The sequence below is a fragment of the Grus americana genome, chromosome 15, assembly GCF_028858705.1.
Source record: "Grus americana isolate bGruAme1 chromosome 15, bGruAme1.mat, whole genome shotgun sequence".
In the NCBI taxonomy this organism is placed as follows: Eukaryota; Metazoa; Chordata; class Aves; order Gruiformes; family Gruidae; genus Grus; species Grus americana.
Window position 1 is genome coordinate 11,250,192 of NC_072866.1, and position 432,434 is coordinate 11,682,625.

Here is a 432,434-nt window from a genome sequence, read left to right on the forward strand (position 1 = left end):
CAGCACTATTCCTCTCTCACTCTACCAGGGCGGGCCGTTCAGGCTGAGTTCTAGGTCTCTGCTGTCCCTAATTGCATTGGAGATGTATCCTCACTATGGACTTCCATTCCTACTCTAAGAACCCAAATTTCCCCGGAACTTGCTACAAGCAGTTTGAACAACTCTATGTGCTCTTCTGCTCTGCAGGGAACTCCTTAAAATGAGGCACCCGCCATTGGCTTTTTTTCCTGCAGGTGTATTAATCTGCCTTGCATGAGTAATCCTATTTAAAACAATAGGTTGCCTTGCAAGAATGAGGGAAGCGAGTTTGGAGCATGCTTTTATGCAAGTACTGCAAAAGGCCACATAGTAGTTCATCAGGGGACACTTCAGCAATAAAAGGACAGTTACCGGTAAAGTTCAATAATAAAATAAAGGATAATTTAATAAGGGGATTTTTAACCCATTTAACAGGAACTGAATTTGGAACCCTTTCTTCAAGTGATCAGGCACGCTGTACTTTCCTAATCTTACTTTCTGTTAATAAGTAAAAGAAAAAAAACAGGCAGTAATCTATTCCTTCTGCTTTTATTTTCATGTTATGGGAGAGCGTTATTCAATGTAAATAAATTAATTTCAGTAAAATAACAGGTGAAGCTAGACACGTAGACCAGCCGCGTTGCAGAGTACCATATCTCTTGAGACAACAGAGGTCTCATGCCTCAACTCATTTAATGCCAGGTACCACAAACCCTACAGATCATAATGCAAGAATCCTGCAGAGGCAGGAGGAAGGCACGTGGAATAAGACTCTGTGACTTAAGAGAGGTAAAAGCTGCAGACATTAATGTTTATGTAGGAGCCCAGTGGGCCCCCTTCAGCATCCTTAATTTAGTCTTCATCATCCCATTCTAACAGTCCTCTGTGGGATGGAGATTTAATATCTAGGAAATCTGGGGTCCTGGCTGACCTGTCAGAAACAGCGTTGGATGGCTGCTCCCTGTTTACTGCTGTATCACTTTGCTTTCCAGATTCAGCACAATAAACAACAGCAAAACCCAACACTATTTTACGAACCTGAATGATACGATTTAAAACCTCTAGATGTCAGGCTAATGGAGAGCATCCTTCCAGCAGCTGCATTCTGCTGAGTGCGAGTGACACCTGCTGGGGTCCTCTTCCCCAGAACCCAGCCCGTCCCACCGCCGCCAGCTCTGCAGGGGTTTTACCTGCCCGGGGTGGCCCTTCTGGGGGCCTGCGTTCACCAAATCCCCCCAGAAAGACACCTGGGCAACATGGAATAAATCTGGCTGGCTCCTTCTTATTGCAGGAAGGCAAAAATAGATTTCATCTGCACATCCTTGTATGTTACCTCTTCCACCACTCTGGTTATGAAGGTTTACTGAAGCCCAGCCTCTCTTTTCGCCTTTGAGCTGTAGTAAAACACGGTATATTTCCACAGGCAAAAATCCTGAGCAGGCACTGAAATGGAACCACACGATACATTATTCATCTGTCACCTAATCCCTGTGAAAAAATAGCCTAACATTCCTCCTCGTCTTGAAGCCACCTAAGAAGAATGCAGGAGAGGGCAAGTGACCCCTGGAAGAGCTCTGAGAACCCCTTACTTCTCACATGACAACGTACATTAACAAATTTAAATGTATGTTGCAGTATATACTATCTGTGAATACAAAGAGTTGCCACGTCTTCAAAGCATGCTGGAAATGTTCATTTGTGGGACATCAGCAGCCCCAAAAGACCGCTGATGAAATCTTGTGACGATGCTGATGAAGACTTGTGAATTATTCTCTCTGCTGATTTCACATCCGCCAGAGTCTCCACCTCTGCAGGCCTGGCAAGCGCTGGCACCCGACATCCCGCAATGTACAGCGGGGATGGTGCAAGGCACCGGCGCGCTGGGGCATCAGAGGCCACCCCGCACACGTCATGCAGCATGGCTGGGCCAGCGGCTCCTGACAGGGGTCCCGGCCGCTGAGGAGACCCGCTGGAGCGGGACAGGGAGGGGGAACGCCTCAGGGTGCCCCCTGCCCCGTGAGAGGCCACCATGCTGGCAGGGCCCCACATGCACAGGCCTCAACGCAGTGCCGATGGCAACTGAGGCAGCGTGTGCAGCCCCCACTGGGGAAGCGACCCCCGGTGAGGAGACGGGACGGGGACACTGCGGCACCGGGGCCAACGCCTCCCCAGTGGGCCCATCCTGGCGACCCGCCCAACATGGCGCCATCCTGGCCCTACCCGCCCCAACATCCGGGTTTCCGCCTGACCTTCCTCCCATGAGCCTCAGCGGCGCGTCCCTTCCCGGCGTGCCCCGCGGCGGCGCACAGCAGCAGCGGCAAGATGGCGCAGCCGCCGGGTGAGTACCTCGGGCCGCCAAGGTGACCGCGGCTCCTTCCCTCCCTCCCTCTCTGACCGGGCTGTGTCTGTCTCTGTGCCGCAGTTCTCCTCAAGGACATGAAGTTGCTGGACGTGAAGCTGGGCCAGCTGCCCACCTGGCTGGCCATGAGAGACTTCACCCCCGGTGGCATCGTCGGGGCGCTGCGAAGAGGTGAGTGGAGGCTGAGGCGGGGCTGCCCGCCCTGCGGAAACAGCTCCGCACCCCCTCGGCCGGCGAACGCCTGGAGGGTGCGAGATCCCTTGTCCTGACGGAGCTGGGCGGATCAGATCAGTGCACAGGCATCTCTGGCTGCGGCAGTGGATGTTGGCTGAGGCGGGGGGTCGGGCAGCACAGGGGCTGCTTCAGGGCGAGTTTTGCTTTCCCAGAACAGGGCCGCCTGTAGAGTCGTCTTCTCCTGTCTGTAAATGTGTTTCTTGCATGGGCTTTATCAGTCAGGGGTTTGTTTTCAGTATTCCCTCTTGTATAAAAAGGAAGTACAGTGACTTGACTCCTGAACCTGTTTGCTGAAAATCTGGGGGTTTCCCAATATCACAAGTAAATAAGAAAAAAAAAAAAAAAAGCAATTGATCCCTGAAGATGGTAAGAGAGGACACAGGGCTTTTATAGGTCACTTGGCAAAAGTTTTGACTGATGCCCTTTGCTATAGATACAGATGTGGCGTTCAGGTAGATATAAACACAAAGGAACAAATGAAAGCATCTACATAATGTATATACACTAGAATTAAAGAATTAGAGAATTCCAAAACAGCTCGAGTCACAATAATGTTTAGGGGAAAATAACAAATGGCTTTTTCTTTTCCTCTTTTTTTTTTTTTTTAAGGCTTAGCACTATTAACTAGAGTTCGTCTTGCTTAACTAACACCCAGGTTGCCCTCTCTCAGACTTGCTTCTGAGACACTCAGAGGTTTCATTAGAAACAATTTCCTGAAGTTCTGTGAAACCAGCCTGCTGCTTTCTGAGACAGAAAAATATCCAACTCATCTGACTGCTACGAAAACAACTTTTCTCCTACACAGGTTACGACAGATATTACAATAAATATATCAACGTCAGGAAAGGGGGCCTTGGTGGTATCTCCATGGTGCTTGCTGGTTATGTTGTCATCAGCTACATCTGGAGCTACAGTCACCTGAGTAAGTAAAAGCAGTGTGGCTGAGTGTGTATGGTGCAGCTTGGAAGGTTGCTTGGGGCAATAAAAACAATCTGCCGCTGCTTCTAGAAATAAAAGGAAAGACTCTGCTGACCATTGCTGCTTGAATCCAAAACTGTGGGCAAGCAAACTTCTTTTAGCCATAGAGAACATGAATACTTTTAGGAAGTTATCAGATGGCAAGTATTTTCTTCGTGATGAAGAAAGCTTAGATCCTGCTGCCCATCTGACCTGGCAGTACTTAGAAACTCCATACTCAAATTTTTTTTGAGAGTGCTTTCTTTCCTATAATGTCAGGTGTGGTGTCTTTTACCTTGTGACTTCAGTAAAATTAATTTGCTTTACTTTGAATGATACAGAGCATGAACGCCACAGGAAGTACCACTGAAGCATGAATTTCAGAAGGTGAAAGTACAGCTCTTGAACAGACTTGGCTGCTGGAACAGTTACCCTGACAGAAGACAGCAGAACTATTCATATTAAAATCTGTACTATTATGACCAATAATAAAGTGCATACACTTTAAACTTACTGAGCTGACACTCTCATAACTGACTTAAATTGTACTGTGCAGGTGAGTTTGTCTTCTTAAGAGTTTCACCCCTCAAGGATAAGTTGAGAGATGGTTGAGAAAGCGTTTGCTGCTTGGGCTGTGCTGTGAACTCAGGAAACTAATACAGTTGATCCCTGTTTAACTGTTTCACAGAGGCAGAAAGCATTGGATTGCTTCTTAATGGCCACTATGTACAAGTTGGACAACTAGCTGAAAGGATATAACGTTTTGATTTGAAAGAACAGTGTCTGAGCTTTGAGAGGCTCAGAGTTTGTTGGTGTGTTTGATCCTCAGGCTGTCACCTGGGGGCTGTAGGTGTTGGGGCTGTAGGTGTTTGGGCCGTTCCATCATTGCAGAGTGCTGCCTCAGAGGAGAGCAGTTTAGCTTTGAGATCTGCAACTCATTCTATCATGGGGATTTTAATACTTCTTAGCTCTGACAACCTATTTCTATCAAAACTCTACCTACTTTCATTACTAAAAGTAGCTGGAAGGTTTTTCTGAACAGGTATAAGCTTAAAACATTTTTAATTTAACAAAAAGGTCCATGAAGTTGAACTGAAGGGAAGTGTAAATGCAGCGGTGAGACCTTTAACAGGAGACACTGTGATAAACGCAGCAGCAAGGAGTACCCATGCATGCCCCAGCTGATGACCTTCCTCGCACCCCTAAGCATGTACATCCCACTGTCATGACACTACCTGCTGGTGCTTGAAACTGCGCTGCCCTTCTCTGAATAGTGTGGACAATGAAACCCCCTTCGTAGGGGATGTGAAGAATCACTCAGGAGCTTTCAGTTTCAGAAAAACATGCATTTGGGGGGTGAAGACCATGAACTGAACTAGAGGGGGAAGGCAGCCAGATGCCGAAGGCTGTGGCTCCCTTTCCACGTGCCTGGCTCCACGCAGGCAGCACGTCTTTCCTTTGGCCACTGTTCAGCCCCTCGGGGCACAGCATGTTACAAGGTCTGTTGACTGACTCCAACTCTCCATAGTGAAATAACTAGGCTCCGGTCACTTCTCGATCTTGTCATGTTACCTTGGTCTTAAACAAAAATAAATTCACAGCCAGCTTTTTCCATCAGTACATTTCAATAAAAACAAAGTATAAAGGCAGTCAGCAAATGAGAGATGGGTTATAATCAATAAGGCTCACATTGTAGGTGCAATTTTTTTTTTTAATTCACATTTTATCATTGGCCCTTTTGAAATAGTCGTCTCACAAAATGAATGGGTTTTGGCTTGCAAAAATTGTTCTCAGAAGAATGCTCTACCACTTTTAAAAGCAGTGTTCCACAAGAATACACATCTCCACTTCTTGGTCTTCCCTAGGCTATGGAAATACCTGCTCAGTGTGAGCTGGATGATGGGGGCTGAGACAAGGCTCTTCTATTCCTATTCTTCAAGCCACGTTCATTTCCCTCCTTGCTTTTTGCAAACGGAAAATGAGCACAGATGCAGCTTTCCTACAATCACTCTTCCTCATTGTTTGGCTAACCATAGAGATGCCAATTTACTCTCCCCTTGATCGGTTCTCACCCAGAAGATTAATTTCGAACCTTCAGTATAGCAAGAAGCACAGAAACAAAGCAAGTGGACGAGAGTTTTACAGCCTGATGTACATGGTGCGTTAAGTCAAGTCAGCCACCAGGACAAGCTTACCGCCTACGACAGGCTGGACCTGGGAACACGACTTTGCTTTTGAAGAGCTACAGGACAGCAGAATCTCTGCTTCCTCACTGAAGGGAATGCATTTCAAGTATTAGTTTTCCTGCTTCCACAGGGAGGGCTGAAATGCTGCAGGTTCTCCAAAGAGAAGTGGCAAAAGGGAAACACTTTAAAGAAACACTGGCGTAAGATGCGTTTATGCAGAGTGCTGCACCAATGAGGGGTTTGCATATCTATTTGCTTTTAGATCTACCTTTCAGCAGGGCTCAATGAAAACAGGCGGAGGCCAAAATCTATTTTAAAAAGGTTAAAACATAAAAAAAAGTTGTGGACAATTACAAAAATGTTGCTTAGCAGCAGCCAGCCTCTGACCAGTTCTTTCAGTAATGGCATTAAAAAACAACCTGATTAATAGTTCAAGACATAGTGCTAGGCAGAAACCTTTTCTCAGTGTCAATAGCTCCCTTGCACTCTTCGTTCTGCTCTTTCACTGTCCACTGAGAAAGGCCAGATGTCCTTTGGTGCATCTGTTGGCATAATGACCTTTTTCACCACACTGAAAGAGAAAGAGAGAGAGGAATTATTACACAGTTACAGCTTTTTTTCCTCTAGCTGCCTTTATTAAGGTAGCTGGCAACTGTTTGGATTTGGAAGCTTTTCTGCATATGGAAGTTGCAGCATTTAGCAGGTGAAGTGAAATGTGGTGTCACAAGGGACATGATTTATGAGCTACTCCTTGGAGCAAAAGCTGCTTCTGTGCCAGGAGCAACCCGACGCCATGTCATTGTAATGCACTACAAAGGAGAGAGCTTTCAGTGTACCACTACAAACAGCAAAAGGCTGTAACACACAAGGAGAATTTCAATGTTTGAGGCCTCCAGGACTACTCCATCTGATGTGCACTACAGCAGAGATGTACGGAGGCGCTCCTGATCGGCTATCCTCAATTACACAGAGAAAAGTGCATCTGAACAAGAGATTGATGACTTTGCACCTTGAAGCTTTCAAGCCCAGAGAGAAATGCCAGTATCTGATGCTACACCATTCTCCAGATATGTAATTTACTTGCAGCTGAAATAATAAGCAGCTATTAAAGGTTTTCAGTGAAATGGATTCAGCTACTTAATATCCCTGTCCAATCACAATGATTTTTACCCAAACAAGCAGCTAAGGCACAGAAATTGGCACATACAGCGATGCAACTGTCAAAACTGATGGGACAAGAAAATTCTTTGCCCTTTTCTAGTGGCTAGAGTTGGGGCTTTTGTGGAAAAATAAACAAGATGGAAACTCAATTGTGTCAAAGTTTTACTGGTGCTCCTTGATGAGCAACCGAGGTGAACAGCTCATTCCTTGGTTTGATAGCAACGAGGTGCATTTTTAGCTGAAATACTGAACAGCCTTTGCATATTCAATTTCTGTTACTCACAAGGACCTTCCACGCTAACAGCGGAGAAGAAAATCTTTCTACAATCACCAAGGATAAGCAAATTAACTCATGAGACAAAAACTAATATTAGCTCTTATTTTGAAATGTACAGTTAAGCAGTCTCCTTTAACTGTCATTGAGGTAGGGTTTCCTGTTCATTAGCAGACAAGCAAAGTCTGTCCTACAGCAGCGTTAATTGTCACAGCAACTCCATGGCAAACCAGCGACTAGAGGCCTCAGAACTCAATGCTAATGTCCACGCACCAACATGCAATGTCTATGTAGGACAGCGTTCACATTTCATGAACCTGTTTACACTGTGAAAACACCTTTTGCCAGACCAACACCCCTCATCACGACAGTGCATTCCTTTGCCCCTGACAAGCAAGCAGCAGCAAAGCAGCATGCTGTAGTCCAGGTGACGCGCACTTTGTACTTCTTAAATCTAGTACCCTCTGCTTTCTCCCCTCTGAGTTACCTTGTAGCAGGTGACCTGCTCCAACGGCCGGGGTCCTCTGTTCCCAGTGTTGTTATTTTGAGACTGCATGACTCCAATGACTTGGGGTGTTCTCTGTTGGTTAGGAGAAGAGTTCTGACTCGTTAAGTGCATCAAGGATAAAGACCTTTATGGTTGTTATTTTGTTAAGAAGGGATAAGAGCACTCCATATATCAAATGATCAATTTTCCTCCAAATCTGTGTGGGTGCTCTGCCAGCTGGAGCACCAGAGAGAAGAAATCAAGCACTGAGGCTTACAAAGCCCAGCGATCCTGCTTTTCTCTGGAAAGCAGTTTTGGAGAGTAGGTTTAAGCTGCTAAAATATCATTGCCATCACTGACAGATGTCACGCAGATTACAAAAACTGGCAGATTGCTGCACAACCACGTATGATGTGCTTCTATGTGTAATGTGGGAGTGTTCTGTGACTCGATCTCCATGTAAAGTTGGAGCAATCATAGGACTTTTAGCACTGTAATGGCACTCAGGGTTGCTCACTGCTTAATTCTTGCATAGCGCCCTCCCTTCCAGGCAGCACCCCAAGCCACAGAACCACCACTGCTGGCCTCTGAGCTGAGGACAATACTGGTTAACCAAGGGGAGGGGAGAAACAGAACAAAGCAAAACACTGTGGTCCCAGGACAAAGGCAGCAGCAGTCCATTGTGATCAAATTGTGGATGTTAGAGGGCTGGGAGGAGGAGAGAGAAGGGACAGCACTTTGCGGTTCATTAGGCTTTGTCTTCAAGTTCTTAATTACAAAATATCAAACCCTGCTGTAAAATAGGAAAGGTTTTCTCTCATTCAGTGAGTATTTCTCCAAGACTTTCCAGCAAGCCAGATCCAAGAGCCCAGGTGTCCAGTTTTGACTGCTAGACAATACACCCTCTTTTAAAGCACTGTGGGAAATGCTTTGAGGGTGGGCATGTAGGGGAGGCAGGGGAATTGTGTACCTTTTGCTGTGTTTGTGTCGGTTGAGGCAGTGGTGGTTGCTCTGTGGTTCCCATTGGCAGTTCAAACCGAGGGCTGGTTTAGATGGAAACAAGAAAATTGATTCTCAAATCATATGGCAACATTTTACCATCAGCTCAGTCAAGCAACTCCAAACAACAAAATAAACACTCAGCCAATTAAATCCGGCTCACAGGAAACAGAGCCCTCCCTCCTCACTTCTTTGCATTCTGACGCTCAGCAATTACGTATATAAAAATGACAATCTGTTATGCAGCATATCCCTCTACCTGGGAAGTCTTCTGGAATATAAACCCACTGCACTGATAGCAAGTGATCACCAGTCCAGAGTCTTACTGGTAACTCCCTGCAGAGGCCCTGCCCCATATCCTCAAATCGGTGCAACTAAATGTTGGCCAAATCTCCAAAGCCATTGGGAAGCACTGGAGCACCCTCATTTGACATATACCCGATTACAAGGGAAACACAAGATTCCAGGACAAGCCTGGAAGCATACTCACTGCATGAATTTACAGGTAGGTCCCTCTGGACAGAATCCTACTAGGTAATTCACACAAATGACTCTTCGAGTGTGCCGGTGTCTGCAGAGGGGACCTGCAACACAAAGCTTAGTAGTTCACCTTCTGTTTTTATACATACCCTAGCGCTCAGTAGTACCAAGCATACAAGCAGATCATGCAAAGAAAGAATAGCAACACTCTACCCTCAATTTACAGCCACAGAAGCTACAACTGTGCGACGTACATACCATGTTTACAGAAGCCTCTGTCATACCAGGGACAGTCTTTGATCTTAGATTCCGGGTCAATGTGCAAGAATGGACATTCTTTGTTACTGCATTCCCCTGTACCAAAGGCAAACACACTTCTTAGTCAATTGTGCAGGTTCGAGATCAAACGACTCTCAAAACGTTACCTGGATCACGTAGCTCCCACAAAGCTGTTACCAACATTTATAAGTTCAGGCACAACAGTCTTACTGTCTGCCTTAACCTAGATGAAGAACACCAAGGACTCACCCCTGGCGAGTTAAGTTCTACCAGACTGGATTATTTATGTGTGCTTTTAAAAACAACGCAGAAACTAAATTTGAAAGAGCAGTCATGATAACAAAAACCAAACATTTAGTGCACCAGAAGTGTGGAGAAACTACAAATTGCACACTAACCTCAATCCAAGGAAACCTACAAGACTGTAAGTTTCTGACAGCAAGTTGCCTCATTATGTCCAGATCTCCAGAGCTGGAAAGCAAGTGCATAAAAGTTTTGCACCCCCGTGCCCTCTGCTGCTCATCAACTCCCCAAAATAAGAGTCATGCAAAGACTAACTGCTCAGCCTACTCATCTCATACCCAATACAGAACATAAGGCACAAAACCCAGTAAGAACTTGAACTTCCCCCCTCTTCCCCCAAGGGACAAGTTCTTGAGAGAGATGACATCTACAATACGTCACAAATTTAGGGGGATAGTAAGACGAAGGGCTAAGCAGATCTGAAAAATTAATCTAACGATATGATCAGGCACAGAAGAACTGTAATGCTCTGAAGACGGATGAGAGGGATGTACCAGGATTCTCTTCACCAGACTCCCATGCCAGCAGGGAACGCTAAGTAGGAGCTACAACATCCCTTACCAAATTTGGAGTAGAAGTAACACTCAGGCATCTTGGTCATGTCGTATTCATGCAGAAACTCGCACTGGTCTCCCTTTTTGCACAGTCCTCGTAGCCAGTGTTTACAAACAACTGTCTTTTCCCCACTGATGTGTCGAAACGGGCACATGCCTCCTGCAGACGGATGGGGCAAGGAGAAGGGAAAAAAAGAACAATTAAAATCTGTGGCACAAGAAGGCACAGGGCAACAGCAACACTTCATTCCTCTCTGCAGGAGAGGATTCAGAAGGCATCACTTTTTCTTATGAATTTAGCCTTTAGTGGCAATAGCCACTAGGGACAAGTCTTACCTTACCCTCTAACAAGCTAAGCAACATAGACTCTTAATCCCAGCAAGCACAACCCACAGCAACTAATACCGGCACTTCTACAGCAAGGTCTGCTTGTGATAAGTTCAAGCCTTCCTTTACCGGTAGCTTTGCTTATTCACCTCCCAGCTTCTTAAAAAAATACCATTATTTTACCATTGCTGCAGTTATTCCAAAATTCTTTGGTTTTATCCTCTATCTAGGTTATCCCCCTGTCTTCACAAAAAAAGACAAGTACTGTAGACAGCACTAGCAAATCTAGTTTCCTCCCCTCCAAGCATAATTTATTGGAAATACTACTTGCCTTTTCCACAGGCCGCTTTTAAAAAAAATTCACAGACAGCTGCGCCTGATTCTGTAAAGAGAACAAAGAAATATAATTAATTTTAACAAAATTTTGTGGCAACTTTTGAAATATTTCCTTCCCCAGAAAGACAATCTGGTCTTCAACATCAGAAGAACAGCAGCATTTTGGTTTGGGGAATTTACTTTCCCACACAAGTTCCTTGTTCAAGTCTGGCCCTCGCAAATATCTGTATTGCTCTTGGGGGACACCAAGGGGAATTTGCAGAGGTTTGGTGGTAGTGGTTTTGCTTTTCAGCTATGTAGGTTTAATTGACTGGGTCTTCCTCTGCTGTGAAGTCAATCTTGTCAGTGAAGCCTGTGTTTACAGGCCTGGCAATGACAGACTTACATTTTTTGACCAGAACAGTCTGAAACAACCATTAGCGTGTTATCCCCTGCTGATCCTGACCAACAGGAACCACAACATTCGAGGGAGTTAAAACACAAGTTTAGTAACCCAGCCAGAAAATTTCAGCAAACTAAGAGTCTCCTGACACTACCTATGTCAGGTTATTAGACTGAAGGAAAAGGTTGAGAGACTAGGCCATGGATATACCTGAAGATGAGGTCTCCCTGCCATCAAAATGCCTCATTTATCAAAAGGGAACGGAATAAATAATAAAGCACTGTGCAGGAAAGTGACGTTTATTCACGATAATGCCTCAACTTTCATTTTCCAGCCTGGCTGGGTACTAACTGCAGCTTTCATTAATTAGGAAAGAAAAACACCTGGATTGTGACAGAAGTGTCACAGGTAAAGCAGAAGTTGGGCGGATCTAAGGATAAGACCTCAGCAAAGCGCTCAGACCCTCGGAAACCTCCCTCCCCCCACTCCCACCCCCCCCCCCCAGCCTCCTCAGCCGCCCCCGGTCAGGAGCCGACACGGCCCCAGCCCCGCGGACGGCTCCGGGGACAGGGGACAAGAGCCGGCCCCCAGCACCCCGGGGAGGAGGGAGCCGCGCAGCGCCCGGTGCCCGCACGCACTGTCCATGCCGGGGAAGGGGAGCGGCTGCGCCCCCAGCTGCTGCTCCACAGCCAGTTCCAGGTCGAACTTGATGTGGTCCACGCTGGCGATGAGCTCCTGCATGGTGGCGGCTGGGGGGCGGCGGCAGCGGGAAGGAAGGGGAGGTATGGTGGTGGTGGTGGTGGCAGCGGGCGGCCGGGCCCGGGCTGGCCCGGCCCGGCCCGCTCCGCTCCGCGCCGGCAGCGCCTGAGGAGAGGGGAGGCGGCGGCGGCAGCACCTCGCCGCCCCGCGCCGCCCGCCCGCGGAATGACGGGAGTCACCTCCGACCCCACCGCCCAACGGGCAGCGCGCACGCCTCTGCCAATCAGAGCGCGCCGGTCGGCTCCGCTCCCGCCCCTTCCGCCCGCGCAGGCGCCGCGGCTGAGGTGAGCGGAGCGGGGCCGGTGTTGCCCCGGGGTCGGTCCCTGCTCCGCCGCGGCCGGGGCCGGTCCCTGCCGGTGGCCGCGGGCACATCATGAGGTCCATGCGGCTCCTCGTCCCCCTGGGGCCGCTCGCCTCGCGGTGCCGGTGGGCCTCCTCCGCTGTCCCGCGGGGGCGGTGGGCAGTCCCCGAGCAGCCCGGGAGAGCGCCGCGTCTGCTCCGGCCCCCAGGCCAGGGGCCGCTGCCGGGCTGGAGGTCGTGCAACTCGTCGCAGGCGTCCTGCAAGCTGCCCGGTAGCGACCCGAGAGAGATCGATGCTGGCAGCTGCGCTGAAGCTGTTGGGGAGGAGGAGGAGGATGATGAAGGCGTGGAGTTCGGGACGCTGTCTGCTAAATTTTCTTCTAGAAAATATTATCACAAAACCACATCACGCTCTCACAATTTAAAGCTTCAAGAAGAGGGAGAGGACGAAGCGGAAAGAAAACCTCGACGCAGTCGTAAGAACACCCCGTACTGGTACTTCTTACAATGCAAGGCCCTCATCAGAGACGACAAGGTTTGTTCCCGGTTCTTGGCTCATTTGGGTTTTAAGAGTGTTGATGAAAGGTGCAGCTCTGCAACACTGTCCCGTCTGTATCGTCCTATGTGCTCGCTTAGCGTCTTTATGGCAAGAAGTAAAGTAAGATTTGTGAGGAATCCCATGCCCTGTAGGACTTCCACCAGAGCCTACCCATGGCTGCGTATATCTACACCCATTGTAATTGATTCTGTTGTTTTCTCATCATGGATTTTCTTCTTCCCTGTAGCTGGCGGAGGCTCTGGAGCTGTTTGACGTGCAGATGCTGAAGGAAGAGCGCGTGCAGCCGGAAGAAAGCAATTACACTGTTCTAATTGGTGGCTGTGGCAGGGCTGGCTATGTGAAAAAGGCATTCAGGCTCTACAATGATGTAGGTTTCCATTCTCTCCTCTCTCAGATGTTCACTGTGTTTTCTAAGCTAAAACTGTTCCAAGCATCCACGTTACTTTGTCTCTAAAATACCTTTGAGTTAGTGTCATCTTAGCCTGAAACTCTTAAAACCAAATTATGAAATTCTAGAAGTCTTTCCCTAAAAGCCAGTTCCAATTCTTCTTTCCCCTCAGATGAAAAAACGAGGCTTAACCCCCACCGAGGCCACTTACACAGCCCTGTTCAATGCCTGCGCTGAATCGCCGTGGAAGGACTCAGGCCTGCAGAGCGCGCTCAAATTACGGCAGCAGCTAAAGAGCAAAAATGAAGAGCTGAACCTGATCACCTACCACGCGCTGCTGAAGGTCTGCGCCCTGTGCTCAGATCTCAGGATGTGTTTTGATGTACTGAAGGTAAAGATGTGACTTCTCTTGTGTTAAGTGTATTCTGCTCTGGTTAAAGCTCCTGGAAGTTGCCATATTGCATGGGCTTTATTTAATTTCTAGCAGAAGTAACTACAGATCACGTGTTTATATTTTATCAATCCTTGGTCTCATACAATGAAATTGTCTCGGTACATACCAAACATTAAGCTTAAGTACATAAAAGGAGGCAGCTGCAGAGGTTGGCCTTAAAACTCTGGTCAGGGGTGTTAAAGACTTAACAAAGAAAATTTCTGTGGGGTTCACAGCTACTATGTCTGTCTTGGTTCATTTTGAAGATCCATGTATTGATACCTAGTTCCTTTGAGAGCTCTTACAGCAGCTCCCCTCAGAAGGGCCAGTCCAGGCATAGCTAAAAGAATTCCTGTTCCTGTCTGCAAATCCCCTGTAGCTCCCACCAGGGAGAAGCCAGGATCTACACAGGCATTTTGGTGCTCTTTTTCTCCTAGAGCAATCGTTCTGCCCACAGCACTGGCAGCTCACCCTATGCTTTGTTGTTGCTGTATGCCCAGAAGACAACAGTTGTATTGGAGCTTCAGAGCCAGTTGTGACAGACTGTGTGGGTAACTGCTCTCTCTGCTCTTTTAGGAAATTGTGCAGAAGGGCCACATTCTCACAGCTGAGACTTTCAGCTTCCTTCTCATGAGCTGCATAAAGGACAGCGAAAACGGCTTCCGATACGCCTTACAGGTTTGTCTTCATGTTCTACGTGGGGAGGAAAAAGCACTTTTGTATTGTAACTCGTCACTTGAACGCACATAAGGCAGCAGGTTGTTCAGAGCTGATGAAATAGGAGTAGTTCATCTCCTCCTAGGACAAGTTCTGTAACCTGGGCCTCCATCGGGATGTCTCGTACACTGGTAAACCACCCTGGATGATCTCACAGGACTGGACTAGCTCAAGACGGCAGTTCACTGTCCAGTGGCATCTCACTCTGTTGTGCTGTAAACTCCCTCCTTTTCTACAAGTAGATACCGTAACAGTGGCCGTGGTAGAGACACTTACAATCTGCTAGAAACGCTCCTGTTATGTAGGTGATACTAAATCTGGTGTTAATTTTTCCCTCTTCAGGTTTGGAAACAAATGACTAAACTAGGAATAAAGGCCAACAGCCACACTTACAATTTGATGCTGCGTGCTGCGAGAGACTGTGGAATAGGTGATCCGGTCGTGGCTTCTGAACTCCTGCTCAGACCCACCCACGAGAACTCATCGCAGCTAAGGCTTACATCCGGGAGGCTGAAGGAAAAGGTGCCAAGTCAGAGGAAGAAGGGATCAGAGAGTGCAACTGCTGTCCAGCTGGATGTGGAAGCTATGGAAAAGCAATTATTTCACAAGAGTTCAGTGCAGCCTGAAGAACTGATCCAGCAACAAAATGAAGATGTGAATCAGGCTGGAACAGAAGCAGCTGCTCTCAACAGCCCCAGCATAGCTCACAGCAGAACTGGAGCACTGATGAGGAGAGGCCAGAACAAGATGAAGCAGCAACAAGGATGCCTAAGCCAGAAGCAGCATTTCTGCAACCTGCCTAACCTGCTGGATTCCAGGATGCCTGACGCAGCCGTGGTTTCCTTGGGGACAGTGGACACACCATCCCACAGACTGGCTTTGATGGGGGATGTGGAGGGCTTCGTGAATAAAATGAAAGAGGACGGTGCAGAACCCAACATTAAAACATTTACATTACTGGCTGAGCTGGTGGAACCCCAAAGCCCCTCAGAGTCCTCTTTGCTGACACTTGTAGATGAGCATAAAGTGAAAGTAGATGTGACCTTCTTTAACACTTTAATAAGGAAGAAAAGTAAACAGGGAGACCTAGAAGGAGCAAAGGTGAGGAACAACTCAGAACTAGCCCTGTCACCATCTCCTTGTCCCAGGCCTCCAGCGTTACCTGTGTTTCACTGTGAGACCTGTTTCTCTATCCGCAATAGAAACTGGGAACCTCACACTCTTTTCCACAAACCAGTGCTCAGGTTAATTTCTAAGTAGTTATGAATTCTGTTCTAGCACCTCCAGCTCTGGCTGAAAAGCTACAGTGAGACTTTTTGGAAACTGATGTCAACACTTGTATCTTGCAGAGTGTGCTGCCAGCTCTGGTGAAGAGGGGACTATCTCCTAACCTCCAGACCTTTTGTAACTTGGCAATCGCTTGCCACCGAGAGAAGGATGGACTGCAGTTACTCTCAGATTTGAAGGTAATAAACTCTGCTGCTGAGGGTTTGAGCTGCAGGAAGGGGCAAAGTGAAGCATTAATGCTTATAAAAAAAAACCTGCTGAGGTTTCTGTGGTGAGCGGTTGTGTTCTCACTCCAAGAATGTGGAACTCTAGAGTAGGTGCCAGCTCAGCTGCTACACGGGTTCAGGAATGAGAGCGTGCCTTTTCCTTCTAGGAGTCCTGTGCCAGTCAGCAGATAAACAAGTTTAACTGTAGCGTTTGTTGTTTCCAGAGGTCTGGAGTAACTCCCAACAAGTTTATCTACAGCACCCTCATTGCTGCTGCTGTGAGGCAGCTGGATTACAGTTACCTCACAGAGATCCTGCGAGACATGAGGAATAACCAGGTGCCTCCCAATGAAGTTATCATACGCCAGCTGGAGTTTGCAGCACAGTACCCTCCGAAATTTGACAGGGTAAGTAGCCACAACTGCTCACAGTGCAAAGTCATCACAGAGGACACCAGCAGGGGAGGGGAAATGCAGATATCTGCCCAAGTCTTTTTCCTTTGGGTTTGTCTGATCTGTCTGACAGTTACTCAATAGCCGTTTCTTTAGTAGCAGCTTGTAGCTATTGCATGCTGGTATTCAAGTGAGCTCCCTTCTAACAGAAACTTGGTTTGTTACATTTCTGTTTGCAGTATAAGTCAAAGAACCCATATCTGGAGAAAATTGATGGTTTCCGCGGCTACTACTATCAGTGGTTAAAAGTAATGCCAGGAGAGGAGACCCCCCACCCCTGGGAGAAATACAGAACAGCTAAACATGCAGTAGGTGACAATAAGGAAGAGGCTGTGCAGGAGCAGCCGGGGCAGAAGTCGTAGTGAGCAGGATGCTGAAGTCCTGCATCTTGTGCTGGAAGAACGTGGAATTTGCTCCTTTCTTGTAGTGAAGCTGCTTCGTATTTCATTCAATCCAAGCTCTTGCAGTAGCTATTAAATAAAATACTTGTCCTTTGTTATAAGGAGAATCAAATACATGTTCAGTGAATTTCCTTAAACTGCAGAGGATTAGATATGCTATAGTGCTAAAAAAGGGAGAAACACTTAACATGTGACCGCTGAGTCTCTATAGACTGCTGGCATTCTTAACCATATCTACGCACTAATTCCAGGTTAAAAACCTTAGCAGAGAGTTCCAGAGAAATTTAGCTTCCTTCTACACAAGATCAGGGGAAAGCTTGAATCAGGCTGGATGTTTGAGAACCGTATTATTTCCTTTCCACGCAGCCTTTTAAATTCAGTTAGTTCAGAAAGAGGGATAAGAGCTGGTTAAAAAACAACCCACATTTAGAACACCTCACACTGTGTAGAACAGCCTTCAAACAAAAACCAACCAAAACACATCCAAGAGGAGACGAGGGGCATAGAAACGTTTTGTCAGAAGATCACACCACTCTCTCAGGAGGGCAGACTTTATTTTAAAATAAATGGCTACACAAAAACCTACTCCAAAACAACCACCATTGTATGTATGATCCAGGTGAATACGTTGCTGTTTTAATGGCTATACAGAAATACCCAATCACACAGAAGGTGGCTTCAACTGCACTAATAGTCCATGGTGTAGGATGATAGATATGAGTTCAAAAAGTAGTCTTATGGCTAAAGGCTTCACCCAGAACAGCCTCTGCATCCGCAGTGAGTGCATTCAATGATTCTCCCCTGAAAAAGAAACACGAGGAGGGTATTTCAGCCAAGCCATGCGAGCAGACTGACCAGCCGGTTTGAGCCTCACAGCAGACAATGGGCCTATGTGGGAAGGGTTTCTGCCGTCTAGTTTTCTGTTGTTTCCCATACTTTAACGACTTTAAACCAGCGCATGCCAAAGCTGACAGTAACTTTAGAACCAACTAGATACCAACTCTACCAGCAAAGATTGAAAATGTTAGTACTGGAGGAAGTTACCCAAAAGAACAGCACTGTCCCTGCCTGGGAGGGGTTAGACCAGGTACTGCAAGGGGCCAGACAAGGAACAAGCTGAAAACTCTCACCACTTCCAGCTTGCTTTTGGGGACCCTGCAGATGCAGTTGGTTCCAAAGTTGGTGTCCCGTGTCTGGATACACCGCAGGCAGCAGAGGTTCTCATAACCCTGTTTCTTCCACTTTGCGATCAGGTTTTTGTCAGCATATCCTTCCTTGATGCAGTATTCGTAGAGCTCTGTAGAGGAGCAGACACCATCACAGGTAGCTCCCAGGAAGTGTTAGAGGACTCACTATCAGGAATTACTAACTGTAGTAACAAGCAGTTAAAGCCAGGCAGCTGCCAGCCTTCCCTCCCCAGAAACTTGATCCTTCCCACCAACGCCCCGACTCAGGCGCATCCGCAGGTGGACATCTTACTCCATTCTGTTTTCCCCTACCCAGGATAAAACATTTGCATTCCTCACCTCTGCTGATAGCTTTTCTTTTATAGAAGAGATCAAAGATGTAACGTGTTTTCTGGTGATGAATTCTGAAAATAGGCCAAAGGGATTCCACTTTCCTCTTTCCTTCGTGAGGCTCAGTCTCCGCTGGGAGGGAACACAAACACCAGGTTTTTAGCTGTTTCAGGCAACCAACTTACTTCCTTAAGTCACTTTGCAATGAACATTCATAACTTTAATACATTACAGAGTTAAGACCGAGCTTAATAGGAGAAGATTCAAACAAAAGGGACCTGACCTGGAACAGCTTCTTTAGGAAATGAAAACAGAAAAAGAAAGACAGTGGGGATGACATGACCCATGCTGGGATGGTGGGTTACTTCATGGCTGCCCTGGCTCATCAGACCAGAGCAACGGCATGGACAAGAACTGCCAGTCTCTCCACACACACCAGCGAGCTTCAGCCAGGGCTTGGCTGTGGAGTGCCCTAAAACAACTGTACACCAAACCTCTGTGGTCTGTAACCTGTGTACACCCAGAGAAAAGTGACCAGTACTGGCCCAGTCTCAGTCTGCAGCATCACTGCAAGGCAGAGATATAAAAAAGGTCCATCTACGTTTGTGGGGGCAGCTGTGCTTCCTGAAGCAGTTAAGGATGAGTTTGTTTCAGGGACACATCGCTGACAGCACCCAGCTCTGCCGCTTACCTTCTCTCATCTTCTGATCCAGCTCGTCCAGCGTTGGCTCAATCAGCTCCCAGCCATCCGGGGGAGGCTTCCTGCTCCTCTTCACTTTGGGCATCGCCTCAGAAATGAGGAAGGCTAAAGGCGAGGGATGGGGTTTGCCAGCACTCAAACGTGTAGGTGCTTCGAAGTCCTGAGAACCACTGGGAAAAAAGAAAGGGAAACAGCTGTTAGAGATATTTCTCCTAAGATTTCTATGCCCCTTTGCCATTTTGCACTTTGATGATAAAAATAAGTTTTGTCGAGCTCGTGAAAGAGGTAAGATCTCACCCAATGCGGCCCTGGGGATACCAGCAGGCCCAGGGGTGAGCGCTGCATCCGCCTCACACACTGAACCAGTTTTTCTCCTCAGCAAAGTGAGACGACAGCCGCCCCTCCCCCACTCCGGGCTACCCTGAAGCAACAATTTCCGTCAGCTCCTACGGAAGACCCGGGCGAGGCCGCCCGGTCCGGTCCGGTCCGGCGCAGCCCCGGGGCTCGGACCGTGCTGGCGGCGGAGCGGGGGGCAGACCCCGGCCCGGGACCCCGCTCACCTGCCAGAGGCCGCAGCTTCCGCGCCGCCGTCACCCGCGGGGCCTCTCGCACCCGGGCCGCCCCATGGCCCCGCCCCCCGGGGTGTCCCCCCGCGGTGCCTGAGGAAAACTCTCAGCGCCGTGCGCGCCCCCGCTTCGGCCGGGGCAGGGCGGAAAGCGCGGCCCGCCGGGAGGGAAAGCGACCCCGCTCTCCGCTGCGGGGGAAACCCGGAGGGGCGGCGCGGGCGGCGGAAGGGCAGCGCCGAGGGCAGCCCGGCGACGGGGGCCTCGCGGGCCGTGGTGACTGGGCGGGCGCCAGGGGCCGCGCGCCGCGCGCGGGGGTGGGGCGGCTTCCGCTTCCGGGTCGCCGCTCGGGGCCGGGGGGGGGGCCTCGCTGCAGCTGCCGCAGCCGCCATCGCCGCCGCGATGCCGAAAGGAGGTGGGGGCCGGGCCGGGCCGGGGGGATTCGCCCCTGCGGGAAGCAGCGGGGGTGGGAGCGGGGGCTGGGGGGGTGTAGGCCCCTCAGTCCCCGGGAGGAGAGGAGGGGCGTGGGGGGAGGCCCCGGCTGTGGAGGGCCGGGGGGGGGGGGCAGGGCTCGTCCTCCCCCTCCCATCTCGGCTGTGGGGGTGCTGGGGGCGGGCCTCGCTCCCCGCCCTCGGGGCTGAGGGGAGGTCTCTCCCCCCCACCCCAGCCGTGAGGAGGCCTCCTTTCCCCCTTCTCGGCCGCGGAGGGTGTCGGGGGGAGGGCCCCTTGCCGCCCCCCCGCTCCGGCTGGGGATGGCCTCTGGGGAGGGCTCGGTTTCTTCTTTCAGCCTGCTCGTGGAGGGCTTCAGGGGGAGCCTCCCCTCCCCAAGAGACGGCAGCTTCTCCTCGTTTCTCTTGGAGCTGGGGGTCCCTTTCTGTGCCCCCCAGCAATGCCGTGGGATCGCAGCAGCCCCTGCGGGTGTCCGTACTCTGGGGTGCCAGGGTCCCCCCGTGGGACCGGGAGCAGACCGGGCCCCACGTGCTCCCCGCTGGGCTGGAAGCTGCAGCCGGTTTCTCCGGGGCAGGGCTCGGGGCACACGGACCCCCGGGGAGGGAAGTTTACAGCTACACCGGGGATCCGGGGGGCATCCTGCGGGGCACGCAGGTTGGGGGGGGGTGGGCGAAGGCCTTCTCCTGCCGGTGGTTCAATGATAGAGGCCTTCGGGGCTGGGTACAGGCAATCCGAGTGGCCAGGCAGAGGGTCTGGCCCTGAAGGGCAGCGGGGAGGGGGTGCGGAGGTGGTCTTGGGTTCAGGGGCTCCTGACACGGCTCCTTTCATGTGGTTCAGGCAGCTTCGCATCTGGGTATTACGGAGCGGGTACCGACTTGCTTGTGTGATTAAGGAGAAGTAATGAGGGACTGACAGGCTGTCAGGGCTGAGCTGGATCCACCCAGAACCTTCTCCAAATGCACCATCTGCATAATTGGCTCTTGTGCGAGCGTCTGTGAAACCCCGGTCATATACATTAATGTAAACCAGCCCTCATCACTCGTCTTCTCTGTAGTTTGCTCCAGTTTATTTCATCAGCATTTCCCAAGCTTTAGTACTAAATCTGCTTCCCTGCTTAGATTTTCAAGTGCTTTATTTTGTGTCCATTTGCACAATGTTAATAGACAGGGCTGAAGCTTTCGCAGATTTTTTGTGAAGGCAAAGGACTGTGCTGGGTTATAACCCTGGTTGCCATATTTAAATGCCCCATAACTCATAATTTCCTGCTCTGTTCATTGTACAGTTTTAAATGCTTGTTTCAAACCTTTTGCTTCTTGGGAAAAGACAGATCTTTGCTTCCCCCCTCCCCAAGTCAGTAAGAGTTGTTATATTGTGGAGTGAACTATCGCACTCACTGTTTAATATAAAATAGGGGGGTTAACCAGCCATTAATAAATTTCATTACAGGATTATTTCTCATTATTTTGTTCTTTTTTTTTTTAAGAATAAGTGATTCCTTCAACATTCTTCCATTCTTTTTGATTTAAATTCCTTGATTTTTCTGTTCAAAGCTGAAGACAAATGTATTTGCAAATGTCCCTGCCTTAGGTGCCAGTGGTCTTTACCGCAGGTGAAATCTGCAGATGATCATATTTGAAAAGTGGTTCACAGAGCAGGATATGAATCATTATCCCTATTTTACAGATGGGGAAACTGAGGCCCAGAGCTGAAGTGAGTTGCGCAGCGTGATGCGGTAGGTCAGTGGCAGATGCAGGACTGGCATTCACTTGTCTGACTGTAGGTTGATCTCCCTGTGAGGAGCAGAGCCCCGTCCCTGCCCTGTGCCGAGCTCCCCACAGTCCCTCCAGCTGCTGAGCCGGCAGCACTGATGCTCCCGCTCAGGGGGGCTTATTTCTCTGTGTGCAGGCTCGCATATCAATGAGATTGAGTCACTCCTCAATTTGCTTCTTTTTAGGCATTTAATGTAAGATAATTTCTCTTGAGTTGCTTCCTCTCCCCTTGTTGGTGCTTTTTATTTGCACTTTTGTGTTCATCACTTCTGAGCCCAGGGTAAAATTCTGCACCCAGCTGGACAAGAAGGCTGCCTGGCATTGGTTAAGCTTGTAGCACAGGATCGTTTTGGTTTGTTTAGGTTTTATTGGTGTTACGTAGTGTGTCAGGGATGTTACTGTTGTTCCATCTAGAGTGATGTCATTTGCTGGGCAGTGAGGTAATGTCTCCTGGGTTAGAGCAGATCTCATTCCCAGAGGGTGTCAGTATTGCCACGTGGGATGGTTGGGAACAGACAAACAGAAAACACGCGTCTTTGGGTGCAGCAAAGCTTTTCATTGAGCTTGTGGCTTGAGTGCCCACGAGCTTCCATAGCTGAGCTTGGAGAGAAGAATCTGATCTCTGCGCTTCCCCATTTCACGTGAGAAAAACATCTCGGGAGTCTCCATAAGGCTTCACAGTGGGGTTTTTGAGATAATTTATTCCACAGCTCAGCTTTTGCTGAGATAAAACGTTTGAGAGTTTGTCTCTGCTGAGCCAGGAGGACTGGTCAGAAAAGGTGGAATTTCTAAAGCTCGCAGCCCGCAGAGGCTGCCTGTGCTGGTGCTCCCTGTCCCTCCAGCAGCGCAGCCAGGCATGGCCATGGCACGGCGGTGCCGTAGTGACAGATCTCTCCCATGCGTCCTGCGCAGTCCCAAGGAAGGGGGGACGATTCCCTCAACCCTCCCTGCCACTGTAAGGTTTCCCTTGTCCTCGGCAGGTGAAGTGGGGAGGGTGAGAGGGAGTGCGAGGATTTCCTGCTCCTTCCATTGGACTCCAAAGGCCCCTGCAGTAGCAGAGAGCTCCCTTGCCTGCGCTGTTTGCTTTTTGCCAATCCTGAGCTGCTCCTTAGCTCAAGGCTAGAGACTGGCACTATTCAGCTCGCTTTCCAGCAGTTCGTTGAGCTGTAAGAACATAAACAGAGCAGTCACTTGCAGGAAGCGTTAATGGCTTCAGCGATTCATTAATCAACAGAATTTTGAACCTGAGAGCGGATCTTAGCCAGCTAAGCTGACTCTGTCCTCTTCCTCGTTCCTAGAGCATGTTTTTATTTTTCCTTATAAAGCAGAAAAACATAGAGGCCTCTTACATTAGTTCTTCAGCTCTCATTATAATTCCCAAAGCTTTTGTCCAATTAGCTTCCGATTTTCTCTTGGCACAGCCTTAGTGTAGGGGAGGGGTTAAGGAGACAAGCTTGTCCAAGAGTTGGTTGTAACCGGGGCTGCCGCAGGAACATGCTGTGATTCCTCCTGCGCAGGAAATGCAGGGAGCGGCTGTGGGACTGAGCACCCCTTGCCAGCCCGAGAAGTGAATCAGAGAGGCCACAAACGTAGGCATGGGTGGGCAAGGAAGGGTGGCGTCACGAAGAGCTGAGGGGGCACTGGGAAGCTTGTTGCCTGATAAACGGTGTGGCGGCTCTGCGATGGTTGAGGGGTGGGGTACCCCCTTTGGGGAGTGCCTTCCTGGCTCGCTCTCTGTAGGACAAGCCTGCACTTGATTTGGAGAACGCTGTACAACTGACAGGCTGCTCTCGGTTCTGGTGCCTCCAAAAACAGCCCAAGTGGAAAGGAGGAACTGATTCTCCGAGTATCTTTCTATGGATCAATAATCACAATTCTCTGTGCAATTTACCTGAAATTCTTGGAGTGTTTCACTGAGGTTGGCAAGTTCAACGTGTCCTTTTGTTGTTGTTGTTTAGATTCTATCAGAGGAGCTATTTTGGCTTGTCCTGTCTGCACCGAAAATCCAGAGAGAGTGCTGCAGGAGGAGACGACCTTTCTGGAAGCTTATCACTAAACCATTTATTAATTTTCTTTTTTTGTACAGGTAGAAAAGGAGGCCACAAAGGCCGAGCGAGACAGTACACAAGTCCTGAAGAGATTGATGCCCAGCTCCAAGCAGAAAAGCAAAAGGCAAGGGTATGTGTTTGCCTACGTTATGTTCTTGCTGTCATAAGTTCTGGCTTGTACAGCATGCTTAACTTGCAGTTCATGAGAAATGGCAGCTTAGTCGAGGGTTGCAGATCATTCTGTCAGTGATCACAATATGAATTCTGAATATCTCTGGCTGGGGAGATGGCAAGGTGTGATCCAGTCTGGTTCCTCACAATTGAGGCCAGGTGGACCATCCAGTGCACAATTTGAAGGTTAAAGGATAGGGAAGATGATTATACAGCAACTGTAGACATCTTTCCCCCTCATATTTCATCATTCTAGTCTCCAGTGCCAGCTAATTTTTTTATCCGTGCTCTGCAGCTTGGCTGTGGAGGAAAAGGGCTCACATCTTGACGTCTTAATGTATATTGAAATTATTATATTTGCCCTCTTCTAGACTTAAAAGACCAAACTCCTTTGACTTCTTCCTGTACAAATGATTTTCTTGTTTGCCTCTCACTTGTAGGGACATGTTTTCTGGCATGAATCCTTTTTTGGACCTGTTTCTGTGCCCCAACATAGGATCATAACAGCTCCCCTTGCTTCCACAACTACCTGACTGGTATTATAAAAGGCATGTCTACTTTTTGCAGTACTTGCTCTCTTGTATTCCCAAATCATCAAAGCTATGGTGGCACTTTCACTGCTATTTTTCTGAGACTTTCTGAAAGTGCTGCCTAAGCCCAAATACTCTATTCCAGCTGAAGCCTCAGAGCACTGACTATGGGAGGATAATTACACCCCATATAGGAAATACTGATGAATACCTCCGAGAAGATTACTCTTTCAAGCAGTTATGAGCCATATTGTTGACTCCTTTTTAATGTTTTGACCATCTGTAACTGCAGATGATTGTATGGTTTGCTGCTTAGCCACATATTCCGACTTTGTGTTGGATTTCTTCTTCCAAAGTAAAGTTCCTCTTGGTTTGTTTTCTGATTCCACCTTCTTGGTTTCGTGCCCTCTTTCCGAATTCTGAAACCACTTATGGGTCTGATCCTGTTTTCCAAAATGATTCCAACTCCTACCAGTGCGATGTCATTCGCCAACTTTATAAGCGTTCTCTACTTCTGAGTTGTTAATAAAAATACCAACTGGAAATGGAGCAGAACAAGCAAGACCCCACTTGAAATGTCTGTCTTTCAAAACAAACCAGAGAACTGCTCTTTGAGAAGAATTTCTTCTTTTTCTTTTGTGATAATCCATACCACGTAGTGATGGTTACATCTATCGCTATTTCCTTAGGGAAAGCTTATGAAAAACAATTAATAAAATTACTCCTCCTGTTGCCCATAGCTCATCCACTTTGCTGGTTGCTCTGATGAGGGATACTTGGCAACAGTAAAGCAAGCTATTCACACCCATATTGGTTCTTCTAATCTTGTCTTCTAATTAATTACAAATTAATTCCTAGACCTCTGACTGGTAAAAGCTGTGCTTAAAAGGCTGTAATTACTTGGATAATAATGTTCTGGTTGACGGTTGTCAATTTGCTCTTCTCTAGTGGGTTTTTTTCATCTAGATCTAGGATGGGATCCAGCTCTACACTACATCTGTCTGGTTTCCAGTCTCTGAGATATTGTGTACTGGAAACCCAGGCCAAAATGTCTCCTGGTGATCCTTCATTTGGGGAAAGTAAAGTGCCAGTTCTGTCTTTTACAATCATTTTCCTGGCCTGTTACAGAGAGAGAGCAGCAGCATTGTTTAGAGGTGATCTGCCAGAGCAGGTGATGCACACTTACATGTTGAGAGTGAGCTCTTGTTTTGTAACAGCGAGGCACCTTTGGTGTCATAAGGGCCACGTCAGGAACAGCAACGCTCTCAGAGCTGTCTCTTGTCTCTCCAAAAGGATGTCATTTAAGAGTCACTGTTGGATTTGGGATTTTTATTGACATACATTTTCTCTAATTTCCTGTGATTTTGTAGGAAGAAGAGGAGCAAGAAGAAGGAGGCGAAGGAGCAACAGGGGACCCCAAAAAGGAGAAGAAGTCTTTAGATTCAGATGAGAGTGATGAAGATGATGAGGATTATCAGGTACTGTAATTCTCAGGGCACTTCATGCATTTGCACCACCCAGATTCTTGGGGCAGGAGATGCATGCACACTCTTGACTCCAAGTTCTCTTTGAGAGCTACCTGTAGTAAATTCTTTATGGAGGGACTATTTTTAGAAACCAGAAAAACCTTTACTTGATTGCATTTTGCCTTCAGAATGAAAACTTGTGTGTTATAATAAGGAAAATACACAAAGGCAAGAATATTTCAAAAAGGGCTGAAGATGCCTGGTAGTATAAGTCTTGGTTCATAAATGGTTTTGCTGTCTGGTAGCGAAAACATCTTGAATTCTGCTTTTGGGGTGTGTTGCAGTGTATTTGATGAGCTCTGATGCAACACAACATTGGGTATGAGAGAGCTTCTTAACCTTCCTCTTGTTCTTGAACCTTAGCAAAAGCGCAAAGGAGTGGAAGGGTTGATAGACATAGAGAATCCCAATCGTGTAATTCAGACAACCAAAAAAGTAACTCAGCTGGACCTGGATGGACCTAAGGAGCTCTCCCGACGGGAGCGGTGAGTCTTTCCTGCTGCCTCGGCAGGAGCTAGTGCAGTCCTGGAATTTCATCCTTGCTAGTGGCAGCAGCTTAATGTGGGGAGGTGTTTCCCTGCTGCGTGAGCATTGGTGTTGCAGGGAAGCCCTTTAAATGCGTTGCTCTCTGAAGTGGGCGCTGAACAGCAGCAAACTGTCAGGCAGGACTCCCTGTGGTTCAAAATGTCCTTCCTTACAAACTTTACAGAAGTTGCCTGTTCTCTGGAAATAACTATGGCCATCCTGCAGCCAGGCAGCTTGGCCAGGCGTGATGAGAGAGTGAAGTTTGTTACTGTGAAGTGGGCATAGACTATTCCTTCCCTGAAGTTTTATGCCAAAAATCAGATGTAACTGAAATCCATTAACCAGAGGTCACCTTGGGGTCCGCTTTAAGCATCCTACAGAAGGTGCCCTAGTGACAAGTACCAGTTTCCCAGATTCTAGGGGTCATGTGAAATTTTTGCCTTAGCAGATGTATAAGATGAGAACCAAAGTTTAATCTTCTAGTTTCATTTAGCAGTGGAGACTTTTGGAGTGAAAGATTTAAGCTTGCTTATTTGGGATAGATTGCTTCAGCAGAAGTACACCTTTCAGGGTGAGGCTGGGAAAAACATGTCAGGGTGCTGTGCAGTCTGGGGCTAATTCATTTTGACCTCATTGTGTGTCAGCGTCCTGATTTAGCTGAATAATCTCTCTCATCGTTCCTGTTCAAACCCTGCCATAGATGTAACCTCTGCTTGAAAACTGGTGACAGGGCCCCCCCCAGTCTCTGTGGGCAATCCCTCTCTGTCCTCGCCATCCTTCCCAGTCAGAAAGCCTCCCCTGCTCTGCCTGTACCTGCATGCTCACTTGGATGCTCTGGTGACTGGTGTGTTTCACTCAAACAGAGAGGAAATAGAGAAACAAAAGGCAAAAGAAAGATACATGAAAATGCACCTAGCTGGTAAAACAGAACAAGCGAAGGCAGATCTCGCCCGACTAGCCATCATTCGGAAGCAAAGGGAAGAAGCTGCCAGAAAGAAAGAAGAAGAAAGAAAAGGTTAGAGTGTGATTAATCATATCCTCTTACTTCTCTTTGTGATGGCTGCACTGCCAAGAGGCATGATTTCTCATATCACACATAGTCATCTGTCATCTCTGAGACTGCATGGTGTTGCCAAGTGTCATTACAAGTTCTCTCATCAAAACCAGGTTCAGCTGTTTCATTCTTCTAAAGCTCTTGCTTTATAAAGCTCTAGGGCATCTGAACAGGGAGCAGGGAAAGAGAGAAGGGAATTGCCCTTGATATCCACATCATTCTCAGCTTCCCAGGCAATGCTGGCTCCCATTTGGGGGTTTATCGGGTTCCTTGTGCTGGGTGTGATTTATCTGCTTTGCCTGCTGGGCACCCAAACTGCCCAGGGAATTGGCAGCGCTCCTCCCCTGCCTGGACTTTCTCTTCAGCTCTAAGTGTGAACCAGAAGTCTGACGGATGTGTGTTCTCAGTGGCTTCCACTGAGACATTTGAGCTTCAGCATCAGGGTAATTTGTGGATGCCTGAAGAGAGTCCACAAGACAGAAGGGAGCATGCAAGGGTGGCTGCTCCTCCTGATTCTGGAGGGGATCTACCAGGGGTTGGCGGGGAGGGTCGCATTTTTCCCCATCACCTTGCTGTATGTGACTAGCAGGACTTCGGTCTCTGGGGCTGTCAAGCCACCACCGTTCCTGATGTGTGCACTGTGAAATTATGAAACGTCTGTTGTTTTCCTCCCCCAGCAAAAGACGAAGCGGCCATGGCAGGTAAAAGACTGCAGTCACTATCCCTTAACAAGTAAGCACAGGACACGCAAGAGGAGGAAACACCAGGGAACTGTGCCTGGTGCCCACCAGGAACTCTGTCGCGTTGCATACCATCGATGCCACGTAGGGTGTACTGCGGCATCGAAGTCACCTTCACCTCCAAGAGACACTGACGATGTGTTTGTCTTCATCCTGGCACAGATTTCCATTTGGGGTTAGGGGCAGCTGCTATCTTCGGTGCAGAACTGTGCTGAACAGCAATTCTCTGTAACAGTTTGGAAACCTGAATGTTTTTGCTGTTTTTAGGATTAAGAACTCATAGGCAGGGGGCAGGGCGGGAGGGAGCTGTGCGGGAGGGGAGATGCTTCAAATATTAGATTGCAAGAAAATAGATTGTGGGGTCATTGTGGGGTGGGGCATGGGGTGGGGAACTTGGACTTGCTAGTGAAAGCCCAAGGGATAACATATCTGAGGAATCCGTTTGGGCAGATGGCCCATCAAATTTTGCTGCAGGGTGTTGCAGTATATTCGGGAGCCTGACTTCATGGACATCTGGAGTGCTGTTCCTTCCCGGTTTCATCCCTCCTCTCTTGCAGCCAGTCTCCCCTTTTCCCTCCTCTTCATTTTTTTTTTCTCCTCCTTATTAGGGATAGTGCCAGTTTTTAACCACATCATCCTTTGTTTAAAGGAAAAAAACCCCAACATTAATTGTATCCGACCCAGATAGAAAAAAAAAAAAACAACTTGATAAAGTTTAAAAACCAACAACAACAGAACTTGTATATTTGGCTGATTAAAATGTAAATTATCATAACTGCTCTGTCCTTGTCTTGTGTGTAAATGAGCAGGAGCGTACAGGCTGCTGCTGAGGTCCAGTAGCAGTCTGGTGCTGTGGTGACTTCTGCCGCTTTGCCCTTCTTGTGTTTGTGTTGTGGAGCTCGGCTGGAGGTTGGGGAGCTCCATCAGCAGATGCAGCCTGAAGGCACAAAGCTTTTTCTGCCATCTGATGGATGCCTGCACAATCTGGATACCACAGCGAGAAAACAGTTCCCCTCAGGCTGCTGTCTGACCATCACTGTGTCAGTCCCCAAACTGCCACCCCTGTCAGCCCTCCGCATAGGGCTGCTGGAGCAGGGGATGATCCAACCTGCTGCGTCCCAGGCCATCCAAGGAGTCAGCCTGTGCCAGGGACGCCAGCGCTTCCCAGACCTGCTCACCAAAGGCTGGGGGAGATTGAGCCCCAGAAGCAGAGACAGGAGCTCTCGGAGCCACTAGCAGAGAGGTCACAGTCATAGAAATGATTTGCAGGATGACAAATGTGATTTGTTCTGTGTCATGCTGCCCATGCCGGGCTGCAGGCACTCGGGCAGGAGGGTGTGCCAGAGGGATGTGCTACGAGGAACATCACTGTGAGCTGCTGCTCAAACCATGAGGGCAACTCGCTTTCCTGGTGCCGGAACACTGGGTCATCTCTGCACATGGATGAAGATGCAAGCCCAGAGCTGTTCCCCAGTCTGCACTTTCTGTGCCCCCAGGCATGATGTGAGAGACAGGAAATACTTCAGGGAGCTACGCAAGACAAGTGGTTCCAGGAGCAGAGCCCTTGCTGTGTGCTCCCAGAGGGGAAGAACTGATACCGGAACCGACACGGAAAGTTTGGGTGGGCCTGGGAGCGCAGGGGGGCGGCTGGAGCGGGTGGTGATTACCACATGCAGTTAAATCCTGCTCTGAAACGTAGAAAGATTTATCTGCTTTCTTACAGCTGCTTCAAAGGCTCCTCGGCACCCCTGGGAGCAGCTTCGTCCTCCCAGCGCAGCTGAGGTGGGGCCGCTCGTGCCCCAGTGAGGGATGAGGAAGGTGGAAGCAGGAGGTGCTCTGATCAAAGCTGCAATAGTGGGCTGGAAAGGGGCAGGATTGGTTCAGCAGCCCAAGGGTTCAGAGCTGGCCCCCCGGCGTGGGATCGCACACCTGACGGGACTGGTGGCCAGGAGGAGCTCGGTGCTGGGAGCAGTGTGGGAAACCTGCGCTCCCTTGCCACCAACATCCTCTCCCCCGCCTTTGTGCTAATACCAATCCTGTTTTGCAATCGTGCTGAGGCAGGGAGCAGGGAGGTGACGTTCCCCTTATCCCCATGGTCCCGATTCATCCTCAGAGCTGGCAGCAGAAAGGACTTGACCGCCCGCGGTGAGATGCGGCACAGCAGCTGTGATGTGCTTTGATCACGCACGTGTTCACATTCAACTTGTTTAGAAAAATAAAGAGAAAAAAAAAGATTAGATTTATACAGGAAAATCCTTACTTTATGTTTTATTTCTTTAAGCGATGTATGACCAGCATCGGGTAGGATAGTAACAAAAGTGTAAAAAAAAAAAAAAATTTGTTTTCTTTGTCTGAGAGCAGCCGCCAGGGCTGGCTGGCAGCCGGGGAAGCGCGCTGGTGGCATCGCGGCCGGCTCGCATGGTGCGGGGGAAAGCAGGCAGGCGCGGCGTAGCAGGGGTGGGCCGGCAGCCAGGATGCCCTTCCTGGATGGCTCCTTCATTTGATCTTGAGATCCTTCAGCGCTGACTCCAGGCTCTAAAACAAAATGGGAGGTTGTTCGTCATCAGCTTTTTGCTTTCCAAGGCAACTGGAGGTGGTTGGGGAGCTGAAGGGGGGGCACAGTCTGGGGGGGGAACTGTCCCCTAGGGTGCCAACCCACCCCTGTGGGGAGGAGATCCCAATTTTGTCTTGTTTTGGCTCATTTTTAAAGCTCTATGGACAAAGCCAAAGCCAGAAGAGGGTGCTGGGTCCCCGCGCGAGGCTGGCTTCAACCACCCCCCTGATGGTGAGCTGTGAAAGTGCCACCCAGGGGTGTCCCCACCCAGGACTGTGGAACCCCCATGGGCAGGACGGGCCCCACCGCCACAGCAAAGAGCTGCACAGCAGCGGGGTGAGGGATTGCAATTAAAGCTGCGGGTAACGAGAGTTCAACGCTGAGGGACCGCAGCACAGTGGGGATGCCTCACCTTGACGTCCCAGATGCTCATGCCGCCGTCCATCCCCGTGGTGCAGAACTGCGAGCAGTTGGCCTTCCCGCCCGCCAGCACCGAGATCTGGCTGGGGGGCACAAAGAGGCGACCGGGAATCAGCCCCAGGCCCCCGCCGAGCCCTCAGAGCTCATCTCCCCCACCTGTGCGCAGAGATGCTCCAAGGGATGCTCCAGGGTTGTCCCAGCTCCTGGGGCTGGACCCCTCCATCTCCCCCACCCACATGCAGGGATGCCCAGGGATGCCCAGGGGATGTTCCAGGGCTGTCCTGGCTCCCCAGCTGGACAGCAACACAGCCAGGGGATGCTCAGGGACCAGCGCCCCAAGCAGCCCCCCCAGGGTGACCCAGTCGAGCCTGTCCCCCCCACCCACCCGTGCCCCCAGTACACACCTGATGCTGTTCTTGTGCAGGGTGTCCAGTGTGGCGTTGGTGGTGTCCGAACTCGCTTTCTTGTCCAGGTTCTGGAAGCGCTCGCGGGCAGTGAGGCCGCGCTGGGAGCTCTGCTTGGGGACGTCCAGCTTCCCCCCGAAGGTCAGCGTGCCCTGGCTCTCCTCGTAGGTGAACAGCATCGGGTAGCAGTCGTGGCCCTGGGGAACCAGGCTGTCCTGTTCAGCACCCTCCTGCCAGCTCCCGGTGTGGTGCCCACCCCGTGTCCCCAGCCCGGACTCACCGCAGCCACCAGGCTGTTTTCGGTGATGAAGGTGACGGCCAGGAGGGGCAGGGTCTCGGTGCACAGGGAGGCGACGCTACAAGGGAGGGCAGAGCGTTAGCAGGGAGCCGAGCTTCTGCCTCTCTGTGCTGAGACTGGCACAGCTCGTGACACAGGTGGAAGCCACAAGACTGCAAGGAGAGGACGTGCCACCTCCTCTGACTGCATCTGCTTGGCCTTTCACCCCCACCCCAACCCAGATGCTTCCATCCCCGAATCAGTTTTGGGGTCAACCCCCCCCGCTACCCACAGCACAGCCGCCCCCAGCCACTCGGAGCCCCGTCCGCTCCCCAGCCCTGCTTACGCCATCTTCTTGTTGGCATCGGCGAGGCAGAGGGTGCTGTCGTGGCTCACCCAGGCCACACGGGCGCCGCTGGCCGAGAAGCAGATGCTGTGCACCCACCCGCAGCTGCTGCTCGACTCGAACATCAGCTCCCCGAAGGGCATCTTGGAGCCCCACGGCGTGGGGCTGGGCCGCTCCTCCACCTCCTTGATGTAGGCTGAGAAGATCCTGGTGGGGGATGAGAGCCCTGCCACGTTCCCCCGGGCACAGCACTGGAGCTGCCTCCATCCCTGCCTCCTTCTGTGCCTCAGTTTCTCTGCCAGAGCCCATCGGGTGCCCCACTGCCTCCTGTGTCCCACTGGGTGTGTAATGCTGTAATGGTCCCTGGGGCACCCCCCAGCCCACCCCACATCTCCTCTGCACCCCTTCTCCAGCTCCCAGCAGCACCTGGAGGGGTGAAGCCTGCCCCACAGGCAAGCCAGGGCACTGGGCCGCCCCACACACCTCTGTGCTGCGCCAGGGTGGGACCCCAACCCATCCTTGGGGGGCCTCCCTGCTTCATGCCCTCCCCTCGCTCCTCACCGGCACTTGAAGTCGCAAGAGCCGGCGGCCAGGAGGACGTTGTTGGGGTGCCAGTCGAGGCTGAGCACTGTCGAGCGGATGGGCTTCTTGATGTGCTTGCAAACCCACCTGCGGAGAGAGCGGTTGGTGTCAGTGGGGAAGCATCACGACTCCCAGGGACCCCCCCAGGCTTTTGGGGGGCCAGCTGAGGGTGGTCAGGGCTCCAAGCGCCCTGGGTGACCAGCCTGCAGCAGCATCCAGGCCATGGGGACAGCATGACCCATCCCCAGCAGCACAGTGTTGGAGCACCTCCCTCCATCTCCCCTCATGTCTCTTCCTCCATCTCCTCCTCCAGCTCTTCTCTGTCTCCCCCATTTCCTCCTGTCTCACCTCCAACTCCTCCAGTCTCCTATGTCCCAGTTCATCTCCTATCCATCCACCCATCTCCCCATCAGTCTCTTCTCCATCCATCTCCCACAGGACAGGCCCACCGAGGCCATGGCTGAGCCTCACCAGTCGTTCTCCTGCTCAAAGTAGCAGATGGAGATGAGCCGGGAGCCGCTGCCCACAGCAAACTTGTTCTCCTTGGGGGACCACTTGACGCAGCGAGCAGCCCGGTTGATCCGCAGGATGACCAGGGTGGGCTTCCAGACGTTGCCCTTCAGGGTCCAGACGTAGGCGTTGCGGTCGGTCCCGCATGTCACCAGCCGGTTGCTCTCAGGGGCCCAGTCGATGCCTGGAAGGCAGAGGGAGGTGTTGGTGGCCCAGGGAGCCATGAGGACAGGTCATTGGGGCTGGAAGCCATTTGAAGGCAGAGCTGTTCTGGCTGTCTCTGCCCCAGAGTCCCTCTTTACCCTACTCCCACATCCATCCCAAATCATCCCGTCCCATCCCTCCCACTGCGAACTATCCCATCCCGTCCCATCCCATCCCGCCTTGTGACATGCTGGATCAGGGCCGGGAGACATAGACACAACCTGCTCCCCCTCCTCTACCTGCCGCACAACCCTCATCCAGCTCTGGGACCCGCTCTGGGGCAGGGTCACCTCTGAGCTGTGTCCCTGTCCCCTCCGTTGGCCGGGACTCACCTGTCACCTGCCCGTTGTGCTCCTTCAGCTCATGGACTTTGCTCCACTTGGCCCCGTCCTTGCGGTAGATGTGGACCTCGTGGTTGTTGGGGCAGAGGGCGATTTCTGCAGGGCGAGAGCAGCCAGGACAAAGCCCTCCCCTGGGTCATGGGCTCTGCCGGGGGTGGGATGGGGACCAGCTGGCATCCACCTGCCCCTTCCTGTGCTCCAGGCTCAGCGGAGCACAGTGGGACCCCACTGAGCCCCATCTGCATGGTGGGGTCCCACCAAGCCCCCCAGCCCCGCACTGCCCCAGCCCCTGCAAACTGTCCCTGTGGGGAAGGGAGAAGCTCCCCCCGACCCGACAGCCCAGCATCCTCCCTTCCCCAGCGTGTGGTCCCGTGGGGCTGGTGGGATGGGATGGGACAGGACGGCTGCGGGTGCTCAGCTCCCATCTGGCCCCATCCTGCCCTGCCTGCCCAGCACGCTGGCCCCAGCAGAGAAAGCCCTTTTTGTTCTCTCCCACATCCCCCGCGCCGTGGCCGGGAAATGCCATCGGCCATGAATCACCCGGCTCCGCTCTCCTCTCCGTGCTTCGCCCGTCCCTCCCTGCTGGCCGTCGCCGTGCCTGGGGCCGGATGCTGTGCTGTCCCCAGCCCCAAAATCTGTCCGTGGCAGGACCTGCTTCCCCAAACCCAGCCCCGACCCAGCTCTGTCCCACCCGGGGAGGGGGGCATCACCCACTGCGGGGACGTTCAGCTGGGACAGTCGGTGCTTCGGGCCGTCCCTGGGGATTCTGGGATGGGGTGCCCCGGCCGTACTTACGGGTCCGGTCCTTGTTCCAGGCATGGCAGCTGATGGGCTCCAGCAGAAAGCTGTGGTAGGCCATGGCTGGCGGGCTGGGGATGGGGCAAGACCCCCGCGGCCATCAGGAGATGCTGCTCTGGCCACGGGGACAAGCCCCCAGCGGGAGTCCCTGGTCCCAGCCCCACCAAACGTTCCCTCCCACCAGGATCAGCCCGGTGTCGCAGCCCACCACATCCCCCCCCAGCCAGGGAAGGGGTTTCCCTGAGGATTTCCAAGCTCGGAGTCTGCCCAAACGATGGGGAAGGGTGCCCTGGTGGGTCCAGCTTGGGCAGGGGGGAGGCACGGGAGGGTCTGGGTGGAGCTGGAGGAGATGTTCCCCATCGTGCTGCCCCATGGCCGGGCACCCCACGCTGAGTGTCCTGTGGCCAGGTGCCGGATGGGTGCCCATGGCCAGGCACCCTATAGCTGGGTGCCTCATGGGTGTCCAATAGCCAGATGGGAAGGGGGAACCACTTCCAGGGACTTCCAAACCACGCCATCATCCTGCCCTGGCTGGCTGCAGCCTGGTGAGCAGGAGCCAGCCGGGCACACGGGGACCCCGGTACCAGCACCGCCAGCCCCACGTGCATCCTGGGGGTCCCGCCATGGGCAGCACCTCCTCCCTCTGGCTGCTCCCACCAGTCCTACGGGGCCAGATCCACTTGCCACTTCCCTGCCTCTCATTTAGGAAGAGCCAAAGCCCTGTGGAGGGCACCTCCATCCCATCCCATCCCATCCCATCCCGCACGTGCTCAGCCCCAGTGAGCGGGTGACTAATCCCTTCCCCTGGCTGAGCTCCCGCCAGCACCCACTGACCGCTCTGCACAGAGCGGCCTCCTGCAAACCCTCTCTGGGTGCCGCAGGGCTGGGAAGGGCTTGGAGCAGCAGTGCAGCCCCTTGGCCGAGATAACACACGGATGTAGGGAAACACTTCACCAGGGCGTGAGGGACGGGGATTACTCACAGTTTGCCTCTCAGCTATTTTGGGAACTCCCTGAATACTGCCCGTTTTCTTTGGCAGCTAAAAACGGTACAGGGGAAGGAAAAAAGTCCCTCCCAGCAAACCTTGTCCTTAGGCTGGTAAAAAGAAAATCCACAGAGCTCCATCACCTCCCTTTCACACACGGAGAAATCCCAGTGCCAACGCACGGCACAGCCCCTGCCATCACACACCCCACGGCCGAGCGCCTGCTGAAACGTCCGTCCCCGCTGACCAAGGACGCGGGCAGGGCTGAGCAGGCAGCTGCCCAACACCAGCCCCACCGTGCCAGCACAGGGTGACCCACGGGAGGGTACAAAGCCACTGCCACCGCGTGCCTCTACCCCGAGCCCTGCAGCCAGAGCTGCACCGTGAGCACTGAATAAAATTATTGGCAAGCAGGGATGCCGCTGGTGGTGTTGAAAAGATGAGGAGCAAAAAAAAACCCAAACCACATCTGAATTGGGGACCTGACCGAAAGGGCTCCTGGGGAGGAGGGATGGAAGGCAGGGCACACTGCGGCACTTTCCAGCTTCAACCCTCTCTAAGAAAACAGCAATGATTTTTTTGTTTTAATTTGGTTTGGATGCTCCAAGCCCTGGACCCTCCTTCCCGGGGGGGGGGGGTCTTGCTGTTCCCCCTTTTAACATCAGCCCTCGAAGGGACGGGCTCAGCCGCTGCTCCAGGGAGCGGAAGCCATGCTCCATCTGCTGCAGGAGTGCTGGGTAAGAAGCAAGGGCTGCTCAGCCGTTCGAGCTCCGAGCTCTCCCTGCAGCGGTTTAGTCTCACTTCCCCAGCAGCTGGGTTACGGCCAGTTCCCTGCTGACGCCCCGTGGGCCAAGCCATGCTCCTGCCCGAGGGGGGAGCCGTGGGGTGACCCACAGGGAGCTTGGCAGCCCCTTCCCCAGCAGGGAAGGCCATCGGAGGGGCCGTGGCTATCCCCCCGCTCGATGGGGAGGCTCTGGAGGGAGGAAAACGGGCATTTTCAGATGGCCAGACAGGGCGGGATTGGGACCTGATGCAGCTCCGTTATCTCCCCGGCCAGCCCCGAGGCGCCAAACAGTTCGGAAACATCCTTGGAGGAGATAACCAAACCTTGGCAGGAGCCGAGCGCTGGGGGCTCCTCCCGGTCCTGGGGAGGAAGCCGCGCGCTGAGGAGCTGTAGTTTTGGTTTTGCCGAGCCTGGCGGGGTGGCGGGAGGTGGGTTTGCACCCACCGGTGCAGGGATACGGTGATGGTCCCGCCGGGAGCTGTGGGACCCCACGAAGCTCTCCACGGCCACCACGGTGGCCCAGTCCTCCTGCACCACTGAGCCCCTGGCACTGACCCCCGGGAGCACCTCTGTTCCCCACGGAGGCTGCAGGGTGTCACCCCCCCGTGCTCCTGCCAGCCAGGTTGGGGACACCCATCCTCGGTCCCTGACGCTGGTGCCGGGTACCCCAGGAGCCAGCCTGGCGCTGGGGGAACATTGCTGCCCCAGGGCAGACGAAGGGCAGCTCTGACCCTCCTCTTCCTCGTGCTGTGTAAAGCCGGAGGCAGCTGATGCCCGAGGAGGAGAGGGCAGATTACAGGCAGCTCTGGCCCTGCCGGCACCAGTCCCCAGGGATCCTCCGTCAGGGGACCCTTTCCTACACCATACAGCTGCCAGGCCTCCGGCAAGAGAATAAAACTCAAACCTGGGGCCAGAGCTGGGGGGAAAAAAAAAAAAAAAAAGCCTGAAATGCAGCGACAGCAAAACCGACAAGCCTGCACCCCCCTCGGACCCCAAAGCAGCCCTGGCTGGGGGTTCCCCCCTCCCCTCGAGCAGGGTGTGAGCATCTGGAGAGGTGACAGCCACAGCCCCCATGGGACAGACCCAGCTCCTCGCCAGGGTGGCAGAGCTGCCTCCCCCCTCCTTACCTTGCTGGGCAGCGCAGGCAGAGCAGGCAGGGCTAGTTCATGGACTCTGGGCAGTCGACACGAACGGCAGCCCAGAGCAAGCGGCGGGAGCTGCTGACTGCCCCGCCGAGGCAGCCCGACTTCCCTTTTCCTCTCTGAGAAATGCAACCACTTCCTTACGTGGGCGTTGGGGGAGTGCAAAGCAGCTCAGCGGCCGCCCTGCCCTTGCCTGCCTGTGAGCCAGGCCTCTCTGCCATCACCGCACGTGGATGGGCCACTGGCCCCGGGATGCTCCCGGCAGCCCCCGCTGCTCGGCGGGATGTGGGCAACTCGCCCCGGGTGCACTGGGGAAGGATACAGCTGGGAGAGCGGAGAGGAAGGAGCTCCATCCTCTCCCTCTGGCAGCGGGAGGGTTGCTCATCCCCTGGTCCCCGATGCGTTTTGGGGAGGACAGAGGCAGCAGAGAGGCCCTGCCTGCTGGTGCTGGCCAGCTGCAGGCAATAGCTGCGGTCGGAGCCCACCCCGGGTAAGACATGCGTCAGCATCGCCTCCCACTGCCGGGGAGATCCGCAGCTTGGCAGGACCCCGCAGCGCCTGGTTCCGGCCACCCTGAGCAGCAGCTGCTGCCAGTTCCCGCATCCCACTGAGCCCAGTGGGACCCAAGCCCAGGCTGGCTACAGTCAGAGCTCTGCACCCCAATACCACCTGCATGCACCCCCACCTACCAGACATGCACCCCTTTATTTTCTTCCCTCCTGCTTCACAGCAACTAATTTTTATCCCTTTCCCAGTCAGGCAGGGTAACTCCCAGGAGCTCCGCTCCTGCTGGCAGCGCTGGGAAGGAGAGAAGGGCTTCGGCTTCTCGCTCCCCTGCTGCGAGCAGGCTGCAGAGTCACGCGTGGAGGGACGCACTCACCCCTTCCCTCCCTGAGTCACATCGCAGAAGCAGGACAGCAGCGCATCAGGGTCTTGTACAGGGAGGGCAGGGCCCTGACGGGGCTTCTCAGCTGCGGGACGTGGGTACAACCACCTCGTATTTGTTGAGCTGCAGAATTAATCCCAAGTGAAAGGGGTCAGCTCTAGATAAGGGCTCCATGGGGTGACACTGAGCCGGCAGCTCATCTTGCTCCTGGAGTCTGTTAGCCATGCTTCCCTTCACACGTGTTGCCGTGACCCCACGCAGACATGAGGGAGATCCCGAGATGTCCCCAGAGGGTGGCGAGTCTCTGCGGCTCTGGCCAGGATTGAATCCCCACGGTGGGAAAAGTCCCTCTCGGAAGCAGTGAGCTGCCCTGTCCCCTGGCATCAGTTTGCCCACAGCAGTGCCCAGCCTCACCCCCAGCATCGCTGCTGCCCCAAATGCAGCAAAAGGGACGCCACTCGCACAGCGGCTCCCAGACGGCAGAAAGCTGTGGCTTCTTGAAGTTTTTTCCTGCTGCCTGCACATTTTCTCTAGTCCTCCTTTGGCTACAAGCTGCTTTGCCTCTGCTCTTCACCAGGAGGGTTCAAGCTTTCCAGGTGTCCCACCACTGCCTCCTGCACCAGCCCTGCACCAAGACCAGCACCTCTCATCCGTGGACGCAGGAGAGGAGACCATCCCTCTGCCATCCCTTCGCATCGGATCCCTTCCGGGCAGGGATGTGAATGAACGGTAGGTCAGTTTAACTTCTGCGGTAGGTATCAGCATGCGTTATTAAGTGAAGGGAGAGGAGAGCATCACCCCCAGCGCTGCCTGCAGAGCAGTTCCTTGCCTGCCATCGCATTTCCTCATCGCTTCTGGTTTTGAGGCTGCTCCTCTCTGAGCCTGCGCTAACGAGCACAACGAGCAGCCTCCGCCACGGACACACTGGTTCTCAGCACGCTTGGGTTTCCCCTGGACTCAACAGCCCACAGGGAAATAAGCCAGCGCTGCGGAGGCCAGGGACAAAGGCTCAGCCTGGCTGGGTCTCTTGCCAGATCCAACTCAAGGTTCAGCTGAATCCTTTACCCGCTTTTGCCTCCGTTCCCTTAAGTGGAAAGACCCTCTTGCATCCACAGCAGCACGTCTTCTAACGCTTGGGTCCTCCGCAGAAAAGGCTGTGGACGAACAATCCCATGCACAGGTGCTGGGGACACCAGAATGGCTTTTTGCCGGGGTTTTCTTTGGAGGTGGGGCAGAGGGGATGGCAAGTGGCAGCGATTCTGCAGCTTCTTTCCATTCTGAGGCCAGGGAGTTTTTCAGGCAGGCTCCAGTGAGCAGTCTCTGGCATGCCCACCTGCGTGGAGCCCCATTTCTTGCCCCCAACAACCCGTTAACTGGAGCGTAACATCAAGCACGTGCAGCCAGCAACTATCCTGTAATTAACACTGCAACCATGAGCTTTTTTGTGAACATTGCTTTCGAAGCCATCATTAACCCGAGCACATACAGGCGTCTGCTAGGAAGCCTAGTGCTGCGGGTGGCTAGCGAATTCTCACCCACACTGGTCACAAAGGACGCCCTGACAGTGTTAGAGATGGGGGAGGTGACCAGGGAAATGGTAGAGGCAAAACCACCACGTACCTTCACCATGGCTCACAGAGCATCCTCCCAGAGCAGAGCAACAGCCCAGAAACCCAGAGAACCACCCTCTCCCACCATCGGATGGTGCGTGAGGCGCAGTGCTCTCCCCAGCCCCTGCATATGGGGTAGTTTTAAGTTAAATTATGCCTCGAGTGATGGTTGTTTATATTCTCCTTGCTCAGACCTTTTCTACTATAAATATCTCCAATCTGGTTTTGATCGCAGACTCCTAGCATACACATTTCTCAGACAGTAACCTGGGGCAGCTTCCTCAAACCTCAGTTTGTTGGCATTCTGGAGCAAACTGGCTTTTACCTTCTCCACCTCTTTCACATGAAAAAGAACAAGACATAAAATTTAGAGATCCATTTTCTCAACTCTCTCATTAGATTTTTTTTTCCCCTATCCTTTTATATTATTTGAATCATATATTTTAAAATCCATGTTTTTAATACTTCTTGGAAATAAACCACCACACTTTCAAAAGTGACTTCAGCAACAAAATCATTACTGTCTGTGAGCTATAAACATCTAACGGTACATATGGAGATGGACGAAGCCAAACCCGTGCTCCCCTGGCCCATCTGCCAGGGCTGGCAGGGTCACTTTGATCCAGAAGACGTTTAAACTCCATTAGCATTGTATTCTAGCTGATAAACTCAAGTCATCGCACACAGCAGGTCACTAGACCGCAAGATGAGTAGAGGTTAAACAGTCATTATTTTATGTTTAGAAGGGAGAGGAAATTGCAAAGCCACACTTGACTGCCAGGGGAGAAGGGTGGGAGACACAAGAAAACCTGAAGGAACTGGGAAAAACATGCAACCAACATCACAGCTGAAAATGATCCAGCTCTGTGACAGACACAGTTCGCTTACAGCAGAACAGCAGTTGTCAGCTTTGTGAGCTTCTCTTAAACCCTCCCTTTTCAATCACTCAGAGCTGAGAAATGAGCAGCGTATGAAGCAACTCTGGTTCCTGAGGAAGTGGTAAATTTAGTCATTGGGGTTTTTTTAAGACACTTCTGCATTTTCAACAGAAATTACAAAGTCTTAAACCTTGTAAAGCAATGCTGTGAGCCAGATAATCCCCTCCAGAGCACAGCCCTGCCTCAAGGCAGCAACACAGTTAATCTTAACTAGACCATGTGAATAAAATAAGTTATGCGCAAATGCCTCAGTGAGCTACCAAGGCTCAGAACTGAACTTCAAAAGATACAGTCACCTGGAGACAAAGGATCTGCACAGAAGCCAGACCACGCCAATACCTCTGTTAAGTGTGCTTCATTTCTCCACCAGTCATTATAAACACAGAATTTTATAGGCCAAGCACTTGGCTCTGATACGACATGCAGGCCTGTGTAGCTTCATGGCCTTAATAAGTGATTTGCTTTTAATTTGTCCTCCTAAGATCTGGCTCAGCAGATTTTTCCTTCGCTTTCTACGTGCGGCCTTCCACCCCGTACCCTAAGCACTGCACTGTGAGAAGTCTGTAGTTACCTTTTAGGATCTGTACAAAAATAATTCTGGTCATTTGCCCTTGGAAAATATGACCCACTAAACGGACAACACAAAAAGACATTCAGGTTAATTTGCTATTATTACTGGATTTAAATGCCAGGCAGACAGAACTACGAGTCAGCAGGACAAAATCATTCGTCCTCTAAAATCATCACCTCAAGGGAACAATTCCCCTGAAAGAAGCCCAGCTGAATCTTCACATCCAGACCATCAGAACTCTAGGCCTTCACCTGTCAACTTTACGAAACTTTCACTTAAGATGAACTCTTCCTGGTTTAAGGCCACAGAACATCAGTGCAGGGTTTTCCCACCCTCCCTCTCTCTCTGAGTTAATTCCCTTAATATCCCTTTTTTATCACTGCTAATGAGCATCAAAACAAAGAATCAGTTTTTCTTTTTTTTATTATTATTATTTCTAGCAGACAATTTACATAAAATTCCCCTTTTAAGTTAGTGATTCATAACTTCCTGCAATAAACTACTTAAGGAGCAGCTTTGGTAAAGAATGGAATGAAACAACCAACTGAAAAAAATAAAAAAAAAAAAAGAACAATCACAGCTGATTGAAACCAACACAATTCACCAAATTTAGATTCAAAAGAAAATCTGCCAAGCTGTATTTTCTCAGTGTTTCCAAATATTCCACCTTCCTCCTCCCTTTTCGGGTTTGTGCAGATGTGGGAGCTGCGTTCGGTCAAGCAGTTTGTCCTGCTAGATCACAGAAATCCGTCTCTACATGATTCGTAGACCTTGAATAGAGGACTCTAAGGTCTTGAAAGAGAGAAAATCTTAATCACAATCTGCTACAGTACCCTGTGTTAAATAATTCAGTGTAAATGCTGATGTTAACAAAAAAGAGTAAAAACTCTGAATACTTGAGATTAGGCTCATATTCAAAAGCCAGACACCACTACAATCATTCATGCATATACAGACCAATGATTCCACCCCCTTTCCCTGAAACTGCATTATAGCAGTCTATATACCACCTCAATTTCTTATTTGGCTCCTGTCCCCACCAGAGCTTTCTGGCATGATGAAATACAGACAAACTATTCTTTTCCTAAAAGGCAGCACACAGCTCTATGCAGCTTGGGGAGGCCAGCAGAGACCTCTGTTGGCCAGTCCGCAGCAAAGCAAGCACTTGCATTAAATCCTTTCAGGTTTTCAGGTTTTCAGTACAGTGCTTACTGTATTTTCTAACTCTTTCAGGAAACTTCTTACTACTTTGAGGAGTTAATTATGAGAGGGCAGGACCATGTTCTGCAGAAAGATAGTGAGCAGAATCCACAAGGAAGGGAGCAAGAAGAGATAGCAGGTCTTGTCATACCGATGATCGTTCCAGCCTGATTGTGGCTGAGGTAGAGGTTGGAAAAGGAAAGAATTGGTGGGATTCCTACAGGGACATTAAGTGAGTCCATTAAAAAATTAAGTCTGGATTAGCACCATATGCTATCTGCATTTATGCTGAATCTTTGATCTTTCTTCCTTATGGAGTTCACTAATGCTCTTGAATATTCCAGTCTGGATTTCCTATTGCTAATAAAACCTGCATTAGGGCTGAGCCCCAGAAGTTGATGCTAGAAATCAAAAAAACCCACCACCGCACCCAGTTCACATAAGCACGGTAGTAAAAGCATACCTTGAAATCCCAGATGGTCATTGCTCCATCAATGCCGGTGGTGCAGAATTTACGACAATCTCGTTTGTCTATCTCATAAATAGACACTTGGCTGAAAACAGAGAGTGATAGCTGTAACACAGACACCCATTCCAGAGAGCCAAAAAGCCGGGAAATTTGGGCTGAATTCAACTCCTACTCTCTCAAAGGGAGACATGAGTATAGCAGAGCTTATGCTAGATTTTTGGTACAATGCTTCAGAAAAATAAGCAAAGAAAAAGGATGCAGAAAGCTCTTTTATCGTTTGGTGGCTATAGCCTAAACATTTTCCTTGAATAAAGACAAATTGCTTCAAAAATGTTAGCATCCTCTGGGCCCACATAGTTTTTAAAATGCAAGAATATTTTACTTGATTAACCTGAATCAATCCTTTTGGTGAATAAATACAGATGGAAATACCATCTGAAATAGGAAGCCTGTGACTTCCTGTTTCAGGTGAATTTTGCCGACTAGATTTTGCACAGTGCTACCAACCTCTTGTGAACTACCTACATATTTGATAAGATAAACTGTGTTCAAGTTACAGTACACATTAAACATGAACAAACGGAAATAGCATGCATGCCACGTTAATGATTAACTTTACCAGCTTCTAAGTCCCAGAAACAGACAGCTGTTAGTGAAAGGCAAAACTAGAAATGGGATACCAGCTAAACCCATCTGGTATAGCAAATTCGAGCTCTCGTGGGTTTGTGGTATATCCTGGGAAACCTCATACTGACAGCCAAGACACTCACGTTATACTGTTTTGGTGCAGTGTCTCCAGGGTAGTGTTACGATCTTCTGTAGTGGCTCTTTTATCCATGTTTCGGAAACGTTCCATGGCAGAAATATTGCGCTGGATGCTCTGTTTTGGAATGTCTAGTTTGGAAACGAAGGTCAGCAAGCCACGGTCATCACAGTTGAAGAGCATTGGGCAGCAGTCATGGCCCTGCAACCAGACATCATGAAAGTATGTCAAGAGACATAATCAACCTAGCCACCCTTCCTTTTTTCTGCTGCTGTTAATTGCAGAAATACAGACAGAAGAGCTTACTTATAACTAACTTCATAATGTACGGTGTTTCTCCCTCTCCAAAACGCTACAACACTCTACAAGGAGAAAATAATAGACACTTACAGCTGCCACCACGCTGTTCTCGGAGACAAATGACACACTCAGGAGTGGGAGGAACTCTGTTTTCAGCTGTGAAACCCTGAACACAAGAACATTTGTTAGAGAACTTCACCGCAACCTCTCATCTTTGGCTCCAACAAAAAAAATAGAGACCATTCCCACACAAGGATTACTGGAAAGAAGTCAGTGTAGCTCTGTTGTCCTGAGGTGACACCAGAAGGCTGTAATTTGTGATAAAAAGTTTTAACCTAATTAAAGTGTCCTGGAAGATCTATAACAAACATGAAGGTGTTTACTTGATTAACTTGATTTCAGGTGAAACACTGAAATTATCTAGCATCATGTGCAAACAGCAGCAAGAGTTTATAAAGAATACACCCCAAAAAAACTTCAGCTTAATCTTCCAGATCCTGGCTGGGGATGGGGTCTTAGGAGTTATGGAGTGAACATGTTTCTGCAGGTTTCTTGGATCCATTTACAAGGAAATACTGTTTCCCCAAACACTAGAGTGGAACGTATCTTTCTCAAATGCTCCCCCCCCGCCCCCAAGACCCTCTTAGAAGTCATCTTATAAGAAATTTAAATTATATATTCTAAAATTCAAAGAATCTACCTTATCTATAGATGCCTCAAAGAGACTCCTGGAACCTACAATAAAATTGTCAAAACTGGAAACAGCAGTCACAGCTTTCCTCCTGTTGCTACAAGCACAACATTCCACATGCTGCTTCCTTCTAGTGTCAAACAGCTAATAACTAGCAGAAAGAGCATACTTACATCATATTTTTTGAGGCATCAGCAACTGACACAGTACTATCATGACTGACCCAGGCTAGGCGGTTACCGCTGGCAGAAAAACTGACACTATGCACCCATCCACCACTTCCAGCACCCCCAAATTCTGACATCAGCTGCCCAAAAGGCATTTTGGAGCCCCATGGTGTACTGGCTGGTTTTTCATCCACTTCCTTAATGTAAGCAGAAAACACCCTGCAAAGAAAAGATTTTAGCATGAACACAGACAGAAAAGACCTCCTGGGAGCTGAATACATATTTCACATTGGAATCAACTAGATGCATTCTAATTCTACCAAAATAAAATACTGCAGTATCTTTAAACAACAAGCCGCTAGTGGCTGGGAAGCTTCCATATACAGAGAGAAAACAATAGTACAAAGGGTGTAATCCATACAGGTTTCTCATAAATGCCATGTCTTGTGTGTATCTCCTTTTTTTCCAGAAGATGGCACAAAACCATACATTATCATTGCATTTTGCACTGTGCTCACATTTCCCTTTCATCCTTTTGTGGTGCTAATAACTCAAAGAGTCAATTCTTCAGTTAGAGAAAAATCATGAATTGCACCGTATAATTAGAAGCTAATACAAACACCTACAAAATTACCCACTTTTTAAGAACATTCACTTTTTAGCCAGATTTCAAAGATAGAAAACTGATGTTCAAATGCCAGCAAAGGGGCTCTGAGCCACCTTATTCTGGCTCATTACTGAAAGAATGCTTTGAAAACCTGAAATACCACAATGTTTTTATAGTTTTTTTCCCCAGCACTACAATTTTCAAGATATGTTTAAACAGAAAGCCTCCCCCTTTCATCAAATTCCTTCTGCATGATTCAGACATGCCACAATATGGTGTTCTTGACTGTTACCATGGAAGTTACTGGGACGTCACAAACATAGGATTAGAGTCCATTGAACAGGAGGAGCAAGAGAGCTACACCATACTACTACCAAAGAAATGTTTCAGTATAAACAAAAAAACGTGATCAAATAGTCATGGTTGCAGTCAAACACAGAAAGGAATTATTTTATATTGAGTTTAAGGAAATGTTGCTCCCCCCTCCCTGTTTTTAAACCTTTTACATGTGTGGGGTATGCACTTCAAAAGATACCTATATTCAGCTTATTCAAATAAAGCTGATCATTTGGAACAAGAAGGGTTTAACTGCAGCTATATTAGGTACAGATTTTCAGAGAATTAAGTATGAATTTATGTTCGGCTCTATCAGTTTAAATATAAACTAATGATAATCCTTCAACAAACTTAATTTTATAGAGACATCTAAAAGGATGGTTCTCTTAATATATGGAAATAGGACAAGATGTTTAAAGCAACAGCCTTTGACACAAGGCAGAAAAATCATTCCTAAGTAGTGAAAGACCTTGAAGACAACTGTTAAAAAAAAAAAAAAAAAGGTAATTTCCCTTACTAAAGTCTCTCTCTCTTTTAAAACCAAAATCATCTCAGCTTGAAGGCCCCAGCCTTCAAAGAACACTGGGAAATGACTTTCATTCCCACAGCAACATTGTTCCAGCAAGAATATAAAATGCACACCTATGCGGTGCTGTTAGCTATATATGTATTTCTAAAGACAAATGTAAGAGGAGGTCATCTAGGCCAGCCACCAAAAAACCTTTGCTGAATACGTATCAACTTGAAGCCTCTTCTGCCCTCCATTCTTTTTCCAAAATGTCTCTCACTTAGCTGCTTATTAGTTGGCAGTGGCTCTGGCAGATCCATTTCATAATTTTCTTCAGAACCACCTATCAGAACAGATGCATACTTCAGGCCCAGACAGCTTTATTATGTTTAATATGTAAATGAGCATTCCCTAGAACTGGAATTCTAGAGATCTGTATTCATCATTTACCAAAAAGAATATTCTTTCATGATTTTGAGGGAACAAATACAAACAAAACCCCAGTACCATTCTCCATTACTTTTCCTTCCTTTAATTTTTCCATATGGAGATTTCTATGACAAAAGCAGCAAAATTATTAAATGATTCACCCTGAAGTACAATGTTAAGGAAGAACAAAAAGTTTCCCAAATGTTTTAAATCAGTATCTGGTTTGGTTTTGTGGGGTTTTTTTTTCAAAATATATTTCTCTGAAAATGGGATAAGATGAAGGACAGAATGAGTTTTTTGATGGGAAACAAAAGACTAAGCAAGTCTTCCAGAGAATGCTCCTAGGAAATTGACTGAACCAAACCTTGACTTTCTTCTCCCCAAAAAATAATTTAAAAAAAAAAAAAATCACACTGAACAGAAAATGATGTGAATCTAACTTCTCAACCAAAACAGGAAAGAGGAGATAATCAGGAATGCAATATACATAACAAGCACTGAACAAAGCCTGGAGACAAAAGAGCTCAAATCCAAAGTAACAGATATATATATATATATATCAGCTGACCTAATGTCAAAGTGCCCAGATGCTTTATGAACACACATGAAAAAATTTCCACATGTGAAAAGCAGCTGCTTCTGGAAGACGAAAGAGTACTTTTTACATCACACTTTTTGTGAAAGGAAGGGAACATGTATTGTTTCTCTAATTAAAACTGGAGATAAAGCAGGAAAGAGAGACAACTCTCTTCTTCCTAGCATCCATTTAACATGTCTCCTTACATAAAAAGGTATCAAAGGATAGAATTTAGAGGCATGGGTTTCATTCTGAAATAAGGAACGTAATAGTCAGTCCCACCTCGCCCTCCCACACCATCTTAGTCATTTTTAGTACACACTTTGAAGCTTAAAAATTGCCCTGTTACATCAAGAATTTAAGAAAAGAAGCTTTCATTATTATTCAAGGCACAAGTGATTAAGTAAAATATGAATTAAAGTCAACCACTCTGCAGAAGTTCCCCATGTAGACTTCATTGCAGTGACCCCAATCACTCAGCACAGAGCAACTTGCAGGACCTGTCCCTCACGGTATAATTTCACAGTCAGTTTGAAAGACTACCCCATCCATCTCACATGCCAATATCCTTTTACCAGCCTTTTTCTTAATGTTCTTCAAAAATGTTACACTGAGTTTTAGGTGGATCAATTCCTTCACCCTGCTCACCACAGCGCTGCAAGAACATTAAGGCTAGCACAGGCAAAGGGGAGAAAGCGAGTGACTCGGGGAAGAAAAAGGTGAGACACCTCCTTTGGAAGTGCTGAGTTACCCCGATTTTGGAACTGCAGCATTAGGATATTGCTTTTTAAACTCAAACTAACTAGCAGTGGTATTTTTCTGGAGGATAGCACCTGGTAGTCTAATTTCAGCCTAATAACTAGATCTCAGCACCCAGTGCTGAGTTAGCAGTACTTCCGTGTACTCCGAATAAAGAAACCCACCAGTTCATTAAATTCAGGTGTATCCCTTGACAGATACATGTTAGTAGCCCAAAGTCTGCCTGCAGAAGCACCAAAGCCAAGTCTCTTAAGCTGGATATTTTATTTTGGTAACAACAACAGTATGCAATGAGCCATCTTCTATTCTGATAGCAAACACATGATCAACATGCTCATGCTACTAACGTGAACCACCAATCCAAATCGATTTACACACACTTTATTTTCTCTCACCTGCACTTGAAGTCACAGGATCCAGCAGCCAGCAAAACATTGTTGGGGTGCCAGTCCAGGCTAAGGACAGTGGAACGAATGGGCTTTTTAATGTGTTTGCTCACCCACCTAAATGAAGAGAGAGATAAAATTTATATGAAAATATGTTACTGGACTCCCCCAAATGCATGAAATACTCCTCAAAAAGATCATCCTTTGCCAATGACTAAACCCATCAGTTTTGCAATAAAACTCACATTCTACCTAAATCTTTCATATTGCCTTGTATAGTCTGTGAACTTTATATGGTTATCTTAGTTAAAATTTTAAAGATTATAAACAAATTAACATTAAATATGTATTTCTTCACCTGAATCCTATTCCCCTTTAACTCATGTTTGCAATGCATCAGAATGAACTCCTTAACGTGAATTTTGCACAGTAACTGTGTGGTCCCTTACATCTTATGAACAAGAGCTCAGCTTTGACAGTGATATTGAGCTAAGCACTATTTTCTTACACCACTAAGTACACTTCCTCTCCAGCTTCTTCCAGTGAGTTCTACAGTCATCTCTCTTACCTACCTTTTCCACTGTTTAATAATACAATAACTATAAAACACCACAAGTAAATAGATGAACTGCCAATGATATGACCAGTATATACAACTCAATTATTTGGGGTACAGTGACAAGTGGTCCTGATGTTGAATGCATCAATATTAGCCTAAACATGTCTCAGCAGATTTGGTTTGTTTGAACTATTTACAAAATAGTAATGAAATCTATTATTCACTCGATGGCCTTTGGGATGATGGTGCTTTTTCTTTGAATTTACTTCCATCAGGCACAAGCAGTTTTATGGATTGCATTAAATTATTTGTCTTCAACATATGGGATTTTGATTCTTCTGCAGACAAGTGAAGCAGAGAAAATGTTAATAACCAAATATGCTGGAAAGCACAGAAGTCCAAAACAATCTTTAAAATGTATTTTGCAAATGGTCTCATTGTTTACCATCTCCACACGGAAGACTGCACACAGAACAGCAGGCACAGACACTCTGTTTTCATGCATGTTTATGCAACCTAAAGTAATAGATACTCAACATACTGATTTCACCTACAGATGATATGGTAAATGTAGCTCCAATGTGTACAGTTACAAATGTAGATCCATTAAAGATCAGAAGCACTAAGTTTAGATGCTGAAGAGAAAAAAATATTAATGGTGGAAATATTTGTGATAATCCTGTCTGAAATCTATAAACTGTGATATAAATATATGACAGAATACAGAACAGAGACAAGCTCGAACATCTTCCAATAGACCACCTTGGAGATAAGTGACAGACTTGAATTCTTTAATGACAAGAAATGGCCCAAAATAATCTATACAGAAGAAAGACTCAAGTCAAGGTTTCTTCATTCAGTCTGGAAGGAAGTAGGGGGAAGAAACCTTTTATTTTTGTCAACCATACAGTTGTGGTAAAGAAATTTTTACTCTGCAGAAATTCTTGCACTTTTAGAAAAGCAACATATGTTTACGGCAGTCAGTCAGAACACATCCACACCAACATGTATAACCTGGACATATGCTAAGTCAAAAGCCTTCAGGTGCGACAGCAAAGTAAAGAAGTAAAAGAGAGAACCTTTTCCTTAAGATGTAAAAAATCCACAAAAGAACTGATGAGGCCTATCCCTCTAAGTTTCCTGAAGATTTTGGGAATTAGTAAAATAGTAGCCTAGTCACCATCATTAAACTCCAGGCTTTAGCTTTCCCATGCAGACCTTAAAGGCTTAAATGGAAATTAAACTCAAACAGCTCACCAGTCATTTTCAGATTCAAAGTAGCACACAGATATAAGTCGAGCTCCACTTCCCACAGCAAATTTGTTCTCCAAGGGAGACCATTTCACAAAGGTGGCTGCACGATTAATTCTCAGGATCACAAGGGTTGGTTTCCACACGCCGTCCTTCTGACTCCAGACATAGGCATTACGGTCTGCACCGCAAGTTACAATGCGATCGCTTTTGGGAGCCCAGTCAATACCTGCAATTAAAATTCACATTAATAAACTTTTCCCTTCATACAGCTTGTTTTACAGTAAGTCAAAACAGAGACAGTCCCACAGAGACAGTTATTACTGTTAGGTTAGTATTCCCCTTCTGCACTTATTCTCCAGGCACCATTTTAAACTGTTAGGGATATCAGTTTCTCCCACTAGCTTTCACCAAAATTGCAGATCCCAAATTTCCAGATTCCACAGAGAATTTGCCTGCTAAGGAAGCCTGCTCTGACGGCTGGCCAACAGGCGGAGCTCTGCAGACCAGCTACGGCCTGTCTGCCGGCACCCTGCAAACCACCGACTTCTGTAAGAGACCCATTTCAACAGCTGAAATCCAGCAATTCTAAAATTATGCACAAACTGCTAACATAGTTGTCTGCTTACTGCCAGACCGCAGACACAATCTGAAAGTTTAGATAGCGGGGTTGGTTTTTTTTTTTTTGGTTAGAAGCTATCAATCTTTATGTACTGATACAATCCTTACATTTTTTCCATGCCTATGTAAGCTGTGCCATGAGAAAGAAAAGTTTACCAAGCAAAAAAACCCCAACCCAAATTCAAAGAATAAATTAAGCCCTTCATAAGCCTGCCTTCTTATGCAATGAAGGATGTTCTCACCCAGAAATTCTCACAGCAACATTATTTTTCATCTTTTGTTTAGCATCACTCTTTGAGATGCAGAGTGCAATCCTTAACTCTCCTGCCACAAATTTGTATTTCAATGGTTTTCCATAACTGTGTTCTGTATTAAAAACACTCCTTAAGCACATAAACTGAAAAAAGGATAAAAGATATGGAAAGAATCTGTACTAACTTTCCCGTACTGGTCATATATCGTCTACTTCAAAACAGGCTTATGCTTAAAAAGTTCAATTTTGAGGAGGCTGGTAGTCTGAAACCAGTTACAGAAGTCAATCTAGCATTGCTTTTGAAAGGGGGACCATCCTCTCTCTTTTCACCTCTCTTTCCCACCACATCCCTTGCACCAGCACCAGTGTTCTGACCCACGGCAAGTTCAGCTTTTTAGCCTAGCAGAAAACTAAGCCAGCAAAAAAGAGTGAATAACACTCTCCCTGTAAGCAAACAGAAGCAGCTCACCACAAATATCTGAATCAAGACAGAGGAACGCAAGACAAGGGACCCTGTCCCTTGTGATCAGAAGCTGGAGTGGCAGCAGTTGAATCACTCCTGTCAGAGGCAACAAGCGGTCTGATCAGCCTATCTCCTGCGTCTAACCACAGTTTAAGTCTACTCTTTACAACAAGCACAGCATTCAGTATTCCAAAGGTACATGCTACTCAGGAAAGTGGAGAGCTCTTTTCCCAAGTCATGAATATTTGGCTTCTAACACTAACAGGTACAAGAAAAATGCAGAGAAATGTCTTTGGGGAACAGCATGTCATTTGTAAATCCAGCCCAAGTGAATCTTCACAAAAGAGCATGTACAGTTGTGCTCTTTGACAGCAAGAATCAGATAAATTGAATAAAGTTCCTGCAAAACGCTGCTAGGCAGATACTTCTGCCCATTAGCAAGTTGAGAACAGAATAAAGGATATTGCTGTTTTGGGCAAGTGCTTGTATTAATTACTTCCATTTCCTTAGAGAATAAAGCCTTTATAAAAATATCACCATGAAAAAAACCAGTAATATAAAAGACTACCGCAAGACAATCACATTTTAAAAATAACACCTTGTGACTCATTGTGGCAGCTATTCTTGTATTTTCATTGTGGATCTACAGATACTCTGGGCCTGCAGTAAAATGCGCTCACTGATGGTCTGTCATAAGTCCAGGACTGACCACTTCAAGTGTTTATACAGTCCGTAAAAAAGGATATTTATTGCTGTCAGAAACCACAAACCAACGCAACAGTTGTATACTTGATGAAGTTTTAGTACTAGCACTTGAAAGACAGCAGCATGTATCACCAGGAAAGTTTGACACACAACCAGATTAATTCAGAAGACTGAAAACTTATTCTCATTATGTTATTGCCGATGAAACACAAGCAATAGATAGAAAGGCTCAGTTATTCTACTGAAATGCCTGGAAATGACATAGGGCTTTTCTTCCTAACATTCATTGCATGTGGTCCAGAAAAGTACTGCAAAGCTCTCTGCAAGTGGGAATGCCAATCTATAAAAAGATCTATTTACTCAACGCTTGCAGATTTCCTGTTCAGATTCTCAGCTGGGGAAAAACAGGGGGCGGACAAACCTAATGTCTGACACAGCACATACTTCACTTACCTGTAATGTGTCCATTATGTTCCTTTAGCTCGTGAGCCTTTACCCACTGGTTCCCACTCTTCTTGTAGATGTGGACTTCATGATTATTAGGGCTAATGGCAATCTCTTGAAGAAGAAATAAAACAACCCAATAGTACAGAAAACTCTTAAGTAACAAATGCTTTACTTGGAAAGATTTTCCAATTTAAAGCCTGTATTCTCAAATTTCAGAGCATTACATGGGTTTTGTAAACAAAGGGCCAACATCCCTGGATAACCTTAAATAATTGTAGTTGTAACATGGTTGTGAATATACTGCACAGAAAGACAACACGTTTTGAACATAACAATCCATGTTCTAGTAGAAAAGTAGGCTATTAAGGGCTGCTTTGGGGGTATGGAAATAGAGGGTCAAAGAGGATAAGCGGCAGGTCATTCTCACGAGGTGCAGACCAAGAGGCAAAGCTTTCTGGAACACTACTAAGACTAGATTTGCTCATATGCCAGAGTTCCAGTAACGGGTGTAGAAAAGTTCAGATTTAGAAGATGTGTGCTTTTTGGATCATAAGTGTAACATTTAATATGCAGCACTATGTATTTGACCATACATTCCTTAAACGTGATCCAGAAAATTACAAGATCACAAACTGACAGCAAAGAGAAAATAGCCCTGCAAAAAAAATTAAAACTAACATATTACTTACGAGTACGGTCTCTGTTCCATGCATGGCAGGTGATTGGCTCTAGTAAAAACTGATGTAGAGACATTCCGAGTTAAAGATATTCCTATGTTGCAAAAATTGAAAAAGCTGAAAGGTGTAAAATTGAAAACAAAACACTTCAAAATTAGATAATTATTAAAATAAAATCAGCCCTCAACATTTACCAAAGTTGTTTCAGTCCAGTATTACAATTTACTTACAGACGATCATGAACTTACTCGGTCAATATGTTAAGACCACTAAAGAGCTGTCTTTGCCATATGTCCATATATCTTCAGTAGGCCAATGAATTTTAACTGTCCTGCTCACTATAGCTAATTGCAATTGCCCTAAAAGCCATATATGCTTGCTTCTTAGTGTATCCTCACAGGTGAGACACCAGGTTCTTAGGAAATCTAACAAAGCTAATAATTTTACTATGGAAATAGTATACTTGGGGAAAAAAAATAAAAATTCTAGGGACATATCTCAGCGAGTTGATTCAAAATCCTGACATGTATTGAGGCTCACAGGCAACACTAAAGTAATTTTCTTCTTCTTTTTCAGGAGGTTAAATTGGTGTGCCCAGAACATTGATATGTAACTGTAATCTGCTGATGTATTATTTGATAAAGCCATTTATATGTATCCTAGGGAAAAATTATTAAGATTACTAATTAACTAATTACTAATTTCTTCAAATTAATCCTAGCACTTAACTGTTTTATAGTTAGGCTTTTGCCCCCATGAGATTCAAATACTGAAAGAACAAGCTGAATCATTACAGTTTGCAAGTACTTTAGCTAGACACCTAGTTTTTTCTTTAACTTACAAGATATAGACCTGAACATCTGCAACTGGAGGCGCGCTGACCCACAATTACGAAGTTGTATGAAATATCATATTGTATTCTATGTCCTATATTAATCAAGGGCAGCATAAATGGATGGAAGATAGCATCATAAAAACTCAAGGTCACCTGTAATAATTAAAATGTGCATAGTTCAATTCATACAACTTGGATTTGTCAACTCCTTCTATACATTCCTCTAATTTTCGGAGCAATTTATCCTTGGCTGATGAATCAAAGTCTTTTTACCCCTACATATACATCTAAAAAGAAGTATCTCTGTGATGTCATTCCAACACATCCACACCCATTATAGCCTGAATTTACAACATACCCAAGTATGGCCATGTTAGCACAGGGTGGAGACTTCAGGACAAGGTAGGAATTTGGAAGCAAACAGGAAATGAATGGCAGTCCAACAGAAACTCAGGAGTGAATGAAAGATGAGTAAGTTCTTACGAAGCTTAGCAATTACTATCACACCACTAGTTTAACAACTACGCTGAAAGTGCTGAACCTTGGAGCAGAGATGATACAGTACTTTGCCAATGCAAATAACTGGAGAAACTTTCTTTTTTTTTTTTTTTTTGAGAAATCAAGCACTCCTATTTTAAAGAAATATGACTTATGGTTACATTTCAAATGTACTTCAAATATAACTTTTAATTATATAAGCTTTAAGTCCAGTTCATAATTTTAACCAGCATCATTTTCATGGTTCTTCTAATAATCATATTCTACCAATCAAATGAAGCTATTAAATATATGCAGTCCCAAGCAGAATAATTAGTTACTTTTTATTAATGTGAAAACATTGACATAATCCAAGTTACCTTGGACAGCCATGATTTGAGATTCCATGTGTTAATATAAGCAAAACACAACTGCAAATTGCTCTTTCCACGATCTTGCTTTAGTACATGCCAACATTCAGTAGCAGTACATTTCCATATACAGGAAAAGTTGAAGAGCTGTTCTACCAACAAGGAATGCTCAGCCTTTTCTACTCTTTCCGAAATAAAACATAAAAATATCCAATCTCCCCTCCCTAAGGAACGCAGCTATTTTGAAACACTTTCTAATATAACCCTGGTATTTTCTTCACAGATTGGCACCACATATAAATGATATGGTCCCATCCTAACTTCTAGTTCACAGATTTTTACTAACCTACACATTGTTCCCAAAGACAGTCTAGACATGCAATATGATCCATTCCTTCCCATTGACTGAGCTTCTTAAGCACTGTAACTTGTAGCAAGTGATTGTCTTCCATTTTGGTAAAAAACAGGAGTGATGATAATCTCACAAAGCAGTACTATTTCTGTCATTTGATAAGTACAGTGCTATGTTCTTCAGGAAGATAAATGTTAATAAAGTCTTCCAGTTATATTTATTCCTTAGCAATACACAGACAAAATCAAACTCATATTTCACAAAAGAAAATGCAACTGGCTCTAATTCTTGATACAATTCATATGTAGTGAAGCCCGCAATGCCTTCCTGTCAGTCAACCTCAGAATCTCACATAGGAAAGATGCTGTTAGGATAACTTTGTTAGCCAAGTACTTGATCTTTTTTTCAAAAGCAAAGTAACTGTCCTTGAGTTTCAGTAAATTTAAAAAAATTAAAAAAAAGGAGGTCTTGCACCTTGGTACAGCAGGAGTTCTTTCAGTAAGTAGACTGAGAAGATCAAGGTTGGGAAGTATAGGACTTAGCTGTTGTCATCTCTCAATGAGGTGAGATATCTGGTGTAAAGCCATCCCTGGACAAGCAACTAGGAAGGATGCAGCCTCAGAGGCGGAGAGAGTGTGTGTGTGTATGAAAGGGATCTTTTTAATCCTTGCCTATTTCCAAAGCACCTACATCACTTTCAAACATCTGGAAGAGACGTGCCTATAATTAAGGACTGCCTCCTACTACTGTCATTCCCTTCCAAGTCACTCAGCGCAGCTTTCCCAAGAGGGTGACTCCTCACAGGCAAGCCTACTGACACAGGACACCATTAGCATTATAAAGCCGACCGGTTTGGGATGGATTGCGGGCTGCGGCCCTGCCCCGCGCAGATAACACAGGTGCACAGCGCTGCTGCGGAGGCCACGGTGGGGCAGAGGCAAGGGGCAGGGTGCTGCCCCGCCGAAGCCCGCCCGGCTGCTCGCTCCCCGGCCTCATCCATCCCCCCCGCGCGGGCCCGTCCCATCAGGGCGAAGGGGCTGAGGGGTCCCCATCGCCTCACCCTCAGAAAGGTGCCCCCAGCCTCCCCGCCCAGCGGCAGGGCCCGGCACGGCTCCCCGCCCCCGGGTGGGCCGGGGCTGAAGTGACTCCCCCCCGCCACCCCCTCAGCACCGGCGGGCCTGCAGCCTTCTCCCCCACCACCATCCCTCTAGGGGCGGGGGCAGGCCAGCCCAGCGGCTCCACGGACAGCCGCCCCCGGTGCGGGGACTCACCTGAGGCGGCGAGAGCGGAGCGGGACTCGCGGACTCTGGTCAGTCAACGCGACTCCGCTCCGGGCGGCGAGAGAGGGAGCGGCCGGCAGCAGAGGCCGAGGGGGGGGGCCCGGCACTGACAAGGGAGCCAGGAAACGCGCTCTGCGCCTGCGCACCACCCCGCGGACTGCGCCTGCGCCGCTGCCGCGCTGCAGGAGGGGCGGGGGATGCCGGGGCGCGCCGGGGAGCCGCTCTGCGCCTGCGCAGCGGGAGGCCGGGGCGGGGGGGGGCGCGCGCCGTGCCCGTGCCTCACACAAAGGCGGCCGTCGGGCGTGCGCGTGCGCGTTGTGGAGAGTGTGTGTGCGCGCCGTGAGGTGTTCGTCTGCCCCCACAGAGGGAAGGGAGAGGATGAGTGTGCGAGGGACTGCGAAGGCACTAAATCCTGCCAGGGAAGGGAGACCTCATCTCTGTATGTCACCTTCTGAGAAATTTTGCCATATCCTTAGTTTTTTCTGTGTATTATAGGCGGCCTTTCTAAAGACTGGATCCATGGTTCACTGAGATCAATGGAGGTAGTCCTAGCTGGCTTGGACAGCTCTAGATTGGACCATAACCCTTGTCATCCCTGATGCTTTATCACCTTGTGAGGTGAAGGAGGCCATGGCTGTCCCTGTTGGAAGGGGCATGAGCCAGGTGTCTGCAGGTCCTCTGGGTACGAGGAGGCCTGAAGTGCTGCTGAAGTGTAAGGTCCCCTGAGTTGGGGGTTGGCAGGGCTGCAGATAGCAGTGCTAGGGAAGAGCTGTAGGCTTAGGAAGGAGGTTGTGAGGAGTTGAAAGGAGATCATTTGGGCTTCTTCAGCATAGGCTAACAGAGTGAGGTGGCTACCCTCCCTTTTGGAGGCTGAGGGATGGAAGGAAGGTGCTCCCCACTGCAGGGGATAACAATCCTATCCTAACTCATTCAGATGCTTTAGCACCTTCCCTCCTATCTGGCTGGAATACAGAAAGAAGTGCGTTTGCAGTACTTTGCCCTACTCTTAATCCCTTGAGTTGCTTGCTGTTTGGGGTCTCATGGTTTGGCTCCTGTAAAACTTCAAACCATTGCTTGTGAGGTTTTGTCAGCTCAAATACAACAACAACAAAAAAAGGCAAGCGAGGGGAATGGGGGGAGATCAGTGACTCCCAGATATACTGAGGAGCAATGAAGTAGTAAGTTTAATTTCAAGTCTGAGAGAAAATAATTTGTAAGCATCTAGAAGGAAACCAGAAGGTGAATGCTAGCCAGTATGGCTCTGTTGTGAATGAATTGAGCCAATCTAATTTCCTTTTCTGGCAGCATAACAGGGCTCACAGATAAGAGAGAAGCAGTATAAGTCATATATCTTGATTTTTAGTAGAGCTTCTGACACTGGCTTGCAGGATATTCTAATAATAAACTGGGAAACCAGTCTAGATGATACCAGTCTAAGGGAGTTGCAAAACTGGTTGAGGAAAAATGTACTTGATATCAGTGCTTGTACAAGGAATCACCCTGGGTCCATTACTCATCCATGATGAAACAGAGTGTAATTACTGCATTTGAAGATGAGATCAAGTTTGAAGGCAGAATAAACACAGTTATAGAACTAGGATTCAAAATGGGAGTTCTATGGAAAAAATGGGGTGTGGTTCAGTAGCAGGTGCACTGCTGCACACTTCAACGTAATCAACTTCAGAATTACCAGACTGGAAAGAATTGGGTAGCTGGCTCTGCTGCAGGAAAGGATGGAGGGGCTGCCGTGGTGGGTCATAAGCTGAGTAGGAGTCCATAACGTGTTGCAGAAGAGGCATACACCATGCAGGTTAATATAGGTAAGAAAACTATAGTAATGCATACACAGGAATCCTGCTGTGCTGAGCTGTGCTAGAAGAGTACGTCCCATCCTGGGCTCTGCACAAGAGTGATACAGATATTTGGAGAAAAAGGTGGCAATAATGATCAGAGTCTTTGAACACGACTTTTGCTGAGCCTGTTGAGAGGACAGAAAACTGAGGAAAGGTGTGGTAAGCCTTCAAATAGATAAAAGGCTGCTGCTATGACGAAAAGAACAATTTGTTCTCTTGCGTCCACTGGGAGTAAGGCGAGAAGTCATAAGCTAAGATAACAGCAAGGCAGATTTAGGTTACAGTGAAAAAGATTCTCTGTGATTCCTTTGAAGTAGTCAAGCCCTGTGTTGGACTGACTTGGCAGGATGCAGGGCTTTTCTTACTGGTTTTTAAGACTGGATCAGACAAATACTTGTCAGAATGGCAAAAGTGCAATATAAGATCTTGTATTCAGGAAGGAGGCTAGAGTCGATGGTCTCCTAAATCAGTGATACTATGGTTCTGTAACTGCGAGATATGTAATCATTGCAGCCCTTATTGGCTTAACGATAAAACTAGATCAGCTGCACAGATTAAAGATACGCAACTAGGCCAAGTAAAATTACGTAACAGGAATGAAATTACGTTTACGTATGGTTTTACGTTTACAAAATTATTTTCACCAGATGGGGTGAAAGTATCTAAATGAGGAACTTGGCATAGCTTTTAAGCATTAAAAGCTAAGGCTCTGTCTCCAGCAAAGCTTTCCAGAGAATTTTCCACCTTTGTTCTTGCTGTATTGCTGATACAATTATGCTATGCCAATCCAGAAAGGATGCCAGTGTTTTCGAGATTAAGGTCTCGGAAGCAAAGCTGGACCAATCTCAGTGAAAGTAGTTTAGCTGCAGTCTGACCTTAAGATAGATATGAAAAAAGCTTGAGCCGCGACATCCTTTGAGGTGGTTGGTTTTATTTTTTAAACAGCAAATGCATGTGGATGGGTAGCAGCTAGTCAAAAAGAGGTCTTTTCGAAGCAGGCTGTTATATGTACAAACAGATAATTGCGGATGAAAATACTTGCCTTGAGAGGCATTCTAGATGTGCATTGTTCACCCCAGTATTTGAAAATGTAGAAATTTCCAGCATAGTGTGGTATCATGCATGATGTTTAAAAGGAAGATGCAACAAATATAATTTTCCCCCTAATTGTATTCCCTGTTTCTCTAGAACTGCCTTCTAGATTACAGTAATTTGTCAAAATCAGTTTACATCACTAATATTCTTAAATTATCAAGAACATTGCCTTAAGATCAGATAAAGTCACTGATGATCTAAATAACTGCAAATTTGGGATTTTTAAGCAGGGAAATACGATGTATCCCAATATCTTGCTTTTTTGCTACTTAATACTGTGTCCCCTTGCTAAATCCTGTTTTAATTTTATGTGGAATGCATGCAAGATCGTAGAATGCTTCCAGTTGGAAGGGACCCATGAGGATCATCAAGTCCAACTCCCAAGTGATGAAGCAGTGAGCTGGAGCAGGGAATACGTACGGCCTCCTCAATTTACCTCTTGTAAGTTTTCAGTTTGTTATGCATCTTTTCCAGTTGCTCCTGCATGCGTTTGTTTTATGGCCGTTGTTTGTTGAAGATGGGCTCCTTTAGAGGCCTCTTGTTCTTGTGCAGAATTTTTCATCTCCACATGGTGTTTCTGTTTGGAGTCTAGTTCTGTTTCCAGTTCCTTAATCTGAAAGGGAGCAGAAGGATAAATGATTATGGAAGGGATTTGAACTGTTGATGTGGAATTCTGAGGATCAGAAGAAGAAATAGGAAGATGGTATCTACATGAGGAATTTGAAGCTACTCGTGCTTTAGAGTTTTGTAGCCATTGAAAAATAAACAGCAAGTCATGACACTGATGACGGTACACCTTGCAAATTCTTCTTTGTGGGTGTAGATCAGCTGCTGATACCAGCGGCTTGTTACTGCAGTACTCAAGCACCATAAAGATTCTGATCGAGGAGTTCTGCATGGGGTGCGAAGTGCTGAAGTTCTCTTGCGCTCCAGTGGGCTGAGGGCATCCTACATGCATCTTTTCTGCATAGTCTGGATTTCTTTAAATTAGTGCATTCCCTTTGGGACATGTTGGCTGTTAAATGAAAATGTTTCTGTTCAGGTATTTGTGATGAATGTGGAAGCTCAGGTGCAGGAAAGAATTTCACAGCTGCTCTGTTGGAATGATCTTTCTAATATATTTGTACATGTTTTTCTTATCCTGGAGTTTCATGATGGCGGGTTGTTTTTTTTTCTCCTTTCAGGGCTAGCTGCTCAGCCTATTCCATCTTGGCTTACAGGTCTTTTGCTGCAATTTAATAGTTCTTCTTAATCTTTTCCAGGTGCACATAATGATCCTGCTCCTGACAGAGATTTTTTGCCACACAGGAAGCCTGTGAGGAAGGTACGAAACAGATTGACAGCACAGCTATTTATACAGAGCATTGAAAGCTAGGATATGTAGACCTGATATCTGTATGTTACCTTATGAGAAATTTTGCCATGTCTTTACTTTTTCTGTGTATCATAGGCTGCCTTTCTAAAGACTGGATCCACAGTTCACTGAGATCAATGGAAGTAATCCCAGCTGGCTTGGACAAGTCTAGGTTGGACCGTAAACCAGGTGGTGGTATGCTCGCTTAGTACCACTGGACTAGTCAACGGTATTATCCCCACCTATTATTAAGTCAGTAGCTTTAGTTCTAATGGCGCTTCAGGTTTTTATTTCTACCCTTCAATGGAAGGAAGGTGGCTGAGAGTGTGCTGTAGATGGAAGGTGAAGATATTGCCTGAACATGCAGTAGCTGAAAGCACAAAGGTGGCAGAAGGCTTAGCCTCGCTCTGGGAGGAAATGCTGTGCATTAAATCCACAGCTAGCTATGATATTTCTGAAGTGCCAGTTGTCAGCACAGTGCCAAAGGAGCAATCTGCTCAGTGCTGGCAACTTTTTTCCCCTCTGTGCCAATTATGAATGCCATTGACTAGCTAGAGAGGGAAGCTGGCCTACTCTTTGTTGGAGGCCTGATAGGTGTGATGAGTGGAGTTGTGTAATAAGTGAAAGAAAGGACAAATCGAGAGGAAATGGAGGAATTCCTCAGGGTGCCATCTGTGATGTAGATTACCAGGGAGGCAGAGAGGAAGTGGATTTCTTCTTTTGTGGATTAATTTTGCCAGACTGCAATCAGTGAGCTAACACGCATTCTGCTTTTCAGGATCATAAAAAGCAATGCAAGTGCTAACATGTATTATTAACACTGTGCTTTCAAATCAGCATTGGAGAGAAATAATGGAATATATACCTTAAGGTTTCCAGCTACCAACATAAAGGGCAGAAAGGTGGGGAGGTGACTTACATCAGCCACTGCTTTCTTTGCTCTCTCATCAGCTGCTGAGTGCTCACTGATGATTTCCTCATGCTCATTAGTAGTGTACTGAAGGTCAGACTTCAGCTTTCATTTAATAGTAAGCAGACTGATTCTGGAGGGCAGAAAGAGGTCTCAGAGACCCAGAATGTCTTATCTGCTCCGCTCTTCTATTTGGCTTTCAGAGATGATTTGTGTATTGCAGTTTTCTGTAGAGTTTGTTTTTTCTCTGTAAAATTGTGCACTCTTAAGCCAAGTGGGATTCATACCCACTGGATCTGCATTGCGGAACATTAGGACCTGAGTATTTACTTGCACACTAAATGAAAGCTAAAATGATGATACACCTCTGAGGCAGAAATAGACCCTGTTGTTTATGAAGGCCTTGAGTCTAAGTCTGTTTTCCTGCATTTCTGTGTGTATGACTTTGAGTTTCTATACCAATATTATTTATTTCAAAGTTATGTTGCAGTAGCAGCAGCTGGCTTTAAACCCAACTGAAACTGTATTTGATTGCATTCTCAACAAACATAGTCTCTGCTCCACAGTTTACAATATGTATGTGTCTTTTTATCTCATGGAAAATATAAGCCCCACAGCTCATTTAGTGCTTGCTGTTTACTGATATGAATCATTGGAGGACTGTTGTTGTTGCTGCTGTAAAAATAATAAATTAAAAAAAAACACTCTAAGGAAGGAGAACTACAAAGGCTTTAATAGAAAAACTGTATTCTAGCAACACAAACTGCTTTTCAGCAAAACAACATCATGTAAATGTGCCATTGTGTTCCAGAATGCTGCACAAGTTCTGTGCTATGTAGGTTTTGTATAACAAATAAGTTTTAATCCCCAAATTTGGTATGGAGATAGCAGTTCACCTGCTACAAATGTATCCTTTTATTATCTGTCAATTTGAAGTGAATGTATTAGTTGCATTTTTAACCTATTTGAATAAAAGCCACATTTACGACTCAGTTTTTATAACTGATGTCCCATAATTGCAGCTGCAGCTAAGAAATGCTTCTTGTATTATCAGTCCTCTACAGAAGTTATACTCTTCTCCTTGGAAATGTTAGCATGTGTGGTCTTTATGGAAAAGAACTACAGACTGTAATGGTGAATGTTAAAGTAGCTTCTTAAATCTATTCACAAAATGAAATGGCAAGAATGTTATTTCATACTGCAATCTGTAAGCAAGGATGCTTAAAATTTCACTAAAATGGATCTCGCTGTGGGCTACAGTCTATGGAAGAAATCTGAGCACCATGGAAACAACTAGTAAAGCTATAGTTTCAATGGAGGCAGAATTTTATACTGTCCTTTTTAAGGTGAGTTTTTCAAAAGTGCTCAGCACTGTCTTAACTCTTCCACCAAATTTGCTAAAAGTCTTTTCATAGGCCTTGCTAGGAGCAAAGCTGGGCCAGGATGGTGCTCTTTAAAAAATCCTGCTATCAGTGTAATATCTCTAAAGACTGAGCTTTTCATGTTCCATAGAGTTATCAGACCTATCTTATAAACCACTGTTATATTTATCCATTATTGGCCTAATCCTGCACTTCTTACCCAGAGTTCAGTTTCAGTGTTAAAGTACTTGCACATAAACTCTCTGACAAGATAGCTGTTGCATAAATAGTTCTACTTTCTCTGTACATGGACATTAAGTTCATTATGTCCTCTCCACGACCTCTGCCTGCTCTAGGAGTTTGTGAGAGTGCTCACTGCCCTCCAGGCCGGTCTGCGCTTCTTCCAGTTCTGTCTGTAGTGGGCTGAGGCAGCATATACTGCTCCTGCAGCTCCTCTTCATGCTGGCAGGCATCCTCATCCATTTAGATCTCAGGATGAAAGATTAATGTAAATAATGATGGGAGAGGAAGCTGAAACATGTAGGAGGTCTCTCTGCAAAGCTGTTCTTTAAGGTGATGCCAGATTTAAAAATAATTTTAAAAAACAACCCTCTCCCCAAAAAACCCATTGCTTGATGCCAGTATCATGTATGTCTGTCTTACATCATTGTAGTCACACTGACTTTAAGAGAATTACTTCTGACTGAGACTGATGTAACTGAGGACAAGTTAGGTTTGAGTGTGTGTGTATATATATATATACACACGTGTGTATAGAGAGAAAGAATCTTTGTTGTCACTCTAAGTTACTAACATTGGATTTTTTGGCAGCAGTTATATCAATATATTCCAACAAAGAAACTAGTCTTTCACTAATTTACTTAGTTTTATTTTAGAAATGAAGACCCAAAGGAAGCTCCTTAGTTTTGCATCTGTTAGTTTCTAGTTAATTTCTTGTCTATCCTGTTCAAACAGCAATTACAACTTCTCTTAAAAGTGGAACTTTTTTTGTTTTAATTACATATGAATAGTTCTTTGGGTTTCTAGTTTGACAAAAGCTGATAATAATGCTTGTGTTATATAAGGTTTGTTGGAACTACTGCAGATTGAAATTGGTATGAGTGGGAGAACCAGGGTTTTCAAATATAAATTCTCAATTTGTTCAAGATGTCTGGCTAAACAAGAGTACATAATGTACTGCTTTGTTGCCTAATCTGTAAAATAGAACTGGTATGCTTTTCCATCCAGGGACCTGCTTCCACCCTCTCCAGTTTACCTTGATGTGCTGTTGCAGTTTATTCAGTGTCCTGACAAGTTCACTGCTGTTCCTGTTGGTGCGATCCAGTTGCATTTCCATTCTGGTCAGGTCGGTGTCCATCTTCTATGAGCCTGCGAGCTTCAGCGCTCCCCTTAGCTTCAGTCTCCAGACTCGCCTGCAGAGACTCAATTGCATGCTGGTGATTACCTCTGCAGAGTCCAGTGAAGCATATGGTACAGCATTCTGTTACGTTGAGTCTGATCCAGCTTTTGTATCAAATTATTGCCCACCAAGTAATAAAAATACAGTAACTTTTCAAACCTGTTTAAAACTGAGATACTAGGATTTTGCACGAAGCCATTCATGAACACCTTCTTTTAAAACATAAGGCTGGGGCAGCTTTCAAGAGGTCAGCTTAAAAATCTACTGCCTAAAATCTCGTTCACCTCCTGCTAAACCAGTTCCACTAGACAATGTGTGACCAGACTGCACTTCCGATAATGGAGACTCTACAGCCTCCAGACAGTGTGGTCTAAGGAGCAATTCCCCTTAATTATTACAAAACTTTCCTAGTGTCTCACTTCAAACCTTCATGCTGCAGCCTTCGACTGCGACTCAGTGTCATATCATCGCTGTACCTGGTTGTTTCAAATTCTTCCTTTTCATGTTCCCCTGTCAATGTCAGCTTTACCTGAGCCAGTTTGAGCTGAGTGCAAATCAGTTTACTTTCTTCAGCCTGCAAGGAAGGGTGCAACAGATGGACAAATAAATGCCCTTTGTGGGGTTAAACATACAAAATCCATCAGATGGAATGTGGGCAGCAGCCACCCGGCTGGCATGCAGCTCTGGCATCTGTAGCATTGGTACCTCCAGGGAAGACTGCTTCCTCCAGTGCCACCTGCAGTTCATCCTTCTCAATCTCCAGTCTCTATCTTTTGCAGCTCATGAATGCTCTTCCCTCCCTCCCCCAGTTGATTGATTAGATCCTTAATTTCCTCTAGGGAAGAAAACAGATAGTTCATATGATACGTTTATTTCAGGACTATGAACTTTACCAAGTGCACCAGGCAGAGTCTTTGAATGGAAATGGCATGAAATGATTCCATTCACTTTATATCAGCTGCCCTTTTCTTTTGTTGCTAAATATTATCCTGGATTTCTGAATGAGCCCTGCTTGCTGCATGTGTTCATGAAGCCTATTAAATCAAGAGAAGTTTTATCCAGCCTTCCCCTCTCCCCCTTTCAGATGGTTGCTCTTAGAAAATGAAAACAGGATGCCACATCGTCTGTATGGCAGAATGAGGCTCTCAGCCAGCTGATGTAGGCCAGAGCAAAGGGTTGGGGGAGATAGCCCAGAAAACACTGGGTCTCTGCCAGGGAGTCCATCACTGTTTTCTGTTGGCTGTAAGGGCAGCAGATTGTAGCATCTTCTAAATATTTACACTGTCATCTTCCAGCCTCCTGTAAGAGATTAATTTTTGCAATTTACAGAAGCGTTTAAAAAAAAAAAAAAGAGCCAAGGCAGCTGGTCTCCTTGTACAGCCAGTAGGGGAGAAGTGATGCAAAGAGGGAGACTCCGAGCAGGAGTTTAACTCAATTGCTCTGAACTGATTCCTGGAGATGCCTAATCCTCCCTACTGAGGTTAAAGGGAACATCATCTTCCCAGGGTAAAGCTGGCCATTGTTAATGGTCCCCTAAGTCAATTGCTCAGAATTAAAGAGAATGCTGGTAGCCAGAACTGGGACTGCAGCTTCTGTCTTATTTAAGCCTAATGCTGTAACCAGTCCATTATTCCCTTATGCGGTGCTCTAGTGATGATACCTGGCCCAGCCTGGAGTGATGACCTCCTAGGATTACAGTGAGTACAACCAAGCTGCTATTGTGACTCACTTTGAGGGTTCAGAAAGGACCTTGATCCTGAACGTTTTCCCCAGAGTTGGTTCCCTGGAAGCAGTACACTGGTGCTAGTTACAATTTTGGGTGATCCGATAGGAGTGGGGTGTGTGTGTGTGAGTACAGACTCTGTCCCAAGAGCAGAATCTAACCTGTGACTTCAAGTGCATCAAACATACGTTTCCAGAGAGTGAAAGCACTGCTAGAAATAAGAAGAGTGGAATTGGTGCTGGAAGACACCACAAGAGATCATTCAGTAGGAATCAAGGAGCTTATGATTTGCAGAATTTTTTTAAGATCAAACCAGTACTGACCCTAAAGGGCCTTGTTCTCCTTCTTCATATATTCCAGGTGCTCCAAGGATTCTTCATAAGGCAGTCTTAAGCTCAAAATTTTCATTTGTGTACATTCCTTCTGGGAACTATCTTCTTCCACCTGCAGCTCTGCATTTTTTGTTGCAATTCTGCCAGCGTCTTATCAAAGGCTCTCTGCTTCTTGTCCAGGGCAGCACAAGCAGCATTGGCCTGGAAAGATAAAGCCAAGCATTCACTGGACACAAGTTTTCTTTACACTCCATTTCTCTGCATGTCCTGCCAGCTAGTCACAGTTAAATTGGCAGCCAGTCTAATGACTGGCAGAGTTTCTCTTGGTCACTCTGAATGGATGATTAAAATGTTTATGAGGCTTTCTTTCCTCACCATTAGGAATTTAACAAGATCACCCAGTTCCCATCAGTGTGATAGTCTTCCTTGCTCCTGCAGTTATAATGATGCTGCTGTGGAGCAAATGTTTTCCACTTCAGATATTCCTTGTGCAGATGTGCTGTTAGTAATTGCCTGGGTTGATTAGTGTGACTCTTTCTATTTCAAAGACGATTCGGTTACAAACAAGATGTTATTCAAGACTATTTTAGACTGTGTTTAACTGCTTGTCATGAAGGGAAAGAATAAAGGTACATTTTTCTTTCCTAGGAGCTTTTAATCACAAATATTCCACATATCCTTATGATCTGCACATGCGTTCAGATACCATGGTGACAAGCACACCACAGGAACCATAGAATAAAGAACTGCTTCATTAAAGAAAGTGATGGTGGAACAGATTTTCAGCCCAGTAATGTAATGATGTATGTGGGATTTTCAGCTCTTGAGACCCTGTTCTAAAGCCGACTGCAGTCATTGGCAGAATCCCAAGGACTTCAGTGGATTTGGAGAAGCCTTTGTGCCTATTTTAAGTAACGTTTTTATTCAAATGTCCCACAGTTGCACTACTATTCATGCTCTTACACTAACACTAGCAAGAGCAGAAATACTAATTTAATGAAGGAGCATTTGTTGTTAGTGTTTAAACTGCATGTTGTTTAGATCTGCTTTGAGTATGGTGGTTAATAACCAGTGGCCAACCCACTGGTACTGTAACACTGGAAAGTTCAAAGCAGGATATCATTATCCTTAAAAAGAAGATGAATACCTTGCCTTGCAATAAAGGAGGGCTTTTGCTTTAGCTGTACTCTTGTTTCTGGAAGTCAGCTAATGAGCTTACCGGAAGCATGCTGTGTGCTCCTAGGAATTAGCTGCAGCTCTCATCTGGGTTTTCTCTTGATGTGATAAATCTTATCCTTGCTTCTCATGGCCATACAGATTACTTGACATTTAATAGAGAGATCTTAAAATATTAAGAATGAAGGGACCAGTCCAAAGCTGACCTGAGTTTCCCAGGGCTTCCAGTACCAGGGCTTAGATCTTGCTGGTCCAGCTTGTGTTGGAAGTACTCTTGAATGTCTGAATTTCTTGCCTTCTTGAGGTCAACAGTGAGGTTCTCCGCTTCTTTCTGAAGTCTCTGCTTATTTTTCTCTGTGTTGGCAAGCCAGGCTTGGACTGAGTCAGCCGTCTCCTCCTCTTCTTGGAGCCTCACAGCCAACTTTGTACTGAGGGAGTGAGGGCAGAAATATCCTGGTGAGTAAGTAGTTCATGGAGTGAGGAGTCAGGAGCCCTTGTCTTGAGCACCATCACTGTTTTGACCAGTGAAAAGGTGAAATCCTGGCAGCAGTCTCAGAAAAGGGACTGTTAAACCATTTCTAGGATGTGACTGGTTCTTCCCCTCCACTGCTGGTTGTGGCATATTGGGCCGCAGGTCAGCTCTTTATTGCTGGATTGTTGCCTGGTGATAGACACTTCCATCTTCCATTCAGGTATCTCAAGGACTGGGATAGTGTCTAAGAGCAAAGTGAATATCCCTGGGTGTCAGTACAAAGTCATGCAGAGATGTAGAAGCTTATTCTATTTGTATCAACTTGTTCAGGTGCACAGTGAAACCCTCCAGATGTCTTAAACTTCTGTTGCTATTATGTGAAAACACCTTTGTTAGCTCTTTTAGAGAGACTGCTACAAAGATTGGCTCAACTTCTGGCCTGTAATACCAGCTCTCAAGGACCAGATTCTAAGGGGTTTAATCTGATTTGGTGATTGCTTTTTTCTTAGGAAATGCTAGTGGCTTTTGTAGGGCTGCTGGAAGAGTAAAGCTAGTGGCTTTTGTAGGGCTTGCTGGAATAAAGAAAGGCTATCCAAATTCAAGCCTTTATCGGAAAGGATCGGTGTTTGTTTTCTGTTTCAGTGTACAAGTGTTAGGTCTCAATGGTCCCTGTTTATTATTGCAAGTTTTGTTTTTTTTTTCTCTTGGCTGGAACCATTTGCTTCCTCTCTGTCTTACCAAACTGAGTACTAACAGATCGCATCTATAAGCTGTGACTCAGCAGCCAAACTAAATAATGAGACTGCCATAAGTCCCAGCCCAGACTCCCTGAAAGCTGAGTGCTCACTTGGTTTCTTCCAGCTCTTTGGTTCTTTCAATGGCATCATTTCAATGGCATGACTGTATTCAGTCCTCTAGATTGTGACTTCAGGATTGAGTGTAGAGACCAGGCACTGCAGTTCAGCTTTGCTCTCCTCCTCGTCCTCCAAATACTCTCATCGGGTTCAAATCATGCTTGGTGTTGGCCAGGCTCACTACAGCAGCAGTGCAGGTCTAGAGAAAGCACAGTCATTACTATGTGTCCTATTGGAAGTATGAATCCCAGAGCTGGAGTGCTCCACTTGAACAACTCAGTTCTGGACCAGCTAGAAGCATCTCAGGCTTCAAAATATCTTCCTGGTCAGGAGACAAGTTTCTGTTCTCCATACCTGTTTTTTGTTGTACTGCAGTGAATTGAATTGAGCTCATACAACAGAAAACAGAGCTTGGCTTGTCATCATCACTGTTTTCTCTCAAAGTGTTTCAAAAGAATTGTGACAGAAAACCCGTTTGGTGATTGTTCTGAACACAGAGAATTCTTGCCAGACTTTTGATATACAGGTGCAGCACTAGAATTACTCTTTGGAGATAAGCAGAAATTTACAAGACGTGTCAGACAGAGACCTGAAATACTGGTATATTTTGTGCCAAACTTGTGTGATCTATGCAAATAAACTGGTGTACGATCCACTGAATGGACAGTGGACTGAGAATCAAGAGGTGTGTGTTCTGCTTTTTTGCTGCCGACTCATGGGAGATTCTGTATCTTGTTTTCATGTCCATACAAGGCTCATGTCCCCCACACTGCCTCCAAGATCAGCTGGTAAAAAGCCCAGAGATTAATTTGGATGAGAAAGTTTTCTTTTGTGAAATCTAACACAAAAGATCTGTTACTCTGAAATGGACAGAGTACCAAAGAGCAGGCACTGTGTGTCCCATGGCAGTAACAACCTCTATAGGCAGTTGGTGGTCCCTAGTACCTTTGACTCTTCATCCAGCTGCCTCTTGAAGTCACCTGCTTGTGAGATGAGCGAAGTCTTTATGTGGACAATCTGGTGAAGTGTGCTCTGAGCTTCCTTGTGCTCCCAACTCAGCTGGCTGTTTTCAGCTGTGAGAAAAGTGTATTAAAAAAAGCAGGAGAGGAACTAATTAGATCTGACTGGAGAGAAAGAGAAGCAAAGGCTCGAAGGATGGGGCAGATTTACTAGAGGAGACAGGGCAGGGCTGCCAGAGCTGGATGAAATGTAGGGGAAGAGGAAGATCAGAGGGAGGTAGCATTGCACAAAGCTGTCAAGGAATTTACCTTGGAGCCTGATGGCATTAATTTCAGCTTGGCTTTTGTCCACCTCAGCCAGCTGGGCATTGGCTTCAGACAGGTTATCTTCCATCTTGTGAACGTGAGCATCTGAGTTCAGCTGTAAGAAAGAAGTCAGTCATACAATGCTGAGTAGGTCTTGAAAGGCCACAATATCCTTTCTCTCTTGCAAACTCAGTTTATGCCAGTTGGTTGTAATTACAATGGGATGACTGTAATTGCCGGGGGGGAGCGTAGAGTGTCCTGATCTTTGGTGAGGGGGATGCCCACTCCATCAGCTGGGGCAGGCAGTGTTCAGCACCACCTGCAAACAGCTGCTTTCTGGTATTGGTTAGCTCCCACTGCAGAGGGCTGAATTCTGCCTTGCACTGATGGCTGCACCCGTGTCTGCATTGGTGGTTTGTTGAGGAATTCCCTGCTGGCCTCTCACCTTGGGTTTCTGCAAAGACTCCATGCTTGCACTGAGGTCATCCATCTCTGCTTTTGTGACCTGTTTGTCTGTCTCCAGCTTTGCTTTCACACTGGGGATTCTCCACAAGCTCTGCCATCTCAGCCACAGCAACCACATGCTTCCTGTGCAGGGTAGAGCCCATGGACTGGATCTGCAGGGCTGCCTTCTCCAGCTCAAGGAGCAGCTTCAGCAGCCCAGCTTCCTGCTTGCAATTCTGTTAGATCTGAGAAGGGGCCAAGTACATGTTGTTAGCTGGAATCTGGCAGCCCTGGAGTCTCAGTAAGGCCCTCAGGGATGCTTTATAAGAAAGGCTTCTGGAAGCCTTTTATTTAGCTTTAATAGTCTCTTTATTTGGGACAAATCCCATCTTTGTTATTAATGCATTAGAAGGTGAGTGGCTGGTATCTCCCAGAAAGAGTAACCATCTCTAGGCCTCCTTGCTAAAGCTCAGACTAATTATCTGGACTGCAGGCTATGCATTTTCCTTGCAAAACAATAGCAAATACACCTAATAGTCCTGCCTCCCCTTTTTTACTGTGTGCTTCTGAATTAGCAACTTTCTAATGAATCTCTGATTGCCTTCCACTCCAAATCTATAGGAATAACAATGGCCACAGTGAATTTCATGAAGCCTTGATGCTTTAGCCCTTCCAAGGTCCACACTATGAGGGAAAGGTTGGGTAAGGTCTGCAGGATCTGGCCCACTTACAAGCTCCATGAAGCTGCTGAAGAAGCTTCTCCTTTGGAGAATCCCAGTGATGTTTCTCATTCTCTGAGGAAAGAGACAAGATGCTCAGATGCTGGTAATGTGTCTGATCTGAGCAGTTGTTGCAACATCAGCTTCTTCCAGGCAACCTTCCATGTTTCTCCACCTAGTGGGAAAGAGGGGAAGAAATTCTTATTCCATCCCAGAGAGCCTTTGTACATTTAGAAGCTATTCCAACTATTTTGGAAACAATAGTAGCAAGTGTGAGGCATAATCAGAGAGGGAACAGGAATTCCCAAGTGCTATGCTCTGTTTTAACTGACATTGCTGCTTTTTGTGTCACTGGACAGTTCCTTTACCTCTGTTTTCCCACCTGTGCAATGTGTCTAACACTGACCTATCTTCTGATATGGTTGAGAATTAATTATCTAGCATTTCTAAAGTGAATTGAAATGGAAATGTTACTTGTTATTGATGCTATCAATTTGTATTAGTCATTAGGATGCGTTCAGAGCATTCTATTAAAATATAACTTTTTGGGGGACTAAATTATCTTCAGGCTTTTCCATTGTTAATGAATCTCATTATGTATTTAACAACCACATCCTGGCAATTTACGTAAGATTTATTAGAGTAGATCCATCCATCACTACAGAACTGTAAAAAGTGGATGGGGTGATTTGATAGCTGAAGTACAGGACAGCAAAATCCCCAACCTGCTACTCTCTTGCTCTGTGGAGAACAGCCCCATCAGTAACTGGCTTCGTCAGAGGTTGCTATGAAAGGAGCATCGTGTGCAGTCTATAACGGGGAGTTTGCATAGGCTAAATCTAGAGTTCAAGATTGTTGCCCATCTTATTACTCTTTCATGAGGAATTTTGTTTTTTTAAACCTGTTGATGAAAAGGTCTGTCAGCTGTCTTTGCTGGCTGCCTGCAAACAGAAGAGATCTCTGCAGCAGATCACCTTTCTTCTGGCCATAGCAGCATGGCAGGAGATCTCCAGGGAGCATACAGTTGCCCAGACGTCAAAGAAAATGGAGTTTAGAGTGAGTGGATAATACACAAGACAAGCTGGATCTCAGAGCTGGCTGAACTATTGATTTGCTGGAAGCTAAAAAGCTAAAACTGGGGAAAAATAAATACTAGATCTCAGCCAGTTCTGTTATTTAAGTGTTTAAAGAGTGATAGGCTCCAGACTGCATTTTAACAGGGTAGGTTTAAAAGGTCTGCATTAATCTTTTATACCAACTCAGTTTTATCAAAAAGACAAAGCTGTGCAAGCAGGCTCTTGTGGGGTAAGAAAGGGTAGGATGTTACAGCAAATGAGTTAAGCCAAGTAAAGTGTTCCTACTCTGTAGCGAACAGGTTAATCTTTGTTGAAAGTGGGTTGAGATCTAGTGTCCTGTCTCCTTAGTGGGACTGGCAAGGCACTTAAGTCCCTTTTTCCTTTGCAGAGGCTCCTCCTTACCCCATCATTAACTAGTCTGCAAGCAAAGACACCAGCACCCCAGGAAGTTGAGTCGTCTGTTTGCAGCTCTGAAGGACTAACACCAGCACATAATTTTTCTTCTGGCACTTAAGTGTCCCAGTGGCCTTGCTCTGAACACAAGTATCTTGTATTCCCTGTGGAGCACTGTGTTAGAATTTGAATTAGCAAAGCTTGCCAGTATTTATTAATGATTGTACACATTGCCTTAGCTACTTAGCTTTTTAACTAGGTAAATTAGTGGTTTGGATAATATAGAGTTGGATATTTGTATTCTGGGAAGTTAATTTCTAAGGGGAGGTTTGTCAGAGAAGTACTCCCAGACCCATCACTAAAGTAGTCAATAGTGACACTAAAATAAAGTTCTAATTTGTGATAATATTTTGCATTTCTGAAAGAGTTTTTGTCTGAGGATCATAAGGCCTTACATAAACATGAATCATTTAAGCATCAGAACTTTCCGGTGATTATACACATTTTATATGTGGGTGAGTGTGGAAGATGAATTACAAATATCAGACAATGAGTCAGAGAAAGACTCAGGAAACAAAATCCTGTATTTCTGATTCTGCTTGCCTGAACTACTGAGCTATAGCTCTGCCTGTCATTAGGTTAATACTGAATAGATCAGGATATGACTGTGGATTTTCCCAGTGACTTTATGATCAAGTGACTTTTCAGGTGTAGCTAATGCTGTCAGAGCTATGATGTAACACAACTGCACCCAGTAGGATCCCATACCCTGGGAAATTCTGTTACAAGTGACACTTACTTCTTTACAACTTCTTCCAAGTTTGGCTCATTTAATCTCATTGAGGTTAGCAATTGTCATTTTGAGTTCACTATTTTATGATGAGCCTTTTCCACCTTGCCATGGGTCTTCTCTTCTTGTTCCCACTTGTCCTCCAGAAAGTTAAAAAAAGCGGAATCAGTGTGAAAAATAACTTTGTAAGACACATCTAAGTGGTGTTTATCAGAAGGGCCCAAGATGTCAAAAATAGACCAAAGAGGGCCATCTAAAATATAGACCATAGCAACTGCACCTCACCTCATTCATCTGAGGGGTAGGTTTGCTGCTGTTCTTGGTCTGGTGCTTCACCTTGTTCTCCTCACCTTGTAATTTTCTAGGAAGGGAGAGACCCTAGTGCACAGAGTTGGGTAAGAAACTAACTGCCCTGGCAACAGACTGAAAACGCAAAGAATAGATTAATCTGAGGTGCTTCCTGAATGCAGTATGCTCTTTGTGTGTGCATTTTCAATAGGCCCAGAGGAACCTGGTCCAGCATTGCCCCTTTCAGAAGAATCCTGCTCGCCCTCAGAAATTCACATAGCTCTTTTGGGCAGTGGCACACATTGGCAACACTTCACTGTGCTGCCATGAGTTAATACATAAAAAACCATGGCCCCCATTCCTGTTTGTGCAATAAACTGTAGTCTTGCAGTATTTAAGCAAGCAGACAATAGGGTTTTTTTCCTTTCCCCAGTCTGGGAGAATGAGAATGGGAGAGAGTAAAGAAAAAGTGAGCAGTTACTTCTCCCTGATGAACTTCCTCCAAACCCCTCTTCTCCTTTTGGAATTTAGTGACTGAGTCATTCTAAGCAGAGATCTGAAGTCAGAGTTCAAACTCTGTGGTCTAATGCCTGCAGACAGGAAAGGGAACATCACGCAGGTTTTGTGGATCACAGAAGCCGTTAACAGCATCAGGACAAAATGTCATTGGAAGCTTATATTTCTTTAGAAGGAATCTGAGATTCAGTTAATAAATTCTGAGACATATGAGGCATCTGTGAGTTTAACATCCTGTGGATGTTAACACTGACTTCAGAAGAAGCAGCAGACAGCCACATGGCTGCTACAGTACGGATTTAAAACTTCTTCAATTACATTACATAAAAAGCAGTTCAGGTGCAGTTGAGGGAGTATTCCCCATGGCTGTGGAAGGGGGCATTTTATAAGTAGAGGCCTACCAGCACTGCCATGTAAAAGTGGGTATAATTAGTAAAGAATGTAGAGGAGATGGAGATGTCTTTATGTAGAGGGATCACTAGAAATTGCTGGGAAATTACTATCGCTATGGGGTAGACCATACGAGGTTATATGACATGCTGGAAGACAATATAAGAAACTCTGGGGGAGATCAGCTGAGTGAATCTGAGCATCCCAAAGGGTGCTCTGACTAGAGGAGCTATAATGGTTGTCAGGGTTCATTTCCCTGAAGAAAGAGGCAGAAAAAAACCTCTCTGTCATGCTTCATACCTGCTTTTCCTTCTCAGTTTTAGCCAAGGTAGTCTCCAGCCCTTCCAAGTTGCATTTCAAATCTCTGAGCTAATGCTCCAGCATCCACTTGCTGGCACTCATCTCAGCTCCTTCATATCCAGGATCTGGCTCAGTAGGTCCATCTTTGATTACATCATTTGGGCCAGGCACTCCTCAGCATCCAACATGTTCTCTTGTTCCTGATGATGAAGAGGTGGGAATCCAGTGTTCATCCTATAAAAGGCTGCTACAACTCCTTCCTCTTATGGCAGCAAACTTCCATTTGCAAGAAATGCAAGATTTTGCCTCTTCTGCGGAGTTTATTAAGATTCCTTTAACATACCTGTTGTTACAGTTGATCTAAATCTCCATGACTCAGGCCATAGCTTCTTAAAGTTAAGCATCAAAAAATCTGTTTGTTTATACACACACAGGTCCTTAAAGAAGAGTTTACATTTTAAAAAGATGCCACCCTGACTGGCCATATATCATACTGAGCATCAGTGACTGATGAGGAAGAGAACTTGGGACTTGTGACAACAGCTCCTCTGCTTTAGCCATGAGGCCTCTCAGTCTCCTCTATTTTCTAAGGACTTAGCTGTATTTAAGATACAGTCAGGCTGCCTGTGAATCTCATGCATCATCCCCATATGCTCTTTATTCATTCCATATTCTGAAAAAGGAGCCTCTTATGAGTCATTTGAGAAAGCTGATGCCCTGCCTAAATGAATACTAAGCCTTTAACCATCCCCTGTTGATAACTCTCAGCCTGCAGCTGGATGGGGAGGTCATTCTCCTGGCTGAGGGTGGCTGTCTGCTCCTCTGCTCTTCTGCATGTTCTGAGAGCTCCCGAATCTTTGACATGATGCCTCGCAGCTCCAGTTCCTTCAGTTACGTTTTCTTCTCCTTTTGGGCCACATTCATCAAAGGCTTCACCTGGAAGTAAGGAGTTCAAGCAATGAAGTTCCCAAAACAAGCCTTTTCTATTATAATGGCCCCTAAAAGCCCTGAGGTGGTCCTTTTATTATTATATCCTAGTATTTTTTGCATACCAGTGGGAGACCTGGTGTTTCCTGAAATGCCTGTTTAGTGCAGAGAGTTTCATATCTATAGTGTGAGTAATACAACTCCTAGAAAAGGTTGTTATGGTGCACAGTAGCAGATCTGCGTGCCAGCATAGAAATCAGAACTGTATTCCAGATTCTGAACTGATACAAATGCAGAATTATTCTTATAATGATCTAGATCCATACCAGTCCATATGGGACCAGAACCCTTTGAAAGCTCTTTCTTTCTAAGGCTGTGGAAGTTCATTTGGTTTTCACTGGAGTTGGGAAGGTCCAGATAAAAAGGCAGGTTTTGTTTCACCTATATGTGGAAAATTGGCTTTAACATAGTTTTGTTTCACTTAAGTTTGAATGTCTTGGTCAACACTTTCTTCCCTCTCTTGCCAGAAAACCAACTGAATTGTCCATCCTGGGACTAAGTGAAGGGAGTCTGAGCTGGAACTGCCCTTTCATGCTGACAATGTGGTCCTGCTTAAGAGAAGTCAACCAAGCAGCTTTGTTTCAGCTTTTATATGTTAATGAATAGCAAAATCTTGTATTCCCATGCTCAGAAGCTCACCACTTCGCTCTATGCTGTTTTTAGAAATGGGAAGCCCACATCTTGAATTTCTGAGACGCTCTCTTTCCACTCGCTGTAGTTAGCAGGCTTAGACTGATTTCAGGGCTTTCTCCATTTACTAACTTTTCTGGTGTTGATTTGGAAAGAAATCATTCAGGGCTCTTGCCCTATTACTAATTAACAAGAAAGTCACTAGCTTTCTCAGTGTCTTTACTTAAGTGAACATGGCCATTATCTTTTTTCCCTCCCCAGACATCCCAAGGTTCTCAGTGCCTGTAATTGCCACTGGTTAATTCTGCAGAGCAGGACAACCTCAGAGTATTTTCCTCACCCTACTGTACAATTTCCACCCTCCCCGGAAAAACAGCAGCAGAAACTTCTGGACATTCCTCTGAATTGCCATCAGGCCTAGCCTGTAGCAAACAGAGTATGTGTGGCTTAAAACAATTGTTTCCAGTAGGGAAACTATGCAGGGGGACTCAAAGTGTTCACGCTCAATTGTACACAGCAGAACGCTGGAGTCAGTGTGTAGCCTCGGTCAAATAGGGTAGGCCTCGATGCCCCACAGTTTTTTGGCATGCAAGAAGAGTCATAGCAGTTTGCTGACATAGAAAAAAGGACAACATTATTGAATTTGTTTTTAAAATGCTACCATAGATGTAGAAATCATGGTTTTCATTTATTGGAAGAAACAAATACTGCTTATAAACTGGAAGCTAATTGAAAGGGTGTTTTTTGCTTCCCGTCTTTCCTCTCCTCTATCCTGCAGGCACAGATGCCACAGGCAGTGACAGAAAAAGTAGTAAGATCGAAACCAAAATCTTGTGACTCATAAACATATGTATTGTGGTTGAATTCCAGGAGACTCACTGCATCCATCACCATGTGGGTTAGAGTTTCTGGACAGGGATAATGCTGACTACCAAATTACAGAGATCCTCCAGCTGTTGATCTTTGGAGTGGATGCACAGGGGGTAACGGAGCTACCAGCCATCCAGCTGCAATATTGTTCAACTGCATGGAGCCATGTAGAAAAAGCAGGGAAGTTTTATTGCTTTGCTGTGTACTGGGATGTAGAACTTGGAAGTCTCAGTTTAGTTTCATGGTTCTTGCTAGTAAATGAATTACATGAGTGGTTGGTTTCTAATGTTGCCTTGGATTCACAGAATAGTTCCTAGTTTTTTCCCCAAGAATACCTTCTTTCCAGCATCTTTTGTACTCAGTCCTCATCAGGAAGCCATGAGCATGACTTTGCAGCATGGTCATGATCTTTGCCAGAGGTTCATCTCTCATGTCCTCCAGTGTGGCCGGGATCCCAGCACAGAGAAATATGCTGGAAGACAGGGTACAGTTAGAACCTGGAGTTCTAGGTAGCCTTCAGGACTATCAAACTCTGGACTTGTGTATTAGCACTCAGAAGTGAGGATATTTTACTTACATGTCAATTTATCCTGTTGTAATCTTGTCTGGTTCTCTGCTTACATTTACAAAAAGGATAACATTTGGGGAGGTTATGGGAATGGAAGACTAAGAATTGGGTTCCATGCACCTTTAGCATGGATTTCCCTGGAGTTCTATGACCTTTTCTGTGCCCAAGGTGTCTAGCTATAAAAAAATAACAGCAGGATCATCATAAGATCTAGCAAAGTGGCATATGGTAAAGCAGGAGTGGAAGCCTTTTCTTTGATGAAACCCAAATATACCTTGTGATCTCCTGTGCCTGGAAACACACTAAGTAGTTTCAGTGATGATGAAAAAATAATAGTAGTAATATTGTGGCTGTTGGCTTTAAAAGTAAGATCAGGGGCTGTATCTGGCCCACTTTAACCTCCATCCATAAGTTGAAATTTAAGGATAGAGTAGGCTGGAGGAGTGATGAATATTGTGTAATTATTATAAAAGTTGGGAAATGCAGATTTTAGGTTCATGCGAAGAACAGAATGCTTCCTTTTGTGTGGCTAATAGCTACTTTCATTATGTTATGACAAAAACATATGTGCAAAATTAATGATATATGCTGCTAATATTAGACAGCTACAAAAGTCTCTCTCCATTTTCCTTTCCAGTCTTAAATTGGATAAATGATCAGTTAGTAGGATTTTTGCCTGACTAAGGAATAGTAAAGAGCAAGTGAGATTTATTGCATAGCTTAAGGTGCACTTCATTTCCATTATGTTAACTGTACTGTCTGATTAAAAGTCAGTTTTGGGAGCATGTGTAAGAGAGAACATTATATGCATGAGGAAGCAGGTTGCTGTAGAAACTCTTAACTCTGCAGCTATATCTACACCAAAGGCATGCTGAGTCATAACTACCATCAATTTATTTAGCTCAATTTGGTAGGAGTAAACAGTACCTTGTTATATACTCTTTCTCCCCCAGGTCAGTAGAGCCAAGCAGCAACTCTGATGCCTTCTTATTGTTCACAGACCCTGGAGGGATTATGCTGGGATTCAGGCTTTGGTATCTAAAGTGAGAAAGACAGGTATAATGATATAAGAGCTACGGTTAGCGGTAGTGCAGAAAGGCTAATCACTGCTTAAGATCTTCTCTGTTTTAGCTTCCTGGCCCCATGGGCATGGCACTGAACTACTGGTGGTAAGGAAGCTTGTGGACATTTCTATCTGTCTGTGCAAAGTGAAAGTTCTTAGAGGGGGATGTGGAAGCATTAGAAGTAGGCATTCATACCCACTCCCTCTGATTTCTCATGGACAAGATCACTGCATAGGATGCGTACCTCTGTTATCTGAAAGTGGAAGATGTGCATTCAGTAATAGTGTTGGAATTCAAACAACATGAGTAACTGCCTATTCATAGCAAATTTGTTTGCTGTTCACTGCTCTCCATTACTTGCCCTTCCACTTTATTATATATCATAGGTGAAAACTTATGTTGCTCTTCCCCTCTGCAGCTCACTGTTTCCATGGCTGATCCTGCATAAAAAAAAGGTTGCAGGAGGCAATGCAGTCTAATAAATAATGGTGCCAATTTGTCTAGTTCCAGGCCATGTATTTCCTAATTCTTTGTGCTTCTCTCATGAAATGAGAGGTTTATTAGACATCCTGTCTCTAGCCCTGGTGTTTGGAAGCATCTCTCAGACTAACATTCCCTTGAAGGGGTACAAGATGATAGTCTGTGAAGTGATGACCCAACTTCTTTCATTCCTGATTAAAGATCTGCTGTTCAGCCAGCCACAGCTTGTGCTGAAGGCACTGTGTGGCTTTGCTTGAGGATTGCTTTACGAGACTGTTTGGATTCATTTGGAACAATGCTGTGGATGAAATACGGGGATGTGCTGTGCAAATTGGTCATCAGCTGCTCCTGGAATGAGACAAAGAGGAATGGAGTGAAAAAACTAACAGGAGTTACCAAGGCTGGAGAGAGAAAACCTTTTGTTTTATAAAGTCATTTGCATTTCACAGCTGGAAACAAACAAACAAACAAAAAAAACCCCACACACAACAAGGCAGGAAGCGAGCCTGGTCCTGTGTGGCCCAGGAGGAACAAGCCTACATGCATAGAAGCAACCTTGGGCATGGAGTGAACCTGAAACAATTTTAGGTAAATGTTGTTTTGTGATTCTGGCTTATAGTGTGATATAACTATTCCTTTGGGGATTACCGTCATACGAAGAGTTAACAATGAAAGTCCTGCTCTCCACCACCAAGCCTAAAGAAATAGCTCCATGATCTGATAACAGCAATTGTCTTTTATTTGCTGGGTGGACCAGTCACTAGAGACAGAAGCACGCTACAGAGGACAGGCAGCACACAGTAACCTCATCAAGGCTTATGTGAAAACTCCTGCATGGCTGTGAAGAGTGGGTGAAATGGCAGCATGGCACATTATAGAAGCAAACAAGGATGTCTGAAAGGATGGGATTGATTGAACTCGTTCATAACTTTTCAGCTGCCATTCAGCTTTGGATACCATAGAAATAGTAACACAGGACTTTCCCCATAACGTATTTCCCCTCTTCATTTGTGACTTTCAAGCCAAAATACTAACAGGCTTCTTTAGACCTTTCTTGTCCTGTTTCTAGCACTCATGACAGCTAATGTAAGTACTGTGACACCAGCCTCAGAAAGGTATACCACATTCTCTGGGTGCTGGCCTGCATCTCCAGAGACTGGGATGTAATTCAGTGCTCTGCCATATCCTTCCCGTATGACCCTGCAAGTCTGTTAGAGGGGTTTCAGTTGCCTAAACATAGTGACATTTTAGATGCATCCATGTATCACCAGCCACTGCTCCAGAAGAGCACAGGTCTCTTCTAAGCCCTGCGTTGTATCTTTTTACCCCGTGTGGATGTCCCAGATACCCAAGGGCATTTTAAATGACACCAGTGACACTAGATGCCAAAGTTTCTGTAACTGAACACCACCCTTCTCTCTTTCAGTTCTGTGTTGGTAAAATCAGAGTACAGCATTAGCCAGCCTTGGGCAGGGTTGAAGATAAACTAGGGAGACTGTCCTGTTGCTGGAATACAAAGACATTGATGGCAGTTTAAATACAAATGTGTGGATGGTTGCTTACCCTCTAGAAGTTGGACGCAGTCACAAAAGAGGACCCTCTTCACTGCCTCTTGCTGCCACCAGCTAAAATCAATATCGTTGCACAGAAAACAACATGCTCTTGAAAAGGAGTCGCACTGAAGTAGTATACTGTAGCCTCCAACATAAATCTGTCTTAACTGACTTAAGTTAGCAGTTCAGTGCTGTCTGCATAAACTACTAACCAAATAAAAGTATGCATCATTTTACCTGCATTCTGCTCAAACCAGAAGTGAATATCATCCTTGGAAGAGAAGAGAAACTGCATTCACAATATGTTGGCGTACACAGTTTTTTGCACTCTAGGTGAGTCTCCTCTCTCTTACGCTGGTGCTGCTGTGCCAGTTCAGCATAGGCTGAGATGGAGTTGCACATGCAGGAAGTAGAAATAAGATCTGACCCTGTCTATTAGATAGCTCGAAATCTGAAAAGCAGTTTCGTAAACTGTTTCCCATTTACCTTTCAACTGCAGAGGCCTGGGCTGGGCTGATGATAATCCTAGTAGGCAGGAAGTTTTCTGGTTGATAGAAATCTGACATTTGTCTGGGCAGTAGAAGGCCACTGACTGCCAGGAGGGGATTATGTAGCTTGTCGTTAAGCTGGGACTGCACTCATGCTTCCATCTGTGCAAGCATGTTTCTGCAGCAGTGCTTGGTAGTGCCTTCACTGAGCAAAGTGAACAGAGTGTGTACCGTCTGCCTCGCTTAGTGCTGGAGGGGCAGAATTTTCAAGGACAGAGCTAGATTGTCTTTCCGCACGGAATAGAAGTATGCAGAAGCAGACACAGGCTGTTACCTGGAGGAAGAGAGTGTTACAATGACAGGCTTAATCCTTTCCACAAAAGAATGATGGGGAAGCACTGGGCACCAGAACTGATGACATTTGCTTGCCAACACATTGAGCTGCCAGTATGGATTGTGCCACATAATGTTCACTCTACCTGCAGCCTTCTCCTCTTTAAAGAGGACCCAGAGCAGGGGCACGCGGGATTTCTGGAGCAAGCCCACCACTGCTTCATTCAGGGGATCCTCATTCTTCTGTAGCCAGCTTGTGATACTGTGTCACACCTGGAAAGGACGAGGGGAGAAAAGGCATGGCCAATTCACATACAACAAGAGAATAGCCCAGTCGCAGTGCATGAGAAAGCAGATTTCTGATTGTTAACCTTTGTAGAGAGAGGGAGATATCCATCTGGGGTATAGGGAAAGGAGGCGAGTTAATGCTGGCATGGGAATAGCATTAATGCACTCCCTAGAGTCTCAGGACTCATGGGGGGCCCTTACCATGGAAAGCCCATTCGCCCTGAATAAATGATTCTGCAGGACTGCCAAAGGAAAGGATGTTGTGGAGAGATTATATTTTTACCTTTTAGGTTCATACTTTGATACGCTGACAGAGGGGACAATGTGGCTTATAGACTGGTATAACCAAGCACAATCAGAACATATTTTGGCACAGTCAAATGTCACTTTCAAAAACCTGCTTAGTAGCGAAGAAAGGAAATAATTGCTGAGTCTAAAAAAGATAGAGCAAAGGGCCTGTGATTCATGATCTGATCATGTTCTGTCAGTACGTCTGTGCAGTGGAGTATATGAATAACTGGTGGAGTTTGATAATATGCTTAAAGAGTGTTCCCGCTGCTAAGCATTAGCATGGCTGCTTGACAACACAGCAGAGAGGCAAGTCACATACACCAGGAAAGGCTAGACAAGCTGCAGCGAACTGCAGGACTCTGGCTCTTCCAGCAACACATAAGCAACAGAAGCAAAAATGAATTTAATCCTTTGGCCGATTTGCCTTTTGGGTAGCTTTCCTACAGCTTTGTGTTACTAGGAACAAGCCTTGACTTGAGTTTTGGGGGTTTTGTTCCTTTTCAGAATATCTACAAGGATTATATTTTTAATCAAGGCCAGTGGCAACATGTTGAAGAGTCATGAAACGGCCTTGCTGTTCTTTGTACATTAAAATGCTCAACTGTTGCGTCACTGGTCAGACGTTTGCACAATCAGTGTTTTCAATTAATTGTTGCTGGAAGGGATTTCTGAGATGCACATTTCTGTGCTGCAGAGCCAATCTCTGGCTGCAGTACTTCTTTAAGGCAACAGAGACACATTAATTTGCACCAGTGTTGGTGTACATTAAAACCTATGGAAGTTTAACGTGATCTGTTCATGCAGAGGGCTTGGCCTCTACGTCTTGGTCTCATGTCTGACCTTGCTAAATGCATGTTCCAGCTTACTCAGGGTTAGAGATGGGTATGGCAAAAACGGCACTGGTCTGCGCTTGTCGTGCCAGTGAAATGCACCGTGGTGCTCAATGAGCTTCTTCCCCTTTGCCTTTGCCTCCCCTGGGCTTGAGGAAGTTGGGTGATTTGCCCAGATGGTCATTATAATCGCAGCCTTCAATGGCCATCCGTGGCCTTGGGAAGCACACATATGCTGGCCAAATCCCTGGTTCTGGCACTGTAGTGCTAAGAGGGCTGTTCTGCCCCAGCTTGTTCCCTGCTGTCGCCCTGGGCCCGGTGATGCCCCCTCTGGAGCTCTCCAGGCTTCAGGCCCATGCGCTGAGTAACTTTGTCAGCTACTATTGGAGGGAAGATTCACATGTTAATCTGAGTAACAGGAAGAAAATCACTCATTGTGGGGACACCCCCTTGCTGCATACTCAGGAAAATGGTTACAGGCTCTGCTTTCAGGGGCAGGCAAGCTCTCCAGCCCTGCTGGAAACTCACTGGGAAGGACAGAAGGGAAGCAGGTCTCAGCTTTGTCCCTTCACACACACGCCATTCAGCAGAGCTTGCTGGATGAAGCAGAGGAAATAATACACACCTCAAACAAGGTGTTGCAGCAACTGCTCTGTATCTGGGCTCCCATATGCTCTGGGAAGTGTGTGCCTGTTTGCTCCACCATGGTTCCAAAAACACCTGCAAAGCAGGGCTGTTCAACAAAGAAGAATAAAGTCCTTAGCTGACAGCTCAACCATCTGGCTAGGCCTGCTGCCCTGTGGCAGCTGTGAATGCAAGCTCTGACTCTCAATAGCACATCTGTTCATTTAAAAAAAAAAATCAGTGTGTTGTTTAAGGTCATTTTATATTCTCTGGAAACAAGAGTCTGGTTTTAGCAGCTTTTTCAATCTTAATGAACTGGCTGAGCTTTTAGCATGCTGGCTTTGTCCTGGTTTGCTGTCACCAAGTGTGAGATAGGTAGGTTGAGAACCTACCTCCGTGTTGTCTACCTCTGCCTGCTCCTCTCTTGGCTTCTGCTTTAACTTCATAGTGCCCAAGTGCATGATACCCCTAGTCAGCTTGTAAACACAGATCTTCTCTTCTGGACTGGAGCCCAGGACATCAAAGGCCACCTGGCAGAAGAGATACAGACCCACACAAGGGAATTCTTAATCTGCACCATAAGCTGGAAGCCAGCCCATAGTGCTAAACATCTAAAATAATTTTCCAGCCCATTGAAATCTGACCAGCCAGGTCCCTTCAGACTAGCATGGGACAGAGTAGCTTAATGTTGCTGGAAACCAGCACTCTGCTTTTCTTTCGTATACCGATTTATGCTAGCTAAGAACCATGTGCTTTGACAGCAGTTGTTCTAAGTGTGTCTGATACCATGAGTAAAATGCAACATATCATCTGGGATATCAGCTCATTCCACTCTTCACCATGTTTTTTAAAATCAGCAGGACATGAGCAGCAACATCCCCTTATAGCAATTATCCCACATCTCAGCTAGCACAGATACAGAGGAAGTGTAGCTCTGCTGGGAACATTGTGCTTTGGTCTCACAGCATGCCCAGAGAAGGGAGAAGGCACAACACTGAGCATGCTGGAGAATCTTGCAGACAGTGTCTTACTCGTGAGCCATGATTTGGGACTGCCTGTCTTAGTGGCTATGAAAATCATATCTGATTTTCAAGCCTACAAAAGGCTTGTTTGCAACATACAAATCCTGGAAGCTGTAAAATGCCAACAGCTGCTAGAAAGGGCACTGTAAGTTCAGCAGCTGGAGACTGTTTGATCTCTGTGTAGCTCAAGTCCTGCTTATAATAATATTCTCAGGAGCCAGCAGATATTCCCAATAAGCTCTTTTCAGTAACAGATACTCTTCAAAATTATAGTAAAAAGGAAAATGTCTGTCAAAAACAGACAAAGCTGCTCCTTGAGATTACATATGTATGTGAGATGAGCAGGTTTTAACCCATGGTCTCTCCCACAGCTTTCAGATCTGTCAGTTTTCAGGCTTCAAACAAACCCTATAACTAGCTCGTTTGAAGCCCTGCAAACCCCAGGCCATCGAATGTTAACCAGAAACTCCTACGTCAAGCTCATTTGCTCTGGAGCAGATCTTCTACATTCAGGCTTCAGCTCACAGACAATTGAACAAATCTTTAGGCTATCCCTAGCTTCTCTTCAGTAGCTTATTTATCCTCAGGTTGAAGAAGCTGAATTTTATTCCTAGGGGAAACTTAGGCCAGGGCGGCAGCATCCTGTTTGGTGTATTTTCAATTTCACTGATGTTTCTCCAGACTTACGTTAGTGAGAAGTAGCTCTTCCCCATCATCCATGTTGTCTGCTGTGATCACACCTTCATGCACCCAGTAGTAATGATTAGGATTGGGCACAAGAAGCAGCTTCTGCAGCAAGAGACAGACTGAGAAGTGATTACACCAATTGCCATCAGTACAATCAAGGCATAACATGAGCTTTTTGACTGGAGACTGAAGGTTCTTCTAGGTTTCAATTCCTGAACACGTTTTGAGTGTATCACTTAAGAAAAAAGCCTTTTGTGGGACGAGTTTCTTGAGCTACCTAGGAGACGCAGCCGCGTCAAAGTAAGTGGGATTGAACACCCAAACCTTTTCAACAATATTGAAAAACTTGTCCTGGCTGTCTTTCCTGTCCTGAGGAGCTGTAAGCAATTGACATGGAGCAGCTCAACACTTCAGTTTGAAAATTATCATTTTTACCTTAGTGGCAGCCCTGCCAGATCAAGTGGGACCTTACCATGCATTGATCAAGATAAGGGAAGACAGTTTTCTTTTCTCACTCTGGCCTGCCTAAGGAAAAGTCACTTGCAATCCTCTTCTTCCTGGATAATTAGTAACAAACCCCCACTGCAGAGAGCCTATTTCAATCTCTAGCCAAGTGCAGTTCTGGTGAGTAGGTTTCTTATTCTAGAAACAGAGGATTGAGCAGGGATGTGTGCATTAAAGGGAGTGAATAACACACACAAAGTGCCATACCAGTAAGATCAAGTTTCTTCTTGGAGAGAATCTGATGGAAAATATGATAATATTTCTTAGCTACTTCCTGGGAAATGGCACGTGACTTCTCTAGCAGAGAAGAAACAGAGGGAAACACATCCAGGTGTAGGTAGCAGACAGAGATTGAAAAATCATGGACCTATGGATGTCAGTGAGAATTTTGTTTTCGATATCAGTGAAACCAGCATTTCACCAATGTCCTTTGGAAGCCCTGTGAGTGCAGGAAGAACCATAGTATCTGTCAGTGATGCTCTCAGAGCATGCTTTTAAGCTTCACGACATTCCCACTGGCACAAGTTTTTGCAGCTAGTGAAATGGAGGCAAAAAATACCATCACTTGTCCAGTTATGTGAGTGGTGCGTTCAGGAACTGATCTCCAGACTAACTCATCCTACTTCTAAGCTTCCTCTGAATTGCCAGTGCATGGTTTGTAAGATCGACCTGGGAAACATGTCCTTGTATTGCCCTTTCTTTCTGAGAAGAGCTCTGGAAAAGATATTTTGTACCTTGTGATCACTCTGTCCATACCTTCTGTCAGGCACTAACATGCTGAGTTTGGCTTCTGATCTCCACAAAACACATCCTCCTTTAGACCCCACTGTATCAATTCATTCAGCTGTACTAAATCACCAGCTCTTGCTGGCAGTCCTGGCTGGGCATTTTTCATTCTTGCCTCTCAGCTGAAGTCTTTTGACCATATAGCTTTGCTGGTGAACGGCATCATGTGAGGTCTTCAGACAAATTTGGGTTGACTCAAACCACCTTTATTGTCAATTTTAGTTAGTCCAGGTGACTTCAGGGAGCACTCATACAATCTCTTTTGCCAGCAGAGCTCAAGCGAGGGCACAGAAGGACCTTGAGCCAGTGCTGCTGCTTGCACAGTGATTGTCTGTCCATGTCCTTGCTCTCTAGGCCAGGCTGGAAGAAGCTGCAACCTGCCAGTAAACAACCTGAAACTTGCCTTGGCCCACTGTCCAGAGAGGCAAATCCAACATATGGTCTCTGGGTGTGATGCAAATCTGGGATGAGTTGAAAGTAGGAGGGATGCAGACAATCCCACATTAAAGAATAACCGGTCCATATGTTTCCTCTCTCCTTTTTCTGTATGTTAAAGGGCTTTAGTCAGGAAACATGGTGGGGTCTTGAGAGCTGGGATTTGTGGTTCTCAATTTAGTCTTGGATGCACGTGTGCAAACAAAGAACAATGCACCTTCCCTGGATAGCTATTTTTAGGGTCTTGGTTGCAAGACAATTATAGTGTTGTACTGATGAACGTGAGTAATGGTTGCAATATAATTGTAGAATGAAAAGTGTACAGCTTTTGGGGGAGATGTGTCTTTTATGTGTTCACACGGAGTCTCATAGGCAACTAAAGAAAGAAGAAATTTGTCATCATCTAAAGCACGTAACTTCACTGTGGAAGTAGGGGCAGATTTTGGTTTCATTTACAGCAATGCAGATCCCTTAAGTTAACAGAATTCCTTTCAGATTTGCACATCTGAAGTAATCAGAAGAGGGTCCATTCAACAGAAGAAAAAATCCAAAGCAAAATTAATAGAAAGAATTATGTAGTTACTTACAGCTCTCAGTGTTAGCCCCAGCCAGCTTGCCTGTGCTACCAAAGTGTATTCAGGTAAATTTGCCCTAGATGAGAAAATAAAAGATGAGTCTGTTAATCAAGAATGCAATATCTGTAGGAAAACAGAAACTAGCTGAGAGGTTCTGAGCGTTCATCAGGGACAGACAGCATTGCCTGTAGGGGCAAATTTGCAAGTCAGTGAGAGGAAATTTAATCTTTTCAAAGATCAGATCTATAAAAAACCTCTTTCTTCTTGGATTCTGTATTAGAGCTTAAAGAAATCCTCCTTTCTCTGCAGCATATGGCAGAAGTATGTAGCACACAGAAACAGAGGAATGAGACTTCAGTTGAAAACCCCAATGTTTCACGTTTTCACTGACAATTTCAAAATTAAAATTAATCTGCAAAAAATAAAAGCATTTTGAATCTTTGCAGAAGTAAACAGTTGAAAGGGCGTTGATTTGGGGTTGATCAAAACTATTTTTTTCTTTTGACATATAAAAATATGAAGTCAAAACAAAATCGACTGACAAACAGTTCAAGAAAATGGGAACCAATAATGGTTCATGTGAAATGTTAGTAAATATAAACTAACTGTAGTGCTTGGGAAAGCATTTAAAAATTATTTTTATTTTTATTTCTTCTGAGGGAACATCTTTGTATGACCTACCAGTGACCTATTAGTGAAGGGCTGGTACTTCCAAGATGGGAGGAATTTTTCTTCCTCATAATTTTAGCATTCTCAGGAATCTCCAGAACAGATTCACCTGGATGATTTGATCATCCAGGAATTCCTACAAAAAGAAGGTAAAAGTCAGCATCAGCAGGATGCTCAACACTGAAGACTTAGGCTTTGCGCACACCTACTCCTCACCATCCAAAGCAACCTGTTAAATACATTTTTTGTCAGCTCCCACAGAAAGCTGAATTACTGCTGTGAGCAGTAATTCCTCTTCAGGTTCAGCCTTACTGAAGGATCTCCACAGAGGTCCAGCCTTGTGGATTTGGGGCAGGCAGGAGTCTGGCTAATCTCCCCAGTTCCAAGAAGCAACACCAAATGCAAAGTGTAATGCAGTTTTCAGTGCTTAGTACTTCAGTCTTCCAGAAAAGAGTTACTGGGATGTGCCAGGATTGAGGGGAATGGTAGGACAATGCTGGGATCTGCGGGCAGAAAGTTAGGAAAGAGGAGTGAGGTTTATTGCTTGTAGGAAGAAGAAGGTTATTCCAAGGATAGAGGGCAGCATAAGACAGGCTAGGGATGTGTGTAGGGTAGGGACAGCCTCGGGGAGAAGTTGTGAAGGAGGAAGCAGGCACAGAGGTACAAGCTGGGACATGACAAGCCGGAGCTTTGGTGGCGAGGAAGCTGGAAGGAGAAATAGGAAGCCACTGAAGGAATCCCATGAGGCTAGAATAACAGAATTTTTGCTGCAAGGCCAAATGTACTTGCTATTTATGTCTTTAAATTCTGAATTGTTTTACTGATCCCCATAGCAGAGTCAGAGGGGAGAGGAAAAAGAAAAAAAAAAAGAGAGAAAGGGGAAGAAGGGGAAGGGAAGAAACCACTGTGCTCAGCCGGAAGCTGCAATGCCTCTGCATGCTGAAGCAGCCATTAGCACGGAAGGCTTCTTTCTATTTGATACCAAACAACATACTTCATTGCTATCAGGAGAAAAAAGACCAGGTCTCCCTCCCTGATTATTGATGCTTATGTCTCTTGTATTATTTGGATACCTTGCTCTTCACAATGTTTTACTGTGGGATGCCGGACTAGTCCAGGCTTGTTGGTGCCGAATACAGGGCCATTATGACCCAGCAGAAGGGGCCCTGCTCTTCACAATGTTTTACCCAGATAAAACACTTCTTACTATGTCTCGGTTTTGCAGGTGGCAGGAAATAAAAGTGCTGGGAAATCCCACCTGGCCGAGGATCCCTGAGGCTGCTCTACAGCACTGTTCTCTAAAGAATCTCCATGCTCTCTGTAAACACTGTGATTATTCCTCCCACTGCTATTTATTTCAGTTTCCAGACCACCTGCAAGCCCCCAGAGCTCTGTGTAAGGGTAGATTCATTGCAGCCACAGATCAATATCACCCTCTGTTTTATGAATGGGAAAAAAGAAATGCAGAGAATTCATTTGAAAACAGGACAGAGAAAAGCTGAGAACTCAAATGTCCTGATGCTAAGACAGGCAGGGAAAAGGGGCTTGGACATGAGCTGACACTGGAAGATTTAAGTCACGCAGACACACAATTTACAGCAGCACAGACTGGCCCTCTGAGTGAGGACTGGTTCCTGTCCTGCCATTACCCCATGCTGCTTTGCCATTCCCCTCTGCCTTTTCAAATCATAGATACTCATGTGGATGTAGTGCTGACATAGATTGTCCGGGACGCTGGCCTTATTCAGGGAGGTCATGTTTGCCATGTCATCAATCTGGTTGAATTTGGATGGGTTTGTCGTCCACCATCTTCACCATCATGGTCTGCGGTGTTGGGGAACAGGAAGAAGGTGGTCTTATCCCAGATGGGTCTCCATGGACCACACAGGAAGAGACTCTCTTGGACATGCTCCTACTTCAGGTCTTCTTCTAGCTGCCATGGCCCCTGGCTGGTGGCCTCAGGAAAGGCGTCCCACAAATCCACTGACCCACAGAGCAAAATAGGTCTGGACTCAGATGTGGTTGCACCTCTGGGAGCAGTAGGCTACTGCTTTCCTGTTGAACCCATAATGTAGAGCTTGGCTGGTTGATTACCATCTTCACCATAACTTTGTCATCCTTTTCAGATGGGATCTCCACAGCAAGGAAAAAACCCTTTCTCATCTTTCACCCAGCAGAATGTCTTGATGTCATAGGGCTTGCTCGTGGCCTCAGTTTTCTCTTTCTCAGGAGGAGCCAGGAACTGCATGGGGTCAGTGTCGTCCACACACTCTTCCTTATAACCATCTGACATCTTCGCTTCTCTTTTAGGAAGAAGGTGAAACTAGAAAGAAAGGAAAAGGGGAACAGTGCTTCTTACATTGCTGAGAAAGCAGAGATTGAAGAAGCTTGGAATTTCTTGTGGTGCTGTCCTGTTCATGCCAACAATACATTCCAGTTCAATAGGAACCTGCAGCAGAAGGAACAGGCAAGTCAACATCCCAAACGTGGGTGGTTCTTAAGAGGGGCCAGAAAATAAGACATGAACTGGGGAGAAATAGGGAGAATATTCCCACTTTCTCTTCAGCCTTCCTCACTGTCCAGTGCCAGGCCACTGGGAACCTGCTTGTGGCTGAGAAAGTGGGACTCTCTCCCATCTTTTGTTCCGGAAATCTGTAAGACCCTAAGGCCCAATTCTGGTGAGGGCAGTTCGTGGATAGAGGGTGCCAGTGGGATTTCAGCAGCACTGAGGGTGTTGGTGGTTTTCTGTGGTTCCCAGAGAAACCCACGAAGTAGCTGTAAGTCAGAGCAACCACAGAGCTTCTCACTCCCTCCCTGGGGTAAGGCAACCCCTGTGCAGGTGCCTCCTGTGCAATATGGGCATAGACTCTCGGAGTGTGAAAGGCTACAGCAGTGCATGAAATAGCACAAATGTAGGCATGGCTGTAGAAGGAGTTCAGAGGAACCTGAAAGGGAGGACCTGGTTCATCAGCTCCTGTCCTCAGCCACCAAAAACCACCAGGATCATCCAGAAGAGTTCGTGGCATGACCACTTCACATGCACCTTGGTGTTTTGCACCCTTGTCACAACATGAGGCCATTGGGGAACTTAAACCTGTGGCAAAGCCATTCCACAGGAAGGAGCAGGGGATTTCAAGGACATGACTCATGTCCCAAGGCTTTGCATTTTTTGGGACCTGTTTCATGCTGGGAGTAGACTATGTCCCACACTCCAGGCAGCATTCCTTCCCCCATCCACACATCTGAACTAGCTTTAATGTTGTCAAGGCAACAGTCAAACTGCTGGTGCTGAGTAGTCGTTGTCAGTGTCCAGCTACCTAAAGATGTGCCTCCTGGGGACCTGTGATACCTGCTCAACTTGTAGCTCCCTGCAGAGGCAAAGCTGATTTCATCACTACTATGCATTACTTAGATTAAAGGAAACATGGGCTATGCTGTGGCTGTGCCTTTGTTTCGCAGTGCAGACACACTGCCCAGGCCAAGCGCTGTTTTGCTTTCCACCTTTGCAGCCCCCATGATGACAGCCCCAAGCAACACTTCACGCCAGCCTTGTGAGTCACAGCCATCTGCATCTGCACAGGAGTTAGAGTCAGTCTGGGGGAAGAGGGAGAAGCCCCTGGGGTGGGCAGGGGACTCCTTGCCAGCAGGGTCTGGTTTGAGAGGCTGCTGCTTGGCCTGAAGTCAGAATAGCTTGGCACTGGTGAGAGATGATGAGGGCGCTGGCCCTTCTGGTAATCTCATTTTCCCCACCATCCTCCTGAAAACCTTGGCAGTCTAAAAATACATGTGGGTGCAAGGGCTCCAAGGCAGCGGTGCTGCACCTTTGGAAACTGGTTTCAGGGCTCAGGAAGGTCCTGGTGTATCAGTATCAATTGCAGTCTGCTGCTCTGGGGTGAATTTCACCCCTAAAGCAGGCAGGAGGAACTTTGTCTACTTCCACTTCTGGTCAGGCAGAGGTAAGGAACTATAACAGCCCAGCAATCATTTCCCCCCTCAATCTATACAGTTAGATCTCTAGACTGGCTGGTTTTAGATGCCCATATTTGCAATGTGGTTTTGGGACCTGATTCTGTGGCCCCTTTCCACAGAAGGCTCAGGATTACACTGGATCTGTCACCTCCCTGAAATACACGGACTAGCATGGTCTTTGAAGCAGATCAATGAAGTGTTAAGCCAAACACCTACAGAAGATAAATGCCTGTCACTGAAGATATTTCATACTTGCAGCAAACAGAGTTTCTTGGGTGCAGGTCTCAGACCTTTATGGAACTTTAAATTCTTTATGTCTCACCATCCTTTTACAACTGGGGAAACTGAGGCACAACACGATGACAACTTAAATCTTCGGAGTTGTCCACCCATTGTCAGTCCAGTCTTTGGCAGACTACAAAAAGTCTATTTTATTCTGGCCTTTCAGTCTGAAGTCAGTAGGAGTGACTGGTGCTTAGCTTCTCTAAAGGCAGCCCTCAGCTGTGTTTTTTAGGTACCCAGAGACAATATGTTTTTAAAAGCTTAGGCGTAAATGTCATCCCAGAAGCTGTGGGTCAGGAAAGCAGTAAGGCCATGCCAACAATTGGGGGTGAGTTAAAATTCTGAAATTTCCTTTCCCAAAATCACGTGGAAATAATAAACTTACAGTTAAAATACCTGTGAGTTAAGTCTACCTGTTATAAAACACAGTGAATATGAATCCAAACAGGCTTCACATCGGCCTGCAGGCACTGTGCTTTTCTCTTCCTGCCTCTGCTTGCCGTGTCTGCCCCATGGAGGTATAAGTTCCCCGTTGATCTCCACTCCACACTTCTTCCCAGCAATCACACCAAGCAAGCACCTCCCAGGCTAACCCATGATCCCAGAAGATGTGTGTGTACAAGGGCTGGTCAGGCTCTGTCACAGCTGTCCAAAGGGCCTGAGCCAGCACTTACATTTTAAAAGAGAAAACACATTCCTTATCCATAAATTCAGCAGACTGTAGCGCTGGGAGCCTGATTGGGAAAGCTTTGGTCCCTCAGGAGAGACCAGCTAATACTTTGTTTCATGGGGATTTCTCCTTGTCTTTCCTTTCCTTATAGGGTGTTTTAGGAACTCAGCTGCTGGAATATAGTGGCAAGAGGCTGAAACAGAAAGATCGTCTAATGAAGCCTTCATTCAAAGTCACATCTTTGGCTGTGCCCTTCTTGCCAAGGTGGGCTGGCAGATTTCATCAGTGAGAGGATCTCATCTTTGGCAGACAAACTGAATCTTTGGCAGGAGCAGCCACGTTGGTGACCTAACTGGCTTTTGTTGGAATTTAAGTTTCATTTTTAAATCATTTCTAGACACCACATTTATGATGAATAAATTCTGTGTGTTTGCTACAAGCAGAAAGGATAAAGACTATTGTTGTGTTGCAGTCTTGCTTGTTTCAGTTGCTCCGTGGATGTGAACTGCCCCAAAAGACAACTGCTTCTGTATCAGCTTTACATATTTCTCTGCTATATTTGCTTCAGCTGGAGTGCCTGGGATGTGGTTACTCTGCAAGTATTGCCATTGTGGGTGTTTTGGGTGAATACGCTTGGGATAGAGTTTCCAAGCAGGAAGATTCAGATAAACAGCCACTTTGAGGTGAAAATTAGAGAGTTCATGTTACACCCACCTCTTGAATTTGTAACTGACTATTCACCCTGAAAATCTGATTCTAAGAACTCAGCATGTCCTGTCAGGAGCAGGATAATACAAGAGAAACTGTGGCCAGCTTGAGTGTTAAATATTGAGAATTGTGTTTAACTGCTCAGGAATGTCTCCAGAGCAAGTCATATTTTATGGGCTTTTTTAGGTAATTATTTCAAACCTTCAGTCTGTGAATGAAGATTGTAAAAAGTTCTCAGGCAAACATCTTAGAGAAAGACATGAAATGCATCAAATAAATGATGGGTTCTGACCTGTTCACTCGCGTGTAACATGCATAAATGTCTGTTTTGACTGCATAGGAGGAATGAGCTGCAAAGGGAGCAATCGGATCTCTCCATGAAGTGATACAGGTCAAAATGGCAAACCTTAAATAGCTACGAGCTCACTCAGCCCATGGACAGATCAGCAGCAGCTAGAACTCAGCCAGATTGCTTCCTAGGATGCCTCTTGCTGAGTTTAATGAAATGTCGTTGCAGTTTCCATAGCACAGGCCCTGTCCTGTATCGTCCCTGGTCACGCTGTGCTCCGGTACATCACCACACTCTGTAAATCCTGCTGTGACAGCCCGAATTGGGCTGCAGCTGGTTCATCCAGCCACATTACAACAATTATATTATCTGGTAGGGAGGTTTTTGAAGGTTCTCTTAGAAAATCAAGGAGACATGTTCTGCAGTGACGTGTCCTGATAGCACTGCACAGCAAGCTCTGCGGGCAGTGGATCACAGGGAGGGAACAGTCTGCTAAGCAGGATGTTTGCCTTCAATGTGGGCTCAGTTTCTTACTCTGACACAGATTTCCTCATCATCTTAAAGTAAGACAAAGAGTCCAGCTTTCCTGCCTGAAGGGATGGGGAGCGTAACTATGTTCCAGATTGGAAAATGGTCTTCAGATAAGGGGCAAATCAGCCCATATAATCCAGACCATGTGGAAGGAAGGCTCTGATCTCTCCCCCTGAGCCCTGCCAGGGATCCCAGGCTAAACACAGTAGCTCAGGTGTCCATAATGACATTCCCAGTTACAAAGAAGTAGGTTGTAAATGTACAGAGGGCAGGGAAAGGAGCGGGGAGTACAAAACCGCTTTTGACAGCTCGCTGTAGAGCCTCGGCCTTTGCATTGTAGTGACAAGCCTTGGCGTAACAAGGAACTCGGTTCAGATGCTGCCTTTCGGGGTTGCATTTCAGTAGCAGCGGCAGCAAACATCTCTGGTGGTTAGGGGAGGAACGGTACCCGGATCAGAAAGCCCTGCTGAAGGATCACAGGGTTATATAAAGATCTGGCTCAGGAAACTGCGGGATGTTTTTGCATTTATTAGTAATTTAAAAAATAATGCTGGTTCTGTAATGAAAGCTGTGTCCTCATTCTCAGCTGTTGTCTGTTGCTTGCTTGGGGAGGATCAATGTATTCCTGTGAGGGCTGGAGGGGAATTGGCTGCACGGAGACACGACCGGTCCCTAACCAAACAAGGGCAGATCGCTGCTCGTGAGGCACAGAGGGTCTGATGGGGAAGATGCCAAGTACTTTCAAATCCCACTAGGTGCTCAGTGAGTCACGAGTCCTGCAGAAGACAGTCTGTGCGGTTGTATGATCAAAAACTCTACAAGGAAGAGTATGCACATGAAAGCAAAGTTCACATCTGTCTTTCTGGTGTCATCTGGTGTCAACTTTTCAGTGGTCAGCTTTTTCAATTATAGCACTTTCTTAACGCAAGGAATTATGGAGGCAAAATAAACAGCCCCAAAACTTCAGAAGGTTTTTTTTTAAGGAAAAAGAGGGGGAAAAAATCCCCTGAAACCTCTGGCATGTGGCATCAAATTGACCCCACGCAGACCGTTGGCAATATTGTCAATTCGTAATGCGCAGCACAGACTTTGGCCGCTTGAGCTGATGGAGAAACATAGCGCAGTGGTGAGTGTCTGTGCCCTAGGTGGACCAGCTGTACCGAGGGCTAAGCCACTTCTTCCACCAGGGCTTAGCTGCGCCTGCCAACGGCAGAGGAGTATTAACAGTCAGAAAACAGGTCTCTGCCCGGATCTGGAAGGGAGTGGGGACTAACAGCTAGCACACCTCCCACTCCATCCTGTCTGTCCTACCTTAGTTCTCCAGATGGCTCTGACCAGAGGTCAGGAATAGCCAAAACCCTCAGAGCCCACCCTAAACCTGAAGCAGGTCCCTGTTAGCATTCCCCTAGCCCCAGCCTGCAGCCTCAGGCTCTACGTCTAGTTCTCGCCAACGACCAGCACCAACCAAACCCTTGTGCTTACCCAGAGACTGCGGAGGCCGCAGCCTCATCCTGGACAGGGATGTCTCCAGCCCCAACCCACAAAAAGGGCCCCAAATCCCAGCCCCATCCTGGGACTGTCCCTGGGTCAATCCCTTCCAGCACTGGCCTGGGGCTTCTTTCCAGCCCCACCACCCACAGCCCTGCGCCAGGACACCACTAACAGCACAGCCCTACCCCTCACCACGGGCTACAACCACGAGGGCCTCAACACGGGCAGTCAGCAGCTTCGTTAGCAGGTCCGCAGGGCCTTCACCGCCTGCGTTTGGCACATCGCCTGCTGGAACCCTCCATCTGTGCTGCGGGCACCTCCTCTTCACTCTGCCTGTAACATTGGGGAGCAGAAAAGACAAGGCAGAGCAGGCAGGAGGGGGCTCTGCTGTTCCTCTTTCCCAGGGAGTTGTGTACCTCAGCCTCAGAAAAACGAACCACACCAATTACCTGCCCGCTGGGAGTGACGTGCAGAATTTGATTATGTGATTTTATGTATCTAATCCCCAAATACAAATCTCCCCAGACAAAACAAATCTGCTTGGAGGATCACACCAGCAGGACGGTGCTGCCCAGAGGCTGTGCTGGTGGGGAGGGAGCTGCTCCCACCGGCTGGTCCAGGACAGACCTCAGAGCAGCCGAGTGACACGAAGGGGATGGCACAATGAGATGTAATTACTGGGGGCCCCCCCGAAAGCTCATTACCAAATCGGTGTGTGTCTGAGATGCGAAGCAGTTGAAACAGAGAGGAATATCACCCCCCAGGCTTAGCAAAAATTATCTTCAGCTCCTAGGATCAGGTGGAATATGCATGTTGAATCCTCTTTTTAGCATTTCCTAAGCGTGGCTTTCAAACGAAGGCCCCTAAATACACATTTTAAACAAAGACACTGATTTCTGTTGAAATGCTGTCCTCGCTGTGATAATCAGAGGTGCCAGAGCGAGGTGAGCAGCCGTCTGGCTGCCCTCCCCGCCGAGACAACCGCAGGAACAGCGCAGGAGAACGGAAAGTTCATCTCCTCATCTAATTAAGCTGCACGTGGACTCCCTGACAGCAAAGTGGCACCCAGAGGCTGAAGACCCCATGACTGGTGTGGGTTTTCTGGTGTTTTCACGGGATTTCTGTCCTCGATGTGATTTACAAGGTTTCACTCCTTAGCCTTTCTCCCACTAGGTGCCATGGAGCAAGGTCACGCATGACTTGTACAAAATTACGTGGGGGTTTTTTTTCAGTAAGTCCAGGGTATCTCCGTCACTGTTGTGCCTCATCCCCAAATTCACCGTAGGTTTCTCTGTTTCAGTTCCTCAACTTACAGATTTAGGCCTACAGGAAGAATTATTACTGGGCCCCGGTAGGGAAAAAAAAAAAAATTTTGGCCATAGTTTTTGCAGCTGAATAAATCAGTGTCTCATAACTGACGGAGGATAATGGATTTAATAAATAGCTGTGATTAAGTCTGATGTTATTTTTAAATAATTTCAAAAACTGTTACTCTGATCCCTCCGTGGCTGGCAGAAAGGATGCAGCTTAGAAGTTAAAATTAGTTCCTTAACGTTCAGGCTGGTGTGGAGTTACAGGCCCCCCAGGGCTGTGCTGGTTTTCTGGGGCATCCCCTTACACCCGCTGCGCAATGGGCATTAACAGCTGCGCCGGGCGAGCGGGAGAGCGCGCCCCAGCTCCCGCTGGTAGCTGTTTAGCTGTCCTCCTCCCTCCCGGGGCTCAGCTCCCACTGACTCCAGCCCGGCCGATGGGATAACCAGTCGGTGTTACACTTCACGGTGTTACCCGCTTTACAAGCTCGCTTCCCGCACAGCAGCTCCCTTCTCCTTAATTCCCAGGGAATTCCAAGCTCTGCCAGGCCTCTATCGATAAATATAGATCTCTTCTGTATAACATCAATGTGACTTTTTTTTCCTCTTTTTTTTCAGCACCTAAATTTCTGAGCGAGTGATCCCTTTTCTTGGCTGGCAAAGAACACTTTGCCTTGAAAAGCACCACACAGAGGGACGAGTTTTCCGGCCCATGTAACCTCACAGAAGTATTCGCTGTGAATAGTCTATTTGCTCAACCAAACAAAAACTCCCAGCAAACTTCAACTAGGATCACGGGAATGGAGATGTCCCACAGCGCAGCACGCAACCACGGCAGAGTTGGTATTTATCAAACCCACTGTTACGGGCCAAATTCCCAGGTATTTGGGAGAAAATTAAGCTGCCTTTAAGACAGGCTTCGCTCCTCTTGGTGTCACGCCATCGCAGAGCCCTGGTACGTTCCTGCACCGACCGCAGGGACGCAGCGCTGGGCTGGGGACCAGTTCGCCCTGACCTGCCCTAACTGCCGGCAATGCAAGATGCGATGCTGCGCTGCTACCGCCCTCGGGGACACCTCTCCTCCTCGTCTACCAGCTCTAACGATCCCATGGCCACAGCAGGAGCCGTTTCAACCGAATTGATGGAAAACCACACTGCTTGCTTTATTTTCATGGGTTGCTTTCCCTTTGAACAAGCTGTCTGAACTGACGCATCCCCCTGGCTCCCTGGCTGCAGAGGAGCAGGAGAAAAGCAGAGGAGGGGGAGAAAAGCAGGACCACTTTTTTGAGGCTGCTACACTAAATCAGGGGAAACAACAAGCTGCATCTTGAGCCTCAGAAAATCCAGCTGCGGTGCTTGGCTTTGCCTCTGGCTCAGCAGTAAGACAGGGATAACAATAAATCCCTTCTCCCACCTTCTGCATGTCCTGATTAGATAGACTGTAACGGACGGGGATTGTCACTTATTATGTGCTTGTTTAGTGCCTGGCACAATGCGGCTCTGATCTCGACTCAAACCCGCGGCTGCTGCACGAACAATAGGACTGAAATGAATCTAATGGCTGGTGGTGGGGAGGTCACCGGCTGCCCGACGTCTGCCTCCCCGGGAGGAACCGCTGCAGGCTGCAGGGTTAGCGCTGCCTCCCTCCGGGATCATGCATCCCAACTGAAAAAAGGAGGAATTGCCAGGCTCCATCCCTGCCACACTTGGGAATTGCCCCGCATGCACCAGCAGTTACCTCAGCAGCTAGTTCAGGAACCCACGTGGATATTTCCTTGGTGTTACTGTAACTAAGTAAAATTAATTTGTTGATGTTCACTTAACGGACTACATTAGAGCTGACAGAGAAAATATGCTGTCTGAGAGCAGGCGTTCAGGGGGTTGGCAGGAATCCCTACCTTTGCTCGCTCTCTGCCAGGTGAGGTTCTCCTTTCACAGAGGGATTGCTCCGACCAGCTGCTGTGGCCGTGCAACCTCCGGTGATGGAGCCCGGGCTGTCCCTGCCTCATCTAACCCCGCTGCGGAGATGCCACGTGCTGACATCTTTTCTGACCGGTACCTTTCTCTGCATGCAGTGAGGGTAAACTTAGTAAAGAAACATGAAAAAACAGAGGAGGAAAAATCAGTGCTTTTATCTCAGGGCTAAAAAACTGATATTTTCAGGTTTTTCCGACTCTGCCACCAGTCACAGTCCAACTGACTTGCAGTGCACTGGTGGGAGCGCGGGGCGAAGGGCGGCAGGGTGGGAGAGAGCAGCCACAAAGGAAACCTCTACACTGGAACCGCGGCTTTTCATACCTGTCACGATGTGGATTTTCAGCATGAGCACACAAGGCTGAGCTCAGGGGACACTGTCATGTAGATTTAGGGGTTTATCTCCTTTCCTCTCCATTAGCTGTGATACCCTCTTATTATGCTGAAAACCCAAACGTTGTGATTTTTTCTCCTCCAGCGGTTGCCCCCTTTCCCATTTGGCAAATATCGATTTGCCCGTGTCCTCAGCACGGGGTTGAAATCAGTCCCGCTCATCCTCCGCCTGCTCGCGGGGCCGAGCGCTCGGCGGTGCCACCTCTCATGCCATCAGTGACTGAAGCGAAGGCCAGGGAGGGGGGTTGCTAATCAATTTGCACGTGTTTTTCCCTCCCCATCCTCTCCCTCCCTGCGCTGGCAGTGACAGAGGACCGAACAGGATGGGTCTGATTGCGCTTGGCAGGCGGAGAGGGAATGGAAAGGGCAGAGAGGGAAAGAGCAGCCCAGGATAATGATAAACTTCTCGCCGCCTTGTTGCACATTCGTATCCTGCAGCACCTTGGGTGAGAGAGTTCTCCAGGCAGAGGAGCAAATGCTGGGGGCTGGCCGGTGCAGGAGGCAGCCCTCACTTATCTTGGGGCGTGATTTTAAGCCAATTTAATTAAATAGCTTGGAAAGGTTGCGAGGACTCATCTAATTCAGCTTGAGCCAGGCCTGTTTTGATTTAGTGTTGGCTGATTAGGAATTAGCTGAAACAAACCGCTGAGAAAACAAAATTAGAGGGTGCACACTAACTTTTGCACCAGATTAAGTTGAATTAAAAAGCAATTGAAATGTAATTTTCCGGTCTCAAGCAGCAAAGAAACAAGATAATGCAACCGGTGGCACTTGAAGCTTAAAAATACAACATCTAGGATTAGCACAACTGGCTTTTTAATGCCCACAAACAACAGACTTATCTGTAGGTCTTCTCTCAAACCTTCCCCCATCACTTTCCGCACAAAGCTTCGTACAACTCGTCTCATTTTTCTTGAAAGGGAGAACTGGTGTGACCCCGGGATGTGAATCCATGACTTAAGGCAGCCTGGCTATTGTACAGCGTTATTTCCATCCGTATTTCCATGCTGGAAATAGCCGCACAGTGAGCCAGTTGTTCCCTGTAACTCATATAATTTAGTTTGAAACGGCTCCCACAGCTGGCGGGGCATGAAGGCCCAGGCTGTGCTCCTGGGGTGTGGAGGGTGCAGACCCCGGAGGTGGGCGCTGCTCCCCCCTGCCTCCCACCACCATCTCGCTCCCACCTTCCTGCAGCCGGCCCAGGCGCCTGCTCTGAATTACTGTGCTTCCCACCTCCCTCGCAGAAAAAGATGTCAAGTAATTTAAAATCAGGTTTTAATTAAGTATTTTAATAGCTGCTTTCCCTGCCCGTTCGGCAAACGTTGCTCCTCCTCTCCCCGTCGGCTGGACCAGGCTGGCACCTCTGCACGGACGGAGGTGCGCAGACTGGGTTTTATGGGGCTTTGCTAAAAAGGACGATGGCTTGGAGGGCTTGCAAAACCAGGGTGCCTTCAGTACTTCAGAGTCCCCAAAACTGCCCGCAGTGCTGTAGCTGAGTCCCTCTGCGAGTGGTTATTTTGAGGGCAGGGATGCTGCAGTCTCCACTGGCCAGAGCGGTGGCACGGGCGGGATGCAGCCCAAGCATCAGTGTGTAACTGGTGTTAGGGCACTGTGAATGCAAAGATCTCTTGACCAGAGCTGATGGAGGCTGTGATAGACACATAGTATAGTGTGATAAGAGCTGCCCAGCAGCTCCTGGCCAAAATCTAAAGGACTCATGGAGATAATAGGTTCCTGCTGGGTTTCTCTCCGTGCTACCTCCTGCCGCAGCCCTGCCAGGTTCCCACCCATGCCAGCCAGCAGCTCAGTCCCTGCTGCTGCTCCAAGCTTCTTAATCCTGTCTCAGCCCGCTAGCAACCTCTGTGCGGCCGAATCCCCTCAGCTACTGCCTGGCTCCATGGTCCCGGTTCCCACTATCTGAAGGCAACTGCTCTCCTGGCCTTCATCACCACCCACAGGGACCTTCCAGCTACCTGGACAAAAAAGGGGCATCCCCAGACTGCCCATCCCCTGCCCCCTCACCTGCACAGCGATGGGGAGGCAGCACCCAGGCTGTGTCCTGCGTTATGGGACACATATGTAGGCTGGGCATGAAGGATCTGGCCACAAACAAGCCCAAAATTAGCAAAGCGTAAATGTATGGAGGAGGTGGGGGAGATGAGTGGGGCGGCCCAGGCAGGAGGACAGCTCAGGAGGGAAGGCATCACTATCCATCCTCCTCCAGGTGCATCCAGGTGGCCCTGGCAAAGGAGCAGCTGGAGATAACGGGGAGGCTGTCCTGGGAAGAGCCAATCATGGGGCATGACCCGAGGGTATGTGGCTCCATGGGGGCAATAAAAGAGGCAGTCTGAGGGTGATGGGGCATGAGAGAGAGTTGGGGGTGAGTAGCTTTTCTCATCTTTGGAGTGCTGGTTGTTCCCTTCCATCTTATGATGAAAATGGGGCTGCTGCTTGGGCTCTGCTGGCTGTTTGGGGCTGTGCTGGGTCTCCTGCTTGGCTGGTATTGGGGTGTAGGTTGTGGTGCACCTCTGCTGATGTGGGGTGGAGGGAGGTTCCTCCAATAGAAGAGGTCTTTTTGGGGTGTTATTGTGGTCCCCTGTTGGAGAGGAAGCAGGGGAAGGGAGGCTGAAGCAGTTCCTGAGGTTTGAGTGTAGGGCTTAAGGCTATGGGCTGTAATTGGCTTGAGCCAAGAGGTGGCTCATCCTGGCCCCTCTGAGCTGGGGGAGGGCTGCAGCTGTGTTGGGGTAAAGAGCTGGTGCTACTGGTATCTGGCCTTGGTTGCTGGGGCAGGAAATGGGGAGAGACAGGAACAAAAAACCCACCAAAAATTTAAAGGTGGAATAAGGGGAGCTCTTGGAGGCTGGCCTGAGCCACAGGTGTTGGCTGGGAGCCTGGAGGGAAGGTGAAGATGTACCTCCTGGGTGTGTTTGTGCCTAGCCTGGCTTCAGGGGGCCCTTGGTGGTGTCTGGCTGCTCTGAAAACACCTCTGCTCCTGCTGGGTGGAAGCCTTGCTTTTTCTGACAAAAACTGTCTGAAGGCCTGTTCTTGGTCTTATTTATGTGTATGTCTGTGGCTCTTTCTAGGAGAGGCTTAGAAATAATTTCTACTTGTCCCTATTTAATGTTTTTCATCTGGCAATCCTTACTAGTAGTTGGGTTTCCAGGAGATCTGTTTGTTGAACTTGGCCACTGCATGTGACCTTGTGCCTTCCCTAGTGGAGGCCCTGGTGTGGGAAGCCAAGCTGGGCTGTGGGGTGGGATGAGTGAGTAGGCTTGGATGTGGCTATTTGTCCTCAAGCTGATGTTTTTGGAGGCCAGGAACCTTGCCATGCTTGGGCTGTGTGTCTAAGTAAACCCAAAAGCCCTAGGATCAGAATGGGAGGAGGGTGGCGTGAGAAGTGGTGTGTCCAGCTTCCTCGGGGGATTGCGGCAGCTGTAATTTTTGTAGCCTGGTATTAAGTGTAGTTTGTGCTTGCACTTAGTTTGGTGGCTCAGCTGCAGTGTGTGAGGATCCTCCTGAGCTCTGCTTGGGGAAGGGGGCCTCCAGCATCTCCCTTGCTGGGGGAGGAAATGTGTGGCACAGGCTGTTGGTGGGAAGGGTTGTGTGTGGGGAGGGTGTCCAGACCCCTCTGTGGATGGAGGTAGGTGTTGCTGTGCAGCCATGACCTGACTCTGCCCTGTCCTGAACCCCAAAAGCAGGTGAAGGCTTTCAGCTGGCACCTCTCTCAAACCTGCCAAGATGCCAGTGGTGAACGAGCACAGTGAGCGGATGAAGAAGTTCAAGAACAAGGGCAAGGATGCAGCTGTGAGTATCTGCCTGTGCCATCCCCTTCGGACAGCGGCACAGCCCACTGGGGGTTTGCTTGTTGGCAGGAGCTGGTGTAAAGGCTTCTGAAGGGCAGTTGCCCCCAAATCCACCTGCATGGGGCCGCAATGGGGGGTGGGGGTGGGTCTGCCAGCAGCGATGCTCAGTAAGCTTTCGAGATGTGGTGTGGAGCTGGCTGGGCTGCAAGGAGTGTGGTGGCCCAGGCAAGGGGGACATGAGTTTTGGGTGGGTGACTCCGAACTGCACTGGTGAATGTGCTGGGAGATGGTTCAGCCTCGGTGTGCCGAGCTCTCAGCAGCAGCTATCCCTGCAGAGAGGGGGCTGGTATGGGATGTCAGACCATGGGATCTGTCAGCTTGCTTTAAGCCAGTAGAGGAGATAAGTTTGCCTTTCAGGTTCAGCAAATCTACTTTTAAAAACACTGGTTGCTGGTTCATCCAGCAGCCCATGTCCTTGGGAAGCACAAAGTGAGAGGTTTTACTCTGTCCCATCTCCTGCATAACCCTCCAGGCCACAGCAAGGAGCTGCTGGAGAGCAGATGCTGGCTCTCTGCACTCCTTGTGTAGGGAACCTGGGGCAGAGGGTTGTAGAGATGAGTTCCTTGGAGAACTGGGTGATGCAGACACTGGTGGGATGGTGTCTTTCTCTTCCCCTCCAGGCCCTGCGGAGGCAGAGAGTGGAGGTGAGCATCGAGCTACGAAAGACCAAGAAAGATGAGCAGATCCTGAAGCGCAGGAGTATATCACTCAGTTTGATGGAAGAGACTCTCCCTCTGGGAGAAGACAAAAGAAATGAGGTGAGTGCTGGGTGCTCTGCACCTGAGCAGGATCAGTGCTGCAGTTTATGCAGTAGGTATCACCTACTTGGACCACTACCAAGTCCAGCTCAGGTGACCCTGGCTAAAGAGCTGGTGCCCTTCCTGATCACCACACCTGGTGTTGGGGTGTGTTTGACTGCCTAGCCTTTTTCTGTGTTATTTTGCATGGAGATGATGTTCTGTGTGGCTTCCGTCAATGGCAGGTAGAACTGGCTGGTGCTCCAGCTAGCTGGGAGCTGGTGAATCTCCTGTCTGGCTCTCTGTGCAGTGAGAGGTAATTACTGAGCTCGTAGGATCATTATGGTGTGTCAGTGACTCTTTCCCTGCTTGATTATAAGGATTAGTTGCCTTGAAGGCTTTTGTGGATTCTCTTCCTCTGCCTCATCATGAAACTGCATTGCATAAAGAGTAGACACTGCTCAGATATGAAGTGGTGACTGACTTGGGTCTAGACAGCCGATTGATTGTGGAGATTAAACTGGAGGGAGCCCTGGCCTGCCATCTGACTCTGAATCATTCCCTGTGACACAGATTGCCCAGATGTCCTTGGAGGAAATCGTTGAAGCTGTGAATGGGAGCAACACTGAGCTGCAGCTGCAGGCTACGCAGGCCACCAGGTATGCTGCCTGGCTGCTCCGTGCCAGGAGGGAGGTGGCTGATGGAGGTGCAGTGGGTCCTGTTGGCAGAAGGCATTTCTTCCTGTTTGAAGAGCTCTCTGAACAGATGACAGAGTGGGAAGGAGCCTGGTAACCCAAGCTGCCCTGAAGGACCTCAGCTGGTGCCTGTTTTGTGCCCTATGTGCCTTGTTTGGCTCTATCACAGCCCTGGGCAGTGCCTGTGGCAGGGACCTGGGGGTTGGCTGTGGCTCCTGGAGCTGCCCCCTCTCCACCCTTGCTGTGCTGGGGCAGGGATTATGTTGGATCCCACAAGAACTCAAGTGCTGAAGGCTTGGTCGTGACAAGGGCTGGAGAGCCTGGCTCTGTAAGGGTCAAGGCTGAGCAGGGCTGTCCCCCCACCCATGGTCTATCGCAGCACCACGCAGGGTTTCTCATGGCAGGCTGTCTTTCCTTGCAGGAGAATGCTGTCCAGGCAGAAGGACCCACCTATCAATCAAATCATTGAGCTGGGGATCATCCCCAGACTGGTTGAATTCCTGAACCATGCAGACCAGACTCCTCTGCAGTTTGAAGCAGCCTGGGCACTGACTAACATCGCCTCTGGCACCTCTGACCACACCAAGGCAGTGGTGGAGGGAGGTGCCATCCCAGCCTTCATCTCCCTCCTGTCTTCCCCACACATGCACATCAGCGAGCAGTCAGTGTGGGCCCTGGGCAACATTGCAGGTAAGCAGAAGGCTCCAGGGCTGGGGACATGCAGAGGGTCACTGCCCAAGCCAGTGCTGGGGAGCTAAAGACATTGATGTTCCTCAAGATAGCTTTGTCTCCCTGCAGCTCTGTCTCCAAGCTGCTGCCCCTATTGAAACCTGTAACCCTTCAGTCCTTTCACATGGCCTGGCAGCCTTTGAGACCCTGTGTTGGTCCTGCAAGAGTGTTTTAGCCAAAGACAAGTGCATGACTCCATCCTGCTGGGATGGTCTAACCCACTAGTGCTGTGAGTAGGGAGAAGAGTGGGCTGTGTCTGGTTAGCCTGCCATGCACTAGCCATGGTGGCACTCCTGTCTACCTGGTAAATCCTCCCCAACTGAAAATACTTCATGGTGTGTGGCTGGTGAGTGCAGTCACGCAGCCCTGGTGTGTGCCTGCAGGTCTGATTGCTGTTTGATGTTGACTGTCTTGTGACTTGGGCAGATGAAATAAACAACCTTTTTATCTGTACAGGTGATGGTCCTCTATACAGAGATGCTCTTATCAATTGCAATGTGATTCCTCCCTTGCTGGCTCTGGTGTCACCTGTAACTCCAGTAAATAATATTTTTCTTGACTTAACAGCTCTTAATTGGGTAATGGGTGAATGGTGGTCTATCATCTGCCTCAAACAATAAGCTGTTTGTGTCATTGAATGAGACCCTGTCCTAAACTGCTTTTAATGACCCTGCCTCTCAGCTATATACAAAGCTGGAGGTGCCAAGCAGGCAGTCTTCATGTCAATGTGGTGTCTTCTAGTCTTGGCTTTCCTATCCATCTCAAGCTAGGAATAAGATGGAACTGATGCAAGGTAAACTTGCATATGCATGGGCTGAACTTGCCCTTTAAGCTTCCTCCTGATGCTTTTTGGATAGCTCTGAACTGCTGGATTTGTAGCTTATCTCTGCCCTTCTGCAATGGGGCCTGCCCTGCTGCTTTCTTGGTCTCTGGGTGAGAAGGACCCTCTCAGAAGCATAAGGTGGATGGAGAAGCTCTCAGGGGCTGTAATAGTGGTAGTGATGCTACCCTGGGTGTGGTGGAAGCTGTATGGTTTCTGTAGGCATAACCATGGCCTTTCAGGCTGGCATTAAGAAAATTCCCTCCAGGCCTTCTATGAATTTATATTGCAAGATCATTTAAAAAAAGAACCCACCAACTTTTCTGGGTGCGCTGTTGCTAGCCCAAGTCACCCTTCCCTCTTAGGGAGCCCTGTGGAAGAAACATGACAAAACACCAGTTCATATATACACACCTTGATAGCTATAATGCTTTGAATGGAGCTCCAGTGCTCTCCTGGGAGCATCCTTACTGGGATGAACTGTCTGGATGATACAACGTAACCAAGTCCTTGAGGTGCCCTACTCTAGAACAGAGATGCTAATATTAAAAAAAACCACCACAAATTCCTGATCTTGTCTAAAGAATGCTCTGTAATTTGTCCAAGGACCCAGCAAAAAAGCTGTTTGGCACCTTTGTTAGTCATTGTAGCTTGTCACACCACTAGAGCTGAAGTTATTGCAACTTAATATTGGGGAGGGAGAGGGTGGATTTACTGTCTTAGTTACTTCCCTGTGTTATCTCCCTCCTTCAAATAAACCTCAGCCCTTAAGGAGGCTGCTTATGGATAACATCTCTGAGCTGTAGGGACCAGAAGCAGGGTGCTAACTCTTCCTCATTTATTGCTGCAGTGAGGATCTTACATGTCCCTTGTGTTTCAGGTTGGGTTCCTGAGAAACATCACATGGACACTATCAAACCTCTGCAGGAACAAGAACCCCTGCCCTCCCCTGGATGCGGTGAAAAAGATGCTGCCAGTCCTCATCTGCCTCATGCAACATGAGGACAAGGAAATAATTTCTGATTCCTGCTGGGCTGTTTCCTATCTGACTGATGGCTCCAACGATCGCATCCAAATTGTGGTGGATACAGGGATTCTCCCAAGGCTGGTGGAACTCATGGCCCGCCCAGAGTTGATTGTTATGGTAGGAAACAATTGGTGATCTCCAGCCTCTTGTCCCTTAATGTAGGAACATCTGAGGAGAGGGAAGGCATGTCTCCTATACTAGTGTGGTCTGTTGTCTCCTCAGACTACAGTATTGATTTTTTTTTTGGTCAGGCCACTGCTCTGTTCCAGCTTGCTGTGGCTGGCAGACTGGATAGAGACTGTAAAGCTGCTTAGAGCAAAATAGGAGGACGATAGGTCTGTAAATACAACAGTAATCACCCACAATGCTTTCCTTATTTGAAGGATCAAGCACTTAGTGAAGATCTTGCTAGACTTTCTGGCACGTATCCCTTGAGGCAAGGATTCCCCTCATCTCCTTTAATCTCTGTCTAGACTCCAGCTCTCCGTGCCATTGGGAATGTAGTCACCGGGACTGATGAGCAGACCCAGGCAGCTATCGATGCTGGTGTCTTGGCTGTCCTGCCCAGTCTTCTGCGACATGTAAAGCCAACTATACAGAAGGAAGCTGCATGGACACTCAGTAACATCGCAGCAGGGCCTTGCCAGCAGATTCAGCAACTAATCACCTGTAGGTTATTGCCACCTCTGGTGGAGCTGCTTGATAAGGTAAGGGATGGGTGTAGCATTGCATATAGCAGCTGCAGAAGCAATGCTGAGGTTCATGAGGTCCATGATGCCTCATTTGTGAAGCGCTCAGCATGTGCCCAAGAGCCACCAGAGCAATCTGCTTCAAAGCTGTTGGGATCCTTGGAACAGCCTGGGCACTCAGACTTGTTGGTACACCATGCATGAAAGCATGGCTTGGTGTCCACCCATCATTCAAACTGCTAGGGAAGGTGGGTCAGTCAAAACAATACAAGGGAAATGGCTATCCTCACCTCACACTGATCTTAGAGGGATGCTAAAGCTTGGGGGTGCCTTCATTGTGCTGCTCTTCCAGGGGGACTTCAAAGCTCAGAAGGAGGCTGTGTGGGCAGTGGCCAACTTCACAACAGGAGGCACTGTGGAGCAGGTGGTAGAGCTCATCCAGTCTGGGGTCCTCAAACCTCTGCTCAACCTGCTCTTGGCCAAAGACAGCAAAACTATCCTGGTCATCCTGGATACTATTTCAAATCTCTTCCTGGTAAGTTCTCCTACAAACTCTTGCATCCTTTCCCCAAATGAGCAGCAAGGTGTGAGCTGTTGTGTGGCTGGGACAGTTCTTCCTACAGCAGCTACTGACCTGGCAGGAGTAGGAGTTAAACTTCATATTGTCTGACTTGTCCTTGGATATCCATGGGTTGTCCAAAGGGCTTGCTAAGATTAAGTTCCTAAAGTGTTCCTCTTCACCTCCTGTGATTTTAGTCTCCTCCTGGAAAGGAAAAGAGGCTATGTGTTAATCACCAAGCTGGACAGAGGTGAAGGTCTTGCAGAAATGCAACAGCAGAGAAATCATGTGGTTCTGGGGGTGTTTTGGCTCAGCTCCCTGCCAGCTGATGCCAGTGTCTCACTTGAAAGCCTATTTCTTGTAGTACCTTTGAACCAGTGAAATGGCTTTTGCAAATGAAATCGTGGGTGGCAGGTCACACCTGCTGCTCCTCAGTGTGGATGTGACTGAGTAGGCTTTGGCTGGCTTGGTTGGTAGGCAAGCCACTGTGCAGTAATACCAGCAGGGACTGGTGTCTCATATCCATAGTAGTCATATCCCTGGGATCAGGTAGGGACCATAAATGCAGGGACTGTGGTCCTTTGACTTGTAGATCAGGGTGTTACAGTAAAACAACCATCTCAGACTTGTTACTGATAAAAGGTTATATTTCCTGCTTGGCTACCTGATGTTACAGGCAGCTGAGAAGCTGGGAGAGACAGAAAGGTTGTGTCTGCTGGTGGAAGAACTTGATGGTCTGGAGAAAATTGAAGCCTTGCAAACCCATGACAACAACATGGTCTACCGAGCTGCACTGAACATCATCGAGAAATACTTCTCTGAGGTATGTGAGACTTGCTGTTTCTTATCTGAAAACATGAAGCTATTACACACTGGAATGAAGCACAGACTTTAAGGATGCTGAAACAGGCTTTCAGAAGAGACCTATACATGACTAGAGTAGTCCTTGCAGCTTGTTCCAGATGCTTTTAAAGATCTGTAAAGCTCTGAGTTGTCAGCTCATGAGTTGCATGACAGATACGGATGCCTTGATAGCATCTTGCTGCTGGAATTTAAACCAGCATCAGCTGGAGTTACTGTGGTTGCTGATATGAATACCAAATGTGGAGAAGTTTCCTCCTTCGGAGGTGAGCTAGCTTGTCACTATGAATGGAAGCCTCCTACTTGGCTGATAACTGTGCTCAGGTTGTGCTTGGGTTACTTGACCCTTCTCATACTAATGAACTTATGGAAAAAGAGTATAGGATACTAGCTAGCAGCTGCAAGAGCCCCATGACTGTCATAGATGCCCTGCTTGGTCCTAGCCTTGGTCTTCCTGATGGAGAAACATCAGGGAAGAGGCTTAGCAGACCTTGGAGCTGAGGCTCAGTCTAGATGTGAACTGCAGCAGCAAGGAGCAAATGTCTGTGTTAGTCCTCTGCCCAGAACAGGGTCTGCAGGATGTCCCTGTGAGAGGGTGTGGAGGAAGCTCTCCTACACACCAGTGCTTGCCTGAGGGGCTGGATGCTGGTGGAACATCTCCAAAGCAGTCCTGGCTTGTTGCTGTTCCAAGCAGGTGTTTAATTAGAGTGAATTCTGCCACTATGGGTGCTTTTTTGTACCTCTGGTGTCTGAGCCTGCAGACGTGACTGCTTTTCATGTGTGAGATGCAGGGACACTGCAGTTTCATGGTGTCCTGTAAAGATCAGGAGGACTTGATCTGGTCTCCAAGGGTTCTGTTAGAGTGAAGCTGATCTGCTGCTGCTGTAACAAGCTGTTTGGGTTTTTTAAACAAGAATAAACTAGTTAACTGCTGCAAAAAGCCTCAGGCAAACTCTGGTGCAAAAAGCTTAGGTTTATTAAGATGCAGAACCTCTAACTGGCTATCAACTTCCTCCTAGGAAAATCCAGATCAGCAGCCTGGGATTGGCCAAGATGGACTATATGACTTCTCAGTGGAGAAGCAAGACTTCAACTTCTGAAGATGAAGCACTATGTGGCTCTGAGCTGGTGGGTGAAGGTGTTTTGGTAGAGCTCAGACATCCAAACCAAAAGGAGTAAAGATGCTGAGTCTTTTTACTTTTGAAACTTGTCAATAAATTGCACTTCTGGCTTTGTACTTCTTGCCTCTGACTTGTTTTTCCTCATAAGCTGTTGTTGCAAACAGACTTTTCTATAGTGTCTAAGGCCTTGCAGAAATGTATTGGAGCTCCTGGGTATGTTGTCTGGGTGCAAAGCACAGCCAGAAACTTTCCACTAGCTCTGTTAAGCTGCTGGAGAGCAGGGTCTTACCACCAAATCCAGCTGGGTCCTGGTGCTTGTGCTGAGACTTCTAGGCTTGACTTTAGAGTGGCTGAAGCAGCTCTGGAAAGCTGTTCAAGAGGTTTCACCTTTTTTTGCGGGTGAAAACACTTCCCTGTGAGAGGAGATGTTTCTAGCAGAGAAGGAAATTGGCCAGGGGAAGGTAGGTGAGTCATGGTGACCCCTGTGTGTGCTACTCCACCCCCCATGGACACAGGAGCTGCGGAGTAGATGCTGGTCCTGCAGCAGGGAGGCTGGGTCAGAGGCAGCTGTGACAGCAGGAGCAGTTCACCTCCCACTGCAGCTTCCCAGATGTTATCCCCCAGCCTGGAGCCCATTGATCTGCTCTGCACTTCACGACTGAGGGACCTGTTCTTCAGGTTTCCATTGTGTGTCACTACCCCTTGCTGAGAGGAGTCCTCCCTCTTGCTGAAGGTGAGCATGGAGCTGATGTGGATCTTGAGGCCAGCTCACAGCAAGCTTTGCCCTGTGTCCATCCCCACAGCTGTATGTACTGGTCTGCTAGCGGATGCATTGCACAAATGTTGTGTGCTGCAGGTTTGTGACAAGCTGCTGAATGCTGCTCCACGCTTACAGCGCTGATGGAGCATGGAAGGTTCTGCTTTGTCCCCTTCAGTCCCCAGGGGTTAGAGCTATTGCAAGGGCTTTGCTCCCTGCAAGGTGGGGGTGGCAGCTTCCTCCTCCCTGCTGTGGGGGGTTTGGCTCTTCAAAATGACCCTGGGTGGGTTCAGAGCTTTACTTCAGATGCAGTGGGAGGTGATGTGACAGATAAGCTTAATCTGAAGGGAAAATCATTCTATGATTCTAAGGGAAAATCTCTACAGGAACAGAACCTCTTCTTCCACCTTGGGTCTGTTCACCAGAGGATTTTTTTAAAGGAGTTAAGTGTGGTTGTGCTCCATGCCCTGCAAGGAGGTGTGCAGCCCTGCTCCTGTGTGCCAGAGTGGGGTATCAATTATTTAATATAAAAATGCTGGAACTGATCAATTGCAAAGTGTTTCCTGGTTTTTGTTAGGGATCCAAAACTATGTACTTAAAACGGCAATAAAGCAATGCCCGAACGTGCGGCTGAAACAAGCGCCTGTGAAAATCCTTTGTTTGTGCCCATGGGTTAACACAAAGGGCTCTGGCTCGGCTGCATGCGCCTTCATGTTGCTGACAAGGCTGATACGGTGTCTGGAAACGGTCAGGTTTCAGCAGGTAAAATGAACCTCAGGCAGGTGCTTCCTCAGTGTAAAAGGAGATGTCCACCGGAGCTGGGGTCTGCGCAGCCACCCTGACTTTAGACCGCAGTTCAGCATGGGGCATCCCAGGTGGCTTTTCCCATGGTCGGGCAGGGCTGTCCCTTAGAGGTGCTTGGGCAGTGGGGCTGCTGTTTGCTGATGCTCTGCTGACTTAAAGCAAGCTAGAAGGGAAAGGGCAGAGCTATTTGACTTTTTTCCTGCTTTTCTGCATGTGCTGGAGATGAGCCTGCAGTAGATGGTGTTACACAGAGCCCTGGGACCAAAGCTGCTTGCTTCCACTGCCACATCCTTAAGCTGCAGTAAAATAGTGTCCCTGTAGCCCTGAATGTGATGGAAATAAAAACATGCCCCTTCTCCTAAAAGTATCAGTATGTGCCTACTGTCCTGTGCTGCAGGGCAAACAAAGCGGAGGAGGTGTTTGGGGCAGCGCTGCCGTTGTCATCCCCCAGTGGCTGGAGAACCAGGACTGGTGCCTGCCGGACTGGTGAGGCTGCTGGGCTGTACCTGCCTGCTGCTGCACCGTGGGCGTGCGAGTGACCTACAGGCATCTGCTTGCCTGGTGGATTGGGGCTGCTCTCCTCTGATCGTCACCGGCCCCAGCTCTCCTGCCCGGGGTGCAGGCAGCAGCCGCTGTGGCAATTTTGGCTTCAGTGCTCTGCTCTGGGGGATCGGAGCCACACGTTTCTCCTGATGGGATGGGGCATCCGTGGGGACCAGCGAGGGTGAGATGCTGCTGTACTGCTTCCCCAGAGCAGTTCAACCTCCCTATGGAGGTTTTATGCACAAAAAAAGTAGTTTTTCTAATTAAAGCATCCTGCGTCCTGGCCCCAGAGGAGCACAGCAACCGCTGCTCAGTCCCCACGTCCTTGGAGAGCTGGAAAAGGTGCTGCCAGTGCTTGCGCTGGCCTGTTTGCCCCAAATTAGGACTCAATTAATGTATGCATGTGAAGCAGGGTCTCTTTTAAAGCACTTTTATGCCTAATTGTTCATTTGGTACCCTCACTGTTGCACCCCGCAGCCCACCGTTGTTACCCGGGTCTGGCTTTGCAGGAGCAGGTGAAGGGGGTTTCTGCGGCAGTCCCAGAGGCTGCAACCCCAAGCCTGCGGGAGCCGGTTCAGGGAGCTACGTGAGCCAAAAACTGGTGGCTGGTGAGAAGGAAGAGGAGGTGGGAGAAATGGCTTTGGGCAAGTTCGGCTGGGCAGGAGGCAGGGGTCTGCCGGGGCGGGCAGCATCCCCGTGTGGGGACCAAGCCAGGTTCGTGCTGCAGGGCGGGGGAAGGCTGGGGAGGGGGATTTTAAAGAAGAATTTGGATGGTGAAAAGCACCGCCCGAGCTTCCAGATCTGCTGCTGCACCTGATGCTGGGCTGTAAATCATTGAGACTTTCTCCTCTTCCCCATCTCTATTTTGCTTTCTCCCTGGAATTTATGGGGAAAAGCTCTTTCCTCCCCTTGCCCCTGGGAAGGGGTGGGCAGAGCAGAAAAACGAAAGCCAGGTATTCACTACCTGTGCCTGGCCGTGGGTGCCCTCGGCACACGCTGGAGCAGAGGGGCCAGCCCAGCCCCAGCCGCTCGGTGCGGAGCAAGGGGATGGATGCTCCTGCCTCTGGAGGGGTTCAGGATTTAGGGGTTCTTCCATTGCATGTGATTTAATTTCTGGTGGGAGCGGGAGGGCTGGTTTATGGCATGCCTTTTTTTTTTTTTTTTTGGGTGGTGGGGCGGTTCATAAAGCAATAGCTGGGGTTGGGTCGGGAGGGGGATGGAAGGATGGGGCATGGCAGAGCTGGCGGGCGGCAGCACCTGACGTTAGCGGCTGTCAGCCTGTGACGGGGGGAACATGGGGACGTGGGGTGGTCCCAGCTGCCCAGGACTGCAGGCAATTGCTCCCACACCCCACGTGCTCGATACACACGCGTTCACACGCATCCCCTCGACACCTTCCCTGCCACGGCCATGTCACCCCCATGCCACCCCCAGGCACCCCTATTCACCCTCCATGCCACCCTGAATGCCACCCAGCATGTCACCCCCATGCACCCTCTATGCCACCCTCCCGCCAGCCCCCTGTCACCCCGGGGCACCCCTGGGAACCCTCCCGCACCCCCGGGCACCCCCTATCCCACTCCTACTCCCTCCCCCTCGCTAGGGGGCGCTGTCCATTCCCCCAAGCGTGCCCCCCCGCGCATGCGTCCTACCCACCCTCCGACCTTCCCATGATGGCGGCTGGGTGAGGTACGTGCCGTACTGCGCGCTGACGTTCACACCCTCCGGCGTGCGTGGGGCGGGGGTGGGGGCGTGGCCAACGCGTTCTCCGCGGCCGGGCCGGGCCGGGCGGGCGCGTCGGTCTGGTGGCGGCGGCTGAGGCGAACGACGAAACGGAGAGGCCGGAGATCAACGGCATCGAGACGAACGGGCGGGCCCGCATGGGGGGGGTTGGTGTGGCCGCCGGTTGATCTCGGCTTTACCGCCGTTTCCCGGCGCGATGTCGAATCCCGGTACCCGCCGGAATGGTTCCAGCATCAAGATCCGCCTCACAGGTAACGGGGTGGAGGCGATGTTGTGTGGCCCCGTCTCCTGGGGCCCGGCCTCCCCTCTCCTCACGCTGCCAGGCCGGGGAGGGGGCGAACGCCCCCTCCTCGGCCTGGCGGCGTGAGGAGAGGGGAGGCCGGGCCCAAGGAAGGGGGGGAGGCGGCGGCGTGAGGGGAGGCCGTGGGGCCGAGACGGCGGCGACCGAGTTCCGATCATTACTTAACTTTTATCCGCCTTTTTTTTTTTTTTTTTTTTTTGAAGTCCCACTTCCCCATCCGTGGGCCCGCTGGAGCCTGTCTTAATTCTTATTTATTTATATTTTCCCTGTTTCCCTCCTTCCCCCCTGGTGTGGGCTCCACTGGCTGCTTCAGTCCTCTTGGGCCGAGGCGGGGGGGGGCTTTTTGAGGGAGAGGGGGGTGTCCCTGACCCCCTCCTCTTCCAGCAGGCCAGGGCACCCTTCTCCTTCCTGGGGTTTCTTCTGCACCTTCCCTGTCGGGGGGGGGGGGGTCCATGTGCCACCCCCGCAGCAGGCCAGGACACCCAGCCCCTTCCTGGGATCTCACCTGCACCTTCCTCAGGAGGATTTCTAGGGCCACCTCTCCCACAGACTGGCTTTCAGCAAAGCCTTTTGTAATTTGCCTTACTTCCCTTTAGTTAACAAACCCCCCCCAGCCTCCTGTGTGAGCCAGGGAGGATAATGAGAAAGTGTGCATTTAGTTGCTTTTAGCTTTTTTTTTTTTTAGTGATTTGAGTTTTTTTTTTTCCTCCTTCCTTGCAACTTGCTCTTGCTTGGCAAATCACCCATTCAACTTTTGAAGTTCCTTCCCCGAGCGAGAAGTGACACCAAAAGTGGTGTGTGAGGGTGCACGTATGGATAAGCCAACTGATGTTGCACCCTGAAAGATCTGGATTAGGTCTTCTGGAAGCTGCTCCGCTCGATGTTGAGACTGCTTCTTTAATGGAAAGAGACACAGTTTCTGCTTCTTGAGACTGCTGTGTGAATTATTAATAAATAAGGCCTGATGCAGCCTTTCAAAGGCAACAGGTGGATGTTTGGAGATCTCTGGGGCTGAAGGAGCCACGGTGCTACTCTGAGTCACTGGCATTGATCTATATAGAGCTGTTTCTGTGGGTGCGTAAAGCGTTGTCAAATAACGAGAAAACAGCACTAGTTAAGTTACAGGTTAACTTGCTTCTGGCATATAACGCGCAATCAATCAGAAGTAGCTCTTAAAAAAAAAAAATCCTGGTTTTAATCCTTTTTTGATTCTGTACTGCTTGTGCTTTAGAAGACCAAAGTTTGTGAGGATAATGTAACTCTGAAAATCCTTTTCTTGGACATGAGAAGGCTGAAAATATTTTTAGAGTGTATGGATGATGTTTGATCTGAAATTAGTTTTGTGGTGATGTATATTAAATGTCACCTAGTCATTAATGTGGCTTATTTTTATGCAAGTCGGTCAATAATGTGAGTTAAGTAACTTACACCATGGTCGTAGCCCTTCTGAGCTGGAGGATATCATTTGAATAACAGAAGCTGTTGGTTTTAATTCTAAAGGAAGAATGCTGCATCAAAATGCCTTTTTTTTTTTTTAGCATGCACTAGTCTTCTCTCCTAGCTGAGAACATTTTCTGGAAGAGACTGAAGTTTCAGTTTATTGAGCAACTTGGTGGATTTTATTTTTTTTTTTTTTACTCTATTAACTATATTGAAGAAATCTGCTTGCTCAAACACACCTTCTGTTTTTGCAAGCAGGAAACCTGGATGGTGTGACAAAAATTACTGTATTTAATAAAAAATAAATTGCTTTGGGAGAGGTTTAGCTTTAGAATCATTAGGCAATGCTGTATTCTTGGCTTCGCTGGAGACTAGCGTGCTGAGTTACCTGTTTCAAAAAGCTGTAGCTAGCGTGGCTTTTGTTTTTTCATCTGTTTTGCTAGTGGGAGATTTGAGCAGATTTAAATCAAGACAGAGGACCTCTTCTGTTATGATTTACTACCTGCATTGTCTTTCCTGTGATTAGAGACCATTTATGTTTTGCACTACTGAAAATAGCTGTGTAAATACCACTTAGTCTGAAGGTGCCTGTGAGCGTTACTTTGTACATGGGAAGTGAACAGTGGTGGAATCTTTCATCCTTAAAGATGTAATTATTTTCTTGTACATTGGAAAGGAATTTGTATTAGCAACGTGTTGAGATTATTTTATTTACATGAATCTATCTAAAAGTTCTGGATACTGTGATGTTTATCAGAAATGATCTTCCAGCTTATACTGAATGGTGTCAGTCCTATCCTGATACAAATTGTGATGAAGTAAAATGGCAAATAACACATCCTGTTCAGAAATATGGGGGGGGGGGGGAACCCAACAACATCAGCAAGTAAGTTAGATGGCGAGTTAAAATGACTTTGTGTCCTATGGATCTCAAACATGCTAATCTCTCATCGTACCTCAGTTTCTCCAAAAGCCTGTGCAGAGTTCCTTTTATTTCCATGGGAGCTTTCACCACTGCTGGCGATGTAGGAGCCAAAGATACTCATGGCCTTGCCTATTGCTGCTTGGAGCAGTTCTAGGCAAAGTAAGGTAAAACTTAGTAAGTCCATGGTCTCTTTGTATCCCTACGGTCATCCGGGTAGCGCAACAGCGGCGGAATTATCAAAACAGGGATGGAAATAATAAAGTGATATTGTGAGTGCGTGTGCTCGAACAGTCCGCTCGGGATTTTCTGGGCCAGGGAGGAACGCAATCTGCAGGTCAGGGGACCTTCACGGAGCACGTGTCCCTTTTTTACTGATGTGCTCCTCTGAAACCTTTGTTTGCTGCTGCGGTCGCTGCTCCCTGGGGAAGTTCCAAAGGGTTCATCATCTCCAAGGCTTACACGTGTCTTGCTCATGCTGTTATATCACCCAGAAGTACTCGTGAAAACTGCAGTCTCATTGTCCTGGGTATCGGAGACGTTCCTATTCCAGGTAGCTTGCGGGCGAAGGTTGCAGATGGAATTGGGAAGACTGTGATGAAGTGGACTAATCGTGTAACTTTTCTACCAAAAAAAGCTGCAAGTTTTGTTCTGGCTTCGTCAGAACTGGCTTTTTCAGCAGTGTCTCAGCTGAGGTGTTAAAAGCTGGCTGGCTTCTGGTAGGATTGTGGAACTGAGAAAAGATTGGGAAGGAAAAGGCATTAGTTTAAACTTTATGGATCGCTTCATAGATGGAGCAGGAAGGGGGGAGGATCTCGTGTATAAGGTCAGATGGCCATGTTGAGGGCTGATGGCAAAACCAGTTTCTTTAGCAGAAAAGCGGGAGTTGGTATAACAGAATACAAATAACTGTCTCCTCTCCAAGCATCTCACTTAACGAGGTTCAGAGCACTCTGGAGTGTAAAAACGTGTTCCTCCTTTCAGACCTGGCCTGGGAAGGTGCTGGGCAGCTGGTGGCCGTTGCAGCTTTGGAGGGTGGGTACAGGTGAGAGCCCTCCCAGGTGTGAGGGGGAGCAAAGTGCTGTCAGAAGCTTTGAGGAGTGGGGAAGATGATGAGGAAGCAGGTGGTTTCTGTGAGGGGAAGAGCCAGAGGAGATTTGTAAGTTACAAGTTTGATTCCTGTAGGAAAGGTGGTGGTGCTCAGCAGAAGGAGGTGATGCAGACGAGCCGCTTTCAGTTCACTGAAGTCAGCACAGTTTAGGGAAGTCCCATCTACAAAACCTGACCAGTTAGTAGCTGGTAACTGGGTTGCTTTGCGTGTTTTTGCAGATGTGCATTTGTAATTTAAAGAATACACAAAAGAATATAGTGACTTCAAGTAGAAAATAAAATATTATGTTTCCTTAAGAGCAGTGTTCACCTAGGATTGTGTCACAAATGTCAGTATGTTTTGCTTCCCTTTCATGACTAATGTTGTATTGATCAATACAGCAAAGTTAACTGACTGATCAATAGCAACGCTAATATTGGTGACCTGGACAGTTTTATGTCCTGTGTTCAGAAACAACAAGTATTTGTGTAGGGATCTCTATATCAGACATCGTAAATACTTCATAGGCTGTCTGTAGTTTTATGTGTGTACATTAGAAAGACTACGGGTTACAGGCTAAGAGCGCTGGTGCAAGAAGGCAGAAACGGCTGACTGGTCAGCCCAGCCTGCCTTGCTGTTTGGAATTCAGTATCGAGCTGGTTTCATGCAATGGGGAAACACAGTGGGAAGTGGCAGTTTAGTAGCTCCAAATTTATTTTGCATGGTAATCTGGTAGTATGTCGAAATCTACGTCTCGTTATTTTCTTCTTGTAAGGATTTTCTCTGCTCCGTGTCTTCTGGGAGTGGGTTGCCTGGTTGTGGTTGGAGTGCTGGGCTGGAACTCAACGCTGAGCTTTGCCGCAGATTTCCTGTGCGATGCTGAGCAAGGCACTTAATCTTTCTCTGCCTCTCTTCCCCATTTGTGTTAAAAAGTAGTAGCATTTTCGCAAAGGTAAATTTGTGGCTGTTCAGAGGCCCTTGGTTAGGGATGGCAAAGAGGCTATGGGGACTTCAACAGAAAAAAATAAATAAAAATCTTGCTTTCATGGGGGGAAGTGCAGAGAGCAGCCTTTGCAGCCGGCCAGCTGGCATCTTTGGGCTGCCGGAGTGGGAATCCAAAGAGCAGCCTTTTCCTCTGGGAAGGCTATGGGTAGTCAGTCTCCCTTTTTTGTTTCTCCCAGTAAGTCAAAGCTGTGCCAGCACCATTGTCCTGGTGGAAGTAAATCAAATCTCCAAAAGGAGTTTGTTTGAATATTCCCCTCAGGAAGGGAAAGTAGAAACAATAACTACTTTATTCCTAACTTGAAACTTTCTTTTCTCAAATCGAATGTCTTCATATAAAAAAATGCAGTTTGGGATGTGGTTGCACAGTTACTTCATGATTTCTTCTTTTTTTTATTCCATACTACCCACCAGTCTAAGAACAGTTTTCTCATCCATTTCCTTAAACGTCTTTATCACATTTCTAAAAATTTGTAGCATCATACTTTCTCTTTGTGTTGCAAAACTAAGCATCAGTTCCGGGGTAATATAAGCAGTGTTTCCAATTTCTCAGCGAATAAGTTGATTTTACACTGCAATGTTGTATGTGCTGCGTAGCTGACCTCTTACTGACAGCAACTCGAAGACTGCAAAAACTGCCACTGTAAATGAAGATAAACGAGACCCCTCGGTTGTTTCTGTGGCTGGCTGGAGGTGTGCGTGGTGGGTCAGAGAGTGAAGAAGTGCTGTATGGAAATACCATCCGTGTGTGTGTTTTGGAAGTTTACCTGGATTGCTGCCCAACTTGAAGCAAGTCTAGTTGACACACTTAAAGTTGGATTAATCTGGTTAGATTACTTGCTGTTATTTATGGGTCCAGAGTTAACTACTTGCTCAGCTGCCTCGGTTTGGGCCGTGTTGGTTGAGGTGGCGTGATAGGGCAGAGTAGTTTGGAAAAGATGCATTTGAATTGGTCGGTGTAGTATACTTGTGAAGCTTAAGTATGTACACACAACTCATTTAACACTTGAGTGAAGAGAATATTAAAAAAAAAAAGGCTAGAAGAGACAGTTTCATCTGCCATCTTTTTCCCTAAATTAGGAATTGAATCTTTTTTGTTACATTTTCCCATTACGATTCCTCTGGAAATGGTCAAAATGTTACTCTGAAAAGGATCAAATGCTGGAATATCATTGAAAGCTTTTACCTGCATTAGAGCTTTGATATGAAAACCAGTGCTGATTTATTCTCCCAGAGTGAAACGAGCTTGTATTACCCTGTTACTGAAAATGTTGAGGGTTTTTTCCTACACCAGCAGTCGTGGGGCAGGAAAGGAGTCAGTGAGATCCTGAGTCTCGAGGTACTTGTTGACAACCACTGTGCCATTTCTCCAGTTGTGGATCTGTTTAGTTTTAGGGTGTGTGTCTGTGTCAAGGTTCTTGATGCTCTTACCAATGCCAGGATGCCTCCTCTGTTGATGGTGAGGACAGAATTACAGCTGATCGACGTCCAGCTTTTTTATCTTGATAACCATCTTGCCTTCTTTAGCGTGTATATTGGAAAGCCTGAAGTTAAGTGTACAGGCAGTCAACGTTGAGCACTCATGGCTGGTGTTGAGGAAGCTGCACTGCTCTCAGATTGTCATGTTTGAGGTGCTTACAAGTGTGTTCCTGCAGATACTGTTGCAGTAACTTAAGATGCTATCTCCTCAATAGTCTGCTGACCCTCATTGCCAAAAATTTGTCACCCACTGTGGTAACTGGCAGAAGAAAACCTGTGCTCATACTTCAGCTCCTTCAGTGCAGATTCAGCTTCTCCATGTAAGTTTAGTTGAAGAATTTAAACTAAGATGCTGGACTTTGAAAAGCTGAGGTATGTGCATGTGTTGCCTTCTGTTAGGACTTTGGGAGGGAAAAACAGAAAAGAGAGAGTAGTGACTTCTTAAACCAAGCAGCAAGCTTTGCTAGAGCTTGTTTATTAGTATATATCAATTTATAAAATATTTAAGTATTAATTTAATATAAAAAGAAACCTGCACGTGCTTGCTAAAGAAGAGTCAGTGGGTCCATAACAGGTTAAGATGCTAGGTGTTTTTAAACTTAGTTTCACATCTCTTTGAAGAGAAATTCAGTAATTTCAGAGAGGAGATCCCTGGGGATATTTTTCTCTGTTTTCCATCTCTGTGAAAGTCGTAAAATGCAATGGGAGGACAGAGCAAAAATGTTGAAAGTTTTTCTTTCAAATATTCTATTATGAACCGGCAACTACGTTGGGAATATTTGGGGGTGTAGGAGCAGGATGATAAATTCAACTATACTCGAATTGGCAGAATAAGCATGCATGCTGTTTTAGAAAGAATCTCTCCACAGGGCTGTAATAGCTTGATGCCTTCCTCTTCAGTAAGTAATTTTTGTCAAGTTAAAGGCCAAAAATCAAACTGGCTTGTTGTCAAGGACACTAAGCACAGCAGGCAAAAATCCCCAAGGCTACCCAATTCACAGCATAGATAGATAAAGCTGGCAGAGCATGGTTTACTCTTTCTCCCCTCCCCCATGAAAAATCCTCTTGCCTGTTGGGGTTTTTTTTGAGGATATGAACACTATGATGCATACTAATACAATTTAACAGCGAGTATTTAAATGGAAGGTTTGTTCATCTGTTTGTGGGTAAAACAATCCATTATTGTTTGGGAGTAATGCAAAAATAATGCACAATCCCCCCAGTGACTGCATGGTGCTGCAGGCTGCTCCGCTGTTCCAGCTGTGCTCACCTCCACCACAGCTGGAGGGAATTGGCATTGGTGGAGGACCGGCTCCAGCATCGCATCCCGGTGAGCACCAGTGCTTTAGGCTGGCTGTTGTGTGATGAAGCAGTTCAAATGGGTTAAGCTCATAATCCTAAATCGTGCTGTTATGACCATAAGAAATGATGGAAAATCCTGTGGAATTAGGTGTTTGTAATAGCTTTCTATTTTACACTTTGGTTCCTGATTCCCTCGTAATAATGTACAGCAGCCCATTTAGGAATAAAGGGCGATGTTAAACCACACTATTAACTTCAAGTATTATTGACCACTAGAATACTTCAAGAATATTATGTGTCCCTGAATGTCCTCGCTAATGTGCAGTTTTAGCCATGGTTGTTTTTTTGAATGGTAGATGTTTCTTTCCCAATTGATTATGAAGAAGCCCTGCTGAAGAAAATAGAATTTGATTCTCTCTCTTCTGTAGATAACATGGTATTATCTTTCTCTTGCAGTAGTTTTTGCTTTTACTGGCAACCAGTAGTAGGTAAAGAAAGATTTTTTTTCATAGGATGCAGTCTTTTTTTTTTTTCTTCAAGTTGATGAGGTTTTTCTTGATACATTTTATTATTTGGAGTAAAATGGCATGAGTGAATTAGGAGGAATAGCGTTTTCTTTGACCTTTTCATATGTTTGCATTTTTGTCTTCTGTAAAAGTCCGCCTATTTCCTCTAACGGTTAGACTAAAATAAAATGCATATGTTCTTAGCAATTTAAAGTTTCCATCTCTTGTTTATTTCACAAAGCAGCAAATGAAATTTGCACGTGTTAAAACCTATTCTTCTAATTAATCTCCTTAGTTTCCAGGACACTGTATTAAAAGCTCTCCTTCGTATTTTTCTCCATAAAATAAAGGTTGAAACCCCATTGAAAATAGTTACATTTTATTTATTTTTGAATTCAAGGCAACTGCTAACATCAGTCTGAACTCTTTTTTCATCATCTTGACTTTTCTTCCTCACACCCCGAATGTGCTTTGTGTTGCATCCACAAAGTAAAGCAGACATTACAGCAGAGAAATCAGTCCTTGTGGTCAGTGGTTTTACATCTTCTAGTACACAGGGTGTATGACCCAAAAAGTTTTTTGAAACGGAAACATATTTTGAAATGCATATGCTTCATCTTACTGAAAAGCAAAAGCAAAAAAAAAAAAAGTCCAGACTGCATATGAAAATTAACTGAGTACATGGATTGTGCTGTTCCTTTAACATCTTTTTTTTTTGACTGTGCATGTGCAGAATTTCAATTTGATTCAGACTTGCAGTGATTGATACACTTTTTTTTTTACATGTGCAGACATTTTTATAAGCATGTGGGAACTTCAGTTTAAACTTAAAATTAAAATCAGGAGGTATCACAGTCCACAAGTGTAAGTCTAATGAGTGGCTACCTTGTTGAACGAGGCTTCTTGGGTACTTACAGCATTAATGGGGAGAGAATCCATTAGATTTGGTAAACTTTGGGTTTGGAATTGAGTAGGTGAATGTTAGCTAAAGTTCTGTTGTCAGCCTTTGAAAGAATAATTGGGTGCATTTTCTGGGTTCTTGAAATGATATTTACTTCAGCGTTATATAGTAGTAGAAATTCCAAGTAGTATCTCTTGTATCTCTTCCTTAAACATCTGCAGTCAGGTAACCATCAAGCTAAGTACTACAGTGGCCATGTTCACATTTCATGTATCTGTAAATACTGTACTAAACAATAGAGCAGAGAGAACAGAATGGCTTGGGCGGGGAGAGCCTGGAGTGTTGGGGCTTTTGGCATTTGCAGAGAACTTCTGCGTATCTAATTTTTCATCTCCCAGCTATTTCTTACATGAAGAGTTTTTAAGCTGGAATCTGCTGATGCATATAACCCACTACTGAAATTGGTTTTTAACCAGAATGAAAATACTTCTCTTGGGGTTCTCCTTTCACAGATGAGTAGTGAAATACAGGTGAGATAAGGTTAAAAAGCTTAAGAGAAGTTAGGGAGCTTGTAGGTACTGGCAAATGGCACAACTGTTTGAAACATGGTGTGGTCCATCCGCCTGTGAATGTTCTGGAGTCAGAGAAGGGGTCCGAAATGTGAACTTACTCCTTAATAACTTTGTTCAACTTAGTAGTTGTGTGATGTAACCAAGTTAAACTTGGGTTTAAATCTCTGCCCCGGCACCTTTTCCCAGAGATCCCATAATTCATTAAATAATCTAACATTATATGTGCTACTGCAAAAGCACAGGCTGCAGGAATAAATGTCTCGCTCTTTGTAAGACTGACTTCCGCATATTGTGCAATAATTACCTAAAATATAGTATGCTGCATGTACAGCTAACATGCCATAATGGGAGCACCCACATCTTTTATTCCTTCTTTCCAAGATTTTTAGGGAATTGAATGTTAATAGACTTTTTTTGAGACATTAATTAGATGTGTCTATTACAGCACAATAAACCAGCACTGGTATGAGAGTCAGTTGGCCAGACTGACACCAGTGTGCAACCCCTAGATCTGCTTAGGGTAATGCAATCAGTTCCAATAATTGTGCTGTCACCAGCTCTTATTAGTAGTGCTTGTACATAGTCTAGAAAGACTCAGGCAAACAAAAGAAACATGTAAATGGGCACTTTTCTGTGTTGTGTTCTTTAGCTTAAAATTAAATACCTTCTCAGAGTTAAAGGTCTGTCTGGTAACAGGATAAATAATACTTCAGTATAATCCAGCAGCTTGGCTTGGACTTGCAGTCGCAGTGATTTTTTTTTTATTATTATTTTATTTTCTTCAGTCATGGGAGTAATTTGACTTGTCTACAAATAATGTTTTGATAAACTTCAATAGAAATTAGCAAATCAGCCATCAAATGGAAATTATAAAAAGTTGCTTGGGAAAATGTGTTGTAAGTAGCCTGCAATTCAAGGCATTTCCTTCACAGGATGCTTATCAAGTCTGCATGTGCTACTTCCAAATTGAACTAGAGCATAGATGAGAACTATTGGGGGGGGGGGAGAAAAAAATAAAGCCCAGTTCGAAAGTAGTACCAGTTTTGTTTATCATTGCCTTAGGATGTAAATCCTACAAGTGTGCAGAGAGAAAACAGACTTTGAAACACCAGAAGGAAACAGATTAATCTGTCGTGTTTGAGATGATGCTGGTAGTGTAAACGTGATTGAAATAGTCATTGTAGGAGCGGTGAGTAAATATACTAGAAGCCTTTGGATAAACTGACTTCTCTTTGATAGTCCATATACCAAGTAAAGACAGAATGTCCTGCTTGTTTCTGTGATGTTTCTTCACCAGGGAGGCTGGATCAGGCAGAGCAGCTGGCAGTTTTAAGGACGGTCATGCTTCCAGATGCCGATGTAGAGCTCTCTTTATGATAGCAGCAACCAAGGACGCGTGCAGGAGGTCCCGGTCATGGCTGCCAGCCTCTTCTGGGGTGGTGGAATTAAGATGTGGCAAGACCAAGGGGAAAAGGATCCAGCAAATATTTCTACAGGGCTTTCTTCTAGATTAGAAAAATGATATTAATCAGTTTTCTAGATTTTTGGTGCTTTCACAGATCAGCAGTGAAATCTGGCACATGGAAGCTGTCTACGTATTTCGGGAAACGGCGCTGCCTTAGTTCACCATCAGGCTGATGGATAAACTTACGGGACAAGCTTAATCTTCTTTCCAGACTAAAAAATTACCAGGCTGAAAAAGGGATTGCACCTGTCATTCTTCCCTGACTAATTTTTGGCTCTTCATCTGATTTCAGTCAAATTTGATAAGGGCAGAGATGTTACGCATAGTGGGTCTCCAAGACTCATGGAGATGAGTAGCTTGATAGAACAAATCCCACCTCTCGCGGTCCGCTGGAGCTGCCCGAGGGGGCAAGGAGGGGTGTCTGGTCCCAATCCCAGCTGTGTGGACAGGAGATGTGGAAGGAGCAACCTGGGAGAGTGGGAAAGGAGCTCTGAGGTAGGAAGGGGAGGGACATATATGTGTATTAAGTCCACCACACACCTATAGGTAAATCAAGCTTCATGAATGAAACTCCTAATTGCACAACTGGACTGAGAGTTTTGGTTTTTTTGTTCCCCCTCAAACTTTACAACATTCTCTGAGGCAAACATCCAGATGACTTTATCAAGCACCTGTAATAACACTCCCTATATGTTTGTTTTGACTTAGGGATTTTGTTTTGCTTTTTAACCCGGATGAATTTTTGTGTTAATTCCTTACACAAAGATTCATCTGCATCCTATGAGCATGTCATTTACAGCATCAGCCAATGCATCAACCTCCTACTGTCATTTTTTAATTAAAAGAACAGCACTATCACTTCAAATTAGTGCCACATAGCTTATTTTAGTAAGGAGTGAAATGGTGTTTAAAGGTTTTTCCTCTTACAAAAATTGTTTATTAAACTTTGCTCTCTTTTGGTTCTATCTAGTAGTTTGTCATTCGGTGCTTGGACAATATCAGATTCCTAGGTGTGCGAGTCCTGGTAGTGATACGAATGCAAATAAAAGACTTGCTTTTAATATGTCAATTTTGATAAATAGGAATCATCTTCTTACAAAACAAACATTATTTTATGGTTCCCACGAAGCAAGTGTTAGCCTGTTTTCAAGTGCATACCCTGTGTTGAGAAGGTAGTAAAGAAATAGGTATTTCTGGGAGTGTCATCAATTGTGAAGAGATTTTTTTTGTAGTCCTGTTCAGTGAAATTGTTAGACCTCTGTTATACTAAATTTCTGTGAGAGCAAGTAATATATTCAATGAGAGCTAGCCCTAGTGAGAATTTTCCTCATACAGCATCTCATTTTATCTGGAATATTAGCACTGTTAACCATCCGTGCAAAATGTAATGTATTGAATCTATTTAATCAATTTAAAATGGAAAGCAAACGTCTTAGGCTTTGACTGAACCAGCTGTCCTCATGTATTGCTTTTTTTTAGATATTAAATTTTGACTTTGGATGTGTTAATATACTAGTTGGATAAAGAATTTTTTGTTCAGGAGAACTTCATGGTTTTTGTTGCAGGATCCTGCAGCTGAATGGTGTCATTTGCATAAGATCTTATGCCTGAATATGAAACACACATGTTAAGGTCATATAGGAAGAGACATGATATCTTTTCATTCAAGCTCCAGTTTATTTATGTAATACCTTTGATCAAGGCGTCTCGGAGCAGTAGTGAGATTGTAATTTATTGATGTAATGGACACTGACATTTTGTAGAAGGAAAATAGCAAATAGTTGCTGTTGCAAGTGATGAATGTATAAAGTTGAGAAAATTGTAACCAAAAATCCTGGTCAGAATAATGCACTAAAACATTTTCCCAGCCTTCGTGACTGTGGATTCACTTGGGATCAGAAAGGGGGTTTCCTTTATTGAGTAGCTTGCAAGTTGTTCTTAAAAAAAAAAAAAAAAAAAAAAAATTGCCCAGTGGGGAGGTCCACATAAGTTGCTGTTAGGGCACTGTTGAGAAACTGACTTTGCAATGAAAGCTTTTTTTTTTTTTTAATTTAAAAAAAAAAAATCTTTGCTAGAATGCTACATGCCTGCTGTATGTTATCTGTTTTTGTTCTTAACTCTATTTTTATTTTGCTTTCTGAAGCCAGTCTGTAACTAAAACATTCCTAGCATCTTTTGGCTGGAGATTGTCAAGGACATTTTTCATCCTGCTTTCAAGAAGATGGTTCCAGCTTTTCTTGAAGCTGCTCCAAAGGAAATTTCCTTCCGTAGCGGGTACGGTGACAATGAGAGAAGTCACTGCTTATGGTCCAAAGGCTTAGTGACGTCCTCTTGTTGTTGTCATGTCCTCCCATGCTTAATCTGAAAACAAATGGAAATATTTAACATAGCTAGATGGTACAAGATAAGGGTTGGAGTCACTCTGTATCCGTGATGTTAGTTCTGCTTGAGCTCACTCAACTCACAAGTTGGTTGTTAGCACAATAACATGGATAAATGTTTTATGGGCATGAAGGAAAGGGACTGTGTCGCTGCCTGTAGGCGATAGACCTCCCTCCCCACCTTCCAACTGAATCGAAGGGTATTTGCCATCGCGGATTGTTTTTTCTTGCTCAACCATAGATTGGCTCTGACAAGTCTGTTTGTTTTGTTGTTCATCCCTGGTGACTGTCAGTAGCGCTGGGCTGAATAAACAGAGACTATTGATCAAATTTGAAGTCATTAACTTGGCAGTTTAAATAGATGCTGTCCTATATAATTAGAACAAGGGAGTAACACATAGGCTGATACAGCTTTATTCTCAATAAAAGCCTTCTTTTCATGAAATCGTGTTTGGTGCTATTCAGCTCTCAGTTTTGTGCCTCCTGTAGGTCACACAAGAATTAGACATTTTGTTTAAAATACCTAAAGTGAAGAGGATGGTTTTGCTTGGGTAAGAGAGTGATGACACTGATATAACATGGATCTGCTGAACTTTGATATTAATTGGAAATCATGTTTGGAGGAAGGAGGTGCCAACATGAGGTTATTGGTTAACCACGTCCAGATAGAGCACCTTCTGTCTCCAAGCAAGCAGCATTGCTTCCAGCTCTGAAGCAGTAGTGGGTTTTGATTGTCCATCTTGCTGCTGCTCAGCTGAGAGAAACACATGCCTGTTAGATCTAGATGTTTATACTCAAACACAACAGGTGATTAATTATTTCTGAAGTGAGATGTTTCCTTTTAATGGCTACTGTCGTGCGGTGTGCCTGTCAACCTTCTAAATCATTTTAACATTTTAGCTGGAGCGTGGCCGTAAGAGACGCAGAGTATTTCGCTGTATGTGTGCCGGACTCCTTGAAGATCTGTTACAGAGGACTGGCTGTGTAGTCTGAACACACCAGCAAGGAGTAGCAATAATCTCATTAATATATGTGTAGTGTGTGCCTGCAGACAGCCCGGTGCTCCTGAGTCACACTTCTGTGAGTCCCTAGAGAGCGTGCAAATTCAGCAGTAGGATACACATGTATTGACCCACATTTCCTCGGGCAGAGCAGCAGTCACATGCATCTCATTGCTTGGAAGTCAGATGAGAACTGATGTAACTTGGTTCATCCAGCACTTGCATGACCCGAGCCAAAGTGCTTTCAGGGATTTACCACTTGTGTGACTAATACGTGATTAGGTGGATTGTCTACAAGAAGCACGTACATACACTCTCTACAAGACTTACTGTAAAACAACAGCAACAAAAAAAGTCTCATGCATCTCATTCTCTTATTGTAGTTTTTAAATAGGACTGGTTATTAAATCAGATTTATTTTTTTTCCTCTGCATAAAAGCTTTCATACTAATTCCTAGGAAAGTTTGTTACATAGGGATGTTTTTCCTGGAGCAGATGGACAAATGACCTATAGAAGAAAATGGTGATTCTGTACTGGGGTTAATAGAAAGAACCAAAGTAGGTGAATGAATGATAAAAATTTGGCTTCCAAAAGCTATTAATATCTCTGTAATTGCAGTCTTTTTTTGGAACAAGCCTCTCTTCTGTCCTGTTCTCCTTTCCCCTCTGCCACAGCTTCCTTATTCCTGCAGATACACACGTACCCCCCTCCTTCCCCATTAACTGGTGCCACCACCATCACCCCCTGCTCCCCCTGCACCCCCTGCCAGTTCAGCAGCGCTGGCGCAGGGCCCAGGCTAATAAACTGGGACGAGCTTATTGACTGGCAGGTATCCAGTGTCACTGCTCACCTTTTAGCACGGGTGCCCTTCACAAATACAGTCGTGTGTTTGGTGCTTCCTCTCTTTTTTTCATTTGTAAACAAGGAGGGTTTAAGCTGAGCTCTCTGAACAAATGAACAAAAACTGCATAAAGAAAGTGGAGAGCTGTTTGTGACATCTTGGGCAGATGTTGAAAGGGATTATAACAGGCTGAATAATCATGAAACAAACTACTGAAGATTTTAGAGTTGAAATTTTCCAGGACTTAAAAAACAATAATTTAAAACAGCTGATGTACTTTATTCAAAATCAGAAACGATGCCAAGAATTTAATTTGGGCAAACACAATTTTTCTTTCCTCTTCCTGCATTTAAACTTTGCACCTTTATTTTAGCTTTTCTGTTGGAAATTTCTAAAGTAATTTTTCCCTTCTTTGCCACATGTCGGTAAGCAGAGTTGCTGTAACAGCCTTATGGTTAGTGTTGCTGCAGAACACCGGTCTGATGGTGGTGGCTGGAAGGGCAATCCTCCTCTGTGTCAATCGAGGGGTGGCTGTGTCCGTACCAACAACCAAACTCTGCTCAGTGTGGCTGAATGGACTTAGAAAAAATATTGGATTGTGCTTGAGGTGAAGCCCTGCTTCTTTTTTGACATACGGTGTCTGTTGTGTGTGATGACTGAAACTGCTTACCTGCTTTTTAGTACTGATTTGCTACACCAAGGTATCCAGGTATTATTCTGAACAACTCTGGTGGTTTTTGTGGTAATAATTTTACTTAACTGAGTGTTTTTAAAACAAGTGCAGTCTTCCCATTTCAGTAGTCTATACTGCCTGATCTTTATTGACAGCAACTGCAACCCAGCAAAAGAATGGAGGTTAAAACTGTTCACTAAATATTGCACATACAAGAGCTGATAACAACGTAATCATCAAGAATAGAACTCAGTAGAATGTTTTAATTCCATCTAGCTTGGGCAAATCCTACGCCTTTCCCAACAAGACACTAAAAGCATTTATACCTCAGTACTAAGATCCAAGTTAGGATCAAAACTTCATTTATTATGGGCTATTAGGCTATGCTGCTACTTTCCAGCACCAACTCATTTTGATGATCCGTATGTTTGTTATCCTCAGGTTGATAATGACAGCCCGGGGAGCTATGGGAAGAAAGAAGTACTTCTGAATGAATTGCAGTTGATTCAATTTTTGGCTGTCCATTTGCTAAGTAGCCTAGAACAAAATGAACTCATTCTCTAGGTTTTTGTACACCGTTAACTCTTCACTGGATATTGACTTTCACTGCCCTGATTTATAAATCTGAGCTTGCTCTTGGTTCAGAAAATAGGACTCCATCTCATCTGTTTGTTATCATGCTTACCACAAAAGAACAACAGATTTGTGAATAAGGAAGGCAAAAGCTGTAAGAGCATGAAAAAGTTTCTTTGGCAGTGAGGCCCATGGCTTTGAAAAGCTTTGTATGACAAGACTTGAGGCTTTTTGTTTCTATCTAAACATGCCAAAAAGCAGTCAGCATACCTCAGCTAAAGTACAAGCATGGAAAACAACTAGATGCACTAGAAATTAGGGAAAGTTTGTAAGTCATTAGTTAGCCTGAGGTATGTGGTTTTAAAGCAGTGATATGGTACTGATGCCCTGCTTGAAAGAAAGAATGCTTTTCATCTACTTGCAAAAAAATTTGGGATGCTGACTGTGCCTCTTGAAAAGTCATCCAGTACTTGTTGGAATTTGTTCTGGTAGCAGTTACGGAAGTTGTTGGTAATGGTAGAAGAGATGCTTGGTAAGTGTTATTCTTTGCAATTGATTCCTAGCAACTGCTTGTTATATGATTGTCCAGTTATTAAAGAAATGTAAAATGAGTCTGAGTTTTACTAAAACAGCTTAAGCCCAGTGCGCTGTTTTTCCTGAGGTTTGTTCTTTTCTTTTTATATATCTAATGTTCTATAGGCTAAATTTCTTTTTCTGTGGAATTTCTTTATTGGAGATTCTTCACTCGAATGTTTCAAAATGAATGAAGAAATGTGGATTCTTGAATATTGTGACCATGGTGGTCATCAGTGTTTTATACATTTAATGGCAACTTCTAAAAATTACTCTGGCAAAATTTGTTGTTTCTTATTTTCAACGTTTTAAAGATTTTTTTTTCATTTCGCTGGCAGTTAATTTCAACATCAGCAGCATCCTAGGTCACCTAAGCAATTCTCTTGCAGCTTCTTGTTCTTGTTTCGCAGTGCAGCTTTAGTTTAACGCTGAGTTGAGCAGTCCAACTTTGACCAGAGCCAAACCTGTATATTTAGTTTTAAAACAGTGTTCCATGTGAATTGTTTAACTAAAACTCTTCTACTGATACATTTAAGCCCTCATGGGATGAACTAATAGTTTACATAGTTTACAACTTACACATAACTTAACGCCATTCGTTTTTTAAATAACCATGTTCTTGCTTTTAAGCAATCTACTTAGCACTTGATGAAAACCAGACATTAATTTTGTACTGTTTATTAAAATACCCCCTTTGGAAAATTTTATTCCTATAAAGTTGATTTTGTACCTTATTTAACTGAAGTAAGGTATCAAAGAAGCTAAATACTGGTTCTGACTGGAAAAACAAATATCAGTTCTTAAATTGAGATTGAGAATGTGTTAAATTGCATTTGGTTTTCTTCCTTTACAATAGTGTTTAACATTCAAATTGTTGCAATATTGACACTACCTGTATGTGAAAGGCTGTAAATACCAGTCAGTCTTTGGAGATAGAAAACATATGTTTTAGGTTTTAAACTGAAAAATATGCTTAATTTTAGCTTGGAAGTTTTAGACCTTTTACTGTTTGACAGAAATTCAGTGTTTCTATTGAAATGTTGCTTGGCTGTATCTAGTCAAACTTTGCCAGGATTTCCAATACTGAGGTTTTTGCTTTCACAGGTTTTATGTGTTTTGTAGTGGAAAGCCAGTCTTTTTTTTGTGCTTTCTGCAAAACAGGCAGATATTTTGAGGCATGATAATATGTATACGAAGAGAGCTGGAGATAATACTGAGTTAGAAAGTACAAAAGTTGTGTGTTCTGTTTCCATCATTTAAAATATGTTTTGCTCCATGGACAGGACCCCAAGGCTGGATCGGTTTTAATTGATATGATAGCTTGGGCTTTCTACTGATTCTAGGTGTATGGTAAGCATGTGTTGCTCCTGGTTTTGGTCTCTTTTTCTGTACTTTTTCCTCTTTTATAAAGCAGCAGAGAGCAGTTGTGTAGGTTTTCCTCCTGGACTTAGGAAATGAATGTCTTGTAAAAGCTCTAAGTCCATTAATTGGATGGTGTTTTGGGGTGCGGGGGGGAAAGCTGCTGTTAATACAGAAATGTACTTGTAACTTGAGTCTCACAAACTGGTTATAAAACATACAGTTGTAGTAGTGGTAAGGGTAGCCCCATAGAGAATATCTGGGAAGAAGGGGAATCTAAATTTCTGTGTTTTATGGTGAACATAATATTTATTGGAAAAGCCTTTTATGTACTGAATTAGTAAGCAAATGATCAGCTGCATGGGAGAGTCTTTATAAGATTCTTTTTGGTAATGAAAATAAGGTGTTTAATGCATTATACATTTAACTTATGAAAGTGGAGATCAGAGGCATGTTAAATTAAACACACCTAAATGAAATGCTGACTGAGCAGTAGACTGTGCTGCACAGGGGCTCTCATTCTCCGTTAGAGGAGTGTCAGCTATTTAATACGCAATTTCTGCCTAAGTAATATCTAGAGTGTTCAGGGCTTTTTTCTGTACTTGATTAGTAATTCACTGTTGTTCATCTAGCATCTTCCAGAGAAACAAATCTATACCTCTGAAGATTTGGACAGTATTTCTAGAAAGGACCTTTTGTTTCCTGGCAGTATGGGAATAGGGGAAAGTTTGATCTTGATCCCCAGCTCTGTCTGGGACCCGTTGTGAGCAATGTTGAGTATACGGTCCTGTTAGGTATTGATGCTTGTAGAGATTTGAAAAAGGTGCTTTGCAAACTCCAAGTGTTAAAAGTGCAAAATATTTTTGGCAATCTTAGTAAAATTCAGTTTGGAATCCGAGTTATGAGTGCATGTGGGTGGAGGAACATGTTTTTCATGCTTTAGGAATTTTTTTCCAGATGCTTTCTCAGTGCTTGGGTAACTATAAAAGCTAAGTATTAAGACTTCAGCATGGATTTATTTCATAGTTTTAATGTAATTTAAGAAAATTGAGCCACATAATTTTGTGGTGTGTTCTTAACTTTATTATGGTGATGATGTTGCACAGCACATGTTGGTGTCTCTTTCAAAATGTGAGCACAAGTATGTGCAAGCCATGCTGATAAGCCTATCTTGATAGACACTACTTGCTTGAAAATATGAATTATTCAATGCAAGCGTGTGTGGTTGGAGATACAAGAGATGTAAGGGAAGAAATCCAGAATTGTGTTGATCCCAGTAAATACAACTTGCACAGTAAAGTGTAGAGTAAATGTAAAATGCCGTTTTGTATTTCCAGTAGGAATTTTGTCATTGATGAAATTGTTTTGTTTAGCTGTCAGCTAAGAGAGTGTATTTGCCCTGAGAGCAGGATATTATTCTGTGTGGTTTTAACAGAAATTTTGAGTTCTTTCCAGATACTTCTTACTAGTGTGTACAGAAGCTGACACTATAGCTGAAGCCTGAGCCTATACTTTGTTTTCAGAGATTTGGGAGACCATTTGTGGACATTTTAACAGAGGAAAAACTCAACTGAAATTGGGAAATCTCTCTCTACAAAATTATTATTCTACTAGTTTGTGGTTCTGGCAGATGTGTTGGTGGGGGTAGAGGACTGAGTTTTAAAAACCATACAGTGGATATAAACGACTTTATGTTCTGTTAACATTTTCTCTGGTAAAACTGTGTAATTGATAGGGTGTTTTTTTGAGAATGGCTGTAAAATGGAGATAGTACTTCTTGAATTCCAGTTCTATAAGAAAGTGGTTGGGCTTTGAACATGTTGGGAGACAGTCTGCAAAGAAAAGGTCCGAGGATGTGAGGGAAGATGGTGCTTCAAGGGCATCTTGATGACAGAGGAGGCTTCCCCAGTTACGGTTTCGCTCTTGCCCCAGTGTCTCCAGCTGTGTTTCTTACCGCTGAGCAGTCACTGTAGGGCCAAGAAAAATGGTTAGCTGAAGGTGGTGAAGCAGCAGTTTATGAAAGGCTTTCCCTAAAAAATAAACTTAAAAAAACCCTCCACTGTAAGTACAATTTGAATGAGAAATAGGAATTTCATGTAGCTGGAATTTGCCCTGTGTACCATGGGGCAAATAAATTCCGTGGGCAGCTTCTGCTTTTGGAGCTGAGGCTGAGCTGAGGCCATGTCTGTAAGACTCAAGCAGTCAGGGATGCTTGGGTTTTATGTCTATCTAGGAAAGAGGAGGCTGTGTAGAGAGAATGAGAAGGTTCTTGGCCTGGATTAGAGGAAGGCATAGCAAAGTCATAAGAAAACTGATGTAATAGCTAGGATTTAATGAAAGATTTAATCTGGGAGGTAGCCTTTATATCAGGCATTTGTTATGAGTGAGGGGGAAGAAGAGAAAGAAAAGTTAGTATGACAGATAATTGGATATGCTTATTTCCACCTCTCTGATTTGCGTGCCTTTCTCTGGTTCTGTACATCAGCATTCATTCAGCTTCCTATTGATCTCCCTTTTTTACCCCTGCAAAATTCTTAAACTAATTCCGTAACTCTTAGTGTTTCTCCAAGTTTTACATCTCAATCAGTTCATTCTTAAACTTGCTTTACTGGTCTTGTGTTGCACGCAGTCTCAGTTAAGTGGAAATTTAATGAATCTTGTTCTTCCAATAGTCCTCTGCTGTTTGGGGTTTTTTTTAATAATTTATGTTATTGAGGGCTTAATCAGCGCTTGTTGGTGTGTATCTGTATATGAAGATTTACTGTTGGTCAGTGCCCAGGAGGATTTTTCAGTTTGAGTAATTCTTAGGAATCCTGGAGGTGAAACTCTTCTGTTTTGTCAACTTGGTATTGTTTGCATTATGAGGACTGACTCTCATTCTGCTTAGGTAGGATGGAATTTTGATTCCTGGCTAAGTAGATACTTTAACGACATGTTAATGGCCTAATAAAAATGGCTTTTTCTGGGTGTGTGGTTTTTTGAAGATCTCTTCAAAGTTGTCTAGTGTTTGCAACTGGCTACACGAAGCCAAGTTCCAACCCACGAGGAAAGCATGCCTTGAGAAGAGGCTTTGATTTTCACTGCAGCCTACACAAAAGGGCCACAAAAAGGCTTCATGTATCAAATCTAGCAACTCTTTGAGAATTGAGGTTTTCTAATGAAGCATTGCTTTAATCTCGTAGTCAAGGTCTGTTTGAGCAGGAGTTCAGGCGGACTCTTTCAATGTCAGGGCATGATGTACGTACTGGTCCTGAAGTTTGAAGGGTCTCAGGGCTTTTTTGGTTGGCTTATGTGTCAGATTGCAAATCTCATTGGCACCACGATGCTAAGATCATTAGCGAAGGCCACTCAATGTACATGTCTGTATAAAATTAGTTCTGTATGGCTAATTGGTTTATTTGGCAAATGTAACGGAAGACTTCAGTTTTGTTTATCTTTTTCTGCTAGGCACTGCAATGATTCAGATTGGGTTACTGAGAAGTTAAAGCAGTCCATGGATTTATGCATTTCAGTCTCAAGCAGATGGAAAGACAGACCAAAAGTATTCATAAAGCAAACAAAAAACGGACTAGAATAGAAACCTTGGCCTTTGTGGTAACAATTTCAACTCCAGTTTGTGAATAAAGTGGTATATTTCAGTTCACTGATGTGGCTAGCTGTAAAAAACCTGCATTTTTACACACTTGGTGCCTTTAGCCATCTTTCCTTTCCCATTAAACTCTTTCTCTTGTACCGTACCAAGCATAAATGACTGTCACCCTTAAAAAAAACAGAACACTTAAAACTTTCATGGGTTGCCTAGTAGTAGAAATAAAACCAGACATTTATCTGCAGTGAAGTCTCATTTAAAGTTATGTGCAGAGGATAGGAACAGTAAGCAGAGTCATTTGTAAAGGCAGCTCAGAAGAGGTGGCTTGTGGTATTCAGAGTATTTTCCACAAAATATGCTGAAACCATTTGGACGAGACATGATTTCATGTAACAGATTCAGCAAAGATTTTAATTGTGGGCCGTGGCACTCTTGGGCATTAGAGCAGCATGTGGTCAATAGCTGATGTTTGCTTTTTTTTCTTTTCTGAGGCTTTTACACTTAGAGTACATTATTTTTGCTGTGCAGCCTTCTGAAAACTGTTTTTCAGAATGGCAGAATTTTTGCTGTGGAAACCAGCCTGTAAGCCAGCGTGCACGGGGCGCTGTCCTGCTGTCGTACAGTAGAGCTGGAGCAATCCTTACCTCCCACACGGGTTGCCAGCTTCGCGAGTCAAAAGCTAGGCAGACTTTGAAGCATTAGCAGAGATGTTTCGACTACTTGGATGCATCAAATTTGACTTACTTTGCGGCCTTTTTTATTTTTCAACGGGTGCAGTAACTTTAGTTTCATTTTATGTCAAGATCTTTATTCCTTTCTCCACCAAAGTCTCATTGTTCTTCTTTGCTTCTTGCTTATATCTTAAACCAACCAGCCTGTGATGCTTTTAATGATTATGCTACATATCTCTATGATTAAAGATGGTCTACACAGAAGTAAATATTAAGTAAAGTCCTTTCTACGTCATCAGCCTGCTGGCCTGTGTTTATCTTCTGTCAGAAAGTAAAACGAATGTATCCTGGAATCTAGCTGCCTGTTTGTACAAGCACAAATGATTAACCCGGAATATCAAAGGGAAGGCCAAAGATGGCTGAAAGGTGTATTTGCTAGCATTGTTCAGTATGACCTCCCCTTTCCTAAGGAAGATGTGGACGTACTGCTGGCTTGTCTCGTTTTCAAAATTAACTTGAGTACTAAATTGAAGGCCATCATTAGCTCAGATCCTGTCCACGTGTAAAAGTCCTTAATTTGAGCGAGGAGGCTCTTAGCTTTAATTCACAAAGTGTGAATGAATGCCGTCCCAGGTGCAAATTTGCCTGCTGTTTTGCATTGGTTCAGGCTGGGACCTACTGAACATGTTCATCACTTACCTTTTTTTTTTTCCCCCCCTCTTTTTTTTTCCTAGATCCCAAACCACAACTACCTAGTTTTTACACCGTGCAGCTGAAAACAGTTGTAGCATCTTAGTACTGTGCCGTGGGATGGGGTATGTTATATGTGAATAAATCCGGTGTTGATGCAGAGAGACAGCAACGTGAGGACTCCCCTGCAGACTAGCAGGCATCCTTTGAGCGCCGACAATTCAGGAGGAAGAACTTGCACACAAAGGCTTTGATTTTGTACGCTGGTTCTGTTTACTCGGGGATGTTTGAAATGGTTCCTCAGCCAGGCTGTTTTTAATCTGCCTCCTTTCTGAAAATGCTAGTCTTGCTGCAGAGATAGGTGTCTCAGTGATGCAGCAGCTTTCTGATGCAATTCTTGGCTGGGTTGTTCAGACATCGGTGCCACTCTGCTTTCCTTACTACACCCGTCTGTAGTTTGCTCCTGCGGCACCTCCTGAACCACAGCAGATGATTCATTTCTGCTTTGGAAGCAGGGTGGACAACCGGGGACTGGCAGAGGAACCACTCAACTCGCTCAAGTTACATCTGCATCAAAGACATCCCCAGGGTGAATACTGACTTTGTATAAGGCTTGTCCTTTCTTCACCTCCTGCCAAATATGCTTTCACACTAGCACTTTACCCAGCTGGCTAATTTGGCCTTTGAAATTATCTCAATAATGTCAGGTACTTAAAAAAACATTCCCATCCCTTTATAAATATTATAATCTAGATGTAAAGACATTGTTTCAGTGTTGTTTGGGATGTGTTGTATTAAAAAGAATAGTTCTTTAGTGCTGTGCAGCAATCCAGAGCAGAGTATAAACAAATACTATGTCAAGCTGAAACAAGTCGGTTGACTTTGAGAAGGCAGAATGTAAATGTGCAAGAGAGAATTAGTACCTTTTGTAACACTGCAACAAATGCAGTGAGATTGCTCCTGCTGACAAGCCCTAAACCTTTCTTGTTTAAAAGACAGAAAAATGAAAAGAAAAAGCTCTTTGGAAAGATGGAAAGTAGGCAAAGATGGGTTTTGTGCAAAGCTTGTGCGAAGTGCTTCTCAGGTGCCAGGTTTGTGTGTAAGTATCCATCCCATTCTCCTATGCCATCTCTGATGCAGGGGTAAAATTAGTAACTTTTTAAGCCTTTATAGCTAAGTATACACAAGTTCACATGCTTTGGGCTTGAAGTAGCAGCAGTCAGATCCTGCTAGCAATCTTGCTGAAGTCCTGTTGAAGGCAAAGTATTTAAGAAGAAAATCTGGCATATACACAGCTTTGCAGAGCAGGGAACGGCTGTCTGCTCCACCGCTGGCACAGTTTCATGTCCAAGTCTCCCATTGCTGACCTTTGTCACCTGTTTCTTTACTGGAATTTAAAAATCTATGGCTTGTAAGTGATAGAGCACTTGAAAATATTTTTTGCTCTAGTGGGTTTAATATGCAAATAGTGGAATAGAGCCAATGGTCCATCTCAGGCAGCCTGATTCTAGAGATTGCTCCATAAAGGTTTATTTTGGCTATTAGCTGTTGTGCCAATATTTTTCTTAGAAGAAAGAGTAATGACTTTTGCAACCTAAAATTGAGGGTTTCACAGGCTGCACCTGGAAAATTGGCAGCCATGCTCCTCTACTGTAGACTGACAGCCCATGGCAGAGAGAAAAGAGTTAAATGAAAAAATATAATTTTCCAATAACAGCTTTAGAAACTTACACTGCTAGTTAGCTCTAGAAAGCACACCAGAAATACAGAATAACAGTAATAATTATACAGTCAGACTACATGCAGATAGTTGCAGATGGCATACTTTTCCAGCTCAGTAATGTATTCTTAAAGTTGGGCATGGGGAAGTAAAATGAATTTTTTTTTTTTTTTTTTAAAAAGCTCCACCACTCACAAGAACTTTAAAATTCCTTTTGGCTAGTACTAGAACATACAAGTTCTAATTTTACCTGTATTTATTCCCTGTTTTTCCTCTGAAGAACTCGCAACAGGAAGAGGAAATTAAAGGTTGCTCTGTCATGTTTCCATAGAACAGCGGATGGTGATTCTGTAATCCTGTTTTGTTTCATATTGAATTGCCATAGCCCTGCAGACTTCTCTTTTTTTGGTCAGTTGTTAAAAAAAAAAAAAAAAAAACCACCACAAAAAAAAAACCAAGAGAAGCTTTCTCTGAATATGCAGTTTGCCAGTGTAAGAAATAAGTAATTTTTAATCCATTCTAAAAATAGTTTCCTGGTGCGGCTGCTTTAATTATTACTAAGACGGACGTTTTGTATATTTTTTTCCACAAACATCTGGGTTAAATAGTGGACTACTTAGGTCTGTGTGCTTGACATGTGAGGTGAGGCAGTTTTTATTCTGCTAGCTGTGGTTGGTGAGGAACATTGCTCTGGAGTTCTAGTAGAAATATAAAATGAAAAAATAAATATACCTTTACATATTTTTGCTACCATGTCTTCACTTTCCCCAATTCAGAGTTAAGGTGTGTAAATGCCCCAAACTGACTAAGTCAGGAGCAAGGTGAGATAGAGATGGAAGGGGTCTGTACCAGGGGAAATAGCCATTTGAGTATTTTCTGAGCATTTATTCTCATGCTGAAAGATCCAAACTGAGTGGGGAAAGAGGCTACCTCAAAAATTGTTAGGTCGTTTATAGTTATCTTCCTCTCTTGGATCCTAGTTTTAGATAAGTTAGAGCTCTAATATTTTCATCTTTGGCTCTGTAGTTATTTTTCTTGGCCTGTTGTAAGAGTTTAATGGATACTGAACAACTTGGATTGCTGAGATTGTACTGAGCAGTCCTTATTGAAAAGCAAAATTAGGTTTGTAGCTGGCAATAGACTTAGTAGAAATGGAGATTGATGTGAGTTTCCTGATCTAATTTTTGCTTAAACTACTGTGCTATTTAGTAGAATTGGAGAGAGGGAAATGATGTCTCATTTGTGGCCCTTTCAAAGGAAAATATATCGATGCCATTATTTTTCCACTATATATTTTCTGCTGAGTGAGGTCCTGTCATACTTACCACAAAACCTTTTTGTATTTGCAAACTGCTTATGCTGTTATAGCATACCTCCCGTGTTTTGTTTTATGATGTATCACCTTTTGTGTGCAAAGAGCAGTAGTTTGCAGTGTATTTTATGGGACTCAGCATAGAGGTCTCCTCCAGGAGTCCCAGAACCATTCTTGGTTCAGAAATTGTTTAGTCTCTGTTCTAAAATGGGTGGGTTTTGAAACAACAAAATTCTGGTTTAGCATTTATGTGTAAGCATAGAAAATTAAGAGGTTTTAACACAAAGGGACGTTCATTAAATCTTCTGTAACAATAGAACAAAAGCAAAGGATTTTTTTTTCCTTTAAATACATATTCCGATCACAGATAAAGAAAATAATGCTCACATTTAATATTTGGGTGGTTTTTTATGAGTTACAATCAGGTAGTATTGTAGCTGGTATGATTGCCGGAAAGCTTGCTTTTTTTTTTTTTTAAATGGTTTTAAGATTTCTTTATCTAATATTTTGTTTTGCAGTATTATGTGCCAAGAATCTTGCAAAGAAAGATTTCTTCAGTAAGTATGCCCTAATTGTATAACTTTTTGCTCTTGATTAATCAGATTTATGTGTAGATTGTCCATTACTGTCATGGCTCATCTATGTATGTAATTTGTTCTGTGGTTCCATTCTTGTAGTAACATTGCATTACTACATGAATACACGTTACCATGAATTGTATTTAGACAGTGCAGACTTCTAGGCTTGGAAAGACTGAGGGCTCACATATTCTAGTTTAAAGTCTGGCTGTTGAAACCACAAGCAGGTTGTTGTTTACAGTTCTGGGGGGGGTGTACCAGGAGTGTCCATCTCAGCCGGCTGTTTGTAAATCATGCTAGGGGTGTGAGTAAAGTATCCCGGTGCTGCAGGCTCAATATTATGTTAAGGACTCAATAAAAATGCCCACCCATCAGTACGCATGGGTCACTTAAGCACTGTTAAATAAAGCATGTTTAACATTGTGTTTTCTAAAAACTGTCACAATTTATGGCAGATGTCAATCTGTATGACAAAAGTATGTTATCCAATTAGGAATTCAATTGTCTATTTAGGATTTACTTAAATAGTTTTAGGATAATGGCAACTTTCCTTTCTTGAGGGGGGAACAAGCAGGAATTCATGATAGCTTTATCTTGGAAGAAAACAAACCAAAAAATATTATGTTTAATAGCACCTTTTCCCTTCCACAGGACTTCCTGACCCATTTGCAAAAATAGTTGTTGATGGGTCAGGTCAGTGCCATTCAACTGACACTGTGAAGAACACATTGGACCCCAAATGGAACCAGCATTATGATCTGTGAGTTGTTCATAAAGTCATAAGTAAAAAATGTTCCAGGGATTTATCTAGTAAACACAACGCAAGGGTTGGCACTGCAGCTTCATTTTGTGTTAGCAAGAAGAGTCACGTTTGGTGAGGAGGACTGATTTTCTGCAACAAGAAATTAACCTTTAATAAAGGAGTGGTACTTTGCTTTTAGGTGTTTGGATTTGGAAATATTTGTCAGGTACGCAGCACAACTGCTTAGAGTAAGCTCTACTGGAGCAGTGCAGTCCAGCTTTTACAAAAGATTGTCTTCATTGTAGTGATTTATTTTCTTCAAATTATTGCAAACATAAATTTTAAAGTTTTGTACATTAATCAGCTTGTTGCATAGCTTTTAATGAAGCTGTCTGTAGTTAAATTCATGCTGCAGCAATATCAATTTAACATGCTGTGTGAAATCATAGTGCAGTAATTCATTAATAACACCATTTAGGCTTAAGCACGTCTGTATTTATAATAAAGCAGCATGACCAATGTACTAAAATGTCTCAGAATTTGTAACAAAACGTAAATTCTGTGGAGCAAGAAGAGGTTATTTTTTCTAAAATGACTCTTCTAATATGTATTTTTCTAGATATGTTGGGAAGACAGATTCCATAACCATCAGTGTATGGAACCATAAAAAAATCCACAAGAAACAGGGAGCTGGCTTCCTGGGGTGTGTCCGACTCCTCTCCAATGCCATCAGCAGGCTAAAAGATACTGGATGTAAGAGCAGTTCCTACCTGGCACAATCAAGAACCTTTGGTGCCTTGTATCTGAGTAGTGAATAGTATTCCCACACCTGCCCCAGTGTTTTGTTGATCTTTCCAATTCTCATTTGCAGACCAGCGTTTGGATCTATGCAAACTAAATCCCACAGATACCGATGCTGTACGAGGCCAAATAGTGGGTAAGAATACTCTCAGCTAAACTTTCATCTTCTTGGGTAAATATACTCTATGGACAAATGTTGTATTAAAAAGGAAGCCTGTAGTCATCATTGCTTCTGTGCCTTTCTGTGTTGTTTCTTCTGACTTTAATGGGATTAAATTACATAACCTGAAAATTTTCATTGTACTCCTACGTCGGAGTTTGTTTTCTCTCAGTTGATAATGGGAAACAATATTAAAAGGAGGGAATGCATCTGGCAAGGATTCTAATGCAGCTCTGGAAGGGTAAATGTTACTGTGAAACTGATTGCATTTGGACCAAGGTGACAGGCAGAGAGACTCTTATGTGGAGAGTTCAATGAAATTTTGCAAATTGCTGTTTTAATGCCTTTGACTCATGTAACCCATTTCCACATTTCAACAAGGCAGTGCTAGCTTTACGGCTAATTTACCCCATCTTACCACGTTTTGTTGCCCCCCACCCAACCCAAGCTTTTATCTTTTTATAACTTTGGCAAACCCCAAATTATCACCGCAATGATGACATCTAGTGGTGAGTCATTTCTTTCTGGATCCTCCTGAAACACAAATGTAGAACCTGACCATGTTTGATATTTACAGAAACAGACTCAGCTTAAGTTTTGAAGGAATGATGCCTCTCATTTCTCTTCTCTCTTTTTAAAAAATTGGTAATGCTTTAGGGTTATAGAAAGAGTTTTGCTAAGTGGTGTGCTCTTGTGTGTAGGATATAGCTTTCCTTAATATTTTACCCTGTATAAATGTGGGTTGTTTGGCTTTATGTTGGTTTTAAGTAAACAGTTGTTCTTTTATTATTAACTTGTGTTTGTTTTTTTTATTTCAGTCAGTTTACAGACACGGGACAGAATAGGCACAGGAGGTTCTGTAGTAGACTGTAGAGGGCTTTTGGAGAATGAAGGGTAAGTATGCTTTTCTTTACACTTAATTAGAAAAGTGGTTTATGTGTGCAAAGAATGTAATTAACGCTAGAAATATTTAATATCAGTGTGACTAATATATTGTCTGGGAGTATGTATCAGGTAGTAAGGTTATAGCTGGATACTTACTTGAAGAAAATACGATAAACTGGGTAGGACTTGATATTTTTTGTTACCAGTGCTTCTGACACCTCCATGAGAAATTTGGGGTATAAAAACATTAAGAAAGTGGCATATCTTGGATTAAAAGTTGCAGTACTTGAAGTAATGGAGAAAGAGAGAGAAACAGTTATTTCTGCATTCACTTCTCTTGTGATGGAAACTCTTGAAGTTTCCCCATTTTCAGAACGGTTTATGAAGATTCCGGACCGGGAAGGCCACTGAGCTGTTTCATGGAAGAACCAGCACCGTATACAGACACTACGGGGGCTGCTGGTGGAGGCAACTGTCGCTTCGTGGAGTCCCCCAGTCAAGATCAGAGGCTTCAGGCACAGCGACTTCGGACTCCTGAAGTCAGAGGTCATGTACAGACACCTCAGAACAGACCGCATGGTCACCAGTCACCTGACCTACCAGAAGGCTACGGTAAGAGTTTTCCAGAACTATGAAATTTAAGGGGTTGTATCTTGTTTTGTTTTTTTTTTTTTCAAAAGACTTCAGAGAAAAATTCTCCCACTTTAATATATAGATGTGGTTTGCCTGTTAGAACATGCAGCATCCACGTGCATCTAATGGTCTGCATTTTGGAAAAGGAACTAAGCAGTGCAGATGGGAGCTTGAGATTGGCTAATTAGCAGTTGGCTACGCCAGGATACACTGAGGGGTTGATGGTAAATTAAACATGAGGTTGTGGTATGATGCTGTTACAGAAAATTCACTGCTAATCTTGGCTGTGTATCTAGGGAGAACGAATGTAAAGAGCTCTTTAAACTGGAGCAGTAATGCTATTTTTTCCTTCCCCCTTGGCATGTTGTGTAGGTTTGAGCCCACATTTGAGAAAAGATCAGGAAAATATGAAAGCAACAAAGAAGCCAGTAGTACAGAAGATTAGGGAGGATAAGATTAAGGAGAATTTAAATCTTGGAAAAGAGCACACCAAATCTAGGAGTAAAGAAATCCAGTTTGGGGGTTTGGGTTGTCTCAAAATCTAAAAATAAAAATGCAAACTAAAACATACTGATGCATGGATTTGTGAGTTTTGAAAAGAACACTGAAATGTGTAGTCAAGTAAATTTGTGAAGACAGTGTTTAAGGACAAAACAGTCCATGCTGCAAGAGACCAGGTGGGGTGGCTGAAGAACTTTCTCCTAGCTCAGATAGAAGGATAATATGCTAATGGCTTTGAACAAACTGTTTATTCTGATTTTTTTTTTCCAGATTTGTAATAACAAATAATCTTTCTTCCCTTTTCACAGAACAAAGAACAACGGTACAGGGACAGGTTTATTTTTTGCACACACAGACTGGAGTTAGCACATGGCATGACCCTAGGATACCAAGGTATGTATAGTTACAAAGTCAGGTTTTTTTGTGTGTGTGTATCTGTATGGCTGTAAGCTGAATCTTTAAGAGCAAAAATCTCTTTTTGAAAGAAAGAATTACCTACTTGTGAATAATGTAAAACAAATGGGAAAAAAATATGTAGTCTTTCAAGAACTCCCATTTGACAAATTCTTCCTAAAATGTCAATGTGACTTTATTTTTTGGTGAAGCTACTGATTTCTGAATCTTACCTAATTTTTTTTTTTTTTTTTTTTTTTTTACAAAAACAGTTTGGACTGCAAATTGAAGAAAAAAGTTACTATTTTCTTAAAGACATTGTTCCTTGAGTATTGAACTTGTGGCTTTTGCTCGAATAGTGCTCACTTATGTATAACTGAAGCAGAGATTACTTGTCATCTTTAAACTTGAAGTGGTGTTGGGGTTTTTTATGTTTTAGACCCATGATTTGCAGCTAGAAAAATCTGAATCCTCCACATGATTAATTTAGTAAAGCCTCTTTAAACCTTAACCTGCACTTAATCCAGGTCTTTGTGACTGTGGCTACGGTCTGGCGCTCTTCCTTGAGGAGCTCTGAATCTGGGCTGTTTCGCTGGACCACCTGCACACCAGATTGAAGAGTGAAACATGACGTTCGTAACTCTTCAGCTGCTGTGCTGGCTGGATAATACATGAATGGGATACAGGATATTAGAAAAAATGATATAAAGTAGTGTAGGCAAAAGTGCTGATAAAACCACAGTATATGGAAGGATATGAAAAATAGAGTTGAGAGAGAGGGAGAAAATATCTGATGTTAGATTAGCTGGTATCATTGGGAGAAGAAATGACAGTGCTCATTTGTTCATGTCACTCGTGTCAAGCTTGTGTGCCCAAAGCCTTGTCTCTTCTTCAAGCGATGCTGGTTGGCCTGATGAAAGGTAGTGCTGCTTCTCTCAACAAATCTTAGAGCCAGATTTTCAGGACCAGCAGTCTAAGTGGACACAACATGTCCGTGAGTCACAGGTCACTCTTACTCTAGTTAAAAGTGTCTTTCTTACTACCAAGGTGCAGTGCAAAAACCTAACCTTGGCATTTAGCACAGACGTAGGTTAAAACTTGATGTAATCAGATCTCTAAAGTACTTTCAGATGCACAGCTGATTGAAACAAATGGTTACAACCATAATCTTCTTTAAGGAGCCTAACAAAGGCTTGTCTGTCTCCCTGTGTACTCCTTGCTGGCTTACACTCACTAATGAAGCCTTTGGTGTATGAAGCATTTCTACCTTTTCTAAAGCCTCTCGGTTTACTCATTTATATCAATGTTGCACGGTTAGATTTAGGTAAGGAAATATATAGAGTGGTGCCTTCGACCCTGGATAATAGATGAATCCATGCCAGTTCTCTAGAGAATACTTCATTTAACAACAGCTTTTCTGTCTAAAAATAATCTTCAGGTTTCCATCCTTCCTTTTCTTGCCACTCAGTGTCTTCCTCTATTAGGTGGCTGGGGCCTTAAGTGTTTTCAATTTTCTAGGTGTAAATACATCCTATATATTGAATTCAAACACTGCCTGAAAGTGAGTGACTACCTCTAGCAGCACTTAGAATGATATCTAAAATTGATCCAGGATGAAACGGGTGAATGTGTTGGTAAGGCCTTGCTCTCGATGATTTAGAAATCAAATAGTTAAGATTCTAACCTTGTCCAATTAAAGAGGTGATTTTTTTTTTTTTTTTTAGGTAATTTTAGTATTTGGCTGCCTTAGCCTCTTAACTTATTGGGTCTTTGGAGATAGTAGTTAGTGCAGAAGCCTTTGCTTAATTGTTTTGTTTTCTGCACATGGATCCCATTAGTGTTAATGGGAAATTTTGTGTGAAATTTTTGCTATGAAAAAAATGTCTCTTCCTCCTTTTACAGCCCTCAGAAGCTCTGTCATCACCTAAATGATGTTGCATATTGAAGTTACTTTTAAACTGTACAGATTTGTTACTTTCAAAGCCTTTCGAAGACAGAAGACGATTTGCTAATTCACCTTTGTATCTGTGTACCATGCATACATAGGGAGTTGCACTGCTTAGACTGAGAATTCTAACAAGACAGCATTAAAACAGCTACTCTGTCCTCCCTAAGACTTTCATAGCCTGGAATCACTGAGCACTACATTCATTTCCCCCTCTTCCCTGAATATAAATTGGTTTCATCTTATCTTCAGGAGTGCTTTAACTTTTTGTTTGCTTTTTCTCCTTAGAGACCTTAACAGTGTGAATTGTGATGAGCTAGGACCTTTGCCTCCGGGTTGGGAAGTTAGAAGTACAGTTTCAGGAAGAATATATTTTGTAGATCATAACAACAGAACCACACAATTCACAGATCCACGACTACATCACATCATGAAGTAAGAACCTTGCCTGATAAGAATCCAAACTTGAGATGAATTATTTAAGCCTTTTATTTTTGTCCAATTTCAACTATATTCTGGGAGTCATGAGGGGCTGAAAAACTGCATGATAACGATATTGGGGAACAGATGCAACCAGTGCTCTAGTCAGGGTCTGAACATTGGTTCTCAGTGATGGTTTTATCTGAGCTTTTTGCAGAGACTCTTAAAAATGTTTTTATTATACTTTTCAGTCATCAGGTTTAAGAGAGGGCTTGCTTATGTCAGCATAACACTGATCTCTTTAAGCTGGTTTGACAAAATTGCGCCGATCTGTGCTGGAGTGAATATGCAGTTCTGGAAACGCTGGTGTGTGGCGTAGAGGGTCTGCCAGGCAGTTCCCCAGCAGTCAGCTCATGCCTGTCTGGCTTAGCTCTGTGCTAGCTATGCTAGACCTGAACTGGCTTCGTGCTCCCTTTTGCTCCAGACAGACAACAGGAATATAAAGCCAGCTGGAGTCTGGTCGCCTGGTGCTGTGCACAGCCAGCTCAAGTTTAGCACAGGATATAATAAGCTCAAGCTCTGCATCATGCAAAGACAGCCGAATTGTTAGAGAACTGACCCTGGGAGCAGCAAGGCAGTGCTTCTTGTGTCCAAGATCAGACTTTTTCCTGGATCCAAGTTGCCTATGCTTGAGGCCAGCTGGGGAGTCTCTGTATCTAAAAAAAAAATCATTCCTCCACAACCCAAATAAAGCAGTGATGGATAAGGATAGTTGAATGTATGAAGCTGCAACTATCTGGGACAGGTACATCTTTCTCTTTGAATAACCATAGATGCAGTACTTCTACTGTGTCTAGAATCCCCAGCCTTATTTTGCATGAAGCTGGAATAAAATTCATTGCAGTTGTTAGATGGTTCCACTTAAAAAGCTGTTGTTTGTTCCATTAGAGGTCTCTCTTTGTGTTATACTCCTGAAAGTTGTCTCCGTACAGGAGAGATACCACACAAATTTTTTAATTACTGCTCAGTCAGCATTCAGTGATCATGCTCCACAGCCTTCCACAATGTATTGCCATAGAAAAACTGAGTTGAAAAATGCTGAAACTCTTTATTGTAAATACCTCTGTTCCTCATGGCCCTGAATGTAGGGTAATGATGCTATAGAAGTTACTCAGATGAATATCCGTTTTACTCCAGGTTCCTCTTAGAGAAGCTTAATCAGTTCTTCCATTGTTGTTTTACATATTCCTTATTGTTATTCTTCTAGAATAAATACCTTACTTTTCTTTCAAAGCCATCAATGCCAGCTAAAAGAGCCCAGCCAGCAGCCTCTGCCAGCTCCAAATGAGGGGTCACTAGAAGATGGTGAGGAGTTGCCTGCACAGAGATATGAAAGAGACTTGGTACAAAAGTTGAAAGTTCTTAGACATGAGCTCTCTCTTCAGCAACCACAGGCTGGTCACTGTCGCATTGAAGTATCCAGAGAGGAAATATTTGAGGTATTTGACTTTTTCTTACTATTAGCAGCTTTTGTCACTCAATAGTTAAGTAAAACTGATCTTCTGTAGTTGAATGACAATCTATGTATTACAGTAATGCATCTTAGTAGACTTAATTATAGGAAGGAAATAAAAAATCTAATTGTAAAAATACACATATAGGAATCCTACCGTCAGATAATGAAGATGAGGCCAAAGGACTTGAAAAAGAGGCTGATGGTGAAATTTCGAGGAGAGGAAGGCCTGGATTATGGAGGAGTAGCAAGGTGAGATTTAGGGGTTCATCTGACACTTTTTAACTGTAAAATTGTCCTTAGAGTGACCCGTGGCTGATATCATTCCCTTTCAAATTATCTGTTAATGGTATATGTAAGTTGTTTGCGATCAAGTTTATAGGTCCTGGTTGTAGGTTCAGTGTTCATATCATGGTCGATTGGAAAGTGGAAGCATGTGATTTAACAGTTGTCCCACAGCCCTCCTGATGTCAAAGGCTCATACTAGATGACTCGGTGTGCCATGTGTTTGGGAACATTACTGGAATTAACGCCAGATCAAGGTGTTTCTGTTTCGCTTCCTCCACATAGGTACTCTCTTTTCATCACCGTTACCCCGTGAGTGTAAAGGCTCATTTAGGATAGGCTATTGATCTTATTGGAGAAAGTGCTGAACCCAGCAATGGGCTCCAGTTTTGTAAGTGTGAAAGTGTGATCAGCTCAAATTGTGAGGTCTTTGAAGAAGGATATAGACTCTGAAGTAAAATCCAAATCACAGTAAAGGTTTTGTTAAATACACCTGTCTGATTTCCAGTGAATGGATTGTAAGATGATAGGAATTCCTTTTTGTTACCTCTCAGCCACATTCATGAGAGTCCTCTGATGTGTTAGAGCAGGAGTGGAAATGAGCTAATCCTAAACAAAGGCTAAAATTTTAGAGAAGACTTGCCTCCCTTTTAAAAATAATAATCATTCCCTGTGGGTCTCATCAGATCTGAAGTTCTGGAGTTGATTGTATGTCCTGGGTTGTTTTTTTACATCCTCCTGCAAAGGAGCAGATCTCTTATTCTCCAAATATCTGAACTCTGTACAAAGTCAAACTTTTTTGGAAGTGGGTCTTGTTCAGACTCTTACTTGTTTAAGCATGTCTCTGATAGTGTTCAGGGAACAGGTGAGGAGTATAATGGCATTTCATAACAGCTTGCTGTAGTTTCTCTAATTGATGTTAATCCCTTCAGTACTTCTGAACTAAAACAAGTCTGCCTGTGAGTGGAGTAAGACACTTTATAGGTTTTTAAGCACACCTTTTTGGTCTGCAAATGGAGGGCAGTGCAAGGTGATCTGATTTTGAAATAAGCATTTCATAACTGATGACTAGTTTGATGATTCACAGTAATTATGTTGTCTGAAACTTAAGTGGAAGTTGCACGCTTCTAAAATACTTTTTCCCCCCCCCCCCACCAGAGAATGGTTGTATTTACTGTGCCATGAAATGTTGAATCCCTATTATGGACTCTTCCAGTACTCCACAGATAATATTTACATGCTGCAAATCAATCCAGACTCTTCTATCAATCCCGTAAGTATGAACTTCTGAGTGACATACCTACCTTAACAGATGTCCCCTGCAATTTTTTATTATAGCTGTTCTTCCATGACGAAAGTGTAAACTGAATGGTAAAGCTGATTAAGAATGTGTTAATGAGTCTGACGTTGATGTGGTGTGAAGCAGAGGGGGCTTGTTCAGAAAGGAAAACGTGAGAGAGGAGCAATCCTTTGATAAGTATCTGATTTCTTTGAGACTCCTCGGTACTGACTGGGATGCGCGGCGATTCTGAGAAGATACACATGGGTGAAATTCATCTTCACTCTGAATCCGGTGGTTGTGAAAACAGCATGGCAACCTAAGCAGCATTCACCCCGTGACTGCAGGGGCTTGTGTGCCTTGCTTGCCCTTTATCAATAAGCTTCTCTGCTTGCTTTTTTTTTCCTTACTGGAGGATTTGTATTGATGCGGACTCTAAAAAGAGCAGCAATTGTATTAGTACAGGGGAATTTTTCCTGACGTGACATTTCCTGACATTTGCTCTGTAAGATGAGGGAGATAGATTGGAAGAATCTCGCCCATAGGACTTATGCCTCAGTTTTCAAAAGTCAATTTATAAGCAACGTGAAAAACATGAATATTTCAATGCTTAAAGAATAAACTAATTTGTTTGGAATTGTCATATCTTGGATTCTGAGGGTTTCATGGGGATTTTCTTTTCAGGAGTTTTGCCCTTTGAGAGGTCTAGAGGACTTGTATCCAATTTATTAGTCAGATAATGCACAGAGACATGTTTGAGGCATTTAATCATTAAATGCTTCTGTGCTTGGTTATGTTATGAGGAAAAATGGTGGCTCCTCTTGCCCAGAGGGTTGCAGATAACTTGCGCTGAACACAGGACTGATAACCACAAGATGTCAGTATCTTCCCGCTGCCTGATTTTTCTCTCCTCTCTCCCTGCAGGACCATTTGTCTTATTTCCATTTTGTTGGTCGGATAATGGGTTTGGCTGTGTTCCATGGACACTATATCAATGGGGGTTTCACGGTTCCCTTTTACAAACAGCTTCTGGGGAAGCCCATTCAGCTCTCCGATCTGGAATCTGTTGACCCAGAATTACACAAAAGTTTAGTCTGGATCTTGTAAGTACTGTGTTTATCAATTGCCTTGCTGTAGAGAAGGTGGAGTAGAGTATGTTGGTAATACAGAAATAATGCTTTATAGAAAATGTTTGCAAAAATCTTGTAATGGGGGAGATTTGTGCAAAATTCTTAAACCACTGTTTCTATGTCAAAAAGGTCAAGGTACTTGAGAAAAAATTCTCATTGCAAACTCTGCGTTAGCTCTCCTTGCAGCAAAGTAGATACTAAATCATTAAATGTTGCGTGGGTATGGTAGAATCTCACAGTATCAAAATCCAAACTCAGGACAGAGTTCTGAGGGGAAGTACAGCCTTGTTCAAAAGAAAACCAACTTTGATTAAAATGGAAAGTAATTTGGGCTTCTCTACACTTACAGATCAGAACAAAATCCATCATTCAGCGTAGCTTTGGGACTCTTCAGCACTGCTTTGCATTATCTTGATTTTTTTCCCCCCTAAATGCTCTTTTGAATTTTCTGTTTAAAGTAGTGATTTCTTCCATGCTTCACATGGATACATGACAGCAGATCAGTTTATTGCTCTGTGTGTGCGTATATAGGGTTTAATTATTTCTTCATTATCCTGACTACTACTAGAATTAGAACAGCGAGGATGACACATCTGGTCAGGCTATTCAACATGCATTAAGCTATACAGAAATTGGTGATTGTGGCAATATTCCTCTAGTGGTGTGAAGTGCAGATGGCTAGTTACGAGGTTTATCCTGAAGATGAAGTGTTCAAATAACAAACTGTCAGCACCAGCACTGAGAGGTATCAAAATATCAAAAATACTAGGTTTACCCTCTGTCTTTCCATTGCCAGAGAGAACGATATCACCCCAGTTCTGGACCATACGTTTTGTGTGGAACACAACGCTTTTGGGCGGATTTTACAGCATGAACTCAAACCAAATGGTAGGAATATTCCAGTGACAGAAGAGAACAAGAAAGAATATGTCAGGTATTGCAGAACAAAAATATATCCTGCAAATGTAGTGGAAAGAAAGTAGTAAACAGATTAATTTTTTATATAGTGAAACTAACGACATAAGTATTTTAGGGGGAAATACCTGAGTCATATATGACATGAGCATTTTCACACAATGCCATGTTGTAAGACCTGGGAAGGTGAAGCTGTGAATTGTAGTTTGTTTTTTCTGTTGATGGTGCAGTAATAAGTTGTTGATGGAAAAAAAAACTGATTAGCACTTCTTTCATAATACCAAATGTGTGTATTAAAACAAGTTCCTCTGTAAAACGAGCATTTTCCAGCTCTGCTATAAAAAGCCCAGTCCTATGTAGCTCATCATCGCTGACTTTTTCTTCCCCCTCCCCAGGTTGTATGTAAACTGGAGATTTATGAGAGGAATAGAGGCACAGTTCCTGGCTCTGCAGAAGGGTTTTAATGAACTTATTCCTCAACATCTCCTTAAGCCTTTTGACCAGAAAGAACTTGAGGTATATGTTTTATCCACATGGAATATTGTTTTGTAATTTGTTTGATCCTCAATCAAGCACTGATTAAAAAACAAAACAAACAAAAAACAAACCCACAAACCTAGTCCAGTCTACATACCAGAAAGCTGTGTATTTGTTTAACCAACCCCTTTTTGGTTTATTTTAGACATTCTTTGGGTTAACATTATTGAGAGGGCTACTTAAACAGGGAGAGACAAATACACCATGTTGTCTAACCGAGGACTAATGCTCAAAGCAGGTGGTCTGGGCAGCGAGGGAGTGCTGCCAGTTTGAGGAATTGTTGGCAAGACCTAACGTGTATCTACCCCACAACTTGTTGCCTTCAGTAATGTGTTTTCTTACATGGCTGTTTCTGTATGCACATAGGGCATGGTTTACAGGGACTAAAATAGAAGTGTGGAGCATACAGAAAAGAACTGAGTTTGTATTTTCATTTAATCTTGAGGTACAGAATCCTACCCCTTAAAATAATTCCTGTAGTAGCAGTTTTTCCTCTGGTTTTGCCTTTTTTTAAAAAAGCTAAGGCAACCTGTAAAATATGGACCATTTGTGGTATTGGAAGCACTGTATTCGTGCTAGTTGTTCGTGCATACTGATTAATCCCATGAAGTTATTGTATTCCATTTGCTAGCTGCTTGAAAAGGCAGATTAAAAATCCATTAAATATTTCAATACTGTCTGCGTCAGAGCAGTCACAACCGTCCTAATAATGTAAATGAGTGCAAGTGGGTGCTGTCTTGGTGGCACAAAAAGGCAACTGCTAAATGGTAGCTCTCAGAAATGCGAGCCTCAATATGGAATATTGTGGGAAATCTAGAATATGACATGTTTTGAGCGATGAAGTTTTCTCTATGCCATTTATTTGTCGTTGCCAGGGGAGGTGGTTAGATTCATGGCCAGCAGTGACTTCCTTTTACAGTATTTTGCAACCTGGTGTCATCTGGAAATGAGATTGAAGTAATATGTCTGGTCTGTGTCAGAGCCTCTCACAAACGACATCAGAAAACAGATGAAAAGTTTCTGTAGTTTGTTGTGGGTTATGGAACAATAAACCAACTAGGATGTTACCATAAACCGAGCAGGATTCTGTCGTAGTTGGTATTGGCACCTCTAGGACAAACCTGCACTGGAACAATGATGTGTAGCGCAGTAGATGGCATGCCTTCTTCCAAGTCTGTGCTGTACCGTCATAAAGATATACTGTACTTTTCAGGTAGGATAGATTTTTTTAAAAGCAGGTTTTGAATGGGCTTTTGACTCTAGTTTCTTGTGAAAGTTCTAGTTCTGGTAGGTGTACTCCTTGGCCTCAGTTTCACTGCAGTTTAGCTGTAGAGATTTACTGCCTGTTCTAAACTGTTTTGGAGTGTTACCATGCATCAAAAAGGTGGTTCAAGCGCGTGAAGAATGCTACACTTCGTGAAATAGTTGGATGTATGTTTTTGTAGCTGCAAACCTGAAATTACTCTAAATGTTAAAGCGTTTTTCTAATCCTTTAACAGCTAATCATAGGAGGCCTGGATAAGATAGACCTGAATGACTGGAAGTCAAACACACGTTTAAAGCACTGCATGGCAGATAGCAATATTGTGAAGTGGTTCTGGCAAGCAGTGGAAACATTTGATGAAGAAAGAAGAGCAAGACTGCTGCAGTTTGTGACGGGTTCAACGCGTGTCCCACTTCAAGGTTTCAAGGCTTTACAAGGTGACTGATGTGGAGGCCGAGTTAATCTGTGGTGGGAGACAGAGATAAAAATTGTGTGGTATTTACTAGCCCCTTGTAAAGTATCAGCGTATTACTGGATAACTCAAGCACTTAGAAACTTTAGATCCTTAGAGCAGTATTTCATTTGTCAGCAGCTCTGCTGATGGTGAGCACTTTAGCCGTTTCTGATAGTGATAGAAGCTGGTAAATCCGTCATCGTGTAGCATGGTGACTGGTGTCGATATTAGCTTATCAGTCTCCTGCAACTCTGTGGACTGATGTTAAAATCATTGTGTGCAAGCACGCACATGATTATAGAGCTGACCAAACAACTTTTTCACATGAAAATTGTATTCTCTTCATTTTTTGGTATCAAACCATTGCACTTTAAAACAAGCTCCTGAAAATTGCAATTTTTTTCATCAGAAAAGGTGGCAGTGTCCTAGGCTGTTATGATTCTCCTGATAACATTCCATCTGTTGGCTGACAGTAAACTGATGTTCAAAATGAAAATGCATAGTTCTGTTTTACAAGGAAAACCTCCTTGCACTTAAGTCTTTTCATTTTTGGGAGTGTAACTTTGCTAATATAAAATTTAGCAGCTTTCCAAAATACTAGTCTGCAAATTCATCGTCATGAAGAGCCCTGTCACTTCTGCCATCCCTTCATCAGCTGCAAATCTGATCTACAGATTTAGCCTATGCCATACTTACGTTTGCAGCTGGAACTGTAATTTTCTCTCTTTTCATAAGTAGCAAAATCTGTGTGCATGAATGGTGTTTTGTTGAAGTGCATTAACTAGAATGTCTGTCTGTAAGGTTCTACAGGCGCTGCAGGACCCAGACTGTTTACCATCCATTTAATAGATGCAAACACAGACAACCTTCCAAAAGCCCATACTTGGTAAGATGAAAACATTCTGCGTGTCAGTGCTTGCTTTCCCTTTGTATTGGTTTAAAGGAGTTATCTCTGTTTGTCCTGGGTATGGATTAACTGTGCGATATGCAGAGATGACTCCAAGTGTGCTCTGCTAGCTTGGAAATATCTGTACTCTGCAGACAGCAAAATAATCAACTTCTTATAGCTTGATTTGTCTTCTATACTATCTGTGGTTTTCATTTATCCCAGAGTTGATTATTCTGGATAGTGAGATGTTTGTAAGTTTATTTCTACATGTTCAGCAAAAGTATTCACCGAGAAATGACTCACAGCAATGAGTCCTCATCCAGGATTATAAAGAACAGGTTTTTGGTACAGTATAGGCACAGATCTGAGCTCTTGTACGGAAGTCTCACTCTATCAGAGACAGGAAATCATTTCGCACAGATTGTCTGCAGGCAGAGCAGGGAGTATGCCTGTCTGATGTCTTGCTTTATTTGCGAGTCTCCTGCATCTGCCACCTGCCTCCTCCTCCCAAATGCCGTCCTATTAAGTTGTGCATTCCTGCTGCAGAAGTACAGTTGGTTTTTATCTTGTCTCCTTTGGCCGCTGAAGTGGCTGAGGTTTTCTTTAATTTTTACAAATTCTGTCTACATGTAGCTGATCTAGATTTTTTTTTAATTAGATATTTTAGATTCATATGCTGCAATGTGTTGTTATTTTACCTCTAGCTTTAACCGGATTGACATTCCGCCTTATGAGTCATATGAGAAGCTTTATGAGAAGCTGTTGACAGCTGTGGAAGAGACATGTGGGTTTGCTGTGGAGTGAAAAAGCAACCAAAGGAAACAGATGCTAGCTCATGGACCACCAAATCAAAAGCTAGAAGAAGCTTGCTGTGAACTTCCTGCTAAGCTGTCTGAAGCATCGAAACTCTAGACAACTTAGAGATGGGGCTGTTTCCCTTCCGCCGCTGGTGGATGAGGGTGGGGGTAGGGGCTTTTGTTGGTGGTTTCCAACTCTTACTTTCTCCCCTTTGTTACAATAACCCCTTCCCTCTTCTTCCATCCCCCGTAAAACAAAATGCAGCCAAGTTCAGCATTTGGCTTTGGTTACACAGGATATTCTGCTAGATTTGTAACACATATTGTGATAGGGTCAGTGACCTGTGGGGTTTTTTTAATAGGAGAATCAAAGTGTAATTAAGAATGAGCTTAATTTGCTGAGGACTTGCAACTGGTAGGTGTACCTGGTTAGTTTGTCTTAAATCAAGCTTGAGCCCTTGTAGAGTCTGGTGGGTGCAGAGTGTCTGACTGGCACTAGAATTTGCATTGCACACTTTAAACACTTGATGAAAAAGTAAACTTCTAGCAGAAAATACCTCCATACGAACATTTAACTGAAAGGTAAAGAAATCCAAGTTCTGCCTTAGCAGGAAGCTCCCAGTGGAAGCTGTGGCTCACCTTGAGAAAAGTGAAGGAATCTGGGACAGCTTTAAATGGTATTGTATGATTTCTTTTTGGTTGTCCTGGCTGAAATGTAATTGTTTTGCACACGAAAACAATTATTTCCTCCTGCAGAATTACTTTCCATAGTTTGTTCAGATGTAAGTACCTTGCAGAGAAGCCTTGTAAGGAGGAGACAGAGGATAAAAATCTATTCAGTCCCAAAGCTGTGATTTCTGTGCCGCTGTTTTACCCAAGATGTATTTGTGTGACTTCGAATTCTAAGACTCATACGGAAATTGCTGAAAGCTAAGTTAACAGAGCATACTTCTGTTCTGAAGTTTTTGGCCTTGGGAAGGGTTTATTTGGAGGTTGAGGTAAAAGGGTAACGATATAGTGAGTACATTTTAAATATTATGGAAAGCTATTGGAAGAATTTATTACTTCAGTTCTGTAGGGATGAAAATTTCTCCAGAGAGCCATATAAGGCTATTTTTTTCAAATATCTGAAACTAATATTAAAAGGTTTGTTCTCTAACACATTGCTAAAATGACTTCCCAGGGGAAACAAAAGCAAATCAAATACCTGAATCACTAACATTTTTTCCAGTTTGCACAACAAGATGAGGCAGTATTTTAACAAATAACGCGGCTTCAGAAAGACCCAGTTATCTATCAAACATGTCTAAACTTAAGTGAAGCAGACTTGCTTGTATAGGATTTTTCTCTTTGGCAAGCCTGATTTTTAGAGAGATTCATTACTGAAACATTTAACAGATGTTATGTTTATGGAATAGTGCATTGAAATTCAGCTGTGGGTAAGAGATCGTTCTTAGAAGATGTCTACTGGAATACTTCTATTTTGTCTTTTTTTAATTGAATTTGATAATAGCTTTAAACTGTGATAGGACAGAAAGTAGACACTTGTCAAAACCCTGGCATCTTTCTCTGTTTTGTTTGTGGTTTTGTTTTTTCCATTGACCATAATCCTTGTGATTTGTTGTTGGGAGTAAGGATTGCATCAGAGGTGTAAAATTGTACCATATTGTAAGATTTGCACGGGGTGGCTAAAGATGCTCATCCCGCAAGACTGTACAGGCGAGGCGTTTTCAGACCCTGTTCTGTAGGAAACTTTTGGCACTTGGGGACCAGTTTCTGCAGTACTGTTTGCTGGGGTGTAAATGAAACTAAGTGAGTGTTGAAGAAAAGAGAGGAAATGCAACTGTCTGCAGAGAAGCATCTGTACGGTCTTGGGCTGAGTAGCAGAATCCCCACGGCCCTGGCTTTTCAACACGGCCGTGAAGTCATACCGGTTCATAGAGTGTATTTAATCCTTTCAGTACATTTGAATGTGTAATAAACCAGTCAGATAGGAAAAATGCAAAATGGATTATTGCCCAAAAGCTTTGCATGCAGTCTCATGTGGATTTTTTCACTAAAAGAGTTTAAAAATAACAGATACTAAAGCCCACCACTAACAAAAATCCTATCACGCAAGCTCTACGTGCAGCACAACTGGCTCAGTAAAAACCAAGCGAGGTGAAGGTAAGGGCCCTTGATTTGGAGATCTGTAGGTCAAGTAGCTTTATGTCAACGACACAGTTGACATACGATAGTTCCTAATGTCTTTGCTAGGTCAGTGTTTTATTGAATGCACAAAATAAGAATAGGCAAGGATTGTTGTTTTGAAAAGTCCGTCTGTTTTTTGCTGTATTTAAAAGCCCTTGTCAAGGTACCTCCTCCATGCTGACAGTAATGAGAATAGGGCACTGTCTTTTTAATTATTTCAGTTCTCTCTTAAATGGCTTCACCACCCCTCCCATCGTGTTGTCTTTGCAATTTTGTGCCACTTCAGTGACGACGAAGACGTTTTTTGTATTGTTCCCTACGTGCATTTGAGGCAGGCCTTAAAGCTAGTTGGGTGGATGGAGGAAAATAAAGAAGTGAGGCAGAATGGGGTTTAAGCAATGGTTTGTTCTTCCCGTGGCTGGTTTCAAGGCCAGGGAAGGATGAAATGCAAACAAGAGTTTGCAGGGCTTGAGCCATTGACTCTTAGAGGTCTCGGGAGCCGTTCGGATAACCTCAGCTGTCGGAATTTGTACCTTCATTCCCACTACTTGGTCTGCCAGCACTTGAACTGGTGGTTACTTCTCAAACTTGCCCAAAGAATAACATCGAGTCTGGTGTTCGTTTTGTCCTTACACATTCCACCTTGTACACAGATACTCTTGGATCTGACCTGAAGGAAATACAAGGTACAGCGTGTCTTTTGTTCCTGTCCTAAAGGCAAACCTAAAAGCTGGTCCGTTGGCACAGACCTTCAGTGCTTGCCCTGATACTGCTCATCAGCCTATACTATATGCTCAGGGATGTAGGAAACCACCACTTTGCTCGTGTTTTAAATCGGGAAGAAAGGAGACTGCTTTACGAATGTTAGCGTTGTTAACTTGGGCATTATGTTAGATGAGACCCTGCTTCAAAAAGGCTGCTCGAAGCTCCAGATGGTGAAACCGGCGTTTGCTCAGCAGTTCGTACTTAGTTCAAGTCGAGGTGGTTATGAAATCCAACAGTTTTTGTAAATTAGTGATCCGGCCACCGGGCCCTCTGGAGCCGGTGCCCAGGTTCAGGGCCGTGTGGCACAGCAAGTTCCCAGAAACACAGTATGGATCTGTTTTTAATTTGTTAATTTTTTGTTCCTCAACCACTTTATAATGTATTTTTTTAATTTATTATTTTGTAATGTCATGTTTAAGTATTGCTGCTATCCTTGTTATTCTTCCCACTGTTTTTATTGCAGATTTATTTTGTGAAAGTTGTACACTAATGTTTCATTTTATGTCTAAATCAAAGTATTTAAAGAAATACTAGTTCTATTTAATGTGGTTATGGAACCAGCTGGAATAAACAGTGATTGTATAGTAGGCTGGACCCAGGAGGTCATGTTCATTTTTGTTACATATGCAATAAACTCACAACTTTAAAATCTTGGTATCCACCATTCTGTTTGTTAAAATATTTATGGAAGTCACAGGAATATTGATACGCTGCTAATCAAAGTGTGGCGTAGCATAGCTGGAGACGGGGGTGGAGGATAAAGGCAGGGTGTTAAAGGTGGCAGCAACAGGAAAATGTTGCTGTTAGTAAAAATTCAGTAGCATTACAAAATAAAAAGTAGTGGTTTGGTGGACAGACCCGGAGTTGAGTGCAATGAAGCTGTCCTGGTGGTAGCACTGGCTGGGCTCACGGATGTTCAGCGTCTGTTCTCTCACAAAACTGGCTCACGCTGCTCTGAGCACCAGCGTCGCTGCGGTGGGGTCGTGGTAGCAGACTCAGCTGATTTAACAGATATGTATAGACTGCCCAGGTACAACTCCTTTTGAGGTAGAACACGTCATTTCATTCAGTCCTCAACTGATTAATTACCAGCCTTAACCTCTTTCCCTTTTTACTTTGTCATTTGTCTTGTTGTTTTTGGAAAAATCTCAGTTTTCAGGAAAAAACCTGATAATGCCTCCCCTTAATGAGAGTTGGAGAAAGACTCGTTAATGCTGATGAATCTCTGCTTTCCTGTATTTTTTCTAATTAGTAGTGTGTGGCAGGGGGAGAAGGATGGATATGAGCATGAGGACGGTGCTGGCAGTGATTGGTGTGTGCTGCAGCAGAGCCTTCCCTCTCTAAAGCTGGAAACTAGGATTTCTTTAATCTGCATATTTTGGGGTTTTTTTAAAAAGGGGCGGGGAGCAATTCAAGAATTTTTTTATTCTTTCAGTAACTTCACAATATGATCATCATGAGCAAATGACTGAGGAGCTGGATTCATCGTCCTGCCTCGTTTCAGCCAGCAGCAGGGATTTGAACAACTGCTTCATTTGGAGCAAGAAATGCTGTTGGTCCTTCAGTACTCTGTCAAACACTGGTCCTGCCTTGTGTTTTCTTTAATAAACACCTTTTTGGGGAAGTATTCCTGATTTCTGGTCTTCTTTTGAAGAGGAAAGGAGGATTCCTGTATCTGCCCCAGTGGCTGTGGATGCTGTGGAGGGGTTGCTGTAGGACTTCTGCACTATGTGAACTTTTTGAAAACGTGATAAAAAAATATTTCTCTTAAATCTTACAGAGCTAAAGTAATTGACTCTCTCTTTTATGGAAGCTTGGCAAGTCAATTAAATTCCTTAAGTTAAATTTTCCAGCCTCTGCCTCTTCCTGCCAGACTACGAGCAGGAGCACTGGTCTCGTAGCGGCAATTTCGTTTCTGATTTATGACGATGCTCCTGTGTCCTGGGCGCTCTGCCTGCGTGGGGAAAGAGCCCCACCCACTGCCGTGTGCTTAAAAAAGGCACGTCAGAGTGGGGTTTAATTCACAAACCAACCTCTTTACAGTTTGCTGCCTCCCTCTCATGTCCCTTTTCAGCATTTTTCACACGTGGCTTAGGGTAAAACTAAAACCCCAAAGCTTTGCCAATAAATAGTCACAGATGAAACGCTTTCAGGCATGGGGAGGGTGGAGGAGAGGATGCTGCCTCTCTTTCTGATCATGTTAATTTGAAACAAGATCGAACGAGATCAGAAGGGGGTTATATATTTATATAACAGTCTCACAACTACTTGCTGGCAGAATGATGCAAACACCCCCCACCTCTCCTGCGGACCCTCTCCCAGCCTTGGCCGCAGCGTTATTGTGTTGCTTATATCCCCCTAGAGAATCAGAGCCCCTGACGCGGGACCAGGATGCTGCTGTGTTGCAGCGTAAATAAAACCTGCGTGGAGAGCTCATGGCTGGATGGAAGATGACAGGAGGAGGTTTAGGCATCAGCAGGTCGAGGACAGATTATGGCCTGCAGAGGAGGAGTGTTTCGGGGTGGGTAAGCATGGCTTTGTGGGAGGGTCGTGCCAAGCTCGCTGATCTCTGTCCCAGATTTGGAAGCAGTTGGCACCTGAGACAGAGGTCAGGCTGTGGCTGGAAACCATATGGGTGAGCCACGGCGGTCCCTACGCGGGGGGGGGCAGAAATGTTCCTGGAGGGCTGGGGAGACCCTGGCACTGGTCGTGGTATTTGGCCAGATTTTAGGACAAGAGTTGTGAGAGAAACCACCTGGACGTGGTGATGAGCCTGAGAAGATAAGCAAGCAATGTGAGTCTTGCTGGTCCAACCCGGTCCCTTCTACAGCGGTAGCCCTGGGCAGAGAGCTACCGCACATTGCATCTTCCTGGGCGGGTGCAAAGTGTTTGGTCTGGGAGATTTTGAAATTAAATTTTAATTAGATGCTGATTAAATGAGTCCAGCTGCCTCCCCTGATTCTGGTCTTGCACACAGCCAGGCAAGACTTGCCATCGAAGTCCCGTAGGTGTTGGGTCCGGGAGCGTCCGGCAGAGCCCCAGAGCGGCGTCCCCACCTGAGACAGCTGCTGGCCGGGGGGGACATGCAATGTCCTGCGTGGCTCCACGTCACTTCACCTCCATGGGCATCGATGGCTGCGGGGTGGGGGTGACGACAGGATGGGATCCCCCAGCACCCACGGGCATTGCTCAGAGTGGGGACTCCTGTGCTGGAGCTCCTTATGCCTTTGCTTTTTGCTGGAAATCTGAAATTTGCTGAAATTTCATCCCCTTTTTGCAGGATGGAGGAGATGGTGGCACGTGGGCAGCGTGCGAGGATGGTCCGTGGGGAGCCCTGGGCAAGCGGTTCCTCTCAAAGGGGTTGGCTGAAATGATCTGGAAAAGTGGGAGCCCGGAGCCCCAATTCCCCCTGGGAAATTGTTTTTCAAACTAATCCAGCAATAAACTAGTTTTCAATAGGGCTTCTAGACAAAAACTTCACTGTGAGAAAGATGTTCAGCAAACGGCTCAGGGTGAGTTCAGTGATCAGAGCCGCCCCGCCGCAGGGGAGCCGACTTTTACCCTGTTATTTGTTACCGCACTCGGTATCTCTTACGGCCTCACGCAGGCGGCAGCAGTGCCACGTGCCCCGGCAGAAGGGCTTAACCCGACGGCACGCCGGTGTGCAACACGGGCACCCGCCTCTCCCAGGGAGCACCCATCCTCTCCAGGCCCCCCGGGAGCCGGGCTGTAAGGTTTGGAGAGCAGCGTGTAGAGGAAGGGCTTGAGGCAGTTGTTGCCGTAGGCCAGGCAGGTGACGAGGAAGGTGATGGAGGTGACGGTGGTGCCACCCCGGTTCCCCTGCTCGTACCAGTAGATGCTGAAGAGCTGCCACAGCCAGAAGGGCAGGAAGCGAGCACGGTGCTGAAGATCGTACGCAGGACCTTCTGCCTGGGACAGTGAGTGGTTCCAGCAGTGCTGAGAACAAGAGCCAGCTTGGTGTACAAGCAGCAGGTGATGATGCCTGGGGTGAGGATGATGCAGGTGTTGAAGAGGATGGTGAGATACCCCAGCCGGGTAGGTCCCCATCTGTCACATGGGGTGGTACGTACACTCGGTCAACCCGTCACAGTGGCTGGTGCGCAGGTCGATGAGGATCACGGTGGGGAGGGTGAGGAGGAAGGCTACCAGCCACACGAGGCAGGTGACCACCCGCCAGCGGTCCCTTGACCTATGCAGAACGTCCAGAGGCCTGATGATGGCCGGGTAGTGCTGGGTGCTCGTGATGATGAGGATGAAGATGCTGGTGTGCATGGTGAGGAGGTCAAGGCTGAAGAGGATCCTGCAGCCCAGGTCTCCGAGGTACTAGTCCCACATGAAGGCGATGGTGGATAAGTACAGGAGATCGGCCAGGGCCAAAGCAACGATGTACACGTACATGGAGCTGGTGCACTTCACGGGGACGGTGGTGACTGCCAGCGTGTAGATGTTTCCCACCACCCCAACCACACACACGGTGGCCAGAAAGCAGCCAAGGAAGGAGATGACCAAGAGGTCGCTGGTGCTTTTGGAAGAGGTGTTGGGCTGGCTGGTGGCATTTTCGGGGTGTCAGGACACAGATGCACGTGCTCAGCTCCATCCTGCCTCACCAAGAGCTGTCCCAGGGAGCTCTTCTGGAGGCAATCCCAAGCTGCAGAAGTGGGAGCTGCTGGCTGAGCCGTCCCAGCGGGGGCCGGCAGCAGGACGGGGCAGCAGCTCTCTGCTCCAGCAAGCACCGCTCTCCCCGGCGCTGCCTGGAAAAGCCATTTGCCTTCCCCGTGTGCACCGGGGGGGGGCCCAGCCTCAGCGCCGGTGGGGTTTGTCCCTCTGCCCTCGCAGCGGGGGTGCCAGGATGCCCCAGCCACCCACCAGCCCTTCCCGCTGCCCCGGGCACCTGCCCTGCTCCTTCCTCAGCGTGCATTGCTGCAGACAGAGCATTTTCTATGCAATTTGGGTTTAATTACTATTCTTTTTTATTTTTCCCCGTCTCCCGGGTCTCTCCAGGTCTGGGGTGCTGGGTTGACCTGGGGCTGGGAGGCGTCACGGGAGTGGGACATGGCCCAGCCGTTGCCCTCCCCAGGGGGCTCAGCTCCCCGTAACCAGGTATCGAAGGAGAAATTAATGTCATCAAAAATTCACAGCGGTGTCTTGTCCCCAGAGCTGTTCTGTCCCACGGCGAGGCCAGGGGTGGGGTGAGGGGGGGGAGGGCTGCTGGATTTTAGGGGGCTTTTGGGATGGGAACCAGCCCCCACCAATCTGGTGCTGCACACCCCCCCCCCCAGCACAGCACCCCACAGGATCTGCCCCCCCCCCAGCAGAGCACCCCACAGGACCTGCCCCCCCAGCACAGCACCCCCACAGGGACCTGAACCCCCAGCACAGCACCCCCACAGGGACCTGCCCCCCCCCCAGCAGAGCACCCCCACAGGGACCTGAACCCCCAGCACAGCACCCCACAGGGACGTGCCCCCCCCCCAGCACAGCACCCCCCAGGACCTGAACCCCCAGCACAGCACCCCACAGGGACGTGCCCCCCCCCCAGCACAGCACCCCCCAGGACCTGAACCCCCAGCACAGCACCCCCCAGGACCTGCCCCCCCCCCAGCACAGCACCCCCACAGGGACGTGCCCCCCCCCCAGCACAGCACCCCCCAGGACCTGCCCCCCCCCCAGCACAGCACCCCCACAGGGACGTGCCCCCCCCCAGCACAGCACCCCCCAGGACCTGCCCCCCCAGCACAGCACCCCCACCCCTAGGAAACACGTGCAGCTCCTCGCCCCGCCCCTTCCCCTCAGGCCCCGCCCCCTCCCCGAAACCACCGACCGCCCGGAAGGGGGTGGGGCGGGGCCGCCTGGAGGACCGCCCTCCACCCGCCTCTATGGTAGGTTTAGCCGAGACGGGACTGCTCGGGCTACCCGTCTCTCCCTCGTCGCTCTCCGCTCCCCGCTGCTCCTCTCTATGGTGCGGGGCGGTGCGGTCACGTGGCGCGGGCAGGCCGGAAGGAGCCGGGCAGCGGCGGCTAAATGAAGCGGGGTCGGAGGGGCGGTGCGGGGGTGGACGGGTCCGGTGAGTGTCGGTCGTGGGGTCCCCGCGGGCTGTGGCGCGGTTTCCGCGTCCCGGGCGGTGCTCGGGGGAAGAACGGCGGTAGCTAGGCGGCGGGGGTAGGGCCTCGTTCTGGCCGCTGAGGCTCCTCGCCTCGTCCCCTGGGCCTCGCCTGCCCCCTCGGCGGGGGGTTCGGTCGCTGTCCCCGGCTGGGGTCCTGCCCCGCCTGTCCCTCCCTCAGGGCCGGGGTCCCCCCGCTCTGGGCCGGGTCCTTCCTCCCCCCTTCCCCTCAGGGCCCGGTTCTTCCCCTCGCTCAGGGCCGGGGTCGCCCCGCTCCGGTCCCTTCTCCCCCTCCCTGGGCCGGCCGCGCTCCCTTCCCCGTGGGGTCGGGGGCCGGTTCCCCTGAGGCCCTCAGCCGCCCTCCCGGCCCTGGGGTCCTGCCGTAGTCCCGTGCGTGTCCCCCAGTAGGAGGTGAGGAGGGCGGGGGGCACCCAGGTGCAATTTCCCGGCGCTGCTCTCCGTGGGCTCCCTGCACCGGCTCGTTTCAGGTACCCGCGGCCGTGTGTTCGTGCGCAGGAAGAAAAATAGCGTCGGTTCCGGAGCTGGTGGGGGAAGGCGGATCTAAGCTTGTTCTTTGCTTCTGACCCTCGTCTTGTTGTGGAAACACTGGGTGCCGTTGGGACATCTTGACATTTCAGGCATCTGCTTGTGGGAGCTGCTGCAGGAAAGAAACCCAAAACACAGCTGTCCTTGGAGTTGAGGGATCTGTGTAAGAGATACTCTTCCTCTTTCCCCTGCTCTCTATTGATTTGAGTGCTAGCTCAGCTCGGTGGGAGAGAGCAAACGCTGGAAGTGCTAATGTGTACAGCGTTCATAAAACAGAGGTGTCTGATGGGTGTTTCTACCTCTGGAGCTGCTCTCGGTCCCCCAAACGGCTGGAGGAAGGTCAGGTGTTCACGCAGAGTATTTGGAGACTGAAGAGTCGTGGCGAAGTTGGTGTGCGTGTGAGGAGGGGAGCGTGAGCTCACCCAGGCAGCACTCCCGCACGCCGGTCTGGGATGGGTGAAATGTAGGTCGGCTTAAAAAGTCACTGTCGGCTCGTGGCTCCGTTGGCTTTGCAGCTGCGCTCACTGGAACCCCTGTGCAGACATTGGGCTGACAACAGCCACTCGGGAGGTTTTTCTTTTCATCTCACCTTCGTTTTATGACCTGAAGCATTGTCTTTGAATGTCTTCTAATACCTTATCTTACAGTCTTATTGAAAAATACTTATACCAGAAACATAGCTTTCACATGAATAAGTTTAGTTGTTGATGTTTCTTTTCAGCTTCCTTACTGCTTGTCAAGCAAGGTTCAGTTTCTTACACGAAGTGTGACAGTTTGGTCACTGTTCTGAGACCTCTGATGCTTTGAAAAAGAAAAGCTAATGTTGCTGCTGTGCACTTTCATTCCCATTATTGAGGTGTAATGCTGAGGGACTATAGCTCGGTTGTCCGTGTACTTTTCACAGTGTCTCTTCTTGTGTTTCTTTTCCAGCTGACTGCCCTACAGAACAGCAGACTCTCCCTGCTTTATTTTGGGCAGCAATTCTAAAAGCGATAGCTAATTGCCTTGGTGGCTGAAAGGCATGGGCAGCATTAGTGCTAAGACCAATGATCAGATCCCTGTTTCTCTATTCTCCTCTGTGGTGGTTGGTTCCTCTTTCTTACAATTTGTGCTATCTTAATTGACATACTTTGGAGCTGTTGCAGGTTTTGAGCACTAGCAATGGAGGAGAAGGCAGGCGTCCCCGGTCAGGTGGATAGACTGGACTTTGTGTGCTCAGTTATAAATTGGCTGCCTCCTGTTTCCAGAGAGGATGGCATGAGAGCTTTTTCCCGCCAGCGACCTGTTTGGAAGGTGAGGGGGATGTTTGAGACCCATCACTTTGCAGACCCAAACCTTGAGCAGGTTCTGGTAGGTTCCCGTACACGTACTGTGCCGTAGGAGCCTGCAGCACAAACCATGTGGTGGGCCTCATTTTCTTTAGGACTAGCAGAATTGCAGGGACAGCTTTTAATTACAGAACTGTGGGATTTACGGCTTTAATCTGAGCTTTTCATTTCTAGGATGAATGCTGTGCAAAAATTCCACTGCCTTACATCAGGCCTTTCAATATTGTAAACATCTTAATAGATGTCATGTGCTGGGTGTCTGCGTGGTGTGACTAGATGTTAATAAACAATCATCTTGACAGGAGTTTGTGCCTGGAATACCAAGATTTGGGAAAGGACTCAGACCCATTTCCTGAAGATCTGTAGAGACATTCAGCCTGCTTGGTAGTGCTGCATTTTAGTAACGGGCCTTCTTCCATCTCTTTTTCTTTCCTTCCTAGGATGTTTTCCTGTTGGCCTGGCTGCAGGCATCCTTCTTGGGCAGCTGCATAAGTCAGGGCACGAATAACAGTTCCTGGAAGAGTGGTTGGGGCAGGCCTTACTGATGATAAGGTACATTCCGGTTTCCAGCAGGGTGCTGGCAGCCTGTTCCTGGGCTTGTGTTTCAGAAGCTGCCTCGGAAGTCCAAATTCCTGGGTAGTCCATGCTTTGTCTGCCTGAGAATGCAGTGGGCGTTACTGCCGCCGGCAAGCTACGATTGCTGGCGGTGTGGCTTGTGCTTTGAAATCGGACACAAATTGCTAAAAAGTCCTGTGGCAAAAATAGGTGGAGTGAGTACGCAACTCCGGCGACTTCGGTGCAGCTGGAGAGAGGCAGGAAGGGTGTCTCGGGGGCCAGGAGCTGATTAGCAAACCAGAGTAGCACAAACCCCAGTGCGCAAGAGACGTGGAGCCCTTTGGGTGTTTTTTTAGTGCCTGTTGGAAGAAGCTCCCATTCATTAATTTGGAATGGGTGTCTTAATTTTATTTATTTCTTTTTAAAGTCATTGTGAGTGGTTTACTGTGTCATAGCGCCGTCAGCTCGGCGCAGCAATGGGCGTCGGGGCTTGCCACCGGCTGCATTCTTTTCGGGACAGTCAGAACCGCGCTGCTAATTCTTCTCGTCAGAAGCTTGGTGTTTTTCTGCACGTGGATTTGGTCTGGAGATATTTTAAGTCTCCATTTAAATTATTGAATTCAGACATTTCCTTAACTACTTAAAGGAGAGGCACTACTAGTCTCGAAGTCTGTATGCGCACTAAAATACTAGCATTTTGTATTGCTATTGGTAGATGGGTGGGCTTTTCAAGCTGCTACGTGTAACTTTAATTACTCTCAGTAGGATCTGTCCCCAGTGGGGTAGGCGCCTTTTTTTTTTTTTTTAATACAGTGAGCAGTGGAAGGTGTGAAACATGGCGCTGACTCGAGACACTAGCTATCTTCCAGTAGCAGCCCAGGAGATAAGGTTATCTCTGTATTGACGTGGTAGTTTCTGTGTTTGAAATTGAGCTAAATAGTGTCCTGATGAGCATTGGTCTGGTGAGAAGCAGAGTAGTTTTGTTTTAAGCAGGTTACTGGGATGGGGAAATCGGGCAGGGGGTAGGGAGGGAGAACAGCAAAAAGAGAAAAAGGCCACTTAGCAGTGTCCTGGTGGTTTTGAGTAAGTTATCCTTGCCAAAGCACTGAGATGTGAGATAATAAGGAATGTTTTACTGAGCTGGGATAATCTCACTCTCAGCAGCCTTCATGTGGCTTTTATAGAATTTCAGGTTTATTTTGGAGTATCTCAGGAGTGATGTTTTTCCTCTGGGTCAGTGCTTAAGAGCTTGTAGTGGTTTTAAATTCATAATGATCCTCAAGAAAGCTTAATTCCTGAGGACTAGAAATCATTCCTGCTGAATGACACCTCTCTCCTAATTGCCAGTGCTGCTGTGGTTCCTTCCCTGTGTTCATGAGGGGAACTGTCAGTGTCTGATTAAGTGGAAAAAGCACTTTGGGGAAAGATTTCAACACTGGGAAGCTGCTATCCCAAGTCACGATGCCGTCTTGCAGTGTTTCTGACCCAAGTCAGGGGGGGTTTTAAGTGTGGCTTCCTCACTGGCTTTGGGGGAGCCCGACTCCTTTGCTGATGCCGATGGTGTCTGTCTGTTCACGGGATGACTTTTGGAGGCTGTTGTCATCACTCATAACAAGAAGCAAAGCTGATGAGCTGAAATAAATCTGGGAGCATATGTAGGTGTCAGGGTGACCTGAAATGGTTTCACCTGGCTTCTGAGGATGAGTGTTGTGTTGCTTGCGCTCAGTCTGCTTACCTCTGTAAGGAGGCCAAGCTACCGTTTGCATTATTTAGATAAACATTTGGACAAGGTCTGTAGAGGCATCATGTGATATCACTCTGTAGTACAAGGTGATCAGGATTTGTACTAGCTAGAATCTTTGTTTGGGGAATAGAAGGATGGAAAATGGCCTCAAGTAATATATTTTGTCTAAAGCACGGGGTTCCTGTACTCCTTTGTCAATACTGACCTGTTCTTACCAAGCTGTGGGCACTGTTACTGCTGTTGCTCGATTGAAGACAGACAGACAGCGGATGGCTTTTTGCAGCCTTTGCAAAACCAGAATTAGGAACAGATTTACACTTCTACTTCCAAATGCCATCCCAAGATGTGATGCATTTTTTGTTTGATGGAGGGGCAGAGGGAAACCTCTCTTACAGATCATTTTTGCTTGAAGGTACCTGAAGGCTGGTAGCAGAAGGAGTGCTTACCCACATAACCCTGGCAAATACAAAATGTGGTTGGATAAACATGTTACAGTGGGATAGCAGAGAGGAACAGGCAGCAATGTTGACAGCTGCCTGCAGCAGAGCAGTGATGCTGCCTAGAAGACTTTCCTCCTCTCCCCGCTCTTTCCGGAGTGTGCTGTAATGCAATTTGAGGACGATGACAGCAGCAGCATAATGGGGAGGCAGGAAAAGAAGCTTTTTCTCCCTTACAAGAAACCAGCAGCGTAGGGCGTTTCATACCTCCCCTGCTGCTAGGATTTCCAGCTACAGATGAAGATGACTGGCAAGACCCATTAGCAGTAACTTGGCTAGCATAAATAGTTCATGTCCTCTCTATATATTGTTAAACCGGAATCCTATTGTAGTGGAGCAGGCTTCATTGTGTATAAACTGGGAGGTGCCCTTGGATCAGCCAGGACTAGCACAGACCAGCTTGCAACGGCTGGAATGCACCTCTGACTTCAACACAGTGTCTGAAGAGTGCTCCTCAGCTTAATGTTTTTGTGTTTGTTTAGCAGTTTGTGGCTGCTTTTACTGACCCTCCGTCCCAGATGGTTAAATAATCTGTTTGATGATGTACTATTGCAACACCCAGGAAAAGAATTTATGTTCTGCTATGTGAAGGCTTAAATAGTGTTGGACACTTGACTGTGATGACTAAGGGGTAGGCACACAAATTTGCAGCCTGAAGACAGTCGTGTCCTTAGCAAACGGTCTGACTGCAGCCTGTGTAACCTCTTAGCTGTGGCCTGTAGTGGTTTTTGTAGCCTTGCATACGTAAAATATTTATTTCCCTTGGGGTGAAATTGTTAGGTGCCTTGCAGTCTCCTAAATCTGCGTGACTGTGGACTGAGGAATTAATGTGCAGTGCTGCTTCCCTTGCTTTTTAGCTGACCAGCTGATAACTCATTCATTTGTGAACTTTAATAGGCTCAGAAAAGAATAATGCTGGATGTGGAGCATGTCTAAATCTGGCCATGATCCGATTTCACTGTTACCAGTCCTGATGTAGCAGTATGCTTACCTCAAATACAACCACCTTGCTTTTCTGCTATTTTGACACATTCTGCTTAAGCCCTGCGATGGCCACTGCCACGTGGCGTGGATGAACTCAGACTGGACAACTGTCATGAGCCTGGAAGGCTGCCCTCGGTTTCTGCTGCTGAGAGCCTGCTTGCTGGGCTGGAATTGCTTGGCCGCAAGGCTAACGCGTGGCTGCAAACAAAATAAAACCTGGTTTTACAAAAGCAGTTGCTGGCTGGCTTGAAAATCTTGTAACAACTGGTCATCTGGTGTGCCTGAGCAGTATGGATGTAGTTACCCTTCTTCAGATGGGTTGGTGACAGTCCTTCTCGTGCAGCAGTAGTTGGGTGCAATAGGCACCTTATTTTTTACCCTTTCCGGTAGGAATCAGTGCGGAGCATGGATGTGCTACTCAGGTATTGCATGTGCCTTACAAGGTGTCTATCGATATGTTACTCTCAGTGCTTAAGACAGTTTAAGACTCATTTCACTGTGGATTGAACTCAGCCTGTTGGCTCAGTATGTCTCTAAGCTGGCTCTCGTACATGTTTAAGCCCTTCCATTGAATGTGTAAAAGTATCTTTCAAAAGCGGTGCCTGATCTTGGACTAGGGGCGCATATAGTTTGAGTGCTAGTTCGGCATCTTGTCTGTGATTGCATAGTGTCAACTGTTAGGCTGTAGTTTGCAGTTTATTTTAGCATATTATTTCTGTTCTCTGAGCTATGCTGTGGTGGATATGTGAGGAGAGAAGGTAGCTCGTCTGAATTCTACAAAAAAGTTTTCCAGGGCATTTCTTTTCAAAGCGGCAACGAATGCTGGTGGAGCTCAGTGTGTGAGGAGGTGACAAGCTGTGGTGTGGGAACATGACTGTCTTAAGCAGGTATTGCAGTGAAACTCTTCTTAAACATGAAGCTACAGCTTCTGGCCACCACTGGCCACTGACCTTTGAAATTATAGCAAGTGCAGATGCTTAACGTGGCTCAAAAAAAGGGTACGGCTGTAATAACCAGAATAGATGACCTGTGAAGTCATCTTCTTTTTGGAAGTCCCTAATTCTGGGATGTTTGACACCTAGAATGGTTGGTGGCAAACTTTTATGTTGATACTTCTAAAAGTACTGTGTAGATTGACACAAAAACCTTCCTTTTTGCGAAGGTGGGCTACTGCATTAAGTTGGGGTTTTTTTACTTCTGTGCCACTTCAGGGTCAAGTCTTAGCTGTTATATTGTCAGCAGCTTTGTGAAATGAGGTGAGGTATGCTTTGCAGACTGCAGTCATCCTTGAAAGCAAAGCTTCTTGTGATAGGTTCAGGTCGCATTTAAAATCAAATTTAAAAAATTCCCCCTTCCTTTCCACACTTGCTCCTGGTGATGTATTATGGTTTTTTCCTGGAACACAGCTTCCCAAGTGCAGCTTAGATTGTTGTTTCCAGAGTTGATCTGCTGGGTAGCAGCTTAACATCCAGGATGCCATCGCAACCTATCAATCCTTCATGATTTTAAATTCCTCTGCATGTTACTGCAACTAAAACTAACTCTTTGTGCTTTCCAGCCCTCTTGACTTTGCTCTAGTGATTCCCTCGCCGCTGCTTGTAATGGCAGTTTGCTGGTTGCGTGCAGCCTGTCTCTTCTTCCTGCTCCCGGTGCCCCCTGCACAGAGGGCTGTGAGCAGAGCAGGCTGCTGGTTGCTCATCAGTGTGAATGTCAGTGCCAGAGCCTGTCTTGGGGTTCCTCTAACCAGCAACCTTACAACGCCTTTATTTCTTTATTTCATCTCCAGTGAAAACCAGTGCTAAGATGGTAACTTGAAGGTTCCTGAAGATGTGCATCCAACTTGTTAAATAACTTCTTAAAAGGTTGCACTTGGTTTTCTTTGTTCTGTTATACCTTTTGAAGGTGACATTCAGGATCCCTTAAAAAAGGAAAGGAAAAAAGGAGGACAAAAATGCTACGGATTTGGAAAGGAAATGCTGTGTCCTTTCTCCTGGAGAGCTCTGTGAAGTATGAGTAACAGAGGAGCACTCACGCATATCCTGGGGCACGTAGGGCATTTCTCCTGTGCTTTTCTGTGTGGCCGCTGGGTTGATGGGGAGGAGAAGGCAGTTGCAATTAACGTTATGTAGAGCCCTGTTAGGTGTGTGCAGCACCTGGCAGTCCGTGGAGTCCAGCTCTTTCAGACACCGGTGGGGTTAATAACTGCGCTGCTCAGAGGAAGGAGCCTCTGCCCCCTTCTCTTGAGGTACACGTGAGTTCGGGGCAGGAAAACTGGAAGTAAAACTCGCTCTAGGAGCGGCAAAGCTGCAAATCACATGGTTCCATGTGTTTTTCAGTTTGTCCCCACCCTTATACCGCAAAATCAGAACAAAACAGTTCTTTAAAATGATGGTTTGGGAAATAGGCTGTGAGCCCAAAGAGGTTGGGTTTGTGTGTATGTGCTGCCGTAGCTATGTGCTGAGCTGCTAGTTAATGTTCGAGTTGTTGCTTGGACATGAAATGCCAAGCTGGCACCTGTGTTTGATGTGGGAGGGAGGGTTTGGATTTTGGGGATGGTACTGTATGATCCTGCACATGCCAGCAGTCTGAGGTCAGTGGAGTGGTACCCTTTACAGGAGCTAACTGCAGAGATGCTTCCTCCCCTCTCAAAGCCTTGGATTTCTGCTTTGCTCTCAAAATGTGCTGCTCAAGGCAATGGCATTAACTCTCCTTTCCACCCAGGCTTCTTAAATTTAACTTTTTTCTTTTTTTTTTCTTTTTAGGGCTCAATTTGATGGGGGGGCAAATGATGGATCCAAAGCTCCCCACCTCTATGCCAAGTGTGGGGGTTTTTTTACATACCTCAAAATTAGCAGTCTCATGTTGGTCAGAGAGATGTGATAGTACGGAGCCCTGTTATTTAGCAGAAGGACTGACTGGAGTCATGGGAAGGCACTTCAGTGTCCAGCAGTTGGCCTTGATGTCAGTCATCAGGGAATAGCTTGAAAGCATCAGAAACTTTCAGTTATGTTGAATTAGTAGTTGTCAATTTTTGGAAAACAAGTACATATGTTTCGAAACATTAGAGAAGATTACATTTTAGAGACAAGCTCACGGAGCAGAAATTGGTTTCACTAGGAAAACTGGTATCATTGTAGGTGGCCAGCTGTTAGATGAATAAGATGAAACTGGACAGATTTCTTTCCTCTTGTACTTTGTGTACTTATAGATGCAATAAAAATGGAGATTGGGTATTTAAAAAAATTATGATTAAGTGATACTGTCACCTTAATGGAACAACAAACTGCAAGTGAGATTGATTAGAAGTGTTGTGATGTACAGACAGTTGAGATGTTTCCTGTAAGTCCTAAGCTGACTTGCAAAATAGGGAAATACAGTTAGGGATTTGAACCCAAATAATCCTTAAAAAATCTGCTTTCTTAATTGCTCCTGACTAACCAATTCTCGTTAGATTGGAGCAGTGGTGCATAGGTGTAGCTCATACCCTGTTAATCTGTAGCCTCTCTTTTCAAAGTATCTTCTGATGTGTTCTTGGTAACACCACTGACTGAGAAGTGACTGCAGAAATGCACGGCAGAGCTCTGCACGAAGCTACAACACGTGGTCCTTGTTCTGGCACAAGCAGGATTTTAGTAAAGCCAGACAGCCCCACGTTAGCGAGCTTGTAGTTTGCTTTTCCTCGATGCAGTGATCGCTAAGCACTCTGCGGTTATCCAGAGCGCACATCAATGGTAAGCCTTGGTGGAAAGGGCATCGCTCGCTGCGGTGCGTGTTTCACGGTGCAGCTTTTCTTTTTAGGTAGGAGTGTGTGAGGAATAGGGAACTTTCGTGATATAACTAGAAGTTGTGATTGCTGCCAGAGAAGCTTGAAGACTCCCTGTCCCTCTTCTCTATCTTAATAATGTCCTAGCCTGGAGTACTGCTTCTGAAGCCAGTTATGCTGCTGGTGGGGATGCAGAAATTGTGGCTGCTGAGATATTTTCTGAACAATGTGTGTGTTGGCCATCTTGTGTGTATGGGGAGGTAAACGTTCAGCTTTGATTTACTTGTCACAAAAAGCTTCTAGTGTTATGTTTTGGTGTGATGAAATTAATTCTTTGGCTTTCTGCAGTAGAACTGTTACCTGGCTCTTAAGTGAAAGATTTTTTTCTCCTTTCAGCTTCTGTTCCTTGATTATTTTTTTTTCCTCAGATCTCCAGAATATCCTGTCTTCTCCTTCTCAGAGGGCGTGTGTGTGTGTCTAAAATCATTTGGTAAACCAAGCCAGCTGCTAATGTCTTGTGAAACACTTAGGGAGTGTTTTAAAACTTGCAAGTCAATTCTGTTATTTTCTAGTATGCTGTTCCTCTTCAGCACATGCTATGGATCCAAAAATTGGTGTCAGAGCTATGTGGATGCAGTTGTCATAAGTCTACCCCCTGTTCTGTGCTCCGAAGAGGAGCTTTTATGTGATATCTGTAGCTGATTGTGCTGTTGCCTTAGCAAACTGGGCTGCCGCTGGAAACCAGGTGGTCTTGCTTTTTTGTTTTAGGGTGGTTCCCACTTTTGCCTGAGCTGTGGGCAGGCCTCCACGCAAACCTGCTCAGCAGAAGCTGTGCTGCAGGTCCACGTTTTAACCTCTGTCTTTATTCCTTTGCAAGGTGCGATGCGGTGGCAGTAGCTGCCTCGTGCGTAGCGACTAGGATTTGTTTTGTGCCTAGTGATTCTTGCTGGGCTTATGATCAGGGGATTTCTAATTTTTGGTTGGGATGATGCCGCTTAACATGATCAACCACTGTTAAACTCTCCCTGCTTTTGCTAAGTGACTGTTAGAAGGAGCCGCCGCCAGCGATCTGTGAACCCTTTGAAATGTTTCAATGAAATGCTTGACAGTGAGTCGGGCTGGTTTATTTCCCTTCTGTTGTGCTTTTGTTTTGGTTTTTTTTTTTTAAGGCCTGAAATTTTAGCTTTTCATTTTACTGGTTGTCACAAGCCATGCATTATTCAAGTAGCTTCTCTTTGTTTTAGCAGCTTGAAACAAGCCAGAATTTCACCTTGCTTGCAGGCTACCAGCAGACACGTTTGCTGCCTGCAGGCAGGAAGTGGGAGTTGATGCTCTTCTGTCGATGTAGGTGAGCAACAGTGGTGGTGCTGTACTGGGGAGAGGCTAGAACACACAATGATTTGATGCTGCTGACATCTCTTTCAAGTTGCTCTTTACTTTTTTTCTTTCCCCCCGCACCCCCATTCGGTTGGGACTTCAATTCCTACCTCCCCTGCAGTGATTTCTCTCTAGTCCTGTTGCCTTGAGCTAAAGCCTGAAAGAGCACTTTGAGTCTAGTCCCATCTTGGGGATGCGGGAGTTTGAGATTTCAAATGCTGTAAATGGGGGGGGGGAATACATTACACTGTGTCGGGGGGGGGGGTGTCTCCCCTTGACTGTTGCTTTAAATTCCAGCACCATCTGAAGATGCTCATTGCAGCACAAATGCAAGGTGGAGGAAGCAAATTTGAGTTCTGCTTCAATTACTGCAGTCCAGAAATGCCTGCATATACTAGGAGTTTAAATATATATGCACGGTACCGATGCTTGCTATTTTTAAGTTGGGCTAAAAATACGTGACGTGGTGTTTGCAGGGATTCTGAATGGGTTTTGGAAATCCTTGTGTAAGCATTCTGTGTGTACCTGAGACCTGCTTCACCTCTTGGCAGCTGATCCGTCAACTCATAGTAGTGGTTGGGACCAGTGGTTTTGTAGACTATATTTTTGCGTGTATGAGAAGCTTGTTAGGAAATTACATGTGACTTCAACTGTCAGTCTGAGATCTAGTCAGTTCAGAGAACAGTTATACGTAAGTCCCTGATGGTCTCTGGTTTTTTTCCAGTAGCTATTCTGTTAATAGATTCTTCTCCTCTCAAGTTACTGTAGGAAAAACCTTAACCAGGAGGATTTTATTGCCTGTGCAGAGTCATGAATCCATGAAGGAATGCAGAAAATGGAGGGGAGATCTGGTGGAACCACATCTTCAGTATGGTGGCCTTCACTGCACTGTCAGTGGGTAGCTTCGAGGTCATGACAAGAATTTTGTGTCACCTTGATGTTATATAGGAATTAAAGTCTCAAGTCCAGTTTGTGTGCTGTAGTGCAGATGGTGGGAGTTTTTAAGAGAAAAAAAAAAAAGCTTGCAAATGTTTATCTGCCTGCTGCAAGATCTTTTTCTTTTCAAATGGTTCTAGTAGCCTGTCCTTGATTGTATTGCAAAAAAGCTGATGGTCAGGTTAGAGCTTGGTTATAGGTAGCCTTATTCTTTACCTATAAATAGGCACTGAAATCACTGAGGTAGTGTGGGATAGCTTCTTTCCATCTGTCTTGCTTGCTTTTTATTATGGTGTTTATGTAGGGCAAGACCCTAGGGTGGCTTTGATCTTGTTACTTCACATTCTTGGTGGCCTGGTGCTATAAACATGAATAAAATACTTAAATCATGCCACTAGATGGAACGGGCCCATGCTTACAGATATTTGTTTAAACTTGAGCTCTGTATTGAGTATTGACAAAATGAATTGCTAGCTCTTGGTGGAGGCTCGGCTTTTACCCTCAAAGCAGTGCTTTATTAAGCTGCTTGGGTTCGTATGCAGTCTGTTTTGAAATAGTAAAGTGGGACATTGCCAGTTCTTTCCAGGCTTGGCTTTTTTTTGTTATTGCCTTGACTGTGTATTACAGTTAATGATATTTATTATATTCCTGCTTTTTAAACCACTATGAGTCTTTTGGTGATGTGTGCACATCTTTCTTTTGTACGGGGGGGGGGGGGGGGGGGAAGACAGTCTGTTATCCCAAACTTAATTTCAGATTATTTCCTGTACCTCTTTCTTGATACTCATGGCTGAAGTGCGCAAGTTCCTCTGTACGGGAACTGGAGTTGCCTATGGAGAATACGGTCCTGATGTTGGTCTTGTGGCTTATCCTTGTTGTTGGATGTGAACAGCTGTGGTTTAGCCAGCGTTGGACAAAGCACCATTTGAACTATTTGGGACAAGATTTTTTTTGTGACCATGCCGAGCGTTTCTGGTGTTGACCCACCCACGTGCACACGCATACCGAACTCTGCTAATGCATTGCATACCCCTGTGGGGGACAAATATCCCAGCCACTTAGCTTTGCTCAGAGCAAATCTGAGCAGACACCTGTCTAGCTTCTGTCCGCATCGCTTGATGCTGCGAGGGCTGATTTGTGGCTTTCACAAACATTCTTATTCCTCCCCAGCCAGTCCTGGAGCAATCCTTTGCTGGTTTTGTCTGCCAAGAGGTTCCTTTCCTGAGTGTGAGCCTGCGTGAAGGAAGCTGAGAGAAGACAGTCGCTAGCTGTGCAGGGGCTGTTGTAAGGAGTGCTTTGTAGGCCCAACCTGCTGGGAAGCAGAAGTGGTTGGTTGTAGGTACGTGAGCTGAAGAGATCTGGGTGCCACTTCTGGCTTTGCTGCTGGGCTGCTTGGTGGCCTTGGCCACACCGGTCCTTTCTGTGCTTCCATTTCTCTATCTTTTAAGTGGCAAGAAGCGTATTGATCTTGTTTTCTAAAATACTGAGAGGGCTAAGGATGGAAGAATGCTATGCAGGACTAGGTGGTAGCTATTCATGAGTACTAGGGAAAAATACAACTGTAATAATGTGGACGTGACCTTTTAAAAACGACAGGGTTTTCACCAGGTATGCTTCCAGTGATCCAGCTACTGAGCTGCCACTCCAGCACCTGTCTGCAGTGATGAGAACAGTGCTATCGTGTTGTTCTGGCAAATAAAATAACACTTTTTTTATTGCTTATAATGCAAAAACTGAAGAACCTAGCAGAAACACTCCCAAAAATCTTGCTTTTGAAGTGTTTTCAAAGCATCAATATGCCCATGATACTCTTGGAGCTGCTTACTGGAAATAGGGTGTGCTACTGAGGTTTCAGGGCTCAAATACAGGGGTAGTTGCATATTTGTAGTTATGCTGGTTAGAAGAGGCCTCTGCAGTTCCCTAGCCCGATGTCCCACTCAAATTTGGACCATCACCAGTGGTGGGACCAGGTGAGTCCTTGGCTTGGCAGTTTGTAGCCAAGCCTGGAAAACCTTCGTGGTGGAGGTTCCTTCTGGAGAAGGCTGCTTCAGGCACTGAGCCGTGCTGCTGGCACTCTTTCTGTGTGTTAAGCAAGCATCCTGCCCTGCAAACGGGGAAAATGCTGCTGCCTTGCTTGTTTATCCCGCTGCCTACAGTGCGAGGCTGTGGCCTGTGTCTGCACGGGCCCTCCTGCAGGAGGAGGGTGCGCTCCTGCCCAAAGCCAGCCGACTCTCGGCACTGCCGTGCAGCATGTGCTTTCTGTGAAAAGTGGCTTGGGTTTGGCTTTTTAAAGTGTTAAATTTTACTTTTTATTTTTATTATTTTATCCTGTATTAAAATATTTTGAAGATGGTAATGACTAGTTCCTTGGAGGGGGGGTATAGATATAAGTATGTAGTATGCACCCAAACTGATTTTTTTATCTTGCTATCCTAGCTGCAAATCCTGTTCCCTGCAGAGGAGGTTAAGTAGAATTATTGAGGAGGAATTTATACTGCTCTTGTGCACAAGCAAACAGGATTTTATAGCAGACCCACCATCTTCTTCCAATTTATGCATCAGTAAATATTTAATAATACAGATTCCTCTGTGCTCTAATAATGAGATGAATACTTCTCAATAAAAAGACTTCCTTTCTCGTTCCAGTGATCAAATTGTGGTCAGAGTTCCTGTACGTATTCAGCTGCTCTGCGATAGCGGGAATTGAGAGCTGTAAGCTGACAGAGCATAAAATGGAAACCTACTGTTCAGGTTGCAGTGATTCTTCTGATCTCCTAATCCTGTTTGGGAGCCTCCAGCCGGTTCATTGTGCCTCTCAGAACAGGTGGGGGTAGCAAATTGTAGTCCCAAAAGCTCAGTCCTGTGAAGGAACCTGATCCCTGTTGTGTTCTCTTTTCAGTTTGAGAGCAGGTGGCGTATCCTGGAATTTGTATCAAACCCTCATTGAGGAGGGGAGGTCTCCTTTAAAATAGCAGATGATGGCAAGAAAGCGTACTTTGTAAATGTGACTTGTTCCTGTGCTGGTTCACAGTGCGGGCACAAAACGCGCACTTATATACTGCCCTGTCAGGGGTGCAGCTTCCTTCTGACGTGTCAACAGCATGGATGTTGTGGAAGTGAGCTCAAAGCATCTCTTCTCCCTCTGAAGTTGTGCCTCAGGTTGGCAGCACACAGGGGAATTCAGGGCGTGATGCTGGTGTCTCCATTTGAGCAGCACGGCTTGCTTTGCTGTTCAGCTCCTTGGCAGCTAGGCTGTCAGGTCTGACCCATAATACTGCCTGTTCACCTCGGTGCTAGCATTTCTGCAGCACTTGTGCGTGGTATGACTTCATGGCATTAAGTGCGATAGGGGATGGCTGTAATGACGTCAACTGGTATGTTTGAGATGCAGGCTTACACGGTGTTGCCCTGTGGCAGCTCAGGCAAGCAGCTTTTGCTCCTCTCACCAGTAGCTGGTGGCAGAAACACCACTATATAAGTCGATGCATCAGGTTTTTGCTGCTTTGGAAACAGAAGAACCACATGCGGGGAGGGTTTGAGTCCTGGCTGAATGGAATTGCACCCCCATACATGCTTTCCGTGATTGCGGAGTTACAAGAATCTTCGTTTCTCCTCCAGAGAGGCTTCTTGGGCCTGATGGTACTCTTCAGTCTTAACTGTTGGAAGAGAAGACAACAGAAATATGTCTGCTTTTAAGTACTGAGAAGGCGGTACAGAAAAATATCCTCATGGAGAGGCTGTGCTGGGAGAGCCAGGAGAACCCCAAAATGTCTCACGGCTTAAGTCTTGGGAAAGCCCAATTAGGGTGCTGCTGAGTTTGCCTTACTCTCTCGTGTTCTTCTTTTGTCTTCTAGTTCCTCATGCAAGCCTGACTGCCATGCTTGGGCACTGACGCTTTCAGGTACAGCTGTTTAAAATGGCGGAGAGAGATGGAAATGAAGAAGTAATTAACTTGAACAGCTTCCGTAGTCACAGAGGGAAAGGTGAGTACCGATTTGTGCATATTTCTGAAACTCTCTTTGTAAAATTCTGCTTACAAGCAGTGGGATTCACAGATACTAAACTTGCAGGAGTGTTGTTAATGGGAACCTGCTGGGGTCTGTTTTGCCGTGTCATACGCCGCTCCGTTACACTTACTTCACAGCCACCTACAGAAAATTCTCTCATTTTATGCTGACATGCAAAACATTTGGCTCTTGTCTTTCTTGTGTTGTACTGCCTTAAGGCATGTTGCTAACTTCTTGGGAACACCATGTAGAGGTATTTCAGCAGATCTGAGGGGCTTATGGTGTTCCACTCTTCTGAGGACCTCCTAAGAGAGAGGCTGGCTCTGCATAGGGCTCCCCATAGGGCTGTATGTGTTGGCACCCGTTCCTCCAAGAGTGGAGTTCGAAATGATGCTTTCTGTGTATGCTTGAAAGGTGATAAATGAATACTCATGAATACTTATGCTAAAGCATAAGCCAAATTGTTGTCAAATCATAGGGAGAGCATGGTTGTATGCTGTCTCTGCAGTACAGAAACCCTCTGTTTCTGGCTGGAGTGTCTCTCCTGCGTTCCAGCAGCTGTGTTCAGTAGCGTCTATATTCCACTCTTGACAAGCCTTGAGGGACAAGGTTGTCATCTAATAGCAGGATATCTTCTGTACCCACAGTCAGGGGCCCTATCTCAGTCTTGCGTAAGGTACCGCTGCAAAGTCACGCTTTTTCAGAAGAGGCCAAATTGCACAGGGAACCTTATCTCTCCTCTGGAATGCACTGCACATTAATAAAAGAAAATGTATCGTTCCTGAGATACTGAAAGTTCAGGACCTCTCTGCAAAAATTAGGAAGTACTCCTGTACGTGGCTCGTTTGGGATAATTTTTGCAGCAGCTTGATCGTGCTGAAGTTTGTGATAGAAGAATCTCTGCGCGAGTGTCAGAGTGACTGTTTCATGCGTGTGCCGTTGTGGTGAGCTATAGTTTCTGCAGGCGTTCTGTTCAGAGGGCCGAGGGAAGTAGGAGCGGCTGTAACAGTAACTTGCAGAGGAACTGGTGACCTTTGAGCGTTTCTTCTTGCTGCAATGCAAATGTGAAGATTGCTTTTTCATATGTTTCAGTGCTTGTGCCCTGTAATTTCAGTTATTTACCTTTAGCAAATAGCTAACTTTACTTGCTTTACTACAGACTGGATAAACCGCAGGGACGAAGGTCTCATCACGATATCAGATTCCTCGGATGAAGAATTACCTTTGCTGGAAACGCCAACACAGCAGCAGCGTGAGGAAGATGACGATGATGTAGTCATCTTGGCAGAGGTCACTTTTCATTCTTGTACTTGCCCTGCTTTATTCATGGCTTTTCTAGCCAACTCTTGTGCAAATACTGGATGCATTCCTTTGAGAGTCCTGTCCAGTTACAATAATTTACTTAGGATGTCTGAAATGTATGCTGAAATGATGAGATTTTGCTGGCTTTAAGTGTTTAGTCATATTTTGGGCTCAGGAGGGGAGAACTAGACTGTTAAACTCATTGTATTTAAAGTTCTACTTAACGAAGGCCATAGCTTCCATAAAGTTATTTATCTAAATGCAGAAAAGTGGAGTGCTTTGTAAAAGGACTTGACGTTCTTTAGAAGGCGAGTTTTCAAAACATGCCTTGTTTGACCTTGTATGCTTTATATTTCTCTGTGCTGCTTGGATTCTTGTTGGGCTGTTGCAGGCATTTACATTTTTGCAGTTTTACAAAGCCAGCTCACCTGGTAAATCTCTGTCCGCTGGCACAGGCAATCACACAGAGGAGGGCCAAAGGCTTTAGCTTACCCTGATTATTTTAAGTGTCTAATTTCACATCTAAGCTCTATTAAGAATGTATTCTGCTTTTCTGTTGAAGTAACCAGAGACATTGAGAAAAGGGGTTGCGAAGCTGACGGTTTTGTTTCTTAGTTGAAAACAGTAGCAGAGAATTTTCAGACTCTGGCGTACAGCAGTCCTAGCCTGCCAGAGGCAAGAACAAGGCCAGAGATTAACGGTTTTGAGCTTTGGTTCCTGCTGCCTGTTTAAATAAATTGGTGAGAATGCAAATATGCCATCAGTTAGTTCATCCTTTCCAGACTATTTACTGGAAGTGTGGTCTGGGGTGAGCTCAGGAAATTATTCCAGTCTGAAAGTCCTGTGCACCTCAATTCTGCCAAATGTTTTCTTAGCACCTGGGGACAGACTGAGGATGGAGTTCAGTGAAACAAATGTATATGGGTTGCAGTTTTATGCCTTATTAAGCATCTTGCTAAACACACTTTTCATGTTTCCTATCAGAAATTTGATTGGGTGCAAAAGATCATCTGGAGCAAGGATTCTGACATGCAGACAAGAACTCCTACTTACTCTTGTCTGTCTTCTTTTTAGACCCCAAAGAATCAGCAGCTTCTGCGTCCCAATGTCATCAGACCTGCTGCTCAATGGCAGGGTGCAAATCCTGTGGGAGAAGGAGGATCTAAAAGTGCTGTCGTGCCCCTGAGGAGCGTGTATCTGCAAGATGAGAACTCAACTCTGCTGTGCCAGGGAGACCGGTATAATCACGTGGTGGAGAGCAGTGCTGGACCAAGCAGGGATGAGAATATGAACTTTGCCTTGCAGCAGCCTGGACCATCTGAGCTTAATGGCCCCAGGTTTGAACTTACAAGTAACCAGGAGCCTGGCCCGAGTTTGCTTCCAGCGATACAGATGAGTCCACAGCCTGTTGTTAACAGAGAAATCAATAGTCTGGAGAAAGCAGACCTTCCACCACAACAGGAGGAAAAGGTGGAAGCCCAGGGATGGCAAGGAGAAGACTTGGAGCCAGAGCAAAACCTTGGAGGAACAGCTGTTGCAACCACCACAGACCAGGAGATCCACAAGAACAGCCAGCTGGATCACCCATACTTCCAGCTGTTGGAAGGTGAGCCACATGCTGTAGTAAATGGTTGTGCTCCTCAGCAAGGGCAGCCTGAAGCAGACCCAGGATCTTTGAGGGCATATGGAGAGGAGGCTCCCGGGCCAGCCTTCCCCCGACCTGAACCACAGCAGGATGGGATTCCAGGTCCTGCTTCGCCCCAGCTGGCGCATCCACCAGAAGAAACGGGTCAGCAGGCAGCGATAGACAATGAACAGCCAGGTCCGGCGTTCCCTGCAGAGGGCTCTCATGAACTTGGCTCTAGTAATGTGCCAGAACAAGATGCTGCTGGGCAGGACCAAGACCTCACCGCGCTGCTCATCAGAGAGACAGTAAGTATACCCAGGGCTTGTTTGCCTTCAGTGTGCACGTTATTTTCAGACAGGTTTTTCAAGGTGTGTAGTGTTTCACATGCTCAAAGCACAGCCCTATTGACTTCAGCTGCAAATCCTCTTTGTTCTGGCTGAGATTCAGCTGTGCACCAGGTGAGGAGCATGCAGTGAGTTGTCTTGGGAAACTTTGGTTTGAAAGACTCACCCCAGTGCTATGACAGAAGTGGTGAGAGGATATGAATCTTGAGGAAACTGTTTGCTTTGGGATGGGCTCTTGGCCAGAGAGATTTATTAGCAGAAGTGATTGTGGGGTCTTGAGGACACAGTGGGGTGAATAACCTGGGTCTGTTCCCTTAAAGGCTACTGCCCTCTCAGTTTGTTTTAGTCTGGCTGATTCCTAACCCAATTCAGTAGAGCTGATTTAGGAGTAGATGTAGAGCTAAATGAGCAAAACTGAGACACTAAGCACTGGCAAGAGGGATAGAGGGTTGGGTAGAGAAGGCTTAGAGACACATGGCTGAGAGCCATGGCTGCTCTCAGCTGGCTCCCCTAAAGTAGTTTGGTCCATGGCCATGTTAAGGCCACCATAGTGGTCAGGGGTAATAGTTGCCATTGCAGTATGGGTTTCCAAGCAGTAGCACTGAGGAATTACTGGATAAGCAGCGTGCAGACTCATATATGTTAACTCCACACTCTCCTTTCTGACTCTGCATGTGAAGGTTAGCATGAGGGGCGCTAGCTGCAAGAACTGAACCACCAAGAAGGGTACTCCTTAACCTTTGGTATGTTTAACAGCTTGGGCAACATGGTGTATATTTAAAAAAAACAAAACAAAAAAATGTGGTGATGCTTCCATGTCTCATGTCTTCCCCTCCAGCACATACTCTTCCCCTTGATTGCTAGGGAGAAAGGGTCTCTCTTGATGCCTTATTGAATACTTCTTTTTGCAAACAAGCGTATTTTACTGCATCTGTATTTCACACCATCCTCTCCAAGGCTTCCCTCCCTCCTTTTCCTTTGGGAAAACTGAGGTTGAGGAAAATAGTCTTTAAGTAGCAGTTCAACAAAATTCACTTATTTCTGAGTAAGACCTTGTTGATCAGTGACTTGCTTTGAGATGGGCAAGTAGATACTCTTGCATTGTCAGAGTTGACAACCCTGACCAGTTCAGTCTTGTAAAGCAAAATATCACATGGTGCAATTGATTGCAAAACCTGTACAGAAACCCAAGGAGAGAGAGCAGCAAAGGGTGCTCTTTGCTAGGCTGCTGGGAGAGCTTTCACAGAAATGCCAGTAAAGCTTTATTGTCTGTTCTGATCTCACATCTAGTGTGTCTGGGTGCTTTGGGTGGATATCCGTATTGTTGGGGTTTTTCCCTTTGCTTCAGAATGTTGTATTTCAGCACACAGTCTGGAACTCCTTAATCTTCTGCCTGAAGGTAAATATTAGCTTTGCTTGTGTTGTAGATCATACCTACGTGCCTCTCCTCTTTCCATCCAGCCTGAATCGCTCATTAGGCCATTCACATCACTACCCATACTCTTCTTGTGAGAAAGAGCTGCTAGCAATCACCCTGTGGAGTAAAGGAAAGCCAGCACCTTGCAGTATCCAGGCTGGATGGATATAAATGGTCTCTTGAAATCCATTTCGGCCCTTGTCTCAAGAGCGTGCTAGATAATTATCTATACATCTCTGTCTTTTGGTGCTGTTGTTAGGTTGTGCTACGCAGCTCCTCTGACACCTACGTAACCTTTAGCTTTTCCTACTGTAGGAAGCAAGATTCCCAGATGTGAAGAAGGAATATATTGAAGAGCTAATCAGCATCAAGAACTGCTATGACTTAAATGTGTAAGTATAGAGCTAAGAGCCAGGGTGGATCATACAACAGTCTGGCTGCAGTCAGGTTTCCATTTCCCCACCTGGTAATGATGCTGTTCTAGAGCACATCCAGGCTGGGAGTCACCACTGCGTTGACAGTGCCCAAGAGCAGAGAACTTTTTTCCTTTCTAATAGAGCGTTTCTTAATTCCTCTCTAATTCTGACATTGAAGCAGAGAAGCTACAGCACAAAGATCATTTGCTTTTTTAAAGATATTAGATCTAATTTCCTCTTAACTATTACTAGGGCTCTTAAAAAGGGTGAGTGTCAGGATTAAGGTGTTGAGATGACTCGTATAAAACATAGTACGAAGGTGGGTTGGTGAGTTTTGAGTTGGAGAATATAGTTTCCATTTCACTGGTTTTCGGCTTTTTCCAAGCAAAGCTGACACTGTTTTGGACTCCCTTATTTAGTGTCATGATGCTGGCTTTTAATCCCCTTTACTTAATCAAGTAGCAGTGGTACTGTTTGAGTTCTCTCACATCACTTTTTGCAGATAGAATAGGGCAAACACATTTAAGGGCTGGTAGGATTGATTCTACATATCTATTGAAGAACTGATTTTGGTCAAACTGAACAGAAATGTGAGCCAAGAAGGGAAATAAAAGGAGTGGAAAATCAGCATGAGGACTTTCCCAATTGCATTAGCAGCTCAAGAATACCTTGGTGTTCGTCATGCTTGATATCTCTGGGACCTATGTTAGAGTCAAAAGTTTAAAAAAAAGTCATTATCCTTATCAATAAGTTGCATCATCTCCCTACCCTTTTGGGTAAAGCCCGCACAGCTGAAAAGCAAAGGATTGTGTGTGTTTGCTCCAACAACACGGGAGAGAGTGTTTTGAAGCAAATCACTTGTGACTTACGTCTGATGCTAGGTGGCCCCACTCTCTTTCTCTCTCTGCAGCTGTCACTGCTATATCAAACATGTTGAAACTAGTTATTATGTGATACAAGAATGAAGAATAGGTGTTGGTTGCCAGAGTATTTGCTCTATCTTGTATGAATCCAATGCCCTTTCCAGTTAACTAGGGCACTAATTAAGCAGTATTCCAAGTGCGTGAGGCTTGGAATTAGTTATTGGACCATAAGTAAGTTAACTGGCAAGGAACGAAGGGTGATCCCATCCATTGGGCATAGATTTCCTATTCTGCTGCCTTTGCAGAAGTGTTGTGAAGTTGCACCTCCAAAGTAGGGCTTCTTGGTTAGAAAGTCATCAGACTGTAACTTCTTTTTTTGTCTTTTGAAAGTGCTTTCCCTGTAGCAGTGGTGTGGTCAGCAGGAGAGAAGCTTTCAGGTGCCCGCACCACGTGCTTGGTGCACCTCGGCATGGATGGTGGCATGGGGAGTGTAGAAGACGGGTAGAGCCATTCCTCGGGGCGATGAGGCTGTTGAAGTTAGGCATCTGGCTGCAGGACCCTCTCACAGATTGTGTGAAAAAAATTTGTTATTGTGTCCTGCGGGGATTTAGCGAAGCCTGATGGAATTAAATCCCAGTATCGGCTTCTATCAGTCTTAATGTGTTCCTTCCCTTTTTGCTCCCGAAATCTCTTCTCTCCTATTGTGTGCCACAGACCCAGTGAGATGAAAAGGTGCTTACAGGCTTCCCTGTAGTCATCTACAGTGTCTGCTCAGCGGTGCGTTACCCACTTACTGGATGATAAAGATTTCTTCTCCATATTTTTACTCCTTTAACCAAACTATCTTTTGAGTTGTCACTGCGTCTTTTGTATGAAAACAAATGGGTCAAAGCACTGGTCAGCCTCGCTGGCAGGGTCTCTTTGATCTCCATGGTATGTCAAGCTGAATCAGGCTTGAAATATAATAAATAAGGGTGGCTGGGTTTGGGCAGGGATGAGGCTTTTAACTGGCTCTGTGTCCTGTGGTGCAGATATTAATGAACAGTGCCGCAAGTGTGCGTGCATTGCGCGCTGGGACCCACTTAACTAATTGTCAGACATTGAAGGTTAACATCTCTGAAAATCCTGAGCATTGAAATGGCAACATGCAGAACAGTTCAAATGTATTCTGACTGTGCCCCAGCTGAAACCCTTGTGTTTGAGCTGCAGTGATTTGAGCTCCTTGAAGTTTCTGTTTTGTTGGATTAAAACAGTTATCTTTTACAAAAGGGATTGGGGGCGGGGGGGGTGGCAGGCTGGAAGCTATTAAAAGCTCAGTGCCCAGATATTTTGTTGTTTTCCAAGATGATGGTCTTAAAACTTTCAACTGATGTGAAAGATAAGATGTGGGAGCTCCTCTTAGCAGGGTATCATCTATTCAGCTTTTGTGTGCAGAAGCATTCACACTCAGTCAAAAGCTTCTGGCTCAATATGTCAATACCTGATTAAACAGAAAGAAATGCCTCTGCTTTGAATGTGAAAGCAGGGCTAAAGTAATCATGCCTTGATAGTGGGTTAATGCTTCAAGCCAGTTCAGATTTCTTAATTAGGGACTGATTTCTGACATCAGGAATGTAAATTAGCTGTAATTATGTCGTTGCTGCAACCTAGCACCTTCTCATTCAAAAAGTTTTACAAATGTTAATTGCTTGTCCTAGCTCCTTTCAGAAGGATATTATTCTACAGCTGGGGAAACTGAGGAACAGCTTGTGTTACTTGACCCAGCTAGCACAGCTGGTTAGTGATGGTTCAGAATAAGCTGTGAAAGTCTGATTCAGACAGATAGCCTACAGCAAGCTTCCCTTTCAAAGGGGCTTCTGAAGTATTTGCAGATCTCTGGCATTGCTAGAGTCTTTTCTAAGCTGAAATATTCCATTAAACTAAATTTCCTTGAAAAAGTTATGATTGTTTGTGATAGGACCTCAGGTATGCTGCATTTACAGGCTAGTATGCAATTTTTTCAGCAATTTTTTAGTGATTATTTTCTAAATACTCTTCTCACTAGACAAATTTCTAGTGGGAGTTGGACAATGCTGGTGTGATTTCAAGCTTTATTACAATGAAGCCTGTGTTCAGAGTACATATTGTATGTAAACACAGTTTAAACATGTTTCTATCTCTGCTCTAATGTGAAAGTAGAACAAGACTGGAGGCTTTAATTCAAATTTGAATCTGTAATCTTCCTTTCATAGGTTTTGTAGGGGTTTGTATGCTGCTTTTTCCATAGATGCATTTTTGTTAGCTGCAGTAGATGGCAGCTGGGTTTTGATTAATGCTGTGACTGTTCTTTCTTGTATGATCTTCCTAATGTTAATCCCAGAGTAGTGGGAAGTTAGTATGCCTTGACTCTTAGTTGTGCAGGATTTGACGCCTGCTCAAAGGAGGTACCACTTTACGTGGTTTTACCCATAGATGTGAGTGGAGAAATAAGCCTGATTGCTCACCAGAGGCATGGAGAAATATAGGTTGGTTAGTAGTTCACCCATACAAGCTTCTCTTATGTAAATGTAATTGATGAAGGATAGATCTATTTGCTTTTCCTTCTGCAGTCATACAGCTGATCATTCTTTACTTAATTCCTAATTGCTTACTTTGCTCTAGTCTGAGACCTCTCTTGGTTCTTACAGAGCAGGCTGTGACTTGCCTCATAATAATAGACTACTAAAAACTGGACAAGTGAGGAATGAACCTGAGCTCCCAAACCTTGAAGTAACTATATTTATCTTTTCAGACTCTGTAACTTTCTTCTGGAAAATCCAGATTACCCAAAGAAGGAAGGCAGAGTGGTTTTAAATCCCAGCAGCAGCCTGCTTGCCAGCCAAGATGAGACAAAGGCAAGTGAGAGTATCCTCATCTATAACGTGCCTCCTATCCAGGCTGTTCACCCTGAGCAGATCTTGGGATGTCTGGTTCTATTAGTGCAGATTTGTAGAGTGCCTGGTTGAGCCATACCCAGAGTTCTGGGTGTGTTTAAGATGGTGTTAAATAGCAAATGTTAGTTGCTTGCAAGGTGACTTCCTGTTTTGCTGTTGTGTAGCTGCACCGTATCCGCTCTTTTGCATTCAGCGAGACCCTCTGCCCTGTCTGCCTGTGAGCTACCCCATCCAAAATGTTCATTTTGATAACTGATAGAAGAATTTCTTGGTCGTTCTGTCACAGGAAGTAGACTTGGCCCTCAGGTCTCTCTTGTGTGGCCTTTAGACTTTGCCTTTCAACCTCCTAACTGCAAATCTCCCTACAGCTGCTTGATTTTATTTTTTTTTAAAGTCCATTTGACAAAAAATTCTATGTTGAAATAGCAGTGTGTGGCCTGAGAGAGAGATGTGTTGAATACTTCTTTCTATTCTTGGACGCATCTCTCAACCTCAGGCCAATAAAGTTGGTCACCCATTGCAGTATCCAAAGCATATCCTCTCCTCACTGTCTCATGCAGCCACACACAACAGCTTTACGTGGCGTGGGTCCTGCTAGGAGCAGAGCTGCAGCATGGTGCAGGTTACCCACACAAGTGCATAGACCAGGAGGCTTCCCACCCATGCTGCACTCTAAGCTGATGCTCGGAACTGGATGCTATGTAACCACCGTTTTGAGTGGTCTTGCAGAAGGTCTTGATCACTGAAAGAGCGGTTTGGGGTGTTCTTGGGCGTTTTTGTAGAAACCTTTTTCTATCTCTTGCATTTTCTCCTTAGGTGCCTAAAGTGGACTACTTCAACTTTTCCAAACTTGCCCCACTTGATCAGCGGTGCTTTATCCAGGCAGCTGACCTCCTTATGGCAGACTTCAAAATGCTGAGCAGCCAAGACATTAAGTGGGCACTACATGAACTCAAGGGACACTATGCAATCACGCGAAAGGTTCTCCAGTTCAAGTCTGTTTTCTTCCCTAGGGTTATCTTTGGTGTCTGTGGAGGGCAGTGCAATGTCTTTTGCCTTACTGTACCATCTGCTAGTGTGTGCTTATGGGGTTTTTTAATAATCTTACCTTCCTTTTAAGAAGTATTAATCCGTTTAGTTGAGACTTGCAAAATTCATTGGCCAGACAGAATGCTGCAGGAAGCTTTTACTTTTCTCTAATAGGAGAACAGGGGAAACACTAGCTAGTTGATGGTAGGTGATGCATGAAACTGAGAAGTGTTCCTGTATGTTGCCACTGAAGTGTGGTATAATTGCCAATAAAGCCTAGACATTTAGCTAAATCTTAAAACATTTAACTGCTGCTATTAGTTAACTGACTGCATGTTACTGAAAAGGAGCCCAAGTCTCACTGTCCTGTTTCTTCTTATTATGACTTGTGGAATGAGTCCTGTATTCCTTGTGAAAGAGTTTCACTGTAATGGAGCTGCAAAGACACTTGTTTTAAGTATCAACAAACTGAATGTAAAAGTGGCTTCAAGCTTTTGACTTGGATCTACCCCTTTGATATGCTCCTCTTGCTTGAGCGTCTTTCTCTACTATTTCAGGACTTAACTAAAAGAAAAACTCCATGTCTCTCCACCTGTTTGAGCACTGAGTGTTTGAGCTACTTTTTTTTAAAAATAAAAACCCAAACCCAACAACAACAACAAAGCCAAACTAGCTCTGTTGCATCAGAGTGGACACCAGCTGTATTAGAGTTAGTAGCTGAGGTGTTGTAGGGTTCAATTATTTTATGGAATGATTGCTTTATGAGTACATAGAGCAGCAAGGTGAGCAAAGGAAAGAGGTATATTTGCCTCTATATGGGGTGTTCGGCTTTCCAGTTTTGGATCAGTCTTACGTACATGTTTGTACTGTGCTTCGATATGAAGTATGTGCTTCTGCTTTCTTCCAGGAACAGACAGGATTTAAGTCTGTATGTTGTTTTCTAGGCCTTTTCAGATGCTATCAAAAAATGGCAGGAGCTGTCTCCTGAAACTAGTGGGAAACGAAAAAGGAGGAAAGAAATGAATCAGTATTCATATATAGACTTCAAATTTGAGCAAGGTAAATACCAAGCTGTATGTATTGTGCTCTCTGCATCATTACTGTAAGTGGAGCTGGCTTGCAGCAGAAAGTACTGTTCTTGAAAAGGGATGTGGTCCCAGAACAGCTATATTTCTGTCACTGTCTGGTATCTGTTTTGGAGATACTTTTCATTAGCACATCTGCTTGGTACGGTGCTGTTTGCGATGCTGAAGTTATGCAGCTGGTGGCGTGTGGAGGGAGAAGGATTTAAGCTTTGTTTTGGCTGCTCTATCCCATTTCATTGTGCCTTTTAATCTGCTTTAGGGGATGTGAAAATTGAGAAGCGCATGTTCTTCCTGGAGAATAAGAGACGGCACTGGAGGTCCTATGACAAGCTCTCCCTTCTGCCACCAGTGCTACTGGAGCAGGAATTCTATGAGCAGAAAGTTAAAGAGATGGCAGAGGTGAGTGGTGGGATCTGCTTTGATCCTGTGGTGCAAACACACTATGTTGCACCACACTATGTTGGTGAGGCACTGGCACAGGTTGCCCAGAGAGGTTGTGGATGCCCCATCCCTGGAAGTGTTTAAGACCACGTTGGATGAGGCTTTGGGCAACGTGGTCTAGTGGAGGGTGTCCCTGCCTGCAGCAGGGGGGTTGGAACTAGATGATCTTTAAGGTCTCTTCCAACCCAAACCATTCTGATTCAAACAACTTCAACTACTGTAGAGGTCTTAGCCTGAAACATGAAAATCTGCCTCTTAGAGAAATTCAAATGCTGAACAAAATGCTGAGTAACTGACCACCTTTGCCCCTTTACTACCTGTTAAGATGTATGACTCTTCCCAAGTAACTTGTTTTTGGAGGGGAAAAAACAAGTACAGCGTTTCATACATACCTAAATATATAGCTGCTACTTTTTGCTACTGAAAACCTTCCATGTATCTGCTAATGTCCATGTATAGTCCATGATACAACACTGTTCTGGACCTTTTCTTGCTACAAAGTAGTAAAAGCTCTAATTCATTCTTTCCTCTAATTGTTAGCAGGCTTCTCTGCTGCTTTAGGGCTTGTAATTGCAGCTCAGCGTTGGTAGCAAATAATGACCAGGCCCAAGGCAGTCTGTCCACTCACTCTGCCTTCCACAAGTTGGCAGTCCTGTCTCCAGAACATCTTGGCCTGTGCTGAGGACCGTGTCTTTTCAAAGCAGAACCCTGCAGTACCTGCTGGTGTGTTGTCTTCCCCTTGTAGTCTGAGGGAAGACTGAATTTTCAGCTCTGCACCTACAGTCCTTCTTTCTAAAGTAGCTTCTTGAAGATCCTTGTCTCTTAGGCAGATGGATAGTGTCTCCTTTTAAACACAAAGCTAATGTTCCTTGGGGCTTTGGGTGACATCATCTCTGCCCATGGAAACTTGAACCAGCAGCCGTCCATAATATAGAATTCAGTTCTTTGTTCTTGCTGCCTTTGCTTCTCCCATCTGTTTTAGCTGAATCATAAATAGCTTAATGGATTGGGAGGGTGGGCTGTGTGATGTTTAAGCAGACAGCGAGCCTTTTATGGTGGTTTGTAAGTCCTGAAGTAACGTAAAAGACTGTGGAGGCTGGAAAATTGCTTTATCTATTCTGTAAATACAGATGCACGTGTCTTTCTTACAGCATGCAGACTTTCTCCTTGCTCTGCAGATGAATGAGGAGCAGTATCAGAAGGTCAGTATCTATAATGTGGTCCCTTGAGTTCAGCGTATGCATAGACACTGTTTCGCACTTGGTACTTTACGGACTCTTTTGGCTTCTGGAATGGAGCTTTTCTGAAGCTGCATTTGCACTGTGCTGCTTTTGATGAGCTGGCAAAACCTGCGTAGTGTGTGTTGGCTGGCTTTTAGAAAAGGTAGACCGGAGCTGAGTCTGGCAGACAGTATTGATGTATGTAATGATCTGTAGTAATTCAGGCAGCTGCTGCTTGTATCTTCACTGGCCAGAACAAACATTGCAATAGAATAGTACCAGGTTTGCTCTTGCTACCACCATTATGGCTGTTTAAAACAGATTTGCTGTTGTTGGAGCTCTGCCAGCGGAAAGGCCTTCCTCATTTGCAAAAAGGACTCTTTAAAAACCTGGAAATCAGGTCTTTGCCTTTAAACAAAGAGAGAAAAGTTAGAGATCAGTTCGGCAGCTGTGGAATTAACTTTTTGTTCTCAATGCCCATTTCTCTTCAAACTCTGGAGAAGATGTTGGACCTTTGAAGAAGTGAGCATACTTACTCTTCAACAGTGGCAAGCTTCTCCACCCCTGCAGTGCAGAGGTTGAGACAAGGTCTCTCCGAGCGGATGGGTACATGTTCCTTTAGAGGGAAATGGATCTGAAGCTTGGTTTTCCCCACAAGAATAGTGTGTGCTCTCTGCTGCTTCCTTGCAATTACAGCTTCCCGAACCCAAGATACTTCTCTGCCTGTGAGATAAGAATTATTAGAACACCATGTGTTCTGTAGTTTTTTGGAACCTGTCAAGCAGGACATGTAGATACTAAGTTACTGAAAACTGAGTTTCTGATTGTGTTTAATGAGTTTTGACCACCAAACAGAATAGCTAATGGCATGGTGTATATTTGTTGCTTGTTTTTTGAATTAATGCTGGTGTTGTTTATGGCTTGCAGGTGTATGTGCATGTACGTTGATATAGCTATCGCTGTTTCGATGATGATGCTGATACTTCTGTTTATGGCTGCAGGATGGTCAGATGATAGAGTGCCGCTGCTGTTATGGGGAGTTTGCGTTTGAAGAGCTAACTCAGTGTGCAGATGGTCACTTGTTCTGCAAGGAGTGCCTAATTAAATATGCTCAGGAGGCAGTCTTTGGCTCTGGGAAGGTAAGAATTACCCAAGCTGATGAGGAGAAAATGCGTAAATTGCTATTGGAAGATCACATTGCTGTTTGCATAGGGTTGCTTAAGTCAGATGTAACTGCACTTCCCAGGAAATACTTAAATGAAATTATGTCCTGAAATCCAAATGCAACGAGTCAGTCTCACTGTCAAGTGAAGCCAACAACTTCACAGTGGGATCTTTACTGAGTAGGATTTCAGTTTTGTTAACCTTAGTCTCTTGTGCTCTATGCTTAGCAACTTGGATTATCAGGAAAACTTTCTACAGCGTTCATAGTAACAACAATAACTTGCACTCGTCTGGCTTTTATCTACTACTTAATAAACCAACGGTATCTACACAGAGAACATACTCTTATCTCTGACTTGGCCAGTCTCCTCCTAGCTAAGAGTTTGTCCTTCATGATATCACTGTGATCCCAACTTAATTTGAGGGTTGGTTCCTCTATGATACTACTAACCTTCTTAGTCTCCAATTTAGCTAGCAATTATCCTGGTACTTAACTGGGCTATAAACAAGTCATTAACCTGCTCTGAGGTGTGCATGCTCCTTTGCCTCGCGGTGTGATGATCAAACTGTGGGATGCTTTCATATTCTGGGATCTATATTTCATGTAAATGTATAAACTGGCAGCTGTACTTCATACGACTGTATTGAAAGAATGCAACATGCTGTTTGTGAGCAGAGACCATACAGTAATAACAGGCCACTATGTGGTCACAGTGGACTTGGAGTGAGTAAACTGTGATCCCAGCTATCAACAGCATCTTCATGCCCAGAGTTTGTCTGAGGCCTGATCTATTTAAGTAGTCTTGTTCTTTCCATAACAAATCCATTCTCTGGCTGAGTTAAGCTGTATTCTCTTTAAGGAAGGCTCTGCGCTGGTTTGTTTGGAAATGTTCTGGATACTGCGTCTTGCTTTTTGCTAGTATCATACTAAACCTGAGCCCTCTCCTTCCAACCCTAGTCAGAGCTCAGCTGCATGGAAGGCAGTTGCACGTGTTCGTTCCCCACCAGCGAGCTGGAGAAGGTGCTTCCAGAGAACATTCTCTGTAAATACTATGAGCGGAAAGCTGAGGAGGAGGTGGCTGCTGCCTGTGCAGACGAGCTTGTCAGGTAAGTGTCCAGCAGAGGATGCGGACTGCGCTTGCTGTTGTAGGAAGTTGTTCCCTGAAACCCTAAATGTGTGCTGACTATGAGATAGGTAGCTTTCAAAGAGCTGTATTATAAATTCAGGCTTCTGCCTTCCCAGATCTGTTTTTATTCAAGTTGGTCTGCCTTTGACTAGGAGCAGATTAAAATTCAATAGACTTGTCTCCCCCAAGACTTGCTTGCCAGCTCTGTGCTGATCCTTTAAATTACATGGTCAGAAGCAGTGCTGAGCATATAATATTTTGATTGCAAACAGGGAAGTGATCGAAAAAATATGAGTAAAAAGGCAGTAGTCAGCACATCCTGGCAGCAGGCGTTGGGTTGGCAGCCTTATTAACTACCACACAGCTATTTGACTGAATCTGCTTTCAGCAAAAATAGGTTTGGCACTCTGCATTAATGGCATCTTATTTTGGGCTGCAGGTGTCCGTTCTGTAACTTCCCAGCTCTACTGGACAATGATGTGAAGCGGTTCAGCTGCCCTAATCCCCGCTGCAGAAAGGTAATTGGGGGGATACTTGCCATTTGGTCTCTTCTGGAGTGTTGGGCAGGAGAACTGGGAGGACAACTCACACTTTCTGGTAGCAGGTGAATGAATATCTAAATGTGGCTGCATGGGGCAGCAGTCAAAGTATTTGCTGGATCCTGCTCATGTTCCATAAAATTGTGTGACTGGACAGATGAATTCATCAGGGCACTATTGATAAAAGACAACAGTATTCCTTTCTTTCTTTGGAAGATGTTGGCTAAAAGCTTCTAGGAGCCTTAGGTTGCTGTCTTGCATATACAGAAATGGTTTAGGTGAACAGGGAGCTGGGTGTTTAAAAGGCATAAAACCAAATTGTAATCTTTTATCTAATGAAACCTCTGGAGAATGAGCTGAAACAACCTTATGTGCTGTCCTTAAGAGAATTAGCATCTGCATTTTTCTTTTATGTTGTTGCCTGAATACAGATTCAGTTAGAATCTTCAAAAAACTTGTTTGAAGGGCTCACTGAAATGTGTCCGTTCAAAGGGCAGATGATCTTTGTGCTTCTCTCAAAGTTTGCTAATAGCCATAACGGGAGAATCGTCAGGCCCAATGGGGGGACGGAGTGGGGAAGACTTGCTGCTGCTGTTTCTGCACCATCTGTTCTGGGATAAAATAGAAGCACAGAAATGTTTTTCCCAGTCTCATAAATGGGGTTCTGCATGCATTCAGATCTGGTGCCAGTGAGCCAAGGCCATTACAGTATCAGTGTTTAGCCCTGAAGCTACAAGGCCTCTTGTGCAACTTTAGCCACAACAATGAATTCTCATGCAATATTCAGGGAACTGTCAGTGCCCCAGCAGAGATTTCTGCTTATTGCTGAAATTCCTCTTTAGTGCATTAACCTTGTACTTGTAGTTGCTATAGCTTTGAGTTCTCGTATTGATGTGATACTACCATTTGCCTGTATTGAGAAGATAATAGGAAGTCAAATTCTGTTGTCTGGAAAAATTGAAGTTGCCAGTAGTGAACTTTGCATTCTGTAGTGAAAATTGAACTTACCAGTGGGGGAAAGCTACTTATAAAAGAGGCACAATTCCATTTTAGATCTTTAATCTCCAAATATGTTTTGCTAACATCCACCTCTGCTGTTTGGGAAGGATGTGATTCTGATGGATCATCCAAGTGTCATGAGCAAGGAGGTTTGCTAGTCACTAGGTGGCAATGTTGATTCACGTTTGAATAATTGGTTTTTTTTCCAAAATCCAAGTTGTTTTCAAAATGTACATGTCAGCACCACAGAACAAAATTCAGGCTTTAAGAACATGAATGCTTCAATGTGCAAAACAAATTGAAGTAGCTTTTTTTCCTAAAATGTGTAATGTGTCACAGTAACTGGTAAGAGGGGTCAGTGCTGAAATGTTCCTTTCCTTCTGCTTTGCTGTTTCATTTCCTTCCTAGCATACTGCCTGTCCCCCCCTCCCTGGGGTTGCAGCATTCCAGTGGGCTGGATTTCTGGTTTCCTGGACAGCTTGTGTTGATTCATTAGCTGAAAATCTGCTGAGTAGCTTTGTGCTCTTCTTAAAAGTCTTGAACGACTTTAGGATTTGAAGTCGAGGGTGAGGAATTCAGATAGCAGGATGTGGTGTTGTCTCACAGCATCAGCTGCAGTGGTTCTTCGTGTTCCTGTTATCTTCTCTCTTTCCAGAATGAAGAATTTCAGTTAATGCTCTTGCTTGCAGGAAACTGTTGCCCTTAGGGAGGAAAGGGCTAATCTGGGGAACTCTACAGAGGTTGGAGAGGATGCATTGGCTTTGCTAGCAGTGCCTCTGGCAGCCTCAGTGGTGGTGATGACTGATGCTGGAAGGAGTCCCTTTCTGGTTGGAAGGACTGCACTTGCACAGCTGAACCTAAAGCGATGGGAAGTGTGGAAAGGGAAAGGTCAAAATGTGCCTCTCCTGAAACCTCCAGGCTCTCCAAGGGTGGGGAGAGGAGGACCAGGTGGTGGACCTGTTGTATTTCTGTGCTCCATCATCTGGATCCTTTGTCTTGCTTTGAGAGTTCATGTTGATACTCTCAGGCTTTCCTTTAAATCTTGCAGAGAGGTTGATTCATATTTGGGCCAACTGTGGACATATTGTAAAGTAAGTGATGGGAACCAGCTGGAAGCCTTCATTTTGGCTGTGTATACGTATGTTGGGCTCAATAATAAGAGCAGCTCTGGGCATACCCAGGTCACTGCTTATGCATCTCACCTGTAGTTCCAGTCATTTGCACCTTGCAGGGACCAAAATGTGGCTAATTGTAACCTCAGCAACAGGCAGAGCTGCCAGTGGCCTTCTGTGACTGAATGGCTGCATGGAGAGCATGCAGATGAGCCTGCACCATCTGCCAGGGCCACTGTGGCTCCAGCTGTGTGGCCTGAAGTTTGGCTCCTAGTTAGGTGGCCAGGGCCTGAATCTTAATATCACAAACTGCAGGGTGGAGGAAAAGCTTAATTAGCCAGGGAAAGACGTTGCCCAAGCCACCCTAAGGATGTGTTCTCCTGTGTGCGTGTGCAGTCTAAGCTGATGCTGGGGGAGAGGCAGCTTTTGCTCAGACCTGGTTGAGTTTTGAGGTTTTTCTGTATAACGGCTCACAGAGTGTGCGTTGAGCCAGGCTTCCCAGCAACAGGAGGGTTTGCCAGCCTGCTCAGTCAGCCTCCATCTTATTCTGTGCAGGGATCCCTGCGTGGCAGTAACATTTGAATTTCTTGTCTCTAATGATGCGTATTTCTCCTCCCTGTGCTCCAACAGAGCAAACCAAAGCTGGCAATTCTGGTAAAACTCAAAGGCATGTGTTGCTTGTTGACTTGTGCAGCCTTGGGAAGTGAGCGAGTATTTTTGCATGTTGGGGGAAGTACTGTTTCCCACCAGAAAAGGAAGTCCATCCTTTCTGTGGTGCCTCCCTCCTCCCAAGACCCCATATTGTTGGTGAAGACAAGGCTTTTGTCCCCAGGCTGCTTGCTGCTATCCTCGGTGCCATGTTGTGGGTGGGGGAGATAGTCTCCCCTCTTTGCAGTCTCAGCACAAAGCACTGCAGGGCTTTCAGCCAACGAAGAGATGGGGAGGTGAAAGCTGCCGTTGCCATGGAAATATTGCATGCACGGAGCAGCGCTGTCCCTCCGGTGTCGGAGAGCTTGAAACCCTCAACACTCATTTCATAGCTAGGCCACATTGCAGGGACTTGCATTTCCAAGACTTTTCCTTAAAACTCCTTTGCATAGCTTAGAATTTTTGTTACTTTATTGGACCGAGCTGGTGTCTGCCTCGGTGCTGGCTGGATGTGAAGAGGTGATGGCGTATGGTTGCATGGTGCTAAATTGCGTTGCCCTCGGACGGGGCAGCTGCCACCCTTGTTCAGGGCTCCTTAGCGCATCCTGTTAATGAGGCTGTATTTAGGGAGTGGGTTTGCCTGCTGGGCATCCAAACTGTCACGCCAGAAAAGTGAGCATTGATGTGCCTGCGTCAGATAAAATCCCCACTCTTTTGCCTTTTCATCTTTCAGTTAGGCTCTCTGGCCACAGCAATCCTTGTGTGTACTTTTAATTTGCAGGACTAAGACGTGGTGTTTTAGGGGTTTTAAGCTGCTAGAATGTGGTGGTTTAGCTTTTTAAGCTGCTAGAATGTCTTGGGATTGATTTCAGGGTGCCAGCTAGGAACAGATGCACCCGGCTGCTTTTAACCTTCATTTTCTGTTGGAAGCGAGACAGGTTTAAGCTTGCACAGAGCTCTGCCTAGCAAGCCGTGTCTGAACATGGCTTCTCCTAGCAGGGTGCTAACACTGCATCCACAACCTAGGTTAATAAGCGTAAGTCATGTTGTACGCTTTGCAGCAACTTCGACGCGAGTGGCCTTGCTGAAATAGCAAATTGTTGCTAAGGGGCATACTGCAACGCCTGCGATCTCTGTACCTGTGCGGTAACGGGGCACGTAGCTGTTTGATTCAGAGGTAGGTAACGAGGCAGCCCCAGCCAACTATGATCCAATTACAAGTGTTTTATAGGGTGCAAGGGGAAATGTTTGTGTAATCAAGTACCCAGCAGCAGGGGATGTGTTCAGGATGACATAGCCTTCCAAGGATGTCATCCAGCACATACCACATGACCCATTACTGCTCTGCTAGAGGCTGGCCCATTGCTGCCCGGAGCTGCCCTGCCTGACTCCAGATGTGCTGTGGTTTTAGGCTAAAACTGTATCAAGGTTTGTCACTGGCAGGGTGCGTGTACAACATGGAAAAAAAAAATTGTTCTGGTTGGAGAAATTGAGCTTGTCCAGAATGCCTCAGAGTAGGATGTGCATATGGAGAATTACTTAATTCTCCTTGGTTTGCAACATGTTTTCCCAGCTGTTGAAGTCTGCTGTCTCATTCAGCTTCCTGACAGCAGCGCAAACATTTTGAAGGTCCCACGGCCCCGTATCATTCTCTGTTCAGCCGTTCTTATTGCTGTTCTCTGTATGCTTTTCCTTGAGTGTATTTATTTGGATTTGATTGTTACTTAGAGCTTAGTCCCACAGCTTTAGTGGAGAGCAGAGCTGAAGGTGGCACTCGCTTATGGCAGAGCCCTGTAATTTCCTTCTGGTGGCAGTGACCTGAAGAACCAACTCCCATGTTTAAATGGAGGATGGGAACATCCTCCTGTGTCTGTGTGAGTGGGGCTTAGCAGACTTTGTTGGGACGAGGAAGAAAGGGAAATGCGGTGTGGAAGACTGTGCTACGTGTCTTATTGGGGGTTTGGGAGTGGAGCACTTGTGCTTGCATATGCTTTTGTCCAGAGGCCTGTCTCCTGCTTATCTGGGCCAGCAGAATGGTCTAAGCCATCTTTTCATGACCATGCTATCTTCCTCCTCGGTGCTGCATCCCTGAAACCTCCTACTCTGGAGCTCTCAGCTTTCTCCTCCAGCTCAGTGCCTTCACTGCACCCTTTTTAAATGAGCGGTGCGCATGGGAACACGCTCCGCTCTATTACTGCCAAAACCACAACAAATGGCAAGTTTCCGTCTGTCATCTCGGCTCGGCTCTGAGGCACTCCACGGCTGGGCAGGCGATTTTCATTTTTCTTCCATAAAAGGACATTGAAACTAGTCTGCAGCAGCAGAGCTCTGTGCTGTAGGCAGGGTGAGCGGCGATGCTATCGATGGCAGCGCTGGCAGTGCTGCAGCAGGAGCGTCGGTGATTTCTGTATCTCTCCTCAAAGGGATGGGCAGGAGGGAGGGACCAAGGCCGAAGGTGGGGTTGAGGTGATTGTAGGCAGCAGATAACACCCCATAAGGTTTTATTGCCAGGTCCTAAAGGAAGATAGATAATGAGGAGAGTGTTCCTTGTACAGCAAAGCCTTAAAAGTACAGTGTAGGAAGAGCACGCATGTGCTAAACCACGTGGTCCGTCCCATCAAGGCGTGTAGGGTCAAAGTTGCATTGGGAGTACTGAGAGTGGGGAGATCTTCTCATCTCGAGCTTTATGCTGGGCAAGAAAGTTACCTTTGGGGGGGGGCTGCAAGGGGAACAAGGGAAAGCCATGTGCCAGGGACTGTCCTTGCTTCCCTGGAAGCTGGATGGTGCATGCCCACAGCTTGCTCCCTGGCTGACAGGGAGCATCTAGGAAAGCGAGGGACCAGGAGCGAGTTGTTGCCCCTCAGGGAACTCCCATAGCTTGCTCTTCAGCGTATGCTCCGTCTGGGCCAGGAGCAGCTACAAGAATTGAGTGGTGCCAGCAGTAGCTTGCACCTAAATGCCCCTTTCCAGAGAGGAGGCACAATGATCAGCCCAGAATCACTCCCTGCCTTGTCTATCTACCTGCTACCCTTTCTCGGGACGTGTAGGAAGGGGCTGTAGGAGCTCTGAGAATACCTCACCTGGAAAGAGGGTAGGAGTAGGGTGAGTTCACTGCTGTGGTGGGGTGGAGAGACTCCATCAGCTCAGGTGCTTCTGCTTTTACAAGGTCAAGTCTATTTATGCAGTGGTATGTGGAAATGCTTCACTTGATAAATGAGTCTGACAGAGGAGGAGAGGGCAAAGCCCAGCCTGGAAATGGACCTGAAGGAAGAGGACAGTTTAAATGGGGTATCTGTCTCTTAGAGGGTGGAAAAAAAACCTGCTGAAAGCAAGAACTCAAACTAGTCTCTTTAAAAATAGACCATGTAAGTCAATGCAATTTCAAGCAACAAAGCTTACTCCTGTGCTTGCTTTCTGCCTTATATAGCAATATCCATTCAGTGAAAAGGCAATTCTCCCACTGTTTACTGACCAGTGAATACCTCTTTGTCAGGTCCGTAAGAGGTAGCAGTGCTGTCTTCCCTTTGTAGCTTTGTCCTTTGCCAAGGAGTGGTCCAGGGGTAATAAGGTGAACACAACTTCATGTGGGGATGGAAACTTCAGCCTCAGCTGTCTGGTCTTGCCTCCTCTCCCTGGGCTCAGCCTGCAGCCAGTTAGGCAAAGGAGCCCTGAGAGCAGCTGCAGACCTGTGGTGGTTGGTGCAGACATACGGTGACAATGTCTTTGGAGAGGAGCTGATGGACTCCATGGGGGTTGGATAAGAGCACCATGAGCGAGTGGTGCCAGGTTATGAAAGGTCCTCGGCTGCCTTGAACATGGCAAGTTGTTGCAGTGGTCCCACAGCCAAACTGCTGGGGTTGGAAGGACCCTGAAGGCTGTAGTTGTGCTGAGGGTTGAGTAGAGGCTGAGATCTGCTGCAGGCTGAGATGAGCTGTGAGCTTTGCTTTTTCCTCTTAGATCACTTTGAAAGAGAAAGGGAGGAGTGGTGTTCCTCCATTTCATGCAGGGAGTAATGTAATGTGATCACCCTAACATCAGGGAGAAACCCTAAACCTCTGTATGGACCAGAGTGCTCAGACTGCTTGGTTTGTTTGATTTTTTTAAACAGTGGAGTAACTTAGCCTCTGTCACTTGTCTGTCCTCACAACAGGTAGTGGTGCCACTGAGCTGCCCTGGGACTACTGTGGGAGCTCGGTGCAGGTACCCTTCATGGCAGCAGGGGCAAGTTTAAGGTTAAAACTCTGCCTGGTGCTACTTGTATTTGCAGAGCATCGGAGCAGGGTTATCGTTTTGCTGCTGCAGTGGAACTGGAGGTTGGAGAGGATTGAAAAAGGCTGTTCCCAAGCTAAATTAAAAACATTGTTCTGACCTTAGTCAAGAAGCTACATCTTCCCTCTCTTTCCTCCCCCTCACATTCCTGTCGTAGTAATCACTGATCTCTAACCTCAGCTTCATCTACCACAGCTAACCACTTAAGAAATGCATTTTAAAAATTGTGACTCTCTGCATACGCCTCACCTTGCTGCACCTTAGTGCTTCCAGGGCAGAGTTATCTTTGGAGGGGGTGAGTCAGCAGTGGAGGGTTTGAATAGTATTGTGTCAGGGCAACTGATGACTCTCTCCTCGTACGGGCCAGAGCACTGAGATGGCCTAACCTGGCATGTGTAGTGCAAGGAGGTGTTTTGCTTCTCCTTTCTGTTTGCACATAAACAGATTTCAGCAGATGACACAGTCATCAGACTTCCTGAGCTAATAGAAGCCTGCTGCAGACGATGTCCATTTTGGAGGCTGTCAGTAGAGTTTGTTTCCTAATTTGGTCACAGTGTGCTCAGGGCTGGCCTGCTTTCCTTTTTTTCTTTTTTTTTTTTTTCTTTTTAAAAACACCCATCCTTTTATATCATTGTCGTGGAGGGGAAGCTGTTTGTATCGGAGAACCTCCAGCTCTCCTCTCACTTCCTCTGCAGAGAGGAAGTGATACTCAAAAGGTCTCTTTGAAAAAGCAATGCTGTTCTGAAGCTGATCTTTCCAGTTTGTGGGGTGTTTTTCCTCCTTTGCCACTTTTTTGTGAGCTCATCTCAATGAGCTTGCTGTCTTTCATCCCTTCTGGGTGGTCATCTGAGCCCTTAGTGCTGGAGGACTTTGGAATAGTTCTCTTAAGTGACAGAGGGAGCTGTGCTGCAGTTAAATGATAACACTGATAAGCTGATATATCAGCTTATATATTGCAAGGGAGAGAGGCGTGTGGCATTTCAGCTAATGGAAAGAGCACGTGCTTTTTGTTTCCTACATCACCGCTAACAAGAGGCCTGGCACCATGTAGGAAGCTGTAAATGCCAAACACCGGGAAGGAAATAGTGTGGGTGGTCAGCTCTGCTAAATGACCTTTAAAAGTCAGCTCATGTGTCTTGCAAATCCTCAAGAAAACTAGGGACCACCAACCCCTTTGGAAGATGCCTGCTTTTTGGTGTTGGACCAGGGTCAGTCCCAGACGAGCCGCCTTCCTGGTGTGCAGGAGACAGCTTAGCCCTTCCACTGTCAATGTGAGTTCTCATTCAGCAACAGGAACAGCTGAGAAATCAACACCAAAACTGGAGGCTCCTTTTTTTCCTTTTATTTCTGTGCTGGATGTAGTAGGAAAAGGAGGAGGGGAAAAAAGATTTCCAGGTGATGCAGTTGAGGACGCAGCTCCAGCAGCTTTGTTCAGTGCTGTTGGGAGGCTTGTGTGCCTTCCATAGTGGTGAAGCTATTGCTGTTGAGGGAGCTGCCGTCAAGACTCCCTGGCCTTGGAAGCACGAGAGGTGCTGGGTTATGTACCCAAATCCAGCACTGTTTTAGGTCCAGAGTACATGTCATAAACAGCTTCAGCAGAGCCTCAGGGTAAGGTGCATGAGGAGCAGCTTGATTACTGGCGGTAAAGGTTTGGCTGTAGATGGGCAAGTATGGGCTGGTCTCTGCAGAAGTTTCTCTGGAGAGAGGAAACTTGAGTGTGCATCATGTGTTGGATGCCAGGTTACCATTGACCTCTGAAACATGAGTAACGGGGAAATGGGAACGTGAAGTGGTGAGGCAGCAAGTTTAGAGAGGGAAAGGGAAGGTGAAACAGAAGGGTTTTTTTCTAATTTAGTAAAAATCACCTCTGTGTGTCACTCTTATTTGCTTATTATCTTCTAATTAGCCATGACTGACTCACTCACCACTTCCACCTGAAAGGAACAATATGTTTTGAAGTTTATGGTTTATAATCTCAGTAGGCCAGCATTTCTTCTCCTCCTCCCCCTGTCCCCTTCCAGTGCCCCCCAAAATGCATTCTCTTATTGCTTTTAACCTTCAAACCTCTCTTTTTTTCTGCTCTCTCTCTGTTACTACTCTTGCATTATTAATGGGACTGTAGCAATCCAGCCAGAACACTGACATTACTAATTACTGCTTGTAGCAGAGGAATGAGGAGCAAGATAGAAACTGGGTCAGGAAATGTTGTCATCATAAAATGATAGCATCAGAACTGGGGAGCCGAACTCTTTGTATGAGCAGGTTTGCATTGGAAACAGTCTCCTTCACCTGGTAGCATACCTGCGCATGGTCACCACTCACGTCCTCCTTGCTTATTTGCTGCATGCAAGGGGGAAAGAAGACCGTCTCGCACACAGAAAAAGGTTAACAGACCTGTAATTTCCAGGAGCAGAGTAATGGAGTGATATGTTGTGTTCTGCCTGGTAGCACTTCAAGCATCGCAAAATTCATGTGTTCTTCGTTGCTGGCGCTGCAGTAGGAAGCCCCTTCCCTTGTTGGTGTCAAAGGCTGAGGAAGCGTAAGTGGCTGCGTTTATTTGTGCATTCAGTGTGGAGCCTGTCACGCTTGATGCATTCAGATTGTCCTTGGTAGTACCAAGGGCATCCTATAGCGGCAAACAGCTCTCCGTGCTGCATGTAGGAGAATGTGGCTGCTATGAAATCAGAATGAGAACATTATTTTGGGGATGCAGCGATTAACCTGTGAATGTGGGGCTGCTGTAAACATAAGGAATTGCCTGTCTATCCTGCTTCTGGTTAATGGAGCTGTGCCTCTTCACTCAATTGGGCAGAGCATCCCCTTAGGAATCTGGCATCCCTCGGAGGCTGTGCATGAACAGCTGTGCTGTTGTGTGAGCTTGCTCCTTGAGAGAGGGGCAAGTGTGAAAAGGGAAGTGTCATTTACTGCAAAACATATCGACTCTTACGGTGAGAGAGAAAGTAATCTCTTTAAATGCCTGTTGTCGTTCTCTTATTTGAAATAGTTAAAACAGTTAAAATACATAGGTAAGCAATAAAACACAAATACAAAACTGATTGGTGTGCTGTCAAAAGTCCATCTCTCAAAGATGCTTTAAAAGAAAAATGATGAACTCAAGCCTCATCTCTCCCAGACTCATTACACAGTCTCCCTACTCACAAGCTGGGAGGCTTGTACAAATTTGCTTGCCAGTGATGAGCGGACGAGAGGATGTCTGTTGGAGAGGTGGCTGGCTCAAGGTGGCAGACTACTTCTTCTCTTGGAGGCAGGGGAAGGGACTGCGAGTTTCTTCCCTCTCTGAGTTGCTGGTGCCAGCCTGTGTGACGGCCTGTGCGTGCGTCAGTTGGGTGACACTGCTTTCGGATGAATATGGGGAAGCATCAAAGCAATTTGTGCTCGGTCCCTGCTAGGCAGTTGTGCATCCGGAGGAACTAGTAGCATGCTTCATTTATATTCTCAACAAAGTCGGGAGGCCAGCACATGAGCAGCATGACTCCCTCACAAGTCAGATGGTAACTTGCACAAAGCAAGCTGGATATTTAGGCTGGGCAGACTTGACAATATCCCCTTTCAAAGATTATCCTTTAAACTGTCCTAGTCGCACACTGCCTTTGGTGCCTGCCTGAGCCTTTTGTAAGGATGAACGGTTTTTAAAAGAGAGGCTGGCTACTCTAATCTCTTCTCCGTGGGCTGAAAAAATCTATCCTGCTGGAGCTAGCCAACTTTATTTCTTTAACTGATCATAATAAGTGTACGGCTCTTAAATCCCGGCTCATATTTTACTCGTGGTGTTGGTGGGGCTGTCTGTTATCTTGAAGCGAGCCCAGAGTAGAGCTTTGCTAGTACAGCTAAAGGCATTTGAGGGAGAGCAGACATTCCCGTTAAGTGGGAGCTGATGATAGGCAGTAATTTCTACTATGTATTTAATAAAGCCATTGTGGAATGGGAGAGGTCTAGAGTTTACGACCTCGGTATTCTGTTTTTTAAAAGGCAAGTACTGCTTTGCCATTGAAACCAAGCATTGTCAGTAAGGCAAATGCTTTCTCGGTCCAAAATTTCATGTGCACATATTTAATTAAAAGGCGACAGGGTTAATGAAGCTTGGAGTGCATAAGGCCTCATTCCCTGAATTTAATTTTCTTTAATTGCTCCAGAGATTGAAATTCCCAGCTGTGGTTGTCCCCTAATATGTGAATTAAGGAACTGGAAAGGGACAATTTGAACTGTCTCATTTAGCGCCAGCTTCTTCCTCTTCTACTGATTTTTCATCCCTTTGATTGAAAGAGGAATAGATAAAAATGCGTTCGAAGATTGAGTGTTTTAGCTTTGTGGTGGAATTGGCAAAGCTGTGAGCTGCTGACTCCTTGGACACTGGGAATGAGGTGAAAACCAGGGAGTGTTTGTGCAGGTCATGTCACTCGTCCCTAATGTATTACAGAAGATGGGGAGCAAACATGATTTTTTTTATTCTCTTCCCACCCCAATACGTGCTGTCACATTCAGCATTGGTGGGGTTGGGTTGAATGAATTGCCTGTCACAGCCCAGATCAAACCAGCCTTCGTTAGCATGCAGTTTAAAAAAAAAAAAAAATGCTTTGGGGGTAGATTTCTTGCTTGTTTTCAGGGGTGTCTGAGTAGTGGTTTTAGTGCCTAAGGCTTCTGTGAGAATCGAGGTCTTTGTGGTCCTCTTGTGTCAACTGTTGTGCAAGCTCATCGTCCAAGCTCTGTAAAGGGGCAAAAATCTAAAATGCAGCAAATCCACGTACCAGCAAAATGACCAGTGATGGAAACAGCTGATCATGTTCCTGACTTCATTATAATAAAAACTTATAACTCTTGCTGAATGTCCCCATATGCGGTGTGCTCTGTCTCGATTTGTGACAGATGCTGTCAAATATTCCAAGGCTACTGCATGTTTTTATGTGTCCTTATAGGCCTGTTAGCAGCTGTAGCCTTGACTAGGTGGTTAATAGAAAAGAAAGCTTCCAGCAGCCATAGAAGACATCAGGGGTTAATTTAATGCACATCTAGCATTGGAACAATGGGAGCAACAAGTGTTGCTGGGGTACGTTTGGGGGCTGAGGGGGTTGTTTTGGATGAGCTTTGCTCTTGGGAAGGTATCCTGTCTCCCGCTGTTGCTGCGGGAAGAGCCGCCCTGCAGGTACCCCTGTCCTGGTGGTGGAGCCGGAGAGGTGCGAGGGTGGGTTTGGCACCCAGCACGCTGGTGATACACATTTGGAGAGGTGGCACAGAGAGGTGCCCTCCACGTGTGAGCTCTAACCTGCATTAATCAGCCGTATCCTTTGAATCTCTGCCTTGAACATATGAATCCATAAAATCATTGGGGTTAAAAAAATTTAATTCTTTTCTAGCATTCTTTAATTCTTCCTTATTTCCAATCAGCCTGTTCAACTGGAGTCAGTACAAATACTCAAGCTTGCACTTCTGGCCTGAAGGAAACCACCTTCTTTGCTACTACTACATAACACCTCTCCTGTGCCTTGATGGTTTAAATGACCCCTGCCCTGCCGAATAACTAATGGTTGGGTCGTCGTGCTGGAGGCCAGGAGGTCCAGGGCCCGGCCCGTGTGCGGCTGCTCCTCTCACCGTGGGCTCGGGGAGCAGAGGTGATGCTTAAGTGTTCTCCGTGCTGCTACCAGTGTAAACAGAGCAGATGTTTCCCCGAGTCGGGGGAGCATTAATGGAATGCGTTGGCCCCGGCTGATGTAAAACATCGCCACGAGTTTTGGGGATGAGGTCAGCGGTACTGAAAGCTGATGGGAGTTTAATGTCGAGTCTGCCTCTCCGAGCCGAGGGGTCAACCGAGAAAGCCGCGGCTAATGGAAATGCAAGTACACTTGTCATAAATCAGTGCCAAAATACTGAACAGGCATAGCTGCCGCTGGATCCCGCAGCCAGCGATGTTTCTGTAACCATCCATTAGCTATTCGGTGGCTGCTTTCCTCGCCGGGTGCTGTTAGTGTTTGGCTTTAGAAGAGACAAACAGGCTGAAGATGGAGGGTTTAGGGAAAGCTTTACCTCCATGTGCTGGGAAAGCCCTGCCTGCCTCACGCCTTCCCCCCAGGCGTTTGTGGGGTCCCGTGGTTACTGCGTCCCACCCGTTTGGGGGATGGCAGGAGGGCAGCTGGGATCTTGTTTTAAACAAGTTGTCTTTCTGGTAAAAAGAGATGGATCGTGTTTCTGCTGTGAGGTTGCTAGGAAGTCCTGAGGCATCCAGGAAAGCATCGAGAGGCAGGAGGTAAAGCAGGCTTGGCACTGCTTAGATATCATATGGTTTTTTTAAAAACAAACAAATCTTGTTTAAAAAAAAAAAAGTAAAGAGCAGCACTTTTCTAGACAATGAAAAGTCGGTTTGCCCTCCAGACCAACCAACTATTTCCCATAAAGCTGGACACTGTAATGTACCATTGGCCAACAAGATAAGATGGTCGTATTGTTCAGTGATTTATCCTCTGTGAAGCTAATCTGAAAGAATGCTTTATTGCTCTATTTATTTTTTCAAAAGAAGCTTTTTTGACCTCATTTTTTGTGTTGGGAGCATGCATGCCTTTAAGCTAAATCTCAAAGCCTGGTCGAAATTGGGGTCTGTCTTCAGGGTTGCTGCTAAAACACAGTATCCGTGGGCCGTGAGTGGCAGAGATGCCATTCAGAAGCCAAGAGGCGAGCATCTCTCCCCTAGGCCTTTTGTGTGTTGAAAAGCCTTGCCATGATATCCAGCCTCATACAAACCAACAAAGCCAGTCTGCAGCTAGAACGTGGTTTGGTTTTTTTCCTTTCTGGGTCCTCCTTAAAGGGCAGAGGTTAAAACAAAACAGATGCTCTTGGATGGTGCCTCTGCTCTGCTAAGAGGCAGTTGCTGTAAGAGGCCTTGGCTCCTGGCACATGAAACAAGGATGCTACCTCCTATTTGCAAGCGGATGTCAGGCTTAATAAAAAAAACAATCTGAAAGAGCCAGATGATCCCCCCTGAGTGGGGCGAGAGAGGACTATCAGTGGTGTTATTGCATTACCTCCTCCATCCTAAAGTTTGTGTATGCAATTATCCATGTAAGTAAAACCTAAAAGTGCCTCCTTATGGCATGTTCTCCCCAAACAAGGGAAAGGATTGCAGCTATCGGAGTGGCCTGCTAAGAGAGGGATGGATCTTTCAGGTAGCTGGAAGCCGTGCCAGTTTGTGTGTTTGCTGGTAGCCTGCTACTATATTTAGTTTCTCTTGGCCACCTAGAATGAACACATTGAACCTTTCTAGATATGGAGATAGGCACACCACCAACCAGCTTGCCAACTCCTTGGCTTTATAGTTGTTTTCAGCTTTGGTCCTTGCTGTTCCTGTGTTGTGGGTAGAGGATAGTTAGGTGAATGAGAGTTGTTCTTGTAGCTGTTCTGTCTGCATGTGAAACCTGCGGTATTTTTTAAGAAAAGCTTCTTTTTGGAGTATTTTGTTTTCCTGTGACTTTAACTCTTTGTGGTGTATTTCAGGTGTGCAGAGCAAAGAACAGGTGCTTTGCAGAAGTCATTAGGTAACTCTTCCAGTTTTGTGACACAGATACTTTCAGAGGCAAATTTCTTTTACTGTAAGAGATCCCCATCTTGAATAATTCTGACCTACCCTTGTAATTAAATGAAGCATTTTTTTCCTCCTGGAACTTTATTCTGGTTGCAGCTGTTGTACAAGCTATAGATTTCTAGATTTGTGTCAAAACCATGACTTCAGACCACTGGGATTTTTGTGGGTGGGTGAAAGTGATAACAGATTAATGAGTTTTACTTAGCATCTCCATCTGCCAGACTAAACCATGTTCTGCTTAGGAGACTTAACACAGCTGTTTTGAGCTGGTCCTCTAAAAGCAAAGCACCCTTTACCTAGTCAAAGCTGACCCCTGATCTAAAAAAACAAGTGTTGCTCTTAAGGGGGCTTTTCAAAAGGCAGTGCCTTCTATATAATTGTATTGCCTTTTCCTGATCCAAGTACTGTGATGAACTCAAAGTGTGCAAATGAGGAAAAGCAACAATCATATGGAGAAATGCAGGTCATCCCCTAAGGACCAGGTACAAGCGCCGGGTACTCACCAAACATGTGGGTCAGGTTCCCTGTCTGAAATTTGAACTCTTATGTGTTGCTGTGACACTAGCAATTACCTGCCTTATGCTTTCCCTCCATAAGTAGATACATTAAAATGTGTAGTATAAAATCACTTGGCCCATTCCCAATGTGGGCGACTCGTACCAGGGGAAAATGATCGGCAAGTGATAGCTGTGCATGGCCATACGTGTAAAAGCCTATGCGCTTTCTCAAATTGCGCTTGGCTCAAATCTCTGTCGCTGCGAGGGGCAGCCTTAAAGTCCAGCTGCGAGCAGAGCCAGGGTGAGGAATGAGATGACCCGATCAGGCAAAAGCTCCTGTGCATTAGCTGTAGCTGTGAGCTTTTCTGTTCCCTCCTGTGAGCTTTGAAAGTTAAATGGGAATGAAATAGCTGCTAAATAAGAGACATGTTACCCTTCACCTGCACCCTGTTATATGTAGCAAGTTGCCATGGTTAAGACACCGATCAATTATTGTTATTTTGAAATTGAGGATTGTCCTTCAGCTTTTTTTATAGAAACGGGTATCTGTCATCTCCAGTGTCCAGAAAGTATGTGAAAGCGAGTGTTGATATTAGTGTGTGCGTGTATGTGCAGGCGCATACACACTCCCGTCATTCCTGTTCGCCCTTTCTCTCATTTTTTTCCTTGCCTGCGAGACTGGATAAACAGCCCTGACCCTGAGGAGCCCAAAGGCGCTGGGGAGTTAGAGGGTGTGGGGGAAAGGCTGGCTTGGCTGATTTGGCTGTGTAAAACTGAAAGGTATTTACTCAGCACATTGGGTGGACTGTTCTTTTATGTAATGAGTTGTGCAACTGCACAGCTGTACCAAAACAGAGCAAGGTCCTCTGACTTGTCTCCCACATGGACTCATTACAACTACTTCTCAGGGAGATGCAGAATCCCCGTGATCTGTTTGCATGTGTTGCTCCAGATTCCTTTCTGCTCAGAGTCCCTCTCTTTTATGCCTGGAGTATTGGTGGGCCTTCTACAGGCTTGATGACAGATGCTATCCTTAAAATTTGACTGGACAGTTCCTCTGAAGTATCTCACATCACCATGGAGAAGTGAAAGCAAGCAATGCAATTACCAGGAAAGCTGCTGTAATCCTTGGACTTGCATGCTGGGCCACGTAAAGTCAGAAAAAGTTCTTATTTTCTTTATATTATGGCATTAGTGACACCAGTGTTTTGTTCTGGTTCTTAGTCAAGAATGACAGGAAGCTAGAAGACCCTTGGAAAAAGTTTAAAAGTATTCTCTGCAGTCTAGAAATCCTGCCTTATGGTAAGATGTTAAAGCTAACTCTTTAAAAAGAGAAATGTTATGAAATCACTTGATAAGTCTGTAAATGTACACTTTCAGAGATGTACGTAACATCTGAAATGTAACAGGTAGTGATAGTCCAGAAGGTAAAGCTGGTTGAACACCCATGCTTTGAGTCAGCCTGGAGCTTTTGGATCAAGTTGGGTATCCAGATTGAGAGGGAAGAAGGGCGATTTTAGACTTCAGTTGTAAGTGGAATTTTTGAAATAGGGAATAGATGCTTTTATAGGACTCTCTACTTTAATGGTCACTTTTGGCTTCATTCTGGGTTGAAGTCTATTGCTGTAACATCGCTACAATCTGTAGCCCTGCCATTTCAAGCTGTGATTCAGCTAGATTGTCCAGGCTAAACCAGACTAGGTGTGAACACACGTGGCTGGCTGACAGCCAGGGAGCTGAAGAACCGCAAGAAGTGGTAGCCTGGATTCAATAGGTAATGCTCTCCCGGGGACTGTGTGCTCTGTTAATTAGCACTACCGGGGGTGAGACAACCTTGGAACATGATTCAGAGGCCACAGGACAAACTCAAAGAAGAAAAATTTATAGAGAGCCGTGAGACAAAGTACCATCGATGGTGCAGACAGTCCCTGGCCCACAGAGAGCAGTGGAGCAGCATGCCTGCCCTGTCTGTATGGTGCTTCCTACTTGCCCTCCGTCCTCCTGTGCTGGGAACAACACAGTTCTAGATGAACTTCTGGTGACACCACGCTGAGTCATGCTAATTTTGCTGGTGGAGAAAACTTAGCACTGTCTTGATATTCAGGAGTAAGAGATCTGTAGGTAATCACTGCATCTAAAACTCCACTTTTGGCCTGAACTCTGCGAAACAGCCTTCATCTCAGCACTGTGGTTTGTTAAAAGGCTGTTGTTCCAACCTGAAGGTAGTTGTTTCTGTATGTGTATACTGAGAGAAAGGTTATGCTATAAACTAGAGTTCCTCGATTTCTCCTGCTACTGAATCAATGCATGTGGACATGGGCATGCGGGAAGGTCCTGCACTGGGTTCTTTGCGTATTTGTGACTCTCTACTTAGCACTGAATACAGATGTTTATGCATATACTTAGAGAAGGCTGGTCTGGAAATAAACTCCTCTTTGCAGCACTCCACCTCCCACTTCATATTTTAAGACTCTTTATTCCCTCACAGTAATTTCCAAGAGGATTAGCGCAGGTCACCAAGGCATCCACATCAGTAAAATACAGTGAGACGTTGCTGTCATCTCCTGAAACACTCCAGCACTCCACCCCACTGCTTATCAACCCACACTTCAGTAATCCTAATAGCTATGTCATAGTGAGATTAACAGAAAATCCAGGCAAATATTTATGGTTCCCTTCAAGGTATGTATTAATCTGAGAATGTGAAGTGGGGTAGATGCATTATGGGGATTGCTTGGAAACCTTGCTTGCCTGGGTTGAGAAGGGATTCTGCCAGGGTGGGTGAGCTGCTGCTGCTGGCTTGGGGAAGAGGCACGGGGCAGCCGATGCCATTACGATGACAGTGAGCATGCAGGGGAGGATGCAGGGGCTGGGCAGCCTCTGTGTGTGGCATCCCCTGGGTGGGGATGGGGAGAGGAGCAGCTACAGCTCACTGAGGGCAAAGGGACGAGAACCAGTGTCTCAGTTCCTCTCGGTGCTATAGCAGCATCGTACAGCAACTCGGTGATGACAGTAAATGAGAAGAAACACAAAGACAAAGCAAAGGAGTGAGCAGTTTGAGGCTGAAAGAAAGAAGCAAGAGAGCTAGACAGCAAGGTGGCATCTAATAAATGCCTGGGTGGGCTGTATTGGATGGGAGATGATAGTTTTAATCTTGGAGAAGTCTGAATCTTTTTTGTCGTTGGGTCTGTGCAGGTTTCTGGAGTTTGGGGAGTGATATGAGAAGGTTAATGAAGTACGGCTTCTTCCCCCAGAGTACAGCTAGTTCCAAGGCGATTGGGTGCCAGACTCCGGTATAGCTAATGATGAGGATACTCTCCTAGTTTCAAAATCCCTGTGCTCATAAAAAGGTCTAAACTAAGATTTTAATAGCAGCGTGTCAACACGTGAACCATGCACTCAGGAGCTGCTGCGGAGGAAGACCTAGTGAGGAGCGTGGTGGATGTTGCGGTTCAGCTAAAGTCAGGCAGAAGCCAGTCTCCAAAAGGGGAAAGCTGGAAAAAGAGGAAGAGTGTCTTCATGGATGTAGCTCTAAACTCTAGGAGATATCTCTAATGTCCTTAGTGTACCATAGTCAAAGAACGCTTTGTGCCTGGCAAGGCCGTGGTAATCGCTGATGCTTATAAGTATTGCCCCCTCTTGCCCAGAGGGGGAAGGGGAAAAAAAAAAAAGCTGGATTCCTTGTAGTTTGTGTGGTTTGGGGAGTGGTTTTATTCTAAATCAGCTGCAGAGCTTTGACAGCAGAGGGAGCAAGCGAGCCTGAAATAGTTGCTTTCAACAAAAACCAGCAGCAAATAATCACAGCCTTTGCAAGAGGTAAATTAAAACCATCCCCAGCCTGGGAAACATGCACAGCTCAGCATCTTTCCTCCATAAATATTTCCCTGCTGTTTAATCTTTGTAACCCCTTCGGAGCCCAGCAGCCGTGCTCTTCTCCGCTAGCAGCGAGCTGTCTCCTTGCTGTGTATCTGCCGGGCAGAGATTTTGACCCATCTATAGCTGAGCTCTGTGGCTCTGTCGGACCTTACTGGCCTGGAGGAGTTAAGAAAGGGTTGGTATGAAACCAGTCTGGCCTTTCTGCATGGCACTGGGCAGCCTGACATCCCTATGGAGCAGTTGTTAGTACCGGAGCAGCAGCTTCCAGTAATTTCCTTAGCACCCCTTATGTGTTTCTATTGCAAAAGCAGCAATTCAGCTTTGGAGGAGGTTGGTCTCGCTATCTTCTGTCACTGCCTTAAACATGGGGGTTGTCCGGCCTTTGCACACACTGCAGGAGCAATCAAATAGCTGGAAGCATGGGTTTTTAACATTTTCATTATCAAAGCTCAGTCCCAGCCAGATAATATTCTTTCCCACCCTATCTCAAACACATTGCATCCTTTTCTACACAGAGATACTGTGAGGCGTATGTGGGTTTTTGCTCCGAGGAAGCTGAGAGCAAGCTGCCGTAAGAGGGCTCCAGAGCTCTGTTCTTGAGCACTCTCCTTTGTGGAGCAATCTTCCCTTTTCTTTACCAGTATGTCCAAGCTGCCTTAGCAAAACCCTCTTACACCTGCTCTAAACTGTTTTTCTTTCTCGTATTGCTCAGACTGGTCATGAACCCGGTCTTTTTTATTTTAACCAGTGTAGTTGTACATACTACAAAAATGCTTGGTACTAATAAAGCTTATTTCTTTGAATAGAGAAATTCAACTTAGTAAGACTCCCTCCCTTATCCTGTTCAAGTAAAACCCCGTAGCAGGAGCTGTGTCAGCACAGAGGAGGCCTGAGACCACTTTGAGAGGCACCGTTCATCTGTATGCAGCGTGCTGCCTGCCCGTCTGGTAACGAACACAATGAGACTTGGGGATGGGGTTTGGGGCAGGGGAGGGAGTTGTGTTGCCATGACAATACAAATTGCAATGGATGACTCTTCAGATGAAAGCATCACGGTTTTCGAAGGAGGAGGGGGGGGAAAAAGTGATGTAAAATAATAGCAGTTGAAATATGGTGGGAATTCTAGCGTCGAGTAGGTGTGGCTAAAAAACCTGGGGTTGTAGGTGTTAATTCTGGAAATGTTCCTCCCCTTGGGGTGTTGAGGGAGCATTAAGAAGATCGTGCAGGAGCCAGGCACCTTATGAGTAAGCGTCCAGCAAGTTTTCCATGCAAATATTTGGACGTGCAGTAATGAGTTCCAGTAATAGCTGACTGCTGACTCGCACCAGGGGAGATACTGGGAGAGGGGGCCCCGCACGCTGATAGCGTGCTTACCAGTGAAGATACAGCTGCCAGTCTGGTACGTCAGGCACAGTGCAGATGGCCAACTATTTATATTTCTGTTGTGCCTAGAGCAGATTCCTCAGCGTTACCACTGTCTGGGGGAAAGTAAATGTCCCCTGGAAGCCAGAAGCAGTAAGGATGTACTTACAGGAAAGATAGTGAAGTCCAGTAGACCTAGTCCTGCTCCTGGGGCTTTTTAGGAATCTCCTTGTTGATCCTGTTCTGGTGGAACATTTTTAATCCTGCTGTGAATCTGTGTTAGAGACCATTTTTGTTTACAAGCATGGCCAGAGTAAAATCTGTTTCTACTTTGATCTGGCACCTAGCTGTAAGCTTGTCCCTTTTTAGCGTAGACTCCAAAGACCACAGTAAAATAGGCTTTTTTTTAACTGTCGATCTCCCAAAATTGTTCATGGGGAGAAACTAAACTTATCCCGTTGCCTGTAATTCAAGATGTGTGATGATTGCACTGCTGTCGCAGCCTCTTGTGTCTTGTTAAGCACAAATAGAAATTCCAAGGAAGGATGGGATAATTAGAAGCAATCCAGTGATTCTTGTGACTGTATAAAAATAACAGGACTTTTTAAGGATGAGTTATTTTTAGCAGCCTCATGTCAAAAAAGTTTTGTGAGGTTTTTGTCTGAAAACAGTTAAATGAGGTATTGTACCTGCACTTTTTTCTTCTTTTTTTCCTCTGAATGTGCTGAGGATCTTGCTTCATAAAATAAATTGGCTTTGGAAATTGTTGGGATAGCTAACACAGCCCACTGGCTTGCTTACAAGGGGACATCAGCACCAGGTTTAGCAGTGGGACTCACAACCAGCCAAATGCTTAGTGGATAGCGAAGATCTGATTTAAGAAGAATACGGTTCAAACAATACACCCAAAGAAACCTTGCTGCCTGAAGCTGTCTTGATGTCTATCTGATCTGTGTTTACTTTCAGTGTTTTATTGTGTCTCAGGGAGGCTACACCTTTTCTGTACGCTGCCCTGTAGTGAGACTCTCCTGTAAGACCATAACATCATAAAGGTGTTTTTCAGGCTTGTTCTCTTCCACAGGAGAGGCTGCAGATTGGTGGCCAAAACCAAAAAGCGAAGCTTTTGTGGGTTTTCTGTTACGGTATATTCTCTTAGCACTCCTGGAAAGTTAAGTAATAGTGTTTATATATGAAAAAATAGGGGAGAGGGTTGAGGGTTTCAATAGCTGCTCACTCTGGCTGCCAGGCAGCATTCAACCCACCACACCAAACCGTTTCACAGAGGTGCTCAGTTGTAGTATGTGTGTGTTACCAAAGGTTAAGTGTACGCACCTGAACAAGGCTAAATGAAATTCAAGATAAATACTGGAAGTGCTCTCAGGTGATCTGCTGGTGGGACTTAGACTGGAGAGCAACTGGTGATGTCGGGGAGCGGCACAGAGTGAAGCAGCTTGTCCTAAGGTCTGGTGTGGGACGGAGCAATATTTCCTTCAGTATGAAAGGGAAGGACACGGATCCTTTAGTGTTATCTGGCTTCCTTCTTGCCGAAAGTCTTCTGGTTTGTGAGGTTGATGCTGGGGAGGGGGGATGCACCGCAAGACTCATGCATGTGGGAAGCACAGTAGGGAAGAAACTCAGAGATATTGTGAGTACAAAGTGATGATGCTTTCACTTTCTCCAAAATGCTTTTTAAACATAAAACTCCAACTAGGTATTTTTCTCAGTAATAGCCACCTCGTCCCAAAAAAATCTACAGTAGATGCCTTGGGATCTTAACGTGCCCTACGAGCATTACACTGATTCTTCTCCCCAAATGCCGTTGTGCAGACATCATCTCCCTTAGTAAGACTCGACAAACTGAAGCTGAGGTTTGTTTTTAATTCTGGGGTCATAACCAGTTTTATGATTTCAACCCAGTTCAGCTGCATTGTTTTATGTGATTCTGAAAGTTAAACAAGCACCAAACAAAAATTGAAATTGTCGTGTCAGCTTTTATTGTTGATGCATCTGAAATGCAGGGCGTACAGTGCTGATGGCAATTAGTGAACGATTTTAAGTGCAGGACTGTTTGGCCTTCATCTTTGTGCAAGTGGGTTTAAGTGTTGCCGTGTTTAATGGTGTAAAGGTAAGAAGAGAATAGTATTTCATTAAAAAAAGTTAATGAATAACATCACTTCTGACTGCTCTTATTTTTTGATTGAGCATGTCTGTATTTAAGCTCAGGAATTCAGACTAATATCTGATGGAAGAAACTTAAGGGGTGGTTTAACAAACATAAACGTGCCCTAACTAAAAGCCCAAATGCCTTCCTGATTTAAGTGAAATTCCCAGCTTGTTAGGCATCTGCTGGAAAATGATGTTTAACTCAGGTTGTGTGGAGAGGAGTCACCTGGTAAAACGGTGCATCTGAAGTGCCCTTGCGGGGGCTTCCTGGCCACGCACAGGAGCCCAGGGCAGAGCTCCCCGAATGCTGCCCGACTCTGCCTGTTCGCTGCTGACTTCTTTTTGTTTCCCTCCTCTTTTGTCTTCCTCTAAAATGAGACATCTGTGCTCCTCCACAGTCTGGTGTCGTTGCCCATGTGCATCCCTGATGGAAGCAGGAGAAAAACCCTTTAATCCTTACGAGGGGGATGGCGGTGGCCTCTGGTGTTTCCGGAGTTTTAAGGAAGTTGCTGAAGTTCCTCCTTGTTGACTCCCCTCCGCAGAAATGTGGCAGATGGGTCTTTTCCTTTTATGGCCAATAATGTTGGTTTCCCTTTGCAATAAAATCCCGGGTCAGAAGTGGAAGCGAGAAGTCGGGCAGGGGGAAGGGGCTGGTCTTACCAGCTCCAAATGGGTGGGGATGTGACTTGCGACATAGTAAATTCTAGGCTAAAATAAACCCAAGTTACAACACCTACCCGGAGGTGCTGGTTTTGTTTGCTTGAGGGGTGCCTTAGGTTTCCAGTCCTGTTGCTTAAGACAGCAATTAGGAATTGTGACTCCTTAATTTCATGGGGAGAAGTTTATCTGCTCCAAACCCAGGATGGTTTTTAGATAGTCTGAGTGTAGGTAACTCTGATAGAATCTAGATAAGCATAGGATGACAATACTCACTTCTGTTTGACAGTCACCTTCAGTCCTTTACACCAAGCAAAATTTCTTGGCCTCTTATGGGTATCTCAGAATAGTTTTCTTCCTGGACCCAAAAGAGGCATTTTCCACAGCAGTTAATGTGGTCTTTGTGCCTGACACTTGGCACCAGCTTCACTCCTTAGCTGAGAACAGGTAACGTCCCTCTGGGTGGTAATTGCCGGTGATGGTGGTGGTAAGCCAAAAGCCAGCTTTGTCAGCCAATAATGTCTTTTACAAATCATGCGTGGCTGCAAATGTTTTGATGAATTTGAACCTTAAAAGTATTTTTCTAATAAAGTGAGGCTCCTGTTTCTTGCTACAAAGTGCTTCATATCCTGTTTCACGACATTAATGCAAATAGCTTGTTTGGCAATCGGTTAAACTGCTCGATTTTTAAGTGGTACAACTCATGTTTCTTCCCTGCAAAACCTGTTGGCTGCTGCTTTAGTTTTGGTTCTTGTAAAGCACTTGGGCTCTGAAATTAGGAGAGGAAAAGGGGGAAAAAAAAGAGTATAGGAGAGTTGTGATGTTCCTGGGACTGTCCATGAGCCTCCTTTGCTTCCAGGAGCTGCTGAGCTAAACAAAATGGTTCTTTTATGGGCTCCCCCGCTCTTTCCTCTAGCGGGCAGCTGAAAGACCATTCTCACCCTGGCCCAGCTGGTTGTTATTTCCCTACTCGTACCTTTGAACAAAAGTCAGACATTCAAAGCAAGAGTGGTGGACGTGGGCTCGTGCAACCATCTCAGTACGTTACAGATCTCGTGTTTCATTCCAGCCACTCCTCACTAGATCACTACTTCCAGTTGCAGGTGTATGGTTGGGACTTCTCTTTTGGAGAAAGGTGTTTTGAAGATCTCTGTTCCCTGGTGGTTGACTGTAGGAAGGCCAGTGGGGTTTGCTGGAGTGGAAGGATTCTTCCCTGGGGTTACTGACTGGTCAGTAGGAGCTAAACGCTTCCCCATGTTTAGGGGAAGCAGCTTGGAAACAGTTTTCAGTAGCATCTGCATATTCTTCAGCTCTGGTTTAATGATGGTGTGTTTGTGATCACACTTGTGTTTCTACTTCCTCTCCTTGTCCTTACAAGTGAGGTCCCAGGAAAATGAGAACAGGATCTGTAAGCTGCTCTGGAGCTGGGGGAATGGCTGAAACCAGCCCTGTTTCTAAATACTTCTCTTGTGCTGCCAAAATTGTTGATTTAATCTTTCTGTATCCCACACTCTGCATTTTTCTCTGTGGTTTGTACCCCTCTGAGGGAATTGTACTTAATCCTTTCAGAGGAACTGCATGTACAGCATAACTTAATAATCCACCCTTTTGATAAGGTAACCCCCAAAGCACCAGCCTTGAGCCTTACCTACATTCAACTATACCAAAGGACTCCCTACTTGCAGTTCTTTTAATTTTTTTTCTTACTGTACACCCAGTAGGAGGAGGGTGATGGTCTGCGTGCCATAAAAGTGACCGGTGGACCCCATCTTTGCAACAGGAGCAGCATTCCTCAGTGGCCCGGGGTGGTAGGGTGGCTTTTCTTCGCCTGAACCAGGCAGGATTCTCCCCTCAAAACCAAACAGAGGTCAGCAATACAACACGAAATATTCCAGTTTGTTTTGCTGTTGTGGTTGGGTCATGGCAGAAATTACTTTTGCTGCTTAGGAATGACTGCTGGGTCTCAAACAGATCCCTGGAGATGAGGTGGCTTGTGCTTTTTTTTATTATTTTTTGACTTTTACAGAAAACAGGCTTGCAACATTTATGGTTCGTGGACAAGTCAGTCATGCCATGCAAATAGTTGAACAGTGCGCTTAATTAAACTTGTTGGGTGCTCTACTAGAGCAAGGGGGAAGAGCGGAACCGGTCTTTCTGATGAGCGCTTGTAAGCGTAACAGAAAGGGAACTGCTTGCCTTGGGATTTCACAACGCCGAGGGTTGCAGCATGCTCTTCCCGTCTCACTTCTGTTGTGATGGGCCATGTTCTGCATGGTGCTGGGACCTCACAAATATTACAGGGTTCAAGGGGTTGTTTTTGGTCTTGTTTTCCCTGCCACTTGCCTGGTTTCACGTGATTGTGCAGAAGCAAGCCTGTCTTGCTGGATTACCACTTTTTGCTTTGGAGCTGGTGCAAGTGGAAAGGCTCCCCTTAGAACTGCTAATTCAGCTTAGTTTTGATGTCCACAGATCTGAGATAGTCCTCCTCTTATTCCAAAGTGTTTCCAAGCCCCACATTTTTCTGTGACTATTTAAAAAAAAAAGTTAAAGGGATTATATGAATTAAATGAAAATTAAATTACAGATTATACAACTCTTCTAATTAGAAGACAAATGTGTCCTGAGTTACCCTTGTTTGGCAAGATATTGCAGCACCACTGTTATTAACCTGCCCGTCCTCCCTCGGGAGTTAAGGCGGCTGATCGGCTTTGGTCAAGATTAGACTGGTCTGGGGGTAAGCAGGCACTTTGGAGCAATGGCCTCGGATCGCCATATCCCCTCTGCCGTGCTCTTTGCTGGGGCCAGCGGGTTTGTGGGGTGTGCGCTGGGCATTCCTCTGTTATTTCAAAGCCTCAAGGCTGGTGTGGTCCTGCCTGCAAAATACCCCCGCTCATTGACATGGCACTGGCGCAGTGACCTGCGGGGACGTGACGGCGTGTACCTGGCAAGGGCTGAAGCTGGTGTGTTCCCCCGTTGCAAGGTGTGCTTTGGGTAAGAGACACTTTTGATTGCTGCAGCCTCTGCCCCATGGTTTTGGACATCACTTTTCTCACTGCATCTCCTTCCCAGTGTCCTTGTGCCTTCCTGCAGCCCTGGGGAGGCATGTTGCATCTGCCGAAGCTGTGGGACCAAACAGCCTTAGCAGGGCTTGAAAAACCACCCCCAAGTTGCAGTTCTTTGCCACCTCTGCACCAAACAGGCAGAAACCCAGACCCAGCTGCTGTTAGGCTGGGCTTGGGGGTGCTTTAGGTACAGGAGGCAATGGAAACATTTGGGGGCTCTGAAAGAGGAATCAGTGAGTTGCACATCTATTTCCCTGATTAGTTTTCAGTCCTTTACTCTGCTTTATTTTGATGAATACTCATTTGCTTGGTATCTTTTTATTATTATTATCATTATTATTTTGAACAGGCATCTGAATAATTTTTGCGGTATGGGAGGAAATCCAGTGCACGTCTGCACAGAGCTTCAGGTGTAAACTCTTCCATCATGCTGCACTTCTCGGTGGTTTTGGCTTTTCAAAATCCCGCGCAGAGCTCTTCCTTGCCGGGAAGTTTCAGCAGGCTGCTGGTACGGGCCATCAGCTTTGGTTTTACCACTAGCTTATTTTAGCATAGCAAATGAGCTGCAGATGACTCACTGTCACGCTGGTGAATTTGGAAGATGGAGGTTAGCAGTTCAGAGGGCCATTTTCAGTGTATCTGCTGTAAATACTATAGCTATAAATACTATAGTTACAAGGCTGGCTGCTGTGGCTCGTGCGCTGTGCAGCGCGGCTCAGGGCTGTGAAAGCTGTTGTCCTGCTGTCTGCACAGGGCTCTTGCCAGGAGCAGCAGGTAAGAGGTAAGTCTGTACTGTGTAGGCATTAAAACAATAAATCATCTCAACTTCTGAGATTTCAAGGAGGTCAGGTATCACTTTGCTTTCATTTTTCTTTGCTAGTTCCCCAACTACTTTTTTTTTCCTTCCCCCCCATGGCTGGTATAAAGCTAGAAATGCATTACTTCAGGGTTTTCCCCTCGTTTGGGTTTAATTTCTCTGGCAAAGCAAGCTGTACTTGCCCAGTTTCCAAGGGTGTATTTGTACCTAGACTAAAGCTGCTCTGCTCAGACACTTCACCTTTTCTCTTCCCTTGCTGGTGTTATGACCTGGAGTGTTAACTTCTGTAGGTAGAGAGCGCAGTTAAATAGGCTCTAAATTGGAAATGAAGTGTGTTAAATTGCCATATTGCAGAGACTCATTAAAAGTGGTCGTAGGTGTCTTACATAAACCTGGGCCTCCACGCAACTGTTGATGGAGGAGAAGACATCTGTAACCGAGTTCCTCGTGCGGTCTTTCATAATACAATAAAATCTGGGAGACAGTAGGGGGAGAGAGAACCATGAGAAAAATAGGACGCACAGGTCTGGAGGAGGCTTTCTCCAGTTCCTGCCACCAAAAGCTCTGGGTAGGGATTTGTGTCTGGGGTGGAGTGATGGGGGATTTGTTTATCATGCGGTGGTGTAAGAGGGAAGTTTCAAAATTAACTTCAGTAATTGTTCCTCCTCTCAGTCTTACAATGCATCGTTAGCAGGTACCTCTGCAAATGAGATACCTTGCTTTTGTTACACCTTAACCTTCTTGATGTGGTTGGGTGCAACCCTTTGAGTGACCTTCCAGAGTTATCCTTTAAAAATCAGGTTGCTTGTCTTGAAATCTAAATCTGTTCCTCTCCTAAGGTCTCTATTGTTTCCACCAGTTCCGCAGTTGCTGCCCCTGTTGTTTAGCCCTGCTCGATTTCATCATTTAGAGATCCAGCTATTGTAAGCAGCATCCCTTTTTGTGCGAGGTTGCGTGTAGGATTAAATGGATAACCTCTTAGCTCTGCTCTGCTGAATGGGGCAAGGCAATTTGCATTGGGGGAAGATGCGAGAGGGTCAGCTGCTGAGTGCTTTGAACTAGTCTGCTAGTATTTAGTTATTTACATTGGCTGGGAAGGCACATAGCTATTATCTGCAGTCAGTCCAACAGATATAAAAACTGTGGTTAACAACTACAGATGTGTTTCCAGTAGCATGTGCTGAATTTTTCTCAACTTTCTGCCCTGAGAAGGAGCGATACGACCTCAGGTATACTGATTTAGACAATGTATTCGGTGTGAGGTCACAGACTATATTTAACCTGCCTTTATAAAGTGACCAAGCGAGGGTTTCCTCTTGGAGGTTGGTGGGTGACTGCCTCTGGGTAGGTCACAAAGTCAGTCCACCCCCACTGTATCCAAACTTCCCAGTGGGCTGAGCTGGAGAGATGCTGTGCGTGACATCGGTCTGCTCAGGGCAGGGGACTAGCTTCTAAAAAATATTATTTGGGGCGGGGGAAGCTTATCCTTATGAGAAACACTTGTTTCTCAGTTTAGGAGAAGGGATCCTGATGAGATGAACATATGATGCAAATACTCCAGTGCTCATTTACATAGCTGATCTGCTGCCTGCAACTTTTGCTATATTCTTCACATCTCTGGAGCCTGAGAGGAGGTAGCTCTGAAACAAAACTACTTCTTTCAAAACATCCCAAATAATGAAATTCTTTAAAGTTTTGTACAAGTTCAAATTAAAGCATGCAAGAGCTGTTTCTCTTACTCCAATTACAGTAAGCAAGCGTGAGATCAGCAAGCAATTTCTTGTGCTAGCACAGTTTCCACCTCTGACCAGGGAGGGGTGATGTTGGTGCTGAGCAGCACTTCTGGTGTCAGGCTGAAGATATTTTTGCTCTGTAGGTCTCTAACCGCTACACCCAAAACAACAGTTGATCTGGCCTTTTAAAGTCAAGCTCTGGGGAGGGGAAAAGTTTGCTTTGGTTTGGTATATGTGTTTCAGGAACTTCTGAATTACAGATATGAGATAGCTCCCACCCTACGCTTGCCTAAATCAGTAGGACTACCATGTGTTTCTGGTTCTCAGATTCTAACACAGATGACCCAAACCACCGTGGGAACCGGCCTGCCAGTGTGTTTCTGGAAGCAAAAGGGTGTTGTGTATCTCCAGGGCCGTAAAGGTGGGGAGGGAGTACAATATGCTCAATTTAACAAGAACATGTAAAACTGGAGAGGCATTGGTTGGAGTCATTGGTTTTGGTAATGGGGTTTAATACATGGCCATAAAAGCTTTAAGCAACCCTCTTGGTGGTTGTTGGGTATAAATGCATATTTTCCTTATCCAGGTTTTAACTCTCCGTCACTCATCAGTCTCTCTTTCCATCCTGACATGTTCTTACAGCCTAGTCCAAGCCTTGTGCCCTTGCTTTAATTCTCCTTGCAACCCCTCCCAGAATAAATCATGGCCGTGCTAAGGAGAAGAGACTTCAGTTTTTCCAGGGTTTCTCTTAGCCGCTCGTCTCCCCCTTTCCGTCCCAGGGCCCGGAGCTGCGGTGTGGCCGGTGGCCGCTGAGCGGCAGCGCTGCCCGGGGAACAGCATCGCTCGGGGACCCAGCACAGCTCCCGGGGGGAGCAGCAAACTCACCCAATGCCGATATCCACCCAGCTCCTTGCTCCTCGTCCCCTCGCCCACCTGAGGCGTGGTGTTCATTTCTCCACGCCACGTGGATTTTTGTGCATTTGGAGTTGGTATCTGCTGCCCATCTCGCCTGTTGCACGTGGCGATGCCGGCAGCTCCGGGACTGGAGAAATGCTGCAGCAGTTTGTGCTGGAAGGAGCACTGTGTGTACTGGGCAGTCGGGTTCCTGTGGAGTTGGGGTCCTGCTTCACTGTGCTGGGCATTTGCTCATCTCTAAAGAGGGGTCTCTCACCAAAATGGATTGTCTTGGGCTGGATTATAGCTTCTTTATCCCAGCTTAATGTATAGGAAATCCCAGAAACAGCCCTGAAGGAGTTTGCTCATGAGAGCTTATCCATGCTTAAAGGTTGCATTCATATAACTACTTCTGCATCCATTTATAGTTAAGGTCAGTGCAGCTTTATGGACAGTGGAGACTTTGTGGGGAGGAAGACTGTGTGGTTCTTTGTTTTCCCATTAACTCGTCTGGTTGGGAATTGCAGCCCTTTAATTAAACCAGCGCAGTACAGACTGGCCCTGAGGTGCTGTTCTAAGACTATTGCATTCACATCTGCTTTTGGGTAAAACTTGGCCTGCTTGAGGTTAGCCTGCGCTATTGTGTGTCTGAAAGCAGGAAGAAGCAGAGAATCAATCACTGGGGCTCTGTCCCAGCGAGCATCGAAGGGATACACAGTACGTTTTACCTCCCTCTCGCTCCTAGCAAGGAGCGTAGCAGCAAACATCCCCGCGTGTGCAATCGGCAGAGACCGCTGGAGTGTGCAACTCGCCCTTCCTGGGGGACACAGGGATTTGCAAGGCACAGCGGCAAAAGGATTTAATTAACCAGCATATGGAGAGCTAAGGCAAGCGCTGGACTCTGCTCAGAGCCGCCACTGAGAGCCGGAGGGCGGTGATGACAGCCTAGTCCATCGCCTGTTGTTGTTTAAGTTGAGCTTCCCCTCCTCCCTTTGCATTTTGCTCAATCAGTAAATGGCTTCGTGTAAACTCCTACAGAAGAAGCGGGCACGCAGGAATGCCGTGGGCAGTCGGTCCGTGATCTGTGCGTATCATCTGATGTTTTTGTCCATGTGGCATTTGTTTGGGGTGAAACCAGGAAAGCCAGTGCATCTACATTGCCAGCATTGCGTACAACAGCCTGACTGTAGCCAAAAGGACATGGAGACCGGCAGGGAGAAGTTGAGTATTTGGCTTCCCCCCACCCTGATATGTGGGCTGGACCTTGGAGAGTTATTTTTAGTAGACGGCAGAGTGAAAAAAAGTTTAGGCTGTGTTTTAAAACTGTAGCATCCGTTGCAAGTACCAGTAGAAGTGCTGAGGCAGTAGATTCCCGCAGAACACTCCCTTCTACCTTCATTAGCTGCAGGAACAATTAACAAGGATGTTTAAGGATTGCGATGCCCGTGCTATAAAAGCAAACTGGCTGCCCTTAACCGGGCTGGCCCTGAGCACAGAAAGCTGCGTATCCGCACTACTGACCCTGGGAACAAAGGATCCTCCTGAACCCAAACATGTTTGTGTTAATCCCGGCTGCTTCCTGGCGACCAGTGAGAGGAAACGGAGCCACTACCTCTAACAGATGTACAGTGAGGAGATTACAGTGCGCGATTAAGCACCCTCTCCATCACATCCTCTCTCCGCCGTCCCAGCCCGGTGCATTAATGGACTGTCCTGCCTGCCAAGCTTGGCCAGATGTAACAGGCATGGTTAATATATAGATAGTTAATCTCCTGCATCCGTGCCTGGTTTGAAGCCGTTTGCTAATGCCAAGGCTTCTGCGACCACACCGACTCTTGCACTGAAAGCGTGAGCTGTGTTAGCTCTACCTGCTGGCGAGGAGGAGTGGGCTGGGGAAAGGCAAGAGAAACACATGGAATTCACAGCCTCCAGAAATTATGACTTTAACTGGAAAGCTGTTAAAACTAAACCAAAACATGCTTTCCCACATCAGATACCCCTGTGTGAGCAGGCCAGGGTTTGCTAGTGGACAAGGTGCTGGAGGAAAGGTTGGGCAGGGTCTTGGTTTTGGTGCACTCTCTTGCTTCTCAGCTGTTGGGTTTGGAGTAGAAGATTTTGGGGCTGGGAAGGACTCATTCCCTCTTTGTGTGCATTTAGGTGCTGCCTTATATTGCTGTAGCCAGTCTTGGTGCCAAGTGCTGCTCTTACAATAGGAATAATCTAGGCTGGTTGCAAAAAAATCAGCCATCCTATTGTCTGTTTAGGTTAATTAATATGGTAATGGCAGAGTGTTTATCAAACTAAAAGCTGTTTCTAAAATAAAAGAACCCCCTGTGGAAATTGTAGAGATCAGAATTGTCATCATGTGAGATGTGCAAAACCCTCAGCAGCCAAGCGAGTTGGATTCAAATAAGATTAAAAAATAAAGTCACTTTTCTCGGGCGAGAGCTGTGACCTCAGTTACGGCGCTGGAGCATTTGCCTTTGTCTGAACTGTGGGCTTTCTCCCCGCTTTGTGCAAAGGGTTCCTGCAACTGCCAACAGTGTGCCATTGTCTTGGGTAGAACAAGGGAAGAAGTTGCACCGAGTTCTGCTCATGGCTCGTGGATTGTCCATTTTCCCCTTGCCTCAGTTTTGGACAGGACGTGGCTCGGTCAGAAGCAGCACCAGGTGACAGGCGGAGTTAGGAGGCCATGGGGACGTCTCCCTCAAGGGGTGCACTGGAACAGGCAGAGCCGCCTGTGGGTTTGCAGCTCCCTGTGGCCAACACGTCTTGGGAGGGATCCCAGAAACGTGCGCAGCTGCGATGGCACTTGCTGGGCAGCGGTCACAGTAACGCGGAGAACCGGATACCTTCTATCTCGTGCCATCCCAGTGCGTTTGGGAATCTACATTGCTGTGCCTCTTCCCTTTCTCCTCGCCTCCCCAGAAATCCCTTTTCCCGGGTGCGGGAGACAACTGTTTGGCAAATAACAGCAGCCTCAGCTCAAGGAGAGCATTGATTTTAAATAGCTGCAGCGTGCAAAGCAAGGACGGTGGCAGCAACAAAAGGCAAAGGGACTGACTTGGTACGAAAGTATAAGCGGCACCATCTGCTTCAGAAGGGCATCGTTTCTAATTCGGCAGCGAAGGAGGCTCCTGGAGTTAAGTAATTGGGAATAGTAGGCTCCTGGCTGGAAAGTGTGCCAGCCCTTCTGGCAAAAAGCTGTTAAATCTTTGTTGCTGGCGTGTGAAAGTGGCTCTGTGTGGCAGGGCTCCAAAGACCGTTGTTAACCCTTGATGTATGTAAAAAAAACCTACAGCAATTTTGATCTTGGAATGGCATGTGGCCGAGTGTCGAGAATAAAAGGGGAAGGTGGGTCGTCACTGAGGTACGTGAACTACTCCAAGTCCGATCCTCCCATGCCGATAACTGCCAGACCTGACCTGCCAACAAACGCACACAAAATGGTGCCTGTTTTAACGGCTTTAGCAGGAAAACACAGGGTATAATGAATGATTCATGAGGATCAGTAGAACCAAGGCATTTACTGCCCCTTAAAACTAATGCCTGCCTGCCAGAGGGTGCATTTGCAAGGTGAGTGATCACAAAATCCTGTGCTGAGCTTTCAGGGCACAGTCACACGCTTGGCTCTCCTCTTACTACAGCCCATACCTTGCAGTCTACAAACACGTCCGGCTTACCAGCCAGGACGAGGAGCCTTTAATTCTCCAGATGAAAGCACAAGCTGCTACACGTCTCCCAGTGAGCACAAATACAAACAAGTCAACATTTTGCACCCCCTCCTAGGGGTGGCTTCCTTGGAAGCTTTGGTCTTCATCCTGTTTGTCTGATTTGCGATCAAAAGCGTGTTGCTGCGTACGTGTGTCTTTAAGCAGTTACTTCTATCGCATCTCATATAAATGTCCGATTTCTTTAATAAAATAAAATTAAGGTAATGCAATCAGAAAAGATCCATCTCTGCAGCTGTTGTCTTTCGCTAATAGTGTGACCGGAGCTGGGCAAAGCTCTTTTGGGACCTTCTTTGGTGTGGAGGGAAAGAGGGTGCTTCACAGCCGTACGGGTTTTCCTGCCAGGGGGAGAAAATCGGATTTAAAAGCCTGAGCCCCAGCCATCCTGAAGATGAAACAGTTGGATCGTGAAACGTGTACTTTTTCCAAGTTTGATTTGGATGTTTTTTAATCTTCCTTAAATTAAAGGAAAATCTCTTGTTTGACCCAAAACAAAATTATGTTTTCTTTGGCCAGCCAAATGAAAAAATCAACTCTATCCCCAGTGTTAGTCCAAGTTCTCGTGCCAATAGTGCCTCCGCAGCTCTCCTGCTCCACGCAGCTTTACCAGTCCCGGATTAGAGACTTGTTGCTAGAGTGTACAAGAACAGGAGAGTTCAGTTACTTGCTCTAAGTTTAGTTCAGCTCTTCTGGTTAAATTTGTAAATGTTTGTTTATATTCCACCTCTGGTTTATGGATATTTGTCCACATACTGCCTTTTTAAGCTGTTTACTCATGTAAACTGCTTTAACTTTATTTTGTGAGGTTTTACAAAGCATAATGTGGATCTGCTTGTGCACACAGTGAAGCGGAGTTTTTGATGCAGCTGCAAGGTTTCCCTCACCTGCTGAACTAGAAGCCCTTTGTATGAAGGTGAAGGATTTTGGTCAGAAACAGATGAACTTGATGTCCTCTAGCACCGTGGTTTCATCTCTGTAGTCTCCTCAGGGAGAGCACCTTGTAGTTGTTCCATGAGTTTTAGGTGAACTAGGATTTACGATTTCATTTTGTACCTGGGTTCTTATGCCTTGGAAAAACCCTTGGCTCCCATTATTGATGGACTTATCCTGGTCTCCGGTGGAGGACAGACCTGCAGACCTCTACGTCATGCTGCCAGCCCCATCCTCCACTGGGTACCTGCAGCATGGTAGGGGAAGAGATGGGAATTTTTCCGATTCCTAATGCTATTAGTGGTGTGCTGGGTCTTCTCTTTCTTTAATACTTGTTATCCCTCTCAGGAAACATGTCGGAAGTGCCAGGGGCTGTGGAAGGAGCACATGAACCTCACCTGTGAGCAGCTGGCTGAGAAGGATGACATCAAATACAGGACGTCCATGTAAGTAAATTCCACAACAGGCAAAAATGGGGGGGTGGATGAACTCGTAAGGGCAATACTTTCTGGTGTGGAGGGGGCGAGAAACCTCTCTGTTCTTGGGACTGGCAGAGGCCGTAAAGTTCTACTGGGTGCCACTACCTTCCATCAGGGAGGTCCTAGGGTGTTAAAGCCGAGGGGTCAGAAGGCACCCAGGATGGGATTTCTTTCTGTGAAAGACACTTGGCAGCTGATCCAGCTGGTAATTCGAGCATGTGAGAGAGTTGTCACCAGACCAGCCTGTTCCTCTGGCTAGCCCAGTGTCTCGCAGGCTGGCACCTGGTCCTTCTCCGAGGTGAGAAACCTCCATTAGTGTTGCTGGGGGGGGGGGGGGAGGGAAGGGAAGGGACATGTTGCAAAGAGGCAAAGAAGTGTATTGAGTCACAGTAAGTCGTTATTACCCCTTGAAAATCTAGACTGGTGATGATGCGCCGTTTGCTCAGCTGCTGCTCTCTGGCTTCGTGGGAGGCAATGTGTCTTCTTGCAGAAGCTTGTCTCTGTTTCTAACCAGTTTGTAGGAATTTTGAAATAGTCAGGTGTAGATCTTGAGTGTTTCCCTGAAATCTTCTCAAGTTTGATCTCTCTCTAGCTGCAGTAAATGACAAAATCCTCTGCCTTTAGGATATAAGGGAGGGTTCACCCATGGAGCTGCATGTCTGGTGCCGTCGAATGGGACTTGCCCATGTTATCCAATCCTTTCCCTTCTGATTTAGTCAGTCTGGCACGAGGAGAGGCTGGAAAGCTCCACCACTGGGAGGCTGAATGACTGTTGCTTGCTCATCCCACAGTCCTGAATTCAGAACAAAATCTTTACAGATTTGATATGACTTTTTTCTCTGCCACTCCTTTCCCTGTAGGAAAGAGGGGTGGAAAGGGAGGAGGAATGAGTTATCATGTCCCTAATAAAGAAAAAACCATGATTTCAAAACCTTTAGCAGAACATTGCTGCGGATAGATGAGTCTTACTGCCCGATAATAAAAGCTTCCTTTTGAAGCCCTGTGTGAGGAAAGGGAAGCACAGCTGGAGCTCAGGCCAAACTTCCTGCCTTGCTCAAACTTTCCAAAAAAAAAAAAAAATCTGCATCAGCAGCATCCTGTTGAGTAGCAAAGGGAAGAGCAGCTGCAGCTCAGAGGAAAGTCAGTCTCAAGTTGTTGGGGTTTTGTCTCTATTTTTAGCGTTTCTCCAGATCCCTGGGTGCAGGTCATGCCAGGTATAACTGCGTGGGAGCTTTGTGTGGCTGCGAGGCAGCTGAGGTTCCCACCTCGCCATTCCCCACTCCTCTGGTTGTGCCGACGGAGCGGTTTGTGGGGCTGTGCTGTAGGCTGGTTTGCTGCTGTGATCCTCCTCACGGATACCTCCCTGTCATCTCCCAAACATGTGTTGACTTTGCAGGTCCACTGAAGTAGTTGGGTGGAGATGCCTGGCTAGGGAAGATCGTTCCCCACTGTCAGGTCAGCACAGCCAGAGAACTGTGCTTCCCTCAATGAAAACAGTCTCTTTACTCTTCTGTCATCAGATTTCACTTCTAGGTTGTGAATTAAATTGTAACGTGATCTCCAGCGGTCAGAAAATTGGCCCTTAGGATGACAACTTATATTCTTAAGCCTTTTAATTAAATGACCGAGGCTTTCCTCCATTTCTGTGCCAAAATAGCATTGCCGCGAGCTGAGCCTTTGCACTGAGCGCGTGTTGCTGCCAGGATGTCTCTTGGGGACAGGGACTGCGCTTTGTCCTGGATTCCCATTTGTGCTCCGTTAGAGTAAAACCAGTCTCTCGAATCTAAAGCAATAACCTCTGGAAAATGTATGTAGGGAATCTTAAGAGAAGGGACAAAGCCCGGTCTCTGTGGGGAAAGATGTGATTATTTTTCAGTTACTGATTTAAATTTAACAAAAACCAAATAAATCTGGAGCGTAGCAGCCAGGGTTAAAAAAAATATATATATAGTTATGGTAACTTTGGAGCCAGAGCAACAGGCAAACATAAAACTAGCTAGCAGATGACAACCAAGGGTTTTCTTTTCCTGAACTTTATCTCCTGGGCTGTATTTCTCCACAGCCAAGTCAAGCGTCCACATGCCCTTTGGCCCTTGGACTTACGGCTTAAATTCCTCCCAAGCCGGAGCCTGGCGCTGCGGCGTTCTGGCTCGCGTGGAAAGCAGGATTGGGTCTGCAGCATGCAGCCAGTGATTGACTTTCTTTCACTTCATTTGTTCTTGAGTTGTCATGGGTTGGCTCCAAGTGGAGCTGAGCCCAGACCGCCTTGGAACAGCAGTGGACCGTGGGGATGGCGTAGGAGGAAAGAGGAGGGGGAGAGGTGCACTGGGAAAGGGGGGGGTTAAAGCATTGCTGGGATAGTGTAATAGTGATTTTACTGCAGGCTGGTGACTGCAAACATCCCTTTTTTAATTCTTCTCCCTCCTCTTGCGTTGCAGAGAAGAGAAAATGACAGCCGCCCGAATTAGGAAATGCCACAAGTGTGGGACTGGCCTAATTAAATCGGAGGGTTGCAACCGCATGTCCTGCCGTTGCGGTGCTCAGATGTGCTACCTCTGCCGGGCTGCCATTAACGGGTACGACCACTTCTGCCAACACCCCCGGTCGCCCGGGGCTCCCTGCCAGGACTGTGCAAAGTGCTCTCTCTGGACAGACCCCACAGTAAGTAACGAAGGACTTTTGTGAATGATATGCACCCTGATTTCAATTACCGTTCCATGCCAGCGTGTTGAAATACATGCCTTCCACCAGAGGAAAACAACTGTTTTTAGATGCACAACTTTTTTCCTCTCCCAAGGCAGTTAAAAACCACACTGGAAGCCTACATCAGCACAGAGTCACATCTGACCGCAACTTGGAAGGAACTGGTGTTGCTTTAGGGAAAAACAGCTCCTGTTAGACGAGGGCTTTGGTTGGAAGTGTTCTGGGCGCTGTTCTGGGGAGTGGGTTTGTGGAAGGAGCTGGTGGGGAGCGTGTGCTGGCACCAGGCACGGTAGCCAGCGTTGGGATTATTGGGACTCGTTCCTAGTTTTGCAGCTGAGTTGCAGTTTGGTACAGCTTTGTGTCTGGAGGCAAGGGGAGTCACGTCTTTTTGGTGCCCAGATCATCTGCTCGCTCTGCGAGTCCCTTCACAGAGGTAGAGAACGCTGCCTGCAAGCCAATGGTCCGAAGTTACAGTTGGGTCCGTTCTCACAGCTGTTCTCAACAGCTGCAAAGGGAGAACTGAAGCACGGACTGAGCCGTAAGGGAAGCGGTAGTAACTTAATACAGCGTGTAGCTGTGACAAGCCTGGGAAAACTTAGTGCAGCATCTCTGTAAATAGAGATCTTCAATACCAGAAATCCAGAAGGAGTGTAGGTAGGAGCAGGAGTTGAATTTCCTGATTTCAGCAATCAGTGGAGCAATGTGAATGTGGATCTGCCTTCCCAGGGCTCGCCTGAGCTTCGTTTTTCCCAGCACTTCTTTGTCTCTGACCGCTGCAGCTTGCCAGAGACTGCTACCAGCCCCTCTTTCTGCAGGCAATACGCACAATCCTGCGCTTGCACAGAGCCAAGGAAAAGCCACACTAAATCTCTCCCGTTTACCTGCAGGCTCTTGGGGATCTCCCCACGATGTCCCAACCAGCGTAAACTCTGCTTGCCTTTGTTCCCTGTGTTATCGTATCAATGTGAGGTGTTAAACTAAACACAGACATCTCCTTCTAGGCACCCCTGTAGCATTTCTGACACCTGGTTATGCGCTCCTCAGATTCCGGTCTCACTCCTCAGATTCCTGTCCCACTCCTCCCTGTTTTCCACCAGGATGCGATTCAGGGTTTGGCAGTGCTGGCGTCCTTTGTTCCCATCAGGCTGCTGATTATGCTGGGTGATGGCATTTGTTCAGAGCCAGAGAAAACATGAGACCTCTCAAAAAGCTCGTACTGTACTTTAAAATAAATAAATAAATAAGCAGCACAAAGAGGGCACTGTCACCAGGCCCTTTCCAGCTCTCTAATTAACCAATATTGTGGCAAAGAAAAATTTCCCACCGTCAGCAAAGAGCTGGCACTGCCTGCTCTTTTTTTTTTTTTTTGATGACAGAGCAGTGGTGGGCTGGGGAGGTGAAATTGGGCAACTGTCCTCGCTGTGGTGCAAATAATAACGTGAAACTCAACTGTTGGCCTGTAAGACCAAAATGATGGATACCTGTGTGCGTCGTCCCCCTTCGTAAGAGGCTTGGTGACGCTAACCCAGTCCCACCGGGGTCATCTGCGCTCTCCTATGGGACTTGTAAACAGGAGTTAACGTGGTAGGTGTGAAGAGGGGGAATGAATTTGAATCTCAACATGGGGATACGAAAGAGCAGAAGGCCGTTGTATCAGTAGCGTCTTGTCCTTTGTGAGAGGGGATGTCCATCCAAGCGATCCTGGCTCTGCTGGCTGCTGCGTTGCCATCTTGTGCCTTTCTCAACTCCTCTGTTTCATCTTCTGGCTCAATTTCTTCTGTTCTGTTGAAGTCAGTAGACAGCTGATGCTGTGCATGTAGGAAGAGAGTATCTGTTGTGGGCTTGCACATGTTTGCCGCCATGCTCTGTGTGCGCGAGTACGGAGAAGGCAAGACTGGGTCATCTCATCACCTGTGGAATTTGCAGCCCATCACTTAGGAGCTGCCGTTCCTCTCCCTGGATTAGGCTGTGCTGCAAAATGGGGAGGGCACACGGGTGGCACCGAAGCCTGGCTTCCAGAGGGTGACAGGGTGTTTCTGTTCTGATTTCTGATGCATTCATGTACACCCTTAGCTTTCGAACAGCAGACTAGTGGCATGGTCACAGTACCATGGTCTTGTCCATTTGCATTTCACAGATGTAGACTTCGGCTTTCTGTCAGACCTGGATAATTTCACACCTTTGTGAAGGATCTGGTTTGGATCCTCATTATTTACAGCAACATTCAGGTTTCTTTAAAATAGGAAACCTTTTTTCTTTTCCAAATGTTTAACATTTTCTGAGTTTGAAATGGTTCTTGAGAAAGCATAAGTAAACCTGTTCATCAGCTTGGGTTAAAAACAAATTAAAGACAGTCCTCTAGGAACTGCAGCATCTGTTAGTCTTTGTCTCAAATGATCTTGAGAGGGTAAAGCAGACACTTCAAAATTTCCCATAATAAAAGGTTAGTTAAAATCTTGTCCCTGTGCTGTAATCAGACTTGAGTCTAATATAAAGTGTTGGTGCAGTATTTGCTGGCTCAGAGACAGGCTGCAATCGGGCTGTGGTCAGCACCTTCCAGGGTAGCAGGCAGTAATCGCTTAATCGCTGCATTTCTTCTAGAGCTAATCGGTGCCCTGCACCCCTGCAGGATATGAACACGGGCCAGGAGCTCTTGTCGGTAAGCTGCTTGGCCAAAACTCCTCGTGTGCCTGTTCTGCAGCCCGTGCTAGCTTTGGCTCAGCTCGCGGAGACGTTGCTGGCTGCAAGGGGCTGATGCAATATTGCCAGAGACAAAGCTGGGGATGGAGCGGTGAGAACTGGCTCTGCAAACAGCAGGCTCTGGGGCTGTGTTGTTCCCTGATTTTTCTAAATATCTGGAGCAAACCTAAGGCCAACATGTGCATTTTAGCCAGTTTGTACAAATACTGTGATGCAATTTGACTAACGTATTCTGACTGTTTTGTTAAACCAGGTTCTGCTCTTGTATGTATTATTTTTAATCTAATACTCATCTTTGGACTATCAATAATATTGCATAGCTGCTTTTTTGGCTTTAAAGTTTAAGATGTTTTCAGCGAACTGTTAAAACGTTCCCAAAAGCCCATCATTAAAGTTCAAAGCAGAAGACTAATCATTAGAAGGTGTTTGCAATTATCCCTCCTGCTAGTGTTATAAGCAGAAGATGTTGAGTGAAGACTGTGTAAAACTTCAAATGTGTTAAGGAAATGTATGAAGTGCACAGCACTGCCTTTAGGATTTGGAGAGGGGGAAGCACCCCTAAATTTAGGGTGTTGGTTTTTTTGGGGTTTTTTAATCATGCTATAAAATGCCTTAATCATAAGCATACGGTTAATCCGCGTTATTCACAGAAAGCCATCGATATGAAATGCCTGTTGCTAAAATAACTCTGCATTTCTTACACGCCGGCGTGTGTTTCGTCCCCGTCCTGGCCCCCCTTTTCCTGCAGCACTGCGGATGCCCTGTTCCAGTTACAACACAGCCTGCTTTTATCCCCTGCTTCCTGCTGCATGGAGGAACACGCCGGAGACAGCCGATGCCTGTTCTTGCTCAGGCTCTCCGCAGCTGATCTGGGAATGATTTGAAACAAAACCCCTTAGTCCTTTGGAAGCCTCTGTCATGAAAAATCATTTCAAGTTTATTAGTAACGGCTGTGGCCACACATACGTGGAAAAAGAAAGCAGTAAAAAGCCAGAAAGGGGGAGGCAGTGGTGGTGAAGGCACTTTCTAAAGACAGGGGAGGGGTTGCACAGCCCAGAAATAGTTACCAGGTCTCTTGTTTTCCCTCTTTCAGGAGGCGGGCAGCCCTTTTCCTGTGACACTTAATAATTAAAGATAATGAGAAGCACAGCAGATAAAAACAGAGCTTCCAAAAGCTTTGTCCACGCACTTTTGTTCTGGGCAGGGGAGGTTTTATTTGGGGGGAGGTTGTCTCTGTGTGACTCGCAGAGCTTTTATCTCCTTTGCCGCTGTATTTTCTTGTTCCCGATGAGCTGTTTTGTTTCCCCGGCGGCTCTTCCTGCGTGCTTGCAGGGCCCTGCGTGGATGTCGGACGCGGCTTCTCTGTACCAGCATTGTTGAAACGGGCCTCCCTGCCATGAAAAGGTGCCTCGCTTAGCAACCCAGCCCAGCTCTTCAGCTAATCCATCCACAGACCCGAGCCATCCTTTCTGCTGTGATTGGCTCCGGTCTCACCGCATTCCCTGGATTCAATGGGAGAGGGCTGAAAAGAAAAGCCTCCTCCGTGCCGAGATCCTTTCACAGGTGGGGGATGCCAGGGCAGGCTCTCGGCCCCTCTCAGACTGGCCAGGGATGAACATTTGGGGTTTTTTTGCTACGGGACTGGGGATGGTTCCTGCAATGAGCATCCTGCTGTCGGGCGTGGGGCAAAGCTCGGTCCTGTTTGGCCACTTAAAAATGCAGCTGCTATTAATAACGGCGTTTGCTTTCTGCAGTGTTTGCAGATAAGAAGGGTGAATTCATCCCATAGATCCTTTGCATTTTTTCTCTTGGCCACCTCCCTTCTCCCGTGATGCAACGGAGCATGGGGAAGGGCCATGCTATAGCATTGCCCTGCATTTTCTCTCTCAGGAGGAGAGGCAAGTTACATCCTTGGTTAAAAACATGCGGGCTGGCCAGTGCTGAGACCCCCCCAGGGTTTGAGGAGGTTGCTTTTTTCTTTTTTTCTTTTTTCCTTTTTTTTTGCTGAAGGCAAGGCAGCTGACAGGAAGATGACTGTTAACTTGACAAGATAAATCCCTTCAATCCATACAGCCTGTGAACAGGCTATTAAAATTATAATCTAATCCTTTATTAAGGGACTTGAACCCGCTCAGGAAAACGGACACAAGAGGCTTTTGAAATTGTACTGCAGCCTCCACCCCATGTGACATGAAATGGTTTCTTATCACAACAGCCAGCCATAAGTGTGCTAATGAAAACTTAATTTTTGGTGTGGATACTTTACCCCTAGATGAATCTATCATCTCTCTCCAATTACTGTGGAATCAAAAAACAGCCTTTGCTTCTCAAAGAATTAGAGATGTTTTGTGGAATCACTGTTGTACGTGGTGAATATTTGCAGCACCGAGACTTGTTTTTTAATTATGACCTGTGCCAGTACAGTATGTATTAGCCAGAACGTGTGGCATCAGCTTTCCTTCACGAATATTCTAAAATTATCTTGCTGTGTACATATCATCAATTTTTTTTCCATCTGGGACGTGGATCTTTCCTAAATACTGCAGGTATTGAACTCTGCTGTGTATTCATCACTTGCCAAATTTAATGTCAGCTCCTTAAGTAGGAAGGTGCATATTGTGCGGTGTATTTTTGTTCTTTCTATATTAATGGATACCGGTTTTTCAGAAATACTGATGCAAAATATTCTAAGCCGAGGCTTGGTATGTGGGATTAAGTATAAACACTTCTTAGCCTTCCAGTGTGAGAATACGCTTTTATCGGCAGAGAAGCAACAAAGCTGATAACTTCTGTTCTCGGAGATACGGTTTGTTGTGCCTCTGCTGTGATTTGCAGTTGCAGAACTAGTCGGGAACTTGTCATCCTGATCTGGGTCGGTTCTTGGCAGTTTTTTTGCACCCAGTAGGTGCTGCAAGGTGTGCTCCCTCTTGAAGACCGAGAGGGGATGGGGTTGAGTAGGGATCTCTGGCCGTTGCATTTGAGGTGATGTGGTTTATGTTGTCCTTGTGAGATAGATGTCATTTTGGAGACCTGGCAGATGGGGTTTGCTGTTGCGCGTTTCCCCGGCGCTCTGGGAGCTGCAGTAATTGAAGCTGGCATCACCTTGGGTGTGCGTGCAGCTGGCTCGCCGGCCCCGGGGGCAGATGGCTTTGTCGATCCGTCATTAGTGTGGAGGTCAGCTGCAGTTTAAACTGGGGCCCTCACTACAGGAGGATCTTGTAAAGTTGCGTTGTTGACGTGTCCAATTCCCCAGACTTCTGCAGGACTGACCGGTATCGACAGCGGGGTTTGCAGGGGCTTGCAGCATCACGAGTGGTGGTGGCAGGACGGTGGTGTCCCTGGAAAGCACCGTTTCAGAGGGTTAATTGCAGACTTAAACTAAAGTAAAAGCTTTTTTTTTTTTTTTAAGTTAGAAGGGACTTGTGCATATTTCTAGGCTTTAAGATGAGGTTTATATCTTTACGCAAGGGAAGGAGATAGGGTGAACTTATTCAGTTGAGCTTAAAATGTGTTTCCTACTTGTCACATAACTAAAAAAAACCTTCAGGCATATCTTTTCTGGTAAGCGGCAATAAAATGGGAGAGGTGACTATCTCCATTTTCAACATCATTGCAAAAAATATTCTGTGAAGAAAAATAAATTGAAATCTTGACGCTTTGGGGCCACTGTTTGAGAGCGCTGCTCGGGCAGCAGAGGAGCAGAGGAGGTTTGGTTGCCTGTTGCGGAGTATGCCCAAGTTGTTTTCCAGCCAGGGAACATCGCAATCTGATACTTGGGGGGTAATTAGAAGTTCTGTATAGGCTCACAAGAGCCATTCTTCAGCAGTTTTTATGGAGATAGATAGGCTGTAATTAACAGTCCGTGGAAGCAGCCCGCTTGGGGGGGGACGTGGAAAGCATGTCCTGGAAAGTCTTAATTTTAACCATTGAGTCACAGAATAAGGGAGGGAAGTATTGAGTTTGGCTTTCTGCAGATGATGATAACTTCAGTCTCCTGGGGAAACCTTATCTGGTGGCGGGAGGAGGGGACATCTTAGCAAGCTTCCCAGGCGTTGCTTTTAGACACGTGCAGAACCGTGAGATTGGAATTGGGAAGCTGGCTAGACTTAAAATAACTTCAATGTAGCTGCACACATGAAGCATATTTTGAATTTAGTCCCAGAGCACTCTTCAAAATAGAGGATATTTTCCACATTAAGAGTGTTCAGGAAGAAATGTGTATGGGATTTGGCAGTACTGGAATTAAGATGACTAAAACAAAGCGGAGCCTTGCACATGTGGAGTATACGGGGCTTGGGGTTTCCCTCCTGCTCCACCACTATGAACTGCTGAAGCAAACCAAATGCTCCTTTGTCTGCAGGTAGACCCAGAGCGGCTGATGCAGGTGGTGTGTGTCACCCAACAGCTCCTGTTCTTGGCCTTCTTCCCTAATAACTAACATCAAGAGTACAAACACTGTCCCGGAGGTTTAGCTATTCTCATTTGTTTTCTGAAAGTGCCAGGTAGTGTTTCGTCCCGACGGACACAAAGCAGCAGCAGATGCAACCCAGCAGAGACCAGGAGGAGCTCCGTTGCCATCGCTGCACATATGGCCAGCAGGAGCATCTGCTGCCTGGCACTAAAAGGGAGTCATCTCCTTCGTCGTTTGGTGTCATCTTTATTACCCTGATAGCTGTTGCATGCTGTGGTGCTGTGAAGAAACTAATTTTTCACAGCCATTCTTGGGAGGGGCCAGCTGATGGTGAAGCGTGGATCAGGGTCATTCTCTGGTTTCATGCCAATGCTGGTACAGCCTTGTGTAAAGCCTGAGGGCTGCCCATGGCCATCCCTCCAGGCAAGCCTCTCCTAGCTCAGGAGTTTCATAGTCTTCTTCCAGGACTTTGTCTGTCATCCTCCCTTAATCTAATAAAAGGTGGAGTAAATGGCAGCTCTGTAGATACCTGCAGCCACCTGAGTACTTTGGTCTTACTGCTGCTCCTTTGCGTTGAGAAAACTGAAGATGATGAGAGGCAGGAGGACACTTTCAATTTCTGGCTTGTCCTTGTGTTCTTGTTGAGTAACGGGTCTAAATATTCTTGCTATAACCTCTAGACAGACATTAAAGAAACATATTGCGATTTATGCCCTCCTCAGTGTTACAGATAAGATCTAAATGGCCTCTTCCCAGCACCGTTTAGCTACTAGAGCCAGGATTTAAGTTGTGTTAATTCCAGCTGTTGGGCCAAAAACTCTAGAAGTGCTAGCATAATGTAAATATTTAATAGACTATTGCCATTTAAAAGATTAACAGCTCTCTAGCAACTCTTCAGATGGGCGGAGCTGGGTTGCAGTTCTCTGGTTTCCATCAAGTCAATGAATTTTAGCACTGATCTCCCTGGAAAGCTGATCTAAGCCTCTTAGTCATACTCCGTGGAGTAGGCTTGGCTCTGTGCAAGTTACTTGTGTTGCAGTCCCCCATCGCAGCCTTGCTTTTCACTAAACCTAGGTCAACCCCAAACAAGGACAATTCAGCCAAATTTACCTTTTTATTCCCGTGCAAACACGTGCCGAAAAGAAAAGCAGCGTTGAGAGAATAGAAGGTTGCTGCAGCAGGAATTACCCACTGACTCTTGATACTCCTGTGATTTCTAGGAAGATGATGAGAAGATAATTCAGGAGATTCAGAAAGAGGCTGAAGAGGAGCAAAGGAAGAAAAATGGAGGTAAGTCACAGTCTTTACCTGTGCTTTGAGATCAGGCTGAGGACGACAGGAGAGCGTAGGCTTCCCAGCTACTGACAAGTCTCTGGATCTCCATGGGATTTTTCCCACGGCCTGCTTGTTTGCAGGCTTCTCCGTGCATTGCTGTGCTGCACCAAGCATCACCCAAATCTTGCTACAGAGAGGAGTGCAAGCCATTGCCCTATTCATCCTGGGAACCGGTCTAGCTTTAAAGTGCTGTTCCCTGCAGGCTTTAGCTGGGACTGTGGGGAGCCACAAGTGTCCAGCTCTCACTTGGCACCGGGTGTCGTGGATGCACAGACCTGTCTCATCTCCGCTTGGCAAAGCAGCTGAAGGGCAGCAGAACCTCTGTGCTCTGTGGTGGGGAACACAGGGGCACGCAAGGGGTTGCCCCACGTCTCTGCAAGAGGAGGTGTTCCCCCTGTGTGGTGTGGGATTGATGAACGGAGCCAACCTGGAAAAGTAGTGCTGTGCTCCGTGGTGCCTGGAGCATGGAAGGGGCAAGCAGTGACGCTGTAGAGAGCGTGCTTAAGGAATGCTGGGCATGGAGGATGCGGATTTGCAACTGTAAAACCACAGACCAAGCTTGAGTTTTTGTTAGTGGGGTGACTGGTTCTTTTCTGTCCTCTCTCTGCAGAGAACAGCTTCAAGCGGATCGGCCCTCCTGCAGAAAAGCCCATGGAGAAAATCCAGAGAATTGAAGTCATCCCCAGACCTGTTCCTCAGAACCTCCATCAACCCCGGATGCCCCCTTACCCCTTTGTGCACCCTCCCTTCCCGCTCCCTCCTGTCCGTCCCATGTACAATAACATCCCCCTCAACATCGGCCCTATCCCTGCCCCCTACGTCCCCCCGTTACCTAACATGAGGGTGAACTATGATTTTCCCCAGATCAATGTTCAGCTGGAGCACAACTTGCCTATGCACTTTGGCCCTCAGCCTCGACACCGGTTCTGACCTGGTTCAAACAGCACTTGGTGTAAGAGTCACTGCAGGGCGCAGCCACCCCAGTAACGTCACCCCCCCTTCCTGCTCCAGCCCCTTGGTTGGGTTAGCCAGCTGCAAGGGGACCTGCTCTGACTCACGCGTACCTGCACTGCACCCCTCTTTAGAGCGTCTCTGAACCTTTGCAGTCAAACATTTCAGCCTGTGCCACAACAGGGCTTGGTGCTGCGCTTCCAGGGGTCTCTCCCTACGTTGGCATCCAGATATTTTGATTTGGCAAAGCCTGTTCAGGCAGCTGCTGGGAAGGAAAGTGAGACTTTGTGGAGCGCAGGGATGCAGCCGTTCCTCGGGGACTTTCCAAAAATCCTACCTTCCTGCTGGCCAGAGCAGCTGCTGCACAGTCAAGTGAGTCTTGGGGGAAGGGAGGAGAGACTTGGCATCTGAGTAAAACCTTCAGAAACACGACAATGGGAGTCAGCTGCCCCAGCCTTCTGCCTGCGGAGAGGCACGAGGCTGGGGTTCCCATGTTCTCCAGCATTGCTGTAACCTGCTAGCACCTCCCAGCAGAAATAAATTGTTGAAAACCATGTCAATCTAGTGTTTTTAGCCTTTCTCGCTCTACAAGTGGAGTGAGGAGATGCAGCAACCATCTCGTTGCTGAGATCTCAGTAAGAAGCCCAGAGCCATGTTCTGTCTCTGGCTTTAGCAAGTAGCAGAAGACTCAGGCACCCAAATCTTTGGCTGAACTGAACTCGCCCCCTTTAAAGGGCTCAGGTTTTTCTCCTGCAGAGGTGGGTGCCTCTCAGTTTCCAAAACGTGGCCTTTGCTTTGCTGTTCTCATCTGGCATCCCAAATCCCCCCCCTGCTTCTGGCAGCAGTCCTCAAACAGCTGGTAGAAGCACCTGGAGCCTAAGCTGCACCCTTCGGTGCAAAAACTGCTTGGGCAAATACCCGGTTGGATGCGTAGGCAGTGGTGTGATGTGTGCTGTGGCAGGAAAATTAGGAACTACCAGCGTAGTCGTGCATGCGGGTGGTGGTGAGCCGGGAGCCCCCCTTAGCTGAGCCCCTGCAACTGAATGGGCAGCTGTAGCCTTGTGTGCAGGAAGCTGGCCGCTTCTGCGGCGCTTAATAACCTCTGAAAATGTGTGTTTCAGCTTAATTGGCTTCGGAAAAGCGTGTTAGAAGGCAAACGTGAGTATTGCTGGGCTTAGGAAGTGAGGGTTTAGGAAAAGCAAAACGTCCTCATAAGAAGCAGAGGGTGTAGTTGCTGGGCTGCGGGAGGAGTGCTGGCACAAAGCCCTTTCCCCACAGCCCTTGGCTGTGCTGTCTGGTCCAGGCCCCCTTCAGAAAAGAAAATGGTTAGAGTGGAAAAACCCCTCCTCCCAGAAATGCTGGGCTAGCTTTTACAGCCCGGTTGTGCTGGCGTGGTTTGATCTGGGCAGCATCCTGCTCCATCCTGCTGGGAACGTGCTGGATGCACTTCCCCTCCCCACAGTTCCCCCTGGGATTTGAGCATCTAGGTGTCTTTTGGTTTATTTTATTATTTTTTTTTTCAGGTAAAAATCCCTGCCTTTGTCTTACAGCTTCTGCCAAACCTCTGCTTCCAGCTCTCTGTAACAACTCCCGGCACAGCGTCTCCTCGGGTGTGCAGCGAGCGATGGGGCTGTTGGTGGGATGCCCCTGGGGAGAGGCAGCCTCCACCATGGCCCAGAACAGCATCTGGGGCCCGTGGTCCCCAGGAGGGCCTCCCAGAGGGGACTTCCATGCTTTTTGGAGCTGAGTCAGCAATTTCTTCACTCTTGGGCATTGCCTACGGGTTGGATGTACCCTGCGGAGTGCTCTGTTCCAGCTCCACAGTGCCGTGGTCTCTCTAGCATTACTAACCAAGTGGTATTCCCTTGCTGCTATCTTTTTTTTTTTTATTTTAATTTATTTCTGGAAGTAGTCTGGGGGCTGCAGGAGCTTACCGCTTGCTGCTCAACTGGGTTTTAGCCAGGTTTAAACCCCAGCTTGCAGTGAGCGATTCCTGCGGTAGCCAGGAGCAGGGTGTCCCGTTGGGTTTGGGAAGGGCTGCGTTCACAGTGTTAGCGGGCAGCGAGAAAATGGACCTGGGTCAGAGCAAGCACGAGTGGCTTCCCCTTGCAGAAAGGGAGTCCTGGGGCTTTAATAGCCGAGATCTTATGGGCTCAAGAGCCGGCTTGGATGAGCCCTCCAGGCTTTGTGAAGCGTGTGCCTTTCCCTGGCAGGGTGGTCACGGTGCTTCTCCAGCACCCGCCTGTGCAAAGGGGGGTCGGGCAGCCGGGGCACAGCTTAGCTGCGGAATTGGTGGCCCAAACCACGAAGGAAATGTGACGTGTCACACAGTGCTACGTGACTGGGAGCACTAATAAAAAATTATGGTCTAATCCCATTTTTTTTTGTGCATGTCTAGAGATGCACGGGTGTCAGGAACTGAGCCTTGGCAGAGGGAAGTGCAGGGATGGAGCGAGAGGGACGGAGAAGCGTCGGGCAGCGGTGGCAAGGGGAGGCTGGCGTCCGTGGTCTGTCCTGCTTAGGGTGTGAGTGTCTTCAGCGGTCACGGTCCTGGAGGAGCCTGGCAGAGGCAGGGGGAGAGAGGACCGCTGTCCCGCGTCCCCTGCAAACCGTGAGCTTATTTGTGTCCGAGAGAAGAGAAACGGGTGCTTGGTCCATGGTGGGGAGGTGTACCGTGCCCAGCAGCCCTGAGCTGGGCTCAGCCCTCTGCCCGGCCCTGGGGCGACGCTGGGCTCCTGGCGCTGCTTCACCGAAAATCACTCCGCAGCCGAAGCGCGTGGCTACTCTTCCCCTCTAACCGAGAGACCTCGAGCGTTGTGGTTTCCGATCGAGCTATCCCCGATCTGGGCTCTAACCCCTGCATCCCGTTCTCCCCCCCGCCCCGCCGTCCTTGAAACCATTTGTCTTTTAAAAGGCGTCAGGGAGGCTGCTGTGCCAGGCTGATCCCGTAACAGGTACTTCGTATGGTTAATTGCAGTGTCCCAATTTATTTGCCTTAAAGGTGGAGAGAAAAACTTAGTATTTGCACTTAGCAAAACATTATATTAAAAGAAAGAAACCCTGTAAAGATGTGCATGTTCTGCAACTTTGTATAACAATAGCTGAAAATAAAATAGGTGGTTTATTAAAAAAAAAAAAAAGAAACAAAAAATATTTTTCTTTACCTTCTGGTAGTAAACTGTTCTAATATTCTGTGTGTAAAAAGTTTCTGTATTATATTGTAATTTGAATTTTTGTAAATAAATTTGTGCACTCTGGCTTTTACCTCTGTGCTTTCGTTACAGTCGAAACATCGTCCTTCCATCCCGACTGTGCCGGCTTGACGCTGGGGTTAATGACAGGCAGCAGCAGGCAGCAGGGGTGAGCAGGCAGGGCTGTTTTGCCAGATCTCAGCCTGTGCAGCTGAAAACTCTGCAGTTGCAAGGCAAAACCCAGTTGACCCTCCTGGAAAAGCTTAATACGTTCCATGTGCTCCTGAGGAAAAACTGGACGGGATAGAAAATGGTTTCCAGTTGCTCTAAATGGAAACCAGGATGCGCGCGTCATGGGGGAAGGGCTGGGGGGACCTTCCCCCCTTGCAGGAGGGATGGTAAATACAGAATTTGGCCTTGAAAGCAAAAGGAAATGGGGGAGATGGGAAGGGTGAGGGTCCTCCCTGCCGCGGTGCAGCAGCTCTGGAGCCCCTTCCCTGTGCGGGCACCCCGAGTGTCACGGCCGGGTGTCACGGCCGGGTTCGCTCACGTACACGTGGATGTCAGTGAGGGTGCAAGGGCAAGCGCACGGCCATCGGAGCTGCTCGGCGTTTCCTGCACAGCCTTAGTAAGTTTATAGTAAGGAATGAACATCCTTCCTTCCTTCCTTCCCTCACCCCTTGCTGTGGTGCTGAAACCCGTGCCTGAAGCTGCGCGTCCCTCCTGGCACTGCCCTCCCCCCATCCTGCCTGGGCTGTAATTTGGGGGAGCTGTGCAGCCCCTCTTTCCCAATATTTGCTTCTAGCAAACCAGCTTTGGCTTTTAAAATCTAAACAGGAGCGTGTTGGTGACCTGCAGGTGCTGAGCTGGGCTGGGCGAGATGAAGGGCCGTGCCAGGGCTGGCTGCTCTTGGCACAGGCAATGGAGTTGTCCCCCAGCCCCTCCATAAGCAGGTGCTGCACCTCATCTTTGGAGCCCAAACTGAGGCTGGGTGAGGTTTAGGGCTAGTTTTGGCTGTCTTGGGGTGCTCCCGCACATCCCAGCTCCTCCAGCCAGATGCTGTGCCTTGGCCCAGGCTGGGCTGCAGCAGATGGATGAGCTTCCCACCTCCTTCCTGTCCTTGGCTTTTTTTTTAATCTTCCCCCTGTCCATATCACTGAGCAGAGGAGGGGGCTTATTGCTGACCCCCGCCATGCCATGCACCCCAAGCCAGTGCCCATCGCTCTCCCCTCCCGGCGGGTGCCTCCCCCTCAGGGCCATCGCATGGGGGGGAAATACCTGAGCCAGGGGGAGAAAAAGCAGCTCCTTCACCGCTCCGCTCCCGGCTGCGAGGGCAGGAGGGGGTGGTTTGCAGGAGGGGGTGGTTTGCTAGTGCGGCCCCCTGACCCATCCATAGGTCACCCATCCTCAAAGATGCCCATGGGCTCGGTGGCTTTGGGCTGCTCTGAGCATCTCGCGAGGTGACCTGGCCTCCAGCCAGCCTTGGCTTTAAGCCTGCTCGGTGGAGGTGAGCCGGTTGGTCACCATTCCCTTCCCACCAACTCATCTGGGCCCTCCAGAGCCAGCTCACTCTTTGTGAAGCAATTTGGCCCCCAAAGGCTCCGCCACCCCAAATGTTCCGTGCTCGGACTCGTGCCTCTCATTAAAAGGCCGTTGCAGCCCCAACTGCGGTCGCCCCGACAGACCACATGCCACCGCTCGTATCCGAATGCAGGTTTTATTTTTTTATTCATCTTTCTCCATTTGAAGCTATTTTTTTTAAGTTATACAAATGGCACTTACAAAAAAAATAATAATAAAAAAAAAAACCAAAACCCAAAAAACGAACAAACCCAAAACTTAAATTTTCAGAGTGAGATGTTTTCAGAGAGTCACGACACCCGATAAGAGGAGACAGGAGAGATGTTGACCTAGTGTCACACAGAAGAAGCCGGAGCGGGAGTTACGTGGTTCGAACTGCGACGGGGGACGGGGAGGAGGCGACACGGAGTGGGGGGGGGGTGAAGGCCAGCGAAAAGTGTGTGCCAAGTCACAGGGTCACTCAGGGCTTCATCAAGACACTCGGTCCTTCGAGAGGCATCGTGGTCCCCGGGCGGGCGCGTGGTGCCCGTGCGAGCGCAGGCAGCCCCTGGATGTGAGCGCAGAGCCGAGGTAGAGTCCCAGCTGGGATCCCCTGCGCTGACGAGGGACCCCGGCCCGGGTGTCCCCCCTGGCAGGGGACGGGTCGCTCGCTCTCCCAGCTGAGAGGTTAGCACCAAGCTCCTACGGAGGGTTGTCCCTCCACATGGCTTTAAGGCTGACGAGCCCCTACCTTGCCTCCGGCAATAGGGACCGGCCCTGTGTTGGCACGCAGCGATGCCATGAGCACCCTTGGCGTGGGGTGGGGGGGACACGCACACCAGTGCTCCCTCCCTGGAGGGGGCCCACGCGGGGGAAAAGGCTCCTCGGTGTGTTTGCAGGGAGCAAATACCGGCCCCGGGAAGGCCCCAAAGGATAAAGTGCCTTTCAACACCCTAACGAACACGTCAGCATCACCCGTTACAAACAGCGTTATACTCTAATGCAGACCTAGTACAGACAACAGCTGGTAACACAGTGCCATGGAGAGCATATATAAATAGAGACTAACAAAAATACTGTTTTGGTCTTTTTTTTTTTTGTCTTTTTTTTTTTTTTCCAGTATGGTTGTGATGGCATGAGAGCCGAGCCCAGGTGCCCTGGGGGCGGTGGGACTGGGAGCTGCCCTCCTTGGGGGAGCCCGCGGGAACGGGCGCTTCCTAATTCAGCATTAGGTGTTCAGTGATTCGCATCACTGTTCCAGTATTTTATGAGAGGAAAAAAAAAAAAGCATAAAACAAAGGTACTGAGCAAATATCACTGTGCAAAGTTTGCTAAGGAACTTTTCTATTCTGTAAACCAAAATCTGCAGTTTATGCTTCCAGCCACCACCCAGGGGAGGTTGCATCGCCCAGCTGGGCTTCTGCGGGGACCGAAGCCCACCAGCGCTGGACATGGGCTGGATGAAGCCCCCCACCCGGCATGGGCTGACTCTGCCTCCTCCCCGCTCCCCCCCCAGGCACAGCAGCAGGACCAGCCTCGGGGCAAGCGCCTGCCGGGCTGGACCCACCGGCGGGGTCTACGCTGCTCCTCCAGAGCCAGAAGCACAAGGAGGGACACAAGGAGCGGGGGGTTTCACGAGATGAAAGGCTGAGGCTTTCCAGACGGGATCACCCTAGAAAATAATTTCCAGGTACATGGGGGGGGGGGGTGGACATGACAGAGCGGGAGGGGGGTTTGGCTTGCTGGCTCTTCTGCAGGGACATGTGCCGGCACGCGCCAGCCCTGTCCCTGGGGATGCTGTGATATGTAAGGTCACCTCGTATGGCTCAGCTGGGGATGAATCCTGCCCCGAAAGCCAGGAGCAGAGAGAAGCTGCCAGGGGGGAGCCGGGAGCAGCCGGCTGAGCCCAGCACCGTCGCTCTGTCCCTGGTAGGAGCGGGGCGGGATGGGACGGGTGCTCGGGGGACACTGGCAGCACAGACCGAGGCGGTGCCAGTGCTGATATGGCAGAAGCGAGCACAGAGGTGATCTTATTCCCTTTTTTCAATTGAGGAGAGTAAAATAAACTACCTAAGGTGATGCTCGGGCCGGGAAGGGGGTACGGCAGTTTCCAAGCCCAGCAAACCTGGGGGGGGGGGGGGGGCGGGGAGAGACAGACCCCTCTACAAAGCTATAGGCAGGCTGCCCCATCACTTTTCCAGTTCTTACAGAGATTTATGGAGACCCACCTCCCACATAACGCACCGACTCTACGGCAGGAGGGAAGGGCAAGCCGATCTGAAAATCCTTTTTACAGAGAGGAGAAACAAAACCCAGAAGAAAAAAAGGACGAAGGAGGGGAAAGAAAAGTTGGCAATGGGAGGTACGCTAAAGTGCATTAATATTCCCAGAGGGTGGAGGCATCAATGGCGTCGGCAGATGCCTTGAGGACCCCGGCATGGTCACCCTTCAGGTATTTGCCATTGATTTTGATAGCCACTTTGTTATAGTCGCAGAACTCAAAAAAGAAGTCCACGGGGGTGTCGCTGCTGCTGGTGACGGACGACTCGCTCCCCACCATCCAGTACTTCCCAGTGGCATCTGTGTGCAGAGGGAAGAGGGGACAAGGTGGCCCCATGAGCCACCACGGGGGACCCCGATGGCCATCACCGCCCCAGCCCATACCCACCCCCAGGACTCACCCTTGATGTTGTAGGCCCCGTCATTGAACTCCAGCTGGAAGACGTCATAGGAGGAGCGGTTGGAGTCCAGGGTTCCGGTCACCTTCCGGCACCCAATGAAGCCGTGCTCACCGCGGAGGACGATGATGGGCCTGTTGATCAGCTTCATCACGAAATGCTCCGTCTCACCTGCGCCGGAGGGGAGAGAGCCGGTGAGAGCGGCCGGGGGGGCGCAGAGCCTGGACCCCGTGGCTGGCAGGCAGCAGTGAGGAGGGTGGGCTGTGCCCCCCACCCATTTCTCACCCACCGCATCTGTGCCCCCATCTCACAGCACATGACACGGTCATTTAGACAACTTATTGCCTGCATCCCTGAGCATCGCTTGGAAGAGGAGCCAAGTGGAGGGGGGTGGAGGATGGCTTTGTCCCCTGCCGCCCCAGCGCGGGGCGGGGGTCCCTTACCCGCTGTCTCCATGGAGGCCGCCAGCTGCCCGTTCTTCTTCGCCGTCACATACTTGCCATTCGCAGCCTTCAGGGTGATGCGCTTGTCGCACCACTCAATGTCGAAATAGCAGCTCGCGTTCCTGCGGGGGCAGAGAGCAGAGCCGTCGGCGGGATGTGACGGATGGGAACCCTGCCAGTGCCACCCCGCCGGTTCGGAAAGGGCCACCGCTGGATCGGGGGGGGGGCCCGATTCGATCTGTTTTTGCAGGATGAGCCACGCCGTGGCAGCCATCCCGGTGGGAAGCCCTCGCCCCGCAGGCAGGAGGCAGGCAGGAGGCAGGCAGCTGGCCAAATGCACTTTTGGAGTTTCCGCTCGGCTCTCAGCTAGCGAAGGGTTGAACTACAGGGTAAAGCATTTCGACAGCCCCAGCCAGCCGGGAAGGATTATGTGGCCCGAGGGACTTCCTAAGCATCGTGGGCGGCAAGCCCCAACCCAGCCCCAGCTCTCTGGGGAATTCGCTGCCTTTGCTGGGAAGCGTTCTGGGGTCCAGCGCCTAGGCTGGAAAATTCCCCATGGAGTCCCCTGGGAGATGCAGAGGGGTCCCCAAAGCCCAGGTACGGCCCCGAGCTGCCAGGGACAGGGGACTCACTTTGTGGAGGCGGTGGACTGGATGCCCCCGTTGGAGGTGAGGGTCCAGTACTTCCCAGTGTAGGTCCTGAACGCGCATTTCTTGGTGTCCTTGTTGATCTCCAGCTGGTAGGTCTCCTGGTCACCCTCCTCGTCTTGGTTGGCTGAGAGGTCCATCCCTGCGGGGCAGAGGCAGATGGAGGTGGGGGGCACCGGGGGGGACTCCAACCCACCTCCAGCAGGTCCAGGTGAGGGGACAGCCCAGGAAACCCAATTGAGAGGGGCTCCTGCTCCCCGAGGTGAGCTTTGGTGACTCCCGAATCCCTTGCACACATCTTGCCTCTGGCATTTTGGGTTCAAATCCAGGTTTTCATTTGGCTACTCAAGTATTAAGGCCGGAAATGAGGGTTGGACTGAGCTCGTGCAGCCACAAGCTTCAGCTCAGGACTCTCCAGCTCCATCACGATTAAGCACCAGGCAAAAACCAACTTAGATATTTCACATGGAAAAGAGCTGTAGTTTTTCTCCCGGAGGTGACAGCCAGGTTATTCAATCCATTATCAGAGGCCACCTCACCACCTATGAATCCCCAGCTCGTGGCGTGTTTAAGGACCACGGCACTGTTTTTCATGCGTAAATTGTCGCAGCCCGTTGGGGCGGCACGGTTTGCAGGGAGAAGAGGCTCAGGAAAGCCCTGGGGCAGCCAAGCCTTTCCCTGGCTCCCAAAAAACCATCGGCAGCGGCAGTTCCCCCAGCTCTGCCAGCCGGGATGACCCATCCCAGCACCAAAGGGACCAGAGACAGCATTTGCCCTGGCAGCCTCGGAGGTGGATACAGCTGGTCCTGGGGCCACCAGCCACAGTCCTGGAGCCACCGCCGGCCCCCCCCGGCCACGTGCACATCCACCCACAGGCGCTGAGCCCAAGCAAACCTGCTTAGTCAGGGCTAGTGGGGCCAAACCCTCTCCAGAGCTCTCCCGCTTGGTGGATTTCTGCCTAAAAATACTTCTGGGATGCGAGTCACAAGCCGTAGCCTGGAGCCAAAGCGAAGCGGCTGAGCTGCCGTGCCGGGTTTCGGGGAGGGAGCTGAGGCGCAGTACTCAGCCCTGCTCCCCCCGTCCACCTACAGCCGGGGCGAGTGGAGACGGGCCCCAGTACCACCAGTGGGGCACAGGACCATCACCAGTGAGAGCAGACCGGGATGGCGATACGGACTGCGGTTTAGTGGAACCAGACGAGTTTTTCAGAGCAGAAAGCACCCACGTCCCTCCCCTGCTGCATGGGTGCTACAGGCTCGACTCCAACCACGCGCCTGGTCCTAGAAAGGCTGCGAAGCGTGCGTGCAACCTTTCTGCCCAAATCTGCCTCTTCCTGGAGCCAAGAACCTGCTCGTGGGGCTGGCAATGTGTTCAGCCCCTTGCACCCCCGCGGCGCGCTCCCTCCCAGCCTCTCGGCCGCTGGGATTTCAGGTACTGCAATACACAGTCGCCGGGAGGGCTTCAGGGACTGCTGCCTTGGTGGCCCTTCTGCGCTAGAAAGCCACCAGCAGGTCCTACCAGCTGCACCCAGCGGGTGCTGACCCACCTGGGGAGGAACCATCTACCTCCACACACCAGCCTTGGAACCAGAGATGCGTTTCCCCAGGTCCCACAGTTGGGGCAGACACAGCTACCTGGCGGCTTCCACCACCCCCATCTCCACGCAGGCAGTTTGTGCAGCGGCGCCCAGGGAGCAGCCGCTGCTTTGCATATCAGTCTCCCACCTTTCCCAAAGGGATTAGGCTTTGAAGGCTTTTCTTTGTTGGCTGTAATCTTATCTCCCACGCCCAAACTCTCCTATGGCTGCCACGCCGCTGCCTGTTCACAGCATCCCGTCTCCCACCCAGGCATCCTGCATCCCGCAGCACCTTCTGCAGCCCCCCCGGGAGGGACACACAGCCACCCCCTGCTTTGCTCCCTGGGGTATTTGGGGCAGCGCAGGGGGTGGCAGAGGGGTGCTGCAATGCCACCAACCCCAGCCCCGCTGGCCAAGTCCTCAGCTTGTGTGGTTGCCCCACTCTCGCCGCCTCCCCGGGCTGCCAGGGGCCAAGCCAGCAGTCGGTGGAAACATTTGGTTTTGATTTTGCACCCCCGCCGGGAAAGCAGCGCCACGGCAAGCTGCTCCAGCCCCCCTCGAGAGCAATACGACCGCGAGAGAAAGGGAAGAGGGGTTCTGCGGGGGCTCATGGAGAGGAACTGGGCTGCGGGAGGGGATGCAGCCCACCATGCAAGGCTGCTGGCACCCCCAAACCTGTAAGAGCTATTGCTGGGGTTTGGGGCGGGGGGGGAAGCGGGCAGCAGCATTTCCAGCAGGGATGGGGAGAGCACGGGGGGATGCTGTGTGCCTTGGAGCAGGATCGGATGGGCCAGAGATGGGGGGCAGTGAGTGCCAGGAGCCTCCCGACACCGCTCCCTCTCCCCCAGAGCCCCCCACTCCAGAGCACAGTGAACACACCAGCCTCCGCCCCACCGCCGTGCAGTTGCCCACGCTCCCGCCGTCATGCAGAGCCTTTCCCCGGTGCCTCGCAGGGCCCGGCAGCAGGAGGGTCTCCCACCGCCCCCTCCCCGAAAGCGGCGCTGGGTTGGGTTACACCGACTCAGCAGAAAGGAATGCAATTCCAGCTGGGGCAGAAGGAGGCTTCAAAGGGCTGTAACTGAGCCGGAGCAGGAAGTCTGGGGGGGTCAGAGGCAGTAGGACCATGGCAGGCCCATGAGAGATGTCCCCGTGTCCCTGCGGTGGAGGACAGAGGCTGTCCCTCCAGCCACCCCCCACCCCACCCCTGCTTTTTGCAGCCCAGGGCTGCTGCGGGGAGCTGGCGTCTCCCACAGCGCCCGGCCGCGCTGCTGCTGCTCCAATCACGCTTTAATTACCGCTCTTGGTAAATTTACAGTCTGGAGCCGGCACGACTCTGCCTGACCTTGACGAAGCTGCTAATTACAGCTGGAGGCGAGGAGGGGGCGAGCACGCCGCGGCAAGGCGGCGCTTCGGGAGGGGCGAGAGCGGAGGCATGCCTGCGCCCCCAAAAATTCCCCGCGTGGGATGGCCTCCGGCTCCGTCTGCAGCATGGGTTTGCTACCGGGGTCTTGGGGAGGATGGAGAGGCTGGAGGTGGGAGCAGGGGGGGCTGAGGGGTGCGTGTGTCCCCAGGGCCTCCTAACACCAAGCCCCCTCCAAACAAAGCCCCTGGGCTGGAGGTCCCAGGAGAGGAGAGCTGGGGCAGGGCGATAGGGAGGAGAGCCGGTGCTGGAGCAGAAAAGGGCTTCTTCCTTCCCAAGCCCTCGGCTGCCGAGGTTTCCAGCCGCTGCCAACCCCTCGGGTTTGCAGGATCGATGTCCCAGCCCTCGCTGCTCTCCAGCCCAGGACGGCGAATGCACACGGAGGCCCGTGGCCATCCCGGAGCACGCACACACCTTCCCACACCTCCCAAAGAGACGAGCTTCTCCATCTAAAGGAGCGGTTTGCTGTGGCCGTGCCAACCTCCGTGCCGTGAGGGCATTTACAGCATGCCGGACCCTTCCCTCTACGTTAAGTTCATGCAGAGAGCGTCCTACGAGCCATCCCAGGGCGCGGGCGAGACCATGGCCAACCGGTGGGACAAGCCAGCTGGAGCAGCCCCCACACCCAAACCCACGGGGGACAGACCCACACATCAGGAGCTGCCTGCGCGCAGGCTCTGCTCGCTGCCTTTCTACAGCCGTGAGCCGGCGGGGTCCGCAGGCAGCTGCCAGCCCTGCCCAGCACTGGGAACAGCCGGGGGACTGCACCTTTCCCACCTTCCAAGTCCCCAGAGGCCAAGAGGCTCCCTTCCAAAAAACCCATTGTTATGCCTGAAAGATCCGAGCCCACCTCCGAGGGAGCACCGGCAGCACCCCGCAAAGCCCCCGAGCCCTCGTGGGCAGCAGGGCAGGATTTCGGGCCCTCGTGCCCCAGCAGCCGAGGCGGTTGCACCCAGCTCTGCCTGCGCAGGTCGGGTCTGGTCTCCCTGCCGGGCTCTGGCACCCTCCACCCCACGCTGCAGCCGTGCACGTGCCCCCCCCCCACCCCTTGGATGGGCTTATGTTGCACCCGTACATAAATCCAAGCATGTTTTTGTCTAAAAGCAAAGCCCGGAGCACCCGGGGACCGTGCAGCTCCTCTGCTGGGGGCGCAGCTCTGCAAGGGGGTCATGGGTGGGGGGTGAAACATGGGTTTCCTGGGAAACCCACCCCTCCTTCCCTATGGATTTCCTACGGCTTCGTGGTACCACCAAGTGCCAAGATACCACTTGGCATCTCCAGATGAAAACCTGCGGCCGAGCCCACGTGCCTCCAGCCATGCCCAGGCACGCTCCCGTCACCGCACTGCTCACTCGCCCCCCCACCCCCCCGCCCCCCATTTCCCGAAATGCCTCACTCCCGAGCCAGCCCATCCTCTCCCCCCATCACGGTGGGGGAGGCAGGCGTCACACCTCCGCCGGGTGGGGGGCTGGCAGGGGCCCAGCGGAGCAGGGAGGATGCCAGCACTCTGCCCTCGGGGACCCTCGCGCCCACAAAGGACCCTTTGTTGCTGCAGCCGGGGCTAGAAGGGAAGAGGCGGCTTTCTGCCGGCAGCACCCCGACTCGGCTCTGTTTGAAGGTGCCATGGGGAGACGGGGGCTCTCACAGAGATCCCGTCCCTCTGCGAAGGGCTGGAGGCGGGGGAGAGGTGCAAGGGCCACCCCCGGTGCCGGTGCAGAGGCAGGGGCTGGCACCCACCACATGCTCCCCCCGGATTGCTGGCGTCATGGCGCCCAGCGCCCTGTGTGCAGGGGATGGTGACGCTGGCCATCCCGGGGACAGGGAGGAGGCTCCAGGCCAGGAGCTGACTCGGCACTCGTGGGACAGCGCTGTCCCATCCCACGGCTGGATCCCAGCTCCCAGCCAGGGGAGCCACAGAAGCCCCGTGGCCCCATCCCCACTCGTCCCGTGGGGCAGGGGGGGTGACAGCCACTGCCACCCCTGCTCCCTCCCCGACTCCACACAGGCAGGAGCTGCCTTTTCCCACGAGCCAGCGCCGAGCCACAGCCGCTCCCTGCCCACATCCCGCATCCCCCATTCCCGGCGTCCCCCGGCGCATCTGCCAGCAGCACGGCGCTTATCAGCTCGGCGGGGGGAAAGGGCTGTCTGCAACCGCTTCCTCCGACGGCTGTTTTTCGGCTGCCTACTTGGTAACCTTGGGACAAGGCGCTTTCCCGACGGGAGAAGGGAGAGCGAGGCCCAGAGAGCGCCAGCTCCCAGCCTCTCACTGCTGCCAGGCAGGATAAACTGGGTGGAAACGGCTTTTCCGGCCAAAACGGACTTAAGCGAGGATGTGCAGCCCCAGCACACCCCTCCCCACTGTGCTTTGCTTGGAAGAGGGCCGGGCATAGCCCAGAGCCCCCTGTTGCTGGGGAGATTTGTGCCCCCCCCTCCCCCTTCCATCCATCCCAAATCACACAAAGCCAGCGGGTCCACCAGCAGCGCTCCCACCCGTGCTACGGGGTCCCCCACCACCGTCCCATCCCACCATGGGGGATCCCAGCCTGCACATCTCCCCCCTACATCTGGTTTTCCCATCTCCGGTGACAAAGGGTTGCAGCAGCCCTTCCCCCACGGCGCTGCGGCAGCCTCCCGCCATCCTCCCACCATCACCATCCTCCACCTCCCCAAAACCTTGCGCCTGGGCAAATAGTCCCCACTACTCATCTTTTCAGGCTTTTTTTTTTTTTTTAAGGGGCTGCTTAGCAGCACAGGATTTGCTCTCACAAAGGAGAAAGGCCGTGAGCTCCCTGCAAAGAGCTGCCCAGGCACGGACGAGGGTTAAGCTGCAACCTTGAAATATTATATATACAATCAAAAAAAAATTCCCCAGTGCTTGTTCCTCCAGGCTTTGCTGCAGTGAGACATGCTCGCACCCATCCTGCGCCTGGCGTGTGCCGGCCTGACTTGGGGCCCCAGGGCTCCCACACCATCCCAGCCATGGCAGGCAGCTGTGCACCTCCAGCATCGCCCTGCCCATGGAGCGGGGACCCCCCATCCTCCAGCAGGCACCCCTCAAGCTGGGGGGGTGTGGGATGGGATGCATGCCGGGTGCTCGAAGGCAGGCAGGCAGCCGCGTGCCCGGGGAGCTGCGCTGTGTGGCCACAACGCTCGAGGCAGGTGGCATGGTGGCCTCTCCGGAGAGCAGAGGGGACGGGTGCGGGCAGCGCAGCGGGACGGCTGCCTTTGTGCGGGTGGATGTAGGTCACGGCTCGACACGAGCATTTTGGCGAAGCCATTTATGTAACGCTGCCAAGGCTGGGGGGGGCTGGTGGCACCAACCAGGGAGGACCACAGCCCCATGGGGGGGAGCACAGCCCCCCAGGGCCCTGCTCTGCAGGGCGTGTGGCTCAGCCATGCTGGGGAGGAGGGGAAGGGGGAGTTTGGTGGAGGCTTTGTTGGGTGAACAATGAGCTCCGCAGGTAGGAAGGCGAGGGATGGCGGCCCTGCCTCCTTCAAGGCAAGGGAAGAGCCCATCCACCCCCCACAGCCCCCCCCGTCCATCCCAGCACCCCAAGGCAGGCCCCTCACCATTCCTCCCCCTCCTGGGGTGCCCTGCAGAGGCGATGCTGCAGGGATGGGGGTGCTGGAGGATGGGGGCCCCCAGGCAGGCGGTGCTGGAGGGATGCGGGGGGGGGGGATGTGGGAGGGGTGCGGGGGGGATGATGATGGAGGGACTGGGGGAGGGACCGCAGGCAGCCATGCTGGAGGGGGGGTGCCCTGGGGACATGGTGAATTTGGGGGAGGGGTGTAGCGATGTGTGTGAAGAGGGGCTCAAGGAGGGGAAGAGACTCTAAAGAGGTGATGGCAGAGGGATGAGGGGGGCGCCCTATGGGGTTGCTGCTGCAGGAAGGCAGGGGATGCTGGAGGAATGTGGGGGGCTGCCGGGGGGCGATTCTGGACGGATGCAAGGGATGCAGAGGAGGTGATGCCCGAGGGATGCAGGAGGGCACCTCAGGGCACGCGATGCCCGAGGGATGATGATGCCAGAGGGATGCAGGGGCGCACCCCGGGACGGCGACACCCCAGGGACTTAGAGGTGGCCGAGCCCCCCCCCGCCCCCCCAATCCCCTCGTACCTTGCCGGGTGGAGACATTCCTGTCGTTGCCGGCTCGGAGCACGACCTGCGGGCAGCTCTGCTCGAGGGCGAAGAGCTCATCCTTGCCCACCTTGGCGCTCTTGCCCGCCTTGAGGGTGCCGCTGGGTCCCGAGGGGGCGAGGTAGCGACCCTCCCCGTCGCGGAAGGCCACCTTCCCGCAGCGAAACTCGAGGGTGAAGGCGGTGCCGGGCTCGGCGGCGGGGACCAGGCGGCCGTCGCTGCGCAGCAGACGGTGGTCGCAGCTCTGCAGGCTGTAACGCTGCTCCACGAAGAGGAGGGTGATGAGGGCGTCCACGCCCCACGGCACGTCGCGGTCCACGGCCAGTTCGTCGCGGCGAGGTCCCAGGTGGGCGTAGCGCTTGCGGGCCAGGCTGTAGAGGTTGGCCTGGGGATGCATGGCCAGGTGGACGCTCCATTTCTCGGTGGCCGAGACGGCGGGGGCGAAGCAGGAGAGACGGTCCTCGGTGCCGCCGAAGAAGCGGCGGTGGGGCTCGGACTGCAGCGACCAGCGCCCGTCGCCGTGAGCCACCACCAAGAAGCGACAGTCGGGACCCGGCTCTTCGCTGTCGCAGCTCACCCGGCCGTCCTTGTCGGCTGCCAGGTAGCGGCCCAGGTGGCTTTTGAGCAGCACAGCGCTGGAGTCCTCCCCGTCCTGCTCCAGCGTCCAGATCTGCTTCTTCTTCATGCTGGCGGCCGAGGCGTTCACCTTGAAGCCGAAAGCCTCCGCCGTCAGGTACTTGTTGCTGCAGTTGATGAGCCCGAACTGGATCTGCACCGGCTCCGCCGTCCCGTTCGCCGTCATCCTGCTGCCGCTGCTGCTGCCGCCGCCACCGACCGCTGCTGCCGCCGCGCCCGCCCCGACACCGTCTTTATAGCGCCGCCGCCGCGGCACCGCCCCCCCCCCGCCCGCCGGGCCGCCCCCCGCCGCGACCCCCGCCCGCCCCCTCCCCGCCGCCCCTCCGGCCGCTCCGGCCTCCGCCGCTGCACCCCCGCCGCCCCCCGCATCGCCGCAGAGCCCCGCGGCGTGGCAGGACCCCTCCTGGCGTGGCAAGAGCCCCGTTGAATTGCAGGACCACCACCCACCCACCCCCCCGCGCCCCCATTGCGAGACTCCACTGCATTACAAGACCCTTCCCCGCATTACAAACGTCCCCTTGAATTGCAGGACAGCCCCCCTCCCCATATTGTAAGACCCCTCCTTGAATTGCATGACACTCTCTCACACGCTGCACGACCCTGCTACGTCGCAAGATCCTTCCCTGCATCGCAAGAGCCCCGCTGAATTGCGGGACCCCACACACGTTGCAAGACCCCACCACACGGCCAGTGCCCTCCCTGCATTGCAAGGCCACTCCACACACTGTGAGAACCCTTCCGCATTGCAAGACCCCACACCTGCAATGGAAGACACCCCCCTCTCCCATTTCAAGACTCCTCTCCACATTGCAGAACCCCTTGGCATTGCATAGCAAGAGCCCCCTTGAATCACAGGACGCTCCCCCCATTGCAAGAACACCCCCTGCATGGCAAGGCCCACCCCCACATTGCAAGACCCCCCATGCATTTGAGGATCCCCCCACATTACAAGACCACCCCCTGCATTGCAAGACATTCCTTGAACTGCAAGTTCCCCTCCTGCGTTGCAAGAATCCCCTCTGCACTGCAAGACCCCATCCCATTGCAAGACTCCTCCTACGTTGCCAGACCCCCCCCTGCACCCCGCTGCCCCTCCCGGGCCATTGGGCACGCTGCGGGGCTGCAGGACAGAAGGGGAGAAGGGTGAATGGTGCCATGGCCCCCCAACATCTCTGAGCCATCCCAGTGCCCGGCGCCAGGCACCAGTGAGGCTGGATTATCTGGGCCCTGGGGAATCTGAAGTCCCTCCATCTAAGCCAGAAGCAAAACGCGAGCACTCCCCGTGTATTTCGAGGCCATTTCTCAGGGTGTAGGTGAGCAGCGTTGCTGTGCACGTGCGAGGCCATGCTCCGGTAGCACGTATGGCAGGGGCTGACCCCAGGACGGCGAGGCACTGCAGCCTGGATGCAGCGCAGGGAGATCCGCCTGTGCTGCCCAGCGGTGCTGCCCCCACTGCTCCGTGGGGACAGGGACACTTCTCATGTCTATAATGCGGAAACAAACACAGATAAAGAGGAGCGTGGCTGGGGTGGCAGATTTGAAGCCCCCCCCGGCTGCACGCACACTCCCATGTGCTTGCAGGGGGAAGCCGGCTGGGGGAAATGAGCTGTTTGACGGGGGAATGTGCAGAAACAGGAAATCGGAGAAAGAGGGATGGGAGGGACACAGGGATGGTTTTTAGGTGGATCGGGGAGCTGAACCACATGCTCCAGCTGAAGAGGGACAAGGGAAGGGCTGGAGCATGGGCACGGGTGGGAGGGTGCACAGGGTGCACTCAGGGCTGGCTGGCACCGAGACTTTCCTCAGGCTCACAGCTACCCCGGGGCAGGGCTGCATCCAGCCCCCATCTCCCTCCAGGCTCCGCTGGTTCCGCACTGGCCATACTGGTTAGAGCCACTGTTCCTCCTTCGGGCTGCACCACAACCACCCACCCCTGCCCCGGGGGTCGCTGGCACAACTGCCCCAGGGCAAAGCCTGGATGGGGTTTGTTCTCCTGGATGCCTCAGCCAGACCTGCTCTGTGCTCGTGCTTGCCGCACAGCCCTGCTAATCCAGACAGACAGACAGGCAGGCCGTCTGAAACCAGAACCAACGCCACAGCCTCTCAGCTGGGTCGGATACAAATCCCTCCCAGCTCCAGCGAGGCAGATCCACGTTTGTCTCGCAAAAACCCCTTTTTGCTCCTCTTGCTAAAAGCACCCGGGCGTTAGGACCCGGCCACGAGGCCGAGCAGCTGCCCAGGCCCACAGCTGCCGGGATCTGCCTTCTCCTGCCGCAGCAGGCAGATGGTGGTGAGGCTGAGAAAGAAACGGCTTTTCTGCTCGGAAAAAAAAAAATAGCAATTATGCAGGAGAAAAAAAACCAAACCACCCTGTTTTCTCCCCACCACCCAGCAGTGCGGCATGGACGGCTGGCACTGCCTGGCTCAGCAGGGCTTGTCCTCGCTGGACGGGCAGCCTGCCTGTACCCGCCCTGCCTGCACCCTCTGCTTGCAGGGGACGGGAGAGCCCCAAACATAGCTGAGACATCCCTGCATGTCACTGTGGTGGCAAAGGGTGACTGGTGCCCCCGGGCCAGGGGATGCAGTGGCCAAAACCCATCTCCCATGTGCATCCGTGCGTGCCGGGTGCACTGGAGCAGTAAGAAAGGCGCTGGGTTTCCCTCTATATATTGCATTTCCCGTCGTCTTTGCAAGCTGCCGTGACTAAACGCTTCTGAGGTCACCCTACCCCCCCCGCAGCCCTCCCACCACCGCTCCTGCAGGAGACCCAATCCCTGGCGCACGGCATCCATGACAAGGGCTTTCCGGAGCGCGGCCGTGTCCCCTCCGGAGGGGCTGTGTGACTCACCCGCTGGGACTTCAAATAAACCCCGGCTCCAATAAAGAAAAGTAAAGAGAAAAGGAGCCCCGGTCATGGAGTGACCCTTGTCTTGCCTGCCTCGGGCACAGAAACGCCCTCAGATTTTCATGCTTGCCTGGATGCTTTTTGTTGCAGCTCGGCTTCGTTTGCGAGCGGTCCTGGGGCTTTTAGTCGAGCTCGTGAAATCGGGCGGCCGGGGCTGCTGCAGGGAGGGTGGGTTGCAGGGCATGCCAGCATGGTGCCAACGGCACAGAGGGGCTCGGCGGGGGGCAGTGACAGCAAACGCAGCGTACGGCCATGTCTGGTGGAACATTACTGGGGTGCAATGGGCTGTTTCATCCCTGTGTCCCCCGGGAGGGCAGAGGAGCCGTCCCAGGGCAGCCGGAGATGTCCTGGGGTGAAGGGGCAGCGTGGAGGCAGAGGCAGCACCCTGAGGCGCGGCAGCCGGGGATGCTTCGGGCTGTGTGCTCAGCCCTCTCTGCTCTGGCACACACGGCTGTGTCACACGGTGTCCGGAGCCAGTGCCACTGGGTCACCCCTTGGAGTGTGGCTGTCCTCTGGCTTCAGGCCACATCTCGGCCGCCAGCCTGGCCTGAGCCCTCCCTGTCCTTGCTGGAGCGATTCTGGGGGCTCGTTGCGAGGGGGCTGCTCGTGGGTTTTCATCCTAGTGGCACCGCGACGGCACAGGGGACACGGGCTGGCTTATGGCCACCTGCTTCCCCCGTGTGCTGCAAACCCCAGCTCGGTGTCACTGGCACGTGCGGACAGATGTCCCAGGGGTGTCCATGTCCCTTGTGGTGGTGGCAGTGGCTCCGAGATGCCCAAGGCTGGCCTGGGAAGCTCCCCCAGTGCAGGTACTGCCCTCACCTGTGGAGGGGGCTCAGCAGAATTTGGGGATGACATTGCCAGATGGCCACCATCTCTCCAGCCACCTCTGTCCCTAAGAGAGACAGGGCATGGTGACCTCAGGAGCCATCGCACAGGACAGGGTGACCTTGTGCAGCCCAGCGAGGATAAAGGGCTTTGCCAAAACCACCCAGCAATAGGGAACTGGGACTGGGATCAAGCCCCAGGCATGGACCCAACACCCACGGCACAGATGCAGACTGGAGGCTGCATCTCCCAGGGGACCCCCGACATGTCCCTTGCCGCAGCTGGGGCCACAGGGGACACCCCGGGGTGCCCGACTACCCTAGCCTTGCTGCCTTATGCCGCCAGGCAGCTCAGCAGAGGCTCTCTGGTGGCTCTCCCGACAGTTGGCAGGCGCCCCGGCCTCATTAAAATTGTATTAGGCAGTATTTAAAAAAAAAAAAAGCAGCAGCACCAGGGAAAACAAAGGGCAGCCCTAAGAGAGGGGCTCGGAGCGGCAGATCGTGCTTGGGGGAGTTTTCCCATGGGATGCTGCCCCAAGGGGGATTGCTCAGCCCCACAACCAGGGAAGCAAGGAACAGTGGCAGAGCATCATTTGGGCTCAGACGTGTCCCTGCATCTCGTGGCCATCAGGAGCGGTCATGGTACCGGCCATGGTGCTCGCTCAGTGCTTTATTAGCCAGGTTTATCCTGTTATCCTAATTTAATTGTGTCCAGAGTGTAATAAGGGAGGGAAATGCTTGAAGCGCACTGTTTAAAACGGTTTGGATGTTGGGCATAGGCAAGCCTCAAACAAATAAAGGAAGAAAGTGGACAGGAAAGCACGTACAGCTGGACAGTCCTGGGCCTGGGCTGGAAACTTTGTCCTTCTTTTCCTGCTCGAGCTTGTTTTCTAGTGTGGTTTTTACATTACCAGAAGCTAAGGTGAAAACCTGCCCTTTCCTCCAGCTTCCCCCGAGGACCCCACAGAGGTGGGATGGAGGCTAGAGCCTGGTTCATCCAGCAGGAGAATGGATTCTATTAGGCAAGCTTGAAAGGTCTTTTGTGTAGCAGTTATTAACCTTGGTGGTGGGGATGATGCTCTTCGTCCTGGACCCAGCACCCTGCCTGGTCCCCAGGGACTCTGCTGGGGCACGAGGCACCTGTAACCCATGGAAGCACCCAGGAGCAGCAGACAAGAGATGCGGGACATTTTGTGGGCCAAAATAATCAGGTAGCATTGGGATGCTTTCCAGCCTTTAAAAAAAAAGACCAAAAAACCCAGGAACAAACAAACAAACAAACAAAAACCAGGGTTGTGTCCCTTCTTTGCTGCCCATCTTGCACCAAAATGCAGTGTGTTTTGTGAGCAGAGGGTGTGAGAGCCCCGGGGGGCTTTTTGTAGTCCTTTAGGGGGAAAAATAAGCCCCGTCCATGTGATGGTGGCAGGTTCCTGCAGTGCCTCCCCAGCCCGTGGGTGATGTGGCAGCAGCCCTGCCATGCCACGCGGTGGGGGAGGCTCTCGCTGGCCCTCGCAGCGTGTTTGCCTCTTGCTGGCCACCCCCGTGCAGCTCAGCAGTGAATCTTGGCCCCAAAACTGCTTCAGAGGAGCCTCTGGCAGCGGGCAATGTCGGCTGCCCTCCTCCCCCGGGGCTGCTCTGGCACAGAGGTTTCGGCCAGGGCCGGGGTTGGGTCGGTCCGTGGCGGCAGGAGGGTGATGCCAGGGGAAGCTGCGGTGGTGCCGCTGCCCAGAGGTGCAATGAGCGTGTGCGTGCTCAGCTCTCGTCTGCAGCTTGCACCCATCAGTGCAGAAGCTGCAACCACCACCCAAACCAGGGGGTGGAGAGGAAGACTTCAGTGCCAGCCCCATCGCCCACCGCACATCGCTGCTTTTAATTCCCCACTGCAGCACGGACTCAGTGTGGAAGAATTTGCAAGGAAGAAGAAAGTGTGTTATCAGCATCTGCCCACGCAGCTCTCCAAAATAACATGGCCCCAGCCGCTCGGCAGCACCAGGCAGAGCAGGTGACTCAGCTTGTGACAGCATCTCCTTTCTGCTCTGGTTTTCTTGCTCGGTCATGCCCAGATCCACGTTTCCCGCTGTGGCTGGTGCAACAATCCTGATGCACGGCCCCAGCACCGCCTCCGCTCATGGCCTCGTCCAGGGCTGCCGAAGGGTTTGGTGGGCAGAGGAACGGCACTGCCTGAATCCCCAGGGCCTGGCTGCTCTCTCCAAACCTGCAGGGTACCAAAAAGCTGGTCTGAGCATGGCTGGGATGGTGGTCCCCATCCCCGGTGTGACACTGCTGCGATCAGACACATGCCGGCTCCATCCTCACCTTGGGATGGTGCTCGGCACACTGCAAAGAGGACTTAAGAGGGATGCAGAACCTTGGAGTGGCTGGAAATGAGTCAGAAGGTGGCAGAGAGGGACATCGGGAGCAGGGGACAAGGTGAGCAGGCCAAGAGGAAGCCGCCCAGGACGGGGGACAAGGAGGATGATGAGGAAGAGGAGGCGGCTTGTGGTTTTGTGTTTGCCATCACCCCAACATCTCACTGTGGGCTTGAGGCGCAGCTTTGGGGCGCGTGCATGGACACGCTTTGCAGGATGCTGTTGCAGGGGGCTGGCACCGACACCCCCATCCTTTAGGGGGCTACACCCTGTGGGTGCACAAGTTTGTGTGGAATCCCCTCCAGTGGGGTGAGAGGGCTGAGGCTTGGCCTGGAGAGAAACTGAGGCCAAGCCCCAACAGGACCAGGGGATTCTCCCCAGACACCCCCAGAACAGGGGGGCCCATCTCTTTAAGGATGAGGTAGCAGTGATAGGAGCAGTAATAGGAGCCAGCTGGAAAGCCCCCAGGGATCCCTGTAAAGGGCTGAGGGGGGCAGCAGGGGGAAACATGACTTTTACAGTCCGTGGCTTGGAGAGGAGGAGGAGGTTATTTGATGCTTTGGTGGAAGTATTGAGGTATCCCAGGGTGAACTGCAGGGCTGCATCCATATCTGCACTGGTGAGCACTGGGGCAGATGGGGGCTGAGATTCTGGCCCAGGGAAGGGGCTGGAGGCAGTGGTTTGAGGCTGAGGGGGGGTCAAACCACCCTGCCCAGGCACAGCCCCCACCAGCTGTGCCTTCCTGGGCCCAGAGATCCTCTTCCAGATGGATAACTCCATTGTGGATGGTGAAAAGAGTCCATTAGTCAGGATTAGGAACGGGGCCTTTGGGGATTAGCCCCACACCTCCCACCCAGTGGTCCCCTGCCTCCTGCAGGCGCTGGGCTGGGGGGCATCTCTGCCTCCTTGGGGCATTGTTCCCCCCTCTGTTTTCAGATGCAGGAGGGAATGGGGCTCCCATTGAGCCATGGGACTGAGAAAGGGGGGGAGCTGGGTCCCCAGGTGACTGGATATCCTGCTCCCCATTGCATTTTCTCATGTGCCTGCAACCCTGCCCCAGCAGCAGCCGGAGGGGGGGGACGTCTGTGGCCCACAGCGCTGCTCATCCTGGTGGCACCACTGTCAGCCGGTGCACAGGACTGTGCTGCCTCGGTTGCTGATGGGGAATGGCTGCCGGAAGGGAGGAGGGAGCCAGTGGGGCAAGCAGAGATCTCCCTGTGCTCAGTCAGAGGCAGCTGTGGGTAGGAGGCGCTCAGGGCTGCGGGAGGGAAGGGAATGTTATCCCAGAGCAGGATTTTGGCTCTTGGACAGCCTGGGAGTCTTTGCAGCCCCTTGCCTCTCCTTCGGTACATCCAATCCATCTCCTTTAGTATCTGGGCTTCTCATGTGTCTGTATAGGGAGGGCCCCAGTGAAGCCGGAGGGAGCTTTGCACGTGGGGAAACTGAGGCACAGGAGCAGGTATCAGTGCCTGGACAGGCAGGGGATGCCTGGCCGTGCTCACCCTCCAGCACACAAAAACCACATCTGGGATGAAAATGGAGGCTGTCCTTCCTGCAGGGTCTGCAAGGAGGGGCAGTTGGGGTGGGGAGGACACCCAAAATTTGGAGCCCTTTGTTGAATTGAGCATGACTCCCCATGCGCTCTGCGAAGAGGTGCCAGATCTGACCTCCGGCTTGCCAAACCCGGGGGCTCCTGGTGTGAAACCGGTGGCAATGGGAAAAGGGGGGGCCGGGCAGGGGCTTTCGTCTCCTCCATCCCACCGCTGCCTTCGCTTCCCACCGCGGGGGCTGTATCGGCGGGCGGGCTGCGGGGAGGCCCCCGGGAAGGCAGGAATGCGGGGCGGGGGGGCCGCCGCTGAAACCCAAAACCGCCGCGCAGGGGCCCCGGGTCTCGGCATCCGGGAGGCCCCTCGGCTTCGGGCCGGGAAGGGGCTGCTGCACCGCCCGGTACGGGGCTCTGCGCCCGGGGGGGTGTGTCGTGGCTCGGATGTGCAACCCCCCCCCCCGGTAGGGAAGGTGCCGGTTACACACACACACACCCCCCGCCGTGCGAGAGCTGGAAACGGAGGCGAGGAGGAGAATAAATCCCGGGTGATGTAGGGCGGGGGGTCCAGGGGAGACACGGCGGTTCCCCGGCATGGGGGGGTGCCCAAAAAACCTGGGCTGGAGCCTGGGTTTCCTGCACGCCGGGGAAGGCACCGGGTCCCCTGTGCAGGGCCACCCCGAGGGCGTGCGGAGGGAACGGGGGCGGGACAGGATCTGCTGTCGCTCTGCAGAGCAAAGCAAAGGCCTTTGGTGGACAGCAGGGACGGCGTGTTGGTGTGGTGGGGCTGGAGCTGGATGGAGGCTTTGGTTAGTTTATGGGCCTTATCTGCAGCACGCGCCTTGGCGTGCGCAATCCCACGTGCAGCATGCACCTTGATGCAGGCGATTTCTTGTGCAACGTGCATGTTGGTGCGTGTGATGCCTTGTGCACTGTGCATCTTGGTGTGCACGATCCACTGTGCAGCATGTGCTTTGCTCTGTGCGCTCCCATGTGCAATGTGCACCTCGGTGTGCAATTCCTTGTGCAACGTGCATGTTGGTGTGTACAATTCCACGTGCAGTGTGCACGCTGGTACATGTGACTCCATGGGTAGTGGGATCACACACACCAAGGTGCATACATGCAGTCTGCACCTCAGTGCGTGCAATCTCGCGCGCAGCATGCATCCTGGTGTGCATGATCCTGCATGCAGCGTGCATCTTGGCGTGCAGTCCTGCGTGCAGTGTGCACCTGGGGGTGTGTGGCCCTGCCTGCGGCTCTGTGCAGTGCAGTGTGCATCCCAACACTGCCACCCAGCAGCCCGCCCGTGCTTTGCAGCAGATCGGATGGGTGTTGCAGCTTGTGGAAATCCTTGGCAGGGTGGACAATATGGAGATGAACAAAGCAGCTAAGGGGAGTGAGAGTGGAGACTTTGCTGCCTGCTCAGGCCCCACGGGAGTATCCCTGATCCCTTCTAGGGATGCTGTGTCTCTCCATGAGCAGCTCCCTTGCTCTTGTGCATCATTTGCAAACACAAACCAGGACTCTGCAGCAGTCTGGCAGCCAGTGCTGCAGGATTTGAGCCTGGGTGGGAGCAAGCATCACAGCAAGGGGAACCGGGTGCTCCAGTGCTGGGTGGTCCCTGCCAGTGAAGCTGGAGACTTGGTGCCGCTGACAGTAGACTCCAACCTGATGGCTCAGGTTGGCTCGTCTTGCGCTGTGATTTCACGAAGTGATGGTGTAACCGCTCACTCCATCACAGCCTGATCCAGATCATGGTACCCAGCACAGAGATGAGAGGCTGTGGGTCCCCCAGGCCCCCACCCCACATGATGCTCTCAGCATCATCCCCACTGCTGCTTCCTGTGGCTGGGGGTGGACCTGGCCCTGGCACAGACGTGATCACCCTTCACCAAAACATGAGGGAAAACTGCGGTAGAAAAGCACAAACTACCCCAAAGCAGCCCTGGCCATCCCTTGGGGCTCCCTTCACCCCTGGGACACTGCGTGCCCTGTGGCCCTGCACACACCTTCAATGCTATGGGATGTCAACAGAACATTTCCTCAGTCTTTTATCGCTGGGGTGAATCATTTACCTGGGCGGGCAGATTGCCTACAAAAGCCTCGTAACAGCCGGTGCCAGCTGAGCACGGCCAGGACGGGGGTCTCGCTTCCCCAAGTGAAGCCACGAGCTGAGGGGTTGTTGTTGGTTCCCACACAGGGAACCGGTTGCAAAAAGGGAATTCAGGGGATGGGGTGGATGGTGGGTGCACGGCTGCGATCACTGCCCGCTGGGGCTGCCCATCCGGGGTGCATTTGTTTAGCCAGGATTTGGGAAAGCTCTGGAGTGAGAATCCCACTGCCGGGGCGATTGCAGGGTCAACTCTTGCCCCTTTGCTGCTTTGGTCTCCCCATCAATATTTTGGGGCGTTTGCCTCATCACGCAGGTGGAGATGCCACCACCCCAATTCCTTCCCAGCCCCTTGGTCCGGGGGAAGGCTCCAAACTGCAGGGGCACTGCCACGCCCCCGTGGTGAGGTGACAAGGGACGTGCGGGTGATGTGGCCACCCAGACCAACACCTGGGCTGCCTCCGGGGGCGATCAGAGAAAATGCCACTTCCTCATGCCCTGGGGCATTTGCTTCCCGACATAATCCGCGGTGAATGCGTCAGGCAGGCAATTCCCGGCTGTGGCGGTGCTGAGCCCTGGTCGCTTCTCCAGGGCTTGTTAAACCACCCCAGGGCGGAGCGGGCGATCAGCCCTGCTTCCTCCATGGGGAAATCGAGACAGAGACGGGGCTGGAGGAGGCAGCATGGAGGAGACCTATGGATGCTGCGCATCCCACCCCAGGCATGGCTGGGGAAGGATGGGCCAGCTCGGGGGTCACCCTTGGTGCCAGCCCAGCACCAGGATGGGACCAGGATCCAGTCCCTGTGCTCTGGATGGGCTGGAGGTCCTTTTTATTTCTGATGGGTTCTGTGGTGCTTGTCCCAGGGGCAGCGAACAGACTTTGCCCACCAAACTCCAGGTGCTTCAAGATGCTCCCAGGTGCATTTACACTTCCGTGCCTCTAGACCAAATTCTTTGCATAAAGTGAGATTTTGGTGCCTGACCGACTGCAGTACCACTGCACCGAGTGCCGAGCTTTCTGCTTTCTCCAGGGCGTGCATTTTCCCCCCAGACCTCGTGCAGGACCACGGCAGCGTCTCCCCAAGCCCGGCGAGTCCGGCAGCGGCCCTCGGCCAAGCCCAGCGCGTCACGGCCGGCACAGGGTGCTTTCGGCATGGCGTTTGCCGATGCAGAGCCGCTCCTCCCTGTCCCCCCCGCGCGGAGGGGAACGCGGGGAGGAAATTGCTGCTGACGGAGCTGTGAGTGCTGCCGGACTGGGGATGACTAAGTTTGGCAGTGCTACCTGCCGGCTGTTTTTCCTTTTATGGAGGATTTGAGCGAGCCGCTGGAGCCATTCTCCGAGAGAACCCAAAGGGATCCACCCTGACCTTGGGGACAGGCACCGCGGGGCTGGGGACGGGGTGGCTGGAGGTGGCTGGGGAGCAAGGTGGGCGGCGAGACGCTGGGGCATCATGCGGCCGGTGGAGGCGGGGATCGACCCCCCTCTCCCCATCCGGATGGGGCACCCGAATGTTTTCACTTTCTATTTTAAGGAGCTGGACGCTGGCCCCGAGCCGAGGCCCGGCCCATGGTGCCAGCCAGGGCGCGCAGCTGCTGGCACCCTCCGTGCCACCTGCCTTTGAGGCCACCCCTCCGTCTCACGGCCACCCCAGCGTGGCTTTCCTGCAGGCTGGGGGTCCCGTGGGTGCTGGGGCGAAGGGGAGCGGGGATGCGGGGGGATATGTCTCTGCAGGGGGACACATCGCTGCAAGGGGACACCGCTGCAGGGGTGGGGGCATCGCCTGCACAGGGACACGTTGCTGCGAGGTGATGGCATTGCAGGGGACACATCGCTGCAAAGGGACACCCCGGGGAGGGGCACTGCTCTGCACCCTGGGGCTGCTCCATGGGGCCGAGGTGGAAATGGGGCAGCCCAGCCTCGGAAAGTCCCCAGCTGGTGAGAAATGCAGAGAAAGAGAAACACAAATAGCACCTTTCCTTCCAAGAGCCGGGGCGGCTCACGGGGCTGGGGCCAGGCTTTGGCCGGGCTCCCTCGGCACCCGGGGCAGTCGCCCCCATAGCCCCCAGCCTGCGCCGGGGGGCCGGGACCGGGCTCCTCACGTTGTGTCCTGCATTCTTGGCATTATTCTCCTTTTTTTCTCCTCCTCCTCCACCCCGGGGACGAGCTCTCAAACCTCTCCATTTATGGACAGGAGGTTAGGTCAAGTGGGAGGATGAGGGGATGCCTGGGTCCCTGGGGAGGGACAGGGGTCCTATGTGGGGGACAGGGGCCACGGCCACCCCTGGGGGTCACGGCAGCGACGGTGTGCAGAAAGTTGGGGGACATCCAGGCATTGCCCCTGGGACCCCCATCGTGATGCCCTGTGCTACTGGGCCCCCCACCTGGTGTGGTGGTTGGGGTCACCCCCGGCCCCCCCCAGGGTGCTGGAGCACCCTGAGCTGCTGCCAGCAGCTCTGGACAAAACAGTCCCTGCAGGTGGGGAGGGGTTTTTCCTCTTGTTTTATCATTTTATTTTGAAGCCAAACACTGCTGGTTTGGGGGTGAGGCTGCAGCAGCCACCCCCCTCCCCAGGGGGGGAGGATGGATGTGTCTCCAGCCCCGGGCCACCAAGGAGTCACTGGGGCAGGGTGAGATGACTCCAAAGCGGCTCCAGATGATGAAATGCCCTGATTCATTCGAATCATTAATATAAATAAATAAATAAATAAATAAGAAGTGACTCAGGAGTGGTACCCTGCCATTTGGTGGTGACGGAGTAGCTGCTTGGGGTTAGGCTTTTGGGGTGGATTTTCCCCCATCTATAATAACACCTTGGGGTGTCGCTGAAGGCAATGAGCTGGGGTAGAGTCAGAAGGAAATGTGCTGCCGGGGACAGCCCTCTTGCTCTCCCATGTGAGGCAGGGCTGGGGAGCAAGGATGCTCTAAAGGGGGGCACATGAGAGCCCCCCAGCCCTGGGATGTGCCGGGTTGTCACCAGGGTGGGGAAGGACCTCAGCATTTTGTTTGGAAGGGTGAGATGGTTGAGCCTCAGCTGTCCTGCAGCCCCTCGGCCAAAACCCCAACCCCATGGGCTGGGGGGCAGAGGGAGGGACCCCCGGGGCTCAGCCCTGCTCCCCGCGGGGGCCCTTTGTCCCCTCCCTGGCTCCCAGCTGACTCAGCCGGACGGGATTCCCACAGTTTCCGTCAGGTGCCGCCTGGAGTATATGGGGAATAGGTTTCACAAGCCCCAGTAATTAATGCTAATTACAGAGCAGCAGCATGGGAATCATTTTTTCCCCAGGTGTCCTTCCAAAAATGGCTTTCTGCAGGTGTGGTACCATCCTTCGCTTGTCATTAGGCACTGCTCCGCCTCGGAGAAGGTGAAATCTTCGAAGGCTGGGACTGTGGGAACGGCGTGACGGAGGACGGTCCCCGCGGTCCCTGCAGGCGCCTGGCCCAGCTGCTGGCAGCCAGGTTTGGCTGGAGGGCAGGGCTCACTCAACCCTGGGTCAAGACAACCCATGGGGAAAAAATACTATCCGACCTCCATGAGCAGCATGACTGCTCCTGGGAGCCACCAGCAGAAAAGTAAAACCGTGGATAAGGGTCCTGAAGTCCTTTTTTTATGGGTTGGTTCTTCTGCCTGCATTGAAGGGACAATGAGGTCCTCCCAGGACCAGGAGCTCATGCAGAGAGGGGCTGAGCTTCTCTGAGGCTTGAAAAAGGTAGGGTGAAGGGGTTTAAAAAAAACTATTTTTGTCTTTGGTTTTCTTCTCCTTAGTGAGCTGGTCAAGCTCAAACCCCCTGCATGTAAAATATTAGAAATAAAGCAGGGTGGAGGTGGGCTGGGAGACCTGAGCTCCAGAGCCAGCTGTGATGGGCTGGAAAAGGCCTCACCTACCTTAGAAACGTGCTGAGCATCCCCAGTGCTTGGGCTGCAGGGAACCACCCTTCCCCTTATCTGCCTGGAGAAAAGAAGTTAGAGGAGACACAACTGGGCAAGGTGGAGAGGAAGGGACTACCTTGTCCTCCATGGCCACAGTGACCGATGGCAGAAGTCCTGGGCTGAACCATCAGCAGCAGAGACGCGGGCTAGAGGTGAGAAAACCCTTCCTATGCAGACCGTGGGGTCTCCATCCTCAGAACCTGACTTTCTGTGATTTTTCTGCAAGATTGAGCAATGGGAAGCAGCGCGGAGGTGACCCAGTGATACAGGACAACAGCCAACTGCTGGTGGTGGCATCCCCTTTAATGGTGAAAGTCAACCACCCTGGACAGCAAAGTGCTGGACGGCTGCAGGGATCGATCGCTCTGCTGGTCTCCCACAGCCCCATTCTGCCATTTAAAACTGGGCTTAGAATTAGGGGATTTAGATCTCTACCCAGGATGGTTGTGTCCTATTTAGCTCAAGCCTCAGAACTTGTGGAGCAAAGGGAGATGAAGGGGCTAGTCCTTCCCTGTTTGATGAAGAGTGTATCCCATGCTGGAAACATCTCTTATTATTTAGGAGTGGAAACAATTTCAAAAGACTTGGTTGAAGCTCACAGAAGAGGAAATCAGATGGGATTAAATCCACCCAGAGCCAGTTTCCATGTAGTTTCCATACTCCTTCTCCAGGAGGAAACGCTCCCACGTCCAGGGGCTGCAGGTGCTGCGACTTGCCATCCCCCGGCCAGCCGGGGTGGGGACCCCGCGACAGAACGGGCGAAGCTTCATCCCCACCGGGCTGGTGAGCTCAGAAACCGGTCCTGGCAGAGGAGAAACCCATCTCCTCTGCAGGCTGAGAGCTGTAGGGAGGCGACTGTCTATGTGGTTTTTAAATAATCGTGACTTTGCTGAGTTTATTTCTTTTTGATGTGTGCAGACTTCTTCCTCTGACTTTCCCTTTGCAGATTTTCCCTTGCAGCAAGGGGAGTCGCTGCATAGATCCCAATAGATGGGTCTTCTCCCACTGCTCGGTCCTTGCTCCCATCTGAAGGTGGGGAGGAAAAGGGCAACGCCAAAACCGGCATTCATGTGCGCAAGCCAGTTCCCCCAAGGATGGTTGCTTTAATGAGATGTCACAGCTAACGAGTCTGCTGGCAGAGCGCTCATGGAGAAACGTGCTGGGAAATGGTAACGCAGCAAGTCTCGGCGTTGAATCCATGGGAAGGAGCTTGCTTTGCACCCCAGCATCAGCCAGGAGCAGCTTTCTGACAGCCTCCTGCCCGCTCGCTATCAGGTTGTGATTAGATCAAGTGCAAGAAACGTGCTCCAAAAAAAAATGGGATGGCCAATAAACCAGTCAAAGCAAATGTTGAGAGCTGCTGACATGCCGGGCAGCAGCGCAGGGTTCATTAGGTGGGACTGGTGATTTATGGCAGGAATTTTATGATCCTGGTGGGCTTGTCCTGCACTGTGAGCCCCACCTTGCCCACCTCTCTGTGGACAACCCAACAGAGAACATCAACCCTGCAGAGGGGCTCAGGCTGCCGGCGGATCAGTGGCTCTCCTTTATGGGCAGCTGGACTCGAGGGGGCACCTCAGAATCCCTGGGATGTAAGTGAGCATCCAGGCTCCTTTCCATCCTAGTACCTGGAGACTTCAGGAGCTCAGAAATGTTTTCACTGCTGAGCACAAAGAGATATCTTGGAAGCAAGCGCAGGCCTGCAGCACTTCAGCAACTCATGGCCCAGCATCTGCTGGATGCTAACATGCAAAACCAGCAACCGGAGGCTGGGGGGGCTCTTGTCCATCGTTGTTGTTCTTTGAGCTGATGCACAAGGGAGAGGAAACATGGAGACCTTTTCCCTCCCCTGCCCTGGGAATCAGGGTGCAGGATGATCTGGGATGCAGGATGATCTGGGGCACCGCTTGGATGGGGCGGAGGAGGGAGAGGAGCATTTCTAAGGTGTATTCCTGAGGAATTTAGGGTTTATGAGGAGGCGGGAGGGGGGTGGCGGGCGGCAGGCCTCAGCTGCTCTCTGGTTTCCGGTTTCCGCTGCCTCTTTCTCCAGCTGGTTACGCGGAGAGAGGGCCAGGTTTTGCCATTTAAGGCTTATTTCCCCAGGCCGACGGCGGTGCTGAGAGCTGCTGGGTAGGTCGGTCCCTCGCCCACTCTGTCATTAAAACGTGTGCCTGGAGAGGGGTGGGTGCTCGTGGGCAAGGAGGGGGGGGACCCTCGCCATCCCAACCTCCCTCTTTCCTCCTTTTGCCGACCTCCGCGGCAGAGGAAGAAGCCGAGGGAATGGACCTGGGTTTGACTGTGGAGCGATGTGCCCTGTGTTAGATGGGCAGGAGAAAACCTTCCCCGGTCCCAGAGGCTGCAGGGTCCGGGCAGGGGGTTCTGGTCCCCCTGGGGCTGGGACAGCCGCCCCCCTGCCTGCCGAGCCAGCCCCGAGCGAGGGACCTGGGCTGGATGGTGCTGGGGTGAAGCAGGGACGGCCCTTGCCCTGCCAGGCTGTTGCCAGGACTGAGCCCAGGCTGTGCCATGGCCGGAGCTGCCCCATGCTCAGGGCTTCCTCATTCCTGGCACCGCAGCTGGTTGCTGCGTCTTCCTCTTGCTCGTGTGTGTGTCCAACCCCCAACCCCCGAGGGGGGGGTTGCAAAACAAGAACAAGGGCTCCCAGAGAGTGAAAGGTGCCGTGCAGCCATCTCGCGGCCATGGGGAGTGGTATTGGGACCACGGGGGCTCCAGGCTGCAAAGTCCCTGTAGAAAAATCACCCCCTGGTTTTCTGTGTGCTAGCTTGCTTCTTCCTCGGCCCGAAAACCTGTAGAGACAGCAGCCACCCTTCACATCTCAGCCCGTTTTCTGTCTGAGCCCCACCATGGCCTTGGTGGCCCCTTTATCTGCTTGGCTTCCTCTGTGCTCTGCTGCCCGTGGTGGTCCAGCAACCGAGGAGGTCCGGAAGCCTCTGCAACCCTGCATGGCTCCGGCGTGAGGAGGGGAACGTGCAGGAACGTGGATGGCTTAACCCCATGTACTGTTAGGGGCTGGAGGAGGGAGGGATGCGTTCACACACCGTCCTGCGTGTGCCAGCGCGGGGTCCGTGGGGGCCAGGGCAGGCGGGGAGTCCCCAGGGCAGTGCCATTGCTCCCCTGAGTGCGAGCTGCAAGCCCTCGAGGTTTTAGTGAGACTTAAGTGCATTTTTCAAATATTTTCAGAGCATAACACCTCCCCCACCCTGGAGGGACTCAATACCCACCTGTGCACATATCACCCACATGGGGCAGCGGAGAGGGCACCCAAGGGTGACAAAGGGTCCCTGGTGCCAGGAGAGAGCAGACGTCTGCCCTCCTCCTCCTCGGGAGCAGGAGGGACCTGACAGCTCACAAAACCACCCAAGTCCCATCACGATTTCTCCTTCCAGATCTCCATCCCATGGACCAGCCTGCGGTGGGATGAACATGGAGGTGTCCTGGCTAGTCCCAGGTCAGAGCTGGCGAGGAGCGGGCAGGGTACCTGAATGCATCCGGGGGAGTGACAGACAGCACACAGCACCCACAGCTTTTGTTTGTCTTTCTCTTGAGATCTTATCTCCTGCCAGCAGGAATGTGTGAAATGAGCCAAACAAAGCACACGCGGAAATACTGTCTCGAGTGAGGGATCGAAACTTGGGGGGCACCGGGCTGAGAGGGTAAGAAAATGCAGCGGGGATTGGTGCCTCTGCACACAGGCTTTGTGGCGGTGGTTTCCTTTCGTCCCCAGTTTGTGTGCAGAGTGGCCATCGGGTGATATCACAGGAGTGATATCGTTGCAAGCTCACCGGCTCGTCCCCGGGTTTGCAGCAGATCTCTGGACCAGAGGGGCTGGTTGGGAGCTTGCGGAGCACACAGGCTGTCTCGGGCTCCTGCTGACTGCCCGTCGTGAGCGGCATCACCCTGCTGTTATCCCTGCCACCGGGACCAGAAACAAGCCCGCTCTGCTGGGCACCATGTGAAAACCTCCCGGTCCTCCCCCCCTGCACCCGCTCCCCAGCAGACAGCCAAGGTGGGGGGAGACGGGTGGCAGCTGGGTTTCATTTCTGGTGGCTCTGGTGAAAGGCCTGAGTGCTCCGTACATGCCGAACCACCCCGAGGGTATATTTTAACCTGGAGGAGCACGGGGAACGGACGGGGCATTGACAACAGCAGGTCCCGCTCCTCCATCGCCGACTCCCCACCTTTAGTGAGGTGTGGGTGAGCCACTTGTGTCAAGGCTCAGCACCGGCTGCGAAAACAGAGCCAGGGGCCAGCCCAGGCAGGGATGGGGCTGGGCCGTGTGCCTCTGCACCCCTCCTTCTAGGAACCAGCAAACCCCACCCTTCCCCGAGCATCCCTGCGCCCGCGGGTGGAGGAGCTGGGTGCAGGTCTGGGGCTGCCGGAGGGGTGGGGGGTCCCCATCTGCGAGCGCTCAGGGCTGCCCCAGCCACAGCAGCAATGCACGGCTGTCTCAGACCCCTCTCTTCCATTTAACCATTAAGCCAACGTGCCCCCTACCCTTGCTGGAGATAAACGGGGATTATACCCCCAAACCCAAATTGTGTGCAGTCAGAAGCGCTTTATATTACCTGGCACGGGTGGGAGATCCCTCCTGACCGGGGGCAACGGGCATCCCTGCTCGCTGCACCTCCACTTCCCACACCAAAAATGAAGTCAGCGCTCTTCCCTTCCAAGGTGGGACGGGTCTCCTCTGCCAAAGGCTTGAAGTCCCCAGATGGAGAGTGCCATTAGCACAACAGAGATCAAAGGGAATTTCCCGGCGTGCCTGGGTAGCCCAGGATCTGTTTCATTTCCTAGGTACCGTACGAGCGGAAAACGCCATCCAGCTGCCTCCCTGCCTTTATTGTCAGCGGCTGAGAAAAATCAGTCCTCAAAGTAATTAAGAAGCAGTTGAAAATACACGGTGCGGCTTGGCATAGCGCTGCGTAACACGTGCGGGAACCTTTTAGTGGGCCAGGTAACAGAACCCTGGGGAGCACCTTTTGTGGGAAAGTCCCCCCCGGCTGCATCACTGCGGAGGGGGTCATTCCGTGGTGTGTGGGAAGCGATGTGGGTGGGGTGAGCAGGGCCAGAGGGCTGAGACTTGCAGAGAAAGCCCAAAGAGCATCAGCTTTTTCTCTTCCTCTTCCGTTTTTAGCTGGAGGAAATATCCCCCGAAGCTGACACCCGACCTGGCTGGAGGGGCAGGGCTGCTCCGCCGCTCTCGATCCTTGCGGGAAGAGGCCAGCGCAGGGCTTAGGTTATACCTGTCCCATTGCCGTGAGAGAAGCAAACCCCAAAGATGCATGGAGTGGCCAGGAGGGCCGAGGCTGGGAGCCCGGCCGGCATCGCCCCGGGTCTCTGGCCGTGCCGGTGTAATCGTGCTGCGCTGGGGAATGACCTTGGGCCGAAAACAATTCACGCTTGGGCCTCATCGGCTCTTGCTGTCAAGGTCGACCAAGACAGCACCAGCAGCACGTTTAACCAGTGGGGGAAGGGAGGGCTGTGCTCTGCTCTGGCCAAGCCAGCTCAGCCCCGGGGGAGGTGGGAGGGTGGCACGGCTGCTGGGGGCCAGGATGGAGCTGAGCAGAGGGTGCCCAGCCCCAGCACCGGCCGGTTGCCCCACCAGCATCATGTCCGGCTGCTTTCCCGGCTGCCTGCAAGGCTGGGAACGAAGCCCCGGTCTCCTGCTGCCTGCGTGGGCTGGGGGACCCCGGGGCCAGCACCGGGATCTGGAAATGTTGGCGCAGGGACCAGCCCGGGGGTACGCAATGAAGGGGCTGGGGAAGGAACGGGGGCACGGAGAGAAGGGGCTGGAGACAGCGAGGATAGGCACGGCTGGGGAAATGGGGGGAGAAAAACCACTGCTCAGGGCTTCAACCCTTCCAGCAAAGTCCTGTGAGCAGGGCCAGCAGGCTGTAAACCAGGCATGTGTCCCCTTCCACCACCTCCACTACCTGGGCAGGGCTGTGCCCTTTCCAACAGCCTCAGCAAAACCTGGCACGGGATGTCTATCGGTGGCCTGAAGTTGGAAAGCGGTGAATTTATACAGTTTTCCAGCGCGATACAATACAATGATTTACCTCCATTGTGGATGGGGGAGATGCTCGATGCGCTGCGGACACAGCGGATTGGGGGAGAACAGTCGCTTGCGCGTGGAGGTCTGCAGAGGGAAAGGCTGTCATCTCTCTCTGCAAAAGGCACTGATAAATCGGAGAGAGCTCGAGGATCAATACAAAGGAGCTGGAACCTCGGGGAGGGATGTACGAGAGTGAGGAGTGATGCTTAAAGGGGGAGAGGAGAGTCTGCAGCTCGTTGTAGATGAGCTGGCATTGGGGATGCAACGCAACGAGTCAGGAAAATGTCAGGGGCTGTTTTGCTTCAGGTTTTAATGCTGCACGTGTCCCCGTAAAGGAGAGGTGGGGGCTGCGGTGAGGCCCCCGAACACCTCCAAAGGGGGAGATGGGCCTGGGGTTCCTGCTTAGATTTTACCTCCTGCAAATTCCCTTTGGAGCTGATGCTGCAAGGAGTGAATTGAAAGAGGAAGGCGCTGGGAAGGTCCCTGTGCCTGCGAAATAGGGGATGTGGCCAGCGCCTTTCCCTCTTCCCTCTGGGGAGTGGGAAGGGAGGGGAAGGCAGCGCTCTGAAAAAAACCTCAGCGATTTTTGCAGGAGGGTGATTTAAAGCAATTGGGCCCGTTTCAGAAGTTTCCACCTTTTTTCTCATTGTCACAACAGCAAGAGGGAGAGAGCGGAGGCCCGAGCGCATGGCAAGGGCAGCGAAGGAGGAGCTGAAGGGGATGTGCAGAAATTCAAGCTAGCCCCAAAAGCTGCTGGGATTATTTCCTCCCCTTGACCTTCCTCTCCCCAAATGTGCAGCAGATGCTGTCCCTGTGTGAGCAAAGGTCTTCTGCTATGGGGGAAAGGCTGGAAGAAGCGAGTGGAAAGGAGAGCTCACATGTTGTCCCACAAGCACAAAAATTCAAGCCCGGCCGTATCAGCCAGTGAAGGGCAGGAGGATCCTCCCCCGGATAGTTTTGTCCTGAGCTGGGGCGAGCCGAGCACCAAGGACAAGCAGGGAGAAGTGAAGCAAACAGGGAAATTCGGGAGCCTGCGATGTCTGCCCAAGGGTAACGTGACGGCCGGGGACCTCTTTGCTCGGTTCCGCTTTCTCTTCTCTCCTCTCAATTCTTGCAACGGGAGGAGACCTCCAAGCTGCGGCCAGTGGAGCCGGCTTGGTCTGTCACACCGTGCATGGTCTGGGTGGTGAACGTGGTGACTGGCTGGTGGCTTTGCTATCAAAGTGTCTTCAGGCTGAGAGGAAGCGGTGGCACCTGGCCGTGTGCTGCGGGCCACATCCTGCCATCCCCATCGAGGCCAAATCCCACTGCCCCCAAAAGCCAGGAGACACGGGGCCGGTGTTACTGCCCGCCGGATGCTGGCGGATTGATTGCTTTCTGATTCAGGCCAATGATCAAGAGACACTAATTGTGTGGTAATTCCCCTCCCTGCCTAATGGGCTATCTTGTATCCGTGGTTCCCCAGCCCCGCTCCACCAGACCGGCTCACCAGGATGCAGCGGAGCAGAGCATCCCGTCCCTCTGATGCATGCCCCATCCAGCTGACCAAGACCCCCATTAGCCATGGTGACCTCCCCACTTGTCCTGACCTCCTGTCGGTGTTCCCCACCCCAAACCCATCGCCCCAGTGCTTCTGTAGGACTTTGTCCCACTGCTGTTTTCTGCAGACCCATTATCAGCGAATTTGTGGACCACACTTTACACCCGCAAGGGCCATCAGTTGTACCCATGCCTTGTGGCTCCCCTTATTTGACGTATAATCTTCTAATTAATAATCAGCCTTTTCAAAGTGGAGCGCAAACATTAATTAATTCCCCGTGAGGTAGGTAATTAACAGCAATGACTCCCATTTTACTGCAAGGGAAGCTGCAATACAGAGATCTTGCACGATCCACCCGAGGTGGCAGGGAACCAACCGTGCAAAGGCAGCTCTGCTCCGGCACGGCCCTGCAGAAATCCCGGCTCACCTGGGCCAGGTCTCCTTCCACCGAGGGCTTCCCATGGGGACAGTCCCCATGTGCTGGGGTATCTCTGCTCCATCACCATGGCCACCTCCAGCATGGAGGGGATGGCACAGTCACAAGGTGGCCTGGCAGGGTAGGTCCATCACCATGGCCACTTCTGCCCTGGGGTGGCCCAGCAGAGCCCACAAGGCTGCTGTCTCTCCACACCATCCCCTCCAAAGCACCCATGTGGGAGCAGCCATGGTGCTGGGTGTTGGGGCACCTCCACCAGTTCCTGGACAAGGTGCTCCTGGGGAAGGGGATGCCGTCCCATGGAAACAGGCTGCATCTCGTGTTGCCATCCATGCCCAGTGTCCCATCTCCTCCCATAGCCCCCCACCCCACCAGGTAACCGCAAATCTGCATCTCAGCAGGTTTTTGCAGGTCCCTCCTGCTGCTCTCCTTCGTTTGTCCCACAGCGAGAAGCAATGCTGGGGGCGGGGGGGGGAGAATAACGGCTGGGTGTCCCCCCCCTCAGCCAGACCCCATACTAGGGCGGGCAACTGGAAGCCCCATCCTCATCCTCACTGTGATCTCTGCAGCTCCCTGGTGACAAAGAGCTTGCTGGTGTGGGCTGCAAGACCCTGATGGCAGGGCTGGCCCCCCTCCATGATGCTGGGCGAGGAGCGTCCCGTGGAGAATAAGCATTTTTAGCATTTTTTTTCCCAGGGAATTTTAATTTTTTCCCTGTCATTGCTGTTTTCAAACCGCTGAGATTAGACATTCAAGGTCCCCATGCCAAAGTCTGCGTGCTTCCAACCGGCAACAGATTGTGAGTGGCTGCTGCTACTTTACTTACAGGGCTGCTTAATTAACTTGATTAATCAGCCCGCGTTTGCACAACGTTCTGGAGATGCAAAGCCCCCTTGTTGCTGCTGCCTGCTGCTCCGCGGGCGCTGCCCTCACCTTTATTTCCAATCGATATTTGATCGTAACAGCCAAAGAGGGAATTGCAGAAAGGCAGCCTGGGCAGGAGCAGCCACGTCTCCCGCTCTGGCAAGCTTTGGATCAAAGAGGAAAGAAACAAATATTGCCCAAATCTGACCAAATCACTGCTCCCGTGATGATCCCCGCCAGCCCGGGGCAGGATGGGGAGCGGGGACCAGGGTCCCCCACTTGACTCAGTGCCCGAGTCAGAGCCGGCGGAGCATTTCCTTCTCGCAGGTATCACTGCTGCCGTACGGACACGGCCTTTAATGGTGCCCGGAGGCGCCCACGACGCTCCCCGGGCGGGTTCAAGGGCCGAAGGCCTGGCAGCAGGCTGGCAGGAGCCCGTCGCCGCTGCCTGCTGACATCAGCAGTGAACTTGGCCCCGCATCGCGCTCTAGGCTGGGACCCACCGGGGGTTACTGGTGTTTGCCCCGCGCTCGGGGGGGGGGGATGCAGGCAATGGGCCCTCCCCGTGGCCAAGGTGATGGGCAGTGCTGCAGGCAGGAGCAGGCAGGAGCCAACCCCATCGCCCGGGGGGAGCGGGGTCCTGCAGCACGTTGTACCCAGGGGTACCCCCTTCCCCTCCTGGGGGGGCTGCAGCTGCCTGCCCGGCCCCCGCACACCCCGGGGGCGAACGGGCCGGCCCCCCCTAACCGCGGGGCTTTGTGTGAGGGTTGCGGCGGTTCCCCTCCGGGGGGGCTGCAAGGAGGCGGCGGGACCACCGCGACCCACGGGGGGTGGGGTGGGATGGGTGGAGGGCCGAGCACGGCGGCAACAAGCCCCTTCCCCAGCAAAGCAGAGTGAAACCGGGGGGGGGTGTTGCACCCACAACGCCCGCGCCCCCCGCACCGCACCCCCATTTGCTTTGCTCTCCCCCAATATTTTTTTTCTCTTTGCAGGGCGGGGGGGGCGCTGCCGCGCGCGCCGGGCGGGAGCGGGGCGGGGCGGGCACGAGGCGGGGAGGCGCGGCGGAGGCCAATCAGAGCGGCGCGCTCCGAAAGTTTCCTTTTATGGCGAGGCGGCGGCGGCGGCGGCCCAATAAAAGCCGGGGCGGGCGGCGGGCGGGCGCCGCTGCGAGCTCTGCCTGCCTTCTGCGCGCGCGCGCCCCGCTCCCGCCGCCGCCTCGCGCCGCCCGCCCCGACTCCGACCGCGCAACTCCCCGAAGGTGAGCGGGACCGGGGGGCTCCTCTCCGCGCGCCGCCGTTGGGTCGTTGCTGTTATTAATATCTGGTTAATTAAGCTTATTAGGAGGTGGGGTGCTTGCTCCTGGAGCGCCCTTTGTTTGCTGGGGGTGGTGATGCGGGAGCTCGGCCCGCCGTGCGCTGCAGTGTTTTAGGGGGGGTGTAGAAGGAGATCGCGCTTTAATAATGGTTCTGGGGTGGTGCTTGCATGGGGGGGGTGTCGCCTCTCTGCTTCAAGTGGGGCTAATCCGTCTCCTAAGAGGATTGTTGGTGGCTGTGCATGGGGCCGGGGGGAGCGGGCGGCTCGGCTATTGTGTCCCGGGGAGCGGCGGGGGGTGGGGAACGGGGTGCGGGGCTTTGTCTGCTCCGCGCTGCCCCCCCTCCCCCAGCCGCCGGTGGGGGGGTTTAGGGGACGCGCGGCGCGTCTGGGCCTGGGGGCGTTGTCCCCCCCCCGCCTGGGCGCAAGGAAGCAGCCCTGGTGGCTTTTTCTTGGAGGGGAATGGGGGCGGCACCCCCTCCCGAGGGCGAGGCTGTTGCATCGGAACAAAAGCTGCACGCGAAGGGGTGAGGGGGGGGGAGAAGAGGAAAAGCCCCCGTGTGCCTGGGCAGCGGCCATGCTCTTCTGCAGGCAGGTTGCTCGTTCTGGGCAGCGACTACACTTCCCAGGCTGCCCCGTGCAGGGCTGGCACATGTGCCGGCAGCTGCCACCCACCCCCCCCTTCCGCCAGCGGGATTAAACCGGTGCTGTCGGAGGCGCCGGAGCTGAGCTCGCCCTCCTCGGGGCGGGCGGCAATTGCGTAAGACCCTGGCTTTAATCCCACCCGTGCTGCCGCTGTCTGACGGGGCAGAGCCCCGCTCACGCTTGGCTAGCGAGCTGGCTACTGCTCACCCCACCGCGGCTCCTCGCAATGCCCCTTTGAGGCTACACGAGCTCTTTTGGGGCGGCTCCGGCTCCCCGAGCCGCTCTGCAGCGGGGTGAGCACGGTGCATGACCCGCGGGGGCTGTGCGGAGCCCGGCGAGGCGTCGAGCCCTGCCGGCTGGCACAGCGCAGGGCGCTGGGGCGTGGCAGCCGCGCCCGGCCGGGGTGAGTGGGGGGGTGATGGCCGCCGGCATCCCCCCAAAAGCTGGCGGCGGGTGAGGCCGGCGAGGCGCGGCGCGCTCCATCCATTGCCTTTTATGGTAATAATGCGAGAGGGCGCAGGGACTTCCTTTGTCCCAAATCCGTGCAACGCCGAAATCTGGAAGGTGCCGCCCCCTCTAGCGGGCGCCGGGCGAAGCGGAGCCGGCAGGAAGGAAATGGGTGGGGAAGGCCTCGGCGGCATCGCCTTCCCTTCCCCACCTGCCGCTGCTGCGGGACGGGGCTCGGTGGCTGGTGTGTGGTGGGTGGTGCTCACGTCCCCTTCTTTCTTCTCTTCTCCTGCAGCCAGCCATGGATGATGATATTGCTGCGCTCGTTGTTGACAATGGTTCCGGTATGTGCAAGGCTGGTTTCGCCGGGGATGATGCCCCCCGTGCTGTCTTTCCATCCATCGTGGGTCGCCCCAGACATCAGGTAAGTGGCTGGGGTGTCTATTATTGGACAAAAGAGAGGAGTTTTTGGTGGAAACCGTTCCCCTGGAGGCATTGAGCTTCAAGAAGCCTTTTTATTTGGCTTTGTAACGCAAGGGGCTTCTGCACTGCAACGCAACTGGTGGAGGATACAGCCTCCTGCAGAGCTTTTGTGCAGTGCGAGTTGGAGCACTTGGCTGAATGCCTCTCTTAATAGAGTGGGGACAGCAGAGGGATGGTAACTGGAGACCCAGCTTTGGGAAAAGCAGGTTATCCACCCAGTGGGGCTTTCCCTTCAGCTGTACTTACTGCTTACTCTTTGTTGCACAGGGTGTGATGGTTGGTATGGGCCAGAAGGACAGCTACGTTGGTGATGAAGCCCAGAGCAAAAGAGGTATCTTGACCCTGAAGTACCCCATTGAACACGGTATTGTCACCAATTGGGATGACATGGAGAAGATCTGGCACCATACTTTCTACAACGAGCTGAGAGTAGCCCCTGAAGAGCACCCTGTGCTGCTCACAGAGGCTCCCCTGAACCCCAAAGCCAACAGAGAGAAGATGACACAGGTGTGTAAAACTCTGGAGCTTGGAGCTACAGCAGATACTGCTGCAGGCCAGCTCTCCTCCTTCACGTTGTCCTCTCTCCTCCTTCACCACTATTCTCCCTTTTTGCCATCTTTACAGGGTTTTCCTTTCCTGACCTGAGTATCCTCTTTGCTGGACCTTGACAGGTTTTGTTTGCTCTTCTAAGCTGGCTTTCTCTTGAGACTGAACTAGCAACTTGTCTAACTGCTGTTTCTGCCTAGACACACTAATCCATTTACCAGCCTTGAGTGACTGTACTGTAGTTTACTTGGCATTTGTTTTGTTCCTTGCTGTGACATGTGGGTGGGTCTGTGGTGGTGGTATCCCTGCTCAGGCTTGGACCTGGCAGGTGTGGGTGGAGACCAAGCAGATAAGCATGGACTTCAAGGAGGAGTGGAGAGAAAGTCTCTTTCTCTTATCTAGGGACAAAAAGTATGACCACAGTTGCATGGACTTGGTGTAGACCTCTAGCAAGAACCCTAGTTTCTGTTGTTGACTCAACCCCTTCTTTTCTCTCCCTAGATCATGTTTGAGACCTTCAACACCCCAGCCATGTATGTAGCCATCCAGGCTGTGTTGTCCCTGTATGCCTCTGGTCGTACCACTGGTATTGTGATGGACTCTGGTGATGGTGTTACCCACACTGTGCCCATCTACGAAGGTTATGCCCTCCCCCATGCCATCCTCCGTCTGGATCTGGCTGGCCGTGACCTGACGGACTACCTCATGAAGATCCTGACAGAGAGAGGCTACAGCTTCACCACCACAGCTGAGAGAGAAATTGTGCGTGACATCAAGGAGAAGCTGTGCTATGTTGCCCTGGATTTTGAGCAGGAGATGGCCACAGCTGCCTCTAGCTCTTCCCTGGAGAAGAGCTATGAACTCCCTGATGGCCAAGTCATCACCATTGGCAATGAGAGGTTCAGGTGCCCTGAGGCCCTCTTCCAGCCATCTTTCTTGGGTAAGTCCAACTCTTCCAGGAGACCCTGTGCCCCTACCCCTCCGTGTTCCTTTCTGTAAAGGGTGACCTAGAGAGCATGGCAGGTAGTTACTCTACTATTGCTGGTCCATAGCAAGGTCTGTCCTGTCCTACCAGTTAGCCTCACTTTCCACACAGCCTAAAGCTGTTAGAGGGACTTGGGACAGTAGAACAGGAGGTTGAGCCTGTCAGAGCCATGGCTTTGTAGTGCCTACCCACTGAAGGGGCTGCTGGTCTCTTGGTTGCCAAGAGTAGCTCCTCAAGCTTCCTCAGCTGTTTCTGAGCCCTTCTGACTTGAGACTGCTTCTTCCTCACAGGTATGGAGTCTTGTGGTATCCATGAAACTACCTTCAACTCCATCATGAAGTGCGATGTGGATATCCGTAAGGACCTGTATGCCAACACAGTGCTGTCTGGTGGTACCACGATGTACCCTGGCATTGCTGACAGGATGCAGAAGGAGATCACAGCCCTGGCACCCAGCACAATGAAAATCAAGGTAGGATGAAGTCAGGGGAACATCTCTGCACCCTTGTTAATGCTGAAATGCAGGGTGGGTGCAGTAAGGGGGTAAGCTGAACTACTAGAGAAGATGGAAACATACTCTGTGTCTGGTTTTGGCCTTCATGGCCTTGCTCTGGATGAAATGTCATCAACCCAACCATATGGATAATGGGATTAGCACAAATGGTGGCTGCAGAGGCGGGAGGTGGGTGTGTGAGGTTGTGTCTAAAGCTTGTTTGGACTTTGTGGTATCTTTGCCAAGGCTAGATAAGGGAATTGGGCAGCTCTGTCGTGCAGGGCCATGTGTGGGCAGTGGGTGTAGTGTGACACTGTGCATCTGGCTGATTCCTCCTCTTCCCTGCAGATCATTGCCCCACCTGAGCGCAAGTACTCTGTCTGGATCGGAGGCTCCATCCTGGCCTCCCTGTCCACCTTCCAGCAGATGTGGATCAGCAAGCAGGAGTACGATGAATCTGGACCCTCCATTGTCCACCGCAAATGCTTCTAAACCGGACTGTTACCAACACCCACACCCTTGTGATGAAATGAAACCCATAAATGCGCATAAAACAAGACGAGATTGGCATGGCTTTATTTGTTTTTTTTTTGGCGCTTGACTCAGGATTAAAAAACTGGAATGGTGAAGGTGTCAGCAGCAGTCTTAAAATGAAACATGTTGGAGCGAATGCCCCCAAAGTTCTACAATGCATCTGAGGACTTTGATTGTACATTTGTTTCTTTTTTTAATAGTCATTCCAAATATTGTTATAATGCATTGTTACAGGAAGTTACTCGCCTCTGTGAAGGCAGCAGCCCAGCTCGGAGGGAGCCGATGCCAGTTACTGGTGTTTGGTTATAATTGCTTGTCTGTAAATTATGTAACCCAACAAGTGTCTTTTTGTATCTTTCCGCCTTAAAAACAAAACACACTTGATCCTTTTTTCTCTTCGATTTGTCAAGCAAGCGGGCTGTGTTCCCCAGTGATAGATGTGAATGAAGGCTTTACAGTCCCCCGCAGGGTCTAGAAGTGGTGCCAGTATGTGGGGGAGGGAGGGGCTACCTGTACACTGACTTAAGACCAGTTCAAATAAAAGTGCACACCATAGAGGCTTGACTGGTGTTGGTTGTTCATTTTCTTCCCTGTCACTTCTTGACGGTTACTCCGTCCTCTGATCTGGCCTTGCCAGGCTGTGCAGGTCAGCTATCTGACTGAGGGTGGATGCTGGTGTGCAAGCCACATGGCTGATGGTGATACAGCAGTGAAGAGCTGAGCCTGCCAAACCTACAGGCCCTCGAGGCTGCCCAGGGCTGGAACTCTCCAGATACTGCTGGTGTGCAACTGGGAGCTGCTGGAGGAGCTGGGCTTAGTAGGCATCCAGCTGCACTTCTGAAATGCTGCTTTGTGTGCAGATCCTTTGCAGGATGACTGGCTTTGATGAAAGCAAGTGGGGTGGTGGGGCAATAAACATGCCAAAGTAGCTGGCTTCTCCCTTAGCCCCTTTGGCTAGTCTGCAGCCTTCTGTGGCCCATGCAGCAGTGTTCCCTCTTGTCCCTGTGCTGGGAGCCTGAGCTGGTCTGTCCTGCTCCTGGATCACGCTGGGAGGGAGGCTGGAGTTCAGGTTGGGAGACATGCTCTCTGGCAGACTGCTTGCTGGGTGGAGCAGCTTTCAGGTGAAAGCGAGAGAAAGTCTTGTGTAGTGGAAAAAATTGACTTCAGAGAGCAGGGTGGTGGGGTGGGGCTGGGAAAGGGTGTGGGAGGGAGGAAGCTGTTGCATGGTGAGTGACGCCTACAGCTCCAGGACTTGCTGTGGGCAGTGCAGATACCTGTCTCCAGCTCAGCCTCCACCAGGAAGGAAGTTTGCGTGGCTGTTTGGCTCTGTCCCCATCCTCTGGGCTTCTGAACCTTCTGTGAAGCTTCAGTCTCGTTTGACAAATCGAGTTCTCCAGTCTCATGAAAAGAAGCACCCATGGCGGGGGACCTCATAAAGCTATGCTGGGAGCTGAGACCTGTTGGGCACAGCAACACCTGTGAGCTCCAGGAGCTGGAGCAGCTGCTGTGGAAGGAAGGAGACAGGACTAAGGCTGCCAGGTCAGGGACCAGGATGAGCAAAGCTGGGTGATGCTGTGCATTGCCAGCTCAGGCAGACCAGACCTTGGAGCCTTGCTCAGAGGCGTGCTGGCTTCCCAAGGCTCCTCCAACCTGCCTGTCTTTGAAGAGCTAATGGCTGTGATTGTGTCATGCCCGCAGCAGATGAAAGGCCGGGAACAGGCTCCATTGGCTCTTTAATCCTCTGCCTGGCCTGATCCTGCTCCGGCATCCTGCTGTTTTCAGGGTGGACCTGCTGGTTTCTGCCCTTCATCTCCCCAGCCTCCCTCCTGGGTGCAATAGGAGCCTGGCAGGGCTGTAGGTGCAGACACTGGGCTGGGCGGACGAGTTACTGGAAGCACCAGTTTGCAACTGGGGAGGTGAAACAGGTTGGAGCAAGGCCCAAACTGGGCTTGTAACCTGAGGTCTTGGGGAAATGGGGTGAGGAGGAGGCAATGGCAGCTCCTGGGGAAGGAGCTGGTGGGAGTGGGTCAGGAAAAAGGCCAGGAAGCAAGAAGAGGTGTTGGCAATAGGGAAATGGGGCACCTTTCTTCAGCCCTCCCTGAAATGGTCACTGATCATTTGGAAGATCAGTGGATTTGGAAAAATGTGTTGAGACACAAAGAACAGAAGAGATGATGGTGGCAGTGAGGGAGAAACTACAGAGCAGCAAAATGCCAGAGGTCGAGAGTAGCTCAGGCGGGCAGAGGTGTGGGCAGGGAGAGGGCGAGCGATGGGCTGGTGCAGGGGAGCTGGGCTGATTTTCATGCTCCAGAGCATAGCAGGCGAGGCTTTCTGTTAGTTAACGCTTTGCAGGGTGGGTTTTTTCTCCTTTCTTCCTATTTCACTTGCTGTTCCAGGCAACCAGCCTCCAATAAAATGATGCTGAGCCTTTCACAACCCTTCCTGATGCCTCTCCGGCACAAGGCCGTGGCGTGCACAGCTATTCTGCAGGCTGCTCCAGCACGGCTCAGTTTATTCCTCCTCTGGGCCATTACATGCTGGAGAAAAGAATGTGGTGCTGGGCAGGGAAACCTGCGAGCATTACTCACTGCTCCCGACTCTGAGGGGGAGCAGGGGGGAGCCCAGGGTGGTTTCCTCTCAGGAATGGCAGGCGCTGGAAGAGGGGGGGGATTTTATTTAACCACAACTTCTCCGCCACGGCGTTTTGGAGGGCTTGGTTCACCCCTCGCTGGTTCACAGAGGTGGGGAAATGCCGAAGGGCCGGTCACAGGAAGGGCGGGAGAGGAGGTGGTGTGGCCATCTCCTGGCCCTTGAAGCCACCAGCCATGGGCAAGACTCAAAGGAGAAGATGCGTAGGGAATAAGCAGTCCTCTGGCTACCACCTCCTCCTCCTCTGCAGCACACAAATAGCCAGAGGTTGTGCAGGGACCAGGAGGTTTAAAATGGCCACCCATGGGCCAGGCTGAGCATGCCCTTCTGTCTGGCTCAGGGGTGGTGACGTACCAGGATTTCTCAGGCTGCAGAGATGATGGGACTCAGTTGTAGATCTTTGTGAGCCACCCAGCCCTTCCTCGCCTCCCTTCAGCTGCCTGGGGGAGCTGGATCAGCCAAAGGGAACTGAGCAAGCACGTTTGACGCTCTTTGTTCCCTCAGAGCTCCCAACTTTCGCTCCTGCCGGAGACAGTCACTGGCACTTCACCTGCAATTAGCTGGTGACCTGGAAAGTCACCTCGCTGAGCTGCTTATGGAATCAAGCCACCGCCACGAATTAGTGATGTCCTTGGCAAAGGAGACGGTTGTGGCTCTTGGGATTTAGCCCTGAAGGGCCTCATTGTATCTTAGCTGTGTCAGGGAGTGTCGACCAGAAACGGTCCCCATCTTGGGGGGGTTCCCGTTCTCTCATTAGTGAGCGTGTGCTGCTTCAGGAGAGGTGCCAGGTGGCTGCATGCAAAAGTCCTGGGAAACCTCAGAGCGTTCAAACAAAACTGGCCTCCTCGCGGAAGTCCCCTCCGAGGGTGCAAAGCATCAGCTGCAGAAAATGGGTTTTCCGAGGTCTCAGTTCAGGGATGGCACTGTGGGTATCAGCTGTGCTTGGGGCAGGAGGAGTCCTGGTCTTTGAGGCTGGTCTTTGCAGAGGGATTGCTGACCTGGAGCCTGCCCTGACTTCTATTAAACCCATCTGTAATCTACTTTAGCAGGTCTTACTGTACTAAACCGTATCAAGTATTGAAAATCACTTACAGCAGTGTAGCTAGCGGTTCACCCAAGCTTACCTACTGCCCTGGCCACTGCAGTCCAGCTGGGCTTTAGTCATGCTGACAAAAAGATAAGATGTCCAGACTGTATCAGTCTTAAGAAGAATCAGAGGAGAGAAATGACCCAAGACTTTCCAGAGGGAAAAACATTAAGACCCCTCAGGTCAGCCTGGCCTTGAACAGTTAAGAGATTTTGTCTTATACAGAGCAAAATATCTTGATACTAGCATTAATTTGTTTGTTTCCCCTCCTGGACTGGGACAGCATGGTATGTGCCTGCCTTCTTCGGGCTAAGAAAACTGTGTGTTAGTCATAAGGTGATCAAAATCTGCCCTGAGATGGCTCAGCCCTGAACTGAACCCATCCTCACAGAGGGCTCCCAAGTGCCCACATTGAGGAGAGCATTCCTGAAGTGAGGGGTGGTTTCTCCTCTCACTGTCCAGCCACCTCCCAGCAACCATCAAAAGAAATGCCAGAATTTGCTGTAGCTGTTCGTTTCCTTCCTCTTTTACCGCCATCTGATGCCCTGTTGCTGCCTTACATTCAACCTCCATGTCTTATCTACACCACCACATGGCTCATTTATGTGGTGGATCATGAGCCCAAGCGCAGCTCCTCTTACAAACTGCTGCAAGCCTGGTTTCTCCTCGGGAGGTTCTTATACCTATCTCTGTTCCCAGTTCTTATTCAGGGTTGTCAACTGCCGTCTGGTCCATGTACGCCCCAGGGCTGGAGGGAACCTGTGGCTTGTCCCAACGCAGGCTGCTCCAGCCAATCTGGCTCTCTGGGCAGGGCTTTTACTCTGCTTATGGGCCCTGCTGATGACTTTATTTGCATTGGAAATGCAGGTCTCCTCCATCCTGCTCTCTGCTTTCCCTGAGGACTGCAAATATGGTAGGTTGGTATTTTTCCCAGATGTCAAACAAGTTGGTCTTGACTGAAGGGCCTCTGGATTTAATTTGGCATTACCTTCTACTTAACTGCAACATATGACAAACAAAGCAGGTACAGATTCTCTTACTGACGCTCTCCCTCATCTAAGGGCTAAGAGAGGTTTTCCTCTTCAACTCCAGAGCCTTCTCACAGGCCTAGAAGCAAAATAGGTAATCAAGACTTGAGACACTTGATATTTCTAAGTTAAACCCCCAATTTACCCCTAATCTAATTCATGGCCTTAAAAGGCAACAATCAAGCAGGAAGAAAGCAGCAACCTATTCATCTTCCTTTGTGGGTCATCTTTAAAACACATTTTCTATGAACAAAATTCCCGAAGCATACACGTAACTGGAAATACCAGCACTCCGGTCCTGTCTGTACTTGAGATTTGGGATGAGGAGCTAATAGTAAGAGTGCTGAGCCAGCGGCTCCCCTTGGACGTTGCCGTGTGCGATGGCTGCGCTCAGAGCAGCCCTGGATGATTTCTGCATGGCCCTTGTGCATCACTGAAGCAAAGGATCGCATCTCACACCCACAGCCAAAGTTAGAATATTTAGCCTGGTTAGAGCCCAGACTGATGATCGTTGCACAAATGATCAGCGAACCTGAAGCTGATGGGTTTATATTTAGGGTTTTCCTGGGAGGAAGGGAGTGGTATCTGCAGCCCCCTTGTTTGGTGCTCATGGGTGTCCTGTCTCTCACATCCATGTCCCGCAGCATGAACTGGGAGACGCTCGTTCTCCCAAGCACTCTGCTGCCTCCCCGGAAAACCGGGGTGCTAATCCAGCAAGCGCCCCAGGGCTGCAGAACAGCCCGGCGGGGGTGTCCCGCCAACCCGGCGGGGCTGAGTCACTGCTGTGCCCCGTGGCTCTTCTTCGCAGGGCGGATTTACATTTTCAGAGCCGACTCAGGGCTCAGTGTGAGTCAGCTGCCAGAGTGGCTGAGAGCCCCTGGCTGGGAGCTGCCGAGGGTGGAGGAGGCTGAGCGGACGCTTGCCTGGCTCCTGCCGTCCCCGACGCCTCAGCACTGGTCGCCTTGGGGGCAGAGGTGATGGAGCCAGGCTGCTTCCCGCTGAACAACTCGGATTTCGCCTCCGCGGAGAGCTGCCGCCCCTCAAGATGAAGGGGCCCTCAGAGACAGCGGGACTGCGAGGGGACGGCTCACATGCGGCCCAACATGGACCCGCCACTCCCATCATGGCGCCGCCGCTCTCAAGATGGCGCCGAACAACGGCTGGCGCCGGACGCCGGGCCACGCTCAAGATGGAGGCGCGGGGCGGCCGAGGGGGCGGTGGGGGTGTGGCGAGCCACGGAAGTGGGGTCATGGCAGCGCCGGAAGAACCGTGCGGCGGCCGGGCCGGCGAGGAGCCAGGCTGGGACGCGGCCGGTTTGAGCGGTGCTCGGGGGAGGTGGCGGCGGTGGCGGCGGGACCGCGCGGCCGCCGCCATGTTGCGCAGTGGAGAGGTGAGCCGGGGCGGGGGGGGGGGGGGCTCTTCTCGCCCTCCGCTTCCCCCTCCGCCCCGGCCCCTCGGAGGGCCGTTAATCGGGGCTGTAGCGGGGCTTGTCCTCCGGCGTCGTCTCTCTGGACTGGGGTTGGGGTGAGCTGGGCCCCTCAGGGATGGGGGCGAGGCGAGAGGGGCTAGAGCCGGCCCCGGGGGCGGTGAGGGGGCTCAAATGGCAGCGGCGAGGCCGGGAAGTGCCGGCAGCCCCTCTCCCCGTGGGGCTCGGCCCGGGCTGCCCGGCGGCGCGGGGAGGCCCCGGGAGCCGTTTCCTGAGGCGGGCCTGCCGCCGTTTAACGGCTGGGTACGGGCGCCGAAATTGCTCCTCTTTGGGGTGCCTCTGGGGGGGTTTTACAGGGGCTGTGAGGTGGGACCGGCTCCCCCCATCCCTTTAGGGGGTGCCACGGCATTAATGCCAATTTGAGCTTTATTAAAGATGGTGCTAAAGTCCCTGCCGTCCCCCGAAACTGGCATCATGGTGGTGGGGTGGGCTGGGGGCCATGTCAGGTCCCCGCACCACGCAAAGCTCTGTGCACCCTGTCACCTTCTCATCAGGTGGTCCGGGTGGGTTTGGGGTGTGATTGCTGGGGTGCCTCTTGTCATCTTGGTGTCAAGGGAAGGGAGCGTGGGGTGGAGGAGCAAAGGGGTTCTTGTGTCCCCTTTGGAGCCCAGCTGTCGGTCCTGTGGTTTCACATGGTTCAGGTGTAAGCATGTTGCAGAAGAGCTAGGGGTGACCTGATGCTGGACTGCAGTTTTCTTTGTGTGTGTGTGTATATATATATATGCTTATATAACTCTTAATGTTATCAAAACGGATGGCACTTAGAGGAACGATGTCGAAAGAGACTGCTGCGTTATATTTAGAAAGAATCAGAGATGGTCACTTTTCCAATTGCAAAGTGGCAAAAGTGGAATGAATGTAAATGGTTTTTTTCCTCATTTTAAAGTAGCCAACAGTGAAAGAGTGAGTGAAGGCACTGTGGCTTTGTGTGAAGCTTTGCACTACCTCCATGTTGTCTTCTAAGGGAAAGCTTTTGGTTTCTTTATGCAGATGGAAGTACTTAAAGATTCAAGCATTTCTGTTTTGTCTCACTTTATAAATCCTTATGAGACTCGGGGTATCTGTTTTCTCACAAGCTTTGCTGAAGTTTCTGAGCTAGTAGGTTTTCTTTTTTTCTTTATTTTTTTTCTTCCCCCCAGGAGATCGTAAGTAGGGAGAGTGAGGAGGAAAGTAATGGCATCAACTTGATGGAGTTCTCGGATGAGATCCTCTTGCACATCCTCAGCTACGTCCCTTGCACAGACCTTGTCCTGAACGTCAGGAGAACTTGCAGGAAACTCGCAACGCTTTGCCTTGACAAGAGTCTAACACACACAGTTTTACTTCAGAAAGACTATAAGGTGGGGAGAGTAGCTTGCTTCTTCTGTTAGCTGTGAAGACAAATCTGACTTCTGAAAAAATGCCAAGAAGTAGAACTTTCCAATGTGTCTGCATAAATGGACTGCTCTTGAACTCTGAAATCAAATAAACAATAAACTGTTTTATAAAAGCATTTGTTTTCCAGAATGCTTTGTTAGAACAGCTCTGTGCTCCCTTAGTTATATAAAATACTGTCAGTGAAAACTATGTTCTCTGGGTTTCTGGAAGCTAAAATGAAAGTAAATGTGACTTTCCCTTTGTAGCTGTGGTTGTGTAAAGTTACCGTTTTCTCAAAATACATTTTCCATGTTGTGCAAAAAAATCTTGTGCATATTGCTGTCAGGCATGCAGTCAGCTAAGCCAGAAACAGTATATGTGTTAGAACAAAAATAAAGCTTGGGAATGAAGGGTGATATGTATTATGAGGACTGTATTATGAAGTGCAGGCAAGGAGAAGCCTCTCTTACTCATTTCCAAAAGAGGAAACTGGACGAAGGAGAATGGAAACATTCTTCTTTCAATTTGAGTTTCCGTAGATAGCTAGTTCTGCCAAAATAGCTTTGCTGTTAGAAAATGGTGATGGCCCTCCATTCCACTGCCAGTTGCTGAACAGTTTTGGCCTCGCAGTCAGTAATGCAGGACTGCACGGACTAAGAAACTAAAGGAAGTGTAATCTTAAGAGTCCAAAGCATGGCAGACTAAGCCAGCTACCAGCAGTATAATAATTCTTAGACTGTGCTAGCGTACCAAAACCTTTGGATGAGCCACATAATCTAAGTGCTAACCACTCTTATCCCCATCTTCAGATGGGAAACTGAGTCAGTACACACCATTGCTGTATATCTCATTGAATGTGGTTTTGTTTGAGTACAGGTAAACAAAGACAAAGTGAAGCAACTGATGAGGGATATCGGAAAAGAGATTTACCAGCTGAACATGGCTGGGTGCTATTGGCTGCCCAGCTCCACTATTGATCACGTAACACGATGCAAGAACCTGGTAAAACTGAACTTGTCTGGGTGCCACATCACCTCTCTCCGTCTCTCAAAGATGCTGTCCACGCTCCAGCACCTGCGCTCCCTGGCGATAGATGTAAATCCGGGTTTCGATGCCAGTCAGCTAAGCAGTGAGTGTAAAGCCACTCTTAGCCGTGTCTCGGAATTGAAGCAAACCCTTTACACGCCATCATATGGTGTTGTTCCGTGCTGCACTAGCCTTGAGAAACTGCTGCTTTATTTTGAGATCCTTGATCGCTCACGAGAAGGTTTTATGCTCTCTGGGCAGCTAATGGTAGGTGAGAGCAATGTGCCTCATTACCAGAACCTCCGCATCTTCTATGCCAGGCTGGCTCCTGGCTACGTTAATCAGGAGGTGGTGAGGCTATACTTGGCGGTGCTAAGTGATCGGACACCTGAGAACCTTCACGCCTTCCTTATTTCTGCCCCCGGTAGCTTTGCGGAGACGGGAGCCACTAAAAACCTCCTGGACTCTATGGCTCGAAATGTACGTCTGGATGCTTTACAACTGCCCAAAGCCTGGATTAATGGCTCTGGGCTCCTGCAACACTTGAAGTTCAAAAACCCTTTCTACTTCAGCTTTAGCCGATGCACCTTATCTGGTGGTCACCTGATCCAGAGGGTTATTAATGGTGGGAAGGATCTTAAAAGCTTGACCAGTTTGAATCTCAGTGGCTGTGTTCACTGTCTGGCTCCGGAGTCCTTGTTTCGAAAAGCGGAAGATGACATTGACAGTAACATTCTGGAAAGCCTGGTAGTGTCTTGCTGCAACCTGAGACACCTCAACCTCTCTGCAGCTCACCATCACAGCTCAGAAAGCATAGGGAATCACTTGTGCCAGCTTCTGTCCAGGCTAAAGCACCTGCTGTCATTAGCACTACCGGTTTGCTCCATCACAGATGTTGCTGCAAACATGGAAAAGCCTCCCGTGGCGTCTACTTTGGTGCCCCAAACACTTGGAAGGAAAGTGCGGATTGGGATACAGACATATCCGAGGAACTTAGCGGACCAGGCAAATCAGAAGATAGAATCTTCGGTATTCTGGGCTCTGATGGGAAGCCTCCGATTTTTGGAAACCTTGGAAATAATTGGGTCCAGTTTTTCCTCTGCCATGCCCCGCAATGAGCCAGCAATTCGGAACTCGTTGCCTCCTTGTGTCCGGGCACAAAGCGTGGGGGATTCAGAGGTGGCTGCCATTAGCCAATTGACTTACTTACAGAGCCTGACCTTAGCACAACTGCCAAATATTCTTACTGGCTCTGGGCTTATTAACATTGGATTGCAGTGCCAGCATTTGCGGACTCTTTCGTTGGCCAACCTGGGCATGATGGGGAAAATGGTCTATATGTCTGCTCTCATGGACATGCTGAAACACTGCAAGTGTTTGAGAGATCTCAGGTGAGGGGCTGCCACTGAACATCTCCATTTTGTTTGTGGATCTCCAGAAATGTAATGCATGGTTTGTTGTGGCTAGTGTTAAAACTGTGAGTGTTCCTGTTCTGGTCAAAAGTAGCTGCAATGGCTTGAAAACTGGGTATTTTCTTTCCTGACCCGTGGCAAACGGGAAGGCATCACATGCTGTCCTTGAGGGCTCAGGATATGCCCTTTAACCAGGGTTCTAAGAGCAAAAAGTCTCTATCCTGCAACTGTCTTCCTTTTAGATAAGGAAGAATGGATGCTGCATATTTGGGAGCTAGCAGCCTGTGAGGGCTAGCTTGAATACTACATGCTTTTGCTGACTTTTTGGCTTTATGTACACATACATCTTTTAAATTTCAAGGAAGGAAGGAAGGAAGGGACTTCTACAATGTCTAGATAATGTAGAGTTCTCCTCAGGTTTCCCAATGAGATATTTTTCTGCCTTTGGTTTGTATTAAAATCTTGCCTCTTTATTTTTTTTTTGTTTCTTTTTTTTTCTTGATAGTATGTTGAAAGCATTCCTAATTTAGAGTTTGTCCTGTTGATGTTCCTGTCTTGGAACATCTAGGACCTGATCCTAAAGGGTGCATAAAGTTGATTCACGGTAGCCAAAATGTGCTTATGAAAGCAAAGGGCGCAAACTGCGACTGTTTCCTTGCACCAGTCCATATGAACACAAATGTTATTACTTGAAAGATCCTTTTTTTTTTTCCTTACTTTTTTCCCCTAAGTCAGCTTCTGTTGGTGAAACTGCTAGACCTGTCAGTCCCGTTGTCATCATCTGTTCACAGAATGGGTCTGAAATGCCTAACAGTAGTCACAGCAAGGTCACTCCTGTGATCACAAAGACTGTTAGCGTGACTAAAATTATTGCTTATCAGCTGAGACTGGTGTTTGTGTGCATGTTCCTGATCCACTGCAATAGTGAAGGGAGCCAGGGTGGCTAAAACACCTCAGGAGGGTTTTGATTTTTCCACCACTTCCCATTTATAACAGGCAAGGAGTGTGTTGGTCTCTCATCCAAGGTACGGCAGCTGTTGCAAATTCAGTTGCTTAATGGCTTGGGTCAGGTGAATGTATCTTTAAGCTTCAGGAGACTGAATAGCCATGGAAGAAGGGAGATGTGGGGAAGGAGGTTTGGGTGTGCAGTGGTGCTTCACTCAGTCTGGGCCCGGTAGTTTCCAGAGACTTTGAAATGGAGGTCAAGAGTGATAAAGATGGGAGGCAGCGCAGAGCCTTGAATAAAGGACAAACAAGGGTGTCTCCTTGTAAAAGCCAGGTGTTCCAATGTAAGCCATCACTCTTCTTTCTTGAGTAAAGTCTAAGGGTTTATAGAGGTTTAAGAGGATTTTAATGTTTAGTGCTTCTTCCTGATTATGTGGTTTCCTTTTCATTTGACTAATTCTCTGCTGCTTCTACCCTTTTTTCCCCTCCCCATTTTCTAGGCTGAGAAACTAGTTGATGGGGATATTCCAAAGCAACATTGTCATCTAGCGAGTGAAAGGCAGTATTGCAACTATGGCTGTTGTGTCACAGAGATTAACCTAGAAACCTGCTGCGAGGTTGCAGGGGCTTCTGTGCTTTTTCCTAAACTTACAATGGACCAATAACGCTGTTGAAAAGTTGGATAGGCTTCCTGTTTCCTTAATATTAATTTTAAGCTATTACCCAAAGTGCTTTTGGGCTGTTAGGATCTCTTCAGGCAATGCTACCTGACCAGCACTCACAGGCTGAGACTCTAAAACAGAATTTATCAATTAACAGGATTAAGTTGCTGAGACACCCCATGTACTACAAAAGCCTACGCAGCGATTATCCAGATCAGGTTGGGACCGACAGCTTGTTACCACGTACTGGATTAACCTTCTTGGAGCTCTTGGCCTTGCTGACCCAGTGACTGGGATTCCCAAGTGCTCTGAGGCCCTGTAGTAAATCTGCATTAAGCAGGTGTACTCTCCTGGTGACACTGGCCCCTGCAGGCTGGTTTCTGTGAGGGAGTCATCCAGTTATGTTGCTAGTTAAAACATGGACCCCTTGTTGGTCAAGTATGGCTTCACTATGTCATTTTGTTGTCCTACTCTGGGCTGTGATGTAAGATTGTGGATAGCCATGATAGAAAATCCTGTCTGTCTTCTCTGGGCCAAGGTAAAGGTTGGATTGATGATGGTTTTTCTTCCTGTGGGAGAGCAGTAGCCTTGATCCTTTGCCATCCTCTGACCGGGGAGGGCTGGTTGTGGTCACTCTGGCTCAGAGGCCCAAGTTCTGCATCACCATGTGTGCACTGTGAATTTTTCATGCCTGCTTCTCCCTAGGCAGTAAACTGAGGATGACCAGTTTGATCAGTGTTTGGTGCACTGGAGCAGTAAGTCCCTAAATCCCCGTCACCTGCTTGGTGGATGTCTGGTAGCAAAAGCCAGGCTGTGCTTGTCGTAAGACTAGAATGGATCTGCTGGTCAGATCTAAGGCCCATCTTACTCAACGTGCTTTGTGGAAAACTTGCAAAACCACGGTTACTCCCTGCAGGCGCTGGAATTCTGCAGTTCAGGGCATTTCTGCCTATTTGTGTCCTTGTCCTTTAGCACACACCGCTCAAGAGTAACCAGCAAGCAAGAGGTCTGAGCTTGCAGTGTCGGGTGTGTTGTGCCATACCACTGGCACAAGCAGGTAGAAGCTTATCGCGTGTGTAAGTGAAACAGGCAGTGGGGGACACTGGTTGCTCCGTTTGCCAGCCCCCCATGAATGTGCCATCTTCCCTCTTGTCTGAAAGCAACCCAAGCATGAATTGCCCATTGACTTGTTTTTGTTTATTCTTGCAGGCTGGAACAGCCGTACTTCTGTGCGGGCGCCCAGTTCTTCCAGGCACTGAGTCATTGCTCCTCTCTCCAGCGGCTTTGCATCGTCTCCCGGAGTGGGACTCTGCAGTCTGACGCAGTGATGTCATTCATGGCCAACTGCCTTGAGGTCATCATGTGCCACATGTTTATGGGAGAATCTCTTACTGTTTGCAAAAATCTTCAGCAATCTATTGTCCGGAGGTGAGTGCGGAAAGGGGTTGATGTGGGATTTCTGGAGCTGTTGAAGATTCATCTCCATTTCCTTGCTTGCCAAGGTTTATATGACTTGGAGCACTTGTTCCAAGAAGCTAATAGGTACTGTGTAACCACTTGGCACATGAACTAGCCTCTTATTTTAATAAGAGTGAATCAGTGAAATATTTGAAGGTATTATATGAATTTTTGATTCCATTCCCACCCATGTTCTCTGCAGTTCCGTTGGCTGAGTTGTAGTTCTGGATGTAAAGCTCCATCATAAATCAAACGACACTTTTCGTGTAAACAAAACATCTGCCGACATTTTAAGTACTGAGAGATTTGACCTTGAAGCTTTCCTCCTTTCCCACAAGTGACTAAGATAATTCTCTGTCCTCTAATCAGTTGTAAATGTCACTCACTGATAATCCCCTGGCAGCGCAATTCAAAGCCTTTAAAGGGTTGTTGTGAAGGGTTTTTCTTCGGGGGGGGGGGGGGTGCGCGGGGGGGGGGGGGGGAGAATGGGTACAAACTGCCTTTGCACGTTTGGCAGTTCTTAAATGCGTTTTGCTTGGCCCCTTGCAGTGTTCTGAGGCTCACGTGGTGGGAAACGTTTGTGTGTGAGCCGTGAACTGCATTTGAAAAGAGAGCTTTTAATTACGCTTGGCATTTTGAAATCTTCTAATAGTGGCAGTCATCTTACAAAATATTTCCCATGCAACAGACTTTCCATTATTATTATTTTTTTTTCTATAAGGCTTTTTCTCCTCCTTCAGTCTGTTTTCTTTGTCACCTACTGTTGCTTTGCCCTGTTAAGCTCTAATAAAAATTTCAAATCACACGGCATTATTACTGCATCCTAAAGGGTGCTCCTCCCCCCAGCCTTTCTCCGGCTTCGTACTGACTTATTACACTTGGCTTGTTTCCGCGGATCAAATCCAGAAGAGCCTATGACTATATTAGCTACCTACCAAACTGCACACGAGATTGTTTGTTACAGCCTCTAAAAGGCTCTGTGTCCTTCCGGGATAGTGATTGTTGGAAACATCTAAGCAAATTCCTTGTGATGTGACAAGGATTCTTTGAATTTGTTTTTCACAGGGCTTGATATCTGTAAAAACATTTCTCGGTGGATTTCAGTATTGCTTTGGGGTTCCTTAGAAAGAAACAAGAATCTGCAGTTCCCGTTTTTTATTTTGCCCTCCCCTCTGAGATTCTGTTGCAGCACTGGTCAAAATTTTAATGTCCGCTTACTGAGCAGAAATATGCTGTTCTGCAGTCTTTTCTCCCTCTTTTTCTCTGTCATGGACCGATTCTCACTACGTTCTGTACCTCTTAATAATTTAAACCCTGGGAACTTTCCAAAGAGCAGCTGATGCCTTGTGGAAATGTTAAAAACTATTTTTATATTTAGCAATGGTTCTGGCTGTCATACTATATTTCTTCTTTTCTGTTTTATTAATAGAGACGTTTGTATGAAAATAGGGGTTTTGAAGTGTGGGGTTTCGTTTTGTTTTGTTTTTTCCTGAAGAGAGCATCTGCTCCCACTGCAAATTCTACACCTGAAGTCATAATCCTCTGTGACACTGTAATTGGTGGCTCTGGAAATGATTTTGATGTCACGTAAGATTATGACTTCAGGAGGATAAGCAGTGGGAGCAGATGCTCTCCTAAGCAACAAAGATCCCGTTCTCATGCAACTGTCTCTAGTAATAAAATTGAAGGAACAAAATACAGAAAATGATGTGTAAGCAAAGCCTGGAGTCTTCCACGAGCCATCAGTGAGTCTTTAACGACGTGACTTTTCCAGTGATCCCATTTTCATCCTTGCACAAATGTGCCTTCAGATGAGGTCAGGAATTGACTTTCTCTTGACTGCGTTTTGTCTGCTACTCCAAGGGCAAAGAGACATGGTAAAATCCGTGTATGAGCTAGTTCATGGCTTAAACCTGTGGATGAGGCTCTAATTCACACAGCATAGCTTCCTCTAAAAAATCTGTTGCTAGCATCTCTTTAATCGAAGTTTTAAATTGGAAGAGCACATTGGGCAGCAAGTTTGAAGTTCTATATCCTTGTGCCAGAGTGAAATAAGGTGATTTATCCCTTTTTTTTTTGTTTGTGGGGTTTTGGGGTTTTTTTTTTTTTTGGAATGTGCAGATACTGTGTGTGCGGGGAAAACATGGAGAGTGGGTGGGAAGGAGGAGGTGAGAGCAGGGAAGGCAAGGCTGTGAGTCTTTCTTTGTTTGCTCCCTTTCTTCAGCTGGGGGAACTGATCCATATTCCTTGGGTCCTATTATGGGTTAGAGTTTCTGTTTTAGGGCTTGGAGATAGTCTTGTCAAGCTGAGAGCAGCGAAGTTGTTGCTGTTTTTGAACAGGGAGATGGGGCCAAAGTGACTCCTGTTCTCCCAATGCCTCTAAAACCAGAAGAAATACGAGCAGGAACTGGAAAGGCCTAGAGCTGGGCACACACCAGTAGTTTGCTGCAGGTGGTGGAGCTGGCAGGGCTTGAAAATGCAATGTAGTGCAGGGCAATCCCTTTTCAGATGTGGATACATAGGAGAGTTCAGGTGGCAAAAGAGGCTGGGATCGATTTGGGGAGAACAGACTGGTTTCAACTGCTGAGTTGTACTGGAAGATGGTGTATATACAGGGTGTGGGTATTGAATCTCATACGTCACACCGATGCCTTAAAGCCTGAACTGATTCTCAAACTCTTCTCTCTGACTGTAAAATAAGGATATTATTATGTATTACTGTTCTGCTGGCTCAAAAAAAGAGTTGTTCTCATGTCTGTTAGTCTTGTGACAGCTCTAACCGAGCCCTGTGGTGTCCAGCTTTCTTGTGGGCAGTTTTCTGGTTGAAGTTTGCTGCTATTTGGGACAGATCGGTTTATGTATTTAAGTCATTAAAAGCCTCTGATTCAGTTCTGCCTCTTTTGCAATGAAACACAGTAAGCATAACAGCACTCATCTGGAGCCCTCATCAGCAAACAAGAGGCTTGCAAGGGCAAGGTCTCCTCTGAGCTTTAGAGAAGACTGTTTCCCTCTGGGCAGATAAATCATTGCAGTGTTTTTCTTTATTCTTTTTTCTTCTGTGTGAATGGGAGGGGTATTCTCCTTTATGGTTAGGGAGATACTCTGTGCACATAAGAGGGGCCTAGTGGTTAGAGTGGGAGATGTGGCTTGAGTGATCCGTATCGACTTCCCTGATCTTCCTCAGATTTCACATGTGAGTGGTCTAGTCTCAGTTTCTCTGTAAAATGACTTTTTTTTCCTATCACATGGTACTCAGCTGCTACCACACTTCAGATAGTAGCGGATCTAGCTAACACAAGGTTTTCCCTTTTATGCTTAGACCCTAACTTTGCCAAAGTGCTTAGCTCCAAGCATGTGTTGTCTTTGTTTAAATAACTCTTCTGTTAAAACCACTGCAGCAGTAATTTCAGAAACAGTAAACCACCACAATTCAGGGACCCATGGTTGCAGGTTCAAGTGTGACCCCAGACCTGTTGCTGTGCAAAGAGGCTTCTTTGCAGACAAGGGAGATTTGCTTCTCCCTTTTGGGCTGGATTGCAGTGCTGGGATTCTTTCTAAATGCTTGCAAAAAGCCAGTGTGTCCAAAGCCCGGTTTGGGGTGACGCGGTGTGCTTCGAACAGCTTTCCCCAAAGGTTTTCACAGTTATTTTGTGAAATAGTCAGTAGATGGAGCTGTGACCTATGGAAGGTGTTCCACTGCTTACTGATGGGTTGCATGCTAAATAATCATATATATACGCCTGTATTTCGCTGCCCCAGAAATCTTGCAGCCAAGGAATTTGGATGACTTCAGGGTTGCACAGCTACGTTGTGTGGTTAGTGGGCACTTCACAAATGTGCAGGCTAAGTTGCTTTCCTTGTGAAGCTTACCAGCAGAAAACAGGGGATGGGAAATGCTTTGGCAAATATCCCCTTGGCCTCAAGGACAGATTTTATTTTCCAGTGTGTTCCTTTAGAATTTTGTCGGTTTTAGCTTAAGTGTTTAGATAGCTCCTATCATTGTAATGATTTCAAGGACTCTACAACACCAGACAATACAAGCCTGTGAAAAGTCCTTGAAAAAACACCTTGGAAGAGATCAAGAAAGCAGCAGTGAAAAAGAAACAACAAACCCAAAACCAAAGCAAACAAAAATCTCTGAGAGCATGATGTCATTAGGGATTCTTCATACATAAGAGGGAAGTGTCAAGGCATAGAGGTGAGTTGTGATTTACAGAAATGCAATCTAAGTTAAGCCATGGTAGAGAGCGTGGTCAGGAAGCAAAAGAGTGTGGTGCAGCTGAAGCGTGTTTTGGGGAGGTGGGTGAGTAGCTGTGTTCAGCTGCTCGCTTCTCCCAAAAGCATTGTCATCATCTCCTGGGGTCTGATAGCTGCTGGGAAAAGGTACAGAGGGCCGGGGCTGGCGGGGGTCCTGGTGCAGCATCCCCCAAGAGCTGCAGGGTGGGGAGTGGGGAGCTGGCAGTCCTAGCTCAAGCTATCTGGCCCTGTTCCCCTAGCCACGCTGGCTACCTGGCTCCAGCAAATGGCTTTGCAAAGAGAGTGTGCAACTCAAGTGACTGTAAGGGTTAACCAGTGCTGGGGAGTGCAGAGAATTTTACTGGTTTTGGACAATCTGGGGATCCAAGACCCAGAGAAAGAGAAACACTAACTTAACCTTCCTTCTGCCTGTGTCAGGTATGAGCACCGCTTAGTTTGAAGTGACTTTCACAATAGGACTCCTGCCACTTTCCAGGAACAGCTATTTCAGTCTGAATTAGATCTTACCGTTCAAGCTTTGTAGCATTACCTAAATTTTCCCTTGCTTGTTATTGTCCTTTTTTAACATGAAACTCTTGGCTGGATCTTACCTTTTCTTAAACTGCTGATGCCAGTGGTCCTATGTGGCTGTGAGAGCTATGGTGCTTGCTGAAGGGATGAAGCACCCTCCTGGGATTCAGTTGCAGAAATAGGGCTTCCAGGTGGGAACATGGGGGTGAAATGGAGTATTTAGAAAGTGCTGAGTGAGCCAGTCCCTCTCCTGGCATTTAGCACAGGACTGAACCTATCACAAATGAATTTTTGCTCACCTCAGCGCTAAGCGTTCCACCCCTTCCTTGTTTCTATTGCCCTGGATATCCCTGCAGTATTCCTCTTGCCTGGATTCTCCTTGTGGGCTCAGCCTCAGAAAAGCCCTTTTGGGTAATCCTTTTCACTGTTAGATTGGGTGGGAGGGGGCTGCTAGGGCAGTAAGTGAGTGCAAGATCATCTTTGAATTCTGCAGAGTCCTCCAGCATCCTTCCTGCGCTGCCCACCTGACTGGTGCAATTGTATTGACACTGCAAAAAGCCAGTATTACCACCCAGGGCTTATTTGAGATTTTCAAGCTTGTTTTGCATCCCTTCCCCACCTTCTCTTCCTTCTGACCTTGAAAAAGTCCCTCTCAGTACACTGCTGGCTTTCCTGGATCCCAGAGCCAGCATGGTAGCTGCCAATCCCACTCCGCTAGCCTAAGCATGTTGTGGGCTCGGGCCCTGCGTCTGATTGCAGAAGACTTAATGTATCGCTAGGCTGGTGTAGTGAATCATTAGCATCCTGTTCCAGCTTTCATTGTCTGTTTCATTTCCTGCTCTTAGAAACCCCTGAATCATTCTGTCACAGACTGAATAACAAACTGCATCCTTGTCAGCTTGTGTTACCCAAGAATTCGTTGGCGGGCTTGGCGAAGGCTGATTGTGCTTGAGGTGTGGCCCAGACACCTTTGCTTCTACAAGAGATGTTCTTTATGGGTGGGTTCAAATACTTTACAAGCCAGCATGGTTTGTGGGACCATCCCCAATTTGGCATATTAATATATCTTCTTTTGGGGGTACTACCATACCCTTTTCTTAAATGCATTCCTGTGGTTGACCCAAATGGCTTGTTCTAACTGCTAGCTCATGTGTTTTGAAGGGAATTCAGTCCTGAAACCCTCCTTAGCGCGTAGATTGGTTTGTGCATGAAATAGGTTTCAAGGAGTGTCCTCCTCCCTCTCTTGGCTGAGAAAAAATATTGGAATAGTACTGTCGTGCTTTCTCTTCATGAGGGTGTAAAAGGCTGAACGGAAGCATTAACTGCAGCTTTAAAGCATTTCCATAGTAAAATAAATCTAATTGAGCAGTTATTGCAGTAGCTTTTTAATTTGTGGAAGAGATTAGGAAATAACTTTCAGCTTGCTCTGGCAGAGCACTCCCCTAGGACATGTCCTGGGCGCTCTGGCATCACTCTTTGGGTTCTTATTCCCTCCCCCTCTAATTGTCCGGTCACATTTGACTGATGCAGAGTTCAGCTGGCAAAATAATGTAAGAACCTCAATCTGCAAGCATGTTTGGTATAAACCTCAGCTCAAAGGAGCAGCAGTGCAGTGTCATTCATGCCTTACAGAGAGAAACCACAGTACAGAGATGTAATTTGCCTATACTCGGGATGAGTTTGATGTGTTTTGCTCCTTCCCCATGACACGATGCAGTGACAGAGGATGCTGCATGGAGGGTAATGGGAGGGTCGGCAGTGTTGTGTGCGAATGACTTCCAGAGTCCCATCTGCACTCCTTCATCTCAGGTTGGAGGATGTAGTGATGGGGCTTAAGGTGAGGGGAAATCGCAGGCCTCAGGAGAATGCCAGTTTGTCTGTGTAGACATGAGGGGATGGAAGACACCCTTCAAGGAAAACACTTCATGGAGGAAATATCTCATTGTGTGGAGTTAAGAGCAACCTGAGGAATCACAATAGCTTTCCTAGGGAACTTTTGAAGGCTGTTTCTGAGATGAGAAGATGAAGTCTGCTCAGCTTGTACTCTGGCAGGGTTGGGAGTGAGAATGGCACTAGGGAATGGATTTGCTTTAGTGTCAGTGTGTGGAGGCTTTGGACCCCTCTTGAGAAGCTCCTGGGGGATGAGTGGGGGGCAAGAGTCCTCCCTGCTCATGGAGGAAGGGGCCTGGCGGAATCCCACCCACAGTTTCTTTGGCATGGCTGGAAGATGCTCTGGAGAAGCTTCATTTTTATGTTCCTGGCAGTCACTGTAAAGAAGGAGAGCTTTTGCAGTTCCCTGGTACTGAGTTCAGGGCACGGCCAGTGGAACAAATTTTAAGTGTATGTCTCATCTTCCTGAAAAGATGAGAACAGTGTGTGTATATGTATGTTGGGTCATGCCACTTGTCAGCTGCTCCAGCTTGTCCTGGCACTTCCTTCATTCTACCGTGCCATGCTTCAGGGATGGGAGTTTCCAGCCTGGCTCAGGTACATTGGCTGAAGCTTTCAAGACAGATGCCACATTTGAACTTTCAGATGTGAGCAAAAACAAACTTATGCTGTGCCTGGCAGAGGATTAACAGGGTTTTTGTGCACGTGGGTAAAAGAGCTGCGTACATGGCAAACAGTGAGTCGGTCTGAATTCTCTTCTCTCCGAAGACTTGCTCCTCTCCAGAAACAGCTCAGCAGTCCACAGGAGAAGTCTAAATGGAGGAGGGAGAAGGTGTGTGACTGCAGCAGAGATTGGTTTACATTTGTGGGAGTCCTGCTAACCAGAGTCCAGGTCTGCTCTGTCCCCACTGTGCTCTGTTCCCCCAAATCAAGCTTCTCCTGGTTTTCTTCCTTACTTTCCTTCTGTAGAGCCTCTTTTCACATAAACTCATCTCAGTTTGTAGCCTTAAAAAACCTGGCCTTGATCCACTCCTGATACACCATATTTCCTCATTTTATCTGGTGTGTGCTGCTTTTGTTGCCAGTGCTTAATTATACCACCTTGTGTACCCTTACTCCTGCTTGCCAGCTTTTGTGAAGTGGGATGTGCTGAAACATCTGAATTTGGTGTAGGGCTTTTTTTTTTTTTTTTAGGTTTCCCTGGAAATCTCAAGGGGAAATACATTCTTCAGTCTCAAATACTGCCTTATCCTTTCCTTGCAAGTAAGAGGAGGTAAGTTTGAGCAGCACCTAATGCAGCAGAGGCATTGTCTTCTGGGGTCTGTGGTGCAGAGAGTTACAGTGGGGCATCATCCATTATTAGAGGCTGGCTGGTGAGATTCTCCTGCAGCTTTGGGCTGCCCTTTAGCTCTATCAGCAGGTGGAGTCCTGGGGACTCGCTGGTCTCTCTAGAGGTATGTCTGAAAACACACACTGAGAGTGTTTGCCAGGAGATAACTGCATTCCAGGGAGTGAGTCTTTTGTCTTGGTAAAATCAAGGAGATCTGATCAAAGTGCGGCCTTGCTTTTAGACTTTTTCTCTTTCTTTTTGACTTTGTCCCTGACCTACATATTGGATCCTGCCACGCTGTTTGGAAGTAATTGAGACTGTAGTGTTAGGCTATTTACCAAGCTGTTCACTTGAAAATAACCTTACTGTGTCCAGTCCACACCTGTTCTGGGATAATTTTGGAGGCAAATAGCAGATCACCATTAACCCTTTCAGCCACCCACAACCTGCTCAAGATCTAACTGTAGAGCAAGGTTATACCTCTGCTGACGCCAGGAGGAATTTGTGACACAGCACGCGCTTCACTATCCATTTCCCAGCTCCGTGGATGATTCCAGCCAGCTGCTGAAGCCAGGCCTGGTATGTGTCCACATCCAAATGAGGACACTTCAGAGACCTCCTTGTAAAAGTTCCCGCTGGGTGGTTGTTGGTTTGGTGTTGAGTCTGCTGGACCAGAGGCTATGCTGGAAAATATGTGTGTGGGGGTATTTTCTTTGTTATCCCAGTGGTTGTTTCTGATTAAAGGATCTGTTTTGAAGGGGCTGCTAGTCAGTTGCCTAGAAAACTTGCTTTCATTTAATTAATCATGATGAGTTTAGTCTGGAGGTTTTGTAGGAGAGAGCAAGGAAGCATATCCTTGGCTTCTTTCCCTTGGAAAAAAAGCAGGGTTTCATGTCTGAAACTGCAGCTCTTTTGTCTCCCCAGGTCGACATCCTCCTCTGTCCTTCGGGTTTTAATTTTACAAGCCATGCACTTGCAGAGGTAGATCCAGTTTGAAGTCCATCCAGGTGTGGAATGAGGAAAGAACCGTCAAGAAGATTACAGGAGCTATTCTGCAACTCATTAACTCAATCTCTTCCCCTTCTTGTTATCTCCTCCCCATGCCTGGGGCCTTTCGAACTAGTGCTCTAAGTGCTTCTCACTTAATCTAGCCCACCTGGACAGGTGTATGAAGAAAGGAATTGCCTTCCAGGGAAGGACTAAAGGAGCATAGATTGCAGAGGGAGTCTGCTTTTGGGAACTGCTAATCCCAGTTTAACATTATGACAGCTGCTCGTTAAAATCAGGGTGTTTTTTAACAGGCAGTTAAAGGAGAGGCTTTGCACGCACATTTAGCTGAGAATAATAGTGAGCCATGTGCATTTGATTTTTTTTTTCCTTAAATCACGCAAATTGTACATGGAAAGAATTCTCCGGCGTCAACTTGCTGGGGTATGGAATTTACAAGGTTTGCAGTAACGTACAGTTTCCTGTTGAGGGGGGAAGAAAATTACAAAGCTTTCTTTTTTTCTTTTTTCTTTTTTTTTTTAAGATCAAGTTCAAACCTCTCGTATAAATCCAGCCTCTTTGGAAGGTACACTTACTGTGTTGGGGTTTTTCAGTTGTCTTGGTGGCAGATTGTCATGTAAACTTGTCTAGGTTCTCATTTTTATAGCTACATGTAAAGGCTCTTATAAACTACAATTTTGTATATGGTGAGAAGGCAGCATGCAGATCTAATTTGAGAGAGTCTGTATACAAAGAAAGAAGCAGAGGTTTCTTTGCCTTGGGGAGATGGCTGTTTCTTTCTAGCTGAACTTCAGTAAACTTGGTCTATTAACATGATTTTCTCTGCAGGACTGTGGTGTTGGATAAGAAACATGAAGAGCTGAGGCAGAGGAGGGACTATCAAAGAGATATTTGCTGTATTTTATGTAATTTCACTGCAGACTTCACCAACTGCCTCGCAGATCAGCAATGATTTGCTGATTGATTTCTTGTGGGCAGTGCTGGGAAGTAAGAAACTGCTCAGCTCCTACACAAGCCCCCAGATCCACTCAAGGAGTGGTGTCCTTTTCTGCCAGCCCTTAGGCATGAGGCATGAAGGGCAGGTCTGTGATGCAGAAAGATATAAAATTGCCCCAGGTAGTTTTGTCACTGGAAATCCTTACTCCTGCAGCTACTCAGGTTCAGGCAAATTAATTTAACCCACCAGGACTGAAGAACTAGCCTTGGAATGGGAGTTTCTGTGCTACATTTTTGGCAGCCCTACTCCAAATCACTTATGGATGGGAACATCCTTTCTGTTGCCCTGGGAGATGGCAGGCTCTCGTGGCCTTTTCTACAGCTACCTGGGATTTTCACGTGTGTTTCTAGCAGCCAAATCTCCAGCCATTCCCTCTGTTTCAGACTAATCTGGCCATTTCAGAGCTAGAGATGAGCTGGGAATTTTCTGGACACACATCTATATAAGGTTTGTTGAGCAGTGAACTTCTCTTTTGACCCAGTACAACTTGGTTCAGCCTGAAGGGACTGATGCTGCCAGTTTGACTCTGCGTCCTTTAGAGTGATAATGAACTGTCACACGGTTCGGAGGAAGCATCTTGGTGGCATGGGGCTAATAGTCACAAGTCTTTTAATCTTCAGGGTGTAACTCTTAAGCTGTAGCATAACTTCCCTTTACCTCCCAGCTTTAAAAGATTGAACTCTTGTTATGCTACACTGAGTAATACTATTTCTCTTCCCCCACGTTCTCTTACTCACCAGGTTGCTATCATGTAGAGTACTTGCTGATGGGGACTTGGACTCTTTGTATGGCTCTTTTTACATTATATAAATGGCTTTAAGTTTTGCTGTTCTCTTCCTCTGCTCTGTAGTCACAACCCTGCTGCTCCCCTCTCATGTTATCCTATCAGGCCTCTCATTTGCAAGGTCTGGGATGTGGGCTGGAAGGCAGATCCAGTGGTGTGATGTTGGTGGGAAGAGATGGGAGGGCAGAAGGAGAAAGCAGAGGGAACCGAAAAACTGAGGCTGTAGATTCAGAAACCGATACCCAAAATTCAAGTGGCAAGCAGGGATACTTGTGTGTGTTTCTGTCAGGGTGAATTCCTGTGGTGCCAAGACAGGTTTTCCACAACTTGGATTAAAAAGAAGGCTGCAGTGTGTGTGTGTGCACACACTTAAATGCTTATCTGCAAATCTGAGCTTTCTAAACTTGCTTGTGCTCTAATTGCAGAGTGTAGACTCTGCATGCAGAACAACCCAGCCTGAAGTGATAATCCCGGGCTCAGCCCTGAGGGAATGCCTGGCAATGCTCTGGCCTGATTTTCTTAATGGCTCTGCAACCACTCGTTGTTGTAGGTGGTTTAAATTATCTCTGAGCACCTTGCCCAGCTTGGGCAGAGCTCTTGGGATCTCTGGTCCTTTAAGAATACCTATATGTTGTGATTTTTTTTTTTTTAAAAAACTTATTCCTCCCTCCCCATTTTAGGCTGAATTTGGGCTTGTGTCAGCTCAATAGACTCACTGAAAAGGGGCGCAAGCCCAGCCTACGCTCCCCGCTGGCATGCAGGAGAGTGGGAGACCTTGACATCCAGCTGCCCCTCCTGCCTCCTCTGAACAACCCTTCCCTGCCCTCGCTGCCACATGATCTATATCCATGCAATCCCCTTCTCGTGCACCAGAGAATTCGTGTTTCTCCTCAGCTAATAACCTATGTCTGATTTAGTTTCCAGGCGGACCGCCCTGCATTAAATGTTGTAATTTTCCCTCTGCTTCATGAGGACTTGACAGAGGTCATCAGAGATGTCCCCATGCGGCACTTGGATGAAATTACCCTGTTTAAAAGCAGAGTGGCCGAGGAACCTCCCAACTTGTGGTGGTGACTGTCACAGCATGGAAAGGACGGGCAGCATGAACACATGAAATAGCTTCTTGTTGGCCTGGATTTCCCATCTTCAGCTCCTGGCCACCTCACTGGATTCTGTACAATCACTTTAAATAGGTGCAATTGCAAAATAAAAAAAGCTGGTTCTTTGCAGTGGGGAAACATCTATTGGATATTGCTTGCATCTGAAAATCCTATCTCAAAGGCTTCTGGAATCTGATGAGTATTTCCTTGCGGTTAAATATGAATTGCTTTGTTATTTTACTGAAGTTAAAGGTAAGAAACTGACTTAATGATGCTCTTTCCCCTGTGTCGCCTGGTGTATTTTCTAAGGGCCCCTGTGTACTTTGGCAGTGTGCTTTGTGATATTGGTGGAAATCATTCTTTGCTTCGGTATTTTTGGCAAAGTAGAAAGCCTAAGCCAGCTAAGAGGCACAAAAATGTGTTGCTCTGTTGAAGTACATCACATCTTTTCTATGTTACAAATACGCATTTGTAGTCACACACATGCAATCACAGATACTTAAAGGTTTGTTTTTTGATTGAGAAGTACCACAAGGACTTTTTTTTAAATTATTTTTGAATAACAAATTAAGGTCATTAGCACCTCAACCATGGTATGTTCTTGCTGATGCTGTTTCCATCGGTCTGGTGGAAGAAGTTCTCAGCTCTTTTGGAAAACCTTGTCCTAGGGTAGATGGTGCCTACACTGAATAAGTTGAGGCTCAGATCTGATTTAAATGCATTCTGTCTTGCAGTGTAGATGGGAATGTAGTGTTCCAGTTCTGTCCTTAGATCCCATGCTTTGAGCTCATGCTAATTTTAGAGATGTTATGAAGTATTTTCACAGTGTGATTTCAGTCAGCTTCTCTGCTCCACAGAACTTCCTCAGGCATCAGTAGTGGTCTGGATCACTTTCATATTGCCTTATTTACTGAGCACTTTTGAAAGCATCAGACAGCTGTACCAAAAGCAGAGTTACGAACTCCTGGAGCTACGTTTCTGGGTGGCAGTCGGATTTCCTTTCTGCTGGAGTATTTTGTGGTAGCACACCGGGTCTGTCTTCTGCAAGACGGCTATCAACCAGAGCTGTCTGACTTCACCTAAACACTCCCTAATGTGTTGAGCAGTGCTTTTCTGGGGAGGCCCAGTGTCATCCAAAGATGATGTCCCCATCTCCTTGTCAGCATTTTCTACACAAGATGCCATCTCCCAAATGCTCTTCTGTGATCAGTGGTTCATAGGAAGCCTGGTCTGATGGGATGGATGTGAGAACAAAACGCATCTCACAGCTTTGGAGGACGACTTCTCCTTACTTTCCCATCAATCAGGTGTGAATCTGTCTGGAAATCTGTCTTGCTGGTGTAAATCTTGAGCCAGACTGCGGTAACCCTTATGCTCAGATAGATTATGGTGTTAACTAGCAGGTTAATGTTAGACTTCTACTAGCACAAGTCTGTGCATTACTAAAACTAACCACTGCGTGCTTTTGCTATCTGCCCTGAGCTTCTCTCCCTTCCCTGCTCAGGACAGGGTGCCAGCCGCAGTCTCTGGTTGCAGCCAGTAACAAGGTGGTGAGGCCAGCTCATGCTCCTCCGGGAACGGCCGCAGCTGAGCCGCGAGTGCTCCTGAAGTATTTGAGACTCTGCCCTGGGTTAGACACTGTGCGGGTGAGTGCGAGGAGCCGATGCCCTGTTCTTGGCATCCTGCCACTGTTTTCTCTCCTGCTGTCCCGGCGAGGTTGTTCTTTCTACCTCTTGTCATGTTGCTTGCCTGTTTGAGTCCCTCTCTCCCTCTCCAACATCTTTCTTCTCTCCTTCTCCTTCACTTCAGCAAATCAGATGTAATTTTTGGCACTGCCCTGTCCAATTCAATCCACTTCACCTCTGCTTAGTTTTTGTCGGCATTTCTTTCCTAGAATAAATAGTGAGGGTTAGGCAGGGAGCTGTTTGAAGCCTTAGCAAAGCTGCTTTCTCCTCCTCGTGCCTCTAGCCTCAGGGCATGGTTGAGGGAAGACTGAGGGCATAGAGCCAGCTCTGATGCTTAATGTTCTGTCCCGTGGAGAGATCCTGACGATTGCTACATGCTGTAGGAGCGAAGCCGTTCCCACCCTCAGCAGGGATTTCCCCTCCACATACACGCTGTGGCACTGGCAAGAGTTTGACAGAACCGCTGGCTTGCCTATTCCTGTCCCACTGAAAAACCTGGGCTACAGGACAGTGGTATGCAGAAACCACCTGTAGCTTAATGGTGGTGTTAACCCTTTGCTCTTGGGGGTTAGAGTAACCTGACGAAACATGCTGTACTTGGACCTTTTGCTTGGCAAAGCGATACCCATCTGCCTCGTGTCTTGCTAGATCGGGGCAGGCAATCAGGCATGTTTTATAACACCATTATTCCGTTGCCTGGAGTATGATGTTTAGACATCTGTATTCACGCAAGCAGATCAGAAGTCCTGATGCGAACACTACCAGTTATAATCAGGGCTAGGAAAGGTCACCCGCAGGTAATAAAGATAGCACCACAAATAGCAGTAAAAACCTAAAAACTCCTTCCACCCCCAACACCCCAACTCTGGGCCAATGCTCGGTATCTCTGCTAAAAATCCTCTTATGGTGAGTGAGAATTTCCACTGCTTCTGCACTCCAGGCAGGATTCACCAGATGTTAATAATGTGCTTATTTTCTCTAAGTGCTATTTTGGCATCGGTGTTAATTACAATTTATATTCTGCAACATTTACAGTGGGAAAAGAACCCACCCTAATAGTCCCCAATTGGCAGAGCTGGGCTATTAAACATAGCACCATATGTTCTGAGCAGAGCAATATATGGGACTCGGAGCCCACTCAGCGCTGAGACTCCGGCGTGCAGCATTAGAGGAGGAGAGGAGAACAGAGAGACGGGTGTTTTGTTCCTAGCTTTTATTTAATATGAAATTCCCCCTCCTTTTCTCTGGTGTCTGTCCCCATCTCTCCAGAAATCTCCCTCCTGCTATCTGTGAGCATCTAATGAGGTGATCTCTGAGCCTGCTGATGCCACTGTCCATAGTCTAAAATAAATGAATTCAATTACAGAAGGTGCCCTTCTTGCAGGGGCTGCCTCTGCAGGATTTCCAGTCTCTGCTGGCCTGTTTCTTGCCGCGCTTCAAATCAGACCTCCGATCTTTGGGGACCGCAGAAGAAATCTTTGCTTTGACCACCACCAAGGTGTCCATGCTGCTTTGGGAGAAGGATATTCTGGGACAAGTGCCACTAGTATGTAAAATCATAAGTTGTTTGCTGCTCTGCTAATGTCCAAAGTCTTGTTTAGCAAAGTGACAGTGGTTTTGGTGTGGGGAATTTGGTGGGACTAAGTCATCGGTGTTATGGTAAGTTTCTTAGGACTGTAGGTTAAGGGATTGCTTCCTCAGCCATTTTGCAAAGCTGATTTCATGGTCTCGTCAGAAAATGACAGTGTATCCGCTGCTCAGTTTGGAAAGGGGCCTGTGTGGCAATGGCCTCTCCCTTCAGGAGAGCTTGGGTTGTGTTGCTTATCTGTCGGAAAGGTGGTTCGGCAGGAGGAGAGATGGGAGTGAAAGGAGACAGGGCAGGAGTGTGATGTGGACCTTGAACTGGAAGTCAGACACGCACCGTGAGATTTGGCCTCAGTTTCCCCACTTGTGAAAGGGGAGGAAGGCTCACCTGCCCTGCGCAAGGGAGCTTGCAGGGGTGCAAAATGCTCTCCCGCCCCAGGCAAGGTGGCACTCCCTTGGGAAGAGAGGACAGGGCTGGGGCTGCTAACGCAGGCTGAGGGTAGCAGAGCAGCGACCCTGCTCACTTTAATTCGCATGAGTACCTCCTCCTCTGCTGAGGCATGTGAGGCTCCCAGGGGAACAGAGCAGGATCTGTCCCTTCACCTTGCTGATCTTCACTGCATGAAAGTCCTGGGATGACGCACAGGAACGGGACTGTACATTGTGAGGTGCTGGGTGCTTTGTCCCAGCAGCCCTTTTTTAGGATGGGGTATCCCCCCCATGGCCGCAGAACTGTGGGGCTTCTCCGTTTGTGGAGTTAATCGGTGCAGACGGGTTGTTTTATCTGCTTAAGGGAGATGCAGTCCACCGTTGGCCAGTCCCAGCAGAGAGTGTCCGGCCAGAGCTCCTCGCCCCTGTCTGCAGGGAGACCTGTGCAGCCAGCCACGGGAGCCGTGCCGGGTGTTGCAGAGGCAAACCTCTGTCCATTGCAGCTCTCCTGCCTCTCTGATTAGATGCGCAGGCAGCTGGGGTACTCTAGCAGGAGAATCATTTCCATAGAAACCAATTGGGATGTTGTACAGGGAATAATGATTAATAGTGAAAGGATGTTGCCTCAGGCCCTTTTCATTTTTTAGGGGGCAGCGAGGGACAAACCGGAGCACAGGTGGAGGGACAGGCAGGCTTGAAAACTAATGGAAACCATCCTTTCCATTAATTTCCAGGGCAGCTTCCCCTCTTTTCCTGCCCTGCCCTGCCCCCCACTGCTGCTTCCAGCTTTCGTCAAATTTTCAAAATGGCTAACCTGGTTAGAAATAATCATAATAATAAAAAAGGATGGATGGGGTCTGACTACTAACATTGTTGCTGTTAGCAGCAGGATTTCAGCCATAAAACATGAAGCAAGGGAGGCATTGACCTTTCCGCTGTTTGAAATGAATGGATACATCAATATCTATTGTTTTGTGGCATTGACCTCTGACGCTCTCGTTTTGCCCTCCCCTTTCTTTTTTTTTAATTTCCCCCTGACACTCAAGGAAAGGGGTCAGTTTGTACTGTCTATTGATCCCAATCTTACTTGGTGATAGGGAAATAATTAGAGTTTTAAAGATCTCTTCTGCACATTGGCAAAATACATACACAGACGTGCACGCTAAGCCCCCGCTTCCTGCGTTGTGTTCTCCCCCTTTTGTTGCAGAGATTCAAAGCTCTGAGATCTGAAGGAAGACAGATCAATATAGGTTTAATCACGTTGGGGTTTTTATTTCAGTTTGTTAAATGGTAAAGTGTAACGTTTTATGTTAATGTTGTCGGAGTCTGGCTGCCTGGTGCCTTCTTTTATTTATTGTTTTAAGTAGCCCCTTCTTTTGTGAACTTCATCTATGTACAGAGAATGTGAAATCAGGCATTGCTAATTAGCTGTATGACAATTAAGTAATGTAGCACAAAACCATTAGGACACTGGATTTGTTTTTGAAGTTTGTCCTTTGAAGTGGAAGCTGCAACTCCCTGCCCAAGGCTGCTGGGGAAAATGTTTTTCTAGCAAAACTTTCTTTGAAAATAAAATGTCAGTGTAAGAGTCCCTATTTCTGTCGTCTCTGCCTATAAACAGCGGGTAGAAATTGTTTCTCATTGTAAAAACTGCTGGCATTGATAGAAAGGGGAATTCAGAAAAGCATTAAATGGGCAGTTGATCTCTGAACACCCTCGGTTCTGGTAGAGATGTTACCAAAACTGCTTATTTAGCCTGTTGAAAGAGATCGGTGCTGCCTTGGGAGAGAAGGCCCAGGTCACAATCAACGCCCTGGAGATGGCAAAGGGAGATGGCCCTCAAAACTGCGGGTTTGCCTCTGATGCCCGAAGTGCCATCAGGATGCGGCACAGCCTGGTCACAAATACCGACGGGCTCCTTGTTTCGGGCTCCTCCATCTCTGCACTCGTCTGACACTTGTCTTTGCATCTGGCCCTTTGTTCTAGTAGTGAGTCGAATTCTGAATGTGCAACTTTCATGTACGCTGGTGGCATGTAAAACTTCAAATAAAGAGTGAAACTGATTTTGAACCAGGTCTCTCTCGTTGCCTCCTGCCTCTTATTTCCTTTTAAAACCAAAGCCATCCTCCTAGGAGGCACGCTTTGGTGTCGCATTGTAAGTTTAAGCAATGTGAAGTGAGCTGCTGCAGCAAGGTGTGTGGGCAGGGACGTGCCTGGCTGTATCCCCAGTCCGGACTGGGAGCTGTGGAAGCGTTGCCTGCTGGGAGTGCTGGGGTGAGCGGTGCTAATGGGGTTTACAGCCCCGTTCCCCCAGGTCTGTAGTTTGTGGATGCTGCTCTGTGCACTGTGGTGCTTGTGGCTGTGGGCTCAGCTGCACGTTAAAGAAGGAGCTACTCTGTGTGTAGGAAGTGCTTTTCCTCTGTGGATTTCCGAGCACTCAACTGCTGAGCCATCTTGCTGTGGGATGAAACAACCGTTATCCCTGGGCTGCAGGTAAGAAAACCAAAGTGACTTGCAAAAGGTCCATCATTCTGAGAAACCCCAGGCTACATCCTACGCCTTGCTCTGACCTCTCCAACCCTCGGGCAGCAGTCTGGACCTGCACTGCTTCTCTGCATGAAGCCAAGAGCTGAAATCAAGGGTCTGGTTAAATGTGAACTGGTGTGGCCAAAATCCTATTAATGCCACCCTGACTGCATGGATGTGGTGGGGCTGGGAGGGCTGAGGCTGTGGGAGGGGGAAGCTGCTATGGTGGGCTGCTTGTGATGAAGGAAACTGTGCAGGCACCTAGCTGCCCTGGCAGCAGCAGTAGTTCTGCCCTTGCAGACGTGTGGTACCTCGATCCCAGGGCCTGCGGTGGTTGAAATTGTGTTGCCACCAAAATTGAAGGGGTGGAGGGGAGTGGGATGGATGTGCTGGACTGCAACCCTGTGCACAATACAGCTGGGGCAGCGCTGGCCCCTGGCCTTGCCTGGGTGGAAAGGGTGGTCAATGCTGAAGAAAATATGCATCCTATTGAGCTGTCTCTTGTCTTGCTGTTTCTAGGGTGCAGGATAGCAATATGGGGGGAAGCTGGGCTTCAGCAACAGCTTGGTGGAAAAAAGGTGCAGCTCTTGTACCTATGTGCTTAAATCAACTCAGGCCAGGTAAGTGAAGCACTAGGAGATCACTCAAAATTGATGTGTGATCAGTTTTAAAAAGGTGAGTGAGTCCATGCATGACTTCTGGTGGGACTGCAGGAGAGCATGTGTGCTGCAGTCTCTCCCTGCAGTGACCCAAGGTCCTGCACTGGGTTTTATTTCAGAGGGGATCATGGGCGGTCTGTTTTTCTGTTCTGGCAGGTCTGCTCACCAGGGCACAGAGCGGAGACCCTCCCTCCATCCCTCTTACGCTTGTGTTTAAGTTATGGATTTTATTGTTCCAATAACTTTTATCTAAACGTGGTTTTGGGGGAGGGAGGAAAGAGATAAGGAGGGAGGAGGCTGAGGAAAGAATGTGCTTTTGGACTCTGCTAAGCCTCCAACTTATCGCTGGGGCTTGCTGTGGGGTTTCAGCATTAACGATCCCAGAGGAGGACTTAAGGGGGAAATGGCTGAAAGGGCTGTGGTCGATACGCTGGAGGGAGGAAACCTGGGGAAGGCCCACGCGGAACAGCCCTCTTCCCGTTCGGTACTGATCTTGTGCCCTCTGCTAGCTTATCTGTTGGGAAGGAGGGACGTGACTTGGTTTCTAGGAGGGGGAACTGGAGCAGAGGTCCAGAGAGGGTTGAGCGGTGGAGAGCTCAGCTTGGCAGCGGGAGAGATCTCCTGTGATTGCTTGGATGTCTCGGTGTGTTTCTGGTTTTGCCCTTACCTATACAGCCATTATTTTGGCAAATGGAGTATTGATCTCTGCGAGGAGGGGGTTGGGGAGAGGGGGCAAGAGGCACTTCTGGGCAAGACTAGATCATGAGGATCCAGGACACGTTTAGAGAAGAAAAAATAAAATTGGGAAGGCTCCTGGCTTGCCCTGTGGGTTTTCTCTGTCCTGCCCGTCTCCTGATGGGGGTGGGTGACTGCAGGGCTGGTGCCCTGCACCTCCAGAGATGCTCGATTAGTCCCCGGGCTGTCAGAGAGCTTTGGGCTCACAGCAGTGTGTGGATGTGCAGAAGACAGTTCCCAGATTCTTGTCGTTGTACAGACTCAGCTGTATGAAAAGCGTAGGGTGGGACCTGCTAGTGGAGAGCAAGGCTGTGCCTGCCTTTGCTTGCCGAGTGAAGGGGACAGGAGACCTTGTACGTGCAGGTCTGGGTCGTCAGTGATTTCCCCCACCTGCCATGGTGCTGGGCAGCAGCTGTCCCCCGCTCCGTCCCCACCTCCCTGCCTCCATTTTCTGCCCAACTGGCTTTCTGCTGCCTGGTTTAACTGGGCTTGCTGGGCGGCAAGTACCAGCCTGCTGGGAAAGCAGCAGGTCACCACTAACACCGCAGCTCTGCAGCCTGCGTGTCAGGCAGAGGAAGGTCAGCATGGGGGGCTGATGCGCTTCGGGTGTGAAGAAGTCCTGGAGATTCGGTGAGGAGGCGGGGCGAAGCATCTTTAACAATATCTCCAGCCATGGAAAGAAGCTGGCTGCTGATTGCAGTTAAGGGTTTGGGGAGGACATTTAAATGGACCAGATGATCCAGTTGTCTCCTGCCTGGAGATCTGGTCCTCTTCTCACTTTGTAGAGTCTCTTGCTATTGGATACTAGAGCACTGCAGGTCGAAACGGGAAACGTGGATGAGTGCTAATGCTGCTCTCTGGGCTGGTCCACCTGATCTATTTTTCATAGCTCTTATCTCCCACCAGCTGTTCTTCAGCATTTGATGCATCTTGGGTGAGAGCACCTCAGAGGGGTCAGGTCTGCAGGGTTGCTGGCTAAAACACCTCCCAGACCTTCACTTGGAGCCTGCAGCATTGAACACTTGTTCTTCCATCTGCTGGGACCTTGTCTGGGAGGTCTCTAGGCCTGGGATGGCAGGAGAAGAGGTCCTCCGGGTCTGTGCTCTGAGTGCGTCTTCTCACCCCCTGGATCCATTTGGGAGCAGCTTGTGCATCGCTGGCTCCAAGGTGGAGGCAGGGAAGAAGGGAGTATGGAGGAGAGAGGCCAAATTGCTTCATCTTCCAGAGGCTTCATCTGTGGCTGCAGGATGCAGCTGACAATTTCCAAGGTGCTAATTTTGTGCTTGGTAGTTCCAAGACCCTAGGGATAACCTCTCCCCGGGGGCTGACAGGCGAGACAGAGGTGGAGGATGCATGCATGAGTCAGAACCTGCGTGTGAGCAAGGTGCTGACCACGGGGATAGGTGGAAAGTCTTGGGAGGGACCAGAAGGAGAGGAGAAACGGTGTTGTCAGGGCATGGACAAGCTGTAACCCTGGTTCAGTCCCCACGATCCAGCCCTTTTTGTGCTGTCCCTGTGGGACATGTGAAGGTTCTTGTGGTGGTGCGAACTGTCCCATCAAGCAGAGATTTGGAGTGGGGTGGTCCTGTAGTGCCACCCTTTGGGGCTGGAGCCATGGTGGCTTTCTGGTTGGCATCAGAGTGGACTCCAGTGTCCCGTTCCCATTTCAACAAGCTTGGATTTGCTTTCTGGTGTGTCGGTGAAGGCCTGCATGGAGTGGGAGAGCCACATGAGTGGAGAAGAGGAGGAGTAGGATGAGCTTTCTCTCTCCTATGAAGCACGGACGGATGGAGAAGTATTTCTGAACAAACAAGTCTCTCATCTCTGTCTCCTGGAAGCTGCATTATCAGAGTACCATCGCTGTCCTCTCCTCTCCTTCCCCCCAATGAACGGGAATTAAAAATACAACTAATAAAACCCTTTTACTTTCTCCAGGAGGAGGGAAAAAAAAAAAAAAAGAAAAAAGCCTTGAAAATGCTAAAGGACATAAAGGGCATTCATGAAAGGGTTGGATGGTGGTTATTGCAGCAGGGGGAAAAACAACATTATTTCACTGTGCAGATAAAAGGAAGTGGAAAAGCAGCATATTTATAGCTAGGGAGCCTGGATTCCTTGTTAAGCCGCTATTATCAAATTAATGTCAAAATGCATCAAACAGGCACGAGTGTTCTGGGCCCCTTATGCAAAGTGCTTGCAAATTGGTTACAAATACATTTGTTTACAGGGTACGAGGCAGGAGCGAGCTAATTAGTCATTGTAGCAGGGTTGTTTTGTGTCTTTTTTTTTTTTTAAATTTTTTTGGCAATTACACAAACAAGCTGTTCTGAAGTATAAATATGCGCTGCGTTACAGCCCCTTTAAAAGGGAATCGAATAGAATTCGCGGGATGCAGAGGGCTTGACGTGAACGGCGTGGAGTATCGTTGCCTCTCCTCCCCAGCCTCCGTGTGTACACAGCATTCCTTGCTGGGAGCTCAGCTCCGGGAAGCGGCATGAAAACCTGATCGAGAGCATCGGGAGGACGATACGTGGGTGGAAAGGGACCGGCTGGTGGTTTTTGGGTCCTCTGGGAGGGCTGATAGCTGCCCCTCGTGTGGGGCACGGTGCCGGGATGGGGATGGCTGTAGCTGCTCCAGCCAGCTGAGTACTTTAGATGCCACGAGGACGCAGCGATGTCCCACACTGTGGACTGGCCCTTTTGATACGGGACCCGTTAAGATTTCAGCTGCCCACCAATATCGTGGGAATTTACTTTGGGCCTGGGATATTTTGGGGCACTTTGGCCATCAGCAGCACCAGCTGCCAACTCAGGTTCTGAAGCAGCTTGTGCCCAGCTAGTGGGTACCAACATGGTTTCGGGGGATGCTTGGACTTAGAGAGCATCCCATGGATGGGTGATGGCATCTGCTTTGCATGAAGAAAGGAATCTGGTGTGAGGTCCCCCAGGTGAATGTGTCTTTGGGGCTTCTTTAACCAAACCACAGGCTGTGCCTCTCAAACCTTTTAATGAGGAAGTGAAGCAGGAAAGCTTATCTGATCCTTGGCGGTGGGAATGGCTGGGGAGGGGAATTTCATTGGAAGGTAAATGGAAATTTCCCGCTGCCCCTACATCTTAATGCATCCCGTTCTGGGAGTAAATCACACCTCTGCCACTCAGGGAAGCTGCTAATTGAATCTGCTCTGGTGGGGGAGGATAAAGCCAAGGGGAGTTTACTTACCATTATTATTTCTAATTTACTAGGGAAAAGAAAGGAGAGAGGAAGAAACAAGTTGTTGCCCCTCTCATGCTGGAGGCCCCAACATTTCTTGGCAGAAGGTGTGCAAACAGCCCTGCGGCTGCTTCTCCGTTTGGATTTGTTTCTGGTAAATCTGCCCTTCAGGCTGGAATAACCCTTCTGAGCAGGTCCTGCGCTACCAGAGGTGCTGGGAACATTGAGTTTAATGCCATCGTAAAACCCTGCTGTGGTTTCCATTCCCTTGAGGGGGGCAGCGACTGTGCACGACAGCTGTGCTCAGCACGGCTTTCATACCAGTACCTCCTGGCCAGGAAAGCCTGGGGTGCATTAGATCCTGCCATGGTGTGGATGGAGCTGGGTGGCTTCCTGAGGTCCCTTCTGGGATTGGAGCTTTCTTCTCAGAAGCCCACGGGCTGAAGGGATATGAGCCTGGTTGAGCTCCCCAAACCACGTTCATGATGGTAGTTGATAGTCCCAAATGTGATAAAGAGGGATTTTCTGTCGCCAGCCTCCCAGCTCTTCCATGGTTTGCAGATGTTGGGTGCAGCACACCACTAAGCTTATCTGGGTGGGAATTGAGGACCACTGAGGGCGGTGGGAGAAGACAGGGCTTACACCAGTCCCCTGCAGAAGCTCTGATGTTTGCACCAAGATTTATTCTTTTAAAACTCAGGGTAGCGTATCTCTGCACCTAGGACCTGCTTTTCAGTGGTACCTTCAAACTCCAAATCTCTCGTTAACATTTTCTTTCTTGTCCCGTTGACTTTTGCAGGCTCCTTTTCCATGGGGAGGGTGACCGACTCCGTCAGGATCGGGGTGTATGATTTTGAGGAATGTTCCCATTTCCAGCGTAATCCTACAAGCTCTGCGGGAGCACGGCTCAGCTGGTCGTCAAATGTGTGAGCAGCCTACTGCAATCAGGCTTTCACTAGATGCCCAGTTGTTTTAATCAGAATGTGTCTCCATTTATAGCAGGGTTAAGGCTCCGGTTTGACGGTTGTCTCCTGTTATTGCTGGTGACTATGTCAGGGGAATGGATCCTGCTCTGGTTTGAGCAGTTGGGTGTTTCACCTGCTTTTCTTATGCAGGGTTGTGCCAGCGTCTCCTTGCTCTGATGGTTGGGAGCAGACTTCAAATTCCTGCCCTCTTTAAGTTATGCTGGTTTGCACCCTTCTTCCTGGATCAGTGCTGACCTGGATGAGGTCTTCTGTCCTCAAGATTTTACTGCCCTTGAATTATTTACCGTTCAGATGAAGTTTCCCCAGTGTCTGGTCTGATGGTGCTTGTATTCCTTTGCCTTTACTGAAAACACTTCTCAAATTTAAAATTGCATTTGGCTTCTCACCCATTAGTGGCTCTTGATCAGCTCCTGATGTCCCCACATACCTGGGTCCATCCCTCTGTCACCACTTCCCATGCAGTCTGCCTTCTTATACCCAAAATTTGTCTTTGCTGAATGTGTTGCCTTCCCTGTTGTGCTGCTGGTGGCCACTTCTCTTCCATATGCTGCTCCTCAGGACCACCCAGTTCCCAGTGGAAACGAGCTTGTCCTCCCACAGCTGCTGCCACAGACATTTCTTTTTGTGCCAGGATTAGCTGTGATCCCAGGACAGATCTTCCTTTCTCAAGAAAGTCAGGTGATGCTGCAGAAGTCAAATATGATCTTACTCTCTTTAGGTATAGGTGACAAAATGATGGTCCTACATATATTTTTGCTTTACACGGTGTCTCTCTAAATGGGTTTTAGAGCCTCAATTAACTACTGACACTGACCTAGCAGTCTTTGATATCTCCCTTGGGTTGCTTTCCCCTTTCCCCATCAAGGGGACACTGTTTGCCCTCCTCCTGTGCTGTGACACCACTCACACCTTGCTAATGCCGTCTATCCAAATCCTGCAGTTCCCTCAGCTGCCTCCTTTGATGTTCTGGGCTGGAGGTGGTTGGATATTTTGCACATCTCCCTTACAGAGGAGGGTCCGTATGGATCTTCTAGGTCTGTACTGCCTTCCCTGGGCTGCGAGATGCACGTGGTAAAAGCCAGCTACTCCTGATGGCCAACATACAACTTGCAGTTCATCCCAGTGAGTGATGTGGAGGTGGTGGTCACTGGATGACTGGATGGAGCTGTGTTAGCAGGTGGGCTTACTGCACTGGATTAAACACAGGAATCCAGCTGTTTACAGTCTCGGATTAAAAAAGAAATGATTCAAAGACTTGAAGAAAGCTTTAAGGGTACGTGACTCAAAGGGCTTATGAGTTACAGCAGACCGGAGCGAAGGTGGTGTGGGCAGCCTTCCTTGCCTCTCGGCAGTAGGACGCAATCTCTCCTTGTGTTACGGCTTCTTTTTCTTTTCTCAGGGTGTCCCCACTGCACTGGTCCTCTGGGAACTCCAGGTGATTCCCAGTTCGCTTTCTCCTTCCCTGCCTGCAGCCCTGCTGATCCCAGCATCGCCCGGTGCCTGGGTCAGGACACAGGGAATGACAAAGCGCCGGGCGGTGGCGAGCCCTGCGTGCTGGTCGGGGCAGCGGGGAGAGCTGGGCTGGAGGGATGTGCTGCGGTGTGTGGAGTATCGCTTGGCCTCCTGGATGCCGTGCTGGGCACGTTGGGGCGTTTGCAAATGCTCTGTGGTGATGCTGATGGTGATGTTTCTTTGGCGAGGAAGAACACAAACCGGCTTGGGATCACAGACCACAGCCAGGGCAGTGCCCTCCGCTCTCAGGGCAAGACACCATCTTTGATGCAAACATCCAGCAAAACCTTGATTTATGCCGAAATGAGCCGGTGGCTTAAACCCCAGGCTTAAACCCCAGGCGTTGGTGTGTTGAAGGGTGTGTGTACTCACACGCAGGCACTTTCCTGCCTCTGGGCAAGGATGAGAGAGCAAACGTGTGAGGGATGTTAGCTGCTGCTGGCCGTGGTGGGGATGCTGCGGTGATGAGCACGCCAGGAGGACCTGAGCAGAATAGCACCTGGGTAATGAGCACAGGAGGGAGGATGGGAGTGGAGACAAGGGGAGAGCATTTTAGAACAGATTTTTTTTTTTGTTGTTGTTGCTTTCTGGTAAAATCTGTGAATTCCCTGGATGGGGAAGGCTGGGAAGGGGCTCTGGGCAGCAGGAGCTGCAGAGACTGATGGTTTTGCCTCGGTGGGATGGGACGATGGGGCAGGGCACTGACCCATGCTCGATTTTTTTTTTTTTTTTTTTAATTTTTTTCTTCTGTGCTATTAATTAATGTAGCAAAGGTGAAGCCTTTCTTGGAGAGACAGGAGCTGGTGGTGTGAGCACAGATCAATGTGGCAGTGACTGCTGGGCTGCCTGGCGAACTGAAACCTTTCAGTTTCCACGTGTGCCCAAAGTACCCATGGACCATACTTGGTGTGTCCTTGGATGTGTTCCTCGATGGCCTCCTCTCCCGTGCCCAGAGGGGATGGCAGCACTGCCCTTCGGTTCTGGCTTCTGTACCCACCAGAGAGCAGGAAGTTCCTGTAGGATTGAAGTGTCCAAGGTTTCTTAAACTCTTGCAATGAAGAGGAAAATATCACAGTTGTCCGGTCCTCGTGCTTGTTGAGCAAACGGTCAAAGGATGAAGAGGTTTCCTCCAGGCTGAGGGACTGGGCTTGGGTCCCGGCCATCGTCCACCTGAGTGGCAGGAAGGGTACGTAGGTACGGGGATGGACACAACACCGGGGCTGGGGGACAGCACGGGCACGCAGAGGGCTTGGGAACGTGCTGAGGGTTTGCTCAGCTCTGTTCATGACCTGCAGCCACCGTCCCACCCCAGCATCCACCTGTCTCACCCCACAGCTCAGCTCTGGGACCAGCAGCTTCCTCACAGGGGCCGTGGAAGCGGCAATTACCCCGAGCGTGGGAGTGAGCATCGGGGTGGTGTGGAGCTCAGCAGACGTAGGGTGCCCACCGCCCGTCCGATAAGGCTGCGAGCACTGCTGGCAGTTAATATTAACTGGGCATCCTCTTCCCCTTCCTGGGGAGGTGTGGGAGGGTGGGGGGGACCCACGTGGCCTGCACGAGGGCTGAGCCGGGCTGGGGTGGCGATGTGGCCTCTCCTGATAAGCTGCTCCGGTTTCTGCTCCTGCAGATTTACAGCCGGGGAGCGGGGAGGTGGATGCCGCGCTTTTCGGTGCGGTGATTTATAGCGGCTCAGGGCGGCAGCTGCTTTCCTCTCTGGCAAGGTCTCGGCGATTGTACTGGGTTTTACGGCTGCCGTGACTAAGCCGTGGGTGAGTGAAAGGCTCAGCCAAGGTCACCGCGTGGTGGGACGCAGGTGGGAGCAGATCTCTTTCGGCCGCGGCTTGGAGAATGTCCCCATCTCGGCGTGGGGAGGGCTGGGGCTGTCAGCCTCCCCAGAGAGGGGGCTGCCTCGGCTTGGCCCCTGTGAAGGGCTGGCTCCATGGCAGCGGGGGTGCTTTCAGCCCGTCGATCCCCGACCCCGCATGCTGGAGCCTACCAAAGGCACAAGTGAAATGTTTGAGGTTCTCAGCTCTCAGACCCATGTGGGAGGCAAGGTCCCCCATGAGCATCACCGGCCCCGCTGAGCGATGCCTGCACTGCCCAGTTGCTTTTCCTTCCGTCCCTTTGGCGCAGACCCAGCAATGCTGGGAGAGATGAGCTGTGGCAGGCGAGGAGGAGGATGATGAGGAAGGAAAGGTCAGATGCCATTGCTGCGCTCCCTTCCACGCGCCAGCTCCTGCCTGGGTGAGCTTCCCAGCTCTTCTGTTTTGTTTTAGAGGCAGCGCGGGGGCCCCAGAGCCCTGCAAATGCTTCGTGCTCAGGGTTTTATTGGCATGTGGAAATAGTTTGTCTGGTTTCAGATCTGGCTGATCACTAACCTTCCTGCCGCCCTCCCCCCAAAAAGGGCTGACAACCGCGGGCGACTCAACCGTGCTTGTCTTCCTCCCTGTTTCTTTTTTCTCCCTTTCTTTCAAAAATCCCAGCTGCTGCTTTTCTCCTGCCTCCCTTCCTCCCTTTCCTATCCTTGCACATCAGCTGGGATAGAAGTATCTGGTTTTTGTGTAAAAGGTCTTTTTTTTTTTTTTTTTTTTTGCACTTCCCCCCCCCCCCCATCCTGGGGGTCTCAGGGTACCTTGCTGTGTATCCTCCTCCTCGAGGTCGTGCAGGGACGGGAGCAAGAAGGCAGCTCTGTGCGATCCTTGCTGTCACCCTGGGCTGGTGGGGGTGGAGGGGGAGCCTTGGCAGGTGTGAGTGCGCCAGCATCTCCAGAACCCTCATTTTTCCTCTCTGATGGAGAAGCCTGGCAGGTCCTGGGGGCCAGAGCCACTGCATTCCTCCCTTATTTATCTCTGGTGAAGCGCTGACGCGGGGCATTCCTGGCGAGCCGCTCCCGCGGGATGGGATAGAATCAGAATTGTTTAGGTTGGAAAAGACCTTTAAGATCACCGATAAAGACCTTTAAGATCACCGAGTCCAACCGTTAACCTAGCACTACCAAGTCCACGACTGAACCAGGTCTCCTCGTGGCGGTGGGCTGCTGTCCGATACACCGCAGGCTCCTTCCAGGACAGTGTAATTATGCGCCAGTGCCTGGCTGCCACTCCTGTGCTCAGCAGAAGAGCTGTTGGGTGCCAACCCCCATCCCGGCTGCATCCAGCTGGCTGAGCAGATCCCCTGGGATCCCCTGGCATCGACGGGAACCTCCACCCTGGAGGGGTCTGCAGGGGAAACCCCGGCCCTGGGAAAGGGCTGAGCTGGGCTGCCCCTGGCTCAGGTGGTGAGACGGTGGGGTGGATGCTGAGGTTGCTTCTGTGGTTGCTTTGGGTCTTGTCTCCCGACCTTCTCCCCAGGCAGACATCCCCACTACCACAGCTTGTGACACTGCCTTGTCCTCACTCCTGGGCAGCCTTCCCAGCAGCCAGCCACCTTCACAGAGCCAGCGTTGGAGCCAACCAACCAACCCTCCAGGCAGGGTTTGGGTGAAGATGTTCAGACCCTGGACTTGGGCTCCTGGGGCTGATGTTGCAGCACTGGTGGGTGCAGGAGCCTCTGCAGGTGCAATAGGAGCCTTGCAGAGAGGAAGAGGAGGAATGGTAGTTTTGGAGGAGAAGAGATGTTTGGGTAGCGGAGGAAGGAAGGGTTGGTAAGAGGGAAGGACCCTGAGCAAGTGTGATCTGCGCAGGATGGAGCTAGGAGTCGTCTTTGGAAATGGTTAGCCATCATCTTGCTGTTAGGAAAGCCTCCATCTGCCTGGAAGGTCCTGCTGGGTGCACGGGTTGACCTGAAGGCACCTGGGCAGCCTCAGCAGGGAGGAGAAAACTTTCCTGGACTTCCCAACCTGAGCCCCAGAACTGTTCCCTCTGCCCAAACCTCTGCCCGTCTCCCCCCTCCTGGCCAGGGATGCTGGCTGCCACTCCTGCCCGTTTTCAGCGTGTAATAAATCACGCTCTCATCAAATGTGGGCAAAATCACATGGATTAACTCACCAAGATTGTCTGTCTGGGCTGTCCCAGCCGAGATGGAGAGGGCTGCAGGCTGAGGACCACTTGTCTGAATGTCATGGGAGCTGGCAGGAGCCAGGTGAGAGTGAGGAGCAAGAAGTGGAGGAAGGCAGCGTGTGACACCCGTGAGCAAGTCCCTTCTAGGCAGTGGGAAAACCCTCCTGTGGGCTTCATCGTCCTTTGGGTGGGCTCTGGCAGCCCAGAGAGCAGTTTGCATTGGTCTGGTACCTCCTTCTTCCCCGTACGCCTCTCCAGGGGCCGTGCCTCCAAGCTAGCATCTCCCTAGGTGATCACTTTTTTCTTTCTTTTTATTTTTTTTAGTAAATAATTTTAAATGCATGACCAGCAATTCAAGAGAAAATAGAAGAAATGCTTATTATTGCCAAGGATCTCAGCCCAGCCGGAGGAGATACGTTCCTTTTGTGTAATGAAACATCCATCAGAGAAGAGTCATGCAAATTTCTTTTGCTTTTCTTCTTTTTACCTATTTCATTGATCCGGAGCCTGTAGCAGTTGGCTCATGGAGAGAGAGGTTTGTTAATTCAGAAGTCTTGTGAAGCTTTGGTCGGTGGAGGATGGGAGTTTGCTGAAGCTCCTGGCTCGGGGGGATGCTTTGTGCCGTGAGCGGGGACCGCGGCAGCGTGGGCTGGGACACCAGCCCTCCGAGGGAGCTGGGAGAGGTGTTTGCTCTGGTCCCTGGGCACCGCGCGGTGCCTGGAGCGGCCCCGGGAAGGCAGGAAAGCGGTTGCCAGCTCTGCCAAAGCTGCTCTCCACCATGGGAGGGGACAAAGCCTTGGCTGTGCTGCTGGGACAGTCACCACCAGCCCCAGGGTGCTGGGTCGCTAGCCCTGAGCAGCCGGTAAACATGAGTTAAACCCTTAAAATCACCAGATGGGCTTAAAAAAATCCAGCTGTGGGATTGTACTTGGTTTGATTGTTGTTGTTATTATTAGACTCTCCAGTATGTCTGGGTGTTTTCAGGAGTCACCTGCCAAGCTTTTCTCTGCATTTGGGAGTTTTAGGGTCCTGTAGCTTGCAGCGAGGTGGGTTATTGCTGTTTCTTGTTGAAGAGAGGCGATTCCAGCCCAACCGCTAGCTGAGCATCCATGGCTGTGTCTTGGGAAAGGTGGCAGGTCTTCTCCTTCATCGGTCTCTTCTTCTGGGAGTGAAGAGTAGGTGGAGCTGCCTGGGCAAGGGCCAGAAGCTGGTGCTCTCGCTGCTGTGCAGGATCAAGGGAAGAGCCAGCCCTCCCTGGGAGCAGGAGCGGGTCCAGCAGCCGGAGCCCGAGAAGCTGCAGCACGAGGTTGTTGCAGCTGATTGTTGCCGCTCTCATTCCCTGCATCTCCACAACGCCGTTCCTCTTTTCTGCCGGAAGCTTTGCTTTGTACTTCAAGAAAATTTCTTTTTTGCTTGAATTGAGCATATTGGGTATTTTTTGCCCCCAAAGCGCATCTCCGTGTGTCTTTGCAGGCCAGCTCTGGTTTGTGTGCGGGAGGCAGGGACCAAGCCCTCGGGCTGGTGACTCTGGATGAGTTAAGATGCGTGTGGGTGTCCCCACCACGTGGGCTTGTGTAGCTGTAGAAGAGCCACCCAGCAGTCCTGCTGCTGAACGAACCAGGGAGACACCTCATTAAAACAATTTTGGAGATATTCATCCAAACAGAAATGTGAATTTATTTTGCTTGCGCTGTCTTTCCTTTGGCATCCTCTTCTACAAATCTCCCAGCAGATGAATTTGCTGGTAGGAAACAGAAAACCCAGGGATGTCCAGGGGCTCTTGGCTGGAAATGGACCTGGGTGGTGGAAACCCAGCAATCTGGTGCCTCCTCTGCATCCATCCGCTCGCTTCTGCATCACCTCTTGCCGCCGGGCCCGTTGCAGCGCTGGGTATTTCTTGCACTACAGATGCTAAATAATCATAACAACACCGTGTCTTCCTGAGCCATGGACTCATCCTGACGATGATTTTTCCTGTCGTTTCAGGTATCGCCTCCTTTCCCCGGGCTTTTCCTCGGCCCAGCAACGACTTGTCTGAATAATTCAACTAAAAATTCAGGATCACAAATAAATACAGGATAATTGCTAACAGCTCGCAGACAATCCGCTGCCAGAGGATTGCCGCTAAACTCTTAGTGAATTATTTATCTGCTATGAATTATTTGCTCGGCCCTGTTATGGAAGAAAAGCTCCTTCCCGACCTTTGCCTGCCAAATGGCCTGGCTGGGGGGCGACTCCTGGTACTGACTCAGCCCTTTCCCTGCGGCTCCCAGCTCCCGCTGCCTGCCTGCCTGCCTGCAGCTCCTGCTGCCTGCACCGCTCGGCAGGGAAGTGGCTCTGGGGAGCTGCTCCTGCCCCGTGTGGTTCCTTGGATCCTCCACGGCCCCATGGGTGTGGGGCAGAGGAGTCTGCGTGCCAAGCCCTGGGGTTGTTGGGACCTGACCGCTCTTTTTTGGCTGCACTGGAACCATCCTGCTTTCCCGTGGTGTGGCCAAGCCCCGGCACGAGTCCCCTCAGGAGGTGACGGCATCTTTCTGATGGGGTCCCTCTGAGGGCAGGAGTCCCTCTGAAGCAGCCTGCCTGCGGGATCAGTGCCCCCATTCCAGCGCCTGCCTGCAAGCTCTGCCTGCACCTTGGGGAGGAGGTCTGGAAAGCATCAGGTCCTTGGGAAAAAGGCAGCCGATGGCTGAGCAGGACCCCATCCTCCGGTGGTAGCACCAAGGAGAGTCTTCGTCTCTGCGTCTGGTGTCACATACAGTGCCGCTGAGTGTTTTCAGTGTGCAGAGAAGCTCTGAGCAAACATCTCTCTTTTGGGGGGTAGTGTGGGGGTACCCCAAGGCAGCTCCAGCCATGCTGCGGGTGCCTGGGTGCTGCACGGCTCCTACAGCTTTGGGTTGCACGTGCATCCTTCAGGGCGGGTACGAGGGTCTTACTCCCAACCCAGAAATACCTCTCTCCGCAGCAATTGCATGCTGCCTTGTGATGTGAACAGCAAGTGCCTCCAGGCTGAACCAGGTGCCTGGGAGCTCTCTCCTGGCCACGGGCGATGGTCTCTGTGGAGCAGGACTCCTTGGCATCCCACTGCTCGTTCCTACCATGGGAACACAGATAGAAGTTGCCCTCAGAGGTGAGAAGCTGCTGGCTTGGGCTCATCAATCTCTATTTGCATCCAAAGGAAGCAGAGAAAAAAAAAAAAGATTTAGGAGAAAGATCAATATTCAAAGAGCCTGTCTTTTTTTTTTTTTTTTTTTTTTAACGTGCTCCTCTGGGGGTGGAAAACTCAAGGCAGGTACTGGGAATAAATCCTCCCGGCTACCTTGATGTAAATCAGGAGGAAGATGATGGATTTATGAGAGTCCTGTCTGATTTACACTCCTGTGTCTGGTCCCTGCAGGTCCGTGCATGCCCCTGGGGAGACAAAGTGCCGGAGGGGGACCAGAGCCACCACCGTGCCTCCCGCCACCGGCCCCCCATGCCGGCATCCTGCTGCAGCCGAGGTGGGACTGGGGCTGCTGTGGTGGGTGTGGGGGTGTTTTCTTTGCTTTTTAACCCCAGTTCAGGGAATTTAGGTATTTTTGCTTTGCCCCTTTCTGCTGGTGTTCAGCAAAGCACATCTGCTTGGACACCAGTCCCAAAGCGTAGTGATGCCCTGCCGGGGACCGACTTTCTGACTTGGTGGAGAAAAAGCCTTGCGAGCTGCTCCCAGTGCTGCTCCCTCCCTCCATCCTTCCTTCTTTCCCATCCCGAGAGCTGGTGAGGACTTGCCAGTGGGGTTGGTGTCTCCGTGAAAGAGGGGGGGGATTCTTCCTTGGGAAAGCCTTCTCCAAGGGCTTTGAAAGGCCCCGAGGGTGGTGATGGGGGGTGGTTGTCCCGGCTCTGGGACTCCCCTTACCAAACCATCCCGGGTTCCCGGCCGTGGCGGGGCTGGAGCGGGCGCAGGGGAGCTGTTGTTATTCCTCTCATGTAGCAGGAAGGATTTCTGCGAGTGCCATAAACCCATCACGTGGGCAGAGCCTGGGTGAGCTCTAATTGCTTCTATTTGCATAATGAGGCGAGGCTCAGCATCCTGCTGATATTTGAAAGACGAAAATCAAAATCAGCTCTAGATAAACAACTCTCCCTCCCACCCCATCCCTACCCCCACTCCTAATTTGAGCATTTTCTCCCTTAATGCAGGTTTTTCAGCTTTTTGGTTTTCCTGGGAGCACCACGACACCACCACCCCCCCCCCCGCCCCCCCGCCGGGACCCTTCTCCAGGGAGAATGGGTGCTGGGAGGAGGGGTGTGGGTGCTGCCCCTCTCCCCTGGCTGCAGCGGTTTGGGGGCTTTGCCCAGGGCTGGCGGTGGCAGACGCGGTGTGGGGGTGTCCGAACGGGAGCTGGAGAGGAGCAGGGTGGTCTTGGGGCTGGAAACACGGAGCCCCGGCTGGAGCCGGGAAGCCCCCGGGGCTCTGCGTGGGAGTGGGTGCCGGTCGGGGCGTGGGGCTGTGCGGTGTCTGTGGGCAGCCCGGGGCCGGAGGTTTCCCCGAGTGGGAGCCCAGCAGATGTCACTGCAGCCTGGTGTCACCGCAGCCCCCGCGGGACCGTGCTGCCTGGGGGCCCCGGGCCGGCCGGGGCGCGGTCCCGCTCACACCCCCGGCGTCCTGCCGGCGCCCGGGAACCTGCCAGGGAGGGACGGGACCCTTCCTCGCCTGCGAGCCCCCCCGGGGTGGCGGGAAGGGCTTGGCTTGCACCCCGGGTGTTCCTGGCTGGGGGGATGCTCCTGCCCTGGGGCCCTCGGAGAACCTGGAAGATGGTCTAGAAGGATCTGGAAAAGGGGGTGATGGCCCTTGGCTGGGTTGTGACGCCAGCCTGTGTCCCCAGGTGTGCTGCCCCTCTGTAAGCCCTTCTCCCCACTCACCCACAGCCCAGGGGACCAGGAGCATCCCTGCTCCTCCTGTCTACTTGGGTCCCCAAGGTCCTTCCCAGCAGCCAAACCTGGGTGTCCCCTTGGCCCTGGGGGGACCTTGGGCATCGCCAAGACCTGCTTGGCACCCCATGGCACCTGGAGGTGCTGTTCTGCTGGTCGGGGTGCCAGGAGGGTTTGCATCCTTCATACCTGGGGGGATGGTGCCTCGCTTGCTTGAGGCCGGGTAGCAGACACCACGCAGAAACGTGCTGTGTCCCTTCCCCAGAGGACCAGGTGATCAACTCCTTCATCCTCCTCTTCCTCCCTGGTGCAAGGGCCGGTACCCTCTGAACCGTTCACTGCCCTTTGGTGGAGAAGTGCTGACTCCAGATGTTTCCCTAAATGAGAACCTTCTGCAAACAGCGCTGGTTTATTTTCATATTGAAAGAAAATGAAAGGGCTGTTATGATGACAATTATTAACATTTTTGCAGCTTGTGTTTGTAGTGAGGGCCGCTGTGCTCATGGGATAGTGGATGGACAGACAGACAGACGTGTGGGGAAGCCAAGTCTCCCCTCCACCCTCTGCCCTCTGGGTGCATCACTGGGCTGGTTCGCTCTGGATGGCTCCATCTTATCCCAGTCCTCCAGGCTGGGGATGGGCAGTGAGCGCCCTGTGCCCGTGGTCTCCCCTCCCTTCCCCAGCCCCAGTGGTCCAGGGACAAGCCAGAGGTGACAGGACAGGAACCCCCGGGAGCAGGAGCTGTGGCTCAGCAGCACCTGGAGCTCGAAGCACCCATGCTCAGAGATGCGCAGGGGTAAAAGGATGAGGGCAAGAGAAGAAATCTCTGTGTATCGGGTGTTATCGAGAGTGAGCCGGCTCCTGTGCCGTTGCTGGGGCTTGGCCGCTCGCTCCAGGTGTGACCGAGGAGCCTCGTATTGCTGCTGCAGCCCAGGGCCCTGCCTGGAAGGTCAGCACCAGCCCCCTCCTGAGCCAGCTCCTGTTTCTGTCTAAGCCCAGTCTTTTGCTGGGATGCTCTTGCTGCTCCAGTGGTCCCCTCCAATGTGAGCTGTTTCCTCTCCCTGACTCCCATTTTACTTGGGCTGCTGATACCCTGTGGGCTCAGACATCATCAATTGGATCCGATTTAACATTTGCTTTCAAAACAGCAGAGCTCTGCTCCTCCAGCATCCCACCTGCTGACCCTGGCCACAGACCAGCACTTGCTCTCATCCTTTTTTGCTTTCTTGGCCCATCGGTGTTCAGTGACCTTCAGCCCGCAGCGGGGCTAAAAGGACGTGGGAGACCCGACTGCCAGCGCTCGCTGCTCCCTCTGCTCTCCTGCCTGTGCCAAACCCCCGGCCGGGGCTGCCACCACATCCCCATCCCTGACTGTGAAGGTCCCCACTTCCCTTCATGGGGTGCAAAAACCCCTCCTTGGGCCGGCGTGCCAAACAGGAGGGGGGCAGCAATGCCCCTATCCCCACTCCCCATCCCCTCCTCATCCTCCGGCCCCTGGGGAAGCTGAGTGGGGCAGGATGGGGAGAGTGTGTGTGTGTGTGCGCGTGTGTACGTACACACCGGCTTTCCATCAGAGTGATGAAAGGACCGAGAGCTCTTGAAGCCAAGGTGAGCAACTTGTGGCTGCCCGGGGGGGGGGGGGGGGGGGCGAGGGGGGCAGGTCTGTTTACTCAAGAGCAGCAGGGATGCTCTGCCAGGAGCCGGGGCGGTGGGCTCTGCGGTGGTAACAGCTCGCCGAGGAGGGGCTGGGTTTCAGCATCCCGGCACACGCCGTGAGGAGGGACGCCAGCTGGGTAACTCTGCTGTCAGCCCCCAAATCGGTGGCCTGGAGGGATGTATCGGCTGGGGGTGCAGGATGGATGGGGGTCTGCCTCCTCCCCGGGTCTCTGCGGCTGAGCAGGGGGTGCCGGGGCTGGTCCCCGCTGTGGCAGGGCTCCCCAGGGCTTTGGTGGAGCGAGCGCAGCCCAGACACCGGCTGGGAAGTGATGGCTTTGTGCTGGCCTGGGCAAGGGGTCTCTCTCTGGTCCCTCCTGCCCCAGCAGCGAGAGGGTTTTTCCCTCCTCCCGTGCGGACAAGAAGCTCCCACGGCCGTCTCACAGCTCTCTTTGCCCTGCCCAGGGTCTCGCTTGCACCCCACCTGCAAATTTCCACGGGCTTCCTGAGCTCCCTCGCCACCCCATGTTGCATTTGGGATTTGTATTTAAGTCTTATTTATTTCTTCATAGGTTTGTCCCTGTCATTGCTGCTGTTCCCGGCCCGGCTTTCCAGCAGGTTTGCTCTGCAGAGAGCTGCAGGTTGGCTATGAAATATGACAAAGCGTTCATTTAAATGCGCACCATGATGTCGGCGAGTCCATTAGGGGAATTAATTTGAATGGTTGGCATTTAATAAACAGCCTGGTCCCTCCTCTCTACCCCCCGCCCCCCCAACCGCCATGTCGGAAGGGTTAAAAAGAAACCACATGTGGATACTGGAGGGAGGGGGGAGCAGGTATCGGAGTCTGGGGCAGGGGGAAATAATAAAAGAGAGCTGGCGTTATAAGAGGAATTGCAGTTTGTTTTGTTCATGATAAAAAAAAAAAAAAAGCGCGCATGTGTGGAAGGGGGGGCAAGCTGAGCGCTTTGGGTTCCCGGGGTGTTTGGTGCATGTGGAAAATAGGGGGATGAAATGGTGGTGGGGCTGGGGAGGACACGCTCCAGCCAGGGGGGTCCCAGCCTGACTCCAAACGCGCCGGGCTGGGGGAAGGCAAGGGGGTTCGAAGGACGTTTCTCCCCATATGGTGTGTATTACAAGCTCCTTTCTAGTTGTAAAGATTAATTTAAAGCCTTTCTCACCTCCCCCCATCCCTCTTTCATTGACAAATGAACATCTGGGCTGAATGCTGCCCAGATCCTAATCAAAGCATTTTTTCAGGGCCGTTGTCTGCCTTTATGGCTATCTGCTTTTCGGATTCTCTGCAGTTTCAATGCACTTGGCAATTCAGCCTGTAAAGACCCCTCTCCGGGATTTATGATTCGGGCTAATGTGATTTTTCTCTTTGCCTCTTGATTCGTTTGTTTGGTTTAGTTTAACGACATTTTCTTGTCTGTGCATAAGTTAGGGCATGAAGGGATTTTTTTTTTTTTTTTTATTTTCCTCCTCTCTTTGTAGTGGGTTATTAACAATTAGCAAAAATGGCTTTTTTTTGGTGGGGGGGGGGGCTACGCTGCTGGTGGGGGCACTGGGGGGGGGAGTAAAGCTAGCCCTGAATCCGTGACAAGCATCCCCCCGGTCATCCTAAACCATCTATTTTTTTAATGGAAAGCTTGTTTTTTGAGGTTTTGCCGAGAAAGCAGCTTTCCACCAAAGCAAAGCTGAGCCCTTTGCACGATGCTCAAGGGCTTCTCCGGCAGGGAGAGGCAGCACGAGCTGCAGCCCAGCACGGAAAAGCCATTCACTTCCCAAAACGATGCTCGAGCGGCTGATCGAGATGCCTAAAAAATAAGGAGTGCTGTGGTTGGGATTCCGTTCCCCTCAGACTTGATTTTTCCCCAGCAAGCTCCAATTTGGGAGTTAAGAGATTAATATTTAAAATCTAGCTGGGATGGTGAATAACATCTGTCATGTCCCAGGTGCTGGTGGAAAGGACGGTGCTGAGCCTGTAGCCAGGGCAAAAACAAGGCAGAAAAGCCGCTTTAGGGCAAGTCCAGGGACTCGCAGGGGACACGGTGTGGGGTCCCCTGCGTCGGTCTCCATCTCTGAATGAGAAGGGAGCTGGGAAACAGAGAGATGAAGTTTTTTTGGGGGTATATTCAGAATATATTCCTTCCTGCAGCAAATCTGCCTCCTCGCCTCGAGCTTCCCCTTCTCTCTGGCAGAACAGTGAGGCCGGTTATTTACCCCAACGGACGCCTTAATTAAAGTGTGTGATTTCAGGCCATTTAAACCATCAAGAAGAGGTCTTGTTTATACAGCAAGTGCACGGGGTAATGGCGATATTAATTAAAAATGTTCTCCTAAGTGAGAGAAAAAAAAAATCACTGTGGTGGAAGGCGCTTCGCTGCTCCTCCTCGGCTCTCCAGGATGAGGGGTAACCCAAATCCCGGAGCCTCCTCTGGTGATGGGAACGGGATGGGTACCATCCATCACTGGGATCCTCTCCACCCAAGGAAGTTGCTGGGGAAGCCGAGTTTTGGCTGTAAAACCAGAGTGAATTGGGAATGGTGGTGGTTTACACCGATTTCCAGCTTGAAGCTGGTGTAGCTGTTCCCACGCGCGGCCAAACCCGCGTCCTGGTTATTGCAGGGAGACCTGCGGATGGGGGGAGCATCCTCGCCCAGGGTGGGGAGCGGTTTTGAGCAGATACAGGTAATCCCCCATCACGGGTACTGGCCTGTCTTTCCCAAGAAACTCTGAATTTCCCATGAATACGATGAACCAGGACGCAGCAGGCAGGTCCCTGGAACTGGATTTTGGGACGTGAGGAGCCAGCGCTGGACTCCCGATGCGTATGGGGCTGAGCTGGCCCCAGCACCAACCCTGGGCAAGGATGGCCTCCTGCGCAGAGCTCTGGAGGTAGGGAAGCGCATCCCTGAGCATCCAGAGGAGGCTCTGGGGTGATTTTTAATTTCTTTGAGGTTTTGCTGCTTGTTTTTACAGTGCTGGGCACCTCCTGCCTCTTTTTCACTCCCTCCCTCCTCAATACCCCCAAAATGAGCAGCAAGCGTTGCTGCTGACCGTGGGTCTTCCCAGCAATGCCGTTGTCGCCCTGTCAATCTCAAGGTCAGGGTGAAGCCTGGCGTCGGTCCGCAGCTGAGCCAGCACATCCGTGGGGCGAGAGCGGCCGCCGGCAGCCCCGGGGGGGAGGCGAGGTGGATTTATGGGGTTTCGTATCAGCACTATCGATTGTCGGGACCATCTCAGCAGGGGGAGGTGGGATGGGGGGTTGGATGCTGAGGTGCATCGCTGCTGAGGAGACTTTTTGGGGAGGGGGAGGAGGGAGGCGGCAGTGTGCAGGGGTGCCGGGGAGCCCTTCCTGATGTCCCCATGGAGGAGGATGCGACGCTCGCCGGCCACGTCTCCAACCTCATCCCTAACCCTGTGCGTCGGGAGAGGGCGGCCGTGGCCGCTGCCCCGCTCCGAGCAGCCGCTGAGCAGAGATTTGCAGCTGAACTCTGCTCAGAAAGTCACTCTCAGCCTTTTCTCATTTCTTTCTGGATTTAAGGCAGCTTCCAAATTCCTGCACAGCCAAATCCTTGGCTGGGGCTGCCAGGAAACCAGGCCAGCAACAAGTACGTGCCGTTTCTGTACCCACAACACAGCCAGTATTGCTGTTGTTCTGCGGGTGCCGATGACGGGACGGAGCTCCAGCCCTCCCGGGGATGCGATCCCGTCCCTTCCCAAGCTGCAGCCGGCACCCTGCCCTAGGTGCTGCCCCGGGGAGGGCGGTTGGGGCTGCGGCATTGCCTCCCCGTCATCGCTGCCTTTTTATAAACCAACAAAAAAACCCCCCACCCCACCCCAGATTCCCTAAACTTTACCCGCCCGCCCTCCCCGTAACGTCCCGCTTTCCCAGCGCATGGAAGCACATCGGCTTTATCCGCTCCCGCCGGGATTTACGATCCCCAGGACTTCCTGCGCTGCCTTTCAACGCGCTCGCCTCCTTCCCGCCACCGATAAATCAAACCTGTTTGTTTCGGGTTGCTCCTTCCCCATTTCTTTATTTATTTTTATTTCTCCTCCTGCCGCTGGCTCCCTCAGTCCCCAAGGGTTTTGGGGGACATCGGAGGCGTGGGGGGACAGCAGCAGAGCAGTGAAGCAGCCCCAAGGCCACGGTGAGGGCACATTGGGTCTCCATGTGAAATGTCGGTGGCCGGGAATAGGGGGAGTCGGGAAAATCCTGCACCGCTGGTACAGACTAAACACCGCTCCCCGTGTCTAAACACCGCCAGGACGCAGCTCCGTGACCAGAGGCCCACAACGCGTGGGGCTTTCCATTGAATCCATCCCAGCGTGACCCCAAAGCAATTTTACTGGCAGCCTTGGGAAAACCCCCCAGCAGGGTCCGGCATCCCCAGCCCGGGGCGGAGAGCGACGCAGGAAAGGTGCACGGGGCTGCACACGCAGCATCCCCCGGCCGAGCATCCTCCTGGCCGTGGCGGGGATGGGGAGCCGGCTCCGGCTGTGCGCACCCGCGGGATGCCTGATCTGGTCTTTCCACTGGTGACTCACAGAAAAATACTTGTTTTGCAGCGGCCGCTCAGCATGACGGGTGTTTCTGCCTCCGTGCCTTGCTCCTTTTTTTGTTTTGGGTTTTTTTTTTTTTCAAGATCTTTGCTATGAAAACATCTGGGATCCTGACCTCCCTGCGGAGCTTGCCCCACCTGAAGGCATCTTCCCCCCCTCCGCGTGTGTGCAGGGCTGGCTGTGCAAACCACACTCCGGTGGCCGCCTGGGAAGCAGCCCGGTTGTGCTCCTAAGGTTGAATTTTTTTGGGATTATTATTTTTGAGTGGCTCTTATACAACGGCGGAGGAAGCTTGGAGGGTTTCCACCGCCCCGCGCCAGCTCCATGCGTGCTGGTTTCGGCACGCCTGCCAGCGCCGCTGGCTGCACCGGGCCCCCCGGAAGCCTCTCGGCGGGGTTTGCGGCACAACCTGGGGTGACACGGCGGGGGTGTAAGTCAACCCGGGTGTTTCTGGGTGTCCCCGCTGTCCCCAAGGCCAGGCAGGATGGGGTGAAGCAGGACCTCAGTTCAGCTCCTTGCTGCCTTGTAGGGAGCAAGCAGGATCCACCGGTAGATTTGGGTTAAAACACTCAAAATGGTGAACGATGCTGATTTCCACTCCGGGTTCCCACACTGCGCTGCTTCCCAAAGACTTGCCTTCCCCCCATCCCTCCGAGGGCAGGGATGGAGCACAGCCCCTTCCCGGTGGGACCAGCCTGTCCCAGCCCCAGATGGTTGCAGAAGGGGCCCGGGGCAGTTCCATATTTTACTAAATTGGCTTTTTAAAATGTTTTTTCTTGGAAATGGGCACAGAGAGGGATGCTCCTCGGTGTTTGCTGCCATGAGCTTTCCTGCCTGCCTTTTCACACCTTCACCCTTTTCTTACAGAGTCCCGACCCCGCCGCTGCTCTCTGGAAAGCAGATTAGTATTGGATTTTTTTGGGGATGGTTTAGTTTGGAAGCCAGGATGGAAAATTATTTCCAACCCCCAAATTAGAAACAGAATAATAATAAAGCGCCTTGTTTTGGAGGGGGTGGTGTGTGTCATCCCGCAGCAATGAGAAGCTCGTGCTGAAGAGGAGCAAAAGGCTGTGATTTATTTTTTTAACGCTACCCAAAGGACTGACTTGGCTCTGGGATGCTGCTCTTGCTCCCTTGGTACCCATCGATGGGGACAGCCGAGCCGCCATGGGCAGGGGACACCCACGGGTGGGTGCGGGGAGGACCGTTATCACCCAAGTTTGTTGTTGTTGTTGCACTTGTTTTTATGGAGAAAAGGAGATTGTGCTGTGTGGTTTTCTGCCCTGCTCTTCCCCAGGGGATTCGGATGCAGAGCTGATGTTAAGTGATGGGATGGGAGCCAATGTTTTGCCGGGCTGGAGGGAGGCGTGAGCAGGCGATGGTTTCTCCTCGGGACTCTTTTTTTTTTCGTTTGTTTGTTTTCCCAATGCAGTGGATTAGAGCAATTTCACTGTGGGTGCTCTCTACGGTCCCTATCCCCAAAAAACCATCCGGTCCTATGAAAACTAGGTCCTATGCTTGGAAAAAGAAGTTGTGCCAGGGCAGTAGCTGGTCCTGCCTGGGAGGAGCTCATCCCTGCGGTCACCAGCCACCGCAGCGTTGCCAGAAAACCCTTAAAAACAATTTATTTAAAAAAAAAAGACCCGGTTTAAAGGCTGAATTCCTGCTGCATAGAAGCCTTCACCCTGCCATATTTCTCTCCCTGTTGGGTATAACACGTTGTGCTCCCAAAAGCAGTGACCGAGCTGGGGTGCCCCGTCTGCCTTCGGGGTGCCCCCAGGGTGGGTTTTGGGAGAATCGGTCGGTGTGGAGCCAATTGCTGCGATTTAATAAGACACTTATTGTATGTTAAATATCAACAGCTGATAGGAAACATGTGTCCCGAGGATTAACAGCCATGTAAAAGATAAAGCAGTGAGTTAAACCTCCAAACAGCATGTTTCAAATAACCCACCGCCGCCGCACTATGGAATAACCGGGGTAAGGAGTGGGATGGGGAAGGTAAAGCGCGTGTTGCAGATCGCCGTGTCCCAATAACCTTGGGACCGGTTTTCTCCCGGCGAGGTGATGCCCAGGGATGCCGGATGGCACAGGAGCAATGTCAGCTCCTTCTTCCCCCATTTCTTCCTCCCTTTCCACCTCTCCCCCTTCTTATTTTTTTTTCCCAGGCCCCAATTTCTCCCTTGTCGAGGCAAACGCTTTGGCTAATTAGCAAAACGTGTCAAAGAAAATGATTAATGTCCCGGGAGGAGGTTTAGCTGCCTTTGTGCTGGCGTTGCCTGACTTCTGCTCTTAAAGGTTTTATTAAAAGATAAGGGAGCTCGTGACGGGCGAGCGAAGCATGTGCTCTCCTGGGTGTTAAAGGGTCGGAGAAGGGGGGGACATGGGGCGGATCGGGGTCATCCTCGGAGGGAGAGGCAAGGGCTCATGTTTCCCTACCTCCGTGCACGACCATCACCGTGGTGTCTGGCCTTGGCAGGGGAAAAGCCATTAAAAAACAGCTGAATGCCTCCTTTATTCTTCCAGAGGCAGGTAATTTAATCTCATCGTCCAGGTTGTGAATGTTTCTGTGTTACGGGGTTTTGCGTGGGTGCATGCACCGGGAGTAATGCTCGAGGGGTTCTCGGGGAGGGGATGCTCGGGGTGGGGGGGCCCAGGCTGGTGCTGAGTCCAGCGCTGGGGAGTGGGGACGGCGATGGGGCTCAGCCGGGCTCCTGTCCCGCTTGCCGAGGGCAGTGGTGGCAGCAGGGACAGAGGTGCTTGGGCACGGGTTTGACAGACCCCGTGGCCACAGGGTGCCTGTGCCTGGATTCCGAGTCCCATGGGACGTCCCTGGCACTGTTTGCTGTGGGCTGAAGCCCTCTGTCCCAGCTCCATCCTGGGGGCTCCCGGGGCTGGGTGGGCAGCAGAGGTACAGGCAGGGAAACCGAGGCACAGTCCCACCGGGCTCCTGCCAGGACCACTGCACGCAGCATCCAGCTGGCCTCATTGCTCATGGGTTCGGGCGTGTTTTCAGCAACCCCAAAGCACAACCAATACAGCAACCCCCAAAACGCATACTGCCTGCAACCCAAACCCCTGCAAACCCCGCAAAACCAGCAGCCTTTGCCATGGAGTCTTGCAAAAAGCAACAACTACTGGCGGCTGCCACAGCGGGATCGTGAGAACCAGAGCCGGCAGTGCCATGGCATCCCCGTGCTGCGCCAGAATCCCAGCCAGGACATCAGCCCTGGGAGCAGGGAGAGGACAAGGGCGGTGGGAGCTCCATCACCAGCACAATTTTTAATTATTTAAACTATAAACGATTCCAAAAGCCATCAGATATCAATGTCTGCAGCCGCAGAGGCCTGAGCTACTCGATGCATGTCAGAGGGGTTGCCGGGGGGGTGGGGGCTGGCTGGCAGGAGCCTCACTGGGGGCTGCAGGGGCTGCTCTGCGAGGTTCTTCTCCAGCAAACAGACCTCTGGGCTTAATAAGCTATTTGTAAAACTCACTCTGGATAAACAAGAGGCCGTGTGTCAGGCTGAAGGCGGCCTCACAGGGCTCTGCCGCGCGGGGTGGGACCTCAGTGCAGAAATATTTTCAAGATAAACAGAGGAAAATGAGTCCTGGAGGAGGCCGGAGCCGCTGGCAGCGGCACGCTGCTCCTCTCGGAGATATTTCAGGGCAGAACTTGGCTTTCTGCATGTTGCGGTTGAAAGATGCTTTTTTTTTTTTTTTTTTTTTTTGCCTCCAAAGGGAACCTCGCGTGCTTCTGATTCAAAAATAAACCTCAGGAGCGTTTGGCAGTGAAGCCAGCGGTGGGGAGAGGTGCAAAGCCGGGGATTTGCAGGGGAGTTTTGGGGTGAGGGCGAGGAGCCGGGATGCACGGCGGGTGGTGCAGGTCCCCCTCGGGCAGAGCTGCCCTCCCTGGGGAACCCCCCTGGGGCAGCGCCCCGGGCCGAGGTGGCGATATCGGCGATATCGGCAATAGTAGCAGCAGAGCCGCCTCGCCTGGCTGCTGGTGCCTCCTGCCCTCCGTCGGCAACTCCACTCCCCCACGCAGGCAGAGGCAACGTTGTGGTGCCCAGGGCAGGATACGGGCACTGCCCTGCCGGGCGTAGGCTGGAGCTCAGGGAATGGGCTGGGCTCCATCCCCGTTATCCCTCCATCCTGCCATCCCCTCCATCCCTCCCCGCCCATCTGGAGCAGCAGCAGAGGTGATGCTCTGCAAGGTGGGACAGGAGAAGCGCCCTGGGGGCCCGGTGGGCTCTCACCGCAGCATCCCTACGTCTGGAAGGCGATGGCCCAAATGCAGCATCCACGCTCGGGGTTGGGGATGGCCCAGCGGTGACTTGGGGCAGCGCGGTCCTGTCTGGACGGTGGCAATCTGGCCCCCTGGGAACGCTAAACTGGGCAAACTGGGGTGGGAGAAGCTGTCCCTTCTCCTTGCCCTGCAACCTTGCAAACCTCCCTCGGCCATGGGGCTCAGCGGCGGGTTCCTTCTCCCCGGTTATGGGCCTGGTCTGGAAACTCCGCAACCGCGGGGCGATGCCCGGCTTGGGGCACCACAGCTGGGACCCACCGGCAGCCCCGGCAGCCGAGATCTCCCGGCGTATCTCTCCCTCTCTTCCCCACCCCCAGCAAATTTAATTAAAAGTCATTCAGATTCCTTTGAAAGAAAATGTCATCCGTCGACACAATTACACTTTAACTAACCAAAGCTGTTACAGTTCCTATATATATTGGAATCAGGCTGTCGTTATTAGTTCTAAGTAAGTAATTTATTCCCATTATTGTGTTCAAATTACAGGATATTACCCCCTGGGGAAATAATCCTGTTATTTGAAATGTAAAAAAGAATTCACATGGACAACAATGGATTCCTAAATGAATCCAACAACAGTCCCCAATCCAAGTGCGGCATCATTTGCCTCGGATGGAAAAAATATAAAGTTGCTTTTAAAAACGCTCTTTTCTCCTCTTTTTTCCTTCTCCCACCCCAACGGAGGCAAATAGGGCTCCTCCTCTTCTTCAGAAGCCTCTATGTATTGAGGGAATCCTGGATCTGCAGGAATTCGGTGGGGAGCATGGGGAGGGGGGTAGATGTATATGTGTGTCCCCTGTTATTGCGGCGGTGGCGGGGGGGGAGCCCCGGGATGGTGGGGTGCGAGTGGCTGGCACAGCCTGGGGGGGTTTCTGCCGGAGCTGGGAGCCGGCGGCTTTCTCCAGCAAAGAGCTGCCGAGGCTCTTCGGAAACATTGCTGCCTTGATGAAGATCTTCAGGGAAGCCAAATAACAGCTTGTCTCTGCAACACCCAAACAGAAGCAACTAATTTGGACCACCGAAAGGAAAAAAGGGGGAGGGGGGGAGAAAAAAGACAAGAAAAGATAAGAAAAGATAAGAAAAGAAAAGAAAAGAAAAGAAAAGAAAAGAAAAGAAAAGAAAAGAAAAGAAAAGAAAAGAAAAGAAAAGAAAAGAAAAGAAAAGAAAAGAAAAGAAAAAGAAAAGAAAGAGAAAGAGGAGGAAGAGGGAGGGGAGGGAAGAAAATCAGATACACTTGTAACCTGATTACAACAGCCAGCTATGTGTGCAAAATCACAATGCAGCTCTATAATTAAATCTCTCTTTCCCCCTCCTGCCGAGCTCTTTCCTCTAACAGGCACGGTACAAAAACAGTCGTTAGGACATCAAAATCCAGCTCCCACAAGAGGGGACTTTTTTTGTCTATAGCTGCTCAGCTCGTCTTTAAGGAAATAATAATTATAAGCCCAGTGCTGCTGGGTGACGAGCTCTGTGGAGCAGAAAGGGCTCGTCTTGTCCAGCCACTCCTTCACCCTTGGCTCCTCTCGGGGCCGTGCAGAGGACTGGGGTGATGGAAAGAGGGGGGATAGCCCCGGGAGCCAGCCACGGGACCCCCCCTCCTTGGGTTGAGGTTCGGGGTGAGAGGAAACACTGGGGTCTAACAAGATGCTCGAGGGCTTGGATCCACAGATATTTCTTCCCCTCTTGCCCTGCTGAATCCACCTCAGGCGTTTTGGTACCTGGCGTAGGCTGCGGCAGGGGACTCCCAGGCCAGTGCGATCATTTGGTGGGTGCAGAAAATACCCACGAGGGACGCGAGGAGCCGGCAGCTTCCTGGACACGGAGAAAACTCCTGCTGCACCATTTTCCCAAGGGTTTCTCCCCTGCCCGGCGTCTGGCTTCTCCGTACGGTGGTCTCAGATCCCGGAGGGATGCTGCGGATAGGGCCGACTCGACGGACCCCCAAGGGAGCGGGGGAAGGAGCCCCCAGTGCTGCGGCTGCAAGGAGGGCAGGGCTGGCAGCCTTCGCCCCGGCCCTGCCTGTTAATGACTTTGATTTACTCCGCGTTCGTCACAGCGGGTTATTCCCATCCCTGTGACACCCAGCACGTGCTTTTGCTGGCAGCTGCAGGCCGGATTCAGCCTTAGGGACCCATTTCCTCACGGGCAGGTTCCTGCTTGCTTCCTCGGGGTATTTTTGGGAACAGGTTTTGCATCCCATCTTCTTTTCTGCTAGCAAGTCTGGGGGGGGGGAACGAGTTTCTTGCAATGACGGCACGTCTGGTGCAATGATTTGCAGCCTGGTGGGGAGGGCGAAGGTAAAAGCCTGCCATCGGGGGAATCAAAAATGGGTCCCAGCACGCAAGATAACTACCACCGAGATAGGATTTAGCGATTGCACCTCGTCGTGACAGGCTGGCACGTGCAAAAAAGCAAGACCGAGCACACACGCAGGCTTTGCAACGCGGAAATTCAGATGCTGTTCCAATAAAGCTGTGGATGTTTGGTTTTAATGGCAATTAACAGCTGTTAAAAGGCGAAAGATCTATTCTAATAACACCTAGGGCTTCTGGTGCCTTTCATGAAGGGATTTGAAAATACGTTTGTGAGTGTTAATTTTAAGCCACGATAACGTACCCCGGGGGGGTCGATGGGTTTACCTTGTTTTCAGGCAGGGCAGCCGAAGCAGGCCGGGGCACGGTGCGGGGACGAACATTTCCCGCCGGCAGCGGCGGTGAAATCCGCTCCTGGGTCTGGAAGGGGGACGGGACCGAGCTGGGGACCAGCCGGCAACATCGGGGCAGTTTTAACCGGCATTCCTGGTCTTTTATTTGGGGGGGGGGATTAACTTAGTGCGAAACCATCGGCACTCGGGAGTTTAACCTTCAGCAGGACCCTCGCGCTGGGGGGGGTTCGTAGGAAATCATCTGTCCCTGGGAGATGCTGCAAATCTGGATTTTCCAGTTCCTGGAGGGCTCTGCTTGTTTAAATTAGAAGCAGATAGGAGAGGTGAATTTTAAGAAGGACAGAGCAAAGGCACACAAGTATGCAGTTAACTTCTAAACTTCTTTCTCTGGATCTCCCGCTGAGTAAATGCTTTAGGAGCTTCAAACCACAGCTTTTAATATCTCCTTAACATGCCCTGCGATTCCTTCCCCCCTGTCAAAACGGCAAGAGCAGCTGTGAATATTTTCCATTTTAAAATGTTTTGTATGCATACGAGAGTACCTGCAGCTCCTTTGGGCTGGGCTACGGAGAAATGCTGAAGCCAAGGGTACCTATTTTATATCAAACCTCAAAATAGCACATGCTACTCCCCCTCCCTCGCTCGTGTCCTGTATCCGGGAGGGTATTCTTAATTTAAGTGACAGATCAAGGGAAAAAATCCCCAATTCACTCCGTTGATGTAGAAGATCTCATCGTTCGGAGCTCAGCATTCCCGTTCACCTGGACGTAGGATTGTTTGAAACTCACAAATGCAGAACCTGTAATATCAGGGTGTTATATGGGGGACTGCAGATTTGGAGAGGTTTCCCATGCACGTTTCTCTGCTAAACCACATTTTTTCCGCTGAAAGGTGTAACTGCCGTTTCCGTCCCTTACACCCAATTTAGCAGCCGGTCCGTAGCCCAAAAACGCAGGCAGTAATTACAGCTTTGGGATTTCTGCTCCTCTCAGAGCTCTCGATGGGTTGTGCATGTCAGCCCTCCTTCCTGCCTATTTTTTTATTCCTGATCTTGGATGAAAAAAGCTTATTATTGGGTAAAAGGACAAAAAAAAAAAAGAAAGAAAATAAACCCACGCTGATCTATCAAAGATCCAGTCTAGCTGTGACAAAAGCCTGGTACTAGGGGTTTTGCAGAGGGTGTGAGAAGCACAGGGCACCCAGCATGGGGCAGGTCCTGACACCCGGGGGTCCCAGCTTGGGGTTTGGGGGGGCAAGCGAGCGTGCAGGTGGCAGAGCAGGAAAGCAGGGTGGTTCTGTGCACACACACCCGCCCTCCCGCGCCGGGCAAGGAAACAACCAGCAGGCTTTATTTGGACTTGAAAACCAGACTGCGGTTTGGGAGACGTTCGGCTTTACAAACCCCGGAGCTGCGGGATCAGAACTGCTGCGGGTGGGGGGGGGGGACGCACACCATTCATGTCCCTGTGTGTGTCCCCCGACCCTTCTCCCATGCCAGCGGGGCAGGGGGCCAGCGGAGCTGGGATGGTGCGAGGATGCTGTGGCCTCCAGCCGCTCCTGGTACAGCCCCTGGGGGGGATTTCTCAGGCTCCCCCCCCGCTCCCCGTGAAACCCACAGCCAGGCTGAGCACTGGGTTTATAATCAGCCAGAATTTATGGAGAAGCATGAAATCCCGAGCTGTTCTGGTCATTGATAAGGAATTCTTCGCTTGGTTCCCAAGCTGCTTCCTGGGGATCTCCCCATAGGGACCCCCCCACCTCGCAGCCCCCTCCCCATGGACGGCAGGCAAGGGGGCCGGGGTGAGGAGGTACCCCGGGTTTCTGAATTAACCAACCCCTCCATCGATGAATAAATTTCCCAGGATTCATCAGAATAAATCCCAGCAGGGACCCCCTTGCCTTCAAATCCCACCTCTGCCCCCACAAGGTTTTATCTGGGGGAGATGGGACCCCGCTGTTGGACTCGGTTCTGCTTTTAAGATGGGGGGGGGGGATGATGAAATCAGGGCAAAGCTTTGCCGCCGCGTTGGGATCGTCACCATCCGTGTTTTAATGTGATTTATGCCTGGTTTTCTAAATCCAGCCACTGACTGCGCGCTTTAAATATAGCTCGAAAAACACCCTGAAAGCGTGTAGTAAGCACATTAAAAACGCCGGGCGAAGGAGATGCACAGCACCCCCACTGCTGGGGCTGCCGAGCCTGTGGACGGAGATCACGGGGGTTTGTTGGGGGGGCAGATGGGCTGAGTTGGGGTTCCAGCAGGGCCTGCTCCGGGCTGAGGGTGCAAAGTCGAGCGCTGGTGAGTCCGTGTCCGTGTCGTGTCGTCCCCCCCCCCCCCGCGCCAAACCTTGGCAGCCCCCCAAAACGGGAGAAGATGCATTAAGGGGACACACACACATCAATTTGCGTTGCCTCCCACGTCTCCAAACAGGTCCTCCCCATCCCACACCCCCCCCCCCGTCCTACCTGCATCCCCGGGGGGGGCAATACCCGGTGTGGGGCCGGGGGCTGTGAGCTCCGCACCGCTCCGCCGGCTCCTGCCTGCTCCCCTCCACCTCCGCGGGGACGTAGAGAGGAGGAGAGGAGGGGAGCGGGCCGGAGAGAATTTCGGGTCCGACCGGGGAGGGGGGAGAGAGAAAAAAAAATGGAAGAAAAGAAAAAAAGTGAAAAAAAGAAAAATGGAGAAAAGGAGAAAAGGAGAAAACATGGAGAAAAGGATAAAAAGGAGAAAAAAAATGGAAAATAAAACTAAAGGAAGAGAACAGAAGGGGAGATGGAGGGCGAGGACCCGGGCGCGCAGGGCGCGCAGGGCGGGCGGGGGGAGCCCCCTCCCCGGGGCGGGGGGCGGCCCGGGGGCGGGCGGCACCGTGGGAACCTGCCGGGAGCCCGGGGCAGCGGCACGGGGCGGGGGGGCAAGGAGGTGCTGAGCAAGCGGCTGCTCGGGGGGACCCCCCCCGCCCCAATATATTTTTAATAAAAATGGGTATTTTGGGGGAAAGTGGTGTTTGCGGTAAAGCTTTGCAGGGAAAATGTGAGAACGACCGCCCCCTCCCAACTTCCCCGAGACCTTCGCGGCCCCAGCCCGGCTCCCCCCGCCATTGCGGTGCCCCCACCCCGGGGGGGTAGCTACAACGGGGGGGGGTACGTGTCCCCGTGTTCGGGGAAATAATCGGGAGAAAAGAGGGGGGGCGTTAATGTGGAAAATGGTGGGAAAATGGTGCCCGCCTCCAGGGCAGCCGCAGCACCGCGCCTCGGAGAGAAAAATAATAAAAATAATAAAAAAGTGTATCTTTAGATATATATAGGGGGACTTGGGGGGGTGGGGGGAGCGGCTCGGTGCTTTGCAGCGGCGCTGCCCCAGCCCCGAGCTGCTGCTACAAGATGGCTCCCGGCCGGGGGGGGGGGGAGGAGGGGGGGGAGGAGGAGGAGGAGGAGGAGGAGGAGGAGGAGGAGGAGGAGGAAGGGCCAGAGTTGCAGGGGGGGGGAGGTCCCCCCCGCCACGCCCGGGCCGGGGTTTTTATTAGCATTTCCCTGATTTATGGCATGCCAACCCCCCGTCCCGGGGACAGCGGCGGGGAGGTCCGGGCGTGAAGGCATTAAACATTTATAAAATATGCTTTTAAAGCCACATAAAAGCGATTAAGCCATTAATATCCCCCCCCCCCAATTCCCCCCTTTTTGGTTTACTAAAGGAGACAGAAAAAAATAAAAGCCCTCCCTCTGGAAGCATCGGGGTTTGAGCCCTCGCCTCTGAGGCAGCCGGGTTATGCTCTTAGATATAAATAAAAACACACATATATATTTTTTTTTCGCGTTAAACACAGCGCCTTTCGGAGCGTGAGAGCTTTTCGAGGAACGCAGCGCTCCCTTCCTTAACACGATTAAAAATAAGCAGGAAAGTGCCGTGTGTGTGTGTGTGTCTGTGTGTACGGTGGGGGGGGGGCGCCCCGCCCCCGCGGGGGGCTCGGGCCTCCGCTTTTGGGGCTGTTTCTCCCGTTTTCTGGCCGCTGCCCGAGTGACGACGGGCACCGTGAAAACTGTGCTGCCGGGGGGGGGGCTTTATTATGATTTTTTTTTCTAATTTATACCAGATTAAATTAGATTTCCCCTCCTCCCCCTTTCGTTATAAAAGCCGGTTTTTTAAAGTAAATAAGCGGGGCGATGGATTGGGAGGCTCGGGAGGAGGGGGGTGCTGGCAGCGATGGGGTGCCCGTGTAGCCCCCCCCCCCGGGGGCGCTCGACGCTGCACAGGGCTGGGTGTAGAAGAAAATAAATAAATAATAAGAAAAGTAAAAGTTGGGCTGGACGGCAGAGAACAACGCAAGCCCGGGCGGACAGAGCAGGAGGGGGCCGTGCCCCCCGCCTTCCCCCCCCGCGGGCAGCGCAGCTTCTCCCGCCCGTTTCTCGCGCCCAGCTGGAAAAAAACCGGGAGTTTCGGTTAAATGGAGGGTGATGGGAGGGGGATGTCTCCTCCCCCACCCCACGGCCTTCCTTTTCACCCTATTTTTAAATTTTGGAGGGGCGGGGCCCGCAGGGAGGGAAGGGGACCCTCCCCCGTTCCCCCCCTCCAGCCGCTCCCCCTCTCCCTGAAAGGCCGCTTTGTCCGCGGCGGGGCCGTGGGAGAGGGCCCGCCGGCACTTCCCCCTCAGCCCTTCCCGGGGCGGGGGGGGGACCCTCGCTTGCCTCAGCCCGGGCCTGACGGGGAGAAGGATTTAACCCCCACAGATAATAAAGGATAGGGGGGTTGTGGGGCGGATCCTCCCCCCGTCACACCTCCGGCAGCTTCGCCGCGGGGGAGGGGGGAACCCGGGGCCGCTTCCCCCGCCAAACGCCGCCAGCTCCGAGCGGGAGAGTCAGGGGGAGCCTGGAAACGGCCGCGGGAGCGCCTCGCCGCCCCGCGAACGCTGCGAGGAGGGAGCGGGGAGCCTGGAAACTGCTGCCTGTTTACCCGCCGGTGAGTGGCAGGCCGGCCGACTAATGAGCGGCGCTGGCGGGCGGCGGGCCCGCCCCGGCCGTGCCGAGAACAATGCGTGTTTCATGGCCCCGGCGCCGCCGTTTCCCTCCCTCCTCCTTTTTTTTTTATTCCCCCTCCCTCCCGCCCTGCGCTCGCGCTCCTTTTTTTTTTTTTTAATTTTTTTAATTTTTTTCCTCCTTTTTTTTTTTTTTTTTTTTTTTTAAGCGCCGCCGAGCCGCGCGCGGGGCCGGCCAGGGGGGTGGAGGCGATGCTGCAGCTCGGCGGGGCCCCGCCGCTCCATGGCGCGGCTGCCGCGTCGCTCCCGCGTTGCCCCTGAGGAGCGGAGCGGAGCGGAGCCGGGCGGCGGGCAGGGCGGCGAGCCGGCACCCCCCGCCCCAGCCCCGCACCGCCACCATGCCCCGCGACCAGGCGGCCTGACCGCGCCGAGGTAGGACCCGGCCCCCTCCCCAGGAGCGGCCCGGCCGGGGCGGGGGCGTCGCGTCCCCCCTCGCCTCGCTCCGGCCCCCCCCCCCCGCCCCATCCCGGGGTGCTTTTTTACCCCCTTTTAGCCATTTTCCCCCCTCTTTTTCTAGTAGTTACAAACGGATCCGGCCGCTCCCGCAGCCCCGGGGTGAGACTCGCCCCGCTCAGCCACGCAGGCAGCATTTAATTTAATTTCTAAATTTCACCCAAATTAAAAAAAAAAAAAACCAAAACAAGGCGGTGGGATTTTCCTTATTATTTCGCATTTTCCCCCCTCTTTTTTTGTTAATAATTTCTTGGCCCGGCAGCACCCCCCCTCCCCCGCGCTGGCAGCGGCCGGCGAGGAGCCGGGAAGGGCGGCGGAGCCGGGGCGGAGCGGAGCGGCGGCTCCCGGGGCTCCGGGAGCGCTGGCGGGGGGGGAGAAAAACCCACCTTATTCCCCGCAGTGTTTATTATTTCTCGCTATCCCGGTGCAATACCCGACGGGCGGGGGGAGCGCTTCATCGGGCTGCAAGTACAAATATATTTTTAATATATATATTTTTTTTTTTCACTCTGGGAAATAATAATACGTGTTTTGTTTTCCCGAGCGGGAGCGGCGATGGGAAAAACGGGAGGGAAAAAAAAAACAACCCCACAACCCAGGCGGCGATTTGGAGCCCTGGGAATGGGGGAAAAGAGGCGAGAAACGGGTTCGGGGCAGCGATGCCGCCGCCGGAGCCCTTTCCCCGGCGGGCGCTGCCGGCCGCTGCCGGGGCGGCTTTCGGCGGGGTAAAGCGGCCCCACGGGAGGGGGAAAAAAAAAAAAAGAAAAAGGAAAATGGGGGGGTTTGTTATTGTTGTTTTGGGGTTTTTTGGTGTTTGTTTTACTGCGCTCCGGGGAGAAAGGCAACGCCGCTTCCCCGCCGCCCGTCCCCGTCGGGTCGGTCCCGCCGGAGCCGGGTTGCGGGCGGTGCGGCGGGGCGCTCCCCGGCCCGGCTTTGGCGGTGACAAATTTAAAACTCTTTTAAAAAAAAAAATTAAAATACTTTGAATTTTTTTCCCGCCCTTTGCCACAAGTTTTCCTTGGATTATTATTTTTTCACCCCCCTTCTCCCCCCCCCCCCCCCCCCGGCCCCGGTCGGGAAGGTGAGGGTGGGTTTTTGGGGGTATTTATTGGGGTGGCTGGGAGCAGGGGGGGTCGGGGCAGGTTGGCTCACCGCACCCCCCTTCTCTCTTGCAGGCAGCGCCGAGACCGCCGCGCCGGGGCTGGCTCCCTGCACCGCACCATGGGACGCTTGGACGCCTTATTTTTGAAAACCATCTGATTTTTTGGGGGAGGAGGAGGAGGAGGGGGGTGGGGGGCGGGGGGGGGGGGGAAGGCGGTGGCGGGCACCGACAGCGATCCGGGAGACTCCTTGAAGCCGGCGAGTGGATGATGGATGGCCGAGATTTCGGGCCCCCCCGCTCGGTGCACGGCCCCCCTCCGCTGCTCTCCGGGCTGGCCATGGAGAGCCACCGCCTGGGAGCCACCGGCCGCCTGGCCCCCGCCGCCGGTCCCATGGCCGCCGGGCTCCCCGCCGCCCTCCAGCCCGGCAAGTTCCTCGCATCGGGCATCAGTCTCCACTCCCACCCGGGTAAGGCTCCGCAGACCCCCCCGGCAGCCCCCCCCCACCCCCCGCTTTCCCTCCCCGTGCCTCCGCGGGCAGCGGCGGGTGCTGCGGACCCCCGGGGCCGGCAGCCGGCGGGCCTTTAAGCGCAAAAAAATTTACAGAAATAATATATATATGTACGCTTGCAGCTTTTTCGCATGTTTTCCCCAAGGGTTTTCTGCCTAGCCTGGCTTTGGTTCGGGGAAGAAAAAAAAATACGGGAATGAGGGGAAAAAAAAAATACGGGAATGGGGGGAAAAAATACGAGAATAGGAAAAAAAATCGTTTCCGGCCGCTAACACACACCCCCACAACCTCCCCCCCCCCCCCCCGCGCACGGTTTTGTTGGCACCGAGGAAAATCCCCGCCGAGGCGGCTGCGGGGGTTTTGTAGAATAAATGCGGTTTTCGGGAAAGCCGAGAGAGAGGTAGATCGGGGTGCGGAGGGGATGGGGCTGCGCTGCCCCGCCGGCTGCTTCACGGCCAGGCAAAAAACAAAACAAAACAAAAAACCTCGGGCTGGGAAAAGGGGCAAAACGGAGCAGTTTGGTGATTTCCCTCCGCGCCGGGGCTGGGGGGCGGCGGGCGGTGCAGCCCGAACCCAGCCGCGGTCCCGGGCAGCGCTGCCGGCGGTGCGGGTTTTGGTGGTGGTTTTTCTCTTTCTTGGTAATTATTATTTTTTTTTAAACCCGCAAACAAAACTTCCATGCAGGGGCTGCTCCCTTTTTATATTTTTTTTCCCCTCTTCTCGACGCGTTTCATCCCCGGGCAGCCCAACAGCTGCCTCTCTATTAAAAAAAAAAATAAAAAAGCAGACATTGAAATTGTACGAGGTTTATTTTTTTTCCCAGTCATCTTGTTATTTATTTATTTAAATTACTTTTATTTTTTTGAGGGATTTTTATTTCCCCTCCCTTTCCCAGCCACTCGCAGGGTGGGATAACGCGGGGTCCGGCAGCTACCGGGAGAATGCTGCCTGCACCCTCCTGCCCGCACTCCTGCCTGCTGTTTTGCCGGGCTGCTGCCGAGCTTGCCCTGGGAGGACACGAGGGATTTCTGACCGTTTGATTTCCCTCTCTGGCTCTATTTTTTTTTTTTTTCCCCCTTTCCTTTCTTTCCCCTGGGCGTGGAGAGGTGACTTGGAGTTTACTTTAGGCGTTGGGAGGGTGACAGGTTTTGCAATAATAAACCTGCTTTTCTCCCAGCCGCCCGGGCTGAATGACTTTGAAATTTGCAAACCTGATTGCCAACATCTGCAGAGAAGGAAGCAGCCCGAATCGAGCGAAAAAGATTTATTAGTTTTAGACTAGGTGGCAGTGCCAATTTCCCAGGTGCTAAGAGGAGAGGTGTAAAGGGAACGGCTATGAAGCCAAGCACATGGGCAAACACCTTCTTTTTTCCTTCCCTTTTGTCTGTCTTTTTTTTTTTTCCTCCCTTCTTTTGTCCTGGGTACTTTTTTTCCCCTCCTCCACCTCCTGCTAAAGCAGAATATGATCTCTGCAAAAATTCGTCTGGACAATCTCAAGCCAAACCAAGTGCGGGTTGTTTCTTTTTTATTATTAATAATTTTTATTGGGTGATTTTTTTCTTTTCTCTTTTTTTTTCCTTTTTTTTTTTTTTTTCCCTCCCAAAGTTTCCTTTTCTGGTGCTTCCCTGAAATCCAGGCAGCCTGGGGAGGAGGTGCCGAGCTCCGGCCGAGCCGACAAAGCGTTGCTCCCCGCCGCCGTCCGCGAGCTTTCCCACTGTGCCGCAAACCCTTGGGCTGGGACCGAGCCTTGGATTTGGCACCCCTCATGGAGGGAATGGGTTTTGTGATCCCTCCAATTTTTTTCTTTTTTAATGTATTCTTATTATTTTTATTTTCCTTTCTCTGAAACCTTTTGAAAATCTCCCTTACCCCGCCTGCACCTCCGTAGTGCCCGGCTCTCCCCGTGCGCTCCCCGGGATGATCGCTAGCAAAGCTCGTTCTGTGAGATTGGCTACGGCATAGCAATTCACAACCAGGCTAAACTGCATTAAAAAGATACGTACAATTAACAGTCAAAACTTTCATTACACCACAGCAGCAGGATAGGCAGGGATTTTTTTTTTTTTTTTCTTTTACGGCTTTAACAATATCGTTCGAAATGATGATTGCTTCCTGGTACGGAGGGGCGCTTTGTAGGTTTGCGTTTGCAGTGTTGATCTGTGGGGTTTGGGGGTTTTTTTGTTGTTGTGGTTTTTTGTTTTGTTTTGTTTTTAGGAGGGGTTTGGAGGGGTGGAAAGCAAAGCCTTGTGCAAGGGGTTAAGAAAAGTGGGCAGGAGGCGAAGCCTTTAAATAGAGCCAGTTCAAACCGATCTTTAAATACCGACGGGCTGAAGAGAGAGACTGTTGAATCCGTCCCAGCGTTCTCCTAAAATAAATACGCCCCTGTAAAAATAGCGCGATTGGCCATATTTGAGAATCCAGTTATCGCCGGCACCGACTCCTTATTTTTCTTGTACCCTCTGCTCGTTACGGCTGTCCGGGCTCTGCCCCAGCACCAAAATACGGGTGCCTGGGCTGCATCCAGTGACCCCCGGACCCTTGGCTCTTCTCTGGGGGGGTTTCTGTTTCATAGTGGCGTTTCGGCTGCCGCTGTGCAGGCCCGGGGGATGGGGACAGAAGCCCCTTTGTTGGAAGCGCACGGAGGGAGGAGTGAGCTGGAGGCCGAGGCGGGAGGTGAGCCAGCCCTCGGCTGCGGGGCTGCCGTCCCGTGTTCCCCCCTGCGCTCTCGGGCATCACCACCTCCCCCGTTCCCGAGGAGGGCAAGGGGGGTTTTGGGGGACGGGGAGCAGCGAGGTGCTCCCAACGGGCCCCGCCAAGGGCCAGGGGAGGAAGGTGACTGTTTGCAATGGAATTTCATCCCTGGCAGCAGTGCGGCTTGCCGGGAAGACCTTGCATAAAAAGAGACTGCAATCGATGGAGTCGGGCGGTTGAGTCCATTAAAGCAGTCGCTCGCAGCTCTGCAGCCTGCGGCTCAAAATATTGGGGGGTTTATAGTTTTGCTCCTTCCTACCCCGCCGTCTTTGGGTCCAAGTGAGTGTCCTGGTTTCGGCTCCGTCCTGCAGCGGGCGCGTTGTTCTTGGCAGCTTCTGTGTTTTGGGGGAGGTGGAAAAGGCTCCCGCGGACTCAATTGCGACGGGCTCCTCTGTGACCGTGTCCCTCCCAGGCAGCGGGTCTGCCCGTGAGCAAATATCATCCAGATGCAAAAAGAGTTCTCTGAGTTTAAAATAATAATAATAAAAATCTGCTTTTTGCCACGTACTGAGGTATCCTTTCTTGGGTGGGATGTGTATTGGGGGGGCTACTGGAACAGATCTGTGTTTGTATAAAAGGATACCCATCCTCTTCCATTAAAATATGCTTCAGAAACGCTTTCCAGTGCCTGGGAGAAGGGACACACCTGTACGAGCAGAGCTGACTTTGTGTTAAATCCAGCTCAAGAGCAGTGACTGAAAGGAAAGCGGTCAGGCGGAGGGGAGAGATTTTGGTTCGCTTGCTTTCATACTTCCACATTAGCATGTGCATTCAAATGCAGAGATTTAAGGCTGATTGGAAACCATTCCTGCTTCCAGGCCTGCTGTGCCCAGGGACAAGTTTTCCAGACAGCTGGGCCAGGTATGAGCATAGAAAAAAAAATTTAAAAAAAAAATCCTCCCCCCCAGGATAGCTTTGCTGTGCCAGCAAAATCCCACTGTAGCCATCCTTATAATGGCAAAATTGTGCTTCTGCTGAGCCGGCAGATTTTGCAGAGGAGGCCTTGCTGTCGGCGGTGCCAGCAGAAGCACAATTTGCTCGTCTGAACTGCATCAATGCTAAAATCGTTTCGTTGATAGGAGACATTGAGATAGCGCCGATGCCCATCTCCTCCCCATAGCTGGGCTGGGAAGGAGGGGGGCTCCCAGTCCGGCCGTGGGATTTTGGCTGCGGTTCGACGCGGCTCTTTTTGGTCACGTTTTGATGCTGCAAGGAAAATACCATCGGTGTTTAATGGCCCTTGAAATCGCGGTTCCCCCTCCCTGCCCGCCCAGGGGGTGGTGCGAGGGGCTGAGCGCAGGGGGCTCCTTGGGGCAGGGGCTCGCTGTGTAACACCGGGAGGAATGCAGGCTGGCCAGAGACCTGCCTGGGGAGATGTTTCTCCTCCCTTGAGGCCCTGGTGAAATGAGATGCTTTTTGATAGATGTTTTCAGGCAGAGCAGTGAGCGCGCTTGTCCCGGCAGGGCTCCGGGAGGTGACGCTGGCCTGCGCTGGGCAGGGATGTTGTGCTCGGACCCGTCGCGCTCTCCCGTTTGCACCCGGCGTCCCCGGGGGCGGAGGAAGCGCTCGGCCATGAAGTGATGCCCCTGCAGCTTCCTCGGGCCTGCGGCCAACTCGTAGGCTGTGGGCAAGGCAGGAGCTTCTCTTTGGTTTTGTGCTGGGGATGAAATGGGAGGGGGGAGAAAGGGACTTCTGCATTTTTCAGAGTCTCCCACCACACGCTCCCGGGGTGCTGGGGACTCCTTTCCCTGATGTCCCGGTGGTTTCCCTGAGGTGCTGGTGGTGGGGTGGGTTGTGGGGCGGCATCTCCATCCTTCAGGAGGGCTGGGAAGGACTGTCCGCCCTGTCCTCTGGCCCCCGTTGAAGTTCCCATCCCAAGTGGCGGTAGCTGGTGGTGGGGGTGCTGGGCTCTGACCGCGGACCAGAGCCCGAGGGCCAACGTGGTGACCGTAAACTTGTTCGGAGCAAGGTCCTGCGGGATTCTCCGCTGTGTTAGGGTTTCTAATACCTTCCCCAGCTGAAGGGCAGGAGCCTGGCTCTGCCTCTGATACGTCGCGCCGGTAAAGATGTGCTTTATTAGCATTGTTTCTAGCAGCCGTTCTCCCACCCCGAGCCAGCCTTGGCCCCCACCCAGCACCGAGTCTCCTTGGCGGGGCTGGACAACCACCGGTCCCAGTCATGACTGATGGTGTGCCAGTGAAAATTTGATCCGGAGGATGTGCCAGTGCTGTAAATCCTAGCCTGGGATGGCGTGGGGCACCGGGCAGGTCCCCGGTGTTGGGGACAGGCTCCTTCTCTTTCCCAGCACAGCAGCTGTTAGAGAAATGGAAATGGCCGGGAATTAATCTCGCTGCGGACGTGGTTAGCAGAGCAGGGCTTTCGTAAGGGAAATTTTAGATCTCCTTCCTAGGATAACCCAGGGTAAAGCTGAAATTAGTTTATAATTATATAGTAAATAACCCCTCATCTTGTCATTTCACCATCTTCTGATGAATATGGAAATGAACATTGTTAAGGGGAATTAACGTCGTTACGGCAGCCTTCCAGGTGAGCGCCTTGCGGCTCGGCTGCGGCTGCGACCAGCAGGAGGGTGTCGGATCACCTCCTTTAGCTGGGGTTAGTGCTCGACGAGTTGAAACAAGGCTCCGTGTGTTTTCAGCGTGTACTAAACTGGTCCAGTTAAAGCTTCGGGCAGGAGGTGGTGCAGGGAATCGGGGCCAGCCTGGCATGTGCTGACACGAAAGCTGCCTTGCCGGGACGAGGAGATGTCGGTCTGGGTTAGGTAACGCGATCCAGCATCGCCTGCTTGAGGTGCCGAGGACAAGGGCGCGCTTTGTTCTGCCTCGCCGCTGAAATGGAGAGCACGGTGGGCCCTGAATCGACCCGAAAACACAGGCGGGGTTGGGGAAGGCGGGGAGCTGAGGGCAGCCCCGAGCTCCCTGCCTGCAGGGCCAGGGCGAGGGAGCAACGCTGCATCCTGCCACGGCAGCCCCTCGCTGGCTTTTCCAGCTGGGGATGCGCTTTAAAAAGGAAAGTTTGGGAGGTGAGCGCTCCGGCACGGCTGCCCTGCAGTGTGCTGCCTCTCCCTGCCCGTGAGTATTTGGGGGTTTCCTTCTCCCCATGTTTCCTCCCAGCCCCACGTTTCCAACTGGCTTCGCTCTGGGGTGGCACAGCTGGATGTCTGCAGGCATCGTGACGTGCCCACCGCCTGGGGAGAAACGCTGTCTCTCTCTGCTATGTGTTTGCTTTGCTTATCGTTCGCTTCTCTCCAGCTCTTCAAACACCAAGGGGACGGCAACCGCACAGACCCTTTATACCCATCCCCGTCCGCGCTGGCTGGGGGGGACGGTGCGGCAGGAGCCCCGTGCCGTACGGCAGCGCCGCGGCGGTGACAGTTGGGCTCTTTCCCCACGCCGTGAGGATCAGCTGTTGGGTGCACAATATGCTCTGGTTTTCCTCTCCAGCTGTTGTCGCTGACGGTTATGGGAAGCGAAAGGTAGTTGAGAGTTTGGTATCTCTAAATCAGGGAGGTGATGGGCAGAAAGGAGGGGTTTAGGGAGGGCTCTGAGGCTGTTTTTTGTTTAAATCCAGCAAGACTTGAAGTAGGGGCAAAAGAGCGAAATGACCTTGGGAATAAATTTTATTACCAGCGTAGCAGTGGCCAAAGAGCCATTTTGAGGGAGCTGGATGCAGGCAGACAAGCCGAACATGGTGGGCTCGGAGCAAGGGAAGGAGCGACACGGTACGTTCGGGAGAGAATGTACCTTTTTAGGGGAACAACAGAGATTTTAAGGCACTCAGCCCCATCTCTCTGGATCTGTATCATCCCCGGCAACTTCTGCAAAGGTTGCTCTTGTTTCTGCTGCCATCCATCTTACCCTGCCGCGTTACTGCGAGCAAAGATCCCTTTTTATGTTTGGTGGTTAGATATATTGCCCATGCTTCCCTTTCTGCCCTCGATCCCCTCTCAGCAGAATTCCCTGTGGCTTGAATATGCTTTTAATACATTTGGTTTAATTGCTTTTAATTAAAAAAAAATAAAAATAATAATTGAAACAGCCAGTGTGCTTGGGAGGAAGGGTTGTGAAGGGATTCAGCTCGTTGGTGCTTGCAGGCAGTGCCGGTAGCGGTGTGTGAATGAAATAGCCCCCATGTTATCGCTGCGCAGCGTGTGTAATTCTGGTGTTTTGTGTCCTGATCTGCTAGGTGGGGAGGCATCTCACATACCATGTCACACGCAAGCTAAGCGGATAATACTCCAGCGAGTAAAGATCCGGGCAGGCGAGTAAAGATGGGTGCAGGCACCTTCCCAGGGTGCCGGTTAAAGCCCAGCGCATCTTTCCCCCCAGCCCCGCTCCGCCGGGCAGGCACACCGTGCCGGGCTCCCGGTGTGCGCAGCGTGCTGGGGTTTCCCTTTGCAATCCCAGCGCTACAGCGGGGCTTTCTCCCTAATGAGATTAGTGACACAAAGCGGCGATTCTTCTGCTGCTTTTCATGGATGTTCGGGGGTTGTGTGGGATCGGAAATTCCTACTTTCATCAGATGAGCCCTCTCTGTGACTATTTTGTGGACAGATCTTCCTTTCCTCGGCTGCAGGGCTGACATTCATATTGGCACAAGCATTTTAGGCTTTCCCCTCCTGCTCCCCCATGCCTCCCCTCCTTCCCAGCCCCAGCCATGGTGAATTTTATCTTCTTCCCTGATTGAATCTTGTCGTCAACCCGAGCTGCTTCCATCTTGTGAAGGACACAAAAGCTGGGTGGCCTTCCCTGGCCAGGCTAAACGCAGCTGGGAAGAAGGAGAAACGCGAAAGTCACTCTTGGATCGTTCTTGTGGAGGTGCTCCTTGGTCTCCCTAGCTGAGATGTGCAAATACATATGTGTGTGTGTATATACATCTATAGGGCATCCATCTAGTGTTTCACCTGACGGAGGGCTGTCTGTCCCTGCCTTGTGACATCGGGGCCAGCTTGGCAATTTGTCAGGAGCCCAAGGACTGTGCTTCAATTTGAATACAGATTTGCATAATTCATAAGGAATTAAACCACGCCGCCATAATATTTGCCTCTGCGTTTATCTCCTGTTATCAGTGGCGGGGAGGTGCACGGTGTTGGGCGTTTGCTGGCTGCAGAGACCCCTTCGCTTGATGGTTTGGTGCTTTTTCAGTGCAGAAAAGGTGATGTGAGCTGATGTTCAGAAGGACGCGTGGAGGGCAGGAGCCTCTGGAAGGAAAAAGGGCTGAACGTGGGGTCAGGGGTAAAGGCTGGGCGTAGGCTGAGCTTTCGAGCCTGGTTTCCTAAGGAAAAGAGGCTTATGGGATCATGGTCCGTCTGTGGATCTCTTTCTTCCACCCCCAGATGGCTGCAGCCCATTGCTGAATTTCTCCCAGGGTGGTTTTGGTTGCCGCAGATGCCGTGGAGGTCAGCGCTGGGGATGTGTTTGCCCCTGTGGCACACAGAACAGTACTGGTGGGTGCCTCCGGTTTCACCTTGAGCTTGCACTGTCCTGGCCATGCCGTATCCGAGCAGGAGTCGTGAAGCCGGAGCCCATCGGACACGGTTGGGTCATTGGTGACGCCTTCACTCCAGCTCTGGGGTGTTTCATGGAGCTGGTCTCTTCTCACTGCCAGGACCCCCATGTTGCGTGGTGGTTGCCGGCTGTTGGCTGAGCATGCCCGCATTGATGTTGCGGCGTTCAGGTCTGATTGGGGTGCTGTGCCACTCTGTGCCTCAGTTTCCCCTTGCAGCGCCACCCCCCTTCACAAGGTGCCCTGAGGTGCTGAGCGACCGCAGCTGCTTTGCAAACAAGAAGGTTTCAAATAAGCAGTGACGGAGCCCGCGTCTCCCAGGGCTTTGAGTCATCACGGCTTGCGCTGACTGCGCCTGGCAGGGGCCTGGGAGGCAAACCAAACCCGCGTCCAGCTGCCACCTCCCCGCCAGATGTTAGTGATGGGGTGGCTGGTTGGGTTTTGGTGGTGGCCCTCCCAGCAAAGCAGATTGAGCTGTTGTGGGGAGATGCCACCTCTGTGGTGGCCCTGGTGAAACCCATGGCTTGGGGCAGTCCCCAGCTTGGGGATTTGCAGTCAGGCCACCTCATTTCTGGAGGAAGAGGCGAGATGAACAGCCCTGGTCTGGTACCGTGTGGGTCTGGGTTTGCAGAATGGGGGTGCGGAGGCTCCTTCCAGCACGCCTGGGCTTGGCCCCTCTGGGTGCCCTTTGTCGTCTCGTGGCAGCAGGGTCGAGGTGCCATCCCAGCATGTGCTCTGCAGGGTGTCCCTGTGGCCATGGAGCTGTGGCACGCTCCCCACCAGATGTGACCGCAGAGGTGGCATGGTGGGGACTGTCCTGGCTGCAACCCCTCGCCGTGCTGGACAGGAGGACAGGCAGGGACAAACCCGGGGGCGATCCCCAACCCACCACCCCACGCAGAGGGGAGGTAGCCAGGGCAGTGGGTGGCCACGGCCGGCACTGGGAAGCCGAGGGGAGGAGAGGACAGGTGGCATTTACCTTTTGGTGGGCGCCCTGGGGTGCGTCCGCAGGGCTGGCTGCTGCCCATCACGCCGTGGTGTTTAATTTCTCAATGGGAAGGCAGGGAGATAATGCTGCACGGTCCCATTTAACCTGCTGGTGACCTGGTCTTAAGTCATTGTGGCTGAAAATAGACCGTGTTCCCTCCAGGGCACGGCTAATGGTGCTGGGAAAGCTGGGATCTCTCTCTGAAGGCTGATTTAATTGCTGCGGGCAGGCACTTGGTGCAGGTGATGTGGGGACCGGCACCCCATGCCATCCCACAATAACCTCCCCCCACCGAGCGCCCGTAGTTCTCCTGGCTCTGGCAGTGAAGGGTAACGAGCTCTTTTCTAACGAAGGCACGGGACAGCGGCTCAGAGCCAGCACGTGGGTGTTGCTGGAGCAATTGCACGGGCCGGGCTCGTCCATGGGGAGTGGGGACTCACCCGTTTGCATTGCGTTTTCTCCACTGAGTTTGGGTGATTTAAAAAAATTTTATAAACTGGAGCGGGTTAAATTTCTGTGCTTAGGAAGGAGGGGGAGCACCTGCAACGAAAGCGTGCCCCCAGGGCCAGGAGCAGAGTCAGCCCTAGGGCCCCTGTGCCAGCTACCAGTGGCTGGAGGATGGACCAGAGCAAAGACATTTCAATGTTGTCTTAGAAAATCAGGAGATGAAGGCAAGACTACAGTCTAGCAGCTGGGTTCTGTGTTCCTGGGGATTCTGCTAATCAATTTAAGAGTTGAAATTATTATGTTTTAATTTCCGTACCGCATCTTAGTAAGTGTGGAGCTGAAGAGCCCACCGAGTCGCTCTGTGCTATTGAGGAAAGCTACGCAGTTGCATAGTGAGAGCTTGGAGGTTTTGGTGGACCCCCGTTGGGGTGTCAGGTTTAATTAGACTGGCGGAAAAGGAGAGACATCCGACGTGGTGGGGGATTTCAGGCTGGAGGCGCAGAGAAGCTTCTGCTGTAGCAGCCAGCAGTGACCCAGGAGCATTGACACTGGTTTGAGCGTTTGTGCGTCAGGATTAATGGGGGATCAGGTCGGTGCTTCCCAGACCACAGTTTCAGGCTGTGCAGACTGGCAACGCGTCACATCAAGGGTCCTAGCGGGATGGTTTTCATCCTGGCCCCTCCAGTGGGAGGAAAAGCCACCTGCCCTCTGCCAGAGGGATGCGTGTCCCCGCCTGGGTGGATTCTGGCTGCCCCCCACACAGACACTGTGCCTGGCTGTGCCCACAGTAAGCAGGGATCTGGTGGGTGACCTCATGGGAGATCTTCAGGGCATTTCATCGGTGTCCTTGTCCTGTGGCCCCCAGCCCTGAAGCGCTGGTATGTATACCTTGGATTGTATTTGCTTTTTTGCATGGTGGAAACTGAGTCTGCAGGATTCTGGGGACAGAACCAATCCTTTGAGTGCTTGCAGCCACTTCTTCCCATTTTCTCCTCCTCTGCCATCTCCGGGGGCGTTGGGGCTGTTCCATCACCCAGGTGAGGAGGAGGTGAGCGATAGGGCTCAGCCTGATACTTATTTCCATAGAGGCAGGGACCCCCCCCCTTCCCCTTTGGCGTGCCATGGCTGCAGGAGGCCCGGCAGCGCCATGATTCACTGTGAAGGGTAGCACGGCACTAAAATCATGGCACGGCATCGCCACGGGGTAATGGCTGCAGGAGGGCTCGTCGCAAACCCGGCAGGAGCGTGCGGTGTTCCTGTGCTGATGCAGCTGCGAGCAATAGTAAATATTGAGCAAGAGCCACTTAAAAATAAAGCAGCCTGGACACAGATTCCCATGTGGAATAAAATAAAATTAAAAGAAACAATAGAGAGCTACACTGAGCTGGGGGGGGGGGGGAATTCGCCTTGGCTTTTAAGGTAGTGATTTTGCAGCTGAAGGGAAGTGGCGCGGCAGTGTTCGAGCCGGCAAAGGCTGGGAGCACGGACCCCCTGCCAGAAGATGCCGTCTCTGAGCTCGCTGGGGCCCTTAGAAGATTAAACGGGGAGTTAAATTGATCTGGCTGTTCTGGATCCAGGGGATGAGATCGAAAACCTTCAGGGGATGTGGGGAATCGAGGCTGTAAGTTGAGGCTTTGAAGCAACTGCCAGCCCCGTGGCACGGGATGTAAATACAGCAGGGTCGTGTGTTGGGGCGGAGGGCGGTGGGTTGCGATGGTGGCAGTGGCTTGGGGCTGCAGGGACAGGGACTGGCCACCACTGCGGTCTGGGCACATCTGATCTGGGGGCTTTGGTTTCAGCCCGGCATGTTCAGGGACTCGTATCGCTGCTGTCTCGTGTGTGGCACGGAGTCAAGGCGGCTCCGGTGCCTCGGGTGTCACTAGAGCCACCCTGGCAGACAGGGGAGGAGGCAGCAAAGATTTACGCTGTCAGCACTCCTGGCTCTCAGCTGTTTGCAGCCATAAACGCGTGCATGAGAAATAGCTCCGGCCGTGCCTTGCTGTGCTGTGTGCCCCCTGCATTACGGGATAGAGATGGGAGAGGCGGGGGCAGGTAAAAGAGTCTCCCCCGGGAAGCTGCTGCTTCTGCAGGGAGAGGATCAGGGATGCGCCGATGATGGTGAGCACGGGCAGCCGGTCTGGTATGGCGGCTGTCCCGCCGGCGGTGGGAGGGAGCCCCGTGGGGGCTGGCGGCCGGCGGGTACTCGCTGTGCTTGGACTTCTCCAGGTTCCCCTCCCTCCCTGCTGGGGAAAGGGGACTCGTGAGGTTGTAAGCATTTATCCAGCTGTTTGTGGCATGGACTGGTGTCCCAGTTGGCTGCCTGCGAGGTGCTGCAAGCCGAACTGGGGAAGAGGTGACCGTGCTCCCGGCCGAGGGTGGCTGCGGCCCCTGCTACGTTCCAGAGTTCAGCAGCCAGCAGAGACCCCGGCTGCAATGGGGCTGCAAATCTCCCTTGGGTGCCCAGCCTTGAAAACGTCCTGTGGAAATAAACCCAAACCCTTGCTGCTGTGTTTCCCAGTCCCTCTGGGCTCAGACTGGAAGGACCACAGGGCCGAGGTTTTAGGCTCAGGCTTCTCTGTGCTCACAGCCCCTTGCGCAGCGCTGCGCGGTGCCAGCCTGCTTCCTGGCAGTGTGTCTGTCCATCACGGCCCGGGGAGGAGGGGTTGAGATGCCGGCAGTTGGAAATATTTCATAAGTGGCAGAAACCCGTAACGGGCAGACAGGGCCGATGGGGGAGAGTTACTTCACCTCTCCCGGGGCGCTGGAGGCCGCAGGTCTTCCGGCGATGGGGCTGCGGCTTCTTGGGCAAAGAGGGCTCGTGCCTGGGGCTTGGCTTTGGGGTTGCGCTTTGCAACCGGCATCACATGTGGCCGCCTGCTTGCCCATCCAGGCCACCGGGGCTGTCACACAGCTGCATCCTGTTGCGTGATGCCCTTTGATGTGACAGCAGGGACTGGAGAGCTGTCCCTGGGCACTAGCAGAGGCTTTTGCAGATGCTGCTCCTGCCTGGTGCATCGGTGCTGTTGGCTGGTTTGGAGGACGCAGAGCCGGACTGGCAGCATGGGGAGTGAATTCCTCATTGAGTGGTGTCTCTGTGTCACTCCTGCTTGCTGTCGGTGGCCCTTCATGGGTACCCAAGTGAGCAGTCACCTCTGTGCTGGATCAGCAGCTGGCATGGTGGGCGGCACAGGGATGCCGTGAAGGTGCTGGCTGGTCGTTGGCAACCGGGCTGGGGTGGAGCTGTTTTCCCAGTTCTGGCACACATGTATCGCATCAGGCATGTATGCTGGCTCATCAGCCAGAGCTGTGTCCATGGAGGAGATACGTTCAGCTCCAGCATGTCCCCTCCAGCGTGTCCCCCTCCTGCCTGGCTCTTTCACAACCCAGGCTGGGCTGACTTGTCCAGCTGGGGCTGAATTTCAGGCCTGGAGGACTGGGGGGGGCCGAGACGGAGAGAGCCCGCAGGTTAAAAACTGCAGGCGACTGGTGGCACGCGGCAGCTTGCTCCACTGCGGGCACGTCTGCCCGCCTGCCTTCGCCACCTCGACCAGGCGATGTTTTCTGGCGGCTTCTTCCTCCCGGGGAGCTGTGGGCAAACCCCGAGCGGGCTGAGCACGTGGGGCCCGTTTCCCTCCCGCTTCCTCCGGCGCGACCTCCGGCCCCCAGACGTTTGGTGTGCGGTTTGTGCGGTTGCTGGTATCTCATCTCCCCATCAGTCACATCCCCTCTCGGTGGTGAGTCACCCGGCCATACCTCTTCCCCCAGTGCCGTTTAGGAGAGCTGAGCAAAGATGAAGATGTTTTCAACTGGGCTTATGCATCTGCACCTGCCAAGTTCCTCTAATAACAGCCCTTAGTGATTTGTCTCTCAATCGTGCAAAGCAGGTACGTTCTAAAAGCCCATCTTGGAGTGGACTTTTTTTGGGAAGGAGGGGATGGGTGTGTATCCCCCCTCCATGCCCATCCACTACACCCACTGGCTTATTGCAGCGGAAGCCAAGCAGGGATGTGCATTTTAGCTGCTGGCTCTTGCCGTCCTGCAGGGTTAAGGTGGCTTGAGGGACAATCTCTGTGCCCCTTAAAAGCTTTTACCCTCTGAGCTGGGCTGCTTTGGGTCATGTGTGCCCACACCGACAAAGCACCCACGTGGTGGTGTTGGGTTCATGGTGGTGGTGCCTTTCCCTGGTGACCAGAGGCCGTGCTGATGGGCACGCATGTTCGGTGTGGCGTGGCAGGGAAGGGGTCACAGTCGGTCTGGTGCTGGCAGCGCTGCCAGCTCACGCCTCCCTGCCTGTGCCGTGGTGCCAGCCCGCCTCTGGGCGAGCAGTCGGCTGGAGGAGCGTGGCTCAGCCTGCCGAGACCTGTCGGCGTGTCCCTGAGCAAAAAGGATCTTGCGCTGGTTCAGCAAATGCTCTGGCCCCAGGCAGATGGAGATGGTTGTGGTTTCCCCCTTTCCCCTCCCTTTCCTCTGGCAGAAACCCATAGTTGGGGTGAGTTGTGCGTTGCTCACTGCGGTAGAGTTTCTCCCCTTGGCATCACTTTCTGGCGTGGAGATCCAAGGAGGGAGTGACTTGCCCGCGGCTGCCTCCTGCAAATACAGCTACTTAGTGCGTGAAGGAGCAGCTTCTCCTCCAGGTCCTGCCCGGGGGAGTGGGGCAGCAGGTTTCAGGCTGTGTGTGAGTCTTACGCCAGTCCAGCGTTGCTGCTGGAGGGCTGTAGGGAGGAAGGGATGCTCCGGCAGTGCCTCGGGGTTGGATTTGCATTGGGTTCGTCCCCAGGAAGACTATGGCTCTGATTCCTCCTCCCTGCCCCACCTCTGGTTCCTGGAAGGGAAAGGGCCAAGTAAACACAGCCCGGGCAGCTTCCACCTCCAGGTATTTAGGAAGGGAAAACAGTGTGGCTGATAAACTGGAGGCTGGGGTTTGGGTGGCTCTCTGGTTTTGCTGCTGGTCAGCTGGGTGGCGCAGGAAGGTCCTTCCACCTGCCTGTGCCTCAGTTTCCCCACCTGCAAAGCTTTGGGATGTGCTTTGAGCCCCCATGCTGGGCTTACACCTCTCCCAGGGGCAGCGCTGTTGCCGTGGCCCACGGGAGGCGTTGGGAGGGGCTGCCTGGTGCAAGGTGGTTTTGGGGCTTGGCTGGTGGCATCAGCTCAGTTCTGCTGCTGCTTCCCAGCCAGGGCGGTGACATTATCCCATGGGGTCCTCAGCCTGTCCCCCTGAACCTGTCCCCAGCTCAGACTGCACATGAAGCTGCCTGTTGCTGCTCTGCTCCCTGCTCCGGTGCAGCAGCTGGAAAACCTTTGTGACGGCTTGTCTTAGGCTGGGCAGCCGGAGGGGATTTCGTCTGCCTTTCGGCCACTGGCATCACAGTCCCTTATCCCCTCGTTCCTTCAGCTGACCTTCCCACTCCTCCTCCTGCAGCCCTGGGCTGAGACTGGGTCCCAGCGGTGGGATGTGATAATGCTGATTGCGGAGGAAGCCCCAGACGTTTGGGGCTGGGGCTGACCCTGTGTTATCCTTGGGTAGGATAAGATGCGGCAGACGGGGAGCTGCCCCAGTAGGACCAGGGATGTAACCAGTACCAAAATGCTCCTTTGGGTACCAGTAGCTTAAGCTGTGTGTAGGCATCCCTGTGCTGGATGAAAGGTCTGGATCATGTCCCCTTCCTGGAGCTCTGCAGGTGGCTTTATGTCCTCGCACTGTGTGCAAGTGGGGATGTGTCCTGGGCATCTGCGCACGGCGGTGTCTGCAGCGTGGGATGTGTCTCACCGCAATTTCCCTGCCAGTTTTCTCGCCTGCTGGAGCGGCTGCAGCTGGCATTGAGGTCTGGCAGGGAGAAGGGGCTCACGTGGCGATGTCTGGGGCTGGGGCCACCGGGCTGGCATGACACGGGGTGCTCCAGGGGGTTTGCCATGCTGCAACCATGTGCTCTGCCAGATGGGACTCGCGTTCCGTCGGAAATGTGTCGCTCCTGCTCCAGAGGCTGGCTCGTCGCCAGCCCAGCCACGCCGGAGCGGTGCGGTGGAGGTGGCGTGGCCAAGACAAACGTGCTGTGGAGTGGAGCTGCTCACAGCTAACTGGGGTAGGTGCCCCTGGGTGCTGCACAGCGCTCTCCAGAAAATGTGTTTGGAAGTGCTCCAATGTAAAGGTTTTGGGGTTACCAAGGAGAGGTCTGAATGTGTGTGCACGCTCAGTGCCTTTACGGCACCCTGCATGGGATTAAACGGCAAGTTTTACCTGCTGGGAACGGGCTCTGTGTTGAACTTCATGGGCACAGCAGCTCCCTTGGTCCTGCCGCTGGAGGTTTGGCATGTGCGGGTGACGCCGCTGGGAGCTGTCGGGCGATGGATCTGGGCCAGGAGCTGTACGGAGCACCGTGCCGGTGAAGCACATGTGCCGGGATGCAAACATGTATGCGAAAAGAGATCCCGGCTGTCTAAATAATGTGAAATATTGACTAGCTCTCGCAGATGGTGCTCCACGTGCAGCTTCGGGGACTGAACTTCTCTGTCTCCTCTTGGGTTTTGGTGTGATGTTGTTTTGATCCATTTGGATGCTGGAGTCTTGACAGACTCATTGCCTGGTTGCTTTCAGTGGGATTGTTGAATTTTGGGCAGGTTCATTGCTAATAGGGTCTGAGGGGAAGGGAGGAGGGTTGCAAAGGGCTTGACTGGCTCCTTCAGGCTCTCCTGATGGCTTTTAATCAGTTTTTAAATGATGGCACCAACTGGGAGGCTGGTTCTTGCAGAGTGTTGGGGTTTGTAGTATTGCACGGGTGCCGTTTGGTGGCAGTGTTGCAGAGGAATTGCTGCCTGTAGCCAAGAGCTTGTGTTATTAACGCTATTATGGTGATTGTATTCACTGATGAAATGCTGCTGATGATTATTTGCATGAGGATGTTGCTGTGGGGCCCACTCTTGGAGGAGGCCTCAATGTCCAGGACATAATGCAGACCGCTGGCAGCAGGACCTTGGGGCCATACTGCCACCTTCTCAGCTCGTGGATGGGTGGCGGGTTTTCTGCTCTGTTTTGCCTTCCTCTGGCATAAGGTGCTGGTTTTAGATATGTGAAACTGCGCTTTGTGTGAGCCACTGTGGAGGAGGCTCTCGTGTTTTCCCCAAAGCCTGTACCCGGTGCGGGGCAGCTGCGGCGGGGACGGGCTGTGTTGGCAAAGCTGTGCTGGCAAGAGTGTCTTATGGCTGCTCAGGAAGCGTGTTGGGGAGTGCCCTCACCCACAGGTCGCTGTACGTGTCATAAAACTTCTTATCTATAGGTGGTTTAGCTGTTCTGCCTGCAGATTTACGGCTGTGCTCAGAAAGCAGCATGCTCCATTTGCTGCAAAGGGGTGAGCTGGGGGACCCGCAGTGGGGGGTCAGTACCTGAAGTCGGGGCCCCGAGCAGCGCTCCCCACCGTGGGCCGTGTGCGTTGCTGCACGCGTCCTCGCAGCAGCTGCTCCTGGCGCACGAGGGACCGACAGCCACAACAGTCTGTGCTCCTGTGGGTCTCATTCCAAGGCAGCGTGCCGCTTAGGCTGAAACATATTTTCCTCTTCTGTTTCCCATTTTCTGCAGGCTTTTCCCATCTGCCTAACGGGCTCTACCCATCGTACATACCCCTGAGCCACCTCGAGCCCCCCAGCGCCGGCAGTCCTCTCCTAGCCCAGCTAGGTCAGCACAGCCTCTTCGAGTCACAGAAAGGTGAGTCTGGGTCCTCGCGTGCCCTTCCCCTTGGTCACTCCTGCGTGCTCACCCTTTCCTTTGTGCTTGCTTGGCTGCTGGAGCTGCTGGATGCTGAGGGTGAAGAGCAGGAACTCTCTGGGGCTGTCATCCAGGGATGTTTCCTGGTCTTGGCAGTACCAAGATCTTGGATGTGGCTTTGCTGTAGGGAACCTGGCAGGGTCCCTCCTTGAAGCCCCCACGTGCTGCCACATCGCAAGGCTCAGTGTGCATCGGAGACAGGGCTGTCCTGCATCCCACCTGGACCATGTGGAGTTAACCGCCTGGTCTCCTCTGCCCTGGTCATTACTGAGACATCCTTGAAACCTGTTCCTTCCCGGTTTGCCACTTCTCGTCTGTCTGTGTGTAGGACTGAAGGGGTTGGAGGCCCATGGTAATCTTGTTTGCTTTTGTTCTGCAGATGGGTTCTACCTGTCCGGCCATGCAGGCCAGTCCGCTTTGCACCCTCAGCCTCCCCTCTCGAGGACCGCGGGCAACCACACGCCAAGCACTCTGCTCCGGGAGAAGGACCTTGGGCAGCTGCACAAGAGCTCGAAAGAAGGCCTGAAAGACCCTGGTGGGAAGGAGCGGGCATGCCGGAGTGATCTGTCCCTGCCCTTTGCCAAGAAAGAGGGCAAGCCGAAGGAGGAGCCCCGGCCCCGCAGCGTGGTAGACCTCACGCAGGACACCAAGCCCGACAGCGACCGGAAAGTGAGTGTGGTGGAGAAGGCGGTGAAGGTTGGCGAGCGTCTCTCGCCCTTCCTGGCCGAGCACATGCCAAATCGGAGCGCAGGCAGTGGGGAACCCAAGTCCAAGAACCCGCTGCAGAGCTCTTCCCTCAGCAACTGCAATGGCGGTGGGGACCCCATGCTGAAGGTCCTGGGTGCCGAGCAGGACCGCTGTGCCAAGGATCCTGCTCGGCATGATGAGAACATGAGGCCTTCCACGCATGCTCACGCGGAGCGGCTGAAGCGGGGGGAGCCCCTCCTGCCTTCCATGGGCACTTTGCACGTCTCCTGCAGCTGCCCGTCCCCGCACCCCTCACAGCCAGGGAAGATGACGCCGGCCACGACATTCCCTCCACAGCCCGTCCATTCCAGCATGTACACCATCTTCCCACCGGCCAAGGAGCTGGGGAGGGAGCACAAAGTCATCGCCCCCACCTTTGTGCCTTCGGTCGAAGCCTACGATGAGAGGAGCGGGCCCATCCAAATCGCCTCGCAGGCCCGCGACAACAAGGCGAAGGACAAAGACCTTGGCAAGGTGGGGGTGCTGCAGTCACCCACGGAGCGGTGCCTTGCGGACGCTTCCCGCACACTCTTGTCCCAGGACTTTTCTTGCCACAGCGATGCCAAAAGGATGGAGGCTCTGCGGGAGAAGGGCTCGGTGATCAGGGCAAACTCCATGGCACTGAAGAGACAGGTCACTTCGGAGCCCTTCCTCAACCGGCCGGGACTGGGCTCTCCAGAGAGCAGGGAGTTCCTGGCCTCCAAGGACTTGCTGAAGCCAAGTCCAGAGACAGAGCATCGCCCCTGTGAGCGGGACCGCTTCCAGCGATCCAGCTCCAAAGAAGCGGCAAAGGTCTATGGCACTTTGGACTCCTCCCGGCAGCACCTGGACCACGGTCAGCTGAAACCACCTGAGCAGAAGTGGAAGCCCTTTGAGATGGGCAACTTTGCCACCACACAGATGGCAGTGCTGGCCGCGCAGCACAACCACGTCACCCGGGCGGAAGAGGAAGCCAAGAAGGTCTACCTTGACCCCAGCGGCTTGCAACGGTCCTCGGTGGTGGGCTCGCGGGGTGCTACGGACGTCCTCCATCCCGCCTCCCATGGCGAAGGGTCGGCCATGCAGAGCCTCATCAAGTACAGCGGCAGCTTTGCCAAAGAGACCGCGTCCCGGCAGAGCTGTGGGAAGAAGAGCCCCTTTGGCGGCTTGGGCAACATGAAGTTGGACTCTTCGCAGCTGGGCGCCTCCAAAGTGCAGCAGCTGCTGTCGCAGCAGCCAGCGAAGCAGCTGAAGAGGGACCCCGAGAGACCCGAGAGTGCCAAATCCTTTGGCCGTGAGAGCATCGGCTCCCAGGGCGAGGTAGAGGTGAGGCACTTGCCTGTCGGCATTGCTGTGGCCGTGGCCCGGCAGAAGGACAACAGCAGCAGCAGCAGCAGCAAACTGGGGCCCAGCTTGGCAGACCGGGATCGCTCGATGTCTCTCAGCAGCATCAAAGGTAGGTTCTCCAGACATGTTGTGGGACTTCCCTGCGGGATCTGTTCCCTGGGGAGAGCAGCCACCCAGTGCAGGCTGTGTGGCATCAGCTCAGTTTGGCATCCTCAGCTCTGTTCCCAAGCCAGGGCACGTTGTAAACCACCACAGCAGGGAGTGAGACTGCCCATGCAAGAGGGAGTCCCCTTTCCCCCATGCCATCCCCTCTGTCCACCTCCGAGGACAACCCCCTTCACGTCTTTGATCCCCATTAGCAAAGGGAGTGACAGAGAAACCCCTTAATCCACCTTTGTGCTGGTGTTTTAGTCTCACGGTTTTGCTTTAAGCCATGGTGCCGGCTGGAGGGGGATGGCTCCGGCGAGTGTTTTGGTGCTCTGCTTGGCTCGTGTAGCACGATAACACTTGGGGGGTGCCCGGCGCGGGGAAAGCTCGGCTCTGCCGTGCCAAGGGGCGATGCCAAAGCGAGCGGCCAGCGAGCAATGGTTGGCTTTCTGTTTTTAGCCTTCACCTTTCCCGTTTTTCTGCCTTTTCCCCCCCCTCTCCCAAACCTCGGTGGCAAGAGGCGGTTTCTCCCGGCCGGCAGCCCCTCTCCCCGTTCCCATCGCCTCCTGTCGCCTTCCCCACGGCTGGGCGGGAGCCGACCGAGGACCTCGTGGGCAGCACAGGGAGCTGTTTGTTCAGCCGTTCAGTCGTCCCAGACCCTCCCAGCTTGCGTTAAATGTAATTTACTGGGCCAAACTAAAAGGCTGCAAACAAGGGTTGAATTCTGGCAGGCCTCCGGGCTCGTTGCTAAGTGATGCGGTTGGCTTTCAGACAGAAAACAAGACTGCTTTTCTCCTCCTCTCGCCCCCCAAATGCTGCCCCCCTTTTGTGTGCCAGGAGATATTCGTCTAATAACATTAGCTTGCTTGCGCTGAGTGGACGGTGCTTGAATGTTTAGACCTTTTAAGAAGGAGAAAGCAGGCTTTAGTTGGCTAATCTGTAGTATTTGGCAAGTAAAATGCAAGTATTTAGTGCCGGGCATTGGTTGTCAAGGAAACGGACCTAAGCCTTTCCTCCGTGCATAACTGATTGAATTTTTCTATGCAGTCCGTGCGTCATGTTCATGTATATAGACAAAATGATCATTCACTGTCCGGACAATCATCAGTCTGTACAGAAAAGGGACCGTCCTGTCGGCGGGGTGGGGGCTAGGCGGGAATTAGACAAATAAGAAAGTGTGTGTTTGGATGGGGGACGAGAAGAAGATGATAAACGCGTCTATAAATAACGGAGTGCAAGTAATGTAGATGGGAGAGGGAGGAGTGGAGGTAAAATAACAAAATAATATGTTTCTAATAAAAGGCTGGTGGGGAGGAGGGGGTCGGCTCACCTTGTGCCAAGGAGGAGAGGGAAGCTGCAAGTTAACCAAGGGCTTGCTCCATGTTGCTGGTACTGAAGAGGGAGTTGGGCATCGACTGGGGAAAATAAATAGGAAAAGGGGCTCCAAGGAGGGAAAACCTGGGCTAGGGGGTGAAAGGGGATTTGTGTGCGAGTGGGGATGCTGGTGGAGAGGCAGGGAGGGAAGCTGAGGCTCCGGAGGGATTTGTGAACCCCGATGCCTCGTGCCATGGAGGCCGGGTAGTAAAACTGAGCAACAGAGGCTGCATAGGGCATCATTCAGCGAGTTGAGGAGGGGCTGGTTGGGGACAGCCACTGCCCGCGGTGTCCTGGCAGCCTGCAAGGGAAATGTGGTGACCCTGGGAAGTCCTTTGGGAGGAAGAGGTGTGTGCCAGGTTTTAAAGCATCTTCACTTTCTGCCTGAAGCCAATGGAAGGAGCCTCGGGGAGAGGAGCCGGGAGAGATGTTGTCTTGTTCCTGGATTCCTTCTGACAGTAAAAGCTGAGGGAATTGGAGACTTGACAGCAAAAAATCCACGGGCTGTCCGGGTTTGTGGAAATACACAGTGGAGCCCTCCTTGAAAAGACTGCCTGTCAGCAGAATAGACTTGATGTTCCGAGATGCTTTCCCACGTGCCAAACCTTATCCAGACAGGAGAATGAGGACCCTGGAAAGGGCTGCCGGGAGCCAGGGTGCAGCCGTGCGAGGCCGTGCTGCGCCGCTGAGCCCTGTGGGGTGCAGAGCATCGCCTGGGCAGGGGATGTGCTGTCAGGGGGCACCGAGAGCTGGGGGGAAGCAAATACCTTCCTCCTGGCCCTGTTAGACCAGCCGGCAGCTCGCTGCAAGCAGGGCTGGGATTTAGGAGCGGGTCATATCACCAAAGCATAACATGGAGAGGAGCAACAGGGAATTGTGGAAAAAATGCATATGCAAGCAAGAAGCTAGGGAAAAACTAGGGAAAATCAAGCCTAAAATCAGGCAGCTGGGTTGAAGACCTTGGATAAAATAAAAGAAGCGTGGCCCCGATACCTGGTCCTGGTAGGGCCAGCGAGGAGCTGCTGTTCACTCCTGTGAATGTGCTTCGTAAGCCCTCACACTTGTGGCTGCTACCGTGCCAAGCTGTATTTGCAAGAGCTGTTCTGATTCTGGACGAGCTGTTTCTCCAGCCAAACATCCAGCCCCCCTTTTTGGACTCTTGCCCTCATCTGCCATATGTGCTCCTGCCTCGCCAGACCCTTTCTTGTTGCGTGGCTGGGGGGGGGATGCAGATTCTTGCTAACAGGTTGAATTACAGAGCGGAGCACGCTGGTTATGTGAGGGTCCGTAGCATTGGTTCTGCCTGTTGCAGGAGGACAGGGCTGCAGAGCACACTCGGTGTGCCCAGACTGGTTTACAAGAGCAGAAAGTGCTTCAGAAGGTGCAGAGATAAAACCCCCTCCCTGTGAAATGTGCTAAGCAGGACGGTATGGTTTGATGGAGGGATTTAGCTGTGCATCGTCTCCTTCTGAGGTAGGAAATCTGCCACTGTCCTTCAGCAAAAGTGGGCCCGTTGGTCCTGCTGCTCCCAGGCTGGTGGCTGTCCTGGCCTGGGAGACCAGCCTGACCTGGCGAGTGGGTTCCTTGATGGCTTGAAGACATGGATGTCAAACCACATGCACCTGGGTGCAACCAGGAGCCACCTTAGTGAGAATATCTTGATCACATAGATGGCCTTGCCCTGTCCTTTAGGGCTTGAACCTGATATACTCTTGGGGACAGTGGCATTTGGGTGTGCTGACTCCCAGGCAGGATACTGCCTCTCCATGCCCAGAGGAGAGGGGACAGCTTTCCCCAGACTGTTTCTTGTGTCTGATGGTGCTGGGTTGTCTCTTAGGGCACGGACGCTCAGAAGATGACTGTGGGGATGAGAGGAGCCGCCACCGGGACAGCCATCTCCTAGCAGGGCGCTTGGAGCGGGATCAGGAGAAGCTGCTCAGGTGAGGGAGATGGAGGTCTCTTGCCACAGTGCCACAAGCCGTGCTCAGGGACAGCCTGTCCAGAGAGGGGACAGGGTGGCATCCATCCTGGTGAAGCTGCGGCATCCACCTGCCTCGCTGGTGTGGAGAGGAGCGCTGAGTGGGGTACCGTGGGGCTATAGGCAGATCCTGAATCCGCAGCAGAGCAATCCTAATACACTGCTGCAAATCCATGCATGCCCCAAAGGGATGGAGAGATGGGATGTTTTATTCTGGACATGGCGTTAACCACCTCCATCGCAGCTCTCCTTGAGTGTCTGACCCTGGTTTGCAAACACACTCGTTCTGCAGACTGGTCCATACCCCCGGGCTCCTCCGGCTGCGCAGTAACCTGCAGCTCTTGGATCCTCCCTCACTCTCTCTCTTGCCTCCTCCATCACCAGAGAGAGCAAGGAGCTGGCAGATTTTGCCCGGATACACCCCTCCGGCTGTGCCACGAACAGTTTGAACTCCAACCTCATGGTGACGGGAGGCCCAGCCTTGACGGGCTCTGGGCGCTGGTCTGCAGACCCGGCTTCGCACTTGGCAGCCCACCCCTGGCTTCCCAGGACGGGGAGCCCCTCCATGTGGCTGGCTGGCCATCCCTACGGTGAGTGCCCTGGGAGGGAGTGTTGTGTCCACGGGGTGTTCACACCGATGCAATCCAGGGAGAGGTGTTGCTAAATGCCTGGTGAGGCTGCTGTCTGGTCACAGGGGAAAGGGAAGGAGGTATTTTGGAGCAATCAAACGGTAGATGACTTCTCGCATGAGTAGGAGCTGACTACATCCCCCTGAGTTGTGACTCTGGTGTTTCTTCTTGCAGGACTTGGTCACCCTTCCCTGCACCAGGGCATGACTCCAGGCTTCCCCCCTGCCATGGGGGGAGCTCTCCCTTCTGCCTACCAGTTTGCCAGAGACCCGCAGTCAGGGCAGCTTGTTGTGATCCCCAGCGAGCACTTGCCACACTTCGGTAAGGATGTGAGCGCGTCCCTGAGGGCCATGCTTTGACAGCTACGGAGGCAACAGGCTTCAGAGAGGGCTAGATAGGAGTGTACGTACCTGTGGGGACCAGCAGCCACAGCTCGAGGGTGGGCGTGAGCTGGCCTCTTGGTAGGTGTGTTTCAGAGATGGAAATGTCTAATCTTCAGCAGTGGCTCCTCATCCCCTGTAGGACCACATAAACTTTGGGTCCTTGGTTAGGAGAAACTACTTGTGAGCTCAGCCAGGGACAGTCAGACCAAGGGTGTGTAGAGAGCAAAGCAAGTCAGATGGCCCCAGGACCCATGGGGTGGTGGGAGTGGGGCTTCCGAGGGGAGGATGGCACCCTTTCCTCTCTGCATTTCTGGTTGCATTTCTGCATAGCCCGGTATTTGGCATCCCCCACACCCTGGGGCTGGGGTAGCGACAGTTGCCCTGAGCAATCCTCAGTCCTCTAGCCATCCCCATCCTCCTGCCTCCCTGACTGCATCTCTGCTCATTCCCCAGCGGAGCTGATGGACCGGGCACCCCCACTGTGGCCTGCCATGTACCCCCCAACCAGGAGCTCCCTCCAGCACGCTCACCAGCTCCAGCTCCTCTCCCATCAGCAGCTGCTGCGGCAGCACGAGCTGTACATCCTGCAGCAGCAAGCGGCACACGCCATGGAGCTACAGAGGAGCGCCCAGCTTGTGGTATGTTTTCAAGAGCTTCTTGCTGGGATGTGAAACGAGCCTGAAGTTGAAGTGTCTGGGGGGAAAAAGCAGCTGTGCCTGTGTTGCAGGTGTGTCTCAAGGGGACGGATGCATTGAGCGATCCTGCCCTGATCCCCGCGATATGAGGCATTCAGTGCACCCTACACAGTTGGGGTGGGTTTTGGAGCGGCTTGGTGTAGAGCAGTGCTGTCAGGAGAGCTGCCCAGCAGCAGCACGACCTTGATTCCTTCCCTAGGGATGTCTCTGTTCAGTTGAGTGGTTTCATCCCTGGTCACCTCCAAACAAACCTCCTGAGTGGCTCAGAGAAGCAGCTGCAGTACTGGCAGCAATCACCCTGGGTCCTGGAGCCAGCTCCCATTCACCAAATGATTTTGGAAGTTGTGAGCTTTCATTTGGCTGATTTACACCCATTTAATTTTTATAGTGGTCATCTGGTTTTCAGCCTTCATTTTACATGTTCTTGCTAGGCTGGAGACTTAGAAATAGAAATGGTTTTCTTTGGTTGCACGTGGAAGTTGAGACACCCTTCACGTGACTCCTGGAGCCAGGAATTTGTAAAGAAAGCTATCACAGATCAGTGTCACCCCCCCATCAGACTGGCCTTAAAATGGTGTTGCGCTGAGGAACGTGTGTTTTATTCCAGTGCATGTTTGATAAGACTATGTTTTGGTCACGTTTGGTGATAGATCTGTGCTTCCCAGGAGCACGTAGAGATGTCATGCTGAGTTTTGCTTTGTTCTTGTCGCAGGAGAGGTTGAAGGCGAATGAGCAGCGGGCAGATATGGAAGAGAAGGTGACAAAACGGAGCCTGGACAGTGCCAAATCAGGCCTTTCCTCCTCTGCCCCGGGACTGGTGCACCGAAAACCACCCGTGCTGTCTCCCAGCGCCTCCACGTCCTACAGCAAGGCTGTGAGTCCACCTCCCCTCTCTCCCAGGGCCTCACCCGTGTCTGTGCTCAAAGCTGAGGTGATCCAAAAGATGGAGGAGCCACCTTCGCAGCCAGCCTACTCCTACCCCGCCACCCCCAGCTCCCATCCTTCCAGCCCGCCCCCCGCCTCTCCACCCCCTGCCCCTGCCATCCCTCCAAAGGAAGAGGCGCCCGAGACTGTGGAGAAGAAAGACCTGGAGCTGGAAAAAGAGGCTGCTGGTCCATATCAGGCCTTGTTCCCAGGTAAGAGAGCCCTGCTTTGGCAGAGTCCCGTTGTGTTTGTGCCTGCCTCCCTTTTTCTCCTCAGCTCTTTCCTGCTTCCATCCCTTCCCCTAGAGAAAACCATGTAGCTCCTCTAAAAGGCAGGGGAGAGGCAAGGACCAGGGGTGGTGTGATGGACTTGGATCGATGCCTGGGTCTTGGGGGCGGCTGGGGCTGTAGGCTGTCTTTCTCCCTTGGGTTGAGCCTGGGTTGGTTCCTCCAGGGCTGAAGTCTCAGTGGGAGAAGGATGCAGGGAGCAGATCTCTCTCCAGTTGCAGGAGAATGCTCGAAAGGTGCAGAAGGGACCCCTGGGATGCTGATGCCTGTGGCACCTTGGCCAGGAGAGTGGTGCCCAAAGCAGCCACTGCTTGAGAATAGGAAGAGATGACAGATGAAGGGAACCCATCTCTATGCCTTAGTGAGAGAGCTGCTTTGGAGATCCGGCCATTACAGGGCCTGTCCCTTCTGATGTCTTGCAGAGATCCCCCCAGGATATCCATTCCAGTCCCTGCCTCCCTCCTTTGGAAGACACTATCCCTACCTCCTCCAGCCCACCGCAGCATCTGATGCAGATGGCCTGGCTCCTGATGTCCCACTGCCTGCTGAAGGCTCTGAGCACATGGAGCTTTCCCCAGAGGTCAAACCCATCCACCTGTCTCCGTCCAAAATGCTAGAGCCCATCCAAGCAGCAGCAGAAGAGTCGTCCTTGGAAGAGAGGGTGAAATCAGAGGTGCAGATGGAGGAAAGCCAAGAAGGCATCTGTGAGCAGGACATGGGGACTCTGAACATCACCACCTCTGCAGCTGTCCCAGTGCAGAATGTGGACAATTGCAATCTCCTCTTGCATCAAGGTGAAGCCCTGGGTGCTGTGGAGCAGGACCAGGAAGACCTCCAGAGCTGCCCACCTCCTTACCAGGTTGTGGCCTGCCCTGCAGAAGCAGAGGCTCAGGCAGAGACTGGGAGTGGAGCAGAAACCTGCTCCGTGCACATGGACTATGACGGTTCGCTCGTGCATGCGGAGAACGAGCCACCCGAGATGGACTTGACGCCCCAGCGGGAGGAGGCCTCTGTAGCCATGGATCTGCAGAGTGCCGATGTGCCCCGGGGCAGGGAGTTTCCCAACCTGCCCCCTGAGGAGGGGGAGCAGGGGCCAGAGATCCCTTCCTACACGGAAGAGGCAATCTCTTGCCAAATCCCGGCTCTGGACATCAAGCCAGGTGACCCGCTGGCTGGGATGAACGCTTTGGTGGCTGCCACAGAAATGCCTCAGGCTTGTTCCTTGTTGACTACGGCCAGCGTCACTCCGTCCCAGATAAAGGTGGAGGTGTTACCTGACCAGGCCTTGGAGCACTCCTTCCTGCAGGGGATCACTTTGCTGAGTGAAATTGCAGAGATGGAGCTGGAGAAACGGAAGCAAGAAATGCAAAGTAAGTCATTAAGTGTGCACTCTGGCCAGCCTTGGGCCAGGTTGGGTCTCCCTGCTCAGTCCCTGTGCTCTGTGTGGGCAAAGGAGCAGAGCCACAGGTGGGACCTCTCGCAACCTCAGGAAGGAGAGCATCGCCCTGAGTCGCAGGATGGAGTTGGAGCAGGGTTTTTGTTGCAGTAGGCTGAGCTACGTGTGGCTTTTGTACTGCTCTCCCCTTCCAAAGGCCCTCGCCATGTCTAGACAGTTTGTGGTATGCGTAGCGGAAATGGAGCCCCACTTGCCGAGAGCTGCCAGGGTACCGCCCTTCTGGCAGGCACTGAGTCTACAGTCTGTCGGGGTTTGGCACAAGAGGCCTCAGTAGCTCCAGATGATGCTTTCCAAGAGCTTGGCAGGTCCTGAAAAGATCTCACCTTCCAGTAACTTCCTGAGGTGAGACGTGATGGGAACTGCCAGTTGCACCATGGCTGGGTACAACAGGAGATCTCAAGTGGTGGCCAAGGGTGGCTGGGAGGCTCCTTGGGCTGCCATGGTCCAGAAAGGGACATCAGCCTCACCTTGTGCCTGCTGGAGGAGCAGTCTTGGAAGGTGAACCTCTATAGCTGTTTTTTCTGTCTTCAGCAGGTCCAGAGAGTTTCCCTGTCCGGCCAACACTAGAGAGTTTGCTGGCTGCCAGCACCCACATGCTCATGGAAGTACTTTCCACCCCCTTTATGGAAAGTCTGAAAACCATCCGGTTGCCTCGAGAGCTGAATCCCAACAAAAAGTACAGCTGGATGCAGAAGAAAGATGAACCCGTAAGTAGCTCTAAGTGTGGCTGAGCCTGAAAAACCACAGTGCATCCACTCACTGCAGCTTGCTCTTCCAGCTGCAGTTTGCCACCCGGCTCGTGCTGCCCTTCTGTGTTCAGCAAAGCGAGCCGGTGCTTCCCTTGCGTTGCGTTTGTAGCTGCGCAGGAGTCAGTGCAGTGCGATTTAGCTTCCTCCCTTGTTTGTGAATCAACACCATTGATCTCAGCAGGACCCTCGGCAGCTCTAGAAGTGGTGTTTGTAATACAAAGCCAGCAGGAACTCGTATGTTACTGCTTTGGCGGGGGGGATAAATAAAGATAGTGGCAGGAAAGTTTTTCCTTTTTTTCTTTGCTGACTCTTCCCCATGGGAGAGACTGACAAATTATTTTGTACCCAGCAAGTAAGTGTTCCACGACAGGGAGTATTTTGATCTGTCTTTTTAAATAAGGGAAAAGAGACTCCATGGGTGTATTTCCCAGGGCTACTCTCCCTCAGAGCTGATACCATCCAATGCATTTGCCAAAGAACATCTTTGCTTGGTTGGTTTTGCTTTGGTACCACTCTGGGGCTGTGCTTCTTGTGGGCAAGGGTGCTCTGCTCCCCTTGTAAGCATGGAGGGCTTCCCTGCCAGGCTGCAGATCTTGGCAATTGCAAGGGCACCCCAGTGTGCACCACCCCAGTCTAGGTGGGGGCCTGGACACGTCCTGACCTTCTTGTCCCCTCTTGCCTCCCCACCGCAGATGTATTCCATCAAATCAGCCATTGAGAACATGGATGCGATGGAGCTGGACTACAGAATGAGGCTGGCGGAGCTGCAGCGGCGGTACAAGGAGAAGCAGCGGGAGCTGGTGAAACTGCAGCGCCGCAGGGACTCCGAGTAAGTTGCAGGCTGCTCACTTGGTCTTTTTTTTTTCCAGCTGGGCACTTTCACTGCCTCTCGGTCCAGGAGAGAAAACAGCCCTCCATCCCTCCCTGTCTCTTCTCCTCTCCTCCTGGTACAGCCCGCCAGAGCTTTGCACAACACACTCCTAGGCTATGTGACACGACACCCTGATCACTGGTGAATGCAGCTGGGAGATCGTATTAGAGACAACCTTGGCTTCAGCAGCTCAGTTTAGCAGTTTGGTGACAGGCGAAGGTTCTGGGTTGGCTCCCGTTCTTGCTTGCTTTCTTTTAGTTTTTTTCGCTTTTTCTTCTTTTTTGGATTTATTTGTCTTTTGTTTTTTCCTGTTTGTTTTGCTTTTTGGTCGCAAAATTTGATTTTGCTTTTTTTTTCCTTTGCCTTTTTTTTGTTGCCTTTTTTTTTTGTTGCCTTTTTTTTTTGTTGCCTTGGTTAACAGTGAAGCGTGTGGTTTTTTTAAAGGGAAAAGCATGACGAGAAAAGTAGAAGCTTGGCAAGAAGAGGCCCTGGAAGGCCCAGGAAGAGGAAACTTGGATCAAGCGCTCTGTCACCCATTAAGGAGAGAGGGAAGAGTGACAGCAAGAGTGGAAAGTAAGGCTGGAATTTGGGGAAGACGGGAAAATGGCAGGGTCGCTGCACCAGGGTCTTACTTGGGGAGAGCATCTTGGATGCAGCGGGGGCTCGCCGTGGCGTTCTGGTGGCAGGCCAGTCTCTGGCAGCAGTGGTGTTGTGGAAGCGTGTGCATTTAACGTGAGTGTGTCCTTGCGGTGGGAATATGGTGCCAGCCTCCTCCCTCCCCGCTGGTAGAGCACGTGTCTCTGGTGTTGGGTACAAGTAGGACAGGCTGAGTTGAGTGGCAGTGAGGTGATACGGAGCAGCCAGCTGGGCAGGGACCTGCAGGTGAGCTCTTGGTGTCGGGTAGTGCGTCCTCATGTGCTTTTAGGAGAGCAGACGGTGCAAGCGGGTGCTGTAGAGCTAATTGCAGGGATGCTGATGTCAAAAACTGGAAGGACAGCGCTATTCCAGGTTGTCTACTTCATAGGGCCTTTCTGCTGTGTTTCTGCTGTCTTCATCTGTTCCCTTAATCAGTGGGAGCTGGTTTCACCTGACCTCTCTCTTTCAGGTACCTGGATCATTCTTTCCCCTGCTTTCTTCTCTTTTGCAAGTCCAGCTGCTCTTGTTTGGATGCCTGGTTCTCACCACCATTGGCCATCTAACCATCCCTAGATGGCCAGGTCCCTCCAATGGAAAGGCACCTCCGAGCTGCCTCCATGTGTGCTATTTATTTTTGCAAATGTCCTTTCAACACTACAAATCAGATTCAGGTGCCCAGCTCCCACTGACCGTGTACTTCTGAAAATCTGTCCTCTTGGTGGCTCTGAGTTTTGCTCTTCTTATTTGGATGGCTGGACAGGCTGGAGGCATCCAGAGGTGGCTGGAGTTGTGCATGTATGTGTGCATGAGCGTGTTGCGTGTGCATGTCCCCGCATCACAGGAATGCTTGAGCAGCGTGGCGTGGGAGATGGAGATGCACCCTCAGCCAATGTCGAGGGCCTGAGGTGTTGGTTTAGGTGTCTGTGGAGGTCAGCAGAGAGGACAGAGGGGAGGGGAGATACCTGGAACCTGAGGAGGCTGCGCCATGTCAGTGGCTTTGTGGTGGTGGTGTGACGTGGGCCAGCAGGCTTCATGTGAAGGGTGCAGCATACGAGAGCTTGTAATGGAGGCTTGGTAGAGGTATTGAGGTGCTGACTGGTCATCCATCAGATAGTTCCTGGAGACAGCTGGGGAGCAGTGAAAGACGTGCTTATAGTCTCACCTACTTTATTTTTTTTTTAATTATTATTTATTTACACTCTCCTTTCCCCCCAAATCCCAAAGCGAGACCGAAGACGTAGATCACAAATGGCTCTTGCAGAGGAGCCAGGCTTGCAAAGCAGATTTCCTGTCCTTTGGGCAAGCCAGTCCCTGCAGTGCCCTGTCCCTGTGTGTCACCCTGCGTGGCAGTTCCTTACCACCTCCTTGCTCATACGCAAGCAACCAGAGCAAGTGTCTGGGCAGTGAGGCACCTCCCCGGGCCTCAAGAATCTCTCTCTGCACCTCATCAGAGTCCTTGAAAATAGAGGTGGGAAAAGACCTACAGGGCCAGCTCAGCTGTCTGTCCTTCCCTCTGCTGCTCTGTACCAAATTGGGCACTTTTCAGTAGCCAAGACACCAATTACTTCCTTTCAGAGACCACCTGGCAGGTCTCTGATTTCAGGCACCCTCATCTGTACTGGTGGCCAAGAGCGTGCAAGAAGGGCTCCTTGGCTCTCCTGTTTGGTGGAAAACCTTGTCCAAACTGCTGTCACTTCACAGTGGACTTGGCTCCCATTGAGGATCCCCGCTGTCCTAGGAGGCATTTAACCTCACTTTTGAGCTTGGTGGGGATCACAGGGAGGAAAGCCCCCCACCTTGACCCATCCTGTGCTTGGCTTGCAGACTGAACAAGTCCTTGTTGCTCTCTGAAGACTCTGAGACTGGCGAGGGCATGAAGAAGAGGCACAAAGGGGCCCTCCCAGAGGAGGATGAGGATGTGGAGAGCGGCAGTGGCAAGATGAAAGGGAGGAACCAGAGCTGGGAAGAGCATGATGCAGCTCCCAGCTTCTCAAACGAGGTCAGTGCCCTCATGGGGAACATGGAGCCACAGGCCAAAAGCAGATCTCTTTCCTGCTTTGCTAGGGCTGGCTTGCACTGGATAACTCCTGATCTTAGAGAGTCTGCTCTCAGTTCATGTGGGTTTAGAAGCTCTTCATGAGAGGACTGTCTGTGCAGCAGAGGGGTGTTTGCAAAAGCTAACGTTGGCTTATGGAGGTTGGACCTCTTTGGTAGGCAGCAGAGAGGCAAGCGCCTTCGAGCCAGCCAGAGCATTGCAGTGTTGCACTAGCTCTGAATCCAGAGCAGTGCTTGTCTTACCCCTTCGCCTGTCGAGATAGCGGAGGGGAACGGACTTCCGAAGCGACGGAGGAAAAGGAGCGCAACCTCGCTATTTTAAATGCAGGGCTTTCTTCTGCCCCTGTTGAGGCAATGAGATATTTACTGGAGCTTTAAGCTGCTGACGAAATCCAAAATGCATCCAGGCGAAGTACTGAGTTACAGCTGCTGTTATCTAGCTGTAGCACATGTAAAGTGTATTTACTTTTTTCAAGAAACAAGAAAATACTGAAAAGGATGTAACAGCCCTGGCTGTAACGTAGTAGTGCTGAGAGGTATTTGGGTCTTTTTGGCATCCAAGCCTCTGGAGCTGGTTGATTATGTGGAAATCTGTATTTATTTGGCTGGGGTTTTGGGTAAAGACGATTTTTAATCCTCGTGGTTTAGAGAAAAGCTTGTAAAACCAACCCGAACATATCCTAAAAGCCATAAGGTGTTGGGAAAAAAACATGTTGTTCTACGAACATACTTCTTTTGGAAGAAAATTCAATTTTTCTAAGTTAATCTTGTGATTTTGTAGCACTCGATAAGGGTAAAGCTGGGCCGTTTGCTGACATCTTCCTCTCCTTCTTCCCTAGCATCATGGTGGGTTATGGCAACTGGGGCTTAAGACCATAATTTTGAGGCCTTATTAACTAGCATGCATGAGAGACGGTTACGAGGGCTAGTAAAATCCCTCAGGCCTGCCATGATATCTGCTCTGTATTCACCTGTGTCTCTTCCTTTTACCCCAGCAGTTGAAGCTCAAGAAGAAGAAGGTGCCATCAGATCAGGAGCAACTGGCCAGCAAGCTTGACAAGGCCCTGTCACTCACCAAACAAGACAAGCTCAAATCCCCCTTCAAGTTTGCCGACAGCTCTGGGGGAAAGCTGAAAACTAGTGGAGGTGGCAGCAGGTACCTCCCACCCCACGAGGCTCTGCCAAGCAAGGAGGAAAAGAAGAGCCTGGCCAAGAACCTGGGCTTGTCACTGAAAACCACCAAGGAAGGTAAAAATAAAGCGGCTGCCAAAATGAAGAAGATGGAGATGGGGTTAAAAGTCAAAAATCAGCTCAAGGTTTCCCATTCACCAGCAATATCTGAAGTTAGCAGCTACTCCTATAGTAAGTAATCCCGCATTTACCTCTTCTTACAGTGTAATCTGTTGTGGGGGCTTGTGGGGGTTTCTGGCCTCATGGAAGGGGTCTTGGAGATGGATCTGGTTTTGCTCATGAGTGAAAGGTGAATTCCTCCCTGGCTAATCAATGCTGCTGCATCTTTGGGGTGAGCATGAGTTGTCCGCCCAACCTGCCATCCAAGAGGTGGCTGACATAAGCGCGTCTCTTCCTGGCCTGTATTGTACAGATCATCAGTGGGGAAAAATGCTTTAAAAAAGAAGTTGACTCACCTCCTTGCTTTTGGTAGGAGTAGACACTCTCCATCTACCTGTCAGATGAGGACTCAGCCTCTGCTCCAGGAGGTGGTTAATGGTTGACTTTTGAGGTCCTTGGTGAGTTGGGTAGAGTGCCATGGAGTCAGTTGGAGAAGGCAAAGGCTGCTAGGGGCACCGATACTTGTAGGCATCCTCCTGCCCTTCAGTGTTTTGGCTTGATTCCAGGTCGACTGTTCTTAGCCTTCCCATCTGTCTCATCAGTGTTCATCTCCACCCCAGCATCCTCTGTACTAATTGCCATTTCTGAACCCAAAGTGTACCTGAGGCAAAGGTTCCTGCAACTGAGCAGACCTGAGGACTCCTGTTACAGAAGGAAAAAGCTGAATTGCAGATAGCGTTGGGAAGGCAGTAGAACCAGAGGTAGAAGAGTCGTTAAGGGTTCGGACAGACAACGGGGCAGAGAGCATATGAGGGGCTTGGAATTCATGGTCTGAGGCCCAGTTGTGTAATTGTCTTTGCTCACTTGCATACGCATCTTTTCCTTTGGTTGCAGGTATTTAAGTCCCATGTTAAAACCATAATGGGGTGCTTGTATGCATAACAAATGTTTCTCTTGGTGCAACACTGGTTTAGAAATTTCACTAATGAGGAAGATGATGAGCTAGTGATTCTCCAACTGAACAAATGCTTGGCATGAAATTAGCCACTTACATGGCAAAATAGGAGACATTGTGTCCACTGGTCTTGAACAAAGCCTTTGGCTGGTTGTACTATACACATCACCCAACAGTTCTGCTCTTAAATGGGCTTCACTCCCAAGGACAGACGCATGGCTCCTAGACTGGGAGCTCTGGAGCTAATGGGGAGAGGAGGCACAGGCTCTTGCTGGAGCAAAAAGCCTTGGCTCGTGGCAGAGGGAACTTCTGCAGTGCCTTGGCACTTGGTACCCTGGTTTCGTGAACAAAACCTCCCTCCTAGACTTAAGGGAGCTGCTGTTTCACGCCTCTCCTCTCCAGCGAGTCTCCTGGTATAGAAATGTGCCCCTTTGTCACACGAATCTCAGCACAGGTGGATTGTTGTCAGTGAGGAACCTACTCTGAAACGGCTCGGCTTTGGCGCGTGGTTTTTCAGCTGTGTGCAGGTTCAAGAAAGGGGCTTTAGTCTGTCATTTGGTCACTCAGGCGTGATGGATTTGGGGAGGCAGGTCGAGCATATGGCAGCACCTCTCATTACTGGTGGGCTGCTCTTGTGGAGGAGGAGAAGCAGGACTGACGCCAAGTCCTTCTGCCTCCTAACCTCTTGGTTTTCTAGCTGGAGTCCTGAAAACCTTGGGCATAGATCCAAAGGGCGAGCTGAGCATCCTGTTCCCACAGATTTTAACAGAAGTCAGATGCCCAAAATCATTTGCGTATTTGGGCTCTGAACCTTCTAAACTTGCTATCCCTTGTTCCTTCATCTCCACAACCAATGCAATGGAGGTGGGGAGCGATGCCCGACCTGGGCTGACACTGCAGAACATCTGCTGCTGCTCACAGGCTGGAATGGTCCCCGCCACAATGTCCGTAATGTTGTGGAGCTGACGATGCGTTCGTGAGCCAGGAGGTGACAATTCATACCCGCTTTTATTGTGTCCAGGGGTACCATATACTTCTCGTTCCACTCATCAGATGCCGGAGGGGACTGCTGGATAACATCTCACCGCCCATGGGGCTTGGTGGCTTTGTAAAGCTGCAGTTCATAGACCTAGGAGCGGCTTGGTCCCTGCTTCATTTCAGTGTTCTTTGTATTGCACACTGCAGAGTGTCTGGGGTGGGTGGCACGGTTGGAGTTAGACATTTGGAGTTAGACACGTTGCCTGCTTTGGCAGTTGGGCTCGCTCCTGCTTCCCGTGTCAGAAACCCTCTGGGAGAGCTGGTTTGTGTAGAAAAGGAGATTTAGGTCAGAGTGTTGAACATAACCGTGGTTAAGACTAATTCAGGTTGATGGTCCAGGTGTTGGCATTGCTGTGCCTTTGGTGGACATCTTCATAGTGGAAACGTCTGCCTCAGTTTTCTGCTCCTGAGCTAAAACCACTCCTTGGATCTTGTCTTAAGGAAGGACAGGAGTCTTGTGGCCTAGGAGGAGAGTGTCTATTTCTGACCGAAAGAAGGAAATACCTATTTCTGTGTTTATTTGGCTCCCACTTCTTGAGCCTGAGACTTGTGGTGATAGAAGGATCTGGCGGTGGGGGACATGGCAGCACATGGCCCCTCCTGCAGCTATTTTACCCTCCTGGTTTACAGCCTTTTCACAAAGAAAGTCACCAAAGCGCCTCCCAGAAAAACCCACTCAAAAAACCCCAAACCTCCATTCTTTGATGTAACGCTCTTCCCACCCGCTTTGACCACAGATACGGACTCGGAGGAGGAGGAGGAGGGATCCCTGAGGGACGAGTGGCCGGCGCAGCCCCCGTCTGCCCCCAAGCCGCGGCCGCCTGGTCTCTACAGCACGGCGGCCAGGAAGGGCAGCCGGGCGGCCGGTGGCCCCAAGGTGGCCCCCCGCAGCGCGGCGGCCGGGCGGCCGCTGAAGCCGAAGGCAGCGGCGGGCCGAAAGCAGCCCTTCTGCCTGCTGCTGCGGGAGGCCGAGGCAGGATCTTCCTTCAGCGACTCCTCGGAGGACTCGTTCGATCAAGGTTACTAGCTTATAGCAAACGCAACCCCAAATGCACCCCTCCGCCATGTCTGTGTGGGAGCGGGCGGGGCGGGGGGGCTAGAGCAAGCAAGGGGCCTGGCCGGCTGGGGTCAGCCATTTTGATGGTCGGAGCCAGGGTGGCCATCTTTGTTCTTGGCAGCGTAGCCTGCTTTATCAGCCCGACATTTATTTTTTATCCTTTTTGTACCTGTATCATTGTGATATTATTACTGGCTGGCTCTTTTAGAGCTCTTATATCAACTGGGTTTTAGTGTCCACCTCTCCCTGCTTTCCTGTTCCCTTTCTCCCTTCAGTTTTTCCCTCACTTTCTTCCTTGCTGCCACCACCACCATTATATTATTATTACTACTTTTACTATTATTTTATTTCTTATTATTTTATTTTGGCATGGGCCTTGTAGAGGTTTGGAAGGAGGTTTTTTTTGGTCTTTTTTAATTGCTTTCCTTTTTTTTTCTTTTATCTTTTACTTTTTCCTTTTTTTTTAATACCGGGATACTGTTGTGTGGCCGTGTGACTTGATGTTTGTACTGCGATTTGGTATACCAAGCTTTATTAAACATATCGAGTTCATTTTTAACTAAACCTGTGTACCTTGTCTCTCTTGCTGTGTCTCTTATCAGGCGATTAGGTTGCCGCTTCACTTCATCCTGCTCTGCATCCCCCTCCTGCTCCCACTCCCCATGAGTAGAACTGGAATTAACCTAGTCTGGGGTACTCTCTATTATTCAAATATCCCTCTGCCTTTGTCCAGATAAAGCCTAGGCTTTTCCCTCCCAACCCCTTTGATTTCATTTTTATTTTGTTCACCCAGTGTTGTTTTGTTGAGGTTTTTTTTCAGCTTGTTTCCTCTGTTGATAGACTCTCTTGAGGCAGGCAGATAAACGTGGAGGCACTTGCTCCTCGTTGCTGCTGCAGGAGGGTGCTGGGTGTAAGGTCCCCATTATTTAACTGCCAGAAATTTTTCTTTTTCACTTTTTAAATTGTATACAGTGAGTTTTTGTGTCTCTTTTTGTGTGGTAATATTTTTTCAGATGCCCAGATGTAACCCATGGTGTTCAAGGATGTGGCAATTACTGCATTAAATTTGACTCTGCAGTTTCCCTTCCTCACCCTCACCCCAATTTTTTTCTTGCAGCTTTTTTTTTTTTTGTCAGCCTGTCATTAGTACTTCAGTGGGAAAAGAGATTACTTGAGACTTTTCCTCCAGAGACACAAGGGGTTTCTGTTTTAGAGCGCACTTATTAAATAATAATTATGGAGAAAGGTCATTTTAATGAGCCCTTGGCTCCCAAAAGAAAGTAGCTCATCTGGGCTGAATGCTAAGCGAGAGCATCCCCAGTTGTTATCATCTACCTTACATGGCAGATCTGGATGTAGTGCAGCAAAAGCTTTTTAGTATTTCACACTGCTCAGACGGCTGCTAATTGAAAATGGGGCTGGATAGTTTTGCTTTTGTTTTGTTTTTCTTATTTTTTTGATGTTAATCTCTCCATGCACCTGTTTGTTTTTTATTCCATCCAAACCCAACCTCCAAAGAAAGATAATTTAAGCTAAAAAAAAAAAACATAGCAGAAAGATACAGAATGCTGATTTGGTTTGATGTGGCTCTGGGCTGGACCCACCAATGCATTTCAAAGAAAACCCAAAAGACAGAAATACATGTTTCAAAAAAAAAAAATTCTTTAGAGAATTCAAAAAGTTCTGGGGATCGTGGATTTTATGTAAGTGTGAGATTGCCACATTTCCATGAAGAGTCTGTGTTAACTTCCATTCTTCCCTTCCCTGTTCCTTCCTGCATCTTTTCTTTGTTTATTTTGCTGCTGTTGGAAATTTTGAGGATATCAATCCCTTCTAGGTGCCAAGTTCTTGAGGGTTTTTTGGGTTTGCTTTTTGGTTTTGCTCCAGGTAAGCAGATAGGTAACTTGTCCCTAATTGGCTTTGTCTATTTTTCAAGTAACCTGTCTGCTTTAAAAAAACCCAACAACTAAAATCCCAGTTTTATGGGATGAAGTCTGGGGTGGGGAGGGGATATGGGAGGAGGTTGGGCAATCTGGAACAAATGGGGAAAGGCATTGTAAATCCCTCTGGGGTGTCATTTAATGGTGGGGAAACCAAAGATGCAAAACCTCCTGGGGTGGGAGGTGGGCATGGAGGGGGAGGCGGGGAGGGATTATTGATTACAGTTTTGTTTTTTTCTGCAAATGATTTTTTTTTGGTTGTTCTTTCTCAGAAGCATTACTTGAAGGGATATTTGGGTAATAGGGTTTCTAATGGCTTTCCCTGATACTAAACCGATTAATAACCTCAGCTTTTCTAGAAGTGCTCGCTTTCTCCTTGCAGCTGCTTGACCAACCCTTTCACCCCTGCCCCTATCCATGATGCTTTGAATGTCTGTGTCGGTCTCTTGCATTTGCTCTCACGCTGCACTAAAGAAGCAAAGTGGTTGGCTGGTTGTAGGGCAGACACTTCTCAGCGAGGGTCACTAGCCATGAACCTGAACCTTGACCATTGTTATGTAGGTAGGCAAAATAACTTTTCTTTATGTCATCTGTCAGCCTCAGATGTTTCGATGTTACCTCCATGAATAATGACACGTAGCTCTTTGCATTCTCTTGGTTATTTTAATTTTGAAGATGATTGCTGTCCATTTTTGACTTTCCTCTGTCCATGAAGAATCTTGCATGGAAGATTGGCTTGTGTGTATGTGTTCGAGGACTCCAGAAATGCTTTACCATTTACAGACCTTCTTTCGGAGAACCCCTTATCCCAGCGAAGGGAAGGATTTGCAGATGGGTCCGAGATGAGAAGTCACGGCGCTGCCTGCAAAGGCTCTGCCACTGTCCTTAAAGGTTTCTGGCCCATGATGCAGACTGTCCTACTATCAGGGTAATTGGCTGGTCATGGCCCTGCCTGTATCTATGTCAGAGGTAGGAGTAGCTGCAGGAAGACCTGTTATCATCTGGTTTGAGATAGAAGAGATAGGGACACTTGCTTTCTTGCACACCAAGCACCACGTTGCCATTCTGATAACGAGCAAAACTTGCGGGTTTTCATCCAGTGACCTTGGAGAGGAAACTGCTAATGTGGGCCAAAGCCACAGGGGACCTTTGAAAACCATCAGATAGGTAATACCATGAGCTTTCTGAGGCTGAAGGCCAGTACTTCCTCCTCCTCAATACTCTGTTTTCCTTGAAAAATTACCAAGAAATTAGTACTAAGAAATTACTACCTTCTTCCCCGCTCTCCGTTCCCTGACTTGGAGGATGATTTTATCTCAATGAAAAAAACAAAACAGTAAGGGTTAACCTGTTCCCTAAACAGTCATTCCCATGTGATAGTTGTAATATTTTTAATTTTAAAGTACTTCTGGAGTCAGCAGCACAGCACATATGGGGGTGGGGGGAAATCTTCCAATGATGAGAATTGGCTTGTTTCACCAAAAAAAAAAAGGTACAATCTTAAATTGGACATTCAAAAATAAGTAACTTCCAGAATTTGGACAGATCACACAAATCAGATGTCAATGACCCAGTAGCTGTCTAAAGTCTGCCTGTACTTAGCCTGCTTTGTATGCTGTAGGCCTGCTTGGTGTTATGAGAAAATCATGCTATTTTTTTTACAATGTGAAATGACTCTTTTAAGTGTGTGTTTTTACTCCCCCCTTCCCAAGCCTTTCCTCTCCACATCCCCCTCAATCCATCTTGTTACATCAGTCTTTAAAAACCTAATTGCTTAACAAATTTCTGTTCATCATTAACAAATCTTCATTTACTGCTCTCCTACAGTGAAATACCACGGCAGCTTAGCTGTTAAAAGCAATGAGAAAGTTCAGTGTTTTTAATTGGGTTTGGTTTTTAATTTAATGCAGGTACAGATTTTAGAAAAAAAATCTTCTTTTGGCTGTTCTATCTGGCATCAGTAGCATTTAAATATGAATTTATTGTTTGTTTTGGCAGTAGAGTTGTATGTACATGTGTGGTTGCGTGTGTGGGTATATACACACATATACATGCTCTTAAAAATGTCAAATAGAAAAGATATTTTTAAGTTTGAATATTTTTTCCTTCACCCTTGCTTAGTGTTAACAGAACTACCGTTGAAGGAAAAAATGATTTTTTTAAATATCTTTTTCCCCATTGTTAACTAAAAATCACCTTTTCAGGAGAAAAAATTGAGGCTTCAATTGTGTTAAGGCATCTGTGCATACTTCGTTTTAAGCCCACGCATAATTTGGGTACAGTAGGAGTAAAACTCCTGCTTCAGATTAAATGCAGTCTCCCCAAGAAGCTGTGCAGATGGCCATAGAGCACCAGCAGCTTATTTGCCACCATGACCATAAATTTGGGGTCTTAGTTTAGAAGCGTGTGGGTTTGGCGCAGAGTCCCAAATGTGTTCTTTTTGTTTCATTTGTTAGTTTTTGTCCCTTGGAAAATGAGGAGCCGGGATTGTGCTGTGCATGTAAAGCGGAGGTAGCAAGATCTGCCCTCGCCATGAGAGGTGGAGGAGGATAGATCTGTGCTGTGAATGTATTAAAATGTGTTTATTTTCAGGCTGAAAATTGAATCTCATGCAGATAAAAAGATCAGTGTTTTGGTAAAAATGCTGACAAGAGACTTATCTTCAGTTGTCTTTCCATAGTGTGACACTGTATAGTTGAAAGAGGTTAGAATAACTGCCAGGTACATTATTGTATCGTACGTTTTCTATAGTGTGAGTAATAGCCACTTTCATCCTGGCTTTTAAATCTGTTTTACCTTGGTGCATTTGAAATACCGTAGCTGCTGGATACCTGTGTGCCCTCGCACGTGCAGGGTCTCTAAGTGCCAAAGGAGTGGTGCTGCCCGTGCTTGGCACAGCCCCTGGGCAGTCGGCGCGGCTAAGCCAAGGGTGCTGTAGGGGATTCGCGTGGGACAGGTTGTGGAGGGATTTTCCTGCAAACTTTCCCCTCTTTTGGCCTGTTTTCCTCCCCAGCTGCTCAGTGAGCAGCTCTCTGCTCAGCCAGCTCTCTAGGTCTGGCATGAGGGGCTGTACAGGTTGATTTTTTTTTTCTCTTTTTTTCTGGTTTTGCTGAGAATTACTGAATTTTGGAGCCAAGTGGGATGCGTGGAGAGGGTCTCAATACCCCATGGTGTGTTGAACTCAGGCACGGTTTTGCTTCTTTTCAGGCAGGTGGTTTCTGCGTCTCAGAATAGCAGAGTTCATCTGGATTTGTTTTTCTTTTGGCAAAATGTGGTAGAAAAACAGCAGTTGTGCCCCCTTTTCTGGTAGGGGAAGGAATCTGATCCTAATTTGCTGCGGATTTTTTTTTTTTTTTTTTTTTTTTGCATGTGGTTTTTGTGTAAGGAGTGAGCAGGGCTGTAGATTTCTTGGTATTTATTGCAGGACTGTAGGTTTAGTAGCATTTTTATATCACAAGGAACAAATCTGAGCAACTGAAAGGGCGAAGGGATTTTTATGCAGTGAAAAATTAATATTCTGTGACTATCTGATGTATGCTATGGAGAAAAGCTCTCCTTGTTGAAAATAATAATAATAAAAAAATAGCTGGCCATTACTTCAGTTGATAAAATGCAAGGATGAGAACACTGGTTTTTGATATTCTTGTTATTCTGATGTCATGGAAAAATAATCCAAAGTGGAAAAATAACACTTATGTTATTGTATTTTTTTTGAACAACCAAGTGTTGAGGACGTTTTTATCTATCCCGGAGGGCATACGTGAAAAGAAAAGGATTTTCATGTTCATTCCAGCTCATTTTGAAGGGATCTGGTTTCTCATTTGGCTGGCTTTCAGACGCAGGGATAGCGGCTGGTGGGGAGCTGGTGAGTGGGCTCAGGCAGGGAGAGCAGGGCTCCTGCTAGCGGTGGAAATTCTCCAGCAACCTTGATGATCCTACTTAAGCCCTCAATTTCAAGAGAAATGAAATATCTTTTCCAGACCCACTTTTTGCAGTTAAATATGTATATATATGTGCTCCTATATGTGTGTGTATATGTATGCGTGTGGTGTTTGTGCATTTGTGTAGTGACTCTCGCTCACCAGCACTAACTGGATGAGATGCTGTTAAAATTAATTGCCTTTGAGCTGATGGCAGACTCTTGGGAAGTGCTGTAGGAAGGGAAAGGTGCCACTCTCAGAGCATCTACCCCCAAAATACCTGCTGTGTGCACACCGTAAAGGAAAATCCCAGCCCACTGCTCTCTGTGGGTGTCAGCTGAGGCAGGCAGTAAGGCTGATTTCTTTGCCAAAATTAGATTTTGGGCTGTGGGCAGCTCTTCCTGCCTGTGCTGAGCTGGGCTTTCCTAGGCTGAGCTGTAGAGAGGGAAACGAAGGGCACGGAGAGTTTTGAGGCAGAGCGTTTAAACACTCCTCCTTGTCTCCAACACTACCTACGCTTTCCCCCCTTATGCATTCCAAATCCATTGCTTTCAAATTATTATTTCCCTCCCTCCCTTTGCATTTTTGCCTCCTGCCCCTTCTCCTCTCTGTGTCCTCCTTGCCTCCCACCATGGCACAGGCTGATCTCTGGTATTCCCCTCCCATGCTGATCTCTGATTCTGATTACGCTAATGGATTTCATTATGGAGGGAGAGGTGGTGGGCGGGAGGGGAATCCCACAGCTCTGAGGTTGGGATTTTCAAAGGAATTAAGCTTTTAATTCCTCCTGAAAGCTGCAGGGAAAGGGTGCATGGCGTCCTTTTCAAATCTCTGCCAACACCCTGCTCTTCCCTCCCTCGCCTTGAATGGGTCCTCTTTGCCATACCCTGTATTGCTGTGTCCTTCAGGGGTGGTGGTAGGCAGGGTGATAGTGGCTATATGGCTGCAAAGACGTGTGTGTCCATGGCCAACATCATCTGGCTCAGCTCATGGGTGGCTCAGTGCTGCTTACATGAGCACTGAGCAGCAGGAGAGTTTATCGGTTTGGGGTGGAAGTGTGGCCGATGCACAACTCCATGAGGTTTGTAATGGGCTCCCTCTTTTCTGCGTGCTAGATTCTAGCTCAGAGGAAGAGGAAGAGGAGGACGAAGAGGAAGAGGAGGAAGCAGAGGACTATGGGATGGATGGCACTGACAGGCTTTCATCGCCTGCCCTCGATGAGAGCGGCTTGGGCCTTCTAGCAAGGTTTGCCGCCAGCGCGATGCCCAGCCCCATCGTTCCCCCTCCACTTTCCATCATCCAGCTAGAAGCCAAGCAGAAGGCGAAAAAGAAGGAGGAGCGGCAGAGCCTGATGGGTGAGTTGTGTGGTTAGGGTTGGTGCCATGAGGGACAAGGTAGAAGGTTCAGGAGGTCCTACAGTGCTGCAAGAGAGCAGGTTGTCACCCAGACACTGTCTTGCCTTTTCTTTGCGTTTGACTGCTTGGTGCTGATGCTGAAGGCAGGGTCAATTGCCTGGCAAGAAAACAAGAACCAGTCATGGGTATGGCAGGTTTAGCAGCTGCAACCATGGCTTCCCTAGGTGCAGTTGCCTGTGGCTTCCTCAAAGTTTCCTCTTTTCCTCCCTGGTGAACCCTGAACAAGTCACGCTGCAAAGGCAAGTGATGGGATACTGTGTCCCCTTGGACAGAGTGCTGAAGGCAGTGAAGTGCTTTTACATTTTAGGGAAGGAAGCATGTGCTACATGCAGCTGATCTTAGATACCCAGGAGAAGCAGAGATACCCGAGCAGAAGAAAAACCCCTTCAATGAGCCCATCCCATCAGCTTCCTCATAGAAACTGGCCAGCGAGACTTGAAACAAGCATTCCTTCCTCTGCTCACACATTTGCAGTGCCAGACCCTGCGTTTCTGTACCCGTCTCTCAGTTTCAGTGTGTTGCACATTATTGGCAGTTTCATTTCTTCCCCTCCCTGTGCCCTGCTGCACAAGTGCCTGTTGGTGACATTCTTCCTGGTCAGACAGATCTATATGAGCTCCGTTTATAAATTCTCTATTAATATTTATTAAGTGGTAATGGAATTTATAGCATGCTTCAGAATGGAAAATGATGTCTTCCTTGGGAGCCCGGCTTGTTTTAGCACTGTTTCTAAGCTGTATTAGGCTTTTGCCAACTTGTTCCAACAGCCTCTGTTAAGAATTTATTGTCTTGTAACCTGCCCTCCTTGAAACTGGAAGCATCTAGAAATTGTCTCATGGGCAGTAAGAGAGAAGAAGGGGTGTTGTAATTTCCAGTGGGTTTTTCATTTTGAGCCTTGCTGGCTTTGATTTTGACAGGCTTGCTCTTTTCCTGCTCATGCTGCTGCTGTCTCAGGGGAAGAGGTTTGGGTAGAAGATGAGAGCAGGTTCCTGCAGACTGAATTTACCCAGGAAAGTGAGCATAGTTGAGAGAGAAGGGCTGAGAGAAGATGCTCTCCATGCTTGTGCCTTGTACGTTTTCATTTACCCATGTGAATGTTGTTCGGTCGTGTACGTCCTTTCTCAAGGGTCTTTTGCAAGCAGTGGTTATCACAGCAGGGATCGTTCACTGTTTGCACTTGAGAAGAGATTCTGCCAAGCAAGACCTGATTTCAGACCTTGGTCTGAAGGCAAGAGTCATGCAGATGTGTGTGCAGAGAGGGCAGATCCACAGCAGGTTGGAGGAGGATACAAGAGAGACCTTTGGCTGATGTTTTTTTTTGGAGAGGGAGAACCAGATTCTGCTGATGTTTCTACACATCTTCAGAGGTGCTGTGCCATCCTATGAGGTCCAGTGCCCTGGGAAACTAATGGATTTAGAAAATCTGGGCTCAGTCTCTTGTTCCAACATAGACTTACTGCATGACCTTGGCAAGTTTCTTCCTGGTTCTTTGTATCCCTCTGATGGCACAGTGCCTTTGCAGCCACAGTGTTTTGCCTACCTCCTGCCCATGTTGCTGTGTGTGTAGATCCTGCTTCAGTTTTCTTTCTGTCCCTGGAAACATATGATCTTGCTCTCCTTCTGGAGAGAGAAACAGACTGAAGGTGGTGAACATCTTGGCATTACTACAACATTTCAGGCCTCTGGGTACTGCTGTGCCCATGATGCTGAGCGGAGGCCAATGTGAGGGGATTTCCATTTGCCACAGACAAAAGATCATTTACCTCTCTTGACTTTAAAGGCGATTACCTGAGCCAATAAAAAGATCTGTGGTGTCTGATGGCCAATGGGAAAAAATAAACTTGAAAACTGGGTTTATTCAATTCGTTAAAGAGATCGTTCTCCTGAAACGAAGGTGAGATTGGAGAGGACTCCCACCGGGAGGGGAGGAAGGCTTAGCTTGTGGGGTTTGTGCTTTACTTCAGCCAAGCAACTCCTTTTTGTGGAGGAGCAAATGTTAGAGTTTCTTATTTCTTCAGAGCTTCCCTACAGGGTTTTGGTTGTAGGAGAAGGGAGAAAATGGAGGCAGGGAACACACTGAACCACACCGCCTGAATGGGTGGGCTCTGGTTTGGGGCAGGGGAGACTTATTTTCAGGGAAGTCACTGTTTCATGGGGCAGAAATGGAGATCTGAGGGATGTGGGGATTGGGAAGGGGAACAAGCAAGGCTCTGTTGAACAGGCACGGCATCTCCCATGGAGCCCAAAAGCTTCCAGCAGGACATTGCTCAGCCAGGGCTTTGACTGATGGTTAAATCCTTTGCACCTAGGGACAGAGTTTGAATACACCGACTCAGAGAGTGAGATCAAGATCAGGAAGAAGTCACCCTCAGGGCTGCTGCGGGGAAAGAAGGGGCCACTGGAGGCAAGCAGCATCCCGCAAAGCCAGGCCCCCAGCAGCCTCGACTCCGGATCTGGGAGTGCTGACAAGGCCAAGCTCGGGTCTGAGAAAGGCCGCAAGCTGAAGAAATTCAAGTCCCCCAAGGACTTGAGCTTTGAATTTGGGCTGGAGGCCAGCGATGATGACCTGTGGAACCGGCGCCGGAGTGAGCGGATCTTCCTCCATGACGCCACCATGTCCTCGGCCATGCTGACCCCCGCAGCGCCTGCCAGCTCTACTCCTGTCTCCAAGCCTGCGCGCTGTGGCAAGGGGGCACCCATGAGCCCCAAAAAGGAGGGCAGCAAGGGGAAGGAGAGGAAGGAACTAAGCAAGGTGAGGAATGTGCTGGCAGAATTGGTGTGGGACCCTTGGGAGGTGAGGGGAGGGCAATTAACTCTGCTAGGGCAGGGGAGAGTTGAGTCTTGTCTCACTGGCTGCCCCAGTGCTGTTTGACTGCTCCTTGTCACCCCTGCCAGTCCCACATACACCCTGAGGAGCTGTCAGGTTTGGATCTGACTCGCAGGGAGTAAAAGCCTGTTGTGTTTGAACAGGGCAGGTTACTTGTGTCACCCTCCATGTCTCAAATCCATCCTGCTTGGATTGGCCAGAGTGGACATCATGCATTAAAACATGTCAGAAATCTCTCTCCCACTCTCTGAGCTGTGCCCCCCATGCTGCCTTTTAAGGATGTTCACCTTTTATATGGCGTCTTCTGAGGGCTGTCCCTGGCTGGTGTGGGCCGTGATCTCTGGGTTGCTGCCTCCTTGTCTTGGCTGAAAGCTTGACTCCCTCCGCCTCCAGTTCAGTTCATGGCAGCGTTATGGAGGAGCACTGATTATGGGGAGAGTTAGACAAGTTACTTGTGACATGAGGCCAGCTGGGATCTTCTTGGAGCTCTTTGGGGGAAGGTTTGATGGGCAGGAATTGCTCTCCAGGGTAATGAAAAGCTCTTCCCAAAATGTGTGAAGTCTGAAAGCAGAGCTGGGAGATGTAGGATGTGGTGTGGTCAGTGAACTAACTGCTGGTTGAATGTCATCCTACCTGTGCTCAGCCTGCTTTGCTCCGTCTTTCCCCTCTCCCTGGGCCCAGATCTTTACCAATACTGTCTTTACTGATGGGAGTGTTTTTATTTTTAGCAGCGGAAGAAGGGTAAAGAAACACCCTGCTGCTCCTCCTCCTCGTCCATGTCTCCTCCTGGCATCCCTAGCTCCCCATCTGATGTTCGTGTCAGCCTGGCTAGTGCCCTGGGCTCCACCAAGAAGAGCAAAGCCAAAGTGAAAGCCAAGGAGGTGAAAAAAGAGGTGAGAGGCTGGTTCTAGTCTGGGTGAACTGGAGGGTTGCTGGCAGAGCCCTGCTCTTTTTCTGGGCTGTTGCAACGTGAGGCAGGGAAAACAGACATGCAGGTTTTGCTGGGTTTGTTACGGGCAAAATGCTGTTTTGAGTAGCCTAAAATCCAAGGAAGACTTATCAGGTAGAACCTGCTGCTACCATCTGGTGTTTATTTGACTTCATTCTTCAAATTAGTGAGCAGTCAGAACTTTCTTTAAGGTGGCCACGAGGTGGAGGAGAGCTTTCATGGATAGCAAGGACCATGGAGATGGTGATGGAGTTGTCCTGCTCAGCACTGGGCGAGCCAGGTCACCACTGGTTTCTGCTCCATTGCTGTAGCCTGTCTTCTCTCATAATACACATTACTGTGTCTTCTCACGTGATTTCTGAGTGTAATGCTTATGGTCTCTGTGTAACAGCAGGAAATGGATCGTGGGGCTTTCAGAAGAAATCAGAGCAGTGCCTGCTGCCCATTTAGTGAAGACAGGGTCTCAGGAAACTGTGCAGAGAGATGGTGAAGGCAGAGCAGAGCTACAGCTGTCTGCTCCACAGCATCTCTCCTAACCTCCAGAAGTAAGATGTGGCTAGGATGTGTTAAGTAGCTTTTGGTCAGCTGTCAATGATGCTTGGGAATAAACCCAGAAAAACAAAGATCTTTGTTCAACCAAAAAGCAAGTTTGGGTACACCCACTTAACTCTCTGTGTGATTAATGTTGCTGAGGATGGAGACGAGTTTGTCCCAATATCCTCAGGTTATTTGTTGCTGGAGGAAGGTGAGATGGGATCAAACTGTTGCCTGTTGTCATCCTGCTGATATGCTGCTTGCTCTCCTGCAGAACCGAGGGAAAGGAGGAGCTGTCAGCAAGCTCATGGAGAGCATGGCAGCAGAGGAGGATTTTGAACCCAACCAAGACAGCAGCTTCTCAGAGGATGAGAACATCCCACTGAGCATGCTGGTCGAGCGACCACCCACACCAGGTGAGCACAGGAGGGGCCGGGGGGGCTAATTGTAAAGGTAGAGGGACTGGGCAAGTTTCCCATGGCTGCTTGGAGGAGCACTATACAGCTTTCACGTGTTCCTCATCTAAAGCTACAAGTCCTTGAGGTGGAGGTACCACTTTTCCAGTCAATTTGGCTTGCCAAAAACAAGCCTTATCAGAGTGGCCTGCTGTGACATCTAGATGAAGCCCAGTCTCTGAGCTGCCCTGTTTTCATTTACTGGTATATTATTATTACCAAGAGAGGGAACTTTTTATTATTGCCAAGAGGGAAAAATTTTCCTCTGCCAGGAGCTAGCCAGAGAGAGATGGCCCTTTCTGCAAAGGGCTCACTGGCCTTTTCCTGGGGGAGGGAGATGCTGGGAGTATGAGGTTTCCTTCTCCCCTTGCAGTGGCTTTTTCACATATGGTGCTCTCTAATCCCCATCTTGCTCCAACACCTCACAGCTCCCCGCTCCTGCATAATTGACAAGGATGAGCTGAAAGACGGTCTGCGTGTCCTCATCCCCATGGATGACAAGCTGCTCTATGCTGGGCACGTCAAGACGGTGCATTCACCAGACATGTGAGTTGAGGGACTACTGTATCCACCTGGGCTCTGCCAGTGAGCGGGGATGTAGCTGATGCAGGGATCGATTTGGGGGTTGTGTAGAGCTGACTGGAGAGAGACTGACAGAGTCTGGCGGGGAGGGAAGGAGAGTCCACTCTGGTTTATCTGCACTGAGGAGAATCCAATTGCCTCTCATTAAATGCTCTCAACTAAACTGGTGGTAGGGCTCAGCGAGGTGTTAGCTGATCAGTGTGATGTCTTCCATGTGCCATGTCTGACCAGGCCTTTGTGTTTTAGATACCGTGTGGTGGTGGAAGGTGAGAGAGGAAACCGTCCCCACATTTATTGCCTGGAGCAGCTCTTGCAGGAAGCGGTATGTGAGGCCAAAGGGTGCCTATCCTTGGTGCCTGAGCCCTGTTTTGGGGTGGAGGAGGCTAGCTGGAAGCTTCCCCTTTCCCCAGCTGGGGCTCCAGGGATGCCCTGGTCCTGCCTCTGTTGCCAGTCTGGACAGAGCTCCCCTTGGTGTGGGTCACTGCTCCATGGCTGAGCTCCCCCACTGGCAGTGGGCAGTAGGCTTGTATGCCAGCAGGGATAGTCCTTCACACTGCCCTGTGAGCAGACAGGAGACCATTTCCCAGCAGGGAAACTGTCCCTTGTCTTCTCCAGAGCTGCTTCACTACACGCCAAGTGTGGTGGGATGGTCTGTGCTGGTGCCAAGTGTCAGTAATTGGCTTCCTCTTGCCCCGAGCAGATCATCGATGTGAAACCACCTTCAGTGCGATTCCTGCCCGAGGGCACGAGGATTGCAGCCTACTGGAGCCAGCAGTACCGCTGCCTCTACCCAGGGACAGTTGTCCGAGGTAAGGCTGCCCTGGATGCTCTGCACTGTGAACCAGGGATGTCTCAGTCCTATGTGTCCTGAGGGATGTCAGGCTTCTCTGGGGAAGCCCTGAGTTCTGCTGTGAGTGTCCTGGAGGTCAGAGCCTGGCCTGTTCCTCTCTGCCGGGTCATGCCCAACTCCATCATGATGCTGGTTTAGTAACATCCTGTTGGTCCAGGAGACGTGCTCTCGAAGGAAGAGGTATGAGTAATTCCTGTGCAACATGCTCTAGGCGTTCCTGCTCTAGCAGGGGGGTTGGACTAGATGATCTCTGGAGGTTCCATCCAACCCGTACCGATCTGTGAATCTGTGAATTTAGGAGCTTAAAATATCAGAGAAGTTCAACACACTTCAAAAAGTCAGAATTAACTCCAGGGAGGGTGGGAACACAGCTTATTTCTCTTGGAGAGAAGCTGAAAAGCAACAGCTTGTGATTGCTGAGTAGTTACAAAATGCAGGTCAAAAAAAAAATACTGCAGTGAAAACAGAGAAGTGAATTTCTGCAAGAATAGAGGGAAATAGGGGAAAGAGGTGGGGATTCAAACTGGTTGTTAATGTTCTGGAGCAATGTTGTTGACTGGGAAATTTTACACTGGGTGGGCAGGTGTAGTATTATCCGGGACTTTCCATTGCAGAGCAAGCCTTCTGTCCTCTCCCTGCACAGCCTAGGAAAGGTGGGGACATGATGCTTTGGAACTGGTGCAAGATCCCTGTCTTCTCCCATGTCCCCACTTCCCTGACGAGGGATTTGTACTCTTATGTTTGTCCCTAATCCCGTCTTCTGCTCTCCCAACCCACAGGAGCCCTGGATCTGGAGGAAGATGGTGATCTCATCACAGTAGAGTTTGATGATGGGGACACGGGACGTATCCCACTGTCTCATATTCGGCTTCTCCCACCTGACTACAAGATCCAGTGTGAGTCTTGCTGTTCAGTTTTTTGCATGACACTTCCCACTATGAAATGTAGGGAGTTTCAGGACACCTGCCTCTGAGATTTTGGGCTGAGTTCATAGACTTTCAATCACAAAGATTGCACCATCAATTATGGCCATGCAGAGCCGAGGTGGGATATAACCCATAGGGAAGAAGGCCCAGTCTGTATTGCAGAATCGGTAGGGATATATTCCCCGTGTTGCATCTCTGTTTTATGTGTTATTTGACTGCATTTGACCATCTCTTTCACCTGTTCCAGGTGCTGAGCCTTCCCCGGCCCTTTTGGTGCCCAGCACCAAGCGCCGTAGCCGTAAATCCAGCAAAGACACTGGAGAAGGAAAAGAGGGAGCTACGCTGGGGTCAGAGGAGCCCGTGTCGAAGGGCAAAGGGCGAGGGAGAAAGCCAAGCATCAAGGTGAAAGCTGGTAGGTTGTCACCACTGCCAGACCTGGAGTTGAGAGAGTCGTTGCACGGTTCCTCACCACTCTCCCCAAGTTAGAGCTATTGCTTGAGGAAAGATTTGGAGGGAAGTGGATGCACTGCTTGAATGCAGAGCATCCATACATCAGCTGGTTCTGCTGTGGCTACAGTTTGCAGGAGGCTGGCTCAGAAGCTGGCCTGCGCTGCGAGAGCCTCCTTCTGTCAGTCGGTGCTGCAGAACGGGGTTCCTTTTTCAGCTGAGCATCTCAGCAGCCATCAGTACAGCCAAAGATGCAGCAGATCTGGTTACCCTGCAGTTGAAGCAGCATTGCTGGGCATTGCCCATCAGCTGCTCATGGGCGCAGGCCAGGCTGATTAGTCAGGCTGTTCAGTGAGCAGGGAGGACCTGTGCCTCTTTGGGGTGTCGGGAAAAAGTCACCCTTGGCCGTAGACCAGTCAGCATTGATGTCTGGTTGTGTCTGAGGTAATAGTGCCCATCTGGATGGATACCATCATGCCTTTGTGTTTCTTCCCCTGTGCAGAAGAGGCCGCCTTACCAGAAGAGAAGGATCAGGTTGAGTCTTCACCTGTTACCTCTTCAGTCCCGGAGAAGCCAGCTTGCTTGGCCAAGCCAACCATGAAGGGGTCACGAAAATCACAACCACTGCCGACTGGAGGCTCTCCTGCCCCCACAGAGGAAAAGCGGTCAAAAGCCAGCAAAATGAAGATCTCCACTAAGCTGCATAGCCCCCCACAACCCACTTACCAGCCTGCTGTGTTTGGCAGCATCCTCAGCACAGAGCCCTACAGCGACCTCCCAGGGACGCTGGCGGCCTTTGGCTCCAGTGATGCTTCAGCGTCAAAAGCCAAGACCAAGAAAGGGCGGCCCACAGAAGAGACACAGGAGTTTGGCACCATGGCCAAGGCTCAGAGAAAGCATGACAATGAAATTCTGATCAAGCTGGACCATGAGGGTGTGATGTCTCCAAAGACAAAGAAGATGAAGGAGGCGATGAGGATGCTGGAGGACTCGAACCTGGTCAGTCGCAGAGACGGCAAGAGCCTCTTGGGGCTGGGCTATTCCCCTGCAGTGGGTGTGGAGGGCAAGCAGAAATCTTCCCGAGCCAAAGCAGCTGAGGGAGACCCTTCCCCTGCCAGCTTCGGAGGAAAGTTTGATGGCTCAGCAGAGAGCCTCACTGCTTCAAAGGACCAGGAAGAAAAGGCAACAGCTCCAGCAGCTATGGAGGAGTCTGAGAGCAACAGCAGCGACAGCAGCTCGGAGTCAGAGGGAGAAGAGGAGGCTGAGAAGAACCGAGGGGAAGCCCAGGACAGCAGCTCGGCGAGCTCAAGAGCATCCACCCCTCTCTCTTCCTCCAACTCCTCCTCCTCTTCCTCTTCTAGCAGCAGCTCCTCTTCCTCCTCCTCTTCCTCCTCTTCCTCAGCCTCATCAACCTCTTCTTCATCAAGCTCCAGCTCTTCTTCTTCCTCCACTACAGATGAAGACTCCTCCTGTAGCTCTGATGACGAAGTAGCTGAGGCCCAGCCAAGTTCCTCAGTGCAGCAAACCCTCCCACCCAAGCAAACCAAGCAGGCAGGGAAATCCCGCGCGTCCTCCCACCCCCAGAACCAGAAACAGCCGGCGCAGCAGCCGGTGCAACAGCCGGCACCGCAGCAGAGCGGCAACAAGAGCAGGCCCAAAAAGCGTGAGGGCATCCACCTGCCCACCACCAAGGAGCTGGCCAAGCGCCAGCGACTGCCGTCGGTGGAGAACAGGCCCAAGATTGCTGCTTTCCTCCCTGCGCGGCAGCTGTGGAAGTGGTTTGGGAAACCCACACAGGTAAATGGAGCCTCTCCCACCACTCCATAGTGCTCTGTGCTGGCATTTGCCTTTTGGTGCCTCTTACCCATGTCCTTTCCCTTCCCCTGGAGTGGTGAAACTCTGCTGGCCTGGTGTGTTCCCAGCCAGGGTCTCCAGTTTGCAAGGAGTTTGGGGTTGGCCTTCACTGTGACTGGGGGGGCTGTCCCGCACGGCTTGTCCCTCTGCCCCGTTTCCTCTGGGGATGCCTGTGGACACTGTGGATCTGCCGACAGCGAAGGGTGGGATGTGGGACAGGGCAAACAGTGGTGGGTGAGGGAAGCCTAGGTGATCCCTGGCTGCTCACCTGTGTGGTCCTCTCGTGGCAGAGACGAGGAATGAAAGGCAAGGCCAGGAAGCTCTTCTACAAGGCCATCGTCCGGGGCAAGGAGATAATCCGCATTGGAGACTGCGCGGTCTTCCTCTCAGCCGGCCGCCCCAACCTGCCCTACATTGGCCGGATCCAGAGCATGTGGGAGTCGTGGGGGAACAACATGGTAGTCCGAGTCAAATGGTTTTATCACCCAGAAGAAACCAACCCTGGGAAGAAACTCAACGAAGGCAAGGTAGGCTGGCCGCCTTCGCCGAGAGGGCTGCAAAGCTGCCTGTTCCCTTTTGTTTCCATGGATGAGGAAAACACCCATGGCCCAGTTTGTTACTGACACTGTAATGGGGGTGACCCCATTATTTCATGTTGGGGGGCTGCCTGTTGTGTGGGCAAGCCTGGTGTTTACCCCTTGAGCAGAGGAAGGGTGGGTTTTACCATACTGGGAAATAAAGGCTTTTGTGTTGATCCAAAAAGAGCTGGATCAAGTCTTCTTACAGTGTAAAAATGACTGGCCTGGTGCTCAGAAACACCAAATTTTGCACAGATGCGCAGCGTGGTTTCCAGTGGCTCTTAGTATTTATTACCAGTGGCTGTGGATGGGCATTGAGGTTGTGAAGGCACATGTGGTGGGCAGGAGGTGACAGCATGGAAAACCAACTAATTACCTGCTTTTCATTTCTGTTTTCTCTTTCCTCTTCCTGTTGGGCACAGCGCTGGGATCAGAAATCCGGCAGGAGTCTGTCCACAGCTTTGCAGGCATCCAACCAGAGGAAGGACTTTATGGAGGTTGGTGAGGTTGGGGCAGGGCTGGGAGGGGATGCTAGGGACGCCATAACAAATGCTGCTGGGGAAATGTTCCCTGAAATTCTCTGGCACTTGCTGTTTGCCTCAGCTGCTGAGTCGGCAGTGCCCAGAACTTTGGATGGGTGTTTCTGGAGGGTGGGAGTAGCTGCAGGTGCTGGTTGTTGAGAGGAACAGAGGGCTGGTATCTAGCACCCATCTTTGCATTTGCGTCCTTGAAGTGAGGATGACAACTCCTGGCCTCCATATTGCCCTGTCTGTGTGCTCGGCAGCTGTGGCGTTGCCATCGGTGGGAGCTGAGTGAGAGCGAGGGCTCAGGTTTAGTGTGCTGGGCAGATTGTGTCCACGCTGCTCGTGGGCCGTGCAGATTCCCAGTGTCCCTGCCCTGGGCTGGCAGTGGGGATGAGTGGGAGTTTTGCTTGAGAGTGAGCACAAGCCCTGGCCAGTCGTGATGGGTGTTTTTCCTGCATATTGATGATGATGCTGTAAATGCTGTGAGATATAATTGCTCCTTTTCTTTCCGTCTCTTTCCGTTCCTGTAATGCAGCGAGCCCTCTACCAGTCCTCTCACGTGGATGAAAACGATGTCCAGACCATCTCACACAAGTGTCTTGTTGTTGGTCTGGATCAATATGAGCAGATGCTAAAGACAAAGAAATACCAAGACAGTGAGGACCTCTACTACCTTGCAGGGACCTACGAGCCCACGACGGGCATGATCTTCAACACTGACGGGGTCCCTGTCATCTGCTGACCGCCCAGGGGACACGTGCCACCCCCTGGGAAGGGATGGGACAAACCTGAGGACGTGCCTGTTCAGACGACATGATTGTTTCTTTCAATGCTCATGACTTCTGTGTCACACTACAGACAGGAGAGCGCGAGAGACACGAGGAGGAAGGAGAGGGCTGAAGAAAGGGGTTGGGGAAGCAGTTACAGGACTTGAGGGAGATGCCGTTGGGGGGTGGTGGTGGTTCTTGAACCCCAAGGCTCTTCTGGAAGTGGCTTTAAGTAAGGTGACATTTGACCAACTTCTCCCTTCCTCCTTTTGGTCCAAGAAAGCACATGGGTCTCGTGATCATTTCACCAGCGGGACCCCCGGCAAGAGGGATCCCTTTTGTGTCATTTGCCCCCATCAGTAACTTGGAAGCCGCCTGTACGTGGAAGGACACCTGCTAGCCTTCTGCGTATGCTCCTCTCCGTCCTTATATTCCCTTTCCTGCTTAGTTTCGCATGACCCTTTAGGAAGGACAGGGTGAAAGAGAAAGGAGATGAGTCTCTCTCAGCGCCTCGTCTCGATCCTCTCAGCGCCTTTTTGCGGTTCCCTTTCCCTGGAGGCCCCTGGCTGGCAGCGTGGAGCACGAGGGGGCAGAGCTGGCCCCAGCACGGAGATGGCAGAAGAGATTCTCCAGGCTGGGAGGAGCCGAGTGGAAGATGAGCCGACATCCAGTCTTGGGTGCTGCCTTCCCACTCCCTTGAACAAACAGTCTGAACCCACCTTCCCCGTCCATCTGCATCCCTCCTGCCCTGGAAGGGTGCTGGGGGGAGCAAACGCATGGCCAGGGGGTGACATTGGCGAACAAAGAACTCGTCTTGGAGCATGCAGTGAAGGGAGGCAGGGAAAGACTGGGAAAAGCTGCTGCTCAGTGCTTGGAGCAGAGGAGACCACAGGCCGTTGGATTTTGCCATCCCTCGCCCAGCTTTACCCTCCATGCCTTGCCTGAGCAGAGATGTGGAGCTGCTGGGAAGCCCTCACCCCCTTGTTTGAAGGGAGCGGGCGTAGAGCGTGAAGCCCGGCCATGCCTGCCTGTGGCATTTCTGCAGCCAGAGCCCCACTGCCACCTTGGGCTCAGGGATGGGACCGTTCAGCCTGCTCCATCGATCCGGGCGACCTCCCCAGGCTCCAAGAGAGCCGCCACCATTGCTTCCTCCTCCCTCTGCGGCGCTGACCCACCGTCTCACTCCCGCTGGGCACACGCCGGACCTGTGGCATCACCGCTGCCACACCAGGGTTGCCCCCGGCTGGAGGGGACACGGGAGGAGAACCACGCAACGATGCAACATCCTTGCACTTAAAACACAAAAAAACCCTCCAAGAGACGCACTGATCTTTGCAACTACCGACTCGCACTACAGATTGCTAGGACGCGGAGCGGGGCCCGGCTCGGTCAGGAGTGATGGCCCAGGCTCCGGTGGGGAGATGCTCAAGACAAGGACAGATTGGAAACTATCCGCCCTGGTACCGGCTGCTTACCAGAGACCGGAGGCCGGGGCTTAGGGGAGAGGGATGCCCCTGCAAAGTTACCCCTCGTCCTTTAAATGAACCACATGGTGCTGAGCTCGTACCACCTCCACCCCGGGCCACCGGCGCCTCGGCGCGGCGGATAGTGACGGTTCTAGCCTGTACAGTTTTAATGTACCAAAAGACTCTTTAGCCCTCCTGTATTATAAGTCTTTAAATGGATTCAACTTTTTAATTATAAATATAAATATAAATATATATATATAAATATAAACTTTTTAAAACTGTGAAAAAAATTATGAAATTATAAAAAAAAAGAAAAAAAACAACGACAGAAATGAACACAGTCTGACGTTTAGAATATTATTTTTTATTTCCTGTTGGATTGTGATTGTAAATGATCTGGGAACAGGCACACCCCCCCCACGCTCAAAGTGTACTGTACTTCTAGAAGCAAATTGTGTGAGCATATTTTAAAGAGCGAGAGAGAGAGCGCGCGAGAGAGATTTTATGCTAATGTTAAATAGAAAGCACTTAAAACCCACTGCCTTCTATGGAACACAAGGATATTTCAGACAATCGAGAGGAAAGGAGAGCCAGGTTTTTGTCTTTTTTTTTTTGTTTTGTTTTGTTTATGTTTTGTTTAAAACAATTTTTTGGCATTCTGTTTGTTGGAGAACTCTGTGTGATCTTTTTTCATAAAAAAAAAAAATTAATTGAAAAAAAGCAATCCAATGAAGCATCTTTCTTTGTCTTGCTTGTCCTGACTGCAGGGTTTTTCTCCTCTTGGTAGGAACGGTCACTTTTTGGCTCAGTCCCTGCCTCGTGTTCAGGGAGAGACCCAGTGTAGGTGCCGCGTGGCTCTTTGGGGACACCCCGTCGGTCTGACAGTCCCCCTGCGGGGTGGCACCGACGGACGGGATGGGACCCCGGAGCGGAGGTCTCTGCTCGCTGGGGCCCCGGGGCAGGAGGCGCGAGTCCTTCGCCTGCGACTATGCTCCTGGCAACTCCGGTACCCCGAGCCCTGCAGGGATGAGGTGTTGAGGATGAACCGCTGGATTTGCTTTTTGGTGTCAGCTACATTTCACCCAGCCGGGGGCTCGGCAGGGCGAGACCCTCTGGTGTGGGTGAGGCTGGGTCGGGGGTGCCCCCCGCTCCCGCCAACTCCAGCCCCTGGGCTTCGCTTCCTTGGGAGGTGGCACCCACCGACTCCTGGCACAGCGAGGTGCAGCCGGTCCCAGAAACGCAGCAGCCTCTGGCGTCGGCACCTCCTCCAGATGATTTCTGCTCCACTCAGCCTGGGCTCTCTCCCACTTGCTGTCTGCAACGGTCTTGCACTTCAGCAGCAGTTTTCAGGCTGGCAGGGGTTCGATGGGACCCGGTGGCAAATCCAGCTGCCCCAGGTGACAGAGGGGACCCTGGAGCTGGGGAGCAGCACAAGGGGCACCCCCGAGACGCCACAGGACAGGCACGAGGCGTCACCCCCACATGTGTTTGCAAGCCCAGCCCGTTGCCAGCAGCTGAGTGCCTGCAGTGCCAGCGCCGTGACAGTGACAGCGACATGGCTAATGACCAGGCATCCTTGCAAAGACATTTACTCTGGTGCCAGCTTCATTTATGTCCCTTCCGATAAATCCTGAAGTTCTGCAGTTGCCCGCGGGTGGCATCTGCAGTGCTGTGGCCTCGAGACCGCAGTGGGGCAGACCCGCAGTGTGGGGTGAGGAGAGGCAAGATCCTGCCTCTCTCGCAGTCGGGGCGGCAAAAACAAGACACGACAGAAAAACTGTGTTGGGTTTGTTTGGTTTTTTGTTTTTGTTTTTGTTTTTTTTTCCAGCCAGCAGAAGTGAATTGACTCTTTTACACAGCGATTGGTGTATTTGGGGAGGGATCGTGATTTCAAGCCAGTCTCTCCCTAGGTGCAGGTGAAAACCTGCAGCACCATCAAGGAAAGCCGAGACCCACCTTCCCAGAGCCACCAGGGACTGAAGGAGCATTTCCTTCCTCTCTTGCTCCTCGTCTTCCTCACCAGCCCTCCATCAACCTTCTCCCCAGCGCTGGTCCTATTCCCTTTGGGTTTTGGCAGTATTTTCTTCCTCCTGGCAATGGCTTGGCTCAAACAGAAGACCCCCCCACCCCCCCACCCCCCCCGACCCCCCTTCCACCAGAGAGCTGCACGTTGCTGATGGGAAGCCCCCCCAAGAGCCACACGCCTGTCCCCCCGGGTTGGGGAATGTCACCCCAAGAAGTGGCCCTGGCTGGGCAGCATGGGCTGTTCAGGGATGCCATGGCCCCATGCCAACAGGATGCTGGTCCCTGCCCACCACGGGGCAGCTTTCCGGCTCCGGGCGCCCTCCCCGAAGAAGGGCACGGGCTGAGCGGGGCGGTGGAGACCACGGTAGGAAGCAGGTCCCATCCTGTCCCCATCGCCCCGCCCTGGGGCTCAGTACCCTGACGTGAAGGAGCTGTTGGAGGTTTCGGTGTAGAAACAGGTACTGTGGGACGTACTGGTGAGGCTATATGCAAAATATGCCACGGCTGAGCCCAGCGTCAAGCCTGTCATGTAGGATACAGTCATGGTGTTCCCTGTGGGAAGGGACACGGGGTGTCAGGGTATGCAGGACACCCTGCATGGAATTCCCAGGAGGGCTTGGTCCTACCTGCCAGCTCACGCTGCTCAGGGCTCACTTTGCCAGCGGCCAGGATCATGGGGACACTGCCGAAGTAGCCATTGGTGATGCCCATGAGGAGGGAGAAGATGCAGGGCCAGGCGGGGTGCCCAAAGGTGGGCCTCCCATTGGGATAGACACACATGATGAAGAGGGGGATGAAGACCACACGGAGGCAGGAGTAGATGAGGAGGTGGGTCCCTCTCCAGTCGTAGGGCAAGGCAGCCAGGATCTGCAGGAAGGAGCAGAGAGAATGCTGTGGGGGCCGAGGAGGATTGGGAGGGCAACATGGTGCCCAAAATGAAGCAGCAAGGAGAAGATGAGATGGTGGCAAGACCATCTGCTGCAGGAGCCCAACCTCAGGCATGCCAGTGAGCAACTTCATACTAGTTCGATACCCATGGGGTGGAGATGGCCCTTGGTGGAGCCAAGCAGCTTAGAAAGAGGACACAAAGAGGAGGCACAGTGGAAGGGACGCATCCACTCCACCCCATGGAGTTGGCCTCTCTCCTACCTTGCCGACGAAGTCGGAGAGGTTGAAGATGGCCATGATGAGGATGGGGAGCCATTCCCCCAGTGTGCAGTTGTGGATCTCCGACTCCAGCCCAGGAAAGAGGCACAGCGTGATGAAGTAGGTCATGGCGATGGAGAGCATGTAGGCCCAGATGAGCCGGGACACGACGTAGCGGTGGAGCAGCATGTCTGGCAGGGATGGGCAGCACAGCTCAGCCAAAACCCACAGCCCATTCCTCGCAGAGCCTGAAAGTCTTGCCTGCACCCCAACAGTGGCTTCCAAAGATGTGATTGCCTCATGGTTTTGGGCGCACTGAGAAAGGGATGACCCTTCCCCAAAGCCCTGGGCCACCAATCACTCATTCTGCCCCACAAAATGTTGCAAAACCACCCTGCTGGCATGGCTTGGCCCCCAAGCCAACTACCCACCTCTGAAGCTGGGCCAGCTCCTCTTGATTTTGGGCCGAGGAACGTCAAAGCGCATGTAGGTGCCGCTGCCAGCCAGCTCGGCTTCAGGGTCTGGACTGCCCTGAGGGGAGCTCGGTTGCCCCCGTGGCCGATTCTCCTACATGGAGCAGAGGGGACACCAGTGCTGAGCGCTGGTGGAGAGAGGGACCCCAAAGGCCATGAAGGAAACCCACCCCTGGCTTACAAATCGGACATCCTCCGAAGTAACATCGTGGTGGACGCGGTAGCCCGTCCCACGATCACCAGCCCCCTGGGTCTCAGGGAGACCCTTGCGGGAACAGGTGGTGTAGTAGCGGACGAAGCGGGTGCGCTTCACCAGGAGGTGGAGGATGAAGCACGTCAGCTCCATGCCGATGGAAATGAAGAAGAAGATGACCGTGTTCTCCTTCTCGTCCGACAGCAGCAGCTTGGTGAAAATGCGGCTGAGTGAGATGATGACCCCAGCAGTGCCTGGTGGCATGGGAAAGCTGTCAGCACCAGGTCCTACTGAGCCCAACAGCTCGGGGACGCTCAGCAGCCCCCCACTGCATGGATGTGATGCCTCCAGATGTGGAGGAGCTACAAGCAGTGATTTTTCTGGGGCAACAGAGCCAGATCCTGGCAGACTCCCCCAACCCTCAGCTTGGTGCGGCAGCACAGCAGGTTTTGCAAATGATTTATCACCTATTAAACACCCCGCATTGCTGGGGAGCATGTTGGGGTGTCCTCCATCTTCTGACAACCTGGCCAGACTGCGCTGGGGACAGCATGGCCTTGGGCCCCAGGAGAAGGTGCAGGAGGATTCCCCCCATCAAGCCCACGCAGTCAGACACCGGCAGCGGGTGCAGGTACTTACTCTCGCCCGTCATCACCCCCTGCGTGTAGCGCTTGGGCAGCAGCCCCGTGTAGCCGTAGAAGCTGGATTGCTGCACTTCAGGAGAGATGCGCCGAGGGGAGAAGGAGGGATTATTGCTGCAGCCGAAACACCGTGTAGGGAAAGAAACCCTGGTGGGGGCCCATGCACCATGCCACCCAGGAGCTGCACCCTTCTCGAATAGCCAATGCAGCACCTGAAGCCTTCTTGCCCCAAAAGTGGGAGAGGTTTTTGCCCCCTGAATGCCCCACCATGGCTGTTCCCACCAAGAGTGGCCACCAGGTGCAGAGTTTTGGGAAGCCACCATGGTGGCCCAAATGGCAAAGCCATTGTGGTGGCCCAGGTCAGTGGTGTCAGGGACCAAAGCACGGTTTGGTGCTGGCGCACCCGGCCAGTCCCACGGTGCCTATACAGATGTGGAGGGGATGGAGCAGGGACGTGAGGGTCACTTTATAGGGATCAGAGCAAGAGGTTGTCTCAGAAAACCATGGCTCTTGGGGATGGCTGTTTTCCCATCCCTGTCTGAAGGGCTGTGCTTCCCCAAGGTCTGGCCGCCATCCCGCGTACCTGTGCAGCCGAAGGCCACCACCCCGACGGCAACCAGGTTGATGGCGTAGGCTTGCCTGCGGGTGAAGAGCTCCAGCCAGACGTCACAGATGCTGACAAAGAGCAGGGGCCCCAGGGCAAAGAGGTAGCCTGCAGGTGGGAGATGAAGGCGGGTGGGGGGGCAGCATGGGGCAGACTGCCAAGGTCTGCTGGGACCCCCCACTCACCCACAGAGATCCGGGTATGCAAGCTCAGCAGCTCCACCAGTGCGTTGTTGAGGATGACGGCCACCAAGGCCACCAGGATGTAGGTGAGGCTCATGTCGAACACGATGGAAGTCCCTGTGGAGAGGCAGGTGATGAGGGATGGTGGGGGTTCAGCTTCCTTGGAAGGGGGGGCTGAGCTCTCCCCAGGTTTGGGGTGGCTGGGAAGTGCTGCAGCTGCTGGAGACCTACCTGGGTATTTGTGGTGCAGGTAGTCCACATCAGTAATAAAGCTGTTGTATGGCAGGAGAAATCCCACCCCGGCCAGCAGCATGGCAAAGTAAATCCCATGGTATCGATCCTGGGGCTCAGGATCCTCAGAAACTGCCCCAAAAGGGGAAGGAAAGAGAAAAGACGTGACAGTGGCACTACTGCACCCATGGGACCTGCAGCAGACCCCAGCCGTGGGGTGACAAATGGTGCTTCAACATCCTTATGGCTTAAACCGTCCCACCAGGAGCAAGCAGCCCGGCACCCCACAGTTCTCACCAATAAAGGGCCCCAGCCCTGAGAAACTCCTTCCCTAAATAAAGGCATTTCTCTGAGAGACCCAGGAGGCAGGAAAGCAGCCGGGCTTTGGGGCCTGACGAGTTTTAATAGCAGCCGAATAACCTGAGAGCCAGGCAGTGTAGGTAAGAGTCAAAGTCAAGGCGCAGGAGGGGTTGAGGGGGTGTGGAGGTGGACAGGGCTGCCCTGGGATGTGGAGCAGGGCTGGGGTAAATCCCAGAGGCATCCCTGAGCCCTGCACGGGAAAGGGTGAAGCTGCAGGCTGGGGGTGAGCTGGGCAGGAGAGCCAGGGCATGAACCCTCAACTCCTTGCCAACCTGCAGAGCCCCCTGCCACGGGACGCTGTGGTGGCTCACACGGGTACAAACAGGTCTGGAAAAAAAAAGAGGTGTTAGGTAATTTTACAGCATTTCAGGCCATTTGTGGCTTTTAAACCAGGAACCTTCTAAATGGATGGGAAACCAGCGGGGAACCCGGCTCCTGGGTCGAGGCCGTGCCTGCCCTCACCCGGCTCCATGAAGGTGAGGACGCCCTTGGCCTGGCTGCCCCGCTGCAGCTCGTCGTCCTCCAGCTGGTAGCTGTCGAAGCTGAAGCTCATCACCACGTTGCCCTCCGGCGTCCCTGCTGGGCTCAGCTCCTTGAAGCGCTCGGCTCCCACCGATCCCATCGTGGCCGACCTGGGAGGGAGAGCGGTGACAGCCCCGGGGCATAGCTCCTGTGCCCCCCCGGGGATCATCCCCCAGCTGATGCCAGGGGTCTGCAAGGGATGGATGGCACGTGGGTGGCCCTGAGCCTTCGTCACCCCACCGTACCGCTGCAGCTCCTATGTTTTTTCCACCTGGAAAGACGCTTTCCCCAAGCAGAGTGGGATCCCTTGACCCACTGGATTTGGGGTGGTGAGGGGCGATCAGGGGGTCTGTGCAAGCCTCCCCCAAGGCACAGCACTCGCCCCAGCCCGGCTCAACACCTCACTGCGATGCTACCAGTGCTGAACGCTGCCACCGCATTTTCCAAAAGCAATTAGAGAAATTAATGGGTGAAAACCACTCACAGAGGGCGGCTGCTGGGGAAGATCCTGGCTGCCTCCCCTTGTTCTCTGCAGGCAGCACATACTCACTCTGGTTTGTGCCCTTTTCCAGCTCTCTGCTGCCTGGGGCTGGGGCAGAGACACCGGCCTGGGCAGACACACTCCTGCAGCCCTTTCGCAGAGAGAATGGGATGTGACCCAGCTTTTAAGAAGGTGACCATTTTGGATCTGCTTCTCCGAGGGACCACGGCACAGCAGGGAGATGCTCAGAGAGCTGCTGGAGAGGCCCCAGCAGCTGCCCAAGAGGGTCCACACCAAATGCATCCCAAAATGAGCTCCTAAAACACCTCCAGCAATCCTACCAGTGCCACCCAAAATGTGGCTCATCCCTCCAGGGCTATCCCAGCCCAGGCCCTGGGGAGCAGCCCGGGGCAGCGCAGGGGCCGCTCTGTATTACCGGCGCCAGTCGCTAGATGCCAGCCTGCCTCTGCGCCCGCCACCCGCAGACCACCCAGCTGGCCGGGGAGGGGGGAAACCTCCTCCAAGGCAGCAGGTTGAGGCAGGCAAGGGAAGAAAAATCAATGACAGTGATTTGTCTGGTCTCCCTGCTAGATGTGGCATTTGCAGGAGCAGAAAGGTTTTCTAGCATCTCCCTGGCTACCAGGGTGGGTCAGATGTTGGAGGACCCCAGGGTGGGTGGCAAACATGGTACCTGCATCCCTGCAAACACAATCTTAGAGCCTAAAATGCATCTGCTCGCTGCAGGGACTGGTGGCACAGAGCAGCGTTGCCACAACCCTGAGGCTGTGCCAAGGCCTGGACAGGGCCAGGCTGGGGTCCCCACCCTGCACCATGCCGGGGTAGGCCCCAAGACCCCCATCCCCGAGCACTATGTGCAGAACAAGCCAGCGGGACACGTTTCAGCTGGGGACGCCCCTCCATCCCATCGCTCACAGAGGAGCTGGCTGTGATCTCTGCTGATCACCCTCCTGTGCCTGATGCTACCCCAGGCAATAAAACCCAGCGGGAAGCATCTCCTGGGATGCAGGAAAGCCTGTTGCACGGTCTCTCCATAGCAGAGATCCCAGCTGGAGAACACGCTGGCTGGAAACACCCTGTACCTACTGTGGCCCAAACTTCTTGGTGCCGGGGGGGCCGGGAGCAGAGCGGGATGCGCTGCACAGCCACGGTGCTGGCCCAGCCCTCCAGCACCCGTCTGCCTCGCCTGATCCGAGCATCCCTGTGCGGCGGTAAATTGGATTTTCCCCTCCCTTTGGATTTACACCCGTCTACACAGGAGAGAATCAGGCCTTGCCACCCTTCTGGACCCAAGGGGGGGCGGGGGGGGGGGTGTCCTCCATCACGGCCAGGGGTGGGAGGTCTCACCCAGCGACAGGGCACCAGCAGGGCTGGGCAGAGCGAGGGACCCCTGCCCCGCTGCACCCCCGTGCCGGGTGACGCCCGGGCAGCACAGACCCTCCCCCCGCCGTCAGGGCAGAGAAACGATTTTTGCTCCAGCCAAAGGGTGCCCCGACATCTTGCAAGCAGCGAAGTTGCATAAAGCCAGGGGGGATTCAATACCCCCCCCCCCCGCCCCGTCCTCGGGCTGAAGGAGAAGCTCCTCGCTGGAGGGAGCGGGGAGGAAAACCCGTCCCCGGCCGCGCCCGGGGGAGGATGCTCGGGAGCCGGGGAGGGCAGGGGGCCCGGCGGAGGCGTCTCCCCGCACCTCGCCCCCCGCACGCAGGCGGTCCCGGCCGTGCCCAACAGGTCGGTGGCGGCTCTTACCTCCCTCCGCCGCGGCGGCTCTGCGGCATCAGCGCTGCGCCCGCCCCGCTCAGCACCCGCGGCCGCCGGCCCCCGGCCCCGCCATGCCGGAGCCTCCTCCGGGGGAGGGGGGGCGCGGAGCGGGGCGGGGGGAGGCCGGCAGCGAGTGCGGCGGCTGCGAGCGAGGAGCAGAGGCGGCCCCGGCCCTGCCTCCCGCCCGCCCGCATCCTCCCGCCTCCCCTTCACTCCTCCTCCGCTCCCCCCCGGTCCCCTCCCGGGGGCGCGCACCGAGTCCCGCGTCCCCCCCGCCAGCCCCGGGCCGCCAGGCGATGGGCTGGGTCAGCCCCGGGGGCCGCAGGAAAGGTTTTTCCAGTGAACAGAGCACATTCATAGCCCTGCCTATAGGTACTGCCTATAGGTACCTCCTATAGACGCTTGGGGGGGGTGGGGGGGGGGCGGTTCAGAGGCCTGGAGCTAATTGCAAAGAGATTAATTAGGAAGGGAGCCCTGGTAATTTCATTTAGGACATGAGCTTGGCAGGGAAGGGTCCTTCCCACCCTGCAAACAGTTTTTGGCATAAGGGGCTGACGGGGTCAGCATGAGCTGTCCCATGGATGGATGGATGTACAGATAGGACAGATGGATGAATAGATGGACAGACAGAAGAATAGGTGGATGGACAGAAGGATGGATGGATGGATGGATGGATGGAAGGATGGAGCTCTGGCTAGCAGAATGCATCAATTCCCCCAGCTTTTGGGGGAAGCAAGTGCGTGTGTGGGGTCTCTGCTCCCCATCACAGCCAGGGGGTCAAAGCATAGAAGAAAGGGAACCAACAGCATAGGGACATCTGTCCAGGGAAAGGATGCGTGTCCCCAAGCAGCATGTTCCAGGCAGGGACACCACAGTTGTCCCCACCCCTCCCAAGCTGGGTGAGCTGGCCAAGGCTGCAGGCGACGTCACGGGGATTTGATGCTAGCGGGCTTTCTTGCAGGAGCAGCAAGGCACGGAGGGGGGACACACGACACAGCAGATGCCCGCTCCCAACAAGCTGGGTGAGAGCCCTGGGGGACCAGCCCTTGCTGGGCTCTCCCCACCCAGAGCATGGGAGGATGGCGGCAGCGGGAAGGGGGAGAGGTTCCACGCCTGCTTGCATGCCGTGGCTGCAACGCGCCGGGCTGCAAATTATAATCTTCTCGCAGTCAATAAATGCTGCGTTGTGTAAATCAGCGCGTGGGGCCGGCAGGATGTGCTGCTGCTGCTCACGCCAGAGGAAATTAGAGGCAAAACTGGCTGCGCCTCCTCAGCCGCCCTTCTGCTGGGAGCAGGGCTGGGCAAAGGGGCTCCCGCAAATTCATCGCAGGGAGGAAAACAGGCCAGGTGGAAATTTCCATCTTTTCTCCTTGGCTGAAATAGCTGGAGTTTGGCTCAGAGCAAGCCAGACTGCCGCACCGAGCTCTGCCCAGAGCCAGGGGCTCAGCTTTCCCTGCTCCCTCCTTGGCTGAGCACCTGCAAAACTCAGTGCACTAGTGCAAGGGGGGATTTTTTTAGGCTGCTTGTTTTGGTTGGGTTTGTTCAGCTCAGAGTTGATAGCGCTAGGTTTACAACAAAGCATTATAAAATCTCCAAGCACCTCACTCCTCTTGGGGTATGTCCCCTTGCCCTGCACCAGACCCCATCACCCCCTTCCAGGAACCTTGGAAATTTAAGAAAAGGGGGTGACTGTGGTGGGGGTTCCCTGGCTGCGCCTGCCACGGATTGGCACCCAGATGGTGCGAATGCTCTACAAAAAAGAGCAGGACGAGCTGAAGCATATGTGCGCTTGCCTTTTCACAGCTCGCCAGCAAGGCCCTGCTGCCAGCATTACTCACGGTTTTCCACAGGGATTCTCCCCTTGAGCTGGTTCTCCCCATCCTGAAGCCCCAGGTATGCAGCTGGGGGCAGGGGGTGGGGGTGTGTGTGTGTGTGTGTGTGTGTGTGTGTGTGTGTCCCCTATAAAACTGACCGAGCCCAGGGGAGCATCTTGGCTCCCAAATGCACTTGGTGATCCCTGAGCCACGGGGAGATGCTGTGACCAAACACCTTGTGGCAAATAAGCCCCTGAATTTACCGTCCTGTCTAAAATCACATGACCTCTTGACCCCCATTTTGGGGGACAAAGGGGTTCTCTTTCTGCTATTTCTGCTATGGGTGTAAGGGGGGGCATGCTGGGGTACCAGAGGAAACTGCAACAGCTTGTGGGGCGGCTATGGGGGGACCATATGAATCCACCAGGGTGAACTTCTCCGAGTGCTTTCTCTCTGCCTTTCCCATCCCCAAGGGCAGCGTTAGACCCAAACGACACCGTCCACCCTCCCGAAGTGCCAAAGCTCTGTGCTTTGTGACAGGGTTTAGGTGCCCCCCCCCCCCCCCGCCTTTAGGTGCCCTGAGCTGCCTCTGCCCGACGGGGCCACGGGGGGCAGTCCTGGGAGCTGGGCTCTCCCTGAGTTTTGCTGGGTTTTTCAATTTTTTAAGCTGGCCCTGAATAATTCAGCTTTGATGTAGCTGGCTCAAAGTTGGTGAGCTCGGCTGCTCCTTGGGTTTCTGCTTGACCCACTTTAACAGCCAGGAAAACCTGCCAGGCGCGATGCTCCAAGTGAGCAGGGCAAAGCTGGCCCAGACACCCCGGTCCCCATGGCAGGAGGGACACCCCACGCACACAGCCCCATCCCAAGGTCTCCCCCTGCACCCCCACATCCAATAACATGGGTCACAGAGCATCCCTCACCCAAACCACAGCTTTTTAGAGGTATTTTTGCCTTCTGTCCCATGGCTCCTGGTACGAGCGGGTGCATCCCGGCTGCATTTGTTGGATTACGAGGAGGGATTTGCTCGGCTCCGTGAACCAGCTAAGACCCTGCGGCTGCCTCACCACGGCTCCTTGCTATTCAGAGCCTTACCTCGCTTTCCTGGAGCCTGGTTGAACACTGATTAATCCCACCGGGTGGAATAAGATGCTGCTGATTCATTTGGCTCGGAGACGTTGGATTAGGACGGTCTCCAGAAATCTCCTGTACTGCGTTTTTTTTCTTGCCCTTCCAGCGAAGTCGAGTTTTATTAATCACTGCTGTTGCAGAGGTGAAAGGAAGGAGACACCTTTCAGGTGTCTGCATCCCACCCGCTGCCAAAATCCATGGCTTTAAACCCTTGGGGACCATGAGAAGCAGCTGTCCCTGCTGTCCCCACCCTTGTGGGCACAGCCATGAGCTCTCCCTTGGTGAAGGAGTAGCAAAATGTGGTTCCTTAACCAAGCTGTGCTCATCCTGCCAGGGCGTCCCAGGCTCTCCGTGCCCAATGCCGTGTCCCCTCTGCACCAGCCAGGGTGGGTGACACCGCACCTGAGATCGCTGAGCTGGGGGGACCAGGCAAAGGGATGAAACATCTGAGTCCCCCCACCCCGCCGCTCAGTGGTCCCGGGAGCGCTGTGCATCCATCTTCTCCACTTCACGGAGAGGGAAGGCCATTCCTGAGCCTGCAATCCCCTCTTGGAAAAGCTCCTTTAAATAGCATCACAGCCTTTGCATCCTTCCCTGGAGCCTGCTCCCAGTGCTCGCCGAACGTGCCGTACCGGCACCGGGAGCATCCTTGGCAGCACCGGCTTTGCACGGAGATGGTGGGGATTAACCAGGGATGTTGTCGCCTGGCCGGAGTCACGCCTGGGGGATTATCAGGGCCTGCGAGAAACAGGGAGTAGCCAGGGAATTTGTTCAATGCAAGTGGAGGGGTTTGTCGCAATCCGATTGCAGGCGAACAGAAATCCCCAGCGCTGGCGGGAGCTCAGCACTGGAGGCCACGGGGATTAACTGGGTTTTCCCCAAACTTTGCAACAGGACTGGGTTGGGAAGGAGGAGCTGCTCTGAGCCCAAAGCATTGGGTTTAAGTGCTCCGGGGAGATGCAGGGGCTGAGTTAGAGATGAGAACATCAGCTTCAGGGCACCCAGCTCTCATCCCAAGGCCAAGAACCAACTTTTTCCACACGGATGCCCCGATTCTCCTGCAAGGGGTTAGTTTGTGCATCTCTCCCACCCCCAAATCAGCTAAACCAGCCTGGGAGAGCTGGAGGAACCCAGAGAGGATACCCACCGCCTTTGCAGTCCCGTCCCCCCCCCCCCCCCCCGCCACCTCGCTTCTTTGTTGGAAGAGATTTGCATCCATCACTAATTAATCCAAGATGAGCTGCTAATTCAGCTCCTTGATTGCAACTTCGCATAATTGCTGCACGCACAGGCAGAGCAGCAGGATGGGATAAAAAAGGAGACAGTCAGCGGAGGGCGCAGAGGAAACAACGGCCGGGAAGGGCCGGTTCAGCTCGCTCCCACTCACCGCGCTATTTAAAGACTCAGGTTGAGAGAAGCGATTTTTCTCTGGAAGGACAAAATGGTGACAGCCACTCTTGGATGGCTTTCCCCCCCTCCCCGTGCTGGTCTCACAGAGGGTCTCGCCAGCAGCCACACAGCCTGAGCCCCCCTGGCGATGGGGAAACCACGAGTTACCAGCAATACAGCCCCTTTGGCTATTCCCATCATGCTGCCACATGCTGCCCTCCTCCCCATGCTTCGCTTTTTCTGGTGTCCAAGTGGTTGTCTGTAGGTTTCAGAGTGAACGCCCCACTGAGCAGGGTGATTGCATCCCCTAGAGCCAGTGCTCCAGGCTTCTCCCCCACCCACCGGGTACATTAGACCCCACATCTGTGAAGGCTGTTAACTCCCTCCCTCCCCCCCAAAAAACCCAGACAAACCAAGCCCCAGCCAGGGGGAAAGCCTCTTCCCCCTTGGAAAGCAACCCGGCGGTGCGAGGGAGGGCGGGCAGCACCCCCAGAGCCATGGCAATGGGCAGAGCCACCGGCTGAGCCGACCCGAGCCCTCGGTGGCACAATCAGCGGGGGAAAAAAATCTGCTTTTCCTGCCATTCCCACAGGGCTCCGAAAGGCGGGTGGGCACCCGAGGGTGATGCACCCTGCACACCCGCTGCCACGGGGGCAGGCGATGTGTGAGCAAATTGATGCTAAGATTGGCTTATATAGTATTTTGCCACCCTCCTCTTCCTCCTCCACTCACATCCAAGCCACAGGCGTTTCCTCCCCCCCTCCCCAGTTTAACACCTCCACACATCCCCCAGCACCCCAAAAGCTGAGCGACAGGGCAACAAACAGCAGCAGGCAGGTCAGCCCCGCGCTCCCTATTCACGTTTTACCTTCCAAAAGAAAAGAGCTACTTTCAGCTCCAGCCTTTTCTCTAGAAAAATGCAGCTCCCAGCCTGGGGGCCCCTTCCCCGGCCTCACAGCGAGGGCTGAAAGGGGGTTTGGGCGGCCAGGCTGGCCCCACCGCCCTTCTTAATCAGCCGGGGCATGCATGAAGCCTAATGCTGTCGTGAAGATTTCGGCACTATTGACACACACGGCGCGTTAAACGCCTTACGGGGGATTTGCATAAGCTTGGGAAGGGAGGAAGAACGCGGAGAAAAGTGTCGACAATGGGAAAGTAAATGCATTAAAGTGCTTAGGAAAAAAAAAATCTGATAAAGGAATAAACCAGTTAAGGGAATACATTACTCGTAGCCCGGTTATTCAAATCCTGCCTTATAGGAAATCCTCTTAAAGCGATCACCTGATTGTGAGTTAAATTCCTAATTGAATAATAAAAGAATTATGTATTTCTTCCATAAAAGCACAAAGATGGGAGCCCACGCAGCTGTTCGCTCAGGAGGAGCTGGCAACAGAGGAGATGCGGGGACAGGGGTCCTGGGGCAGCAGCACTGTCCAGGAGGGATACGATGGGGGATCTGGAGCTGGGGGGGATACGGCACTGGGAGGGATGCCTGGGGAAGGCTGCAGCACTGAGCGCCTTTGAGGGCAGCGGAGGAAAGCTTTGCTGGGAGGGGTTGAGGAGTGATGGTGCCTAGGGGGGTGGAGAAGAACCCGGTGGATCTCCAGGGCTCCTCCAACCTTGGTTGCTGTGACAGCATGGGGCTCTCCAAGGAAAAAAAGCATCAAATGTGACGCCTGCCCCTGGAGCTGCAGGGAGCCCAGCAACTGCAGCCACCCAGGATTTGGGGGGTAGGTTGCAGCAGCCCTTGAAGCTACTGGGGAGCAAAGAGGGGGTCCAAGTCCAGCTCTGGGGTAACCCCACTGCTGACAGGTCCTGCAGGAGATGCATGGCCCCTGCCCCTGCCAGCTTGCCCCCAGTTTTCCCAGCCTGCATGGCCTCTCTCCTGCCTGCTGCTGCCCTTCCCCCGCCTCTCTGCTATAAATAAGATGCAAAAAAAAAAAACCAAACCCCAAATAAAAAAAAAAAAAGCATCACCTGGCACTCAAGAGGTGACAGAGAGCAGGGGGGGACAGGACTGACATGCACCAAACCCACAGCCTGTGCTGGGGAGGGGAGGGGGGGGCGAGAAAAAGAAACAGAAGAGCTAAAAATAGCCCTGGGAGCTGCTTTCTTCCCGGAGATCATTTTTCTACGCGGCTGTTTCATTTCATAAACAGAATTATTTATTTCTCCCACTCTTTACTTCACATTTTATTTTTTTTTAAACTCAATGCCACCACTTTACCCATCTCCATGACTCTCTTAAGAGCAAGTTAAAAAAACCCAAACACCCAAAACCAAGGAGAAAAAAAAAAAAACCAACCAACCAACCCCCTTGATCGCTCCAGCAAAGGCTTGCGTTGTTACAGCTCTTTATAGGTAATTGAATATCCCAGAGTGCATCTGCTAATGCAAACTCCAATATAAATAAGCGGCAGCGGTGAGCTCAGGGAGGGCAGAGGCAGCAGCTGAGAAAACAAAGCAAGCAGAGCCCAGCAAACCCCAGCCCCAGCCAACCTCAGGGGCTGCTTGGGGCTGCCAGTGGCTTTTTATTAGGCAGAATTAGATTGCCGGGGCCAGGCTGAGGTCCCACTCCTGGGTGAGTGCAGGAGCTGGCAGCAAACAGGGAGGCAGGGTTTGTAGGGAGATGGTTATTGACTTATCCTCACCGCAGCGCCCTGTCTAGAGCCAAGGTTGTGCATGGCAGCAGGGCACAGAGCTCTCCCATTCCCAGGGGACACCCCTGGCCCCCTTCTCCTGACAGCTCCCCCATGCCCGGAGCAGTTCCAGCCAGCCAGAGGAGCTCGTGCTTTTGCACCATTTGCATCTCCGGCAGTGCCCATACCTCCTCGAGTCAGCATCCTCCAGCAGCAGCCAGGGAAATCAGGGATGACAGGAGCAGTTAATTTGAGCCTGCAGAGGCCATCTTTTCATGCGTGCGTTGTTTTGTTTCCAAATAGACTTTTAATAACTAATTTCAGATGGTAAAAAGAAATAGCTACATCCTGACCTCTTGAAATGCAAATTGCCTTTCGTCCTGGGAGATATGAAAGGCTGTTTCCTATCTGAAACATTAAAAAGCAGCGAGATAACGTCTCCCGGCTCTGCCTCCCTGCTTTCGTTTTCAAAATTGTTTTTGGGTGAGGAGAGAAGAGATGCTTTCTGCGATTTCACTGTGCTTGGTGCCCATACGAAGCAAATGCAGGGTGCTGAAGGGCCAGGGGGTCCCCATGGGGCACCTGGAGCAGAGACCCCTGTACCTCGATGGTGCGCAGGGAGGGGGGCACAGCACAGGGTTTGCATTTCCCTACACACCAGACCTGCTCCAGAGGTTGTGGGGACAGGTGAAGCTCAGAGCTTTGCCCCCTCCTGCCAGGACTCAATTTTTGAGCCCAATTTTTTTTTTTTTTTTTTTTTTTTTTGAGCTGCAATACAATTCATTCAGGAAAACATGGTAGAGTAGCAGTACAGTCACTGGCTTAAAGACACAGCTAAAACCACCACCGCTTTGCTATGGCCTGGCCCCTCCACAGTCCCCCCAGCGCAGCACAGCTGCAGACAAGCTCCTTCTCCAGCAGCTTTCCCACGCAGGAGGCTTGTGGCACACGCAGCAGCCAAGAGCCCTCTGCCTCCCCGAGCAGCTTGGGCTGAGGGGCTGGGTGAGGGCAAACGCAGAGCATTTTTATTTATTTTCCTTTCTTGTTCTGCTCTGAGCGACAGAGCACCAGCGCCGAGAAGGTGCCCTGAGCACGCACTGAAGGTGCTGCAGAAACGAGCAGAGAGATGCTCCGAGAGGGAACCAGCGGGGATGCGCTGGCGGGGTGCGTGGGGGGGGAAGAAGGCTGAGGTGCTTCCCAGGGAAGGGAGGAAAGAGCCTGGATGTTCTAGGGGGAAAAAGGCCGGGACGCTGCCGGGGAAGGCGCAGGGCGGCTGCGGGCCCCGCACCACCATCTAGCGGCTGCGCTGCGGCAGAGCGCGGCTCCCCCCGGCTCCCAGCACGGCCGCCTTCCCAATCAGAAGGCGCAGGCTTCCGCTGGGACACCGCTCCGACTGCCCTCCGCAGATAAAATACCAGCCCGGCCCTGGAGCTGCCGAGGGAGCAGCTGGTGAAGGGCTCGGAGGGGTTTTGCAAAGCACCGCTGGCCTGGCCTGCCCGGGAACGGGGGGGGGAGGCAGCGGGAGGGTGCTGACTGCAGGTGGGCACCCAGCCCCACCCAACCAGAGGTGCTGAGCACCTAAAGGTGACAATCTGCACCCACCACGTTGGCAAGGCGGGTCCATTCCCCCGTGTCAACCAGCGCTCCCCAGCACGGCCCTGGACCTGGACCTGTGCAAACACAAGGTCCTTTCTCTCTCCTCTGGGGCCTTCCTTGCCCCTGCAAAATAGTATCCAGAATATCAAAATACTGTCAAAAACCGCCAGCCTATTTTATGGACTTACCTGGACTTAGCAATCTCCAAACCCTTTATTATAACCTGTAACTTAATAAAGCTTATTGCTAAAAAATAAATAAAAAAAAAAACCAAAAAACCAAACCACACCACCAAAACCAACAAACCACAAACAAACCCAAAAACATGCAACAAGGTGCTGGAACAGCAGGTATCAGACTCCCTCAACTCCAGCAGGTTGGGCAGAAAGCCCTCATTAGCTCACATCACACCATTAATTAGCTGAAGAAGTCCCTGCCAAGGGCCTGGCAGAACCACATCCAAACCTTTGCCGAGACCTGTCCAGGGCCAGGTTAGATGGGGTACGTGAAAGGTGCACGCTTGGGGACAGGTGAGTACTCAGCCAGGAGCGGCTGCTCCCATACAGGGGCAGGATCCGAGCAGGGATGGTGCTCGCTGCTGCCTGCTGCTCCCCCGCATTTGCTTTCTACTCGCTTGCTCTAAAAAACCAGGGACACTGCATCAAAGGAGGTTTGCTGCAAACCAGCAAGGCTGAGGTCACTGTGAGCCCACCAGAACCGTTCTGCCCGGTACCTCCATTCCCAGCAGCACACTCGGCACAGCCACAGCCCAGGAAGTTGGGCTGTTTACACCAGACTTGCTCTGAATTGCTTCATCTTGGGCCCAAGTCCCACGTCACGAGCGAGGAGAAGCAGCAATGGGTCTCAGTGCCTGGTCACTTGGTGGCCAACCACAGCGCGGCTAAACCCAAAAGCCTGCTCACTACTCCAAGAGAAAGCACGCCAGGAAGGAAAACAGGCATGAGTCCACGTCTACCCTTGTAATAAGATAAATAATTAGAGATGAGATTTCTCAGTCCCTTCCCTGGGAATTCAGGCTTAACGTGCCAGACTCAGTAACGGCAGAGATATGAGACTGCCGGTCTGAACGCAGCTGTCGCTGGGTTTGACCCATTATTTTGGATTTTTCCCATGCTTACTGGAGAATATTCTGGTCTGCAGTGATTTACACACCAGGCAGGAGCAGAGGGACAGCCAGACCTCCCGCTGCATCAGCGGGTCTGGACGACCGCATCCATCCAGGGGACAGAGGAGTTGTTGGTACCACCACTGCGGCTGGACATTGCTGCCACTTACTGAATCTGCCAGCAGCTTCTCTCAGATCTCAGGTTGCTCCAGGCAGAAGACAGG

At 49.7% G+C, this 432,434-nt stretch overlaps 15 protein-coding genes and 2 pseudogenes across 37 annotated transcripts; 9 read left to right on the forward strand and 8 right to left on the reverse strand.

Annotated features, from left to right (window-relative positions):
* The first annotated feature begins 2,273 nt into the window (after window positions 1–2,273).
* On the forward strand, window positions 2,274–4,081 carry ATP5MF (ATP synthase membrane subunit f). Its single transcript, XM_054842889.1, has 4 exons — window positions 2,274–2,356; window positions 2,441–2,548; window positions 3,417–3,533; window positions 3,910–4,081. The coding sequence occupies exons 1-4, from the start codon at window positions 2,341–2,343 to the stop codon at window positions 3,936–3,938; spliced, it is 270 nt and encodes an 89-aa protein (XP_054698864.1). The 5' UTR covers window positions 2,274–2,340; the 3' UTR covers window positions 3,939–4,081.
* Window positions 4,082–5,129: 1,048 nt separating this feature from the next.
* On the reverse strand, window positions 5,130–12,260 carry CPSF4 (cleavage and polyadenylation specific factor 4). The gene is made up of 8 exons (XM_054842884.1): window positions 11,975–12,260; window positions 10,950–11,000; window positions 10,299–10,451; window positions 9,414–9,509; window positions 9,166–9,259; window positions 8,647–8,719; window positions 7,677–7,769; window positions 5,130–6,325 (listed from the first exon to the last, which is right to left on the reverse strand). The coding sequence occupies exons 1-8, from the start codon at window positions 12,075–12,077 to the stop codon at window positions 6,257–6,259; spliced, it is 732 nt and encodes a 243-aa protein (XP_054698859.1). The 5' UTR covers window positions 12,078–12,260; the 3' UTR covers window positions 5,130–6,256.
* An 87-nt stretch (window positions 12,261–12,347) lies between these two features.
* PTCD1 (pentatricopeptide repeat domain 1) lies at window positions 12,348–16,950 on the forward strand. Its single transcript, XM_054842883.1, has 8 exons — window positions 12,348–12,930; window positions 13,181–13,321; window positions 13,515–13,733; window positions 14,352–14,453; window positions 14,835–15,593; window positions 15,842–15,958; window positions 16,210–16,392; window positions 16,617–16,950. Exons 1-8 carry the CDS (start codon window positions 12,469–12,471, stop codon window positions 16,797–16,799), a joined length of 2,166 nt encoding a protein of 721 aa, XP_054698858.1. The 5' UTR covers window positions 12,348–12,468; the 3' UTR covers window positions 16,800–16,950.
* Window positions 16,951–17,349: 399 nt separating this feature from the next.
* BUD31 (BUD31 homolog) lies at window positions 17,350–19,772 on the reverse strand. Of its 3 annotated transcripts, none has more exons than XM_054842886.1 (5): window positions 19,616–19,772; window positions 19,047–19,225; window positions 18,365–18,487; window positions 17,969–18,135; window positions 17,350–17,639 (listed from the first exon to the last, which is right to left on the reverse strand). In XM_054842886.1, the coding sequence occupies exons 2-5, from the start codon at window positions 19,138–19,140 to the stop codon at window positions 17,589–17,591; spliced, it is 435 nt and encodes a 144-aa protein (XP_054698861.1). In that variant the 5' UTR covers window positions 19,141–19,225; window positions 19,616–19,772; the 3' UTR covers window positions 17,350–17,588. The 3 variants fall into 3 exon arrangements, with proteins under 3 accessions (XP_054698861.1, XP_054698863.1, XP_054698862.1); XM_054842888.1 differs by lacking the exon at window positions 19,616–19,772 and adding an exon at window positions 19,506–19,527; XM_054842887.1 differs by lacking the exon at window positions 19,616–19,772 and adding an exon at window positions 19,353–19,498.
* Window positions 19,773–19,945: 173 nt separating this feature from the next.
* PDAP1 (PDGFA associated protein 1) lies at window positions 19,946–29,206 on the forward strand. Its single transcript, XM_054842617.1, has 6 exons — window positions 19,946–20,033; window positions 23,924–24,015; window positions 25,957–26,064; window positions 26,476–26,597; window positions 27,501–27,652; window positions 28,369–29,206. The coding sequence occupies exons 1-6, from the start codon at window positions 20,021–20,023 to the stop codon at window positions 28,425–28,427; spliced, it is 546 nt and encodes a 181-aa protein (XP_054698592.1). The 5' UTR covers window positions 19,946–20,020; the 3' UTR covers window positions 28,428–29,206.
* A 1,464-nt stretch (window positions 29,207–30,670) lies between these two features.
* Window positions 30,671–37,922, reverse strand: LOC129213129 (actin-related protein 2/3 complex subunit 1B). The gene is made up of 10 exons (XM_054842616.1): window positions 37,764–37,922; window positions 34,865–34,938; window positions 34,061–34,165; window positions 33,486–33,708; window positions 32,994–33,101; window positions 32,433–32,639; window positions 32,090–32,165; window positions 31,810–32,006; window positions 31,398–31,488; window positions 30,671–30,966 (listed from the first exon to the last, which is right to left on the reverse strand). Exons 2-10 carry the CDS (start codon window positions 34,926–34,928, stop codon window positions 30,928–30,930), a joined length of 1,110 nt encoding a protein of 369 aa, XP_054698591.1. The 5' UTR covers window positions 34,929–34,938; window positions 37,764–37,922; the 3' UTR covers window positions 30,671–30,927.
* A 4,266-nt stretch (window positions 37,923–42,188) lies between these two features.
* On the reverse strand, window positions 42,189–57,454 carry ARPC1A (actin related protein 2/3 complex subunit 1A). 3 transcript variants are annotated; one of them, XM_054842614.1, is made up of 10 exons: window positions 57,258–57,454; window positions 53,964–54,068; window positions 53,281–53,385; window positions 50,792–51,014; window positions 48,985–49,092; window positions 45,380–45,592; window positions 44,606–44,681; window positions 44,223–44,416; window positions 43,447–43,537; window positions 42,189–42,575 (listed from the first exon to the last, which is right to left on the reverse strand). In XM_054842614.1, exons 2-10 carry the CDS (start codon window positions 54,025–54,027, stop codon window positions 42,537–42,539), a joined length of 1,113 nt encoding a protein of 370 aa, XP_054698589.1. In that variant the 5' UTR covers window positions 54,028–54,068; window positions 57,258–57,454; the 3' UTR covers window positions 42,189–42,536. The 3 variants fall into 3 exon arrangements, with proteins under 3 accessions (XP_054698589.1, XP_054698588.1, XP_054698590.1); XM_054842613.1 differs by having other exon boundaries at window positions 53,964–54,045; window positions 57,258–57,422; XM_054842615.1 differs by lacking the exon at window positions 45,380–45,592 and having other exon boundaries at window positions 57,258–57,421.
* A 3,055-nt stretch (window positions 57,455–60,509) lies between these two features.
* On the reverse strand, window positions 60,510–91,438 carry LOC129213354 (putative uncharacterized protein MYH16; annotated as a pseudogene).
* A 13,495-nt stretch (window positions 91,439–104,933) lies between these two features.
* Window positions 104,934–112,417, forward strand: KPNA7 (karyopherin subunit alpha 7). The gene is made up of 10 exons (XM_054842618.1): window positions 104,934–105,102; window positions 105,782–105,919; window positions 106,472–106,557; window positions 107,015–107,283; window positions 107,779–107,861; window positions 109,023–109,286; window positions 109,643–109,876; window positions 110,211–110,393; window positions 111,094–111,240; window positions 112,298–112,417. The coding sequence occupies exons 1-10, from the start codon at window positions 105,037–105,039 to the stop codon at window positions 112,376–112,378; spliced, it is 1,551 nt and encodes a 516-aa protein (XP_054698593.1). The 5' UTR covers window positions 104,934–105,036; the 3' UTR covers window positions 112,379–112,417.
* Window positions 112,418–116,267: 3,850 nt separating this feature from the next.
* Window positions 116,268–162,335, forward strand: SMURF1 (SMAD specific E3 ubiquitin protein ligase 1). 4 transcript variants are annotated; one of them, XM_054842607.1, is made up of 18 exons: window positions 116,268–116,497; window positions 143,129–143,167; window positions 143,840–143,948; window positions 144,550–144,683; window positions 144,802–144,867; window positions 145,710–145,785; window positions 146,135–146,388; window positions 147,219–147,303; window positions 149,537–149,683; window positions 150,963–151,167; window positions 151,330–151,433; window positions 152,625–152,739; window positions 153,670–153,848; window positions 154,672–154,809; window positions 155,186–155,306; window positions 156,827–157,028; window positions 157,847–157,931; window positions 158,639–162,335. In XM_054842607.1, exons 1-18 carry the CDS (start codon window positions 116,443–116,445, stop codon window positions 158,736–158,738), a joined length of 2,214 nt encoding a protein of 737 aa, XP_054698582.1. In that variant the 5' UTR covers window positions 116,268–116,442; the 3' UTR covers window positions 158,739–162,335. The 4 variants fall into 4 exon arrangements, with proteins under 4 accessions (XP_054698582.1, XP_054698583.1, XP_054698584.1 ...); XM_054842608.1 differs by having other exon boundaries at window positions 157,856–157,931; XM_054842609.1 differs by having other exon boundaries at window positions 146,150–146,388.
* Window positions 161,504–166,120, reverse strand: LOC129213355 (urotensin-2 receptor-like; annotated as a pseudogene).
* A 1,448-nt stretch (window positions 166,121–167,568) lies between these two features.
* Window positions 167,569–249,202, forward strand: RNF216 (ring finger protein 216). Of its 5 annotated transcripts, none has more exons than XM_054842604.1 (18): window positions 169,041–169,646; window positions 170,122–170,233; window positions 183,392–183,520; window positions 184,704–184,834; window positions 185,921–186,778; window positions 188,550–188,626; window positions 192,284–192,386; window positions 193,242–193,406; window positions 194,399–194,513; window positions 194,799–194,938; window positions 196,132–196,182; window positions 197,202–197,339; window positions 198,323–198,471; window positions 198,931–199,009; window positions 233,717–233,814; window positions 236,286–236,508; window positions 244,882–244,951; window positions 245,607–249,202. In XM_054842604.1, exons 3-18 carry the CDS (start codon window positions 183,454–183,456, stop codon window positions 245,924–245,926), a joined length of 2,784 nt encoding a protein of 927 aa, XP_054698579.1. In that variant the 5' UTR covers window positions 169,041–169,646; window positions 170,122–170,233; window positions 183,392–183,453; the 3' UTR covers window positions 245,927–249,202. The 5 variants fall into 5 exon arrangements, with proteins under 5 accessions (XP_054698581.1, XP_054698578.1, XP_054698577.1 ...); XM_054842605.1 differs by lacking the exons at window positions 169,041–169,646; window positions 170,122–170,233 and adding exons at window positions 181,445–181,507; window positions 182,184–182,361; XM_054842606.1 differs by lacking the exons at window positions 169,041–169,646; window positions 170,122–170,233 and adding an exon at window positions 167,569–167,586.
* Window positions 249,203–250,839: 1,637 nt separating this feature from the next.
* Window positions 250,840–262,463, reverse strand: FSCN1 (fascin actin-bundling protein 1). Its single transcript, XM_054842612.1, has 5 exons — window positions 261,580–262,463; window positions 254,452–254,608; window positions 253,820–253,941; window positions 253,380–253,547; window positions 250,840–253,278 (listed from the first exon to the last, which is right to left on the reverse strand). Exons 1-5 carry the CDS (start codon window positions 262,400–262,402, stop codon window positions 253,076–253,078), a joined length of 1,473 nt encoding a protein of 490 aa, XP_054698587.1. The 5' UTR covers window positions 262,403–262,463; the 3' UTR covers window positions 250,840–253,075.
* Window positions 262,464–285,969: 23,506 nt separating this feature from the next.
* On the forward strand, window positions 285,970–290,831 carry ACTB (actin beta). The gene is made up of 6 exons (XM_054842969.1): window positions 285,970–286,090; window positions 287,531–287,659; window positions 287,986–288,225; window positions 288,766–289,204; window positions 289,540–289,721; window positions 290,091–290,831. Exons 2-6 carry the CDS (start codon window positions 287,537–287,539, stop codon window positions 290,232–290,234), a joined length of 1,128 nt encoding a protein of 375 aa, XP_054698944.1. The 5' UTR covers window positions 285,970–286,090; window positions 287,531–287,536; the 3' UTR covers window positions 290,235–290,831.
* Window positions 290,832–295,911: 5,080 nt separating this feature from the next.
* On the forward strand, window positions 295,912–335,742 carry FBXL18 (F-box and leucine rich repeat protein 18). 5 transcript variants are annotated; one of them, XM_054842812.1, is made up of 6 exons: window positions 296,259–296,430; window positions 297,666–297,866; window positions 298,759–300,299; window positions 303,137–303,355; window positions 311,237–311,315; window positions 315,079–315,162. In XM_054842812.1, the coding sequence occupies exons 1-5, from the start codon at window positions 296,290–296,292 to the stop codon at window positions 311,307–311,309; spliced, it is 2,175 nt and encodes a 724-aa protein (XP_054698787.1). In that variant the 5' UTR covers window positions 296,259–296,289; the 3' UTR covers window positions 311,310–311,315; window positions 315,079–315,162. The 5 variants fall into 5 exon arrangements, with proteins under 5 accessions (XP_054698783.1, XP_054698787.1, XP_054698786.1 ...); XM_054842811.1 differs by lacking the exon at window positions 315,079–315,162 and adding an exon at window positions 312,297–315,072; XM_054842808.1 differs by lacking the exons at window positions 311,237–311,315; window positions 315,079–315,162 and adding an exon at window positions 310,811–311,153 and having other exon boundaries at window positions 295,912–296,430.
* A 21,727-nt stretch (window positions 335,743–357,469) lies between these two features.
* Window positions 357,470–415,985, forward strand: TNRC18 (trinucleotide repeat containing 18). Of its 8 annotated transcripts, none has more exons than XM_054842708.1 (28): window positions 357,470–357,740; window positions 375,065–375,190; window positions 375,630–377,432; window positions 380,682–380,784; window positions 381,207–381,412; window positions 381,626–381,772; window positions 382,288–382,472; window positions 383,242–383,665; window positions 384,163–385,110; window positions 385,728–385,903; window positions 386,638–386,774; window positions 387,261–387,389; window positions 389,277–389,451; window positions 390,503–390,869; window positions 393,528–393,809; window positions 400,823–401,062; window positions 403,432–403,874; window positions 404,678–404,842; window positions 405,707–405,848; window positions 406,316–406,433; window positions 406,716–406,791; window positions 407,170–407,278; window positions 408,099–408,215; window positions 408,493–408,657; window positions 409,195–410,489; window positions 410,837–411,073; window positions 411,547–411,621; window positions 412,184–415,985. In XM_054842708.1, the coding sequence occupies exons 1-28, from the start codon at window positions 357,539–357,541 to the stop codon at window positions 412,388–412,390; spliced, it is 8,799 nt and encodes a 2,932-aa protein (XP_054698683.1). In that variant the 5' UTR covers window positions 357,470–357,538; the 3' UTR covers window positions 412,391–415,985. The 8 variants fall into 8 exon arrangements, with proteins under 8 accessions (XP_054698683.1, XP_054698684.1, XP_054698688.1 ...); XM_054842709.1 differs by having other exon boundaries at window positions 404,681–404,842; XM_054842713.1 differs by having other exon boundaries at window positions 403,438–403,874.
* A 104-nt stretch (window positions 415,986–416,089) lies between these two features.
* SLC29A4 (solute carrier family 29 member 4) lies at window positions 416,090–422,676 on the reverse strand. The gene is made up of 11 exons (XM_054842573.1): window positions 422,507–422,676; window positions 420,202–420,371; window positions 419,380–419,511; window positions 419,152–419,265; window positions 418,946–419,074; window positions 418,361–418,435; window positions 417,710–417,975; window positions 417,487–417,622; window positions 417,059–417,246; window positions 416,536–416,776; window positions 416,090–416,461 (listed from the first exon to the last, which is right to left on the reverse strand). The coding sequence occupies exons 1-11, from the start codon at window positions 422,533–422,535 to the stop codon at window positions 416,319–416,321; spliced, it is 1,623 nt and encodes a 540-aa protein (XP_054698548.1). The 5' UTR covers window positions 422,536–422,676; the 3' UTR covers window positions 416,090–416,318.
* Between the last annotated feature and the right edge of the window lie 9,758 nt (window positions 422,677–432,434).

Bases quoted from the DNA above. Each gene is read 5' to 3' on its own strand.
- TNRC18 (XM_054842708.1), top strand. From the start codon at position 357,539: ATGATGGATGGCCGAGATTTCGGGCCCCCCCGCTCGGTGCACGGCCCC. The intron at 408,658-409,194 runs GTAGGTTGTCAC...TCCCCTGTGCAG, and splicing joins AAGCATCAAGGTGAAAGCTG to AAGAGGCCGCCTTACCAGAA. The intron at 411,622-412,183 runs GTTGGTGAGGTT...CCTGTAATGCAG, and splicing joins AGAGGAAGGACTTTATGGAG to CGAGCCCTCTACCAGTCCTC.
- SLC29A4 (XM_054842573.1), bottom strand. From the start codon at position 422,535: ATGCCGCAGAGCCGCCGCGGCGGAGGGAG. The intron at 420,372-422,506 runs GTAAGAGCCGCC...TCTCCCTCCCAG, and splicing joins AGCCGCCGCGGCGGAGGGAG to GTCGGCCACGATGGGATCGG. The intron at 417,623-417,709 runs GTAAGCCAGGGG...TGCTCCATGTAG, and splicing joins CTTCGGAGGATGTCCGATTT to GAGAATCGGCCACGGGGGCA.
- PTCD1 (XM_054842883.1), top strand. From the start codon at position 12,469: ATGAGGTCCATGCGGCTCCTCGTCCCCCTGGGGCCGCTCGCCTCGCGG. The intron at 12,931-13,180 runs GTTTGTTCCCGG...TCTTCCCTGTAG, and splicing joins CCCTCATCAGAGACGACAAG to CTGGCGGAGGCTCTGGAGCT. The intron at 14,454-14,834 runs GTTTGTCTTCAT...TTCCCTCTTCAG, and splicing joins GCTTCCGATACGCCTTACAG to GTTTGGAAACAAATGACTAA.
- ARPC1A (XM_054842614.1), bottom strand. From the start codon at position 54,027: ATGTCTCTACATCAGTTTTTACTAGAGCCAATCACCTGCCATGCATGG. The intron at 44,682-45,379 runs GTAAGTATGCTC...TCTTGTGTTCAG, and splicing joins GATGCCTCAAAAAATATGAT to GGTTTCACAGCTGAAAACAG. The intron at 42,576-43,446 runs GTATGCTTTTAC...CTCTCTTTCAAG, and splicing joins TGACCATCTGGGATTTCAAG to ACCTTAGAGTCCTCTATTCA.
- FSCN1 (XM_054842612.1), bottom strand. From the start codon at position 262,402: ATGACGGCGAACGGGACGGCGGAGCCGGTGCAGATCCAGTTCGGGCTC. The intron at 253,942-254,451 runs GTGAGTCCCCTG...CTGCCCCCGCAG, and splicing joins CAGTCCACCGCCTCCACAAA to GAACGCGAGCTGCTATTTCG. The intron at 253,548-253,819 runs GTAAGGGACCCC...CCTCCGGCGCAG, and splicing joins GGCCTCCATGGAGACAGCGG to GTGAGACGGAGCATTTCGTG.
- CPSF4 (XM_054842884.1), bottom strand. From the start codon at position 12,077: ATGCAGGAGCTCATCGCCAGCGTGGACCACATCAAGTTCGACCTGGAA. The intron at 11,001-11,974 runs GTGCGTGCGGGC...TTCTCTTTACAG, and splicing joins CCCCTTCCCCGGCATGGACA to AATCAGGCGCAGCTGTCTGT. The intron at 10,452-10,949 runs GCAAGTAGTATT...ATCCGTCTGCAG, and splicing joins AAAAGCGGCCTGTGGAAAAG to GAGGCATGTGCCCGTTTCGA.
- PDAP1 (XM_054842617.1), top strand. The intron at 24,016-25,956 runs GTATGTGTTTGC...GTGATTTTGTAG, and splicing joins CAGAAAAGCAAAAGGCAAGG to GAAGAAGAGGAGCAAGAAGA. The intron at 26,598-27,500 runs GTGAGTCTTTCC...TCACTCAAACAG, and splicing joins GAGCTCTCCCGACGGGAGCG to AGAGGAAATAGAGAAACAAA.
- ACTB (XM_054842969.1), top strand. From the start codon at position 287,537: ATGGATGATGATATTGCTGCGCTCGTTGTTGACAATGGTTCCGGTATG. The intron at 288,226-288,765 runs GTGTGTAAAACT...TTCTCTCCCTAG, and splicing joins ACAGAGAGAAGATGACACAG to ATCATGTTTGAGACCTTCAA. The intron at 289,205-289,539 runs GTAAGTCCAACT...TCTTCCTCACAG, and splicing joins CTTCCAGCCATCTTTCTTGG to GTATGGAGTCTTGTGGTATC.
- LOC129213129 (XM_054842616.1), bottom strand. From the start codon at position 34,928: ATGGCCTACCACAGCTTTCTGCTGGAGCCCATCAGCTGCCATGCCTGG. The intron at 32,166-32,432 runs GTAAGCAGGGCT...CCTCCCTTGTAG, and splicing joins GATGCCAACAAGAAGATGGC to CGTCGCCTCCCTGTGCACCG. The intron at 30,967-31,397 runs GTGAGGCATCCC...ATTTTGTTTTAG, and splicing joins TGAGCATCTGGGACGTCAAG to AGCCTGGAGTCAGCGCTGAA.
- RNF216 (XM_054842606.1), top strand. From the start codon at position 183,454: ATGGCGGAGAGAGATGGAAATGAAGAAGTAATTAACTTGAACAGCTTC. The intron at 186,779-188,549 runs GTAAGTATACCC...TTCCTACTGTAG, and splicing joins CGCTGCTCATCAGAGAGACA to GAAGCAAGATTCCCAGATGT. The intron at 199,010-233,716 runs GTAATTGGGGGG...TATCCCTCTCAG, and splicing joins CTAATCCCCGCTGCAGAAAG to GAAACATGTCGGAAGTGCCA.
- FBXL18 (XM_054842808.1), top strand. From the start codon at position 296,086: ATGAAGGGGCCCTCAGAGACAGCGGGACTGCGAGGGGACGGCTCACAT. The intron at 300,300-303,136 runs GTGAGGGGCTGC...TTATTCTTGCAG, and splicing joins AAGTGTTTGAGAGATCTCAG to GCTGGAACAGCCGTACTTCT. The intron at 303,356-310,810 runs GTGAGTGCGGAA...TTCTCTCCGAAG, and splicing joins CAGCAATCTATTGTCCGGAG to ACTTGCTCCTCTCCAGAAAC.
- SMURF1 (XM_054842607.1), top strand. From the start codon at position 116,443: ATGTCGAATCCCGGTACCCGCCGGAATGGTTCCAGCATCAAGATCCGC. The intron at 116,498-143,128 runs GTAACGGGGTGG...TTTGTTTTGCAG, and splicing joins CATCAAGATCCGCCTCACAG to TATTATGTGCCAAGAATCTT. The intron at 144,868-145,709 runs GTAAGAATACTC...TTTTTATTTCAG, and splicing joins TGTACGAGGCCAAATAGTGG to TCAGTTTACAGACACGGGAC.
- BUD31 (XM_054842886.1), bottom strand. From the start codon at position 19,140: ATGCCCAAAGTGAAGAGGAGCAGGAAGCCTCCCCCGGATGGCTGGGAG. The intron at 18,136-18,364 runs GTGAGGAATGCA...GCTCCTCTACAG, and splicing joins AAGAAAAGCTATCAGCAGAG to AGCTCTACGAATACTGCATC. The intron at 17,640-17,968 runs GTGAGAGTTTTC...TTTCTTTTTCAG, and splicing joins CCAAAAGCAAGCTGGAAGTG to GGGAGAATCATTGAATGCAC.
- ATP5MF (XM_054842889.1), top strand. The intron at 2,549-3,416 runs GTGAGTGGAGGC...TCTCCTACACAG, and splicing joins CGTCGGGGCGCTGCGAAGAG to GTTACGACAGATATTACAAT. The intron at 3,534-3,909 runs GTAAGTAAAAGC...TGAATGATACAG, and splicing joins CTGGAGCTACAGTCACCTGA to AGCATGAACGCCACAGGAAG.
- KPNA7 (XM_054842618.1), top strand. From the start codon at position 105,037: ATGCCAGTGGTGAACGAGCACAGTGAGCGGATGAAGAAGTTCAAGAAC. The intron at 105,920-106,471 runs GTGAGTGCTGGG...CCTGTGACACAG, and splicing joins GAGAAGACAAAAGAAATGAG to ATTGCCCAGATGTCCTTGGA. The intron at 110,394-111,093 runs GTAAGTTCTCCT...CTGATGTTACAG, and splicing joins CTATTTCAAATCTCTTCCTG to GCAGCTGAGAAGCTGGGAGA.